Source organism: Aphidius gifuensis, linkage group LG2 (assembly GCF_014905175.1).
Source record: "Aphidius gifuensis isolate YNYX2018 linkage group LG2, ASM1490517v1, whole genome shotgun sequence".
Taxonomy (NCBI): domain Eukaryota; kingdom Metazoa; phylum Arthropoda; class Insecta; order Hymenoptera; family Braconidae; genus Aphidius; species Aphidius gifuensis.
The window spans coordinates 2,976,909-3,454,821 of record NC_057789.1 but is presented as its reverse complement, the minus strand read 5'-3'; the positions used below and the strand labels follow the sequence as shown (position 1 = coordinate 3,454,821).

Below are 477,913 nucleotides of genomic sequence, written 5' to 3'. Positions count from 1 at the left end.
GATATTTAATTAACAACAGACAAATAACAGCTTAGGGAAAAATAAATTTAAATCAATAAATTTAACAAGTTAGAAATTTTTTAAAAGCTTTTAACTTTTAATTTTTTTTTTCAACGCTATCATTATTTACAATAATTGAGTATACTTTTATTAACTAAAATAACATATATTACATTTACATAAAAAATAACTAAATTCAGCTAATCCAAATTAAATTATTATTCAAAATTTACTGAACTTTTTTTTTTTCAAATTAAACTCAATAGTATTTTTTTTTTTAAATTTGAAATATATTATTACAACTGTTCTAATTACAAAGTTTTATTGTTTCCGTATACCGAATGATAGCAGTGTGTTTTATTTTTGTTCTTTTTTTTTTTAATTATTTTTATTTTGATTGTGAGGTATAAAAGAAGAAGAAGGGATAATGATGGCCATACGTGCTTGGGGTCTTGGGGTTAAAAGTCAGAAATAAGCTCATTCTCTGAGTATAACGTTGAGCATCCGGGTCCGAAACTTGGAAAGCAACTAATTGCAACTAGCAATTTGTCACAAGGACAAATTGTGGCTCGTCAAGTAGTCCCACAACGCCCTCAGGCATTTTCTCTCTTTCCTCAATTTTAACCCTTAAACTCCTTTCAATATAGCTCGTATGTTATCCTGTCGTTTCCGCCTTGCCACGTTTATTCCTTTTCACGTTAAGGCACCAATATATTTAGCCAAAAGTGAAAGAAAGAAAGAGACAGTTTAATGTAAATATACAGAGAGAAAAAGACATCGTATCTCTCAGCCAACTTTGCATACATGCAAGTTTAGAAAACATGTTACGATTCTATATATTGCGTCAGTCAAGTCAGTCACTTTTACAACCACCAATCGTAAATTCAGTTTGTTGGAGCCATCGATATTACCCGTGATTCAATCCAACTGGTTGAATCACACAGCCATTGCTTACTTCTGTAAATCAACGAGTAAAAAAATTGCAATTCACCACTGTGACAGACATTTTACTATTTTTTTATTTTTATCTAAAGTTTTTATTTTATTTTTTTTTACTACATATTTGAACTTTCGTTCCATAAAAATTTTACTTTATATCTATTTTATGATAATTGATTAATAATTAATTAAATTAATGCTCTATTTATTATTAACAATTAATTTTTTTTAACTGGAATTTCAAATATACATTCTGCTGATTTTTTTTTCTTGATTAATTTTTTTTTTTCCACTAAATTCTATTAATAGCTCGACAAAAAAATTATTTTCACTTAAATATTATTTTTTATATCACAATTATAAATCAATATACAATTAAACTAATAAATAAAATTAATATTTAATTTGCATAATTAATAATTAATATAAATTCCATGTCATTGTCAATTTTTTTTTAAATAAAATTTTTAAAAAATTCAGTTTTCTTTTCTTCACGTTTTCATCTGAATTCTAATGAAAATATTATTTATTTAAATTTTTTAAATAGTACAAAACAACAAAATAAATAAATAAATATTCATTAAAATTTTTTTAGATTTATATTTGAATTTAAAAAATCAATAATTATGCATGATAAATAATATTTTTCCCAATATGTCTGATGATATATTGACTTGTACTACTGAATGTATATATTTACACAAATTTGATTATCATGTCGAATGGAAATTCAAGTTTGTATTGTTAAAATAGATAATAGGCATTGTTCATGTGGTATTTGTACTTACTATTCCATCTCATTAAAAAATTCATGTACATATTATAATAATAAATGCAGCTGTATTGTTAAATACCCGTTTAAACAATGGCATATTAAGGAGTATTCTAAATCGCATGTTTTCACATTTAATCCATCTTACTTTACAGTGATATTATAATATACATATATATACTTCTCACTCTTAAAAAGGAAGGAAAACAATGTCCGGCGCGTCAGCTCCTTATTTGCATCAAACTTTGTATTTACATCAAACTCACTGACTAAGCTTGCGAGTTTGAAACTTCCAAAATGCAAATATTCAACAGCAGTTTAAATTATTTTACTTGACAGTTGATTTATCCCTAATGAGCCAAGTTTAAATAAACCAATACATTTTATTATTATTATTTTATAATGAAACATTTTTAATAATGTCAAATTAACCAATGTAAATTAATTAATTAAAAAATATCACTTGAGCTGCTTATTTCATGAAGAAAATTTTCTGCAGAGTAGCTGAGGTCTATTTGCCTGATAATTTTAAATAAATAAATAAATAAATAAATATTTATTATATAAATAAAAATAAATCAAGATAAAAATACTGTCTACTCATTTAAAAAAAAATTAAAACTATTAATTAGCATTAAAAAAAAAATAATATTAATATTAGTATTTTAAATTTAACATTTATATTTTTTAATTAAAACAAAATACTTTTTCGTTATAATTTTTTGGTAAACGTTAATGTTACATTTATTTAAAAATTTAAAAATTAATTGACAATTTTATTGAAATTATTTTTTCTTTTATATAAAAAAAAAAATTTGAAATGAACAGATATTTAGTGATATTATGATAAAGCACAAGAAATTGTTCTATCGATATATATATATATTGATTATAGATATATAGAAATTGAATACTAATATTATTGATAGGACGAAAAATGAATAATGCAGTGTGACCTCATGCTCTTCTACCTATACACTTGAATTCATCGTTTTACCTTACATATATATATTGGATATGACTATCAATCCTTATACATATTCCACCTCATAGAGTACTCATTCAGAATTCACAAGATGTATAGCTATTGATGACCCACTGAACTCATTTTAATTTCATACTATTTTGAATAATTTAATTCACAAAAAAAAAACGTCAAGAATTTTTCATTGAATTAATTTCATACAGTTTATTCATTCAATTTAATTCACTTATTTATCCATTAATTAATTCATTTATTTGTTTATTCATTTGAGTCAATTAATCCATAACATTTTTCTTCAATTATACGTGAATGAATATTTAAAATTATCGTCAACTATTTTATTATATATTTAAACCTTGATTCATTGATTTTTATTTTAATTTTATTTTAAACAAAATTATATTATTTTTGAAATAATTATTTAATTAATAGTATTATGATTATGTGAAATATAAAATAAAAAAAAAGGAAATTTAAGGAAATTGTATTATGTGAACTTTGATAAAAAATTCATACAATGCAGTTGCTGAGATAAATTATCATTAAAAACTTTCTTCACGACTTTAATGTATTTAATTTTGATGATATAGTAGAAACATCCTGTCGGCTTCAAGAAAATAAATAACTACATCAAGAGCTTTTTATGCTGACCGAATATTTTAACCTATTATTAATTCTATTTTTTTTTTCAACACTTTGCATAGTTTGTAGTTATTTGTTTGTTGCTATGAAGATAATACACGATTTGATGAAATTTAATTATGCATACACATTACACACTGTTAGAAAAATGTATTAAATTAACATTTTTTTCATCATAAATTGTATTTTAATGTTTATTGTTTGTTGAAAAAAAATAATTTTAAAAATATCAGTTTGATATTTTTTTTAATGTTAATTTTACATTTGGAATATTTGAAAATTTAATATTTTTTGTATCTTTTTTATTAAGTTTGAAGAACATGTTACTTTGCTTTTATCTTTGCATTTTTTTTTTTTTTTATGAAACTTCTTATTATTCTCACATTACTTTACGTCTTGGTTGACTTTTGAAATTTTCTATAAAATAAATGACGAATTATTAAGCTCAACTATCTACGAATTAAAAAAAATAAAATGCAAGTTTTGAAATTAATTCTGAGGATTTTTCAAATTGAGTTAAGTTTGAAGAAAAAAAAAACGATTCGAGTGGTTGGCTTTCTTCAAAACAAACAAAGACTTAGTTAACGGAGTTTCGTTCACAATTTCCGGGAGTTGCTCAAGACTCATGAGCCCCTATATATAATTTTTTATTTTTTTATTTTTTTTACTTATATAAAGATTTTGCTAAAGTTCTCAACATTCGGATCTGTCACTGAAAAAGTTTTTTCGTAAACGATCTGTAAAACAGTATAAAAAATAGTAATAATAAAAGAAAATAAATGAAAAAAAAAAAAAAAACACAAGGGTATAAAAGAGACAGTTAAATAAAATTTGAAAGAAAAAATATATTTGTTTTTTTTTAAGGTTCATTACTTAAAGTTTGATTAGTCTTTCATCCTTTTTTTTTTTATAACAAAATATCTTCTAGTTTGTGTAATGGAGAAAAACAAATTTCACATATACATCAAAATTATATTTAACTTTTAAAAAAATTTTATCATTTAATTTTCATTATTTTTTTATTAAACTTTAGCTTGTTGTTTTTTTTATTCAACAGTAAAATTAATTGACAAAATAAATATTTTCATAATTCATTTGTTTGTTTTTTTTTTTATTATATTTGTTTAAATATTATAACTTTTAAATGATGGAAAAATTTGAAAAAGTAAATAAACGAAAACACGGTGCGTGTTGTAAAATTGCTGGGTAATTTAAAATGTTGTTTTTTTTTTTTTTTTTGGTCAATAAATTTGTACAATCATGGCCACTAATGGGTTAAAACAAACTCGGGCAACTGTAACTCCTTTTAATGCGCGAAAATTTACCCTTCTGTAAAGTACCATTAAACACATGTACTAAAAACATTGATTACATTCATATATATATAGTATATACACACCAATAAATATGTGTAATGCATTCTGAATATACACGTCAAATCAGTACTTGGATTTTAAAAAAGTTATAGAAAAACTTTACTCACAATATCTTCGACAAAAAGAAATAAAAAACACTTGGTAACAAGATATGATGATAATAATTTGATAAATAATATATAGCAATAAATAAAATAAAAAAATAAAATAAATAAACATTTAATAAATAATTTGAATGGTAAATGATTAATAAAATTAAATTTGAAAAAATAATAATTTTGAGTCATGACAATACGATGACTAATTAAATAATTAAAAAAAAATTGATTTGCAATTTATCCAAGATCTATCAAGGTTTTTGGCGTTTAGAGGATCATACATTCTGGCGTAGATCAAGTAATTATTTGCCTCACTTGTCTATGCCAGAAGATATATGCCCCAAACGCCGAAGCGCGATCGTCGCAGCTTTTCATTTACATCATACTTCAATATTTCATTTTTCATCCAACCAGATTTACCGCTGCCCTTTTTGTAATTTGAACTCAAGACCACGAACACCATAGGCAAGGCTCTTGTCTACTCGACCATCATCTCACATGATGATATTCAAGATGTATTATAATACTTAATTTAAAAAAATAAATAAACTGTTTAATTGAATATTTATTTATTTATCGTGCTGATCATACACTTGTCATAATTATTTTTCACAAATTTTAAATGCTCATAATTATCATTGAATTTATTTGTTACTGTGCTTGTATTATTTTTATAATTATTTATCTCAATTTTAAAAAATATCCCATGGCTTTTTATATATACCAATACAAGATACAAGATGTTTTTATATTTTTTTATTGGAAAATCATCAACCAGGATATTTTATTTCCGTCTGATTTGACCGGAAAATATTATAGCAATCATATACTTTATTATTATCTGATTCTCTTTAATTTTTTTTCAAATTTTTGAATAGATTCACATTTAAAATAAATTAAAATGTGAGTATTTTTTAATTCAACATATAAATTATACTCACAATATAAATTGTTGTAATTTTAAAAATATTAAAAAATCATAATCCTTTATTCTGTTTGACTTTTTGACTTTGCTGTAATATATGACAGGGTAATTACAGGCTTTACTACCAGAACAAATGAAAAAAAAAAATAATAATAATAATAGTTAAACTCTGGATATGTGTTATAGTTGTGCCTCTAATCTGAGCTTCTTAACAAAAGCTGTTTCAACCATGTTGAAATTTTATACTTAATCTCAACACATGTATGCTAATATTTCATCTAAAAATAAAAAATAAATTTATATAAAATTAAGAATATTAATAAAAAATTTATTTAAACCTTTACATCGTTACTACATAAAACTCTTTATGTAATTTAAAAGTTACAAAGAAAAGAAAAGTAAAAAAAAAAAAGCTTTATATTTAAAATTATAAATTGAATAGATCAAAAATTGCATGAATTAACTTTTGTCTCTTATTTTATTTAATCTTGGACTTTTTTATTTATTTATTTTTTAACATTATACTCTTTTTAAACTCTTGCGAATTTTATCATAAATACGTTAAAGTAGCAAGAGACTTTTAAACTTTAATATAGATGTAATTTTGACTAGAACCTTTGATATATTATTGACAAAAAAAAAAAAAAATATAAAGTTATAAATATATATCTTTACAGAGAAAATAAATAATTAAAAAAAAAGAGATAAGGAAAAAATTCTAGACAAGTGCAAAATGAAAAGGAATAATAATTTTCTTTTTTGCTGTTTTCAATTATTCAATTTCTGTGTAGAGAAGAGATATTCTATTAGACATCCATCTTTAAAATATGTAGACAGTCTTCAAGTATTTTCTCCAAAACGTAGTTTCTCGTTATTCATCTTAATACACCACTTATTCATTCATTTTCCATCATTGCATCCGATTGCTCCTCACCAACATCACATCACGCCCATGACCCAAATGAAAACCTTTGAAAATTCACCACCTTCAACTACATAATCACAATAATAATTTCATGAAACGTTTAGTCACTATATCTTCATCTTTTATCATAGACATCAATGTTTAACTCGGCATTATAAACTTGACAATCTCACGTGTCTTTATAAATGTCAAATTTAACATTAATTAATTTTACCTGTATTCATTTTAATTGTATTTTAATTATACTTTACATTATATATATCTTTGTATTTATTTAGTTAAATATTTAAGCTATTTTATCATTAAATATACTAAATTGTTTTGTCAAATTCTCAGAAAGTTATTTGTTTATTATTAATCACTTTACTAACACAAGCATCATTATAATAAAGTAATATGTAAATATTGCAAATTAATTTATTTAATTCAAACATTTTGGTTGTTAAATATTTAACTAATATTTTTACATTTATTCTTTTTATTTTCAATACGTGTTTAAATAAAAATACGAATTAAAAAAAAAGCGTTAGTTTACTGTTTCATTTTTTTTTAAATAATTTTTTAATTAATACACAAAAAAAATATTGTTTAAACACATTCAACAATTTGTATTATGGATTTTCAAATTATGATCAAATTAAATTTGCCCCAGGGCGATTTAAAATATTTATATGCACATCAACTGAAAGAATTTTTTCTCTTATTCTTAAATATACACCAATATGTTTTTTTTTTTTTTTTAACATTTAAATTTATATTATTTATTTTTCAAAATATTATATAATAAAAAAAAATAAAATAAAATGTGATATTACTTACTCAGAAAAACTGCAAACACATTAATCATTTGGTTGAACGTCACGTCTTTTCCACCACCGAGTTTTCTGACTTTTCCATCTACAAAAAGCCTCGTATATATACCTACAACTACCTGCAAAAAAAAGCGATATTGCCTTTGCTTTTTTTTTTTTAACCAAGACTTTTTTAGTGGATAGTAAAAGAAAATATCTAGCATCGTGAAACGATTACCAAAATCATATCAAATATAAATCAGATTAAAAATCATGTAATACAGTATTTTATTTTTGTTTTTTAAATTATGTTATTATGGAAATTGTTATTTTAATATTATCTCAGTTGAATATTTCATTTATTTTTATTTATCAAGAATGAAAAAAACTTGTACAGAATAATTAATAAGATAGAGTATTTTAACTATGTTTATTTGATCAGATAAATAATACAAAAATATGTTAAAAAAATTATCTAAATTTAGACGTTTAAATAAAATATAAATTCAACCAATGAATTCGGGGATAATTAAGAAAATAAATGAATAAAATATATTTTTAAATTTTTTTATAATTGCAATGTACAACTATAAATTATTTTTATTTTTTAATAATAAATATGTGTATAGTATTTCACAATGTGAATGTGCAGCATTTGGTAAATTGAAATTCCTCTGTAAATTCCAGCAAAAGTTGAATTGCTGTAACTGGTATCTTGATAATGGTAAAATGTCAAAAGTCAAGGGTGCATTGAACGATGACTTTCTTTCTTTCATTCTTGTCAAGAATAAAAAGAAAAAAAAAGCGAAAATATTTTCAAACAATTTTTTTAATGAAAAAATAATTGAAATGTTGAATTGTGTATTTCTTTTTTTGATTCATCGGACAAATTGGCATTGATAAAAAATAAATCCATTGATATATATATATTAAGTACACAAATACACAAATTGAATTATTGATAGAAAACAAGAAAAAAAAAAAAAATAAGAAAATGAGGAAAAACTTGTTTACAAAGAAGAAAAAAATAAAAATAAAAATCTATATTATCTGATTTTGTTGATACTCAAGTATAAATTGAAAAATAAATATCAAATAATTTTATATCTATATATTTTGAATAAAAAAAAAAATATTGCTATGCGGTTTATATTGAATATATAAAAACAAAAAACAACGAGAAAAAAAAGGTAATGAAAAAAGGAAAAATTAAATCGATGCGCCTTTCTAGCTTTCTTGTATAATATATAGGATTTAATAAAAAAAACCATTCGTTCCTTTTGAAGAAGCGAAAATGAGAATTCGTAATAAGAATGATGATAGAACCATTCATATCATAAAAGCAGCTTACAATATATTTTTTTTTTTTTTATATAATAATAATTATAGAAGCATTTAAATAATAAACGATTACTTTAAATTTTAATAATTCATAGATATTTTTTTGCTTGAATAAAAATAAAAATATATCAATGGAAATTAAATATTTTCATCATTTTATGTATTTTAAAATTTTAATTGAATCAAGACGTACAATAAAATTTATTTTAAAAAAAAGTCATTAATTAAATTGGATAAATAAAAATAAATTTAAAAAAATTTATACAATGAATATGAAAATAATTTAAATATGGTTATTAAAATTTATATTATATTAAAAATTTAATTGAGATTCTTTTTGTTTATAAATCAATTTAAATAATAAATTCAAAAATATCAGTTGAGCGTTTTTGGCAACAGTCAATTTACCATTTAAAGATTTTTTTTAAATTTACCATTTACATTCGCTTTAGCATTTAACATATTTTTTTTAAACTGTACAAATTTTTATAAGGTCAAGAAAACGGCGCCAAACTTGCAAGATGTTCTTAGAAATTTTGATGATTACATGTTGTATAAAACTTGTGAGTATTCAGTGTGAAAATAGGGTAAATGGAATTAATTCAATCACTTTAACTTAAATTAAATTTAATCGTTGATCTACTTTTGAACATTTTCACGTAATTACCAATATCCATTAAATTTTCTCATTTCATCAATCTACATATATATTAATTTTATCCAGGTATATATAAAATATATTTTGATGACAGATTTATAATTCAATCGTTTACAAATAACTTGTCGTTTGAATTTATTTATCTACTATGTTTTATTGACTTATTTACTCACAATTAAAAAATACAATTCTTTATAAAGTGATTTTTTTGGAGATACATTATTGGTAAATTAATCCACAGCTCTATTCATTCTACTTATTAATATAAATACATAGAAGAGTGAATATTATTTAAGCTCTACTTTAAAACCATCACACAGAATTTATATAAATTATTCATTCAAAAAAAAAATCCTAAATACTACAAAAAACTAATACTCTGTAAACTTCCATTAGCTAAAAATTATTATCACTATAAATTTTGATTGTAAAAAAACTTTCAATCCAATGATTATTATTACAATATTTTTTTTTTCATCATTACAGCTTTTTTTACTTTGAAAATAAAAAAAAAATCATTGACTCGTAAAAAATATTTTTCTATTCATCGAATTTCATAGAAAATCAAGTTCCACAAAAAACCAATATAAGTGAAAAAACTCATCGAACAATACAATAATATTTTTTTCTCCAAATATAAATAAAAAAAGAGGAATACAGTAGAAATTTTTTTGTGGTTTAAAAATAAATATTATTATATAATGACATTGTGTAAAATCTCAAGGGCATTGAAAATATGTAAAGTGTGTATTGAATGTCGATAACCTATGTTAAAAAATATATATATATGTGAAGGAAAACGTGAAAGAATTGATTCAATGTTTGGTCTGTAATTCAGAGAAGTTATAAGGGTGTGCAAGTGGGATCAAAATAGGTAGAATTACGAATGAGATAAAATAAAAGTGGATAGTAAGATAAATAATAATGAGTAAAATTGAAGAGCTAAAATAGATATATACATATATATATATAAGATCAATGTAAAAACCGCACGAGGTTTCTGCATTAGATAGCTTGCTTTTATCGTATTTAAGTCACGTATGTACGAGCCATTACGGATTAAACGCTCGTAAGGATCCATAACCAATGGCTAAATCCCCGGGCCAGTATACACATTACGTTTTTCTTCACATTGATGCTGAATTGGACCTTTTTTTTTTTCCTATTTTTTAACAATATATATGCCTTAAGAACCTCTCAAAAATGACCTTTATATTTTTTACTTTTTACTTTTTATCAAACACCACCTGCTACTCACATTTATTTTACCCTTTCACTATTCCATTCAACACCATTTCGATATAATCAATTTTTTTTTAAATGAAAAGAACATTCAAATTGATTGTGTGCAATTTTTATAATATTTTTTATTTTTTATATATTTCATATTTGAATATTTAATACGTATATATACGTAAAAAAATCATGATGATTTATTGAAAATTTTAAATTTTATCTATTTTATCATTTATTATTATATCAAATATTGTAAAATAAATTTTTATTGTAAGGGTAAATTTTATACTTGAGAATAAGTTATGAAGATTTTATTGATTGAGAATTTATTTTATTTATTTACGTTTTTTGAATTATTTATTGAATGAGTAATTATAAAAGGTGTGGATTATTAAATTATTTAAAGAGTCCATGTCATATACAATAATAAAATTCATTTTAAAATTCATGATATTGATAATAAAAAAATAAAAAACCTGGTAGATAAAATTATAGGTTTGTTGTTAAATAAATAAATACAGTAGCAGTCTCTGATAGTACAGCCCTTGAATTTTATCAAAAATATATGATAAATAATATATAGAAATAAATAAAGTAAATAAATAAAATAAATAATCATTTAATAAATAATTTAAAAGGTAAAATATTAATAAAATTAAATTTGAAATAATAATTTTGAGTCGTTACAATACGATAATTATTAATTAATTTAAAAAAAAAAATTGATTTACAATTTATCCAAGATCTATTAAAATTTTTGGCGTTTAGAGGATCATACATTCTGGCGTAGATCAAGTAATTTTTTGTCTTACTTGTCTATGCCAGAAGATATGTGCCCCAAACGCCGAAGCGCGAACATGGCTGCTTCGTCAGAGATAATATTAATCTTTTCCATCCAAACCAGAAATTCAAAAGTGAGATTTGAACTCAAGACCGCCAAACTAAACGCAATTCAAGGCTCTTGCCTACTCGACCATCATCTCATTTGATTTTAATAAAGATGTATGATGATAGTTAATTTTAAAAAATAAATAAATTGTTTAATGAAATATTTATTTATTTATCGTGCTGATCCATACTCTTGTCATACATAATCATTTTTCACAAATTTTAAGTGCTCATAATTATCATTGAGTAAATTATACGATAAAAGTTAAATAAGGTTTCTAAATTTAAATCAGTGCTGTATTAGAAAATAAATGTGTGACTAAAATATACAATTTTTAAACTTTCATATATATATAGGTATATTTCATTGAATACTCTTATTCTCGTTGTATTTTATTAAAACCATCACCGGATGCAAGGGGGAATCAATTTCACTCGAGGCATTTTTGTCAACGAGGGATTAGTATTTAATATTTCATGCCTGTCTCTTGGGTTATTATTGTACCCCAGTTTACTGTCCACTTTAAATATATTCTGATTTTTTTATTTCTACTTCATTGTATATATATTAAATTGTCATTATTAATTTTTTTTTTTCCTGAATAATATGACAACTGTTAATTTATCACGCTTAAGGACATAATTTTTAATCTCAATTTCAATTTTTCTAACTCTGAATATTGACTATAAAATTTTTAGAATAAGTACTTAACAATGTTTTGAGTATAATAATTTATTTTCTTTTGCATGTCGATTCAAATCGTTTTTTTTTTTTAAATATTAAATTAAATTTTACTTATCGACAATTAGTCGTCGTTAATTTCACTGCTAGATGTCGTAAGTATTTCCAAGATGGCCGCTTTTTTCGTTACATGAAAATACAGCTGAATTAATTGAAAAAAAAAAATAAATAAAAAAAACAAAACTAACCTACTGTAACTGGATTGACAATTGTTTACAACTTATCAACTTATTCATTAAACAATAACTCATTAAAAATGACAGCATTTGAAGGTATCATCAATTTATTTATCAATTAATAAATTAAAAATAAAATCAATTAATTTATAATGTTTGTTTTAGAAATGGGAGTGTTGTCTGAAATAGCAAAAGCAACTGAAGATTTAGAATGGACGTAAGTGTCAAAAATTAAAAAAACAATTATAAATAAAATAAATTACATATTTAGATATATTAAATATGATGATTAATTAATTAGATTACCAACTGATGTACAAGCTGAAGCAATACCTTTAATTCTTGGTGGTGGTGATGTATTGATGGCAGCTGAAACTGGTAGTGGTAAAACTGGAGCATTTTGTCTTCCAATACTTCAAATTGTTTGGGAAACATTGAAAGACATTGAAAGTGGAAAAGGATTAAATTCATCATCACAACCAAGTAGTAATAAAAGTTTATTATCATCACCATGGGGTCTGAGTCTTTTTGACAGAGGTAGATCAATGGCTGTGACACCTGATGGTTTAAGATGTCAAAGTCGTGAGCAACGTGAATGGCATGGTTGTCGTGCTAATAAAGGTATTCAAGGTCCTGGTAAATATTATTATGAAGCAACTGTAACAGATGAAGGTTTATGCAGAGTTGGATGGTCAACATCACAAGCAAATCTTGATCTTGGTACTGATAAATATAGTTTTGGTTTTGGTGGTACTGGTAAAAAATCAAATGCCAAAAAATTTGATGATTATGGTACGTCATTTGGTATTCATGATGTTATTGGTTGTCTAATTGATCTTGATAATAGTGAAATTAGTTTTACCAAAAATGGTATTAATCTTGGTCGTGCATTTGATTTAAATCAACAACAAAAATCACAAGTGTATTATCCAGCAGTTGTATTAAAAAATGCTGAAATGTCATTTAATTTTGGTGATGAAAAATTTAAATATACACCACATGTTGGTTATATTGGTGTTACATCAGCTCCAGATAATTCAATAAAATTAAATCCAATAAATAGTAATAGTAAAATTGAAAAATGTGGTGATTTAAAACCAGCACCAAATGCACCACAAGCAATAATCATTGAACCATCAAGAGAATTAGCTGAACAAACATATAATCAAATTGAAAAATTTCGTACATATATTAAAGATCCAATAGTTAAACAATTACTTGTTATTGGTGGTGTCAGTGCAAAAGAACAAATATCATCATTAAATATTGGTGTTGATATTGTCGTTGGTACACCTGGTCGTCTTGAAGATTTAATACAAGGTGGTTATTTATCATTAACACATTGTCGTTTTTTTGTACTTGATGAAGCTGATGGTTTATTAAAACAAGGCTATACTGATCTTATTGATCGTATACATAAAGAAATACCAAAAATAACAGCTGATTATAAAAGATTACAAATGATTGTTTGTTCAGCAACATTACATGATTTTGATGTTAAAAAAATGGCAAATAAATTAATGCATTTTCCAACTTGGGTTGATTTAAAAGGTGAAGATGCTGTACCAGATACTGTACATCATGTTGTTGCAATAATTGATCCACAAATTGATAAATCATGGCATAATTTAAGAGAGCATATTGAAACTGATGGTGTACATAAAAATGATAATATTAGACCTGGTAATAATACACTTGAAACACTATCAGAAGCTGTTAAAATATTAAAAGGTGAATATTGTATACGTGCTATTAGAGAAAATAAAATGGATAGAGCAATAATATTTTGTCGTACTAAAAATGATTGTGATAATCTTGAAAATTATTTAAAATACATTGATAAAAATGAATTTTCATGTGTTGGTTTACATGCTGATAAAAAACCACATGAACGTAAATTAAATTTAGAAAAATTTAAAAATAAACAAGTTAAATTTATTATTTGTACTGATGTTGCTGCAAGAGGTATTGATGTTACTGGTTTACCATTTATGATTAATATGACATTACCAGATGAAAAATCAAATTATGTACATCGTATTGGTAGAGTTGGACGTGCTGATAGAATGGGTCTTGCAATATCATTAGTCAGTAGTGTACCAGAAAAAGTATGGTATCATGGACAGTGGTGTTCATCACGTGGAAGAAATTGTAATAATACTAATTTAACAAGTCAAGGTGGTTGTTGTATTTGGTACAAAGAAAAACAAACTTGTTTAGCTGATATTGAGGAACATCTTAATATAACTATTCAACAAATTGAATCAAATATGAAAGTACCAGCTAATGAATTTGATGGTAAAGTTGTGTATGGTCAAAAAAAAATAACAACTGAATGTGATTATAAAAATCATGTACAACAATTAGCACCAGTTGTTGCTGATTTAGCTGAACTTGAATCAAAAGCTCAATTATCATATCTTCAAAGACATCAAATTATTTCTCACTGAATTTATTTGATCATCAGCAGCATTTTTTATAAATCAAATTTCAAACATGTAATCTTTGTATTCTTTGTATTTTCATTCATAACGTAGCATTTAATTGGTTTATTATGTCATTTACAATAATTATTATATTATCAACGCCAAAAAAAAAAATAAAATAAAGTAATGTATCATAATAATAAAATTATTTTTTAATTATTTGAATCATCATAATAAATTTAAGAAATTAAATTGAATTAACTATTTTATTTTTGAAAGTTTTAATTTATTTTTATTTTTTTTAAAATGAAGAATGTAATTGTTGATTATGTTTTAATAATTAAAAATATTTAGAGATTTTAATTGTGTCCATTTTGAGGATGCGTTCATATTTTTAAAGTTGGTAGTAATGCGCACTTTATTGTCGACGCTTGTCATGAGCGCCGTTTTGTGACTGCTTTGTGAACTTTAGTTTTTCGTTGTTCGTTTTACAGGTACGTAACGTCCACCGATCGCCGGCCTTATATAAGTCTCACCTGTAATTTAATATCAAAAAAAAATTATTAATTTGTCGTTTTATCAATTAACTAGTCATCGGGTAATATTTTGAGTAATATTTTGTTGTTAAATTTTATCTTAAATCGTGAATAATTGCAAGTTTAATAGACAGAAAAATAAGTGGAATGAAAAAATTGTAAAATCGAGTTTGGCTTTTTTTTGAGTAAAAATAATATTTTTTTAGTTCGGGAAAGTGTTTCAAGTGTTGAAAATTGTTGTGTTAAGTTGATTGACTATTTAGATTGATATGTAAATTATAAACAAGTCATTTTATTAAATATTTATAATGAATCTTAAATTTGAGTATTTTTGTCGGCTGCTGTTGTCGGCCATCAGATTCTTGGAAAAAAAAAAAAAAAACAAAATCGATATTGCGCATGTCTGAACCGTTGAATTTTTGATGTATAAAATTCTTTCCTTAAATTTAGGTTATAGTAAAAAGGAAATATAGAGATTTAGACATCAGATCATTAACGGATCTGGGCGAAAAATTATTATTACAAAATTTGGACTTTTTCGTTTTGGTGTTGCTGAATACTCAAGGTAAAAAATATAATATTATTTAAATTTTCATTTGTCTTATTTAATAAATATTTTATTCATTTGTTTTTCATCAAATTGTTGTTCAAAGTATTTTTCACACAATAATTTTTAGTCGAATTTATCCATTGATTTTATTGGAATAAATTATTAAACTTCTTTAAGATTACTCCAAAGTAAAAAATTATATTTTTCTTATTTTTTTTTTTTATGTTTATTTGTTGAAGTATTATTCATTTATTTCCGTTCAAAATTTATTTTTATTGTTTTTTCTTTTTTATATTTTAAATTAAAATAATTTTTTTTTTTTATTTATTTATATAATTGATATCAACTTGCTTTAGTCATATATCATTTTCAATTATCAATTCATCATTCACTACCTGAGGTGTCGTAAAAGTTAATGAACTTTATTGATATCAAAAAAAAAAAGAATAAAAATAAAAATTATATTATCACTTGATGAATTAAAATCCACTTAATCTTATTAAATATTTTAAATTAAAATAAACAAAAACATCAAGTTAATTGGTCAATAAAAATTTTTATTATAAACTTTATTTAGAAAAAAAAAAAAAACAAGAAAATCTATCAATAAAATAAATAATACAATAAATAATTTAATAAACTAATTAAGTTATCACCTTTTTAAAGCTTTAAAGCTTCATTGAAAAGATTAAAATGTGTCAATTTATATTTGAGAAAAGTATCCTCACTTTTTTTATATTTCTTTTTTCTCTTTTCAATTGAGGTATCAGCCGTTGTCAATGACACTAAATTCATAATTTATACTCATTCTACATATCAATGACTTGAGTCAATATTTACCTGAATATTTACACGACTAATTTAAAGACAATTTTTTTTTGTCAATGGCTTCATTGACAGTCATGATATAATCTTAATAAATAATTATATTTTTTTTTTTTCGTTCTATCTACATTTTTTTTCTTTTTGATTTGTTTTTAATTTTTTGTTTTTTTTTACATTGTTAACTAATCTTAAAATAGAGTCATGAGTTTGGAGATTTAAATTAAATTTCTAACTATTTCTAGATAATTTGTTGCTATTATTTAAAAATAATAATGTGATGTTATTGATTAATGAGAATCAAGAACTTTTTTCCAAGCTATTAGATGTTCTTTGTATTTTATTAAAATTCCCCAATCACGAACTAATCTTCTTGTATAATCCTCAGGATCTCGTTCTTTTTGTACCATAATATTTCTACTTATTCTTTCTGGTATATTTAAAAATGATAAATTAACAATTGTCGTTTCAACTTCACACAAATATGATTGTAAAAACATTAATGTACGTTCGAGTGCATTTTTTTTCGATAAATCATTTTCATCGTTTATCATTTCTTCAATGGCTATTGAAAATTTTTGTAGATCTGTATGTAAACCCGGTAAATGATCAGCAACCTGTAACAAAAACAAAAATATTTACAATTATTTATTTTCACAATAAAACACTTGATGCAATTAATTTTTCTATCGACAAATTTTATCTAGTTTTTTTTTTGTCAATTTTTATTTGATTTGTTTTTATTTTACAATTTAAAATTTTATGAATGAGTTGTATTTATGAGTAAATATTTTTTAAATGATTATTTGGTAGGCCGATAAAGTTATCAGATAATTTTTTTTTGCTATCATCAGCTGAGACATAATTTGTCAAAAAAAATACCTTTAAATTTTAAGATTACACAGTTTCACGACCCGGCGAGTATAATTCTCTTTCTTTTTTGTTTTGTTTTTTTTCATTTAATTTATTTTTTGTATATATTTTATTTATTTTCTTTCTCAATCAATCACGTTAACTCTTTTATTTTTTTTATTTCACAATATAATGCAACGCGCACGTTTTAAACCTAAAACACACGAGAGAATTCAACGACCACTCTGTCTCCTGTTATCCTGGTACTTTATAATAATTACTGTCTCATTATGATTTGTTATTTAATGTTAATCAATTATGCATTCAATTTATATACAATGTATTTATGTTTAATAATAATTTTATATATTAAACAAATTTATATTTTTTATTTTATTACTATTCTCATTTATCTCTCTCTCTCTAGTACGAATTTTAATATTCCAATTTAAATACCACTTGTGTGATTCAATGAATATTTCAATGAAATTCAAATTTAAATTATTCACGTAATACTGTTTATTAATTTACTTGAAAATTCAATTAAATATTGATAATTATAATTAACTATTAAATTAAACAAATTAATAATTTTATAAATTTTTATTTAATTTTAATAATTACGTGCAATAAAAAGTTTGATTAATATTTATAAATTAAATTATTTAATTTTTATAAATTTATTTGTATTTAAATTTTTAGTCAATTGATATAAATTTTTATAATTTTATTAAACTATTATTTCAATTGAATAAAAAATATAAAAAATACATTTTTTATTTTTTTAAATATTATTTTACTAATTAAAAATAAAATTAATAATTTATTTACCGTTCTAAGTGTCTTTCCTTCAAGTTGTTTGATTAAACTTATGTCATGCTCATTTGGTATCCAATGTGGAATATATTGTTTCCTTGCAATATGATTTCCAGCTTTATCATAATTATTTTCATAATTTCCTTTTTTAAAACTACCAAGTGCAATACCATGTTGTAATTTCATTCTATTTAAACTTGATTTAATTTCATGCTCAATATTATTTAAATTATAATTATCTGGTTCAATTTTACTACCACATGGTTGGTACCAAAATGGTAAATTAATTGGTACCGAAAAAACACTTGTAAACATAAATAAAATTATATAAATTTTAAATATAATTAAAACCATTTTAACTGATTTTAAATTAACAAAATAAATTAAATAAATAATTAATTGTGATTTAATATACAATTTATAATTGATGTATGTTTCACGTGTTAATGATGATCGCGTACTGAGATTGTCAAATAATTTGCTCTCTACTTTATATGTGCGATAGTGTAAACAAATCGTACATACGTACGTTTGACGTCTCGTGTGCCGGCTTCTATCAGTATAATGACCAGATGATCGTATATTCTATCGATGAGATAAAAAAAAAATACCAATCAATTGATATTTTTGTGAGAATATTGAGGTCTTTCACCTTTTGTCAAAAAATAAATTCGTGTGCATTTTAATAAATCTATTCAATTTTTATTCACTCATTATTTTGTTTAGTTATTTCTTCGTTTTTTTTTTTTTTTTTTTAACAAAAAAAATAAATAAATAAATTTAACTTTAACTCAAGTTATTTTAAAAATTTTAGAAGAGTTGAATCACCTATCTAATTTGAAATCAATGAATCATATACTTGATAGATATAATCATCAAATAATAAATATGAATTTTATCCAAAAAATTTTTTTCAATTTATTGTAGTTTAAATAATGACAGTGCTACTTGAGAATGCCTTTGGCTGATAACAAAATTGATCGGTATACGTCATTCTTATCGTTATCAAACTACAAAAAAATTAAATAAACAAAAAGATTATAATTATAATAATACAAGTTTGTCATTACGTCATTAATACTAGAATAATTTTTCTATTTTATGACATTTGTAAATTTGTAAATCTAAATGTACGTCAAACTTTTTCCAGATATTTTCGCCCACCTTTGCTTCTTTTGCTATTATTTACATTTTTATATTTTTTCTTTGAAAACAGAGACTGGAATGTGCTCATCATCTTTGAAAAATATTTTTTATTTTTTTATATCGATGAAATCTTGCTTTATTCTTGATGATTGTTCATTGAGTTATATTTGCTATTTTTTTTTTTTTCTTCTTTTCATTGTCAATATATTACTAACAAGTAGATTTTAATTTCGTTAAATATTTTCATTTTTTTTTTTTTATAATTTAAATATAGTAGTTGGTATAAATTTTAGTAATTGATAATTTGTTTTTTTTTTTAAATAATTTCTTGGAAAAATATATCTACAAAAAGAGCATACATAGTTTCTGGACTCCTTATAAAGAAATTCTATTATTAGACACACACCGTGTATTTTCTCGCATACGCAAAGATGACCAGACATTTATTTTTTATTTCACACTATTGATAATCACGTCATAATATTAGTAAATAGATGCATTTTCACATGAATTTCTAATAGTCATTTTAGCTGCGGCTATGTTTTATATATACATGAAAAAATATATATATAATAATTTTAATAATAGGAAAATTTTTATCGCATGCTGTCGAACCAGCATCTCTCTTTGTACTCCTGATAACGGAAAATGTTAACTTGCAAGCCCTTTAAATCGATGAAAAACCTCCTGCATTTATTTCGTCATTTGATTAAACAGGAAATTAAAAAACAATGAAAAGTCAAATTTTATCAAATTAAATCAATATTAAATTATTTATAATTAACCTAAATAAATAAATTTTTATTAAACAGTCACTTTCTAAAAAACAATATGTAAGAAAAAAATTATTATTTATTAATTTTGTTATAGATAAACTAAATAATCAAAAAAAAAAATTAATTAATTATTTTTTAATTGGTGAGTCATATGTTCCATTTTAAAATCAATTTTTCATGTATGACATCATATATAGTCATCAGATAATTTAAAAAAAAAAAATTTGTTTATTTTTTTTTTTGATATTATCAATAATATAAAATTGACTGGTACTTGTTGATGTCGATAAGATTTATAATTTGTTTGTTATAATAAAAAATCCTTCTCAATTACTCATTTTTATTTAAAATTGAGATCTTTCTTTTTTTTGTTCTTGATAAGGAGTATTCCAAATTGTATTTTTATCATCAACGAGTGATGACGCAGACGGTCCTCACAGACTAGAGTGTATAGAGAGATATTGATAATGGAAAAAAATAAAACTTCTTGACTCTTCATGAGTGCCTGATATGTGCAATTAAATAACGAGACTTGTTTGATTTAGTTTAATTGCAAAACTTTGTTTTTATATTTAAATATTATATAAAAATAATATTTCAGTCAATCAAATTAAATATATTATTATAATTTATCAGAGTTGTTGTCTTGAATGAATCAAATGTGTGTTGGTATTGAATTGCAAGATTTATTATGAGCAGATAAAACATCAATAATAAATATAAATATTATTCAGTGGAATAGTAATATGATATAATAAATATTTCATGTATAAATATGATTTTATAGCCAATAAATTTGTCATATATTCATTATTTATTTATTTTATTTTCTTTACAACATCAGCATTAGCTAGTGTAAAATTTTGTCTAGTTTACAAGATATTATATGTATAAAAAAATAATTTATTATATAATAAATTTTTTTTTATCAAAAAACACATTATTTTCTTAACGATAATTTAATTTTTTAATCGTGAAAATTAATATAATGCAAATTAGTATAAAAAAAACATTTGTCATGATTTTAGTACGTTTTTGAAATATATATACAAATGTAGATCAAATAATGATAAAAAAATTTATAGATAATGTAAATATGTGTTTGAAAAATTTAACTTAACTTATTGAATTAAAAATTAATTAAGAAAAAAAAAAGTACAAAGTTTACACCCACATACATTTTTAATATCACAGCTGACAACTTTTTTTTTTTTTTATTATTTAAAATTTACCATTTATATATGAATAAATAATTTTTTTTTTTTTCTATTTATCAAAAGTTTTTCGAATAGTAACTTAAATGAATTAATTAAAAAAAATTATATTATCAATTATGTACATTTTTAAGTAATTATCGATTTTTATTACGATAAGTTGTAAAATAAAAAAAATAAACAGTAAAAAAGCTTATTTAAAAAAAAAAAAAAAATGTAATTGAAAAATTAATTAAATCAAAAGTTTAAAAGAGTGTCAACATATAATACTGCGTATTGATTCTTAAGGATAATACTGATCCACTATACATGAATACCCTGATTAAAATAATTAATAATTTTTCAAATTAAAAAAAGAAATTTTAACTATTTTCTAAAAAAATTAAATTAAATATTTAAAGAAATATTTTTTTTTTTTCATTTAACTAAATTCAAAATGAATATTATAAATTTAATTATTATAAATTTTGTGATTCATTTAATTTCATTCTATTTTGTAGCCTAAGTCGTAATTCACGTTTTTTTTCTTGTATCATTTTTTTATTATTTTCATGAATAATATTATCTCTTAATAGTTGTTGTTCATTTGATTTTTTTTTTTTCATATGTCTTTTTGTTTTAAGTCGTGTTGTTTTTTTCTGATTTTTATTTTTTGACTTGAAAATAATTGGTTTAACGGTATTTGAATCACATGTTCCTGGTCCTTTTGCTGTTGCATTTCTAAATGCTCGTATCCAATCATTCAAAAATATACGATATAGTCGTAGTACACCCCAATCTTGTATAAGTGATACTGTCATATCACCCTCAGTATTCCAAGCTGGATTTTCAATGACTATTTTTGATTTATGAACATGTGGTACTTGATGACCGAGATTTGTTATTGCTGTCTCGACTTCACATAGTATCTATAAAATACAAAGAAAAATATTTATAAATTATATTTTATTTTTAGAAAAAGCTCAAAAAAAGCTCCAAAATAAATTGACAAAATACTTACACTAAGTACTTCAGTTTCCATTGCACTTATAATTTCATTTCTCTTTGTGATTGCCCAATTATCTTCAATGCCAATTTTAAATTTAAATTTTCTCAATGAATAAAATGTAATAGCAAACCTCTGCAATGCATCATGTAATCTTGGCAATGCATATTCAGCTTTTTTATTTTTTTCCATGCACCAAAGTTCATTGTAATACCATTGAAGTTGTTTTTTTGGTAGCCAGGTAAAATTATATTGACCCTTTAATACTGTATTAATCTATAAAACAAAAAAAAATTTAAATTTTAATAATGAAAAAATTAATTAAATTATTTCATTATAATATTTACTGACTAATTTGATTTTTAAAATAACAATAAACAAAAAATAAATAATACTCGACACCTATTATCAGATTATAATAAATAAAAAAAAATTAATTTCACACCTTTGAAAAATAAACAATAGATGACTAATTTAGAATGTGCAAAAATGCCAACAAATGCATTTTATTAAAATAACAACAAATTGTGTACAACAATGTCATCAGGTGTAGTGTTATAACCATGTGAGATAAAAAATAAAATAATATATGAAATAGATACTCGTGGAGTTGACAAATATAATGGGCTGTTTATTTATTTTAAAAAAAAAAAAAAAAAATGGAATTTTTTAAATTTAATCGTAAGGAGTTATACATGTCGCTTAGCTGGTTAATCTCAACTTGAGAATATATCTCAGCTATCATGTTTATTTGAGACACCACTGAACGAAAATTTTTTTTTTTATCAATTTTAGTATCATTTTAAATATTACAATACAACTGACATGAAATAAAATATCTGGACTGATTAAATTTTGACTGAATGATATTTAAAAATTGATTTTTAATTATTTTAAAATTTGTGAAAATTCTTTTCAACAAATTTTAAGAGCTCTGGGAAGAAGAACAAGTCTTATTGATAATTTATCTGTAGATTAATTTTAATTAATTATATTTACCTTTGAATAAACTTTTTCAATATCATGTCTATCTTTTTGTATATGATTTTTAGCAACTTTTAATCTCGTTCTGACACGTTTCAATGATCTATGTGCACTGTGTCTTTGTAATGGACGTCCAGTTGATGATTCAAATAACGTACCACATGGTTTTTCCCATGGTTGCATTTTTCTTGCCGTTATTTTTGATATTTCGTGATTATATGATGGTACTGATGATACACCAGTTAAACCAGATACTATTAAAAATATCAGGCTCGTTAAAATTATCGTTTTAGCCACTGAATCTGAAAATTAAAAATAAACAAACAAATTAGCTATAAATAAGTATAAATTAATTTAATAAATCTATCAAAACTATATATTTAATTTACCTCTAGAAAGCTATAGCACACCATAATGGGCACAAACTAATATAGTTAGAATTGAAATTTTATGCTTTTTTTGTGCTATTTTTATGTGAAACTTGCGATTTTTGTGCTTTTGAATATTTTTTTTTATGCAATGTTGTGCTGCCTTAATATTGAGTTAACACAACTTCTTTAATAATTAACTTTTTTTAATGAACTCTCGACTAAAATTATGTGCTTTTTATGTGTTTTTATTCTACGTTTAAATTAATTTTTTATTTCAATCACTTTTAATTTGAATATTTTTTTTTTAATAATGTTGTGCTAGCTTAATATTAACTTAACACAACTTATTAAATAATTAACTTATTTTGATGAACTATTGGCCAAAATTATGTGCTTTTTATGTGTTTTTATTCTACGTTTAAATTTTTTTTTTTTTTTAATTATGTTTTATTTGAAGGTAGCACAACATTGTTAGAAAAAAGAAATTATTTAAACAAAAAGTTATTGAAATAAAAAATTAATTTAAACGTAGAATAAAAACACATAAAAAGCACATAATTTTGGTCGAGAGTTCATTAGAAAAAGTTAATTATTAAAGAAGTTGTGTCAAGTTAATATTAAGCTAGCACAACATTATTCGAAAAAAAATTATTTAAATAAAAAGTGATTGAAATAAAAAATAAATTTAAACGTAGAATAAAAACACATAAAAAGCACATAATTTTGGTCGAGAGTTCATTAGAAAAAATTAATTATTAAAGAAGTTGTGTTAACTCAATATTAAGGCAGCACAACGATGCATAAAAAAAAATATATAAAAGCACAAAAAAAGCATAAAATTTCAGTTCTATATTAGTTTGTGCCCATTGTGGTGTGCTAACTTTCTAGAGGTATTTAATTTTGTCTTATATATATTTTTTTTTAAATATTTAATATTGTATAATTCATTGCAATTATTTGCCGCATCTTAAAAATTTTTTTTTTCGACTTTCACACTGGGGTGGTGATGTTTCATTCACGCGTGTGGGTTCATGCATGTTAAATTTTTAAAATACACATATAGTATTCCAATGCATATATTGAGTCAAAGTTGCAAGTATATATATATTCACCCACGTAATACAACAATGAAACTCAGTGCACTCAGTACATTCGCCCCCGCATTAGGAAATAGGTTGTAAATCGAAGAATCAAGATTTATTGTGCAATTAAATGTCCCGACAGGGAAAAAAATTTTTTTTCTCCAGGTGAAATAAACATACTATGCTACATCATAATTTCTTTATTCACCTCTTTAGTCTAATTGTATTTATTCATTTTACATAACAATTGTATGAAAATTTATCAAAATTCAAACCGGAAATTATATACCAAAAAATAATTCAAATATACAATTAAATAACCATGACATTTCGATTAATTAATAAATCAAATAAATTAATTAAAATACTAATTAACATTTAATAAAAAAATAATAAATTTAGAATATTTTAAAAATTATTTTTATGAATATTAATTTATTAACTTGTTTAAATTAATTTTAAATTTGTCAAATTTATAAAGCTAGTATTAATTTCCATAATTGTTGATTAACATCATATTAATGGTGTGAAAATACGTGTGTTAAGTTAGCCATACACAGCGGGACAACGATGTCGTCATACAATATTTACCTTGATCGTCATAAAATATTTTAATATACATGTACTAACATTATTATTATATATACCACACATGCGAGTATAATTATAAAACATGTATTTAATAAACACAAGTAACATGTATAACAGGCTTACAGTATATATTTTTTTTTTTCTTTTTTTTTCGTAGTATATACAAATTTTATATACATGATTTTTTAATTCGCGCGCGTCAGTCACGCGCGAATGAGTTAAAGTTCGACGTATTCGTCTCGTCACTGCCTCTTAAATAAGAAGAATTATTTATTACCATCATACATTGATATGTTAAGCCTCTTGAAAATAAATTTTATGTTTATTAAATCATAACTTTGATTATTTCACGGTTAAAAAAAAAAAATGAAAATTTTTTATTATTTTTTTTTTTTCACGTATTTTTATGATATACATTAAATTTTTTTTAATATATTGAGAATTATATATTCTATTTTATATGTATTTTTAAAAATTTTAAAATAAATTTAATTTTTTAACTGATAAATGTCGGCAAATGGCAAAGTCGAGGATAGTACTGAGAGAGCACTCAGTATATATAATATAAAAGTATATATATTTCTCTTTTTCGTCTCATTCCTTAAGTTTATTTTATTTTTTTTTTACAATATAAGGACGAAGATTGTTGGTTTTGCACGATGCGCCCGTAGTTGGTATATTCAGGGTAGCCTGGGGCGTTGTTAGGTATATATTCTGAGAACGAGTTCAAGATCAAACCCAACGGCAGTGGTGATTGCGTGGTGATTAGCCGCCCTCTACATTTTCGTATTTTTTTGTCAGTCAAATACCAAAATAAATAAAACTAAAAAAAAAAAAAACAATAACAACAATATATTTATGAAAATATACTGCAAATTTTTTGAATAATTTTTAGAAAATTAATATTTATAAATATTTTATAAAATCATTTTTATAAATTTGCTTTTTACATAATATATTTTTAATTTTTTATAAATAAATGCGTTTAAATATTGTCAGGGTGATTAGAAAAATAGTTGGTAAATATTGCACATCAGAGAAAGCACAAAATCCGCTTGACAAACATGGGCAACGCACCTCAAATATATTTTTTTTTTAAATTTTTTATGTGAATAAACTTGTATGCAAAAATCTTGAGTATATATAATAATATGTTTATAAAAACATATATATTTTCGTGCAACACGTATATCGATTTGTAGATTTACAACCACGTGTTTTGTCCACAAAAGTATGTGGGACGTGTATATATAATCCTCCTCTTTGCTTTATATGTATTGAAAAAAAAAAAAAAATTATTATTTTACTTTTACTAATTTATTTTTTAATTTTATTATTATTTTACTCTGCAATTATTGTGTATGTGATATGGTCGTAATAAGTATTGCACTTGAACAATGTATATATGTATTTTAATGATTAAAAAAAATTGTCGTTTGCGAGTAGGATGAAACACATGAAAATATATTAATATCACATGCGGTGACTTGAACGACAAATGTTATATACTATCGCAGGGGCGTAAGAGCTTTCTCCAGTTTAAAATAATTTATAAACAAATTTTAATATTACGATTGGATATATAATATTAAATATAATTTTTGCCAAATATATATATATTTTTTTTTAATTTAATGTTTAACGTGTGATGACGTTTTTTGTTTTTCTTTTAAACTTTTATTTTCAATATAATATTATTTTGACGACTTAAATAAACGGATATAGGTGTATGTATAATTGAAGAAAAAAAAAAAATATATTAGTATTTTATCTGTATAAATATTGAAACGAAAAATTGAAGAGAAAAAATATATTTCGATATGTCTTTGATGGTCATTAAAGTCACCGACGCTTCAGATAAATTTAGTAGACTTGCTGGCATTTTCATTTTTATCCGACGCTTATATTCTTGTTGAATACTTTTATGTATATTTATAAAATATTTGACCTAAATTTTCGAATGATATTCTGATAATTTTGAGGTTTTAAATTGCCCTTATTTATTTCTTTAAATTATTCATTTCCTGTTGGTTTTTTATTTTTTTTTCTCTATTATCATTTCGCTGCAAATGATTGAGTATAAAATATTTTTTTCGATTTATATAGGTTGATCTAGATATCGATTTATATGCGTGTTTATTTGTGTAATTTAGATTGATAATAATATTTCTATAAATACTCAAATTTTATATTGAAAAAATTTTATATTGAGCAGAAAAATATAAAATAATTTATTGACATTGTGATTTCATCATTCACTTGGGTTAATTTCAGTAATTTCAATGATTCAGAATTATTTGAGTCAAGGTTTAATGTACAACAAATGACGAAATCAATAATTACTAATTAACAATTAACTTTTTCTTCAGTTTAAATGTTTTTTTATTTTTATTTTTTGTTTTTACTGACGTTCGATTATTAAAATTCATCACATAAATTAGTTGGCTTTCTGCCTCATCCAATAGAAAAAAAATTAAATGAAAAAGTTTATTTTTAAATGTAGGATATAATTATTAGCTTAAAATTTTTTTATATTTCTGTCATCATGGTCTGCGACATGTGCCATTACGCGCTGTTATTTCGCAGACTGTGATAAATAAAAAAATTACAAATTCAAAATTCGTTTCAACGATTACAGACAGTCATGTTCGACTGATTTTTTTTTTTGCATAGAATCGATTAGAATACAGACTTATTACTGTGATGATAAATTCATTTATTTCATTTTTATTTTCTTTTTAATTTCGTACTCAAATAAATCCACTTTTGAGTTGAAAAAAAAACGCGAAAATTTATGTATGACAATTACCTGACAATTAAATTTAGAATAGAATAATTTCAAAGTGACAATATAATGATTGTATTATCGTATTTTGGAGCGATTGGCGATCATTGAACTATACGCATAGTGTTAATAATCACAGTGAATCAACGTTGTCCGTGGTCAGGCACGATGCCAAGATACTCTTCCACCCACGATAAATTCTCTTCCCATTCTCACACCATTCTCCCCTCAAACACCAAGCATGTAGACCAACTAACAAAACCAGTAAAATTTTATTTTTCCCAATACACAAGAAACAAAAAAAAAAAAAAAAAATTGAAACAATAACTATATAAATTCAATAAAATAAAAACCCAAAAAAAATATAATATATATTTTTATATATGAGTTAAAGAAATCTGTGTTTTATTCATATATCTGCAATACTGAAAATTAAAAACAACCTCGGCACACCTAGCCTCCGGGAAAGTCACTTGAACAAAGAAAACTGATCGAGGACAACTAGAGGACATTTACAAATATTCATTCGCGAATAACGACTCCTCAAAACACAAAAAATAAATAAATAAATAAATTACAATAAAAATAAACAGTAAATATAAATGAAATATTAATAGTATATTTTTTTTTTATTTTTAAAATAGTTTTTTTAAAAAAATAAAAGCTGATTATAGTAATCAAATAGTCGCCCCCTTACATTTGTTCAATTGTGTATAATAAATATTGATTTATGTCTGTATTTTATGGGGGATAATAGTACCTGGCGTCATGTATGTTAATTTTTTTTAAATCTTAATTTTTTTAAAACCAAATATTTACTATGTACAGCTGTATTATCGATTACTATTTATCACTGAGTTTTAAGTATATCATACGTATAAATAAACTGCACATACGATGTGAATAATGATAAAATTTATATGCTGTAGAAAATTATTTGTTGCGTTCAGTAAAAAATAAAAAAAAAATAAATATAAATAAAAGTTGGGTGAGAGACGAATGGATATGTTTGTATTCTGGCTTCATAAAGTCACGTTTATGATGTACTAGATGGGAGGCGGGGTTACACAGTGAATTTAATACTCAATGTATATACTGATGTGGCATCAGGTGGTGAATGATACAGTCTTCTGTCCTCGAATTTTATTGTTCAAGTCAATTTATTTATATATAGTATATACAGACGTTTATGTTTTTTATGTCTGTAGATTGGAGACACGAGTATTTCATTCATAGAATTTTTTTTTATTCATATATATGTTAAAATTAAATAAACAAATAAAATTATTATTGAAATTTAATTAAAAACTCAATGACGATTACTTCAGATGTATTTTTAGGATTTAAATTGTTTTAAAAATTTTTTTATTTTTTTTTAATGGGGTAATTAGTTTTATATTGGCCAAATTATATATTCTGGAAAAAATGGATGAGTTGATGAATATAATTTTAGAAAAAATATCAAAATAATTGAAATTAAATTTTTAAACTTTTAGGATAATTATATTTAGATGTCATTCAAATACTAGAAGCATAACTTTATGAAATTTATACTTGGAAATATTTTTTTTATCTAATAATCATTTTTGGTAAAAAGTACACAATTTTAGAAAAATATAAAATTGAAAAAAAATATAAAAATAATTAAAATTAAACTCCCAAACTTTCAGAATAATTATATTTAGATGTTGACCAAATACTAGTAGCATAATTTCATGAAATTTTTGCTTAGAAATATTTTTTCTAACAATAACAATGAAAAAAAAAAAAAATAAAAAAGACAATTAATTTTTAAACTTTATCATGTTAAAAATTATTTTACAAATTTTTCAATTATTTTAAAATATAAATTTGCAAAACTTTCTTTTGTTTATTTTTAATTAATCAATGTGGTTGAGGTGCCGACATATTGTGAAGGCGTCACGGAAATGCGTGGTATATATTTTCATGTCATATACATACATGTTGATTCATATATATATACAATACGACGAGGACACTTGGCCTGCGGCAATGTAATTGCTACGGTAGGCGGTTTGTAGCAACTGGCAAAGTATTAAGTTGAGACTAAAGAATATATAAAATAAAAAGTGCCGAAGGCATCGTAAAGCTCGTCGGTCTGACTAACGTAAATCCGTGTAATTTAAACATTGACTCACTTTCTATATAACTATATATGTAATCATAATACAATAAAATAATCATGAGCTTCAAATAATATATGTAGAAATGTATAATACAACAATGTCACCACCCGTTGTCTCAAATTATAAATAACAACATAGATCAACTATGAATTAACTATTTTTTATTCAAACTTGAAAATAAAAAAATAATAATTTTATTACAAATAAACAATGAAATGAATTTCCGGTTATATATTTTTAAGTCGTCATAAAGTTGACCAATTAGATGTTCGTTAATCATAACTTTAGTCAATGATTTTTTCATTTTTAAAAAACTTTTTTCCACGTAAAATAGTTATAAAAATATAAAATAAATGTAGAATAACAAAGGAGATATAAAATATGACAGTATTTTTTATGATTTTATTGTTTCATCTAGTTTTTTTTTTATACTGTAGAAATTTATTTTTTTTTTTTAAATTATTACTTTGGATTTTTTTATAGTTGAGTAGATATAATTTTGTGATTTTTCTGATTGAGACAACAGAAAAACCAATCAGTCATTCAAGACAATCGTGAAAAATATATGTGCATAAATATTTATAGACACAGAATCTAGGTGACGCCTTCTGATAGAATAAAATACAAATTGAAAAAAGAAAAAAAATATCATGAAGGACATTTATTAAAGACCGATGACCATAAGTGCATTAAACTTGGATAAATTTTTCACCTATTATCTCATGATTTATAAATAATTATTATTACAGCGAAAAATAAATTTAGATGAAAATTCTACAAGCATTTTTATAAAAATAAAATTAATTTTTATCCTAGTAAAAAAATAACCATATTTTTTTGTTTCAATTTAAAGTTGAATAACTTTTTCTTTGTTTTTTTCACGAAGGCGTGAACACGAGCTTCCAGGTCTCACATATTATTTTCATTTCATGCTGGAGTGGTCGTCTGTCCCATATAAATTTTGAATGCAAATGAACTCAAAACCACAAAACCATCCCGACAGACAAAGCACCGATTTTTTTATGTTGCAATTTAGTCTGTATTATATTTTTTTTTTTATTCTTTAAAATTTATTTCTTTTTATTTAATAAATATAAACGAAAGAAAATAAAAAAGAAAAATTTAAACGTGTGTATGATATAATTAAATATTATGAAAATTATGTTTATTTGATTCTTTTTTTTTTTGATTAATTAATGCAACAGATATTGGTGATTATAATATAACCGAGGGCAAATAAAAGTTTGTATATCTGTTTGACACATCCGTTGTCTCCTCCGCTGCAGTACTAAACCTCCTGCTGTGTTCTCAGAATCCACGGTCAATCTTTTTTATTTTTTTAATATCATTTTGTCCTTTTATTGGCTTTTTTTTTCTACTTTTTTTTTTTGGCTCAAGTTGCCGTCAATCTTTCTTGTGCTAGAAAGAATCAAGTATGAAAATGAAAATCATGCACGCAAAGTCCCTGGAGACTTGGGTCATTATTTTTTTTTAAATTTATTTTTTGTGTATCAGAAAGATAAAAAAAAAAATATTTGATGATCGTTCGTAGAGCTTTTTTAGATCGACAAACAATGTCGCTCAAATGATTGAAAAAAAAAAATTTTATAAAGAATTTTAATTGTATTTTTTGAGAAGTAAAATCTAGGCTTAAAATATACAAATGATAAAAATTTTTTAGCATGAGTAAATATAAAAATTGACATAGCGAAAAAAAAAGTGTTGCATTAATGAATGAGTTTTTGTGATTTTATTTATTTTTTTATTTTGGAGAAACATGATACCTTGATTGGAAACAACCAAGCGTGTTATTTATCTAGTGGGATGTACGACATCCTTTGATATGAAGGATGAAATGCAAAATAGAAAAATTAAAAAAAAAAAATAAATAGATACGAAAAATATTAAAAAGATAAGATACATTGGAACCCCGTCGGAGTCAACACGTTTATTTATTTATTTATATTTAATAAATATAATATGCGTTGAAAAAATAAATTATCTTAAATTTTTTTTACCTGCCACTTGTTTATTATATGAAAAAAATATTTCTATAATTTTTAAATTTATCAAACAATATTTAGACATTTTTTTTTTTAACACTCCAAATATACTTGTTAAAAAAAAATTACAAATAAAAAATAATAACTGCAATTTTTCGCAAATACTATTTTTGCTACTCATTAGCTGTATAGAAATTATTTTAAAATTCTATAAATGATATTTTACAATAAACAAGTAATAAATCAATTCAAACAAAGAATGAAAAAAAACAATAAATTATAAATATTATTTGAAAAAATTTTCTTTTAATTATTATAGATATATTTTAATTGTGAAATAAATTAAATGGCAAGAGAGTATTGTAAAAAATGAAAAAATTAAAATAATAATGATAATGATAGCACACCTTAATATATAAATTCAGTTAAATATATATATAACTGTATATATGTACAAACTAATGTTTGATAAACTGCTTTGGGTTTTTTTTTTTTTTTTTTGACTTGTGGAACTATATACATGTACTATTTGCTTAACGCCTTGTGGCATTGACTAGTGTTGTGACACGAAGAAGGGATACGATAGGGCCCTTGATAGCTTTTTTATTTTACCCCTTCCAAAAAATATTTTTTACTTTCTTAAGCAAATAATCTTGTGTATCCTGGACTAACACGGACATCCATACATCTCCACGTTGTTATCTGAGAACCGGAATAGCAAGATTACAGGTGGTAAAAAATATTTAACAAAAAAAAAAACAACAAAAAATGACAAAGGAAAATCATGCAAATGAAAATTTTAAATATTCTAATAAATACATAATTTTTAAAATAATATTATTTGATTTCTTAATGTTATTTTCATAAATATAATTTTAATTTTTTGTTATCAACTAATTTCAAGTGACTAATAACTGAGCTTTTTATTTTTTTTATTTTTCATTGATTTATGTTATTCTTAGTGTCAAATTTTAATGCTTAACGTTGGGTCATAAAATTTTTGTTTAATTTTAAAAATATAACCATTATATGGTTATAACTTAAATTAAACAAAATACTAAATGAACTTGTTGTCATCACTCAACAAATATATGGGCCCTTGAAAGATTATATTATTTTTTTTTTTTTTATTTTTTTTATAATAAATTATAATTTTTTATTATTCGGCATAGAGAGTGATCGCTATCGCTATAGTTATGATTGATTGATATGAATTTAATAAAAAAAAAAAAATAATAAAAAGAAAGAAAGATTATAAAAAAACATTGGAATTTATAGCTGAAAATTATTTTTTAAAATTGAGCTTTTAGTTGTGAATATTTTTATGAATTAAATCACTATATGATATTAAAATTTTAATATAAAATTGTATTTTGATAACATGAGCTTTATCATAACTTGATAAATTAAAATTCCATTAAATTTTTTAACGACAATTAATAATGATTAAATTAAACTGTAAATTTTAAAATTAAATTATTGGATTATATTTTTAAAAGTAATATATAATTGAAATATTAACACTAATTTGATTTTTATATTATAAGTATATATAATTCAGCAATGTACACACACCGCCTTATCGTGGCACGGGCAATAGCACCAGCTATCAACAGCCCGTAGATCATCTCTTCCTCGTTCTCCAACAATGGTTTTATCTCGTTGTCAAATAATAACACCACCACAACCACCAACACTTTTTTTTGAAAAAAATTCTTTCACAATTGTTGTTCACTCAATTGTTTTATTAATTTTCACATATAAAAATTTTTAATTAATGAAAAATAAAATCAATTCAATGAACAATATATAATCGCGTTTGATTTACAAAATTATAATTTAGATAACGTATTCGTAATCGTTGAACTTCCATTTTAATTGAAAATTAAATTGTTAATATAATTTTAATAAATTTTTATTAAGATATATTGTTAATTTGAGCTTTTTAAATTTTTCCAATAAAACAACAAATATATTTTATTTTGAAAATAAATTCAATTAAATATTTTTTTATTGTTAAATTACACCAAAGTCTGACCATTCGGTTTGCCGATCTCGTGGTGACTGAGGGGTCCCGTGCGACTTCCAGTTACTCACTTGGCAGACCTTACTATTCACTCACTCACTCACCGCCTCGGTCCCACCTCCATCTTCTCCTTCTTATATCGTTTTCTTCTCAATTTCTATTTTTTTTTTTTTTTTCTGCACACAGCAACCACATAGCCGCAGCTTTTTTTTTTTTTTTTGCATGCCCCTCTACTTACATGAGTCCCTTTATCAATGATGGTTACCACCCTCACGCACGCTTATAAAAGTGGGAGATAACTACCCCCCTTCCTTCTAACTTTCTATCAACCCCACCTATACTCTTTTGAAGTATCATTTTCTTATATCCATGCTTTCGTGTGTAATTTTGTTACATGTATCATTAAATGTATACAGAACAACCTCCCATCCATCGCACCCAATTAAATTAATTTAAAAAATATATATAATGATTATAAAAATATTAACTGAATGACAATTTTCATCGATAAAAAAATATATATTTTTATTGAGAAATATATGCGAAAATTCCTGTATCGTGAAAAAATTATATATTAATTATTTTATGATTAATGTAAAGGGTTACATTTTTATTTACAAAACAACATTGTGAAATTTAAATACAGATTTTCTTATTTCTGTCACGTAAAATTACAGCCAATTATAATTTTACGAGTAATAATTATTTTTTATTTCTAAGAAATACATTATTTTTTTTTTTTTTCAACTGTATATTTCTATAATAAGAGAGAATTTTTTTTTTTTAATTTTATTTTTATTTATTTTTTTCACACTTCGGTGAATTTTGAAAGTTCATATAAAAATTTAAGAAATATTTTTTAAATAAATAACAAAATTTATTAATTTTTTTTTTTTTTAGTTTTTAATAAAATTAGTAGTATTTTAAAAATAAGAAAAAAAATTATGTACTTGAGCTTTTTTTTATACAGCTAATGAGTATGATGAAAAAAAAAAAAAAAAATAATCGATATTAATTGACGAAACAAGTGCACAAATTAATATGATAATTTAAATTTTAAAAGACATTGTTGTGCGATAAAAAAATATATTATTAAATCATAATAAATACATTGAATATATGCAAATTAATAAAAAAAAATTAATTTGACATAATGGGAGGACACAAGGCTGATTGTGAGCGAAAAATTTAAAAAATATTATTAATCCATGAAATTAAAAATAAAAAAAAAAGTAAATATTTATAATAATAATAATATTAATAAAGGTGGATAAAGGTAGATTGGACTACCTTACTCGCCAATTACAGTGTCAAGAAGTTGTAATTAACAACCTGTCCATTACACAAAACGCACTTCTATACTTTCGGCAAAATACATCATAAATGAATTAAAATATATAAATATACGTATAATATATATACGCATTCTCGAAAAAATAAAATAAAAATATATACAAAATATTAATCTGACGTTATTATCTCTCACGTCAAAAACGTGTTTTTATCAAAATCATAGAATCAATATATCCTCCCAATCAATCAATTTCTTAATTTCTTTTTTTAATTTTTAATTTAACATAATTGTTGTTATTTTTTATTTATAAATTTTATGTTTAAATATCAGATTTATTTATTTCTTTTTTTTTTTTTTAAATTTAATCAAGTTCAAAAGAAAATTTTCATGCACATGACACATTAAGTGCATTGAATTAAATTAAATATTTAGTGATGTATTAATATTTTTTTTTTTGATGAAATTGATTCATTTGAATTGAGTCAACTCAACCTGTGTGTTCATTTTATTTTTAAATAATTATTTAACACGCTCTGAGTGTTTGAAAAAAATAATTTTTCAACAAGTGTCGATTGTAGATTAGAAGCACTGTTTTAATTTTTTACAAGAACAACAAAAATGAGTAATAAAAATGTAATCAAGATAATCTCAAGATTTCACGTTGGACAATTTGCGAATACTTTGATTTGAGGTATCCGGTTGTCATTGACACTTGAATGAGTTATAAAAATACGTGTATAATTATAAATAAAATATTGTCAATAAAATGAGGAGATAAAATGATGAATAATGTCAATAAAATAATAAGATAAAGTTGCAATGATTATGTCATTCATGAGGACCGATATGATGATTCATTATTGAGATTACATTCTCAATTATGCTTTCCTGTTTTATTTCAAATTCTAATGTAATAATAAATAAAAGTTCATTTAAAATTTTACAAGTTATGAGAGTAATTAAATTCATTGTTTAATTCAAAATTGTAAATAGTTTCAAATAAATTCAAGTGACTTTATATGGCTTTAAATGACGATTGAATTTTTAAATTATCTATCAAATTTTATACATAAATGCATCGAGCAATTAACAGTGAAATCAATTCAATATAAAATTAATTTAATCAAAAAATTGAGATAAATTTAAGCTGATAATATGAGTAATTATTTTAAATTAATTAATGAAATATTTTGATGAATATAAAACAAAATTCCTTTCATTAAAAATAACTTATAATCTTAATTTTTTTTTACATGAAAAATTCAATGATCTGGTCACTTGAAAAAGATAAAAAAAACAAAAACACTTTGTTTAAAAGTCATAAAAAAATTACACTCCACATATTTGGTATTTAAAAAAAATAAAAAAATTATATGACAACTTACTTATTTGCATTTTTCAAGGTTAAATCCTTGTTACTTTTGATGTTGATAATTTTTATCTTCACTATTTTGACTTGGCAAACACACAAGGGTTCTTCACAAACGTTATAAACTTGTTTGAAAATAGGGTCAGTGTGATTGAGCGCAAATATGATTACTCATATACAAACGAAAAAAGAAGAAAAAAAAAAACAGACAAACGTTGTGAATTAATGAATGACTATAGACATCAAACATAACTATGAATGAAATCCGCATGACACACCCGGCAGTACATATAACCATGTAACATGTGGGCGTAATTTTATAACAACCAACAACCAATCGTACGTGCTTTCACAGTTGTAGTATACAATTTGTACTGAGCACATGTTCAACTTAGTGATTGGTCTAGTAACGTTATATATACACCAAGTAACACGAAGCATTTATATAAATTACGTAACGTAAATATGTTGAGTTTTGGACTCCTCCTTGTTACACCAAGTTACGCCAATCAAAATCTTTCAATCAATTTTAATTGCAAAATTTATTTAATTTTTTTGTTTGATAAAAAAAAAAAATGATAATTACATCTAGATCAATTGCAGTATCCAAACACCAACTGGGAATTTAATTTTTTTTTTTTTTATCATTGATCCTCGTCATAATTTATCATGCAAAAATGACTACCCCTTTTTTCCTCTTCTTAACTGACTCAAGGCAATTGAGCCAGTGACGTAATTTATCAATGATTCGATACAAGTAGAAATTTAAAAATTCATTGTCGTCATCGTTATCATAATTGTTTGTTTTTTTTTTTTTATTATGACACATTTGGTCACAGAAAAAAAAAAATCTGAATATGAATAATCTTAATTAGATGATAAAATTTATGATTAAAAATGACGTGTTTGATAATGAGTAACCCTTCATCGTCAACCAGACACAATAATAATATTTTATGTAATCTCAATTTACGTTTAGTTATGAATTGTTAATTTTAAATTGATTACGTCACAATTTGATTTGAAAAAAATAAAGTGACGATGTGATGGACAATTTTTTTATCATTATTTAATTTATTATTTTTTTCCTTTTTCTTATCAAATTTATCAGAGTATTATTTTGTTTTTAATATCACATTTAAAATTTTATTTTTCAATAAGAGTGATTTAATATTTTGGTGTGAGGATTATTATTACATTCTCTTATTTCGCACAAGTTTAAGAAGTATGAATGTTCAACTTAAGGTGTATAAATTAATTAATTAATTTGGCACTCAAAACCAATGTATAATATCAGTTTTATCATTTATGTCACATTCACGCCTCGAGTTTCACGCCCATAATATATTTTTATATGTATATATTCTTTTTTTTTAGTTTTTTATTATCCCAAACACATAGTAAAAATAAATGGCTTATATTATATCGCAGGGTGTTGGATTTCTGACGAACAACTTGCTCAGGAAAATTATTGTACTGGCATGGCCTCCTGCTGATGATCATTCGTTTAAAAAAAAATAAATAAATGAAATAAATTAATATAATATAAAGGAAACATTGAATAAAAAATACTTGGACATAAAAATTTAAATTCAAATGTTAAAAATAATAATCCTTAAACAATAAACAATCAAAAAAACAAAAAAAAAAAATATATTTATTTGTTAAATGTCGCTAGGAAAAAATAGATTTTGTTTGATCTATAAATATTTTATTTATATTATATTTGTATATAAAAAATTTAAACAACTTAAAAAATGCGTGTGAATTCGTTTACGTTTAGGGCACGTTAGTTTCTCAAACGATTCGTGAGAGGAAAGAGAAATGATGATAAAAAAAAATAAAAATAAAAAAAAAGGTTGAGGGAGAAAATATAGGGTGTTCTATTCGTTCGATCAGTTATCTGATGGCGGTTGGTGGACCGCAGGCACACGAAGAGACGCCGTCGGCGCGATCTCGTTGTCAAACTTTATATCCTGAGCAAATCTTCGGTACCAAGTCCTGGCGTCCTGCGGCGCCGGCACAGACCCCCGTGCCATTGTTGGCTGGTGTGCACCACAACACCGTGTTCTCGTGTGTCTCCCCTTTCCAACAAACAAACAAACAAAAAAAACAACAACGAAAATAATATGTAAAAAAAATAAATAAATGCGAAAAAAAAAAAATAAAACTATCGGACACAGTGCTATAAGTTATTAATATTTTTACTGGTCCTGCTTGTAAATTTTTTTTTTCTTTTCACCCACAAACACAAACGAAAATTTAAATTTATTTTTTTTACAAAAATTACTGTTCTTTTTTGTATTGAAAAATATTTTTAAATTACAATTTAGTGCAAAAATGTGATATGTATAAAAAGCGTGCTTCTGACTTATTGAATAAAATTAAGTAAAAATAATAAAGAAAAAAAAATATATATAGGATGTAGCGGATGAAGGTCGTTTACAATTTTACGCAGGCGCTTGTGTATATCGTTATGATATTCTCTTTATCCCGTGGGAATTTTAAAGTGACCCTGAAGTGGCAAAAATCTCTTATTAGTGGGTGAAAGAGGAAAGGAAGATGTGAACTCGCAGCACGGTTTTTTTTTCTTTTTTTTTTTCAACAAAAGATGAAACGGCCCTCCTTAAACCTTCGCGGCCAATTCTCTTAAAATGCCCCAGGTGAATCTATTCTTCTTTAACTTTGGAATAAAAATAAAAAAGTGTATTTATTCAAGTGCGTGTCGCGCAACGAAAAATAATTTTTTTTTTTTCATCCACATTTATATACTGTACATAAATATGTAAAATACTAAAATATAATTTATCATCGATTCGACTTTAACTGTATTTTATTGAAAAATACTTTTTAAAGAAAATTTCAAACGGCGAAAAATTATCGATTAAATTGAAATCAAAGTGTTATTTATTTTTGAAAATTTTCAAGCTTTTATTTTGAAGGTTTTTATATGAAAAAATAAAAAATAAAAATTGAATTATTAGTGTATTATTAGGTGTGTATAATTTGATCGTGGAATTTTTATTTTTTAATATATTTTTTTAATTTTAATTCACGGAAGGTTCGATGGATATTGTGATAATTGAAGTATGAATTTGTGCCGACAGGTTACACAATATATATACATGTAGTATGAACAGAGTGTATGTATATATTGTTGGTTATATTTATTCTTGGATGCTTGCTTGTAAATGGTAAATGTGCAGTGTGGGTTAAGATGTCGTGCAAGACAAGTTGACAGGGGCTGAACCAATTACGAGAATATTATCTGACGGACGGTTGCACTCCCCTGCAATCACCCGTGATTAGTGCACCTTTTGCAAACATTAAACACGCACATCAACTGCTAATTTGTTAACATTTCACACGTATACGTAAATTATGTAACGACAGTAGTCGACGTTGCAAATCTAATATTACCACGAAACATTAAAAATATATTTATAATATACTTGAGTGTCTAATTGATACTTAAATAAGAAATTGGAAAAATTTTCTCCATGGAATTTTGTATATTTACAGCTTGGTTTATTAATTTTTTTTTCATTATGAAAATGTCTTCTAATTTTTTAATGATTCAAACTCTTTTGTATTTTATATTATATTTTTCGGCAAATTAATTTAAAATTTAGTAATTTTGAATTTTGATAAAGTGACCATTGAATTGTGCAGCTAATCAATTTTTTAAAATTATTGTTACAGATGGTGTTAATTTGGAGGGTACAAGCTGAATACATCAGTAAAAAAAAATTTCATTATGAACTGCAATAAAATGGTGAGTTTAAAAAAAATTGTTTGATCTATTTTTATTTTGATTTCAAGATGACTTAATTTTTTTTATAATCATTTAAAATATTTTCTGTAAATTTCAAACTTGCTTTTAATATTTAAGCTCGAGCATTCCACCTGATTAGAGAATACAGATTATTTCTTTGACTAAAAAATATTCTGGATAAGAATTTAGATGCACCTTGACATCAGTCTACCTCTATAAATTAATCCTAATATAAAAAGGACAAACATCATCGGTCTTCCGAACATTTGATTGGTCATTGTTTTTTTCTCACTTACTCTCATACAAATTTCTTTGTTTGCGTTTTTCTATTATTTTTTTATTTATTTCGTTAGCAACGAAAAAACAACAAAAAAAAGCGAGTAAACAAAATTTTTTTTGATATTTTTTTTTTTAAATTGACATATTAAGCTAGCACAACTTTTTTAATAATGATTAGATCTTGATGCAATTGGGCTTGAAATTTTGTGCGAATTATGTGTTTTTTATGTGTGAAGAAATAAATTTGAAAGAAAATTTTTTTTTTATTTTTTACATTTTTTTAAAAAATTCAAATATTAAGCTAGCACAACTTTCTCAATAATCATCGGATCTCGATGCAATTGGGCTTGAAATTTTGTGCGAATTATGTGTTTTTTATGTGTGAAGAAATAAATTTGAAAGAAAATTTTTTTAAATATTTTTTATATTTTTTTTAAAAATTGACATATTAAGCTAGCACAACTTTTTCAATAATCATCGGATCTTAATGCAATTGGGCTCAAAATTTTGTGCGAATTATGTGTTTTTTATGTGTGAAGAAATAATTCAAAAACAAAATTTTTTAAAATATTTTTTATATTTTTTTTTAAAATTGACATATTAAGGTAGCACAACTTTTTCAGTAAACATTCAATCTTGATGTTATTAGACTAAAAATTACGTGTGAATTATGTGTGATTTATGTGTAAATAAATAAATTAAAAAAATTTTTCGTCAATTTATTCATTCTTTTTTTTTTTTATGATAATACTTGTGTTTATAAAATCAATGAACAATGAACCTTTTAGAAGGTATAGATACAGGCGCGCGTAGCGCGCCAATGTGCTCGTTTATATAAATTTATAAATAATTATTATCGTTAACAAATGAATAAATGAATTAATTTTCCACTCGTTTTAAAATTGCACAGGTGAAATGAATATACAACTTGAATATAATTTAAAGACACCAGGTGTTTTTCTTTTTTTTTTTGTACAAGTACCATGAAAGTACATGGACATATATTCGTGACCTAGAGCATCAAAGTATCGCACTGAATTGTCTTGAGTATAAAAATTCATATACAAGATTTTTTTTTTCCCTCAAAATAGCTACATAATTTCTTATCTTTTGTTATTGTCACTTCTAACGAGGCTATACAATAAACAGTATAAGAAATAAAGTTAAAAAAAAAAAAAAAGATAAAGTGCAGGTGGGAATGTTGCCAGTTATGAAAGCATCAATTAATTTTCACGTCCAGTCTTCTAATGAGGGGAATTCTCTTCGTCAGAATAACTTTAACCGTCGGCACGTAGTTCCTGAAAACCTCAAGTCAATTTCAATTAACTATTTCAGTAAACTTCAACGACATTCTTGTTAAATATATATTTATCTTGCATTTATATACATTATTTTTATTTTAAAATAAAAATCAAATTAAAATAAAATTAATTAGTTAGTTTATACAAACAATTGTAATTGTTTCATAGAAATTTTAAATTTTTATATTTTTTAAATTAAAATTCAAGTTCAATGATAAAGCTCTCAAGGAAATCTGTTAAATAAATTATTTTCAATTTACAAAAATATATTATCAGAGCCTCTAATTCAACTAAATATTATTTTATTTAAATTTTTTTTTATTTGATAATCAAACAATGACGGATATTATTACAAATATTTTCTTCAAGTATTTGAGCTTTTTTTTTTCAAACGTAAAAAGAAAAAATAAATAGAAGCTGAAGTGATATCTAAAAATAATAATTTGTATTAAAATATATATGACGTAATAGACATGGGATTTCATGATTTTAGATATATCATTAGGCGTATATTCCATTAGTATATTCAAATGCCAGAAGGCATTTTAGCTAGACGCCAAGCGGAGGAGTATAGGGTAGGTTGTAAACATGAGCCATAAGACAAAAATGTTATGTGTCTTGTGTCTATTGCGTTGGATGACAAAAGAGCTATATGATATACACAACCAACGCGGAAATCCTGATTTGTCATTTCCGATTTACCATCATCAGGATAAATATTAAATAACATTTATTAAATTAATTAAATTTTACTAATTTTTTTTACTTACTTTTTAACTTGTAAAATAATTTGAGTCAATCAATTTTCTTTAAAAAAAACGTTGCTAAATTTTTTGACAGATGTCAACTGTTATCTAGTTAAAAAAAAATTAATTAAAGATTCAAATATTCTTTGTTGCGATTTTTAAAAATTGTTAGAAATGATTAAAATATTTTTCTACTTATAAAAGATTTATATTCATACCAAGGCGCATTGATGACAAATGAAAATTAAATTATTATAAATTCAAATTGACAATATCAAAATCTGATTCTACGAATAAATGAAGAAGAAAAAAAATGAATCACTTGCTTGGTATTGGATATATAAATCACGCGATTGTGTTTCTCTTTGTAGAGGTTCATTTTTTGACAAAAAAAAAAAAATAAATATAATGTGAGTCACAAAGTGAAGATGAATATTCGGGTCAACAAAGGTTTCATATATATGTAAAACTACATATATATATTACGATGATTTGTCCTGAATATATTATTTTATTCATATAGAAAAAGGCAAAAAAAAAAAAGAGGAAAGAAAAAACTTGAAATCAAAGAAACGGCCGATTTGGTCGTTTAGCTGATGTCATCGACAGAAAGTTCGGTGGCTTCTTTACTGCTCATATCTCCAATTTCTATATGTCCTTAACACTTTTTTTTATCACCAATTCTCCCACAATATTGTGACATAACACCTCAAAAAATAAAACAGGTGTTATTTCGCCAAAAAATACAACTGTTTTTTGGTCATTCAAATCATAATAGTTCGTTGATCTAAAAAATCTCAATCTTTTTTTTTTTACTTCTACAGTTGAATGGTATCATAAAAATTTATTGTGATAGCAATATATACCGTTACAGATAATCATCTTAATTTTTTTTTTCAACAGTATAAATATCACCATTTATTTAAAAATTAATTATTTTATTTTTCAATGTTTTTATTATATTAAAATAATTTTTTTTTTCCACACCAGTATATATATTAAAATTTTACGAGCTCAATAAAAAATAATATTAAACTTCCAGGAAATTTTATTGTCACGATATTCGATAAAAAAAAAATTCAATATATTTTTTTGTTGATAATTAGATGAGGAAAATAATTAAATCAATAAAGAAACAGAGCAATGAAAAAAATATGATTTGCTACTGAGCAAATTTTACGAGTGTTTTAAATATATTTTGAATATTTATTTGAAGTTTGGCGAATCCCTGCGGCATCAGGTCATCGGCATTTTCGCAAATGCATTATGATAATTGTGAAATAATGAATTTATAATTTGCTGCAAATGATACATGATGGCTGCGGCCCCTTCGTGAAAATTATATGGCACGGCAAAACAATTTCTGTGTCCCTCGTGTGCACACTTTGCTACATACAACTGCTAAGATTCAACATTCTGGTATTATTTCAATGTTTTTTTTTTCATTTTTTTTTTTTAAATTTTATTTATTTATTTTTTATCTTATTTTTATTACTTTATGTATACATATATATATGTATTTTTTATCTTTTATTTCACGAAATATATATATATTTTTTTTTTCTTACACCGGTTAGCTTGGTGAAATTAACGTCGTGAGAAAATGGCGAAAACGCGATGCATTTGTGTCATTCTCACGATATACACAAATAATTGAAATTGAAATGTATACATGAGTGTATTTTTTATAAATTTTATGTCACGCTACATTTATTTTTATTATTTTTTTGTCTTTTATATATTTTATTTTTCTATACTTACAATTTCAAATAATAACTCAATTTAAAATTTATATTTGCACTAATACAGTGATGACAGCTTTATTATATTAGCTAAAACGAGAATTTTTTTTTAAATTAAAATCCCAAAAATTTGATTAAAATTTTTACAAAAATATCCAAAAGATCAATGACAGTTGTCGTATTTATAATAGCATCTAAAAATACAAAAATACATGGATTTAATTTTTGTTTTACTCGAAAAATATTTATGCAATTATTGAATATATTTTTCATTCAGATAAATTTATATTTCATATATTTTTTTCGTTGAATAATAATTTTATTTTACTATAAAAATATATTCAGTATGTGTTAAAGATGCATTATTTTTTTCTCTTTGAGGCAATGGTTTGTTGAATGGATTTTTTTAGCTTAGAGTGGGTTGACCCAATAATAATTACATAGGGCTTGCAGATTGGCGCGAGCAACAGCCACTTAAACACTCGTACAAGTATTAAATATTAATGCTTATTTTAAAATAAACAACGAAACAAAAAATAAAAAAAAACAATATACAAATGTGCCAACAATCTCTTTTACGTTGATAATCCATCAGCTTTTATTCGCACACTTATTTTCAGTTAACAATAATTTTTCAGAGTTAATAATAATAATAGCACTTTATATAATTGATAAATAATAAATTAAAATTGTTATTATTATTTTTTTTCTTTATTTATACTTTGTATGATGATTATCGACAATTTTTGCTTGACAAAAAGTTGATGGAATTTAATGACTACCCTTTCCACTGATCACTCTCTGATCTACTCATTTAGATCGATTGGTATTTTTGATAAAAATTTTTATCGTGCAATTAAAACGTTAATGCAATTCGATAGCAATTAAATTTTTTTCTTATCTTTTTTTTTTTTTCTTCTTTTTTACACAAAAAAATTGACACAACTAAATAATTTATTATTATTTCTTATAAAATTTTATTTAATAATTTTATCATCAATAATAAAATAAATATTCCATCAAATTGAATTTTACGTATACTTTTCGAACATTGAACTTGATGTATTATTTATTTAATTTTTCATAATTTTATTACCTACTTAATATTTAGCTCTTTTTGATAAGATTTTCACAATCTTTTAAAATAAATAAAAAATTATAAATATATTATTGTAAATACTTGTAAAATTTTATTAAAACATATTGGATTAATTTTCGATAAAGCCTTCTGTATATAAATTGACTTGATAAACAGCATTTTTTAAAAATATTTGTAGAATGAAGACCCTTGGTATTTTCTGAAAGTTATTATCGGGCGGTACTTGGAGCCTCTGGCCCTACCTTGATCATAGAATTAATGATGGTAAAGCCACTGCTTCGATGAGAGACTTCCGATAAATTTGCCTTGGGTTATTTATAAAAAAAAAAATCCAAAAAAAAATAAAAATTATTATAAAAAGAATAAAAAAACTAATCAAAAAAATCATATGCTATAATGAATTTAAAAAACAAAAAAAATATATCACGTTTTTTAAAATATTTTCATCATCACATTTCAACTTTGAATTTTATCTTTATTGATCTTTTTATGTCGTGATAAAAATTAAGAATATATTTCAAATTTCAATTATTAAAAAATTGCATTAATCTATTTATCTATCATTTTTATTTTTTTCTATTTCTTTAGTTATTTTTTAAACACAATATTTTTTTATTTTTCCAATTAATAATATGAAAATTAATTTTTACCCCAAGACAAATTGAAAATTTATTTTGATATTTAAATGGTCATATTTAATGTCGTATTAATAGAAAAAAAAAACCAATTTGATACACACATTTACCTTCAACATTCTTCGTGGCTAATTGGCAAAATGATTTTCGCCCTTCGTGATTCTTTCGTGCCTTCCAGAATTATCCAAGACACGCAAGATAAAGTTACACAAGATCAATTTTTACAAGTCGCATAACTCAATAATAAACAAATAATAATTTAATAAATAATAAATAAATAAAAAACAAGTCATATTGTATATTTACTTTTTAATTTTTATATAAATTTTATTTTTTAAAAATGATTTGTTGAAAAGAAGATTTCAATGGCCTCGATGAATTCACATATAATAAAAATTGCAACATTCATTATTATTTATTTGTTATTATAATTTTTTTCTTTATTTTTGTATATACCTTCTTTTGTATGAAAAAAAATGATGCTGATTTATCTGTTATGGTCTGTTATTTACTGCAACTTAATTGCATTTAATTTACAATTGTAAATCACAGAGTCATTTGTCCTCATCATTTTCAACATCTCAGGTGTATTTATATGCTTGCGTATATAAATATACGTGTCAACATATTGTACTGGCTAGTTAAATACAATTCAATAAAGTGCCTAGAGACCAACATCAATATATACCAATTATATTTATCATCACACAAATAAAACAAAAATCACGTTGTTTTTAAATTCAGGAAAAAAATAATAAACAAAAAATACTTGAAGAAATTATGACAGTGCATTGGTTAGTGTAGATAAATAGCATAATAGTAGTGTTGCAATTGTAAATGTAAAATTGTCTTTCTTGTAGCTAAGAAAAAAAATTGATACCAAAAATTGATGATCATACTGAAGGCATACATCAGTCCATCTTAATGCCGTAAGCATTTTAACACACGCACATAAAATTCTTCTTTTTTTTTTTTTTTCTTATATTTATACTTCCCCATCATTATTACAATTTTTTTTCTTCTTATATTCATAATTTTTTTATTTCTTTTTTATGATTTTACGATCGAAAAAATTTACGTGTTAACAAGATAATTTATTCTCGATGAATTAGATCATTTTGTTTTGTTAAATTATTTATTACAAAATATTTAATTAACAATATGTTTAATTTGCAAAATAAAAAATCTAAATAAATATTTTTTTTTAAATAAAAAATTATGAAAATTTATATATAATTTTCAATTTTTATCAGGCGTTAAAATTGAGTTCAGTGAAACGTGATTGTGTGACTGAGTTATTTGATATATCATACTGCGATTATTGTGTGCCATATATATGTCAATAATTATGCATGGTCCAGCAAGTATATGATACATAAATCAGTCAGCAATTTATATTTGTCAGATAAATAAAAAAATAATGCCAACGCAATTACTCAAACATAATAAAATCATACAATCATTCATAGATAATTTAATAATTCTCAATGACATCTCACTTCAAGATAATACATTTTTCATTTCCAATTTTTATTCAATAATAATACCAACAATAACAGCAATAAGTTCATAATCCTAGTTTGAAATCTGTGAATATATTTTGAATAGAAAAAAATTATTTCAAAAAAAAAGGAGAAGCTTAAATAGGTCAAGTTATAGCTTGACAATTGACATATTTCAGTCGAGCAAAATGTGAGATTTAATTTGTGGATATATTAAAAATAATTATATTAAAATAAATATATTGTTAATTAATATAATTTATAAAAATATAAAAAATATAAAATTGATTACAGGACACGTGACAAATTGAAAAAAAAAAAAATTGCATTATTTAAATGGGTGGTTTATCCGATCAATTTTATCACCGGAAGTCGCTTGGTAGTTCTTTGCTCCTAAGCGTGTCATATTACAAAAAAAAAAAAAAACAATATATTTATCGTGACTGAAGTGAAAAAATCTCGTCAGCCATGATCAACACTTTTAATCGATAATAAATGTATACTGTTTCGTCTGAGATATAAAACTGAAATTTCGTAGGATGAAAAATGAGATGAATAACTGTTTTATATTGAGTGAGATATTTTTTTTATTTATATGGCATCTGTTTGATATTTTTGTCCTTGATTTTTACTATAAATATCATATGATTTTTAAAAAAAAAAAAAAATTAGTAATAATAATTAAAAGTCCGGAAGTGAATCAGACAACAGTAGGTGTATTTTCAAAATAATGATTTTTTAATCTATATATTTTATTTAAATAAATTTTTTATGGTTCATTGTTTATTAATTTAATCATCCTAATAAATTTATCATTTTACTGGATAATATTTTTTAAATTATTTAACATTAATAATATAATAAAATTCAATTTTTTTTATATCATATAAATTAATGAAAAAAAAAAAATTATATTTTTAAAACTCACTTATATAAATCATTGATTATTTTTGCATTAATTTAATTTTTTTTCGTGTTTTTAAAATTTATCATTAATTCAATAAAAATGTCAATGATTTAAGTGTATTAATTTTTTTTTTTTTTGAGTCAATATTATGCTGATAAAAATAAATCATATATAAAAAATGAACAAAAGAATTTGAAGAAAAACAGTGTGAAATAAATGAAGCCAATTAAAAAATAAATTGATTTGCGATATATATATATGCCTACGCATAATTGTTAAAAGGTTGTTGATGATTTCAAGTTTTGTAGATTGTTAAATACATGTACATGTATGCTGTCAAGATTTTCCAAAAGGGTCGATGACGAAGTAGTTCATAAATGTAAAAATTTAACGTGGGTGAATTTTCTGGGTAAGAAAAAATCCTTCCTCAAAATATTGTCGAGGTAATCGAACTTGTCCAAGTATCAACCACCCCTGAATAAAATGAAAAAAAAAAAAATTAAATAAAGAAAGGTCTCAGGTGCAGGATATTTGAATTTTTCTTCTTTTGCATTCCGATTATTGCATTTGTATAAAATATATAAAAAGTTTTTTTTATTTATTTATTCTCTAAATCATCTGCACTTGGTGCATCTACTTGTCTGCTCGCCCACACACTTGTTGCCTTAAGGCACAGTGACAACAACCTCTATCTGAGATTATTAACCCTGAAAATTCAGTCGAAAAAAAGAATAAAAAAAAAACAAGAAATAATACAACAATAAAATATCATTCAAGTCAAATGATGCATCACCATTGTGAATGTCAAATTTATAAACAAAATAATTATTATAAATTAATACTTGAAAAAACAATGTTATGTTAAATTGTTTTTTCTTTTTTTTTAGAAAATAAATTATTATTAATAATAGTCGTAATTTTTAAGATAAAAAATTGACACTATAATCTGAAAAAATTGACGTTTAATTAATCATTCAGATATAATTTTTAAAATGAATAATTATAATTATTCATGACTTGATTAATAAATCAAAATAATAATTTTATTTAATTAATAATACTAATATTTTCCACGATCTTTCAAAGATAAAAGCTTGTTAGTTTTTTTTTTTTTTTTTTGAATTGATTATTATTTATAACAGCCTTTTGTTTAAAGGAAAAGGTCAACCTGAAGACTTTTGCATTTTTCAGTCATTAGTTAAACGAATAAAAAATCAAAATAATTAAAATTAAATTTTAAAACTTTTATAATAATTATATTGAGGTATTGTTCAAATACTAGAAACATAACTTCATGAAATTTTTGTCTGCAAGTCATGGAAAATTATAAAATTACGAAGACAAAATAAAAATAATTCAAATTCAAATTTAAAACTTTTAGAATAATTATATTTAGGTATTGTTTCAAGCCAGCTAGTAAAAATTAAATAACAATTCGTAATTTTAGATGTAAATAAAAAATATTTAAAAATTTATATCATGATTTTGCAAACAAATAATATATCATTTCTTTTCATTTTTAAAATTATGATGATGTCTTTGTAAGAGTATAAACTTTAATAACACAACAGCTGGCATATCGTGTATAAAAAACATTTCGTTGATAATTTTTCTTATATATTTATTCAAAATAAACAAAAAAAAAAAGTATTAATTCTTTTTTTTTTTATCATAAAAATGTCTCACGTGACAATGTAATGAAACATACAATGAGCCGTACAAGGTAGTCAAGTTTAATTTTATTGGCAGTAATTGGGCATGAGTGCTCACACAAAATATCATATATATACACACTTTCTCAAAGGCTCCAAACAGCGTGTGTATCCCTCAATTATTAACAACCCGTTGTACATATTCCCGTATGCTAAATAACGGACCACACCAAATTTTTTTTTTCTTCTTCCTTCATCCTTATTATTTGTATTTTTTTTTAAATTTATTTTTTATAAATTCACCAAGTGAATACAAAACAGAAAGTGTCTCTGAATCCAGTCGACAAAATGCACGTGGGAGTCTACGGTTACTTTGAATGCAAACTAAAACGTCTGGTACATTTGAGTCAAGGTGGGGATTCCCTTGATGCATATTATTAATATATGCATTTATTCAAAACTCCATTGTTTTTATTTTATTAAAACTAGAAATTGAACCAATGATTTTATGATCATCATTATGTTTCATATACATTGCCTATGATTCTTGTTTATTATTGTAATAAATAAAATATTTTAATATTTAGAAAATTTATTTAACATGAATATAAATAAATTATCTAATCTACGATTACATAGATGTATATTATTTCAAATATATTAATGCATTTGCATAATCTAAAAATCAAATAAATTAAACTTGTTAATAAATGACATTTAAAAAATAATTTTCTTTTGTTATAATTTGATTTTTAAAAAACATACATATAAAATAATAAATTAATTATTTTTTTAATAATTAAATAATAATAGAGAAATTAAAATATCAATAAACTTTTTTTATATTTAATTAGAATTTATTTTTATAATTTTATAAGTGTATTAAAATAATTTTTTAAATTCATGAAAATTTATTTATTTATTTATTTTTGTTGAGAAAAAACATTGAGTGATTATTATTTATTAATTGTTTTAAAATATTAAAAAATTAAAAGTTGAATAAATTATTGAAAGAAAAAAGAAAAAATTTAACACCAAAAGTACCAACATCCTGACTTTGATTTTTCTTCTTCGATTAATCTATTGACTTCATCATTATAAATTTTAAACATATTCATTTTAATTTTTGTCTCCACAAATACGTTTAAATCGTACCATGGGGTAAATGGATAAAACATTCCGTCCTTCTCCTTATTAAACTCAGATATTGAATATCGTCCAATTGTTTTTATGTTTTCTTCTGTATTTATATCGTCAATCCATGTATACATCGCTTCGTACATTTTATTTAAATCATTTGAAGTGTACATAATTGTTCTCACAGCATCTTTCGTTTTGTTAAATAGAATTTCTCTATTTTTACCACTCAATTTATTGATACTCTCAATATCATTTATTGTATCAATTATTTTTTCAATCATAAATTTTTTTAAATTAGTTTCTATTATTTGAAAAATATATGTTTTGTCATCTTCAGTCAAATACTCTGAACTTTTCATTAAATCAAATATATTATCCAATAGCAGATACTGTCCATATAGACGTGCATCAGCAGGTAGTCTATATGATGATAACATATCAATTAATTCAGAATCGGCTGTTGCTGACTTCATCGTTCTGCGCGATAGATTCTGATAACCTGAATATGGTGGTACAGCAGTGTCTAATTGACCAGGAATGCCTCGACATACTGGATGTTCCAGTGGTCCCGGGAAATCCGCTTGAATGACATTCACTAAAATATAATAAAATTAAAATATATTTATTAATTGTCAAAAATAAATATAAAATTTGAATGAAAATTATACATGATTATTTATTAAATAAATATACGAAACTTACATGAAACAAAAAAGACCAGGAAAAAGGTTAAAATCAAACCCGTCAAATTCATTGTTGATTTTTTTGGTTGTATTTTAAATATATAATAATTATATATTTTTAATTGTGATAACAAAAATGTGTGAGGTGGTGTAGCTAATCTGAAAACAATAAAAATTTTTTATAAATAATTATTATTTTTTAAATAATATATATTCAAAAAGATAGCAAGTGATAAGACTCTTGGTTTTTCCGTTTATTTTTTTTTTTTTTTATTCGTTGATAATAGATAATCTAAGTGTAGAAATAAATTATTTTTTTTTTGTTTTATAAATTTAGCCTGGGGCTGATACTTGAATGATTCACGCTTTGCCACGTATCTACCCACCCAAATTTTGTCAATGGCTATCAGACATGTGTTATCAATTATTTTTACCGAAATTATTTACAGTACATGAGAAATTGTAATTTGAATAATTAGTTATACGTGAATGATCAAAAATATTGAAGCAAAAATGTTTGAAATTGGTACCAATAATACCACCGAAATAAATTCCTCCAAAATTTTTATAAAATTTAAATTAAATACGAGTCAATATTTATAAAATGTCTAAAAAATTATACACGACAAGTACATTGACTTATTTAACTCATTTTTAATTATTAAATCTTAATTAAATAATTTTTGATATATGTATATACCTGTCCAATTTATCACTGTTGAAATGAATTTAAAAAAGACAATCAAGCTTGAACGACGACAGCAAGTTACTGACTTCTAATGTCCAAGTAACTAATTTCCACCCGAATTTTTTAATTGGTATATACATGTGTATTGTGTAAACATGTATAAATAAGAACAATACATAGACTGATAGCCTATCAAGTCACCATACCAAAGTCAGGTGCTTTTTTTGGCTGTCCTTCAAAGCTGACAATATTTTTCTGATACCGATGAAACTATACATAGCTACTTGATAAACTCCAACAAAGACAAAATTTTTTCTATTGTATAAAATCTTTTTAAATAATTTTTTTAATAATTAAATAATAATTGGGAAATTGAAATATCAATAAACTTTTTTTATATTTAATTAGAATTTATTTTTATAATTTCATATGTGTATTACAATAATTTTTTAAATTCATGAAAATTTATTTATTTATTTATTTTTGTTGAGAAAAAACATTGAGTGATTATTATTTATTTATTGTTTTAAAATTAAAAATATTGAAAAATTAAAAGTTGAATAAATTGAAAGAAAAAAAAAAAAATTTAACACCAAATGATCCAACATCCTGTCTTTCGTTTTTTGATCAATTTATTGACTTCATCATTATACATCTTGAACATATTCGATTTAATTTTTGTCTCCACAGTGACGCATAAATCGTTCCATTCAGATTCTGGATAAAACATTTCTTGCTCTGCTTTATCAAACCCAGGTATCAAATATCGTCCAATTGTTTTTACGTTTTCTTCTGTATTTACATTGGCAACCCATGTATGCATAGCTTTGTACATTTTATTTAAATCATTTGAAGTGTACATAATTGTTGTGACAGCATCTTTCGTTTTGTTAAATAAAATTTCTTTATTTTCAACACTCAATTTATTCAATTTCTCAACATCATTTATTGTATCCAGTATTTTTTCAATCATATCCTTTCTTAAAGTAGTTTCTATAACTTGAAAAATATATGTTTTGTCATCTTTGGTCAAATACGGTGTACTTTCCATAAGATTAAGTATACCATCCAACAGTAGCCAGTGATCATGAAATTTTGAGTAAGAAGGTAGTCTGTATGATGATAAAATATCAATTAATCCAGAATCAGCTGTTGCTGGATCTATCGTTCTACTCGATAGATTCTTATAACCTGAATTTAGTGGTACTCGTGTGACCATGTTTAATTGACCAGGGATTTCTCGAAATATTAGTTTTTCCGCTTGAATGACATTCACTATAATATAAAAATAATGATAATAAAATTAGAATATATTTATCAATTGTCAAAAAAACAAATAAAATTTAAATTAAAATTATACGTTTTTATTTAATAAATAAATATACGAAACTTACATGAAACAAAAAAGACCAGGAAAAAGGTCAAAATCAAACCCGTCGATTTCATTGTTGATTTTTTTGATGAATCAAAATTTTGAATATATAAAAATTATATATTTTCAATTGTAATGACAAAAATGTGTGAAGTGACGTAACAAATCTGGAAAAAATAAAATTTTTTTATAAATAATTATTTTTTTTTGAATCATATATATTCAAAAAAATAGCAAGTGATAAGACTCTCGGTTTTCCCTTTTTTTTTTTTTTCATTGATAATAGATAGTCTAAATGTAAAAATAAATTATTTTTTTTTGTTTTATAAATTTAGCCGGGGGCTGGTACTTGAATCATTCACGCTTTGCCACGTATCTACCCACCCAAATTTCGTCGATGACTATCAGACATGTGGTATCAATTATTTTTTTAACCGAAATTATTTACAGTACATGAAAAATTGTGATTTGAATAATTAAATATAATTAATTAGACGTGAACTATCAAAAATATTGAAGCAAAAATACTAATAATGCCAGGGAAATAAATTCCTCCAAAATTTTTATAAAATTTAAATTAAATACGAGTCAATATTTATAAAATGTCTAAAAAATTATACACGACAAGTACATTGACTCATTGAACAAATTTTTAATTATTAAATCTTAATTAAATAATTTTAAATATATGTATATACCTGTCCAATTTATCACTGTTGAAATGAATTTAAATAAGACAATGAAGCTTGATTATGAACTTGACTTGGACGACGACAGCAAGTAACTGACTTCTAATGTCCAAGTAACTAATTTCCACCCAAATTTTCTAGTTGGCATATACATGTGTATTGTGTAAACATGTATAAATATGAACAATACATAGACTGATAGCCTATCAAGTCACCATACCAAAGTCAGGTGCTTTTTTTGGCTGTCCTTCAAAGCCAACAATATTTTTCTTATCGATGAAACTATACATAGCTACTTGATAAACTTTAACAAAGAAAAAATTTTTTCTATTGTATAAAATCTTTTTAAATAATTTTTTAAAATATTTTTTTTTCTGGTTGATAATAGACAATGATAAATAAAATATTTTTTTTTATTTTAATCTTCACCTGAGGCTTTTACTTGTATGATTTACACCTTGACACGTATACTCATCAGAAATATTCAATGGCTATTAAATAACTTATAATATAAATTATTTTTCCAAAAGAAAATACAAATTAATGTTCATACAAAATATCAAAAAAATTATACACTTTCAATAGATACTAATTGCAATTAAAATTGCAATGTCAAATAGTTGTATATTTAAATATTTTTATGTTTAAATAAATTTTAAAACAAGTCGTATATTTTATTGTATAAATAATTACATTGCATTATTAAAATTTTAAAAATAATAATTATAAAGTATCAAGAAAAAATTAAAATAAACTTTTAAATTTAGATTTAATATTATTTTTCGATTTATAAAAATTATAAATAAAATTTTCACTATCTTTTCATTTGATGAAAACTTTCTAACGGATGATTAAGACTAAAGATAATTATTTATTTATCCAATTGCCCCAGGTATCAATAATAAAAACGTACATTTAAAAAAAAACCTCAAATACCGAGAATTTTTAATTTTTTTTTTTTCAATTTGGTCTGAGTCATTTTCGCTTATTCAAACGGTAAATAATAAAAAATATTTTTACACTGGAAAATAAATAATTTGTACTATTTTTAGATAAATCAGTGAATCAATATATTGAGGATTCATCGATTTCATTTTAATATTTATAAAATTAAATTTTTTTTCTCACTTGTAGAATTACGTCATAATATTATGACGTATTTTGTTAATATTTGAAATAGCTTACTTCTATTAAACACACAAACGTCAGACATCATGCTGATAGCAATGAAAAATTTATTTTATCTATTTTTAAATTTTATATATACTTATCAAGTTCAAGTGCATTAACATTGGCTGTATCAGTTAAACAAGTTCATGGTTATCATTGACGGTAATCAAATTGATAATGAATATAAATAAATTTTAAAAAAATTGCAAGGACATGTGCAAGGATCATCGTGGGCGGTTATATCAAAAATAATAAAAATATAAATTCTTGTTGAAACGTGGCGATGTATAGTGTGTATATAGAGGACACTCGCAAAACTTATGTATGCTTATATACTTTTGTTGGTGTCATTCCACCACTCTGTGCTTAAACATCTTAATAACATGTTCGTTGACCACCTCGAACGGGAAGATGAGTAAACAATCATTTCCTGTCACCAGAAAAATAAAAAAAATCATAAAAATTGACTAATCAGTTTTCTCTTTTTTTTTTTCATTCATTATTTATTTTTCTATATACTTTTTTTTTTATTTTTTTTTTACGTCAAACCACATTGTAAAATATATTGTGAATTTTTAAAAAATATATATAAAAAATATTTTTCTTTCTTTTTTATTATTTTGATCAGTGTCATCATAAGGATACTCATTAATTTTAAAAAATTTATTATCAATTTGAATAATTTAAATATGTTTTTCAATATATAATAATTTGAAAAAAATATAAAATTCAATCAAAAAAAAGTAAGAACAAATGAAAGTATTTATGACATGTATTTGTGTATTTCTATGTGTATATATGTGTGTGGGTGTGGGCATATGAAAACTGGCTTTGGTGAACTCGAAGCCTTTTCTGCCCACCAACATATATGACGTCACTTTTCCGGCTGCAATCTCAGACACCCATCCCACATTCTGTATTTTCTAAACCTTTTTTAACACTATCTATATACTATCATGTCACGTGTGCCAATATATGTATATATTTGAAAAAAAAAAAAAAACAAATCATTAAAATTAGCAACAAAAAAAAATTTAAAATACAAGTTGCAATTTTGAGATTTTGAAAGATGTCAATGGACAGTGTATAGAGAAACCAGCTGGTCAAACAAGATGTTTATAAAAAAATTTACATATTTAAATAAGGATATATAGTCAATAGGATGTTACAGAAATTATTTTTCTTATTTTATTTTTTTTTTTGATCGAGTTAAAATTAATTATCAATAGATAATGTAATTATGATTATTTTATTATTTTTTGTTTTAGTATTTGTAGTTGCATTTATCGTGTTATTAGCAAAATTGTTATATCAATATGTAAAATTATTTCTTGAAAGAAATTAAAAACAAAAAAATCTTGTAAATAGGATTTATTTTTTTTTGCAAAAACTGTCTCTAATTGCCTGACGAATTTGAAAAATTTTTACTGATGCAATTTCTTAGGAGAATTTTTATAAAATTAAAATCTTGAAAATCATCTTTCAATTTTTCTTTTCGTATTAATATATCAATAAATGACATTTTTAAAATTTTTATTATAACAATGTTTTTCATTTTGACTCAACAAATTTTATTATATACTATGATCATCATTTTACTCTTGACGGTATTTTATTCAACATGGCAAAAGTGTTTACGGATACCTGAACAATAAGGTTTGTTGAAAAAGATACATTTGATCAAGTTAATGATGATGATGATTATGATATGGTACAGTGTACATTGACTGTACTATATCGTATACAATACAAAAAACTATATATTTATGTGAAAAAAACTCTTGGTATGAAAGGGAAGAGTAAAAAAATAAAAGTCTCTTGACATTTCCCAGAAAACGCATAAACTTGCAGCATCACAAACGATCAAAATATTAGATCTTAGGATGCCGGCTCCAACAATGTTCATCAAAGTCATCATCTGTTCTTGTTCTATGTTATACCGTTTGTCGTTCAAATCAAGGTCTCAAGTAGATTGTAATTATCCCACTGTGTCCACTTCATTCTGACCAACTCAAATCAATTTTTTTTTTTATCTTTTTTTTTATTTTTTTATGTTCCGTTCTTTCTATATTTGCTTTGTTTATTTGTCATTTATTTTTTCATCTTTTTCCACACTGTCTACTTTCATCAGCATCAAGTGGAACTTGAAGCTAGAGTTTATTTTGTAAAGAAAAAAAAAAAAAAAAAATACCTGTTCAATTCTTTGCAAAATAATGGCTTGTAATAAAAAAGGTCGTAGGTTGTTGTTCTTCATGATGTAAAAAAACAAAACCAAAATAATAATGTCCAATGTTTTTAAAATACTACTGTATTTTTTTAAATGTACTTTGCCTTTTCTGATCCATCCGATATTCAAATACGCGAACGTCGACAACGCAGTGGAATGCAGACCAGCTTTGCTCGAAGGTAACTTTTGGTTTTGTTTTTTGTCGATCTTTTTTTTTTATTATCCATTTTGACCATTTTTTAATTTATTTATTTATTTGTTACACGATCATTGTGTATAAAGAGTGTCTCTAACAAAATAAAAACAATATATCAATTGAATGAATTTTAAAATTAATTAATTTCGTTTAAATTTATTTTGATGCTGGTTTTTTTGAGACAAATAAGATGTGAAAAATAAAATCAAAAATTAATTTAAATATACATTAAGTATACAAGTGAAATTTAATAAATTTTCATGTTTGATTTTGGTTATTTATATAAATTTATTATTTTCCAAATTATTTTCTTGTATAATATTATGCGAGAGAGAGGTATTTATATATAGTCACGAAATTTAGGTCTCTACGTCCAATTACAACGACGTTCCTTTAATTATGCAGCGCCGATAGATCGGGATATATCGAAAATGAAAAAAATAAAATAAAATCAAAGAATAAAAAAGAAGAGAGTGAGATCCATGGAGTATCCAAAGTTTGGAGCACTTTAATTTGGCAACTCTTCACCGCTAACTGCTCACACAAGGTAGGAGCACAGAGAAAAGAGAGGAGAGAAAATTTTAAGAGAGGATTTTGCTAGACCACCGCCCGGGGGCCATGTACGTGGGAACATGCTGGCCATCAAGGGTCCAATGAAGATCAGCATGGGTGGCCATCATACTGCTTTTTTCCTCCTCCTTGGATCTCATCTACACTTTTGTCCTTGGTATTGGTCAAAATCACCTGGTTTTTTTTTTTTTTTTTATATATATTATTTGCGGTTTTACTCAACAGAATCCGTTGCTCGTTTTTTTTTTTTTTTTTTTCCTTGAATTTGACCAGTTCATCATTAAAAATATAAAAAATATATAAAATATTATCATGGATACAACTGAAATGTGATTGCATGTGAATACCTAAATTATAAATTTTAATAACATTTATTTTTGATAAAATTATTTACTAATTATAATTACAATGTTACAATTTTTATTTTATATATTCTGAATTTTATATCGATAAAATTTAATTATCCAGATAACGTGTTGGTATATTGAAAACAAAAAAAAAAAAAGTAACCACTTGTTAACCCACGCGATTTGTAGCTTGTATGAAAAAAAAAAAAAAAAAAAAAAAAAATTAAATTGATAACAAAAAAAAAAGTGGGTAAATAAAAAAATAAATAAATTGAGTGTGAGAGAGGAAAGATATCGTGTTTATACATTGAAAATTTAAATCCAATGAATGCAAGCATATGACTTGAAAAGTCGTTGAATAAATTTCGAGAAAATCATTAAATGGAGATTTAACTGGGTAATGCAAATGTACGACGTATTTACAATACACATGTAATGCTAATCTCACTTTGTAACGGTTAACAAAAATACATTTTTCCTTTTCATGTTTTTTTTTTTTATCAATTTTAAAGCTATAAAAATCATTTGCTTCTGAATTTATCGACATGAAATTGTTATTTGTTAGGGTCAATGATTCACCGAGTAAATACAAAAAAAATCTATATGATTTATAAAATTATTTATTAAAAATAAAAATTAAATCAAGGTTAAATAAAATAAACGTAACAAAAATTATTATTGGAGAATAAAAAAATAAATAAATATATCAATGACCTCATTTGAAAAAAAAATGAAAATATAATTTTGAGTGTTCTTTGTGTCAAGATCCATGGGATACATTAAAAAAAAGTCACATTGGTTTTCATATGGATAACCGAGCTTGTTAACGAATACAATATAAAAGAAAAAAAATATAATAAAAAACACACACACAAACATTTGAGAATGTTTCTTCCACAAATCATAAAAATATAAAATATAGCTACCTATCGTTGAAAAAACACTTGACAACCAAGAAATTTATTTAAAGTTGTGTCTTACTCCTACTCCTATTAATTTCTATGCATCATAAAAGCGAGAAACTAATAAAAAAAACAAATTTTAATTCAAAAAAAAATAAATAATAATATAATAAACCACCACCTTGTCGGCATACCGAAAAAGTGTTGAATTGGTTTGAATAAAAAATGATCCGATAATTAAATAAGACGTGTGTGTACCCCGTGTTATTTTCATTAGCATATACTTGTCTCATTTATATTATTTTCTCTCAACTCTTTGTATATACACATAAATATATAAATAAATAAAAATAATACAAAATTTAATGACTTGCTAATCGTCACAAAGTAAGATGAGACAAGATTATATTTTACGATCTACCAAACACCCAATTTCCATTCAAATCATACAATTTTTTGTTTTACATTCAAGGATTATATTTGTCCCTTTCGTACCCTTTTTTAATTTTTTTTTCTCAACAACATTTTGTCGTCTTATTATATTAATGTTTTTTTTTCTTTTGAGACATCAAAAAATATTTTTGAATAAAATATATCTTTTTAAAATCATAAAATAATGATATACCACCATCAGGATCATTTAAAATTCATTTTGTATATTATCTATACTCAAGTTGAGGGGGTGTTGGAATCATCATTGGACACGGATGATCGCGAAGAAGGGAACACACAGTGTGAATATCATTAAAAAAAAATTTTTTTCATATAAAAGATCACTTAATATAATATTTTTACTGCTCGTAAAATCAAAAAAAAAAATTATATATATATGTAAGGTGAGTCTTGGTGAAATAAAAAAAATTTCGATGGGAAACGTATCCACACATATATAGAAATACACCACAGGATTCTCTTGTAACCATCCTTTTGCACTCCAGACTCCTGTCAAAAAAATTCTACACATATTTTTTTATTTTTTTTCATTTCTATATCTACCCAAAATATATCGTGCTCAAATGGATTTACGTTCAAAAACTTTGACGTTTTACAAAACATAACTTCAATAAAAAATATAAAATAAAAAAAATATATATATAAAATAAGTTATAATAAAACATGTCCAGCGATGTTTATTATATTTGAAAAAAAAAAAGAGTTTAATAAAAAATATATATATTTAAAAAAAGGGAAAATAAAGAATGCATAAATAATCATGATATATATGGATATAAATGTATGTTGAATATATATCTAAATATTTTTTTTTTAATACAATGTGCAGTGGTGCCATTTGATTTATGAAATTTTTGTGACATCATGATTCTATCATTCACTTGGCGGTATGATTAATTTGAGTCTTTCACCATGATTTGTTTGAGTGACTTACTTTGCCTCGAGTACAAACAATCAACAGACATTGAAAGAAAAATAAAAATTATTCACTTGTAAATTTTTCATTTTATTATTCATTTTTTGTGCGTTTTTCTGCTAAAGTTCAATTAATAAAATTCGCTACACTGATAGGTTGATATTTTAAGGAAACTAATGCAAAAATAAAAATGGAAAATCTTTAGCTGAAAAAGTTGGAGAAGATTTTGAATTTGCGACTTTTATTTTTTTTTTTTGTGAGTAATGTTAAATCGTGGTACCAAAAAAAAATTATAAATTGATAATTACACTCCATGTTTACAAGCCTACTTATTCATTTGATTTTTTTTTGCATTGAGTCAATGAAAATGCCAACTAATTTGCTTGATAAATTTTGATAAATAATTGTAAGAAATAACAGCGAATAATTAACAATTAAAATGAAAAATAAATTGAATTTTTATCTTAAAATTCAACATGATAATTCATGTATAAAATATCATTAGGCACATCTAAAAATAATTTATAAATTTTATTTTCTTTCAACACTTTTTACATCACTTTTCTTTATTTAATAAAAAATTCCATTGCTATATATATTGAGAAAAGCTTTTTTTTTATTTTTGGTAATTGATATATACTAGTTATCATAAGTCTAAAAATATTTTGCAGGTTTAATGACACTTGTTGTATATAATAATGATTTAAAAAAGTCATAAAAAATTATAAGCTATAAAATTCTAACGCCTCGGTCTTTTCTTCCGATTTATTTCTTTAGCTTATATTTGTAAGTTGCATTCAAGGGACACATATATTGTCCTGTCAGAAGAAGCCAATTCAGTGGCATTTTTGCGGGGGCGAAACAAATAACACATATATTTTTGTTTTTTATTTATTTATTTATTTTTTAACCCAACATTAATTTTTCTCTTTACTTTTTATTTTTTTATAGTCATATTATTTTATTTCTTTTATTATTTTGTGGTTTTAAATCACCATTTTGCATTTCGGGAGTTAGTTTTTTTTTTTTTTTTTGTATTTTGTTCCTTTATTGCCCATTCGATATCGTGACGTTTTTTTTTTTTTTTTTTTGTGAATATGGTGAGGGTTAAGGTGGTTTATCTCAAGATCGAATAATGTCCCGAACCGAGAGACCAACGAATCGACCAAGACAATCAATTGTATTATTCGTTAAATATAATTTATACAAGATAAAATAACAATTTTTTCATATACACATTTTATTAACTTCTTGGTCGTGAGATACTTGTATTATTTTTATTATTTTTCATATATTTAATATATAATAATTATTATTTTATTGACTAAATAAAAAACACTTGAAAAAATTATGAAAGTTTTTTTTTATGAATCATAAATTATGATTATTAATTACAAATTGATAAATGTCGAGGTTATATACTAAGATGAATTGATTTTTCTAGCTTGATAGAATTTCTGTGTGAATAAAATAATAGTGGTAATGATAAATCACACTTATTATGCGATTACGACAGAATAATAGATGAATAAATAAATTTTCTCAATTCTTTTAACCCAAATTCAATTTTCTAATTTTTTTTTTTTATAGAAAAATATATAAAATATAAAATTAGTATAAAAATTTTATTGAAATGTATAATTGGTGGTTTAATTAATAATTGAAAAATTATGTTTTGATTATTTTTTTCATGTGAGAAGTGATTACCTTGCAAATTGTTTTTTAAAAAAAATTTTACAATTATTTTTTTTCGTGATTTATTATGGCACAAATTGCATCATGAAAAATAAATTATATATTAATTATTTATATATCTTTTAAATATTATGATTATATTTTTATCAAAAACAGATATCTATTTTACCAACTGAAATGAATAAATGCATTGACATTTAGTTTCAAAATGTGACACGATGGAGACTCTATCCAACTCGATCAAAAGTCGGTACATTTGCCCAGGTTAATTCAAATTTTCAAATAAATTTCGACGTGATATTCTATAACATAAAGCTCAACAAGTACCCTGATAATAATAAAATTAATTTCAATTTTAAATGTACACGTTGAGGTAGGTCTAATTTCTTTTTTTTTTCCTCTGCTTCAAGTTACAAATGTCATCAGAAGCAAGGCTTTCTGCACTGATGTTAAACTCGTTTTCAAGATTTTAATCTTATCAAGTAGCTGAGGTGTTTGAACAATTTTTTAACACAAATTAAAAAAAAAACAAAAATACAAAACGAATTTATTATATACTTCGAATAATAAAATACAAAATAATTTGAATTTAAAATAATAAAAATGTCATTACATCATAGTGCTTAATTAATTTATAATTTATTAAGTTTTGAAAAGATTTATTTCATCGCAAGTAGTTGTTTTAATCTGGAAGCAATTTTGATTATTCCTCATTTCACAGGCTCTTGGCAAAGTATGCATATAGCTTGCTTATTTTTATTTTTTTCAATTTTTTATCTCGATTCTTATTTGGGACTATGTGTGCTTCAAGTTTAAAGCCACTATATAACCAACCCTGTTTCATCCAAGTTTTCACAACAGCATGTAATCATACCACGACAATCTCTTTGCTTTTGCTTGTGTATATATTCGTTAAATCTTCAGAGTGTTTCTACTGACAGGGTGGTATACTTTACATGCAATTACTTGATAAGTCATTTCAGTAATTGGGGCATATTTTTTTGAAATTTATCGACCAACAATGCCGCATACATAGTACAAAATTTACTTAATTTTTTCGTATTTTTAAATTCTCCCCAAGTTAAATTAGCATAAAGTCAAGGATAACTTAAACCACCCGACACACAACTGACATTTTAACGAGCGCAAGCTCGCTGCACTTTTATTTATCGTGACTTTTTATCGCATTCATGTAAACGCATGTGTCTTTATTATTATTTTTTTTTTTTACTTTGCTTTTACACGATTATTTATCTGTTTGTTTTTTTTATTACAATTAATCCATTTATTATTTTTTAGATAGATCATTGTAAGCATAAAATTAATATAAATAATTTTGATAGTTATCCTTCATCTTTCCAATTTTTTAGATGTAATAAATTTATTTTGTAATAATTTATGTTTTAAATTTGTAAATTTATATTTTACATTGTTAGTAAAATCATTGTGATACATTGATGAATTTCACGCTTCAAAAATATGCGGATATATATATACATCTTAACGTGAAAAAACAATAAAAATAAAAATAATGAAAGAAGAAGAAAAAAGAGAAAAATGTTGGTGGAAGTAGTTACAACTCTTGTTGGATGGGTGGAGGATTCCTGCTTCTTGTTCATCATCGTTTTTATTTATTTATTTGCCTTCTTCTTCTTCTTCTTCTTGTTCTTCTACTACTGCTTCATCTTCATTTTTATATATATATTCTACCTTTACCTTTATATACCTTTTACTTCTTGTAGTTGGGTTAGGTATGTTAACAAGTTAGGCGATACGTAGATAAGGATCCTGCGCATATCCTTTGTTGTACTCTCTGTCTCGTTTAAGATGGTAACTCGACACCACTAGCAACAACACCACTGTGGTTGTTCAGACCAAAAAACCAGACCACTGTACTTTCTCCTTGTTTTGTTTTGCTTATTTTTTTTATTTCTTTATTTATATATTTTTTTTTTTTTCTACCCTAGTACTGAACTACGTGGGAGCTGAATGAATTTGGAGAGGATTTTAGGTTTTAAATGGGCGCCACATTCCATTCTCATTCATTCAAATAAAATTGGGAAATGTCTGGTATCATTTATTCTATGAAATTTATTTTCAAACTTATTTTTTAACTCAATTTTACATAATGTCTGACTATAATTGGCCATTTTCACTTTTAAATTGTTTTAATTATTATTTATTATTAAATTAGAAGACAATAGATTAACTAAAGACATTATTTAAAATATATTTCAATTAAAACTACCATAATAATGTAGAAAAAATTTTTTAAAAATATTTTATTTAGATTTTAAATTATGTCTGACCATAATTGCACAGTTCCACTTTTAAGTAATTTTAATTATCATTGATTATAATCTTATGAGACAGTTAAATTAATTCGAGAATATTATTAAAACATAACTCGATAATAACTATTATAATAATGACAAAAAAAAATAGTAAATTTTACTTTTATTCAAGTTTTATACTATGTCTGACTATTCATAGTCATTTTCACTTGATACACGATACAAGAAATATAATAGTATTAAAAATAATAAATTTATAAATTAAATTTTACAAAATTTATAAATGCATTGTTTAATATAATACATGTTGTTTGCAAAAATTTTACATTGTCGATATGATATTTAATTTTTTATGCTGATATCTTTTTACAAAAAAATTTGTTACTTTGTGTAATGTATTGCGGTTATATGTTAAAAGTTTTTGGTTACATTTTGGACGATCTCGTAACTCGATGCTGTCTCAGGCACATCATCAGAAATAAAAAAGTTTAAAAAAAACGATAAAAAAGAAAAAAAAGACAGCGGCGCGCGTGTATAACCACTCAAGCGTCGAGTGTTTGACAACTCGTTTACGTGTAAAACTTGTCTCGTGTTCCTTTATTCTTTCACGCCATGCGCCTCTGGCGCCATGTCTTCACTCGTGAGAACTTTTATCACTTAATTAAATGTATTTTTTAAAATATCACAAATATATTTTAAAACTTGTCAAAAATATGAAACAGTCAAATTCAATTTACACAATTGAATAACCCAAAGAAAAAAAAAACCAACGCTCCAAGTTCTAGTAACGTAGGATCTAATTATTCATTTGTAATTATTAATTTTTTTTTTTGTCATCATAGTGCCATTTCACCTGAAACAAATCATAAACTGACCCAATTTTTTTTTGCCTTATTAATATATATATAAAGCCAACAACTAATATAAGCTTTCGACTGAAAAATTTTGAATATGACTCATGCTATTTTGTGTGAGTCGTTATAAGTCACAACGATTCGCAGGAATTTATAGCAAATCATGAGTCAGCTTGTCACTCAATAAACCACTGAATGTCTCTGATAAAAAATAAAGATGAAAGCGGTGAGAAAATCTACGGTATGAATTTGAAAAAAATAAAAAAATAAATCTTGTTAGTATGTATATGTTTATAACTAATAAATTATTAAACCCATGTATATATGTATAAATAAATATGTGTGGCAAAAGAGCGTCATCAATAGCGAGAAAAAAAAGGTGAGTATATCAACGCCAGGGTGATTTCTCTATTAGCTTAGCATGGGACCCCTGTGGCGCCGGGCTAACTCACAACTAACTGGGTTCTTTTTTATTTTGGGCACCTTGTACAACGGCCCACCTTGGCGCTTTGTTGGTAGCCGCTATATATATATGCTCCCCCTTTTTATTCCACCATTCTGGTTTTTTTTTTTATTTTTTCCTTTTTGTGACTTTTAATAATATATACAACTTCAAAACAAGATTACAATTTTTTATATATCATTCAAAATATAATGTCATTTTTTTAAGCCAGTTAAATTAAAATTTTCATTCTTATTTTAATCTTAATTATAATAAAATCAAGATTTTAAAAAAGTATAAGGTTAGTGCTTTTTTTTTTTTATTTTTTTATTTTTTTTTCATAAATATAACAGTGTGTGCTATGGAAAGTTAGAATTCTCGTACGCATAGTTTCACGTGAAAGCTTTTATACTGACCATAATTCAAGGTCCAGTTTTTAAATTTATCCAAAGTTAAAGATTTAAAAATTCGATTAGAATCGACAAACGTATATTATAATTTTATTATATTGTTGTGGTGTAGATAAGTACGTGAGACAGATGTTAAAATCAAAAAAAAATATAAAATAAACTTATTACACATGAATTGATCCATTGAGTTATATATCCCTTTTTTTTTTTTCTTTTAATTTTTTTTTTTGTCGGTGTATGAAATATTTCCGGTTCAAGTTTCGATTTATAGAAAATTCGTATTGTGATTTTGTATTTGTCTTTTTTTTTTTTTCTCTTGTGAAAAGCGAAAAAAAAAAAAAACCTCTCAGGAGTTGAGTTTTTAATGAAGAACAATGTCATTCCACAGTGAATTTTTGAATAATAGAAAAAGAAACTTTGAAATTTATACGCCTCCAAAGTTACTACAAGTCAAATTGAGGTTAAAAATGAATTTATGTTTTTCTATTATTATTTTCTTTGATCCTATACGTTTTTTATTTTTTGTCGCCTATTTCCGGCTTTATTCTTTGACCATTTATTGTATTGTTAATATATTGTAGTATATACACGAAAGAGTGACTTGAATCTTTACAATATTTTAACATCAAAATTGCTCATATTTGTAAAATCATATCCACATATTATTACTAAATCAATATTTTTAACACTTTAAAATTTTTATTTAAATAAAATTGATTTATTGATAATTGATTGATCAATTTATTTACAAGGGTTAATTCACTCATTCATAATTCACCCTTAAATAAAATTTGATTCAAAATAAGTTCGAATAATCACTGTGCAATCAGTTGTCATCATAAAATTAAAACAGAAACATTTTTTTTAAATAAATAAATAAATAAATAAATATATCGTTGAGTCAATTATTTATTTACAAATTTAAATAACAATGCAAAATTTATTTATAACTTTGATGAAATTTGAAAATTAACAAGTCAAAATTTTCTAAATATAAAAAAATTATTGAAATATTCTGAAATAAAATATGCGTATAACTGCAAGGAAAAAAAAAATAACAAGTGTTTATTAACTATGTTGATATTGACTGTTGAAGAAAAAAAATACATCTTCTTTTTTTTTTTACAACACAAAAGATTGAATGAGCAATGAAATAAAAATGAAAAGACTAAAAAATAAATACAAACGTTACGGTGGCCCAGCAGGAGAGAGCGAGAAAAAGAGAAAAAGAAGTGTTTTGCGTTGTCTATTTCTTGATCTCCGTGAATTCATGCCGATCATACAACACAAATGGTTTTAGTATATATCGTGTGTGTATATATATAATACATATTCCACTCATTCCTTCTTAATTCTCTAACTTTACTCCCTCTTTTATAATCCTGTTCAGTGTGTCCCTGAACAACTTAATAGCCGTGGATGTATTTATATATTGAATGCGCGTTGTGTTTGGAGGCAACATCTTTTCATAGGATATCCTGATGACTAGTATGTTCCATGCTGATGGCTATTTTTGCTGCCAAATAACTATTCAGGTAGACAACCAAGACATATATTTTTAAATGTTAACATACAACCCAAATAATACATTCAATTTTTTTTTCTTCTTTTCATACACAATAACTTTGCAAAAAAAAAAAAAAAAAAAAACTACACGCTAGAATTCATCATCCGTTGAATCTTATTTTGAAGCAGAAATTTTTCTTATTATTTTTTGATACTCTGACTCTAATTAGCCGGCAAACTCTCCTGTAATTTTATTAAAGACTCTCGTCTTTGATCCTGATTATTTTTTTTTTTTTATAGCCTTATTATCAAAGACATATTTTTGTTTATAAACAAACAATTTTTCTGTAGTTTATTTTTATTTAAAGTAGATTATCTATATTTAATTTTCCATTAAAATTTTTATGAAAATTCAAGATTTTAATATACCCAGATTTTAATGAAATTGCATTGTTGAAATATTATATTTTTTTTCTCTTTTTTTTCTTCATAATTTTTTTTTTGAATCTACCGTGAGAACTTTTTAAATGATGATGATATTTTTTCTTCAATGTAAAGCATAATTCATCAATTTTTTAAACTTCATATATATTTTGCAATATTGTCAAAGAGTTTTTTAATATTTTTATAATTTAATAACCGTATATGGTTTTTACAACCATGCAAATCGTATGCCAAGGCACGTATACCAATCGTCGCATATTTTTTTTATTATTATTACAACAGGTCTATAAGAAAAAGAAAAAGCAAGTTAATATAATTGTTTTCTGCACCACCTTTGTTCGTTTGAATAATTCGTAGGGATATGTGTTTCAATGTAACAATTGTTAAGTCATATTTCAAATAGGCTCACAACAAAACTTTTTTAACTTCAAAAAAAATGAACATAATTTTTTCCTTTATACATGTGAATTGCTTTTTTTTTAATTTCTGCAATTCACTGAGAAAATTCATTTGAGAGAGTCAATTTTAAATAATATTATAAGATAGTTAAAAATATATTATAAATTTATACTGAGTCACTTAATCAAAATCTCCAAGGGTTTGACATTGTGTGAGTCGTTGGAGCCAGTTCAAAGTCAAGTGTGCTAACAAGAGATAGAAAAAAAATCAGCATAAAAGTAAGAGTTAATAAGAGAGAGAAAAAGAAAAAAAAAGCACAAAAAAATAAAATGAACGCGCAATGAAAAAAATAAAAAAAAAACTGAAGTTTAGAAACCTATATGCATTCCTGAAGAAGATTGGAAGATTACTCGAGTACACTTCCTAGGGCCTTTTATTTTTTTTTTTTTAAGGTGGAAAGAAGAACTGCATTGTCGTCTACCATTCATCGATGTGTGCATTCGATTCCCTGTGGGACCCCACACGGTGATCCCGAAGGAGAACATGTTAAGATTCTGGGAGAACATTCCTTTACTGATCCTTTTTGCTTCTTCAATGTTCGACTCTATTATTTATTGGTTTCTATTATTTGTTTATTCAATATTTATCTATTGATCAATATTCAAGTTTTTTTATTGAAAACATTATCCATCAAGTAGCGTGTGATGAAACGAATCGTGATGTCTTTATTAATATTTTCATTGATGCAATACAAAGTTATTGGAGTTATCTAAAAATAATTATTCACAAGAGTTGAAGTTGTGTTGTTCTACTGAATTTGTAACCAGAAAAAAGCTCTGCTAATTTTAAAAATTAGTGCTTTAAAGATCTAAAGCTATTGAAAGATTTTCATTGCTCAAATATTGTTCAGAACTTGCGATAATATTTTCACAACACAATGATGTTCTCAAATTATTGTAGAGCTTTTATTCCTTATTTTACTTGGTCTATAATTGATGGCACTTGGACAGATCCTAATTTTTCAAAAAGCACTAAGATTTATTTCAAAATTAGAAGCAATTATCTGCTTGCAAACAAAAATAAAAATAACGCAGCCAATTCAAATAAATAGTTGATGGCTATTTAGTTTAAAAAAGCATCTATAGATGTCAAAACTACAAACTCCCTAAAGTATTTATTTTTTTTCTCATGGTAAGATCGAAACCAATCAATGGTAAATAAAAATTCTATAAAAATAATTCCCAAATTCATTTCATAGTAAATTTTAAACATAAAAGATCCAAACATTATTTTAATTCTTTCATAGCTAAATTAAATCATGCATACGACAGCCATACCAAATTACCTTGACCAAAAAAAAGAAAAAAAAAAAAACCAGCTCTTTAAAAAATAATTTCCATTCAACCTTGTGTCAACCGATGAAAATTGTGTTTTTGGTATGTATCTAAAGAGGGGGAGGGAGGGAAAATTTCGAGAACGTTTGGGAAAAGATGTGGGGATAAGAAAGCTGAATGATGCGAGCATATAATATACACATATATCTACCGCACATATAAAGCCGCACGTGAAAGCAAATATATATCCATAAAAAAAAAAAAAAAAGAAATAAATAAATAAATCTTTCATACAAAAGGAATGCCTCTTCATCTAGTTTTCCCAATTCTATCCACCAAAAGATAAATGATAGTAGGATATTCATGATGGAGGCGCGATGTTAGTGAGAAGTTTCTTACTTTTATATACAACATCAATCGGCACCAGAGTCTTCTGATGTAAAAAAAAATAAAGCACACAAGAAAAAGAAAGAAAAAAAAAAATAAAAGAGAGAGCAAATGTGGCTTCAAAAGCGTTCATGCCTCCCCCGATGAAAAAAAAAAAAAAAAAAAAGAAACTAAGAAGCATCTAAATCATAGACCAAACAAGGCTATTGTTGCGCATTTAGTATGTGAAAGAATATTGCCAAATCTTTATATAGCATTGTCAAAGGTGCATTTCTTTTTATATATATTTATTTTTATATATTTTTTTCTTCTTCCTTTTCTGTCTTGAATTTCTCATTCTATATATATATTTTTTTTTGTGGGAGCGATCAAGTACGAAGAGACCCACCCAATTGAGGGTAGAAACATATATGTCCCTCTGGTATAATTCTCATTCTACAAGAGTATAAAAAAGAGATACATCAAGAAGATGAAGAAGAAGAAGAAGAAGAAAAATACCCGCAGGAGACCAAAAAAGTGGCGCCAGCTTGTCGAGGTTCCAATGAGTAGAGTAGGGGCGGGTGGTGAGACATCATTGAGAAGAGGGGATCAAGATATATTGGAGAATGATGCGGATAAATACGCACACGCGCACTGTGTGGCAATATATAACTGCAACAAACACCTGCATCACCTGGTGGTGTGAAAAAACTACCCCCGTGATTGGTCAGTTTAGCATGAATCCCCTTGAGTCGCACATTTTTCAAGGTTTCTCTTTTCCCTTTTTTTTTTCTTTTTTTATATATACATATATGTATATTATTTTTTTTTACCTTTGAGCTTTTTTTTTTTTTTTTGATGATTTCTTCTTTTGCATGGGGCGGCAAAAATCTTTTAGTTAGGGGCATTGTATCGTATGTATTTTGTGAATGGAGCAGCACGACACAGTACTCTGATCCGCAAAGGTGTGGCTCGATGTGGGGCAGAGAGGGTAATAGTTATGAAGGAAAAAAAAACATCCCTCTTCTTTATCATCTCATCCTTTATTTTTTTATTTATTTCTATAATACTTTATCCAGCGAAGACCACTATGTTCTATTTTTCCTTCTTCTTCTATTGACCAATGGCTTTTTTTTCTAATGCAGTTTCTGAAGTTGTCCATCCCACAAGTAGATCTTGAAAAAAATTTCCATATCGAAACAACGCTGAGGGTTGCTTTGTAAAGTGACAAGTATAATTGCAGCGATAAACATAAATTATAAAATGAACAAAGTTGGAATTAAGAGAAGAGCATGGAACCAAATAGTTCGTTACCAATTTATTTATTTATTTATTTTAAAACTATATACATATTTGGTGTCGGAAAAATTAAAGCAATCCATTTGGATTATATGGCTCTTTTATGTATAACATATATACGTATATGGTGGTCCAGCAAGAATCGTTTTGTGTTATAAGATCTGAGACCTCATCGCGGTTATACACATCATTGGAAGCAAGCAAACCCAGTAATCTGATATTCAGGGATACAAATATGTGCGCATTAATAGATGTCGGCCTTATTCACAACAAATAACATGAAGAAAAAGAAAAAAGAAAGACAAGACAAAACAAAGAAAATAACTAAGTAAAAAAAAGGTTCAAATATTGTGTACCTCATTGGATTGATATATGTCTAAACTAATTTCTCAAATTAAATAAAAAATGAATTGAATATCAAGGAAGTAAAATGTTTAAAAGAACGCATGTCATGTTAATTCAAATTGAACGTGAAATAACCGCGCATATATATACACTGTCGGTAAATAAAATTAAAACATGAAAAAGAAATAAATAAAGCCGTGAAATATTTTTTTTAATTGTTTATTTAAATTTTGCTGAAATAAAATATCCTGGTGAATCATTTTTCTAAAAACAAAAAAAAACATCACGTATATAGCTTGTGTTGGTACGAAAAAAGCCATGAGATATTTTTTAAAATTAAAATAAATATTTATAAAAAATAATACAAGCACAGAAACAAATAAATTCAATGATAATTATGAGCATTTAAAATTTGTGAAAAATAATTATGACAAGAGTATGATCAGCACGATAAATAAATAAATATTACATTAAACAATTTATTTATTTTTTTAAATCAACTATTATCATACAACTTGGATATCATCAAGTGAGATGATGGTTGAGTAGGCAAGAGCCTTCGATAGTGGTTCTGTAGGTCATGAGTTCAAATCTCAGATAGAATTCGGGTACGGATGGAAAAGATTATTGATCTTCATAATAGTATACTGACGAAGCTGCCAAGATCGCGCTTCGGCGTTTGGGGCATATATCTTCTGGCATAGACAAGTGAGACAAAAATTACTTGATCTACGCCAGAATGTATGATCCTCAAAACGCCAAATTCTTAATAGATCTTGGATAAATTAAAAATTAATTCTTTTTAAAATTAATTTATTAGTCATCATATTGTAATGACTTAAAATTATTATTTTTTTTAATTTAAAATTTGTGAAAAATAATTATGACAAGAGTATGATCAGCAAGATAAATGAATATTTCATTAAACAATTTATTTATTTTTTAAAATTAACTATTATCATAGATCTTGGATAAATTGAAAATTAATTTATGTAAAAATTAATTAATTAGTCATCGTGTTGTAATGACTCAATATTATTATTATTTCAAATTTAATTTTATTAATATTTTACCTTTCAAGTTATTTATTAAATGTTTATTTATTTTAATTATTGCTATATATTATTTATCAAATAATTCTTATCATATAGCTTTGATAAATCTATTATTTATTTATTTATTTTTACTTGCTAGTGGATGTTTCGATATTCTACTAAATTTTTCGAAATATTTTTGTCATGTAATCACAACAAACATTATATGAGAAACAATTTTTTTTTCGCTCAGTATTTATATGTATTTATAAATAGCTTCCAAATTTGTGCAATAACTGAGAACACGAGACTTTTGGTATTTTTGTTTAGTTAAAATAAGAAATCAGAGAAGAAAGCCACAGGATAGAACTATTTTTAAGACCCCCCACGGGCTAACCTCGCACTTTCCCACGTGCGGGTGATCCTGTTTCATCCAGACCGACGCGCATACTTTTATCCATATCCGAAATAAAAAATTAAATATATAAAAATAACAAAAACCCTTTTTTTTTCTGCACCTCTTTATATTATAATTTTATTATTTTTTCTCTTCGACAAACTATGTCATAAACGTCGACTCACATCCGACCGAAAAATTTCAGTTATTCTGTTGACCGGAAGTCCCTTTGAAGTCATCAAAATACCTTGTGAAACACGATCGATTAGATCGCATAGATAATTTATCTGACGCTTTAAATTTCTCATATTCAAAAACAAAAAAATTCTAAATTTATTTTATTTAAAAAAAAAAAAATTAAGTATATTCGAAATGTAAAATAAAAACTATCAAAAAAAATAGAAGGAATTTTTTTTTTCGGTAATTTTTTCTCACGAATGTTTAAGGAGACTTGTAAAAAAAAAAAAAAAAATCTAAAAAAAAAAAAAAACAATATCTAATGTGACGTGGCTCATTGGGATTCCTGGCGGTCGTTTTGCAGATGTTAACAAGCCATCTAATCATGGGACTCGTGCCCATGTATGCGGTCACTTTTTTTTTTTTTCTTCTTTCTCGTCTCTACAATGTATACATGTATTCTATTCTCAGTATAACAAGTGAAACACTGAAAAAAAGAGATAAAAAAGATAAATCTAAAGATACGATAGATAACACTTAAAAATTTTAGTTGAGATATTTAACAAGATGTTTACCGCAAATATGTGTTTTGTGGCTAAGCATCATCATTAATCATCATGATTAGCTTGAATGATCATGTAAAAACATGACTTAAATTTTGATATAAAAAAATCTGAATTTAAATTTGTTTTACATGAATGAAGATAAATTAAAATACATAATAAATTTATAATTCAAAAATGTGGTTTTTACTTTAACCGCTATTAATTATAATTGACCTCTTTTTTTTTTGTTACAAAATTTATTAAATTTCTGTTATGTTTTTTAATAATAAAAAAATAGTTTTTAATAAAATATGTTTTTCTTATTTTTTTTCAGTATGACATTTGTCTAAATTCACAAAAAGATGACTAAATTTCTTGTGATTAAGGAATTACCTTGGATTTAAAGCTGTGAACGGTAAAAAAATTTTTCTTTTTTTTATTTGATTTTTGGATTCTTTTTTTATCTCAGTCATTGGTAAATTTCTACCGCAAAATTAAACATTTTTTTTTTTCTTTTTTATTGTTCGTTTGCTGTGTTTGAAAATGATTTTTTTTTTTTTTTATAATTTGACTGCGGCAATTGGTATTTGTTAGCTAGTGTATAGTAACAAGTTTTGAAATTATACCTGGTTGGTTTTTTGGGTTCCTCATGGTGTTTGGTTTGAGTAAATGAAAAAGAAAACATACTCAAAAGACACGCTTTTAAATTCAAATGATTTAAGACTCAGTGTCAGGTGGAACGTGAATGACTACCTGCTAGGTATAAATGTAAAACATCTTGGAACTACGAAAACTGGTGGTCTTTTTTTTTTTTCTCATCCATGAATAACCGTGAAGGGGTCAAGGAATGGGTCATAAAAAAAAAAAAAAACTAAAAAAATAAATAAAAAAAAATGAAGAAAAAGAGGTGAAAGAAGGTCTGGTGAAAAAAAGGGTAAAAAGAGTTTGTGGGATTGGCAAAGGGTGAAGACAATAAGCCATGGTTCAATTTTACCTGTTTATATTATCTTATTCGGGTATTAAGAGTGACCAATTTTTCTTAACGCCTTAATCCTTAACGTTTCACACGTCTTAAGGATACCTCAATAAGTAAAATAGAAAACACAAGATTTTGAACAAGATTGGCTCTGAATATACACAGAATTTCAATGTTTAAAGATAGATGCTTGGGGGGTTGAAAATAAAAAAAAGAAAAAATAAATAGTCTGGTTGACAAGTTGTGAAAGAAAAAAAAAAAAAAAAAACTACAAAACCTCTGTTTTACATTTCGACACGGTTTCAAATATTTTCATGCATTAGAGACATTAAAATGACTTGCAAAAAAATTATAGATATTATAATTTATAGTTTTTCCATTTTTACAAAACAGTAGTCAATACAGACGATACGATAAATTATTTAAGAAAAAAAATATATTATTTTGAATTTAATTTTCTATGTGCTTTTGTGTAGTCCATGTATTGAAAGCAAATTTTTTTTTTTTGTAAATTCACAAGTTGAGACAAGTTTATTCAGGTATCAACAGTGGCTGAGAAGAAAAAAGACGAGACAAAATTTATAAGTGAAAAATACAAAAAAAAAAAAAAAAAAAAAAAAGAGAAAAAGTAGAGTAGATGTATATAAAATGTAAAAATAAATCAAAAAATTGAATTAAAAAAAATCAAGACATGTGTGAATGCATCAAGCTGGTGTGAGGGTATAAAACATGAACAAGAAGATCGACGTTGGTGGTTTTAAGGATTGACCACTGTGGACACACGGATACAAATACTAATCCAAACTTGAATCGGGATCTTGAACGTTATTACGAACTCTTCTGACATTGAATAAAAAATAAATATATATATATATAAAAGTAGATGTGTGTATAAAACATAAAAAAAAAATATATATAAAAAAAGAATAAGGCAAAAGGTTGGCAGCCCAACAGCAGAGACAATATGTAAATCAGTTGGATGAATCCGTTGGTCACGATGTCGCGACCTCGTTGGAACCTTCGAGAAGAGAGACTAGTCCACTATACCACCTATATACTACTATCAACATTTTCCCACCTTCATGGGAGTAATGATATATTTATCTTAAATAATGACCTGACATAAAATAAAATCTATTACGATTACTAGTTAACTCACGAGTTCAATACTCGAAACATTCGAGGACATTTACTTGGCATTGAATTTACAATATAAATACATTTTTTCTTTGGCTACTAAATATCTTCATCTTGCTTTATTATATATACACAATTATTTTTATTCACGAGCTTTTAAATAATTATAATTTTATTTACTATTTAATTATTATTAAAGTGAGGGGTAAAATTTACTTGCGAAATTTTTAATCAACCCTAAATGTCAAGTACAATTATGTGGAATTATAAAAAATCAGAAATTATTTGACATTAGTTATGTCTTTGTAAACTTTGATGACGAAATTAATGTCCTCGCAGTCAATTGAAACATCTTTCGAAAATATATTTAATGTCAAATATATTTTAAAATTACATTAAATTATTTATCAAATTTTTAAAAATTATTTTAATAAATAATATTGAAATTTTTTAAAATTATTTATGAATTTGTTTGTCTAGAAATTAATCAAATCGTTTGTCTAAATTTAGCACAATTTTAAATATATTGAATTCAAATTCGATTGATTTTTACATCGATTATCAAATTACAAAAAAAATTTAACATCGAGTATCCTTTTATGTTTGAAAAAAAAAAATATCTTTCTAAGTGCGTTCACACCTATATTTTGGATAAGGTAGATTTTATGACTTCTGCATGGTATTCGATACGTAAGACCCATTTGAGAGAAAAAAAAAAATATATGAAAAGAAAAAGAAAAAATTATTTTTGCTTGGATACTGATCCGGAAAGAGTTCCCATGCATTTAACAAGATATGGAGACATTTTGTTTGAACAAATCCATGCTGATATCGAACAAGCAATTAGCCCACTAAAAGTGTTCGTGTGTTTCTTGACCAGTTGAGTAGTTATATCTGCATTATTTTTTTTTATTTGCCTTGTCAACCCACCCACGTTCACATGGAAAAAATTCAACTTTTATCATTTGACAAAATGTATCATATTGGCTTTTTTTTTTTTTTATCCAACATAGCAGTTACACCAATCTGCACTGTACATAAATATATAATATACATATAGCTTTTTTTGAAAAATAAATAAATAAAAAAAATTCAGTAAACATCAAATTGTTAAAGTAAAAACTTGTTGTTTTTTATTTTTCATTTTTGTTTGCAACTTTATTCGCATCTTTAGTTTTTATTACATTATTGTCATACTATAAAATTTAATTTTTATTACAAATTTAATTGGATCCACTAACAAGTATAACAATTTATTTTTTCAATTACTTTTTCGTTTTTTAAATTTTGATGAGCTTGAAATATAAATTTTTATTGTCAAATTTATCATAAAAATTTCATCACCCATAGGCTTGTTTAAAAAAGATTTTTACTATTTTTTTTTTTTTGTATATTTTTATATATCGTATATGAGAAGAAGAAGGTGAAGAAGATCTTGAAGATCGCGAATGTTTCTTCGAAGTAGCCACGCGGTTCCCACGAACACCCCGGTTTTTCTCTGAAAAAGAAGAGGAAGAAGAATACTAAAACTTGAAACTTTTGGAGTAGAAAAAAAATAAATATACAGTTAGAAAAAAAAAAAAAATCCCATCAATGTTGATCATTTTAAAATTTAAATCTACGATTTTAATATTTTCCATAAATAAAATTTGATGAAGCACAAAATTGTTTAAACAAATTATAGTTAATTTTTAATTAAGGATAATTTTTTTTTTGTTTTTTTGTTGATGTTTGTCTTTAAAGTGCATTTAGTGTGTGAAAGATGTATAGCTAAAGAAAAAGGCCAAAGTGAAAACAGACTTATCATATAACGAAGCGAGAAATCGCCGCACTTTGGGTGAGATTTTTACCGCACTGCCATTAAAGACCGTTAAAAAGTTTGCAGGATATTCTTTTGGCTGGTATAACCGCAATATTATTTTAGCAATAGCTGTATCCAAAAAGGCATTTGCAAAGGCACACGTTCAAAAAAAACAAAAAAAAAAAAAAAGTAAGAACAAAAAAAATATATAGATAGGGAACTAAAACCCGACGGCATTTTAGGCCCATGGCTACATCCTGTCTCGGGCTAACAAGGCTGAATTAGTTGTGAAATAAATCTAGGTCTGGTTTGAGAACGTGCGCGTATATTTCTATGTATATGTATAAAGATACAGCGAAGGGGTGTGTTGAGGTAGATGAAACCTATTAGTGGCGTAACGCCCCTCAATCAGCGGCAGTTAAAGATGACTGTGTGCCATCCTAACCATCAATTTTCACCGGCAAAATTCATACAAAAAATCATTAAAAATAATAAAAAAACAAATTTAAAATGAAAAAAATGTATATATATACGTATTACACTTTATAATAATTTTTTCAAAATTAAAAAATACAAAAAAAAAATTATAATTAAATACTAATGATGTCAAAGGTATAGTTGTATATATTTTATCGACAAAAAAATTATTTTTTTGTTTTTTTTTTTATTAATTTATATTTATAATAAAATAATAATGTTTATTAATATGGCCTATGGATATCAATAATAAATAACAACATAAATTTTTATGAAATTTATAAATTTGACTTAAAAAATTAATTAATTAATTAATTGACAAATTATTAGAGTCATTGATAAAATTTTAGTAAATAATTTCTACTTAAAATCCATAAATGTTTATTGTTTTTTAAAAATATAATTATTGCTTTTACGAGGTCCCATAAATGTAATATAAAAATGATTTAGATGAAGAAAAAAAAAAAAAAAAAAAAAATCTACATAGTACAGTGGAATTTTCAACGACAATTCCATTGAGCCAAAATAAAAAATTTTTTATGTTGATTTTTAAACGAGATATATGAGATTTATTTTTTATTCTTAAGCGACCAATTTCAATATAGTAACGGCAAAGCCGCACTGTGCGGCTAACTCACCGTTGTAAAACATTCTGTAGATATTTATTGTATATATATTGGATCCGGTCAATTCGCACATGATATATAAAGGAATGCAAAAACTAGGAGAAGGTTCTTTGTTTTATTGAAAAAAAAAAAAAAAATATAAGGTGTATTTTCAAGACATGCATTTACATGCGGGCACAGTGTCCTAAATTACAAAACTACTATCCCAAATAAAAAAATAAATAAATTATTATTATATTTATTATTATTATTATTTTATATATTTTAAAGTAAAAAGAAGCCGAAATATTTGGCCCCAGAGGCGAAAAAGAAGATGAAGAAGGATCCCATCATCAGGATCAAGAGAGTCCACTGAAAAGACCCATCGAATTTATATATATATCCACAACACAGGACATTCGGCACCGAAAATCCACTTGAGTCTAGTTTAAATACTCTCAAAATATATATATACCCACACACACACACGTATAAAAATAAAAAATAATCGTTGCAGTTTTTCCAAGAGGCCATTCATGAGAACCGATTTTTTTTTATTCTTTTTTTTTTTTTAGGCCACCTTCTCACGACTCATTCATACCTTCGCCGCATGAGATCCAATCGTTGAGCGTGTGCGTCTTCTCTCTATACCTGCCTTTTACTTCATCTTCAGTAGTGGTCTTCCTCTTTTTTATTCATTTTATTTTTTTTACTTCTATATATATATTATTTTTTTTATTTTTATATTCTTATTTTTCTGCTATCCATCGTTGTAATATGCCGCCGCTAACACCGAGACGCCAAGACAACTACGACGCATCCTTTTTTTTTGAGATCGGATACCCGCGGTATGCACATCTATACCCAAAATTTTTTTTTCTATATATATATTTTTTTTCGTTTATCTTTTTAATAATAACAATCGTTATTTATTCATTCAAGTTGTTTTTAGGTTAATAAATAGATTTTAAAAATTGTCGCAAGCTCAGCTTTTGAATTGAAGCTTTGAAATTTCGAAAAGTGTGAGGGGAATATAAAATCTGTTTAAAAAAATATGTATAGGTGTTGGATATATAAACTAATTATGCAAAATGTCGAATAAAATAATTATTATTATTATTTAGATGGTGGCAGTAAGATTTTTTTAACGATGAAATTATTTTTAGTGATCCCAACCTGTCTACTGAATTTTATTCAAACATGGGTCGACTCTGTGAGGCTAAATTAAATTATGACATCATAATTAATTCATAATAAAAATATTCACTTATACAGCCACTAACTCAAATAAACAATTATGTGTTTGTAAAAATTTACAAGACTCGAAATTCATATACACATGTTTAATTGATTGGCCAAATTAATTTAGTCAAATTATATTTGCCCATATATCCGTGTTATAATAATTTGGTGATTGTTTTTTATTTATTTTATACATTGTATAGAATGAGAAAAAAAAATTTATTTAAAAATGATATTTTAATTCTAAATACTCTAATTGGCTGAATAAATATTTAAAGAAATAAATTTAAAAAAAAAAAAACAACTTGATTTTATTATTATCATAATTTTTAAAATATGTAAATTTATATTTTTGAATAATTTGCTATATGAATATATTGAAAAATTAAAATACCCTTTTTTTATTTAAATTAACAAGCTATATAAATTTTATAATTAAAAAAAATTTTTTAAAATAAAAAGAATATACGTATTTATTTATTTATTTTGAGTATATTTTATTAACTAGTTAAAAATACTAATTGATTGAAATTGACGAAAGATATTAAGTATGAGGCGCCTGTTGAGTTTAGAAAGAGCGTAACTAATGATCTTAATGGTATGGTAAAACATTGACACCTCAGTGATGATGGACCACCTGTATGAAAGAAAATAAATAAAATAAAAAAAGTAAAAGGTGTAAAAGAAGATGATGAAGCGGAAGATGAAGAAGGTGATGGATAAAATGGACAGCAGTATATATACAAAAAAAGAATGAGAATGTGAATGAGAAATATGTCAAACAAACTTGGTACAAAAAAACGCAATGCACGCAAAGTGATGACAACGAGCTAACATCATGAGCAAACATGGCGGCATTGAACAGAGCAATGTTGGAACCACGATCATGTACTTATACCTGTTTCTTTCAAACAAACATATAGAAAATATGAACTATGTATACATGTGTCTTACTCTTTTGATGACATACCACCATCATATTGACTGATCATGGGAAAGAAATAATTTGCTTTTCATTTTCTTTTTAACAAATTAAATTAATAATATTATTTAATACTAAATAAAATATTATATTTAATAGCAATTATATTAATTTAAATTTATATTTTTATAATAATAATAATAATGGGATTATGTTAAATAAAATTGCAAAACATTTATGTAGATATTGAACGGTCTTTGGTTTAAAGCCCTCTTATTATTTTGTTTTTTTTTTTGTTTTTCCATTCAAAGAAAATGGCCCTTATACATATTACACATATTCACATATATGATTATTTTTCTTTTCGTGATTTTTATATACAATATATACGGAGTGATTAAACAATCAATGATTTTTTTTAACGAATAATACTTAAATATATATACTTAAAATTTAAAACGTTTTTTTTTTAATTTTTTTTTTTTTTTTTCTTTTTAATATTTTTTGTTGAAAAAAACAATAATAGTTTTTTTAAATTTATATTTATTTTACAATTATATTTAATTATATTAATTATTATTATAATAATGATAATAATATTATTTATAATATTTATATGTTTATTAATTTTAAGAGTATTAAGTGGTGCTGCCATATACAAATAATAATTTTTCATTTTTTAACACATAAAATTGCCAATTACTGCAAGAGGCCTAAGACTTTAGTCTCATTTAATTATTTTTTTTTTCTACATATATAAACACAAAATAGAAAAAAAAAAAAATAAATTGTATTATGGTTTATTTTTTTTTCTTTTTTTTTTTTTTGTAAAATGCATATCACAGACACAAAATATATATGCTTTAGTTTAAGAAATATGTACATGCATAAATCTTAAACAATTATTATTTTTTTTTTTTAAATTTATTTTGTGTTTTTAAAATTAATAATAATATTATTTTTTAAATTTAATGAGTAATTAAGCTCGTATATTTGGTAATTTGAAAATTTTGAAAATTTATTAATAAGATTTTTTTTTTTTTCTTTCTAAAATTCAATTTACATTGAAGGTAAAAACTACCAGTCATGAAAAATACTTTCTATTTATATTTTTTAAAATTAACAGTTTTCAAAATTTTCATTTACCAATAAAATTATATTATTATCATTATTATAAATTAATAAAACAAAAAAAAAAAAAAATTGTTTTTAAAATTAAAAATATGCCGTAGGCTAGCGATGACAATATTTTTTGTTTGAATGATAATTACAAAATGAGTGAAAAAAAAAAAAGAAATATATGAATGGAGCCCTAAAAAAAAAAAAAAAAATATAATAAATAATCTGAATAAATACAAGTAGAATAATACAGTTGGTCAATAAATATTAATTACAATTAATTTCTATATAACACGATTTTTTTTTTTTTTTTGCACGAATTTCTTTCTTCATGTTTTCCTTGTTTTTTCTTGTTTTATTCTGTATATTTATTAATTATTAATAATATTTCTAAATTAATTAGTTCATTTTTTTTTTTTTCAATGATTTTCCTTCTTTTTTTTTATTTATGCTTTTTTTACTCGTCAGGTAGAGCAAGCGAATACTGTGTTTGTGTATGTGTCTCGTATATATATATTTAAGAATAATTTTTTTTTTAATTTTATTTTCACCTATATGACTATACAAAATCCGCGTTTTATCATGTCCAATTGAATATACCCTGACAAGCCATTAAAAAAAAAAAAAAAGAAAAAAAAATCATTCATTTTTCTTTTTCTTTTTCAACTTCAATTATCTTTCTTTCACTTTCTGTCTTTTTTCAAAATAAATAATACATTTGTTAATCCACTTTCATCACGCTTACAATGTAAAAAAAAAAAAAATTTTTTTTTCTTCTTTAAATATAATATATGTATACTATTAAAAATAGCCCGAATTATTGCGGGAAAATTTCATTTAAAAATATCTTGCATATTGCATCCTTCATTGGAAAAAATATTTCTTTTTTTTTTTCAAAATTTTATCTATTTGATAATACAAAACAACAACAATGAATCATTTTGGGTTTTTTTTTTCTTTTTACTTTTAAAATTTTTATGTTTATCGGTAAAAGAATGCTGATATGTTTTAATGATATAGTCGTTAGTCATTTTTAGAATAACATATTTTAACAAAAAAAAAATCGAAAATGCTGATATGACTCTTGACGACACACACATGTATACCGTTAAATAAACTTGATAATTTTTTTTTTTTTTACTCCGTTGAATTACATATAATATGTACAGTTTTTTAAGAAATTTTCTATTGATTGCAGGTACGCGCATCAAGCTATTATAAAGCAGCAATATATATTTATTTAATAATATAATCAAATAAATTTTTTTTTTTGAATTATTTTATAAATATATAAATTATTTTTAAATAATATAAATAATGATTTTTTTTTTCGTTTCATTTTTATATACAAAAAAAATAGTTATTTATATTAGTCACCAATTTTTTTTTGGTACTAAATAAATCAACATTTTTTATGTTTTTTAAAGCAAAAATAATATAAAAAATAAAAAAAATAAAATAAAATCGATGAATATTTAATTATAAAAAATAATTATATATTTATATAAAAAATTCAAAAAATTAAATATATTAGATGTATAATAAAAAAAAATAAATAATAAAAATTGCAACTTTAATTTTAAAAGTTTGAATGCATATGACGTATAAATTATTGTTGAAATTTATAATTTTCATTAAAATATGATAATTATTTAAAATATTTTTGTACATATATTAATGAGTGCTTTTTCCATTGAATAAATTTGTTTTTTTTTTTTTGTCTAGTTACCTATTTTATTTGTATATATATTTTTTTTTTAAAAATACTTGTATCCTTTTAATGAACGATGGTTGAACTTTCCAGACTTTTTTTTTTTTGTATATTATGAAGAAGTCGTTGTCTGGCTGTTGCAGGTTGATATTTTCTACAATAATTTCTATTCTTCTAGCATAAAAATTGTATGCTCAAATACTTGAGTAAAGTATTCAAGACTATTCATGTAATCACGGAGTATGATCCAATCACGTAAATGTAAATATGTTTCGTCCGCTACACGAGCATTTTCTGGCATGTGTTCACGTAGAGGAGGTTCTTTCGCGGTAATTCCACGACTCAACAGTATTAAATGTATCTCACACAGTATCTGTAACATTAACAATTAAAAAAAAATTATAAATAACAATCTATAAATTATTTATTGTTATATTCAAAAAATTTAAGACTTGATGACACATGATTTATGAATAAATAATTTTATAAAATAAAACAGTCAAAATTCAGTGTACTGTTATCGTTTTTTAATTTAATTTTTTTCTTTTTCTCAACTATTATTTAATATAAAAAAAAAGTTACAAAAAACTTGCGAAAGTATAAATTTAAACTCAACAATTTAGAGAGATTAATGACAAAAATTTGCAGTTAATAGACAACTTTTGATCGTAAAATTGAAAAAAGTTAATTTTTTTTTTTTTTCGTTTCATTTGATCTTGTACAAATGGCATCATAATTACCAAGCTAAAGATTACTATTGTGAAAGTTGACATAAATAATTATTTAATGTTTTTTTTTTTTTATATTTTATTTTTAAATTTATTAATTTTTGATTAAATAAGTTTTTAACTTACCGCAAGAGTTTGAGTTCTCATTGTCTCAAAGCTATCATAAAAATCCCACTGACGATCTTTTTGATCCCAAACAATTTGTTCTATGGCCACAGAATATATTTGTAAATAGTTATATGCATTTACAAATACTTGGTCAAGCTAAAAACAAAAAAAAAACATTTTTAATAATTAATACACATTTATAATTGAATTGATTTATAATTAACTTAATATTATTTAATTTTTTTTATTCAATTACCATTCGCATTTCCATTTTTTCCAAATATTCAGGTGACAATAATAATCCTAGGTGTTTTGGTATTTGGTCGAATGTTGGTAGCCAATCATAACGCATATCTCTCCAACTCTGAGTAGCTTCTAGTGGACCAACTCTCAAAGTTGCATGAAGCTGAAAATAATAACAATAATAATAATAATTTAATAATCATTAAAACAAATTAATCAAGCATACTTTAAGGCTCATGTTAAAATATGAAAGGTCGCATGCAAAGTATCATCTTCCCCCGAATTCAATCCTCCAAGACAAAATATTTTAATACAAATTATTGAAAAGTATCCTCAGAAAATAATATTGATATTTTTTTTTTTTTTCTTTATTTTTTTTAAATACAGCGGCTATACTTTGAAGATATTATTTGATATTTTTATCCCATATGTTAGGTAAAATATTTTTTCAAATTTTAATATCACTACATATTTTATTATTATTTTTTTTTTTAAATTCAAACAACAACTGCCACTTAATACCTAAAAATATCCCTTAAATAAAGTATGTATCTATTTTTTTAATTTGAACATATTAAATTATTGAATTGATTTATTATTCAGCTTTACTTGTCATTTTTAAAAATAATATTTCAATTTATTTAAATAGAAAAAAATTAATAAATAAAATTCTTAATATTGAATTCGATTTGAATTGATGATTATAATGGAAAATTTTTGTTGCAAAAATAGTGTATATTATCAGACAGTTGTGATTATCAATTACAATAATTTCTGGAAAGTAAACAGAAAATATAAATTTGATTTTCGCACGTGCTTAAATATCTTATACGCAACATGAATATATCATTTTATTATTTTTTATTTATTCTGATTGTTGTTATTGGTAGACAAGTGTTACAACGTAGCTTACATACATTTTATATGGTAATATGAGATTTTAGATTATTTCAATGTGTATTTTATAATTTACGTTTTTTTTTTTTCAAAAATAAATATAGAAATTTTACTATAAAGTCTAGACTAAGATTCTTTAATGCAAAAATTTTCTGATTCATTTTTATACAAACACACGCATAAATTTAATATCTATATGTTGAAAATAAATTACAATTGTATAATAATAACAACAATAATAATTTTATTAATAAATAAGCATCAGCAATTCATTCAAGCTTACGAGGATCACTTTTTATCATTGAATAAATGACTCGAATTAATATTTTGCCTGTATCACATATATGTAATATGATATAATTGAAATATGTCATGTAAATTCAAATAACAATTATAAAAAAAAATATATTCATTGAAAAATTTTAATTTGATTAATTATACTTTGCTTTATTTTTACTCAAGAAAATTATAAAATTTAAACTAATATTTTCTTAAATATTTAATTTTTAAATCAAGTTATACTTTTTTTTTTTATTTTTATCCATTAAAAGTCGTACAAAACACGGTAATATCAGTGGCCTTGGAATAATATATATAAAATTAGTCAGATTCTCATGTCAACCGGTTACGTTTAGTTAAATTGTCAAAAAAATAAAAAAATTTTATTCATAGTTATGCTGCATAATTATAAAAACGATTTTATATAATTTAAAAAAAAAAAAGAAATATTTTTAATATGTTAGATAATTTAATTAACAAAAAAAATTTATATATTGAGATTTTGAGTTGAATAAAAAAATTAAAAATTTACTTTGTATTTTCATGCAAACTTGATGTTAAATAAGAAAAAAAAAAAATAAATTTAATTGTATTATTGATCCCTGGGGTAAACGGTATAATAAAAAAAAAAAAATAAAAAAATTGAAATTACTAACTGGCGGTAGTTGTTTATATATAAATACTGTGAGAAATATCTTATCGAAGACGGATGATGCACACGAGCCGACGTTTCTGTATATCCGGTCTGCACTTTTTATTTAGTATGCAGCCAGAGTCACAGTATAAACCATGGCCCAACTAACTCCATCCGTGAGTGTGAGTTAACCAGCTTCCGATTCTGTTTTTTTTAAATCTCATTAACATCATCATCAACAACATCATCATCATCATCATCAGACATCAATAAATATCAAATTTGTAAAGAGAAAGGCTCAAGTGTCGTTAAAGTATTCAATAAACAAATAAAAGGTGTGGATAAATTTTCAATAGCTTAATACACACACACATAAATATTGAACAATCTATATACATCTACAATTGTCACTCGCATTATTGTGACTATTAACATTTTTTTAATATTAATTTTTCTTTTTTTTTTTCATAAAAAAAAGAGGCTTGGCTCACGTCAATTATTCGGTGTTTGACACTTGTAATATATATTTTAAATAATTTTTTTTTTTAATATTCAGTGTGATAATAAAATTATAATAATATAATTTAAAAAATATACCAAAATTGATATTATTTTATGTTTAAAATATTAAGAGAATTTAAACCCAGTGATTCCCATGGAAATGAAGAAAAATATATAAACCAGTGATTGCAAACAAAAAGAAACAAAAAAAGTATAAAAAAAAAATAAAAAATAAACGCGCACTGAATAAATTAAAAACTGAGCCCAATGGAGTTAGTCATAAAAAGTGAGTTAATATGTTTATGTCCATTAATATTTCACCACAAAAAAAAAAAGATTAAATTTATTATTATATATTTAAAAATTTAATTTTTTTAAATAGTAAACAAAAAATAATTTAAATAGCCAAAAATTAATAAAAAATAAGTCTTGGAGATTTGTGAATCATTAAAGTATGATAATAAAAAAAAAATATAAATAAATTAAGAAATATATAATATTATTTTTAAATAGTTTAAATAATATAAATACTTACAAACTTATCACGAAAATGTTTAGCATGACTATGCGCCTGTTTCATCAGAGAAAGAGTAGGACCAACAGTATTTTCAAAATCATCTGTCATATTTCTATCAGTATCAACTTGATATTGACCATCTCTTTCAATTTCAGAACCACATGGATTGATCCAGGCTGGTTTTGATAGTCTTTGCCTCGAACTCATTCTAGATGGTGCACTTTGTACCGGTATCACCAGCAGCATCAATATAACACTAAATACTAACCCTGCAATAAAAAAAAAAATCAATTAAACATTTTAATAAAACATTTTATCATTTATATATAAAAAAATCAAAATTTATATTTATATGTATACAAAAAAAAGAAAAACAATTTAAGAAAAGTCAGTCTCGTGCGAAAAGCATCAAAGTGTATTCAGTCACAGTGGAATTTTATTATATATCAGAGTAAAAACCGTATATACGTTCCATTGAAATTCTCAAGAATCTTGTGACTTGGTGGGTTTTATGAAAAAAAATTAAATTAAAACAAAAAATTAAATATATATATATATAAATGCACTAAACCTGTATGAAAAAGTAAGGGGCAAGAGACATCTCGTTTATAGAACAAAAAAATAACTGAAGAAAATATGCGGTAATGGTACACTGTCCTCGCATTGCTTGACGACAATTATACCCCATTACGCCCTGCAAAAGAAGTACATGTCTCTTATTTTATTTTTTTTAATATTTTTTTTATTTTTTTTTTTTATTTGTGCTTATTATCTATAACCCCTTTTTCTTTTTTATTATTATTTTTTTTTTCTTTGTTTTTTTCTATATGCAAGTATCTTTGTTTATTTGTTTGTTTTTGTTTTTGTTTTAACTACCCCTTTTTTATAGAGTCTTTTTAAATGTGGTGTTGCTGTCTCATCATTATCACCAAGTCTTGAAATTAATGCCCCCCGTGTTAACTTAAAATATGTGTTCATTGTGGTAGGTTGTGGATAAACGCACTCAAACCACACACGTTCATTAACTTATGAGACATTAAAATTGTTTTGTTTAATATTTGAAAATAATTATAACAAGCTTGCAGTATATTTCTTCAGTTAAATTAAATATTTTTTTTTTTTGTGTTTTAATAATTAATATTGTCGTCAATTAGCTCAAAGTTGAGGGAAAATTTTTAAATAAAAAAATGATGATATAATAGGGATGGTAATAACAACCTGTGGCATTTGAGGTTCAACAGGTGGTTCATGTTTAACTTGTGGTTTGTTACATCATATTTATACATTACGAAAATGATAAATAAACTAATTGAAATATTTATATTAAATGTAAAAATTTCATAATTATAAAATTACAGAAAAAAAATAGATAAAAAATTTAAATGACATCTGTAATTTTGTAGGATAAATATTAATTTATAAAAAAAAAAAAAAAATACATAATTGTTGATTGATTTGAAATAATGATAAAATTAAGTATTAAAAAATTTATTAAAATATATAAATCAATTTTTAATTCGTAGTGAACTTTTATTCTTTCGAGTAATTAGAAATTTTTTTCGAGTATTTATTTGTTTCATATTTTTATGTAAAAAAAATAGTGATAGCGTTATGAAGGAAGCTAATAATGTATACAAAAAATAATAGATGTATAAATAAGAGAACGGGGGAACCGTTACGATGTTGGATGACTAATGCGTTTATCGGCTCGCCTGGAAAACGTGACGTCAAGTGCCAACAATATGTATAATGCCACTTTGGTAGCCTTTGTAAAAAAAATATATTTTATCAAAAATTTAAAAAAAGAACAAACCATTCAATGACACTCACAATATCATCATTTTTTTCACACGATTTTGTCTGTATAATTAATTATTATAATCTTTTTTTTTAGAATACAAATTTTTCACGAGAAAAAAAAAAAAAAATAGGGATTAACAGGTGGCAAAATTTCGAGTGTTTTTTTTTCAACTGTCATTAGTCGAGGATTCAATATAAAAATCTTGCAGGCAAAAAAAAAAAAAAAAAAAACAAAAATTAAGCGTGGAAAATTGAGGGCATTGTGACTTAGGGTCAGGACTTTTATCCTTTTTTTTTATATATTTCTTTTGACAGTTGTAAATAATAGAAAAAAAAAAAATACACCTGGAAAATTATAACAAGAAAAAATATATATATATAGAATATAACTTGAGGGTGTGAAATTTAACCCGGCGCGTGGGTGGCTTGTTACTTTTGATTGTTCATTATTTTTCATAATTGACTAAACACATTTTTATTTATTTTTTATTTTATTTAATAAATTTATTTTTCATTCGTTCACCTTGCAATGTATTTTTATTTATCCTAATTATAAATAAGATAGATTTATATATTTATTTACTCGTGAGTATAGATATTTTTATTATATTTTTTTATTTCAAAGAATATGAACTTCAACGCGCGACGGGATAAATTAATCAAAGCACGATTTGCTAGCTTTTCCGGCTGTTAAAAAGCGCGCTAACCGATTTCCGCCGCATGAAAATATATTTATATACGCAATGGAATTAACCGATATGTATATTAACCGACAATTGACAAAAAAATTGTTTAGAATTTATTATATATTTTTTTTTTCCTTATTTTGTGACAATATGATGGTGACAATGAAATGATTTTTAATGAGTCAGCTTTTATATTATGCTAAAATACAAGTCAACCAAAAATAGGAATACCCTTGAGACTTTTGACACATCAGCCGCGTTGTTGGCCATTGTAACCATTGGAATATTAATTAATATCATAACGAAATAATAATTAATAATTTTTAATGATGATGACACATGCCCAAAGTCTTAAAAATTTTATTTTCTATGAAAAAAAAAATATAATATTCACTTCAATTGAAGTAGAAATAAATGAATCTTTTTTTTTTTTTTCGATAAAGTTTCTTTTCAATTGATTGTTTAATTTATTTACTTGAAAAATTATACATCATTTTTTTTTTTTTATGTAATTTAATATAGATTATAAGAAAAAATATAATATTAATTTTGATAATTAAAAAAATTTGTTAATATCGTTAAAACTTACTCTGCAGTATTGTTGAATTAAAATATCTGACTGTTACGTTGTTAATTCTTTTAATTTTTCTAATATTTTTGCACTTATGAAAATTAAAATTATTTTTATCAGTCATTGATACTTCAAAATTATCATGATTATCAATATTATTTCTCCTATCATTTGTCACATTATAATTTAGACAATGATCAAAATTTTCACAACAATCAAATACCCTATGAGATGTTGTTCTTTGATCTCTTTCTAATATTGCCTCCATACTTTCTTCAATATATTTCACTTTATCAGACCCTTTAATCATTTTTTCATCACAACACTGATCTATTTTTTAAAAATAATCCAGTTTTTTATTTATCTATAAATATATATATTTATGTATTATATATTTGACACTTGTTCAGCACAAATTACAATATTTACTATCACAATTATTTATTTATTTATTTATTTTTCCAAGTCAAAAATTAACCGGTTAGACACAGATAAACGCACGTGCGTTTTACAAGGCAGTTCTTCACAAATAATTTTATATGTATGTGTATGTACGTATATAACACATATACGTTTTTATTGAATCAACGTATGTACACGTGCTTTCAACAACTACCCAATTCAAAATAAAATCAAAAAATTTACAACCCTTTTCTTTTTTTTTGTCAAAATGTTTAAAAATTAAAAAAAAATTAATTTTTTAATTTTTTTAAAATAAAATTTTCTATTTTTATTATTTAAAAAAAAATAAATAATGTTTTATTTTTTTATTTATGTTTAATTGATAAAATTTAATTAAAAAATGAATAAATTTTTAAAATTCCCAAATAAATTTAATTTAATACACTGTTGGTGTATAATAATTATTTGTTAACTAATTAAAAATATAAAATAAAATATTTTTTTATTAAATAATTATTATTGACACTCAATAAATGTCTGAACACAATCACAGTCAGTTTAACACTGTACCGTCACACGCGTTGCACTGATTCTTATATGAGAAGGAAATACGTAGGGATGTTAAGAGTGGGGAAGTGTACAATGTGTTAAAATAAGTGGGGGAAATATGGGGAGGATACCCCAACAGTCAAAGAATATCAATGGGGGAGGGACATGTCACACATAGGCGTGAACTATTATACCAAAAAAAACCTTAAATAACTTGATTATTTAATAAATCAAATTTAATTGATTTTTTTTAATTTACTATAAGCTACCCTTATTTTCAACCCTTCACAATGAATTTTTTTGAATAAAAACAATATTATAATGAATTGATATTAATTATATGAAATTTTTTTTTAATATAAACATAATTTTGCTTGTTTTTTATGATTTTTATGTATTTTTTTTTTTTTTTAGCGAATTCATTTGACACCTGTCGCTTGTATAATATATACAAGTGAAAAGGTCGTACCTTGTCGAGTGTCAGAAGGTGACTGAGTCTCTTTCTTGATCAGTTTGAGTGGACGCAATTGTGAAGTAGTAGGAAACCCCAGAGCCCCCCAAGAAGACCACATCAAAAAAAGCCACAAGTAAGTTTTTATAAAATTAATAATTATTTAAAAATAACTACAAGTTATCATTTAATTCAATTTAATAATTTATATATTAATATATCTATCAAAAACAATAGCCTATCATTTAATTTTTTAATTTACATTTTGGAGTAAAAATTTTTTATTAGTTTTTAATTCAATAATGTTGATTCTATATATATAATTTCTAATTTAGAAATTGAATATTTTTTATATCGATGAATTAAAATTTAATTAGTCTATCATAGTTGTTAATTTTTTGATTAAATAATCGTTAGGGAGTTGAAGCACGTGGTCCACGACCCCATGTTTAACCAATCTGTGAACACTAAAATATACTCCCCACTATATTCACGGTATATACTCTCATCGCGCCGGTATATAGTCACAACTTCATTGTTGGCTTCTTGCATATACACCCCCACTATTAAATAAAACTTTTAAACGCCCCCGCTTGAATTCCCCTCTCCGCTTTAGTCATCGTCTACTCATTCATAACTTTGCTCGAGTGTCCAATGGGTTTTTCCCCCTCTACGTGAATGAATTACTCGATATGTACGTCAAAAAAATATCAATTTTCTTTCATCACTTTTTTATTTTTTTTTTTATAAATGTTATATAATGCAGGAAAAATTTAAAAAAAAGATCATTATATTACTTCATTGATATTTTTTTTCAAATTAATCACAAATTTGCTCCGAAAAAAGAGAGTAAAAAGAGGGAAAAAAAAAAAGTATATGTGATCATGGGATTTCTTTCCTGGTATTCAAACGGAAATGTTCGGGATTCCACATACCAAATGATTGCAATGTTTAATGTATGAATATTATTTTTTTATTTTATTTTTTAAGACTGACGTCATCTTGTGATATGCTCGATGACTTATCTCATTGATCTGATTATGACACTGTGGTTTTTCAATTTAATTTTTTCTTTTTATGAGTCAATTTTATAACGATTTTGTTTGTTTATGTTTTTCTATTATTTTTTTATTATATCATGTTGAATTATTTAATACAGCAATGTATGACAGGTGAAAATAATTATCACCACTTTTAAGAACGTTTTTTTTTTTATTTTCAAAGATGGGGTAGTTTTATAATTTTACGAAATTTCCTGTACGCATATTTTCACAAAATTGACTAATGTATTTCTTAACAACTCTCGTCATGCTGAGACTTTATTTTTTTATTTTTCAAATTGGTAATAAGATTATCCGACTATGGTAAATTATTTGACATTTTATTAAACAGAGAAAAGCTTAAAATTCATTATGTTAGCTATAGTGAAAATCTTCGTGTGAAACTCCGCCTAACAAGTGCAGGTTTTTTCCCGACGAAAAAACTTCCTCGAATTCTATAGAAAAGTATATTTCAAAAGGAAAACTAAATTATTATTATTATATACATGACGAAAACTTGCAAATATTTTCATTAATTTATTTATTTTATTTCAATTTTACCGACCTCTTTTTCTTTTTTTTTTTTTTATGACTTGTCAATTAGAGATTTTTCTAGCGAAAAAATTTAAAGAAAACTCACAAAATTAAATACACAAAAGAAGACATTATGAACAAAAATGAAGTCATTTACAATGAATGCGAACTACTAAAGATTTTCAGTATTTTTTTGACCCTTTTAAAAATCTTTGTAATTTGACCTTGAAATAGTTTCGGCAGGTTTGCTCCATTATAGTTTTTATTGAGGTCTAATAAATTTTCAAATGACAAACACGAGCCGACAAAAGTCTTCTCAAAAAAAAAAAAAAAAAGAGGAATTTGCATATATTAACTCATTTATGGCCACATTTTTCGGCACAGTACAATTGAAATTGTCAATAAAGAATTTTCACGTGCTGACATTTACTGTAGAGCAAAAACAGGTGTATTTTGTATTGTACTATTATTTGCATTGTCCAATATTTGACCTTCTCATTTTCACAAAAAAAAAAAAAATAATAAAAGTATATAAGGGTCGTAAAATATTTCTGAAAAACCGCTAATATATTTACCATTTTTCTTTTGGCTTTTTATTTATTTTCTATTTTCCTTTGAAAGATAAATTTACCGGTCAATTTGTCGTTCTATAGTTTGTCTAAACATTTAAAAATCTCATTGAACTACAAACAGGTATCGTGATGATACGATTATGAAAGTGACAAGACAAACAGGCACATTGCCAAAATAAAAGGTTTTTTTTTTTCAAGTTTAAGACTGTATGTCTGGCTGTGTGGTCGATTTGTCCCGTTATGGATTTTGGGTATGGAAACCCATCGGATTAGTCTATGCTGTATTTATTTTTCAAGGTGAAGAAATATTGCAGTAAGGAGAAAAAAAAAAACATTAAAAAAATAAATAAAAAAATAAAAAAATCAATGGGGGTGCTACTCAATATATTTGTTGTCCAACAATATACGTGGTTGAAGGATTAACCGACAAGTACAGAAGTTTTTGTACATGATAGATTTAATAGTTTCTTTTTTTTTATTCTTTTTTTTCTTTTCTTTATGTTTTTTTTTTTGTTAAAAGCACAACAGGTGAATAGATGATATACAACATGCTACCTAAATGACATTTTCCCACAGTGTTTATTTTCATTTGTTTAAAATTTTTTTGACTTTTTGAAAGCTTTAATACAATGAGCAAGGTGTAAGGTTCGCAAACAGGTTGTTACCTGTTGTTAACAGAAATTGATTATTAGAAAAAAAAAAAAAAAAGGCAAAAAGGATTGTTTTTTGAGATTTTTTTCTTTTTTAACATCCAAGACACCATAGTGTCTGGTAAATTAACTGCTGTAGATGTATATATATTTTGATTTATTGATAGTTTCTTGTCAAACAAATAATTTAACTAAGATAAATTTTAGAAATTTCCTGTTGTGCAGTAGCTGTATTTACCAGAAACTACATTTTTTTTCATTTGAAAATTTTCTTTGTTCATCTTCAAAGATGATTTTTTCTTTTATGCGCAGAAATTTTTTTACAAAAATTACTTGTTCAGCGAATTTTTGATAATAATATTGTCCAAAAAATTGATAAGTTTATTTTGTCTAATGTGGATTTTATACGAGACTTATCATGTGACACTTAATCATCGTGAGAATATTATTATTATTAAATTTTACATTAACGAATATGAGTGGTCACGACCTCCGATAACTAATACTACATCGAGAAAGTTTTGATGCAAAATGATCCCCATCATGATTCAACTCAAATGACCGAATCATGTTGTTGAAAAAAAAAAAAAATAAATGTTTTTATATTCATAATCTTTTATTTATTTTTTTAGCATTACATAAAAAAAAATCATTTGAGACGAATTAAAAAAAAAATGTAAATAAAATAACTCTCGATCACTGACCTATGTTTTTATATAAATCACTAGAAAAAAATTTAAATATCACTTTTAATTATTTTTTTTTTTATTACATTTTATTAACTCAAAATAATTAGAATTGATAATAATTTGAGACGAGTAACATTAAGTAGTCATTATACCCAGAACTCGTGCCTACATAATAAAAAAAAAAATAAACAAAATAAATGATAAATTTATATAAAAAATTGTAAATAGTTCATTTAATTTGTGAGTCAAATTCACGATTAATTTATTGGAAAATAAATAAATTTTCACGTTATAAAAAAACTAATTTAAATAAAACAAATAATTATATTTCTTGCAATTAAATTGTTGATAAAATTAAACAAGTAAAATAATAAAAATTATTTCAAATAATTCAACAAACTTTGTTGTACTTTTTTAAGTACATTTAAAAATAAAGGGATGATATTTAAGTAAAGAGAATGAGGTATGGAGTGAATTAGGTAGCAGAAAAACGGCATTAAGATCATGTGGAAAAGGCGGGAGCAATTTTTGGTGGTAATTATCGATTGGTGTGGTCCAACAAGCAACTAAGTTGGTCTCAGACAAGAAATGGATAGAGACATCGGTCACATTCCATTGGCCTACGTTGAGGCACGCCGATTTTGATCGCAAAACAAAGACGAATTTGTGATATATATATGTAACAAGATGTGTAAATGTGTGATTGATATGTTACTGTACATGTATATAAATATATATGTGTATATTCAAACTTTCTGCTTAATATTTTAAGGTAGACCCTAACCGAATATTCCAAATGGACCACCCATATAATTTTTGTCGGACGAGACAATATTATTCAATCCGCAAAGTACTTTAACTTCGATTTAATAAAAAAAAGTTAAAAATAATAATAGAAATAATAATAAAATTATTAAAAATTAATTTTAAACATATTTTTAGATGAAAAATTATTTTTTTTTTTTTTTATTAATTTGTAAAGTACTTGTTTTTTATTTGATCTCTTTTTTAAATTAATTTATTCGGATGTTTTTTTTTTTCGTTATTATTTAGTAGAAAATAATGTATAAAAATTTTTTTTTTTATTCTTTCAGTTTAGGCATATTTTGTATTATTTATTTGTAGAAATTTTATAACGTTTTTCAATTTTTTTTCTTACCCAATTGGAGGAGCAGCATGGAGATAACAAGTTTGTACTTTTTCAATATATATATGGGTAATTTACATCTCGTACATTTTTGTTAACCAAAAATTTAGATTTTTTTTTTGTAATTTTGCTCAGTCACAACACAAAATATTCACATTTTCTATTTATACAAATTTTATTTGAATTTTAAAATATAAATTTAGTAAATTTAAAAAAAAAAAAAATACGAAAATGTTTATTATTAATATTTGTTTGGTTATATTTATTTATTTTTTTTAATTTAAAAATCAATGATGTGCATACGTGTAATGAAAAAAAAATAATCAATAAACAATTGAACACTGTTGTATAAATTTTTCAAATAAAATGTCAAATATAAACCTCAAAAATTTTAAATTATAAAAAATAATAATAATCACTTGTGAAAATTACGTGAAAATAAATATTAAAAATTTATAAAATGGGTTTTAATATTTAAAACTCAAGTACAAATAATTGTATTATTTTTTAAAAAAACAAAAAATAATTTGAAAACTCATGGGTGGCATTTTTAGGACGACCAACATGGAGGTCCCCAAACAACTTGTCCAAGTATTTAACCATGAATATTTCGAGCCACAACCACGTTCTTTCATTTCACTAAAACTTTATTTAATTATTTTTATATTTAACCACAATATCACTATTTAACAATAATAATTAATAATTTTCTTCAAATAAAATATAAAAAATTTTTATCTATTTTACATTATTGATGGACTTTACATGATTACAAGTAAATAACTATTGAAAATTATTATGAATTTTATTTCTTGCTAAAACATACACACCCACTATTACACACAATTGAAAAATAAAAATAAATAACTATTATGACTAATAAATTGTATGAATATTTGAGTAGAAAAATTCTTGATATTATTATCTTGCATTTTAAATATTATTTTATATTTTTCAATTCAACAAATAAATAAATAAATAATTATTTATCATTTTTAAAAATAATTGTAATTTATAAATTTTCGTTAAACAAAAATTAAAAAGTAAATAAATAATTATTAAAAATCAAGATGAAAATAATTTACCATTATGATGATATTTATTTCAGTAATTTTCAAGTGTTTTTATCATTGATCTTGAGTAGAAATAGCAATATTTTTAACATCTTGAAAACGGGATGTGTGGCACCAGTCACAACTTTGATCAATCATCTTGTTTAACATCTTGTATTAGATCATCAAATAAAAGTCCCAGTTAAACAAGTTTAATAAAAAACATATAATTAAAAAATAAGAAAATATTAAGGCTTGGCATTGATTATATATTTTTAAATGCAATTATATTCTTTTTGTCATCAAAGAGGCCAGGCACTTGATGCTCCAACACTCAGGGTGTGGAGATGTTCATGCACTTTTGCTCATCGTCAAGGTATCTTTAACGATTCGTGATTTTTTTTCATAAACTACATCAAATTTAAAATATATAAATAAAAATATCATAATAATTGTATCAATGTGTTGACACTTTTTTTTTTTTTTTTTTCTTTTCAAATATTTGCAGTGATTGTTGAGTATCAATCAAAGACGACGTGCATATTCAAGGTTGTTTTGTTTAAGAAAAAAAATTATTTCACTTTTATCTTATTATTTTTTGGACTGATTTGATCCAGAAAAAAAAAAAAAAAAAAAATACATTTCTGTAAAAATACTTGAACAATGAATCGAAATTTGTTTTTTTTTTTTTCATTTTCTTGCATTTTTTAAATGTATTTAATCAAATATATTTTTTTATCTTGGGATTACGTGACTGTTTTCAAGTAATAAATTAATATTATTATTTTTTTTTTATTTGCTATCAAAAATTTCATGTGAAGAAGCGCAATATCAATAAAAATTGTGGTTAATAAAAAAATTACTTATTTTTTTGTAAACAATAATTGATTCATGATGAATTCATGATAAAATTTATCATGAAATTGTTATTATTTATCGTTGCATAAATAAATGAGCAAATAAATATTTTTTTTAATTGATTATAATTTTTTTTTCATCATTTTTTACTGTGTTTTAGTAAAAAAAATAAATGGGAATTTTCAAAGCAATATTTCTTGAGATTCGTTTCTGGATGATTTGTTTTTTTTTTTATCAAGTGTGAATTTGTCATTAATTGATAACATTGAATTTTAATTTTGCATATTAAACAACAATGCTATCATCTCTGTTGTTTTATATTTGTAAAATTTTTCTCAGAATAAATTGTTATACTTTAGAAATAAAAAAAAAGAAAAATTATATTTTTAATGATTAAACTCACCTTATTTATTTGGGCAGACTAATTAAACCTGCAACAAAAAAAAAATAAAAATATTATTTATCAGTAATAATGATATATTCCAGTTTAATAATTATTTTTTTTACTTCATTGTTTTTATTTTATTCCGGAAATATTTTAAATACCAAACAACTTGCTAAGTGCAGTACAAACGACCTCAACCCACTTTGGTCAAGTCTGCCTCATACTTGTCACCTCAAATATCATTTTCATAAAATTAAAAAAAACAAGAAAAGCATAAACTAAATAAGATTGTTTCATAAAAATTACTAGATTAAATTTTAACAGTTGTAAAAAAAATATTACAAGACAAAATCTCAAGCAAATTAAATAACTCAATGTAAAATCTAAAAATTACTTGATAAATATTGTTTAAAAAAATAATAAATAAATATTATATCAACAATTATTTATAAAAAAAAATAAATAAATTATAACATGGTCAATTTTATTCCTTAATTATTCCTTAATTATATATTTTTTAAATTTCCCATGAATGATAAATTTTTTGTGGATGATTCACAAGTATGCGTATACTATAAAACCACTACATAATTTTTGTTTTTGATTCATGGAGAAATTAAATATCACATGGTGTATTATTACCGATATATCATACTACAAGTAGTTTTACATATCCTGGCAACTTGCTATGCATTCCAAACACAAAATTCCCCTCCAAGATCCATCATCAATATCACAATGTAATATTCATTAAATTCTATGAATTTAATTCATTCATGATATTTTTCATTCGGTAATTTTATACAATAAATATTTTATTAATATATATCACACACAAACTGAATTATGTCAAACTTAAATTTCTGTTATCATGCTTTATAGATATGCATATTTGATAACTATTAAGTTTTGTTCTTTGTTTGTGAATAAGTTGCAGGGTTATTTGACACCGGGGTCATTTAAGGTTGATGCAAAATATCAACTGCATTTATTTACGCAGCAGTCAAATTCATTAGTTTTTTTTTTTTTTTTAAATTATTATTTTATTTTAAATCATTGATATTTTATTTATTTTTTTATCGCTACTGAAGACGATAACATATCTTCTATTTTTTATTTTACTTTTTTTTATCATTTCTTTTTATTTCGGGGAATCGCTACTGATTTTATTTTTATTTTAATAAAAAATAATATTCTATTGTTTTAATATTTGTTTTTAAAAATAATCAAAAATTTAATTTTTTTATTTCTATTTTTCTAAGAAATATTACTTTTTGAATTAAATAAAAATATTTTAGTGAAAATAAAAAATAACATTCTATTGTTTTAATATTTTTTTAAAAACATTATCAAAAATTTAATTTTTTTATTTCTATTTTTCTAAGAAATATTACTTTTTAAATTAAAATACAATGCTTTTTATTTTTTTAAAAAAATCTGGAAAAACCAATGTCATTCAAAGTGATTTTGACTAGCCATGACCGAATTAATATTTATCATTATTCTTGAACTACAACTATTGGTTTTTCCAATGAATCATATCATAGAAATATTTTTTTAAATTATCATTCAAGTGTTGAGAAAATTACAGGTTTATCTAAATATATATGCAAATTTAATTTTATATTATATGCATGTGTTGTTATGAACTTGACTTTCTCAACTTATGTTTTTCAATATTTTTAAATTAATTTTCAGATAGATCAATGTTAAATTAAATTTTGACTTGAAAATAATTTTGATCCATGCTTTTATCATGATGACTCAATTATATCAAGCCAATAAAATTCCCAGAAATTAATTTAATTCTTTCGTCAATAACACCTAGACACGCGACAATATTCAACGTCATTTATCAAACACTGCACATTCTCATCTTTCCTCTCACAATTATAATCCTCCAATTTTATATACACATTCTCATTATTTACAAAAATCAAATTTAACATGTATGATTGCGATTAAAATTTTCCGTATAGTGAAAAATAAACCGTTAATAGTATATCTAAATGTCAATGTTATCATCTCGTAAAATGACGTAAAAATTTCAACGCTCTACGCAACTTTTAATAATAATAATAATCAATGTGATGAAATTTTTTTTTGCTGAGTCAGCAGCGTCATAAGTATACTAACTATATCATGAATCAATGAGTCGTCTGGTTCATTCAGTATATTTTTATTATGCCGCAAAATAAAAAAAATTCAGATTCGATGGAATTTTTGATGCTTGTAGATTCACTTGAGAGAAAGTATACCACAAATACAGATATATTAAACACGTCATGGATTTACCTACGTCATCAAGAGTACCTTGTAAAAACGGTACACAATATTTTTTTGTTTATATATTTAAAATATATATAATTTATTTACAATACAACACGGAACTTATGAGTTGCAACATCTTGAGAAATACTTCCACTGATGTACACGCATTCATTGACCTATTTCAATGACTACTAGCTTTAAATATTTAAATTATTTTTACGTATATATTTATGCAGGTTTTATTTTTGACAAATAAAAGAAAGTATAAATTTTATAGATGTTTTATTATATTTTTTTCTGCAAATGATTTTTTATATGCAGCAAAATAAAATTGTTGCATCAGAGTTAATAATTATTTAATAACACGAGGAAAAAAAATATAAACAAATGTATTTTATGAATCACGTTGATGTGTTAAAGTTCATTATAATCAATTACATGTATATTTACTGATGGTAGTGTAATTGTTATGTTATGATGTGATTTAACAAATCAACAAGTCTATTACGCGCATAAACTTCTGTTGAGATACGCTCAGACAAATCTCTGGCCTTGTCTTTCATTTTTTTTTCCACTATTTTATTTTTTTATTCTATTCAGCTTTTTCTGTTGTACATTTTAATAATATTAATACATGAAAATGAATATAAAAATACACTGAAAATCATGGAAAAAGAAACAACAAAATTATGAGTAAATGTAGTAATTTTTTTTGACTGATGAACGGATTCAAAATTGAATTGAAATTTAATTATTAATTAAATTTTTTGTCACGTTATTGACCCATTTGCTGTATATAAAATTAAAGACTCTATGCATTTTAAATAGTTGCTTATGTAATAATTAAAATTAATTAAATGAACTTGAATAATTGAGAAAATAAAATGTGAAAAAAAAATTATAATAATTATATTTTTACATAGAGGAAGGATCCGAAATAAATTTATCTGATAACAAGATTCATTTTATTTTTTTATCATTGGTCTATTTGATGAGTTGCTTTATATTTTAGACGGAAAAAAAATTTAAAAAACCCAACAAATTTTGCGATATGATAAAAGTTTATTTTTTACATAATTTATAAAATTTATCTAAGAAATCGTGACGAGAGGTATTTATGAATTTAAAAGAAGATTTGTACATTGTGACTACGTGCAAGTTGTTAAACGATGATTCACACAAGTGTAACGACCGAATGACGTTGATATTTTCTAGCTAGACAGTATGGAACTTCCCCATTACGTACGTCTATTTCTCGATTGATAATTAAATGGTATCATATCCGTTTTTATTTAGACACGTGTGTTATTTGTCAACGACATATTAATAAATTTCTCGTAATGATTTAATATACCATTTTAGAAATTGTTAAAAAACAAAGTCACTCAAATAAATTTAACTCATGACCTAAATTTTTTGAAATTTATCAGAGCAATATTAAAAATCACATAAAAAAAAATTCATTCAATCATTCTAAAATCTAAACAATTGTACTTTTTAATTCTGCAAATTAAATTAAAACACCAAAAATTATTAAAATAATTATTTACGTTTTTTAAAAAAAATATTTATAGATTTAAATATACTTGTCGTTAATTTTGCAGGTGATGATTACGATACATCATAAAATACGAAAAAAAAATTTAAAAAACCGCAGTAGCCTTGTACAAGTTATATGGAAATCAGCCCGGAAGTTATTTGTAAATTTGTTACTGTCGATTGTGCAAATTAAATTAACACAGTTATTAAAAAAAAAAAAAAAAAACGTAAATATAATTTTTATCATCAATTTTATCATCGTGTATTAATAGTAAAATAGTAACCACAATGACAAGTATACTTTTTCGTATTTTATTTTTCAATTTGTATCAAATATTAATGACACTTGTGTAATATTTAAAAATAGATTGTAAAAATTTTTTCAACAATTATAATTCAATGTTTGAAGTAAACACTTATGCAATAATACGTCACTCATGTGTCGATTCATTGAACGATGGTCTTTAGAAATTCTCAGGCATATAGGAAAGGTCCGGGAAAAAAAAATGTTGCACATATTTTTACTGAGAAAAATTAATTAAATAATTAAGATGATTTAATAAATAATATTTATGAATTCATCAACCAATTGGTATTTTGTTTTGACAATTTAATTTGTATTAAAAAATTCAAACTTAAAATATATCAAAATAACAAACTATTTTTCTGTTTGACAATTTAAAATTATTCAATGACTCATTGAAGTTTAATATTTGAGAAAATTTTTAGATGAGTCGATTATTATTGATTGGGACGAAATACTTTGTGCTGACCAATATCGAATTTTTTGATAAATTAAAATGTACTCATGAATGACTCAACTGTCGAGATCGTTGATACATGACTCATAAAAAAATTGAAATCAACATGAAATCTGCCTGGGATAAAAATTTACAAATATACATTTTTTATCTAGAAGAAAATTTTATAAATAAATAAAAAAACAAGCTGATTTTCGATCAGTTTTTTTTTCTAAATGTAATCATTAAAAAATAACGAGTAATTTGTACATTTTAATTTACAAATCGATTTAATTAATTATTCTAAATTTTCGTGTTTATATTAAACCACCATATTCAAATCAATCTAGATGAAAAATTGAAATGTTTAAAGTTAATTAATTTGCATTACAAACAAAATAAAAAAATGATTTATATGAATAAAAATAAAAATCTGTCCTTGAATATTAAATTGACCCAGGCAGCCTAATGTCGTGTGAACAAGGCCTGATTTTTAACCCGTTAACTCAACGAGTTTTCTACCTCGAATAAAAGTCTCATAAACTCGAATAATTTAAAATCAAGTCATTTCATAAAATATCAAAAGTAGAAAAGAAAAAAATATATATATATAAAATAAATGACAATATGAAAAATCATATATGATAGAACATATTGGTAGTGTAATAGAAAGGTGATTGCCACGCGTCACTGAATCTAGAAAATTAAGGAAAATGAAGAAAAAAAAAAAAAAAAATCTGCAGGGGTTCTGGCATTTCCTTTCAGTCTAGTTGTGTCTTTGATGATGATAGGCACGTGCAGCTTGCTAAGAATCACCTGGCATCTCACTTCTATTGTCACCATCGTCTGAATCATGCACATTTTTAGGCGCCGCAAGCCTCAAACACACCAACTTGCACAAAAATCACAAACGAACTACAAAACCAATTCAACTCATACAGCTTGAATCGTCCAAAAAATAAAATAAAAAAAAAAAAAAAAAAAAAACTCCTAAAAGAAAAATAGAGACCACACCGTGTTTAGGATCAGAGAAGTCCGAGAGGAAATACAGTCAACAATGCTGTTGAAAATGAAAAAAGAAAAAAAAAATATATAAAAAGAGAAAAAATTCCATCAACCTGAAATGAAAGTGCCGAATGAGTGTGTCCAAAATTATGTTATAAAAATGTTTTTTTCAATAGCCGAGACAGATACGTTTAATTTTCCGGTCCTTCAATATCATTTTTATTCTCTTTTTTATACTATAATATTTATTATACTCTATATAATAATAGAAACATCAAAATACAATAATAAAAAAAAAAAAAAAATAATGTTGTTAGAGACATCTGTAGGTTATTTACTCTTCACTAACATCTTGCACGCCCCATATAAAAAAAAATTGTGACATAAGTCAATGAAAATATATCGTCTTGAAAATTACACGCATTGACATAATCAAATAAATTTAAAAAAAAATATATTCTTTAGTTGAAAAATATTCAACAAAATCAGTGCCTTCTTTACCGATCTATTCAATGACAAAATCATTTTTTTTTTTTTTAATATATTAATCAATTTTCATTGTATATTTAATTTTTTAATAAATATTTTTCAATTCAAAAAATTGTATTAACAAGCAATTAAATTTTTCTAAATATTAATTTACTTGAATAAATTTTTTTTTTTTTATTAACACTATAAATTTATGACAATAAAAATTGTCTTTCTATGTTCAACTATATTTTTTTTTCAAATATTAATTTTACAACAAATACAATTTCCGCAAAAAAAAAATTACCTTATATTGAGTTCATTAAAAAAAATATTTGCTGTTTTTTATTATTTTATTAAAAGAGAAAAAAAAGAAAATGTATTTCCTCGTATATATAGTTTGAGTGGATCTATTTCGGAAGATAATTTAACGAGTATTTCAGATATTAATGAGAAAATATCAACAACTGTAGCGCATTATCGAAGCTATTGAGGCAAAAAAATTTTTGTACAACTTTTTTACTCCAATAATTTCGTAAAGAAAGTATCGTTTCAATTCATGTAGAAAATTAACTAAAAATACAGCTATTAGATATATATTTAATATCTCTTATTATTTTTTTTTTACTTTACTAAAATAATATTAACCTTTCGTATTATTATATTATCATTATAAATAATATGAACATATTATGTAGGTCAGTTTTATCAAAATCGTCAGCTTTCAATTAATTTTAATTTAAGAAAAATAGTTTATTTTTATTTATCTTGTATTATTATCATTATTGTAGAAACGATCAAGGCCAATATGTCTTACGTAATTCAACACGTCGTAGATAAATGAAACATACGTCAATGTAAGACGGTGTGTATATAAATATTTACCTACTATTATCAAAGCCAATTTTTAAAAATCAAAAAAAATTTAAATCAGTAAAATTAATGAAATAATTATTATAAAAAAAAATTACTTTATATTTGATTGAAATCTTTCCGGTGTTATTTTCCAATCCACTTTTTTTTTCTGTTTGAAATAATAAACTTATCAAGTCGTTTAATCACTTTAAATAAAAAACAGCGCAATAGTTTTTTTTTAATATTTAAAGTCACTGAATTTTATCATTTTTTCATATGAAAATATATTTAAACACTAAATATTAAAACACTTGATCTATGTAATGAATATAAATTCACTTTTTTAATATTATATAAATTTTTCTGTGAATTATAAAATAATTACAAGAAAAATCTTTGAGTTTACAAGTAAAAATAAATAGTCGAGTTATACTAAGTATCAAGATATGTGAGCTATACGATGATAATGTATATAAACGGTGCTTTCCCGCTTATATGCGAATAGATTAAATATAATATTGTGATGGCAGCGCGTGCGCTCTAATGCTCGACCTTTATTTACATGATTCTGTGTGACTTGTCATGCATGTGGAAGTAACTGCATGTTATTTATGTGTGTATTTGATGAGCGATATATAAAACTCAACTGCATGTTAGTCTATAAAATTAATTTGCAATCAGAAAAAATTAATTAGTGTTTTAATTTTTCACAAAACTCCTAGCAGTCTTTACAAAAGTATTTAAAAATTTACCTGATAATTGTCGAAAATTATAAAAAAAATTTAGAATTTTTTCATTTAAATTATTTTAAGTTAATTATTATTAAAAATTGAATATTTAAATGATTTTTTTTTATATTTTAAAATTGACTTACTTATGTTTATATTATTATTTTTTATCTAATATTGTTTTCTCTTTTTTTTTATAGTATAAATATTTGAGTAATAATTGTTAGTGAGATTGAAAATAATCAAACTGCTGTATCAAATTTCATAAATAGCCATGCAATTATAAAATTATTTTATATACATGAGCGTATATTAATATCAAGATTTTATTTACAGAAGTATTAACGTACTCAAGGCGAAAGTTATATTGAAAACTTGTTTTGCTCACTTGTCGCTTACCGGATAATGTACAAGTGATATCTTCAGTTATTTTAGTATCATCCCTCAAGTAAAATCTTAACAACATACGCTTGACTTTTTTTTCTATCCGTCTTTTCTTTTACTTTTTTTCATTTATTTAATTAATATCACTAATTTCACCTGCTCTGCAAAATATACTTTTGGATCAATAAATATCAAAAATGTTTATAAAATAAATAAAATAAATAAGACAAATTTAGAATTTATAATAAAAATAATTTTATATTGACAGAAAAAATTCTAAAGTAAAATACAAAAGCGTCATCATCATTACAAGATTTTTATAAAACAATAGATGTCAATTATTATAGAAATAATATCATCAAATGTTTTTTTACTGGCAATAATTTCATGTTATTTTTTTTTAAATTTCAATTTACATATTCATTATTTAATTATAACAATTTAACATATAAATACTAGTTTAATCAAACAAAAAATATATAAATTGTATAACGAAAAAAAATTAACCAAAAATTAAACAGTTTTTAATTGTTGATATATTTTTCAAGTCAATGTAAAAAAAATCTGCCATTTTAGTAAATGACGTTAAATGTACCAGAACCCTTTTCAATATGGATCCACCAGTTGCCAGATGACTGTCTCCAATGAATTTTTACCACACAACTTGAACAACATTTGTTTTCTTATTTTCATTAATTTTTTCCTTCTCTTTCTCATTTGTAAATGTTTTTTTTTGTTTTCGTCAATTATTATTTACTTTATACTTAATTTTTTCATATAACTGATGGATTTTGCACATCTGTCAATCGGCAATTATTTTTTCATGTAAACTTTGATATATAGGTACCTCCCATTATGCCATATCTTGGAAAGAATGTGTGTGCAATTCTTTCTTGTTGCATCAAGTGGTGTTCTTTCCGCCTTCGGTATGGATGAAAGCTTGTACTACAAGATGCTATAATTTGTCGTCCCGGCAAAAATGCCATTGCAAAAATCTTCAGCTTCGTCGAACTAACGATTCTGCTTCCTTTTTTTTTAAATTTTTTTTTTTTATTTCTTTATATTTTTATATACATATTTCTTTTTTCAATTTTTTTCTGTATGTGTTATTTTTATTTCTCTTTTTTTTTTTGCTCTCTCTCTCTTTTCTACCTTCATATACAACGCTTTACTTTTTCTTTTTTTTTCATTTTTTTTTTCTTTTGTCGTTATATCACAAGAACTCTGTGTATGGTTGCTTTATTGAGCTCACAATTATCCTCGACTAATTGATATAATAGTTAAAAAAATCTAAAATCAAATGAAAAATTAATTTTTTTATCTTTTCTTATATTTATATATAATTTTTTGTTTAATTGGTAAAATTCATTAGCATGAAGATGAAAAACAAGAGTGTATTTATGAAAAAAAAAAATTAATATTGTTGATGTGTCGTTCTCCGGATGTTGATTTGCTGACAAAGATATGTTGGATTATTATTTTAGCACCTCGTCTTAATTATTATTTTATCCTCATATATATTTTTCATGCCCACCCACGTTTTTTTTTTTTTTCCTTTATTTTTAATTTCCAATCTTTGATGTTTTTTTATCTATAAATCTACAATATTGTCATCAATAGATTTTTTTTTTTTAAATCATCGAAATGATAATATAAATAATCTGTTGGATTTATTTTTCATCTTTTTCAATTTTTTGTTAGATTTAATTATATATTTTGCCGTTATTCATACGTTCATGCGTATTTTTGTTTTTTTTTTCTTATGTATACGTGACTTTGTCTGATGATGATTTTGCTAGTGCATTATATTCGTGACGCTACTCAATGACATTCTTTCGAGTTCATTCATCGAAGAGTTAAGGACACATTCAATAAACACTCGTATATAAAAATTTCAAAAAAAATTTCTAGATTAAATTTATAGTGCAATTATTAAATACCATTTGAAAGTTATAAATTGAGGATTAAAAATAAAATTATTTATACAAAAAAAAGAAGTAATTTAACATATATACAGTGTCTTAAAATTCAAATTAAAATATAATTTTACTTCGTATCTTTAATATACAATTAAAAATCAACAATAATTATATTATTGAATATTCCACCATCAAAATATAAAATTAAAATACTTTTTTTATACGAAAAAAATTAACCCAAGTATTTTAAAAAATTTAGACAATTATTTATAAACGATAACATAATTATTTTTTCATCTTAAAATAAAAACATGTATGTCCATTGTATATTATACACAAATGTATATATTTAAACGTCAAACATGTGGTCACGTGTAATTCAAGAGTGTCTTCCGTTCTTCAACTTGAAATAATCTCTTCCGGGTTTGACCAAGAATAGCAACTAAATAGTAAATTCAAAATATATATATTCAATCATGAATTTTTTCTCCATAATAAAAAAATAAATTATAAAACAATATTAAAAATTAAAAACATCAATCTCATTTTTTTTACAATAGGATATTGACGAAATGCCTGATATGGAAGAATGATTCAAATAACAATTCCGTAAATTTTATTTAAATGTCATATAACAATTATTTCATAAGTTTTTACAGGTGTGCAAAGTTACATTGGGTTTTTAAAATGTTTATGTATGTATACATACATAAGTAGAGAGAAAAACCAAACAAGTGGGCGGTGTATTTTTTAAAGACAAAAGAAGAAGTAAAAAAACATTATATGTTACAATAAGATGCGGCAAAAATCAATCAATAGCTAAAACAATTATTCGGCCGAATGAACTCACTCACTGTGCCTCAATTACGAATATATACAAGTCCTTGCATTGATCACTGTGCGTCCGGCCAGTGTCGGCATAAGGTGCTGAAACTGATAAATGAAAAAGAAGCTTTATGAGGCCGCAAGATGACAGGGCACACGATTACAAACATCTTCACCACTTCCGGCTCTTCAAACTATTTTTATTTAATATTTCAATTTTCATTTTTAGTTTAATGTTCAAATGAATATTTTTCTGTCAAATATATATATCGATTTTGATTAATTCAGATATTAATTATTTTTTTCTACATAAGGGTAATTTTTTTAACGAAAAAAATTCATTTTAATTTAGAGAAAATAGTAGCTTCCAGATAGCATTCAAAATAATTTTTTTTTTTAGTTTTTTTCAAAGCAATTAGATTGCCGTGAAATGGATTAAATAAAAATATTATTATTTTGCCAATTATTACGAGGGGAGTAGTCCAATTTGTGTTGGACAGTAAAGGGCGGAAGCTGCATACGGATTGCACTGTATGTTGAAATTTTTATATTTTATTCTTGGTTTACATGCACGCAATATTTTATTTTTTTTTAAACTTAAATATAATGCAAAATAAAAGTCTATTTAGAAAATTAAATTCTGCTAAGAAAGTAAGAAATTCATATGTATTTCAATTAAAAATTGAACATAAATAAAAAACAAAAAAAATGTTATTCAACGCATTTTTTTTCAGAGTTATTTGAATTGACAAATAAAAATTCTGCTTGAGAGTTAATCAAAAATGCGCCGCCAGTTCCGTTTGTTTTGCATTTCCTGTCGGATACTTCGTACAGTCTCCTGGCTATTTTAACTTATTTATTTTTACCATCGTTTTTTATATGCGTGTGTATTAAAGCGAACGATCGATAAAGATGGATTTGAAAAAAATAATATCAATGATCATATAGTGGCAAAATCATCAGTTGAAATTGCGTATTAAATGCTCCATCGATACTGGTATACATTATTGATTGGAAAATTTTTTATTAGGATAGAAAAATTTTCTCAAGTGTGTTTTCCTTATTTTTTTACGTAAACATACCGCACGATTTTTCCTGATGGAATTTTTACGTTTGCCAATGACTGACAAAAAAAAATGGACACTTTCCAAGACCCTTTGAATAGAATGATGAATGGAGGCATGAATGGGACAAACCCACCAGTTTCACTCAAGACAATTGTCATCCAAAAAATTTTCAGCTTTTTTTTTTTTCACCTCGCTTTTTTTTAAAGAACAATAGCATTGTCCTTCGGGGGACTTCAGGCGCCTGTCTATCGAATATTCCGTGAATCCAATATTCTTTTGAGCATCTTCAATGAAAGAAAAAAAAATAAATAAATAAAAAAAAAAAAAAAAAAACGAGAAAATTTAGTTTTAAACCGTGTGGAAAAATAAAAAGTTTTCGTATCGCGTATGCTTGACTCCAATGAATTCATTCTATTCACTTTTGGATTCCATGATGTCGGTCTACTTTCACACTTGTTTGACGGTATGAAAATATTTTTCGATTGCTATAAGAGGATCAGGATTTCATTTCAAATATTCATATTCACATTGGTACTTGAAAAATAAATTTTAAATATTAATCAGATATATTTTTATTTATAGTTATTATAATATATTTATATATTTTTTTAATATACTCTAATTGAATTTCAAATGAGTTGGCAAAAAAAATTTTCTAAATTTCCTCTGTATTCTCTGGATTTTTAGCCATGCCTTGGGGTTTTGCAAAATCATTATAATTAAAAAATCATTTGACTGCGCGCAAATTGAAACATTCAGAAGTTTTCTGTATTCACTTCGCTTTTCCTTGTATTTTTTTTAAATTTCCAAAAATTATTCAGTATTCTCTCAGAATATCTCCGGATTTCATGCGGAATAAAATTTTTTTTTACATAGAAAAATCCTACAAATATATGTACGGAAAAATCAACATGGCATCCGCCGGAAAAATTATTAATGAAGAAAAAAGAAATCAACTGGTCCTACGAAGAACTATAAAAAAATAAATAAATAAATAAATAAAAAAAACAGTATCCATATACATTGTAGAAAAAGTAAATATAAGATCACGCAAGTGATCGTGCGTGTTTGTTTGTATATGTCTGCCGCGAAAGAGAGATCGTCATATATCATTAGGAGGTAGCTTGTTAGGCGGTTCGGTTTGTAGATAATAGCAGACATTACAACACGCGACTGTTATTAACCCCTCTCATTTTCCACCCCATGTTCATCGAGCTGAGATTTTACCGCATCGCAAAGCATAAATCATTATTCATAATAGGCATAAAAACGACATAACGAAGAAAAAAAAACATCTTCAAAAACATCAATGCTTTTTTTTTTTATTATTATTTTAAATCTCAACATTCATGGAAAGTTATGGTTCACTTAAAATCTAGTGATAATATAGCACAGACTAGACGAAACTTGGACCGGATATCGTAATTGTAGGATTCTCATTCTGTCTACCAAAAAAACCACAAATTATCATATATGGGTTACCATTTATAAATTTTAAAACAAAAGATGCCATATAAAAATCCTTGGAATATATCGTCTGATATTCAGTTCTATTTTGTGGAAAGTTGAATAGTAAAAAATAAAATAAAATAAAATACTGTCAGACAAAGAGAGAGGTGTGAAATCCATAAGGGTGTTGACAAAATACAAAAGCTATATATACCAAAAGATTAAAAAATTTTAACACCAAAATATCAATTGATTTTTCAATGGGACAATCAAATCACGTATCTTAATCTTGACCTTTTTGTGGCGACAAAAAAAAAAAAAAAAAACAACAACAACTGAGGTTATTTTATCAAAAATTAAATATATAATACTTTAGAGTATCACTACAGGATTATGCTAGATCCTGTAGCTGCAGCTAAAGATTATTTTAAAATGTGCTTATCGGTCTTGTATATAGAGAATATGTTAACTCGTCGTGTAGGTCCAGCAACAGCGTGCCAGACATAACATTGCGTTCTATAAGAGTTTATTTTTCTCTTGTGCGAATCAAGTTTTTCGTCCTCTTTAGTCTGGCGGCAACTACCTGCAGTACATTACACGCAATTAGACACCAGGGTGGCCTCAAGGTATTCCCGACAAACAGGGATCTTATACAAGTCAAATTTAACAGGCATCAACTCCTGCTGTGGTGAGTACATAACCAGTATACAACGGTGTCAGTGTCATTGTCTTTCACAACCAACACCAACACCACTAGTTCAGCTACCAGTAACCCCCCATAGCTTTGATCCTTTCGAATTGTCATACCCAACCGTGCACCTTGCTTACGCTTTCTTTCTCTCATCAGTTTCCCCACCATCACCAAAGTTAACCACTCTGTGAAATATATCCTTCAATACAAATTACTCTCCGTGAATTTCATCCACAAAGAATCGACAATTTTTTTTTTTTTTATCCTTTTTTTTATTTAATTTTAATTTTTTTCTTGATTTTTTTTCTTTAATTTTTTTACATTTATTTTTTCCCTGGTAAAAATATTTCTATAAATTTTCCCGGATTTTTTACGAATTATCTCCAAAATTTTTTGTAATTGACCCGTGCAAAAATTTTTTTTTATAACTCATTTTTCTCGTGTGTATTTTTCTCTTTCTGAATTAAAGTCAGTGCGACAATTACCCTCGTTATGTAGGCTCCATTTTGCCACTGTGTGCGGTCGTTCAGAAATACATACCTGTTGTGGCCTGTACTGTCTTGAAATGGCAAGTTTTGACTTGTGATTCTACTCGTGACAAATCTATGATATGCATTTGGATAGACAAAAGATGGGTGCAAGCTTTTTTTATTTGTTCTGTATTCATTTTATTTTTACCATTCCTTCGTTGTTAATCAAGTCAAACCTTGAAAACTATATAATGATTTGATGATTTTTACTGGTTAATAAAAAATTTAAAAGAAAAAAAATAAAGCAGCAATTTACAGGATACAAAAGAAAAGACGCCGCAATGTCTGATATATGTTGTGTCTAATTAGCAATTTAATTACTATACCAATTTAATTATATATCTACTAATGTGGCATAATTTACGTACTCATATATATATAACTCACTAACGTTGCGGAGGTATCATTTTATTTTTTATTATTTTCAATGGATTGTATTTAAGTTGATTTCATTCCAATGGATACGAAGCGCATTACAATTTTATTGTCCTGTGTACTGTGACATGATTGGTAAAGAATTCAACTCCCAACAGAGAAATATCAATTAGTTTACATTGTATATAGTTGAGAACAAGAACCTGGTATACATTTTTACAACGTAGGCGTGGACAACAGCGTCCTAAATATTTTACAACTGTTTCACAATAGTTTCAAGACCGATTTCACGTGGTGCTATTTTCACCGTTTTCATCCCTTAAAAATTTGTATAGAATTACTGCCACCGCTGTGACCAACATAGTTTGTTCATTTTCACTCAACTATATCGTTCTCACTTTTTTTGTTGGTGATAGTTGATGCTGCTGCTGCTGCTGCTGTTGTTATTGCCTTTCGTTCTCTCTGTGCTCGTGCCGCTGTTCAAGCGATTTTTTTTCAAAAAGATTGTAGTATATATAGAGAACTTATATGCGGCAACCAAAACGATCTCTCTGACTCACCTATAGACCACACCTAAGATGGCAGATGCGATACCTTTTCATGTGTATCCTTTTTCCACCCATCCTCCTCCCTTTTTCCACCCTCTTATACCGCCTGCTTCTTTTTATATAGTTTGTACCTTTTTTTATATTATTTTTCTACACTCTCAATGTCCCTTGAGGATGTAACCTATTGTTCTATCAGTCAAGTGAGTTATCCGACCAAAAAATAGAATTTAGAAAATGACAAAGTGACCATTTCCTGTTTTTAGTTCGCGAATTGTTTTTGGTAATCGGTGACGTGAATTGTGCTAAAGAATAAAAGAAAAGAAAAAAAAAAAAAAGACACTCATGGTTACAGAAGTAGTGAAAATCTTGGAAGTACATTGTAACAAAATGAACAATAAGGATGACTTTTTCTCACCTATATCAAATATGTTCTGGTATTTTTCTTGACTTTCCTCAGGGATTATATACCTGTTCAAAGTAATTTATGAAAAGTATTCAAAAAGACTGCTTGGCAGTAATCAAGAGAAGCCCAAGCTTTGGTAGACAAAATAGGGTCTAATACTTGTCTACCAGATTGTTCTCTCAGTTATTTCTTTTTCTTTTTTTTTTTTTTTTCATTTTTTGCTAGTTGGTGGTCCAATTAGGTGGACAGCCATTTCAATAGGATTGTGTATGACATGGGGTTGTTCAATGCTCCAACTGGCAAATAAAAATTTGAACAATTTCATACTTTTTTTTGTTCACAAGCCATATAAATTTTCTTCTCGATTATATACACTTATTTTTTTTTTTTTTTTCATATTAAAACTGTGTGATGTGACGGTATAACTGTGATGTGAATTTTCTTGCACTTCTTGAAGCGAAGAATTGCAACTTCTCTAAAGGGTATTAAATACTTTTTATTTTTTGTTTTTAGACTTACCAATGATTACTCGAGTCAACAGTTACTAACTGGAAAAACAGTGTAGAAAATGTGTAACAATGATACAGTTATGCTATATATAAAATGACCAATGATTGCGACATTCTTTTTATAAAGTGTGTCTAGTAATTTTTTGATATTTGTTTACAAAATTATAGTTGAACTTCTGATGAAACATGTGGGTTATTTTAGATTCGAGGACATGTAATTTCGTCAAGAGGGCTAGTTAAAAATTAGTCTTATAAAATCCATGAAACTTGTTTGGTTTTATTGCTTTTTTTCAACGGCATCTCATGATCACGTGTGAATAGATTTTTGGATGCGTAGGTGACTTAAAATGTTTATGGCACTGAGCCAATATAACTTTAGTTTGGCTCATCCACTTTTATCACAATCGTCACACCATTACACTGCAATTTGGAAATATTTAACTCTTATATACATAGTCTTGGATGGGTTGTATACGAACTATGTTGTAATAATATTTTTGCAGTCGTGGGATCACAGTTTTTTCTGACACTTGTAGCTTTGTCAGTTAACGAGATTGTTCGTGGTACGGTATCAGTTGTTGTTCGGGTCCTCACTATTATAATTGAAAATAAATTTATTTAAAAATAAAGTGATAAAAATCGTTTAGCAATAGAAAGTGTTTTCAAATTAAAATTAAATTAAAATTCATTTATATTAAGTGTTGACGAAATAATTTGTTTACAATGTTTTTGGCAGAAATGGTTAATTAATTTAAATATTTAAAGAAATACTTTTATCTTGCTTATCATTATGTGTAAATTTAATTTAAAAAAAAAATTCATTTACAGGGATCGTCAGTTTTAGCGATGGAAAATATAACTGTAGGTGAAAGTAACGAGAACATTCATGAATCTTATAAAACGCCTAGTAAAAATTTTCTAAAAATGGGTAAGTAATAATATTTAATTTTATAAAATATCTATACAGTAATAGAGTACTAAATATATATTATTTCTAGGCTGGTTAAAAATCAAACCATGGGCAGGTAAAAACGACAGCCAGTATGACAAGAATGGGAAAGAGCAAGCAAGAAGTAAGTAGACCATCAGTAATTTATCATACAAAAAAGACATTTTATTTTTTAATATTTAATACCATTTTATTATTTATTATTTAATAAATATTTTTTAAATTGAGTACCAGCAGTAAGTTATGGAAAGTTTATCAACAGTAAGTTGATGATTTACTGTTGGTACGACAGTCACATAGCTTACCTACTCTATTATTAATAAAAGCTCAACACTAACGATATTTTACCGATTAAAAATTCAACAAAATACAATTTGTTATTAACAATAAATTAACTCAAGCTCTTGTTATAAATTAAAAATTAAATAACATGAAATTTCATCAAAGTAAAATAGATTTAACTAGCACAATAATTCGTATCATTTATTGCTTTTTTGTTTGTCTTCAATTTGTTAAATTAAGACAGAAAATTTAAGGATTTTTTTTTTTCGCACAGCAGTAAAATGATTGTTCATCATGCAGGATTTAATATTTGCTTTGTGCTAATATGTGCATTAAGAAAGTAACTTAAGTTACAGAAGCATCTTCAAATTTTAAAATACAATGAAAAAAAAAAAATCGATTGTGAGATAAACTTTGATGAACATAGAAGCAACTTATTACCAAGCCAATTCCTCTGCAGATGAAGCCCCCAGGGAATCATAACTCATACAACTTTTGGTATTATTCTCTCAAGGTTGCTCAAGCACGGTTGAACTTAAGCTTTCTTATTTTCATTTTGTTCAAAGACTACTATTCAATTAGACTGAATTATTATGGTACTACCTAGTAGCTTCATCTCTTAGTTATCTGTTTAAAATTATATTAACATTTAACACCATGGTGTCTTGAGCAATGCATGTAATCCAACTGAAATAGATGCATATCTCTTTTAACAGTGCAACAACCCTTTTTTGTTGCATCTTTTTTTTTTATTCATCAGGCAATAATTATTGATAAAATTTAGATTTTTATTATTTAAAATTAGAATTACTTTCATCTAAATAAAATGTACTAATCAGTTGTGATAACAGAATAATCAATCAGACTGTTTTTGTTATTTATCATGACCATTGTCCAATTCTTTTTATTTCTTTGATGTCTGATATTTTTTTTTATTGGATACTCAAAGTTATAACTTGAACAAAAATAAATTGTCAAAAGAGATTGATTGCCATATTTAGTGACATATAGATTAATTAAATTTTCAACAACCAAATGACAAAATTTGAAGTAAAATAAATTGGGTTTCGAGTAAAAGAAATTTCTAAAAAAGAACAGCTGAGTTGTCGATATTATTTATATTTAAAAAATAAATAAATTATATTATTTCTTTTTGTTTTGAGATAGTCAAACAATAGCAACATCAAAAAATTTAATTTATCTTGAATTATTTTAATTTCTAAAAATTTAAATATCAAGATAATTAAATTGTTTTTTCAGACAAAATATATCTTCATGCTGAAATAAAGGTGACTGTTTACTTTCTTTTTTTTTTTTTTGCTTTATACAAAAGTTTTATAACGTTGATAAGATACAATAGAACAGACACAATTTATAATTTATAATTGTTAAATCAAAAGTTTATAATTCATCCAAAATTTTGCACAAAGTTTCAAGATAAATAACTAAACACAGAAGTTTGTATTTGAAGAATATTTACAATGTCATATTTGTTTTTCAAATAAAAAAAAAACGGCTACTGTACATTTAACATTTTGGTTAATTGGATTACTTGTTTCAAAATATAAAATTATTTAAATATAATAACAAGTCGAGCTCATTCGAGCTATATTTAACTCCTAAAAAAAATGTGTGTTAAAAATACATGAAGAAAATATTTTTATATATTTTTTTGAACACGATGACATTGATGTTAAAACACATGTAGATGAAAAAAAAAAATTGAAAATCAAAACAAATGACACGAGCTTTACGCCAGACGAATAAAAAAAATTTCTATTTTGTTTGAAATAAAAAATATATTTAAAAAAGTATATGGATTTTTTCCTCCACTTGTCAAATAATTTCACCTAAATATAGAATTTTTTCGGGTAGAAATATTGCATGATCACGCACACAATCTTTACTTATTTTTTTTTTAGAAAAAAAATTAGAAAAAAGAAGTAATCTCCACTGTTTGACGTAATTGGATTTTTGTTTTTTTCTTGAATATCAATTGGTAATTTATTCACTTAATTCACTGAGACAAATTTATCAGTGAAAATGTTGGCACGATAATTATGTCTATATCTAATAACAAAATAAACACAATTGTTTTCATTTTTGTTTTTTTGAATAGTATATACTCCACTGTGTAAACTCTTGCCTCAACACATTTCACATTATGACCTTCATCTTTCAACAAAAACTTTTGCAATTAGTACCATGACAACTAGAGAATGTTAATTCCCAAAACTTTATTCATTTGAATATAGTCTCTCGATAATTCGAAAAACGAAAATTTTAATTTTTATATCATCACATAACATCACAGTTGCAACTTCCAAAATTCATTTAATTTATTTTTTTTTCATTCTACTATTTTATTAATTTGGTCAGGGTTTTTGTAAATTTTTTTTTTTTTCCAGTTGATTACTATTGATTTTAAACTTGATAAAAGACAGATTGGTATTTAAAATTGACATTCCATATTGATGAAGTACAATAGTATATTTTTTAAAAAAAGCCTATTTTTTTTCATTAGTATTTATGTCATTTGTCATTTATTAGTACACTGTTTTTCAATTTTAAAATAAATCTGTTGAATAATTGAATTTTTTGGATTTATATACACCTGCAAATGGCATTGAGTGACTATTGTATCAAGCTCTTCATATAAACAATATTATTTAAATACACAAACTGTCACAAATTGTTCAAAAATTATCAATAAAAAAAAAATATTTATATTCTTGTTTAAGCACTCATTATCTATTGTTTAAAATAATTATAAAACTCGTGACAGTAAAAAATAAAAATGTAAAATATTTTCAAAATAATATTATTTAATTATCTTTCAAACTAATTTATATTAAGTTTATATTTTTATTACTATGATATAATATATAGTGTATAGAAAAAGCTATAAAACATGATAAATGAAGCACAGTAAAAAGTGAAAAAAATAAAAATTAAATATAAAACATAAAAACGGAGGTATGACGTTAGATATTTTAGGCAATATTTAACTTGATTGTTATCATCCTTCTCCGTATAGTCTCATTATCTTTTGCACCCCAAGTAAAATACAATCGTCTTTTTTCATTTTGCCCCTACTCATCTGTCAATTAAGAAAAAACGATCTCAAAAATTTTCCTCACTAAGGCTATAATAACTTTTCCAACAAAATAAAATCTAAATATACTTCAAAATAATATTACTAAAAAAAAATATAATATTTTTGTTTGATTCTGCAATACTTTAGTTCATTGTAAAATTTTTTTTTCAACTATTACTAATAATAGTTGAAAAAAAAATTTCATGTTTGAAAATACATTTTTGGGTACGTGTATCTGGTAATTCAGGCAGATATTTTCTGGCATAGACCAAGTGCGAAGTTCACCTGCTCTATGCTAGATTATATTTGCCCAAGTCACCATTAACAGAAACATAAAACGTTTTTTGTTGATAAGAGTGCTACAAATTTCCTCCCTACATTCCAAGATGGTTTTGAACTCGAGACCAAGAGCGCTGCAGGCACGGGCTCTTGCCGACTCAACCATCAGCTCACTACATAAACATATACATAATTTACAGATATTTTATTTCATAGAAAAAAAAAATGTCAAAAATCTGACCACTGACAATCGTGGTTTGAATTTAATTTATTTTATGCAAACCCGTATATAAAAATTCACTTTGTATATTTTTTTTGTTCACGTACTATTTTTCTACCTACGTTATTCATGGGAATGATGACACTTGATGGCATCATGTATAGATATATTGTTGCTCTATGAGTATATGATGAACACATCAAAAAAATATTTTAATATTTTATTCGTTATCTACTACTCCTTCAAAATGTAAGTAAATTTCAAATTAAATAACAATAAAATTACATTTTGTATTATTTCAAGATAAATTTAGCATTACTATTTCTTGTGAATAATAAAAAAAAAAGCTGGTGATTTAAATATAATAATGAAGATTAAAAATTTCAATTTAAAATCCGAATACTTGACATGATTAATGAAAGGTGTCAACACATTTACTGCATTAGTATTAATTTGACTGGTAGTTGACATGTTACATCTACTACTGCATCGATAGTATTCTCATAGGTATATCAACTGCACATTGTTCAAATAGCTGACATTAAATATTCCATGAATTATACATTTTCGATTAATAACTAATATTTTCAAGAATGAGAAAAACTTGAAACAGCACTTTTTCATTCTTTTTAATATTCAAAAGTTTTTATCTAAAGATGGCTATTGGCCAAACCTGAATGATTAATGGATTATAATAAAAATAAAATCAAAAAAATGAACGGGGTTTATAAAAAAGGATCACACTACGACAAGTTAAATCGATCTAGAATCGGATGGAACAAAATTCTAGCGGTACGAAATTTTGTGGTCTTTTTTTTTTTTTGCCATCTCGGTTTGCCATATGTGGTAAGTCAGAACAGAGTGGCACATTTCATGAACCGTAGTAGAAAAATTAAATGAATTTTGCGAATTTCAACATTAAGCCATTATCAACTTGCAGCTTTATAAATTAATTTTTAAATTTATAAATACATGCGTCATGAATTCATCTCACATGTTATTTTTTTTCCACGGTTGGATTTTTTTTTATATAAAACTTATCCACGTGGTGAGATAATTTCAATTTAAAATAGATAATGTCAGTCCAAGATTACACCAAAGAAGCCAGTTTTAGTTAGCTAGAATAGAGGTCGATGAGGGGAAAATGTGGACTCGACCTAAGTCTGCTGGTACTCTGATCCTTGGTAAATCCAACATTTGCCCCATGGCAACAGGTCGCCTAGCAACACCAGAAATATGCGTAACCTTCTGCATCGTTTCACCAACATTGCTTCTCAGTTACTTCCAGAACATCAAAATATACTTTTTCATTTTTTTCACACTATTATTCTTTCAAATATGTATTTTTTTTATTTTTTATTTTTTATTATTCAATGGCCTGTTTTAATTTACCCTTCCAACATGTCATTTAAATTTACATTTTTTTACACAATAAAAAGTGTTGAAAAAAAATATAAATATTGCTTTTTTTTTTTTTTATTTTTATTATTGATTTTTATTTACAAACTTTATGAATTTTTAGTCATTTTTTTATTTTTTGGCTTTGACGCTAATGGATATGGAAACATTAAAAAATTCAGAGAATAAAAAACTCGGAAAAAAGTGCGTGGGATTTTTTTTTTTTTACAAGTTTTTTCATTTTTTTATGTTCAGCTTGATAATAATAATTTTAGAACATATGCTTACAAAAGAAGAGACAAATTTTCGGAGCTTTCGTTCCATTTTGTAAAGTAACGTAAAACAAAGAATTTACGAAAAGAAAAAAAAAAAAAAATGACTAAAATAAAGTGATGGTAGTAAACGAGAGCATATTCAATGTTCTTTTATACTGAGAGTGGTTATATGTTTGAATGAATATTTTAAAAACCTCATATCCTACATATCCTGTGAATTTTTGTTCATTAATTTACTTTTTTTTTCGTTTTTATCATTTTTCTATTTTTATTAACTGTGAAGTCAATGGCTCTTCATGCACTGTAGCTCATAAAAAAAAAATACATTCAAAAATACAAACAACCTGAAATCCAAGTGCAAATAATTAAAAGGTAAAATCTAAAAATAAAAAAAGTGGTATTAATCAGTCCAGCTTACACAATAAAATCATCAGGATAAAATTCAATTATTAAATTATTATAATCTTCACAAAAAAGTATTAAATACATTTCAAATATTAAATAGAAATTTTGTGTAAATGATAAAGATCAATTGATAATATATTTTAGGATTTTTTTTATGCAGTAGAAAGCTTTTCTCAACCCTGAAAAAATTGAGGGTTTAAATCAAGATACAAATAGATATCCAATATAGTTAATTGTTCAAGTTTGAAATATGAATTATATGAATGAAAATTAGAGATAATAAATCGAGGTGAAGGCTTATCTGTCTTGCTTTAATCGACAAGTAATTTAAGCTATGCCAAAAAGCCAATCCAGCATAATCTCGCGCAATTTATTAAACATTGTATTGTTTTTTTTTTTTATTTTTTTGTTGAAGCTACTCGCCACGAAATCCTTGTTATGCCAACTTTTATTAATTATGTTAAATAACTTTATCCTACTTTGATTTAATTAAATCTTTGTCTTTAGAAATTATTAGAATATTTATTTGTTTATTTAAAGGATCAGATGATCTTGTTAAAACAATATTTATTTTTAATTTATGAAAAATATTACTTTTATAATTTATCTAAGAATTTAAAAAAAGAGCTTAAAGGTTCAAATACTTTGCTAAATATTTTGCAAAGTATTGAATATAATCTTGAAATAGAAACTCAATTTTTTTCAGGTAGTCGATTGGTTTTAAAAAAAAAATTTAAGAGTCTTAAGTTTTGATGCTAGGCATTTTGACATACATGAAACACGTCAGCTTAATTGTGACAAAAATACTGTCAACGTTGCAGTTTTATTTTATTTATTCTTGCAAATTGGTACCACTCAATATTTTAAAAAATTTTCAACTTTTTCTTCATAGAAATAAAAAAAAAAAAAAACTGTAAAATTCAAGTATCAACCTATCTGTACAACAACAGAGTTGCATTTTTTACAAAATAAAAAAAGGAATTTGTCCTAGATTTAAAATAAAATCAAGTTTTAGTTAAGAAATCTATCAATAAAAATAGGATTCAATTATCAATTGATAATTGCTGATGGATAAATAGTTAATTTATAATTCGTGATAATGCTTCTTGGCTATTATCAATTATTGAGTAACAAGGAAACTACTGTTCGATACATGTATCGTAGTCATATATCCAGCCACTTGGATACACAATATTATATACAAAGACACACGTTAATCGTAAACATATATACAATGAATTAGCATTCGAATTAATTGATTAAATTTCAACACAATACACAGGTGATATATGTGTAGCTATACATTATGAGTTTGCTCAAGATACAGCCACACAGGATATTGACTTGTTGTCGTTATCAAACTTCATGCCTGTTATATATATCACTTGAACACCAATACACCATTATAATCCTTAAATAAATTTCCCTGTTAATTCTCTAATCTTAATTTCGGTCATTTTTAAGCTTAGTATATACTAATAATTATATTAAAAATATATTCTTAGCTATACTAAATGCAGAAATAATTTATTTAGTTGAAAATAACTCTGAATATTTTGACAGTAACAAAATTTTATATGCAATTTGAAGTTTTAAATTATTATTTATCAATATTTAAATGTCAAATGAATAATAAAATATATCGAGTCATTGTCAAAATACTTTTGAATGGATGTTTTTTTTTTTTGTTTGTTTCAGTTGAATTTTTATTTCAGTAACTTCCGAATGACTGAATTTTGAAAAAAATATAAAATAAAACAAAGAGCACTTCAAAGGCCAAATATATATCAATCGTATTCTCTTGAATATTTTTTTTTTTTTTTTTTTCATTTTAATAATTTCGGTCAGGTACTTTTTGAGTGCAGTATATTTTTTTTCTCATTATTGTTAGGTAATTTATTTTTTTATTTCTTTTCATAATTATTGAAGCTCTTCATGATCCAAAAATAAGCATGTCATCACTGTTGAGAGTCACGACAACCAAGTACGGAATACAGACAAAAAATCATCGTGACTGAATATTAATAATTGAAACATTTATGAATTTATTGATTTTTTTTTTTTCAAATAAAAAAATAATATATATATACAAAAATTATATTGGTTTATTTATTTTTTTTAAATATAAATGAATGCAATTTTATCAATTTTAAGTAAGCTCTTTTTCTCATTTTAATTCCACTCGAAACATAAAAAAAAAATACTGATAACAACTGCTAATTTTGCAAACGTTATCAAAAAAAAAAAAAAAATGGATAAATATATTTATTTTTTAAAATTAAATCATTTAGGATCTGGGTATCAAAATTAATTGACTCGTCTATATTTTCAATATATAATTTATGTATATTAATCTTTTTCTCTATCAATAATTTCAAACGTCTTTAAACATGTAAAGGATAATAAATATCATTATTAAATTTTTTTTTCCTCATATTTCCAATGATTATATAAATGATGCGAAAATACCATCAACAAGTGGTAATATCAAATTGATATATATGATCCTTGTAATTTAAATCTCATCAAACGGTCGGTTAATCCCCGTTAATAAATAATTTCAACCAGCTTATAAATCAAGTATCAATTATTACTAGCATAAACACCACATTATGTGGAAAAAAAAAAAATACACAAGAAATTTTTTAATGAATTTAGTTATTCATTGTTGTAACTTATAAATGATTTGATCGAAACGAAAAATGAATGAATAAATTCATGACTTTTATTTGCTGATGAAAAAAATTATTTATTTATTTATTTATTTATTTATTTATTATTTCCTGGAAATTAAATTTCATAAAAAGAAAAATTCATAGAATATTATTTTGCTTATTTTTTTTATTTTTTTTTTGTTCCTCATTGTTGACCACATCATAAAAAGTTTGAATAGTATTATAAGCATAATTATTTTTATGGTATATACCTATTTAAAAAAAGTAGTTATTAAAAAAGTGAAATATTATAATGATACAAAAATGAAAAAAGAAAAAAAAAAACGTAACTGAAAGTTGTATCTAATTCAATTACAAAGATTTTCTTTTTGAATTAAATAAAAAAAAAGCAAATGCTAATTGCAAACTCATTAAAAAAAATAATAAAAAACAAAATAATTATTAAAAATTTTTTACATTATCATAAATTTTTTAATTAGGTATATAGTTGACCGTATAAAAAAAAAAAAAAAATTGTCGAAGCAAAGTGACTTGAGAAGAGCAAAAAAAAATTTATAAAATAATTTATTTGAGATACTCGATTCAATAAAAGAAAAAAAAGGAAAACTTTTTAAGCAAGGGTTTTACTTACTTTAATTGAATTGACTCGACCTCACTAAAGTTGAGCTAATTTTCGTTGAAAATAAAATTTATTAATTTATGATCTTCAAACTGAGTATAGTTTTATTTTTACTTTTGTTTTTTTTTTTAACTAGAAATTTTTACATGAATAAAACAGCGTTCAGTAAATTTTAGATAAAATAAAATAAATAGAAAATATTTTTTTAAAAAAGCTGGTAATGAAAGCTGCTGAATTATCAGTTGAAATTTAAAATTTTCAAAACTACATAAAAATTCAAATATTAAATTATTTTAGTATCGGTATTTTGAATTTCACTCAAAATAGATGGCCAATATGTTTCGTTCTAATAATTCACATCCCAGTTTTGTGAATATTTGAATATTTATTACTGAGGTCATAGATTGCAACAATGTAGAGGTGACACATAATGACCTCGTTCATATACTAACATAATCTCAAGAGATTAAATGCACCTATTATAGATTTTCTATATCTAATCGAATAAACTTTTAATTACAAATTTTAATTGAATTTTGTAGTTAAAAAAAGAGAGAAAAAAAATAAAAATTTCCTTGCATTCAATTGGATTTAAAACTTTTCCTTTTTTTTTTTCAGTACACATTATTATGATAATTGCAGGAAAAATTATAACTACAATTTATTCCACATTATTTTTTTTTTTTTGCATATTTATTCGGAGAGAAATTTAGTACATCCAGTCATCTAAAAAAAAATATGGACTCAAAATTTTCTGATGCTTAAAAACTAAAAAAAAAAAATAGAAATCATTAGAGTATTAATTTTCAATCAATTAAATTTATGGAGGAAAAAAAAATCAAACGATTAAAAAGCATTCAATAAATTTTAACAATAATCAAATATAAAAACAACAAGTTGATATTTATTTTAAAAAAAAATTGAGCAAAGAAAGCTAATAATATTTTTAAAATAATAATAAAATTAAAAAAGATATAATTAGTAGATTAAAGTAGTTAGGATCTTAGATATGACTGATGTATTGTATGCTTTTTTCGAATTTTTTCTTTTTCATATAAAAGTATGTGTGTGTATATCCTGGGATGAGTAAAAGGGGACATTATAGTCAGGGGATAAATGTGTATACGTATATATTAAAATGCGCAAGGGCGTTGGCGCTGTCGACAAAGTGTATACGGGGTAAAATTGTGAGGGGCTGAGAGGGTGAAAGCAGCGCGGGAGAACCAGGAACACTAGAAAATCCAACGAGAATTTTCCCAGTAACAGAGTCCGCGTCTTGATACCCATATCGGTTGAGTATTGACAAACGAAAAAAAAAATAAAACAAATGATATATTTAATTGTCTTAATTTAAAAAACTCAGTGAAAATAATTTTCATAATTTGTTTTTTTTTTTTTGTTTCAATAATTTAAATCAAGAAAAAATAAATTGATTGATTTTCTTTTTTTTTACCTTTTTCTTTCGGTAAATTTTAATTTCAATTTTTTTTTTTTGTGTCGTGGGAAAATGGATCATTAATGTTTATACTGGACGACCACAGATTGGAATCTGTAAGTGTATAAAAATACCGATTCAATCGTTTAAATAAAAAATCAAAAAAAAAATACACAAGCTTTTTTATTATTTCAATTTTTTTTTGTTTTTATTTTTTAGTTTCATGTATATGTATTTTTATTTGAATTTATTTTTACAGTCATTATTTCTGTTTATAATAAACACGTAAAACTATATGCTAATTTTATTATTTTTATATAATTAAAAATAGTAATAATGAATGTAATCAAAGAGCTCATTAAAATACTTGGAAAGTCAATTTACCGGGGAAATAATATAAGCATCAAAAGACTTGAATGATTAATCTACATAAAATGAGTAAACAAATACAATATATTAATGTCAAGTTTAAGATGTTTTAAAGTTTTTTTTTTCAACATTAATGTACTTGTAAATTTACAAGTGCATTAATGTATAAAAAATTCTCTCAAAAAAAAAAAAATAATAAGATATTTTTTCTTTAAACAAAATGACATTTTATGTATATAATTACAGCTGGGATTTAATAACAAGGTATCATTTTAATTTATAACTTGAACCGTCAATCCATAAATTTGCATCAAATTCTCCAGCTTCAGTATTTTCTGTTGAAAGTTCACAGCATCCTTTTGCATGTATATTATATGAGCTCAAAATGTTATTTGACCCTTGTCATCTCAATAAGACTAGTGACTACTGTTTCTATCTGAATATATAGTGATTTTATAAGCATCAACTTCAATATTGTGCATATGAAATTCTAAATTCTAAAATGTAATATGCTGTTTTCATATGACTTCAATAAATCATGTCACAATCATGTAGATACTCTGATGAATACTTGGATTCATTAATGAAATGAAAATAAAATAAACAAACACACAGTCAAGTTCTTTAATCAATACATATGTCAGTTTATTTAATTAATTTTTTTTTTTTATTGTCTTTTATATACTAGCGTGTAAGAAAAAAATAAAATAATGGATTGATATATATATAGAATGAGATTTAGGTGAATGCCAATATAATTTGTGTCCAGTGATAATAAAATGTAGGTGAAATGATTGTGCTAGTGAAGTACTTCAGTGACAAGTTCATTAATATTGTTATCAGAAGCAATATAAAGTGTCTCATCATAAAAAAAATAAAAAAGTGTGTCATACATGATTATAATGACCTTGCAGAAATTTTTACTCTAGATGACTTGAGGATTTTTTTATTTATTTTCAATTTATCAATTTTTTTTTTTACAGTTTTTCTAATGTCAATTAATTATCTGAAAAAAAAAATATCTTGTCTGGGCTAAATGGATTTACAAACCTTTGATTTTACAACAATATATTTCTTGAGTTTTTTTTTTTTTTTTTTTTGAATAAGAAAAATATAAATTTAAGGTTTTGATGAATTTTAAATTGTCCAATCAAAATATCAAAAAAATCAATGAATAAATAAATAAATAAAATAACTACAACTTTAAAATGGAAGATCATTTATGATTTAGTATTTTTCCACTTTTATTTTAACTATCGTATTTTTTTTTTTTTTGCATATTTTAGTTCTTCACTATTTTTATTATCTTACAGAATTTTATTTTTTTTAGAGAAACGTCTTACATTTATTTAATTAAAAAAATATAGTTCAAATAAATTAAATTATTCTTCAGCATAGTTGTATAAATATTTTAGTTGTTTGTATTTGTTTTTTTTTTCAAATATTTTATTTCGTAAAGATAAATTAAAAAAAGAATGTCTAATTTTAAGAATTTTAGAATGTTTTGGAGTTCTTTGAAGTAAATATTTTAAAGTGCACTTTGAGTTCTTGGCATTAGAAAGGGGTTAGTATGCGTGATGACGTTGAAAGTTGGATATACATGGTCAGTTAGATTTTAAATTGACCTTAAAGGCTTCTCTAGTTAAACCCATTAACTAATTGACCATAATTTATCATGGTAGTTATGACATAGGCTAAGTGAGTTTTGTGTTATTATTTCATTGTGTTCAACTTCTGAGCTTACTTTTGAACACGTCTATTGTTAAAAGTATTTAATTTCCTTCTACATTAACTGATATACAAATTATCCAAAAACCAATTTAAATTTCATTAATTTCCTTAATTTATAAAAATTCTAATTCTCTTAAATTATTATTTATTGTAAAATTAAAAAATTTTAAAATAATCATAATTTAAAAATAAATACTTGTCATTTCTTTGTTACTGAAATAAATTTAATTATTAATAGCTTTATATTTATTTAAAAAAAAAAAAATATGATTTATTTGATGGAGGGTTTTTAAATTGCAAAATTATCAAAAGATTTTCCGCAGTCTCAAAGTCATCTGACCACTATAAATTGCCCATGTCCAACCCTCGATATATTGTATATTTTTATTTATCCCCTAGTTTCTTTATTGAAAACTCAACATGTATATAACATTTTTTTTTTTTAATTTAAAAAAATTTCCGAGTTCCTGGTATAATAGATTTTTTACCCCCTTATCGTTTCTTTAATAATTTTTCAAATATAATAGAAACTTCAAATACATGTCCTTATGGGAATAATTTATAAAACTTTTATATAAAATTGTTTCAATGGTGCTTTTTGATTAAATTCTATGGAAATCATTTTGACAATTGCTTAATATTTTCAAGACAATTTGTAGCTGCTTTTTTTTAAACTTAAGCTTGAAATAAAATGATGTATTTTGTGTCTTAAAACGTGCTGTTTTAAACAGCATGTTCAATCACTTTGATCACTTTTTTGGGTTGAGTGCTTTTGGTTGCAAGCACACAGTGTATGACTAAAAGTTTGTGGTCGATAGTTTTGCTTCTAGAATAATAACAATGACAATCGATAAAGTCAATCTTGGATAAAACCAACAGAAGCAAATTTTCGTCAAGTTTTGTTCATTTACAAACACCATTCCATGACTAACAATGTTAAACACACCAATTTTCTAGACTTTGAGACATTTTCAGATAACTGCACAGTTAACTTGATTAGAAAAAAAAAGAAATATATAAAAATATTCTACAATATTTTCAAATCAACATAAGATTTCCCTGCGGACCTTAGCTTCAAGTAATTTTCTCATGGAAACTAGATATGTCCCGTTGAAGGGGATGTCAGACTTCATCTTATACTTGAAAAAAAAAAAAAAAAAAAAACTTATTTCTTAAGGCTTCTACGGACATATTCAATTACAAGGTATAAAATGTTTGACTGACATAACTCATAAAGTTAAATCTACTTTTTCTCAAAATACATTCCATATAAAAACAGCAACTTTTGTTTAATTATAATATTTTTCTCAATAAAAAAATATACTTTTAATATATCCTGTTAAATTATTTCAAGTAATTTTTATTTGCCCATTTGGTTGTAGCAAAAAAAATAAGCTCTTAAATGCAGAAATCATAAATTTCTCAATAAAACACTGTGTATGTAGATTGTAAAAAAAAAACTTGTTTTTTAGTTGCAATATAAGAACTGTCGGTTGTATAATTTTAATAATAAATATACCGATCGGTTGATATATTATATCCATTTAATAAAAAGTTATTGCAAGCAAGAATAGATTTTTCTCTGTGTAGATTTCGTTTGAACATGATACACTTCGGTAAGCAAAATTGTAGAGAATAATAAATTTTAAAGATATTGGAATTGTCGTGTGTTAGATACTGTGTTGTTAAGTTTTATCATAAATTCTCTTTGTATGTTCAGAATATATAATATTGTGGATAAACTATATACAGCAAGCAACACATCATGAGTTATACACATGCGTTTATATAATTTTATATTACGGATGATCTATCTCAAATATATATTACAAAGTGATATTCGATATACGTGATACTTGCAATATTATCCTCAAACACGAAAGCACAAAGTGCAGCGTTGGCTTTTCAAACGTCAATACAATTTTTATTTGATATTTATTTCAATAGTAATAAAATAAAAATATTGAAAATTCATTTACTCAAATAATAAACAAGCAAAATCATTTTTTTTTTTCTTTTATTCTTTTTATTATTTTTTTGTTGATATAAAATAAATACGTTGTTTATGTATTTCTAATTTTGCATGAAAATTATTTCTATGAATAATTTTGTCTTACTCAGTATATCCACTAATTCTATTTTTATTTTAGTATTTATTTTTCTATTTTTTGATATTCACATTCGTTTATTTTACTGGCTACATTAGTAATCTAATCAAGTTTTTAAAAGAGAATATTTTTATAAATATGAGCTTGCTTTTGAGCAGAGATCATTGATATTTAGTGAGGCTAAAATTCATAAATTTATTATTTTTAATTTACTGTAAATAAAAATTACACTCAACGAAAATTGCAATCTTTAGTAAAAAACTAAAAACAAATTATTAAAGATATCCTGGATTTTTGAAAATTTTATTTGATGCTTTTCTTTTTTTTTTTTACTTTGTTTTTCTATTTTTTTTTTTTTTATTATATGAGTATTATTTCTCGGTGTGATAAAATCGGCTGTATCGTTACAGTGTTTGTTTATCTACCAAATAGAGAAAATTTACACAGCAGTATTTGTAAAATATGCATGCATTAAAAATTATATTGCCAACGGCAATGATCCGTGTTTAGGCGATCTCAATAAATAAAAACCTTGGAAATAGCTAGTACAATATAAGAATATTTATTTATATTTTTTATTTCTTGAAAATATTAATTTATGCTATCATTTGACTATCTTTAAATATTTGCTAGTGCGCAAACGTAAACTGTATTTTACAAAATTACAAAGCAAATAATTATATCGATTTAGAACAAAGATTTACGCCGCAAAAAATTACCAAACAAAAATCAAAACGCCACGAAATTTGAGTTGAGTCATGGAGTCTTCAAAGTAAATGGGCGTTTTCTAATAATATAATTACTTGATTAAACCTCCGGCCAAGATTGTATATACCCTATTTTTCATTTTTTTTTTTTTTTTTTTTGGGCTCAATCAATGTCTAACGATCCAATTCATCATATCATAATTTGGGTTGGAAAAAATGGTCAGCCTAAATCTTCTTCTACATCTCATATATTAAATAAACAAAAAAAAGGTAAATAAAAATGAGAAAATTAATAAACAAAATTGTCTATATATATTATATTTTAAGAAGAAAAAAAAAAACATTAATCGATTAATCACAATCGTCATAAATATCAAGAACTTTTATAAAAAAATATCATGAGATTTTTTGGTCTCGCATTATTTTTTATATAATATATTTTATTTTGTCGTATGTATTAAACCATGTACAAATGAACCCATTAGTCACACGTCCATTCGATTTATCAAAATTAATGAAAAATAATGATTTCAATGATTATTTTTCGCTCATACGTATTGCTTGATGTATTGCCAAAAATTTCCATTAAATGAATATGAATTATAAGCCCATTAAACAGATGTCCAACAAATTAGATAATTGGATCCCACATTTACAGACAGACATGTTCCACTGATTTTTTTATGCATATAATCAATCACAATGTGTATTTATTTATTCAATAAATTTCGCTAAATTTCCTTGACACAAAAAAAAATCAATAATTACAAAATAAAAGTGCATTAACTATTTTTTTTTTCTTTTAATTATTTCCTTCATAATTAAATTCATGAATAAGTTCTTTCCTCAATATTTATACTATATTTTTATTCACATTATTAAATTTAATGATGGAAATTATTTCAATACAAAAATACTTTAAATATATATTGCGAATAGTCGTATTTATAAATAAATAAATCTGTTTAATATTTTTTAATGAGATATACAAAACTTTGCAATTAAATAAAATTAAAAAATTGATTATAAAATAGAGTGTGCATGTCAAAATTTATAGTGGTTTGTTTTGTCTCGTGGTGTTTCTTATTAAAAGCCTTCTTATTAGTAAAACTACACTAATATAGTCAGATGAAAGCTTTCAGCTTGAATGGGCACTGTGTGTTCTCCGTAGATACAGTGAAACTTTCAACACTTGTCTTGAGAATATAATTGGAAAGAGAAATAGTTACATAAAAATATTACACTCTGGGGTCTATTGTCGTTTTTCGTTCAGACAATACCTATTGTTACTGTTTTTAGTATCAAATATTTTTCAACAATTATATATTTTTTTTTTTAAACCATCAAATTTTCTAGCTTTTGTTGTTATTTCCTTTTAAATATTTCAATTTTATTTTAAATTTATCTTCATAATGATTATTTTTATTTATATTGCTCAACTTTGTTATTAATTTTATTGATAATTTTTATTATTTTTATTCCAAATTAAAATTTGAATTCAAACATATTTTGATTACATTTATATTTATATAAAAAATATGAAAAACGAATTTAAAATATATTCAAAAATTTGTATGAATAAATGTAATTTAAAAAATATAATTTAAATTTATATGAAAATGTAATTTATATTCATTTTTAGTATGATTTAAATAAATATTTTTTAATTATTTTCCACTTAATTTTCTTTGTGTATTTTTTTAAATTAATATTCCAAGATGAATTTTAGTAATTGAAATATTTTCATCTTTTCATGCATTGATGGTATGTTTTACTTGTGTGATATGATCATAAAAATTTCGTGTTATTATTTTGTGAAAAAATAAAAAAAACATTCAAAATTTTTGTAGCTTCGATTTTCATTTATTTTTATTTTATGGATACTTAAAATATATGTGTGTGTAGCATTACTTGGGTATTATTTAGTTACACTTACTTTACGATTTTCACCAATTTATTTATCGTAACAACTTCCCTAGTTCGTATATAATTTAAACTCGGTTTTTTTTATTTTTAAACAACGCTTGAATGTGCACCTGGGTTATCCACTTTTATAAAGATCCATAAACTTGGTAACTATTAGCAATGAAATAGGATATAAATTTACAAAAAAATATTCCTCAAATTTATTCTATAATATATTATTTTCCGAACTTGTTAATTATTATTATTAAATTAATTTTCAATTGATTCTTCATATAAATAATTGATCGAACACTTGGAAAAAAAATTGAAGGAAAATAAAAAACATAAAAAATACTTGATAGCAGAAAAATAATGAGGATATCCAAGTTGGTAGATTGTTTGAGAATGAAATGTATAAAAAAAAATATCTATAAAATGAATAAAATAAAATTCAAATATTGAACTAAAATTTTTACTCTCTTTATTCTGTTGAATATTATATTCTGTTGCCAAGTTGCTATTGTTATTGAAGTTAAAATAAACCATTGGAGAATACATTTTGAAACTTCATTATAAACTTGGAATATATATAACTAAGGAAAATTTGAATTTTCAAGTACTTATATACCACTTGGGAAATTAATTTGTAACAATAAATGTATCACTTGTATTTTCCATGCAATATTATTATACATATTATAATAAAATTTATAACATTATTAAAAACACAAACAACGAAAAAATTATATAAACTTAGCATAAATTTTTTGAGTTAAATTATTTAAATTTAACATTATTATGAGAAAATATACATCAAAAAACCTCAAAGTAACAGGTGGTCTGAGCTAAATTATAATCTAAAATTTTTGGTAGTTAAATATCATCATTCTTTGCCAAGAAAATATATTGATTTCGAAAGAGAAAAAAGTGAGTTAGCCATTCAAGTTGCCCGGAGGTTAATACTTACCGTTAAATAACTACTAAAATTATACAATTTAGATTTTGTCAAGTAATTTATTGAATTGAAAAAATAAAAAAGAAAAGTCAAATAAAACAAATATAAATTTGTCCTATTTATTTGACAAATATATTTTCATCGATTTTATAATTTGTTAAAATATTTATGATTGATGATTCTAGGTCAAATTGTGCTGAATATAATATGACAAATTTTATATTGAGCTGATATTTTAAATCGTTAATACAAGATATTGTGAGTAGTATAAAATTTTCATTTGACAAAGTAGGTGTGAGACATGACCAGATGCTTCCACTGGCTGAAATTGTTCTGCCACATGTTACTCTCGTATTTCACATGTATTTTTGTTTTTATTTATTTTACTTTTTTGTATTTACAAACAAACAAATGACTATTTGATCAATATGTAAACATTGTAAAATACAAGGTATCAAATAAACTCGATAAACGATACAAAATTCAAAAAGTTATAACCTCAAAATAAAAAGTTATCGATGAAAAGTTCAAAAGTTATCATATTCAAACAATAGAATGCTGATTTATTGATATAAAAATATGAACTAAGTTTAAATCAAAATTTTTCAATAGTTTTTTTAGTCAATACCAGTATAAATATGTTGTTTTTACAAACACTTGTGGGAATTTAACATTTGTAACTTTTTTCTTCATAGTAACTTTTTGATTTTTGATGAACTGAGTTGTGAAGAAAAATATATACGAAAACTTTCAAATTTGAAGCTATTTTGATTACTAATATGATCAAAAAATTTACAGTTGATGAAGATATGATTTGGAGCTTTAATAAATTTATAGAAATTTTATCTTTGAATTATATTTCAACCAAATAAATATTTACTATGTATTTTTAAATATTTTTTTTGCAACACATACTCGACAAAATACTGGCCACTGAATTTATTTTATTTTCGGTTTTTCTCACTGACAGGTGATCTTTCAAGTTGAGAGATAAACAAAATAATACAATGAGAAAGTCAGATGAAGTGGAAACAAGGCTTTTAGCATTCAGGTTTCTGATTTTTCCAATTCACTTGTCCACAAGAATTATTCTATCGATCTTCAAGTATATCCTTATTCCATAGGAAAAATAAATTACAAATTCTTGAGATACTAAATATCTTAAATAAATTTTAAAATGCATTGAAAAATTCACTTTAATATAAGTCATTAAATACTTCTAGTATACACTATTTTTTTTTTTTCTTTCTTATCTTATTCTTTTTGGGAAAAAAGAAAAAATGTCGTAAAAACACAGCGTGCTTAACGATGCTGAACCTTTTGTTTTTTTCCGCATGCACAGTCTTCACACCAGCATTTTCTGTTGTCTTTTTTTTTTAATTTTATTTTTTTTTATATTCCTTTTACTTTCCAGCAAACATTTGAAATGCAAGTTTCAAAAGAACAATCTCAAACTTTTCTGTTAATAATTTTTTATATTTAACAAATACATATATAAATTCATAAAAAATATTAATAATTGTTTTCTTTTTTTATGTTTTAGGTAAGTAATAATTGAGAAATTAAATTATTATTATTCAGTCAATGTTAGAGATAAAATGCAGAAGAGGTAAAATTATTTTTATATATTTTTACAAGCTAATCTATTATTGTGTACACAATTTTTTTTTTTTTTTTTTATATGAATTTATTGAAGCGATGAGTAATTACACTCTAGGTCAGTTGATCTTGATCGTTTATTTTTCCGATATGCCTATTGAACTCGAATAACCCAAGCGTCTACCCTCAACGATCAAACCCCGAGGGCCAAATATTAAAAAGCAAGAAAAAAAAAACATGATAAAATAATAAAAAAAAAAATACAACGAGAATTATATGAGCCTCAGGGTTATCATCAATAAAATAAAATTCCAAGTCAAAAATAAAAATTCCGTAATTTTAAGATTACGAGTCATAATTTTCTATTGAAAATTTTTTATTCTTTTGGCTATGAATTTCTCGTAAGTCTCGTAAGACTCTACTTAAATAAAATGTAGCAAAAACAAAAAAAAAAAAAAAAAACAAGAAAAGGTAAACATAACTGTAAGTAAGATTTACTAGAATTCAGAAAAATATATTCTTCAAGATTAAACCTTACCAGCCACATACCCAACCATGGGAAAATGAAAAGGTTGGCCAAAGTGTTTTGTCAAGAGGAGAATATACTTCAGTAAACCCGAAATAAAAATAAATAAACGAAGAAATATTGTAAATGTGAATTCGTCCGTGTGTGTATATACGTATATTGTATATATTTATTATTTTTTTTTGTTTTTTGTAGGAGAATATTATCCGAAACGCAGAAACCTTTCCACTGAAAATGGTCGACCCAAACGATGTAGTAGAGAAAACTCGGTGACCCAGAACAAAGCTAGTACAAAACACCCAAAACCTGTATACAGTATCTTTACCCTCTTGTCTCAATATAAACACACACACACACACACTTGTAAGAAAATCTTGAAAACGTGCTTCGTTATGTTTTTTTCCTAAAAAGAAAAAAAGCTTCTATACGTTTAGCTGTGATAAAAAAATGGTACCTTTCATTCACGGAAGGAAAGCTACTTTGATAATAAAAAAAAATTTAATAATTTAAAAAAACTGATAAATGTGTAGATAAAATATTTAAATTAATATATATTTATGCAAAATAATTTACAAACACTGGCCATTTTAGTCCAGGGAATATAATTATAGTTTTATTATTAAAAATAAATATATAATTACATTCAAGTGATTGAACTTTTAAATTTTATTCAGAATGATATATTATTATTCGTTGAATATTTGATTGCCGATTCAATTCATAAATAAATATTGAAAATTATTAACTTAAATGACGTTGAGTGATTGTAGAATTGCCAATAAGTATATGAGAATTTCTGAAAAATATAAAAGAAGCTAGGAGTCAGATAATAAAAAATAAAATAAAGATGATATTGAAAGGATGATTGTTCATTGGTGCGGAGAGATTGCAATATATTTCTTAAGAAATGAGAGAACTTTAGAACTTGTTCAATACAAATATAAACAATTTATTATTAATAATCTATATTTATACAATATTTTTTCAATATTACAAATATTATCAAATTTAAATATAAATTTATTTAATAACAGTGGTCGATCAATATTAATAGAGTGAATGGCTGATGGGAAGCATCAGGCTATGTATTTTTACGATGCCTGTATTCGGATCAAATCTTGATCTTATGAATTTATTTTCATAATCTTGATCAATTGAAACATTATAGAAAAAATAAAATGTAAGATCAAAATGGAGAAAAAGTTCAAATTCGTGAATACAAATTGCTGATCGGAAGAATATAGATTTATCAATGATAGATGATCAAATGATCAAAAAATATTATTAAATTTACAAATAATTTTTCTTGATAAATTGATCAGAATGAATCAATAATGTAATATTCCAAATTAATATATAAATGTAATACAAATTTGATAATACATATTGTATTTTATCAATAAACTATCATTCTGGATAAAATTTATCAATTATTGTTTATTTTAAATAATTTCTTAATAGTTTATATATAAATATATAAATAAATAAACTATATAAAATTACATTCATTTGTTTTGAATTTTAAAATTTGACAATATTATTTATTCATTTATAAGTAATATTATCAAATGATAATATTCATTTATTCAAAATAATTTGACATATTTGATTTGTCAAGATAAAATCAATTATCTATTATTAGAATAATTGAAATTATTAATTCATTCAAATGATAATATTTGTAATGTAATTCAATAAATAATTATTGATAAATTATCAATTATTTATATGTCTGATTGAAGGTTAGATTTCAAATAAATAGAAATATTAAGTTAATAAATATGAGATATTTTGATAAATTGATATTGATAATAAATAAGTAGATATTGAATAATTAAAAAAAATAAGAATTAAAGATAATGATAGATAACATGATGTATAGATTGATATTGAAAGTAATTGATTTATCAGTATCAATGATTGAAATGAAATTGTTAAATGAGAACTTGTTCCAACTGGCACAAGCATTATTCTTGAGTTCGTATTTGCCTCGGGTGAAGAGAAAAAGGATATGGTTTTATATGTACAACGGAAATCGTGGCATAATGCCATCTGCAAAAAAATAGAAAAGAAAAAAAAAAATGAGTGTGTGTTTTCAATGGCATGAAAAAATAAATATTTTAAATATAAAAAAAACTTATTTTCATAATTTTATATTGTAATGTTATTTCAAATTTGTTTCTATTTTTATTTTACTGTTAAAATTTCTTTGTTTTTTTTTCCTTTTAACAATAGTAAAAATAAAATTGAAGAAAAAACTCATCGTTTTGAGCTCAATTTTTCCATGAATACTATCTGAAAGCATTTTCATTTTATGTCTTTTTTTTTTGGACTTTCTCGTTGAGATGTGAAATTGCATATATCGAAATATCTTTCATCGAATAAAACTCTGGGATAAAAGACTGATTTTTCATCGGTAAATTCATGGAATGGCACTGTTGGACAACTGGACAATGACACGACAGAATGTATAGAAAAAAAAAAAAAAACAATGAGGTAAGAGTGAGAAATGAAATTGAGAAAAGTTCGAAAAAACGACTGTGTGTGACAGATATGTGCTTCACTATATGAGAGAATGAAACTAAAATGAGTGTCGTTCAAGTGACCGTAGTTCTCTAAAATATATATCACAAAACTTAGATTATAAAACTAAATTAAAAATATATATCCTCCTTCGCAAGCAAATATTTAAAATTTCAACACTGTTTTATTTGGTAAACTGTAAAAAAAAAATAAAGGTCGCAAAAAATGAATATGTTGACCAGGGGTATCCTTGTCCAAGTCACATAAAAAATGAAAGAAAAAATAAACTTTATAGGACAATTTATCAGCCCTAGATACGGTGTAAAAAAAATGTTGTGGTTCATGTAAAATTTCATAATAAAATTCATATGATCATTCATTTGAATAAAAAATTATAAATTTATCATAAATGTTTTTTATATTTTTAAATTTAATTTTTATACTTTCACAAATAAATTTTTTAAAAAAAAACTTCAAAACGTCTTTTAAAGTCTTCGTATTTTTTTTTTAAACAGATAAAAAATTTTTGCTGAGAGCTTAACATTTTGACATTTTAAAAATAATATTTATTTTTTTTTGTCAATAAAAAGTAAGTAAAAACTACTGACATCAGCTCACGTCTGTCTTCCAATGAAATTTTCTTCAAACAAAAATAATAAAGTTTTCCAATTAAAATAAAAAAAAAAGAAAAGTAACTTGTAATTATTTTCCGACGTAAATAGAAGTAAATAAAAGTACAATTATTTCATTGTAAATAGTTCAACAAGACTACTGTCTTATTTTTTTATAAAATTCTATGCATAAAATAAGCTCACCCGACATTGACGTCAAATCGAGTTTCCGTCAGGCTAATATTTGTGTAGCCAATGTTGTCGGATTGTCCTATCTTCATGCAAAGACACTCCATGATAATAATAATTGTATATTTATGATGCTCAAGAGAAGATAATATTCTCATGTGGTATAGTCTCTCTTATCAAAATAACGCCCCAGCAATCATTTTCATTTTTTTTTTTCATGAAATATATATGAACTTTATTTTAACTTTGGGGTGATTTTTTAATAGACAAGTTAAGGCCAAAAAGGTAGGTGAGATAAGCCGAAATTTAAGAGGGTTTAACAAATTACTTTTTAGAATAAAGCCTTTTTTTTTTTGTCCTTTGGTTGGAGATAAAATCATAACTATTTAGTACAAATGATAATTTATTTATCGTTTCTTTTCATAAATAAAATCGTATTTAGATCGAATGGGATCCATCAGATCCACATCATTAATTTAAAAAAAATATTATAATGATTTTTTTTTAGCAGTGCTTTCTATCTATCTTTCGAAATTTTTTTATGATTTTAATTAAACGAAAAAAAAAAGTATTATAAAAAAATTTGTAATATATGCTTTATGTTATTTAATTGAAAAGAAAAAAAAAACATTAATGAAATAATCTTTGTGAGAAATAATCAGCCAAGTGAAGAATTTTTAGTTACCAGCCATAAAAAAAAAAATAAAATTGTTAGCTCTTGAGTATTCTGAAATACAACTAAATTTACAAGTATTTAAAGTTGAATTAGTCTTAAAACAAGATCGAAGATAATATATTCACAATTTTCTTAATTCTTCGGTATATAAAATTAGATTGTTTTTTTATTTTTATTTTACTCGAAAAGTTTTTGAAAAGATAAAATAAAAAAATAAAAGACGAATGTCTAAGTATTAAAAAATAAACTTACTTGTAATCAGTGGCAAATAAAAGTTTATTTCTCCCTAAATTTTTGATTGTGATAAAAAAAAAAAAACATCTTAGCACTGAGCTAGATGATAATGGAATGTTTCGAATGATACTATGTTTTTACTGCGATCAATATACAATACAAAAATAGTGTGTAAATAACTTACCCTTCGAAGAAAAAAAAAACTGTTAAAATGCCAAGTGTTCGTTGTTGTATAGAAGATGCTGAAACAAAATAAAATAAAACTATTATTTTTATATAAGATTTTCTGTTGAAGAGAAATGAAGCAACAGCTCGCAACAGTTTATTTTCAAATGAATTTTCAAAAATTTAATCTTTCTTAAATATATATAAAATAATTATCAATAAATTTCTAAATTCAATAAAAAAATCAATCAAATATTCAATTGAATTTCTAATTTTTATTTATTTAATATATTTTAAAAGTATATAAACAAAAATTACAAAATGAATTTTCCGTTTTCAAATAAGAAAATATTTCAAAATATTTAATATTTATAAAATTTATGGAATTTGTTATTATAAATAATTTACATTCATAAATTCTTCATAAATACAAAAATACAATCATTTAAATTCCTAATTTTTTAAAACACAAGTATAAAAATTCATTAAAAATAAATTTAAATTTCATTTAGAAAAATATTTAAAAAATTAAAAATTTCATTTACTTTTAGACACGCAAATTTCGAATATATTTTTATATCAAATATATTTTAAAAAATTACATGCTTAAATTAAATAATTATTTATATTCATATTTATTATTATTATTATTATAAATCAAATATATATTTTTCAAATATAATTTAAAGATATATATTTCAAATTTATTTTTTTTTCACTTGGGTATTGTCAATGGTCATACTGGGAGTGGATATCTCAGGGACACAAATGATCACCATCTATTGTAATATTACTTATTTTAAATATTTAATATTTATATATTGAATAATAATTACTAACAAATTCATTAAATTCATACATTTATGCAAATGTAACATAAATTTTTATTTATAATAATTTTTATTATTCATAATTTAATATTATTAAAATTAGTATAGATAATCAATTAATTAATTCAAATTAATATTTATTTTCATATTATTATAAAGATTATATCATTAAAATCAATTATCATTTTCATAATTTACATACTTTAATATTTAATATCAATTTATTTATCTAGATATTTTATATAATTCAATATATGTTATTAAATTGACATATTAATTATTTATCAAATATATATCATTATATTATTATATTATATCATTTAATCTCAAATTATATATTTATTATTTATTCATATTACAATGGATATTCATAGTTCAGATATAATGCATTTTGCATACTCAGAGATATTATTTCACAAATATTCTCATGTAGCTATATCGATTAGTTCACCCTCGGGTATATGTACATATATACGACCCTTCAGCACCAAGTGCTGCGTACAGAAGCGAAACCAATAATTTCATGCGTATGGATAAGGCTAGTGCCAATGTTTACGGTTTACCGCATAATCACGGTTCGCTTGGATAATATTTCGCTTTCATTCAATAATATTATATTTGTTTTATCAAAAATATTCATTATCGTTAATATTTTCAACTCAAATTAATTAAATTATTATTATTATTAAAAACACCGTGAATTTTTGACGCGATTGATTTTTTGAAATTAAACAGATTATTTTTTTCGACTATGTAAATTAATTCGGGAATTATTCTAGAATTCGGATGTTTTATCAAAAATATATATTGTTGTTATTTTTTTTTTTTTTAAATATACAATTATTGCGACAAAAGATTCATCAACTTTCTTATTTTTTGTCTCAATCTGACAGCAGAACAAAAGTAACTTTAATTTAAAAAAAGAAACTCATTACAAGATTATATAAGGATAAAAATTTTCAGTAAAACTTTTGATTGTTTAAAGACTTATGAAGGTGTCAAGTACTTGTCTACTTGCTATCATCAGCAAAGTTTTATTAAAATGACAAATCGAAAAATGCCACAGATAAAAAAATATCATAATTTACTGACTGTCAAAAAATTTTACAACAGATAAAATATTATTCAAAAGTAAGGAAAAAAAATTAAACAAAAAGAAAAATAAAATTTCGTTATATTTGCATGATTCTTTTTCTTCTAGAAAAGAAGATAAAAATTTTGTAAATTCATCTGAATCATATTGCACTAAATACCTAAATTGACACAAAGACATTTTTTTTTTAATAGTAAATATTTCAAGAAAGGAAGATAAATACTAAAAGCAGCTTACGAAAAAATTTTTAACTGTAGTTTTTTTCTTTTTTTTGGAAAATTGATAGACGATAATATTTCAAAATACATTCTAACATTGATAAATGCCACTATGTGATAGTGCTAAGAAAAAAAAAAAACTATATAAATTGAATTTTCAAAATTGTATTTATATTTTATAAATAAATCTTGATAATTTAGACGATTTTTCCTTCTTTTCTTTGGCCAATAATCATAGTAAATGTTTGATAATAAATTTCCTCAAGCCAGCTTTTCCAAAAAGACAAAAATATAAAATACTTTTCCATGATTTTCGTTCAACTTTTGCTATAAATTCTTTTTTAAATCAAATAAATAGAAAAGTTAATAAAAAAAAAACTCATCATTATTCTTACTTCCTTGATTACAAGACTGATCATTTATCAAAAAAAATAAAAAAGGAAAAACATACGAATTCAACCCTCGAGAAAATCACGTTTTTGAAAATATACAATGAGTATCACTTTTTTTTCTTTGGCATCTTCCCAAAAAAATAAATAAAAAATAACAACAACAACATTTTTGAAGACGTGGAATAACCAATCGAGTTTTTCCTCAAATCAATAAATGTACCCTTTGTTTGCAAAAGTTTATGTATACAGAGTTATTTATATATATAAATGTTTGAGCAATTTAATTGCAATTCAGTGATAAAGCTGCAAGTGAGTACTTTGAATAACTTCATTACGAAAATGTAATTAAAATTAGACGTATGTGAATACAAAAGTAGCATTATGGTTTGAAAATTCCAAATTAAGTTTAACTTGCCGATCGTTTGTTTAAATAATTAAAAAATTTTATTCTCATGTGGATAATATTTTTCAATTGATTATTTTTTAAACAACTTTTATAATTAATTTGTTTTTTGCTCATTAAAAATTTTGTAAATGATTGAAATGTGAAAAAAAAAAAATAATTAAAGTTGATTTAGAAATATTATTAATAAAAGCTGGGCCTTATAAACAAGCTCAAAGTAAAGCCATATTGCCTCGTAATAATACTAAAATAATGGGCAACTTCATGTATGGCCTTACAAATTGAAACAATATAATATTAAATGAAAATTGAAATTGAATTTACAAAGGGCCACAACCTGTTGCCATGGTTACCACTAGTCCTTTTGATTTCATATCATTTATTAAATTTTTTCTTTATCTTCTCAATGCTTTTGTATGACATTAATTAATTTGAATCATCAATCCGTACTATTATTAATATTATTGACAGAATAAATTGTTGAAAAAAAAATCATTTATTTTATTTTTTGACGTCGTTAATATTTATATTCCCCAGTGACGTTTATTCATCTGCACCATGGTGAAAGAAAAATATTAAAAATTATTGTAAAATACAATAAATAAAAAAAATCAATATCAATTTAATTTGCATCGAATATTCTCAGTACTTAAAATAATAAAATAAAAATAATCAATTTTATATTTTTCATATTAAAAATTGATGTCATGCCAACATTCAGCATCGATTTCCGTTCTAGTTTCCGTCGTTAACGACTTACCTATTTTTTTCTTAAACTTTTTTGTCGATATATAGCTAAACACAAGAGATAAAACCACACCAATGCAAAAATATTGTTTGCATAAATTAAGTATTATCGTATTTTCAATTGATTTTTGTTTTTTTTTTTTTTTTAATTTTTTTTCTGTCAATACAGGCATGGAATTTTTTCTTTTTACTTCAATCCAATTTGAGGGGAAAAAAAGAGAACAAATTTTTTCTCTGGCGAAACGTAAATATAATTTTTTTTTTAAATAAATAAATTGTTTTTTAAATATAATTTAGATATAATTTATAAGATTAAAATAGCTTTTTTTTCACTTGAAAAATTGGGATAAGTGAATAATTGAATTAGATTTATAAATAAAATTTCAATAACCCTACAAAATTTTTCAGAAAAAGTAAATTGGATTTTTTGTATTATTTCTGTTATTTTGAACAATGAGTTCTATTGATTTTATACGGTGCTAGCAAATATACAATGAAACAGTATGTACAGAAGCAAAATAAAAAAAAAAGAATAACAGCATTGAAGAGGATTGATATATTAAGTAGTGAACATGAATTACGGTAAAGAAATTTCAAGCAATAAGCGAGTACAAGCAACAAATTTCTAGTAAATCAAAATTAAGCCTGGGATTTCAACTAGACTACCATGATTGAAGCATTTATCTTTCACAAGAATAAGTATAAAATTACGAAACTGATTATTAAATAAAAGCTTGAAAAATAAAAAATTATATTGATATCATTAATCAATTATTAAGATGAATTGTATAAATCAAATTTTTTTACTCAACAAATATTTATCCAAAGAATTTAATTATTGAGTATTGATTTATCTGATTTATAAAAAGTATTAAAAAATAAATAAAAATCTACTGATTCTAAGGAAAAAAAATTACAGTATTTGGTTGAAGAATTTCTGCACTAAAAAACTTTAATTTCAATAGAAAAATAATTTTTCAAATTAATGTAATTTAAAATTAAAAATGACATTAATTAATTAAGCTAGGAATTTTATTTTCTTTTATTTTTTGAATACCAGTTTTTGATTTGAAATAATAAATAACAATAAAATGTTTTTAGTACAATTCAAATATTTTACAAAAATTATTTTTCTTTTGCTTCAATTTCGTGTCAATGATTATAAAAAAAAACTGATGATACAGTGTCCCACTTTGACATGTCTCAGTTAAACTTTTTTCAAAATTTTTCAACATCAAGTTTTCTTTCTTCTCTATTGTTTGCAAAAAAATAAAAAGAAAAAATCACCCAAATTGAACACGTTTCACAACTTGAAAGCCAATTTTGGGAGCTCATTATCAGTCAACTCATGACACTCTTTCTTATTTTTTGTCTTCAATTTCAACGTGCTCCGACAAAGAAAAAAAAAAAAAAAGTATATGATCTCAATAATGTTATTCTGAAATTTGAATTATTCTCAGTCAAATTGATCACAATTTCATTTGTAATTTAGAGTGTATTAACTATATTACTTTCAAGTGTGGACCACTTTTTTTATTATCAATCACATTATGTAAATTATTTTATGTAAAATAGTATCAGTTACTTGTAACTAAAATAAACAAAGCACTTGTATATTCAAAAATAAAATATTCAAAAATAAATATTACGTGAAGAAAACAACTTGCTGAAATTTTTTATTAAAATGGAATTTTAAAATGGAATTTTACATAAATATACAAACACAAATGTATAATTAGTTATCAGAATAATGACACTAATCAGCAAAAAAAATGTAAGAAACTTATTTCGTACACTGTTGACCTGAGATGAAAAATATACCTTTTAGTCACGTAGAAAAAAGTTCGTGACCTGACACTCGGTTTATCTTTTTTTCATTTTTATTAATTTATTTATTTTTTTTTTCATTATATAATCATTATTTATTTTTATCTTTATTTTAAATTATTTGTTTCATTTTTGGTATAATATTGAAAAAACTATTAAATTTTATGATTAAAAAAATTCGATAAATAAAAACTCAATCATTGATCAGTGTGCATGATAAACACCTTTTTTCGTGTGAAATTAATTTATCAAATATTGTTCAATGAAATAAATAGATGAAAAAAAAAATTATTTTATTTGAAATAAACAAATTTTTAATAAAAATAAATAAATTTTAAATGAATTTTTGTTTGTCATTTATCGAGAATTTATTTATTTGGAAAAAGACATTTTTTTATATTTTAAATTTATTTATTTTTATATCTAGCTGAATTTTTTTATCACAGTATATATTTCGTTAAAAAAAATGAACAAACTTTTTTCGATTATTTATGTTTACCCGAAAGAAAATACCTTTTTTCTGGAAATAAGAACGGTAAGATAACCGGGTACGCCTGCGTGCATTTCTAAATCAGATAGACAATGACAGTTGTGTACTTTTGCAAAGAAAAATATTGTTGTTACATTTATTTGTTGTTATTTATCTATTTGTCAATACAATTGGCATTACATTTTCTCATTCTTTTTAAATATACATGAACGTCTTGGCGTGTTACAAACACATGAAATTCAAAGATAACAATGAAAAATAAAATTTATGTTTTTTTCATACAAATAAACAATTGAAAAAGGTTTCTTATTTATTTTTTAACGACATCATTATCATATTTTAAAAATAAAATAACAAGGTATATCCAAAAAAAAAAATCGGGCTTGTTTTTTATATCTAAATTGTTATTTCCATGATTTTCCGATGACTCGGTTCAAAAATAATATTCAAATTAGATTTAAAAATATCAAAAAAATCTAAAACAACAGCAAAAATTTAAATTCAAATTTTTTTTGACATTTAATTTAAGAATTTATGTTTATTAACTAAATTTGAAAAGTAATTGAATTATTCAATTTATTCTACGAGAGTAAATGCAATGACATAATGAATAATTTAAATTTAAGTTGAATTTTTTTTCAGATCAATAATAAAGCATAATTATTTTTCATAGTTCATCGAGTGAGCTGATGGTTAAGTCGGCAAGATACGTTTATTTGCGTCGATGTTGGCTCGAGTTCAAATCCCGTATAATTTTCAAAGTAGCAATTTATGTTAAGAAAAATTATTCTTGATCTAGTGATTAGAATTTAGGAACTCATCTTCTGCTGTTTGGGGCAAATATAATCTAGCATAGACCATGTGAACTACGCACTTAGTCTACGACAGAATATATCTGCCTCAAACACTGAATACTTTTTTTGATTTTTTTTTTTTTTTTTAAATACAATGTAACACACTTAAACATATTCTATATACCTCTCTTGCACAATTATCGATGACGACTGTTCTTTTTATAACAGGATTAATTTTTTCTACAAAAAAAAAATATTCCTCCAACAAGTAGCAATTGTTTATTACACAATGAATTTTAATAATCTTTAATTAAACGTTTTTTTTCCTTATCATAATTTGATAAATTAATTTTTTCTTTGTAGCCATTATATTCTAAAAATTTTAATAAATTTTCTTGAAAGAAATAAATTACTTCAATTTAGGTCGTTTTATTTATACACAAGAAAATTTTATTTCACAGTAAATGTGAATGTCAGATATAATGATGATAAGATAGACATCGATTTGTACTACTTGAATTTTTTGACGATGTCTTATTTAAATATTTATATAGTTCACTGTTGGATATATATTTTTTTTTCATCATCAGGCTACCCGTAGATCTTTGGCATACAAAAAAAGCCATTTGATAATTTTTTTTTTTTTTTTGATTATACTGAAAGTCTTTGATAATATATTTTATACAAAGTGTAAATGAAAAAAATTCAACAGTTTCATGAATTTTATTTGACGAGACAAACGATGTAATTAATTTATTGCATTTATTTTCTTCTGTATGAGGGTCGTTGACTTGGAAATTACTAGATCGTGACAAATTTAAATATAAATTTTTTTATTGATTAGAAAAAGATTTTAACTTTTTTATTACCATATTATCGTTAGAGACAATCGCATAATTTTGTGTCTGTAAAATAATAATCAAATTTAATTATTAATTAATTTTAAAATTATAAATTAAATAATAATTAATTAATAATGAAATAATTGAAAGAAAATTATTCAAACAAATTTAATTTACAAGAAAAAATTATTTCTTTTTTTTAACTTTTAAAATATTATTAATTATTATAAATTTATAATCAAATTAAATTATTTATTAATTTTAAAATAATATATTCTATTTATTAAATATAAATTATTTAGATGATTTTTTTAATTCATTTTTAAATAAAGTAATTTTATTCAATTTTTATTTAATTCAATTCAATAAAGAATTATATGAACAATGAATAATTGGGAAACTTATACAACTAAGTCAATATCTGTTAAAAGCACATTCATCTTAATTAAATTTAATGCTAAAATTAATTAATTCTCACAAATGTATTGAAGAAGTTGTTATCAATACATTTACCAATCAATTGAAATTGCATATAGTAAAAGTTTTTTTTTCTCGTCATTGTAACTATTCTCCAATAAATTTCTATTATACATATAAAAATACAAATTCAATTTTCAAGTCATTTATGACATTGTGACAATATGATTGACTTGTTTACCTATTATTCCGAGATGTTATATTGAAAATTATTTTTTTTATGTACACAAGTATATATTGATTCAATATAAATGAGAAATAAAAATTTTATAAACCTTTCTAAATCTATTTTGTAACAATTCAAGCTGTGGCTAGACATTACGTGTTAATTTTCTTCAAAACATTTATATGGCACACGTTGTCTTTCTTTCAAAATTATTGCAAAAACTATTAAGTCATGGTTTTGCATATATACATAAGGAAAACTTTGTGTTCCGATTAACTTTCATGAATTTTCAAGATATATATTTCAAAAACCATAGCCCAGATTACACATCTTGTTAAGGTGATATCATATTCTTAATTCTCAACTCGTTACCGTATCTTCATTATACTTGGAAAACTTATGAAAAGCATATTATTAAGTATACTGTCATTGTGTTGTTCTATATGAACCTCAAACTTACCGGTAATATACGTAAAATATCCGGCTACATCAATAATTTTATTCATTAAACTCTAAACTATTTTTAACTATTTTTTATATTAATTTAAATCACAGATTACATTTATTATTTAAAGGAACATGAGCTACATGTAAATAAAGCATTTTTATTCTTTCAATAATATGATTATTGTAATAGTGAAACTCTGTCGATAATAAATTAAATATTTCAAATAAATCTACCAATTGTTTTTTTGTTTCAATAGAGAAATATTTGCTAGCCATTTTTAAATTTAAATTCATTAATTTCGAGTCAAGTGTTGGATAAAAGAATCAATAATAATTAATTGTAAAAAATATTAGTGAGTAATTGTTGCAAGATGTATAAAATAAAAAAAAAATTAATCAACTTTTACAGAAAAATAAGTTTTTTCAAATATATTGGAAAAGTTATTTTATTTCCCTTGAGAAGAAAAAATAAAATTGATACTCGCTTGAAGTTGAGTCCGTTGAAGAGAACTATTCTGGTTTTTTAAAAAGTCTATTTTATAAAAGTGGTTTTCTTTGGAAAAAGTACCTATTCTTCAGGATACTTCAGAACTGAAATGGGACAATCCAATTCGTATGTGTGTTATAACAAAATGAATAAAAAAAAAAACGAAAAGCGTATATAGATCTGCACATTAGGCACCAATTCTAACACTTATATATTTTTCTAGGTACACATCTACAGAAAATATCCATTCGTTTTGGAAGCGCAAACTGATGTACAAATTTCTAAATGCTTCGGGGTTTTTTCTTTTTTTTTCTTTTTATTGCAGACTTGTTCTATTTATGTAAAGTAGAATCTTTACTTACATAAAACATATCGGATTTCGAGTGGTAGTTATTTTTTGCAAAAAAAAAAAAAAAGAACAGCTGCGTTTGATGTAAAAAGTTGAGACGTGAATTTAGAATCAAACGTTTAAAAGATCCAAATCGAAATTCTATTGTTTTTTTTTAATTTAATGCTCGATATATATGTGAGAATTGACAAAGCTTTTTTTTTTTTTTTTTATAATAGAAGGATCAAAAATTTCAAGTTAGTTTACAAAATAAATATTATTCAAATTATTTAATCGAAATAATTAATTTCTACATCGAAAATTTTCGAAATAAAAAAAAGCTTTAGTCCAATTGCACACACTTGAGAATTTCGATAAGTAAAATCTTCAATAAATCCCTCTTGAGATTTACTGGATTTCAAATCTCTATTTACTTCATTCTAGAAATATTGTCAAAAATTCCATGTGTATATAAAAAAAAAGAAGAAAAAAAATTTCTACAATTCGTAGGGAATGACAGTTCCATTCTTGATATCATTGAGCCGTTGATCTTGACGACTTGCCTGTCGGGATGAGATAAAAAACGTAATAAAACAAAAAACTACAAACAAGTAAAAAACATGAATCAATGGGATTTGCGGCTTCAAAATCTTTCTCAAGCGTGCTTTTCATGTTGTAAGTAAAATATTTTACTCATGAATAAGTATCAAAATTATTTTCAGTATGATTGATGCTATTTGACAAATAAAATAGATAAAAATAATAATAATATTTAATGTTTCACTTGAAAATTTCAAGACGTATGTATAATCCAAGAGTCACCTAAATCACAGAAGAGTCAAACGTAGACACAATGAAGCCAAGTATATTGATTAAGTCAACAACAACAACAACAACAAAGTCCTTTTTTTGTGTATTTTTTTTTAACGAGAAACATTACTTTTAACACATTCTGAACAGTAAGTATAATGTGAAATAAAAACACATTCTTCAACGTGTGTCTGGAATAACGCCAACCTGAATTAAACTTCTGAACTCACTACATATCGAAAGTTTGGATAAAGTGTACATCTAAAATCTATATAAAAAAAAAACTTAGATACAAAGTAAGATAAGGAAAAAAAAAAATTAACAAAGAAAAAAATATCCATTAACTAAAATTGAAACGTGGCTAATTGGTTCGACCTGATTTTGAGCAATCGGATTTGAAAAATGAGTAGAAATATAAACAAAAATAAAAACATAAGAGTATGAGTAATTTAATGAATAGTCAACTCATGGTACATATATTATGTGAAGGTACAAGAGTCACAAAGTGCTGTTTAAATACGACATATTCTAAATCAAACATCCATTTATTTTGTATTTTGTTTGATCAAAGTGTGTCGATGTAAATAAACAAAAACATTAAAACAAATAATTTAAAATTCAGAATTATATGATGTTTAATTACATTGAAAAAAAAAAGGTTATGCTGACAAAATAATTATTTTAACTAAAAAATTTTATTATCACATATGAGTCATGTAATATGACAAAAAAATATACTGTATAAAAGTTATTTGTTGATTAAATTTTACAATGTTTTATGAGTGCTATAATTTTGTAGAAATAAATGATGTAAATAAATAAAGACGAAAATAAAAAATCCATTTACAGTTTTTAGTAATAGCTTTCAATGAATTGGAAGATTATTGAACGACATTTTAGAATTTAGACCGTACTCGAAATACGCTATAACAGAACGACAAGTACTTGACAAGAGTCTTATAAATTGAGACACGAACATTGTCATTAAACTTTAGATAAATGGTACAATATTTGCTACGGTACGTGCCAAATGTCCAGAGAACTGTTTCATGCAATTACAACATATTCCAAGTTCAGCTATAGCTTATTATCGACTCGATAAGACTATGTAATTTAATTTAAGGGGACATGAAATTTATATATTAATATCAAAATGAAGTTGATCGAAAATAGAAATAATTAAACAAAAAAAAATAAAATGAACAAATAAAAGTTTACACAATGATAAGAAGGAAAAAATAATGACAGCAAAAATTAGGTAATTTAAATTAGTTACTTTAAAGTCATAAATTGAATAAAAAGTTAAAAATAAATCTTACACTTGGGTCAAGTTAGAAATATAAAAAATAAATTATTCAAACTGTCATTATACATAAAAGTTTATTTGATAAAGTTGAAAAACTTGAATAAAAAAAATAAAACAAAATTGTGCATTGAATAAAAATATATTCTTCAAAATATATTTTACATTAATCTTAACATTTTTATGAAAATTATAAGCTTTAAAATTTCAAGTGTGGCACCAAAATATGAATATTTTTTATAACTCGGTGATGTGTTCAGTAAAATTAACAATCTTTCAAAATATAAATTAAATTTCTGAGTAGAATACGTATAGTCTTACTGTTAATTTTATTATTTCTGTATAAATATAAATTAAAGTAATGACAGGGAGTTGAGATGAACTTGATTGGTTTGTTGACATGTTGATTATCTCTAACCAATTGCAATGATGAATGTAGTCGAGTGAAAAATTTTCATCAAGTAAAAACAAATCATGAATCGATGTATATAAAAATTTAAAGATAAATAAAATTCAAGATTAAAGCTGGTTATATTATTTTTATCTATTTGAAAGTGTGAGTACTCTATCGAAGAATGAGTTGATTCGAATTAATTTGAAAGCTTTTCTCATACAACCCAACGAATAACCAAAAGTACAATAACATCATCTCAAGCAATAAACACAATTTTAACAACTAAATTAAATTAAAAACTTATTATTCAATATTTTTTTTTTTTTGATAAACCAGGAAAAGTATTAGACTCTTACGAAAAAAAAAAAAACTTATTTTCAATAAATTTTGAAGTATTTTCATTGGTGAAAAAAATATTTTATAATAAAAAAAAATATATACAATTTTGATAACAAATTTATACTAAATTGAAAAAAAAAAAATAGAAAAAAAATTCACAGGTTTAACAGCTTGTCAGTTTCATGAATGTTAGGGTAAGCAAAAATGGATTTTCGATGGCCCTTCTCACCAAGTGTTACCAATGTGTGAAACCATTATCGAAATTGCAAGTAGTATAGACACTATGCTGTCAGCCAACTGCTGCTAAGACCTCTCACCTAGATATATATATTATTTTCTCATTTAAACAAGTTTTCCATGACCCATTCATACGCAAATATAAACCAGTAAAAATAAATTTAAATTATCAATTATTAATTTAATTATAAATTCATAAAGACCAAAAATAAATCAAGTAAAAAAAAAACCTGCATAACAATGATAATTCAAAAAAAAAAACTATATTTTAATAATACTTAATTTAATTATTTGATAATATTAATTTATTTTTTGGTATATTTATTATAAAATGTAGTTGCTAAGTGGAATTAAAATATATTTAAATTTATTTTTAACACTTTTATATTTATTTTTATAAATAAAATATAAAATATATTTTTAAAATTTGTATGCCTCTATCAAATGGTAATTTATGTTTATTTTAAATGTAATTCAAACATTTTTCAAATGTCATGTAGATGTATATATTCAATGTATATTTTTTTTCAACTTGAAAATATATTTTTCATGATAAAAAATCACATACCAATCAGGCTTCAATCATGCATAATGTTTTCATTATTGATTTTTATATTTTATATTTAAAAAAAAAAACCACTGTATTTTATAATAAAAATATTAATAGCCAAATATAACTCAAAATATCGATTGATGGTATTTCATTATGCACTACGTTACAGTATAAACACCTCCTCATTCTCTCGATGAATATAAAATAATACGTCACTTTTTAAACCTTGCTTTTTTCCTGTACATCCTGTATAAAACTCCAAAAAAAACTCTTATTCATTTTTTTATTTTTCATATATAAATATAAAACTACAGTTTACCTTTTTGAAAATTTATAAAAGTAGCAGTATCATGAGAATATTTAAGAATTCAACACAACAAAAAAATAGAAGAAAAAAAAAAAATTATAAAGTATAAACTTTTATAAAAAAAAAAAAACCTGATGCATTTTTTTTTTTTTTCATCTTGATTACATGAATCACAATATTGCAGGATGTATTTTTTTTTGTAATTTCAACTCTTTGGAGATGAAAGAAATTAATATTAAAATGTTTGAGTAAAATATAGCAAGTAAAATACTTGGTTAGTTTGACTGACAACAGCAAGGGCAATGAAAAAGAGAATATTATATTTAAAAATAGATATGAAAATTCCAACAGAATTAATTGGTGGTTTGGTTGACTCAATCATTGTGTGAATGTCATTAGCATAGAAGAATGCAAGGACGTTTGTTGGTATCATCCCCTTGGAACATATGATATCCAAAATATCTTGGTGTAATTGACATGAACAAGAGAAAAGCATAATACAAAATAAACCAACACATATATTCTAGAATCGTACTTGATGTTGAACGCCTTGACGAGTCTTCACTGAAGTACCTTTGTGCATTATAATTCCCTTGGGCTTGTGTTACCCCCAAGCGAGTATTTTATATACTCATCACATTCATTCGGGGTCAAAGTTTTTTACTTTAATCATTTTTCTTTTATTTTTTCGTTCTAATATCAACTTATGAAATAGAAATTAAAATACGAACAAGGTCTCTCATCAGTTGGACATTTTTAAAAATAAATAATTTATGTTTTTGGCATTTAATATATTGAAGATAAAATATTAAATATTCACAGCTACTTTGAAGAGTTTAAAAAATATAAAATATTTCTACTATAAGTCTAATGTGTCGTAATTAATTTAAGGAGAATGAGGTATTTTTTTTTTTATTATTTTGTTAAAGTCACATATGCAAATATCACGTGCATGATATTTCTTACTGGTATGTACATTTAGACATTTTAAAGTAGGGTTGATAAAAGGGTTGTTGGAATGGGATACATCAGCTACCATGATACACATTCACCTTAAAGTTATTGCTTTGGTTCTGTCAAACTCTAATGTAACTAGACACACATATTCTAAAGATTTGTGGTTTTGTTCCACATTCAAATATTGATTTTAGACTCTATTGAAATGTTTTATATTATATAAGGGTTTTTTTTTTTTACTTCTTCGAATACTAAACAAACTTTAAGTATTTATAAAATTTATAAATTGTTGTGAATTTTTTGCTTTAACATAAAAATATTTAAAATAAATATTAAATTTATATTTAGCAGGAAGTATTTAAATTTAATATAGTTCAAATATATTTTTTCTACTTGAATAATTGTGTGAAAACTTTTGTCTCATTGAATAAAGAGAATTGATGTAGAATTATTTGTTGGGTAATTTGTTTTTTATCAAATTGAAAAGTTTAATTAGTGACAATTATTTGGTAGTGAATATGATCAGGAAGATCAGTGATCAAAGACAAAATGTTAATAAAATTAGTGAGGTTATCGGTTCGTTATCTAGTTCAAACTGTACGTGTAATCAAATAAATTTCGTAGGCACCCAGGAGAGACTAATTTCCGAACATTAGAATACGAGACACACCAAGCAAGAACAATAAGATGTAATGCTCCCTGAATGCTCAGAATTTCTACTCGATCTAAATTACTGTGCTAATAAATTTTACTAATGACATACTTATTATTAATTCAAATGCAAAAAAAAATTAATACGCATGGACTAACAGATTTTTTTTATTGCTTGTTTCAGGTACTAACAAAAAAAAATAATTACAAATGGAAGGAGATGTTTTAAATATCTACAAAAAAAAATGATGGTTTAAATCTACAATCAATTAAATAGTATATAATTAAAATTTAATTATTAAAGTAAATAAAAATTGAGGAAGGACATTGAAAAAATGAATATTATTATTGGAAAAATATAAGCTTTTATTATTAAACAAAGTGGATAATTTTACTGCAAACAGTAATCATCACCCAGGGTGAATTTAAATATTTTAATCTTTGAAAATAATTCACCCCTCTGTGTGAGAAGATCCAAGTGAGTTTTTAACACTTAATTAAATATTCAACTTTTTTTTTTTTTCATCATCTTCTTTTTCATTACAATTTTTACCAATCAAGTCACTGGGAATTATAAACTCTAGGGTTATTTTTTTCATTGTTAATTTTTTATTATTCTTAGACAGTTATAGTGTTAATACGACACCGTCAAGCTATTACTATTTTTTAACGTCAGCATTTTTGAAAAATTCATTTTGTAAAATATTTTAGACAAAAGTAATGAGGAATGGACATATCTTAAAAAAAAGATGTTAAAAAAGACTGTCAGTTTTAATTCAAAGAAAAAAAAAAAATGACATTGTTAATGAAAAATAATTAATAATATCTACATCATTTTAATTGATTAATTTTTTTAATTATTTGCAATTTTTTGTTGTACGGAAAAAAAAATAAAAACCTTTATAAGATTGATTTACGATTTGGAAAACGAAATAAATAGCGAGTAATTTTTGATATTCAATTCTTTTATTTTTTATTTTTTTTCTTGTAAAATTTCATTGGTCAGATATAAATGCAATGAATTCTGTCACTGACTCACTGGTCTCATCTGGAACAGCCAACAGGAAATCGTAGCGGAATAAATTTTCGTTTAGAGCTTGACTCGCATGAAATCGATGGAAGATGAGAAATGCGCAATGGGATAAAAAAAAAAATACAATAGAGAAAGAGTAATGAGATAAGAGAGGATAAAAATACACACCAGTAAAACGAACAAGAGTGATCTATTCATCTATATATATATTTTTTTTTTCCACTCGTATATTCTATTATTTTTTTTTTGTTTTTTCATTAGCTACGTCGAAAATAGCTGACGAGTTGAGAATCGTATCACACGATATCCAATGGAGGAATAAAAAAATTCACTTCCCAAGCGATAATGAAAACTAAAAAATAATTTACTATTCACAAATCACACGTAAAAAAAAAAAATAAAGGAAACCAAAGTTGATAGAAAAAAGTAAGAAAATTTAAACGAAAGTTATTGAAAACAATAGGAAATTTAAATTTATTTAAATCAAAATTAGTTATGATATTTTCGAGAAAAGTATAATTTATTTTTTATTTATGTATTTTTGTTATTTTTCAAAAAAAAAAAAAAATTATATAAAGTTTAAATATAAAAACCCTGACAAGTCAGCGAATTCAATGACAAGTGACAAAGCAAAAAAATTGTAAATGATATAATAGATGATGGAAAAAAAAACACAAATAAATAAGATGAAAAAAAAATATAAATAAATAATTTTCAGGAAACAGAAAAGACAAAGTAAAGCGGAAGTGAAGTAGTACGTTGGCAAGTTGGTGAAAAAAAAAAAAAAAAATAGTAAAATAAAAAATAAATAAAACAAGCAGGTAGAAGGAGGATTGGTATTTGTGGATTTTTCGTGGTGTTGTCAGCAGGGGGAGGAGGCGAAGGTGGTGGCGGTGGAGTTGGCGGCGGCAATCGCCGCCAACGTAACTACGAACGTCGTAGTACTGGCGGTCGGAGTGCTTTTGGTCTTGCCACCATCAGCTCCTCGGTTGCGGGGAGCGCGGGGGGTTGCGGCCCCTTGGTGGGGCTCCCCTCCTACAAAAAACGCCAAGGTATGTTTTTTATTTCGAATTGAATGATAAAAAATTTATAATATTGACTAATTATTATTAAAGTTATATTAGTATATACTGAATTTTTATATTTAAGTAGAAATGACCCTTTATGGTATAGTATAGTATCAAGAATTTTTAATTTTCTCTTTTTTTTTGTAATTATTACAATTTTTTTTATTCGTGTATATTGCTCTAATTTAAATTATTTAAAAGAGAAAAATTTCCATTTATGATTAGACATAATTAAAAATTGAAAAAAAAAAAAACATTTTCACATGATATTTAATTAATTGCTTTCAAATAATTTTATTAAAATATCATATAATAAATTTAGATAAAATTTATAATAATTTTTTTTTTTTTTTTTATTATACAATTGACTTTGAAAGAAAAAAAAAAAAGAGAAAAGAAATATAATAAAAATTTGAAAAAAAATTATGAAAGGAAGCGGCGCATCATGGGGACGAGGCGGACGTGGTCGCGGAAAAGGTCGCGGGGGTACAACATTCGGAAGTCCGAGTATAACTCCTGGAAATTATCCACCGGGTTATCAAGGACCCCCATTTCGAGATGTTGTAAATATACTTGGCCAAAGAAATCGAATGGGAAGATTAACTGGTGTTGGTCGACCATCACCAACATCAGAAGAAGAGGATGAAGACAATGAAGAAGAAGGAAATATTCAAAAACGTCCACCAAGACCACTCTACAGAAGAGTTATCAACTATGTACGACAAGCATGGACAGGGGTCAAATTTGCTTTGGGTAACTAACACACTAATTTTCCTTAGCAAATTTTGTTTTAGAATTTTTTAAATATTTCTTTAATATAATCGTAAAATTATTTTTGCCATCCACTTGATGGAATATTTGAATCATATTAAAACACGCTTATAATCACTAATTATTAATCAGTCTCTTATTATCATATCGAGCACGAATTTCTGTATACAAAATTATATTTGAGTGGCTCCACTATTGCTGATTGGCACGTTTCACTAAAATCAGAATATACAAACTACCACTCAAATATTTACTTTAGCAATAAAATTTATCTTCACACGAATCGTTGCTATATACAATTGATGAATCAAATTAAATTTCATTCTCTATTTTGAATATCTGGAATTTTCATGAGTATGCCTTCAATTTGGTCTTTCTCTTTTTCGAAATATTAATATAAAATTATCGTCAATAAAATTTATTAACTGGAATACAAATATTGACAGGAATTTCATGAGCACTTAATTAATCATTATCGTAATTACTAATTAGTCAACTAATTAGTGATAAAATGGAATTCAATGAATTTTTTCGATGTTTATTTATATTTCTTTAGGTAAAATATGTGAATTTAATTTTAAGCTCTTCTTTGACGAAATAAAATTAATAAATCATTGGAAAAAAAATTATAGTAATAATTTTTTAACAATTTTTTAGAAATATTTTTTAGAAACGAAAAAGAAACATATATTTTCAAACAAATAAAATTAAGATTTGAGAATTTTTTTTTTTATCATGGTTTTTATTATTACAATAAATTCTGTTGAATCAAAAAAAAATCATTGATTTTTATATTTACCAGTTTTCATGATTTATTTAAATATCCAAAAGAAAAAAATTGTGCATACTTTTTTTTCTATAATTGAACAGACAGCCAAACGACACGTTTACTGAAAATCCTCAGATTTTTAAAAAAACTTTTTTTCCAATAAATTTAATATCTTTCTATCTCCTTGTTGAAAAAAGTCAATAAAACATAAAACTCTAGTGCATATTTAACTTTTTGTTCATTTTTTTTTTTATATCCAAGTTTAAAAAAAAATAAAATGAAAACTTATTTGAGAATTTTCGTGTCCAAGTTAAAGCTTTCTTTCTTTGTAATACATTTTTTTCTGCTTTACAGATTCCGAATACGAAGAAGAACGGATTCCAAGATACCGACCGGATTCCTTGGCGAGTCTTTGTAGAGCAACAAGATTTACTGAAGCTGAATTAAAAAGAATTTACCGAGGTTTCAAAGCCGAGTGTCCCACGGGTGTGGTCAGAGAAGACACTTTTAAATGTATTTACTCACAATTTTTTCCCCAAGGAGGTAAGAAATTATATTTTCACCCATTTTCATTTGAATTATTATATTTTATATTTTTAAAAATTAAATTAATTTGATTTTAAAATATAATATTCTAAAAATATACATAAATTATACTGAAAATATATTTTAAAAGCTTTAATATTATTTTATATTTTTCAAATACTATATGTATAATTTATATATATTTTTTTCAAATATATAATTGAGACATATATTCAATATAATTTACTTGTAATATAATTTGAATATACCAATTTCCACCCCCTTATTTACCATCACTTAATTTCTTCAAGTTATCACTGTCACTTTTCATCATCTTGGCTTTCGTATAAATATTTACTAGTGAGCTTTGACATTTTAATGTGCATATATATTCACGTGTGCGTGTAAAGAGAAAAGAAAAAAAGGAATAATATACTGGAAAACATTTAAATAGTTTGGAAACAAACCTCAAAGGAATTAGACTCACTAACTGAGCATTTAGAACGCAAATAAGCAAATATAAATAAATAAATATATATGAGTAAATAAATATTTACAGAATAAAATCCCTTGGGACTGATTTTCATTTGCCAAGTCGTTATTTCTTCAAATAATAATCAAATATCTCAATTTCGTTTTTTCTCTTTTCTACAATTAAACATAAAAAATAAGTTTCCGGGTTTTTTTAGAATTTTTTCTTGTTAATATTTATATCACATAGTAATTTTTTTTTTTTAGTGTCTAAGAGTATTTAAGTAGGCTTTATTTTTTAATTTCATCGTAAAAAGTTGTATTAATTTTTTTTCCAACTTTATGGTCCATCAACTCAAAAATTTAACGAGAAATTTTAATTTCTCGTCTCACGTAATTTATACAAACTATTAATATCAAAACTCATCCTTAAAAAAAATTAAAATTTTTAAATTCAAAAAAAAAAATCTAAATAATGTTATTTCTTTTTTTTTTTAATAAAATGGATGATTTTTTTTTATTTCATTTTCTTTCTTATTTATGGCCTCTGAATAAAAGTATCACAAAAAATTATTAGTATGCTCCAGTAAATATTTACGATCAAATAAAAAGAGTACACAGTTAAAATGTTCAAAAGGATTTTGGTGATAATGGAAATGCATCAATAGATTTTCCGAATTTATTTGCAATCTCACAAAAAATTCAATCCCTACAATTCTAAAGATTTCCTATCGAAATTTTACTGTGACCACACTAATAAATTCTACACTCACAAATACTTGAAATTAATTTTCCATTTTTTAATAAATAAATTATTTTGTTAATCTATTTAAATATTTTTCCATTACCTTTTAAAGTTAAAAAAAAATTATTTTATTCTTTTTTTTACCATTTAGATAAATGTATTAATATTAATATATTTTATCATTACGTTAAAATTATTGTCATACAACTGTAAAATTATTTCTAGCAACAATGAGTATAGCAAAAAAAAAATATTGCTATCAGCACCTCCATGAACAATGAATTACAGTAACAAAAAAAAATAATTATAAAACATGTGGACGTGTGTTGGTATATTACTGCTGATTACTTGATTCTCTACTATTCTTCTATTGTATTCCATTTTAATATTTTTAGTAGTTACAAAACCACGACTTTTTATCTCGTGCAAAAAAAATATCCATACTTTTTTGTTATGAAATTATAACACTACACAATTATTGCTAAGTGTCTAATTTAAATTATAACAAAAAAATACAAACGTAGATTAAATTTGGCTTTAATTAAGATTTTATAAAATGCATCAATGAAAATATTAATAATTTTATTTTACATATAACAAATAAATAGTTTTCAGATGAAAAAAATTTTTAAAAATATAATTATAAAATTGAGAGTAAATTTATCAACTACATTATTAATTTCCCATGAAGTTCCCAGGATTCCTATGAAGTTTTTAACTCAAAGAAAATTAATTTTTGTTTTTTCAATTGTTGATCTAAATAAAGAAAAAACAAAAAACAATGTAAATAAATTTATTGACCCAGTTACTAGATAAATAACAACTGAATATAATTAAAATTTTATTTAAATAAAAATTCTCTGTGTACATTGAAAATCTCTCTTGGATATATTTTTCGTTAATTTTTCAAACTAGTGAATAATCCGACATAAATAAAAAATACGTGAATTTATTATTGAATAAATAGTCAGTTACTAAATTTCAATATTTCACAGTATTATAAATTATAGTCGTACCAGTTAATAATTTATCTCAAAAACATTTGAAGATATTTCTTTTACCATTTCACCAGACATCTTTAAAATAATCATTCACCAATTCAACTTTAAATTTGCAACATTGTACAAGTCTGATCAGATGCGCAAGTTTTAAATATTTCTTCTCTTTATTTTTTATACATTGAGAACCATTTCTCGATGAATTCAGGTTATTCTTTCTTTTTTTTATCCATCAAAGTAAAATATTAAAAGCTCGCAAGTAATATTGATTACTCTGAGCAAATATTAATTATAAAATTTTATTGAAGTTACTATTAATCAATCTTTTTTTTTTTTTTTTTTTCAGCAAATACCAGCCAATATGCTCACTATGTATTCAATACACTTGACCAAGATCACAGTGGACTATTAAGTTTTGAGGTGAGTCTGACATTTTTTTATTTATTAATTTTTATATTCTATTCTATTAATTTTTTTTTAATCTTCTTTATATATAGCTGTATATCTTTATTCTTTTAAAAAAATTTTGTACCTTTTTTTTTAGAATATTATTTTTACTTTTATTTTAAATATTCATATACCAACTGCTATTTTTACTGAGTGTACTTGTTCTTTTATATATACATTATGTATAAAGCTTCTGGACTATAGTTTTTTTCTTAACTTCGGGTTAGAAGCTTCTACTTTCAAACAAAGGTCAGATCTCAATGTTTTTTTTTATGATTTATGCTAAACATTTATGAAGTTTTGTCAAAAATTATGAAAAAAAAAAATTCTTTAAAACTATTTTTCAATTTGAAAAATAGTAGGCTAAATAAAACTCTTCCAAGTTTAAAATAAATAAAAAAAAAAAAGAATTATTAATTAGTTGACATAATATCATCCCCTGAAGGACCAAAATATATATTGAAATATTGACCAAACACTGCAAACCGTGCAAACAGATAATCAACGGCTGACAATTTTACTTCTAATTGCGATTGTAAACACAATAGTCTCAGTTTCACGTTGACTTTCGTTATCTATATAATTACCAATAAACAACAATCACAATTAAATAAAGAAATTGATATCCAGAATAATAAGAAATAAATACATCAAAAATAATTAAAAAATATGTTAGTTTTTAATTCATGTGAAGCAAAATTAATTCGTGTCATGATTTAAGCTGAATTATTCACCCTGAAAAATTGATATTTTATTTTTGGATTGTTTTAGTATTCAGTTATTTATTTTCATTTTGATATGTAAGCCATTTGTCAATACATATTTCAATTTACTATTAAAGTTATAAAAACATTTCAAATTTTCAGCGAATCAATTTTGATTTATTTATTTGTTTCAAATGATTTATTTATTTCACTTTATTCTATTTAAATAATTTCCATTTTTTATTTAAATAATAATAATATTTTTCATTATAAATTAATCATGAATAAAATTTTTTAACCAAGTTTAAAAATCAATTTATTTTTCTTGAAAACTATTTTATTTTTTTGGAAAATAATTTTTTTTAAAAAAACCAATCTAAACGCATTGCAATTTCCTTGAAAAAAAAATCCTTGAAGATGGTAGAAAGATGTCGTTTACAATATCAACCGGAAATTGCCAAAAAGGTCTAGAAGTTATTTTACATTCAAGTATTTTATTTCACACTCATCGATAGACCATTTAAAATGACCTTTTTTAAATTCTATTTATTCACTGGCCAAAAGCTTTCTCAATTCTTTCACCAAGTAAAATCTTTAGAGACACCTTTTTTTTTTATTTAAATTGAAAAAATTATTCCTGATTGACTTGAAAACAAATATTCTCATGGAGAGATATATTAATCAAAAATAAATAAGATATATCTTTATAAAATTATATTTTATAATTTGAAATAGAAAGATGATTGTTTTACTAACCAATAATATTCTCTTTTGTACATACAATTATTTGAAATTTTTCAAGTATCCATGTTAAATTTTTAAATGAATAAATGGTGGATAGTACGTTGGTAAATATATGGCTTATATATTGTAGTTTAAATCAAACATTGCATACTCATGAATGCTCTTCAAGACAAATACTGAATGTTTATTCAAAGGTCGTACTGATTGTACAATATATATGTATATAAATTGAATATTTAATAAACTAACCAGCACGCTTGTTACACAACGAGATAAAAAAATATACCTTTACTTAAAGTACCTTATATATTCGTTATGAATTTATAATATTTAAAATTCAATTTATATCTACATTGACAAGAAAAAATAAATAAACCAATTCAATTCGCTGTAGGTTTATTTATCAAAAAAAATATTTCTAAATAAAATTTTCGTGAAATTATATTTCCATTATTTAAACAACGATAATTCAAATTATTTATTAAAATTTATTTGTCTTTTTAATATTATTAAAATATATATTTTTAAATTTGAAATAAATTAAAACAAAAATAAACAATCAAAAATGTAAATAAATTTTTGATTTATAAATTTATATAACTAATTGTTTTTATTATTAAAATTGTTTTTTAAATTATCATATTGAAGTAACTTATTTATACTGAAATAAATACTGGAATATATTGACTTGAAAGTATTCAAATTATAAAAAAAAAAAATATCATAAATAAATTGAATTATTATTTTTTAAAATATGTAAGTTATTTTATTCTCTCAATTGAAACTAGTTAATATTTACAATGCAAGGTAATATAGCCATACATTTTCCTGCAGGGAAAATAGAGTATCTGATTTACCGTTATGAATTGAAATATTGGATGGGTCGTTTGGTTATCCTCCATGTGGTTATAACATAGAATATCTCATTGAATCCTTGGCATGAATTTCAGATAAAATAGACAATAGTGAGGAATATATACAAACACTTGCACAATATATATGTTTATATATTTAAATAGAACCCACCTACAAATACTCTGTAAATCGATTTTTATTTTTCTATATACATATTGTTTTTTTTTTTCTCTTGTAATTGGAGTGTTTGAACGGGGATATATGTACACTTCCGTATGATTTTAAAAGAATAAATAAAATCCGTGTCTGTTTATTGAGTTGAATTAATTTGTAATGAGAATAAATGTTTAAATTTGTTTAATATTAATAATGTGAAATCATTATTACAAATCAATAAAAAAATAACTGTTTTTATAAATTATATTTCAAATATTTTTTAAATTTATTTAAAATAAAAAATTATCCTCTTAACTTATCGCACACTTAAAAGCGAGTTTAAATGACTTGAAATTTGACAGAAAAAACTATAAACAATAAGATAAATTTTAAAAATCAAAATAAAATAGATAACATAAATTCTAAACTCATCTTCATACAACTATAGTTGATTATAGAAATTTTAAATTGATGCCATCAGCTAATCCATCAAAATTCATATCTGCAAAAATAATTAAATAAAAAACTATTTAATTAAAATAATAAATACAATTTTATATTAATATTAAAAAATTTTACTAATGCAAAATTTCATTATTTTATTTTATATATAAAAAGTAAAATAAAAAAAATTAAAAAGAAAATGATGGCTTGTCTATCTCAATAAAAAATAAATAATACGTTAAAAAAAAATAATTAATTAAAAATTATAATTAAAATTAAATGAATATTATTTTAGTGTGTTAAAAATTAATTTGTTTTTTTTTTTTATTCACATAAACTGTTTGTATTAAGAATTTAAAAATAATACTAAGACCATTATCATCCCCTTAAGAAAAATGATAAAAGAAATTTTTATTTTAAAAATGGTTTTTTTGTTTCACATAATATCACGTCAACAAAGATATATATATATACTTTGTGCGATGTTCAAGGATAAAAGCGTTGAATACGAAGATAACCGAGGCATTTGTCACAAACGACATTGGTTAAGGGGCAAAAAAAAAAAAACGAAAAGAAAAACCAACGCATTGTTTCAAACGACCAGCATAAAAACCAAAGAAAAGCAACGGTATTTTGTGACCTACATTCTCACTAATGCGTAGCCATCAGGCATCTTTAAAAAAATAAAATTCCTTATACACATATGTATAATAAATTAAAATTACACATCACGTTATTATCTCAATATTAAAAATAATATACAACATGTCACAAGTTGACTTAAAATTTTCGAAACAACAACATAATATAATAAAAGTTTAACTGTTATAGAAATGTTGGACAGGTTCAAATGAGCTTCATAAAGTCTCTAGGTTTTAATAATGTATTATCCTGAAATACAAGTTATAATTCAATTCAATTTTATTAACTAACTATACACAAAGTTTACAATCTCAATTATACAAAGTAGCTACCTCATCGTTACCTCAGTGGATAATGCCAATTAATGAAATGGAAAGTTTATATATACTCAGTTGTAAATTAATTACATTAAATATCTATTATATTTTTTTAATAAAATTACGGATTGTTTTATATTTATTTTAAATAATTATATAGATATTGAATGATAAATTTGGCAAGACATTTTTAAATTATTTTCATGAAATGTCAAATGGATAAACATGCATAATTTAATTCAGTAGTATAAGTTTTGTATAGGTCAGACAGAGTTTTGATAGAGCAGCCACAAATGAATTCTCAGCTTACCACAATTTCGTGTGAATCGTATAATATTTACCACTCACACATACGCAATCATACAGTCAATTTAATTTTTTTAAATAACTTGTTTTTCAGTTTTTTTTATTTAGTTTATATATGTATACACTAGCAGGCTTAAAAGTTTGCGCATGCATGAAGAAAATAAATTGTAACAGTTTGAATTATGGCATACTGGTTACTTGACTACGTTGACATTTCTTTTTTCTTTCACATGCGGTGACTTATCACTTTTGCTTTATATACTGGAAAAATAGTTATTTCAGTGCATGTACAAAAAAAAGAAAAAAAAAAAAAACCGTCGCAGTTCAGATGAAATATATATATTTTTTTTTTTTTACACTTGCGCTCAGTAGTAAAAAAGTTTAACCAACAATGACATACTTGAAAAAAAAAATTAAGAAGAGCATATCTCCCCGGACATAAGCCTTTTTTATTTTAATAATCTTCGAGTCTAAATATTATACATATATTTTTTTTTCTTTTTAAAAACGCCTGGAGTTTAAAAATAAAAAAATCAACCATTTTTTTTTTTTTATATATAAAAATAATAGTAGCTATTATTATCGGCTAATTTATTTTTGACCCTTGGAAAATTTATTTCTTTATCTTCATTAATAGAGGATCGAAGGCTTGAATGATACATGATTATTAGTTAAATAAAATTTAGGAAAGTATATATAAAATTGTGAAAGGGACAAGGGTAAAAACTAGAAAGTTTTTTGTAAGCAGGATTAAAAGCTTTGAGGTACTATATATGATGGTCTTAGAAGTTGAACATAAATTTATATGTAACATGTATTTTGTTTGATAAAAACCACAACTTCCCCTCATTTAACTGTGTTACATGAAACAACAACTGTCCTTGTTGGTTTTATCACCTCATTCGTTTTCTCAAACACCTCATCACTATAAGCCAACGAGTTATTTTTCATTATTACAAATAAAAAGTAATTTCATAACATTTGAGATTGATAATAATATTTTAGTTACACTTTATTCTAGAGAAAAAAGTTATATTTATTTTTGTAATTTATGTATAATTTATACTCGAAAAAATTTTAATAAAAAAAAATGAAAAACGTTTTTATAAAATTTACTATTTCAACGCCTTATATAGTGTTAATCTAATGAATAATAATAAAAGAGATTAAACACAAACGGTGAAAAAAAAAATGTAATAAAATCAAATTAAAAAGTTCATTTAGTCATAGTTGAATAATTATGAGTTTTCTTCGAACAAAAAATAATATATTAACGAATTAACTATTGTTAATGGAAAATTTACTTGATGAAAATTATATATAACTATTTAAATAATGAAAAAAAATTTATTTCTTTGTTAAATATTATTTAAAATGACATCTGATAGACATTAGATTTATTATAAATTTTAATATATGTAAAAGCTCATTCTTTAAAAGATAAAAATGTCGAACACAAGGTTGAAAAATTACAGTATTTTATAGTAAAAAATAAAAAATTATTTTCTGTTAGACTGACCTCTATTATCTATTTTCATTATTTTCTTCGATATCCTGTTTTTCATCAAAGCCACATACTTTTATCAATTTTTTATTTTTCTGTCTGTTCTATATGTATTATTATTTTTCTTATCTTTAGCCTGTATCTACTCCATTTTTATTACGGCTTTAATGCAAACCTAGGCCACGAGATTCTTGAGAACTTTTTATTTTTTTATACGTGACTAAAGGCAACGTGTCGCATCAACAGCTTCAGGGGACGTGCTTTTTAGATATAACTTTTTAAAAAAAAAATTTTTATATATGATTTGCACTAAAAGTAAAAAATTATATCTTTAAATTTTTTTACCATAATGTTTTTACGCATTTTTTTTTATGTTTGGGAGATAAAAAAAGTTGATGTACAAAAAAACATAAGCAATATGTCTTTTAAAGATTCGAAGACAATTCTTTAAATATTATTTAAAAGTAAATTAAAATTTCTGAGTCAAGTCATTTGCAAAAATATTTAAAAATATAGATTTGAAAAGAAAATTCCGATGCATTATATTACAAATAAATTTTTAGTATTTATTAATATTTAATTAATAAAAGAGAGATACGTTAAAGTCAACATTATTTCATTCCCAGGTAAGTTTTTGAAATAATGTCCAATTTTGCAAATATAGTCGTTAACAATTGAAACAAACTGTCGTTGTTTTAACCCTCACAAATAAAATTCCTCAAATTTTCCTATATATTTTAAAGGATTAAAAGATACTGTTGTTTAAACGTAACATTAATAATTCATTAATATTTTTTGTTTTGTATAATGTTAAAATTACACAAATTCAAATTAATCGAAATTAAATTCGAATAATGTGTTTTTTGTTTTCATCAGATATTAAAATTAAAATTACATTTTAATAATTAATATATTAATTTTTTTTTTAATAAATTTGTTAACAATTACACAAATGTCATTGTTTTTAATCACAATCATATCGTCAATATTTTTGTTTTTTTCAATACTTGTATCAATTGTTTTATCAATAATATTGATTTGCATATATTCATTAAAAAAAAAAATTAATTAATTAGATCTATAAATTGTAAATAGACATTTTAAATAAAAATTATTAGTTTTAATCGTCAGGTTTTTACAAACTTGTAATTTAATAAATTCATTATATAAAAAAAAATTTGACTTATTTTTCATCAATTTGATTATAATTAATTGAGTTATAAATAATAAATATTACATATTTTTATATAATATTTAATTAATTTATTAAAATAATGTCAAATTAAAAATTAATAATAATTTTTATTTATATTTTTATAATTTTTTTCAATATAATAAACAATATTATAATAACACAAATTTCAAAATTTAAATTTAATGATAAATACATTATAAATATATTAATATTAGATTTGAAATTTATCATAGCTACATAAAGATATATTGTATTTCTTCACACTATTTCATTAATCAAGGAATATTAGGATAAGCCAGAAAATCCACAAAAACCACAAGAAAATCAAATTAACTCGAAATGAAATTTCCTGTTATTAATCAGATATTAAAATCTTAAAATACATTATTCAATAACAATTTAATTTTTTTTTTATAAATCCGTAAATAATTAATTATTTTTTCAAATTTCCTTCGTCAATATTTTTGTTTAAAATATCATAAACAAAATTGAAATACAATCGATATAATATTTTGATTCATCCCTCATAAATAAAAAAAAAATTATCCATTAAAATTTGTGTATTAAAAATAAAAATAAATAATTCCAATTTTTTTAATTTGTTCATTGCAAGTACATTGTAATGTAGGTTTTTTTTTAAAATTTAAAAAATCATAACAAAGTATCAAATTGAATTATTCATCAACTATTAAAATGAATAAATAATAAATCAAATATTACATAATTTTAAAAATATTTTATATTAATTTTAAAATAATGAAAAAAAGTAATGAAAATTTTGATATATATATTTTTTTTCAACATAAAATATGAGTTTATGTTTACAATAATTATAATAATGATAAACAAAATTTATTATAAAATATATTGATTGAAAAATATAATATTAATGACATTGTATTTTTTTTTTTTGTTGAAAAATTTCAGGATTTCGTAACGGGATTGAGTATTTTATCGAGGGGTTCAACTGATGAAAAACTACGATGGACATTTTCACTGTATGATATAAATGGTGATGGATGTATAACACGTGAAGAAATGACAGACATTGTGACAGCTGTTTATGAATTGATGGGTAAATTTTTAGATCCAAATGTAGACCATGAAGGTGTTCGACAGAAAGTCGATCGTATGTTTCAGGTAAATAAAAATATATTTTCTCTAATAATAAAAATAATACAAATAATCAAAAGACATAATTTAATGTAATGCAAAAAAAAAAAAAGTAAAAACTATCTCAGTGAATATACCAAAGTGCAATTCAATGATGTATGTTAAATATTCACATACAAAATTTTAAAGCTGTGTCATTTCCATTTGGGAATATATTTATCAGCAAAGAAGATACACTATTGCTTCAACAAACTCTTCAACTATGCTTGTAGTTTAGTTACAAATATATGCATATTACGATATTCTAGTTTACCTCAAAGTTACATGTGAAAGTACATTTATTTACAAATTAAATTTGTGTTTATTTAAGAGCTCTGTTATTTTCTACTCAAAGCAAATTTAAATCCTGTGGTAGTACAAATACTCATTGTCATATACTAGATTATAAAAATTATTTCAAAGCAATTTATGATAAATATATTTACTAAATAGACAACTACCTAATTTATATTTTAAAAACAATATAAATGTTATTAATGAAAAAGATATTTAAATGTTGAAATATAAATTATTTAAAAAACAATTTATTTGTTATTTTTTTTATTCTTAATATGTTAAATAATTTTCTTTTGTATTTTATTTATAAAAGAAAAATACATAAAATATATTTCAAACATTAAAAATTTAATAAGCAAAATTCTTAATAAACTTTTTGAATATTTTTATTTGTTTTTTTTTTACATTTTTTGGTTCATTCATTTCAAACAAATTATTATATTTTCATAAAAAAGTTGCTTTGAATAAAAAAAAAATGTATAATCAATAAAGTTACGATGAGAAAAAAATTCCTTTGTACACACAAGATAATAGGATTATATCAATGGCAACATAAAAAATAAAAATCGAGAAAAAAAAAAATATTTAAAAAGAAAAAAAAGCTGGGAAAAGTAAAAAATTTAATAAAAATAGTAAATAAAAAAAACTTTTCATTGAAAAAATATCTTGGTAGTATACACCCAACTTTCACATAATATTTGTCAATAAAAAATATCAAATTATTAATGCAAAATCTATTTTTTTTTAAATAAAATTTTTATAAGAAAAAACACAATCACGTTGACATAGTAAATTGAATATAATTTAATTTGCATAATTTAATTATATTGAATACGAAATTTTATGCACTTGTATACATGAAAGTTTTTGATTGAAACTAGATCGACAGAAATGAAATTATAAAATGAAAAAAAAGCTCAGAGTATTGTGAAATGATTTAATCATTAAAAGTGTCGAAAAAAAAAAAATGAATAAAAAATGGAAAAACTAGGTCAACGGAAGTTTACTTAAATAATAATTATAATAATTTGTGTTTAAAATATTGTATAGAATATATTTAATCACACTCACGTGACATCGAATGAAAAAAAAAAAAGCAAAAGGGATCCTTTAAAAATAACTTTATCATTGGTCATGATGGTTTTATACGAAGAGTGTTATTTTATTCATAAAATTCTTCAATATATTATTTAAATTTTTTAATGAAATACTATGTAAATTTTAAATAAAAATGAGGGCAAGAAATAGAACGATCGTGTTTAATGCTAAATAGCTAACTGGAATTAAGAAAGAATACTAATTTAAGTAGATTTATACAATACATTTGGGAGAAAAATTTTTAATTCTTTTCTTTCTTTGTAATAATAAATATTTTGATGCTATAAATACATTTATTTTTTAATTAATTTTATAAAAGCTGGATAAATAGAAGCTTCATAAATGAATGTGACATTTTTTTATTTATTTTGAAATATTATTACGGTAAAAATTTATGACTTGCGTCGTTTAATTTAATAATATTCATATATTGAATTGATCGAATGAGAAATAATAAATAATATTGCATTGATTAAACTAAGTGATTAATCAATGTTGATAAAATTTAATCAGACATTATTGCCTTCAGCATTCATTAGCACATCTTCCCCTCCAGTTGGATGAGCTTTTTTAATTAAAAATATATCTTGCCCTTTGTTTCAATAAACTGAGTGGTAAACGATAGCTTCTTTCGCTCTCGTTAACCTCAATGTAAAAAGTAAAATTCTTCAAACTAATTTAAAAAAAAAAAAGTTGGCAATTTTGTTTTAAAATCATTCACTGTTAATAAATTTCATATTTTTTTTTTTTTAGTATTTTGGTTTAGATAGATACCTCAACTGTTTGACAGTTTTAATGAATTTTTTTTTTTACAATGGTTTGTTAAATTTGATATGAAATATTAATCCATCATATAATTTAATTATGAATAGAAATTCAAAGCTGCGTACACTTTTAATAATGGTAATTGGATTTTTTTGTTTTTTGGGATTTAATATTAATCCTTTTGAACAATACAAATTGTTCAAAAAAAATTTCAGAGAATCATTGTCTAAAAGACAAATGCGATCAGTATAATTTTGATAAATTTTTACAATTATAAAAATGCCTAAATTCTTTTGGGATATTTGGAAATTGATGCAAAAAAGTTTGAAAAGAAAAGGGAGGTTCACAACAAGTATATACTTGACTTTTATTTTTTGCAATGGAAAATATAAAAACCTCAATTTAAAAAACTAAACGAAGGGAAATTTATTCTAACCATTCGTCCCATGAAAATTGCACAGATGGTCAGTATCATTTAATTTATTCTTTTTTAAATGGATAAAAAAATATAAAGGGTAAATGAAATGAAAAAAATATTTAATTAATGTTTTACTCATTAGAAATTTTTCTATGGCACATTTGTTCTTTATAAAAATTCTTGACTTTTAAAGATAAAATGCTTGCAGCAATTTTCATTTTTTAATTTATTTTTTAATTCTGTAGAATTTTAATATAAATTAATTGTTTAAAGAAAATGAAAATAATATAAAGCTGTCTTTTGTTCAACTGATAATAAAGAAGAATTTTAATGAACCATGACAATTAAAAATACCAGAAAATATTTAATAACTTGAATTACATTTAATATTGGAATACACGTACAAAATTAATATACAGAATTAATAATTTTTAAAGAACAAAATTTACGAAATTTATTTCGAAATTTAGTTGACATTTTAGCTGACTCGTTGGAAAAAAAATCAGTTAAAAATGTTTATCCATAAACGTAGAATTTAATTATCAATTTGTCATTATTATTTTCTTTTTTTTTTTGTTGACATCATGGTTCGTGATAATAATACTTTTGTGTTTATTATAATTTATTATAATTTATGGAAATTTAAATTGTATTTGTTCCCCTGACAATTCTATTTCGTTGATATTATTTTTGTTAAATTATTAATTTAAGGGATAATTAATTGATATAGTATGAAAATTTGTATTTGTATTTTTACTGGAGGATTCTATTTAAATGGAGCTTTTTCGATTTAAAATTCTCAGGGAAATATTTTAATAAAAAATAGAAGTACAAATATTTTATAAATTTTTTTGAAATCTCATTTATATTTATTTTTTTATTCGTTTTAGAAAATGGATGGCAACAAGGATGGTGTCGTGACATTATCGGAGTTTCTCGATGCTTGTCGTGCTGATTCTGAAATTTCATCATCAATGGCTGCTCTTGACACGGCCTTCTGACACGCGGCATGTCAACAATTTACAAACAAGCCATAAAAAAAAAACGGCAATTAAAAGAAAAAATAAATAACGATAATGTTACTAATACTAATATACTAAAACAATTGTAAAATTATTCAATACGCTCAATATTTTGAAGCTTTGTCGAGTGGAAAAAATAAAATTAAGAAAACGAAAAAAGGTTGGCTTATTGTTCTCCACCGTTGTGACGAGCGTGGACCAAGAGAATATTTTAAACAAAAAAGCTTGATAATAACATCGATATTTGCTGTATAAAATTTGAAATTTAATTGAATTATTGCAGAGAATTAAAAATATATATTGAAAGTCAGTGAAAAAGAAAATAACAAAAAAAAAAAAAAAAACTGGAAAAGTTTAAAAAGGCTTATCAAAAGAAAAAATGAATTTTATTTTTTAGGATTTGATTGCACCTCGGGCTTCTAATCCTGCTACAAGATAAAACATTTATCAAAACATATTTTTGAGAAAAAAAGAAAAAGGAAAAAAAAAATAGAAAAAATAAAATTGAACAAAAAAAAAAGTTGACCAGATTTTAAATGAAAACAACAATATATAGATTTTTATAATTTGTAAAAATATATTTTTCATTTCTATTTATTTATTTATTATAATTTTATATTTTAAAAACTAATTTTTTTTTTATTTAAAAAAAAGAAATTATTAAAAAGAAAAAAAAAAAAATTAACACACAAAATTGTCTGTTGCATATCATTGTTTATATCGTTCACACACATTAGACGTATGGTACAAAAATATTTGTGTACACTCGAGGTGAAAGATGAGAAAAAAATTTAAATAGATAAATAAATATATTATATATGTGAATAATAATTATTGTGGCATCTAACATTACATGATAAAAATTACCCAATGAATTTTACCAATTATATTTTTGTTCAACAATAAAACAGTAATTAAAAAAGAAACAATGTAAAAGATCAATAATACAAAATAACACAATGTATTTTCGGATGAAAAATTAAAGAAAAGTTTATAAAAATATAAAAGAATGTTAAATTTAAAAAAAAAAAATAAAAAGAGAAAATAACTTGTTGTTTGTAGTGTAACGTAAGAAAAATATTTATTTTTGTGACTGGTTATTAATTAAATGCATCTAACAATATTGATAAATTATATTTTGAAAAATTGTACTGCTAAAGATCAATGAAATTAATTAAAAGATAAATATAAAATCATTTTTTTATCACTGCCTAACTTCGAATTATAATAATTCATAAGTATGGGATTTAAATTTTATTAATCAACAATGGGATTTGATTTTAAAAATAGCTCAATAAAATATTTTTTCATGAAATAATAAAAACCCAGAAAATAAAAATATATAAAGTCATAATTTATTGATTTTCTATTTTTAATTTTCAATTTATTCGAGGAGTCATTTACAATTTAAATTAAGGCTGTCATTATACAAAATTAGATAAATTTTAAAAAGTTAAAAATAACATTTTTCAATAGTCAAAATAGTTCTAAATTTTTTTTAGATATCAATATGAATATTTCATAAATACTCAAAGGCATTTTTTAAATTTATGAAATTATTAAAATTGATTTTATGACTCCCCAGATTAATTGAACTTTTTTTTTTTGTTTTGGAAATTTGAAAATTTTGTTAATTAAATAATATTGGAAATTTTAAAATAAAAAAGAAATCCAGAATAATCAGATAATAAAAAAAGAAAAATAATAAATTAAATTTGATTTTTAGCAGTGCTAATAAATTTATATATTAAAATAAATGTTTAATAAGAGGTTCGAAGATTAACATTGAATGTTATCTTATACGACTCAATCACTACCCCAAGTCTTTGAAAAATATTCATAAAATAAAAATGGATAAATCCAGATGAGATATATGAATTGATTAACTCGGATAATTGTTGATAAATTAAATTTATAAAATTTCAAACAAATCATGAAGTAGTTATTGTTAATCTATATTCATATTTTCTTCTATCTCTTGAAAATCAATATGACTTTGTATAGATTTACTAAAAATATATAACAAAGTTGTAATAAATTCAATAAATCCATCTTAGTTTGTGTCTCTTAGAATTTTAGACTCTAAAATTTCATAGTATTTATCTTAATCAAAAAAGGAAAAACAAAAAAACTATCAAACAAATTTTTAAGTTTTATTTTTCTTTGAAGAAAAACAGCTAATAAAATCATTTAAATATTTGAAATTTAATTGACAATTATTCTTATTGAAAATTTGTTAATTTAAATTTATGTGGAAGTGAAAAAATATTGTAGAATAAATATTCAAAATCTCCTCGATGTATCTAGCAATTCTACTAAACCATAATCTTTAACGAAAAAAAAAAAGAAACAGTCTGTTTCATTGACTTCATCTGACTTGAAAAAATTCGAAAAGTATTATAGAAATTTAAACAAACAACTTGTTATAAAAAAAAACATCAAGAGCTTAAATTTATGATAAAAATTATACAAAAAATTTGTTGACAGTTTGAAGATAAAAGTCAAATTATTATTGAGCAAAAGAAAAAATATGGTCAGATGGTCCAATAATTTATTTTGTAAAAAATAAATAAGAAAAACTGTTTAAAGAATTTATTAGTTTTTACTTTAATTTATATTTTTTTTCAATCAAAATAAAAAACAAACAAAACATATACTTTCAGCCAATAAAAACCTCTGCAAAGTATAATTATTAATTAAATAAAAATATTTAATAACAAACAAAATATAATACAGACAAAAAAAAATTTAATTAAAATTTTAAATATCAATATTTGATCAATAACAATGTTATATTTTTGGTGTAAAATAAAAAATCATAAGTGTAATAAATAGTTTTAGATAGATGAACAAAAAAAAAATAAATAAAAGAACAAAAAAAACCTCTTCCGTACGCGCCAATTTTTATTGACAGATCAAGCGTCTCAGGATGAAAACGAATTTTAAAAATAAAAATTCAAATTTATGCATTGTTATATGAAAATAAAAAAAAAACAAAAAATATATATATATGTGAATAAATATATAATAATATTGTCCAACAATAACATGACACTCTTGCTGATCCGAGTAATCGAGTGTGTAAAGATAAGCAAAAAAAAAAAAAAAAATAACTGTTTGGATGTTGATTGTTAAATGTTAGGGTAGATTAAATAAAAAAAAAATAATAAAATGTTTAAAAATCATTAATTCAAGCAACTGGAAAAAACGAATTTAATTATTGCTGAACTTAATTTTGCAAACTAAATTTATAAACAAAACAAAAAAAAAAAATTGGCCCGGGTAATGCAGTCACTGCCTATTGCTTAAAGAGATAATTAAAAAAATTTAAATATTAATTTTGCTTAATTAAATATTGAACAGAAAAAAGAAAAATTTAAGTCATCGAAAATGGAAAAAAATAATCAATCGAATTGCTATTAGCTATGCCGAAGCAATTATTATCATTATGTTATTAATTTATTAGTTTTTATTGTATTAAATTTGGGAGCATGTAACTATTTTATAAATAAAATTAATTAACGTTGCAAAAATGAGACATTATTGTTTTTTTTTCTTCCTTTTTATTTGAATATTTTGATGCATTAACAAGTGATTTATTTTCGACATATTATATTTACGTTGTGGAATTTAATTTTTCAGATAATTGCTGAATAATATATTGCCAATAACGTCTACGTATTTTGTCATGTTTTTCAGCCAAATCTTTGCAAAGCTACAGATTAAAAAAATTCAATAAATTGTTTGTTTAATTATAATGTAAAATTTAGATATAAATTAATTATTACCATTAGTGCTCGATCAATGTGAAATAATGAATCTGGTGGTTCATTTCGATATCTTCCTTGACAAATATCAATGATGCAAGCTAAAAGATGATTTGCTCGACATCCATTATTGTATAATTCTTCACATTTTGTTAAAACTTTTTCATTAAATGCTAAGCCCCCATTTTTATCATGCATCAATATTCTGAAAATATATATTTATATAATTAATTAAATTTATTTATAAAATTAAATAATTTAAACACAAACCCCCTGAGATAATTCCAAGCACTTTCATTTTCTTTAACAATTGATATTTTTTCTAATGCAAAATCAATTTCTTTATCTATAACATCTGATTCGAAATTTGTTGTATTACTAATGACAAAGTATCTTTGATTCCAAGCTGAATTATTTCTTATATCATCTTGCAATAATTCTTCTATGTAGTCTAATTCTTTATCAAACAATCTGTAGTAATAAAAATTAATATTTATTAAATTTCAATATTTTTATAGAAGATTTAATAAAATTTACCTAAATGTTTGAATACACCATTGTCGATGTTGCCAACAATGATAATTTTTAGCATCTTTTCTTAATATTGATGCTGTAAAATCTAATTCTTGACTTGCATCTTGTAGTAATTCAACAATAGCCTTTCTGTGATGCCACACTTGATAATTTTTGGAGTTTGATTCAATCATTGTATCGACATATCGTAATTCTTCTTGTAAATCTTTACCAAGTGTTTTTAATATATCCCTTCGATATTGCCAGACTGTATAATTTGCTGGATTTAACCATATACAATCAGCAGTTAAACTCAATGATCTTTCTGATTTTTCACCAGATTTTAAAATTGCTCTAAAATAATCATACGCATCTTGGACTAAAAAACAAAATAAAAATTCATTTAAATATTAAAATACTATCATATCAATTAACTAGATGATTTGTTTATATATTTTTGGAGTTAAAAGATTTATAATAATAAACATTCATTTGTATTTAAGGTTAGAAACTTTAATTAAATTAAATAATCTCAATGACTCAATAGCTCATTAAAAAAAAAAAAAGAGTTACATGTTTATTATTTATAGCTGTTTTTTAGAAATGTAAAAATAAAGAGAGTGTTATTAATAATTTCGAGTTAGTAAACAAGAAATAAAAATTGTATATTTACATTTTTCTGAGTATGCAATTGCAACAATAACGTGTGGTCCATCATCCTGAGGGACTGGCACAACGTCTTTCCATTCATCTCGGTTTTTGTAAAGGACCCAAGGGCTGTCCTCAATATCTTCATCTGAACCATCTGACATTTTTAATTCAAATTATCAACAATGTTTACTGTACAAAAAACAACAAAAACAGAGAGCAATTTGTATGACACACAAAATATTTACATATACCTACTGTTTACATGTATACAAGAAAATTTTTTATGATGATTTTAAGGTGAATTTACACTTGAAACAATTCGCTGGCGACAAATAAAATATTTGACAGCGACGAATAAATACTCGCTGCTGAATTGTGCTGAATGACAATTGACAAATATTTAAAAGTTTATCAGTTCAAAAAATTTAAACAATCGTAGGGCTAGTTTTTCGTCCACAATTACAGTTAACTAATAGTTAAAAAATTAATTACTAATTATAATAACAAAATGAAAACAAACAATTTATACGATTTATACTAATCATTGAAAGATTAGTTAATTTTTTTTAATTATTAGTTAACTGTAATTGAAAACGAAAAACTAGACCTGAGCAAAAATAACTATATTCGATCAGAAAAATAAATTTTCATAGTAATCTGTAGTAGTAAGACACATATTCTCACATGAATTTTCTGAAACATTAACAGATGTACTAAAATTGCAACAGTTAAGATGTTATGAAAATATTAAAGATCATAGTGAACTCGACGATTGTTAGACATGAATCTAAAAAAATTTTTTGTAGATTTTTTAGTAGACAGATCTACGAAAAAAACTACAAAAAATTTTCGTACGTGTACTAAGGGGTGCAAAAATAAAAGCTGTTTTTGCAATATAACTTTTGAAATTTAAATCTTATTTGTAATAAATGTGAAAAAAAACTGAAGAAAATCTCCGTCTTTACTCCGTTAATAGTCAATCACCTAAAAAACACGGAGAAAATCGGAAAAATATTTCACCATAATATTTATATCAATTTATATATCACCGTAAAAAAAGAAAACAATCAGTGTTGCCAACAGCTTAATCAAAAAACCACTACACAAAATTCTTTGTTATTTTTGGTTATTTTTAATTCTAGAACTGTCTAGAATAACATATACATAAACATAACCCTATTTTTACCAACCGATGATATCTAAACAAATTAACAAGCCTAAAAAAAAAAAGAATTTTTTTTTTTTTTTTTCCAGCTGATGATTGCAAATGGAAGAAAATAGAAGTCAATAGAAGTAAAACGCGATATATAAAAAAAAAAAAGGCGCAAAAAGGCGCCAACTTATGTGCTATAATTTGTTTCTAATCGATATTTTGTAATAAATCAACAAATTATATCAGTGATTTGGTAGATAGTGTCTAAAAGGTTTGTTTATTTTGACAATAGTCAATACAATTAAGCAAATAAACAACTGTTTGTTTACTATTAAAAAATTTTTGATGGATTAATCAAACCGCTTCTCTCCAACTTGCTCCAACTCACTCCAACTTGCTCCAACTTCAACGCGATTTTTATGATCAATCAAAAACTAACCAAAAAGTTGTAAACACACATAATTTATCAATATACAAAAAAATAATATTTTTCATTTGAATAAAATGTAACTGTTAATAAAAATAATTTAATTATTAAATCTACAAATTTTAATAATCAAAGAATCTTTAAGTTTCACAAACAAAGCGTCATAAAATTATTTAGGTATTTTTTTTTTTTTTTTATGCCGACTAATTTTGGAAGTTGTTGCCGGGTTGAGTTTTTTTTTTTTTTTTTTTTATTTAAATACGCAGTATTTAAATTTCAACGATTTGTAAACAAAGTGTAAATAGAAAAAATTAATTTCAGATAATTAATTGTTGTGTTAATTAAGTTTGTTTATTAATAAAATTTGTTGTATTTTCTTTTTGTTTCTTTAGAATTTAAAACAAGTTATAAACTTGTGAAGCTGACAGTTTATGGAGAACTGTAATTTTCATTTGTTTGTTGTCATGTTTATCAATTGTTGATTGAATTAACAATAATAAAAAATGGCTACAATAGAGCAAGTTTTAATAAAATACTGGCAAATTATAAAAAAAGCTTCCAGCAGTAAATCAGAAAAATGTGGTGCCCTAACCTATTTCAGAAGGTAAAAAAAAATATATATAAAATTCTATCAAATAAATTCAACAAGTTATCATGTAACATAAGGCATGGTTTTTTAAAAATATTTTTTATTAGTTCTCCAGGTATATTTGCGTTGGAACAAATGTTAAAACCACTACAAGCAATGGAGGTTTGTCTAGTAGCCCTGGATCTAACTTCCAGTGATGATAAAGAATTGAGTTTAGAAGCACGTCAAACTTTTATTTGTCTTATTGCTGATGAGACAGATGTTCCATTGAGTCTTTACAAAGTTGGCCAACATTTACCCAGAGACAAACGTTTGAAATTTTTCACATTTTTGGAAAGTTTGGATATAAATCTGTTGGTAAAATTTTCTGATAATGATACAACAATAAAATTCGTAAATGACTGTATGCAAAATGTTAATTCAAAAAAAATGGAATGGTTATCACCATTATCATGTACTGAAAATATAAATTTACTAACTGAAGCTGAACAAAAATATTCAACAAATACAGATGATATTGAGTACCAATTGGTATTTAAATCAATACAATTACTTCAAAGATTATATGCTAATGCATTAACATCTACAAAAAATTATGTTACTAAGTATCATGTATTTTTATTTGATAAAATAATATTATTAGCATACATGGGTTTTGCCCAACAACGTAAATTAGCACTTGAATTATTATCAACAGCATTAAAAACAAATCTTGTAGCATACATGCAAGTAAGTTCACCAAAATTATGGCTAATATATAAAGATGATTTATCAAAAATGTATTGTCCAAGAATGGATTTATTAATTAAATCAAAAGAATATGATTGGGCAACACAATGGTCATTAAGTGTACAAATATTAGGTATTGATTTACATCGTGGTGGTGCTGGATTAATAAATCCTCTATTGGGAATTGAAGAAAAAGCATTTAAATCATCTGATAATAGAATTCGTAAACAAGCATTTTTATGTTGGAAAATATTAATGGATAATTTTGCCTTAAATCCAACTGAATTATCATCAAATAGACGTATTAAATTATTATGTATTCCATTAACAGCAAAGAATAGTAAAATTGAATCACTTGCATTGGTTAAACTTGAAACATGGTGGCATTTAATAATAAAATTAGATCCAAAATCAGCTGAATTTTTACAACAAGTATTAAATGGTTTTTTAGAATTTTGTTTTGGACCACTTGGTGATACACCATTGTTATCAACACAAATTGATAGTAGTGGTATTATTGCATCACCAGGTAAACGTTTTCATAAAACACGTGTACTTGCTGTTGATGCATTATTACAATTATTAGTACGTAGAAAAAAAGATCGTGAATTAATAACATTATCATTAAAAGAAAGACTACCAGATGCAATAACAAATGTAGTATTTAAATCAATATATAAAAGATTATTTCATAGTGTTGGTGAAGCATTATTATTAATAACAAATTTAACTGATGATGATTTAAAAAATCGTGATAAATTATGTAATATATTGTGGTCAAATCTTGTTGAATACATTGAAGAATCAAATGACGATGAACGTATACCAATGTTTAAAGAATTAATAATTGTTATCAGTGAAATAACAAATCACATTAATGATTCAATCATAATGAGTAATTTAATTATCAATACAATTATACCAGAACTTGCTGATTTACCACATAATCAATTTACATGTAATGATGATACATTAATAACATTGGCTAAAAAATTATTAAATCCATCAGTATTAAAAAAAATTGAACTTCGACATCTTGATTCAATTAAAACAATAATTCATCGTGGTTTAAAAACACTAAGTACTCATACAAAAATACTTGAATTTATTGATTCAGTTATATCAGCAATTGAAATTGATTGTCATGATAATTTTTATTCAATTATTATTGAAGTATGGCGTATATTTGCTGGTATATTAATTAAATATATTAATGACGATAATAATATTAATCAAGGCAATGATACTAATCATAATTTTTCAACAATATTTAAAATAATACATTTTCCATTTACTTGTTCATTTTGGCGTGATATAACACCTGCACCACAACAAGCAAAAATGATTATATCATTGTGGATTAAGCTGTATAAATTATTTGACATGAAAGCACATGCAATTTTGACAGTTAAACCAAATGAAATACTTGATACATTGACAAATACAATTAATAAATATTGTTTAAAAGAAAAAAAATGTTATCGTTTTGTTGCATATTGTTTAGAAACAATTATCAGTACAATTGATTATAAAGTATTATTTACAAATAATCAAGTACCATCAATGATACATATACTACGTGATACAACAAGAGAAACATTAATGGGACCAGAGGGTGAATTGTCATTAAAAGCATTGTCATTAGTGCTCATGTCAACTTATAGCCTTGCTGATTATAATAAAACACTTGATTATTTAGAAGCTGTTAAATCAACAATTGAATATATGCTAAAAATTGAAGTACGCGATGATAATATTGAAAAAGAAATAATTAATACTTGGGATACAGTTGTTATTATTATAAAAGGTCATGCAAAATATTTAACAAGTTATTTTATAGCAGTATATCATGATACATTTTTAGCAGCATATTGTCATAAAAGTGTAGAAATAGTTGCTAATATAATGTCATTAAATGAGTCAATTGATTTAAAACAAGATGTTAAAAAAGCATTATTAGATATTGTAAAAGAAGCAGAAGCAATATTTCTTAATCAAAATTTAATAACTGATAATAAAAAAAAACAAATGATTAATGATCCTCGAAAATTACAAAAACCAATTAAAATTGTTGGTAGTTATATTGGACGTGAACGTGTTGGTAATACAAAATCACCAACGACAGTTACTAAACTTGTATCAATGAAAAAAGACAATAATGAATTTAAAAAAATTGTCAGTAATATACCAATTGATAATGAATCACAAGATTATGTTGTTATTAATAATGCTATTAATGTTGATGTTAATTGTTTGACTGAACATCAAAAAGAAAATTTTAAAAGAAGAAGAGATGATATACCAGCATTGTATAATGATTTATCACAATCACAGTCACATGATACACAAGATTTAAAAGAATGGTTTAATGAAAAGAGAAAAAAAGCTACTGAAAATGATGATAATGATAATAATAATAAAAAACAAAAAACATCATTCATTGATAAACAAAATGAGTCAAGTCCAATGGATGAAGAAACAATTGTAAAATCAATTGACTCAACTGCTATTAAAGAAAATACCAGTGATAATTTATCAGATTCTATTGCTAAAAAATTAGATTTTGAATCACGTGATGAATATCCAAATGACAATGAACATATTGATGATAAACAAAATGAAATGGTATCTAAAAAACGTGATAAATTATTAACACGTGGTAGAGGACGTGGTAGATCAATAAAACCAAGAGAACCAACTGATACTGATAATAAAAATTTAAAACGTAAAGCATCATCTGACAATGAATCTGATAATCCAATTGATAATAAAAAACGTAAACGTTCATCACCTGATACAAGTTTAAATAGTGAAACATATGTAACAAGTGATTCAGATAGTAATTCTTCAAATGAAAGTGAAAATCAATCATCTGGCAGTCAAGAAACAACAAAAAGTGGTAAAAAAAATTTACCAGAACAAACAAAACGTGAACTTTTGCGTTTACGTATTAATATGGTAAGCGATAGTTATTTACCAGGTCGTCGTAGATCAAAATTGACTGATGAAATTGATAATAAACAAAATAAAATACGTAAAGATGAAGAAAGTCAAGAATTAACAAAATATCGAAGAAAGAAAAATTCAAAAATACAATCTGATAATATAAAAACTGAAGAAACAAGTCCATCAGGAAAAAGAAAAAAAAGCAATAATGATAATGATAAATTAAACAGTAGTTTTGATGATGCATCTGATAAATCAAGTAGTTTAGATCCAAATGAAGAACAACAAGAACAAATTGGTGAATTAATAAATAATGAAAAAATATCAACAGTAAATAAACCTGATACTAGTGATCATGAAGAAGTTGTTGAAAGTTCACAAGATACATTACCAACAAGATCACCAAAACGTATTGAAAAAAGATTATCAAGATTAAATTCACCATCATCACGTTCATCAAATGTTCCAGTAACATCAACACCAATTGTAAGTAAAACAATACCATTGATCAATGAAAATAATCAATCAACAAGTAATTTAATTCCTAAAAAATCACCGGAAAAATTAAAACAACCAACAACTGCAATAACAACATCACCAAAAAGTAGTAAAATATTCATTAAAAAACGACCAACATTACCACCACCATCACAACGAAGAACTACTCAAATAATGGATATGTTAAAAGGAATGAATAATGATGCTAATAATGACGATAAACCATCAGATGAATTTACAAATGTAGCTGAATTTGTAGCTAATAAAAAAACAAATAATAATGAATTAAATTTTGGTTCACCAGTAGCAAAAAAAGATCGTCATGTTAATTTAAATACACCTGATAAAATAAATAGTCCAAGTGGAAGTCGTCAAGAAAAAATATTCAATAATATGAAAATAAGTGAAATTAAAAATACTGGATCATCAATACTTTTTAGTAATTTAAAAAATAATGGTGAAAAAATATCACCAAAACTAGAAAGAACATATAAAATAAATGATAATGAATATAAAGATAAAGGTATTGATGATAATACATCAATGCAAAATAATGAACTTGAAATATTAGAATGGTCTTCTGCAAATCCACCTTCATTAACAGCATCACCAAGTGTTAGTATTCTTAAACGACAGGTATCATTGATTGAATCATCATCATCAACAACAACTGATAATGATACATCATTTAATGGTAAAAAACGTGTTAGTTTTGCTGATCCACCAGTATCAAAACAAATGGGTTATCGTGTATTATCATCACCATTAAGAGCATTTCCAGTTACTAGAAGATTTGTAGTACTTGGTAAAAACGATACTCCTTTTCAAATTAAACCATTAAAATTAAGAAATAAAATACAAATTGATAATAATAATAGTTGTAAAATAGATGAAAATACAACAATTGATACAACTGATCTTAGTCCAATTGAAAATGTAACAGACATGGAAATAAGTTCTGAAAATGAATATTTAACAAAAATTGGAAATGAATTGGAGGATGCTGCTAATATGGATTTAGAATCTGATAGTGATGAAAGTCCTGATGATTCACCATCAACAAATGATAAATTAGATACTGGTTCTAAATCACAAAATATTTTATTATCTAAAAATAATAATACAGATAATTCAATGGATAATTTGGATAATCAACAAAATACAAAACAAAAAACAAAAGACACATTGGCAAGTAGTTTTGATTTAAATTGTCATGATTCATTAACTGGTAAATTTAAACAAAGTATGGATTTATTTGATCCAAATTATGATTTAACAAATAAAAATAAAATTAATAAAACTGTTTTAAAAACATCAACACCATCAACACTACTTAAAAGTTCAATATCAAATAGTTCAGTACTTGATGCTGCAGATGATATTGCTGTTGGTAAAATGTTACATGAACGAGCATTAAAAAAAGGTCTACAACAATCATCATCACCATCACCATCACCATCATCATCAACAACATCAGATGATAATATTGAAATTCAAAATGTCAAACGTTCAAATTCAACAACAGAAACAACAGTTCCAATAATTCCAATAACTAAAAAAATTACTGTGGTTACAACAATTCCAGCAACACCTGTTACTGATAAATCTTCAATAAATGAATCATTAAAATTAAGCCCAATAAATATTTCACAATCACAAGATAAATCAACTGGCAAAACAAATCCAATATATTCAAATTTAATAAATTGTCAAGAACCAATATCTAAAATTACTGATGAATTTCCACCTACACTTTGGAGAAGTAGATTTATAAAATATTTAACATATAAAAAAATAATAAAAGTTGGTGATCTTGCTAAAAGACCTGAAAATGAAATACTTAATATATCTATAATACAAGGACAAAATACAGTTGATTATGTTAAACGTACTCTTGATGAATATTATAAAAAAAATACTACTAAAAATAATAAATTACAAACTAAAGAAATTACACAATCACCAGCTGAAAAAGAAGGAATTATTGAAGATGTTGAATCAACAATTGAACCAATAACTCAAGAAAAAATTGATTCAAGTTGTGATATATCAACACCAAATACAACAATTGATAATTCAATGAGTAATAAAAATTCACAAAAACATGTTGATAGTCAATTGTCTGATGAATATGGATCAATGATTATTGATTCATCAATTGAAACACCAAAACGTGTTGTGACTGATATAAGTGAGTTGTTAAAATTACCAAAAATTAAAGTTATTGATACAGTATCACCAACAAGCCAATCAAAACAAAATTCTTCACAACCACTTATATTTAAAGAACTTGATTTAGATGTTATTGTACAACATGTCGTTAAAAAATGTAGTATTGAACAAATATTTGGACATCTTAAAAGTAAAATGAATAATATGACAAAAGAAGAAAAATTAAATGAAATAATGAAAATATTTAATATTAATATTGCTGATGATGAAAAATTTAAAAATTTATTACAAATAAATAATCTTCATCAGGTACTTATTGAAATTCAAAAATTATTTTCTACAGAAAAAAATTTTATAACTGAAGTATTAACAACTTATAAAAAACAAGTAACATCAGATATTTGTTTACAAACAATTAATGCAAATATATTGAAAGAAGCAATTTGTAAATCTTGCACATCATCAGAGCTATTAAAATTATTAACAACAGTATTGAATAATGAAAAAAAAAATGGTATTAGAGTACCAGTTGATAAAGATTTAACAATTGAACCAATCATTGATAAACTATCAATTGATTCAATAACAAAAACAATTGATAATAATAATCAAATGGATCCTAGTACTGTTGCTGATAAAATACAAAAAAATTCTCCAAATGTTGCTATTAAATTATTCAATAATATGGTTAAACCAGAAACAATTGATGATACATTGACAAAAAGTAATATGAGTGAAGATGAGTTACTAGCTATTTTTAAATCAATATCTAAAAAATTAAGTACTGATACTCTTCTTGCTGGCTTTACTGATGTTGTCAAACAAAAAATGAAATAATCTGTATTAAAACAAAAATCATTTAGCTTAAAAGTAAGAATAATTTTTCATTAAAATTAATTATTAAAAAAAAAACAATAATAATAATTATTATTAATAATAGAAATAATATAAAAAAGCAAAAAATGCTTTCTATTGTTTATAATTATTCTTAATAAATTTTTGAATTTAATATAGCTATTATTTTCATTGTTAAGGTAAAATCATTTTATCATTCATTAAAACATTTTTTTTTTTCTTTTTGTTTCTACTTAATTGTATATAATAATAATAATCAATTATTAAAAGAAAAATAAAAAGTAAAATTTATCTAAATGCCACTAAAAAAAATCAAAACAATTAGAATTTTTAATTGGATAAATATGTATGCACTTGTAATGTTATCTATATTGATAATAAAACTATTTTATACAATATATAATTTTGAAAATTAATTTATTATTTAAATAATATATTTATTTGTTTATATTTTCATTGAGATCGTTTATAATATTATTTAATTTACATTTCAATGGCCATTGAGTTACAGTCAATAGACTGGTGACAATATTTTGACTTTGATGTTTGTTTTTATCATCATTCACACATAAATTTATTTAATATATTTAAAATATTACAAAATTTAATTTATAATATTTATAATATATTTAATTTTCATATTGGAATTTTAATGTTGAGTAATATTTAGATTCGATAGTGCTTAAATTCTCAATAAATAATAATCCATTGGTTCCGGTTTTTTTTTTTTTTTTTTGATTTACTTTCTTTTTCATTTAAATGTAATCATGCTTGTGAAAGAGTTCCTTGAAAAAAAAAAATACATAATAATCATAACAAAAAACTAACCATCATCGTTTTTTTAAAAAAAGTGTATTTTCTTCTTTTTATTTTCAGCTTCATGTGCTACTTTTTTTTATCACGAGAATTTTTTTTTGTGATGATTTTATATAACGTTGATGATTATGTATTTCAAGATCAATTGAGACAATATATCTAAAGTTAAATAATAAATAAAATATTGTTAATAAACATAATTAAGCTTTAAATAATTATTTAATTTCATTGATAAATTAATTTTCTTTTTAATTATTTTACATGACGATAATATTTGATGTAATTATTATTAATAAAAACGAATAATTATTTACTTGTATTGACAATATTGACGCAATAATTTTAAGATACGTGGGGATATGTATCCTTACACTTTCTCTCGTTGGACAGATCAGAGAAAGTCGTGGCTATCAGTTACTATTCAAATAATGACGACTTAATCGTAAATCCCGCAAAATTAATAAAAAGTAAATAAATTAAAAAATGGATAATATAAATTTAATAATAGTTTACTTTATATTTTTTAAAAAACTATTTTATAAATAGCAGTTATATATTATTATTATTTTTTTTTGTTATCTTTTAATTTTTATTTTCATAAATAAATGAGTAACTGTAGAATATACATTTTTTTATCGTTTACAATTCGTCATACTGATAATATTATGAGCTGAGTCTATCGTTCGATCCACGTGTGTTAAAAAAAATAATAATAATGAATAACAATAAATTCAATGCATGATAAATTGATGGCATTGTAGCACACAAACATTTTATCGGACGTACCGCAAGTCAGGCCTGTGACACCCCATAGTGTCCCCCGTGGTGGCTCATTGCGGATTATGGCCTTCATGACCGTCCGTAGACATTTTTTTCGACTCGTTTCGTCTAGCTTTGACGAAAAAACTAGTATAGACGAAACTAGTCAAATAATAAAAATGAATACGGACGGTCATGGTAGCCAGAATGCACTCTAAGTCACGTCCCTCGCCACGGGCCTAAATTACAATGTTTTCATTTTATCGAGAAAAAAAAAATTTAGAAAAAGTGAAAATACATGTGTTCAACCAGCTTCTAGAGAAAAAAAAAATGTTGAATATTATCTTGATTCTATAGACATTATTTTTCATGATTTTTTTTTTTTTTTTTTTTTGCAATATTCTAATATTGTTATTTTCTCAAACATGATGTCATTGATAAAATTTAAAACCTAGTTGTTCCCTTGATTTGAAAAATTATTATTTTTTTTAAATATTATATTTAACTTCCTAGAAATAAAATTATAAACTTGTGTATGAATAAATTATATAATTTTAAATGTACAGGTGTAAAAAAAAAAATGTTTTTAAATCAATATAAATTTGTAAATTTATTTAATTTATGTTCAAACAGGAATAAAAAAAATAAGTAAAAATATAAATAAGATTTTTTTTTTTTTATTGCTTGCAAAATAGAGTGGAGAAAAAAAATTTATTACTATTCATCAAGCATAAGAGTCATGATTTTAGATGATTTTTTTCAGTGATTTTGTTATATCATCATCATAACTGAAAAGGGATACTCATTGACATGAAAAAAAAAGACAATTTAATTGAAAGTGGTATAACCAAAAGTTCATTGTATCCACCTTTATTTTTGTTTTTTTCATTCTAAATTAAAATATTCATTTTACTTTGACATTTAACAATGTGTCCATCAACTTTTACTTATCGAAATATTATTATAAAAATTGATTATTTATTATTTTCATCATGTATTTTTTTCATTATATTTTATGTTAAATATTTTTTCAATTAAAATTTAATTTATTTATGGTTAATCACGGTATAATAAAATATAAGAAACAAGGTTACTATGTATAATTTAAAATTTATTTTGATGAGATAGTTGCAGGTGTAAAGATTGCCCGACCATATCAGTGGACCCAAGTCATTGTTCTACATAGGAGAGTGAACATTTCAAGCGGTACTTGAAATAACAGCTTGAATTTTATATCAGCAAATTAATTTTCACAATTTATCCAAATTATTATTGTTATTTGAATAAATTGTGAAAATATTTATTTTTTTTTTCTTTGTATTTAAACAATGAAATTTTACTTGAACGAAAAAGACAAAAAATATTTATTAAATTTTTTTTATTAATAAATATAATGCCATTTAAATTTTATAAATAAATTAAATTTTTTATTGTTTACAAACTGTTTGACTAAGTTAAAACAAAAAAATTGTGGAAATAAATTTTTTTCTTTGTTTAATCAAATAGTATTTAAACAATGTAATTTTATTTATTTAAAAAAAAAAAAATATAACTAAATTGGTTTATTAATTAATATTTTAAAAATTAAATTTTTAATAAATTACAATTTTTTATTATTTAAAAACTGACTAGATAAAATTAAAAAAATATTTACTAGAAACAGGATATATTATCTAAAAATAAATATAATAATTTTAAAATAAATCATAATTGAAGTAATTGTACTGTCACGAGGAAGAGTTGTTAAAAGTATACTTGAATATTTGCAGAGGCGTTATTGTTCATTTGTAGGAAGCAACAAATAATTATTTTAAAAAATCATTGTTATATGTGTGGTACACAATTTATTGTTTGAGACTAAATAAATATTTACAACTCTGCAAATTGTACAAAAGGATAGTTTACAAGATGAGTTTAATAATTTATATTTTTAAATTATTTTTCTATATATACGTATTCGTATTTTAAATAATAATCATTTGTCAAAATAGACTTTTTGAAATAACTATCTGGATTTTGTTGAAATTTTTTTCTTATCGGTTACAGTAATAATATTATCAAGTGAAAAAAAAATAATCACGACCCAGGTCAACGCTCATCACATTACCCTTTAAATTGGAGCAGCAATGTTTCAAGGTTACTATTATTTATTAATTTTTTTTCCTAAACAATCATTTAATATGCGAAAATTAAATTTAAAATTAATTATAATTATAGCAATTATTTTTCACAGTGTTCATGAATATATAGCACAAAATTATAAAACAATGAATCTTCAAAATTTGTATTAATAAGTTTCTTCATAAAAAAAATTTCAAAGCAATAATAAACATTGATGATTCAATGATTAATTTTATAGTGTAAAATAAAGTGCGACACAATGAATTTTTTGATTAAATTATATCTCAAAGACTTGTGTTTATTTTTTAATATCTCAATGTATTAATGACAAATGTATTTGCATAAATAACTATAGATAAATATCGACATTGTGTTTACAAGATTAGCTTCCGTAGTCTAATCCATCATCATTTTTTATTATGATTATTATTTATTAAATTTTTAATCAATGCATAGTTAAACGTATATTTTTTTTTTAACTTGTAAACATTGAGACATTTAATATAATAAAATGTATAAATAAAAAAAAATATTTATAAACATATTTATATGATGATATATATTTTTTGTTTTTTGTAGATATTATTTTGTTATAAATTTATTTTTTTTTACATGTAGTTATTAAATTTTGAATATCAATTAACGACAAATCATTTAAATTAATTCATATTTGAAACAGGAAATATGATTCAAAGACACACATCGGAATGATAGAACTTTTTTTATTTTTTTATTTTTTTCTAACATTATAAAAAATACAATTATTATAATTTTATAGATTATTATTAATTTATTTTTTTGTTGTTGTTTTTACACAATTTTTGATTGATCAATTTTTTTGGATTGATGGTAATTTGCGTGTTGAATAATCTAAATATAGAAATTATTTTATACAGGGAAGGATGTCTCAAACTGAATAAGTGTTATCTCCATTTATATAGTTAATAAAATAAATTCCCCTTTGAAAATTATTTTTCTCCAACAATATCACGAGTTATCACATTCAATTTAACAATCAAAATTATCTAAAAAAAGATTTTTTTGTTTATTATTATAAATTCCCTGGTGAAAATGATTTCTCCAAATTTTCTCCGATTTTTAAAAATCGGAGTAATTCGGAAAGAAACGGAGAAAAGCAGAGAAATTCGTAGAAAATCGAAAAAATATCGGAGAAAAATGAAAAAATATCCGAGACATCATTTTCACCAGGGTTATAGTTATTGTTTAATTTTTTTTTTAAATAAACATACAAATAGTATAATTGCGATGCAATAAAAAAAAATAATATTAAACAATAAATGAATTGAAAAATAAATAAACTTTGAAAAAAAACAATAGTATAATCATTTTTTAAATTAATTGAATGATAACCGTTTAATTTTTTATTTTAAATTCATTACGTCATTGTTCAATACTTGCATTATATATTGTTATTTATTTTTTTTATCTTTCAAGTATTGTTTAAACATTTAAGAATTAAAAAAATGTTAATTAATAAATAAATAATTCAAGTTCATCAATTGTTCTGGGTATATATTCAATTGTTTTTTTAATTACAAAATAAGTAATAATAATAAGCACAGTAGATTTTTTTTTTAATTAATAAATCATAAAACATAAATAATTAAAAAACCAATAGATAAATAAATAAATATATAAATAAATAAACAAATAAATGAATAAATATTTTTCTAAAAAATATTAACATTTAAATTGCAATTTTAATTATTCAATATTTAATAGAAAAAAATAATGTCATTGATATAGAAAAAATATAAAACCTTAAAAATTATTTAAAATATTTTAGCCTTGACATTCATATTACAACCTGTTGATCTTTGTTATAACAGATTTTCTTGTACAATTTTTCTTTCCCAGTTTTTTCATCTATTATTTTCACATCCCCTATTGATAAATGACAATTAATCTAAACCGTAACAAAATTGTCTCTCCTTCTTGCTGTTAACCACGAGCGAATCGACTGGAAAGTAGCAGACTTACAACGGGCCATCTCTATGAAAGCAATAATATTGTTTACGCTTACAGTACAACTCCACACGTTATTCGCTACGGTTCGATTGAATATACATGAAAAAAAAAAAAATAAAAATCTTTCTCTCTCTCTCGATACCAACATTCAAAAAAATACGTACAATCTCCATCTAATTCAAATATTACTAGGAAAAAAAAGACATATATACACTAATATAAAAACGAACTTTTCCGAAGTATTGCGGAAAATATCGAGTGTCTGTTGAGCGGCGCATTTGTAACCCAAAGATCGAGACTTGGACTGAATGAAGACTAAAAATTTTCAGTTCAGTTCTCGATGGTCCAACGACCTGTTCTCTCTAAATAAATATCAAACGAAAATTTAGACATGACAGATGTGAAAAAAAACTTATAATGTATTAGAAAATATTCGCTAGAAATAAAAGTGCTAAATTTTTTTTTTACAATTATTGTTCAAACAAAAGTTTTTTTTAATTTTAAATCTTTAAAAATTTTTTTATTATAATTATTTGTGAATTTGTGACTTTGTGAATTTTGTGAAAGTTTAAAGTTATATTTTTAAAAAATGTCTATAAGAAGATCCAAGGTAAATTCTTTAAATTATTTATTAAATACATATATTTTTTTTTTGTGTATTAATAATAATAAAATATTGCATGAAAATTCACGCAATTTTATAAGCCGGAAGTTAAAAGTAAATTGTCACTGGCTCACTTGTTAAGTAATTTTTAAATCAGACGACATATATATATGTATACAAAACAAGTAGAGAGGAAGTAACCGTCTGGGTCTCAGGTAGTTTATTCATTGAATTTTTATCATGACAAAAGATGAAAAATAACAATCGATGAAAATTTTCTGTGCTACCGGGAAAGGTTGTTTTTTATTTTTTTGATTTTTTAAAAGATCCGACAACTGTATACCTGGTCACGTTTTAATAGCATTCCGGCAAGTTGAATGAACAATAAAAAAAAGAAGCAATAAAAAAAAAATAAAATAAAACCCCATAAAAGTGAAATTACGAAAGGTGCATTTTATCAATAATTGTTTTGATAAATATTTTAAATAATGATCTTTTTGGTTCAATTTTTCTTATTATATTTTTATATTTAACTTGATGCACATGTACTTTTACTTTCTCTAATTGCTTTTTTTTTTTTAAACTACTAATTTATTTTTCTTTCTCAATAAAACAATATAAAAAAAATATTATATAATTTTCATATGTAATATTATTGTGATTGAATTATTTCAGTTTTTCGTTTTAATAAATTATTTTTTTTTTTTTTATGTGTATCATTTTAAATTGACATACAAAATTATTATGCCGCAATTGTAAATCAGGCGTGCAACAAAACGTGAAAGCATAAGTAAATCCGTGACGGTAAACAAAAAGATTTTCCCTTTCAATATACATATTTACTCAAATATATTTAAATGGCTTTTTATTTTTTTTTTCTTAACCTTGACATGTCTCTGTCTAGCGATAAGATTATTTCCGAGAATTTAGCTGGATGGTTTCTAAAAGATAACAAAAAAAATAGTTTTTCTTTTTTCTTTGATAAATGGTTTTTATTTGGAAGAAAATAGTAGAAAAAATTTTAAAAATTAAAAATATTATTGCAACCCTGCTGAAAATATTTCTCCGAATTTTTTCGAATTTCTCCGTAATTATTACTAATTTCTCCGCGGTTACTCCGAAATTCTCCGCGATTACTCCGAATTTCTCCCAAATTGACCCATGAAAGAAAAAACACAGACTAATTATACGGATTAAATGTGGAAAATATAAAAACCTGAATGTTTTTTTTTTCTTAGCCATTTTAGAAAAAAAAATTGCAGTTTTTAAAAAAAAAAAAAAATACACTTAATTAACTAGATTTTCGTGGTTGACTAGTGTTCAAGGCCGATTACTGTGTGAAAGTCCAATATTGCAGAATTTCAAAGAGACTTTAGTTGAATAAATTAATTATAAAAATAATTTTTTTTTCTATACTGATAATTATAAATAAACTACATATATGTTAAATAATTTTTTACTTTTATTTTATTTTATTTTTTTGTTATAAATGTGTAATTGCTATTTTCTCTAATGCGTAATGTACAAGTATAAAAGTCGGCGATGACCCGGTATCAAGATAACCTGTTTTGAAAAAAAAAATTTCTTAGATTATGCCATAATCTGTTCAGTTACTATAACTGTGCACCATTGAATTAAATTTATATTTGTACATCCAATTTGGGGTGTAACTGATTTGCTGAACTACTTGTTAAATATTTATTTATTTATTTATTATTTTGTTTATAAATAATAGAGTTACAAAAATTTTTTTATAAATTTTTTATGATTTTTCTTTTTGCAATTGATAGTTGACACATTACATGTGATTATTTTGTCAAGTTAAATTTACGAAATAAAAAAAATAATAACAATTGTATTCATTGCTTCAATGTTTGCAAGAGTATATGTGACGTTATGCAATAAACAGAGGGTCTTTTAAATTTAAATAGGTGAAAACGTTTGAGTCTTGAATGAAAATATAATTTATTAATATGTTCATAATACATTATATATATATATATATACATATAAGGCAACGGGAGGGGTAACTGATTTATTTTTTTATAAATTAAAGCTTTTTATAAATTGTCTCGAGCCACAAAAAAAAATCATTTTTAAATCCAACAGATTCATCATCTAGGATATAAAAAAAAAGTCATTTGATATTTTTTTTTATCTGTCATTCTACTCTTCTTTACAAAGAAAGCTTGAATTATGTTTTTTAAAAATTTCATTCATATTTTACCTTTTTCGTAGAGAATTTAAACGATCTACGAATTCAACAGTCTATTGAGAGAAAAAATAAAGATTTATATTCTATTTAACGGTTTAATCTAATCACATAAAATGAGACTGTTATAGAGACATTGTGAATGTTGCAATTGAGTCCTCGATCTTACAGTTTCACCTTATGATAATTGTTATAATAAAGAAAAAAATTGATATATAATAATTTATTAGAAAAAAATATTGATCAATTCATATCGTACTAACATGAATAAAAAAACTAAATAAATAAATGTCCCAAGGATGCTTAAATTTTTTTCTTTTACTTGAAAGTTCATTTAATTAAACTACTTGCATTAATAATTTATATATTTTTTTTTAATGACAATAATTATTAAATACTAAAATACATTTTAAACATTTTTTTATGAAAAAAAAAATTGTTATCGTTTAATCTTTCAATATATTATCCTAAAATTATATTTAAATTTATTATTAAAGATTATAAAATATATAGATCAAATTTACATGCAAAAAAAGAAAATATAAAAATGAATTTTGCAGTTTAATTAAATTCTACATAATTGCTGATAGTTTTATTAATGATAATGAAAAGTTTTTTTTTTATAATTTCAATGGATTCAAAATGATGCCATGACTGTATTTATCAAGAACGAATAAGAGTTATTTGTATTTTTATTTTTATTTTCTATATCAATACAAGGTTGTCCAGGTTTAAGTTGATACTATTGCCATAAAATTTTATGTGTGAATAAATTTATATGTGCTCATACAATCATCGTATGCAATCTAATCTCTTGATAAAAATTAACTAATAACAAGTGTTATAAATGAAATGGTTTAAATAACAATAATTAATAAATAGTAAATATAATAAAGATTTTATTTAAATGGAATTTTTTTCAAATTAACAAACAGTCATTTGATATCTGATAAATTTGATAAACAATAATTCAACACTTGAATGTATCAAAATACACATTCAAACATAAAGAACAATGAACTTGACTGTGGATTTATTATTACAATTAACTGGTGAATGTTATTTTCACTTAATTTAATAATAAATTTTAATTTAAAAGAAACACGGAAGCTATGCTTTATATTAATCACTATTTATTATAAAAACAAGGAAAATAAAAAATCATAATATAAAATTATTATTGTTATAATAATAATACAATTGAATATTTCGTATTTGTAATATGATTATTTATTTTTTTTATATATTATGAAACTCGTTGAAAGGTAAAGAGTTATTTACGTATTGAATAAAAATATTTATTTGAAAGGAAAAAAAAAATTCTTCGATATTTTTCCGTTTCTCTCCGATCTTTTTCGGTTTTTGTCTGATATTCTCCGATTTTCTCTGCATTACTCCGACTTCCTACGAATTTCTACCTATTACTCCGCTTAATTCCGATTTTCTCCGCATATTGATGAATAATGGATTGATGAAGATTAGAGGAAAACAAAAAATCATTTCTTCCGAATTATTTCCGATTACCTCCGAATTGTTCCGATTTTTGAGAATCAGAGAAAATCGGAGAAATCCTTTTCATCAGGGTACTTTAAAAAAAAATCTAATTTTAAAAAACGGAAATGTTAATTACGAGAATTTTGATTAGATTAAATTTTTAAATGCTAGAAATAATTATTTTACGTATAATTTATTTTCAATTCAAGTATAAATTGTTATACTTAAAAAATACAAAAAAAAAAAAAAAATCTCATTTTAGTAAGCAAAAATGTTTTTAAAAATTTTTTTGCACGTGTTAAATCATGTTTTTTAATTTACATTTCGGAGTTAACTTGTCACATGATATTTTTTTCATAAACACTAAGTGAATCTCATTTAAAAATAAGACCTTCAATTGTCAAAATTAATATAATCGAGACAAAAAAAAAAAAAAAAAGAATCAATTTATAATTTGACAGTATAATTCTATGCTTTTAAAATCAAAAACGTTTTAAAAATTATTTCTGATAGACTTTTAATTTCCGGTTTATAAAATTGTTGTGAATTTTTTATGCAATAATTAATCAATAATCATATAATAATAAAACTAAAATTAAGAAGGAAATTATTAATATATAAAATTAATATAAAATTTATAAAAAAATATAATTAGCCAGATGACAAGCCTGTGTGTGTTATTCAATCAGTAAACCTTCTGTAGGCCACTGTATGAACAAGACAACTCAGTTGATTACCCAATAATGTTAAATAACTTTCTCTGTATAACTTTCAACTGGTTTCTTTCTCTTATTCTACACTTTTAAGTTGTAAAAATAATATATAAATAAAATACCAAAAAAAAAAAAAAATGATGATTAAATAAAATATTTTAAATCTCTAAACTATACATTTTTGTATGTCTACTTATACGGAATAATTATGGAGACACATATTTCTACTATACAGATAAAATACCTCAAAAAATTTTTAATATATTTTACCGGTTTATATCCATTTTATTTTTCTTTTTACACAGAAACGTATATTAATTTTTTTTTTTTTGTATTAATATTGAAGAGACAAAGTGATAAATTAACGATTAAATATAATCAATAAAAATTATTAAATATGCATTCACTTGTTTTGCGCAATTTCATATACAATTTGATTATAATATTCAAAATTTTTTTTTGCTTTTAATATATTGTACATTTATTTTTAATAATTATACTGAGAAATTATTCTCTGACATAATATTGAGGTCTGAATGTGATGATAATTTGTTACTATTTTTCATGCTAATTTGTTTAAATATATATCAATAAAAATATAAACTATTTAATTAAAAGAATAAAAGAATTATTAAATTGGCTTGAATTATATTTTTTTATTTGACAATTTGACAAATAAGATTACTGATGTTTAAGTAGTTTTTTAATTTTATTTACTTCTTCCGCATAATTACATTTTATCTTGTATTTATATCGTAATTGTGAAAAAAAACATAAATAAATGAAAAAAAAATTTTATATACAATTTAGGTCATTGCAATTTGTCTTGTAATTAGTTGTGGTCTGATACACGTATGTGTTTATCATTCACTTTTCTAGATAGCGTGTAGCATCTTCGAGGACCAAGATAAACCTTGAACTTTTTATTTATTTATAATTTTTTTATTAATATTCTTCACTTTTATTTTTTTTGTTTAAACCAGCGTTGCGGCGGCCGCAAGCTTTCTTTTTAATTTTTTGTTATTTTTTTATTTATAACACATTAACAACTTTATTATTTATAACAATCCAATTAAATATTATAGTGAATCATTCGAAGGTTATGGGCATTAATATTTTTTGAGAGATAAAATTATTTACTCCGCTTTATTACAATTTTCTTCGCATATTGATGAATAAAAATTTCGAAGAAAAATTGGAGGAAAAAAAAATCATTTTTTCCAATTATCTCCGATTACCTCCGACTTGGACAGATTTTCAAAAATCGGAGAAAATCGAAGAAAATTGGAGAAATCATTTTTATCAGGGTTTTTTAAAAAAAAATCTCATTTCAAAAAGCGGAAATCTGATGACAGATAAAAAAAAATATTAAATGGCTTTTTTTTTTATCTCCTAGATGATGAATCTATTGGATTTGAAAATGATTTTTTTTTGTGGCTCGAGACAATTTTTCAAGAGCTTTAATATTTACCAAATTATCTTCGGATTGTATCACTCTCTTTTTAAAGATTTTAAGTTGAAATTTTTGAATTTCAGAAGAGGATACGTTGGGATTTCGTTGACGCCCTACTTTGTCGGATATTTTACCAAATTGGATTATGGGTCGGTAAACGACCAGGATATTTTATCATCGTCCCAGCATTGTTGGCTTTAACATGCATGACTGGCTATCAAAAATTGGAATATGAAAATGATCCTGAGTATTTATTTTCTCCCATTGATGGACCAAGTAAATACGAACGAGCTGTTGTCGAAGAACATTTCAAAGTAAATTACAGCAGCTATTTCAGTATTGAACGAATCACACGACCTGGTATGTACAAATATCCTTTTCTTTTTTTTTTATTAAATAAATAATCCATGAAAAAAATAAAAAAGACCAATTTATTAATAAAGTTATGTTATTAATCAACAGGAAGATTTGGACACATCATTATTGTATCAAAAGATCAAGATGAAAATATTTTAAGGGGCGAAGTATTTAGAGAAATAAAAATACTTGATGACATGATTACGAATGCAACATTTGAATATGATAGTCAATCATTTACATTCAAAGATATTTGTGCTCGTTGGGAAAATAAATGTTCATCAAATAAAATTCTTGACCTTGATGAAATTTTAAAGTATGAATATATTTTTTTTTCAAATTACATATTAAACTTTTATAATTTTATTTAATTTATAATATTTTTTATTTACAGCAAACCAGATATATACGGTATAGAGTCAATAAACTTTCCAGTCATGTTTAGTCCAATTGACTTTAAGCCAATAATATTTCCAGTTCATTTTGGTGGTACTGAAGTATATGAAAATTCAACAATTGAATCAGTACCAGCTGTTCAACTTGCTTATTTTATTGCTGTTGATACAGAACGTCAAAAAACATTGTAAGTTACTTTATTATTATTTATCTAAAAAAAAAATAAACGAACAAGAATATATTAATAATATGATTAATATTTATTACAGGGGTTCAATTTGGGAAGATAAATTTCTTGAATTAATATCTAAAGTAGAAAAAGAAAATACTTTTAAACACATAAGTATTGCTCGATATGCATCAAAATCACTTGAACTTGAACTTGAAGAAAATACACAAACAATTAAACCATATTATGTTAGTACATTTTTATTAATGGGAGTATTTTCAATAATCACATGTATGATGACTGATTCAGTTAAAAGTAAACCATATCTTGGTCTTATTGGTAATATATCTGCTTCAACAGCAACAGTATCAGCATTTGGACTTTGTATGTATTGTGGAGTCAAATTTATTGGACTCAATTTGGCTGCACCTTTTCTCATGATAAGTAAGTTAATAATTAATTATATATTTTAATTCAGTAAAACATATTTATTTTCTCCGATATTCTTTCGTTTCCCTCCGATATTTTTCTGTTTTCCTCCGATGTTTCTCCGATTTTCTCCGCATTTTGTTGAATAAAAATTTCGAAGAAAAATCGGAGTAAAACAAAAATCTTTTTTTCCGATAAACTCCGACGTATTCCGATTTTTTCCAGTTTTCGTCCGCATTTTCTCCGATTTTCCTCGATTTTTTCCAAATTATTTCGATTTTTGAAAATCGGAGAAAATCGAAGAAAAACCGAAGAAAATCGGAGAAATCATTTTTACCGGAGAAGATCCAATAATAATAACTTTCAAGTTTGTATTGCTAAATTGAAGATAGATATTCTGCAATAATAAAAAAATTGATTGTTTTAAAAAAAAATAAAACTTAGTTAAATAAAAAAAAATTGTCAAAATTAATTTTTGTAACAAGTTTTTTTGTTATTGTTATTACTTTTATTGCAAAATAATATAATTGTGTATAGTTTAAAATCAAATGGAAAGTCGTGAAGTATATCATTGCAAGGTGGAACACAGAGGTCCCCATGAATGGTGATGAGACTTATACGGGTTGAATAAATTCGTGACGTGGTCTGTTTGTCTATAAAATAGCTGATAAACGACAAACATTGAATAATAATTTGAGATACCATTTTTGTAATAAATAAACTCATTTTTTATGCAATATTATTAACACACAAAGTTTAATCAAGGTCGTTTATATATTGAAAATAATTACTAGTATATTAATTTTATAATAAACAAAAATATATATTTTCATGAAAATAGATGATGATAAAAATCAATTTAATGGTTGATGATTATTGCAATAAAGGATATAATAAATATATGACTTGTTTTAATTTCGTAATCGTCAACAACATGGTTTATGTTCTGTAGACCCCAACGAATATTAAAACTGTCAAAGAAGGGTGAAATATGACGTTCATTGCATGTAGACATGTTGCTTTTTATTTATTGATTTAATTTTTTTCAAATAACAATATTGCATATCTATTTTAACGCTTCATGAATTTGTTAAATTCATGTGCTATCAATATCGATGCACCAATGACACATTCACTTTCTACATAAATTATAGTTTTTTTTTTCTTTTGCATTATACTTCCTTGTTCTAGGTTATCACTATAAATAATTTTAAAAATATAATATTAGAAACAAAGAGATTTATTTATTATTTTAAATTTTTAGTCTTCGAATTTTGTTTATATTTACGTAAACATTGCTATTGAAAAAAAAAAAAAAATTATATTTGAAAGTTGGAGTACATTAAATTGAATTCACTTGATTATTTTTGATTACGCAAAAAAAATGAATAAATAAACAAAATTGAGCTGTAGACGGGTTTAAAAAAAAGTCAGGTTTTTTTTTAAATAATATTTTTATGATGTATCTTTGATGAAAAGTAATCAAACCATTTTACTTTTCATGCCTTTTTCACTAAAATTACTCGAGCTAATCAGAGTAGAAATTTTTTTCTCTTCATTTTATCGTTAGTTAAATTGTTGATAATAAAAATATAATAATGTTTTTTTTGTTAATAAAGGTATTGGCATTGATGATACCTTTGTCATGTTGGCTGCTTGGCGTAAGACAAATGTAATGAATCCAGTACCAATAAGAATGGCTGAAACCCTCAGAGAAGCTGCAGTGTCAATATCAATAACATCACTTACAGATATGATATCTCTTTTTACTGGTATAATATCACCTTTCCCATCTGTACAAATATTCTGCATATACTCAGGTAAATAATCAACAAATTCATCGTCAATATATTTGCTAAAAAAAATTTTAAGTATTAATAAATTTTATTACGTTTTTCATCAGGTTTTGCAGTTGTCTTCACATTTATTTTTCACATTACTTTCTTCAGTGGTTTTCTAGCACTCAGTGGATATTGTGAAGAAAAAAATCTTCATAGTATCACTTTTTGCAAAGTTGAACCACTTTCCAAATCAAGTAAGTATTCTGAATGATGATTTTTCATTTTATTTTTATTTTATATATACAAACAAAAATACAACTTTCTCCTTTAATTTTTAAATTGTATTTGCATAAAATAAAAATATATAAATATATTTATTCAAAAATTCAAATAGCTATTTTTTATAATAATGAAACTTGAGACGTATTAGACAATTTACATAATTATGCTATATTATTATGATATATGAGTCATGTCAATTTTAGCATACTCAAACAATTGTTTGGAATGGAAATTTATTAATTACCATGTCAACATATTTTTTTATCATAAATATATTTTTTTTTTTTAATTTTATTTTTTGTATTGTCAAATTTAAATAACAATAATCATTAAAATATCATTAAAATAAAGCTAAACACGTAAGTCCGATTTTTTTTTTTTTAATATAAATTTGAAGATTATTTTTTATTTTACATACGAAATAGATTTTTATTTTTTTTGGTACTCGCGTTTCTTTGTCATTAATACAACGACATAAATAATTAAAATTTGTCAATAATATTTTTTACATAAAAAATTAAGTACTTGCATCAGATTGTAGCGGTAATTTGAAAACCGTACGAGTAATGTTCGTTAAATCACATATTTAATTACGCAAGAAAAATATTACTTTCTACTTGTTGACCTTAAAAAGATGCATCAATATATTCAAAAAAATGTTATAAAAATAACTTCAAAAATCATAAATAGACATTATTTATATTCAACTTATCAGATCAATTATCGTTAAAGACAATTCACTTGACTGACAATGATTAATTTATTTGATAATTAATTTTAATCACGTTTTTAAATCGAATGAAAATATTGAAGGATGTAAAAAATTTAAAAATATTACGAAATGAAAAATAAAGAATAATACTTTTTGTATTATTTTTCATTGTATAAACATGTCGTTCTCTTTTTGGTATTTTTTTTTTCTTTGCCTTCACTTTTGTACTTTGATCTTACTCATAAATTTATTATGACTATAAATTTTTTATAAATCGTGATTTGAATAAATACAAAAAAAATATATTTATTTATACTATTATAAAATTTTTAATATTGTATTATTTTTATTTTTCAGCTCATCGATCATTTCTTTATCGGTGGTTTTGTGCTGGTGGTACTGATCGTGAAAACCCTGAAAATCCAATTGACAATCCTAACAACACATGCATGAGTTGGTTTCGTGATACACTTGGAGATTTTCTCAATAATTCATTTGTCAAAACTTTGGTATTAGTTATATTTTCATTATACTTAAGTGGTGCAATTTATGGATTTGGACAACTCAAAGAAGGTCTTGATCGTCGCAAGTTATCAAAAGCTGATTCATACACAATTGAATTTTATGATCGTGAAGACAAATATTTTCACGAGTATCCCTACAGAATACAGGTATGACATATTTTTTTATTTTTTCATGAAATTCTTTTATATAAAATTATGAAGATAATTAGTATTCATGAACAAAAGAAACACTTAATTTTTTTAACCATATAAAATAATAGCTTTTTTGAAATAAATAATAAAAAGAATAAATTAATTCAGCTATCAATTAATTTCTCATTATAAGATGAATACTCTTGACGTTTATGAAAAGAAAAAAAAAAACTTACTTTCACTATTGAGAATAATAAAATTTAAATAAAATGTTTAAAAACCGTAAAAATTTTGACAAAAAAAATTATAAATAACGTAAAAAAATTAGACTATTAATTGTTGTATTATTAATTTTATAAATTGTATAAAAAAATTAATATAATATTGTAATAATTTTAAAAATTTATTTATTTCAGGTTGTAGTATCTGGACAATACGATTACAGTGATCCAGCAGTGCAAGATAAAGTAGAAAATTTATTAGTGAATTTAGAAAATACACAATGGATTGCTCGTGATCAAATTTACAGCACTAGTTGGTTACGTTCATTTACGAGTCAAGATGGATATGTAGCATATGATAATGAAGAAGATTTTATAAATGGTGTAAAATCTCATTATAATCAAACAGTTATTGATCATCCATTATCATTAGATATACATTATGATGAAAGTGGTAAACATATTATTGGCTCAAGATATTTAATTCAAGCAAGAAATGTAACTGGTACTGTTCAAGAAACAGCAATGCTCAATGAATTACGTCAAATATGTAAAAATTCTGGATTAAATGCAACTGTATTTCATCCTTATTTTATATTTTTCGATCAATTTGATTTGGTATTACCAACAAGCTATCAAAATATGATTTGGGGTGCAGTTACAATGATGGGTGTATCATTTTTTTTTATACCAAATTTATTGTGCAGTTTTTGGGTTGCATTTTGTATTATATCAATTGAACTTGGTGTTGTTGGTTATATGGCATTATGGAATGTTAACTTGGACAGTATATCAATGATTAATTTAGTAATGTGTCTCGGTTTTAGTGTTGATTTTACAGCTCATATATGTTATGCATATATGAGTTGTAAAAAAAAAAGACCAGATGAAAAACTTAAAGAAGCATTATACAGTCTTGGTCTACCAATTGTACAAGGAGCATTATCAACAATTTTTGGTCTTTTAGCTTTATTACTTGCTGGTACATATATATTTCTTGTTTTCTTTAAAATGGTATTTCTTGTTATTACTATTGGTGCAATACATGGATTAATAGTATTACCAGTATTATTAACAATATTTGGACCAGGTTCATGTACAAACCATGATAAAGTTGAAGAAAAAAAAGCTAAAAAAGATATTGAAGATAGTATATACTATGATTATGTTCATAAATTACCAAAATATGAGATACCACATCCAAAATTATTGAGTTATCAAAATTTTAAACTACAAGAAAGTCCAATAACAAGTATACAAGGTTTTGATGATAGTGATTATGGTATTGGTACAGGTGAAAATTCATCTGAAAATAGTTCACCTACAAATGGATCACCCAAAAGTTGCACAAGAATAAATCAAATTGAAAATGAAAAAAATAATAAAAATAATGATGGATGGAGACAATCAATATCTGTTATTCCACTTTCAGAATTTTCTGTTCGTGAAATACCACTTCCAGATTATCCAGTGACAGGAATTTACAATCAACCGAGAGCATTGAGAAGTTCACAACAATTAGGATATCCAGTTTATCCAATGACAAATGGTATTGCAAATGAAACAAGAGATTACAAACGTAGTAAATCACATAATAATTTAAATTTTCCAACCGGAAGATATTCTCTAGATTTAAAATTTGCATAAAAATAGATTTTTTTTTTAATTTATATATTTTATACATATTGTATAAAATTATTTAGATTATTCATTTATCGATTATTGCCAAATAATTTATTATTGACATTATTCATATCATTTTCACATCGACTTGATAAGATTTAGAAAATTACTTTTAAAATTTAATCAAGTTTGACAATAATAAATTAATAGTTTAATTGCTTTTTTGTTTTTTTATTTTTTTTGCTAAATTTTTTAAATGATTTGTAGTTTTTTTTTATTTTATTTTATTATACAATCAATGATTATTAATAGTGTACAAATATATTATCAAACTTTTTTTTTTCTTTTTCTTCATATATTAATAGGATAATTGATTGATTAGAATAAATTATAGATAACGAAAAAATGAATAAAATCAACGCATGCAGAATTCGTATGTGATTGTTTTATGCTGTAAAAATACAATGCTCAATAAGTTAAAATCAAAATGAATGATATATTTTTTGTAAAATTATTACTAGAAAAATTTTTAATTTTTTTTTATTGTAATTCGTTTTTTTGGAATTTATATTTTACAAAAGACAATGATGTCCATGTTCATCATTAGAATTGTATATTTTTTTTTTTTAATTATTAAATAGCTCAATGTAATTTTTTTTTATTTAAATTAATGTATTTTTAGTTACAAGTATTTTTTTTCGTCTTTTTTTTTGTTTATTTATTACATAACATTTTGATTTTTTCATTATCAAATAATTATATGAAATAATAATAATATTTCAATAAACTAAAATATATTAATTTTCTATTACTGGCATAGTAAATTTTCAAAATTTTTTTTTCTTACTTCAAAACATGGTTGTAATTATACTTTGAGTTTTTTTTTTTTTTTTAGCAAATAGTAATAAGTGTATTAATTTTTGTAAATATCGCTGATAAAATATATGTATAATCTAATTAATTGTCAAAATTTTATTGAGTTATTTTTTTGAATAAATAAAAGTATACATTATTTTAAGATTTTTCAAATTTTTAAAATCCAAGCTATCAATCTGATCCAATTTGAATTTAAAAAAAAATTTTAAAAAGATATCCACTGATATGCACAGTGTAACAGATACATAAATGATTAAAACTAGTGGTGGGGATCGAGAAATCAAAATAAATTGATTATCACACTGATCACCACTGATGCCACTTGATTCCACTTGATTCCACTTGATGCCACTGATTGCCACTGATTGCCAAGCACATGTACATTCCATCAAGCATCCTTCGGCTTGGCTTTATTTTCAACTGTTTTCAACGCTCTTCAACGCCACGTGAAAATACATTGATCTAATAAATTTATAATTACAAAAAATTTATAAAATCATAGTCAAAGATCAAGGCTAGAAGATTTTTCTTCTATTTTGTTCCATTTCCTACAACGTAAGATTTCTCTATTACGTACGTACAAATGTTACATTATGACATTTGTGTGATAACCTCTACAGGTTACACTAACTTTACTCAATTTGTTTATAATATTAAATATTTATATTTTCTAGGTAATAACATCACAACTATTAAATTAATACAACATTAAACAAGTCATTTACTAGTGGACAGACCACTTTATTTTCAATTATCCAGGATAATAATTGTGTGAATGTTTTTACATTTGTGTTGATGTATTGTCGAGTTTATACTCGTAATAAAGATAACAATGACGTCAGGTAAACCGATAATAGTTTACTTTTATATTTTTATACTTTAACAACCTTTTTATTTGTTTATAATAATTTTCATTTGTGTTATTTTGTAGATGAAGAATCAGTGGCAATGTTTAACAAAAGGAATCAACAATCCACATCATCAGGCAATAAATTTCAACGTCAAGTAAACAAAGTTTATAAAAATATAACAATAATTTATTAATAATAAATCAAGCTATATGTTTTCATTTTTTTTTTAACAGAACAATGTAAATTATGAAGAAAAATCTCATGGCTGGACATTGTTTTTGGTTCTTGCTGCAGCAACATGTGGTATTGGATCTGCAATTCCAGCTGGAATGAATATTGCAGTAATCAATAATTCAGCAAAGGTAAAAAGGCTTATAATAATTATTTACAAGTATTATTTTAAATGTTTTTATTAATTATTATTTTAATTTAACAAAAAAGTTATTAAAAAACTTTTGCAATGAAAGTATCAAAAAAGAATACAACATTGATTTAACTGATAGACAATTGACATTTGTTTGGTCATGTGTTGTATCAATATTCTTAGCTGGTGGTGTTACTGGATCACTTATAACAAGTTGGATTGCTGATAAATATGGAAGAAAAGGTGCATTAGCAATTGGTAATATTTTTGGTATTATTGGTGGAGTTTTATTCTTCTTTGTGCCATTTTTTGATTCAGTTATTTTACTTATGGCTGGAAGATTAATAGTTGGTGAGTTTGAAAATTATATTAATTGTTTTATAATATTTAAAATTAATAAAAACAATTATTTTAGGATTGTCAAGTGGTATTACAACATCAATTTTACCAATGTATATGGCTGAAGTATCACCAATTTCTCAACGTGGAGCAGCTGGTGTTATATGTCAACTTGGAATAACAACTGGTGTTTTTATTGGACAAGTTATAAGTATTGATTCAATTCTTGGTACAAATAATTTATGGCACATTATGTTAGCTGCATTTGTTCCACTTTGTTTTTTGTCATTTCCAATGTTATATATATTACCTGAAAGTCCAAAGTATCTTTATATTATGAAAAATAAAAAAGACGAAGCCATTAAAGGTCAGTTGAATCATTTTCTTTTTTATATTAAAAATATCCTTGCAATGTGATATGTATAATTTATTCTAGTATTGCAGAATTATGTCGTCTACGAAATGTTCAAGATAGTTCATTAATTGATGATGAAATTTATGCACTTGAAGAAGAAGCTGCAATACATACAACAATGGATGTATGGACAGTTGGTCGTGTATTAAAAGATTCAACTGTTAGATTACCATTATTATTAGTATTGGCAATGCAATTTGGTCAACAATTAAGTGGTATTAATTCAGTTTTTTTTTATTCAAATGTTATATTTAAAAAAGCTCAATTATCAGATACTATTGCATCATATGGTACACTTGGAACTGGTGTTATTAATATTGGTATATCTATTGCATCTGTTTATTTGATGTCAAATTTTGGAAGAAGAACATTATTTTTATGTTCATGTTATGTTAGTGCTGCTAGTCTTGTTGCATTATGTATTGGAATAAAATTAATTGTAAGTTTTAAATACGTTAATTTATAATTTATAATTAATCAATTTATTTAAAATATGTTTTTACTTTATTTTTTTTTATAGAGTTCAGCAAGTTTTATGTCATGGATATGTATGATTGCTGTACTTAATTATGTATTATTTTATGGTGTTGGTCTTGGACCAATACCATTTTTCATTGGATCAGAAATATTTGAAGTTGCACCAAGACCAGCTGCAATGGCACTTGGTAGTGTTAGTAATTGGGGAGGAAATTTAATGGTTGGATTATTATTTCCATCTCTTGAAGATATACTTGGACCATTTACATTTTTAATTTTTGTTGCTTTTATGTTACTTGTTGCAACATTTGTCAGGTAATATTTTTATTTCTATTATTTATTTTATTAACTTGCGTATTAATCATTTATTTTATTTTTTAGATTATATCTTCCAGAGACCAGAGGAAAAAATACAACTGATGTTACATCAAAACTAACACATGGTTTTAAATCATCACGTCAAGTTGGTTAAATTTTTTTTACCTAATTTTGTATTAATTATCATTAAATATCCATGACTGTACTCGTTAAATTTATATATAATCTGTTGGCAAAAATTTATTTTTATAATTATAAAAAAATCAAATTAATAATTTGCTCAACTTCATTATACTGCTATTTTTTTTACAACCATGGTGCTAATTCAATAGTTATTTAAGAAATAATAATTTTTGTAAAAAAATTTAATAAATACATTTCCAAGAATAATAATAATTCAATTATTTTATTTTTAAATTTATTAACACTCGTTATCTTGTTTGGCACAAAGTACATTCAACTTAAATTTTTTATTTCTTTTAGTTTGTTTTAATATATTTTTCAGTAGCTTACACATGTATGTGAAAATAAAAATTGCCATTTAGTTTGCAAAAAAAAAAAAAAAAAAATACATTTTGTGGTTTATTCGTCGTCTTGAACAAGGATTGGTCATCTTGCCATGAAAGCGAGACATAAAAAAATACAGACAACACAAGACAGCTATTTTCGATCGATCAATTCTTTGAGATTATACTTGTGTGTGTATAAAGGGTGAAAAAGTAATTACAATTAAATAATATTAAGTTAAAGAAAAATTGGCAAAAGGTCATTGACATAAATTCTCAGAACTCGTATAAATTTATGTGATATATGCTTGACTTACTAAATACAAGAAAATATTTAAAACCTCATATTTATTCATTAATGAATATATAATGAAATAATTGTGTTTACGCACGTGTTGTAATTACAAATTAATTCAAAATTCATTACAATTTAAATTAAAATAAAAAAAAAACAATTTTAACATTATTTATAAAATTATTTATTAATTCACAATGTTTAAATTAAATATTTTATAGTTTAACAAAAACTGTACATTATTTTTCAACAATATTTCAATAATATTTTTTCATTTAAAATAAAAAAAAAAAATATATATATTGATAACAAGAATTATCGTTAATCTAAAAGTCTAAACACAAACCTACTGATTTGAATGAATATTAAATAACATTAACTGATAAAACGGTCGTAATATATTTCTAATTGATCATAAAAACATAAACAAAGCACAGTGTGTGGTGCTATTCTGATCATAGTTGGAAAAACACCTTTGTATAATCCAGTAAAACCTTCAGTTCGTAATATTTTAATAAAAGCATCAGTTATTCCACGATAAACAAGTTTTCCATCTGCATCAGGTGCTGAAGATAATAAAAATTGATTAATTAAAAATACTGTGAGTTAATTAAAACAATAAATAAATTAAAAATATAAAAAACCTTGATTGTAGAGTCTTGATGAAATAACATCAACTGGCTGTACTGCCAGTGCAACCGCAATTCCACCAACAACTGACGAACAAAATGTTAACACCATTGGTCGACTGTCGAACACCTGGCCACAAATAAATAATATTATTTCATAATGAATATTAATTTTTAAAATTAATTTAAAAATTTAAAAAACTAACCGAAAATTGTTGTAACCAGTCTCTGGCAAAACTGAATGACGTTAGCTGTGTTGCTGATCCAACAAATAATCTAGCACCACCAGCAGTACATCGTTGATAAAGACCAAGAATACCACCTTCATTCCATAATTTAGCATATGCTGAAAATTGACTTTTATGATTGTGTTGATGTCCAACAGCTATTGATTCAACTGATTGTGATTGTATTTGAGTTTTTACCTGTTTTTAAAATATTTAATAATTAATTTAGTTAATTATACCTACAAAAGAAAAAAGTCGATGATATCTAACCAGGTAAAATGGACTAGCAAGAATTCCAGCTACGTAACCAGAAACTCCACTCATTAATGCTGTTTTAGGTACATTTGTTTGTCCATCATTATCAACAATCCATCCTTGTGTTCTAGCAAATTTAAATGAACCAATTCTAATACCATTTAATACAACTTGAAATGCAAGTGCAGAACCAAGTGCTGATTGTAATGATAAAATTCCTTCATGTTTAGCTATCGTATAACCAGCATGAAATGTATTTTTATATAATTTTTCATAAGTTCCTTTTGCTGCCAATTCACCTTGTAATTGTAAACGTATTTTAATAACATCAATTGGATTTGTAAATATTCCAGCACCAGTTGCAGCAAGTGCACCAAGACCAAATTCAACACCTAGTCTGTAAATAATAATAATTATTATTTAAAATAAATAAACCCCCGCCATTTTATGTTTATGAGTATTCAATTGTTGTTTTTTTTTTTTTAGTAGTTCAGTTGAGTTTATGGTGTATGGTGTAAAAAAAAAAAAACAGTGAACATACCAAAGTGATTACTCTCATTACATCAACATGATGACGATAAACTTTTCATTGTTGTGGCATTTAATGTGAGTTATAATAATAATTGTTACGTAATCTATTTAATTTCTATGTAAAAAATAAAAAAAAAACACATGTTTGTTGTGTGTTTGTCACGTGATAGGATAACGATTGTGATATGAAAAAAAGTTTGATAAAAAATATGTAGGACGTCATTTAGACCTTGATTTGTTGAATTAATTTAAAATATAAATAAACAAGATGTATTATTATTATAATTTAAAAATTACAATTTGTATTTTTGTTTTAATTATTTGATGGTACTTACGGCTTACTTTTTGCTCCACTGTCGTTCGTTGTCATGATTTATTGCTTGATGAGGTTGGTGCTTTAATCAGTTTTAAAATAAATAATTTATAAAAATTTTCACTTGCAAATGACTCGATAAACTTGGTAACTCATTCAGTCATTACTTATCTTTTGAATGAATTATATCTTTTAATTTTAATATTTGTACCGGTGTGTTTTTATTTATTTTTTTTGTTTTCTACACAGATGATTATGTATTTTCTGTAAATTTGGTTATAGTATCAATATTTTCCGCAAGTCAGCATATAAAATTGTTGATACCTTGAAGAGTTAGGTCACGTAACTATTCAAATGTTATTAATAAACATCTGTTTTTATCAAAAAGAATATTTTTTTTTTTCTCTTGTCTCCAAAACAAGTTGGACTGAAATTCTTATCATTACAAAAATAATATGAGACTAAAATTTATTAGTTTTTTTTTCTTTTTAATGATTAATGAATTAAGTAAAGATAAAAAGTATTTTACAATATAAATTTTTAGATGATAATTTTTAATATAAAAAATAAAATTAATGCTAAATATAAAATATTCAATTATTGTGCGACTGAAATAATATTTCCTTTTGAAATTTTTGCTATTTCAGCTTTAAATTTTGCAATCGTTTCTTTTGCTAGTGTCAGCTTTTCTTTTAAATCAATAACTTCATGACGTACACGATTTCTTGCTTCAGTAATGGCTTTGTATGTAGATTCTTTTTTTGCTTCAACTAAAAAAAAAACAAATAAATATTGTTTATTTGAAAATAAAAATTAAATTACATGTTGTTTAATAATTGATTAGTTTTTATTATCATAAAATAAACTTACAATCAGTTTCATGTCGCCAGTCTCCAAGTGTCATTGGCCTAGTTATACTAAGTAAATGTTGCATATATGCTGTTGGATCTTGAAATACAATTTCTTCATAAAATTCAGATACTAAATTTTTTCTTCCAGTCTGTATGTCTGGTGATGTTTGAAATAATTTTAATATATGATATATTGTTACCTAAAAAAAAAAAACAATTTAGTTACTTTCATAAATCAATCTTTAAATTGTAATTTTGTTATCCTATATTTTTTACTAACTGGTCTTTCATTTGGATCATGAAAATATATTTTAATAACAATTTCAAATTCACCCCAGCCAGTTTCAGTTACTTCATATGGTGGTTTTGTAAGAATTCTGTTTGGATTATTGTAACTTTCATGCAATTTAAAATGCATTTTTTTAACATAAACTGACATGTCCTCATTATTAAATGGTTTTACATAGACAGTCCATTGATGTGTATGACCATCTTCTTCTCTTTTTTTACCAAAATATCTTGCAACATTACCATAAACAAGTGGTTTTACAATTGATAATCCCTTCATAAAAAATTAACAATTAATACAATTATTATTTTCAACAACAACAAAACAAATATTTGAGGTTATAAATTTTTTAAATTAAATACCTTTATTCTTCCACCAGAATCTGGTCCAAATTCATTTGTCGATGCCATTGTTAAATATTTTTATTTCAAATTTTAATTGTTTATAACATTATATATCAAGTCAATCAATTAATATTGTTTTTTTTCTATCAAGTCAATGTAGTTTTGACTTTTGTTGTTTTCATATTTTTATTATTATAAATGTTTTTACATCGGCCATTAGGCCAACAAAATTTCTCCCTTACCAACAATACTTTTAAAATTTAATTCTAGACGTCACTGTTATCACCGCGAAAAAGTATTTTTATTTATAAATATAAAAAAATAAAAAGAAACAAATTTATAAATAAAATAACTTTCTCATTTTATATTCAATACATGAATAGATATAAATTGCATGTTTAAATTTTTCTAGGACAAAAATAAAAAATATATTTACATGCTTTATCAGTTTGTAAATTATATTTACACAAATATGCATAAACATTATTTATTATTTATGTTTTCGTTACGGAATATAACAAGTGTATTCAAATTGACTATTAAAAAACTTTAATCGGAAATAAAATATTATGATGAATTTTTTATTTTCTCATATCATTACATTTAATTGGTTAGTGTCTCACTAAGCTGGACCAGAAGTTCCATTAACGGGTCTATGTAGAAAAAAAAAAAAAAATAGTAAATGCCAGTACAAATGCCTCTGAGCGTAAATTCTTGGATCTTCAAGTGTCAATAAATATATAAACAAATAAACATCACTTACATAGAGAAAATTTTGTAATTTATTTATTTATTTAACTTGATCCAACAACAAAATTGGAGAGTCGCACAAAGACTAGTAATAATCATGATTAAATAGTAATCATTATATGACCTACTTTTCTATCTGTCTATCTAAATATCAGATCACTTTGTTTACAAAAAAAAAAATCAACAAAATAGATATATAAATAACAGAAATATTCAAAAAATACCAAGCAATTTTTTATCTCACCCACAAATATACTTTTGACATAAATTATATGATAGAAAAATATTTATGTGTTATTAATTAATGTTATTAAAAATTTTCACTATGTTTAATTGCAAAGCTAGTTATTAAAAATTGCATTATAATTATTATTTGTTTTGTTGATAATTAAACAAGTGCGAAGTAACTGAAAATGGTATTTATATCAAAGACACTAATGACACGCACTCTCTCACATTATAAATAATAGTTAACACGGGCGTGTCGTTTTGTACGTGACAAATTTGCAGACAAGAAAAAAAAAAGAATCTCAATACCATCATTGAACATATGATACTTTTTATTCAGTCAATAAGTTGCTTGTTACAATCTTGTTTTTGCTTTATTTATTTTTTTTATTTCTTGTCATAAACATCAATCAAATTACAAACATACCAAGTCGTACATTTAGACATTTGAAAAACTTTTTAATTGTTAAATAATTAAAACTGGATTTCCTTTTTGTATATACAATTGTTCTTATAATTTATTTTTATTTAAAATATGATTGATCAATTGATAGAAATAAAAATTATAATTTTTAAATATTATTTTCAAGATAATTTGTATTTTTCTTTTCAATTTCGACTGGAATGATGGTGAAGATTTTATTTAAAAAATTTTTTGTATTCATGAGAGACTGAATTTTTTTTTTTAGGGTCTGCAATCACACAGACGATGTTCATATAAGTTTCATACTTTACGAGCTTTGAAATATGGTCACGAACATAAAACTCCTCGGCAATTTACACACCGCAAATTGTTCTGATGTTAAAAAAATAAATTTGCAAAAAGAAAAACAAAAAAATCAAGTATTCAATGCAAGAAATATTTTTGACTAAAATTTTTAACAGTTGCAGATAAATTTATTTTTATGGTTTGCCAAATATTTAATGGTACTTTTGGATATGCTGGATCTAGCCAATGCGCATTTTTATTTTCTACATTAATAGCTATATGTAGCATAAAAGAATTTCTATACACTTTCCATCTAACGAGAGCATGCAATTTTTTTTTTATATTGATTATTATTTATCCATCAATGAACCTCATTACTGTATAGTTCAAGTATATATTGATAGATTCTTCAATGAGCTGTCTATATATTAATCCATGCAACTTTGAAAAACAAGTGAAAGGCGATATTTTAAATTTACAATATAATAGCCAATGGGCAAAATGATGAATACGATCATGAAAATTGTCCTGAGGATGTAGAACTCTTTTAAATCTATCGGGTGAAATTTCTTTTCTCGTATACATACATATATTTTTTGGTGTCGAGTCCTCAATATTATTCGCAGAATTGTCATTTTAATCTTATCTTTTGAATAAAATTAATGAGTTTTTTTTAAAAAAAAAAAAAGAATAATAATACATTTTTTATAATGAAAAAGAGATGATTTTATGCATTACGATGCGTTGATGGGTGGTACAAAGAAAATGACCATGTCTCTTATATGAATTACACTGAAACGGTACAGCCAGTATATAACGCCCCTTTTTGGTCCAACGTTCCCCGAAATCATCAACTTGCTAAATCGATTTTTAATCGGTTTGATGCACATCTTGATGCAAGTACGTCAAAAATAATATTAAAACAAAAATAACGAAATAAATAAATCATTTTTCATATAAAATAAAATTAAGAAAGCGAAATAAACAAAAAAACTACCCCCCAAAGAAAATAGCAGAAAGTTGATGATGCCAAAAGTCATCATCAACATGCTGGCCTAGAAACGATTATAGACTGTGGGTGCAGTATCACAGAATCATATACAATATGTATATATAAAATTAATGAAAAAAAAAAAAAAAAGGAAAAATTAAATAAATAAATATATGAGGTAAAACGAGTTGATGGTGATGATGGTGGTGGTTGATGATGATGGAGGAGGAGGACAACAATTTATTCTGATCCAATGGTAACTTGTATATTTTGTATTTGTAATGGTAATGATAATGGTCCCGTGGGCTGTTTGGCCGGTCAACAGTGAAGAGTATCTTGAAATGGGAGCACGCTGTGAAAGTAGGAAGGGGAGGCTATAGCCACAGCAACGAAGCACCATCAGTCTCAGTCGTTCGTGAACCTCGAAGGACGACAGGGGTCGAAGAGGGCATCAACTTTATTAAATTAGTCTCTTCATTCATCCTTTTATTTATTTATTTATTTTGCACCTCATTGTTTACAATTTTTTATTTATTTATTTATAATTTTTTTTTTACTATTTGTGATATCAAAAAATCAATCAAGTATTGATAATTCTTCGTGATACGGTTTCAACGTTTTTACCAAATAAAAGCTTGGTGGTCAAAAGCTCACCGGTGTAACGTTAGACTGGAAATTTGATAAATCAAAAATGATCAGGCACATCATCACTGGGGTCTTCCTGATATGCTGTTTTCAAGGTCTGTCTCATGCTTTTCATTTTGACTTTTTTTTTAACATAAAACTTTGGAGTTTTTTAATTTTTTCTTTTTCGGTTTAGGGCATGTTTGATTGGGTTGATATTAATCTAGATTTAATCAGTATAAAATTTGTATAATTATATTATTAATTAAGAAGAAAAAAAAAATTATTTATTCAGTTACTCTTGATAGACATCTAGTGATGTTGAATGAGGCGCGAGTTATTCAAGTAGTAATTTTCAGAGGCTTGCTCTTGAATTTTGCCCCACCCTCGTCATGTGTCATGTGTATAAAAAAAAAAAAAAAAATGTATTTATTAATGCTAAGAAGAAGGCACTAGTCATTAATAATAATTTCAATAATAATTTAAACCATCCAATTAATATTTATAAATAATTTTTCAAAATTATTTCCATGCATATCTAATTATCAAATTATCATAGAATTTTTTTTCGATTGATTTATATTTCTATCCATCTTCACTTGTCTCAAATGTTATAAAAAAAAAAAGCTAAAAAATCTCGATGTAAATGTAATTAAATTAATTGAAAATTTCTATTGAATATTGGCACACAAAATGAGGGAAATGAGAAATTTTTTAGAGGCAAAGTTGAATGTAGAATAAACGTGATTGAGTACAAAATTGAAATTTATTATTCGTGTTAGAAATTAATGTGAAAGATCACATATACCTATGACTTTTTTTTTCAATTAAAATTATACTTTTCTATAGTGAGTAATACTAATTTACAAATTAATTTTATCAAGGTCAATAGTAACAATTAATTTACCAAACTAAAATCATTATGATTTTCATTAAAAAGGATATTTGATATAAATATATTTTCACCAGTAGTTGACATGTTTATTTGATATTTTAATTGATGAATCAAAGCAAAAATAAAAATATTATAATAATATTCAACAGTCATGCTGATGACAGACAAAGTTAGTTGTTATATACATGCAAAAACGATAAACACACTCTATGCAAAACCGGTATTTATTATTTATTTATATTTTAATAGCTAAGAAAAAAGATGAAAGTAACTAGCTAATATACAGCTGAGTAGAATTATCAATGGAAATTATCATACTGTCCATCATAATGTGCTTGACTTTGTGATTAATTCATTTTGATTTTATCTTGATATTTAATCATTTATTGTACATGCCAAATGATCGGTAATATATATTATAAATTTTGCAAATTCATTCACACTGCAATTACTCGTAATAATCGAAAAAAAAAAAAAATCTATTATAAATTGTAAATATTATTCAAGATTGATATTTATTATTATATTCATCACTATTTAGTTGATATTATTTATCGATATTTATATTTATTTTATTTTCATTTTAATTGTATAAAAACAAGAATTTTTCAAGTATCAATTGACTTTGTAAGTAAATATAGTAATACAGTGTCATTATAAATTTTTTTTTTTTTTAATATTTTTTAAAAATTTTATTCATTTTAAGTTCAAGGCTACATACATGGCGTTAAAATATATATATATTTTAACACGCAAACACGCAAGGATATATGTACATCATATACCAATAAGATTCAATTTCTCAAGTTTTACAATTATCTCAGGGTGATAATATTATTTTTATTTTTTCATTATGACTTGGTAATTTTACAATCAACCATACTCCCCGACATCGTAAAGAGAAATTAATGAGTTCCATATTTCTTGTTTATTCTCTTTTGACTTATTCATTCTTGCAATTTAAGAACCCTAAAATTCAAGATTTTTTTTGTAAATATATTAAAAATTTTTCGTTATTTTTCTTCGTCATTATCTTTTTCATTAATTTATTATAATAATGTTGGAATTTTTTTTTTTTTTTAAATACTACTGATTGATAGTGATGTGCAATGGGCAAATGATCAAGTGGTAATTTGTCGTTATGTTCACGAGGCCGTATCATTTATCGTGCTTGGCATGAAAGCCGATCAACGGTTTGTTATACTCTGTGCAAAAAAAAAAAAAAAAAAAAATCATAACTTATACGTGAGTCAGTGACTTGTTGATCGAACAAAAAATCCATCCACATGTACAAAAAGTAAAAAAAATAAAATATCAGTAAACAGCTCATTCAAAAAATGATAAAAAAAAAAAAAAAAGAAAGAGCTTTTTTTCGTTGACAAGAATTTAATCAGCAAGTGGTATATAATATTAACTCGTTCAATTCTTTCGTAGTCAAAAAAAAAAAAAAAAAAAAACAAATAAATAAATGAAAATTTAGAAATAAAATAAATGAAGAATCGAGTCATGTCCATTTAAACATTGGGACACATGGCGATGCGGGCCGTGTTTGGCAATATATATAAGATAATATCTGTCTGTGCATTTCCTGTATATAGTGAACAGATCGTCTCTTGGTTCTTATCGGTTGTGTCGTGTCAGCCATACCAAGCCAAGTAGCAAACTGATATAAAATCAATAGAAAATTCATACACACATGGTTAAGTTAGTTGCACAAGATTATATCCGAATGGTATCCTTCACAAGTGAGCCAAAAAAAAAAATAAACTGTATATTATCAGTGTGATTATACGAGTAACACGCTTGGTGAAGATGAGCAAGCTCAGCATATAAATATATTTATCTGTTTGTTCAATGTTAATTATTCATTGCCCCATGTGGTCCCCTCTCACCTTTGAGATTAATCATTGGTCACATTTTATAGCCCTTTCTATCTGAACTCTTGCTCACATGTATGAGTTTATATGTACATATAGTTTTTTTTTTTTTTTGAACACATAGTCAAAGCATATATAGCCGGGGAAGTAGATCAACCAGATCTAAAAACACGTTGATGATTTCTGGTGAATTAAACAGGCATTAAAACACATGTAGCTGATGAATGTTGATTTAATGGTAAAACTAGTTAACACTGGCTGATGATGGTCAATATATATACATACCTAAATAGGACAATCAGAACGTTGCATTGATGCGATATTTATATATCAAACACACTGTGATTCTAATGTTGGTATTTAAATTAATTTTGAAAGGCAATCATTGTGTGTGTTTGTGTGTGGATACCGAGTTAATTCACAGTACAATAAGCAATTACCTAGTTACATGTGAATATAATATATGTATCTCTTTGGCCTATACACTTGACCTCAAAATTCATGTCTAGCTTGATACTTCAAATGTAATTTTTGATAGAGACATCAATTTTATTCCATCAGACATGAATAATGATGTTAAAAATTAAAAATATAATCTCAAATATCATTGTGTACTTAGAAATTATACATGCATGACTAAAGGCTAATTTGCTTTCACCAGTATTTTTTTTTTTTTTCTCTTTCTTTTCTTTTCTAATAAAAGACTTTTTTTTTAGTGTAATGATGTATGAAGTTTGGAGTAGGGTCAATAATTTGATGACTCAGATCATACTGATTGCTTAATTTATTTATTTATTTATTTATTTTTAAACTTTTTACTAATTTTGAGATTAACTTTGACGTTTTTTTTTTTTGACTTACTTCAGTGACCTGAAGACCCAGTCAACTTTTTGTTACTCTGTGAATTTTAATCGTTCAAAATCACATTATTCAGTCAACTTGATTTTTTTTTTTTTTTCTTATCCCAGGTGGTTTATGGAAAAAAGAGACAAATTTTTTTTCCTCATCAGCAACGGTTATTCATAAATATAATTTACAATTTTGTTTTGCAATAGTTTTTTTTTTTTTTTCTTTAATTTCTCTTCTTGGTTTTCATATTGTTCATCTTTTTCTTTTCATCTTTCCCTTTTGTTCATTTACTATACGGCATTTTGCGGTGTTAAAAATGCTGGATACTTTCTTCAATGGCATACAAATGAAGGTGATAGGTATTATATGTACCTAGTGTATACAGCTTTTAAAATGACTGTCAGAGGACGTGGGAACATTTACATTGAGAATTAGTGATGCTGATTTCACTACATTTTGTATAGCTGACAAAGAAAAAATAATAATAAAAAATTTGTTTATTTATTTTTTGTTTTATCTTGAATATGTATATATTTTTTTTCGTGTGTGTGTTTAATATACAACTTGGTATTTGCCAGTGATAAGATTTTTTTTTTTTTTTAAAAAACACCTTACTCGGTCATGGAGTACATACTAGTGTAATGAGTTGGAAATCCGTAGAGTTAAAATTATGGTCTTTCAGCATACTGCTGACCCAGAAAACATGACTATTTTATTTTAAAAAAAAAAATAATATTTACTTTTTGTTTTTATTTTTGTTTGTATATTTTTACATTTTTATTATTTATTTATCATCGACATTCTATATATTTACCAAGTGTCTAGGTCATGCTACTTATATCTACGAAAAAATATATTAACAACCACATTGAAAGCATAAAATTACACGTCTCTTTGTAAGTTATTCATTTTGACATTATCTCTTGTATGTTCTCATTTTTACCACCAATTTATTTGACCCGAATTTTCAGTTAAATACACAACAAAAAAAAAATAATAATAAAAAGAATAATCTAATACAATACCTTAATTTTAATTCATGTAAAAAAATAAAAAGTAAAAAAATAAATAAAGAAATTGAAACTCTCAACACATAATATATAAAATCAACTGTTAAGTGAAAATAACTGTGATTATCCTATTATCATAACAAAGAAAGGTGATAGTACATTAAACAATAAACATTAATTTTTTTTTATTCATTTTTACTATTATTATAATATACCACATAATATTTTAAAAAAAAATATTATTTATAGCTATTGTTGATTTAACTTGGCTCGCGTGATTTCACCTGCAACAAGTACATGTTTTTTTTTTATCATTTGAGGGGGTAAGGTGAATATTACCATGTGAAAGTACATGAGACTATGAGAGTTAATATCTACGAAAGAGGATATCAAAAGGAGACGATGAAAAAGAGCAAGGTGAAGGATGAAAAGGCCGATTGAAAAGTGGCCTTGGAAGAGAAAACGAAGATTAATAGTGTTGTGCACCTAATAACCCATATGAAGCCATTTATATTTAAGATTAAAATAATATAAAATTGATCATCATCATCATTGAGTTCAAATAATAATTATTATAATATAACAATTAATAAAATTAGAATGAATAGTTTAATGCTTACTTTGAATGATGATAAATACTCAATATGCATATTGAAATATTTTTATTTATATACTTTTTTTTCGAGATAAAAGTATATAAATAGGCAATAAGTAGGTAAGATTTAATATTATATAGATATATGTAAAGGTCGAGGCCATGGTTGTCTTCGACTCTTCGTCGTCATCGTTGTCGTTGCGGTGGACAAGCCCACTGCCCATCACGGTCATTACCACACAAGTTTTGCGGTGGCACAAGTCATCAACTATAATATACATGAATAAACAAATTTTATAACAAATTTATTTATTTATTTATTTAAACAATTTGATTGATTTTTTTTTTTCTTTAACAAGCCTTTATTTGTTTTTTTTTTTTTTTTTTTATATTTTAAATTCCTCGCACGAGAATTTTATGTCTTTAAATTTTATTTATATAAAAAAAAAAAAAAGTTGTTTACTTATCAGGGTTGTGTGTGGTATTTTTTTTTTTTTTTTTTTTTTTCTTACTGTTATTGTAAATTCGGTTAACTGTATATATACAGATGAAAACCAGGTTTATATTGCAAAATTTAATTTATCCTGAAAACTTTGTGTACATATAATTTTTGGTGGTTTAATTTACCTTATATGAAGATTAAATTACAGTGATAAAATATATAAACAAAATGAACAAAAAAACAACACAAGAGGGAAGGACCATCATCATCAGAAAAATTGTAAAAGTTAAACGATGTATTATACTTGAAAAAAAAAATATATATACTTGATCGAAATTTCTCCGATCTAACGGATCAATATATATACCTGTAGGCGCATGTTTGGATGCGTTGTGAATATATAGGTGTATATAATAAAATACTTGAAATGTATATAGTTGTGGTTACAACGAAAGTCGAGATCAAGCAACAGTCTGGGAGGTAGTTTTTCGCCCCAGTACTCCACTTTACTAGTTGCCACTTGCCATCATCACCAAGGATTTATGGGACGGGATACTCGATTGGCCGTAGCATAAATGTTACGACTTTACTTTGATCAGTTGGTACCTGTGCCAACTTGATATACTCATCGGGGGGGCCTGGCATACATACAGTTTCAAACCACAGGTGTCAAATACATAAAAAAAAAATATTTTAAAATAAACAATAATGCTTAATTTATATACAATTATTTTCATTATGTCTCATTAAATTTACTTGTTATAAAATATAAATTGTAATTCATTATAATCATCGAAATTATTTGCTCGAATATTTTTTATTATTTGCTCTATCTTGATAATTTTCTTAGCTATTTATTATCTTTTTTGAATTTTTTTTTATCACATTTAAATCATTGATATTTTTTAAATATATTTATATACTCGTGCACAATATTATATATCATGATATATATTTTTTTTAGTTGTTTTTTTGCTACAAGCCAATGTCGTGCTGTGTTATTTTCTTACGGTCTTCGAACACGTCACTTCGATATATTACTATCAGGACAATAAGCATGCGAGTGTCTACATCAAGGAAATAAGATTGTATTTACTGATAGTCCATTAACCGTGAAAATCACACATCGCATGGATGAGTATGCTCAGTCGTCCTTCCAGAGCAAATGTTAAATTTGATATAAAATTCTTGAGTATATTAAATATATATAATTATATATTTTATTTTGGACACTTGTTCCATTCTATTCACTAAATCCACAAGAGAGAAAGGAAAAAAAAATGGAAAATTAAAATCGAATGATGAAGGAGGCAGGGATTCATTTTCGTTTTTTTTTTTTTTTGGATGAAAGACTTTAGCGAGTTCACTGACCACTGTATCGCTCGATTGAATCTTACCCTAATGCATCCTTTGTGCTTGCACATCCTCATTATATAGCTGAAAAAAAAAATCGAGCATTGAAAATACATACATTCATATACGTGAAAAAAAAGATAAATAAATCAACTTCGTGGAAGAAAAAAGTAAACGAACTTTGGCGGGTGTGGCGAGCCTTGTTTGGCTCTAATAAATACAACCACTGTACATGTTCATTCTACTGAAATAAAAATATAAATAAACAAAAAAAATAAACTCTTTTATATTCAAATAATTTGATAAGTTTATTTGGCCTTTGTCAGATATCATCAAGTAATTATTATTTTATTTTTTTTAACACACAATTTTATTTTCTTACACATGATGAGGTTGTTTTTCAGTCAGATAAAATCTCACAAGACTTTATCACATTAATTGGAAGAAAATTATTTATTTTTATATTTTTAATGTGAGAAAATTGTTTATGTTATTGATGAAGGTAATTTAATGTCGTTGAAGAAATGTTAACGTCCTTGTGTGAATACTTAAAATAATTCAATTAAGATATCAACATAGACGTTGGCAAATTTTAATCATTTTTATATTCCAGTAAGTTGATTAAATGCTGTAAAGATTAATAATATCAAAAAATTATTTATACTTGTTATACTTGTTATTGTATTTTAAACTGGTATTAACTATTAATAGCCAGTTCAATTAACCTAATTATGCTAAAATGTTTTTTAAATTGATTTTAGCTGTCGTTAAACTAATTTTATATAAATAAAAAATTTATATCCAACAAATGCATTTTATTTTAATTAATATACATAAAATTTTTACTGCAAAATAAAACTCAAACTAAATTTTCATATAAAACAATTTTAATTTTACCATTTTCAAAAAAATAATACGTCAATTTTTTTTTTTTTTAAATTTAAAATAAAAAAATATAATTCATGTATTTTTTTTTAATTAAAAAAAAATAATTGATTTGATCAATGTAAATATATTTTTATGTTAAAAATTTATTTAAACATTTATTGTATTTTTAAAATGTAATTTTAATTTGAGATAATTTTTTATTTAAATAATAACGGTTTATAAATTTTACACAGCAGCTTATATAATACCTTTTTATTTTTCATTATCACGCTTAAATTAAATATCATTATTTTCTATATTTTAAATCAATGCAATTTAACAATTCAGCCCTGCGGATGATCAGTGTTTTTAAAATTTTTTTTTCTATATTTTTTAAACTTGGGAGTTTCCGCATATCTATCGGATTAACGATAACTGTTAATCGAGATTCTATTACTTGTTTATTTATTACTTAAGTTAAGAAATAAAGAAGAGAGAGTTGTAAATCCATAAGTGCAATAGACCCACGGATCGCTGGACCGAGACAAAGTTTACAGAGTTTTGCGCGACTTCAATACCGTATAGCTCTGTCTATATATATATTTTATAAATATATATACACTGAAGGACGATACAAGCTGATCAGACTTGAGATAAAATTAACCGGAAATAATTATTATATATGATGATTAAAATAAAACTAAAATATGAATATATAAAGACAATGATTTTGCATATGGAAATTTTGATTAATTATTTCTAAAAGAAAAAAAATATAATTAATTAATAAATTTATTTATAACATATATATTTTTTTTTTGTAGAACTACTTGGAGGTCAGTGTCCACGGATATGTCAAATTGGTGGAGAGCCGGTATGCAGTAGTGATGGTATTATATACGCTTCAGAATGCGAAATGCGGAAGAAAACTTCTTGCGGAAAAGGTAAAGTACCTGAAACTGATAGTTATTACTATTACACATACTTGATTTTATGTTATTATAATAATTGCTAAAAAATACAGTTTATAAAATACAATAAATTAAATAATAATCATTACCGGAAGATCTAAATTAGTATCTTATTATAAATAAATTTATTTTTATAATTTATCAAAATTGACAATTGATTTGTGTTTGTATTTATATATTTTTTTTTTTTTTTCAACAGGGATTTCTGTTGATAAAGAAAAAACAGCTTGTTTAAGATCAGCAGGTAGCAAATGTGAGCATCGTTGTTCATCTGATCAGGATGCAGTATGTGGTACTGATGGACGTACTTATCTCAACAAGTGTATGTTAAGGGTTGAGATGTGTAGAGTTGGTATTGAATTGTCTCATCTTGGACAGTGTAATAATATATCAGCACACAGAGAAAATTGTCCAGTATCTTGTGAATTGGCACCACTTGATGGACCGGTTTGCGGAAGTGATGGAAATGTTTACAAAAATACATGTCTTATGAAACTTTTAACATGCAGGTATGAATATATATTTAATATTTTTTTTTTTTTATACCCTTTTTTATTTTATTATTTACTGGTTTATCAAAGCATCTTATTTTCTTATTTATTTATTATTACTGTGCTAATAATATCTGTTATATATTCTTTCAATTTTTTTATTGTTAATTTGCAGTTAGTAAAGTAAAAAAAAAAAAAATAATTAAATATAAGTATCGTTGAAAATTGATAAAATACCGTTGTTCATGTCTTGCAATAATTAACACGAGTAAATTTAATTGAATGATTTATTTTTAATCAGATATTACTATTAAAGTGACAAGACAGTTGTAAATTTATCTTTAAAAAAAAAAGATAAATAAATTCTAAAGAAATTTATACTTTTAACTTGTAATTTGTCAGGAGAAATCTAATTCTATGAGTCAATTTTTTTTTCCTTTGCAATTGTTTGATCCAGTTACACTAGATTTATGAGTTGTATTTTCTGAAAATAACGTTTTCTATATTTTTTTCATACATATACCTGACAACAACAGCATTGAAAATAATTCAGCGAAAGAAAAAAATAAAAAAAAAAACAAAGAAGAAGAATTTAAAAAAAAAAAAAAAGCTATAAATAAGAAAACTCATGATTACATATGTGTTAAATTTGAATATTATTATATTTCAGACAAGGAGTGGTAAGAACAAACAAAAAACATTGTCAAACAACGAGACACTGCCGAGAGACCTGTTGGCGGGGAGCCAAACCGGCATGCGGTAGTGATGGAATTCTTTATGCGAATACATGCAAAATGCGGGCAAAGAACTGCGGGTAAGCAAAAAAAAGAGCTCTTTATTTTATATTTTTTTTATCATATTAATTTTTTTTAATTAAAACGAGAAGATCAGTTGTTACGGTGGCAAAATACAAAGATTTTATCTTATTTCGTTCGTGTACAAACTCAACTTAAATTCCCCTTCTTAAAAAATAAAAAAAAAATAAAAAATTATCAAATGGGTACCTTGACTTTCATTTTACAACTCTAATCCGAAATAAATGAATAATTCATGAGTTAAAAGGACGAGCAAGTTCTTAACTTACATTTTGATCATAGTTAGGTGGGGCTAATGCAAAAAAAAGAACATATATAATAAAAAAAATCGTTCATGTCGAGTCAACAACCTTAATAATGCTAATTATCATTGTTTAAACAGGCCATTAACTGATGCATCATGTTATATAAAAATAAACAATTGTTACATGATTTAATTATTATTATTATTTGTTTGATTAATTTTTAGTAAACATGTATTTGAAGTACCAATGTCATTCTGTGTGACCCGAGAAAGAACATCTGGTAGTGTTGCTTCTTCTTGTCCTCTTGATTGTAAAAATGAAACAGAAATACAAGTTTGTGGATCTGATGGAAGTATATACAGAAATGAATGTGAAATGCATATGTTAAATTGCGGGTAAATAATATATATAATAATAATTTAAAAATAAATATTATTTAACATAATTTATTTGAAGGAAAAAAAAATGAAATATAAATTTATTTACTTTCCAGACAATCAAGAAGAAAAATAACAGTTGTTGATTTTGATAAATGCCAAACAAGAATGACAAAATGTATGAAGCAAAAAAAAAAATGTAGTAATGAAGTTGATGCTGTTTGTGGTAGTGATGCAAATACATATACAAATCAGTGTCATCTCAACATTGCCATATGCATGTTTGTAACAATTTATTTATTTAAATTATTGATAATAAATTTTAACAGTTAAAATATATTTATTAATATTTATATTAACAGGAAAGGAATTCAACTAGCACATGTTGGTGAATGCACGACCTTGAAAGAAACTGAGGATTGTCCAGATGATTGTAACGATGTATCTGAAAAACCAGTTTGTGGTAGCGATGGAAATGTTTATAGGTAATGTATATTGTTAATTGAATAAGCTAATTTTAATATATGGCAAATAATATATTAATAAATGTTCAAATGAGTTGTTTTTGTTTTTTTTTTTTCTTCTTTTAAACTTGATAAATCAACGGTATATAATTATCTTTAGATCTTTGTGTCATCTGCGACGAGATACTTGCGGTCAGAGGGTAGTTCGAGTACCAGCACAGCATTGTCCCACCACTGCACTTTGCAATCAGATATGCAGTGATGAACGGCAGTTTGTCTGCGGTTCTGACAACAAACTTTATCGCAACGAGTGTGAGATGAAAAGGGACAATTGCGGGTGAGTGACACGAAAGTCATGCAACTCTATTATATTTAAAATAATAATAATTTTAAAAAATATATATATAATTATATGTTTATTATTATTACAGAAAACATGTATATGTTGTTCCCATGAAAAGATGTCTTCAAAGCTTTCAATTTCGTGGATGTTTAAAAATATGTCCACCATATTATGATCCAGTTTGTGGTACTGATGATAAAACATATAGCAATGAATGTTTTTTGGAAATTGAAAATTGTCGTAGTCGAAATCTTGTGACTAAAAATTATCATGGTATTTGTGGTCAACCAACTGAAGAACCCAAGAACTATTTGTACTAGAAAAAATACTTTTTCTTTTTTTGGCTCATCTGTGATGTAGCAATTTCTATTACTCATAGTAAAAAAAAAAAAAAAAAGAAAAATTGAAATCACCTTTTTTTTGATTGATAAAGTTTTTATAAAATGTTTTTTTTTTCCCAATATGTGAGCATAAGATCTAATATCTGCGGTAAAGAAAAAAAATAAAAAAAAGATCTTGTTCTTTTTTTTTTTTTTTGTCATTGAAATTATCTTTAAATTTACATTATTCTTAACTATATTATTATTATTATTATTATTTTTCATATTAATTAAATATTAATTATTGACTGGAAATTGAGAATAATCAATATTCTTGATGATTAAAAAAAAAAATTTTTAGAACTATTATTTATTGTAGTATTATAAAACCAAGTATACGGTTTTTTTTTTTTTTTTTTTTGCATTTATTTTTTATTACTCAGTATATATTTAATACTTGAGATTTTATAATACCATTTAAAAATTAATAATGAAAAGTAGAAAATGAATAGAAAATAAATAAAAAAAAAAAAAAATGTATGAAATTGTAGGATGAGACTCTTGTAAAATGTCTCAATAAATTTGTGATGCTAATTCATAAAAATGACATTTTTAAAAATCATGTATTATCACGTTCATGAATATTATTGAATAAATTTTTTTTCTATTATTATTTATTATCAAAGCCAGGAAGTTTGCCCGATTTTTGAGAGCGAGTTAATAACGATGGTAACCTAGGGAAAACATTTTAAAAAATAGAATTGAATTAGATTGTATTTTGTTTTTTCTGGAGTTAACATGGCATTGTGTGACGGCTGATCATTGTGTGTGTGATGAGTTTTTAAAAAGATATATTTTTTTTTTATTGAAATATTAAATAATTTTGATTTGGAATATATGTTCTAAGCATTGCTTAAATTAATTCTAAAAAAAGTGCTAAAATAATTGCTTAAATTAATTCTAAAAAAAGTGCTAAAATAAATGCTTAAATTAATACTCAAATTAATGCTAAAATAATTGCTTAAATTAATTCTAAGAAAAGTGCTAAAATAATTGCTTAAATTAATACTAAAAAAAGTGCTAAAATAATTGCTTAAATTAATTCTAAAAAAAGTGCTAAAATAATTGCTTAAATTAATACTAAAATTAATGCTAAAATAATTGCTTAAATTAATTCTAAAAAAAGTGCTAAAATAATTGCTTAAATTAATACTAAAAAAAGTGCTAAAATAATTGCTTAAATTAATACTAAAATTGTATTTTTTTGTAAGTATTATTTTCAGCATTAATTTCAGTATTAATTTAAGCAATTATTTTAGCACTTTTTTTAGAATTAATTTAAGCAGTTATTTTAGAACTTATTTTAGAATTAATTTAAAAACTCATCACACACACAATGATCAGCCGTCACACAATGCCATGTTAACTCCAGAAAAAACAAAATACAATCTAATTCAATTCTATTTTTTAAAATGTTTTCCCTAGGTTACCATCGTTATTAACTCGCTCTCAAAAATCGGGCAAACTTCCTGGCTTTGTTTATTATTAAAAAATCATAAAAATTCATTTAGTTATTTGACTAATAATATTTGTACGAGCTTGTCATTTATATAATATTATAAACAATGAATAAAATATAAACAAAATAATTATTAATAATAATTTTATTGAAAAAATAAGTAGCTAGTATTTTAATAAATTTAATTTAATATTTATGAGAAAGTGTCATGAGTGAATGTGTTGAAGGATACCTTGTCTAACAAGAGGTTCAGCCGCAGCTCTTGGTAACAAATGATGAGTGTCTTTTCTCAGCATGACAACTTGTCCATTCTCTAGTTCAAATTTTCCATAATCAATCAAGCATTTGACCTAAAAATAATAGAAAGTAAGTCACACTATTTTACTTTTTCTTTGGTTTTTTTTTTCTATCATTATTTTGTTAATGAAAATTATATTTTACCTCTATACGCATGACCTTTGGTGGAACCATGTCATTTGTTAAATTTAAACCACCTTGATCACCAATTGATCTCATATACGTTGCAAGTGATTTACTGTAAGCTTGAAACCATTGACTCTCAAGTGGCATCATATTTGAGCTAACTTCTGGTGGTAAAATACTACCAAATTCCCAACGCATTTGTCGTAATCTTTGCATTCTATTATATACATATGTTAATAAACAACGTTTGTTACGATTCAATGCAGTATGTCGAAATTGCACTGACATATAACGTGATACTCCAGTCTCATTGACAGTTGCATTTCTAAATTAACAAAATTATTTCAATAAATTAACATAATATAAATTTATTTATCATCACTTACACATCTTCTAAATTGGCATCATAAAGTATTTTCATTTCATCAAATACTTGACGAACAACAGCTTCCTAAAAAACAACAACAAAACAACATGTTAAATATTACAAAATTAATAATAAATTTTAGGTTAAGTCAGTAATTTTATATTTACATTAAATGGTTTAATGTCATCTGACAATTCCAATTCATTTATCAACTTTAATGCTTCTTTTCCAAACATTTTATTAAATGTTTTTTTATTTTTTTGTTGTTTTTTACAGTGTCAACAATCTACAGTTAAGCTTTTGTTTGTTTATTTTTTTAAAACAAGTGTTTAAGCTTTAAAGCGCCCAAGTCGGTCAAAAAGATCCAGGTGTTCGTTTTTCCAAGCCACCTGTGTTGAATGTAACCAAACCACATCAAACACTATGATATTATCAAAACCTACATAGTCAACATAAACAAAATGGCACCAAGTGTTTACGACACTCGTCAAAAATGACTGAATTGTCATAGAAAATAGCTTGTCATTAACAGTATTATGATAATTTTGACAGTATAATGTTTTTGTTGATAAATATAAAATAATATAAATAATTAATTTATTAATAAAAATTAAGTTATCAATCAGTGTATTCGGAAAAAATTAATAATTTAAATACCGCCAAGTGTTGAGTGTTTAAAAATTTTTTTTTATTGTTTTTTTGATTACAAATATAATCTATTTTGAGTTGTAATATTTGAGTTATTTATTATCAGGTGTTTTTGTGTTATTGTGATAATTACAAGACAAGCTATAATTGTAAGTACATTATGATATCAAATTATTAATTATTAAAATAAGAGCATTATTTATTGATTTCTAAATAAATTTACCGGAGGTCAATGGACCTTCTTAACTTTCATCCCCAAGGATTTGACAGCCAGCTGAACGACAGCCATCTTTTTCTATTGCACGTTTTTTATTTTTTACTCAGTTCATTGAACATAATATTTATAATTATTTATTATTGTTGTTTATTATATAAATGAGTATATAAAATTTTTTTTCTAACCTTCAATGTATACTAGAATTTAACAGTAATGTCAAATGATTACGTGTTTAAAGTTACATAAAAATGCTGCACCTGCAGGCTATTGTCATTGTTAAATAGGCTGTTTAATGAACCACATGATGAGTCCAACTCATTGACAACTCTACTACATAAAAATAAAATAATTTTATCAAATTTAATGACAAAACTACTTTACTATCGTTACATGACCTAATTATGATTTTCTTTTTTCAAAAAATATTTTTATCCTCAACTTGATGATGATTGAAAAAAATTTTGGTCAATCATATTTGAAAATTGTTATTTGTTGTTTTTAATGAACAAATTATAGCCTAGACTTGAGTCATAAAATGAGTCATATAAAAATGAGTCTCGTGTGTCTCTTGACTCTTATCCAACCGGCCTCTCTAACTGTTATGTTATTTATGTTTCATTTCACATTCTTATCTATCTTTCTTTCTCTCTGCATACAACGGGATAATGTCCTTGCAATATGACCCACTGAATTCATAAAACTCTAATTACAAAATGATCATATATTAAGTAAATCAAAAATCATAAAAAAAAAAAAATATTCAGTTATTCTAAAAATTAAATTAAATTATTTAGCTTCATTATAATCAAATCAAGAAAATTATTTTTTATAATTTTAATAATGATAATAATAAAAATATAAAATTACAGAAACTGTAAACTAAGTTGTTTTAATACTATTATTTTTTTTTATCATCTTGTAATGAGAAATTGATGCTTGAATAATTTTTTTTTTTTTTAAGTCATTTGATCAATCCTTGTTATTTTATTATACAATAATTTCTTGTCGCGTACCTGCCTCGGAAGTCACAGCATATAAGTACGGTTAGATTTCGTGACTGTCATGTGAACATAATAATAAATAATAAAAATCATAAATATAATAACATATAAAAATAATAAAATTGATAAATGCTTAAGAGAGCAACTGGAAAAATTGAATGAAAAAAAAAAAAAACTCTAGAGGTAGTTGCTGGTGGAAACCCACGCAAGTCAAGGTATACAATCATACCAGGTGTCCCACCACCACCATCACCATCATCATCATACACATTTTAATAGAAACACTATATTAAGATATATAAACATAATAAATATATATTTTCAAGTGTTTCCGGTACCTGTTTGCATCGTTTCATTTTTATTTTTTTCAAAATGATTATTTTAACGTTTCTATTATCAACACTTAAAAAATTAAATTTCATATCAATGATTATTAAAACTATATTTTATCATATTTAATAATATTTATTACAATATTAGCCAAGTGTATATATATTTAAATCCGGTTATTTAATGATATTTATGCCACCTGTAATAATCAATTGTTTGTTTTATATATCAACACTTTTTGTCTTATCTTTTTTACTCAGCCCAATTGATATTTTATTTACTTATATTTTTTATCAGTGAAAGTACATAAGGAATTTAATTTATTGATATTTAAATATATTATATAAACTTTTTTGTTTGTTATTTATTTTTTTTTTTATTATTTACAAATGTTTTTTCTATTTTTTTTTTTGCCTTGGGCTACTGCGTGCTCTTGTGTGTGAAATTTCAAGCACTTAAACGACCCACATGTACGATATTTTTGTTGTTGATGAAATAAAAATTAAAAAAAAAAAAAAATATGCAAATAGATGTAGAAAAGTTTAATAACAATTATCGTAGGAGTAGAATTTATTTGTGTGTGTTTATTACTAAAAAGCGATGAAGACTCATCATCGTTTTGTCAAAACGGAAATTGCGTTTAACTCAATAATATTTTCAATTTATTTTTCAAATCGATTTTACAAGATGACGAAAATATAAATTAGTTTTACGTGTCTACATTAAACCTAGACAAATTATTATTTTTATTTTTTCTTTTTCCATAAATCCAATACCGGTATATTATAATCTCATTATGAAAAAAAAAAAAAAAAGATTTTATATCTTTTGAAGATACTATCATGAACAATCAAAATATCATTTGCTATGTATTATTTTTATTTTTTAATCTACATTTTAAATTATATATTATTATTAGTGTTAAATTATTTGCAAGAATGCAAATATTTTTTAAAAAACAATTTGTCGTTGACTCTGAATTTTATTCGTATAATAATATCAAGATTTTATCAATCTACAATTCATTCTTGTAAATATATTTTTCCTTCATTTTATTGTTTTATTTTTAAACAATAAAATAAAACATAAATAAAGCAATATTTAAATATAATTTTTAAATAAATAAAATACGTAAAATATTTTTTAATTTATCAGTGAGACAGTTGTGTTATCATAATTACATCTCATAAATTTTCGTAAACTTTCTCTTTCAACTTTTGATATATCTTAATAATTTATTAATAAATATAAGTGAATATCAAGAGCAACATAATATGCATATGAAACTATTAATCTCAACTGATAATTTGTCAAAGAAAAAATAATATAAGTACAGTCTTATTTTTCACAACTCGATGTTTCCGCTGGATATGATGTAATGCATATTTACAATCAGCAATTCACCTACATCATTCATAGAAATAATAACTTGGTGTTTAGTTGCACATTTTGCATTTTTTTTTTTTTCTTTATTTTTATTTCTTTACACAACCGCAAGATATTTGTTAACCCGTGCGAATATATGCTTACAACATTAACCGTGGACTTGATGCTTTGATAATATCAGTTATTTTACCACGGCAATTAAAGACGCCTTGATATAGCCTAACCCTGCACCTTGCCTACCTCAATTTAAAAAAAAAAAAAAAAAAAAGACTCCTCATGTTTTCAGCAGTAAAAATTATTTTTAAATTTTTTTATTTTATCCACACCTGTATAAAATATTATTTACGACAATAATAATTTAAAAAAATAAAAATCCTATATACTTTTATTTGTAAAAAAAAAAAAATCATTATACATTTTCTTCTTCTTTTATATACTTAATTAATAATAATTTTAAAATTCTCCAAACAAGGAAATCCGGCAACACAAATTGTCTAAGGTCATTGAGCCCCTTCTCAGGGGGTTTATCATAATTATTATTAATTTTTATATATTTTTATCTTAATTTTTTTCATGATGATTAGATAGAAACATCCTTTTTAGAATTAACACTGTGTACAAGATTTTTAAATTGACGTAAAACGGTGTGTTTTTCTTTTGTTGTTTAAGCACGTGTTTCACTGCAAGTCAACAAAATTGTAAAAAATAAATTAGATAGATAAACTTTAATAATAAACCATAATATTTAATTTTTATATTTTTTTATGAACTATATATGTATGTCGTTTGTTTGTACAGCAGGCATCATTTTATAAATGTATGACTCAACGAAAAAAAATTATAGAAATAAAAACACTACCACAATTGCCAGCTGTTAATACTGGTCAAGCTAAAATTCTTTGATTCCTATATGTATGCATTGATATTGTATATATATTTAAATAATTAATATATATTGCTTTATTGGCCCATGGGTCATTATCATCATGTGTGTACATGATGCGTTGATAGCTCTGAGCATTGTCAATGAGACAACTTATTTTCTTCTCTCTCTCTCTTCTTGATAATTCTGAGCACGCTTTAAACCATCATCAACTTGACTCTGGCTATGTATTAAAAACATAATAATCACAAGGCATGTATATAATAAAATAATAGAATAATACGTGTGCATTTTACATACAAAATTTTTATTATAAATGCTATTTTTTTTTTATATATATACTCAAGCTACATTAAATTTTGTTATTATCTATAAAATAATTTATCTTGTAAAATTTATTATCAGAGTTAAAAAAATTATTTTAATTAATGAATTATAAAATTAATAAAGAAAACATTTCATTATTTGATTAAAAATATTTTGATGAGTTAAATATATATTATTATTATTTAGGATAAATTTTATATAAAAAATAAATTCAGATGAAAATTTTTAATATGCAGTGAAAAGAAATATGTTATATTCAATGATATAATAATAAGGGAATGAGTTGTTGTGAGGGCGTCATTTATAGATGAACAAACTTTGTGGACAAGTACTGGATAATAATGAGTTTTAACTTGATAATGTACATTTGTTAGAATATATAAAAAAAAAAAGAAATGCAGATGTTTTAAAAAGAGATAGTAAAAAAGGCATGAGTTTAAATTGTGTGTGATTGGCTGACTGCATGTTGTTGACTGGTAGGCTTTGAAACAACTTTTTAAACTTGGAACAGTAGTGTCTTAGCAGCCGGTACAATCGTGTCGACTTGTCGGTTTTTTTATTATATATCAGTCAGTGTTTTTATTAAATATATTTTGATAAAATGTGATAATTAAAATATGTTTAAAATGGTGTTGATTGTGTGAGGGGAATTCTTTAAAAAAAAAACAACTCACACGCTTTTTTTTTTAAATTAAATTTATAATTTATAATTTGGTAAATTATCAAGTAATTTATTTGTCAATTTTTGTAATTTGAATTTTATTGAGTCATCGTTAAATTTATTAAATAATTTTTTTTTTTTTTTTTTGTAAATTGAGTATGTTTTCGTTGTTTTTCAAGGGTTAAAAAATTTTACAGCCCCCTGTTTTTGTCACTGGTTAAAATGACGCAATTAAAATATACAATGAAAGATGGGAACTCGTTTTAACAATTCAAAGTATACATGAGAAAATAAATATATATAAATAAAAAAAAAGACAAAGAATTATAAAAGATGGGTATATATAATGTGGTGTCCCATGGAATTAATGATGCTTAGTTTGTATGTATAAATACATATTATGTATGTGTATTAAACGGGTGAAAAAAAATATATAAAATAGAAGGGTGTTAGTAAAATTTCAGTGAGTCAGTTGGTCTTTGACGACATCCAAAAATACTCAATGTATTTTTACCAAAGTTTGTTACAGGGCTCTTTTATTCATGATGTTTTAGAGATAAGTTGCCTTCTTTTGATGTTTCATCTACATCAGATAATATTATATTTATTTAATTTTATTTCTTAATAATAATCGTACAAGTATTTCAATTCATTTGTACAGCTATTAGTTTTTTTAAATGATGATGCCATCATCAATTCTTTGGAATAACATGGTCCTGGCATTCTTTGTATTGTTGTTTTTTTGGTATGTCTAGTATGCTTTTTTTGTTTTTTTTTTATTTAGCAAAACTAGTCGCACCAGAAGTCAGTAAAATTTTTTTGAATCTTTGGGTGTCACCCTCAATGTCAGATTGAAATTCTTAGCCCACTTAGAACAGGCTAAAAGCCAATAGGAGATAAAAAACAAAGAAACAAAATAAAAAATCTTTTTAAAGAAATCAATTTTCAAGGTCTTTGATACAAGCTGTAAGTGACATTGGTGCATAGAATTTTTGTACAGGTGTCGGCCTTTCGTATCATTTCCGTCTACATGCCTGTCTGTCCTACCCACCTTTCACATTATTGCTTCTGTTTTTCTATAAATATATTCATCTATCTATCTATCTACCTTTTTAAAAATTTTAAAAACTCTATTCTCCATTTATCTAGTTTTATAAATATTGAATTTTTATCCACAATACATTTAATACTAAATAAAACTTCAGAAAAAAAAATGATAAATAAATTTTTATTTTATACTCAGAGTGGATGTATATGTCGTTGTAAAAATAGATTGTATGGTTGTCTTTCAAACACACAGATAAGTTGTTAGATATTTTTTTTTTTTTATCATACTGACTACTTATTTTCATTTGTATCTGTAATCAACTTTTTAAAATGATAATAAATATTCATGATTAACAAAAGTTGAGAGAGAGAGACAGAGAAAATTAGAAAAATATATTATTATGTTGACATAATAAAGATTAAAGAAGCTTGTGTTTATACTGTGATTGAGTGATAAAAAAAAAAAAAAAAAAAGGATTGAAAGTGTGTATACAGTTAATAAAATTAATGTTAACAAAAAAAATAATAGTAATAATTTATGATTAATCATGAATTTATTAATACCACTTGACACTGATATAGCCTTTTTTTTTAATTATAATAGCGATAGTTTGTTATCTATCTGGACTGTATCAGTAAATTTAAATACTTGAATTTCAATTTCCAAAAAGCCAAGTTTGATAACCCTTCTATTAATAAACATAGACATATGTGCGCCCGAGGGCTATTTTGTCTTTCTCAGTTACTTCTCTAATTTCAAATGCGTTAAAAAAAATATTCATCATTATTTCTAAATTCTATAATTTATCCTCTAAAAATGCAACAATATTTATGCACATATTTAACACACTTGAAGCTCATTTCCCTGGCACTTGAGCACACTTCAGGTTGTGATAATTATTCATCAATGTACAGTGTGCCAGACAACAAACACTGGCTTTCCATACAGCTGATAAATTCAATTGATATACCATTACAAACTTGCATTAAAAAAAAAAATAATAAAACACACTCAAATACACCTTGGAAAATTCAATTAAAGAAGCAGATGTTTTCTTTTTTTTTAAATTATCAAAAAATATATCTGCTATGTATTAATGAATATGTTGAATCAATTTTAAAAGCAGATGTTTACTTTTTTTTTTTGGCTCTAACAAAGAAAAATAATAATTTTTTTACCATAGTCGCAATGAAAAGGTGAAAATTTTTGTGTATAATATAATTATGTATGTATTTTTAATAACAAAGCTGCATTTTGTCAAGGTGACACACACCAAGTTGACTAAATAATACCGCTACATGTCTGAGAATTACGATGGCGGTAGTTTTATTTATGTCTTTGCATACCTTGACGTTTATGGTCTGTACTGTAATCGTCATGCGCACAATATCAGACAGGAAGCATATTGCACATTGAATTTAAAATTTTCTCAAACATGCTATTTTAATATTTTTCTTTTAAATAAATTTCTACATTTATACAAAAATAATGTTCAATGAATTAAACAAATATTATATCAAATATAATTTTTCAAAAATAAAAAATCAAATGAATAAAAAAAAAAAATATTTATTCAATGATTATTTAGACTTTATATTACCGATTGAATTCTAATGTCAATTAAATATTCTTATTTAAAACTCACACTGCATACATCCGCCTTAAAGTTCATTCAACTTGTCGACACTTTTGTCTCGATAATTTTAACACGATTCTGTCTTATCGAATTTTTTTTTTTCTTTTATCAAATTTTTTTTTTATTTTGTATTGTATATATACAAAGTAGAACACAATATATTTGAATCATGAACTTGAGTCATTTGATGAGAGGAAAAATTTCATTGTTATCAATATTTTTTATTATTTTTTTTTCCTCCAGGAAAAATAATATTGTGAGTTGAATGTGTGGTATAAGTGCGTTTGTATATTTATTATTTTTGATGTGTATAATTTTTATGTTAAATAATTTATATAAATATTATTTGGTACTTGAAAATATACATGTTATTTGTTTGAATCAGTAGCAATTCATGTGAATGTTGAATTATAGTTATATCGTGTAATTGTTCATTTTTACATTAGTCATGCAGGAATGTATTCTCGTCATGCTTTCGAGTGCTCGAATGAAAGATAAAATGATTTGGCTCGAGACTGGAGGTCAAACCACTTATGTTGTCACTTTTATTTTCTTATTGATTATTAAAATGCAATACAATCATTAATATTTCAATTATTAATCTGATGGTCTTTCTTTTTTTTTATTTTTTTCTCTTGAAATCATTTTCAATTATCGTTTTTATTATCATCACCATTATTTTGTCATCATCATTATCTTGCAGTGTCAAAATATATCTCAAGAGTTTCCTTTTTATTTTTTTACTTTATTATTTTTTTATAACTGATAAAATTGAATAACAAAAGTACTTTTGTTATAGTAATAAATTCAATTAGTTTAAATACATGTAAATGAGTTTCAAGAGTAGTTCAAGAGGTTCAATTGAATTTCCCTGGTAGCAGAATCGCGTGGCAAAAGATGCTTGATGTTTTACAGATCGATAAATATACAACGTTAGATTGGGATATGAAATTTTTACCTTCCGCATAATTAGCCAATGCTGAATGTTTACTTTGAGCTGGCGTTGCCACATTAGACATATGGTGTAGTACATACATGTAGCTAATATTTTTTTTTTTCTTTCTTTCTGTTTTATGTGTTTATAAAATTGTTCTTCTGATAAATTGTAAAACTTGTTTTCCGTGTGAAATTTACTAGAGATCCTTAGGATTTCTAGATACTTGCTTGTTATTTACCTGATTATTTTTCCAGAAAATATACAATTTGCTTTCCGTTAATTACTTTTAAGCTTTTTTTTTTATTTGATAAAAAATGTTTATGGAACATGTAACTCTTGTTTGAATGAAAAAAAAAAGCTCTTAAAACAAAAGTCGTTTATAAAATTTGTTATAAAAACAAATGCATCAATTGAAATAGAAATAAAAAAAAAACCAAAGAACACAACGGTGAATTAAAAAATTGAAGGGTCCATGAAACTCTAATAATACGTTTCATTGAAATGTCCATCCCACTGACGTTATGATGTTGAAGGGAATAAAAGCCAGAGTTGTTTTACTAGAAGAAACAAAAGAAAATGTTTGCGTGATAAAAAAAATTAAAAAAAAATAAAAAACATTCAGTTGACCCAGAGTGCAAAAGAGCAGCAAAAATAATTCTTGTAACTGAGTGATTGAATCAAAAGACATCCTATGGTTAAATGTAATTCTTAACTTTACAATACTTTGCAAACTAAATTATAGTTTATCATAACTACCAACTAATTTTATTATTATCTTATATAATTTTTTTTTTTTCATTTTACTTTGTTTTATTCGACTTGTATGGTAATTGTGATGATAGCTTTGTCATTTTCAATAATAAAATTATTATTTTCATTACAACAGTCTCTGACACATTGAGATATGAGATATTTATCTCTCCAGTTTGTATTACAACACGCACTAGAGGGTGTTCAAAATTTAGTCACATGTGTCACGCTCACTATCGCAATTTTTAAATCTATAAATTCATTGCTTTCTCTTTTTTCTAGCTTCATGTAAAGCATAATGCTATTCATCGTTGAGGGTTGTTGAAAAAATACAAATAAATTTTTACACCCATCAACACATTTCATATAAACTTTGACCCGAATATCACAAGTCTCATCTTTCTATTAATCAAATTTAAAAAAAAAACAAACATATACAGACAAGAAAAATCAATAATCATAGTATAAAACCAATATTCATTTAACCATGCATATATAAAATTGTTAATATGTATTAGGGTGACAGAATGTTGCCCCGATTTACAACCCTCTTCATGCACGCAATATTGAACATTCAAAACAGAATATTCTTTAGACTAAAAAGAGGGGTTGTATATTTACTCGTGGATGTTTCAAAAAGGCGGGGAGTTGTATGAGAAAAAGTTTAGTTTTAAAAAGCCAGCTTTTACATAGAGATCAGACAAAGATGAAGCGATATTGCTAGGGATGTGGTAACGTAGCTTGTCCAACAAAAAAGGAAGAGATAGTGACAAAGATGGGTGGTAAAGGCTGGTACGGTTTGCCAGGATTGTTTTAAAGGAGAGAGGGAATATAGAACGTTGAGCGTCGCGGCGCAATTTTGCCGCACCCCAACAGAGCGCCTGCTCCCTCATTCTGGCAGGACGTATCTTACATTTTGTTTCAACCACTGTTGCCAAGTTCCTGTATTTTATCCTTTACAATTGGCCAATTTAATTTGACATTTATTTTATAAATTATATTAAAAGTTTACTTCTGCATGACGTTAGTAGTTTGTAGACAATAAAAAAAAAGTTTAGTCAAGGTTAAAAGGATATACTTAGTCGGATAAATTTTTTTCATTCATTTGGCGCAGTGCCGGCCGGCCGGTGTATGTGTTCAAGGATTGTCGTCCATTGGATTATTATTGAAAATAAAAAATAATATTAATATTTATACCAAATACTAATCCATCCAGTGTACATCAATTAAAAGTGTATTTAAATATATATATATTTTTTTTATCGTTGATTTTTGTTTGGATAAAATTATACAATATCAATAGGTCGTGTAAATTTAGGAACTGCTTGGGGAGTAGTGACCGCGAGTAACTAATGGTACACAAGTATGTTTTATCGAAAACGTCAGAGCTGGTCTGTTTCACTAAATTTTATTGGATAATTTTGGAAATACAATTATAAAAATATTTGGAAATTCATTATGAGCTAAAACTTAATTAATTTTGTATATTTATATTGCTAAAAAAAAAAAAAATATCTCCAATCACAAAACAATGAGATTTTAAATTTTAATAAAAAAAAAAAAAAGTGAATTTAATGACTCAATAAAGTTCAAATGCAATTATTTCCGTCCTTTAAAAAAAAAAAAATATTACTAAATTTTAACACCGTCCTTAATAAAATTTTTGTGGAATAATTATTACAGTGATAAATAAATTAATAAACCATATTTGAAGGTGATATTTGAATAAGCCATTGATAATAATTTATAAGTGTTTAGTGAACATTTAATTAAGTACCAATGAAGTGTATTTAGGATGATGGTAGATCGTGTGGAAGGTCACCTCTTCATGTATCGTCGCCCAGTTTATCGGGTTTTCCAGTATCTTGAAACAAGCGAGTAAGTATATTGAATGATCGCACACCAATATGCTATAATACGCAGTTTACACAATTTAATAAAATCTTGGAAAAAAAAATAACCAAGTATATCGGATTGAGTGAATTTGAAAAATAATCAGATTATTATAGCGGTACCATTAAGTATGTTGATAGTGTCAGTAAAATTAACGATTCATAATAAAAAGAAAGAAAGGAAGTGTATTTTATTCAGGGCGTAGTCAATGTTGCTTGAGATTTGGTTGTCGTGTGAAGTTGTTGAAGCTTCTATGTCAGATATATATAAGATAGTGCAACGGGACTCTTCCTTTCTTGTTATGTTTTTGTTTTTTTTTTTTACCGTGATACTTACTGTATAATTAAATTTTTGTCTCCCATAAAATTGTAATTATAAATGTGCAGACATTCTAAGAAACAAATTAACCTTCAGATTGATCTACAAGTGTCTAAGAAGTATGTTTAATGATTACATGATACATAGATTTTATGAAGAGAAAGCTCATTGTTTTAATTCTGAGAAACAGTATTAATCGAGCACATACAGGTTTAACTTAACACATCCTTTAATTAGACGTCATTAATAATATGAATTTAGAAATTTTATTGTAGTGCATATTTATTAGCAGTTGTTCGACAGTCTAATGAACCATCAGCTCTTCTATAACATGTGTTGCCTTGATTGTCATCATTACCAAAGCGAAGATTTCTTTCATTCATTCTTCTCGTTTGTTCCATTTTTTGGTATCTAAGTAATTCATCTGCATTTCCTGCTTGATAAGTGTTGTTGACTACATTGTCATCTCCAAATTGTCGAATTGGACGTATTCTCTCGAGGTACTCATCGTAGGCACTTTTCTGTTTTGGAACACTTCTAGGAGGCCATGATAAATTATTTCGAGTATTAGTGAGAGATCTTGGACCAACATTTTCATCATTTTGCCAATTATTTCCTTTATTTTCACAATCAACTGGTGGTGCATGTCGCTGTATGCTATTTAATCTTTTTTGTATCCATATTAAATTTTGAGATATACTAACATATTTCCATTCAACCCAACTTTGAACATCATCACACGTATAAGCAACCATACCAACCTGTAATAAATGTAAAACATTTTTTTACCGTAATTGAAATAAAATTAAATTTTTATTACCAGCGTATTTTCAATGATTATTGGAGTTCCCAGTGGAGGACATTTGACATATTTTGCTGGTGGTGAAGGCAGTTCATCAAGGTTAACATTAAGGCCAGAGGATGCTGATAAAGCATTATTATTTCGTGTTATCACTGTTGTAAATGCTCGCGCAATATCATCAATGCTGCTGTTTCCGTTTGAATTTGATATTATTTTAGCCAGTAAACTAGCTTCCTCTGATTTATTTGTTGTTAAAACTGAATTATTTTTTCCTACAGTATTATTTAATTGTTTCATTGTTGCATCAACAATTTCTTGTGCAAATTTTTGTATGCTAGCTTCATTCATGTCTGTCAATTGTGCTGTGATAACTGATTCCAGCTTGTTGTAATCTTCCATGTCAGATTTATCAATATTTTTCGATGAATTGCCTGATCCAGATATCTCAGCTTGTCTTCTGCTATTATTTTCTTTTGCAGATGGCTTAGCTGTTGTTGATTTGACATTTTTGTCCACGTTATTTTTAGCTTTTTTTCGTTTTTTCGAGTTACGAGGTTTTGAATTTTTTTTAGTTTCTGTACTATCATCTGAACGAGAACGTCGTGAAGTAGATGTTAAAGAAGATCGCAATTTTATACTTCTTCCTGCTCGTATTGGTGGATTTGTATCAGAAAGTGAGTCAAAGCTTCCATGATAGCCACCACTTACAGTATTTTTAACATCTAACTCGTCAGGTAGTTCATGCCTTGGTGATGGTAGATTTTTTGCTTTTAAAATTCTTGCAAATTGAAGATTCTAAAAATTTAATTTATCCAATTTACATATAGGTATGTTAATTATGTCATTACGTACCTTTGAAGTTTGAACGATCGTTATAACATTGCATTCATTGCCACAACACATGTGACCAACGTCGTCAAATATTCCTCGAGGAAGTTTAGGAACAACTGCAGTTCCTGGAATAATACTAAAATAAGCAGTAAGAGATATTGAATTGTTTTATTATGCAAACTATTATAAAAAACATTTACCTGCATGCAAGATACAGCAATGCAAGATTATGGGTAGGGTGATCCTTTGCATCTACATCATAAGCATATTTTGGATGCATTTCATAACGATTAATTCGAATAACATAAGGCTTAGAAGTAATTCCGCCAATTTGAAGAGCAAGATTTGCGTCAATATGATGTCTAAATGTAAAATAATAAAAAACAATAATAAACTATTTAAAAAAAAAAATAGTAACAAGCGTGTTTTGAAAGTTACGTTAAACTAACTCGTATATATCAGCAAAGTGCATACAGGATGCTGTTGTTATAGCGTGTCTAAGGGTCAGGATAGCTCCGGTGCACATAAAGTACCGCTTATTGCTAAAACAAAGTAGATAAAAATTGTAAAAAAAAAAAAATAGAGTATTGGACTTGTAGTAAATTTCCTTGGCTATTAAATTGTACCTAGCTGCTTGAGCTGGTTTACAACACGTTGGAATATTTTCATCTCTCACAATATATGCGTGCATCTTCATTATTTCTTCACGACCTGTAAACTCCTTAACAATCCATGGATCACTTGTCTGTCGTTTATTTATTTCTTTGAATAATCCTGGTGACTTTAATGATTGACTTCTCTCTTGATGCTTTGTATTACTCGAGGTCCTTTCAAGTTTATCCATCTGATTACACTCAATCGAAGCAAATGTCACTGCAATCACTAAAATAACTACTGTTTGTAAATACATTTTATACTTAATTGACATAATTTTAATTTTAATCCACAAATTAATTTAAAACTTTCTTTAAATAAAAAAAAAATATTTTTTTAATTACTAAAATATTTTTTAAAAGTAGAATAATTTTTTTTTCGATTATAGAACAATTCTCACTCTATAAGAACTTATTGCATAATGAACGTGTTAATACTAAAAGTATTTGACATAAAAAATCAAAAGACCAATGTTTATTTTTGCATGTTTACTAAATGGAGCTATAAAAAACGGTTCTCATTAATTAACTGTGCTCAAAACATAATCGTATATTATAGTACTTAAAATTATGTTTATAAAAAAATTAATAATTCATATGAAATTTTTTTAAACGCAACATAAACTTTTCTTAAACACAATATAATTTTATTTACGTTGAGATAATATAGTACATTTTTTCATTAAAATTTATGTATTAACGTTGAATTTTTCTATTAATTTTTTTGTCTTGAATAGTTGAATAAATTTGTCTTCTTTTTAATAAATTACTCAATTCTTCATTGGACTCTATACGTTTTGGTACTTTAATTATTTTATATTTACTAATTGATTCGAGTTTTTTACGCATCCATGGGCTCATTGTTGTGATGTCTATGAGTTCAGTATCATCTGTATCAATTTTAGAAAATTCTTCTTGTACAGAATCATTATCAAATCTTGAAACTCTTCTATTGAATGGATCTCTGGTTCTGTATGTTGAATCAACAGTAGGCATAAATCGACGAAGTGGTTTTTGAGCATTATTAACCTCAGTATTCCAAGTACTCCCAGTTGGCACTTGTTCGGTTTTATTTTGATCAGGACAAGTACCTTTTTCTTTACAACCAACAGTAATATAAAAATTAAAAACACAATTTCCACAATTTTTATTTGGCAAACCACTCGTCATTGTGCCATTTTTTCCTGAAATTTGTGGTATTCCATTTGAATTGGTTTGGTTCCAGTCATTAAGAATATTATGAATCCATTCTTCATTATTATAAATATCAGTATACTCCCATTTAGCTTCAGCTTGACGGTCATCACATGACACAGCCACAATAGCTGCCTGAAATTAATTTTAATAATTACATAATGACTTGTTTTTTTTTTCTTTCTAAATTAATTATTACCTGTGTATTATTTCGCATCACTGCAGCTCCTGTTTGTGCGCATGAATGTGAACCATCAGTTGATCGTTTAACAAGTCTCTTAACTGTCTCAACAATTTTTTTAAACTTCATTAATTCAGAATCAACTTGACGACGTTTTCGATAAACTGAGGGTATTTGTGGTGCAAGTGTTTGTAACATAACATGTGATGTCTATATTTAAAATATAATCAACTAAATAAACAAGTTGTTTTACATTTTACTGTAAAAAAAAAAAATAAATAAACATATTTACTTACGTAACTAGTACTTTTATAAATAGCAACTACACAATCTTCATCTCTACAAATACTTCCAACTGATTCTTTTGGTAATTCAATTTTAAAATAATTTGCTTGTTCAATTTTACATGCTAAACTTAAAATTGCAATATTGTGTTTTGAATAATTTGTACTGTATGGATTTGTATTATGATTTGGATGAATTCTATATTCAGTAACTCTAATTATCTGCACGGTTGGTTTTAGTGGTGCTATTACAACAGCAAGAGGAGCACGTACATTATGTCTGAATAAAAAAAAAATTAAACAATACCGAATCATAAAAATGTTTATTAAAACATTTGACATATTATTTTTTTTTTTTACCGTATATGTAAAGCTTCATGTAAACAGGATGCCGAAGTCAGGATCCGGTTCTTCGTTAGTATGGATCCGGCACACATCATGTATCGTTTTGTTCTTAGACAAAATTATTATCATTAAATTTCAATGGATTATTTTTTATAAATTATCATTAAATTAAAAAAATTTTCTTACGATTTTTGTATTCCCTGTAAACAAGTATCAGCATCTTCATCTTTAACAATAACCGCCTGAATATTTATCAAGTCATTTGATATAACACCAGCTCTAGCCATCCAATAATCATTGACATTTAATTTGGCTGTTGAATTAATCGGTGTCACTTCATTGGATTCAATTTCTTTTAAATATTCTGGTGATGTTTCAACTGTATCATCTGTTGATTCACCAACAATCACCTCAATAAAAACAGTTAAATAACAAAAAAAAAAATACTCAAGTTTAATTAAATTCATGATTAATTAAATTATCAAAAAAAATTAAAAATTTATTTATATATTTTTTTTGTTAAATCAAATTTTTTAATTAGTTGAATTTAAGAGATAATTAGGTGTAATTAGAAAAGCACGATTAGACCAAGCCAGCTGGCAATAAACTGAGCAAAAATATTACATTTTTCCATCAGTTTATTTAATCTTAAATATTAGTAAACTGTTTGAAGTTATGATTGAGGGTTATTACTGTTGAATCGAAGGTCCAGCGATACGAGTTGTAGTAATATCAACTTTTTTATTAGACTGAAAAAAGAAAAATAATAATTCTCAAATGATTTTATTAAAAAATTTAAGTTTTTTTTTTTTTATTATTTTTATTTTTACTAGAGTGGATGAACTTCCGGACTTTCTAGAATAGATCCACGACCAAAATAAGAGCCTTCCCACTTTGATTCTCGGACAGATGGGCTCAGAGATGATAAATGTGTGTCGTAAAATATTCGACACGAATCTTGTTGGTTATTTTATATTTTTTTTATTCTTTCTGTTTTATTTAATATATGTATATATATTTTTTTTTAAATATAAATTTTTTTTTTATACTTCTTCAACGTGTGTATATATTTTTTCGCTTTTAATGGAAAAAGGAAACCACGATCTTCATTGAGTCTTATAGACCGACCCCATGGGAATTTTGCAAAGAGTGCGGTTTATTAAAACAACCCACGCATCGGTAGACACCGCGAGACTGGTGAGGAGGGAAAAAAGAAGGTCTACCAAGTCTTTGCTGGTTTGTGTCTGATCAGTTTGCACTTGACGTTGAATCTGACAACACCCGTTAATTTTATTTATTAATTTATTCGCAAATTTAGTATCAGTTTTAATTATCAATTGCATATCGACACACGGATTATAAATTAGTTTTGTGGCAAGTGAAATTTGAGAGGATTATTTATAAATTATATGTGAAACATGAGTAGAAAAAAAATAAATAAAATAATACTGTGTGATAATTTTAAATGTGAAAATTATTATAATATTTTTAGTGATTCATAATCATTGATACATTGAAATAAACAATGACGACATGTTAATGATGGCATACAATAAATTATACTATTTATTTATAATTATTTATCAGTTTTATAATAATAATAATAATTATTAAAAATTATATAAAATGTTTATGCTGATGAATAATTGTAATCTCTTTAAACTTGTTTTGTATTATTTTATTTTAATATCACGTATACTGTCAATCTAAATACGATAAAAATTTCCGGGTTATTATTACTGGTTTGTCAACGAAAATATATTTATTATTAAAACATGTCTCGCTGTTTTAGCAGAGCGCGAAGTTCAATATACACACTTCCAATTTGGTAGACTAGTGCCCACACGTCTACCACGATTGTTCTTTCACCTCTTATGTTTAATAAACAAAAAAATATGTCGTAATAGAAATACACAGCATCAATTGAAAATTAATTATTATTTTTATTTATTATTTATTTATAAATCATCATTGATATAAAATGTAAATTTATCATTAAAAAAAAATTGTGATTTATATTTATTTTCAAACTTAAATCCACGTGGATCTATAAAAATTGATAAATAAATTACCAAGAGATATATATCTTGTACAAAATAAATATACCATTTGCAAAAAAATCGTGTCAATATAAAAAGTTAGAGTTTGAATTGTTTAACTCATCGTGATCGATAAATAAATGTCAGTACAAATCACTTGATTAAATCTTGAAATACCCACAAACACTTTCCAATAATTTGTGTTCAAACACCTACGTTTTATTTTATTTTTTTTTTAAACAATTTTATTTATTTATTTTTTTCTTAATCAAATAATATATACGTCAATACCATTTATAGCTTGACCTCAAAAAAATCATGGATCATCATGTTGATCTAAAACTTGAAAAACAAAAATTGCATTTGTTTATAGAAATATAGAAAAAAATATTTTAATCATAAATAGTTTTAGTGTAGAATGCTTAGTCTTATTGAGTGTAAAACAAGCGTGATGTCGTGGCCGGTGGCAATGGATTGTGTACAAAACTTTAATAATATTGTTAAATCACCAGTTGATGATGTTTTTGTTGTACGAAGACAAATTGAAAATACAACAAAACCAAAAGAAAGTATTTGGCAACGTAATAGTAAAGGTTTACTTTGTGCATTGGGACAATTTGGTTGTAATGATACACACTACAGTCCAGACACAATTGGAACATGGAAATTTCACAGAGTAACAAGATCAAGGTGATTCAATAAACTCCCAGTAAAAATACAAACAAATATTCTATTTTAATTTTAGCCAGACAAAAATATTGAATAAATTATAAATAATTCTATGAATTTATTTTTTTTTATTTTTTAGAATTTATTGCAATCAGATAATTGTGTTATTCAAATTTTAATAGAAATTAAATTCAACTAAATTTTCTAAAAATAAAATTATTGATAAATTGATTTTGAGCAATAAAAATATTCAAATTTATATTGTAAAATTTTTATCAAATAAAATATCAGTGACAGTAGCTTGTATAAAATATGCGAATTTATACATAATCGTTATCTTGAAGATACCATGTAAAAGTCCAATATAGAAAGTCGTATAGGGAAAGGTAAAATTGTGGGCGACAATAATGCAGGTGTATTTAAACTCAGGGACAGTATTTAATGTACAAAAATATTTCTTAATAATTTATTTACTGTTTTAATTACCAGTAAAAATATTTTTTCTATATATAAATTTATCAAAATTATATTTATTATATTTTTTTCAAATATTACAAATATACATATTGAGGATACGTGTGGGATTGTGAAGAAGTCCGAGTATCCGGTTTGCACCACAAACGATGTTTTGTATTTTTTTTTTTAAATTTTTTTCCTTATTTAACCCTAGTACGGAAGTCAACACGAGTAAGTTAGTTTTCCCCTTATTCATAGAGTACAAACACGCGATTTAAATTCACATTTATATTGTTCTTTTCATTGCCTGATTTACTTGACTTACTTGACTTCCTTAAAATCCAACTAAAAGCATTTTTTTCATTCTCATTATTTTTGTTTTTATTTATTTATTTTTTTTTGATACTTAATTTATTATGAGTATCAAGTATCTTTGTCCTGGACAAATATCATCATATCGATTTTGTTTTATGAAAAATAAAAATAATAAAGTAATAAGATACTTGGTTGATGGGTAAAAGTCATGCATCGTAAAGCTTTTCCCATGATTTATTATTTGAAGGGAAGTAGCTTATTTCTATTTGAGAAATTTAATTCATTTTTGTGGTTTTTTTTTACAACTTGATTTCAGTCATGAAGGGATGAGTGGAGGAAATGATGGCAATGGTGTTGGAGCTGGTGGTGGAATTCAAATTGCTGGAGGTAAAAATACACCGCCACATGGATCACCAACACCAATGGATAAAGCCACCTTGAAGGTACATCTACCAAATGGTGGAATGAATGTTGTTAAATTTGGTGATGCAATGGATGTACGTGGTATTATATCATTATTAACAAGTCGTCTTGCTGCTGGTACTCGTAATTATAGAAATTTATATGCTATGAGACTTCATCATCCTGGTTCTGGTGAGAGCTATTGGCTTCATCAAGATACAACAATGTATCAGGTAAACTAATTATATTTTTTATTGTCAAATTTTAATGCTATAAAATTATTTATTTTTAGAATAATATTTATTATATTTTAGGTACAAGAAAAATATGAAAAAAAACATCCACATTCTGAATGGAGATATGAGCTTAGAGTTAGATACTTGCCACAAAACCTCAACGATTTGTATGAAAAGGATAAAGTTACATTTTATTATTATTATGATCAGGTAAATTAATCATTTTGTTAAATTTAATATTAACCAAGATTAATTTAATAGATTAACACTTGTAATATATTTTTTTTCTATTTAAAAAAAAAAAACAGGTAAGAAATGATTATCTCAATGCAAATCAGTCAACGCTTGACCAAGATGTGGCTGTTCAACTTTGCTGTCTTGAGATTCGATATTTTTTCAAAGACATGCCGCAAGTTGCACTTGATAAAAAAAGTAATCTGGAGTATCTTGAAAGAGAGGTCAGTTTAACATTTGACAAATAAAAATTAACTATTTTTTTTTATTTTATTTTTCCTGATCTTTTATTATGATAATAATATTTAAATTATTTTTTATTTTTTTTATATTTTCTTGTCTAGCTACATCTTTGTCAGATTTAATATTATAAATGTTGTTGTTTTTTTTTCATTTTTTTACAGGTTGGATTGCACAAATTCCTTCCACGCTCAGTGTTGAATGGTGTGAAGCCAAAAACATTGCGTAAACTTATTCAGCAACACTTCAAGAAGGTCGCAGCTCTCACTGAGTTAGAGTGTATGTTTAAATTCTTCGATCTCCTTCGTTCACATTATAGATTTGATCAAGAAAGATTCATTTGTGCACTAGGAGTAAGTTACATTAAACCAGTTTTTATAAATATTTTATTTATATTTTTATTTGTTAATTATTTAAAATAATATATATATATTTTTTTATCTGATTATATAGTCAAGTTGGTCGATACCTGTGGAGCTTGTTATCGGTCCAGATCTTGGAATTTCTTATATGGCACATCGAGGCGGAACTGTGGTATGTATTTGACATTTAATTGTTTTATTATTTTATTGTTTGTGTGTTTGTTTTTTTTCTTTATAATATATAAATTATTAACAATTTGTTAAATGTCAAATTATAGCCAACAAGAATGGCAGAATTTTCCCAAATTCAAACAATTCAGACACTTGTTTCTGATTGTAAAGAACATGCAAAAGCATGTATCAAACTTCGTGTTGCTGGAGCTGCTGAAACACTCAGTATTACTTGCTCGAGTTTGGATCAAGCTGAAAGTCTTGCAGACTTGATTGACGGTTATTGTAGATTAACAACAGGATCCAACACTTCGTTGTGGAATAGAAAAGGTATTTATATTTTTTTATTTTTAATTTATTTTAAATTACTTTCGTTATATTTTATGAGCCAGTTTATTACCCGTCATCTTGCAAATTATTTCCAATGAAAAATTGACTTGTTTAAAAATTATTATTGCTTTAATAATAAATATTTTTATTTCAATATTAATTTTCAATTGAATACAAGTTTGACATGATATTTATTGAGTGCACAATTATTATTTAAATATCAAGATAATTAATTTTAATATAAAAAATAAATAAAATAATATCACCTACATAAAAATGTCTTGACTTGGATGTTTAATGTTCCAAGCTGTCTCATGGAAAAATTATCCCTGTCCATGCAAAGGTTGGTAAAGTTTAAAAGACATTGAATAATTTTATATACTGGTAGTTATGTGTAAAGCTTGGATGTATTGACAATAGAATTTGATTATTAGATAAATCAATATGGCTAGTAATTATTATTTCTATTATACTTGATACAATTGTGTTTAATTAAATTATTATATTTAAAATAGATGCACATCCACCAAAATACAGACAAGATGGTAATGCTAGTCCTGAAAAAAATATCAACAAGACTGGAACAATTTTATCTGAAGATTATGCTGAAATTGTTGATGAAGAAGGAGATTATTCAACTCCAGCTGGTAATTTTTTGAAAATACTTTTAAATGTTAAAAAAATTAAACGATTGATTATGAAAAATAATAATTATTTTTTTCTTTTAGCTCGTGATTATGAAATTGTTAGAAATCAAGTTGAACTAGGTGAAATAATTGGTGAAGGACAGTTTGGTAATGTACACAAAGGATCATATAAAGGTCGTGATGGTCAAGCAATTGCAGTTGCTGTAAAGACATGCAAAGTTGATGCTGATTTAGCAACAGCTGAAAAATTTCTTGAGGAAGCTTATATAATGCAACAATTTGAACATCCATATATTATAAGATTAATTGGTGTATGTTCAGAGGCACCAATTTGGCTTGTTATGGAACTTGCAAGATTGGGTGAAATGAGAGCATATTTACAATCAAATAAACATCGTCTTGATCTTTCAACATTACTATTATATACATTTCAATTGAGTACAGCATTGTCTTATCTTGAAAGTAAAAAATTTGTACATCGAGATATTGCAGCTCGTAATGTTTTAGTATCAAATCATACATGTGTTAAATTAGCTGATTTTGGATTAAGTAGATGGGTTGAAGATCAAAGTTATTATATTGCAAGTAAATGTAAATTACCAATTAAATGGATGGCACCTGAAAGTATTAATTTTCGAAGATTTACAACAGCATCTGATGTCTGGATGTTTGGTAATTAATTTTATTATTATTTTATGTAATTTAAATATTAATTTTTATATTTTTTTATTAAGGTGTTTGTATATGGGAAATATTGATGCTTGGAGTCAAACCATTTCAGGGAGTTAAAAATAATGAAGTTATACGTAAATTAGAAAATGGTGAAAGACTTGCACTTCCTGATAGATGTCCTCCACGTTTGTATTCACTCATGTCATCTTGCTGGAGTTATGAGCCAAGTAAACGACCGTCATTTAAAGATATTCGTGAAAATTTACAGTAAGAAAAATATATTTATTATGTTTATTTTTATTGTAAATTTATCTAATTATTATTTGTATTAATTTAGTGAAATTTTGATGGAAGAAAAACATCAACAACAAGAAACCATGAGACGAGAAAATCGTCGTGTTCAAGCAATGTCATGGGGTATGTTTAAATTTTCTTATTTTTCTATCAACAATAGTATACTGGAAAATATAAATAATTAATTTTAAATAATTTAAAAGGTACAGATGAGGTGGCACCACCAAAACCATCACGTCAACTTCAAGGAACTGATGATCAAATGCAACCAACATCAACAACAGCTCCAGTATCAACATATATTGTTGCTCAAAATCCAGAGGTATTGGCCCAATTGATGAAGGAAAATCAATCACGGGGGGTATGTCCGTCTGTGTATACAACACCAGCATCAGCCTTCAATACACTCGCGGTACAATTTCAAGAAGAGGACAAAGTCCTTACAACTGCCCCAGTATCTGATTTACCATTTTTTGATCCCACATCATCTGAACCAAATAGTATCAGTTATAATAATTCACAATCAATTGAATCAATTCATTCAGAAACAAATTTAGATTCAATTGAATCAAATGATACAATTTCCTCTATGATATCTAGTCTTAGTATGTCTGAATCCGTTCATAATCAATCACCTGCGGTTTGTAGAAAACAACAACAATTAACGCATCAGCATCCACAACAACGTAAGGTTAAAGAGATGCAAAATTTATACGCGATTAGTTCAAAAGGAAATAATAATAATAATAACAATAGTAATAACAATAACAATAGTAATAATAATACGAGTGAATTATATTCACATATACAAAAATTTAACGTATCTAATGCTATTCCAATATCGACAGTTTTACCAACAACAACAACAACAATAATAACATCAACAACGTGCAGTGAAATTTATGGTCCAGTTATTAATTTTCCCCAAAGTTCCGCAATTATTGGAAATTTTAGTCAAAGTCCAAGTATTAGTGGTAATATGAATGAAAATCCAGGAAGTTCTGGTCCAAGTAGTTTAAACAGTGTATCAGATTGTCAGTTATCAAGTCAAATTGTTCAGCATGCTCAATCTATTTATCCTCAAAATAATCCATTACAAGCATCTGTTATTGGTGGTGGTGGTAGTGGTGGTGGTGGTAGTTGTCAAAATTTACCTCAAGTAATATCATCCTCTTCCTCATCCTCTACTTGTTCGTCATCTAAAAATATAATTGGTGGTAGTAGTGGTGTTAATGTTTGTTCTGTACCCACATCTGGGATTGAGTGTTTGTATGGACCTGTTTTAAAATTTCGTGCACAAACATCAATGTGTGGTCAAAGTGGTGAATATAAACCATCAACACCAATTATGACACATGTACAACATGCACAAAATGCTCAAGTTGGACGTGTTTATACATCAACATCAGGACAAAATTTTCAACAACAACAACAACAACATGGACAAAATAATCAACAACAATTATATACAAATATTGGACAACAACCAATGTATGTTTCCCGTTCACAGTATATAACAAATATGAGAATGCAAAATATAAATAATTCACCATCATCATCAATTTCATCAACACAGTATCCACTTAATTATAGTCAAACAAATGGCTCATCACCAATATATACTGTTCATGCAACACCAGCTGTAGTTGTACAAGCACAAAAATTATCTCATCAAGATTATCAACAACATTCAAATCAACAAAATAATAATCATCAACAGACTGGTGTTGTTCATTCTTCTTATCAACATACAAACCAATCATCATATCCAGGATCCCCTCATAAATATGTATCACAACAACAACAACAACACCAACAACAACAATCTAATATGATTCCACAAATGATGAACACTGTTGTTTCAAGATCAGTTGGACCACAAATGGCAACCGGTATTGCAAGAATAACAACATTTGTACATTCAAATCATGATGAACAACAACAACAGCAACAACTTTCAACATCTGTTGATGGAACAATGTCCAGTTCTCTTGTTTCATCAGCTGGTAATGACAGTACCATGTCCTCTAGTGGCTCACTCTTGGAAGAGGCTCATCCAGATCAGGTTTGAGAATGCCTCCTAGGAAATAATATTCGCATCTGCTATATAAAAAAAATAATTTACCCACAAAATTATTGAATTATTTATTGGTGTTTTTTTTTTTTTTTTCATTTTATTTTGTTTTTATTTTTGTGTTTGTTATTTTATTTATTTATTTTTTTTTCTGGTTGTTTATATTTATTTGTTTTTTGTCTTCTTCGTTGCACCGTTTATTGTACACTCATTTATGCACACACGCACGTCATACTATATGAACAATTGTTAAATATATATTTTTTTCAAAAAATGAAAATGAATAAAATTAACATTATTGATTGATATTATTTTCAATCTAAAAAATAAGAATTTTAATTTAACAGGATAATTAATTTGGGCATGGTGAATGAATGGATTTTCTTTTTTATTTGCATGACACAACGTAATGTGTTGTTGGTTCTTTTTTATTGTTTTATATTTTAATTAAATATTATGCATCTCTTTAATCTTCTATTTTTTACAATAATTGTAAATTTGTAAATATATATATATTATTTTGTCCTGGAAAATAATCATTACAACGGATAACTGATATTTAATAATTAATTTAATCTAACTAAATGTATTTACTCCCTAAATAATATTGTTGAATTATAAATTAAAAGAAAACAATTTAATAAATTATATTATTATTCGTTCAGTTTCAGAGAAGCAGTCAGTCTGGATTATTTGAAAATATTACCGAGGATTCAATAAACGTTGATGAGGAACAAAAATTATTGGAACAACGTTTATTTGAACAACAACGACAGTCTGAAGAAGATAGCCGTTGGTTAGCAAGAGAAGAAAAAAGATTGTCAATTGCAACAAGTGGTGATGAAAGTGCAAGTCCACCAGTACCAAGATCAATGACACAATCTCCTAGTCACGATGTTAACAGTGCAAATACAAGTTCATTTGGTTCTGATAAAAGTGATAAAATAATAGTTGTTAAGAAAATGGAACCAACACCAACAGCTGATTTAGATAGAACAAATGATAAAGTATATGATTGTACAACAAATGTTGTACGTGCAGTTATGTCTTTATTACAAGGTGTACAACAAAGTAAAGCTGAACAATATTTAGAATTAGTACGTAGAGTTGGTGTTGAATTGAGAGAATTATTATCATCAGTTGATATAATTGTTGATATTCTACCAGGATCAGCACACAGAGAAGTTGAAATGGCACATAAAGTATTAAGTAAAGATATGGCTGATCTTGTGTCATCAATGAAACTAGCACAATCATATTCATCAACAACACTTGATGCAGAATATCGTAAAAGAATGCTATCAGCTGCTCATGTATTAGCTATGGATGCCAAAAATTTATTAGATGTTATTGATTCAATTCGCATGCGTTATCCTCATGTAAATAATCAAATATGTGAACGTCAACATAATAATATTGTATCAACTGGTCATTCAACACCGGAATCAAATCGTATACGTTCAAGTCAATCTGGTGAACAATTACTTAGACGAAGTCAATCAATTGAAAGATCAGATGTTCCTTTTAGACAAAGCCAAAGTGGAGATTTATTACACAGATTAGGACAATCTGTTGATCGAGTATTACCGGTAATTTTATTTTATATATTATAATAAATTTTTTAAAAATACATATTGCCTATAAATAATATAATATTTTTTTCAGGGAAATAACAACGATGTAAATCCTATATCTAGTTTAGAACGACGTCATCGAATGGTTACAAATAGTCTTGAAAGAAATTCAACAGCAAGAAGACACATAGCAACAAATAGTCTTGAAAGAAAAAGACCATCAATAACAACATCAGGCTCAACAAATAACACCATGAATTTACCACCAATGGTACCAGTATCATGTACAACTGTTCAAACAACAATACCTATTATTCATCCAAATAAAATTATTACAACTGATTTAAATCATTCATCAAGTAGTTTGTGTTCTAATAATGGTAAAATATTAAATGAAACACAACAAAATGATAGCTAACAACATCATTGGTGCAAAAATATTCCAACGTAAATTATTTTTCATCTCACCATCAATAACTCATTGTCATTTTAAGTATAAAATAAATTGTATCTTTTTTTTTCTTGTTTATAAAAATGCTTCAAACTAAAAATGTATTTGTATCGAATATTGTCACGAATTTGTATATAAATTAGACACAGACGTTCAATTAAAGCAATCATTTTTTTTTTTTTTTTCTACTTAAAACTCCCAGATATATTTAAGTACATATTGTTGCTTGAAAAAAATACAATTAATTTAACAACAATTTTGATAAATTTACTGTCATTGAGTACTTATAGATAGAGACAGTATTTAATCATTTTTAAACACGTCAATGATGTTAGAAATTGACGTTGTTTAAAAAAATCAATAATATGAAAAAAATAAAACTCCAAAGCTTTAGATTAATCAGCAGTATAATGTATTTTTAAATATATATAATATAACAAGAGTCGAGCATTGAGTGATGCAAATAAAGTGCTCAACAAAAAAAAAAAATAATAAAAAGAAAATCATAATATTAATAATAATAAAGGAAATTAATTTATATCTTGCATGTCTAACCACGTTGTAGAATTTAATAATAATCAATAATTTTTTTTAATTATTACGTGAAAAATTTATAATAATAATCAGTGAAAAAAAAATTGCAATGCTTGATCCTGTAGAAAATTTAATACTTTTGTAAAATGTATTTGTAATTTTTTTAGTATTATTCATTGATTTTTATAGTTGATGATTATATACATCAAATTTTATCAATTATTTACTGTCTATTTTTAAAATAATGCTCACAATTTAGATTATTTTTATTATACAGTTGTAATTATCTTAAATATTTGCACCAAAAATATTAAAAAATAATATAGATTTAGTATTTTATTAATATTTTTATCTGTTTTTTAATTTTTTGAAAAGAAAATAATAGGTAATTCCAGTTGATCATTTTTGTACTGATTTTTATAGATTTTTTTAAACAAAATTTATTTGATTATATTGAGCTGATAAAATATATTTGACAATTTTTCGATTTTTAAATAAATTTATACAGTTACTTATATTGAATTTACAAAAAAAAAAATTGAGAAATTATAAAAAAAAAAAAAAAATGGATAACTAAGTAAACGATGAGTTGATGAGTATTGAAATTTTGAATTTAAATATTTTATTGTATGTATATAGCATCTTGATACTATTGATGTCATTTTTTTAGTGTAAATTATTTTGTAAAATGATTAATTTATATGTGTCGATTAAATGATGAGTGAATTAAATAATTTAAAAAGAAAAAATAAAAATGAATAATGTTGTCTTTTTTTTTTAAATAATCTTTAAGTTTTTTAATAAAATATTTTTTCTTTTGATTTTTATTTAGAACTTATTTAGAATGAGTAAATTATTTATCTAAATAATTTCAAATATTCCCGGTCTTTATTGCTTACCGACAACTGGTAATTATTTTCAGCCAATTGGCTTCCAGCTATATATATATAGATATTTTTTTCAAGGGGAAAAAGTTCGTTAATTCCATGGAGGGGAAAGTGAATAAATAATTTGCCTCAATGAGTCTATTAAAATCGTGTGTTCAAAGTTATCATCGGGATAAAAATGATTAATTAAGGTTTTGTTTAATTAACTTGTTATTGACGTATATTGATATTAATAAGTGCCAGGTTTTATATATTTCGTGGAAACAATTGACATTGTCATCGTTGGAGCTGAGAAAAAAAAAAAAAAAAAAATGCCAAGGCTATTTGTGTGTTGAAATGGAGCAATTATGATTTGTGAGTATATATTATCATTAAAATTATTAATTATTCTCTAATTAATAAATTTCTGAATATAATTTTTTAATTGCTTTTTTTTTCATTGTTTTAGTAACACATATTTGTGGGTAAAGAATTTATCATAATGGTGCAAATGACTTGGCCAATATATGTAAAATAAAATACTTGATAAGCTCCAATTATCACATAAAGTGAATATAAAAATGTGAAGAAAATGTCACTCTATCAATTGGAATCACTGAGATGCTTTATATACGAAGATGTTGACTGTGTATAGTCATGGTTGTGAGAGGAAAAAATCAACGACGATGCTGGCAGTGTCAAGGTACGTGGTTTTGATTTTTTATGCATGTACCAGATGGTTTAGAAAATAACCAAGTTGATTCTAAATCATTTGTTATTGTTTATATGAGATTAATTAATCAAATGTTTTAAAAATTGAATTTGTCAAGCTGTTAATTATAAATTAAGGTAAAGAAAAAAGAAAAGGGTTATTCTGTTGAAGCTAAATAATTTTGTTGTTAAAATAATAAATGAAACAAATTGATAACAACAAGGCCCATTAAAAAATGAGTAATGAATCCTAGTACGAAATGAATTGGTTCAAATTTAAGATCCACCCCATAAAATAATAGTATTAAATATGTTGGTGTGACTGATTGATTGACTTATTCTGGTGTACCATTTGATTTAATTTATTGTTGCAATTGCTACACTTTTACTTTTTTCAATCAGGTTAAATTATCAAATAGACTTTTTATATTTAAATAAATAAATAATCAATAGCTGCTCTATTGATACAGATGATTTAATACTTACTATCAATTGCAACAAAAAATTTAAAGTTGTTTGGTAAGCTCAGAGTGATCCTCAGAGCTCAGCATGTGTTTTTAGCAGTTGTTATCTTCAGCTTTATCAAGAACTCAAAGCCACTAACGGAAAATGCTGAAAAAATAGTAAAATACTAGACCAAAATTAGATATATTATCACCAATATAGATCCAACATTTTCCCAGTAGGCAGTAACTGATAAGCAATTTTTAATGGATAAAAAATTTGCAAATAAAATAAAAATCATTCCCCAAATAATTTAATATTTAATTCATTACTTGGTCATTCATTTGCATGAATTAATAAGCAAGTTAGATACTAACACACATTAAATAATTTACAATCAAGCTAATAATTATATAAAAAAAAAAAAAAAATGACAGAAAATAATTTTTAATATGACATAATTAATGATGATTGATAGGTACCAAGTCTCACTGTCTAAATAATTTCTGTCACAACTCGAAGTGGTATATAACCACACCATAATAAACGATTATTTCTATTTATTTATTTTTTTCAATTTCATTGTCGAAATAAAAATAAAACTTTCAATCTGTATAGCCAATAAATCATTCAAATATATCTATTTAAAAAAATCAACTTATTCAAGTCATTAAAAATAAATTTGACTAAAAAATAATACATTTTATCATGAATAAATCACAACAACAAATAATGATGATTAGACTTTGATTGAGAATGTGATGAAACACAATGAATATACGTGTAAATATCATACAAATCATTAATACCATGCTACATTGTTTAAAAACTTTTTGAATAAAAAAAAAATATATATATATAAAGAAAATAAAAAAAGAAATTTACAAGCCGAAAATTAGCTTTGAAAATGGCATTTATATAGAGTTGCAGTTAAATTGTGGCATTATAGTGGGCAAGACAAAGAAGCTAGTAAAAAGCTGGCAAAAAAAGTAAAGGCGACCTCGCGTGTTAGCCCCCATGCCACCACCACCTTTGCGTGTCGAAGTCTGATTTGCTTTGTTGAATCAAGTGTATAGCAAGCTTCTATCATTTATATATATATTAAAAGAAACCAAAAGAATATTGCATTATTTTTTATTAATTTTTTTATTTATTATTGTTTAAATTTGACTGTATTCATACAATCAAAATAAAAAAACAAATATTTTTCTATTATAAAATATGATTATTAAATCCAGGTATATATACGTAAAATTAATGCACTACTGTCATTTTTTAATCATATTTCCAATGCAATAACTGTTGAAAGGCAAACGTGATATAAATCTTTCAAACGAAAAAAGCTTTTTACTGTGATGAAACAATTTTCATGAATGTCCATCAATATTTTATTGTGAATATTCAATGTTTGATTTCTCTTCGTGTCAATTTAATCCAAAAAAATTTTTTTTTTTATTTATTTATATACTGCTTTTTTTTTATTTTAATTTTGTTGTTTTTTTTTTATTTTTTTACGTTTGTAAGAAGCGGATGTAGTGAGGTAAATTGAACACTTCAAGCTCACGAGGGATATTTGTAGTTGATTCACGTTTCGATAACAACTAAATTAGTTTCATCAACTTTACCGTCAATTCTTTAATATACCTTGAATAATCGCATGATTGTGATTTCAATTCTTCTAAAATTACATGACTCTAGTTTTTTATTTTTTTTTATTTCTCATCCAAAATATACGATAACATATAGGTGTATATATATATTACAATTTGGATATAATATACTGTTGTGTGTATATAAAATAGGTAATTTCTGAAGGGTCCGTGTTTATGGACTGGGGGTGCAGACGATCGAAAATGTGACTCTAATAATACCTTTCGTGCATTTTTACCGGATTTTATTGTTATTTATTTCTTTATTACTATTATTATTTTTATTATTTTTTATTTTCTTCTGAATTTCTACAAATGATGATTATAAAAGAAAAAAAAAATAAAATAAAATATTTATCGTTGTGTTAAAGAGACGCAAGTGTGATTTAAACATTTTTTTAATTTTTTAATTTTAAAATTTTTCAAAGCGAAACAGCATAAATATTATAATAAATAATAATAAATTTTAATGTGACTAAAATTGATAGTAATATTAATTTTTGAATTTTTAATTTCTGTCGATAAAATGATTCATGCATACTTGCAATTTGTCACTATAAAATTCATACATAATACCTCGTGTATAATACATGGATTTATTTGGTTGTGTGGTAGAGCTTGAATTTCGAAAAAATGGCTTTTTTTTTTATTTTTGGCAATATGTATGTGCGGATATAATGTGTGTATACGCAAATCATATATCGTGACTCGCATGTCATTATTATGTTGGAACAATAATCTACCATTTCGGGTACTTACTACTAAATCCAACTAAATCTAGGCCTCATCGTGTCTCAACTTAGCTTCATATTTCTTTCACTGAATTGTATACGTTTTTATTTTTTTTTTACATATTTTTTTTCGACTATGAGATTTTGAATATTTTCTCGAGGGATATATATTGCGCATATTGCCTTCTCTCTGTGGTCTCACTACTACTACTCTCATATATATTTTTTCGTTTTATTTTTTATTTTTTGAAAAATATAGGCTGTTCATAATATGCATGAGAAAATGATGAAAATAAAAGAAAAAAAAATGAAATAATAAAATAAGAGGAAAGAAGTAACCTGGACGAAAATTTAAGAGGTCTAGGAAAGTTTTTTAACGTAAAAATATTTATTGATACACATTTTTATTTTATTTTTTTTCGAGTTTCCCCGACGGTCTTGTATTTATGTGGAGAACTTGTTGGTGGTTGACATATTTATTGAATTTTACCTCGTAAATCTTCATAATGGTAGTTTAAAAATATGAAGATTATGAAAATTATTATTGGCTGGTTAAATTTATATAAAAAAAATAAAATAATATTTTTTATCTAACATGAATTTAACAATTAATTTTTTATATAAAAAATAAAAATATTACATTCATTTTTTATCTTGAATTTATCATTAATTTTTACACTATTTTAAATGTGTTATCTCGATTAATAATTTATTCATAATAAATGAAAAAATTATCAGCCAATAATCGATAACGGAAATATTTATTTAAATTTTAAATTTTCCATAAAAATTATAATATTATTTATTTAATTTCAAATATTTTTAACCAAATGATTAAATTTTTTTATAATAATTATCAATGAAAAACCGTAAATTAAAATTTTGGTATAAAATTAAATTAATTACGCTAAATAATTAATTACAAATATTTTATAAATATATATAACACAAATTGAATTTCAATTTTCAAGTGATTAATTATTATAAATGAGAAATAAAAAAAAAAAATAAAAACCGTGGTTTTATAATGACGACCTATATATAAAATACCACTTGATTATAATTTAAAAAAAATTTGTTGACATGATTCAGTGATATTAAGAGCACGTGTTTTATAAAATGCGTATGTTGTATATATTGATTAAAATTCTCCAACGTATTTAGTAGAGTAGTGTTGCATATTAATATACGTAGGATTCTCAATGAGTCCAGAGGGTGTGAAGGACTGTGTGTGGGCATATTCATTCACTGTTTCAATATAGTATCAGTTTTCTTACGGTCTTTGAACACACTGCACTATATACACGTGGATAACATACACGTGTTTATCCAAGATATACTATACCCTTTCATCCAGCTGCGTGCTATTTAAAAAAAAAAAAAAAGCTGACATTTGACGTATTTAAAATGTTTTTAAAATATGAAAAAAAATTACGTGGGGTTGTTGATGATGTTGAATCACTACGATTTAAATTAAATATTTAAAAAAAAAATTATTATTAATTAATTATAAATATTTAATTGAATTATATTGTACTTTTTTTTTTATTCATTGAATTTTATGTATTTCTTTTCCAAATATACATTTAAAATATTTTTATTGAAAGCCATTTTTATTATTATAATATTATATACTGAATCTTGGAATTCATGACATCAAGTGAGCTTTGTTTTATGACTTTTTCATGCTCTATATTACAAAGCTGTGAGGTCAATAATTTTATTGCTGGAAAAGTATTAAGGAAAAAAAAAACATGAAAAAATTGGTACAAATTATTCTGATTAAATTTTTTTTTTTTTAAATTTTGATTAGTAAAATTTTAATTTGTTTAAATATACAAATAATTGTTCCGTTTTTTATTCTATTTTTTTTTTTAAAGCTTTATTGATTTGGTATATTGATTTTAATTATTAAATTCTCAAAATCAAAGAATTGTATTTCGAAAGTTTACGTCAATAGTTAATAATTTAATTTCGATAATATTCAATGGAATTTCATCGTCCTCAAACTGTGGTTATGAATAATTCCCACATCGAAGACAATGACTGTTTCCATGAGGAATTTAGGATGCTTTTGAAAGCTCATTTTTAAAAAAATAAAAATGTTCCATTGTTATAGCGAAACATACTCTATTACACAATTGTGGTGTGTATCTCAATTAATCTAGAATTTAAATTTTCATTTAATATTAATTTTCCAAATTTAAAATTTTATAAATTCCATATTATTGAAAAAAAAAATGAAGTATTCGTTAATTGTAAAACAAAAACCATCAGTTTTTTTTTTTTAATTATATTTCATGACTGAATATCACAATTGATATATTTTTTTTTGTTCAATTTGTTCGATATTGGTACACACAGTAAATAAGTGAATTGCAAATGATAAATCATTGAGCAAGTATTCAGTTGATTTTGATTGGTTTACAAGGCAATTGAAGAGACACAACAACATCCATTTAAAAAATAACCACCAAACAATACTGGTCTCAGGCCTGAATTAAAATGTAAATAACAATTCGTTGTTATACGAGATGACAAAGCGAGAGAGTGAAGAAAAAAAATAAAATTTCCCCGAGTTGAATGCAACAAACAATTGTTTCATGTATGTGTGAGTGTTATTATTGTCACCTATGTATTTTCAACTTGTAGGACATTGTACAGCCTAGTCTGACTGACTGGGGAATTAGTATACGACGCCCTGTTATACATACTGACAGAGATTACGTGCTACGAGCAACATTTCAACAAATCGAGGCCATTCTCTGCTCGGTATACCAGTGTTGTTTGCATATTGAACTTTTATTATTATTTATTTATTTTTATTTCATTCTATTCTTTCGTTTTTTTCATCTAGTTTTGTTTTTTTATTTTTCCACTGAGTACAGATCAAAAGGTTAACGTTTTCTGATAGTCGCTAGCCAATTGCAAATAAACCAATCATTTAACAAGTTTTCCACATCAATTGACCAACATATAATACAATTTTTTTTTTTTTTTTCTACTCACTGGTGTTTATCCTGAACGTAATCTAATTATTTATTTTTATTTATTTTTTTTTTTCGGTTTAAATTGATAAATAATTTGTTGACGTTGTTGTTATGAGTATTTTTTGTATTTCAAATTGAATGAATATAAGCTCTTATCATGGCTTTGAGTATAAGACGAAAATCTAATCACTCGAGTTGGCATATATAGCAGTCGCTTGTATACATATCTAGACGTAATTTTGTAGTTTCAGTGGTTTAGACAAAATTCGAGTGGACGCAACAGAGTTTAAAGGAAACCAAGACCTTGGAATCTGTTTGATCCGTTTGCAATTTACGTCGTTTAGTGGTTGAGTTTCAGCTTGTTTCACACGTGACACTGATTCAAAATGAGATTTGATTATATAGTTGTAGTTTCTGGTATATAAATTATTATAAATTAATTATTAATTATAATACGTTTTTTTTTCTTGGATTTTATACATTTTTAAATAATTATATTTCAGTATTTATGATGCTGTTTTTAGTTGAAAAAAATGCAGGATGTAGTTGTAGTTATTGTGAAGATATTGCTCTTGTTATTGGTAATGACAAGGAAAATAATTCATCAAATGAAAATTTAATAATGCGTGAAGATTTTGATCGAGATGGAAGTCGTACAATATGTGCTCGTGATCGTGATCATGAAGATCAAACATTTCCAAGTATTTGTCATATGATGTGTTACAATCGTTGTCCAGAATTTCATCGAAAAAATGATAATGGAATTGATCGTGTTTTTATTTATAAAACAAGTATTAAACAATTAAACAATTTATATTAATAATACAACAAAAGCCTAAAAATATTAAATATTTTTTTATTTTTTTAAAAACACAAAATTTAGCGTGAATTTATTTATTTTATTTTTTCAAACAAATATTATTTTTAAATAAAAAAAATAACTCTTTTTTTATTCCTTTTTTTTAGGGTTGTAATATAACATGTATACAATCCGTATATATATGATATAAAATATGTTAACACTGAAAAAAAAAATAAAAAAGAAATGTTTTTTTTTTTTTTGAAAAAATATTTGTTTAAAAATATACGAAAAATTCATTTACGTAAATTTTTTTTTTTAAATAATGAAAATAATATTTTTTATTTTTTTTATTTTATTGTTGATACGTTTCTTTTTTTTTTTTCCTTCCAGATTATTATAAACTTCATGATGGACCATGTCCAAAACGTATGAAGAAAATTTAAATATTTTTTTCTTTTCAATTTTCTCAACAATAATATTTTAAATAACAAAAATTTTTAAATAAAATATTAATAATATTGTTAAATTTTTCTCAACAAGCTGATGAATATTAATTTTTATTTTCTACATGAAATAATTTTAATTCATAAATAAATATATTTGTTAAACGTTTAAGTGTACACTGCAATTGATATGAATATAATTTTATCTATAAAAAAAAAAAAAAAAATACATAAATGAGTATAGGTCAATAGTTCAATATGATGCGTAATTATTTTGCATTGCATGCATCGTCTCTTTCAGAAAAGCAAATCTCATTGAGTATAACATTAGTCCAACCAAGTGAATTTGAATTTGACTACGCTGATCGTCTCAATCGAAATTCTCATTTACACTTTTACGAAATGAGTTCGTTATATGTATATAAAGCGATGACCAGTATTCACGTTGGCAAATCATCGAACTAAACTAACTCAAGTAGGATGGGGGGAGGTTTTTAGACCGTTATAAGCTACTAATAATGCCCCAATTACTAATTAGATGAGAAATACGTGGAAATTGGCCGAAGCAGATGCTTTCATCAAGGTAGCCAAGTTTTTTTTTTTATTTTTTTTTTTATAACCTTTATAACTGTATATAGACATTTAAAAATAAAAAAAAAAAAATATGATAAAACGAATTAACGAGACACCGAGTCTTTCTACATTGAGTTGTACGGTGGTGGAATTTAAACATTCAAATTAACCTGGCATTTAGCAAGTCAAAGTGTCTAATATGCGGGCTGCTGCTACTTTCGTGTGCTTGACTTTGTAATATTCAATCGATATTAACAGTCTTTTATTTTATTTATCTTATCTCATTTTTTTTTAATATATATACATCACTCTTGAATGTACATAAATTTATTTTCTATCAATTAAAAAATCATATACAAATTTACAACATTTTTAAAATAATATTTTTACAAATCAAGTAGATTGACATCAGCTTAATCAAGATTTCATGTTTATCCGAAATTATCCAACTTTTGCTTCAATCAAAAAGAAAACTTTTTGTACATAAAAATAAATAAGCATTAAAAATAATAATAAAAAAAAAATAAATTGCATATATATATTTTTCAATTGATAGAGTAAATTTAAAAATACATGTTTTTTTTTATATTGCAAAAATTTTAGTACACAATATAAATGTATTTTTAAAAAAAATATTTAAACATAAATGAATGGTGTATAATTTTAAAATTTCAGCTTTAACATGGCTTCTTTTATTCCAACTTTAAAACAACTCATGTGTCGTATTTCTACGTGTAACTTTTGTAAAGGACAGGTGCCATTTGTTTGGCTTGACTCAATATAGTTAAGTTTGTGGCTGAACCAACACTTGTCAATCAAACACAATCAAGTAAACCAGAACAATAAATTAAATCTTATATAATTTATTTTTTCTATAAATCAATTTATTATAAAAAAAAAAAAAAAAAAAAACAATATCTAACAAATTTAAAGATAGGGGCGAATAATATGCATTGCAATATAAATTTTATTTTGTCGATTTTCTCTGGTCAAAAAGAGAAATAGAAAGAGTGTTTATCTGAATCTTTTAATATCCGTGCAACGAAATGCGGGTATTATGTGGTCATTTGAAGTGACACTAAGGGTTTAAAGTACATGATTTGATGATGACTATTTTGATAGTGTGGTAGTATGACTGACATTGTGGTAAACATTTTCCAAGTTGAATCATTTGGGTTTATATTTGTAAATTCTCTAGACTTGCCAACTTCATGTTGACTTGTTGTATTGTATATTTGTATATATATTTCAATTTAATGGTATATAGGTAAATCCGTATCGTCATTATTGTCAAAAGAAAATGATATTTACGCTGTTGTGTAGACAAGTAGGGTTGCAAAAGATATATAGATATACTGATATAAGAGGGGAGAGAATTGAGGGTTGAATGGCGCGCGCTCACTTGGTATATTGTGAAAGAAGACCCCTCGTTGCCAGGTTTTTATGAGTGGGGGTTGTCGAGTGGTACGCTGAGGAATATACAACGGGTACCGATAACATGAAACTTTAGAGTTTAGTTGTAACGCGAACAACACGCGCGATAGTACACTAGTGACTTGGTGAATATTACTGTGATAAATATATTTCATTTTTCATTTTACTTTTTTTTTTTTTTTCATTTGTTATCATAAAATAAACGTGACAATGATGTTATTAAAGAATCTTTTTTTATCGTGTCAACGACTTTCAACGTTACTTATATTCTCCAGTCTACTTACCTTTGCTCGCACGCAAACACTTGGTGAGTGTTTTTTTTTTTTTTTTTTAATTTGTGTCTTTTTATTTTATTTGTCTTGTATCGTCTTTTTTATTTTGTTAATTAGTAATACAATATTAAAATTAAAATTATATCAACAATAATAGACACGTTTATTCATCAACAATGAATAATGTTAATATTTTTTTTTTTTATATAATTTTTTTAATGCAAGTTGTTGACAATTTTATTGTTAGTTTTATCAAGGGTACTTTGAGAGTTTTTCTTATGTTTTTCGTGAATATATTTTGATGGAAATTAAAATGTTTGAATACTTTTTATTGGCATCTTTTTTTTTTTTTTTTTTTTATGGATAATAAAAAATGTGTCGAAAAGAATTGTCTGTGAAGAAAAAGAAATAAAAGAAAAAAATAAATGTCTTGTTCAGTGTTTACGAGAATGAGAATTAAGGGTATATATTGAGGATATAAAAATAATTATATAGATCTTTGTGAGTTTTGTGAGGACAACGCATATAGTTATTTCAATTCAAATGGAATTTTATCAATTACGAGATTTCAAATTGACTATTGTGTGTCTACGAAAAAATATCTATGAGGAAAAAAAAATAAATAAAATATGTAATTGAGTGTATTGAGCTGTACATAAGGCTTGATTAAATTTCAAGCTCAAGGACATTCTAACTGAGGGTTGCATATTTTCCTCCCGATGAATGCTTACAGTATGTTGACCTTTTTTTTTTTCCATATTTATATACTTTGAAAAAAAAAATATAAATAAACTTGAGATGAAAAACGTGAATCGAAAAAAATAAAAAAATTCGATCCATTTGATTGAATAGAAATAAAAAAAAAAAAATAGATTTTTCTTTTTTAGGATTTTTCAAGCTTTGTTTAGTCATTCGTACTTTTTTTGTTTTTTTGTTTCCTTTGAAGCCGTTTGCTGTAAAGTTTCAGTAAGTGGCAATTTCCACTGGGACGATTATTTGTGCAACAGTGTCTCACGCGGTCTCAAACTCTCACGATAAAAGTAAAATGAGACAAACTATTCACATGCATAAATGTATCTTGTATATGTACATTTTACACACGTTTAAAATAAAAACTCAATCGCTGTATCATCTGTTAGATGGTCCATGTGAACATGCAATAATATCCCCCTATTAAATATACATATTTTTTTTTTTCTTCTCTTGTTTAACTCTTAAACAATTTTTCTTTTTTTTACATAATAAAAATGTAATACCATATCGATACTAATCGAGAGTATACTTTTAAAATAAAAATCTCAAAATAATTTCTCATTTAAATGCATCTCTATTGAACCAATACAATGAAATTTAATTGTAAAAAAATAAAAAAGAATCATCAAATTATCCTTTTGTTTTTTTTTTATTACAAAATTTTTTAATATAATTTTTTTATTTTTTCTATTTTTCAACACAGAAAAATGCTAATTAAAAAATATTTTATTTTCCAATATTTAACAATTTAATTTTTCTATTTTATATATTTAATAAAAAAGAAAAAAAAAATCAATTTTTACAAATATTTCGGCTTTTTTAATTTACATTTTCCACAATATTTTTTCATTCTCAAATTCTTTTCTTCAAATTGTATTTAATTATACAAATATAATTAAAATAAATATTCAATTTAACCTTTAACTTTTAATTTTACAATTAAATTACATTTATCATTGAACAAAATTATTTAATTTTATTTAAAAGTACACACTGATTTAGATAAATACAAAGTAGTAGTGAGTAAATAGAGTCATTGGTATATATTGTGTGACAGGTGTCGAATCTGGTTGGAAAATCTAATCATGCATAAGTCACCTGAGGCTATGTATACACATGTATGTTTGTATATATACATAATATATAAACGTGTCTGTACATGATGCTCATCCCCAGCTTTGATGAAAATCACGTGAAAATTTTCATGCAAATATATAGGTGGCAGATAGAAGGACTGTTTGACAAGTAAATCGTATGCAGTATGTTTGTAAATAAGAGATATAAGAAATAGGGGGAAGGGGGGTTGTTTAAGGTGGAGCAGATATATAAGTATAAAATGGAGAATTGTAAAAAATAAATAGATCATGTATACTGAGAGATGGTTACAGTGTTATTCACGGTTTTCGATCGCGTGCCATTGAGTTTTTTTCTTCAACCGAGAAATCGATATCACTGCTGGTAACCATCAGCTTGCGAATATGTATACTCAAATAATCCACAAGGAATCATATATATATTTCACATGAACTTAAACTTATGTTAAATTTATATATGGTTCCATGTACAACCTGTAAGCATTGGAATGAGGTAACATACATATAATGGTTTTGAAATCGAATACCGCAACGCGGATACATCACTCACATCAGAAAAATGTCGTCGTCGTCGTCGATGTCGTCGTTCAGTGTGCTTGACGAGGCATAAGAACGCTCTTGGCGCATACAACCGATCTTCATCGTTCCATAATGGTCTTCAATCAAGCGTACAATTTTAAGACTAAAGTTTCTTATGTTACATAACAGCTGGAAAATAGCCTCAATTTACTCATACTTATTTTATATATCTAGTGGTTTTTTTTTTTATTTTTTTTTGTAATTTTATTATTTTCGTTTTTATGATAGTTTTTTTCTTTTTTTCTTGATTGGAATTATACTGGAGAATGGTTATGAATTATAATAATGGTGATGGTCGTGGTGTATATTCATTTTGTAAATATACATATGTGAAATTGTGGTGGAAAATAATTTTACTTTTTTAATCACCATTCATTTTAATCATTTATCTCGTTCGAGTGTGAACTGACTTTATGAGGTACTAGTGTAATTTATTTTAAAAACGTGGAGGGGAAAATTAAAAGACGGAATAAAAGCATTTATGGAAGATAAATTTATTTGCTAGAAATTTGCAATTAAACGATCGTTTTTTTTCTTTTTTGGTCTAAAAAATAATATTTGTTTTACATGATTAATTTTATTTGATTTTACAAATTTTTTTTCCGTCATGTAAAGCAGTATAATGATTGAAAAATTGAATTTTCATATTTCACTAGAAAAAAAAAAATATATGAAAATAAAAAGTTTGGTTGAAAAGAATATATTTTTTTATTTTTTTATTTTTTTCGCAAGCTCTGTTAATATATTTTACGAGAAAATATTAAACTTTTAAAATAACAATTTTTTCATTTTTTTTTTCAACAGTTTATATTTTGTTTTTATTTTTTTATATTTTAAAATGTTGATTTTTAAAAAAATTACATTTTACAAAGCTTCAAGATTTTATGAAAATTAATTTTCTTTGAAATAAATCAATTTATTTATTTTTTACCAATTAAAATTCAAGTATATATACAAATAAATTAGTGAATGTTTTTATTTTTATTCAATTGCAGAAGTAATTAATTTAATATATAATTATTTAATAAAAAATTTTCCTCTTAAATATTGATTTAAAAACAAAAAAATATACTTTACTCTAGATTCATTATTTCACACAATTCTTCATTGAAAATTTTTCAATAATTACATGAGCATATAAATAAAATATCTAAAAAAAAAAAAAATGCAAGTAACCTGATTCCTGTAAAAAAATAAAAACAATATACATCAGCATCTCATATTAGTCATTAAATTTTCAAGTATCATCTTTGATTTTTAAATTTATCTTATATTTACATCAAAAAAAAATTGATTGCACTCAAGATGTATATTGTAAAAAGCAAAGAAGATGGTATAATTATCACTTGAAACTTAAGCATTCAATATTCATTGTGGAGTATACAAGAAAGTTTTACAAGATCATTTTTTCATCAGTGTTCAATAAAGACCCAATTGTTTCTATTGTTATTGACACGACAACAAACAACTTGTTTGTATCAATCAACAATCCCATTTAATTGCTGTCTCTTGTATTTACAATAGATCTATTGAAGTACTATTGTCTAAAATATATATTTCAAAATATATATATCTGTCAATAAATCAAAATTATTTTCATCATTTTTATTAATTATTTATTTAATTTATGAATAATTTCTTTTGGATATGAGCTTTACATAAATTGTTACATCACAATTTTCTTTGGTTAAATTATTAATTGTTTGTAATCATATTCCGCGTGAGAAAATTGAAATAGAATAATTATATCAACAGTTACGTAAATTAATTATTTCGTTTCATTTGTTTGAGCCAAACAAATAAATATTGAATAGTCATTTGAAAAATTTGCAAATGGTTTTAAAAAAAATATTTAAAAAAAAAAAATCGAAATGCTATATTAAAAACAGTAAAACAAAATATTAAAAAATACAAACATTTGAAATATTATTGAATAAAAAAATTTTTTTCTTATTTTTATGATGTCATATATTGAGATAATAATATTTTTCAATTTTTTTTTGCACAATATGTCTAGTGAATGTGGGGATATATGTAGTACTATTATTTTACAACAAATATTGTTCTTGAAAATTCGAAATGTACTTCCATCGGTGGATGATGGGTTTCACTGATTAGATCAGTTTTATGAACTGGTATATTTACAAAATAAAATTACCTATTTATTCGATTCACTCTTTTCACATTTTCTTATATTAAACAAGATTTTAAATGGATATTTTATTATATGTATTTCCGAAATTTATTTCGTTAACTATCATCTCATTTCTGACATTTGATATAAATCCAAATTTGTAGTTTTTTTTTTCATACTCATTTATTATAACTGGAAATTTTCATTTGCTAAAAATATTTTTATTCTGGAGTAATAATAATAATATTGAAAAAAAAAAAAGTTATAAATGAAAAATATAATTAATTATTTATACAATTTTGCTAGAAGTTTAAAAAATAAATACTTGTTGTTTTAAAAAGTAGGTTTATCTTGTAAAAAGACGAGCAAAGTTTATTTGTAAAGAGTATAAGTGGACAGTAATTTACCGCGAATTTAAGTAACTTTGAACTTTGAAAGATGGTAGTGTACGTTGAGCCATTGCGCGTAGACTGAGTTTTCAATTTAATCCGTAAACATTTTTCAAAAATTTTTTCTCTTTGCACTTGCTTATGTTTCAAATTTTTTTAATATATTTATTTATCAATTTTTTTTTCTATCTGTTCATCTTATCGTCAGTGTGAGCTTTCAGCTACAGTAGATGAAAAGTTTTTAAAGTAAATATATACATATATATTCTTTCGCACCGTCAAGATACAACTTTATAAAACACACAATTACTGTGTAATTTATTTCTCACGAGATTTTAGAAAATATCTAGTTTGTCAAAATTTACAAAAGTTATCAAAAGCATACATTATAATTATAAAAAAAATATTTTAAAAATAAGATTAAATTTAAGATGTTTCAATGATATCAAAAATTAATATTCATTAAATTGCACACAATAAAAATTAATTAATTAGTCATTATATTTTAATGACTCAATGTTATTATTATTTTAAATTTAATTTTTTGAATATTTAATCTTTCAAGCTCTGTTTTTTGGGAATATTTTGACTAGAAAATTTTTAATAGGACATTGTTAGTCATGTAATCCTAGATATTCTCGATAATCGATACAGCAAGATGTGTGTGATCACTTGTTTATTCAGTATGAATGTTTAAAATAACATAGTATTCATGTAGTGTTGAATAAAGTCAAATAAACTATCCGATTTAGTTGAGTCAATAGTGCAGAAGAATGAACATCAAAGGCCAGCCAAATTCAAACATCATTCGTACTTTACGAATCAAATTTCACGATAGGAAACAGTAATCATACCTTCAAACATTTAAATTGAAATATGTTTTTTTTTTTTTTTATAAAACACCCGCATATTGTATGATACATATTATATGTACATACAAATTTTTTTTCATTTTTTTTATTTCATTCTATTTTTAAACGTATATCGTATATACACTTGCCAATCGTACTTTAATTAACAAATACACACACGCACATATAAAATAAATACAAAAAAGAAAAAGAACAATATAAAAAACAAAAACAAAATAATTTTTTTTTATTTCAAATACAAATAATAATAACAATAATAAATACTCAACAATTGTATACATTGTTCTCTGTATATATTCACTAATTTTATTCGCAATCACATACAAAAATAAAATACGTATAAATTTTATCCTGTAAACAAAATGGTCACATTGGAAAATAAATGTTTAATTGTATTATAATTGATAAAAGGGTTGAGATATCTATACGTTTACTCGAGTGACACATTGTTGAACCACGATTAAATTTCGATGATCAGTGAACCATTGAACAATCAAGCTATGGTTCAATATATTAATTATAATTTAAAATATAATTTATTATTTTTTCTTATTTAATTATTATTTTAAATTATCTTTTTTTAATAAATTTAATATTCGTTTGAAAATTAAAATTATTTCATTGATCTATTTGATCGATTAGAATTTAAATTATATTATTTTGGTATTGCCAAAATGCATTGTCCATCTTTAAATGATTTCGATAAAAATAAATAAAATATTGAAGATGTATTTTGCACAGAAAAAGTGGCATTTTATTTTTCTTCTTATTTGATTTTTTTTTTTTATTCTATTTTTTTTATGATTTTGTTCTATTTCCATATGGTGTCTATTTTTTATTTTTATTTATTTTCCTTCTATTTGTATATATATTTTTTTTAGTTTTATTATTTTTTTACCTGGGGGTTAAAAAAAGGCAACAACGTTGGTAGTGACTGGGTTGAATGCAATTTTCCAAGCGTCAATGCCAGTTCATGTGTAAAATTTTACGATTTGTGACGTTTAAGGTTATTATCATTATTTGTTCAAGTATGCAAACCAGCAAGCAATATTTATATGTATATAAAAAAATAAAAAATAAAATATGTACAACAAGATGACGAAATTATGCACTCCCTGAGTTGACTACATGTACCAAGTGTACACTTATATGACACAAAAAAATATATTACCCCAAGTATGTAATACATATTCTATGTATTTAAAAAAAAATATATAAAATATATTTCACCAAATATAAAAATCTCCTGTCATATATTTTAAATGATATAAAAAATATAGAATAAAAATTCATCCAGTAATTTAGATCACGTTTTTTTATTTATTAAAATATATTATTATTTTATTTTTAATTTTCAATGTGCTTAAAAAATAAATGAAATACATATATAAAATCAATAATTTATATTTATACGTAATTGGATTAAAAAAGAGGTTTAGTTCAGTTGATGAAGCCATTATCAAATGAGTTGTTCATGTTGGTTGCTTTTTGAATTTTGATCGTGGCAGAACACCTGGTGGACCATGAAATTTAGCGAGTACCTGGTTGCCCGCAGGGCCAGTTGAACCGTGAAATTTGTCTCTGGGACTTTTAAGCGGCCCACCCATCCAACTGGATATATATAAATAATACAAATATAATTAATAATTAAATTTCCCAATAATATCGAGTAAAAAAAAAAAAATTACTGGCTCATGAAAATTAATGATCTATGAAATAATATAAATTTTATTATGTCAAAAAATTATCATAAATTAATTTCTGTTTGATATTTTAAAGTTCAAGTTATTTTTAAATTATGTATTCATAAATGTCATGCGTTAATGGAAAAAAAAAAAAAAAATACTATAAAATTCTTTTTCATATAAAAAAGTATATTTTCAAATTAATTTATATAAAGTATTTCAAAAGAATTTTTTAGAAATAAAAAAATTTCATAAATAAAAGGTTAATTAAAAGAATAGAAAGGGAGTTTTAGATACATTGGATTTTTATGTTTGTAAGAATTATTTGTCAGTTTAATTGAAATAATTTTCTTACAAACATTTGTGTGACAGTGGAATTTTTCTTTCATTGAGTGATATATATCTCTCTCACCTTTTTGTTGTATCATTTTCCGTGAAAACCCTTGTTTGTATTTTTTATTTTTTTTTATCTTGAGCTGTTCTTTTTTCGTTTATTGGTTGAAAAATAAAAAATAAAATAAAACAGAAGACAGCAAAATAAAAAATATGGTAAAAGTAAAAAAAAATAAAAAATAAAAAATGGTATATTGTTAAAGAGCAAGATTTTTTTTTTTGTCATTGCGACGATCAAAGTGAAGCATGTTTTTTGATGTACAATTGGAATTCTCTGAATCTCGTGAATGGTGGAAATTTGTGGCTTATCGTTGAAAATCGATCATTGTCTTGACGTTATACTGGCATCGCGTTGTCGTCTACTGTCGTGACCCGAATTTAACTCTCCTTTTTTTTTATCTCCTAACCACCCTAATTTTATATATCCAACCAGGACCAACTTCACAACAACTTATCCAGCTAAAATGTCATTTTTAGTTTATTCGCATCTTTTTTTTATTCAAAATTATTCCTTTTTCTCTCGTATATATCTTTCTTTCTTATTTTATTTTTCGTCATTTTGTTTGTTGTCATATACTCGTCCTTTCGTAAGCACTGAAACTTGTAATTTGCATAAATTGTAAATGTCGCTTGGACGACCGAAGAAAAAGATCGTACAAAAAAAAAAAAGCAAAGAAGAGGGAGAAGGGTTTGTAAGGGTGCAAATCTCATTTTACTACAACTGTGGCTGTGGCCTAAAGACAGGCTATACCAACTAGCAGTAGCAAAGAGTACAAATCCCGTAGAGTTATTTCATTTTTTTTTTTTTTTATTTATTTATTTTTTTTTGCATCTTTGGTTTTTATTTGCACAGCTTTTGCTTTTTTATTCGCGTATAACGACTCAACTTTTCTTCCTTGAATTCTCTTTCATTCTGTAATCTTCTGGTCTTGGTTATATTTATTTTTTATTTTTCTTATTTTTGTTAAATTCAATTTCAACGTTTTTATTTTTTTTTCTATAAATATTTTTTTATCTTCATTTTAATAAAATAACAAAAAAAAAAAAAAAATTTAAATAAATAAAAATTTCCATTTATAAATTTTATTTTAAATTTTATTATTTTTTAAAAATCATTTTAAATTTGATAGATATATATTTTGATGTAATTTACATGTAATATAATAACGTTACAATTTTTAAAAAAGCTTCTAGTGTACAGTTGAATTTTTTTTTTTTTATATGTGTGTGCGAGCTTTATGAATTTGTATGCACAAGCTTCATTCCCTTGTGATCGCATGAGGATTACGCACGAGCAGCTTTATAATAGTTCCGGCTTGTTCTTATATATGGTTACGTTCCAGTTACTTAACTGTCACGGTAGTTTACTTGCAGTATTTTATATATATATATATAGTGTAAAAAACTCTTGAGACTTTAAAACTATTTTTAAAATCTGCAGGACTTTAGCTGAAATTGTTCAAGGTGACCTCACGGTTGACTGAATTTTTATTCAATCGACTATACTCGCATAAGATCGAAAATATCTTCAATTTAAAGTCAATCAAAAGCATGTCTAAAATAGATAAATACATTTTAATAATCATTTATTTTTTATGAAAAAGACACGAAATATTTATTCAATATAATTTTACAAATAATTTATATATAAAAATTATTCTATTTATTATCTAGCTCAGTATTGAATATATGCCAGATACTCAAAAAAATTTCAAGACAGCTGAATTTTAGTTTTAGTCGCACATATTGCATGAAAGACTTCATGCATTTTGACATTACACTGGCTATATCTAAATTGTATAACAATAAATCCATGCACTTTTGCACATCTGTTGCAAAAGTCTTATTTTTTAGTTGACATTTTTCCTTTCATTTTTCTTTTTCTTTTCTTTTTCATATATAATAGTATTAACCTTAAACAAGCAAACAATTTTATTATTATAAAATCGACCTTTCACGCGAATTTAAAATACGTGTGGACAATTGATTGTATTCCAAGAATTTTTAGACATACTAATTTTTATTGTTATTTAAAAATAAACATTAAATAAAATCAATATATATAAAAGACATATTGTTTTATATGTATATAAAAAAATTGTTTTCTTGGAATTTATAAATTAATATTTATTATAACATGCAGTCAATTATACGTAGAATTAAATTTAGAACAAGTATTTTTTTTTTTACAATATGAATGTATGTGTTTTATGATTGTATATAGGTTTCAGATAGAAGCATTATAGATATTTAATATTGCAAGGGATATATTGTCTAATGCGCATATGAAACCTGATGAGTTCAAGTTGTACGTGTTTCCCCTTTTTAAAATATACAGACATTGAATTAATTTGTAGGGGAAAATGGTTTATAGAGCACTGGGTATCATATATAAATTTCAATGACGAGTAGTACTTAGTCTAGATAGTTGTGTAAATATTTCCAAGTATGATTGATATGTAAATTAATTTATCAAATTATATAATTAATTGATAAATTAAAAAATTTATTAAATTGAATTCAAGGTAATATAATAATATAAATAATCAAATAAATAGAAGCATTCGGGTGAAAAAAAAATAATTTGATTTGATCAAATCAGTATTTGCACACCCTCAGTTCACAACGTGTGTCAACCGAAGATAAGTATCCATTTAAATCCCGGTCCAGTACTATTCACCTTTTCTTCACAATTTTGTTCACATATATATATATACACTGTATCTGTATATATATATATTGAAAGGACTCTATTTCAATTTCAATCACTTTTTTATCCTTACCTTTTTTTATTTTATATTCTACAAATAAGAAAAATAAAAAAGAATAAATATTTATTTTTAGTAGGATCAAGAGCCTTGGAAATAACAATTACATTTGTATTTTATTTTTATTTTTTTTTTTATTATTTGTTTATTAGACAATATTTATTTTATCAGACTGTTTATACTGGTGTTATTAAAATTTAGCATCAATATTGAAATTTGAAACTTGAAAAACTGTTTATTATTAAAAAATCAACATTTAAAAAAAGAAATTTGTCAAATTAAAATTTGAAAAAGTTAATTTAAAATTAAGGAAAAAACTGTTTTGATATTTTAGAAAAATATTAATTTAATTGTTAACATTTGACGATATTAAAAATTTTATTTTTACTGGTTGTATGTATATTAAATTAAATGAAATAGTAAAATCGAAAAGAAAAATATAGTAATGATGTCGTGCACTGGTCGTTGATGTAAATAATTATTATCTGTTTTGTTTTATGAGGTAACTTTTACGATGTCTAATTTTGTGAAAGATAAAAGGTGGCTTGATGAAAGAGGTTATCTAATTTTCTTTTTTTTTTTTTTTCATTTTTAAAAAACTCACACGGAAATATGTATGAAAAAAATATACATGTGTTGAATATATACATATTTTTTTTTTCTTTTAAAAAACGACTGGTGTGTTTGTAAAAAAGACCAACACCTAGATGATAACACCTAGATACTTGGTTAAAGTCATAAAAATAAGGATTGTGCGCATTGCCATGAGGTCATTAAAGACTCTTGAGACTCATATAACGAAAGACAGAATGGTGAGCAAAAAAAAAAAACAAGCAAAACGTGGAACATCGCGTCCGGTATTAACGGCTCAGACGAAAGGGTTGTTATATAGGATATAAAAATAGGTGTGGACAAAAATGGGAGAAGGTTAAAAAGATGATGCATCACGCGCAGTTGCCTGTTAAAAGTTGGCCTTATAATGTTCTCTACTATATATATATCAACACCACTTTCCAGATTTGGCTAGTCTGAAAATTGCCCGTGGGAAAAACTTGTGACACATTTGGCTGTCAACAATTTCATTGTAAAATTTAATATCTCAGTTGTACAAGAGTTCACCGGTGCGATAAGTTAAATTATCATTATAATCATCTTTTCTACTTCATACGTAAATATATACAATGACGAGCTTGTTTTATAATATAAATTTATACAAAATACTAGACAAAATAAAAAAAATTTAATTTATTTTAAATTATTATTTTGTAATATATATACAATTAAATTCATTTTACATTTATTTATATCTGAAATTATTATTTTTTTTTTTAAATAAATTTAATTATTTTATTAAAAGAAAAAAAATTATAAATTTCAATATTAAAATAAAGAAATTATAATTTTTGGAATTTATTTTTTTATTTTAGTATTTATTTTGATGCATTATTTTCCAATGCCAGTTGGCAGCCTGGATCTTGATACTAACTACTTGCTCGATAGTCATTTTTCATATGACTGAATTTTTAATATAAATGGTATTTATTTTATTTCATTATTTAGACTCAAGTATTTTCATTTATTTATTTTTATAAACTAATATTATTATTACATTTTTTTTATTTATTTTTTTTAATTTTCGGAAGTTAAAACCACCTATTTACCTTTTTGCTCATTAAGAGTGCTCATGAAATTTATTTATAAATATTTTCGTTTCTAAAAGTCTTGCTTAAATATATATATAATTACAAAGAAATTACCTCTTTCATAGCAAAATAATTGTAAATATACAAAATAAAAAATATTATTCTTAAATCTTATTTTATTAAGGTACTTTAAAATATATATAGAAATTATAAAATTCATAATAGCTTCTTTAAAATTTATACAAAGATTTTTATATTCATAAAGTAAAAAAGAATAACATCAAATTATTTCAGATTAAATTTTATCATGTTCCAATTTTTTTTATGCTATGAATAACAGGTCACTTTGTAGACATTATATTTCATAAAATTTTTTATTGTTTTATTTAAATTTTTCACAATCAATATTCACGAATTATTCACTCAATTAATTTCATCAATAATAGTATTACTACTCGATATTATTTTTCCTCAGCGTTGATTGTCTGTCACCTACTTTTTTTTCCACATTCACATAAAAATTTCATAATGAATTATCATTTTTATGAAAATAAAATTAATAAAACTTTCATATTTCCTATAAATATATTTTTAAACATAACTTATTTTTCATTTTCTAAATATAATTTTACTTACATAAAATATCATTCAAAATTTTATCTAAATTTTGGAAGATTCAAAAATAGAGCAACACACTGTCACTTGACATGTTAAATAAATTATTTGTTATTTTAATTTATAATAAAAGATAGATACCACAACCACAAAATGATAAAATAAAAAAAAGTATTGCTAAAAATATATACCAACATATTTATATGCATATATAAATAAATATATTTTTTTATTTTAGCAGTATAGAAGAGGTCAAAGACCAAGGATGTAAGAGTTATGGTTGGCATAATACATTCCAGTTTGGGTGTCATTGATAACGATATATATATAGATGGCGTGATTTAAATAAAGTATATGTCGTGGTTTGTCCTATAAACAAGCCTACCGAGTCACCTTGCAAAAATAAAAGCCATTCTGTTATAATAGATTATACAAGACGTTTTTGAGGTTTTAAAATAAGGCTCAACTGTTAAGTGTTGACAGTTTTTTTTTTTTTTTGGTAAATTAAATAAGGAAAGAATAACTTGTGGTTAATGCAACGCAAAGTCATTCTTGATAAAATCAGATTGTCATAGTTTAGGTGAATAAATCAGGTAGTCTTGATGTCTGTTCAAGTCAAGCAATACATGACTATGTCGTGCATGAATCTCCCCTTCCTATCAACAAAGATACCAAACGTTTTTCACTCAGCGAAGCTTTTAACACGCCCTTAACGCTTGCTATCATGATTAAAATATCCTATACATATACATAATACATGTACACGTATATAATACTCTTTAAATTAAAGGTAATAATGATCGTTTTACACCTTTACTTCCACTTGTTCACTGAAACCAGTTACTTATCATCAGAGCTTTTTTTTTTTTTCTTTTTTTTTCATCCTCGATTTCTCTCTTGGGACAGTTTATTATGTATAATATCAAATTCTAATATTTTATGACTTAATGCTTAAAAAAATATATTAGAATCTTCTTTTAAAAATTTATAATTATTAATTTTTTAAAATTTGTTTTATTTAAAAATTATATTATGCTATGTGTTTAGTTTTTATTCAGTTTAAATTATTCATTTGTTTAATTCATTATGAAAAGTTGAATGAGATGAATTAAAAATTACGAAAGATAGGTCCAGCCACCTCGAATGTGTTTTGTTATATATGTATACAATATAATATCTCAATGGTGTAAAATTTAAAATGCCTGCGGACTTCAATTTTCTTTGTTTACTTAACTCTAATACAAAAATTTTATTTGTTTTTTAAAACTCCGTAGTTGTTATATTATATGTATCCAACAGTGTATTATTATTCTTTTTTTTTTTTAGACTTTATTATTATTATTTTCTTGTTTGAGTACATGTATATTATATTTTATTTTTTTTATTTAAACCAGTATTCAGAGCTTTTACAAGTTGCTTGGTGTGATTTTTTTTTTTTTTTTACACTTTTATATGTTTTGAAATTTATTTATTTTATTACATACTATTACACCCTTAGTACAACAAAAAAATATGAATTTTCGTATTTCGATATAAGACTGACAAAAAATATTATTAGTTAAAAAATTGTATAATTAAATTTTTTTTTTTTTGTTACAATATTTTGATTTATTTTTTTCTTGTTATGTTTTTTAATTGAATAATGAAAATAAAATTAGAATCTTATAAGAGCAGCCGGCTTATATTGATAAACAGATATAAATTTAGAAAAAAAGTTAAAATTTTATATGAAATATTACGCGAGTACTCGTAAAACTATATAATCGTGATTTAAAATTCATGCATCATTGCCAAGTTCAAAAATTTTCAATATTCTATACAGCTCGCTATGTCATAGAGTTGTGTATTCACAACGATCCTGTTGAATAGCACTGTAAATTCTCAACTATTACCTGAATCTTTGCATCTATTTGTGGTTGAGCCAGCGGCAGTTGGTGACATCGTACCATTCACGTTGCTCATCCTTCTCGCACTTTCAAATATAAACGTACAGTTTAACACACTAACCCTCTGGCGTCAAAACTTTCTGTCTCATTCAATTCCTGTATGTACTTGATATATATAAATTTTCATACTATTAACTCACCGCAAATATTTAATCTAACACGATGTAATTCAGTTCAACACAAATACAATGATCATGCTGATATTATAAACACACGACAAAATAAACCCAAGTACATTTTCCAAAAATCCAATGATTATAATTTAATAAAATAAAAGTCAGGGAGTTTTGTTTTATATATTCATAAATTTTGAGGATTTTTGAGCTTTGCGTTTGTTGTCAAAAAATTATTTAAAAGAAAAGAAAAAGAAATATATTTATACGTAACACTTTATTTTATTTATTCATTTAACATCAAACCTTAAACTGGAAAATTCGAAAAATTTGTGAATATATAAAACAAAACCCCCTTAATATTATCCATATTTTAAATTTTCAACCAAAACATTTGTTGTTAAATAAATAAATAAAATAAGTCAATTACGTGTATATACGTGTGGTATCACGCGTTCATTTCACTTGAAAATTGTTGTTTTTTCACTAAAAAAATTTTTTTTCTTGATTATTCAATTATAAATAAAAAAGACAGAGACTGAGTGCAACAAAAATGGTAGTGGCAACTATACGCCGTTGCTTGTCACGTTAATCACGGTTACTTCAAGTCCAAAGTACAATTTCGTGACACATTCACCTTGCGTGGTAGATATTTTTGTTTTGTGCCTTGACATTCAGACATTTCTTCTTTCTTTTTTTTTCCATTATCTCTAAAAGTCTTGTTTTAAAATAAATTATTATATTGATGTATAAAAAATTAATGTCATTAAATTAAATTTTGACAATTTAAAAAAAAGAAAGAAAAAAAAGAATAATTTTTGGTTTTTCTAATATACAGTATGTATAGATAAATATTTTGCTGTATTTATTATTTTCTTTTAAAAAAAAACGTGTTTTTTTTTAACACATTTGACGTCTTTAGTCCGATGCACGTGTCTATTCATCCCCGAAAGCTGTCACAGCTCAGGTTTTACTTGATATACCGTTTTAATTTTCATACGCTAACGTGCAATGCCAGCAAACATCTATTGCCATGGGATTGATTTATCGTGACGGGGTGTGCCACATATGCAAAAAACATCTATCCTTTATACTTATATAACGTCATTGGTATATGTAGCAAGCTCTAACATAATATCTATAGGCATAGATTACTCAATTTAGAGAGTGCGGATAATGTTGTGAATAACACATAGGTGTGCATTGAGTATGTATACTACTAAAAGTACTAAATTGAAGATCGATTTACACTTTTTTTTTTTTTTTTTTTTATTATGTTTTTTTCCATTTCTCTTGTTGATTTGATCAATCTAAAACTTGTTAATGTGATTTCCAACAAAGTTCATCGGGCCAATTTATAAAATATATATATTTTTTTATTTATATCTCAATTTATCATTTCTCAATTTTTATATAGTTTTTTTTTATTTTTAAATCAATGAGATACTGATAGAAATCATTTAATGTTATTTGAAAATTAAAAATTTATAACAATTTTTTTTTTTTAACTTCATTTATTGATTATAATAATTTATTAAAATTTAATATAATTTATAAAATGAATTGTACAAAAGAAATTAATTTCTCTTTTTATCAATTTTTTAGTTTTTATAATTTTTTTTTTTCCTTTAAAAATTAAAGATATTTTTAATTATTTAATGCAAATAAACTTTTGTGTTTGTGATTGTTCTATGACAAATAATTATTTGTTAACTTGTATCAAGTTGATAAATGAAAACTTTGTTAAACTATTGAACTATTATACAACAATTATTTCACACCACTTTGAAATCGGTTTAACTTTGATATTGGTCTGACCTGAATAGTTATAAAATACAAATACAAACTGTTTATTTATAAATTTAATAACAATCAAAATTGAGTAATTGTAATTAACAGTATATAATCTTTTGTTTTTACTCATGTTATTGATAAATTATAAATTAATTAACTCATAAATTCAATTCAGTATATATGAATTTGATTTTCATAAATAAAAATTAAATAAACAAATAATAATTGAAATAACTTTAGGATTTAAATAATATACAAATCAATTTAATTAATTATTTCATTTCAATGACCAACTGTGGCTTCAAAGCCAACTAACAATGCGTTTCGTAACATAAAACTTTTGTCACATTCAAAAGGTGTTATTTTACAAAGCTACATAAAACGTCTGTGGTTCTACTAAATTTACATAAGAAATATATCAAAATAAAATTCAGACTTCTTGAAATACACAAATTATAATAAAATAATTTTACAAAATCTCTTTTAAATTTACAAAATAGAAAAAAAAGTAAAAAACAAAAATGAAACATACTCTTTAATAATCTAATATAAAATAAAAAAAATAAAAATGATCCAATAAATCATACTCTGTGTAGTTCATTTATCTCCAGTATATAATAAAAAAAAAAAAAAAAAAACAATCATATTTCCATGCACGCTACTATATTATATATCTTTTCAAACCAGCAAAATTTTTCAACAGCTTTATTCAGTTGATTATAATAGAGACAGATAAATACAATGCTATTTTTACGGTTGATTCATTTTTTTTCTCCGGATGAGGGATCAAATACAATCAATGATTTTATCATTTTTTTTTTTCTTTCGTATAATTCGCTTGCCGATTGTCGATCTAGCACAGTTATCAAACAATTCGTCGTCTAGAACAACGAAACTTTTGAAACGAGGATTCAATCAGAGATCGGCCCGTTAACTGAGAGAGAGAGAGAGAAGAATAAAATAAAATAGAAAAAAAAAAAAAGAAAATAGTGAAATAAAAGTGAAAGAATAAAAAGTTATCTACCCCTGGTAGTTTAAAGGGTGCCTCGAGCGTGCGAACGACAGGCTTGTACGGAAAGAAGGCGTGCACGCAATCGTTGGGCGCCAGGACGACCTCGCGCCTCGTGGTACAAATGACTCTTTCCTATTTCTCGATTCTCACTCAAACACTCTGCCCATTTTCCATTGCCACTGTACAATATACATATATCTCATTCACTCTATCCTAGCCACCGCGTCATTCCCATTTTAAATATATATGCCATATTCCAATCCCACGGCCGATTCGCAATTTGATATCATCCAATTTCGATCAGCAATACTATATGCATATTCACAACCTATATCTCTACATTCGTATTTTTTTTTTCTGTATATTTATAAGCATCAGATCTATTTTACTTTTTTTCTTTTTTTTTTTTGTACTCTTTCGTAGTGATGCAATCCTCTTGTATGCAATATTTATTTTTTTTTATGCAATATTTTTTTTTTTTTTTTTTCGGCAAACATCGGACTCTTGGTGTACCATTCAATAAAAAATCAATAAAATATATATATTCACTTGCCAATTACATGTATATGAAGTGCATCATATATTTTTTTTTTTCCTCTACATATTTTATTATAATAAATTTCGAAAAAAAAACAAAAAAAAGAATTTTATTTTGAAACCAATTTCAGGCTACTATCATCATATCATATTCAAAAATAAAAAAATGATGATTTGATATGTCATTCATAATTTGAAAATAACGCAGTTATTATAAAATGGAAAAAAAAAAAAATACAAAAAGTCATAAAATAAAATGAACAATAGTGATGGCAATATGTGGGGCATACGAATATTATGTATATATGCAATAGTTGCATTCGTGTGTCTCTTTATATATACGGAAAAGCTGATTACAAATATTAACAACTTTAACAAAATATATATACAGATAACTGGATAACAATATTACTGTATTTTCATGTGTAATTTCTGGATATGAGTTGTCAGATTTGCCCTGGGCAAATACAAACTCATCAAGTTTATTCGCAGAGACTTTTCGTAATTTCTAACCACAAACACGTTTTTATGTAAATATACATTGTTGTCCCATTGTTGTATTATAATTTAATTCACAAACTTGATATGAATTAGCTTATTTTTTTTCATTTAGAATCATATTATATAAACAATCAATAATTTTTGAACGAAATGAAATTATAATAAGTACTGATTTGAAAAAAAAGAAATGAAAAATATGTATATTACAATTTTATAATATACAATACAATGAAAATATTTGAATTTAAAACAAGCATAATATTATGATGGTACTGTAATAATAATACTACTTGGTACTAACCTATAATATGCAAAAAAGGAATATTCAAATAGAACAAACTGTGTGATGTTCTTTTATCTTGAATGTTTACAAAGAACAGTAATATTTTCATGTATGCACCAACTTTTATTCCACAGTTTTTAAACCAGCCAATTCTTGGAAAACATGGTCATTTTTTATTTTATTTTTTTCTCCTTTTTTTTTTTCAACAGTAATTTCATGGATATTTCATATCAAAAGAGTAAATTTTATTCAAAAATAAACTTTGATTATTTGATAATAATACTGATATAAAAAAATGTAATTTTTTTTTTTTTTTTATATTATTATTTTACGTAGAAAATATAAATTTAAATATTATCTGTCAGATTGAAATTTAGCCACAAATTTGTAAAACTTTTTTTTGATCATCTAGTTTTCATGAAATTTCTATTGACTTTGTGATTTAACTAAGAGTTGATTAAACTCTGCGCTAATCTTGTTTCCAATAGAACATATAAAAAACTTTAAAAGTAAAAAGTAATTTTTCTTTTTTTTTGTTATTAAAGTTTTATGACAAATTTGTCAACTAAAGTTAATATTAAAAACTTTTATTTATAAAATTAATAATTGAGATGTATATGAAATTCAAAATATCTTGTTAAATTTATCAATAACTTGTTAATTATTTAAAAATAATATTGTAATGTCAAATTATTAACAAACTAATAATACAATGGTAAAATTTCATCAATTTTCTCGATGAATGTGGTAAATACCTGCATGAAAACTGAAACTGTATATACCCTTGGTGGTTTTATTGGTAAACTTGTTACCAAATACAATTTCAAAATGTTAAATTGATTGTTAGCCATTTGATTTATATATTTTTAAATACAATTTCTCATTTTCTTTAAATTTTTTAGCTTTTATAAATTTTTTTATTTTGCACGATCACAGGGTTTACATTGTTATATATTATGTAAATGAATGTACGCCTGGAGGCATCTAAAAATCAATGACTTGAAAAAAATAAATCGTCCCAACAAAGTAAAACGTTATAATAATAAAAAAAAAAAAATATATAAAACACATATAAAGTGAAGGGAGGATTGATGATGAATGAGAGATGAGCTGGTATTTTGACTGGGGTTAAATTATTATTATTCATCTCTCTTGGGAACAAGATAATATACAAAAGAATCATAAATTATTATTTATTGATTCAATTGTATAACAAATAGACTATAAGCTATTGCAAATTACCCCTTAAAATTATATACAACCAATTGCGTTCTTTAGAATTTTTAAAAAACAATTTAAAATACAAATAAAAACTTTTTGATTATTTTAGATAAAAAAAAATCCAATTTAATAATATAAAAAACAATTAATTGTTTCATTAAGTCAACTCAATAAAATCATTTCATTCAATCTAAATTTAAATTATTATTATTTATTATATCTTTTTCAAAGCAAAATAATAAACAAAAGAATTATAAAATTTATCGATCAATTGTATGAAAAAAAAAAAAAAAGACTATACAGTTAAAATTATATACATGCAATGAGCTGATGAATTGTTTATAAAAAAAAAGGAATAATAATATACACATTTTTTTTATAACAGACATGTGATGTAGTTTTTCATCATCAATATTTAGTAAACATATTTTTTCATAAATATGAATTATCTGGGATGGTGAAATATATATGTAAATGTCATTATAACTGGCTAATTATAATTGTGATATTACAAGAATATATATATAGTAAATGTATTTGTATTAACGAGTGGCACTTGGGCTTGGTCTATTCAGTAGATTGAAATCAACATCGTGATGATTGTCCCACTATCGTTGAGACATGCAAGCATACAGTAAAATAGTACCTGACGTTCACAGTGCCCACATAAGTGGATGTCTAAATCGGCGTGTGACATCCTACATATACACAATATATATATATATTCAATTTACATAAGGGGAGAAAAATAATACGCTTTGTATGTTTAGGCACTGTCTTATACACAATAATACACGCGAACATGAAAACTTTTGTTCGACAATTGTACATTGATGCTTTTGACTGACATATATTATTCAGTTATTTGACAAATAATGTTGTTGTTATTTTCAAGCAAAAAGGGTTGTTACACTTGTATATGCAAGTCTGGTGTCTAAATAACTGATAGATATATATAGCCAATTTTTTTTTTTTTTATCGATAGATTGCCAGACAGATGCCTGAAATATTTTACATGCATGTGAATATTTTAAATTTCAGAAAAAAAAAATTCATTTGAAAAATATAAAAAAAATTTGATAGTTTTTTTCAATAGGAATCGAGGAAATGTGTCAAGCTTAATTTTATCAATTTAAAATCACTTTTTAAGACTGTAAATTAAATACGAAAAATAGAAAAAACAAGAATAGGGACAAAAGTTTTATGAAATAAATCAAATGTCATTATTGTCAATTTTGCAATCGAATAAAAATCATAGACTTTGTATATGTCACCAAAATGTTTTTGTAATTTCAGTGATTTCCCCAGAGGTCATCGAAAATTTGTAGAAAAAAAAACCCCTAATTGCTCGAACTGTTAATATTGGCATTTTATTTTCTCAATTTTTTAACTTGAATTTTTTTATAATCAAAAAAAAAAAAAAACTTGCAATATTTTTAATTAGTCTTTATTTATTTGAGATTAAATTGAATTTCGTAAATTTATAAGAAAAAATTAACAGTACTAAAATGAAAATAGAATACATAAATAAACTCTTCGGTAAAATATTATTTTTTATTCAGTTTTTAATATCTTCAATGATATAAATTTATATATATAATTTTTTTCTATACATTTGGTTTAAGCTTTTGAAGTAAAAATAATATCTGATTCAATAAGAGATCTTGAGCTTATCAAGCTAGCAAAAAATTAAATCCACCGTTATAATAATATTATTAATCTTTTATGTGACCTTTTAAACAGGCCATATTTGCTAGTTAAAATTATTTCTTCATTTTTTTATTCTACTGGTACTCTTAACATACTAATTATCATTTTTTTGTGCTTTTTAAAATTTTTTTTTTTTTTTTGAAAATTTAATTGCATCAAATTTTACAATAATTTATTAACATTTGCTTTTCAATCTGCATTAATGAATAATCTATTTTTTTGTTTTAAAATTCTGTCACTCTGAAAATCTCATTACTTAAAAAAAAACTTCTCGAATTTATTTTTAATAAACACGTATTTTTATCATTTTTAAATTCAATATGAAAAAAAAATTTCTTCGTATTTTCTGATGTATTTTTATACAAACTATATTTATAAACGATATAATCAATAAAATTTCATTTCTGAAAGTTCGTAAGAGTAGTGACTTAAAATAGATAAATATTTTTAAAAGAATTTTTTTTTTTATTAATTATACAATTTCATTTGTAAACGTAATCCAGTCTCAAGTGATAAATAAATGTGCTTAATGATTAATTCAATAATTATTATAGATAGTTGCATATGAATAAGAGTGAATGATAATCGACTGTTATAATTTATTAAGTCAACATATTGATCAGTTATCATGGGTAATCAATAGTGATGGTGTTGCCAAATCCAAAGCTGTTGGATACCATAATGTATATAGTAATTTGTGGCTTGATCAGGAAACTAGGTTAATACTACGGATGACCATCTGGTACAAATTTAATTAAACACAATTAAGAAATTGAAATCGTTGAGCTATACATCGATCCAATATCCATGATGTACAATTAAAAATAAAAAAAAAACATGCTAATAATAAAACGAAGAAAGAGAAATGAATAATTATCAAGTCATTAGTACATACACTCAGTCGTTTTTTTAATATCACTAACAGAAAATAAATTATCTACTTGGTATATTAAAATAAAAAATTTTAATGTTAGTATGAAAGAAAAAAAATAAAATAGAAAAACAAATAAACTTCAATTTTAATGTAATTGTATTCATGGCTTTTTGGATTTAATACTGTGTCAGGTATAAATGCTATATTTGAAATTATATATATCTGGAATGAACATTTTGGTCTATTCAGGAAAAGACCCTGGACAACGATAGAGTACGACAGCTTTAAGGATACACTAGTATGAAAAATGACCTCGTTAAATACGTCCCATTCAAGACCATGTTTCACTCCTTTTACTCGTAACTTTCATGAAAATTTTGAAGTTTGATCTAAAGAGCCAAGTTACAAGTTTCCAACTTATTTTTTCTATTTAAATTTCAACAAAATATATACACAGTAGTCCTAAAAACAATATAAAAATTAGTAAAAATATATTTTTTATCATTTTTAATAATTAATAAAAAAAGCTATAAATATAAAAAATATTTTTAATATTTATTTAAATATGATATATAATTTAAAAATTATAAAAAATTTAATATGAAAAAGATTCAATTTTTTTTTTTTAATCTTTTTATTATCATTGAGATAACATGCACCCAACTGGGTCTTTGGTCATTAAGACAGATTGACTGGCATGGTAAAATTTCTTCTTTTTCTCACCCCCTATTTACCCCCCTTTTTAAAGTCGGAAGCTCGTTATGTGCAGCACGCAAACATACGACTAGAAATTATCTTCGTAATTAACTGCGCTTCTTAACATAACGCATGGCGTGCCAACTGTTTAGACGTGTCCAATATATATATACGTATTTGTACACACTATAACTTTTGTAAATTTATATATATGTATATTTAAATATCCATTTACAAATATATAAGCTGTATGTTTTACATGTGGTATTTGTATATCAGTATTACAATGGTTGTATAGACGATATGTTATTTGATACTGGTACCATATGTCCATCTAAAATTTAACCATACACAAAAAAAAAATATACATGTTATATAATACTGTAACCACTTTTTGTACACATATGGGTTTATCAAAGCCAACCAATGTGATGGTAAACAGTCAATATCAAATTTAGATTATCAATTTATCATACTTTGATATTTATTGAATTATTATAATTTTTTTTTCTAATTATATACATTTTTTAAATATAATAAATGTAATAAATTGGATAATTAGTTGATGTTATTAATTAATAGATTGATTAGCTATTTTTATTATTAATTACTCGGAATTTTATTTTTTCTTGGTGATAGATTTTTTTTTTTTTAGAGATTAATTGCAATTTGATTTGGCAATTTTTATATCGAGTAGACAGTTGTCTGGATTACTGAATAAATGAATGCTTTATTTCAATTTTTTTTTTTTTTTTTCGCAGAAATGGCTATTTATTGTAACCTTAAACTCATTGGCTATAAATATGGATATTCAAATCGTGAAATGTAGTTTGTATAAGGATTAATAAAATATATAAATATAATATATAAAAATAATAAAAAGTACAGAGAAAGTATGAAGGTTTTCTTGGAAATGAATGTCAATAGCGATACAGTAACATATATATATGAATATGTTAGATTCATGTGCGACTTGGTGGGCGCAATGTACGAATAGACGCGGTAGGATTAATAATTCAATAGTCGTGGCAGCCGCCGGTCAGTCTGCCGCCTCAAGTACTAGAGCACTATACTTGGCAGTTGGCTATAAACAATTTTCATAGAACTCAATCACTATTATATATTCTTTTATACTTCTTTAAGTAAACACTAACGTGGTTTCTTGAAAATTTTTAAAACAAATATTTATAAAAATGTATATGTTTTTTTTTTTTAAATTATTGACTCGCAGTTTTAGATAAACTAGTTTATTGATACTTATTTTGATAAATCGAACAATCAAAAATAATGTATTACTGTTTGGCTAGAAAATGTTATATATTTAAAATTTGTGATATTTTGTTTTTTATTTTTGAATATTGTAGGTTATTTATATCGAACAAATTGGACGTTGTTTTTTTTTTTTATCTTCGTTTTTTTGGGATACAGAAAAAATGGAAAATTTTATTTTCTCTTTCATTGGTTAATTAATTTTATTATCTTCTTAAAATTCTATATTTAAATTTTTATATTTCACAGCAAACAATTGATTAATTAATTTGATGAAAGTATTTTAATCTTTGAATTTAATTTTATGTTAATTTAAAAATTTGACAGTTGAATTTCTTTTGATTAATTATGAGCATGACAAAAACACACGCTCCAAAGAATAAAGATTGTAGAAAATGTCTAGTAATTGAAAAAAAAAAATATATATTCTTATATTTCTGTTGAGAAAAAATTATTAATTTTTCTTTTCAAATGCAGAAAAAAAATATATGTATCTGAGTAGCAACTGTCTTTCGCAGTTGATAAACAATTTTTTATTTATTTTTATTTTCCGCTTGTAATTTCATTTCGATAAATACATTCTGTAAATTCATATAATAATAAATGTAACATAATTGTATCTTTGAGTCTGCACTTTGTGTTACTGATAATAATAAAAATACATGTAATAAATGAAAAACCAAAGTGAAACAGAAATACTATTCAAATGACATTTTGAAATTTCATCTCGTCTCGCTTCGGTATCTTTTATAATATATAAAATAATACAGAGTTTCAAATTCTTTGCAAAATAAGCCAGATGGTTTATATTCCCATAAAAAAAAAAAAATAATAAAAAGACCTTATATTGAGTTATTTCAAAAGTTATATATTTTTTTTTCTTCTTTTTATAATAGAAATAAAAACAGCCCTGTTGTCTAATGACCTTGTATTTCCAAGTCCAATTAAATAAATTTATGGGCTGTATAAAAATAAAATTTTCAGTCTCAAATTTTATTTGTATTTGCGTGTTTATAATAATAATAAAAATAAAACAATTGGCTAATGAATTTTTTTTAAAAATTGATAAATCAATTGTCTTGCTAAAAATTTATTTAATAAAAGAAAAAAAAAATAAAATAATTGAAATCTATAGAGTGTCTTTATAAGCTTCTATTTATTTTTCTAAAAATAAAAAAAGGCAAACGAAGCAATCACTTGTTAATCAAGTTAACGTATTATCCAAACAATCCACTTGTATAACACAATAATCAAAATCAAATTTACCAATTCATCTTGTAAACCATACAGATTAGCTGAAACAGCAGCAAAGACGATCGTGGATTAATTGAGCCCAAAGGACGATTTCTCGTTTAGCACGTTCAAAATGTAGGAGGACACAAAAGGGCTCGACTCACTTGTCCAGTTTTGTTTGTTAAAGCAAGACTATCCAGAAAATAGTTTTGTATATATATATATACTCAATGTATACACGTTATCAGAAAACAGTCAGGGGAGTTGTGCCGATTGTCACGATATAAATGTGTCACGTAGTCGAGTGAAGTGCTAGATTGGTCAGCAATTTCTTTTTTTTGTTTTTTTTTTTTTTTGTAATGCTTAGTTAACAAGATGCCCTCTATTTCGTATCGTTATACTCATTTTATATAATACTCATTTTAGTATTTCGAGTTTTAACCTTTATGTAGTCTTATGCGTCTTTCACAAACTTAATAAGTTTTACGCGTTATATAGCTTCGAGTTACGACCTCGTAACAGCTAACCACATACTTGCAAAAAAAAATTACAAAAATTGGGTGATTTGTGAAATACAAAATTTAAATCTAAAAAATAAATTATGTACTAGATAATCATAAGATGAAAAGTATTTTTAATTGAAATTTATCATTATAAAAAGATTATATTTTTTTTCAAATTATTTTGACTGAAACATTTTCATTCAGGGTGAAATTTTGACTACTATAAAATGTATTTAGCCATTTGTATAATATACCCATAATGTGTCGTACATCATTTACAATAAAGAGCAGTCAGTTTAATAGAATTCACCCTTCACAAAAAACAAAATTCAAAGTGGCTTTTTCTTTCAGCTGGTCAAAGTATATTATGATTGACCCATCTTGCTATAAACTCTCTAGAAAAAAAAAAAAAAACTAATAAAAAGGGCAAACCGCGTTGAAGTTAAATACGTGCATAACGAGAAAGCTGGTATTATGTAGATTGCAATGCTGGATCAACCAGGCCAAAAAGGTCGGGATCGTATCTTATTGCATAGTCAAAAACTGCCCATGATACGCACCGTTGACCCTTTGCTTTGGTTCATTTTCTCGTCTCTCTCTCTCTCGCAGTTTTTTTCTCTTCACCAGCCGAAAATTGCACCCTCGGGAACACATTGATGGTGCCTTTGAGGCACAACCTGTTTTTCTATATTGAAATGTATAGCCGTATTTTATATCTAAAAAGCTTCTTTATTATAAACACCAATTTTTTATTCAACTTTTCTGTATTATATTTTTTTTTTTTCTATACATGCATGACTATATAAATAATAGGTATATATTTCACCAAAGTAATTTCGATATTACTACTGAAAAATAACATGTATCGACTCGTGTCTGCCAATCATATATTTTTTTTTCAAATATCTATAATAAAATAATTCTTGGTAAATTTATAAATATTTTTATAATAATAAAATACATAATAAAATATAAATAACATGATATGTGTGTTATTAATTTGTCAGCAATTTTTGTTTTCAAGTTTTTAAAAATGTTGGTAAAAATAAAAAAAAATGTTTTCAAGTCTGTATACATATTTTCTGAGATTTCACGTTAACTATCGTTTTCAAAATCAGTATATATTTACTGTACTAGACTGCATGCGTGACGTTAGAGTGCCTCAATGTTACTAAAATTATATATGTGTATACCTGCATGTGCCTGAGGTAAAATCAAAAAACTACGAATTGGCAGTTACTGTCGTGGGGCTGTACAATCAGAATAAATTTTTAGATGCGCATGTGCTGTTTTGATAAATAAACAAATAATATAGAAAAGAAAAAGGAAATAACTCGACATTAATTTTTATCAATGTGTAATTATTTTTAAATGCAATTGTTTATTAAAAAAAAAAATAATTTAAATAATATAATAAAGCATTTTGTATAATGTTATTTTTTATTTTTAAATTACTTTTAAATCCATTGACAATACAGACAATTCATTTTTTTTTATTGTAAAAAGAAATATTAATTTAAAAATTTAAATAAAAAGTAAATATGGTTTTTATATATTATTTATATTTTTTTTTTTTTATTTAGTTTTTTTCTCTGTACTTGTACAGCAACCAGACGTTTAATCGTGAATTCATAATTATACCCTCGATTTTCATGTAATATCACGTTACCGCAATATGGAAATCTAAAACTGCGTGGGGATAATACCCTGTCATACTCTGAGTATGGTGCATAATGTCATATTGCAATATATTGCAATAGTAAAGTTGCTACCATGTTGGGCCGTTCAACCTAACAAGTTATTTTCAATTTTTTATTTATTTTTTGTAGTTTTTTAAAAAATATTTTTACATTCAATATTTCATATAACTTTGAAGAATAATTTTGTATTTTAAATTAAACAGTTTATAGATTTTTAAATCAGATTAAAAATCAATAAATAAAAACCAAATTAATTGAAACTTGAGACACAATAAATAACATGACACGATTCGCAAGCTCGTACAATTTAAGCAATACATATTTTATTAAATAGTAATTTGATAAATTAAATAAATAATTTAGTCAGTATAAAATTTAATTAATCCTAATTAATGGCTTTTATTAACAAGATTGTTTTATTTATATTTTTTTTCATTTTTAAAATATATTCATTTCAGTTTTTATTTATCCACATTTAGCTCAAATTTGACACTTGAAAAAAATGTGTCACACAATCAGTATTAAAAATTAAAATGTGTTAAATTAAAAATTAATTTAAAAGAAAATTAAATTAACATTTTATTTTTAAATTCATTTTTGTTAAAATTTCAGTACATCAAAGGGCATTTAGTTTTTAATGATAACAAATTTTATGACGTTTTATTCTTTCTAAAAAATTAAAAATAGTATTAAAAAAATTTTGTTAAATTTATATAAAATAAATCAAAAAGTTTTTAATACTCAAACGATAATAATAGAACCAAAAATTACAGTGAAATAGTTATCATAACATCAGAAGACATTCTTAACGTGAAAAAAATTAAATAAATTATAAAAAAAAAAAAATTGTTTTTCAGCATATCATTTATCTTTCAATATGCAAGCATCGATCCATAAATTTATTTTCGCTGATAATTAAACTCTAGACGTTTATATATTTATAATTTACAGCATGTGATTATTGTGATTTTCAAACTAATTGAATATTTGACACTGCGATTAATTATATTACAACATATCGCTGATACAGAAAATTCAGTCATCCATTGTTAAATTTTGACATTTATATTTCTCCAAATATAATATTTAATTTTACATCAAAATAATTTCATGCTCATTTAATATTAATCCTAATTGGAAAAAAAAAACTTCAATTCATTTTTTTTTCCTCTTTATAATAAATTTTTAAACTAAAATCATTTATCATTTACAGTACTTGAGTTTTGTATGAAGTACTTCATTTGGATGGTTGTCGTTTTAGCATGTATATTTGTGTCATACTCATAAAATAAATGCACACCTGATGGTACTATCCCGTGAACTATATCTATAGCATATATAAAGATACAAAATTTTCATCATGTTCATAGTGCACAACAACTTGCTCGTTGTCTTAGTGAAACTTAATTTGAAAATCTCGAGGTTCTCATAAATTTTGACAAATTTTTCAACAGTTGTATCTTTTTTTTTTTTTTTATATTTATTTTACTTTTTTCTTTTAAAAAATTACTTTTACTTTTTTCTTTAAATAATTGTTGTTATAAAAATGATTAATTTTCTTTATGATTTATCATGAAATTCGTCTAGACAATAATATATTATTCAAAGATATCTAGATCTTATTGAAACTGATATATTTTATTTTTATCTTTGAAATTATTTGTCATATTGAGAATGCCCTATGTAGAAAAGATATGTCATTATAAATATGACATCATTTTGAATGAGACACAAAGAAAATCTGAGAATATAGTCAAGTGTTTAATTTATTTGAATAAATCAATGTTTCTCAAACAGTTATTTTAGTCAACTATTAAGTATTCAAAGATAAAAAATATATGAAAATAATTATTATATCCTTTCACTTGAAGAATATCTTTTCATATATTTTTTCATTGTTTTTCAACATCTCATAAAACAAATTGTCTATTTAAAAATTCATTATAATTTTATGTACATAAACTTTTTAAAATAACGTAATTTTGCAACGACCTAATTTTGCTGATATTTATAAATTTTTATTTATTTTTAATTTAAAAAAATAAATGACAATAATAATGATTTAATTAATAAATATGTCTTTTTTGTTTTTGTATTTATTTATTTTCTTTTGATTGAGTTAAAAAGTTATAATTAAGGCATTGAAGTGAAACTACAAAGAAAAAAAAAATTGAAAATATATTTTTTTTTTTACAAAAGTATCCAATCGTGTTTTGCCATTTTTTTACCAAGAATGTTCGTTTTTCATCCGGTATGACGACAATCAGCGTCAATCAATAAAAATAATGAAGACGTAGGACACTTTTGACGTTGTATATGGTGACTGCGTGGACACTGTTGCTCGTTAGTTGCTTTCACAAGTTATTTTGAGGTACTACAATTCATATTGTATATAAAAAAATAACAATAAAAATGAAAAGCCAAAAATTAATAAAAGGCTTTTCATTAAGCATAAAAATTTATAATGAAAATTAAATTTTTTCTTTTTACTATTTTATTGTTTTTTAATTTTTCATAATTAATTTTTACAATGAAAATTACAATTTCATTTATTAACTTTAAATTATTTTTATTTTTCATCAATTTTTCTTTATCAAAATTTTGCATCGATTTAAATAATTAAATAAAGATAAGTGATATGATTGAAATTAATTTTTACAAATGATCTATTATCAGAATTAAAATAATTATTTATATTTTATTATTTATGCAACTCCAAAAATATGTTTAAAGTGATTAACGTAATTTTTATTTATTTCTGATAATTTTATATAGTTGAAAGAATATCACAAAATTATGATAAATTATTTTAATAAATAACTTTACGTAATAACTTTTATAAAAATTTTTTTTTTCAAAAAAAAGAAGATACAAAAATAACTGAGAATAACAAATATCACTGACCACAAAGTTATTTTTGTATCGTGCCATTCTGGCCATGCAAATAATAATGATACATTCAGAACAGTTGTTAAATTTAATTGTGACGTATATAGTTGAACTCTCACACTATAATCAGACCAAAGGTGATTGTTTCAGTTATTAAACTTATAAGCTAATAATCCTCACGCGACAATTTTACTTTTTCTTGATGAAAAAATCACCAAGGAGTAAGGACAATTTAAAAAAAAATACATAATAATATATTTATCTTTACTTTTCACTGGTTACATTTGTCATAAAAAAATCTTATTTAATTATTTTATTACTAAAAATAAATAAATCATCTCATTTAATTTTTTTTCAATAAAAAAAAACCATAAAAATTACAACAAAAAATATTTATTCAAATATTTAATCTTAAATTTTAATTGGTTCAATTTTAACAATAATTTTTTTTTTTTTTTTATTATCTGATAGTAATAATAAAAAAAAAGTATAATAATACATCCATTAAAAATTGTGAATTGTATTAAAAAAAAAATTACACAAACTCAATTTTAATAAGCAGCAATTTTTTTTCATAATCTTTTTTAATTTTTATATTTTAATTTTTTTTTTTGTGATAATAAAAAAAACACGTAATTACAATTTAGACATGATTTTATTTGGAAAAATATTAATAATACAAACAATGACCTATTATTTTAGAATCAATCAGATAATTGTTCTCGGTCATTGACATTTAATAAAAAAAAAAAAATCATTAATTGATAATTGGCTGGTGTTATTATGATAATAAACTGGTGATAATTAATCCGAGTTATTTTAGTTTATAAGCTTTAAAAAAAATAACAAAATTGAAATAGCAAACAATTTTCAATCATTGTATACTGATTGATATTGGTGTCTATATTTTTCCCATAAAATTATTACAAAGTCCTCAGCAATAAAATAAAAATCCAAATATAGAAATTTCAAAAAAAACGTGATAATTCCTCGAAAATTTTTAATACAATAAACTCTTTTGTATTATTTTTACTCCACCCCATTAAATATTCAAATAATTTTTATTAAAATATTAACGATAAATTCAGCTTATTACTCAAAAATTTTTATAACCTTTTTTTCCACCAGCCTGTACGCTTTTGAATTATTGATAATTTTTTTTTTTAATTCTAAATCAATTGAATATTTAAAGCCAATTTATTTTAAAATTTTTGATCGGATGCGTTATTGGTTACATAACCAAGCATTCCATGTAAAATAAAAAAAATAAAAATATTCATTATTTTAAAATAGATTAAAAACATCATACACGATATATTTTTTTTTTCCATTGTATTATTTTGTGTTGTTATTTTTATAAAAAAAAAAAAAATAATGAATAATGAAAAAAAAAAATACCATTTAGTACCAGTTGGAAAAAAAAATTAAAAATTGATTATTTGTAAAACATAGATAGATAAAAATGATGACAAATATATATTATCAGTAAATCAATATAATTTTTGTGTTAAATCGTTCAATTAAATTTGAATAATAATTATCGAATATTTGTTGTATCAATATGATTAATTATTAGCGTGTTGTCGATGATAATTTGTTGATCAATTTAATTGATAATTATCTCTATCAGTATATCAAATTGATACCTGTCTAATGATATTTCCGTCTTTCCTATTTAATCTGAAAATAGTGAAACTTCCGTTTTGTATCCGGCTTTGTATGCTGTAAGCAAAATGTACATCCTTACTCGAATTGTATGATTATGACACTGTGAATAATTGAACATTGCCTCTGCAGATACGACATAAATAAGTACAATGATTTTCCAATGATAATAATACCTTGAAAAATTTTTTAAAACACTCATCATTAAATTTAACAAAAAGATAAAAATTTTCTCAATTTTTTGTGTTGAAATTAAATTAAAAATTTCACAAACTTAAATATAATTTATTAAAAATTTTATTTTTTTTCATTACTACTTTTTTCTTTTTAAAGAAATTTAATTAAAAAACAAATTATTATTATCAAAATTAAATATCCGATGTATCAGTAATACAACTGTAATTTAAAAAAGAAAATTAATCATCTTAAAAGTTTTTTTTAATCAGTAGAATTATTTTAAAAAAAAAAATATATTAATTTTATTAATTTTTTTGATGATTAAATTTTGGTATTTAAATTAAATATCTTGTTGATTTAATTGATAAATATACATTCACAGATTAACATCATGACAATTTACCTTTTTTGTATGTATTCAACAAACTATATACTGTCATACTGTAAAATAATCTCCAAATGAATGTTTTACAAAATTCACATTTGTATGGATAGTAACATGTACCCATTGCTAATTATCGTGCTATAACATACGAAAATTTAATCCAAAATCAATTCGGCATTTCATGTATACAAAATATATTTTTTTATATTTGTCAATGATCAATATAAATACGTTGTATAGTTAAATTTGTATTTAATATCAACAGTTGTAAATTGCACAAGATTAATTAATTCAACAAATAATCAAAGGGTCTGTCATACATTTTATTTATTTTTTTAATAAAATACATGGTATTATATTTATATAATAAATAAAAAAATAATTGTGATATTTATTTTATTATTTTCTATACAATATCGTCACAATAAATATAAACAATCGCAAGTGTTTTTATATTTGAGTGCTTTTTTGTAAAATTGATAAATGTATTATTGAAATTTCTTTTGAAAAATTTTTTGTCAATTGTTTTGTAATATAAATCGTGTACTTTTTAAAGTAATTTATTTTTTTAATTATTTGTAATGTTTGAACTCAGCTGAAGGGTGATATCAAATTAAAAATCAATTTTTTTTTTTACTTTCAGAAATAGAAAAAATATAAAAGGTATATAAATTTGGCTGGTTAATTTATATAAATAAACTTTTTCGTCTGATTTTTTTTGCATCAGAATAATTTAAATGCCAATTTATTTTTGTGATCAATTTCATAAGTTGACCTTGATAATAACAAGTAAAAAAAAAACAATTTAAAATATAAAATTATTTGTTCTCAAGTCTATAGACATTTTTTATTCTATTTATTAATTTTTTGTTGTTATTTTTGAGGTCAACAATTAAAATTTAACAAACGATAAGTTGACATTTAAACAGACACAATGCAAGATAAAAATATAAACATTCATTAATATAATAATAGTAAATTTTTAAAAAATTTTTGACAACGATATTTATACATATATATATGATAATGAGAAAAAAAAATATAATTGCATGTCTTTTGTAAAATGTATAGATACAATATACGACCATAATAAACATCAGTAACAAAAAACTTTTTACAGTAGACGTTCTCTGATATCCGGTTCCGGTAGTAGTAGTAGTACTCTGTTGAATTTTTCCAAGGAATATAACGTACCGGACACTAACTATCCAATTATAGTATTCTAACTTATTAGATATATTTTATTTTTTTTTCAACATATATTTTCTCTTGTTGAAATTTTATTCTCAACTCAAATACATATTTTTTTTATCATTCCATAATTCATACAAAATTCAAATAAAAATTATTTAATTTTTTTTCTCTAAAAAATTTCATTATTTTGAATTTTATTCGACTTTTTATTGAATTTTTTATTTCAATACTTATAAACATTGACATGTAATATTTAATTCATCAAATTTTCATCATTTTATTTATTCAACAAAATTCTAAACCAATGTCTCTTATTAAATTAATTTTTTTTCTACAATAATTATATCAATTTTTTAATTGCACAAAATAAACAAGCTAGCTTGCTCATTTTGCAATTAGCTAGCTCATCATGACAAATTTAAATCATCAAAAAAAATTTACATCTTTTTACACATTTCAATAAAAATAATAATAAAATAACTAATTAATTACTACACCTAATAATTCAACCCAACTGCAGAAAATATGAAAATTCAAAGTCAAGTATTTTTTAATAATAATAATTAATTATAATAAAATACATTTTAAAATGTTATATAACAGACATCATATTGTTTTTACATTAACTCTTGAAATAATAATAATAAATTAAAATCTCTGCTTTATTCAAATAATGTATTATTATTTTTGTTGTAATGTAGTCTGAGCAATGCTGTAAAAAAAAAAAAAAAAAACTTGATTATTGTTCAAGTGTAGCATGTACTTGACTAATGCACCTCGATGGTTGAAAACTCTCTCACTTATCACAGTGCCGTGATAACAACCATGTTTGCCCTTCTCGTAATATACTCTTTCGGTAGTTTCATTTGTACCCACAGATATGTACCATAATGGTGTAGAGTCAATAGGTTGAAGCAGCTTGTTGACAATTTTTTTCCTCTTCTGCCTTTTTTTTTTTTTACTATTATTATTATTATTATTTTCGTGAATCCGAGTAGCTCAATTTCCCAGGAAAATTTTGATGACGATGCCACATGTCGAATATATTGTTGAGCATAATTTTATATACTTGAAAAAAAATATGAAAAAAAAAAATTACAAGTGAATTATATATATGATAGATAGGAAATTATTACTAACTGATTTTGTAGGTAATAAAAATATCCGTGTCATTCACAATTTACTTGTCGACGTGTTATTTGTTAGGATAATATAAAATCATGTTTTTTTTTTTTCTGTAAAGCATATTATAGCCAATCGATGACAGTAAAATTCGCATTTATCGTAGAAAAAATATAAAAAAAAATAATCAACTTGAGTTTTTCAACAAAGCTTCATTGATTTTTGCAAGGTGATACTTTTAGAAGCCACAAAAGATTCAACCACAAGATAATTTATCAGTGTGCTTGTGGTTAAAGTTTCAGACTACCAACTTGTATGGAAAAAGAAAAAATTTAATATTTATAAATATTTGCTTAACAATATATATTTAAAATTATGTCTCACAGTAATATGTTCACTTTAGTATTTTTTACAAAGAAAAAAAACTTGAATAAATAATAAAAAATATACTTTAAATAAAAGAAAACAAATAATGGAAAAAGAGCTTATTTTTCATGCACTCAAAAGAACTTATAAAATGTTTTTTTTTTTTTTTTTGTAAATAGTATTTAAAATGTTACAATAAAGATTTATTTTTTATAGGATTACCTGTTTCTAGGATATTCAAAAGGATAAATAAATATATAAATGCATGTTTATTTGTCACATTGAAACCGACAGAGATTTACTAGCAAAACCATTAGAGTTGCTTTATATATATACAATTGAATACGGTCTCTTGTTTCTAACCCAATAAAACAAATACTGATGATCTAGCCTCAGTCATATGTCACGTTTCTCAATCATCAGAAATCCAATACCTAAACGACTAAAAAAACATTAATTTAGATATTTTTTTTTTTCAACTAAAAAATAGTAGAAAAACTCAAATGAAAAAAATGAAATACATTTAAATTATATTTTTTAAAATAAATATATAAATTACATTTAAAAATTTTAAATATATTTTATTTATTTTTTTAAATAAATAAATTTCTATTGAATTTTTAGATTTTATTAATTAAAGTTATTCAATTCATTTTATTTATTCAACAAAATTCCCCACCAGTTTGCTTTTAGTAAATTAATTTTTTTGTCTACAATAATTATTTCAATTTTTTAATTGCACAAAATAAACAAGCTAGCCTATCATGACAAATTGAAATCATCAAAAAAAAAAAAATTTACATCTTTTTACACACTTCAATAAAAAAAAAAAAATAATAAAATTACTAATTAATTACTCCACCTAATAATCCAACCCAACTGCAGAAAATTTATTAAAAATTCTTAGTCAACCATTTTTTCATAATAATAATTAATTAATAATTATAATAAAATATATCCTATATTTTTTTCACTTGATAATAATTAAAAAGACCAATTTGACTTTATTGTTTATTGTATATTAGTTTTTAAAAAATAAAAAACAAGTGTAAATTTTTCTTCAAAGTATTTATTTTCCTTCATCACGTTTTATATCACTAAGCCACGGGCAAGCATCAACGTATATAGTTTTTTGACCCTTTGTTTTATAAATATATATATATAAATTACTGTGTTTGTTCAGTAATACACATTCATATACTCGTACATTGGCAAGCACATTGAGTCACTGTCACTTGTATATACTAAATGTCGTATGGCTCCAGGGCATCCACGTTTTATGACTTTACGTGGTCGAATAAGTACTAAACATTCATGTGGTATCATTGCAACTTATATTATCCTTTACCCGTATCAACTTGGGATGTGTGTCATCATTGCACATCGACCATAGTGCCAAAGTTTTATTTATTTATTTTTCTTCACTTTTTTTTTACACTTTCATCTACCATCATAAACATACCTCAGTATTTTTCCATTTTTACTGTGATAAATAATTAATTTGTTAATGATGTTTATACATAACTTGAAATTTAATTATTAAATTATTATTTTTAATAATATTAAATAATTTAAAAAGTTATATTTTTTTATAACTAGTAGGTAAAAAAAAAGCACGAAAAGTTATGTCAAAGTTTTGATAATAAAAAATAGTTAAATTATTTATTTGAAAGACAAATAATAATTTAATAGTTAAGTTAAAAAATAAAAAAAAAATATCAAGCTGATTGCATGTATAATAATTGAAGAATATTTCTTGTCTTTAAGTTCACTTGCCCTTTGACTTTTATAGCATCAAGAAGACAAGTTGGTTGCAAGTTGTTGATCTTATTACTGAGCTTGAAACTAGTGAGCACTTGTTAAAGACTTATGAATATAACATATATAAAGATTTAAATTTATATACTGTAATAGTATACTTTACTTAACAAACTATGTATTTTAATATAAAACTATCATTTTTTTTTTTATATATAATAAAAGTTGATATAAAAAAAATTTGAGTAAATATTTCATGTATAAATTTTTTTTTTTTAAGCTTGATTGGAAAAAAAATATAATAGCTTTCTTCAAAAGCCTATATTGATTTTATTTAAATGTAAAATTTTAATATTCAATATTAAATTGATTTTCATTAATTTTATTTATTGAAAGTATAAATTAAGTATTTATATAGTATTATACAAAATTTTACACTTAAATTTATAAAAAGAATTCGTGAGAAAAGTTTTTTTTTTTTCTTTTATATAGATTGTTATAAAAAATATTTTAAAAAATATACCAACGTTTTAACTTTGCACTCACATAAAGTATCAAACAAACAATCAATTTTTTTTTTTTTCCTATAAATTCGTCATTGTATTGCATATCCTCGGATAAATAAAATAAATAAATAATGTATTGAGGCCGCAGATATCATACTGTTGGATTTGGTGTGAGAAGTTTTTTGTTGTATTGTATTGACTATGTGCTGCACGCATTATATATTTTTCCAGATCATAAAATAAATCGGAAATCGAGATTGTCATATGGATAAAGTTAAATAAATATATATATATTTCAATTTCTAGCCATAAATGTTAAATTTCAATGTGGCATTTTCTGTCAAAATGATGGAATATGATGGAATAAATTTCTTAAATACTGTTTTATTTTTCAGTAGTTTTGTATAAATTTTAATTTTTATATAGACAGCCATAATGGTGACAGTTTTATTATTTTTTTTTTTATTTCAAAGACAACAAGATATTATTCAAATGTTTTTTTAAACAATAAAATTTTTGTTTTATCTGCAGAATATTTAAAATTGATTGATAAAATTAGTTATTGTAACTTAAATTAAATATTAAATCTGGCATTAAAATTTATATTTTTTTACTGAAAAAAAAATATTATTTCATCGAAATAAAATTATTCTGCAAACTTTACTGATTGATTTTACTTAAATTTATTTCTTCTTAGATTTTCAAATGATTTCTGGGCACTCAGATCTAATTGAAATCACTTGTAAAATTAATATTTCATAGAATTATCGTTTTTAATTATTTAATGATATCGAGATAAAAATATTTCATCCGTTACACTGATCAACATAAATTATTCATATTTTTTTTCCAAATACTTTGATTGTAACCAAATCAAGACTAAATTTCCTGTGTCGCTCATTTTTTAGTAAAGAAATACTTAAAAAATTACAAATTTCATAAGATTATAATTTCACTGATTGAATTTTGTTAAAATGTAATTATTCTGTTGGTTGTATTGATGAATATTGATTTTATAAATTCACTACTGATATATCTTATTCACATTGATAAATAAAATTCAAAAAATATTTTTTACGTAATAATATTCATGTGAAATCCCATGAGGTAACTCGATATACTATCACATGACGTTAATCAATTGTCAGTGTGTATACACCCTTGTCACTTATCTTGATTGACGTTTGTATATTACAAATCCATTCACGAATCCGACAAATGTATACACAGTAAGAAAAACCCCAAAATAATCAAACACTACTTATTGATTATCAAAAACTTCTAAAATCCATCTCAACGTATTATTTAATTTATTGCATAAAATAAGTACAAAAAAATTACGTATATTTTTTGAAGGATAACAACCTTTGAATTAGTTTAAATAGTGTAAAAATATATGTATATTTTGAAAGGGAAATGAAAATAAGAGATAACGAAAAAGTCAAAGCGGATGAGGTTTGGATTATCATACAATCTTTTAATGAAAAGTCTACAGAAATGAGAAATGTGTAAAACCTGGTAGTCTGTTTTTTTTTTTTTTTTAATATCAAATATATACATACTTAATATTAAAAAAAAAATATATTCAATTTACACAGATTTTACCGTGAATGTTACACATGAAGGTCACAATTTATTTAAAAAATTATTACATCTAAAAAATATTTATATTTTTAGTTTTTATGAATTTGAATTATATTATTTGAAAAAAAATAATTGAATTATTTTGAATGACGACGTGATGACAGTGTCTTTTGGTACTTGAATATTTTTAAATTTATGTTGACACACGGTTTGTGATTTTTTTAAGTGTCTAAATGTATATTTTACACAACTTTGTTTCACTATGTACGTAGAGCATAAATCGATTGTGGTATTTTCAAATAGATAAAGGTTATTTTTATTAATGTAGAATTTCCCTCGGGTGTTTTAAAAATGCCGCCAAATGAATTTGATAAAATTATAGGTCCCTCATGACCCTATTATGAAAATATTCGTAAACCAACTTGCAAGTGCGATGAAATGTTCTTTATATAGATAATTTCCATTTTTAAATTTTTTTTTTTTTTGCATTAATTTATGATTGGTATGCTCACATCGATGATTATTTTTTATTCAAATGTATTAAGTATATTTTTAATCGGGTGAACACGAATTTGTAGACTAATCGATTGAAAATTTGTATTTTAAAATAATGATTCATTAATTGATGACGACTAGTGAGTCATTTATTTTTTAACGAATCAAATTTCGAATGAAATTTATTCAAATACCACTAATGTTTTTTTTTATAGTGGCAAATAATAATTGTTTTGAATATAATTTAATAAAACTTGAATTTTAAATTATTTTTGTATTTTTAATTTATATTTTTTTTGTTTTTATTTTAGATCCTAACTTTAAAGAGCCTATAACAAATGTCACTGCATCGGTTGGACGTGAGGCAGTTTTGTCATGTGTCGTACAAAATCTAGGACAATACAAGGTAATAAAAAAAAACAGTTTTAAATTTAATTATAATTATTAGTCACATTTTTTAGTCGCTCATAATTATTGACAAATAATTTTACAATTTTATTATCTATGCAAAAATTAATCTTCATAGTTTAATTCTCAAAAATTATTCAAAAAAAATGAGAAATTTTATTTTATTTTGTGGTTAAATTGAATTTTCTTTTGTCAACTAAATATACAATGATAATAATAGCAACTTGATAAGAAAAATATTAATATTTCAAACCTCACTTCTACTACAATTTTATGAAAAAAAAAAAAAATTTCTAATTTTTTTATTTTCAATCCAAGCTAAAATTCAATTTTTTATTTAAAAAATAAACTTATATAGATTTTTCAGCGTGTAAATAGAAAATGACATAAAAAAAAAATCAAATCATAGCTAGAGTTTTCAAGCAAAACAAAAACTAGAAAAATAAATTTAAAATCAAATAGGATATCCAGATTTTATATTGACAGCTGCTGTTGAGTTGCCTATACAATTTCGTGGCTCGAATAAAAAAGGAATAAAAAATGAAAAATTAATCAAACAAGTGCTAATAATATAATAGAATAAAAATTAATAATAAATGAGTTTATCCGAAGTACATAATAATTCAATTAAATATCGCAAAATAAGAAAAAAAAAAAAGTAAAATTCATATTCTGAAGAAATCTTGTTCAAAGAAAAAAAATTACAATGTGTCAAAATCCACAAGTCAATTAGACGAAAAAAAAATACAATAAATAAATAACAAGTATTATTGATGACTGATAAAAACAACCATTACTCAAACAAAATAAAAATAAAAAAAATTGGCTCACAATATTTACCTGAAATTTTGTTTTCAATTGTTTGTATTATGTTCAGCAATTTTGTGCTGATAATACCACAGGATTGAGTGACCATCAATGTCAGGATATATAATCAATTCAATACATCATGCATCCTATAAGTTGTTTGAGATAAATCTATAGATTCAACATAACAGATAAAATAAAAAAATTTCACATATATAATAAAAGAAAAAAAAAGACGAATAACTAAAAATAAAAAACCACTCTACAGTAACTCAGATAACATCAAATTTTCCTCGTGAATTGCTATTTCGCTTGGATTTATTTTTATATATTTATTTTTTTATTTTTATTTTTTCACAAAAGGCAGATACCAAAAACTCCTTTATCTCATTCAATTGATGCAAGTTAGCTTTACTCCCTCGGGCAATAGCTTCTTCAATGAATTCACCAGTTTGTGATTGATCGATTTTTGAGTAGATACTGAGTTAAACTTTACACATTTTTTTACTAAATATTTATGCATTATACATTGTACAAAGAAAAAATACACAATAAAAATAATGATGCTCATACAGTAATAATAATAATACTAAAAAGTTTTAAAAAATTTAATTAAAATTGATATATATTTTTTTTATCATTATTTCTAATTTATTGTTGAAATTACTATGCAGCATTGTATATAATTTTTAACAAAAGATAAAGTTTAAAATTTTTATTCAACTGTTTAAACATTTAGATAACAAAATTTTACAATTATAAATAATTATTATTTATTTATTTATTTATAAAACTAGGTGTATTTTTTTATTTTATCAATACTCATTGACATTTTTTAAAATTATTTTTCCAATTGCCAGCCTGCACCTTGATACTAACTACTTAATCAACCGTAAATGTCCTCCTGTTAAATTACCGTATTAATTTTTTAAAAATAAAATCAACTTGATTTAGGTTTTGTTTATTATTTACTATAAAGTATACAGATTTGTTCTATTGTTTTGAATATACAACAATATACACTACAATTACTGAGCATAGTAATTTTAGATTGAGCTTTTTTTTTTTTTTTCCGTATACTTTTATGCAAACACATACTTGTAAATGTAAAAAATAAATTATTTGTTTGTTTAGTGGCCAAGCACATATCAGTTAACTTGAACTCACTTGACGCGCTTGTTGACTCATTTAATCCAAAAAAAAAATTTAATTCATATTTTACATTATTATTTCTTTGCTAATTAAAAAAAAATTACATTTCAATTTGTATTTACCGTAAATGTGCGACCATTATTCTTCACTTGATATATAAAAAAAATTTCTCAAGTTAGAGATTTAATTAAATAATGAATTTGAATAATAACCAAGCATTTAAAATCATCTTTTGTACTTTCTAAAAAAAAAAAAAAAAAATTTTTTTATTTTACTTATTACTTTTTTTTAAATTTCTTTTCATTTTCTTTAAAAATTTAACAATCGTAGTGTTTGACAATCTCGTTAGTAGGTCATGGCACTTATGAGGTATCTACATTTTAGATTAAATTATTGCTAAAAGAAAACTTGATTATAATTTTAACCAGTTTGTTCTTCTCTCGAGATTCCGCGCAAGCTTAAAATTATAAAAAAAAATAAAATAATAAATGTTTAATAAATTTAAAATCAAGTCTTTGTCGATGATAAGTTTTAATATAAAACAAGTCAATTTATACTAAAGTTACATGGTAATATATCAAGACGTTAAGCACATATTGATGATGAATTATGATTCACCTTTTTGGTTAGTTAAACTGCAAGCTCCATCACATTGAATCGTTGAAAATTGTATGTTTCATATATCTATCCTTCACTATCGTTTAACTAAGTAAAATGTTAAAGGGCATCATATGTCGTTGCCTTCTTGGCATATAAAATTACCAGTCTAACTTAATCAACCACTATACAAACCACTTGAACATTTGGTATTCGCGATCTTTGGATTAATATTCAAATGTTATAATGACGCGGGTATTCATTAAAAACGTAACGATAACTTGCTTATTTGCCACGTACAAACGTGCTCTATCGGTTTTTTTCTTTGAGTTGGTGTAGTATGTGGTTATAAGGGTTCGTTGCACGCTCACCACAGTTTAAATTCTCATTCGATATTACGCGAAACATGCGAGAATAATATATATAGGGATTGACCGGTGTGGCAAGTGTTTCGGACAAATTCAACGTTATGTGTTTTTCATATACAACGCCTTGAAAATTTCACATTCTATCTTTATTTCCTATATGAATTAGTTATGCACTATACAGCTATGCTTTTATAACTTGAACATGATATAAAACGTATATGTATATTCCACGATGTATAAAATTTTTAAAAATAAAAATATTCAGTTTTTATTATTTTTTATTACTTTTATATATATTTTTTCTTTTTTTTTTTTCAATTTCACGAATAAAATATACTTTTTTAGATGACTCAAAGAGCAATACTGTACTCAATACTGTATACATTTTTTTATTTTTTTTTTTCATATGTATTTATTGAGAAATGAAAATCCTTGAACGTATATGAAAAAGACGTTCATAATAATACTGAAGGCAATATTCACCTTTTGGCGATGGAAAATATGCCAAAAGAATTTACTCGTATATAATATATTTCCTGAAGACGCATGTATATACTTTTGTATATATTTATTATTTTTTTTTTTGTCTATTTTAAATATAAAAGAAGACATGAACACTTGGCATTAGTTTTGCTGCATTCATGCAATTCCATCACACCGATGATCCTCAAAATAAATTTTTTCTAAAAATACGAATACTATCGATTTATAACTACTGCTATGTATTGTATATAAATTTATCTATGTACGTCCATCAGAAATAAATGAAAAATGAATATTCAGTATTTGATATATTGATAGAAAACATTATAGACAATTTTAAAAAAAATATTTTCAATTTTTTGTATCGCTGTATTGAAGCTAAAGAAACACAAGTTTTTGAAAAAGCTAGGCTTCAAAAGAATTGACACAACAAAAGAAAAAAATTAATTTCAAAAAATTGCTAAAATATAATAATAATAAATTATTAATAATGATAATAGTAAAAGTATTTTCATGTAAAAATTTTACCACTAATGCTTATAAATATGTATGGCTTTTTAAAATAATTAATAAATTCCAATTTTTTTTCATCTTTTAAAATTTAAATAATTTCAATAAATAAATAAATAAAAATTATTAATTAATAATTTAATTATTAAATTGACTATTATTTAATAAATTAAAAAAAAAAAAATTATTTATAATTTATCGATATTTATCTTTTTTTTATAATTAAATTATTTAAATTTTTCGATAAAATCTTGTGAAATGAAGAAAAAAAAAAATTTCAAATATGGCAATTACGTTTTTATTATTTTTAATGCGACAATATGACTATATTTTTATATTGAACATTAGTGAGTCACACATATAGCCTAATTATCAATATATAAACTGCTTTATGAACATATAAAAAAAGTTTAAACTAAACTTCGATAGTTTGGTAAAATAAAGCACAACTTTACGTACAAGTTTTATATCCATGTTGAGTGATGTCAAATTTACAAACTTAAGTATATAATATAGTGTCTACATATACATACACAATGAAGATGACTTTTTATCTTGGGGCTATCATCTTATGTTCTTGACTTTTTTATATATTTTTTTTTTTTCGTATATACGTAAAATTATGAGAAGATGTATAGGTGTTAAATATACGTGTTCATGTATACATTCGTGACATTAACAATACCGGCACGACTTTGTGACTATTCATGTGGTTATATTATGTATAATACGATGAGACACTGAAGTTGTCACAGTGGTTTACATTGTTACTTTTGGTCTTTAACTTCTCTCGTAATATCGCTACTACCCTCAACTCGTTTGAATTTTAATTTAAAATTTTATTGGTCCAGTTGTGGTGTTTCAAACTTGTATGCATATATCTATTTTATAATTAAAATAAGTATTCAGTTGATACGAGCTATATTTTTATGAGATAACACAAAATCTACAAAGTGCATATTATTTTATTTGAAATTGTGATAGCCAATATTATAAAATTACATTTATTTTTTACAAACGAGCATAAAGCTTTTAGATATTATTATATGAATATTATATATTTTAGTAAATATAAAAATATATTTTTAATGATTAAAATATATTTTTTTAAATAAAAATATACATGGTTCTTTTGGTAAGGCTCAGCTTGTATAGCAACGTCGGATTTAAAAGTTGAAATCAACCGCAAAAGGACATTCGAAAATCCGGATTTAAGGGTATTTGTATTTACAATATTTATACTTGAATGAAAAAAAAAAAAAAGAAATGTATTATTATGATAAAATCAATAACGAAAAGTTTTTAAAAATATTAAAATATATTTTCATTGGAAACCAAGAGTCATCCGTTGTATTTATGAATTATTTATTTATTATAATATTTATTGGATGTCATTTTCTGTGTAATAAATACATGCAAAAATGATACACTCTGGCTATCATATTTAAAATATATATTCATCATTATAACACGTTAATTTTTAGATAAAATATCTGTATATTTTTTAATAAACAAGTTAAGTTTTTAATAAATATTTTGAATTAACTATATTAATGTCAACTAATTAAGTTTTTTCAAGTTTATTTAAGTTTACTTAAGTGTGTTTTATTTATTTTTATTTTTTTTATATCTTGAAATTTGTAGTAATCAGTTAACAAGTAAACATCAAGTTTAAAAAATAAAAAAATAAGTTCTTATTTTCTATGAAGAAAATATAAAATAGTTAATTAAAAGGTTGATGTTTTTTTTTTTTCGTATATTTATATATAAATGAGTGTGGAAAATATTTACATAAAATGTTCGTTATTACTGTCCCCACGAGTCTATCTCTCAACTAAAAAATGTAAACGAATAAGTGTAGTAATTAAAACATTGCTCTTTTTTTTCAAATATATACAAAGTTGTTGATGGCAGAATAACAATAAAATATGAAAAAAATATATTTCCAATTAATATTGTCATTTTAATAATTATTATTTCATTTAAAATAGCATTAAAAAAATAAGTACTTGTAAATTATGTATATTACAAAAAAACTGAATGAATATTTTTAATTAATAATTAAAATATTGTAAAATAAAAAATAATTAAATTATTTTTATATTAGTTTTTCCACAAAAATATAGCTTTCCAAAAATATTAAAAATTAATTTATCAATTTGAAATTAAATATTTATATTTCATTTGTAAAAAATAAATTCAATAAAGTTATTTATAAAGTTGAATTTTAATGTTTGAAAATTGTGTTGAGAAATAATTTTTATTAGATCTATTTGAGTCAATTGATGCTTTTCAATTTTAAAGTTTTATTTAAGTTATCATGATGTATAGAGACTCAAAACAAGTTGTAAAAGTTGGACAAAATTGTATTACTACAGATGTTGAGTACACACTATTTTATTTCACAGTATATTTACTCGCTATTAATAATATTATATGTGAAACGATATCAACTCTATTAATGAGTGTGAATTACACAATTTTCTCTGTATGACACACGAGCACAAGTTTCTGTGTTGAAATCGAAAAATAAAAAACAAATTTTAAACATAAATAAAGTACACATTGAATAGAAAAGGTTCGTGCTGGGTTTTCAAAATTTCCAGTTATAAAACAAACATTTTTAAATGATAAACTCAAATAATTAAAACATAAATCAAATAAAATAAATTGAATGATAAAACAAGAAATAATAAATTAACTTTATTTAATTTATAATTTAAATTATTTTATCAATAATACGTAATTTTAATATTCAAGGATTATATTTTCATTATTTTGCATTAATGAAATTCAATAAATATATTTATATCAAATAAATATATAAAAATTAAAAATTAATGAATCAAATAAAAAAAAAAAACTGACAACTTCAAAACTAAATTACAGCTTGGATTTTCAATGAAATCTAAAATATTTTAATAAATTATGAAAATTTAAATTTAGCTCGTTACTATTTTCATTAGCTAGTTATTTTCATCAGTCAGAACATTTCAAGTACTATTTGAAAAAAAAAAACTTCCAACTATTTATGAATAAAAAATAAAATACATTTTCCAATAATCTATTTCGAAATACATTTTAGCAAAATAAATGTCATCTTCAGTGATTGATATGAAATTTATTCGTAAAATAAATTGACATAGTATTATAAAAATAGAAACTAAATGAAATTATAAAATTAAAAAATCAATTATTATATTGTCAAGTATAAATTATTTAAATTTTTATTTTCCAGGTTGCATGGTTACGAATTGACACTCAAACAATATTAACAATTGCCAGTCACGTGATAACAAAAAATCATAGAATTGGTGTTAGTCACAGCGAGCATAGAACATGGTTTCTACATATACGTGAGGTTCGACCAACTGATCGTGGTGGTTACATGTGCCAAATCAATACAGATCCTATGAAAAGTCAAACTGGTGTCCTAGATGTTGTTGGTATGTACCTCTAAAAATTCTCATAATTTCTTTCATTCTAAAAATATCAATTTACCATTTTATTCTTTGAATTTTATGTGAAAATATTTCCAACAAAATAAAATGACAATATGTATATAAAATTTTTAAATCAATAATATAACATAGAAACAAAGTTAAAGAGACAACAGGGATTTAAACTTGAAGTATTTTTTACTGGAAAAAAAACACACATGCTTAGGACCAAATGGCTCTTGCAATTTTAATTTTTTAATAAATATAAACTGATGAGTAAATACGATGATAGATCAGTAAATAAATAAATACCTATAAAAATAGATAAATAAATAAATAGATTTGAAAAAAATATTTGTTATCCTATATATGGACGTAGCAATAAACATCTTTACGGTCAGTGTATTTTTTCATCTGTTTTTTTTTACAGTTAAAAAAACCTCACGTTTTTATACTGGATAAATTCATATCCAAGTCATACTCCAATCTGTAAAAAAAAAAAAGTAAATAAATGTCAATGTTATTCCACAAGGGAATCTATACACTTTACAGTTCGATATATCTAAGTAGTCAGCAGCACTATCCTGTCAACTTGTAAAATTAAATTTTAATTTTTCAATTTCTCAACTGTATTTTGTATATAAATAATTAAACAAATAATTGTGTCCACGTGAATTTTAAATATCACTTGAACTAATTTAAAAATATGTGTACATAATTTTCTTTCATCATTTTTATTATTTAAATTATTAAATTATTTATGTTTGTTATTTGTATAACTAACGGACCTTATTTTCTGGCAATTTACCAACTCATCATACAAAACTTCCAATTATATTTTGCAATGTATATATACATATATTACATTGTATATATGTTAAATAAGTTTATAACAACTTGCGACACATAACTGCTTTGGTCAGAGTGTTTTAGTAAAATATTTCAAGCGTGATTGGTGGTCTTTTCTCTGTGACTATTCAAATGCAATGGAATAGATGGTAAACCAAACATGCAAACTTTAAATTTTGTTAACTCAAAATTATTTATTGCTCATAAAGAATTTTCATAGTTTATTTTTCTTTTAATTAACAATAATCAAATGACATTTATTATTATTATTTTATATTTTAATCATCGAATTAATTTTTATCATTCATTTTTATTTTTTATTGAATTATTTAATCATTCAATTTTAATATTTAGTAAAAGATGATCGACGTGTGCTTTAAATTAAGACTGTATTGTTTAAATGTCTTAAAATTATAATTATATACCTTTTGGCTTTCCAGGTCAAATGTATTTTCATCAATTGAATGTTAAAATGTAAAAATGAAAAATTACAATATTTCTTTTTCCCGAAAAGAGATTGTTAAAAAGCTTCGATAAATGGGGTCGGTATAAAGCTTTTTTTTTTTTCTTGATATTTTTTTCAAGCTCGTTAGCTAACGAAAAACGGATAGTCAACGATAAATATATGAGATACCATGAATTTTACGTTTTTAAAGCTGACAAGCGACTGGGTGCTTTTTTTTTTTATTTTATTTTTCGTATGTGTATATAACATAAGGCGTGGTGATTACATCTTGTGTGCAGGTGTGGTAAATCGAGTAAGATTTTCATACTCCAATCTCAACACCAAAACCAGCCTCATATTTGTGGTGCTCCAAATTGCGTATATTTTATAATATTACAAGTTAAGTAATGGCAAGGTTGAGAGAGAATGCAGAATATAACACTAAGACGAGCAAGTACTTTGTTTCTTTTTTTTTTTTTTTTTTTTGTGTAAACTATATAGGTGATATTAAGAAAATAAAAAAGCCTTGAGATTGTGCTTTCTTGCATCTTTTGGGCTTGATGGTTTTTATTTATTTTTTTATTTTTATAATGAATAGTCCAAGTATAACAGAGATAAATACAACGATGCAAAAATTTAAGCTAAGAATATATATTTAAAATTATTTTAAAATTTATTTTTAACTAAGTAGGAAAAATTAAATATTTAAAATACAAACAATCATACATTTATTTAATTTTTAATATATTTAAAAAGAAAAACAAAAAATTCTTTTACAAAATTTTTTAGATTAACCATAATGTTAGAAATAAAAAAATAAAAAAATGGAAATCACCGAGCTTTAGAGCATGTTGAAAAGAAGTGGAAAAAAAAAAAAAAATTAATTTTCGACTTTGTTCTTTTAGAATTTTTTTGTTCTTTTCTTTTCTTTTCTTCCGTGAATTCATGCTGATATATCAAAGGATTGAAACTATTTTTTACTCAACAAATTTTATTAATAACTTAGCCAAGACAAAATAGTTTTTTTATTTTTTTTTTTTAGAATGAAAATTTATTTAGTTTGTGTCAAGATAAGAGTGTTATAAGTTTATATTGAGTCAACTGTATTGATATATGATTTTTATATTGTTTTTTTATCCAAAAAATAACGCATGATTTGGTTGGAACTTTTGTTTTTTTTTTTTATTTCATTTAAACATAAGAAGGAGTACAGAAGAGAGTGCAAAAGTTATTCTGTTGAAATTGATACATTCAGATACATGCTTGGACACTTTGTTTTCATTTATTTATTTTTTACTTTAGCTTGTAAAAAAATTGTGCAATCTGTGTTGTGTGACACAAGTGAATTGTCTCCATTTGGCTAATCAATTGTTCGCCATGCAATCGTTCGAATTATTTTATTTCTAAAATAGCTGCTAGCAAAATAGCAGTTCAAATATGCCAAGAAAAAAATTGCATAGTCAATACAACTACAAGTTTAGTTTGATAACAAGATCAGCTAAAATATTGTCCAATTGTCCAGCATTTTTATAATTTTATTATCCTTCTATATAAAAAAATAAAAAAATATTCTTTAACCTATAATACATAGCAAAAGAAGAGAATAAAAAAAATTTAAATAAAAAGTTTTTATTTTTCTTGGTTGGTTGAATTGAACAGCAATTTTTCATTATTATAAAAATTCAAAAAACTTTTTATTTACTAACAGGATGTGGTGAATACTCTAGAAAAGAAAATAAACAAAAAATAATCTTGATATTTTTATTTTTTTTGCTAATGATATTATTTTTTTAAATTAAAAATAATTTTTTTTTTTTTATTCGTCTATTTGAAATATATATTTTTGTATTTATTATGAGGATATAATTAACTATAGAATATTTGGAAAATTTCATCTTTTATGTATGATGTTTAACAATAAACGAAGAAACTTGATTTCAAATAATAAAATTACTTTTATAAGATTCAAACAAGTTCTAATTTGCATGAAGAATAAAAAATAAAAAAATAGAGGTTTATAGCAATTTTATTGCTCGTTTTCAACGTATTCAACTACAGTGAACTTTTTATTTTAGTAAAATGAATTTCAAGCACAGGTCTCTCTGGATAGTTGAGGACGATTTAGTCAAAGCAAATTGTCATTTCCGTAGGTAATTATGTTCTAAAAGTTTTACAAGAGTCACTGCGAGACACTCAAATTTTTGTTCATGAATAATATTTTGTCTTTTGTAACTTTGTGTATTTTGTTCAATGAACATTACAATGTTGAACATTTTTAAAACTTTCTTCAATGATAATCATTAATAAAAAAAAAAAATAAAAATAAAAAACTCCCAATTATAGAATATACAATATTTCATAATAATTAAAACAATATAAACTTTGCATAAATTATTAATTTCAAAAGTCTAGACCATTAATTTATTAGCAAAATTATATTTGAATATTTCCAAAAATTTTTTTAGTATAATATGACTTAAACTGTCACTACTATGTTTTTTTTATAAACGAGCACATTGGCGCGCTACGCGCGCCTGTATCTATACCTTCTATAAGGTTCATTGTTCATTGATTTTATAAACACAAGTATTATCATAAAAAAAAAAGAATGAATAAATTGACGAAAAATTTTTTTAATTTATTTATTTACACATAAATCACACATAATTCACACGTAATTTTTAGTCTAATAACATCAAGATTGAATGTTTACTGAAAAAGTTGTGCTACCTTAATATGTCAATTTTTAAAAAAAATATAAAAAATATTTAAAAAAATTTTGTTTTTGAATTAATTCTTCACACATAAAAAACACATAATTCGCAAAAAATTTTAAGCCCAATTGCATCGAGATCCGATGATTATTGAGAAAGTTGTGCTAGATTAATATTTGAATTTTTAAAAAAAATGTAAAAATTAAAAAAAAATTTTCTTTCAAATTTATTTCTTCACACATAAAAAACACATAATTCGCACAAAATTTTAAGCCCAATTGCATCGAGATCCGATGATTATTAAAAAAGTTGTGCTAGCTTAATATGTCAATTTTTTAAAAAAATATAAAAAATATTAAAAAAAATTTTCTTTCAAATTTATTTCTTCACACATGAAAAACACATAATTTGCACAAAATTTTAAGCCTAATTGCATCGAGATACGATGATCATTGAGAAAGTTGTGCTAGCTTAATATTTGAATTTTTAAAAAAAATGTAAAAAATAAAAAAAAAATTTTCTTTCAAATTTATTTCTTCACACATAAAAAACACATAATTCGCACAAAATTTTAAGCCTAATTGCATCGAGATCCGATGATTATTGAAAAAGTTGTGCTAGCTTAATATGTCAATTTTTAAAAAAAATATAAAAAATATTTAAAAAAATTTTCTTTCAAATTTATTTCTTCACACATAAAAAACACATAATTCGCCCAAAATTTCAAGCCCAATTGCATCAAGATCTAATAATTATTAAAAAAGTTGTGCTAGCTTAATATGTCAATTTAAAAAAAAAAACATAAAAAATATCAAAAAAAATTTTGTTTACTCGCTTTTTTTTGTTGTTTTTTCGTTGCTAACGAAATAAATAAAAAAATAATAGAAAAAGACAAACAGAAAGAAATTTGTATGAGAGTAAGTAAGAAAAAAACAATGACCAATCAAATGTCCGGAAGACCGATGATGTTTGTCCTTTTTATATTAGGATTTCAACTAAGTAAATCTAAATAATCTATTAATTAATAAACAATAAAATTTATTTTATATTAATACGTTATTTAATAATTTTTTTTTTAACTATACATAAAATAAAAGAAGAAAAATAAAAAAGTGGCTGATATTGGTTGACTTGAACTACTGAATCACGTTATCTGCCAATTTTTCATTATCAAATTTATCCTAAAATAAAATTTTTAAATATAATTTTAGAACACATTGAGTTTATTAAATTTTGTGTCATTGAAAAATTTTTTAAAATTTTTTTTTCATGTGAAAAAAAAATGATTTAACTTTGTCTGTAGTCTTGTCATTGACTTGTACTACTTGCTGTACTCAAATATTTATTGTCACAAAAAATAATGGCTTTATTAGTGTATATATCGAGTTTTTTTTTTATTTTCCTAATTTAGAATTTATTTGTAATCAATGAAAGCTGAAAATATACAATAAATATACCTTATTCAAAATAGAAAAAAAAAAAAAACAATTGTGAAACAATTAATTGTACTTCAATTTGAAAACAAAATTTACAAATTTCAATTGAAAATAGGCATGCGTTGCAATACATTGTTTTCATCAATTGTTAGAGAGCTCAGTTGTGGACATGAATATCTACTAGGGTTTTTGAAATGTTGTGGCAAGCTGACACTAATAATAGTGGTCCACAAGGCCAAAACATACACGCATTAAACGTAGGTGAGCCTCGTTAGTACAACATTGCTATTATATATTTAAATATATATATAGATATTCATGTATCGGCATTAGTGTTTAGTGAGCTTTCAACTTTACATGCAAATATTTACGCATTCGCATATACATATAGCTGATACAAATATGTGTATATATTCGTATCAACTGTACACTTAACTATCATGCAAACATTGTTATTTCAGTGTTGTTATTTTTTTTTTTTTTCCATCTACTCTTTTATTTTTGTACTCTACCTAAAAAGTAAAAACAGTGAATACAAAAAAAATATGATAATAAAATTATTAACGTATTATCAACTGAGCTTGCAAGTTGCAATTTTTAATATTAAATTATTTATAAAATTTTTAATATAAAAAAAAAATATTAAAATTTTTTTTTTCATTGATTTTTTTAAATTTAAAATTCATTACGTTAAAATGTATTAAGTAATTTTTAATACTTTATTTATAAAAATAGCATAGTGAAAAATCACTCACATTTATTGGTTATTTTTTGTATTCAACAAAACTTTTATCTATCAAAAGGAGAATAACATTTGTGAATTATTAATAATTATTTCTTTTCATAGATTTATTTATTTGTCAATTAGATTTTCTTTTCTTCAAGAAAATATATAATTTGTTTTTGTGAATTATTTCTAGACTGACTTTTGTTGATGATAATTTATTAAATATGAATTATATCCATGTTAATTTTAGTGTCTTTCATGTCTTGCAAGCAGACAATTTTTTTTTTTTTTTGACTTATTTTTTTTTTTATATTTATTATTTTATTTCATTTTATAATTTTTTTTTATCTGATTTAAAGCTAAATCGTAGCATACAATATAACTTGGCTTATATACGATCTAATAGTTTTCAGGATTTCCCAAGTGAGAACAAGTTACTGTGTGCTTTAAAACCATGAGAGCTTGTACTTGTCTTGATATATTGGTAAAGACCACTTTTCCTCTTTAGCTTACAGTATTGGTCAATGCATCTAAGTAAAGCTATATATTACAAAATAACTGTATACCTATTTCTATGTACACAACATCATTAGATACTTTTATCCCTGAGCTTTGACCAATAGAAAAAAAATCCAGTATTATCCATTGATAATGGCATCTATACATTTCAGACAATTTCCAACATTGTTTATATATAACTGTAACAATACTTGCACTATTTTTTGTATTTATTTAATATTTAATTTTATTATATTATATATAAATACTTTTATTATAATGAATTCATCAAATTAAATATATTTTTTTTTCTTTTTAATTTTTTACTAAAATTGTCAGCTTTGAATATTCTGAAAATAAAAAATTAAATTGTCATATTTTTTATATTTTTAAACTAAAAAGTCAATTGTATTATTTAATTTATCTTTAGTATTTTCAAATAAAAAAATTTTTAAATAATTTCTGAGAAATTATGATCCGAAAATGAACTGAAAATTATACAGAAATTTTATTGATAAAAAAAAATTTATTACAGTAGTTGTATAAAAAAAAATATATTTATATAAAAACTAGCTGTATTGATTAAAATTTATAAATATATTTTATTTATTTATTTATTTTTTTTTAAATCATGTATTCGATATATAAATCAGTGACGCCCTCGGTACTCGGTGACCCCAGTTATAGGGACACACATTGAGACTTTAGAATCGAGCAATTCAAGAGACAAGTTGAATCGAAATCACCAATAGGTGAGGGTAAATGTCAATATAATACGATATGGCTGACCATAGAACCAGGAGAACGGCTTTGACCAACCAATTCAGCATTCAACCACTCAACCGCAAATCGAACTCTGACTGTGGGAATTGCAATAAAATCGGTATCGCGAATCTTGCGATTTACTATCAAACAATTTTAAATATTTTTTGCAATCTCAATCATCAACTAAATATAAAAAAAAATATGTCATTAGTCTTTATAAATTGTAGATTTTTTATTTTATAATTTCGCCAAGTATTTTTTTTTTTTTTTTCGATGAGGATAAATTTTCTACTAATTTATAATTGGCTCCAACATTATTACCGATCAATTTTTATGATTTATTTTTTTTACATAAGGCTGGTTCAAATGAAGACTAACTATTGTGATAAAATTTGATAATTAACTTCAAAAATTAACAACAATTAATAAAAAATTACTAGTTAATTTTAAAAATTTTACATTAAAAAAAATGTGCATAATTTTTTGTATAAATTTACAAAATTTCTATTGAATAAGCTGATCAGATAATCGAGTATATGAAAAATAAAAGAACAGAATAACGTCAGAATACATATGAAGTTTTTGATATAGAGAAAATTTTAACATCATAACCGGATAAAAGCCAAGTCCATGTTATTATTCATCCTTTATTGTACTTCTAATACTGCCTCAAACACGCACTCAGCATTTTAGTAAATCTCTGGCAATGATTTACTCTGTTACTATTTGACCCTTATCTCTTGGAAAATATACCCTTAATATACATCAGACGCATGTGTGTCTTGCAAAGCGTTTTCGGACATCCGTAACCTTTTCCTGTAAGGGTGACATTTCTACAAAATTTATAGAATATTTAATCAAGCTACCCTCTACAGAATTTTATTATCAATATTATAATTTTATTCTTTTTTAACATAAAATATTTTATCTATAATAAATTTTTTTTTTTAAATAAATTATATACCATTCAATAAATGTAAAAATATTTTTTTAATATGAATTTTTTATTTATATTTTTTGTGTTTTTATTTTTAGTTCCACCGGATATTATTGATAATGAGACAAGTACTGATATTATTGTGCGTGAAAATAGTAATGTCACACTGAGATGTTCAGCAAGAGGATCACCGACACCAAATATCACCTGGAGACGAGAAGACGGCAATGAAATTTCTCGTGGGAATGACGAAAAAGGTAAAGATTCATTAACCTCATGCTTGTGTTGATAATTGCATTGACATTTAATATTTTCTATTCATATATTCTTTCTAATTTATTTTCTCTTGCTCTTTTATATACTCAATATTTCATTGAAGAATTAATAATTCAAAAAACATTATTAGATGTATAATCCAATATTATTGTTACTGTGAATACTCTGATAAATATAAACAAAAAATACACGAACCAGTAGCTGAGAATTTTTTTTAATTGTATTATTAAAAACGTGGGTTTCAGCGTTAGCTTGTGGCTATTGAAAAAAACATTGTCAATAAAGCAAAAATAAACAAAAATACAAATTACGTTCGTTTTATATTTCATACGTGTACAGATGAAACTATATGAAGTATTTTTTAATTTTTTTTTTTAACATTGAAAATAGAAAAAAATGTTTGGATAAAAGAATAATATTATATTTATTTTATTAGTGACATGCAAGTATTTTTTTTTTAATTTTTGTGATTTTTGTTTACAATCAACTGTGTGGTTTTTATTTTCTTTTGGTTATAAAAGCTCAACGTAAAACCGCATGTACATATAACCTTTGGCTTTATCTAAAAATAATATTCAAATGATAATTTATATTTAAGAAATAATTAAATTTTAACGAGGTTTTATTGTTTTAAAAAAATTTGTATATCAAATTGTATTATCAAGCTCAAGACAATGTTAGTGGATAAATATCTCTTATAATAATATCTCTCATGTCTAGTCTGTGTTTAAAATTTTAATTCAATTTCACTCAAGTGCTCATTTAATTTATTTATCTAAAATTTCGACATTTAAGAAAATTAATTATTGATATACCACATTATGTTGAAAATAATGAATTTGAATTGAAAAAAAAAAACATTATAATTAATGTCAAATTTCCTGTTCGTATAATTTGTTTATAAATTTAATTTTTTTTTGTTTTTTCAGCTATAGCAGTGTATGGCACAAATTTCACAATAACAAAAGTTAATCGTTTGCATATGGGATCGTATCTTTGTATTGCAACAAATGGAGTACCACCCAGTGTCAGCAAACGTATTGTTCTCATCGTTCATTGTACGTAAAATATACTCTCAAATAATTATACCATATAAATGATAATTATCCTTAAAATTTGTAAAATAATATTCATTATAATTACAGTTTCACCTATGGTCTCAGTTCAGAATCAACTAGTTGGTGCTCGAGAAGGTCAATCTATGACTCTGGAGTGTTTATCTGAAGCATTTCCAAAATCAATTAATTATTGGACAAAGGATAAATCCGAAATAATTGCTCAAGGTAATATTATTTATTTTTAAATTGAGATTTTAAAATTAAAAAAAAAAACACTACATGTATTTTTATCTCGAGGTCAAAAAGAATAAAATAAAAATAAAGTTATATAAAATAATGATGTAGGTTTTAATTATACAAATATGTTATTTTAATTTTTTTTTTTTTTTGAGCTAAAAGGATAAAAGGATTTTCAGGAAAATAATAGAATTTAAAAATAACTGAAAATTTTACAAAAAAAAACATTGTTGCAGAGAACAAAAAAAATTGAATACAATTGTAATGTGCTGTGTGAGAGGAATGTTATTATTCGATTTTTGAACTTTCACATGTAATTAGTACTTTCATACTCGTATAAAATATTACAGCTAAACAAACAATAGAGTAACTTCACCGTATTTAATTATACCCAAAATACGGATATTACATTTTATGAATTTACCTAATTATTTTCGAAATTTTTGAATTTATATTTTATTAATTAATAATCAAACAAGTAATAACAACACTCGACTACTTTCCAAGTAAAAAAAAAATATATTTAAATTATAATTTACATTTACATTTTCTTCTTGGCTATATTTAATCCAGTTAAATATTTCGATAAATAAATTTAATTATGTATATAGTAAAATAACATTTCGAAATAGTTTATTTCTTTATTTTCTATATCGAAATTTTTCGATAAATTACGATAGTATTTTTCAATGAAATTTTTCCGGTTGACAATTTATATATTTTATAGTTTAACAAATCGACAGAGTCAAGAAATCACTATTGACCAATCGAAATTCAAAAGATAAAAAATAAATATAAAAATATGTGATGACATAAATTGCAGGATATATATTTTTCTTTGGATAATATTTCGAAATGAATTGATAGATTGATTGAATGTTACGTTTATAAATTGTCTGGCTTGTAAAATGATAAAGGTAAGAAATTTTTGAATGGCGTCGATCTAAACAGAAATCATAACTTGAATTTCGCGTAGCGAATATCAATATGTGCTAGACAGTAAAGCAAGAATACTTGTAAGCCATCATCCAACTTGATTGAGCCATTGTGACCTATATATCTTCTACACATTTGAGTTGAATTTTCTCAATAAAATTATATCATAACATACATGTCAAAATCAAATTTATGATGACAAGTATTATTAGATATACAATTGTATTTATGATTATATATATCAATTGTTTGTAAATTTAATCATTCAATTTCAGATGGTAGATATGAGCCAGTACTTGTGGAAAATGCTTACAGGGTTCATATGAGACTTGTTATACGTTCAGTCAGCGCTTCTGATTTTGGAACGTATAAATGTGTTTCTAGAAATTCACTTGGTGACACTGATGGCAGCATTAAACTTTATCGTGAGTCAATTAAATTAATATACATATATTTTTTTAGTTAATAAAATGTTTAATTTTGGTTTATTTAATTTTAGAAATTACCTCGGATAATGCAATTGATCACAGTGATAACACAAAGCACAAAAGTAAGTTATTCATTAACTCAAAAGACAAATGAAATATTTATATATTTTTATAATTTTTAATCTCACTTAAAAATAATTTATTAAATAGAATAATATATCTCTTGAAATTTATTTACACTGTCAATTTGATTTAAAAAAATTGATTAAAATTAAAATTAGTCGACAGCTTTTATTAATTCATCACGAACAAATTTTTTATTCATTTTTTGTTTTTTTTTTTCGTTAAATTTTCCACTTTTTTAAATTAAATAAAACTAAAATTTTTAAATTTTTTCTATTCTTTTTTTGAATTATTTATTTAAATGGAATTTTATATTTTCATTTTTTTTTTCAATTTTTTCGGTATCACTTCAGATTAAATTTATAATTCTTTTTAATTCCGTATTATTGATTGAAAAATTTATAAAAGCATTAAAAATTGACAAAGATAATTTCCAATTGTTACAAAAAATTTTCAGACTCAAATACTTTGTATAAAATAGACAATTAATAAAAATCTTTTGTATTGAAACAAATGTTATAAAAACTTGAAGAGTAACATTGAAAATTCACACAAGCATTAATTCAAAATTAATAATAAAAATAATAATATAATTATCAAAAACAATTGTTCCAAGTTAAAAAAAAAAAAACAAAAACTTAAGTACTGACTCTTTCAACTTTCAAACAAGTAGACTCACTGGATTGTTGACTATTTTTTTTCTATTATTAATTTTTTATATCTCATTTTTATGAGTACAATAGGTTAGCATAAGGGTGTATTTACGGAATGATGATTAATTAGATCGAGCACCTGAGAATATTTCCAAATTAATAATATACTTGTTTCATAAAAGCAAATTAACACACTACTGAACATCGTTCACAATTCAACCAAAGAATTTGAACGCTAATGATGTTGAGCTTTATTAGTTTGTGTGGTTATATCTACATTAAATAAATATAATCATATAACAACAATATGTTATTGAAATTGAAACATCATTGCTTATTTTAATTATCGATAAATTTCTGAAAAAATTAGACAATATAAAGTCGATATAATTCTAAACTAACATAAACATTTTGATTAATTTAGACTTAATATTATTATCAACATAAACACTCTAAAATAATTCATAACAATAATTTATTTATTAATTTAAATTAATTTAATTTACACCTTGTTATTATAATTATTATTCAATAAAATATTCCGATTCAAATTTCTACTTCTACACTTTGCTTTCATACACTAATTTCTTTGAATTATTATTATCGTTATGAAATAATTCAAATGGAATTTTTAAATATGAAATATTATTCATATAAAGATTGCTCAAAAATTGATAACAAAATGTCAATTTTAATCCTATTAAAAATTGACAATAAAAAATATTTATTTACAATAACCACAAATGGTTAGAGTAGTATAATGCTTTTGTGTATTCAACTTTATGAATAAGCAAATTTTACTGTAATCGGATTACAGATAAGCTGTGAAATATACTTGTTAAATACTAAAAAATAGTAAATACTTTGGAGATACAATGCACCATTGTACTTGAATTAAATAGCCCTATTTGCAATTTTTTTTTTTATTATATTTTTAGTGTTGTTTGAAAAAAAAAAAAACAAGAAAAAAATTGAAAATTTAAATTATTCTTCTTTGCTCTCTTATATTTATAAAAAATTTTCTTTCAATGTCTCTTTACTTTAAAAAAAATGAAATTTCATTTACACCCCTTTAGTTTTTGTTCAAATATCACGTGCGTGATTGTTTCAAAGTAGAATGTCTATAGTTTAGAGTCAAGTTCAAAAGTATATTATACTTTTTATTTTCATATTCTTCATTTGAAAAAAAAAAAAAAATATAAATTCATTCTGTTGGAAAGTATATGTATCTTGGCAAGTATGGTAAAACTTTTTTATGAAAAAAAAAAGAAACTATATAAAAAATTGGAAAAATGAAGTGAGTTTTCGTCGTCGTTGGATGTGTTGATCGGCTTTTCTTGTGGGCACTTTTGCTTTTGTATATCTGGCAGGCATCATACTTTTATCTTTCGTCTGTATAAAGTTTTTATTTTTATTTTTTTTTATAAGGTATAATATTATTATTTTTACAGAAGAATAAATTCCCTAAAATATTCAAAAATGTTAACTACAAAATATTATATAAAATTATAAAAAAAAAAAGTTCATTTGAAAAGTAACTTAGTTAATATTTTTATTTAAATAGTAATACAAATATACATCAAAGCATTATTTTTTTAATTTTTTTGTCCTCTTAGTATTTTTAATTTTTATCACAATTGAATAAATAATAGAAAATAAGTTAAAGCCACATATTGCAGCTTGCATATTATAAATATTAAAAAATGAAAAAATTTAAATATTAATGTTAATTAAATATTTAAGAGTTGAAAATTTGTGATAACACTGTGGATTAATATAAAACTCTAGTCTTGCCAAAATTTAATGTTTCACATAACTATATTCAATTAAATTATTAACGTTTTTTAAAAATTCTTCCAGCTCTGTGATAAATGATTAATTTTTAATTTACATATTCATAATAATAATAAATAATGTAAAATAATTTTCCTCAATATTATCTGCTAATTAAATAAATATCAAATATATGTATCATTAAATCTGGAATAATTTAATGATACAATGAACTGAATATTATAATTCAATTTTTTTAAAATTATTTATTAATAAATTATAAAATTAACAGATATTTAATTTTACTCACATTTTAATATCTAAAAAATTTATAATATTTGATTTTTGTACTTAATCATTTATTCACTGTGAATAATAATAAAAATTATAATATGATTGACATAAAAAAACTTAAAATCATATTAAAAATAAAAAAAACGAATTATTAAAATAAATTCAATGACTTTTTCAATAAATTAATATCGATTTTTAAATAGTAAAATATAAAAACTAATTTATAAACTTTTATCACATACATTAAATTAAAAAATTCAATTTCTTTTGTTTTTTACAAATGTATAAATTAATTTTAAATAAATAATATCCAATCAGTCTATAAATATAAAATAATTATACATATAATACTCATTCAATTATAAATAATAATATATTATTAAAAATTGTTGTTGAAATTGAATTAAAAAAATTACTTCAATCAAATTTATAATTAAAAAAAAAAAGAACATCAAATAATTTTTAAAAAATTGTATTTAAATTTTAATTTGAACAAATTAGATTTAAAAATATGTGCCTATTCAATGGAAAAAAGATAATTCAATTGAATAAGTTCTTTGAAAAGTAAAAAAAAAAAAAATTAATATACATATGGGAGTATGTTGTACAAAGCTTTTAAAATCCCTTCACCTAGTCAGCCATCCAGTCCCTGTCCTTTTCATCTGTATATATACATACCATAAACTCATCCAGTATGCACACACGTGGCAAGAATAATACATGTCTCATTCCGCCTGAATTCTTCGACAAATTCGAATAATCTCCCTTTGACAATATATATCTGATTCATTCATTTCGACTTGGCAATAGTACGTAGTATTTTTTTATATACTATTTTGTAAATCCTTGACACGCGTCGATCCGGAACTGAGAAAGCGTATCCGTTATCGCATTATCACAGTCACGCATTATGTCGTATATGTACAATACATTTTGTAGTAATCGCAAATATATTTATCTTACCCGTGGAAAATAAAAATAAAATAAAAAAATGACATTACAACAATCGACTGTATAAAAAGGGGATGTGAATGAACTTGATTTGACAACAATACAAAATCAGTGAATCATTATTTCAAATTGAATATCTTTTTTATTTTTATATTATCTTTTTATATACACTGTCTATATAAAATTATATTATGAAATTAAAGACGAGCAATATTTATCTTTATTAAAAATTTTAAATACAATTTTATATAAAATTATAATAAAAAAAATTAAAAAAAAAAAAAATACCTGTAAAAAATTTCAAGTTAATTAACTAATTTAAAAGTAATAAAAAAAAAAAAAAAAAAATTAAAGTTACAAAAGAAAAAAAAAAATTACTTGAATATTTTATTCATGTTAATTTTTTATTTTTCTTTTAAAAAATTTTCGTTCAAAGAATTTAACTTTTGACAAATATTATGTATTTTTTTTTTTTTTTTTTTGTTCATTGATTATTATACTTTTAGATAAAATATATTTAATTTTTTTCAAGTTTAAAATTTGAGGTGTAAAAATAAAAAAGAAAAAGTAATTTAAGATATTTATTATGTTAATTGATTTTTCGTATTTCAATATACCTTTTTTTTTTTTAATATGCTATGTACTTACTGGATAAAAAAGAGAAGCTAAAAAAATTAAAAAAATGAATATAGCATAAATATTTTCCAGTGTGAATATGAATGCAAAAATTGTAAATTAAAGTCTGACCTGATAAAGCTTGTTTGTGTGTATCTGTGTGAAAATATAAATGCAATAGTATGAAACTATTTGATTGCTACTATGCGTCATAACCATAGTCTCATTTCTTCACCACACTTTAATGCTTAATCTCACCTTGCAAAAGTTTTTTCTATTTTTTTTTTTTTTAACTGATATTAACAAAGTCTTGTTTTATGGTTAATCAATGCTTTTATCAGGTACTATATGAATACAGGAGCTTTGTGAAATATATATATAAATTTTATTTCTATCTTTAATGCGGGTAATTCTTCATAATGAGTCATTTTTTTTATCATATTTTTTTTATTTTTTAATTTTAATTTACATTTTTGTGTCACTCATTTTTTAATTATAAAGTGATAATGTAAATTCAATTATTTTATTTATATTTTAACACTTCCACACTTGCTAAAAATAAAAAAGTATCTCAAGATTTTTGTTAAAGCTAAAAAAACCCAAAAATATAATGTCGAAATTATTTTTCAATTTTATACTGAAGTATCTTGGAAAATCAATAAAAAAAAATTATGTAATATTATTTTTCATAATAAATCATTACAGTTATTATATTCAAGTTTTATATATAATTTTTTTTTAACTGTGCAAGATAAATTTGATATGGCTACATGTAAAATATATATTTATCAAGTTTGAAATTTACGATGCTCCAAAATCATGATAGACTTTGGTCAATTTTGTATGATAGCCAAGTTGGGGTACTTTTGAAATGAGCCAACTTAGCTATAATATCAAGGCTTAAAGTAGTCATTTTGTATATAAAACATTTTTGATAAGGGCAATGAGATATATATAAATAAAATCATGCTGTGAGTTTACCTCATACACTTCTAAAAGTTTACTAATGAGTACTTGGAAATTTCAAATATTTTATAGGTGTAATTTTAAAAATCCATAGTTTTATATACTTAAATTAAAATGATTATATAAAATAGAACATTCTGCTTGAAGATTTTTGTATTTAATTTCGTTTTTTTTATTTCAGGTAAATTGAGAAAAAATACAAGTAACAATTTGATTGAAGGTAAACGAGATATTCTGAAAGAACAAGGTATTTTTTTTTTAATTATAATTTCAATATTTTTAATTTATAAAAAGTATATTTATGTTTTTTTTAAAAACTTTATTACTTGAAGAATAAACTTTAGGTTTTAAAAAAATATAAATATACTTTTTTTTCTTTGTTTTAAAATTAATATAATAATATAAAAAATAATTTTTTAAACTTTTTTTATAGACTTGAAACTTCGTGGTAGAAAGGATACTCTAGATGGCGATGAAGATTACGATGATGATTCAAGTGCGACAAATAAAAATTGCAATATTTTGTGTGTAATATTATCATTTGCATTGGTATATTGTTTTCATCATCATCCACAACTTCAAATATTTCATCCAGCTTGAAAATTAATATAAGTATTTTCAATTAAAAGTTTGTCAACGCATAAAAATAATTTTTAATTTATTACAATTTTGTGAAATGTTAAAATTTCATTATAAAAATAAATTGTTTGACAAATTAACATTGTAATGCACTTAAAATAGTGTTTTTTTTTTTTTTAAATTACGTACTCAAACGAAAAAAACCATCAGAATGAGATAAAAAAAAGAAAAAACATTAAATAATTAAATGCAAAACAAAAATAAATAAATAAAAAAATATTGTACAAACGTAAATAGTGCATGTGGATGATTTTTGTGAGCTTGTAATCTCTACAGTGTTGTTAAAAATATGAACATTATAAAGAATAAATTTTTATTAAATTGTGCTACGAGCTAATTTGACATTTGTAAATATACTATTGACAAGTGCAGTGCGCGCAAATGCAAGAACAATAAAACTAGTCATTTAAAATTAAACAAAATAATAATAAATGTTAATTAAGTTAAGAATACATTTACACGCACCGATTTCATCAATAAAAAAAAAGACATTTTTAAATATTAATATACCGCCAGTTGAATTAAATAACTTTTTATTTAAAAAATTTTAATGCTACCGTAATACAGGGTTCATACTAGCACTGATGAAAAAAAATAATAATAATCAAAACAAACTTTGGAAAAACAAACTTGAAATTTGATAGAGAAATTTTTTTTTCAACTTTTTTATTTCGAGTATTAAAGTGTCATTATTAAAATTCTAATTACAAACTTGCAAAATATTTAAATAAAATAAAATCAATATAAAATTAATAAATTTCTCTGTAGAAATATTTGATTTATTGAAAATTTGTAATATTAAAGTATTGAACCCTGTATTTGAATTTAAAAATTTTTAATAAATCATAAAAACGAATAAAATAAATAAATAAAAAAAATAAATAAATAAATAAATAAATGAATATGGTAGCAATATGAAACAGCGGTATAATAAAAATTACAGATATATATATATTATAAAATTTATGGATATAATAATTTATTAAATGGTGCCTTACACCTTCCCAGACTAATAAACTTAATCAAAGAAAATTAATTGATACATTAATTTATCATAACGATATAATAAAATTTTTTTTTCTTATTTTATTAAAGATGATGGATGAAACAGTACGTGTAAATGAATTTACATATAAACCGTGTATAAGATAAGACAAATGCTATGATTTATTGACTGGCGATATCTATACTTTGTACATTGTACGTTCACACGATAGAGTGTATAACTGTCTATAATTTTATTTATTTACTATTTTTAAAATTCAATTTTTTGCCATGAATATAAGATATATAAAATAAATAAAAAAAATTGTTTGATATGATTTAATGTAAAATTGTTATATACCTAAGTAATATCGTAAAAAATAAAACTTAAAACGTAAAACGTAAAAATAAATAAACAACGATAGGGGAGAGTATATAATAATTCAAAAAGAATTAATAAATAAAATGATGTGAGTTGTATTTAATCTCAATTTAATGATTCATACTTGAAATCACTAGACTGTAAAAATGAATTTGTATAATGGGGATTGTCCGATTGATGATGCTGACTAAAAGAAGCGATCATGTGAAAATTGAATATTGTAGATCTTTAGAGTACTAGGGGAAATTAATGAAAAATTTATTAAAAAATACATGGAAGTTTTTTGATTGAAAGAATTTTCAACGCACTGTTGATAAAATATTCGACTATTCATTCGAATAATTCTTTTTTTTTTTTTTCTTTTTTCTAATTTAGTTTTAATGAAATGTTTTGTTCATTGAAATTTTGATTCTAATAAATTTTAATACATTTTTTTTGTTTTTTATGAAATCGAAGTTAATTAATTTTGACATGTTGAATTTTTTCTTTTATCAACGTTTTTTTTAATCCAGATTTTGAATGACGAACAAAAGAATAATTGTATAATTTTTTCAATAAAGAAAAATATGTGAATTTTAATTTTATTAATTTAAAACAAAAAATTGCATAAAAAAATTGTAAAATTTAAAAAATACGTTGTTTAGTTATGAAATTTGATAATGTCTCAAAAAGTATTTGAATACTTAATTTAATCAACATTAAAACCAATATTTAAAATATTTTTACTTACTTTTTTTCATAAAATAGATTATCAATATTAAATATTTACCAAAGACAAATGAATATATAATTTTTTTAAGTAACTTTAGTAAAAAACTTTCAGGGAAAAAAAAAGAATTAAAACGTCACAAATGATTGATTTCAAAAATATCATTTTAAAAATACATTTACTAATTGTAATTATATTTCAATTAAATAATGAAGATAAAAGCTTTTTATTTTTCACCGAGTAATTACTCATCTCACAATTAGTGTATTTTTGAATTCAATATTTGTGTTTTATATAATTAAAAATATCAAATATAAATATTTAAATGTGAAAAATAAAATTCATGATAATTGATATCGAAAAGAAAATGAATTTCCAACAGTGCGTTATATTGGAAAATTCTACGAATGAGTTTTCACTGTCGGTAAGTCAGTGTACAAGTATAATTAAACCAAGTAAAGTAGAAACTACAGTGTAAATGATTTCAAATAATAAATATAATTTTTTTTCTGTTCATAATATAATTAATTGCAAATGAAATATGAAAAATTAAAATACCCACAGTTTCATTTGCATATCGTGATTAAATGGAAAATACTAATCCACTATTATATTTGTACAACAACTAGAAATTATAAATGTAAATAAAATACTGTATATTCGAAAATTTTGTTAAATTTAATATCCCATATCAATTATTATTAATTTTCGTATATTCCTTGTTCTTATTATAATCTAAAAATCTAGTATTATAAATATAAATTATTCAATAATTTTCTACTCCATGCAAGTAACAATTTCATCATAAATTTTAACACTCTTCTTGTCATATTAATTCATTTGTCTAGGAGGTGTTTGAATTAATTATCTACCATATACAAAATGACTGTGTCTTTTATAACTTGGTATATTAATATTAAGTACTTTACCTTTTTTTTCTTTTTCTTAAATTTACTTTCTATCATCAAAATAGAGTAGCCCCAATTACTATCAAATTTTCAATCGATATTGCATTTTAATTTTTATTATATTACTCTTTTTTTTCTCATTTATTTTACTTTTTTTTTAAATTATTTTTTCAAAGAATAATTAATTGAATTTCTTCTGAGCATGATATTAAAACACACTTTTTTCATAAAGGTATCTCATTATTATTATACAATGTTACATTTAATTTATCATTATAATTTTTTTTTTTTTAAACTTAAATTTATATACACTCAGTACAATCAGTACATTACAATTATTATGAAAAATTTCATCAAAAAAATATTAAACATTCACACTTTATTTAATATCAATAACAATAAACAATTTTTCATTCATTAATAAATTATTTTAAATATAATTTTTCTTAATTTATAACGTTTTTATAATTAATAATACTGAATTAAATAAAACAATAATAAACAATCTTTTATACCTAATTAACAAGATTGAAAAAAAAATATTTAATTCTTGACTTTTTAAAATGAAATGATTTCTATTTAAAAATTTTTATAATCGACAAGTTATTGAGACGATTTATCATTTTTTTAAATTTAAAATATAAAAATTAATACAAAACTTTGTTTTTGTTTTTTTGAATCATTAAAGCAGTTAGTTTTGAAAGAGGATTTTTTTTTGTGTCAACGTCGTTGGATATTTAGGATAATATAAAACATAACGAAATAAATTATTTATAAAATAATACATGACTATTTTTAACATCATTTTTTTCTTTCACACACACATTTTTTTCACACAGTTTTATTATATCTAGATGACAACAACTAACCCTGTTGATGCATATCCATGAAAAAAAAAAAACATCAATCTCTAGAATACTTGTGATATTTTATCCTGTTTTTATTGCAATATTATTCACATTTTAAATTTATTATTAATACTCTACGATATAAAGCAAAATTCCTCCATATGCAATATCTCAATTAACATTTGAGATATTACATCAACAAATTAATTCAATTGATTGATATCACACCTAACTGTATATTTATAATTCTGTGCATTTGATAATTTAAAATTTTCAGGATAAAAACACAGTACATTATCAATTATCAGATACAAATATATACAGCTGACATATTTATGAATCGCAACAACGATAAATTTTGTTATTTAATTTATATTTTTTATTTACAAATTATCGTTGTTTTATTTAATGATATTTTCAATATATCCTAATTCATTTTGTCTTATTATTTACAAATTTTCAATGATCATACAGTCATTTTTTAATTTCATTGTGCAATTTATTTAAAATTATTATTTCAAATTATTAACGTTGTATTTACAATATTGGCTTTTTTTTTCAAGTATTATTAATTGTTAGGAAAGTACATGCTTATTATGATTAATTTTGTTTTTTCGATTTTTATAATAACCGATGAGTATTTTCTTTTTTTTCACAAAACTCTTATTCGATTTTTTTTTCTTTTCTTAATTTTCTCACGTGATACAATTTTCTTTTTTTTATATTCCTCCAAGTTTGTTCCCTGATAAAATAGTGTTTATATGTAGAGAGATAATATTTTAATTAATTTATGAATGAATTAAAAAATAATATTTATCAGTATAATAAATACAACTGCATGATAATTTAAAAATAAATAAATTGCAGCACAACTTTTTGATGATGACATTGACTGTGCAGTTTTATCAGGTGAACGAATATTTTCAATACTGTTATAATTCCTTCCATGTTTTTCTTCGTATTTTGGTTTTTCACGTAATTGTGCACCTGTTAATTAAAATAATAATAATTTAATATATAATATAAATGAATATATATGTATTTTACTTTTAAAACCACATGGATTAATGAGTTTTACAAAGAAAAAGTTTAAATATAAAAACGTATATTATACATAAAGTCAAAACTAACTTTTGTATGTGACCTGATTTTTCATATTTTTTTTTTTTATCTTTTAACATGTCTAAGTATTTTTTTTTTGACTATAAAAAAATCTTGAGCTACTTTACAGTGTAAATGTATATTTGCGTATTTTATTGAGTATACTTTTTGGTGTAATTTTCAAATATAGGTCAATCATAAAAATATAACGAAAGTTCATGTAGCAAAGTGCAAATCAACACACATTATCAATTGGTTCAATGCCAAGATAATAAAAAAAAAAAAAAAAAAACATATTTAGTATATTTTGTAAAATTATACATTAGTTCTTACCTCGTTTTTCATTACTCGATGTATTCAAGACATTAACTATTTCATTGATATTTGTCGATACTGTAGATGTTGATTTGTTACGTGATCTTGGCTTTTTTTCAACTAGAAAAATAAATAAAATATCCTCAATCAATATCCAATAATACAAACATATATATACTCAATTTTTATACTGATAAATTATCATTATTTTAAATTACCTATTATTACTGTGGGCATTGGTGTTGTTGTTGTTGTTGTTGGCTTTGTCGTTGGTGGCTCAGTTCCTTGAAGAAAATAATTTGTTTTTTTAATTCTTTATAAAATCCATGTGGATTAAAAATAAAAAATTGAATGAAAAAGTTTAAAAATAATAAAATTTATATGAAAAAAATGTTTTTTTATTTTTTATAATTTTTATATTGAAAATTCTGGACTTGTTGAAATTTATCCCATGTGTATCTTCGTGTGGAAAATTCATTCTACCCGATTTGCAAGTTGAAGATATTTTTTTTTTTTTTATTTTTTATTTCTTATTCAAGAAACATGAGAAAAACAAATCCTATTTATCGACACCGCGAAAAAATTTTTGCATGATCAGCAAGTTATTCAAAAAAAAAAAAAGTTAATTCTTTTTCTTTTTTTGATTTATTTTTTCACTTATTCAGAAGAGAGTTTAGAAAAAAAGTGTATTGTGAAAAAAAAAAATGTTGAGACAAGCAAGTTATTTATTTGTATTTTCAGACAATCACACAACCACAAAGATACTGAGTAATGTATCTCATTTGAATTTACAAACTTCGTGAAGATAGTTACAACGATTACTCAATATCAGGGTATTTGTGAAACTTGTCATTGGTTGACAGTTTGATAAGGATCAAAGTGAGAAACTGTGTTGATTTACTAAAATCCCTTTCTTGTTTCAAATAGTTTTGTTAAATATTTGACCATCCATGAATAAGAATATAAAATATTCAAGTTGTAAGTACAAATAAATAATATAAATTTTTATACAAATTACATGTTCTAATTTTTAAATTATTTAAAATTATTTTAAAAAAACGTTATTAACCATCCAAAAATTTATCTCTAAAAATATTTGTACATTTGTTAATTTTTAAATGGTGCTATCAATAATAGACACTTGAATAAATAATAGTTTTAAGATAATACAAAAATAAAAAACAACTTAAAAATTAAAATAAGCTATTTTGAATATCAGCTTTTAATTATAATTTAATTATAAAACTTAAGACTCGTGCTGAATAGGCATGATCAATTTCATCAAATATTTATTTTGTAGTTTAGTTAATTTATGTAATAAAATGTTGACTTGAAAAGTAGTTTTAAGATGAATGCTTGGACACTTGACAATCACAGTTTTCAACTCAACTCAAACTCCATTTATCTTGAGTCAACGTTTTCTCTTGTATTCCTTATCGCCAAGTAGAAGAATTGCTTCTACTATGTACGACGATCACTTGATTTCGCATTGGATGCATTTTTCACTCATTGATCTTATACCAACGATCACGGGGTAGATTTTCTTTTTATTCATTTCCTTTTCTTCATTCAAAAGAAAAAATAAAAAAACTTGTCGTTGCTCAGAAAGCACTTTGATACGCCAAGAAAAGAGCAAATAAATTCATTGACTTATATTTTTTCTTTTACCCCAGTTTAAGCATTTTATCAAACTCAATATAATCCTGAGATAACCAAGTATAGGCTTTATTTTTTTTGACGTTTTCTCCCTATCGTTGTTGAAGATTTGAGGGTGATTACATGTTCTATACTCGTATTAACTATTTTGTTCAATTTAAGAATGTGCAGAGTATGATGAATGGAAAATTAATATTTATGACAAGAAAAGTGATAAATTTGATTATATTGAATGGTATAGTGATAATAATATCAATTTTTGTTTAAGAAGAAATATATTAAATACTATTAAGCAACTATCCAGCTGTTGCTACTTAAAAATTACCCAAAAGGCATAAAACTTCAGCAAATTAGACAGAATTTATGATATAAGATGAAGCAATAAATTTAAGCAACGATTCGTGCTCAAATGTGAACGTATTTGGTCGACTATATATAGTGAAAAACTTTGTGATGCGTATCGTCTTTGGCTCATAGCCATGGGCAAGATCCTTTTTTTTTTTTTTTTTCTTTTTTCTATCTTCCTTTTTGTAATGAAACAAAATAAAAAAACAATAATGATTATATTGGTATTATTTCCGAATAATATCATGAAAATAAAAAGACTGTATTATGATGTCTTACGGAAAAACTCTGTATTTTTTTAAAATGAAAAAAAAAAATTAAAAGAAAAAAATAAAATCACTTAATAGTTTAGAAAGTTTATTATACTCCAAGTGCCTTTTGAAATAAGCCCCACAGAAATATAATTCTGGATAAAACGATGTCTACAAATTTCGTGTTAGTATCTGTCTAAACTTTTGATCGGACTGTGCATGTATATATAACTGTATCTAGTTGCTATAGAGTTCTCGTATTTCCACTGCATCAGACTTATTTCAACAAGCAGCCTGAGGCACGAAAAACGATACGCCTTCGTGAACGTGATTTTCACTATATCACAATACAGTTTTTTTTTTTTTTTAAATTTACTTTTTCTCATTTATTTATCTAGTTTTTTCTTCTACTAACTTGGAAATATAAAAATAATAAATTAAATATCATTGCAAGTGAAGTGTAATTCTTGATAGATAAATTAAATAAGAAAATAATTTTTTATTTATAAAAATAATAGTAATTATTTTTCTATGTGTACATGTGAATTATTTAAGTATTAATTCAAACAGTTTTCATATTTTATCTCTCCTTTTTTCATGATGAGAAAAATAGTATAAATATAATTTTCGAAATTATATTTCGAAAACTATGTAAATGTAAATTAATAATTATTTAATATATTTTAAATTATATATTTTCAACGAAAAATAAATATGATTGTCATAATGAACTCTTGCATGTCAATTTTCGCATTAAATAAATGACATAATAATAATAATTTGAATTAAAATACTAAAAAATAATTAAAAATTTCAATAGTATAAAAATAATTGAATTTTTAAAAAAAGAATATTAATTAAAATATATTTTTAAAAAATCTAATTACGATATATTTTGATTGTTCCATCAGTGCTGCCAAGTGAATTTTTAGAAATACACTTGTATGATCCATAATCGGCTAATTTAATTCTCCGAATTTTGAGCTTCATGTGAACTTTGTACGCATCCATATGTACATTGTCTGAGAATGAAGACTCGTACTTATCATCTGAAATAATAAAAATAAATAAACAAAATTATTCATCTAGAAAATTGAATAAAGAAATAAAGAGCAAATATAAAACCTTTGTAAATTTAATGAACTGATAAAGTAAAAAAAAAAAGGAAAGGAAAATTGTGGCGATAAAGGAAAGAGGCAAAACCTTGGAGAGTAGCTTTATAAGTATGTATTTCGTAGATATACATAAGCACAAGGCAATGTACATATATTATATGAGTATTAGAAAATATATACCGAAGAAATGATTTTCATTTTGGATAGAAAAAAAATATTTTATTGATATATACAATTTGGTAAAAAAATGGAAAAAAAAATCATATCGAACCTTGATGAAGAGACTTTTAAAGCAGTATCAATTATGGACAAACGTGCATACAAATTTGTAAACGATGATCAATGTTAAATTTTTTTTTTTTTATAAAAATCAAAGTAAAAATATAATGATACTTTAAAAAAGTTTTTTTCGTTTATATTTTTAAACACGTACCTAATTAAATAATTGAATGAAAAATTTTTTTAATAATATGATAAACTAGAAATAAAAAAAAATATATATCTTAAACAACAACAACAACAACAACAAGAAAAAACGTTTATCAAAACGAAGTGAAGTTTTGAATTCAAATAATCATGGGCGGACCAAGTGCATGGCTGTTCACTCCTGAGACAGACAAACTTTTCAACCGGAAGAATGCATTTATAGAGTGTGGCGTCAGTCTGATGGTGAATCAACCACCTTCTTCTTCTTTTTCTTTTTCTTTATTTTACTCATCTTTTCTCCCTCTTTACAAACGAATGAAAAACTTTTATCGGCTTAGAGTTTGAAAAGAAGATGAAAAAGTTTAACGACGTTGAACTACGATCTAAGCACACACAAAAGTGGAGAAAAGAAATCTAGGTTGAGAAATATCACACTACTCAAATCGTTGAAAATTCAGAATTTTTCTTATCGTATATATATGAAATTGCTTTTTCTTATACAAAATTATAAAAATGAAAATAAAAAAAAATCATATTCCATACATTTTATATGTTCGTTTATGTTTTTTTTAATTTTCTGAATAATTTTGTCTTTTTATTTTAATTATAAAAGCTCTTTTTATATATAACGATATATGCATGTATAATTTTTAAAACGACTTTATAACGAGACTTTAAAAATAGCTTATTGTCATAGTCTATTTTTTTTTTTTTTGCTATTGATCCCACATCATGGTTTCATTCTGCTTTCACCCCTTTTTCATTTACCCTTTCGTTCATACTCATTTTGTCAGTATGGGCTTTAATGTATCTTTGTAATGACTTCATTATCGTAAAAAATAACCTCAAATGTAAACTCTGATTGCTTGGAAAACGACAAATGCACAAGCTTTTCTGATTCTTCCAATTCACACTGTGAAATAACCAATAACAGTTTGAAGGTACCCATGGGCATTATGATCCAACTGCAATACAATTTTCAACAAAATAACACAAAAAACAATACAAAACTTTTAACAAAAATATAAAAAAATTCCAAGCTTTTTATTTTATTTTTAAACTTGACCCATAATTTTTATGCAATTGAGACGAGTTTTTACACCGAGAGGGTATATGTATGGAAGCGACAGGCATCACACTGGGTCCGTAGAGCTTTTGTCATCTAAAGAAAATTAACGTTTCACATTAAATTACTTCCACTTTTGTGCCTTACATAGTTATATAATAATGTCACACAAAATATAATCTAAAATGTTAACTAGGAGAAAAAAAAGGAGATTGAAATTTTAAAAAATAAACACAAGTAATTAAATAAAAAATATATTTAAAAATTAATTATATATATTAGTATTAAATAAATTTAATAATCATAAATTGATTTTATTAACTGGATGTATATTCAGAGTCTCATTTAGATGAACATAAAAAAATATTTAGGTATTTATGTCATTGATATTAATACGTGTAAATAAGTGATAAATATATTTCAAATGGCTCAATTAAATATTGACAGTAATATTAATGATAAAATTTATTGATTACAAATATATATAGCCATAAAATTGACAAGATTTTTTTCATAAAAATATATTAATTATATTTTTAAATAAATAAAAAATAAAACAAGAAATTATTTTATCCATTACGAGGATAAATTGATTCCTCTTTTTGGTAGATGGGTAGATGAATAAATACGCAAGTCGAAGAAGTATTGTATGGAATTTCTAACCACACTAATTAACTAACGGTATCAGCATCTGCATAATACGCGATGCTGTTTCTTGTTGCGTCTATTGCAACCGTAGAAATTGCAAAGTAGTTTTCATATATGTATGATTGTATGTATATATCTATGTACAAGTAGAAATCAGCAGTACTAACGAAACTAGTGATTTATTAATGTACACCTGTGTTATTGTATATCTACGTACGTTCACTAACACACACATTAACAAGGCCTAATTGTCCTTGCCTTATATAAATTGTTTTCCACGAATCACTACTTGGAATTTCGATTCATTTTACGCATAACTTGAAATCTAATTCCAAATAATTACACACATGTTCATTATGGTAATTTCTATTATGATTTTTTTTTACTTTATTTTATTTTTTTGAATTTCGAATTTTGTTGTATCTTCAAATTCGTATGGTAATTTATTATAAAGTCTATTTGCATTAATTTTAGAATATATAAAATAGACAGTAATTTAAAAATGTAAATTATAGAAAATTTAATTATTAAAGATTGTTGTTTTATTATAGTTACTCGTTTATTTATGTTGATAAATAAAAATTATTGTATTTGTAATATTTAATTGGAAAAAAAAAATGTTAGTATTGGTTAAATGAAATATATTAAAATCGATATAAAGCTTTTATGGCATTTTTTGATTGACTGAGAGATTTTGTGGGTTTGAAAAAAAATATCAGTGGAATTGAAAAATACGTGTTTATTTGTGTATTTAAAAAAAAAAATTATAGAGAAATAAAGTGGATAAAATATTTACCATTTGAAAGAATCGTGTTGTTTGCGTTGGTCCAATAATTGATTGATTTCGGATAAGCTTCAGAGTGACATTCTAATACAACATCTTTACCCTCTTGTACACCAACCAGCTGATTTGATATTGTGATCATGGGTGGAACTGAAAAACATTGTCAAAATTATATTTCAATTAAAAAAAATATATTTAAAATTAATATAAGATATACTGAGTATGAAAACTATTTAAAATACATCTCAATCAAATTTAAAATGAATATAAATTTCATTAAAAATACTTAAAGATATTTTATATTTTAAATATAATAAAAATAATAAAATCAAACTGAAAATAAAAAAATAATACTCATGCTAAAAATAAATCTCAACAACAAATAAAACTAAAAATCTATCGAATAATTAAAGTTGGCATTTTGATAATATAATCATCAAGTAAGTAAATATAAATAAAGTAGAGCTTTACTTTGAAATATTTGAATCACATCTCATGGGAGTATAAATGTATTGCTTAGCAGTATTTTTTTTCAGTTGACAAACCATCTGTAGAAGATTACTACTCTCTTGAGGCTTATTTTTATTAAAAAAAAATAAAAAAAAATCATATATACAACTATACTTATGTATTTTTTTTTAAAAAAAAAGAGCAAGTTTTTTTAAAGCATTTTCCATTCTTTCTTCAAGAGGCTTAATGTGTTCTTGAAAATATCGCACAATTAGAGTTGAGCCGTTACTGTCAAGTCGAGAAATTTCATAATACTCACATTGAATGATGAGCATAATGCGTTTGCTGACAGTTGGTGGAACGCCGTTTGATGCAATGCACAGATAAGCTCCCATGTGAAGTCGGTTTACTCTGGTTATGTTCAAAACTGTACCATTCACACTGACGACTAAAATAAAATATGAAAAATAAAGATTAAAATAATAATCATTAAGATCAAAAAATCCTGGGATAATTTTTTTTTCCAAGTAAAAAATAATTAATTTCTAACAAAAAAAAAAAAAAAAAAAAACTTCTCAATCGTATGCTTTTAGTTTTCATATATCTATTTGAATTTTTTTTCTCAATTTTTTTCTTCATGTTTGTGTCCATCACAGATAAAAATCCTTGAGGCGTATATCGATCAGAAGAAAAACAACAAAACATAAAAAATTAAAACCCAAACTTGTAAAAATGAAGAAAAATATGAAAAAAAAAAGCTTAAATAAAATATGAAATGACTAAATGGATAGAGTCTTGTTGAATTAAATATAAAACACAAGTTTAAATATTTCATTCAAGAAATTAGACGAAATGTGTCTCAATTTTGTGTCTCATTTATGTCTCATTTCAAGTCACCATCTTCACACGAGTTGTATACTGCAGTGAATTACTGTTAATGTACAAGTACATGTTTACTGAAGTTTCACACTTCAAACTGACATTCAAGTGTCATTGCTACACATACTGTATAATGTATTTTATCATGTTTGTGAATACTACATTGATTATTGAATTGTGTATTTTTAATTAATGAAATTATAGAGAAAAAAAAAATGATACTGTTTCATAATACAGATGATTAATTAATTGCAAAAGAAATAAGTTAATTTTCAAAATGCAAGCAGTGAGGAGAACTGGGTCAGAAGATTGCAGTGTCCATCTGACTAACTTCTTGCTCGTTAGATTATTCATGTTTACTACCACCATAACCACGACGCGACCACAGTGGTACAAGCAAAAACTATTTAATTTAAATCCTAGCGTGATTTCCGGTACAAGTAATAATAATGTACAGCATTCTCTCTGGTGCTAAATCAAATATACAAAAGCAAAAAAAAAAATAAATTAATAAACGAACAAAGAAAAGGTTCTGCAGATCAAATAAAAAAATAATTGATATCAGGATTAAGTTGAAACAGACTAATGATTGAGTTCCAAGATTAAATTCAATTGATGAATGGAAAAAAAAAATATATTTGAAGATTAAAAAAGACTAAATATTTATAAAATGATTTATCTTTAATTTTTATATTATTTGCTTTATTAATTGTAAGCTATTTTTGAATTTATTTTTATATAAAAATATTGCATGATGTTTTATTTCAATGATCACAATTAATTACAAAAAAAATAAACTATCAATAAATCTATTGTTGCATTATTTATTTTTTCTATTAACTAATAAATATTAAACTAATAAATCTATTTCAATATAAAGTTCGAATTCTTTGTTGTATTCTATTTTGTTATTTGTTTTTCTTTTTAGTTATAAAGTTGAAGAACATAATGTTTGGAATACAAGTACGCGCTTGAATCGATTTGTATCCCTCGAAGCAATGAAACTAGTACACGCAAACTTGCCTATTCTGTTACAAAGTACCAATTTTACCAAAATTGTGTGACTCTTTAGATTACAATTTAGGAGTTATCTAACAAAACTATTCAACTGTGTATGTACATATATATATATTTACACTTTAAACATGTTTTAATCTGCATATAAGTGAAGAAGATTATTTCTCTCACTGATGGATAAATTTTCTTAGCTGTTAATATTAAATTTTGTAAAGTATATATATTTAAATATAGTTGAGAGAAACTCAATAGTTTTTGTTAATTTATAATTTACCTTCTTCACCAGTTGGTAGTGGTATTAATCCGCTTGTTTCACGTTTCCATGTTATATTTGGAGCTGGTGATCCAGTTGCAGCACAACGTAGAGTTACATTGTTTCCTTCTCGTTCAATTATATCTGTGCTGGTAGGATAATCAAGAATATCTGGAGGTACTGGAATAGATAATATTTTTGTTATTTTTTTTTATATAAATAAATTTCTTGGAATTAAAAATATTTAAAATAAATTTATATTTTTGGCTTTGTTGCATAGTATTTTAATAAATAAAAAAATATATTTTTGTTTAACAAGTGACAGTTATTAAATTTTTTAATTCAAGCCAAAAGTATCATCAAATAATTCAAAACTTTATAGAAAATAATGTTCAAAATAAATTATAATAAAAATAGAATGTTAAATTTTTAAAATCCAAAGTGGAAATTCGTAATCTTCTATTTAAATTATACAAAAATAAATATAAATTAAATTTAGTTTATCAAAAATGTTTGTGACCTTTCAAAAAGCAATTAAATTTTTGAAATAAAAATACAAATTTAAAATAAATAGAATACAATTCTATTTTGGCATTTAAAAAATGTTAACTTTAAAATTTTTTCATTTTGTGTAAAAACATAAATTGATTATAATTATTTTATTAATATTAAATTAAAATATAATTAATTAAAGGAAAAAAAAAAAATTAAACATGACTATAAATTGATGTAAATTGTAACAGTACTAAATTACAGTGAATTGATTGATACATACCTACGACCTTTAGGTAACCAACTTGGCTTATCATAGGGTCGGTGTTTATCTGGCACATGTATTCCCCCTGGTCACTCTCTCGTACATCCCGAATTTGCAAATGCCACCGGTGATCACTGTGTGATACTGATATCCGATGATTTTTTGTGATAACATGTGTCGCAATTGTCAGAATTGTTTGTGTGTTAACTTGCAACCATGCCACCTAAAAAAATAAAATACAAATCAATTAAAATATTTTACATTAATAATGTTTTAATTATTATCTATTGTCAATAAATGTAAAAAATAAAATATTTATTTTTTTTAATTATCAACAAGATTACAGACTGAAATAAATAAATTAAAAAAATTAATAAAAAAAAACAATGAAATTACTGTTGTCACGTTTTCATTTCAAACAAAGATCCTTGAGATTTTCATCATTATTTTTATTTATTTTTTTTTTCACTGAGCTTGCAGTAATTACTATATTTTTTTGTCCTAGTTATAAGTGATTTTTTATTTTTTTATCATCTTGTTATTTATAAATCAACTAATTATATTAATTTCAAAATGATATCACAATTGTAATTTTGTTGAGACAAAGTATTGTTCTGTACAAGGATTATTTAGGCAAATAATTGTATTGTTTGTTTATTATTTTCTTATTGTTAATTTAAATCTTACAAGATCTTTGTGGTTTCATAGACACATAGAAAATGCCAATTAATTATCAGAATATAGTGGTGATGTTGTGTATATATGTCTAGAGAAAACTTTCAATTTGTAAGATTAAAACAATTTTATGTCGGTATCAAAGCAAGTTTCGTGCTGTAAAAAATTTCAAGTGTAGCTTTTTTAAACGAAATATCTCTTCGTGATATTGCTCAAAGAATTACTGCGTCGTTTTGAAGTAACGTTGTACAAAAGAAATTTTGATATAATAGCACTGCACTTAAAAAATAAATACAAGATGTAATATTATTTTGAGCTGTTGTCTTGAACGTAAAAATAATTTTCTAAATTAAAAAAAAAATTATTATGATGAAACTATATTATTTTTATTTATTTTGATTGAAATTTCATTAATAAAATATTCACTGATAATATTTAAATTAATTTTATACTTATTAGCTGTATTTTTTTTTCAATTTAAAGTATAAAATTTTATGAGTTAATGCGTTAATTTAAAAAAGTTAAAATTTATAATTAAATGATGGTAGATATTTTTTATTTTCAACTAAATTTACTTTTACACAACATTAAACAAATTTTATATAAAAAAAAAAAAACTATGATAAAAAGGTTTATTAATTTTTTAACGAGAATATAAAATAAAAAATTGAAAAATGAAAATTTGATTTAGCAAAAAAAAAACGACAAATTTTTGATTGATTGTAAAATATTTTTTTCTGAAACCATGCTATCAGTATACCGTCATTTGTCATTGACATCAATTATTTTATATTTTAAAAGTTACGATAAAAATAGTGCTGGATAGTTTCAAGATAAATTGCTCCATGTAATTCTACACTACAGTATTTTTTATCAAAGGTTTTCAACAGAGATTTATCTCAATGCACGACAGTACTTTTTTATAAACCTGTCAATTATATATTTTTTTTTCCTTTAATTTTATAAATATTTAAATACCTTTAAATACCTTCGTTAGAATTTTTTTTTCTATATTCATAAAATATCTAATTATTCTTTTGATTTTGTGTGCTTATTTTTTTTTTTATCCTTCAAACATCACTCAAAAATAAATTCTTTTTGATGTTTGAATTACCAACAGTATAAATTTCATTCAATGGCTCACTTGAGCTTCGCATATTCAAGTACCCTTAAATTCAAAATTTAAAAAATGAAAAAAAATTACAAACGACATTTATCCAAAATTTAAATAAACTAATAATTTCCTTTTTATAAATAATTATAAATTTATCAACTATACTTAATGGAAAAATGAAAAAACCACCTGTTTTTAATTTAAAAATATTTCTGATATAGTATAAAATTGACAATGAATGATGAGACATCAGAATGTTGATGTTACCACTAATTACAGACTAGTATTCACCAATTGTTAGAGCATAAAAGCCATCAATCGATTGTCCTGTATGCGCATCAAACCTTGACAGGTTATGTGTCGTAATATATTCATGAAGATGCTTCTGTCTTGATAAATTGTATTCACCATAGAAGTAGGAAATATCACAATTGACATTGTTGTCCATCAACGAATATATTTATCAAACAAAATACATACAAACACCTGCACAATTGATGGAAATTATTATTCAAGTAGTGGCTGTTTGCACCATCAACAACATAATACACAATCGTAACCAACAAGTTGAATCAAATTTAATTTATCAATTTGATTTTATATTTATCTTTTTATCATAAATGTATTATTACAACTTACAAGTGTATTATTAAATCAAACTATTGTGTTACTTTTAATAAAGACATGTTATCTAATATCATCTAAGTAGATACTGATATATATATTTTGTATGTGATACGAAATTAATCGATTTATGTTGTAGCACAACTTGAAGGATATTTCTCTCAAGTATGAGTAATTCAGGCACATTTTGAATGTTAATATCATACTTATATAGGATCAAGAATGCCATGAGATATGACAAGGGTCTAGATGATAATATCTATAAGAAAATAGTTGTACAATCATGATGGAAATAATTCTACCTATTACACTGTATTATTTCGTAATTATATTCAAAACTTTACCTGGTTTTTAATGTTTTTTTCTGAATTGGTTGTAAACATAAAATTTATTTAAAATAACAAATGGAAAACCACCAAGTTTCATTCTCGTTTTGAATTAATTTTAGAATAACGTACAAGTTATTTGAATGCATTTATATTTTGATGATAACATGGGTTTTAAACAAGTAATTATTTTTCAAATTATTTTCTACGTATTGTATTAAACATACAACAAATGCATGTTATTTTTTTTTTATAAAAAACTTTATCTAAATTGAAGATGTAATGGAAATATAAAAAAAAAAAACAAATATATGAATTACCAAAATTTATAACAAAAATTTCCATCTAGTGAAGCCAAAATATTTATGAATATTCGGCCAAAATAAATTTATAAAAATTTGAATAAAAGGTGTTTATATTATTGATATAATTACAAATCATAAAAATATTTATCTAAATTTTTTTTCAAGTATTAATTTTAAAGTATTTGATGATTTTTGTTGACAATACATTCAATGTATTTCTACTTGGGATATTAATAAAAAATAAATTAAAAAAAAAAAATAATTGAGGTCATTGTTTGTAACGATAATAGCTCAAAAATATTCTTAATCAACTATCCATCTAAATTAAGTCAAAGTTCGATATAGTCGCCTGAAGCTATTCATGCATCATGTTCATACATAACCACAGTCACCTTGCTTGCTGATTCCCGACATTTGTGATTAATGAAGAACGATGTGCTTTGTGCCTTTAGGCCTGATGAATAATTTTTTTTTTTTCCACATTGTTTATTAGTACAAGATATAATGCATTCGTTCAATCATATAATAATTTTGAAATATGCCCAGAGTATTTATCAATTATATTTTTGAAAAATAAAAAAAAATATATATATGTCAATTGATGATTTACAAAATCATTAGCCGTGGTATAGATGTCAGGTAATTATTCGTCTGATTGATATACGTACTTTCTGATGCATTATTAATTTAATTATTCAATTATACACTCAATGAATGGCTGTAATAAATACATACCACAAATATCGTGTAAAATTTTCCACAGGTTAAAAAATATATTGAAATACACACGAATTATTTTGAAACGAAAATGATAATCAAGTATTGTTTGATAATTTTCTACACAAATACATATATTTTGTCTGTGGGTATGTATATTCAAGGCAATTTTGATAATAAGTTTAAATAATTTGTGTTTGACCACCATGGAAAATTGAGTTTAAAGATAAATTGTCATCGTGTCCTTTGAATATTTATATATAAATTTAATATTAATTTGATTAAATAATTAATAAAATATTCATCTAGAGTAGGGTAATTTAAATTTTCATTATTTTATAAATTTAATTATTAAAATTAAATGAAATTAGCTTTTTTTTAAATTGTTTTTGTTGATGATTAATATAATATTTTTGAGATAAGATATTTAGGTAAGGATTTGTTAATGAGTTTGCTTTAGAATAAAAAAAAGATCAGTCAAATGCTCCATTTAATTCAACTGTTAAGAAAATATGATTTCAACGTAGAGTGACTTTTGCCATAAAATACCTCTGTCAACATTACTTTGTCAGTTCAAAGTAGAAAGGTAAGTGGCTCAACGAAATGCCGAGAGGAAACCAAGAAAACCGAGATTTGGAAAAAAATAAAATAAATAAATGGTTGAAAAAAATAAAAAATCTTGAGCAAAAGTTGGCAGCTTAATTTCTAACTTTATCGTAAAGTTTCATAAGTATTCTTTGTATGTGGAGAAATAGAGCCTTTTGCAGGCGTCGAGTCCTCTTCAATCTCGAGATCATGCGAGTACACAGAATATGACTATTTTTTTTTTCTTTTCTTGTGGTTTTTTATGAGCAACGCATTTACGTATTCTTGTGCATTTATTATATATATTCACTCTAGAAATTCTCTATACCATGTGTACTTTTAGCTACCCCAAGTGGAAAAAATCATTTATAAATAAATTGTAAATAATAATTGAAATATATTTGCAATATATTTAAAATATAAATTTATTTACAGCGAATATAAATTATAAATTAAAAATTTTAATGTAAAATTCATTTACATTTTATATTGAATTATAAATAAATTAGTAAAATAAATATAATTTATCTATTACAAAAATTAATTCAATATAATTTAAATATATAATTTCTAGCATGTATTATTAATAATTACATTAAATTAAAAAATAATAATTTTAAGATAATAATAATTACAACAAAGAGAAAAAAATCTATCAAATGGAAAAAAAAATTAACAACTCGATGGATTTGTAGAATTTGAAATTAAAAAAAAAAAAAAAAACATTTTTCATAGTTATCAATGAATAAATATAAATTACAAAGTCATGTGCAAATGAAAAAATTTTAAAAATGAAAAACAATTACATATTATGCAGTCAGCTTGTTTGGACAATAAACCACAATTGATGTTTCATCAAATTGTTTTTCGGGTCAAATTGTTACACAACGAATACTGTTAATTTGAATGAAATTGATGGTCAAAAGAAAAAAAAAAATGTTTATTTAATTTTTATTTTTCCAATTGATTTTGTTTTTATTTGAAATCAAACGTAATGGAGTTTTCAAACAATAGTATTATTGAATCTTTTGGTTCATGTGTGGGTTGGTTACAGAGATTAATGCGGTTGAAATCCGTGGCTGTATATGGATGATCCCTAAGGTCCATTGCTATCTTCTATTCTCGGCACACATCTGCCCCGACAATAGCCACACATAATAGAAGATGCATATGTAAATCTCATCATGATTAACAATTCATACTATCTATTTGTACAGTAGCATTTTCAATTTAACCAAAGGAAAAACAAAAAAAACAAAATCATCCATCGGAATTTTGAATTTTATTTGAAAAACTAAACCGCGAAATTAATTGCTTTCCACTGGTTTAATAAATTGCTGGTTTTAATTTTATTTTTTATATAAATTGATAATAAAAAATAAAAATGTTTATTATTAATTTTTTTTTGAAAAACAACTTGTTAATTCAATACTCAATTTTTTACTCTGACGTTTTCATTAAAAATCAGAAAGTTTTTCAAGTCAGCTCAAATATTGATATATACTACTGAACTTTGTTAAATGCTCATGTTTTTATCAAAAATTTAAAGCTATTTTTGCTTTATTTATTTATTTTTTTTCTCTCTTTTTAATCAATGTTATTTTTTGAAAATTGACTAAATAATAATAAATATTATATTTATTATTTATGCTGAATAAATATTTACCAACATTATGATTTAAAAAAAGTTTCAATTTTATTCATCTCGAAAAATCATCTATATTTATCAGGCAAAATTTAAGCATTTTAAATAAAATCAAATTAATTCAACAAGTTTTATCAGTTAGAATTTAAAATATACGTTTTAAATATTTTAAAAATAAACTAATAAACTTTTATTTTGATAAATCAAGATAAATACTTTTAAAAAATTAATATTATCTTTAATTTTGAATAATAAAATCTACGAGATAACTATAAAAATAAATTTTTTTTAATTCTTTAAATTATCAAAAAATAAAAAAAAAATATAAAATAAATTCCAATAAAAAAAAAGCTTTTTGAATATTTATATTTTTACGATGATACGACTTTTATTCGAGTTATTATTTCAAACTATTCTCTTCAAGTAGTGTTAAAATTAAAATATATATTTGTAATTCTTTTATAAAAAAAACTTGGGCTAAATTTAAGATTAAAAAATAATAATAATTTAAGTACCAAAATTTATATAAAAAATTCAAGTCACATGCATGAACAAGTTAAAATATGAAAATTTGTGTGAAAAGTGTGCTTTAAACTTTGGCTAATACATGAAATAGTTGAGTGGATGGACTGCAGTATGATCCGTAACTATATAATATATATATTAGTTTAAACTGACGCACTCAAGTTAAGCTTTACACAGGGTTCAACTGTCCAACCACTATGTCCATTTTTCAACGTGTCACTTTTACTTAAGCTTCATTCTGTTGGCTATCATACCCTTTTTTTATTTTTTTTTTTTCATTCAACAACAACGACCCTTATAATGTTCATAAAATTTTATACACTATTTAAAATTATGAATATAAAATTTATATATATTTTTGTGTATTTTAAGTATCACGTTAACGTTCAGGATTATCTCTTTGAATTGTCACATTGAAAAATTATTATTACACACAAAAATGACATACTTTCAATCTTTCAATTTTTTTCTATTTTTATTATTATTTTGTTGACAACTTGTTACTATTTTTATGACTGTAACTTTTTATATTTTATGAAATTCTATCGATATACTCAATGTAGCAATTTTATACGAATGATGTCAAATTTTTTTTTAAGCTTTACGATCATTTTATATTTTAAATATTGTATTTCAAGCGAAATGGTATTATAAAAGATGTCTCATTTCACACACAAAAGAGCATCGAATTTCAAAAAGTTTTTCGGTTTTTTTTTTATTCAATTGATATACGATATTATTATTTTTATTTTTTTAAATTTTGTACAAAGAGTGGCTAAGTTTATTGAGTTTTAAATATACAGTCGCATAATTATAAAAACACATGCAAAATTAAAAAATATAATTTTATGTCTGACACCAGTTGACTTGTACTACTGAAACATTAATTGTATTGAAATTTTTTCTATATTTTATAAATATATAATTATAAAGCCAATTAAATTATTGACTTTATATTATTTTTGGCTCATTAATTGATAATGGCTTAATAAAAATAAAAAAATAACAATCAATAAAGATGCTTGTATTGCAATTTAAAAAATAAATTGGAAATAGCCATACGTTGGCTCCACAAAAATGATAGGCACCACTTCGTAGAAAAAAAAAAAATAAACATAACCGTTTAGCTAATGAAACGACGTTATGAAAAATTTTTCAACTTTTATTCCAAGTATAGAGAAGATAAGAACGTTATAGATAAAATTTTAATTTTAAAATTTATGGGATAATAAAGAATCCCTGGTAAAATTCAGCCCCATTTTCAAGGAATAGATTTTCGAATTAATTCAAAATTCAAGCCTTAATTTGGACTCGATTTCTACCTGGGTAATTATTTTTTTAAATTACCTTGTAAGTTGCTAAATTATCCACAACACAAACAAGCAGTGCATCTCGTCCAACTGGTATTGTCACATTTGATATTGGTTGACCAAAGCTTGGTTCATCTGAAAAAATAAAAAATAAAAATTCATATATATATGTTTTATTGGAGTTTATATTTGTCATTTGTCAAGCTTATTTATTTATTTATTTTTAAATTCAACAACTACTAAATTATTAAAGTACATTAGTAAAATCTTCTTATTTTTTTTTTTTTTTCGATTATAAATTTTTGATGGTCAGGATAAAAGTTTGGTATTACTTTGCTAAAAAAGTGTAATGTCTAACGTGAGGTCAACCATGTCTGTCAGTTTGACAAGTCAACCCCAAGAGAGAATATTATATATTTTTCGTAGTCAAAAGAAGAGCAACGAATTTTTTTGTGAGTATTTTAAACGTGAGTATTTTTTTGAGTGACGTTAGACACTATCTTATATACCAATTATCTCTCAAACATTGAGCTAGAAAGTAAAGAAAAAAAAAATATGTTGATGTTGCTTTTATAATATACATACAATAGAAAACTTTTTTCTATTTTATAAATTCATTTTCTATGTATATTATCGTATTTAAAAAACACTGTAGACAACTTTGGTTATTAGAAATATTTTAATTTTTAAAAGAACAATTTTTTATTTTTCATTGTTATATAAAAATATAATTGTCTTGGGTTGACAGCTGACATCTATCATAAAATTTAACAAAAATTCACCCTACTTATATTATATCTCGTTATTATTATTATTAAAAAAAATTTTAATTAGTAAATTTTAATTTTTATTTGCTAATTTTTATCCACGTCGAAATAAAAAAGATACGCATCGTTGATTTTCATATAAAATTCTATTGTTTAAAATGTAAATTAATTAAAGAAAAATAAAAAAGTTTATTACGTAATTTTATGAAGTAAAGAAAAAAATGAATATTGAAGAGATTAATAATTATCAATCCAGATGGTTTGGTGTTATGAATTGGAAATCTATAATTTTAATACTTTTCAAAACTCAAGTTATACAATTAATGGTTGAGAAATGTTGCACTCGTTAATTGGTTAGTCATGCAAAATCGTTTTCATCACTAACGAGTTAAGTAATCTTGTCTGATTCTTTTTAACAACCATCATCCACACCAATTCAGAATTTCAGATGTATAAAGCTAATTTTAATTCTCTTTATTCGGGAGATATAACATCTAGTTTGATGGAAATTATTATTAATCAGTTGTCATCTACATCAGACGTGCTACAGATAAATTATATTAATTTATTGCCACCTTGAATTTAATTAAAATTATTGATTTTTTAAATTTATCAACAAAACAAAAACAAGCTGAATTTACTTATTAACTTTACTTCAAATCGATGAGTTGTAAATTAATTTTATAATTAAAATAATAATTTTGTTTTACTGTTCAATAATGTTTATTTGTTTTTTTTTTTTCAAATATACTTTAATTATGTTAATTGTATTTTAAATATTTCAACAATCCACACAACCATCATTGGCATAATATTATTCCCTCGACAATTGTTGATTAAAATAAATACTGACAAAATTAACCAAATTATATTTTCGCATCCCTGTTAATTTGTAACAAAACTACAGCTTTTAATTCATTTTCTTTTCAACAAAAAAATGTAAAATTAAAATTTCTATTAAATAATAATACAATACAGATGTACAATAATAGCTCATAATTATTAATTATTAATAAATTAATAAGCTACTCTTTGGTATAAAATAATAATCATAAAATTTGAAAATAATTGACTCGTAAATATGACTTTTCATTACACAAAATAATTAATAAATAATATTTAAAAATATAAATTTCTATACGAATATTAAATGAGTAAAATATTGCATATAATTTATAGAATATTTAATAAATCTAATTGTAATAAATAATAATACACAATGAATCAATTATAATTTAATAAAATTATTGTGTGTATACTAAAATCACTGTTCAAATTAAAGTCCATGATATATAAGTGTGCTGATAAAATATCATGAATAACAAATGACCAAAATATAATATTTGCTAAAATGCTTTATCATTCATAAATTTTGTATTAGTTTTAATGTTATATATATATTAATTTACACAATATTGAAAAATAAAATACTATGTGTATGTGGATAATTTAATTGAAGCAACGAGGCATGTAATTCCTTTTGAATTATTAAAACAATGTAAATAATTAATATTCTAAATATCACATTGTGTTGTTACTGACACTTTGGATCAATAATGCTTTTGTGCCTTTGATCAGCATGAGTGTTATTTGCACAATGAGATTTTAGAAAATTTGTTCATATATAATTCTACATGGTTTAACTTCTCGTTAAAATTTTTGATTTTCTCTATTGACTGTAAATATTATTATTGTTATAATTCATTAATCCAGTGTTATTTATTTATTAAAAAAAAAAAACAAACGTTCAAAATGAAACCAGTATTATTAAGAAAAAAATTATTTAAATCATTTTAAATTTTTTTTTCAATATTTTTTTGTAATTAAACTAAAGCAGTTATATTTTACTAGTTTATAAAATAAATGCAATATTTATTTCAAGCTTAACTTGATGTTAATTAATTAATAATATTTTCAAAATAAAAACTGATAAATTATAAATGACTCTGACGAGAATCAACATGTAAAAAAATATTGTGTAATGATGATTATTATTATTTAATTAATAATAGTTATTAATAATTTAATTAATTAATTAACATTTGAATACCATTATGTAAAGCTTCTTAAGCCATTAAAACCACCAAAGGTACAGACTATATATATGATATCAAAATCCTTGTTGAAATTATCTGGTAAAGTCTGGCATACATGATTTCAACCAGAAAATAATTTAAATTTGAATTACAACCGACATTGTTTACCTCAATATTGTTTTTATAAATATTATCTTTATATATTGATTAATTTGTTATTAAGAAATAAATTGTTATGACTGTATATTTTGTCAGTCTATGCATAATATTAATTTCGATTTTAGTAATAAATAAACAAGTGATTAAACAAATATCTAATCAAGTGTAACACATGTAGCTATACTTTGAATAATTAATTATCATATTAATAGAAAATTTAAAGATCTTATAAATCTTGTAAGAATTCACTGAAGAAAAAAACTTGATAAATAATTCATCATTTCAATTTAAAGATATTAATTTAATTTAAAAAACAAAATCAAATGTATAATTAAATATTTTCAATTACATGAATAATGTGTTTTGTGTTTTGAATATAATATATACATGAAATAAGCCCGAGTTATATTGCAATTGTAAACTAATTTCAATTACTCCTGATGACTATTCACTTAACATGTCTATGGTGATCCCTAGTTAAAGTACATGCATAATTTCTCAACCTCAGCAAGTGTACACTATCAAATCAAAATTTGTTGACCAAAACTCATTATGTTATTATAATTGTAAGCAATAAACTTGCATTAATATCTACATGACTGTGTATTAAATAATATTTGCAAGTAAAATTTTAAATTAAATTAAACTAATTATATGAAAATTATTTATAATAAATTTAATAGAGCTTTTATGAAAATATTATACATAATTATTCGTAGTATAAATTATTTACAAGTGTATGAATATTTTTATAATTTTTATAATTTTTTTTTTTACTGTGATTATTGTCCATTACTTTTATCTCTGAATTCGTTCTTCATCGATTTATCAAATACATATATACGTATTGTGAAAAAAACTATTGTCTGCTTTTGAAATGGGCAGGTCACTCTACCACAACGACGTGACTGTTACGACGCTTATGACTGTTTCACGAATGAATACAAAGTACCGTGTTATATTTTTACAATAGAAATTTTGTTTTTTATTTTATCTCAATGATAATATTGTTTTATTTCTCATACTATGAGCTATCTTAAAATGAAATACATATTTTTATTTGTTTAAATATAAAGCTCATGTATATTTTTTTTTTTATATTTGTATTTTATGAAATACAAGTGTATTTATATTTATTTCGAGTAGAAATTAAATTAAAAAAAGAGAAAAATTATTGTTTCGACAAAATTAATTCATTTTTCAACAACGTGGTGATGTTATTTGAAATACTATGATACAAATTGGATTTTTATATACGATGAGAGAAATCAAACAAATCATGTAACAGTCATATTTCGTTTTTTTTTTATTTCACGTATTGTGAATACGTGAACACATATGTATTTATTTTCATACGCAAAGTATCGATTTTAAAATGGTAACATTTATATACATATAGATTTTCACAAAATATTAATCTCCCACGAAATTGAATTCATAAAGCTGTTGCAGTTAATATGTGAAAATAATTTTTATTTCATGTTCATTTTATAACTTTATTTTCTTTTTTTTTTAGCTATCTCCATTATATTCATATCTGATGAAAAGTTAATCCTTTAATCATAATTAGATTGATCAAAATTTTATCAAGAAAAAATAATTAAAATTTGTTTTTTTTTTTCTGTGAAATTTGAAAAAAAAATTGAATAAAAGAAAAAGTAATATAAAGTAAATAATGATCTTGAGAATAATGGTATCAACATCAAGTCAACCCATGCACGTGAGTAATTAACTAACTTAAATGAACTATATTTTATTTTATTTTTTATATTTTTTACTTTTCTAAACAATACGGAAAGTTACAGCTATCTTGAATTTATTTTTCTTATATCTTTAAATTTTTTTTTCATTTGCTTTTGTACAAAAGTGTTTTTTACATTCGATGGACTTTTTAATTTATCAAGATAATGTCGGAATAATTTTATTGTGTTGACGACTGCTATAGAAAAATAAAATTCCTACTGTTATTTTAGAAAATTTATTCAATCAAAAGCATATTGGTAATTCATTAATAATAAATGAATCACAATTGATGATTATTTATTTTATTTATTCATCGTAGATACGGAAAATTGTAGTCATCATTTGGATGTATATATTTTGACTAATTAAAAATGTACATCAACTTGCTTTTTTGTAATTTTAAATTTTGAAAATATATTTTAAATATTTTTTCTTTACTATAAAAATTAATCGCTACTTTCAATTTATATTGAAAATATGAAAATTAATTTTAAATTTGTTTATTGAATTTGAAATAAATAACTAATTATTTTTGAAGCACTAGCATTTAGGTCAAAAAAAATTCTTGGGAAAAAATTTACTGACAAACTCGATGAAATATTTTTAAGGTTTCATAGTCTTGAACGAGAGGAGAAAAAAAAATTGGAGTCATATTAAATTCAAAAATAAATATTAAACATTATTTTGTAATATGATATAATAAAAAAAAAAAAAAAAAACAAAATACATCTAGTTTAAAACTTTAGAGCACCGACAAAAAAATTGTTGGTTTAATTTTTGGTCTATGAAACAATGGAAGATATTGCATTTAATAAGAAAATTTGAGAAAGAAAGAAGCTTATTGATAAAAATTTTTTTCAAGAAAAAAGTTAAATAAATTTACTCAAAAAAAACTTGAATAAATGTATATTAAAAAAAATAAAAATATTAATTCCTTATGTTTATGTAAAAAAAAAAAAAACAAAAATATACAACACAATCATTATTTTTGATGATAGCCACTAATTTTGTTTTGAAAAAAAATATTGAACTGAATTGAAATTTTTCGAATATGAATTTGCACAATGAAAAAATAAATAAGACTTATTTTTCATAAAAAAAAAAAATGTTTTTTAAAAAAAACATAAATTAAGAAAAATAAAAATATTTTTATCATCAAAATAAAAAAAATATATACCGAAATAAATATGAAATAAAAAAAGCTATAAAAAGTAATTATCGGTGTAAATTAAATCAAACATTTTTGTTCATCGTTGAAGTACAGTTATCATCAACTAATAATCATGTCTCGTTTATCTCTTTATTTCCTTGTTGGAATTGCAACACTTGGTCTCATTGGTAAGTGTAATTTAAATGATTCAATATATTCAACTATAGTTTTAATCACGCATATATATCTATTGTGATATTTAAACAAAATATATAAATTTATCAATAATTTTTCCATTTTTATTTATAAATAGGTATTGCAAAAAGCCAACTCCTATCATCAGGTTCAGGTGCTACAATGGACTTCAACGAGTGTTCGCAAGCTATAAAAGATACAAAAACTTCATACATTAATGGCACTAAATTTTGCAACATGCTAAGGAGTTATAGCACACGCAGCATTACAATAACATATGACATCTGGATAAGCATATTCAAACAATGTGGTTCAACAACTTATCAAAGTGGTTATATAAGTATATCTATCATGTCATCCCTTCAAGGTTTTCTGGAGATTGCTGGAATTAAAGGTACAATAGTTAAACTAACAGTGGTCGTAAATTGCCTTTCGACAGTGCTTTTAAATTTAATATCATGTGTAATAGGATGTCTGTAGTGATATCGTCACTGATATATATACATTTTTTCTATAAATAATACTTTATTATTTAATAGTACAAAAAAAAAAAAAAAGCTATCATTGCAATGCTACCATGTGCAGCATAAGTGCGGTAGATATTTTAAAAATTTAAATATTAAATTTTCCATTTTTATATGCATCTATTTTCATGTGTATTATATATTTTTTTAAAATATAATAATAATAAATATATAAATATATTCAATAAAAAATTAATTGTAACTCTTATTTTGTTTTCTAAATTTTTTTAAAAAAAAACCTAGTATCATATTGTCATCCATAAAAACATTTTCATAATTTAATAAATATCAAAAAAAATAAAAAAATAAATAAAAATAAAAAAATAATAAAAACATTGAACGATCAAAACGATTAAAAAAAAAATAATAATTTAACCAATTAAAAAATTTTAATATAAATACTAACATCTGTTAACACAACAGAAATTAATTCTTCATTAAATATTTTTTTTCACATGAATAAATAATTATAAATCAATAATTAATGATCATTAACCTTGACATGTATTATCATTTATTTTTTCAACAAAGTTGTGTCAACAAAAAAATGAATTAATATTTATATAATTACGTAATTCTTTAATATACATGATAATTAAATTTTTTTTTTCTTGTTACTATGTGTTCATACATGTGCTCCTGTACTCGAGAAAACATTTTCAAGTTTTTGCAAATATTTATGTCTCCTTGATGTACTTAATTCATGTGGCTAAAAAAAACTCTAAATAAATATTTAATATACTGACACTTTTATCAAATATTGCATAAATTAATTTAATCAACTTATTCTATTTTTTTTTTTTTGCAATTTAAATATAAATATTATTTTATGAAACAATATAAATAAATAAATATGTCTATGATTATAATATATTTTAGATCTGTTTTTTTATTATGAAAAAAAAATATATATAAATAAAAAACCAATTAAAATTTTGAATTTTATTATACTATTATTCAGTAGAAAAACAAAAACCATCGGGACTTTTTTATATGGAAATTTTTTCATTATCATTTGACTTTATATTCGAAATGTATATTTGTATGTGTGTGTACCGTTTCACTATAAATATTTCACACTGAACTTACTGGTTCTTGTTGAAAACGATTTTCTAAGCATTTAGTTGTATTGGTATACTTGAAAATAAAGTAACTTTGTTTTGAGTTAAAACAATACTATTGTGTACTGATACAGACCTCTTCTTTTGAAGTTTCTTTTATCAATAAACTCAATTTTCAAGATGTTTATAATGACTATATTAACATACAATTACTGCTCCAATTTTTTTTTTTTTTATCTTAGACTTTTTTACACGCTTGAACTCTTTTTTTTTTTTTTTTTCTTACAAATATATTCATTTTTTTATTCTCCTTCAATTGATATATATTTTTAAACTTTGTTTTGAATCATATAACTCAAAAGTTGTGAAAATAAATTTTCAATAAAAATAAATTTTTCTTTTTAAAAGTAGTAGTGATATTTTTATTTTACTAAAAAACATTTCCGGACAAAAAAAAGCTTGAATTGTTTATTTTTAATATTTTTAAACTTTATGGCAATTTTGCTTGAGCCTCAGTGGTCACAGAAAACAAAATAATAAAAAATAAAAATTTATTAAGAATGTGTTTTACTTTGTTGAATTTATTTTTTAAAAAATATATATATTAATTTTTTTTTTTTCCAATAAATTTTTGGTATTTTAAAATTTCTTAAACTAGATAAAGTGATTTTGCTTTTTTCTTTTTTTTTACATTTAAAATATATTATTTTCTTTCAAATATTTGCAGATAGATAAATATTAATAGAAAAAAAAAAAAGTATGTTCATGTCTAAGAAATATAATATATATTTATTTAAGAAAATTATTGTCACTGTGGCAAATCCAGAGTAAATCTTAAGTCAAAAGAAAAAGAAAAATATTTAGTCGTATTTCGTTTTACTATTGCTATATATACTGTCCTATAAAAATACTTTAAAGAAAAGAAGAGGATATTTTTTTGTTGCGGAAACGTTTTTTTCATGGTCTGTAAAAGTTGTCTATCGTCATATATCAGCTTTTCTCAAGGATAAAAGTAGACTTTGTGAAGGGTTACTAAAAGATCTAACGTTATAGTTTATAAATTTTGTATATGTACATAATACCTCATTCATCAAAATTGATAAGAATCATAAATAAATTTATCTGTGTTGATTTTTAAACGTGAATTTATTTTATAAACTCCAAGAAACATTTCAAAAATCATATAAAATATAACAAGCTAATTCAATACATCTTCGGTCAATTTAAAAGAATTTTGTTACATTTTTCTTGAACAAATTGCACGTATATTCTACTTTTTAAAAATCATTGTTTCAAATAAACATCAAAAGAAAAAACAATGAAAATCTTATTTTTAAAATTCAAACAATCAATAAGTTTTGTTGATTTTTTTTCAAGATATATAAATTCTATTACAGATACAGTTGAAAATATAACAAAACAAAAGATTTATTGAAGTAAAAAAATTATTGAAGGTTGTACTGGATGATAGTGTTTTTTTTTATAAACATTTGGGATCGTAAAAAATTTACAAAATTCAGTATGAGTCTATGCAATCGTGACTCTAATACTGGTGGACTCTGTAATGAATCCAAGGTGGTAGAAAGATTAAAAAAAAAAAAGGCTGATTTGCTATGGGTTCTGCATCGACTAACAATTAGCTGCCATTACCATTAATCCACAAAAACTCAGTCTGCAATAGGGGAATACGCAAATGCTTCTATTCGCTGAATATAATCGTGCGGCATGTCTCATTTCAATGTAACGTGGTAAATCTTGGCACGTTTGCCAGGCAATTTAATGGCTTAAGGGTTTAAGATTCGCTTGGTTGCATGTCTTTTATTTTTAAAATCGCGTTAAAATTTTATCATAAATATTTTTATCTTAAAACAATAATATATAAATTATTTTAATGGAAATTATTAAATTTGAAAAAAAAAAAAAAAGTAAATTGAATTTTTATAAAATAAATAAATAAATAAATAAATAAATAAATAAATAAATAAATAAATAAATAAATAAATAAATATTTTGTTTTTGATATTTCAATTATTTTTTAAATCAATTTTTAATTATTATTTTTTATAGAGAAAAAAAAAAAGAGGGAAATGTCTCGGAAATTATTGACTCGTACTACTTGCGCATAGTTTTGAAGAATAAAAGAAATAAAATTGTTTTACAAAAAAAAAAAAAAAATACATATCAATACATAATGGAAAGAAAAATATAATATTTGGCTTGGTTTTGATTTTTTATTATTATATTTCTTTTCTAAAATAATATTTTTTTGAAATTTATGTTTTAGTTTACACATAAATTTTTAAATCTCTATACACAACTGTTGAGCTACATAAATTCATTGAATATAAAATACAATCGTATATTCAAAAATCCGCAAAATTTGAAAAAAAATTATTTGGCATCCTAAAAAGAAATTTCTATACTTCAATATGAAATATTTTTCAAGTATTTTTTCATTCTAGTTTAAATTGAATTTATTTTTTAAAAATAAATTAAAAACGATATATTTTAAGTTTAATAAATTCTTGAAATGAAATCAATGATAATTTTACACTATGTCTATTATTATGATTGAAATTAAATAAATGAGTATTTCCATTTATAAAATAGAATACTCATTAATTAATGACATTGAAGACTCTACTATATTTAACATTTGCTTCCAATTGGTTCTCTCAATTTTATTTGAAGAACTCGAGTCATTTCATTATTAATAATCTCTTGTTAAGTATTTCAAAATACTAAAATACTTTTTTATTTTTGTTACAATAGTCTAACAATTAATTACTCTATTCAAAATGAACATTGTTTTAGGAAAATAATTTAGTTTATTACGATTTTAATTAACAATTTTTTTTTTGTTAAAAATAAATGTTAATCAACTATTTTTTTCTATATTTTTTAATAAATATTTATATTAATTAATTTATATATTAAAATAATTAATAAACTATCAAATAAAATTCATAAAAGAACGAAAATTTCATAATTAATTTAAAAAATAATAATAAATACTAAAAAAAAATCATCTATCACCAATAAAAATTTTCTTTTATAAATAATAATAAAAAATAAAATCAGCAAAAGAATGACATTTATTCCAATTGCAATAAATAAAAAATATTAAATTTTTTTTTATTAAAAATAAAAACAAGTAAGGTTAGAGTGAAAAATTATACAATTCAAGCTTGAAATAACCATTGAATGTTATATAATAAAAATAACTATTTTGTATACTCTACTTTTTTTGTATAGCCTCAGATTTTTGCTAAATAAAAACAGGTCACGCATAATTTTATAAAAAAAAAAAATAAAGCACATTGCAGTATATCTCTAAAAATTGTTGCAATCCAAACTTGAGTAGATTTTTAAAAGAGTACTGAATTATACTACAGTAAACACACACAGAGAAAGAGGTAAGTGTTTTTGAATTTTATGTTAGGACCATGTTAAGCATATACAACACATACTGAAGTAGTTGACCCGGGTAATGTATCTACATGAAATATACACACATCAGGAGGGCGTAACACCAATGAAACATAAAACCCCATGAGACAAACTCAACAAAATTACATAGACACATAACACAATGCGCATAAAATTTTTCAATGATTGAATAAAAAATAATAACAAAAAAAAAAAAAAACTCATATTAATATCTATATATAAATTATTATGACATGTATAATAAAATAATATTCTCTAGTGAGCATTTTCAGTTGACATTTAAGCTTTATTTTATTAATATTATTGTGTCATGTACATATTATATAATAATAAAACGTTAAAACATACTTTGCCATAGTAGTGCTCAACGAGATTTCACATTTTTGTAAATTTAAGAAAATATTTAAACCAGTGAAAAATCATGGCAAGGTTATGGTAGACTTATTTTATACAATATACATATATTTATATTCAAGTTTATTTAAATAAAAATAATAAAATAATAATAATACAAGTCAAAGTAAATGAAAGAGAATGCTTCTTTGGATAAGAATGAAAAACAATAAGGTATAACCGACGGGACTTACACGAAATGTCGGGGATTTTCAGTGAATCCTTACTTGAATTTCTTTTTCCCTCTGGTTATTTTTATTATTATTATTATATTTTTTTTTTATCTCACACAATCCATAGACACACGTGCCATCGAAGTTGTGTGTGCCTATTAGGTTTTACTTCATTCCCCAGGAGAGTTTTGCAATTCTTACTTCATGAGGCATACTGCACTTTATCCAAAATATCCCACCAGTTATATTTATCTTGATAAGAAATTGCAATTCTGTAAATTTCACATGTTATTTTAAAGTCTAGCTCATATGAGAGTGGTAGAAATGCTAAAATATCTTGAATTTCTTATGATGATCTAAACTCTTTAGTTTGTAGTATATGTTCAACATCAAATTGTCTTTTTAAAGTATCGATTTTGTACGACTATCGTCTTAGTGTGATATAGAAACGATTCATGCACCATTCTAAAGTCCAAGAATAATTTTATGAGACGATAGATAAACGGATATCGGAATTGTGGATATTCTCTTATCCATTACTATATTGAGCTTATCCGACTGATATTTAAATGACAATTAATATGTCTCAGACTTACATGAGACTTACATATTCAAAGCTTTATACTGACTCTTCAGAGTGTAGATATTTTCAAATGATAAAATAAAAAATAATAATTTACATTTAATAATATTATTATTAAAAATTTTATTTGTGCTACATTTAAATTGGCTTGATGTTTAAAATTGAATCAAGTATACTGAGAAGACACATGAAAAATAAAAAGGTAAAAAAATAAATAAGTCAATGGCAAGAAGAAAAAAACAAAAACTTTTTTTTTCAACTTTTTTTATATCCCTGATTGTTATGAATATTTCATATTTTCAAGAAAAATATTTTTTGTTCATTTAGAAAGTTAAAAAATCCATAGGGGCTGAGGCACAAAGCCCATTGACAAAAATAAAAAAAGTTTTTGTTATTGAATTTATCAGAAATATGAAAAAAAAAATTCTAAAGCTTGTATTATCAATTATATTTTTTTATTTTTTATATTAATTATTTATAAATTAGGAATTTATAGGTATTTTGTCATTAATGAAATATAAATTTGAATTTTGAAAGCGCTTTTGAGTTTAAATTCTGAGTTTGTGTTTTACAACTGCATGAATGTGTTCAATTTACATACACAATTATGAAGTTTATATACTTTGTATGTTACATTATAAATACAATATATTTATGTAAATAAAAAACTGTCAGGTAATATTCTTTAAATTATATTAAAAAGTTTAACTAAAGCACAAATTATTTTTGAGCTCAACAAAGTTGGACGGACAACAATAATATCGAAACCATCTAATTAACGAATTATCTTTTTTTCAAATTTAAAAAATGTATTCCTTCACAACAAAAGGTTTGAATTTTATCAAAATTAATATTAATTATACATCTTGAAGTTGGGAAAAAAAACTAATAATTCAAGTTTTAGAATGTCGAAATAGTAAGCTTCATTTTTTATTTTTTTCTAATGTTAATTTTCCATTTATCTCAAATGTAAAATTTTAAAATTAAGATTACATTCAAGAACTTCTATTGAAGTTCAAAATTCGAAATTAATTTCTATTTTTTTTTTTTTTGTCTCAATCCCGAAACTGCATGAAAAAAAATGTTAATAAAACATTTTTTTTTTCTTTTATTTGTATTTTTCTTTTATCATTGTTTTTTTTGTTAAAACAAAATTAATGTTAAAATCTCAATTGCAAATTTAAATTTAACTATTTAAAGATGTTAATAATTTTAATTTAACATTTACAATTTTTTTTATCGGAAATTTGTACTTGAATTTTACTTAAAATTTTATACACATGAATAATTTTGTTGAATAGTTTTCGATGTCATTATCCATCAATGCCAACTATATATAAAACTTTAACATGAAGATTTAAAACAGATATTTACTGTCAAGATAAATTTGAATGAAAGTCAATTAGAATGATGCTGAATTGATAAATTCGTTGTACTTCAAATATAGATATTCAAAGTTGGTGTATTAATATTTAATCGGTTATGCGGTTTTATCAGAAACAATTGGCTATATACTTTTTAAAAAGTTTTATTATTATTTTTAAAAAACTCGAGTTTTGTCTTTCATTCTGTAAGACTGCACTGTTAAAGCCAGAAGCGATTTAAACAAGACTACATAGCAGAAAGAATTGAAACAATCATACCAATAACTTTGAGACTTTCCAACCGTATCTTAAGATTATCTAGAAGTGGCGAGTTTCCAAATAGTTTAAGCACATCTACAATGTCCAATTGCATGGAGTTTAAAAAGTATAAACTAAATAATAAACCGAGAAACGATTCTCCGAATTGGATCATACTGTATTTATTTTTTTTTCTTTCGATACATTAGTTAATGTTAATACTAATTTTATGAAGATTACTAATAATTTTTCATCACGATATGATATTCGATTGTTTCTTGTTACTCGGTTTCCAATTTATTTATTGTTATGTTAGATCAAACATGTGACTGTTGAACAATTGCTAAAACTGCTTATTCATTTTTTTTTTTTTTATTTCTTGGAAATTTATTTGAAATACCGTTAAAAAATTTGTGGAAATTTTTAAAAGGGTTTTTTCAAAGATGATATATATCAGAACTAAATTTATTTATTTTTGTGATGAATAAAAAAATTGATCCCAGTTGAATGTGAATGTTGTTGAAATTTTTCATAAATTTGACGTCGATTTAACTTCAATTTTTGAACCTAAAATTGAGGCTAGTCGTTTGTGTGCAATGACAAGTTAAAATATCTTTCTAGTGAGGCATTCATCTACGATGTCAGATACCGTCTTGCTCCGAAAAAATAAAAAAAATAAAAAAAAAAAAATCCCTAAGCTGGATTTCAGATACCAAAAAAAGATTCGTGAACATATTATGTGCATACACACAAATATTCAACTTTTTAGTATTCACTTGAGTAAAGATATATCATATGTAGAAAAAAAAAATAAAAAATAGTGATTTTTACTGTGCAATCTGTGTGAAAATGTGTACTTTGCCAAAAGATTATCACGTGAAGAAATTCAATGTTTTGAGGTCAATGGACTTTTGAAATAAAAGTTGAGTAGACTGACTTACGATACAGTCATCCGGTATATATTTTTTTTTTTTTTCAGTTATTTATAAACGAACAAATATTTTTCAGTCAAAGAAAAGTTGAATATGTGATTCATGGCCTATGATTTATTAACGTTGACATGATGGTTTGTTTAAAAAATATATGAGTAAAGTCAAAATTTATGTAATGAAAATTTTCCAATCAATAGGTTTTCAAAAAATAGTTACATTTACATATACAGCAATATCAGTGAACATGAAACCCTATCCAGCAGGAATCATCAACAACGATAGAAACCCATCAAATAGGTTCTCATAATTAATTAGAGATACAGAGAATCCTAATACAATCATCAATATCAAATTTTCATTAATAATTTCGAGCTAGCATTTCCATAATTTTCAAATTTAAAACATTTTTTAATATGTGTATTAAATTATCAATGGATTATTACTATAATTAACATCAATCCAAATCAAACTCTGTAATTTTATATTCCATTTAAACTGAAATTTTTTCCAAATTTATAAATTCATAACATATCATCACACTTTCTAACTGATCATATTTTTTTCCAATCATTTTTACAAACCCACAATTAACCCAAATCCAATCAGTCAACTAATTATAATAAAAAATCCTGACTGATAAAAAAATTTCATATAATTGATATAATTTCCACTATGAAATTCCAAAGTATCCTAAAGTTTTATTTCAATATAAAAGTACATATAACCAGTGGATTTTAGCATATTTCGCGTATCAAAAAATACCAAGAATAAGTTGAAAATAAATTTTTAAAAAGCGTTGATGCATATACACTCGTAAGAAAAAATAAATAAATAAATAAAAAAGTATACAAGACGTTTTCATGAGTCAGTGCATTACCTGCCTCGGTTATCCTGGCCATGCAAATATTGAAAATAAATCGTATATATACCAAAACCGAGAATTCGTTACTTTCAGTTGGTCGGTTAACGGCATCTAGACTCAGCGCATATTCCAAAGCTTTTTTTCATATAATTCTTACTCTCTCTCTGATGTGCATAGCTCTTGCATTTTCAGTGAGACGTAAATACATTGAAAAATGCCATATAGGCAATTCTATATCATGTTGGTTCAATACAACAATACAATAACAATATGAGAATATATGGATAGGAGAATGACACAACCACATTTATATATAACACACACATACAATACAAAATCCACACATAAATAATTGTATATATATAAATATTTTGTTGTCGTAAAATCGAGAGGGTTTCGAAATTGTTGAAAATGTCTTGGGTTGAGAATATTTTATGGTGGCGGCGGCAGTGGTTGTTTCCTTTTTGGCCCGTACCAAACATCCACTTTTTACATTTTATCCCCTCTTATAGACAAGTTTGTAAAATATATGTGTGCTACAGTAGGAGGAGATAAGACGATCATTTTACCATCCCATCTGATATCAATGTCTCGATCAGGTCACTCGATATCCTCTTGCTTTGCCAAAGATTTTTTCTGCATCCACCAAAGCACTGGTGCATGTTAGATTATTTGTATCTATTCAATATATGTATATTACTTTTTGTGTAAATTTATATATATCATCACATTTTCTCTAGAATTAAATGGTTTTTTTTTGCTTTGCTTTATTTGGCTTTTTTTTTTTTTTTTTTGTGCTTTTAAGAAGATTAAAAACACGTTTCGTTGTTTTATAATTAAATAATTTTAGTATAATTAATTTCAAAGTTTTATTTTTCTTTTTTTAACATATAATAATTTTGTTAATTAATGAGTAATTGTATAATCAAGTTTTAGAATATTTACACATGAATAAATTCTTTGAAATTTACGCATTTTTGTGGTCAAAATTTAAACAGTTACAAAATGTAGCAGTGTAAATTTCATATGTATATTGTATATATAATATTTGTATAGAAAGAAAAGTTGAAAGTAGAGAGAAAAGAGAGTACAAGGATGAGCTTGTTGAATTATACTTTAATTAAAGTTTTAACGACTATTGCAAGTTTTTAGAATATATACTTTTTATGTCATAAAACTAAATTAGTTTACATTAACAACATTAATAGTTGATGTATAATATTTTCATGTTTAACATGACGAACAATATGATGAAGAAATTAAAAACAATATATTTTCAATTTATCAAAAAGTAAAAGTAAAAAAAAAAAAAAAACTGTATGAATCATTAAAAATAATAATGTTATTTTTTTTTTTAAAATTAACACAAGTGATAAACATTAATAAACATAAAAAATTTAAATGAAATAATTCGTAATAAATAAAGAAAAATATGTGATAATAAAAATTACGTACATAGAAAAAAATAATTAGAGTGTACTAATTAAATAAGACACAGTATAAATAAAGATAAAAAAAATTTCATAATTAAAAGGTCAGGATTATATGTGTGTTAAGATATATATCTTGAATAAACTTTATCTTAAAAGTAGTTTTATCTTATGAACGGTATGACCGAAAACTGATGTGTATACAAAATAAAATAAAATTCAAGAATGATCACAGTGAGAGTAGTCACACTGAGTATGCCAGATAGAAAACACGAAGGAGCTTTATAATATCATAATATTCATAATCTTTACAAACTACATTGTACAAAGTTTATGTATATGTCAAGGTATATATCCAAGACATAAATGCATAATGTATTAAATATATAATACAAGAGTTTTTGATGATACAAAAAAAATAAAATAAACTAGATGCATGTTAAAAAAAAAAATTTTTGAATTTTTATCAACTATTAATGATGAAACAGAAAAAACTTTTTTAAAACTTGGATATTTTATTCTTGCCCTAGAGCTCTAGTATAATTTAAGAGAAAATAAGAAGTTTAGAAATTTTTTTTTTTTTCTACATAGATATTTGTGTCGAGTTGTATGAGAAAAAGGCCTGAAGATATGTCTTGTCCATTGAAACCATGAAAATTTAAAGGTGCGATTTTGACTCGAGAATTCACATTGCAATTGTAAATGTATATTCATTGTGTGTGCAATGACAATCATGCTTATTATTCACTATGAAATGTTGTAGACTCAGCTACATGAAATTACTTAAAGCTTTATAAAGCTAGATAAAATTTTACACGTTCTTTGTTATTGTTAGGAATTTTATTGTCGTACTATCTTGAACGTGCTTGAATTATTTCAATAAATATATAACACAATGGTTTAATTGTAGATTTAAAAAAATAAATAAATAAATTACTTGAGGTTTAAATAAAATATATATTAAATTATAAATTGTGAATTTTACAAATTGAATTTTATATTTTTTTTTATTATAATTTATATCTTATTTTAAAGCAAATTTATTTATTTTTTTATCAATTTCATCACTTGTGTTTATCCCATTGAAATGATCTATTTTATTTATGTCGAATTTAACAAGGAAATTTGTAAAAATAATTTTATCAAATCCAACATTCCCCTTTATATAAAATAGGCTTATTTGTATAGATATATTTTGTTTTTTTCGTGACAAAAGTTTAGCCCCAACGATCGATGTTACTCGTTGGACTAAGTCACAAAACTTTTCCCCCTGGACCAAGGTGTCCATATTCAGTTTAGGGTAGATAGAGACGAAGCACTTTGTCTTTAGCCTCTTGAAATTTTTCAAAAGTGTCACAACTACCACACGTATACCATAATCTAAACATGAAGATTTAAAAAAAATAAAATGTTGAGACAATTCAAAAAGGAGAAAAAAATAGATACAGTTAATTCAACGACAATACATAAATCAAAAATAACCTCAAGATTACACGCAAAGACATTTTACACGAGCGACAGTTAATCCCAGTGTCATCAGCTACCATGATAATTAGATTTATGACGAGGCAGAAAGTAGGATTATATATAATATTTATGCGGAGACTTTTATTAAGTTTTAAGAAAGCCAAAAGAAGACCACATTGGAGAATAGTCATTAATTGCATATACTTTTCAATGTCACTTAAACAACGGAATTTGTTTTTTAAAAAAAATTCAAATTGTCAAGTTTAAAAAAAATATATATATTTGAATAAATGCAATTTATAATTTTAATATATTTTTGACTTGAAGAAATATTTTTTTTTTTGGAAAAAAACAAATATCAAATTTTTAAAAAATTATATATTGTATGTGTACTGTGAAAAATTGTGCCCAAGAGTCACAGAGTTTATTGGCTATAAATATTTTTTGGCTTTGTTATTTTATAAGTGAAATTGAGGGTGTGAAAAATTCTTAAAAAATGTTATCAATTTCAATTTTACTATCTTATCTTTTATTTGAAAATAAAAATTATTTGTTTGCTTTTGTGGATTTGTGGGTTGTGTTGTAATAATATTTTAACATGGAGAGTAATTTGTTGTGATTTTTTATTTATACGAGCACATTGGCGCGCTACGCGCGCCTGTATCTATACCTTCTAAAAGGTTCATTGTTCATTGATTTTATAAACACAAGTATTATCATAAAAAAAAAAAAGAATGAATAAATTGACGAAAAATTTTTTTAATTTATTTATTTACACATAAATCACACATAATTCACACGTAATTTTTAGTCTAATAACATCAAGATTGAATGTTTACTGAAAAAGTTGTGCTACCTTAATATGTCAATTTTAAAAAAAAATATAAAAAATATTTAAAAAAATTTTGTTTTTGAATTATTTCTTCACACATAAAAAACACATAATTCGCACAAAATTTTGAGCCCAATTGCATTAAGATCCGATGATTATTGAAAAAGTTGTGCTAGCTTAATATGTCAATTTTTTAAAAAAATATAAAAAATATTTAAAAAAATTTTCTTTCAAATTTATTTCTTCACACATAAAAAACACATAATTCGCACAAAATTTTAAGCCCAATTGCATCGAGATCCGATGATTATTGAAAAAGTTGTGCTAGCTTAATATTTGAATTTTTTAAAAAAATGTAAAAAATAAAAAAAAAATTTTCTTTCAAATTTATTTCTTCACACATAAAAAACACATAATTCGCACAAAATTTTAAGCCCAATTGCATCGAGATCCGATGATTATTAAAAAAGTTGTGCTAGCTTAATATTTGAATTTTTTAAAAAAATGTAAAAAATAAAAAAAAAATTTTCTTTCAAATTTATTTCTTCACACATAAAAAACACATAATTCGCACAAAATTTTAAGCCCAATTGCATCGAGATCTGATGATTATTGAGAAAGTTGTGCTAGCTTAATATTTGAATTTTTTAAAAAAATGTAAAAAATAAAAAAAAAATTTTCTTTCAAATTTATTTCTTCACACATAAAAAACACATAATTCGCACAAAATTTTAAGCCCAATTGCATCGAGATCCGATGATTATTGAGAAAGTTGTGCTAGCTTAATATTTGAATTTTTTAAAAAAATGTAAAAAATAAAAAAAAAATTTTCTTTCAAATTGATTTCTTCACACATAAAAAACACATAATTCGCACAAAATTTTAAGCCCAATTGCATCGAGATCCGATGATTATTAAAAAAGTTGTGCTAGCTTAATATGTCAATTTAAAAAAAAAAAATATCAAAAAAATTTTTGTTTACTCGCTTTTTTTCGTTGTTTTTTCGTTGCTAACGAAATAAATAAAAAAATAATAGAAAAAGGCAAACAAAGAAATTTGTATGAGAGTAAGTGAGAAAAAAACAATGACCAATCAAATGTTCGGAAGACTGATGATGTTTGTCCTTTTTATATTAGGAAAATCATTTTGATAATCATTTAAAATTGTTTGAAAAATATATATTGAATGTATATTTAATTTTCAATTGATCAAGATACAAGAAGTATATGGTTTTACGTAAAACACCGATATTCAATCGACGAAACACAAACGGAAAATTTTAACGTCGTGTTTCAATTGTGGCTATTTTACATGTGAACAACAATTTGAATTGTAGTTTAGTAGTACATGTTAGTCATCTGGATGTCTTGTTACAATTGAGAGTTAGTCCAGATTTTCAATACTATAAAACCAAACTTTGGTGATTAATTAAAACACATATATACTTTGAGGCCAGGTGCAACGACTTTACATATTATTTGAGATTAAATAATTCCCGTGTTTAAATAATATATATTTTTTATCATCGACTAATAGTGTCCATAATAATACATCGATTGTTAAAAATTTTCAAAAACTTAAAACAACTTTTTAATTAAAAAATAAAAACTAAAAAAATTTTAAAATAAATAACTCTGTAATACATTTCATTTCAAATCATAAATTATTCATTTAAATATATATTTAACTTTGATTAATTAATTTTTATATTATTAATCCATAAAAAAAATACAACAGTTTTGTAAAAAAAAAAAATAAAAACGATTAATTTTCATTGCGAGAATTTCAACGGTTGATGAAAGATAAAAAAAAAAGTTTTGAAATATTTTTTTTTCTTCAAGATAATTATTTTATAAAATAATGATATATGTATGTAGAATAATCTTTGAAATAAAAACAGTCTATGCTATTATTATTAATTTTTTAATAGAATATTATAACAATATTAAAAGTTGCTTAAAAATATAGACTTAATCATTTATAATAACGTGATAGAGTTTGTCACTCTGCTGGCATATAAAAATATTATATAATCCTCAACGTTTTGTGGATAAATCGGATTAGAATTTTTAAGTGTGACAAAGTCTATAATCACAGTTTTGCAAACGTTCTCTCATGGGTCAACTGTTGAAAATGATAATTGCGTGTGTTACCATTAAAAATATTATTTGTTCACGCGTTGAATATTATGCAATCATTGTAAAAGCAATGCTACACAGTAATGCAACTGGGTGATGATAAAAACAAAAAGAAAAGCAAAAAAAATGGAACAAAGAAATAAATAGAGCAAAATGGGTTGAAGCTGACTAGGGTGAAAAAGGGTGAGACAGCCTGTCACATAGAGATATACGGGTATAAGCGGCCTATCTCATATCCACAAACTTTCTACGTGTACAAAATAACGATTGGTTACTCAGCTGAGTAGTAATATTACTCTCTAATTTATTTTTCTATTAAAAATGTAAATAATAATTGTTAAATTTTTATTATTTACAAAATCATTTTATATTTAATTATATTTTTAAAAAAGAATATTAATTTTTACATAAATTCAAATTAAAAGCTCAATAAAAAATAATTTCGTGGAGCTTTTTTTTTTTTTTGTATAGAAAAAATTATTCGACATCAGACAGTATTTGTAATACCGTCAACAAATTTTTTTTATACAATACAAAAATATTTCTAGAGCTTTAATTTTATATTTAAATAATTAATAAATTTTTTTTTTTGATTGTGGATATGAATTTTACTGGGCTCAATACACTTTTTAGTTAATTTTTCTTGCTGAATATTTACTCCTGCTCAACAAGAGGCAGACGCACACAATATATTTGTTATTTTTTGTCAATAAATTTTGTCATGTAGCACTATGAAAATTTTTATTCACTTTTCTCAATAATTTTTTTTTATATTCTTTATCTCTGTGTGAAAAATAAACACGAGGATAATATTGGAAAACTTTTCAGTAAAACTTGTAAAATAATATTGAAAAAATAAAATAAAAATTGAATTTTTATTTCAATCTAAATTTGCATATATATAATTTATAAATACACAAAATTCTCGTCGTTAGCTAGATATAATAATGATTTTTTTTGTTTTGTTATACACATGCATATGTATATTTTAATTGATAGGTATTGAATTCAGAGAGTAAATATCAGAGGCATACAAAAAGATATCAGCCAATCAACTAAAACTGTATATATGAAAATTTAAAAAAATACAAAAATTAGAAACTTGATTTATAAATAGAAAAGTATTTTTAACTGGACAGTATACTAAGTTGACCTACTCGCTATTATATATGTATGATTTTTTTGTTTTTTTTTTTGACCCTCGGCAACTAGTGTGTAGCACTCCAAGGAATTATAATGAGATACAGTCTGTATTTTATTCTCAAGGTTGCAAATGGTTAGCAATGAGTATCTCTACTGTCCCATCGCAGCAATAATTGTTAATTATTTTTTATCATAATTTTTTTCTGTCTCGTTATGTTGTTTATCGTCTTTTTTTTTCTTTAGCAAGTGTGAGAAAATATAAATTTAAAAAATCACACCCAGGTGGAAATTAATGCTGACTACAATGTTAGATGTTTAAAAATTAAGTTTAAAAATACGTCAAAATTAAAATTAACATTTCAACTGTCTTGAAAAGTTAATAAAAGGAAATAGTAAAAATAAATTGGTCGAATCAAAGAGAAAACGATATAAAATATAAATTTGAGATAAAAAAAAATTAATTAAACAGTCATCACTAGTCAATTTCCCGTGCTTCAAGTTCAGATTCCAACATCAGATCAACGTCATATCAAGTTTGAATTTTTACCTGGGGCATTTTATAATTTAAATATCAAGAGTATACTTTTAATTTTCATACAAGTGTATATACCTGCCAAGGCATCTATCTATAATCAAGGGGTGAATTTAAAAATTTCTACAATAAAAAGCAAAAATTATGAAAAACATTCTTGAAAATACAAAATTAAAATAAAATAATATTATTACAAATAATTATTCACTCGGTGACTTGGTAGGTATTTATACAAACATTTATTTTGAACACTACAAAATTCAGTTTAAAGGAAAAAGAAAAAAATTAATAAACAAACGATTTTGTTATCAAATTGGTGCGGAATTTCGTCACTCGAGACGGTCAAACAAAAACTACCTTAATGTCTTTGTACATACACGAAAATAATAAACCCTTTAGCATACTCATGATGAATATTATGCAGCCGCATTATAAATATATACCCTCATATATATAAAATGGTAAAAAATGAAAATGCATTTTCACTCATCAAATTTCCAAGTTATTCATTCTAGTTTTCTTTGTTATGCATTTTCCATGTTCTAGTTTTCACAATTTGTTTTTGTTTTTTTTTTATTTTTGCATTCTATTATTATTATTTTTTTTTTTTTTTTGCTGGTACAGTTTATTTATTTGTTCAAAAAATTTTTTTTTCTTTCATTTTTATATTCGCTGTTTGTTTTCTTGTATAACAAATAGCCTCGCAACTGAATAAGTGTCTTAAAAAGTTGGTTAAAACGAAAAATAAAAAAAAATATTTATATTTAAAAAAAATATATATAAAAACATATAAATGTGAGTAAGGAACGTGCAGTTTTGCCTTTAAATTCAGCCTCACTTGTGTAAGCTTACTACATACAATCGTGCTTTGAAATAAAAAATTTAATGAAGTTAAAAGCAGTCACATAGAAAAAAAAAAAAATGTCTAAAATGTGCTAATGATAATAAAATTAAAAAATTTATGTAACTAATGAAAATAAAAATGTTGAAAAGTTTTTTATATAATAGAAAATAATAATGAGTAAGTCGTTGACGTGAATGATGATAACAAAGAGAAAAAAAAAAAAAAAGATAAAAAATATATGTAAAGAGATTTAGGGTGAATGGTGAACTTGACTATGTTAATGGCTGTTTAATTATACGATATTATAGTCTGCAAGGCAAATCAGAATACTGAAGACAGGTAACTCCAGTTGAGCCATGGGACTGAATCCTTCGGAATATATTGTCAAGCGCTTCTAGGGATTACAGAGTTTCACTTGCCGCCAAGATGCTACCCTCAGACCAGTAACTATTAAATGCATCTAATTACAAGGTCCAATGCAACATAGATGTCTAATTAATGACTCCAAGATTTACGCACAGTTACATGTAAATTGAATTGACATATATACATAAAATTTCATGTCTCAAAGTAACCAAGTTAAAAAAGTTTAGTAAAAATTATATTAATAATTTAAAATATAAAAAAAAAAATTTAATTCAACTCAAACAGTTGATAACACAAGATTGAAAATGATAAAATAAATTCACTGTCTTCCTGGATATACTTACTTACATCAGTAAGTAAAAAAAAAAAATAAAAAAATCATTCGATAAAAATTGTAATAATTTTTATTCTGCGAATTCAATCATTTTTTTATCTTGCTTATTTGATTATGTATTTTTATATCTTATATTTAACTATCAATATACTATTTTTATATTTTTTTTTTTTTTACAATCCGACAAAGTAACGAATAAGTCATTTTAAAAGTAATATATTTCAAATGACTTGAAAGTTGAAGTAATAAATTGTAAATCTTCATGATATAATTATCTGTGAATTCTAAGAATCATCAATGTTTATTTATTTCATTTTGTATTTATTTTTTTTAGTCATTATTTTTTTATCCTGTTTATGTTGAAGCATACTGAATAATTGAACTCGTAAATCTCTTATTCAAATGTTCACAATCCACCAAAAGCGTTGGTAAATCGTATCATCTCTGCCAACTATTTTTTTTTTTTTTTTGTTTCGCAATAAGTTTCCACAGCTCACTGATTATTCATCAATAAATGAATAGTTTAAATTAGCTACAGTGTGAATTAGCTTTTGAAATACAAATCTGTATGAAATTATAATTACTAATAGATATAAATCACATTTATTATATCACGATTAAAATAATAGCTAATTTAAAAAATGATAATTGGAATAATAAATTCAGATGTGATACGAGAGATATAATAAAATGAATTTTCAATACCTGGGAGATTATCTATATTTACCGTTGTTTAAAAATGAAAAAAAAAAAAAAGATAATATAACTCAGTGAAAATAGATAAAGCTTCATGAATTATAATTCACGTCACGTGACTGATGAATGATGATACTTGAAAATATTTATTTCATAAAATTTAATTATCATTATTTTTCAATTTATCAATGTAAATTGTAAATTTATTTAATTCAGGAAATTTATTAAATCACTAAATTAATCAAAAGAAAAAGAAAAAAAATTTTTTTTTTTTTTGTTTTACAGCCAAGAAGGCAAACCTCCAAAAAAATATATTTAATTTTCTACTAAAAATAAACTAAATTATCTCATTTTCAATACAAATGAAAATTTATAACAAAATTTCGTTTGAAAATATATAAAATACGATACACAAAATTCGTTTGATTAATTCACGATGATAATTATTGAAAGAGTTTTAAATTAGTAGTGCTTTTTCATCAAATATATATACACACTAATTGAAATCTTCCAGATCAGTGATTTAAATTGATCATAGTTAGTGATCAGTGTATATAATTCTGTCCTATTTCAACCAAAAAGTCAGTGAATGTCTCTTTCAAGCCACGTTTCTAGTTACCAAATGAACTGAGGTAAAAAATTATTCTTCTGTTTCACAGTACATTTAAAAACTCGTCTGCATTTTGTGATAAGATAAAAAAAAATAACATTTACAGTGAAAAAAAAAATATATATCCAATTTAAGGTGCTCAAACTTCAATAAAAACTTTCAGAAAAAAAAATATATAAAAATAATTTGTGTGAATATTATGCTTAGCACTATTTTATCATTTTTTTTTTTTTTTTCGTGAATAACATTGATAAGGTTGTTGAATTTATGAAAAATCAATAATCCAATCACCATATGCATGCCCCTGACGATTAAAATTTTTTTTTGAATTTTAAATATTCTAGTACATAGACAACACGTAATTATTTGAAGCTGTATAGAATAGCTTAGCTTAACGCATGTTACCATTGTTATCGGTCTCTCCTGTCCAATATTATTCTCATTATAACACAGTATTTGTCAAATGGCCTTGTAAATTTAATTAAACTTCATCGAACCATAATTATCCAATAACAAAAATCATTTATCGAAATTTTAAATAATACATCATTCATTATTTATTTATTTATTATTATTTTTAAACAATTTATAAAAACACTAAATTAATTTAAGTACAGTTAGATATTTAAAGAAAATAGTGTAATTTTTTTTTTGTTTATTTTTATTTAATCTATTGGTTGATTATGCTCTGAAATACTTTTAGAATTCTGGTCGGTTGTCATAGGTTCAAAAACTTTTACTATAAACTTTTTAATAGAATATCCGGTGGAACAAAATGCTGCTGTTTTATCGATTCAAATTCCTTTCTATATAATTTCAATACCATTTTTTACGCTTACTTGTTTTATCTGTTATGCTTTTACAAGTTTTTAGAATGCACCATGCAAAATGAAATGTAGAAAAAAAAAAATTTCATCAGTACATTGAGTGGTTCACACAGACGTTGATTAAAATGATAAAGAACTTTTAAATTTATTTTTTTTAAATAATGTTATATAAAAATAAAAAAAAGATTAAAGTGAAATTTTCTATTTTTACATATATTTAATAATTAAAATTTTATTTATTTAAATAATAAAAAAAAAAAAAACTTGCAAAAACCACAATTTTTTTTTTTTTTTTAATTTTTCGACGTTTTATTTTCGAAATATTTGCGAGGAAAAAAATAGATATTATTAAAGGATTTTTTTTTTTTTTACTCATAAAAGGGCTTATTTCCACAGATAATAATGGCTTATTTTCACTATATTAGCTTGGCGTTTTATTTTTTACAAATTTTTAAAAATCATCAAAATATTCGTCAAATCTCGTAAAAATAAAAAAAAGCTCTGATAATAGTTAGGCTTTTATGTGATTAAAAAATGTAAAATTTTCAATTTTTTAGTTCGATTAAACTAAAATGTAATATTAATGAATAATAATATTCAACATTTAATATTTATTCGAGTCGATATTTCAACGAATAAATTTTATTCAGTAAATCAATTGGTTCTATATTTCTCGAGCTTTTGTAATTTATTTTCTATAAGAATTTACTGTGAGACAAAAGCCAAGTCGAGAGAAATCACTTATCCATGCTTTTAAATAGAATTTTCATATCGCCGAATAAACCAAATCAATTCTGTTCATTTTTACATTATACATATTAGGTATGATTATATTTGTTCATTTTATAGTATAAAAATTATAGAGGCAAAAAAAAAAAAAGAAATATATATTTAAGTGAATAAAAATTGAAAGAACAAAAAAAAAATGAATAGCAAATGATAGAAATGCAAAAAAGCACCAAGAGCATTGTCTCGACGGAATTCTTAATGGAATCATGAGACTCAGTGAAGTTGAAAGAACGAAGATAAGTGAATTTAGAACAGACCATTCATTTTACTTGAATAAATAGTCCACGGGGGAATATATGTATAACCTCGGTTCATCTCTTTTACGAATCAAAGGCGAATTATAACTGTACACTATAGTTCACAGTAATACATGTAAGTTTGATTTAAAAGTTATATAAAAAAGTTTTTTAATAAATCCACCAAGGTATTTCAACTTTTACACTGCTTGTTGAAACATAAGGTCAGGTAAAACATGAAATTTATACCAATATTTTTTCTTTTTAATATAATAAGTATTTTAGAAAATCAAAAAAACTTTTTTTCAAGTTGTTAAAATTTAATTAGTTCAATTCATGGTAAGAATAATATTTCGAATTTAAAAAAATTTATAAACCAAAAATAACTGTCTTAATATGCTCAACTATATATTACATTTTTTTATTTTATTTTTTTTTTAACATGTATTTTATATGAAAAAAAAGAAGTAAAAAAATTTTCAAGATAAAAAACAAAAAGTTTCTATTGAAGATAAAGGTTCACACTTGTGCAATTATAAAATGTCACGAGACGAAATATTTTTTAAAAGTATATGTAAGCCAAGAAAAATTTTATGATGTAATGTATAAAGCCACATGCAAATTTTTTTTTAGCACATGGTATATCAAAGTTGAAAGATTCTTGTGGTTAGATTTCAACATTTTTATAATATTGAATTTAAAATATAATACTCATTTATTCCCAAAGGTTACATTACGTTTGAACAAGCCAATTTTTTTTTTTTTTTACTAATGATGTATAAAAGTATGAAATATATAAGAAAATTCATAAAAATAAAAAAAATCATAAAAGAAAAGCTAGTAGACATTGAAATATATGGTTTTTATATTTTTGTACAATTGTTGAAAAAGATGTTGGGTCTACCGTGTCGACAGTTAATGATCCGTCAAGTTATAAGTGTAAAATTTAACAAAGACTCCAAATGATAAATTAAAATTTGAATTATATATATAAAGCTTGCTTTTGTTATGATTATATTAGTATCTAGGAAAGTGCATTTGTTTGGTTTTCCAATGTAGGCTAAGAGAATTCAGTGTTATATGATATTCTATGTAATTTAAAAGTTTTATAAAAAATATTTGTTGAAGGTAAGTATAAACCTGGTACCGCATGTGACAGAAAATATGCAGGTTCACTTGTATATATTTTAAATGATTTTACAAATAAAAAAAAAAAAACTTTAAAATATTTTGAAAAACAAGCTTGACATGTTGGATATATTTTAAACTTTTATATTTTCCAATTTAAATGGTAAAAAAGTACAAAAAACTAAGTCATGTTGTGATTCTTTGAATAGAAAAAAATTACACGTTTTAAAATTTTATATTTTATATATTAAAAATATATTGTTTTTTTTTTTTAATGTTTTATCATTAATTTTTTCTTGAAGCTCACTTTTTTTCATTTTAGTCACAGAAGTCTTGTGCAATCTAGAACACTCAAAGAGTATCTTATCTATAGTGCAATAAAAAATAAAGTAGAAGCTTTTACTTTTTCATCATTTTTTTTTTTTTATTAGCTAAATAAAATTTATATATTTTTGCAGTGTGCTAAAAATTCCTGTATTTTATATCATACAGTAAAAATTGAATATCTAATTTATATTGATGATTATTAGGCATGACCGGAGTTGGAAGTTCATTTCAATTTTGACCTCTGGTACATTATCGAATTAGACATGGTATGATAATGTGGATGAGAACATTATTGTATTATAAGAATATAAAGATGTCCATAAAATTGTAGATGATTTTCAGTTATTTTATAATTTATTAGTTATTAATTTATATTCACTGAAGCATGAAATTATTGAATTTAAATCTTGTCAAATATTTTAGACGTCAAACGAAAATGATATTAAATTATACATATTATTATTAACTCCAATGGCAAATATAGATTTTATTTATATATCATTTGTGAATATGTTAGAAATATTTGAATGAATATAATTATGACAAACTACAAATAGCATAAACGTTCAAATAGACCATTTATCACTTTTAAATTGTCACCCTACACTGGATTGTCCAATCAAACGTTTAATTCTTTTCTTGTTTTGCTATGAGAGGGAATTTCCGTTGGAAAACTGTTCATCTATGAAAATGGTATATATATAAAGCGAGTGCATTTTCAGCTGGGAATGAAACTCACAAAAGATGAGAATTGGATGAAATTGCCAAACGGATATACGCTCCAGTGACTATTTTACTCCTCTGTATTGCTATATTACTATATCGGGCATCAAATATTAATAAATTAGATTGAAAGCGAAAAAAAATCTCATTGTTGTGTAAAACTGCAGTCGTTTTTTTTTTTTTTTTTAATAATTTTATTTTCATATCAACTGTATACAACTGTATTTGATTTTTAACTGCAACGTCAAAAATAGTTAAAGCAAAAAATTAGATGATATAGTTTTGTATAGTTTGTTGCATACGGAAACTGAATATCTTGTCTACTGGAAAATTTTATAAGTTTTCATAAATTAATCTAATTTTAATTTTTTTCTTTTTTCTTTTGGCATTTAGCTAAACTAATAAATTGTAATATATTAATTAATTTAAAAAACTTGATAGATACATCAAAGACTATTAAACTGACTGAAATATCAAGTCATTACAATGACTAATTGAATTATTTTTAATTAAATTAATTTTGAAATTATTCAAGATATACGTCTGAAGAATATCACAAAAAAAAAAAGAAAAAAACTTTGTAGAAAATATTCCACAAGAAAAATATCCACGAGCGAGCAAAAAATAAATAAACGACTATCAAAGATTTATAATAATTATATTGATAATAAATGTATAATAATAAATTGACTAATCCTGTTATAAAAAAAACAGTCGTCATCGATAATTGTGACAGAGAGATAGATAAAATATGTGTTAGTATGTTACATTATATTTTTTTAAAAAAAGATAAAAAGTATTTGGTGTTTAAGGCAGATATATCCTAGCGTAGACTAAGTGCGTAGTTCACATGGTCTATGTTAGATAATATTTGCCCCAAACACCATGCTAATCAAATCCACTTAATAAAAATCACATGGCTAAAGCAATTCACAGATATAGAAATTTTTTTGACATAGTTTGAACTCGAGACCACACGCGCTGAAGGCAGGGCTCTTGCCAACTCAACCATCAGCTCACTCGATGAACCAAGAAAAATAATGATACTTTATAATTGATTTAAAAAAGTTATTCAACTTAAATTTAAATTATTTATTATGTCATATTCAAAAAAAAAATTAACAAAAAATAATACGACCTCAAAAAGCGAAATCAACAGACAAATACATCCTCGCCTTGATGATAATAGTTAATTTAAAAATAATAAATAAATTTTTCAAATGCAATATTTATTTATTTATCATGCTGATATACTGTTGTCATAATTTTTAACAAATTTTAAATTTTCATAATATCATTATGTTTACATGTTACTATGCTTCAATTATTTTTATAATGATAAATTTTCATTTTTAAAATATCTAATGTTCTTGTTGCTAATACCAGCTTCAGAATTTATTTTTCTATTTTAAAAAAATAATCACCTGAACATTTTATTTCTGGATAATAATTTGATCATAATATTTATTCGTAATACGATTGTAAAAAGCATTTAACTGTATGAAAAAAAAAAAATGAGAATAATTTACAGAGATATACAGGGTTGTTGAATCAGTTCACATAATCGCTACTTATAAAGAATTGAGGCGTATCATGCAAGCCCAGAGTTCACATAGAATCAAGTGATATAAACTCTGGTACATTCCAAAGGCAAAGATTATTGGATTGGTGCTTGGAGAAGGAAGAGAAAACGATGAGAATATGGGAATTGTTGTGACGTAACCTCGACAACTGCAAGGAACAGACTTCCCAAAACTATAATCATAAGACGTGTAATTGCATTTGTGAAATTAAACAAACTTCCGGCACTATAGTGAAAATGTTTTCCTCAACTTCGAATTTGACTTCATAAGTTGAGAGTGTGATTTTCAGAATAGTCATTCGGCTATCCAACATTAAGTTTTTTTTTTTTTTATTTCTAATAAATTTCATTGTATACCTCAAACTTAATTTACAAATTAAAACCTAATAATAAATTAAAATAATTTTTTATTCAACACTTTCAAAAAAAGTTGTCAAAAAAAAAAAAACTTTATAATAATTTCGATCAAATGACTAGATGACTTGGCAAAAAACTACTGAACATGATCAAAAAATTGCATACGTGCTCAAATGATCCTAACATGAGTTATTTATTTATTTTTTTTTTAAATCAGCAAACAACAACAAAATAAGATATCTTTTTTAAAAAAATCAATAAAAAAAATAAATTCAATTTCACCTATTCAATCGTACCATACAAAAATTATACTCAAGAATATTTTTTTAATAGAAAATTAAACAGTAACATAATAAAAATAAAACTTCTCTTTCAAATCAAAATTCCTATATACGATTAAACTTTTTGGTAAAAAAAAAATGATGTTTGGCTTCAGCAAAGTGACTTACATTAAATCGACCAAGTGATTTTAAGCGAAAAAAAAAAAATATCAAAACGTAAAAGTTGAAAGTACTAAATACACAACATATAAAATTCTATAAAAAAAAAAAAAAATTCAAGCATATAAATATATTTATTGAACGACATAAAAATACACAAAATAATATTATCTTGTTTTTTTTTTTTTTGAACACTCATGTTTGTGTTGTATTCTATTCAACTTTATAATTAATTTTTACGTTTTTTTCTTATCATTGTCATGTATTTTTTTTTTTGCATAGTTTTATACTTGGTTATTTTTTTGAATTATTTTTCTTTATCTATTTTTAAATTTTTGTGGTCGTGACGAACAACCGACATTGTTTGGCAAAAGTTGACTGCAATGTCTATACGGTATTCTCTCTATTTCACATCTCTTCAATGAGAGACAACAGCTCACTGACTTTCAACCACAGTGAATCTTTTAGAAAATTCACAACGACACCCAAATGTGCAACCCCACGTTCAAACTTTGCCCGGCCGCACAAATATTTAATTTAACTTCGAAATAGCATTCATTGTTACAGGCGACGAGTTTTCAGAACAAATCGACCTATTTAAAAGACACCGATGCTTTGTCACTACCAGACATGAAAAAAACTTTCACTCAAGTACTCAAGTATTACTATTTTTTATTTTCTTTATTTTTTTTTCTATTTTTTTTTTATTTTTATATCTTGGATAGTTGAGGGTTGATACAACAATCAATATTCAACTTTACAGTATATTTATAAAACTTTGAAAAAGTATTGAAAAAATTTATTAGCTCATGATTATTTAATGATTATCTTGTAACCAGCGAGAATGTTAATAATTGAGTATATATTATTAACAAAATCAATATTTAAATTTCATTGTTTAAAACTTTTTTTATGGACTGGAAATTTTCATCATAATGAGACTTGTTTACAAAAATTTTAAATTGGTTGAATCGTTAGTTTTCAATTATTAAAACACTTATCTTCTTTTTAAAAAAACTTTTTTGTTTCTATTTAGATTTTTCTTTTATTTTTTTTTTGACAGATTATATATACACTTGTGCTCGGTGGCCAGGAAGACTTTCTCTAATTACTCGTCCGTACCAAATTAAAAATGTATTGTCTCGAAATGTAAGCTGTGATGGCAGGATTATAAAAAAGTTTTTCTTCTGATTATTTTTTTTTTTGTTAACCTTAAATAAAGACAAAAAAAAAAAGAAAAATATAGATCGTCAACTTGAAGTTATAGTTATGGAAAAAACGCAAAAAAAATTTATTCCAAAATTTAAATGGAAATAATTTTTCAATTTTTCTATAAAAAATTGTTTTTCTTTTTTTTTTTTTTTTTATTGTTTTATTTTGAGGAAAATAAATGACCGAATATAATACGGTTATATACAACGAGTATGTATACAATGTATATAGACAATAAAAAATAACGAAGGTAAAAGATAGTTTGATAAAAAAAAATATGAAAAATGAAAAAAATGATGGGTAATAGTAAAACTTTCTCGACATAATGAATTTATAAAAACACGAATGACTTGATAGTGAATAAATCAAGAAATATATACTCATTAATATTTTTATTATTAAATATAAATATGTTAATTTAATTAAACATTTTTTATTGATGTAAGTTTTGATCATAAAAGAGTACATCGTTGTCTATTAAATTCATTTTTAATTAAGATATGATTACTTTTTTTTTAGTTACTTAAAAATTATATTTAATGAATGAAATTTATATAATATAATGGTAATAATTAACTCAATAAATATTATGGTCAAAATATATCTGAAGCTGGTATTAGCAACAAGAACATTAGATATTTTTAAAATGAAAATTTATCATTATAAAAATAATTGAAGCATAGTAACATGTAGACATAATTATATTATGAAAATTTAAAATTTGTCAAAAATTATGACAACAGTATATCAGCATGATAAATAAATAAATATTGAATTTTAAAAATTTATTTATTATTTTTAAATTAACTATTATCATATGCATCTTGGATAAATTCAAAATTTATTTATTTAAAAATTTATTAATTTGTCATTGTATTGTTATTACTCAATGTTATTATTATTTTTTATTCAATTTTTTTTTAATATTTCATCGTTCAATCTATGTATTAAATGCTTGATTATTTTATTTATTTATTCAATTTATTATTATAATAAATCTTTGATAAATTCACAATTTATTTATTTTTTACTTGCTCTCGGATATTTTTCCTGCGGAGCAGTTTTTGAGAAAATTAATTTATTCAAAAGTTATAATTAATCTGTCATTGTTTTGTAATGAGCCAATGTTTTTTTATTATTTAATAATATTAAAATTATATTTTAATTTTTTTTGAATTTTACTGTTCATTTCAAGCGAAAACTAGGATGAGCTCAATTGGAGTTTCAATAGACAATGTACTCTAGAGGTATTCAAGCTAAAAGTTCAACGGAAAAAGGAAACGATACGTTTAGAAGAAGGTAAAATTATGGTTTGGATATTCGGATGACTGATCTTATCGTTTGTTCTCAATTACAATATTACGGTCATAGTGTAAAATTTTCACATTCATTCAAGAAAATTCATACAGCATTTGCGTTAAAATTTATTATTTTGCGATAATAAGCAATTGTATATAACTGCATGAAATGAAATACAAGTATATATGTATATTCATGTTTATATAAATTATTAGTACGATTGTAAAACGTAAAAATTTTTAAAAATTTCAAAATAGGGTCAAGTCCACTATGTTATTTATAATACCGTGAAAAACCAGCATAAATTTCAAAACCACCCACTGAAATATTTTTGAAAAGATAACTTGAACCACTTAACCCTTATGCTCGCATATGTGGATCAAATCCATGCTTGTATAAAAAATTGTCAAACACAAAAAGTATCATCTTAAAAAATCTGAAAAATTTTTTTTAAAAATCATACTTTTCCTGTATTTAATTGAATAACATTATTTCTATATTAATTTTAAATAAATAGTAAATAATTATAATATAATTTCATAATTATTGAACTATTAAAAATTCAAAAATAAATAATAATTATATTTAATTATAAAATTTAAGTATCAAGAAAATAATTTTAAACTAAAAGTTATAATTTACAAATGCTGGTATCTCACTACGAAAACTCCATAAAGTATACTCTATATATAAAGACAAGTGTATATAGCCAGACTATATATTGAACAGTATTGAATCCATGCTGTTCCGAGTATGCGGTCGTGATAGTTAATGTCCCCAGGGTAAACCCGATGGACAGTGTTTTCTACAAGATCTGTTCGTGACCACCAAACTTTGAATGAAATTCAAAAAAATAAAAAATAAATAAAATAAAACCATAAAACAAGTGATCCAATATTAAAAACACAAAATTAAAATAAAAAAAAAAAAAAATTTTAAAAAAAACAAACTGTTTTTAAGTTATAAAAATTTTTTAACAATTTTAATTTTTTATTGCAATTTAAAAATTGAAACGTAAGTTATATATGATCTAGAAAAATATACATTTTTATATTTTTTAAATGAAAAAATAATAATAAAAATAAAAAGCATAAAATAGATGATAAAAAGCTCGTAAAAAATTTTTAACACCTTTGGCAATATAAAAATGAAACAGAGGTCAAGATACTGAGATTGCTTCAATCTTAATCAACAATAGAATAATAATAATAATAAAATGATATTTAAGTTTGAAATAAAGCTATTGACCTAGAACTTTACAATGCTTGATCGACAAAAAACATTAACACCTTCGAGATGTGTACATGAATTTTTTTATTTCTAAAAAAATTGTAAACATCAGAGCAAGAAAAAAAAAAAAACTCCCTCAGTTAATAGTAAACAATTTAATAAATATATAAAAAAAAAAAAAAAAAAAAATAGAGTTGTAAAATTGTTTATATTTTTTAAAAATATTTTATAATTTAATTTAAAAAACAAAAAACTTTATAGAAATACATTCTGACTTATCTCAAACAGTCAGAATTTTTATTTGAATTGTATTATTTTGTTTTTTTTTTCTTTTCGTTACTGATCGACATATAAGAAATATATTTTTTATTCCCATGTGATATTTTTATTTTGATATGTATATGTATATTGAGCAACGAGTTTGTTGGCAAGAAATAAAGTTAACGTGTTCTTTTGCACAATGCTCATTTTTTATACTCGGGGACAGGTATATTGTGCTACTGAGAAGAAAGTATTTTTGTTAAACATTTCATCTACATCGTCAATCATTATTACTGTCACAATAACATCCATATGAAATATTATATACATAATTCGACACAGTGTATATCATATTGAATAGATAAATTGACATTTATGTGTAGCATAAAATTATCCATCAAAAAAAATCAAAATTATATAAATCAAAATAAATATTTCAATATTTTTTCATTTTAAATAATAATCTAAATTTTAATTTTTTTTATTTTTCACCAAGTAGTAATAGATCGTGCTTATTGTGTAGGAAAAAAAAATAAATTTTAAAATTGCTTTTATATTTTGTAAAATATAATTGTTTTTTTTTCAAATGTCAATTAATTATGAGTGAATTGTTGAAGCAAATTTTAATTAAAAAAATTAATAACTCTATTGTTTATTCAAATGAAAAAACAAAAATATAACTAGAGTTTTACGAAAACAATTGTTTAATAATTAATTAGATTTTTTTGTAGAAAAAAAATATGGAAAAATCTACTCCGGAAGTAAAAAAAAATTAAAATCATCCAAAGGTTCCGTTGTCGGATATTTATATACATGTGTTTTGCAAGTTTAAGGATGAACAAAAGTTGTAGAAGTGTAACACCATCACACAACCAACGAATGAGAAAGTTAACAACCAAGTGTTGTAAAGGAAATTCAGTCCAAGCGTTTATCACCTAGTTATTTTTAAAAACCAACTTTAATTTCTATTGAATAAAATTGAAACTAACTAACTTTTTTTTTTTAAAACAAACAAAAAAAACTTTTCATGTAAATTAAATAATAAACATTTATTATCAAAGTAAAATTCATTATTTATTTTAACTATTTTTTTTTTAAATAAACAATTAGTTAATTAATTAGAAAAACAATGTCATAGCTCTAATCAACAAATGAAATAATCATTGAATCATCTACTTTACTTGAAATCTCTCAACGAACATTTACCAACAAATCATCTGGCTTTGATGTCTCTAATCAAACCAACTTTACTTTCAAACATCACTCTATTTTATTCATAAATAAATATTATTTATTTTATTTAAATAACAAAATTTATATTGATAATATTAATTTTATATTATTTTTATTATTTAATAATAAATTATTAATTTACAAATTTATATTTACCATTAAATTCAGTATTTAAAAAAATATATTATTATTCATATTGAAAATCCTCTTATAGTTTATGTCTATTTGTAAATAAAGCTTAATTCAGTGTAATCAATTTTTCAAATTTAATCTTTGTTTGTTTTAATTTTTTATGAGTATATATTTTTTTTATACGTAATTCAATTGTTATAATTTAATTTAAATATTATGATGATTTTAAAAATAGAACTAATAATGCAGCAAAGCTAACATTTGTCTTATTATTTTCAAGTTCAATTGAAATGCTTTTACTGAAACGCAGGGATAATTTTAAAATAAAAAAAATATAAAAAAGTGTCGTACATAAGCACAGTGAAATAGCCTCTGGGAGTAAAAATAAGTATTGCATCTTCAAAACTAAAAAGCTTTTTCATTGCATATTTATTTTCTTATATATATTTATTATTATTACTATTCTCTTTTCTTTTATATCAGCATCTTCGAGTGATCGAGAAGCTAAGTGCATTTCCGATTTCAATCATTAACTATTTTTTTTTTTTTTTCAATTTCAAATAAAATGAATAAATTTATTCATTTTCAAATAATAAATACAATTATTATTTTAATATTCATAGTAGTATTAACATTATTGTTAATCAAACAAATATATATTCATAAATTTGCAGATTCAAAAAAAAAAAAAAAAAAGTTTAAACTTGATAAAACTAAACGAACAGAAAATAGATAAATAAATAAAATGGAACAAAGTAAATTAAGGGTGGGAAAAAAAAACACAAAAAAGATAATGAAAATTCTATAAAATCAGTTGGTGTATGTACAACGATACAAAAATCAAAGCATTTGGTTTGATTAGGAACTCTTTGCCCATGTAAATGTGTGCAAATGTCCAATGTATAACTGAATAACTGCATGCCAAATAGAAACGGACACTGGAGAATTTAAAGAGAGGGTTGAAAATGAAACAAGAGACTTTTCACTGTTAAGTTTTTTTTTTTTTCACCATTATCAGTGCAACCCAACGATTCACATATGGCGTTATATATCAAAAAAGAAAAAAAAAAAAAACATACGTTAAAAAAAAATTGAAATTGTACATAGGTGTTGTATCGAACAATCACGAGAAATAACTATGCATATTGTCAACATAATCCCAAAACGCAATTGTAATGTCACTCTCCAATCCAACGATAATGCAAAGATTTATATAAATCTGATATTTAAAATGAATATGTTTTTTTTATCACAACTAATTCGTCATCCAATAAAATAAAAAAAAAATATATAGGTATATCCATCAGTTCACTTACACATGGGTATTTAAATAATGCCCCACAAAAAAAGTCATTATTAAATAATAAAAAAAATATTATAATTTTAATAAATAAATTCATTAAATTATTTAGTAAATATCACTCACCGGCTGTTGATAAGACGTCAGTCCACGCGGTTCTTGCAACACTAAGAATAAGCACGAGGCAAAGAGCCATCGGTTTATCACTCATTTCACAACGTTCACCGATCGACACGGTGACACTGAATACCACGAGGCTGCACGGACGGCATCCCGACTGAGGTGAACAATATCAAGAACGATGGTCTCAGCGTTGTTGAATTTTTTCGTTGTCGTCACTGATAATAGTAAGTTCATGGTGGTGGTGGTTGTAAATTTGACATGCGCAAACAAACTCACAAGCTCACTTCACACATTCACCTGAAATATAAAAATAATAATAATATATATTTCAAATTTACAGATGTGTTTGATATATATATTGTATGCGTGTATTTAATACAAACAAACAAATGCAGCATTTGTATTAAACCACAGCTCATTCTTCACAAAAAAAAAAAGGAAAAAAGAAATAAAAAAAAAACATGCAAACCCTCACTAATCCTTCTTCCTCATTTCTCATCAATATTGCCATGATAAATTTTACTTTCACATCAATGTGCTGAAAGCATTGTTGCGTGGTGCACGCAAAATTATATGTATATATCCCTTCTTGTTTAGGTACACCTATCATTTATGATCTATGTATCCTTCCTATGAGGTTATAGATTATTGATATATATTGGTATATGTATTTATATATATCAATGCAGTTATATTGTTAATCTATAAATACACATCGTTATTATATTATCCGAAAATAATTTAATTATGTTTTTTTGCTCTAATTAATTGTGTTTTATTTTATACACGCATGTGATGATGCATATTTTTTTTCATAATTAGTGATGTATAATCATTTATTATCATTTTTTTTTTATCATAAAAATATAGATAATTTGGAAAAATTAGATAAATAATTTTATATAGAACCATTTATCAACTGTATAAATTAAAACAGACAATGAAAGTTTTAACCAACTGTGAAGCATCATTGAGGCAAATGCAGTGGAGGAGAGAGAGGGAAAAAAAAGTGCATTACATGGCTCTCATCAGAGCTTCTAGATGGTCAATTTAAGTGAGAAATCCCATACACCCAGCAAGGTGATTTATCATACCTTTTTTTTATGCTATTTTTCTCTATTCATTTATTTTGATCTTTTTTTCGGTAATTCCACAAACATTTTAATGGGATGAAGTTATTATTTTTTAAACTCATACGCGTGTGTATTCAATCGATTTAAAAATAATGATAATAATAAATAAAAATAATAAAGCTGCAGTATCGAGGTATACAATGCAGTGTCTGTGATTCATGCTTGGCTGTCTCACGTGTGGCCAGTGGATAAAGTAACTAACTGGTCGGACATACCACCAAAACTGCCTGTGAATAAATCATTTTTGGAATGAACGTAGCAAACATTAAAATAGTTGCAAAAAATATATATACATGATTTAAAAAATGGATACACAAGCTGGTAAAAACAATATGAAAATGTTTTAATTTAATTATTAGACATTAGTATTTAAATAAATTGTGTAATAAATAATTTTGAATTTACAGTTGCAGTTGCGATACTGTAATGCATATTGAAGTTAAAAAATATTTAGCTAACAAGATTTATCGATTGTGGAAAATGATTAATAACGAGGGGAAAAAATATTAAGTTGATCATGAATTATGAATTTTTTTTTCGATTCTAGTAAAGATCAATTATACATAGGTTTTTCGTACGAACGTGGAACAAAAAAAAAAAAAGGTTATTTAGTAAATAGAGTTGATCTCGAGGCTATTTATATTAATATGAAATTAAATCAATAATTATACACATGAAATAAATAATTATACATTTTAATAACTAAATTAATTTTGAATTGAAAATTAAATTGAAAAGTTTGCGATATTAATTATTGAAAAAATAATATAAATTATTAAATTTTAAGTTATTTTTTATTTTTATATCATTATTTATTTATTAATAAATGTATTTAAAATTTTTCAATAAATTTATTAATTAACAAAATTAATAATTCATCATTTTTGTTTTAAAATTACTGAAAAATTTATAAATTTTTATATGATATAAGTTAACTTGTACGTATTTTAATTTTCATTTTATGTCACGTTGATACAAAATTTCAATATTAAAATATATCCTTGGAATTTTTGTACCTCAAAATATTTAAACTATCTTCAATTCTATAATAATTCATGAGAATTAAATAAATTTAATATTCGAAAAAAAATACACGCACTCAAAATTTATTATTATATATACATGTTAAAAAAAATTCTTGAAATTTTTAACTATAAAATATTATTTTTTCAAATTGTCATAATAAAAATTTTAACATAATTTTATACGTTAAAAATATCAAAAAACATCAGGAATTTTCAACGAAATTTTTGACGGATTTATTGTTTGTGGTTGGTGTGAATAAAAAAATGATAAAAAATAAAAAAAATGTTATGATTTACTGTGAATGATTTGAGTGTATAAATATTGTTGATAATGAAAATATCAGTGAAACATTAAGCGGATTTAGTATGTCACCAATAAATCAGTGTATAAATAAATTAACGTAAATTTTTTGAATAACAATAAAAATAATATTTTGTTTTATTTAAAATATGTTTACAAAATGAAAAAAATAAATAAATAAAATAAAAGTCTATCAAAAAAATAAAAAAAATAAAACGGAAGCGTCATGGGGATGAATAATATTTCTTGGGAGGGGTGTATGTTGAAAGCGTGAATTTACAATTTCTCTCGGTATATAGCATATGGAGAAATGTCTTCAAGACGTAGATAACGTAAGTTTTTGTCGGTTGAGTATTCTAAGGCGTGTCTCAAAGACTCCATGGCGCCAGAAGACGCACTGATATTCTGACTTCCAAAAGTATCAAAACTAACTAAAATTTGTGTGTATATAACATCTGCAGTATATGCAATCACAAATTTATTTTTTAAATTTGAAAAAAAAAATTTCAAGCTTTTTTTTTATTATATTTAAAAAGATTATAACAGTATTATTAATTTTTTAAATTAATCTTTTTTTTAATTTATTTAATTTTTGCATTTTTAATGGCACAGCATACACTTGAATTTTTTTTTTCTTGAAAATTATAAGTATATCGTTATTTCACCCCCAAAAACGTGCACTAGTTGGCTAAAATTTTTCAAGGATATATCGCGAAATGATCATAATCATCCACCTTCTAAAAAAATTCAAAAAAAATTGCAATAAATTTAATTTAAAAAGTTGCAATCATTTCAAAAATTATTCAGTGCTTTTTTATGTCATATAAAATATTTTCTCTCAAATTTTAATACATAAAAAAAATTATTAAATATTTATGAATAAGAAATTTTTAAAATATAAGTAAGAGACAATGTTGATATTTCTTTTTATATAAAAAAATATAAAATAAAAAAACATTTGAGAATTATTGGAAAATTTCAAGTGTCATTCAGTTTGAAAGGTGCTATTATCACAAAGAGCAAACAGACAAGCAGTGTACAATAGAAATAAAATAAAATAGTACACACATTTTTGAAAACAAGTGACAGATATAACGAGTCCTTATCTAAAAGATGACAGTATCATTCTTTATATGTGCTTTTACTTGTTCACACATCTCAATTAACCTGTCATATACTTTAGAAGTGAATTTCATTTATTTATTTATTTTTTATTATTATAGAAACAATAGAAAAAATATTTAATATTTAGTAAAAGAAGTAGAAATTATTTTCCAACAATTTACTTGAAAGTTTTGTACAAAAAAAAAATGATAAAATTCATTTTTAAATATTTTATTTATAAATTTTTTCATTTCAATTATAAAATACACTTAAAATTTTATACCTCATGACAATGATTTATATTTTTTTTCTATTGGAAAATATCATCGTCAATATGAACGAACTCAAACGAGTAAATATCGTTGCAAGTAATCTCAGAATATTACTAAGATTATTGAGCATAAAAATGATTGCTAGTACGACAAGAAAAATGAAAAAGCACGTATTGAAATTTTGCTGTGGAATTATATTTCAATATCCAGTAGATTATATAGCTCGATGAAAGAATAATATAACAATAATAATAAATACAGATAATAATTTAAATTTATAATTTTAATTTTTTTTTAGCTATATATTTTGGAATTAAATTGAAAATTTATTCACAAATTCAATATGACATATCTGTAGCCACTATATATAAACCACCAGATAAACGCATAAACCCACGATTGTGATATTCAACACGGTGCATGTGTATTCAAAAGCTAATTCAAAACGTTGATGAGATGACTGATTTCAGCTATAAGCTGATGAGCACCATCGACAATTCAACGAGTAAAATTAATTTCTTTTGATCCCTTATTTTAAATTTTTTTTTCCAGTATACACAACGATAATTATCCATTCACTTGAACTACTCAAACAAAATTGTTTTTTTTTTTTTAAATTTTTAATTTTATTTCTCATTATAGAGTTTGAAATTATATATAGTTAAAATTTTAACAAATTATAATTTGCATACGTTGTAGTAACACAAAGTTAAAACAAAAAAAAATATATAAAATCAACGAAATGTGTGAATATTTATTAATTGTAAATTAATTGTGTAAAAATTGAATTGAAAAAAATATTCTTTTATGTTATAAAATACTGAAACAATCAAAGAATATAAAGCATTTTGTATTTGAATTTATAAAACGAGGTATAAAGCCAATACTCGGTTGAATGGCATTGCGATGAATTTCCTACATCGTCGCGTTTTTTAATAGCTAAAATTTTAAATATCATTTTTTTTTAAATTTTTTATCTTTATCTAGCTACTCTATATTACTCGGAGCATAGAGATATTCTCGACCACATTGACTCGGCATTTGAAAATATCGATATAACATAAAGAAAAAACATCTGGCTTTTGCATGAACAGTCAGAGTATTTACCGGTCAATAACAGAGTTTTGTAGGTGACTAAAGGTAACCAGAAAAAATATATATATATTTTTTTTTTTTCTCATACAACTGGAGACGACGCATCGTGCTAGAGACTGCAAGACAATAACCAGCTATAACTTTTTTTTAAATTTCAATCGTGTGGTCTCTCTTCATGACAGCAAACAAATAAAAGAAAAAAAAAAAGAAAAAAAAATATCTCGTTTTAATTAAACCAACGTATTTTATTTATTTTTTTATTTTTATAGATTTTTATTTTTTTTTATATTTGAATAGTTTTTATCTATGAAATAGAACAATTGGTAAAATATTCACCGTCACGTTATCAGACAAAATTCAAAAGGTAACATTTTAAAATAGAACTTTCGCTAGAGTGATGATTGAGAACAAAAAAAAATCTCAAAACAAAAAAGCTAAATGTGTTTTTTTCATTTTGTAAATTTTTATTTATTTTTATTTATTTATATTTTTGATGCATGTAGAGAGTACATCAATAGGTGAACAGAGGCGTAACCCGACACAAGTTGAAATAAATCCTGTGAGGTTTCTATTGAGTTGACACGTGTCGCTGATTTCAATGCGTCGGATGTTGCTTATCATGCGTGAATTTTTATTTATTGCTTCGTCGAGTGATGTTAAAATATATATTGATTGAACAAGAAACAAAATATTTTCATACATTTTCTTTTTATCAAAAACGAGTAATTTAAATTTAATATATTAATTATTTTGTATGTTAATTTAAAATATATAAACCATGTATAAATCAATTGATTGAATATTAAAATGATTATCAAACTTTTAAATTGTTGTAATTAAATGTTATTACTATTTAATTAATTTTTTTTTTATTCATTATTTAATCTGAAAGTTTGAAAAAGTTAATTATTGTATTTTAATAGAACAAAGTGTGTAATTAAAATGTATGATTATATTTTTTCATTCAGAGAGATTATATGGATTTAATGAAATTTGATATTTCTATGTTTTTAATTTATATAATAATAATTTATAAAAATATATAATGTCGTAAAAAAATGCTGACGGGTGGATGGAATAAAAAAAAATATAGTAAAGTAATTGTCAAGTATTATTATAGTCACTGTGAAATTTTCACTCACGTTATGTAATTTTATTTTAAAATTTTGAAAAATAACTTACTCGCGCAAATTAAATATAAATTTTTTTGTTATTTTTGGAATATAAAATTAAATAAATTGAATTTTATATTAAATAAATTGGTAGAGTTTATTTTTTGATAATATTATTCATTTTTTGATTAACAATATTATGAAAATATTTATTTTTAGAATTATATTCAAATTATTTAAGTGGAAGAATATAAATATTAAAAAAAAAAAATAAAATCAATACGAAATTATTTTTATAATTATTCATAAAATTAAGGTCATCGTATGAAAATAATTCCAAATTTTTTTTTAAATTAATTTTTAAATATACAAAAAAATTTTAATAATATAAATGCTTTTTTTTTATCAATAATGAATATTTTTGGTTTGTAAAAATAATTTATAATTGAATTTTCAATGATTAGCACAGTGTTATTATAAATATATTTAACGGACGCATGATAAAAAAAAAAATTTATGAAATGATTGAAAAAATTAATTAGAATATTTTCAATTTTAATTCATTTTTTTTCGTTTATTTATTTACTTTGAATATTGATTTTCAACGAATAAAGATAGAAAAAAATTGATACTATTTATTTATATAATATTTATTCATATAAAAAAAATTTATGGTAGAATTGAAAACAACAGTTGTAAGTTATTCCATATTTTATTTATATACAGCTCGTAAAATCTTGAAAAAACTATATATAATTTTACAAAAGAAAATTGTTTACAAAATCTCTATTTTCTTTTTTTTTTTTTAATATAGGTATATATACGGCTAGTATGATTCAACTAAAACAATACCTATGAACGTAAAAAATATACGCTTCATTCAGCAATACCTCAGGCTATGGTGATAAAAAAAAAAAAAAAAAAAACAATATGAACAGTCAAAATTTTTTCATACTCATCAACTTTACTCTGCGGTTTGAAAATTTATTTAAATATATGCAAATTCGTTTTTAAAAATGAAAATTATCAATTGAACAACAAATAAAGAAAAAAAAAAAAATTTCAGCTACGTAACAAAATTATTCTACTGTATAAGCGGAGTAATATTGAAATTAAACATTTGAGAAAAAAATTAAAATGTTGTATCACTTCGACTCTTTCAATTTTTATGAAATATATACTATATGAGTATTCTCATGAATTAAAATCTAACGTGAAGATTATATATTTATATCTATCAAAGAATTTTTTTATAAACTTTGTAAATTAATATTTTTTATATATGAAATTTAAAAATATATATTTATTTATTTTTTTTTATTTATTTCCTAAAATTTTAATTCTCTTGATTACTAAATAATTTTACTGGAAAATTTGAAGTTTTCATATATCAAATGACACAAAGAGTTTATATTATAATAAAACATTTTCAATTTATTTTCAATTCGATTCTATAATAATGGCTTACTAAAAATCACACAAATAGTCATAAAAAAATGCCTGCAATTTCAAAACATTCTTTAACGATACAATAAAAAAAAAAACAAATAAATAAATAAACAAACAAAAAGCGGAATGATGTTTTACAAAAATAAGAAAAAAATTTATTTTTTGTGTTATTGACAGCAACATCATTATTTCGTCAAAATTAAATTTTAACCATCAAGTGAATATAGTCAATATTTAGTCAGCCATTTTAGCAATATGTTAACCACCTTTGTATAAATTTAATTTAAATCAAATGAAAATAATATAAAAAATATTTTTCAATGCAATTTTTTCAAATAATAAATAACAGTTTTCCATGAAACCAAATACTTTTTTTTACAAATAATTTGATAAATATAACGTATTCAAAAAAATCCATTGTAAAATTTGTATTCAGTTCAGCTTAAAATAAATAATTTAAAAAATTCCACAAAATTATTTTGTAAAAGTAAATTGATTTGATATTAATTAAACATTGTAAAAAATATATAATTAAACTTTTTAAATAATCTAAAATTTATTATTCCAAGAATTAATATCCACTTGCACATTGCTGATTGTCTTTTTTTCATCAACTACTGTTTACTTCATAATAATGAAAAAAATTCAATAAATATTATCAGAAAATACATGAATTTTATTTATTTTCATGTTCAAATAAAATACATATTAAAAAAGATTTAAATAAAAGGGAAAAAAAAAAAATAAATAAATACCTTTATATTTTTTAAAATAATATTCTAGCTTGTTTATTATTGGTTATCGATTATCGGATAATTCGTGAGTGTATAATTTGAATTGACGGATATTGAATATAGTAGTGTATTATGAGTTGAATCGTATCGACCAACAAAGGCAATATCAGTATAAGCAGTGCCATATATGTATGAACATTGACAGCGTCAAAGTCGTTTGTATCGTTTGAAGGGTCAAAACGTTAGTTTTCGTATAATACTGTAAAGGAATATATATGTATATGTATAACCGAGTGACGTTGATGGTACTGACACACGTTTTAGTGAAAGCTACCCCTTGCATTCCATAGTTTAACCTCGTTATATATGTTGAACAAGAATTTTACAAAACCAAACTAACCTTAAGGTTGCACATTGTGTGTATATTTCTGTCTAACAAAATATATAACTTTGCTCTTTCTCATCTTAACATACTTTTAATATTCTCCAAAGGATTCACATCAAAATAAGACCCTATTGAGTTTACACAAATTTAATTTTCATATCACGTTTTTAACTCAAACTTTAAATTAACTTGTTAAGCTATTTTTAATTTTTTGTATTTATATTATTACAATGTAGAGTTAGATAATATTTTTTTTTTCTTTTGTTATTACAAGTTGTTAACTGTAAACAGCACTTAGTACTTGATTGATGTACTAAAATAGACTAAATTTATGTATCGAAGAGAAAGGTTCGCGAGTGCCCATCATCTACTAGTTAATTTCTACAACCCCATAGGTGTACACTCACTTAGTCAATGTCGAGGTTTACATATATACGAGCCTACCTACCTCAAAGTTACATTTTCCAAATTGGGTTTGTCAACAGTGTCTAATTGCCCTCGAGAATATTGCTCAACTGTAAAGTAACTCATATAATTAGACTGTCGTATAACATCTATGCTGAATTGAATTATTTCCATGTACAATAAACAATAACTCCATAATAATTGAAACAATATAAATATAATAAAACAATAACTCAACTTTCAAATGATGAAAATGTATTTAAATTTATATAAAAAAATATTGTTTATTGTTTAGCTTAATGTGTAAGGATAAATTATTAAACTTGAAATTTATTTAACTCGTGCAAATCGATAGTTGTTGTATTATCTTTCTTTTATTTTACAAGAAAAAATTCATGGTAAAATTTTAACTCTCGAATCATCTTCAATCAGCTGAAAAATTCTATAATTGAAGTGCCATCAAGTTTTTTTTTACTTGATTCATTTTATCACTGTATAACGGTTTAACAAAAAAATAAAAAAAAAAAAAACAATGTATCTTAGAGAATTGTCTATATATATATTTTTTTTTAGGGTTGGAAAATACAACAATGCTCTGTTTAGTGATTTTCCCAACGAGCTGATTCAATAAAAATAAAAGAGAAAAATTTAAATTGCGAAAATTTCATGCGGAGTACTCGAATAATAATGAAGGTATTTACATTCAGACAAAAAACTCGGTTCACAATTTTACTACAGTAGAAATTTAAACTAGCATAATGCATATTAGATAAATTTTGATAAATATATTGTCCACTTAATGTTTAAAAATAAAAATATAAAACAAACATAATTTTAATTGACCTTGATTGAAAAAAAATTTCAACTGAAAAAAGGCAAAAAACCAATAAAAATAGGCGTGACAATTTTTATTCTTTTACTATACACGAAAAAAAAAAATCAATGGTTATTATTACGGATTACGATGAAAAAATATTTTAGCCTTTTGAACAAATATTTTTTTCGAAATAAAAAAATATATCCCACAGTGTAAATATATTTTGTTTCATATATGTAGACTGTAAAAAACTCAAATGAAAATTATTCATTTAGTTTCGTTTTTTTTCTGTTTTTTAAAAAACCGAATAACGTTTTTAAATTGAAATTTTGTTTGTTTTAATTATTGAGATTTTTTTATTTTTATTTTATTTATAACAGAAATAATAATCTAAGGTAAGTTTGTATATCGGGAAATATGTAAGCCATCAAATTAAATATACAAACGAAAGCTCCCGGTAAATTTTCAAAGTACAACAAATACTCATGGGTAATAATTATTTCAAAAGTTAAACTTTTCGTAGTATAATGTCAATTATTGAAACGAAATAATTATTACATTTTAAATTAATATTTTTTTATAATTAATAAAAATTCATCAACAACTTTATAAGCTTCTGAATTTTATAAAAAATAAATCAAGATAACTTTTTACTTTAATTATAAATAATTACAAAGTTTTAGTATAATTTCCAATTTACCAAAATTCATTGAATGATTTATTTAATTTAATTAATATTCTGTAGAATTAAAAATACAAAATTCAACACTGATAGGTAATAAAGATATTAACAAAAAAATAAGTCGAAAAATTAAAGAAATTTTTAACGTATTTTTCGTTATTTCGAACGAGACTGTGGAGGGCTCGTTAAATTTAATCGTCGACTCTATTTACTAATGATTGACGTATAAAATCATGTTGGTATAATTTGAATCACCTCGACACTAACTTCACAATTCAATTAATTTTTTTTCATTTGATTAGAAATTTAACAATAAAAACAAAAAAAAGGCCACGAAAAAAAAAACATAAAAAATATGTTTTCTTTAAATATATTTTTGTTAAATAAAAATAAATATTTTCACTCGAAAAATTGATTTAAAAATACATGCATAATTTATGAATAATAAAGATTGTAATTTATTGAATTTTTTTTATTTTATTTTGCTTGCCATTAATAGGCTATTATTTTTGCTTTCGTAATTTTTAGTTTTTTTATTTTTGTAAGAAGGCAGTATATTTAATACGAAAAAAATCGTGAAAAAGTCAGCATGAGTTTCTGATAATTGGGAAATAACTTACGTCACTTGAATATAAGAAAAAAAAATGGTGAAAAAAATATAAAAAAAAATGAAAAGTGACTGGGCGCGTCGACCTCACAAGTGGTAAACGCTACGCTCCGTCGGTTAAAGGGTCAATAATGAATCGTAGCTCTTGCTAAAATACACATTGTATTGTACAGTATATATATGGTTAACACTATTTGAGTGTATATATTGTAACCGGGCACCTTGCTGAAGTATAATATATCCACCGCGACTTTGGTCACGCTTGGAATGAATGCTCTCGTATATACAATCAGGGCAAATAAGATGGAAGAGAAACATTATCCACTGTAGCAGTTTGATACCTTGAGATGTTTTAGTATAACATTAAATTCACCTTCAATCACTTTGGTGACAGACTATATTTTTTATATTTTCTTCTAATACATTACTCAATAAATAATAGATTCATCATAATTTTGTTTCACCAAAAAAAGTTGCAAGATATTCTTCTTTTCCCCACGAAAATAATACCCAACAACTTCTCAAAATCTCAATGAATTTTTTATCATACAGAGGAATGTTTTTCAAATAATTTATTTACACTTTTATTCATTAATAATGATGGACCTTTTGTGTGTCCACAACTAAACTATTCAATTGTTTCAAATGTACGTGTATGTAAATACAGCTTCACGTTCTTTTGTCTATTTAATTCTAATTACCATCATCAGTCGAAAGACCAACAAAATTAATTTTAAATTAAAAAAATACAGTTTGTTTTCAAATAGCCAGTCATTACACAAAGTAAACTTTTGTTTTTGGAGTATAAAAAATATTTATAGATTATATTATTATTTAAAAATCATAAGTATCGCAACTTAAAAAAATTGATCGATAGTTAAAAAATTACCTACACACGCAGTGATATCATTTTTCATTGTTTTTTTTTTATTTTTTCAATTTTTTTTCTCTTTTATTTTATTTTTTTTTATCATAGTTAACCAGGCTTTGTCGCGTCAGCAGTTGCGTTTTATAGGAAAGTCATTAGCCCCGTTACTTATAACGTTGTGACTGATATAAAAAATATGGTAACGTATTCCCTCGAGAGCTGATGCGTAGACGGATATATATCGTTTTTGGCTCGAATCACATACTGCTATGCTATATCTAACGGCAATAACACCAAACTCTCTTTGCCCTAAAGCATATTGATGAAATGGACATTTGCAACGATAAATTATTATATCACACCGACCATTGGTAAAATTTTGAGACTTCCAATTTTTCTATATATCCATAAAATACATATAGATATGAATGAATTAACATGAAGTAATGAATTTAATGAAATGCGGTTGACTATTTAGTATATATTATTGCGCACAGCCCACAGGTATATATTTGAAATGTGTTCATTCTATATTTTAAAATATCGACATGTGTATGCAATTTTAATTATACTGACTAGTCAAAACATAATTTTGAAATGTATATTAATCTGTTTACTGCCAAATACGACAGTCAATGAGCGTTGAAGACTGTCAAAGAGGGTAGAAAAAAAATAACATCGGAATTTTAGAAATGACATAATAGTGCTATTTGACTTGCTAAATTTATAATTCTGGAAAAAAAAATATTCTACCGGGATTTTTTGTGGCCAAATTAATGAGAAACTTTTCTTCTATTATCCTGTAAATTTTCGAAAAAATTCCTCATTCCGTTACTAGAAAAAAAATAACATTGAAATCTTGAAAATGACATAAAGCATAAAGTGCTCGACAGTGAAAGACGGTCGATGATGGTTTAAGTCAGTAAACTGATATAGTTGGATTTAAAAAACTCAAAAATAATATTATTATACTATCTTGATTATTTTGTTAAATTGTATATAGCAATTTGTAAAACGATTGATTTTAAATGTTAAATAATGTTCTGATACCTACAAAGTATTTTACCTTGAATATAATTTTATTCTCAACAAAATTCTAGCATATTATATCGATACTGAAGAATTATCGGAAAATTGTAAACGATATTGAGTTTCATCAATTAAGCTGGACATGATATAATTTAATAAATAAAAGTTCAAAAGTATAGAGAGATGACAAGAGCAATAAGATCCATACTTGGGCAAATTTATCGCAATTATATCATTTTTTAAAAGCGTTTGATTTCATCCACATGATATCATCAGCAAGTAAAAATTATATCATACTATAGACAGATAATTTTTATTGATCACATATTGATGTCACCACATAAAAAAAAAAAAAAAAAATTGTGTCAAACCCATCGAATTATTAATGATCATAAATTTTTAGTTTATTTCTTTATTCCATAATTTTTTATAGAGATCATGAAATCACTTTTAAATATTTTCTTTATAATAATACAAGGATATAAACTAAAATCTCGTAAATAAAAGCCAGCAAAAAATAAATAAATTCTCAGATTATTCTAAAGCATTTAAGCATAAATCATACGGTTTACTTAGTGAAAATACATCAACCTACAAAATGTAAAACACAACATAACCTCTTTTACTGTCGCTCAAAATGAGAATTATTCTCTTTGACTCAGTATATCTTTAGTCTTTGGTGACTCGTTCTTTGCTTTCATTATCACTTTTAACTCCCCCTCTGACCATCTACCCGGTTGTCTAGTATACTTCTCTTTACTTTTTTTTTTTTTTTTTTATCTCTTTTCAATGCTTGTGCAAAGCCACATCATTCAAAGTGAAAAACAAGCCAGTCATCTGCCCGTGAAATAACTATCTACACAAAATTCACAAATTTCAAGCTTTTAACACTCAACTTTGATCGTATTTTTTTATTTTTTCCATTATACTGGAATTTTAATCCTTCTGTTATTTGTTAATAAAAATAAATAAAAAAAAGTGTAAAATATAAAAATCAAATTTATATTTTATTTTACATGATTTTTTATATATATTTTATTTATCCATAAATAAAAATTTATAAAATCATATAAATTATTATTTTTATGCATAAATAAATACAAACAAATTATTTTTTAATTTATACATATCCATATAAAATGATATATTATTTTTTTTTAATTTATTTTTCATTACGTATAGAAAATTTAGCTTTGATTTTTGAATTATCTCATCTGTGTATGGTCAAAAATAAAATATTCTACGTTAATCAATTGCGCACTCTATTCGATGAATTTGTCATCGTTTGAATCACACACATATATATATTTATTGCATCGGAACTGAATCCAATAAATATTTAGTTGCTCTATTGGCGTTTCCCGCGCGTTGTCGCCAAATCAAGATATATACACATTTCGTCTGATTGAGACGGCAGATAAATTTTTTTTCCATCATTGTTATATTGAAATTGTAAAAATAAAAATAAACATATTGAATTTAAAAACGAACGAGAATCATGAATATTTTTTTTTTCTATTTATTATTTTTTTATTTTATAATTGAATTTTTTATTTTCAATTTTAATTATTTTTATTAAAATATTTTTATCATTTTATTTATAGTTTTGAGAGGCAAGCTTGATGAACGTAAATCTCTATCTATATATAAAGTAAAGGATGCAGTAAATTACTCTGACTTGGATGAAACATTATTGACAAAATCGACGAAGCATGACAGGACATTTCACGAGATGTCGTATAGTATTCGTGCGCATTACAACAACTCTTATGCCCTTTATCTCAAAACAAGATGATGGTTTTAGGGCTTTAACACTCTGGTCACGTACTTCAATGAAATAATCTCAACATGGACTTACTCGTACGCGTTGTTCAAACAATTTTTAAAGAAAAGTTCATATATATATTTATGTCTGTTTCAATATGTACTCATATGATGTGCAAGTTTTATATATTTATTCTAGCAGTAACTTGAGTAAACGAAAGGTTTATGATTTTCATATTTCATTTTCAAATAATCGTTAACTACATCAACAAATTATCAAGTATAACATTTCAAATATTTTTACAAAAATAATATTGATATATTTAATAATTTTTAAAACAATTTTTTATGATTTTATCAGCAAATTATTGAAACAACAAGTTTTAGTAAATTTAGTTGAAAAATTATTTGAAACTTTTAAAATAATTTAACATGTAGATTTTTTTATTTTTTCAAATAATTTTATCCGGTTATAATAATTATGCTTACATGCATAATTATGAAATAATTTTTTTTAATAGAACAATAAACAAGATGCTCATTGTTGTGTATATAAATATTTGTTTGTTAAAATGTTTAATACTGTGTACATAAAATGTAAAAATATATTTACATTTAAATATTTTTCTAACATGTTTTTATCATTTGTATTTACATAAAGTCTATGTTATAAACTGATAATAATAATAATGACAAAGCTGAAGATGTGAGTTTCAAAATTGAATCTGAATTTTTATAGAAAAAAATATTTAAAATACGTGCAAGTATTTATCTGACCGGGATATAAATGTAAAAGCAGTAAATGAAAAAAAAAAAAAATACAAAAGGTTCTGAGAATTTTATTTATTTAATTTTCTAATTAAACTATTATTAATTATTAAAGAAAAATAAAATAACTGACCCATGCAAATCTTTATAAAAGTCAAGATATCGATTTGCTTGCGAAAGTTGCGTCAGCGAGAAAATATTTTTATATACACCTTTTTATTTTATTTTTTCATTTACTTCTCTCTCTCTCTTTCTCAACACTTGAAAAGCGGAGAATCAGGTATAAAGTTTTTCCGAGCAAAAGTTTTAGCCAAAAGAATTCTTTAGGCTTACGTGTATTTTTGCTGGATAGTTTGTATTTTATTACAACCGCAAAAAATATATATTCATTTTTAAAAAAATCATTTTATTTTATGTTCAAATATTTACTCAATATTCAAGGCTATTTGTCAAATATTTTACAAAAACGATTTTTAATTTTTACAACATTTCATGTCAATTTTTATAATCACAATTTATGCAAACTCTTGTGATTATTTATCGCATCGATGTTATCACACGACTGTTAAAATTAATTGACACAAAAAATTGTGCAAATATGATAACATTCCGACAATAATATAAATTATAAATTTAATTCAATATAAGTCAAGGAAAATAATATGAAATATAAAAATTATTATTATCAAACATAATTATTTTAAATGAAAAAACCAAAATTAAATAATAATAATAATAGTATTCAGTGTTGTACTTGAAAATTAAAAAAATTAAATGAAAAAAGAGCCCTCAAGATTTTCGCTAAATAGCTGTGTGAATAAAATTTTATAAAAAAAGGATAATAACTTACCAAGCGTCTGCTGACAATTCTCTTCTCCCACTCGACGTGTACACAAATTTATACCACTGACTTTTCCTGTAATTATAAAGCGTGATAAATTAACAAAGAGGTTGAATGAACACACAAAAAAAATATATATATATATAGGTATACATAAAAAAACTCTCGTCATATATAAAAATAAATGAATAAATAAATAAATAAATAAACAAACAAAATACCTGAAATAATTAATTTTTATGGAAGAACAAAACTTGTTTGTTTATATAGTATAATAATAATAATAATAATAATTCTAGAAAAATTAATATTAAGGTATGAATATTAAAAGAAAATAAAAAACTATTAGTACAAATTTTATATTTTAAAATCAAAAGAAAATACGCATATGTACAATTAATAAACAAACAATAATTCCATTGAGTTCTTAATGGAAAAAAAAATATATAAATGTATTATGAATTTATAATAAAAAAAAAAGCACAAACTTACATCAAAATAAATTTTTTAAATAACGAAAAATATAGATGAAAGGATCTTTGATCAGTTTAATAAAATATCAAAGTATAAAAAAATATATTATGATTTTGTATATATACAAAAAGATGAAGCTTACATTGACAAAACCATCAATGATCGACGGGAATCAATGATATATTAAACATGATATAAAACCTGTTAGCATGGTTACTTTGTATATAAATATACCTTGAAAAGAGATAATAGAGCTTTTCATACTGTTTGTGGACACACATATAAATATATAAAAAAAAAAAATTGTAAAAATAAAAGTAAATGACAGAAGAAAAGTGTTGTAAAAGTATAATCAAAGATAAGAGCTTTTATGAGGGTTTTGAATTGATCTAAAATGACGGCTTTCTTGATACTTAATCATTTCATATGTTGACTTAAAAATTGCTTTTATCGTTTTTATAGCTTTCAAATAAATATTTAACTTTATTTTATTTGTATTTTTTTGGAATTATTATTATTACTATTTTAATGAATAAATAAATATAATTTCAATGAAACTTTAATAGAAATGGAACAAAATTAATTTTATTTTTATTTTGTTTGTTATATCTTTAAACAGATGTTTATCATTTAAATGTTTCTAGTCAATTATTTTAAATAATAAGACATTTTGTGTAAATGCGTATTTGAAAATTTGAATTGTTATAGTGGTAGAAATTTTACGTTATGATTAAAGTTTTTGATTTATTGGTAGAATGGCTCGTTCTCAAAATTTACATCAATGAAGTACGGTAACTTTATTAGATATAATATAAGAAGGTAAGAGAGAGAAAAAAAAGAGAGACGAGTTACTTGGCTAGAAATCTTAGCATCCATATATATATATGGTCCAGAGGTTAATCTTCCAATTCTAACGTTCAATATTATACGGACAATGAAGCTTTTCGTAAATGTGATAGCAATTTATCATCAAACAATCGTTGTTCGTAAAATACTAATAATATTTTGACGTTATGAACATTCAAGAGTAATACGCTTCCAGATATTTCTGTCACGAAACAAACCAACGGATTATATAATAAAAAAAAAAATTATTTTACTAAAATTGAACACGATTTATATATAAACAATAATATGATTTTGTAAATATGTTCAATGTTCATATAAAAATTTATATTAAAACACGTGTTGAAAAGTAGAAAATAAAATTTAATATTTATTTTATTTAGCTGATAAATATATTTTTAATTAATAACTACGAAAGTAGTTAAAATAAACTATGTAAATAATTAGTGCTTAGCTAATGCAATAAAAAAAAAACAACTGTTATTAATAATCCTATTATTATTTTATTGTTAATTATTTAATAAAAAGTCTGAAAACTAAAAACTATAAACTTTGTAACTAATATTTCATTAAATATAGAATTTAACTATTTAACAATGATTTAGCTATTCATGATGTATTTGAGTAACTCTTTTGATAATTTTAAATAATTTATATATTACTTTGGTCGAATAATCTGTTGTCGCAATATTTTTTTGTGATGTAGCTTTGTTAACGAGTAAATATAATGAACAGGGTAACATTAAATTCATTTCGAAAGAAACATTAATGAATAATCGATCATATAAAAATTGTTAGCCACAAATTATGAGAGACTAAAATTATTTCTTGATCAAAATCAGCAAACGATTATGCAAAATTATTAATATTCACTAACGATTGTTGAATTAAAATTTAAATCTTTCATCAATTAAAAATATATGAGTACTTTAGTTGGAAAATATAAAATTAAAATTAAAAAATAATATATCATAAAAATCTTTCGACATAGATAAATGTGCTTTATTGTAAATATATATTAATAACATTAGTTTATTTTTTAAATTACTTGAATAAATTGACGATTGTTTGTTTTTTTTTTGTTTTTTTGAATAATTAGATCATTATAAAAATTATTTACAAATCCTTGAAAAAAATAAAATAATATATGTATCGTCATTGTTGTAAATATTGGTTATTTGCAAATTTTTAAAAGACTTTCCTTAAAGATTACATACGTAATCAGTATAAACGTAAAGTTTACATACTATAGTAAACAAAAAATGCACGTAACCGCAAGGTGGTAATAAATTCATCAAATAAATCAAAATAATTATTTTTATTCATTTATGATAAATACGGAAAACTGTATTTATCACGCAGATGTATATTTACAATAATGATCAATATGTACTAATTTACTAAAACTAATAAAAAATATATTTTCAAGGGTCTACAGACTTGAAAGCTTCTGTAGTTTGTTTTTTTTTAAATTCATTTAAAATTGTTTTATTTTCATATGAGAAATTTATTATCACACGCTGGTGTTATTATTTTCTTAATATAATAAAATATTTTATATAATAAAAAAAAAAAACATGCCAATTACGTAATTTTGCAATATATAATAATAACAAAAAAATTTACATTTTAGAATAAAATGCATTTTTTCGTAATAAATATTTAATAATTTCCAATTAATAGCAATGAGAAATAGATCAATGCAAATTGATGATTGTTACTTAAAATGAAATAATAAAAGATTAGAAAACCTTGATAAATACATGTCGAAAAAAAAATTATTTTTTATTATGTTTATTTATAATTATGATTTAAAAAAATATATACATATATAAAACATAATAAAAAATATTATTTGTGATAATAGCCACTAATTTAATTAAAAAAAAATTTATCAGGTTCGATTTTGCGAATACCAAATTATAGAATAAATAAAAATTGTTTTCCATTTAAACAAATTTTTATATAAATAACATAAACGAAAATAAATAAAAATATTTTTAATCATCAAAATAACAAAAACATGTATCGAATTGATTAAGAAACAAAAAAAAGCTATAAAAAGTAATTCTCTGTGTCAATTCTATCAAACATTTTTTTTCATCGTCTAAGTACAGTTATCATCAACTAATAATCATGTCTCGTTTATCACTTTATTTCCTCATTGGAATTGCAACACTTGGTTTTATTGGTAAGTTTAATTTGAATAATTTGATATATAATATTTTTAATAACTTGTGTTATTTAAAAAATATATAAATTTATTAATAATTTTTTTATTTTTATTTATAAATAGGTATTGCAAAAAGTCAAACTTCAGGTGCATCCTATTTGAACCCAGACCATATTACGAGAGTTTGTAAAGAAGAAGGTTACACCCACTGTAATTACTCAAGATTGATCTCATTATTGAACGTATATATAAATGCTGGAGTAACATTATCACTTGCACAAATTAGAGTAATACTGGGCCAATGTTGTACAAAAAGTGGTGGAGCTGGTTTATTAAGCATTAATATTCTTCTTCAAATTTGTGTCCTTGTAAAACTTTCTGTAGTAGGCATACTGGTTAATATTACTACAATATTAAACCTCATTAAAGTAAGCGCTATTGGCATTTATGTATGTCTTAATATAATAATATAATGTCAATAATAATATCTATATTTTTTATATGAATAATAATATTTTTATTGTTAAATTACTATAAAAAGAGATAAGTTATATGAGAAAAAAATAATCTATATTTTCTCTATCATATAATAAATTAAATAAATATTTTAAAATTGAATTATCAAAAAATTGTGCATTTTTATTTCATTTATTTATTTTGATTATTTTTATGTTTATTATATAATTTATAAATTTTTTTGTAACAAGTTTATAACTGAAAATTTTTATATATTTTATGAACAGATGTAGCTAAGGAAAAGATTCACCTTACTTGATCCATAAGCAAGTGTATATTATAATTAATATGAAATAATTAAAAAAATTTTTATTTTACTGATGAGTTGAGCAATAATTTTCTAGACAAACATATTAATAATAAAACAAGTCACACTTGCAATCTATATCAAGCACTCTTTTTTATGATTGTAATAATCAAACCGTTTTGTTTAAAATTTTTTAAAAGCAATCTTTGAAATAAATTAAAAAATATAAAATTCTTTTTTTATAAATCATTTGAAGTTTTTTTCAATGAATCTTCAAATAAAAGACAAATTTAATTTCTTCTCTCACGATAAAATCGAATTCTTTAAACTGTTTTATTTAAATAATTGCATTTTTAATTAACAAAACAAGTTTAAATAAATCAAGGTTAATTTTTATATTTTTAAAGCAACAAATAGAAACTCAAGATAGAAAAAAAATATATATAAAATTGTATGACATATTATAATTTATTTTAATAAATCAATATTCAATTTTGAATAAAAAAAGTTATTAACAAATTTTCATTGTAAAAAATTTATTGTTTCGCTTATTTTAGATTTTAAAACCTACTAATATCCTGGTATTCATAGAAACAGTTAAATTTCATAGTTAAATAAAAAAAAATACCAATAATTATAATTCAATTAAATAAATATCAAAAAATTGTCTACAAAAAAATGCAACGTTTAAAAAAAAAAAATGAATTCAACCGGTTAAATAATTTTAAAATAAATAAAAACATCTGTTAACACAACAGAAATTTATTCTCAATCAATTTTTCATTCACATCAATAAATAATTATTAATCTTGACATATATTTTTCATAACAGATGGCTCAAGAAAAAAAGAAAAAAATAATATTTATACAATTACGTAATTATATAACATACATGATAACGAATTTTTTTTTTTCCTTGTAACTACGTGCTCATACATGCGCTCCTGTACCCGAGGAAACATTTTTAAGTTTTCGCAAATATTCATTAAGTCTACATGTGCATTTACATCAACTTGATATAATAATAATTTATGTTGCTAAAAATATTTTGAATAAATAATCAATAAACTGACTTGATTTTATCACATATTTATTTGCATGAATTTCAACTAACTTTTTCTATTTTTTTTCTAGCTTCAAGAAACCTTTAATATAATCATAGAAAAAATATAAACAAATATGTGGATATTTAAAATAATTAATTTAAACTTATATAATTCAACCGAAGAAAAAATTGCAAATGAAATTAACGACAATTTTATAGCAGAAATTTTATTAACCAGCAGGTGGTACATCAACATTATCAACCGCAGGGAGCATTCTGATCGTGTTATTATCGTTGTATAATATTACGTGACATTTCATCATAAATCTTGTTAGTTTATGTTTCGTCTTTACACAATGTTTATTTATTCATCCATCAAGTTCATGAACAATATTATTTTCATTCAACATTGTGACATTGAAAATAATTTATTGATAAAAGTTCTAAGGTTTTTATATTATTTCACGGTTGTCATATTAATATACCAATCAATGTTACAAAAAAAAAGCTAAACACTGACAGTTGACAACAAATCATTCAAGTAGTTAGACGATAAATAATAATTATTCTCAAAATGAGTGTTAAAAAAATTAAAAAGTTTAATAACGCTGCTATTTTTAAAAAAAGAACAGCCAACGATGACAACGTTGAATTGACACACAGAATTGTTATCAATGCAAGAAAAACTGGTGAATTAAATTTTTCATCAAGAGGGTTATCATCAGGTATTAAAATTATTTAATTTATATTTACATTTTGATAAATATTATTTATATTTATTTTCAGTACCTGATGGAGTATGGACAATCAATAATTTAACAAAAGATGAAATTAATAAATTGAAAAATGACATGGATTTTGATGACGATGATAGAGATCGATGGTGGGAACAAGAGTCATTAAAAATTCTAAATTTATCTAGCAATACTTTGACATTTGTAGATAAAAAAATTGAATATCTAGAAGATCTTGTTAATTTTGATGTAAGTTGAAGAATCATTCAAAAATTAATTGAAAAAAATTGTTTTAAATTTTTTATTTATCACCAGATTCACGATAATTTATTGGAAGATTTACCAGATCAAATTGGAACATTGACAAAGCTAGCAAAATTAAATATTTCACATAACAAGCTAATCAACATAAATGCAAATATTTTTATTTTGGAAAATTTACGATACTTGGATTTATCATACAATAATTTAACAGAAATAAATTCATCAATTGGTGATTTAGTCATGCTGGAATATCTGGTAAATATTGAATGATATAATATAATAAAATAAATGTTAAATTTTATATTTTTTAAATATAGAATTTATCAAACAACGAAATATCAAAATTGCCAATTGGACTGGGTTATCTTGTGCGACTTGAAACATGTGATATAAGTAACAACAAATTAATTGAACTACCACCGGATATTATGAGCATGCGAGGTGTGTCTTTAACTATTTTATAAATAAATAATAAATAATAATTATTTAATCTCTATTTAGTATTAAAAAAATTGAATGCAAGTTCAAATCATCTTGAGATAATACCTCCTCTTGGTGAAATGAGAAAGCTGGAAAATTTAATTATCAATTCAAATAATTTAAAAATATTTCCTGATATATCTGGTTGTATTTTGTTGAAAGAACTCAACTTGTCAAATAATTTAATTGATGTATGTAAATTAAAATTAATGCATGATTAATCACAAACTAATTTGCATGTTATATAAAATATAATAATTTAAAAAAATGATTGATAGGAAATTAATATGGAGTATTTAGATGGTATGGGACAATTAAGATCTATTTTAATGGCCAATAATAAAATTGTTTCAATACCAGATGACATCATTAAACTATTAAATTTGGAACAACTTGATTTGTCCTTCAATAAACTAACAATGTATGTTGCATGTTGCTATTATTAACATACTATTATTTCATCGATTGATTTATTATTTTTTTTATTTAGAATACCAAATGTTATTTGCATAATGCCAAATTTAAAAAGCTTTGTTATCAATGATAATCCTGTTAAAAATATTAGACGAGATATTATACAATGTGGGACTGTGAGAATATTGAAACATCTTCGTCAAGGTCTTGATTCAGAAAATATTGATTTATCAGAGTTACCATGTTCACCGGTTAATTCTATTCGAGCACCAGACAAGTATGCAACCAAAATATTATATTCATTTTAAGAATGATTTATTTAAGAGATTATTAATTTTAGATACACGATGAGACATACTAAATTACTGAGTTTAACAGCTCAAAATCTTAACGAAATACAAGAAACAATTTTGGATGATGCTATTACTGCTGGAGTTACTTGTGTTGATTTAAGTAAAAATAAATTAAAGCAACTACCATCGAGAATGGCTTTGTTAAATTTAATTGAAGATTTAAAAATTTCTTGTAATCAATTGGTAATTTTGCCTGATTGGATTGGTGAATCATTTTGTCATTTACGGTATTTAGATATTAGCAGAAATCAACTTGAAGCACTACCACAAAGTATTGGACTACTTGAACGATTGAGAGAGATAAATATTTCATTTAACAAGTAATTAAATTAAAAAGTTATCGTAATTAATAATTACTAATTGTCAAAATATTAATTTGTAATTAATTTGCAGGTTTAAAAAAATACCAGAGTGTTTGTATAATATTTTAAACTTGGAAATAATGTTTGTTAATGATAATCAAATTGATGAAATTAATGCTGATTCATTGGCAAAATTGTACAGACTTGCAACACTTGATTTATCAAACAATAATATCAAGCATGTTCCAGCCGAATTGGGGAATCAAAAAAATTTGAGGTAAATTTAATGTTAATAATTTGCATGACCGCTGTTTGTTTGAATAATTTATAATCAAAATTATTTAGCTATTTTCATTATTGTTTTCATATTTTTGTTAATGAACATGTTTTTTTTATCAGTCATTTTTCATCAGTTATCAATGGACATTGCATAGCATGTAAAACCCATGCAGAAATTAGATGTCATGTGAGTTGTTGTCGTTTTTTTTTTTATTTGTTTTTTTAATTCATTTATAAACAATAAATGTACTTTGTTATGTAATTTTTTTATCAAATTGAAGCAAGTATTATTATTTTATATGGAATAAAAAATTTCTAGAACATTGCTGTTGACTGGAAATTGTTTCAAACAACCGAGACAAGATACTCTGATGAAAGGAACAGATGAAATTTTGTCTTATCTTCGTAATCGTATACCTTTATAGTTTTAATTTTTAATAATAATTACTAAATAAATGTGCCGTAATTAACAATGTGAATTCAACACCAAAGTTTTATGTATTTTAATAAAATATAATTGTTGTGTAATTGTTTAAAACAAATAAAAAGTGATACTAAAAAAAAAAACACTAATTTATTGGTAAAGCAAAAAAATATAACTAGTGTCATGTTAATAATTAATGCTGACGATGAAAATTTGTTAAATTGATTGGATTCAATTTATCAATATTATTTATTGTTAAAAAAATAAATAAATAAAAGCTTATTTAAGTCGAGGACGTGGTGACATTTTACACCGGCATCAGAGCATCGTCAACCGAAAAAATTGATCATGATTGGAGTAATATATTAAATTTATTCGAGAAATATAGGATTTTTATATGACGCAATAAATTAGAAAACGATATTTATATAAAATAAATTAAAAAAAAATATAAATGATACGTACATTACTCGACAAGGGGATACAGGAAGCAACACAGGATCCACAGCCATCATTTTTGTCACTTTGATAAATCACGATAATTCACTTTGATTATCACTTTTTTATATACACACGTGATCTTTATGATACAAGCTACTGAATGATTATGTTTTTGTAATTTATTGACACATTTAAATGACACATAAAACTGATAAAAAAAATGAAATTTCGGAGCACCGGTTTACTCCAAAATCCAAATGTAAAAACGAACGATACGATATTACAAAATGGCCGACATGCCGTTAATATTTTTTTTTTTTTTTTGTTTGCGCTTAACGTGGCAAGAAAAGAAACTAATATATAATTTGAATTTGAATTTGAATTATAAAAATAAATACGGAAAAAAATTTAAAAAAAAAAATTTAATGAATAATTATTTTTTCAAAATTAATAATATTCCGAAATAAATTTTTTATAAATTACAATAACTAAAAATTTAAAAAAAAATAAAATAATTATTAATTTATTATCTATTGTTTGTTTATTAAAACCTGTTTCTGTAAAATTGAAATTAAAAAAAAAAAAATAATAACTAATTTATAGATAAGAATCAAAAATATAAACTTATTCTATTTAAAATTATATTATTAATTATATCGAATTTACTAATTAAATAATTTTTAAATATACAATTTATTTATTTAAATAATAATAATTTTATGAATACATGTGTATTTTTTTAATTTCAATTCTCTCGATGTATTTATTATTGTTTTTAATAACATTGTATCAAAAGTGACAAGTGAAGGATATATTTTGTAATAACAAAAATAAGAATTTTGTTTATTGAAATGATAGCATTGCTGTAAATTATTAAAATACGAATAATTTTAATATTCATACATGGAAAATCTAAAATTCTACGACAATAAATATCTAGTAAAGTAAAAAAATAATTATAAATTTTTTTTCCGTACAATAAAAAAATTATAATATAATTGATCAATTAGTCTTTAATTTTTTCTCAGAATAAAGAAGGAAAATTGTGTTTTTTCATTATGTTTATTTTATTTATGAATGTTGCTTTGTTTTTTCAAAGAATATTTGTTTTACATATGTATCGTACACTATATATCATTTTAAGAATAAATTTTATTTTGCAACATTTGTCATTATCATAAACAAACAATGCTTGAATTATTTTACAGTGTATATATTATTGATAAAAAATATTATCTCTTGTGTTTAAATACCGATTTATTTCAGGAAATAAAATTAGTACAATTTTTCCATTCAACGTGTTAATAAGTGTCTAGAAAATTAAAAAAGATGTCGTCAATTTTTCCATTGTTTTTTCTCGTTTGTTTAACATTTACTTGTAAGTATATTAACAGAATTTTTTTTTTTTATTAGAAATAAATTAACAACAAAAAGCTAAACTATGAGTGTTAAATTTAATACAATCAAAATAAATAAGTGTAATTTTATTTGTCTATTAATTTTGTGAAAATTTAATTTTTAATCATAGTTTGTGCTGGTGTTCCATCTCAAAAATGTGAAAGAAGTGAACCAACAAATAGTTGTGGCAAAAATCAAAAACCAGATATTTGTGGTCGCATGTGTGAACCATCTTGTACTAATCCACATCCAAATCCAAAACTTTGTCCAGGACTTGTGAGTTATTTAACCTAATTTATAACATAATTATACTTTTTTTTTTGTTTTTTATTATTCATAAATTTATAATTGGTACGTAATTTTTTTTTTTAAAGCAATGTACCGAATTTACTACAACTTGTCGTTGCAACGACGGAACAGTTAGACTGAATGATAAACAATGTGTCCCAATAGAGGATTGTCCACCTTCAAGCTCATCAGACTAAATTAATAAACAAAATTTTAAAAAATATAACAATAACCTTGGTATTTGAAACAAATAAACAAAAATATATTTATGTTAGAATATTATTCTTCATAATAATAAAATGTATCGATGATTTATTTAACCTGGTGATAAATTAATTTTAAAAAATATTTACATAAATTTTTAGACAAATCTTTAACAAGTTTGAAATTAAAAAAAAAAAAAAGTAATGAATAAGAATTTTTTTTAACGTTGATAAGAAATTATTTATCGATCAAAAAGCGTAAAAGCTGCAAAAAATATTGTTAAATGTAAAATTAAACATAAGTCTTTTCAACTCTAATAATTAAAAAAAAAAAAAAATATATGACACTTGCGCGCTTCTGATTCTACACGACGATATCCAATTAATTTACTCAATATAAAACTTAAAAAAATATTACAATTCAAAACATTATTATCAAAAATATATGTATAAAAAACAAAAAAAATTCACCCAAGTATAATAATAATAATTAAAGTTTATTATTATTTATATACAAATGAGAAAAAAAAAAAAAAAACAAGCAGTAACAATTATTTTTAATAATAGCAATTATTTCAAGAAATATTATCAATGCAATTAAATTTTGCAAAATAAAATTTTTCATTGAAACGACATTAAAATAAATAAAAATATTTTTATTATTTAAATAAAAACAGAAATAATACGAGATTGATAAACAAGAAAAAAATATAAAAAAGAATTTTGTCTTTTTGCTGATGCATTTAAATGTAAATTAATTTTTTTTTTTCATCAATAAAGTACAGTTATTATCAAGTAATAATCATGTCTCGTTTATCAATTTATTTTCTTGTTGGAATTGCAGCACTTGGTTTCATTGGTAAGTCAATAAAATATTTTTAATCATCTACCTAGAATTACATTAATTTAAATAAATAAATTTAAAAAAAAAGGAATAAATTACTTGATTTTTTGTGTTTTAATTTTATTTATAAATACAGGTATTGCAGAAAGTACAGGATCATCATGTAGATTTTGTGTACAAGATTTAATTGACGCTTTGAAATGTCATAAGTACTGTAATGTTCGAAAACTATGTGATTTATTACAAAGATATATGAGATATAAGGCAACATTAACAGCCAGTGTGATTGCGGAAATAGTAAGATTTTCTTGTTCATCTGATTGTGGAGATGGTTTTGTAGCTACCACTGATCTTATCAGTCTTTGTAATATTTTGATAGGCAGTGGTACACTTTTCTCAGGCGAGGTTTATTTAAGTACCTGGTTGAACATTTGTTATAACATTTGGACACGTAATTTTAATACGTGCCATTCTATTCTCAGCATATTTCCATTATTTGGTTAATGGTATAATGAATATTTTTTTAATATTAAAATAATATATATGTTTCTTTTTTCTATCAAAGAAGAGACAGAAAAACTATATTGTGAAAAAGTAATATAGCTTCATAAATATAAATTTGAAATTTTCATTGTCAATTTTCATTTATTTATCAATCATTTATTTATTTATAATAATAATTTTATAAATATACCTTAAAAAAAAATCTTAAAAACTTGTAAATATGCAATTTAAATTTTTAATTTATAATTATTTTTTAAAATTATATTTTTTTATATACTATTATTTTTCATGAAAATAATACTAAAAGTTTTAATATAAAATTTTTTTTATTTACATTGAATTATTTATTTCCATTTCATTAACATGTAAAAAATACAATTAATCTTGATTTATTTGAAATATTTTGTTGTAAATCGCGTGACACATTTTAAAATCCATATTTTATTTTTGTTAAAAAAAAATGTCTCGATATGACATGGAAAATAAATAGTAACTTTTATCAATAAATTGCATGCTGATAATTGTGATAATACTTAAAAAAAAATCCATTTCAGTTGAAAGTAACAATGCAACCGATCACTTACGATTCACTCTATTCACCAACTCAAAAATTATTTTTTAAATATTTATTCTTTTTATACAAAGTGACAGGTTTAGCACCAATATCATGGAAATTTTATATAAAACAAAATAGAATTAATTCGCAAATTAAAATACAATTAAAATGTTGCAGTAGCGCCAGTGATTTTATATACATAATTATATTAATATTTGGATATTTGATATTTAGTTATTATCATATTATCAATATGGCAAATATCGATTATCCTGATAAATCAATTGTGACTGAATCAATCGACGTTTTCATTACAACTTTACATTCTTTATCAATAAATGGATTATGGATAAATTATATTTACAATAGAAAATTAATACCCAAAATTATAAACCAATTTATTGATAGAGATTATACAATAATGATTGATAATAATAGCCAATTTAATTCAGGTTTTAGCAATATTTTTTTAATTGTCATGATAAATATTTTCATTTGGATTATTCTTTTTATATCACAATTTCTAGCTCTTCCTGAACTTATTGTATTATATTGGAATATCATTCAAATGTGTATTATTCTTTTATTTATTATTCAATATAGTATTGTTGTAACTGCAATCACTGCTCGTATCCGAAATTTAAATTCAACAATATTAGCAATAGGTGGAAATGTATTATCAAGTGAAAATATATCAGTTTTTACAAGACACAGTAAATTAAATTTAAATAGATCAGATGTTATTATTTTAATAGCTTCAACTCGTCGATCAATGGCAATCATTTACAATGTCATAACAAATGTTGAAAAATTTTATTCAATTCCAATATTATGTATAATGCCATACTATTGTTGTGCAATTATTTACTCAAGTTTTTATCTGGTTATACCAATTACCCTCAATTCGAATCAAACACCAATTTCTATTTTTAATTCTGTCATGTTTGTCGTAGCATTTATAGTACCAATTATAATACTCACTAAAAATATTGATAAACTAAATGACAAGGTATTTTTATATCTTTATTTATTTATTCATATAGAATTAAAAGTTTTATAATTAAATAATTTTATTTGCAGTTTGAATGTTTGAGGAATTTGATTCATAAATTACTATCAAGATATCCTTCAAATGGAGATTTTAAAGAAGAGGTAAATCTATGATAATTGAATTTTGTGTTTTTTTTTACCTTGTTAGATGAGGTATTTATATAATTTTTTTTCTAGAAAAAAAAAACAAAATATACTTTAAAAGTTCAGTAAGGCGATCATGAATAAATATTTTTTATTTTCAGTTTGAACATTTAGGAAATTTGGTTCATAAGTTATTGTCAAGACATGTTCCAAATGGAGATTGCGTTGAGGTGTGTACGATGATCATATTTCATTTTAATTTTTTTTGTTGAAACGTTAATTTTACCTAATACATACTTAAATATATTTTTCTAGTTAAAAGGATTTGCCAGAGATATGCTGGTAAACAATATTGAATTTAGTGGTTACGGTATGTTTTCATTGGATGGATCTTTTTTAATTTCAGTAAGTTTTATAAATAACATGATAATTAATTTATAATAATAATTTTTTTTTTGTTATTGATAATTTTTTATTCATTTTTAAAGCTTCTAGGAATAACGGTAACATATCTAGTTATTTTAGGTCAACTATAGGCTGGAAAAAAAAAAAGATGAAATTTATTCTATTAAAAACCGAAATATAGATAGGTATATAAATGAATTACATTTATATCAAATGAAATATTGACATTTATTATCGTTTCACGTAAAATAATAATTTGATAGTTAATTTTTATTTTAATTTTTTTTTTTTTACATTATTTATTTTTCTACAGTATTCACATAATGTTCTCAATCGATTTGGCTTGTTAAATTTTTAATAAGCAATCGCATGATATTGTAAATAATCCATGAATATTCATGTGAAAAAAAATTAACCTATATCATTTCAAAGCAAGATTAATCGAAAATGAATATTAAATTTTATGAATTGCATGCTGATAGATAATTTATTACGAATGGCTTTTTTAGATAAAAAAATGAAATTTTTATACAATTCAGTTGAATGTAACAATGGAACCGATTATATACGATTCACTCTATTCACCCAGTCAAAAAATATTTTATAGATATTTATTTATTTTATACAAAGTCATTGGTTTTGCACCGATTTCATGGAAATATTGTCTCAAACGAAATAGAATTAATTCACAAATTAAAGTACAATTAAAATGTTATAGTAGCACAAGTGATTTGTTATACAGTATTTTATTATTATTTCTATTCTGTATATTCAATTATTATTATATTTCAGCAAGACTCAACTTAGTCTATATTAACAAATCAACGATCACCAAAGCAATTGATATTGCTATTGTGTTGATGCGTTTATTCGCGATGATTATATTGTGGATATATTTTATTTACAATAGAAAATTAATATGTAAAATAATAAATGAATTTATTGAAAGAGATCATGTCATAATGACTGACAATAATAATAAATTTAATTCCGGTTCTAAAAATATATTTTTAATTGTCATGATTAATATTATCATTTGGATCATTCTTTTCAATCCTGAAACACATGCTACATTAATGACTGTTGTTATGAGTAAAATTCAAGTATGTATTGTTCTTTCATTTATAATTCAATATGGTATTGTTATAAATTTAATTACTGCTAGAATTGATAGTTTGAATTCAACAATATTAGCAATAGGTGGAAATGTCTTATCAAGTGAAAATTTATCAGTTTTTACAAGACACAGAAAATTAAATGTAAATAGATCAGATGTTATAATTTTATTAGCTTCAATACGACGATCGATGGCAATTATCTACAACATCACAACAAATGTTTCTAAATTTTATTCGGTTTCGATTTTATGTTTACTCCCGTATTACTGCACTGGTATAATACATTCCTTTTATTTTGTTGTTATACTATTTATCAATTCAAATTCAACTCCAATGTTCATATTTCAATTTATTTGGTACAATGTAACGCAGTTAACACCAATGGTAATACTCACAAGAAGCGCTGACAAATTAAATGACAAGGTATTTATAAATATATTTACATTCAGAAAAATAATTATTACATATATATGTATACAGTAAGAAAAACAAAAAAAATATTACATTTCATTATTATTTTAAATATTAAAATAAGTGTGAAGTTTTTGAAGCTTCATAATTTTCTGTTTGTTTCAATTTAAAAATTCAGTGCTTAAAAAATTTTTGTATAAATATTTCTATTCTCTATTAAATTTTAAATAGTAAAATAAATTACACGTGAAAATTTAAACATGTCTAATTTTTACATTTGATGATAATAATTTTTTTTTTCATCACTGTTTGAACTTTCAGTTTCAATATTTTGGTGAATTGATTCATAAATTATTATCAAGATCTGCTCCAAATGGTATTTTAAATCAAGAGGTATTGTTTTAATTTTTTTGTTGTTTTTACATTAATTTTAAATGTTAATTTAAAATATATTTATCTAGCTAAAACAATTCGCAAGGGATATGCTTGTTAATGATATTGAATTTAGTGCCTCTGGTATGTTTTCATTGGACGGATCTTTTTTACTTTCAGTAAGTTTTAATAATTACATACACTATAATAATAATAATTCTGTTTGTTTTTTCTATTATTTTTTAATTAATTAAATCTATTTTTAAAGCTGCTTGGAGTTACAGTAACTTATCTAACCATTCTAACCCAAATAACAAAATAAAAATAAAAATACCTATCAAAATAATTTAAAAATTAAATATCTTGATATGGAGCAGTGCTCATTATTTACAATGTCACAACAAATGTTAATAAATTTTATGCAATTTCGATTTGATGTATGATGCCATATTATTGTAGTTCTGTTATTAGATTTACTAATGTTCACCATTTTAATGAAAATAATCATTGTAATTAATAATCAAAAATATATTTGTCTTGATAATTTGCAAAAGCTCATTATTAATTATTTATTTGAGACTGTCGTTTAATTTTTTAGCAGATGTCATAAAGACTATACGTAATAATTTTTATTGATTCGGCATATTGAATTTTTTATAAGCAATTCGTAATATATAGTTGATATTCCATAAATCATTTATATATACAAACTAATAAAATTAATTTATGTCACAATAAAAAGAGATTGATCGAAAGTTGAATATTTAATAAAATAATTTAGAAAGTGCAAGCTGATAATAAATCATTTTAAATAAAAAAAACATTTACATTTACATTTTAATGCAGTTCAGTTGATGATAACAATGGAACCGATCACTTACGATTCACTTTATTCACCTTATCAGAAATTATTTTTAAAATATTTATTTTATTTGTACAAAGTTATTGGTTTTGCGCCTATATCATGGAAATATTGTCTCAAACGAAATAAAATAAATTCACAAATTAAAGTACAACTAAAGTGTTACAGTAGCACCAGTGATTTGTTATATAGTATTTTATTATTATTTTTATATTGGAAATTCAGTTACTGGTTTATTCCAAATATAATCAGTTCACATTATCCTCACAAATCAGAGGTAACCCAATCACTTGGTACCTTCATGATGCTGCTGCGTTTTTTGGCAATGAATGGATTATGGATAAATTATATTTACAATAGAAAATTAATATGTAAAATAATAAATGAATTTATTGAAAGAGATCATGTCATAATGACTGACAATAATAACCAATTTAATTCTGGTTTTAAAAATATATTATTGATTATCATGACGAATATTATCATTTGGATTGTTGTTCTTAATCCTTATCCAAGTTCCATGGATGCAATATTTCATATGAGCAACATACAATTGTGTATTATTCTGTTATTTATTATTCAGTATAGTATTGTTGTAACTGCAATTACTGCCAGAATTCAAAGTTTAAATGCAACAATTTTGATAGTTGGTGGGAACGAATTAATAAATGACAATATTCCAGTTTTTACAAGATATATTACATTGAATTCATCAGATGTTGGATATTTGTTATCTTCGACTCGTCGATCAATGGCAATTATTTACAATGTCACAACAAATGTTAATAAATTTTATGCAATTCCGATTTTATGTATGATGCCGTATTATTGTAGTTCTGTTATACGTTATTTTCATCTCGGTATTATACCATTGATCGATTCAAACTTAAACACACCACCAATTGTAATATTCAGATTTCTTTGGTTGACTGGAACCTTGTTAATACCAATGATAATACTCACCAAAAGTATCGATATATTTAAAGACGAGGTATTTATTTATCATTAAAAAGTTCAGTAGAAAAAAATTATTAATAAATATTTTTCATTTTCAGTTTGAATATTTAGGAAATTTGGTTCATAAGTTATTATCAAGACATGTTCCAAATGGAGATAGTGTTGAGGAGGTTTGTATGATAATCGTTTTTCCATTACAATTATTTTTGTTGAAACGTTAATTTTACTTATTAATTGAAAATACTTTTCTAGTTAAAAGGATTTGTAAGAGATATGCTGTCGAACACTATTGAATTTAGTGGTTACGGTATGTTTTCATTGGATGGAACTTTTTTAATTTCAGTAAGTTTTAATAATTACATAACAATTAATTAATAATGATAATTTTTCCTTTGTTATAATTTTTAATTCATTTTTAAAGCTGCTCGGAATAACCGTAACATATCTAGTTATTTTAGTTCAACTATAGGCTCCGAATGAAAGATGAAATCACAACTATATATGTATGCATTTACATAAATTATATTTATTTCAAATTGAATATTGGCATTTATTATCGTTTCAATTAAAATAATAATTTCATGGTTAACTTTTATTTTTTTTTACAATATTCACATAATGTTTCCAATCGATTTGCCATGTTGAACTTTTAATAAGCAGTTGCGTGATATTGTTCGTAGTTCCATAAATATTCATATAAAAAAAAATTGAATCATGTCATTTTAAAGCGAGTTTGATCAAAAATAAAAATTAGATTTTGTAAATTGCATGCTAATACGTGATAAGTATTCCATTAAATAAAAAAAAGTAATGTAATTCAGTTGAAGGTAACAATGGAACCGATCATATACGATTCACTCTACTTACCGAGTCAAAAAATATTTTTTAAATATTTATTCAACTTTTACAAAGTCATTGGTTTTGCGCCCATATCATGGAAATATTGTCTCAAACGAAATAGAATTAATTCACAAATTAAACTACAGCTAAAGTGTTACAGTAGCACAAGTGATTTGTTGTATAGTATTTTATTATTATTTCTATATGGAATATTCAATTACTGGTTTATTCCGAAAGGCTCGGTGTATCTTATATTAACAAAACAAAACTAACCCAAGTTATTGATACTGCTGTTGTGTTGATGCGTTTATTCGCGATTTATGGATTGTGGATAAATTTTATTTACAATAGAAAATTAATATGTAAAATAATAAATGAATTAATTGAAAGGGATCATGTCATAATGAGTGACAATAATAATAAATTTAATTCTGGTTTTAAAAATATATTTTTAATTGTCACGACGAATATTATCATTTGGATTATTTTTTGCTCTATGCGAATAAGTAATTCTGGAATTATGATTGTTATAATAGGCAATACGCAGTTATCGATTGGTCTATCATTTATTTTTCAATATAGTATTGTTGTGACTGCAATCACTGCAAGAATTCAAAGTTTAAATTCTACAATTTTAGCAATTGGTGGTTGTGAATTAACAAGTGAAAATATGTCAGTTTTTACCAGATATATTACATTAAATAGATCAAGTGTTGAGAATTCATTACCTTCAACTCGTCGATCAATGGCTATTATTCGCAATGTCATGTCAAATGTTAATAAATTTTATTCACCTTTATTTTTGTGCATCATTCCATATTACTGTAGTAGTATAATATACTCGTCTTATTTCATTACTATGCTAATTATTAAATCAAGTGCAATCTCATTTATCTTTCTATATTTTATTGTGTTTAATATATCGATGTTGGTACCAATGATTACACTAACGAAAAGCGTTGATAAACTCAATAACGAGGTATTTATAAATATATTTAGATTTAAAAAAATAATTACATTCAGTTAGAAGCAAAATAAAAAAAATTTGTACGATTTAATTATTAATTTTAGGTCAATTATAATCTGACACGATTTTAAATTCTGAATTAATCAATTTATTGAATTCATCCAATAAGTAACACATTTAATGGATTCTTTGAATTCAACGTTTATTATTCTTTTTCCTTCACGTTTTTACAATAATAATACATAATGTTTTCAATCGATTTGGTATGTTAAATTTTTAATAAGCAATTGCATGTTATTATTAGTATTCCATAAATATTCATATGAAAAAAAATAAACTCATGTCATTTCAAAGAAAAGTTGATCAGAAATAAATATTACATTTTGTAAATTGCATGCCGATAAATATTTCATTAGATAAAAAATTGTAAAAATACAATTCAGTTGAAGGTGACAATGGAACCGATCACTTACGATTCACTTTATTCACCTACTCAAAAAATATTTTTTAAATATTTATTTATCTTTTACAAAGTAATTGGTTTTGCACCGATATCATGGAAATATTGTCTCAAACGAAATAGAATTAATTCACAAATTACAGTACACTTAAAGTGTTACAGTAGCACAAGTGATTTGTTGTATAGTATTTTATTATTATTTCTATATGGAATATTTAATTACTGGTTTATTCCGAAAAGACTCGGTGTATCTCATATTTACAAATCAATAATAACTCAAAAAATTGATACTGCTATTATATCGATGCGTATTCTAGCGTTTCTTGCATTGTGGATAAATTTTATTTACAATAGAAAATTAATATGTAAAATTATAAATGAATTAATTGAAAGAGATCATGTCATAATGAGTGACAATAATAAGAAATTTAATTCTGGTTTTAAAAATATATTTTTAATTGTAATGACAAATATCATAATTTGGATTATTCTTTTTAATCCAGTAACAAATACTCTCGGAATGCTTGTTGTTTTAGGTGAAATTCAAGTATGTATTTTTCTTACATTCATAATTCAATATGGTATTGTTATAAATGCAATTACTGCTAGAATTTGTAGTTTAAATTCAACAATATTAGCAATAGGTGGAAATGTATTATCAAGTGAAAATGTATCAGTTTTTACAAGACACAGTAAATTAAATTTAAATAGATCAGACGTCATAATTTTATTAGCTTCAATACGACGATCAATGGCAATTATTTACAATGTCATAACAAATGTTTCTGAATTTTATTCAATTTTAATTTTATGTGTCCTCCCGTATTACAGCAGTTGTATAATATATTCTTTCCATATTGCTGTTATACTAATTATTAATCCAAACTTAGCCCCAGAGTTGATTTTCCAATTTATTTGGTATAGTGTAACGCTGATAACACCAATGGTCATACTCACAAAAAGCGTTGATGAATTAAAAGACAAGGTATTTAATAGTATATATTTGAAAAAATTATTGCATACAGTTAGAAGCGAAAAAAAATATATATTATTTAATTATTAATTAGACAATCAAACTAAGTGTGATATTTTTAAAATTTTTATATTTTATTGTTCGTTTGAATTTTCAGTTTAAATATTTAGGTGAATTGGTTCACAAATTATTATCAAAATCTGCTCCAAATGGTATTTTAAATCGAGAGGTATTTATCAAAAGTATTGTTAATTTTTTTTGTTATTCTTTCATTAATTTTAAATGTTAATTTAAACTATATTTATGTAGCTAAAACAATTCGCAAGGGATATGCTGGTTAATGACATTGAATTCAGTGGATATGGTATGTTTCCATTGGACGGATCTTTTTTACTTTCAGTAAGTTTTAATAATTACATACACTATAATAATAATAATTTTATCTTTTCTTTATATTAACTTTGAATTGTTTAAATTAATTTTCAAAGCTTCTTGGAGTGACAGTAACTTATCTGATTATATTAACTCAATTAACTTGAAATAAAGATTAAAAATATCTATTGAAATAATATGAAAATCGATTTTACATTTTACTATGTTTTTTTGTATATATATTAATCAATTTATTAAAATTCATTCAATAATTTAAATTAAAAACAAGCCACTAATAAAATTCACATTTATAAAATTTTCATAACCAGAATTTTTTAAATCAAATTCTAGTAAATTTAATTTCAAATCAATTTTCAGTAAATTTTTAAAATTATCCTCCCATTGTTTTCCAACTTCCAACAATGTTTCTTTAAATAGTTCACTTCTTTCTTTAAACATATCTGTTGTGTCATCTGTAAAAATAAAATTTAATATTAAAATTTTATTTAGAAATAATATTAATAATGAAAATTACCTGTATATTTATTCGGATTTATTCTGTAAGCATCGACAAGTTGGGCATATCCATTGAGTACTGTCAATGATAAACAATTAAAAATATTGTAAACAGCAACAGGATAGTTGTTCGAAAATATCACCTGTTAAAATATAAATATTAATATCGAGCAATTATTTATTTAAAAATAACTTGTTAAAAAATTGCAAATTATTTTTAATATTTTTAAAAATGATTAAAAATATAAACAAAAAAAAAAAAAATCTATTTGGTATATAATTGATAATTATTTACTTACATTTGAAGTTGTTGTATTTTTCATCATAAATTGCGATTCAAATTCTTCAATGTAATCCAACCACACACTCACCATCGCTGATGGATCAACAACATTATTATCCATGTCAATAAAATACTCTGTATTATCATTTTCAATTAAATTATTTAATAAATTTTTGTACCAATTATTAGTTAAATTAATTGATTCTCTGAATAATGAGTATCTTGTATCTTCAGTTATGTACAACATTGTGTTATTAATTTGTTTTGGAATTTCAATTGTTAAATAATTTTCACACTCGTTTGTGTTAGCTATCATTTGCATTAATATATTATTAAAACTTTGATTATTAATTGGTAAAATTTCTGATGTATTTAATAGTATTTTTGGATAATACATTGTTGAGGGTTCGAAAAATGATTTATTGTTGAATTTTGATGTCAATAATTCATCGCTACATTTTGATAAATTAAATGTAATTAGAAATAAAAAACAAATCAATGTTAAATAATCCATTATTTCGAGGAGATTGGTGTTTAATAATTTCACTTTGGAAAGTTTTTTTTTTCTTTCTTGCAACAAGCTTGAAATAATATTTTATTAAATAGACACGTCAGTTATTTTTTATTCCAAAGTCCAAATAGAAAAAAATTAGATAACAAAAAAAATCCAATGAGGACATGAATAATACTTATCGTTGAGGTGTATTTTTTAACTGATAAAAAAATCAATAAAAAAAAAAAATAACTCATAGTTGTTATCATATGAACTTAAAACTATTTTTATACTATCTTAAAAATATATTGTCGGAATTTTATATTTTTTTTTTAAACTATTTATAAAAATTTCAAATTAAATTGATTTTATCCCTGGTAAAAAAATTTCTGTTGATATTATTCCTAAATAAAATTTCCTTTATTAATAATTAATTATTTTGTCTTTTTACTCTTTATTTTATTTCGCTTGTAATTATTTTACAACTGAGACTGCAAATTAATGTCTATTGATTAAATTTTTAATACAAAATTGCGTGATAATGTTAGTAATAAATTAATTATTAATACAAAAAAAAATTGCTATGTCGTATCAAAGCAAGGTTGATGAAATTAAAAATAAAAAATTTATCACTTTATGATCACGTGATGATAATTATTTTATTAGATATAAAAATTGAATTCAATACAATTCAGTTGAATGTAACAATGGAACCGATAATATACGAATCACTCTATTCACCCGGACAACAAATATTTTTTAAATATTTATTTATTTTCTACAAAATCATGGGTTTTGCACCGATTTCATGGAAATATTGTCTCAAACGAAATAGAATTAATTCACAAATTAAAGTACAGCTAAAGTGTTACAGTAGCACAAGTGATTTGTTGTACAGTATTTTATTATTATTTTTATATTGGATATTCAGCTACTGGTTTATTCCAAAAAGAATCAGTATAGATTACATCAACAAATCAATAATAACCCAATCAATTGATACCTTTACATTGTTGATGCGTTTTTTGGCAATGAATATATTGTGGATAAGTTTTATTTACAATAGAAAATTAATATGTAAAATAATAAATGAATTTATTGGAAGAGATCATGTCATAATGAGTAACAATAATAATAAATTTAATTCTGGTTTTAAAAATATATTTTTAATTGTCATGACGAGTATTATTATTTGGATTATTCTTTGCAATACGCGTGTTAGTTCTGAAATGATGATTATTGCTTTAGGCAATATTCAGTTATCGATTGGTCTATCATTTATTTTTCAATATAGTATCATTGTAACTGCAATCACTGCTCGTATCCAAAGTTTAAATGCAACAATATCATCAATTGGAGGGAATAAATTATCAAGTGAAAAAATATCAGTTTTTACAAGATATATTACATTGAATAGATCAAATGTTGGATTTTTATTATCTTCAACACGTCAATCAATGGCTATTATTCGCAATGTCATGTCAAATGTTAATGAATTTTATTCACCTTTATTTCTATGTGTCACTCCATATCACTGTAGTTGGATTATATACGCGTCTTATTTTATTACTGTGCTCATTATTAAATCGAATACAATGTCATTTATTTTTTTACATATGATCTTGTTTAATATGTGCATGATAGTACCAATGATTATACTAACCACAAGCATTGACAAACTTAATGACGAGGTAGTTATAAATGTTCTTGAATTCAAAATAATTATTTCATACAGTTAGAAAGAAAAAAAAATAGATAATTTATTTATTAATTGGAATATTAAAATGAGTGTAGAATTTTTATATTTTATTGTTCGTTTGAATTTTCAGTTTCAATATTTTGGTGAATTGATTCATAAATTATTATCAAGATCTGCTCCAAATGGTATTTTAAATCGAGAGGTATTTATCAAAAGTATTGTTAATTTTTTTTGTTATTTTTTCAATAATTTTAAATGTTAATTTAAACTATATTTATAGCTAAAACAATTCGCAAGAGATATGCTTGTGAATGATGTTGAATTCAGTGGCTATGGTATGTTTTCATTGGGTGGATCTTTTTTACTTTCGGTTAGTTTTAATAAATACATACATGTTAATAATAATAAGTCTTTTTTTTCTCTATTAACTTTGAATTATTTAAATTAATTTTTAAAGCTGCTTGGCGTGACAGCAACTTATCTGATTATATTAACTCAATTAACTTGAAATAAAAATTGAAAATATGTATTTAAATAAAATGTAAAATATTTTTCTCTTATATATTTTTTATTTTCAATAATTTGAATATTAATTAATTTAAAATATTATAAATTAAAATAATTTGAATTTAAATTATGAAGCTGCTTGGAGTTGATGCTTGATTTTAGGTCAACTGTACATTAGGAGAATCACATAATTCACATGATAAAAAACCGCATGTATTTAATCATCCAAATCATTGTATAACAAATACTTTCACATTTTATTTAAAAAAAAAGAATTTAATTATTCAGATTTTATTTCAACCTGAAAAAATTTCAAATCTCTTCTACTCACAGCCCCTATGAGAAGCAGCATGTTTGGAAAAATTTTGTAATATTTAAATTTACAAAAATTTTTTTTTTTCATTAAAAATTAATTTTTCTATTGATATACTATGTAATGTTTTACCAATTGATTGAATTTTTGATAAGAAATTACGTGACCAAATTAATTATTAATGAAAAAAAAAATGTACCTTTCTTATCAAAGCAAGGTTGATCAAAAACTAAATATTAACATTGTAAATTTCATGCAGATAATTTTTTCAATAGATGAAAATTGAATTTCGTTTTCTGTATTTTAGTTGAGAAAAAAAAATGAAGCCGATCATTTACAAGTCACTCTATTCGCCTGCTCAAACATTATTTTTTAAATATTTATTTATTTTCTACAAACTCATTGGTTTTGCACCGATATCATGGAAATATTGTCTCAAAAGAAATAAATTTAATTCACAAATTAAAATACAGTTAAAGTGTCACAGTGGCACAAGTGATTTTTTATACATAATTATATTATTATTTGGATATACGATATGCAGTTATTATTATATTATAAGCATACCAAAAAAAGAATATCCTGGCAAAACAATTATAACTGAATCAATTGACATTTATATAACAATTCTACATTTTTCATCTGCTTATGGATTATGGATAAACTACATTTATAATAGAAAATTAATACCCAAAATTATTAATCAATTAATTGAAAGAGATCATGTCATAATGACTGACAATAATAATCAATTTAATTCTGGTTTTAAAAATATATTTTTAATTGTCATGATAAATATTTTGATTATGATTATTCTGTCTATATTACAATTTATATTACTGTCTAATTTTTATTGGATTTTTATTCAATTGTGTATTATACTTTCATTTATTGTTCAATATAGTATTGTTGTAACTGCAATCACTGCTAGAATTCAAAGTTTGAATTCAACAATTTTGAAAATTGGTGGAAACAATTTGATAAGTGAAAATATATCAGTTTTTACAAGAAACAGTAAATTAAATTTAAATAGATCAGATGTTATAATTTTATTAGCTTCAATACGACGATCGATGGCAATTATCTACAATGTCATAACAAATGTTGAAAAATTTTATTCAATTCCAATATTATGCATAATGCCGTATTATTGTTGTGCTCTTATTTCGTCCACTTATTTTTCGATTCTGGCAATTATTTTAAAATCAAATCGCACACCAATAATAACTTTTCATTCTACTTTGTATATAATAGCATTTGTAGTACCAATGACAATACTTACTAAAAAAATTGATAAACTAAATGATGAGGTATTTTTATTTATTATATACTTTTCTATACTTGTATATTTAAAATTAAAATATGAATTGCATATTAAGGTTTTTCAATTTTCAGTATCAATTTTCAAGTCATTTGATTCATAAACTATTATCAAGATCAATTTCAAATGAAAGTTTCAGGGAAGAGGTAAATATATGATCATTCATTTCTCGTTGTTATGCCTAGATTTTTATAAACTATAATTATTATTTTATTTATATAGTTGGAAAAATTTTCAAGGGATATGTATGTTAACGAGATAAAATTTACTGGCTATGGTTCTTTTTTGGTGGACGGTACATTTTTACTATCTGTAAGTTTTAACAAATGCAAATACATCAATAGTAATTATAAATAATATTATATTTTTCTATAAATTTTATTTTCAAAGCTTGTTGGAGTCACAGCAACTTATCTGATTATTTTATGTCAACTGAGTGAATCAAATTAAATTTGATGATTAAATACAATATTTTTTAATTTTTAACATAAAAAAAAGATATTAAATATCAATTAACTTTACTTTATACAGTTAGATTGTTCGGAAAAATTTTAAAACATTAAAATTTAATTATTCTCCTCATATATACTATAATATTTATGTTATGTTTTTCCAATTGATTGGATTTTTGTTAACGAATTGCGTGATGGAATAAATTATTAATGAAAAAAAAATGTACCTTTCGTATCAAAACAAGGTTGATCAAAAATTAAATATTAACATTGTACGTTTCATGCTGGAAATTTTTTCAATAGATGAAAAAATAATAATGGAATTCGTGTTTGGTATTTTAGTTTAGGATAAAAAATGAAACCGATCATTTACAATTCACTCTATTCACCTACTCAAACATTATTTTTTAAATATTTATTTATTTTATACAAAGTGATTGGTTTAGCGCCTATATCATGGAATTATTGTCTCAAACAAAATAAAATGAATTCACAAATTAAAGTACAGCTAAAATGTTACAGTAGCACCAGTGATTTTTTATCCATAGTTATATTATTATTTGGATATCCGATATGCAGTTATCATTATATTTCGAACATATCAGCAAGAGAATATCCTTCCAAAACAAATATAACTGAATTGATTGAAATTTCTATATCAATCCTACATTTTTTATCGGTTTATGGATTTTGGATAAATTACATTTACAATAGAAAATTAATACCCAAAATTATTAATCAATTAATTGAAAGAGATCATGTCATAATGACTGACAATAATAGCCAATTTAATTCTGGTTTTAAAAATATATTTTTAATTGTCATGATGAATATTTTAATTTTGATTGTTCTTGTAATATCGCAATTTATTATACTGTCTGACTTTTCTAAATTTTATTGGATTCCCATTCAATTGTATATTATTCTTTTATTTATTATTCAATATAGTATTGTTGTAACTGCAATCACTGCAAGAATTCAAAGTTTAAATTCTACAATTTTAGCAATTGGTGGGAGTGAATTAACAAGTGAAAATATATCAGTTTTTACAAGACAAATTGCATTGAGTAGATTAGATGTTGGATTATTATCTTCAACACGTCGATCAATGGCAATTATTTACAATGTCACAAAAAATGTTAATAAATTTTATTCAATTTCAATATTATGCATAATGCCGTATTATTGTTGTGCAATTATTTACTCAACTTATTTTTTGTTTTTGACACTTATTGTAAAATCGAATCGTACACCAATGAACACTTTTCATTCTGTTATGTATATAATAGCATTAGTAGTACCAATTTTAATACTTACTAAAAGTATTGATAAACTAATCGATGAGGTAATTTTATTTTTTACATTTTTACTTCTTTCTAAAATTAAAACAAGAGTTACATATTAAGGTTTTTCAATTTTCAGTATCAACTTTCAAGTCATTTGATTAATAAATTATTATCGAGATCAATTTCAAATGAAAGTTTCAGGGAAGAGGTAAATATAAACATTTTCTTTTTTTTTTTACCTATATTTTAAAATATTCATTAATATTTTATTTATATAGTTGGAAGAATTTTCAAGGGATATGTATGTCAACGACATAAAATTCAGTGGCTATAGTACGTTTATAGTGGACGGTACATTTTTGCTATCTGTAAGTTTGAAAAAATACAAATACATTAATTCATTAATTATAAATAATGATATTTTTTTTTATAAATTAAAATACTATAAATTTTATTTTTACAGCTTTTTGGAGTTACAGCAACTTATCTCATCATTTTATGTCAATTGAGTGGAGAGAGTTAAATTTTTTTTTTTTGAATATCCAATTCAACAATAAGTCCAAGTCAATAATTAAATGCAATACATTACAATTTCTAATAAAAAAGTATTTAATGTCAATTAATTTTACCTTATATGGACGTTTTAGTCGATTGGAAAATACTGTTTATCACTTTTGTTGTGTGAAATAAAATAGTGTGTTGAATATATGTTATGTCTTTATAAAAAATCGCATGATATGTGGTCATATAAAAAATATTTATTCATTCACACCACGATAGATTCAAACTGAGATATATTTCTGAATTGTATATTGATCAAAATAATTAATGAAAAATTTTTTTTAAAATTATTTATAAAAATATCTTGTAACTATAATAAATTTGAAAATACAATTTCTTTGAACGATTATTAATATAAAATATTTTATCTAACATTTAAATTTATAATCACAAAAAAAAAAATCATTATTAATTTTCACTTTTTAATTTCATTTTTCCTTTAATTTTTCTACTGACGCACTATAATTTTAATTGATTAATTTTTCGATAAGCAATAGCGTGATAATGTTTATATTAAATTAATTATTAATAACAAAAAAAAATTGCTATGTCATATCAAAGCAAGGTTGGTCAAAAATTAAATATTTATCACGTTGTAAATCGCGTGATGATAACTATTTTATTAAATAGAAAAATTCAGTTGAAGGTGACAATGGAACCGATCACTTACGATTCACTTTATTCACCTACTCAAAAAATATTTTTTAAATATTTATTTATCTTTTACAAAGTCATTGGTTTTGCACCGATATCATGGAAATATTGTCTTAAACGAAATAGAATTAATTCACAAATTAAAGTACAATCAAAGTGTTACAGTAGCACCAGTGATTTATTGTATAGTATTTTATTATTATTTCTATATGGAATATTTTGCTACTATTATATTTCCGCAAGACTCAGTGTATCTTATATTAATAAATCAATGATAACCCAATCAATTGATAATGCTATCGTGGTAATGCGTTTTTTAGCGATGATTGTATTGTGGATAAATTTTATTTACAATAGAAAATTAATATCTAAAATAATAAATGAATTTATTGAAAGAGATCATGTCATAATGAGTAACAATAATAATAAATTTAATTCTGGTTTCAAAAATATATTTTTAATTGTCATGATAAATATTTTCGTTTGGATTATTCTTTTTAATCCCGTAACAAATTCTACAGTAATAACTATTGTTATAAGTAAAATTCAAGTATGTATTTTTCTTTCATTTATAATTCAATATAGTATTGTTTTAAATGCAATTTCTGCTAGAATTCGTAGTTTAAATTCAACAATATTAGCAATAGGTGGAAATGTATTATCAAGTGAAAATGTATCAGTTTTTACAAGACACAGTAAATTAAATTTTAATAGATCAGATGTTATAATTTTATTAACTTCAACACGACGATCAATGGCAATCATTTACAATGTCATAACAAATGTTTCTGAATTTTATTCAATTTTAATTTTATGTATCATTCCGTATTACTGCAGTTGTATAATATATTCTTTTTATTTTGTTGTTGTACTATTTATTAATTCAAATTCAACTGCAAAAACTATTATCAAATTTTTTTGGTACAGTGTAACCTTGATAACACCAATGGTCATACTCACAAAAAGCGTTGATGAATTAAAAGACAAGGTATTTAATTGTACATATTCACATTAAAAAAATGATTATTACGTACATTTATAGAAGAAAAAAAAATATACAATTTTATTATTATTTCAAATACGTGTGGAAATTTCAAAATTATTTAATTTATTATTGGTTGGCATTTAAAAAATTTTTTTAGGAAAATTTTTATTTTCTATTCAATTTTAAATAAAAAAATAAATTACACTTAAACATTTAAACAATATCTTATTTTTACATTCGATGATGTTGAAAATTTATTATTTTTTTTAAATCCTTTCAACTGTGAATTTTCAGTTTCAATATTTAGGTGAATTGGTTCATAAATTATTATCAAAATCTGCTCCAAATGGTATTTTAAATCAAGAGGTATTTATCAAAAGTATTGTTAATTTTTTTGTTATTTTAACATTAATTTTAAATGTTAATTTAAACTATATTTATAGCTAAAAGAATTCGCAAGAGATATGCTTGTTAATGAAGTGGAATTCAGTGGCTATGGTATGTTTTCATTGGACGGATCTTTTTTACTGTCAGTAAGTTTTATTAATTACATACACTATAATAAAAATTATTTTTCTTTTTCTTTATTAACTTTAAATTATTTGTATTAATTTTCAAAGCTTCTTGGAGTCACAGCGACTTATCTGATTATATTAACTCAATTAACTTGAAATAAAAATTGAAAATATCTATTTATATGTTATAAAAATTATGGAAAATAATTGATTAATTTTATTTTTAATTTTTTATTTGCCCTTAAAAATAATTTAAGGATTTGAAAGTGTTTATTTATTATAACAATAACAAGAAAAATTTAATGTAAAATATATAAATTATTTATAACTACTAATGATTATAATATTAATGTTAATAATATTATTTATTTTATTAAAATAATAGACACTAACAAAAAAGTTTATTAATTATAATTTATAAAAAAAATATTATATTACTGTGCATAAGTAGTTTGTTATTTTTCGAATGCGGATGACATAACAGCCGTGATATCCGGCAAATTATAATCGCACATTTTGCAGTTAAGTTAAAAAAAAAAACAAGTTTATATAAATAATTTTATCAGGCATGTAATTTACACTTATAATTCTTTCGAAAAGAAAAAATAAAAAAGAAACAATATTATCAATTTAAATATAATTTTGGTTATTATATCTATATAATAATTTAATTTTTAATTTCGAAAAGCCACGTATCATTAAATCATGAACAAACGTTTTTTATTTTTACATATGATAATTTTTTTTATTTTTTCATATAAACTTATCTTATCAGTAATACCGCCAACAATATAAATAAATACTTAAGAATATTTTTCACTTTATTAATTCTAAAAATAAAAAAATAAATTTCCAAGTTATATTTGGAATTTTCGATAGTTTTAAAAATAAATTTTATCAGTATATAAATTATAAATAATAATAAAAATAAATTTTATTTTTTTATCATTTAAAATAATTAATATCTAAAAAATCATTCAATAATATTAAAATTTAATTGTTGCATTATAAATTAATTTTTAATTCAAAAAAAAAATCAACTAGAAAAAAAAATTCAATTAGTATTTGTTTATTAAATTATAAGTATGATTTTGCAATTTAGGAGTAAAAAGTGGGGAAGTCCACGTAGTATAATGTATTTGTATCAGTGTAGATCACACATCTACTGTTAAAATAAATATAGTGGATAGTGAGTGGAAAAGAGACAGGAGAGACAGTCGTGAGACATCCGTTGAGTGAACACACGTGTTGTCTCTATGAAATATTGCAAGTGTTCCTAGCTCAAATTACATAGAAAATAATGTCGCAAAAAATTTTAAAAATGCCTAGAATAAAAACCTTAGATCTTCCAATTTCAACAATTGACAAAATGTAAGTTTATTGTTGCTATTTTAAATTTTTAAAAATAAACAAATTACTCATTCTTGGTTTTTTTATTTTACTTTTTTTTGGTTAGTCGCATTTTCTTTGTAATTCCTAAGCATCATTAAAATATAACAATAATAATAACAACAAAATGATGATGAAAGACAACGTGTCATTTATAAAATTTTTATTAATTTTTTTATTTTTAATTATAAATTAATAATTTAAATACTAATTAATTATTTATATTATTTAGAAACAATGATGTCTGCTTGGATAAAAATGATAATTATTTTATGGAAAATAAAGTTACTGACAATGATGATCATCAACTAGATAAATTAACAACTCCGTCATCTGATCAAATGATTTGTAGTAAATCGAGAACAATTTACACAGCTGGAAAAAAAAATAAAGCCAACATATCTAACCAAAGAACTGAGCCTTTCATTATTGGTTTGTTTTTTTTTTTTCATTTGTTTTATCATAAAAAATAATAATTTAATTATTAATGAATATTAACAATTAAAATATATATTTATGAATTTTTTAATAAGGTATATGTGGTGGTAGTGCATCTGGTAAAACAACAGTTGCAACAAAAATCATTGAGTCTCTTGATGTTTCCTATATCACACTTCTAAGTATGGATTCATTTTACAAAGTAATATATATTTTTTATCATCAAAACAAATCATTTAATCATAATGATAAACATACTTATTTTATGATAGATAAAGTTTAATAAATTTCGATTTTCTTTTTTAGGTTTTGAATGAAAAAGAACGTAAATCAGCAGAACGTACAGAATATAATTTTGATGTACCAGATGCATTTGATTTTGATTTGTTAAAAGAAACATTATATAAATTAAAAAAAAGACAAATGGTTCATGTACCAGTTTATAATTTTATAACACACAACAGAGAAAACAGATCTGTAAGTCGAAAAAAAAAAATCATATTAATACATTAAAAAAAAGATAAATAATATAAAATTAAATTGTAGATTTTAGAAAGTTTATAATAACAGCGTAGTGGAGAATTTAATATTATTATTATTTATTTATTATTGTTATTATATATTTGTTTTTTAATTATTTTTTAAAGAAAACAGTGTATGGTGCAAATGTGATAATCTTGGAAGGTATTTTGACATTTCATGATAAGGACATATTAAATGTAAGTTTAAAAATTTAAAAAACCATAAAAAAAGTATTTTAAATTTGATGAGGTATTATTAATATTCATTGTTAATGTTTATTTTTATTGATTAATTTATAGATGTGTGATATGAAAGTATTTGTTGATACTGATGCTGATTTACGACTTGCTCGTCGTATTACACGAGACATATTACATAGAGGAAGAGATTTAGAAGATGTACTTAAACAATATGAAACAATGGTAAAACCATCGTACACTTATTATATTGCACCATTAATGAGTCATGCCGATATTATTGTACCAAGAGGTGGTGAAAATGAAGTTGCTATTGAATTAATTTCTGGCTTAGCAAAAAAACATATATTGAATTAATTATTCAAATTATTATTGTTAAGTTAATACGATTATTATTAATTTTTTTTTTTTTTGTTTTTTGTATTCAATAAATAATGATGATGACGATGAGATGATAGTATTTTTAATTTTGGTCTTTTAACTTGTAACTTTAATAAAGTTTTTTTTTTTTTAATGAAAGATTAATTTTAAAAATTGAAAAAAAAAAATATTATCCTTAGATCTTTATTTTGCATTTATTATTAAGCTTTTTTCTTTATTATTACTGTTTGAAAAAGACTGTTGATTTTGTTTTGAAGATTTGTTTAAAACTTTTTTTTTTTTTAATGATATTTATATGAAAAAAAAAAATATAAAATTTTGTATAATGTATTTGTTTAATATGAAGAATAAAAAAAATCGAAAAAAGTTTACAGTTTTATTTATTTTAGAGATGGTTTTTTTTTATTTTAAATTATTAATGATTAAAAAAAATTTTAAGTGAGTGGTTAGATAAGTGGTGGTGCTAATTGCAAGATTAAAAAAATTTAATTTATAATATTATTAATATGAAAAATTGTTTATTTGATAATTTACTTATTTATTTATTTAAAAAAAAAAAAATATTCTCTTTTATTTATTAAATTAGAAAATACAATAAATGAATTAATTTTTTCTAATGAAATTTAATTTAAATAAAATTTAATTTAAGCTACAGTTGAAAAATAAAATTTGAAAAAATTCAAAACAAACTTACAATTTATAAATAGACTTAATTATTATTTTTTTTTCTCAACCAATACTATCTTACATATTGGACAATGTGTAAAATTATTTTTAGGAATACAATCAGGACAAAGATAATGTCCACAAATCAACATTCCCAACATTTTAACAACATCAACATGAACACCACATTTTGAGCAATTTTTCAATTGAACTTGAGTTAATTTTTTTTGCTTGGATACCTTGCTGCATATTTTTTGAGTTGTTGATTTTGAGCAATTTCGTTTTTCCTTTGATTGTTTTGATGATTCATTTGTCTGTAACATTATATTTATTTATTTATTTATAATTAACTTGAAAATTATTCAAAGACTTACCTGATCATGTACTGGACATTTTTTAACTGGCTTGAATTTTTCCTCATAACTTTTCATTGATTTTTCACGTTCAACTTGAGATGAGTAATAATAATTATTATTACATGGTGATACATGCTGCTGTGATGATGAATAAAAAACTGCAGAACTTTTAGATTTTTCTAAAATTGGCTCAGCTGATTTGCTTCTATTTTTAATGGCTTGTTTAATTTCAGCCATTGCTGGAGACAGACACTTGACAACTTGACGAATATCAGCAGCAGCATTATCATAAATTTCTAATATTTCATTTTCAACATTATTTTTATTATCTGAATTTAATTTTTTATCATTTTTTGGTGTAAACCAATTTTTAGCTGGTACAGGTAAACCAACATTTCTCATTAGATCAAGTGCTTTTTCAGCATTTGGTGATATTGGAATTCCACCAACTGCAACTTGAATTCCAACACCAACAATATGTCCAACAGCTCCATTCACAATTCCCGACATTTCACCTTTACAATTATCAGATTAAAATATATTTTTAATTTTTAATATTAACAATTATAAATTAATATTTTAATAGCTCAAAAGATGTTGAAGATTTTGAGTCAAATTTCGTTGTGACTAACTATATTTATTGTCAATTTGAAGGCACACTAATAACAAGGACACAAATGTTATGATCCACGTGTAAACTATGAGAAAAAATTTACTTTTATTAATAATCACCTTCAACGTCATTCTTACATAGTATTCACATGTTACTTTAACCAATAATAATAATAATAATAGCTTTAAAGCAAAATTAAATATATATATAAAAAAAATTCTACAAAATTTTCACAATGCCTAAAAGATATGTATAATTAAAATTTAAATATTACAATAATAGGCACTTTAAATAGCTTTTAGCTAGAAAAAAAAAAATCACATTTTTAGAAAATAATTAATTTTATTATTTACATGGAAAATTTTTTTTCTTCAATTTAAAAACAGGGTAAAATTTTTCATAACAAATATGATTTTTATATAAAATTATATAATTCATTTAATAATGAAAAAAATAAAAAAAAAAAAAATTACAATTTATTTATTATTAATTGCAATTAATACTTGATTTTTTTTTTTTTCTATATTTTAAAATTGCTATTTGTTATTGCTGTAATTTTTATAAATTATTTATCTAAAATTAATTTACTAATAGGCAAAAATAAAAAATAAAAATATTATTATTTAATTTACAATGTTAATAATTAATTTAGAAAAAAAAAATCTCTAGCCATCATTGCTTGACAATAAAAAATTTAAAAATATTTAATTTTAGTAATTTTAGTAATTTTCAATAACAATTTTTATAAATCATCTCTTACAGAGGCACAACGTGGACGGTTATTTATTTAAAAAAAAAAAAAAAAAAAAAACTAATCGCTTGTCATTGTCATTGGCAGGATTAAAAAAAATTAATTATCAGATCAACTACTCTTATTGCTTATTCATCTTGCAAACTTAGAATTAAATTTTCTAATTAAATTGGTTAAAAATTTGTTTAAAAAAATATATATACATACGTATGTATATATCACAATAAAAAATTATGTTAAAATTAATTAAATTAAATTTATTCTTCATGATTATTATGACCACCATCATCATCATCATTATCATCAATATTTTTTTGTTCTTTTTTACGTAAAAGTGATGTATCAGATAGTGAATAAGTACCAGGTTCAAAAATTGGTGGATACTCAAGTCCAGGATAATCATCTGGTGGTGGTGGTGATGTTGGTGGTGGTATATATGGTAAAGTTGGTGGATTCATTAAACTTCTAACAGATGCATTTGATGGTCTTTTTTGACATACTTGATGTGCCATTGTATATTTACCAGAATTCATTGATATACCATCTGGACTCCAATCACTAACTGAACTAACTGAACTAAAACTATGACTCAATGTATGTGATTGACTTATACCACTGTATGAACTTATAGATTGACTAATACCACTGTCACCAGGACTTTGACTACCAGATCTACCAATAATTGATTGTTGATATTGTTGCTGTTGTTGTTGTTGTTTTGTACTTGTATTATTTTTATCTCTAAATAATGCACGATGTAAACGTGGTGATCCTAATAATGTTTTTTGTGTATCTTTTGGATAATCAAAATTATTTAATTTTTGTGGACTTTTATTACTACTAAATAAACTTTTTAATCGCGATGTTTTATGTGGTACATTATTATCATTTTTATTATTATCTAAATGCATTTCAAATGCAGCTCTCATACCATCTTGTTCAAATGGTGATAATGGTATTGGTGGTGGTTGATATTGTGCAACTGTTTTTAAACGTGATTTTTGTAATGATGTTATTGTTTTTTTATCATTATTATTATTACGTCTTAATGAATCAATCCAATTTGTTTGTTTATCAATTATTGTTTTTTTTGGTGAATTATTATAATCATTTTTACGATCATTTAAATTAAAACTACCTTTACGACAAACAGTTGCTTCATTTCTAGCACGTTGTAATGTATCTGATTTACTACAACATGTTAAATCACCACTTGAACCAGAATAACCATTGTCACGTATAAATCTACGTGTTAATGATTGTGGATTATTATTATTACTATTATTATCATTTTTATTATCAACACGTGAATATATTTTTGCAGCTAAACCATGTGGATCACGTGACTGTGATAATTCAGCAAGTCTTGAGCGTGCTTCTTGTTTTCCATATGTTGTTGTTGAAGACGATGATGATGATGTATCATTTTGTTTTGGTGGATAATAAACAGCACCTTCTTGAATTCTTCTTGTATATGTTGTTGTTGATTCCCATGGTTTACGTGGTGATGGTATTGATCTATCATATTTATTATCATTTGTATTATTACTATTACTATGATTATCATTTCTTGTTAATGAATTTGTATCTGAATCACTACGATTACCATATATTGATTCAACAAAACGATGATCTTGGGTTGTTCTATCATCGGGTGTTCTTGGAAAACCATAACCCGATGATGATGATAATGATGATGATAAATTTAATTGTTGACGATTATTAGTTGGTAATGTTTCTTCACCATTTCTTGGGTGTCCATAAATCATACCATTGTTTGAAAAATCATTACTAAAACCACGTGAATGACCATAAACAACACCGTTGTTATTATCAACATCAAGTTGACGATAATTCATATTAATATGATCATTATTTAAAGATGTATTACGTTGTTGTTGCTGTTGATGTTGTTGACGAGGTGATGATGATGCTGCATTGTTTAATGCAGCTTGACGATCTTCACTTTGATGAGATAGCATAAATTCTTCGAGTGTTACAAAACCACGTAGATCATCAGGTCGACGACTCCGACTTGACTGCGATCTATTGAATCATTATTAAAAAAAAAAAAAAAATCATAATAATGAATAAATAATATTGTCGTTGGCATTTTTTTTTTAAATTTTTTAAATGAAAGTTTCATCATTTGAAAAGTGAGACTTACCTGAATTTTTTTTTATTTAATAAAGCTAACAAAAAAAAAAAGGTGATAAAGTTTGAAAAATTAAAAAAAAAATTAATAGTTGCATGCATTAGTGGTTGATTATTAAAAGTTATATTAAAATAAAGTCAAACAAGTGAGTTCAAATATTATTAGTTTATTTGAACTTAATTCTTTTTTTTTTTTTCTTAAGATACAAACTTTTATCTCTTTGGCCATTGTCATTATTTTTATGATTATTGACATTGTGTTATTAATTATTATTCAAAAAATATATATATATTTAACAATTTAAAAAAAAAATAAAATAAAAAAATATAATTCATGTGCAAATTCGTGTGAAATATATATAATTTCTCAAAGCTTTTGTTTATGATATTCTTTTCTTTTTAAAATTCCTTTTGTTTTCGTGCATTTAATTTTTTTTTCTTAGTTGCAAAAATTTATTAATTTATATTATTGTTAATTAAAAAAAAAAAAAAAAAGAAAATATGTATATGTATTTTTTGTATTATTTGAAAAATAAAATTTCTTACAAGCAAGAAATATTATTGTGTAAATTACCTGTCTGTTGTTTGACGATAATCACCCATGTCTTGACTAGTTGTTGGCACATCAGTTGCACTGTGTGATGATGTCAAACCATAAAATGTACTTCCGGCAACAGTCACCCGTAAATCCGGTGAATTTGTTGAATTATCTGGTTTCCTGTTTGGTGTTGATGACGATGATGATGATGAAGATGGTAATACTCTTCTATAACTACGAAATTGTGCTGTTGGTACAGGTACATTTTGTGTTTTTGCACCTAAAAATCTTAAATATTTTCTATCCAAACTAGCACCACCAATATCATGTTCTTTATTAATACCAGAATCTTTTCTTCCAAGTTTTTTTAATGAACCAAATGCTTTTTCAGATGTTGTTTTAATAGTACTTTTAGTTGTACTTTCACTATCACTTTCATCTGTTTCACTAAATAAACCACTTGTACGATTATTACTATCAGCACCAAGTGTTGCTTTATTTATAAAATCTAGCCATAATATTAATGAATCATCAGTATCAGCAGCAAAATAAAAAACAGTACCAGTATGATATACTTTAAATGAATATTTACGTGATTTAACTTCATCAGCTTGTGATGCTGTAAAACCAGGTAATGCTATTAAACAATCAGATTTTATTGAATCATGATTTTTAAATCTATATAATAATGATCCTTTTAATATGAACCATGATCGCGCCCATGCACCACCAGCACCACGACTACGATATGTTAGCCAACCTTCTAAATCACCTTGTCCAATATCTTTAACAGATACATTTCTACGTTTAGCTAATATTATATTACGTTTTCTACTACTTCTTGGACTTGCTGATGATGATGATGATGTTGATATTTTTGAACTTGTATGTAAACCAATACTTCTTGCAACCATCATTGCACGATTAACAACACCTTTATCATTGTGTTTATCTTTTTCAAGTGTACGTGATTTTTCATTTTGTATTTGACGTGAACAACCAGCACCATCAGTTAAATCAATTGTACGGTGATTTGACATTTCCGTTTGATTTTGTATATAATTTCCTGTTCCAAATCTATCATATTTATTATCAATTTTATTATCTTCTTTTAAATTATTTTCATTTATTTCAGCATAACCAAAATTATCAATTGTCGTTGTTGATGATGATGATGTTTTTTTATCATTAATTGGTGTGCCTGGTTCATCAATAAAATCTAATGATTTTTCAACAAAATCACGATAACCATCAAAACAATCACGATTATTATTAATTGTCACTGTATAATTATTATTATCATTTTGTATTTTACGAACGTCTTTTTTAATTTCATTTCTATCTGGTATTTTTGGTCTTTCTGGTGGTTCTGGTGGTATATTTATATTTAAATTTAATGGTGATGGTTTATTAAAATATTTACGTGGTGGAGGTTCTGGTGGTGTTGAACGTAACTTAATTATATCTAATTTTTTTGGCTCATTTTTTTCTTCAATTGGCAAACAAATTGTTATTTTTGTATCTGATGAATCACTTGACTCTTTGTCCAATAATGTTTTTTTATTTAATTGTAATAATGATGATGACACTGATGATATTGATGTTGATGGTGAATTAATTTTTAAAATTTCATCATTATTTAAATTTAATTCATTGCTTGAATTATTTTTTATATCAACTGTTGTATTATTTGATGATGTGTTATTATTCTCAGTCAGCGAAATACTGTTAACATTTTTAAATTTCACCAAAGGCGCGTCAGTTTCACTACTACTACTGTATATTCCCTCCATATAACTACTTGTTGACTCTGATTTTTCTTCACTACTTTCACGACTCAAACCACATATATCTGACAACTTATCCATTTCATAATTTTCATTTGATATACTTAAATCATCATCTTTTGTACTACTATTTGTATCAATAAATGATGAATCATCATTACAATGATCTTTATGTATATCAATATCATTAATTTCATTAATTTCATTAACTTTATTATTTTTATCATCATTATCATTAAATATATCATTATTTATTAATGTTTTATTATTCATTTCACGATATTTATCTTCAATATTATTAATTTTTTGAGCTACATTACCATTTTCATTTTTTTTATCATCATTTAATAATATATTATCATTATTTTTAATATTAATAATATCAGTCTTGACAATTTTATTAATACTAGATGAACAATTATAATTTATATTATTATTATTATTATTATTTACTTTTATTATATTTTGTGATATATCAATTATTTCAACTGGTATTGTATCTGTTAAATCATATGCTGGTGTACTGTGACTTTTATCCAATTTACCACGTTCTTTACGACAACGTAATGAATTATTTATCTCATTATTTAAATTATTATTATCAATATCATCAACATTACTATCATTGGATTTATTCAAAGGCACTGTACTATTATCACAACTTTTGTCGTTATTATTTTTATCATTAATATTAACCATATTATTATTATTATTACTGATAATTTCATCGTCAGTATTATCAATGCATTCACTGGCATCATCATCATTATTTTTACTGACATTTAAATTATTTAATTCATCAGTTTTTGTTGATGTTGTTGTTGTTGTTTCATTTTTAATTTTATCATTATTATCATCTTGTAACACTTCTGTTATTTTATCATTAAATTTAACAACTTTTTTATCACCTTCATATTTATTATTATTATTATTATTAATATTATTATTACGTTTTGTTTGTTCAATTCCTAGGCATGTTTGTGGACGTATATTTGACGATTGTACATTATCTAATCCATGTGCACAGGATGCTGCTTTATCACGTAAATGAAATGTTGTATTGTGTTCTTGTTTTAACTCACGCCAAAATTCTTCAATGTCAATTGAACTTTTAGTTATTGGACTTGCACCAGTTATTGTTGCACGACGTTGTACAAGACTACGTGGTTTTGATGCATATAAACGTATTGATAATGGTTGTTCAACTTCACTATCTGAATCACTACTATCTGTTGCAATTGTATCCAACATATCAACTGTGTTTTTACACTATCTGAATCACTACTATCTGTTGCAATTGTATCCAACATATCAACTGTGTTTATTATAGATTTTGGTTCTGGTGTTGGATCTTTTGGTATATGTCTGTAAATTAATTAATTTATTAATATTTATTTTAATTTTTTAATTAAATTATAAAAATATATTGGCAATTTTACCTTGGTAATGGCATTGTAAAATCTGGAATTGTTAAAAATTCTGGTCTTGGTGATGGTAAATTATGTTGCCATCTTGTAGCATATGGAGTTTTTTTATTACTTGGTAATCTATATGGTTTTATGTAAATTTGTCCATAAACTTTTGTATGTCTTGGACGACGTTTAAGTGTCAATAATACTTCAGCTGGACTTTCATTAAATAATTCAAGTACATTTTTTCTTTCCCATCCAACAACTGTTTGATAATTAACCTGATAAATTTAAATTTAAAAAAATGTTATAGGTCAATTTAATTTAAAAATTAATCATTTAATTTATTTATTAATTTACCTGAACAATTTCATCACCTTCTTCCATTTTACCACACTGATGAGCAACTGAGCCAAATTTTATTTCAGCAATTTGATGAGTACCATGAAAAGAAGGCAATATATAAAAACCCTAGGAAAAAATTAATTTAATTTAATTAATATAATGTTAATTTAGAGAAAATAAATTTATCATTATTGCTTAATTAATTTTTAAATAATTTTTTAAAATCAATTGATGATTCACAACGCTTTCTAATGTCGCACTTCATTTAAACATTGAACCGGTCCTTTTTTAAAAAATACTATTTATCAAAGGTTTTTTTTTTTTATTGTTAAATCAAGGCCCCCTGTCTTCAACGTACGACCTGCTCAGACCCTCCGGGAGGCTCAAAAATAAAATAAAAAAACACACACACACAACTGATTTTTACTTGTCCTGCTTGTCCCCGTGTCTTTCCCACGGCTGTCAAGGCTACATACCATTCCATTCAAAAAATTCATACACTTGTTTAACGAATAAAGAATAAAAAAAAAAAAAAGAGGCATTCTTTGAACTGGTTGGTCAAACAAAAAAATGCAAAACAGGAAGTGTATGAATAATTAAAAAGTTATAAATATAATTTAAAAAAAAAAACAACATACCAAATCATCACCAGGACGTTTTTTTAATGTTGCTAGGTCCAAACTTGATGGTTGTAATATCATTGGATCAGCAATATCTTGAATAATATAATCAGCTAAATTACCCAATTCTTCACATGTTGTACGTATTTCTTCAATTGGTTTATCAGCAAATCTATCTCTCTGTGCACACATTGACATTTCAATTGATAATTTTAATAATTGTGTTTTTTTATCATTGTATTCTAATTGTCCACTAAATGGTGGTCTATCAAGCCATCTAACAAGAGGTTTAACAGCATTAACAACACCAACAACATCAGATAATGTTTGTGTTGTAACTGGTTTTGAATCATTTTGTTTTGATAATTCATTATATAAACTATGTGATTGACATGATAAACGTAATGCTAATAATTGTAAATTTTCACGATCTAATTCATAATGAAAATTACGTAAATATTCAACAGCTTCAAGTAATATTTCTTGATGACCAAATTTAATAACACCAAGTTGTTCTAAATCCTCTGGTCGTAAACTCAATAATTGTTGTCCATTAACTTTGTTATTTGTAAAACTATGCACATAAGGAAGAACTGAATTATCAAGACCTGTAAAAAATAAAGAAAATTACCAATCAAATATTACCATTATTATTATTGAAATAAATTATTAATAATTAATAAAAAATTTAATCACAAGGAAAAAAAAATTATCAAAATGGAGTAATTTTTTTTTTTTTATTTTTGTTATTGTTGTTGTTTAATTATAAAATAAATTATGATGGTTGTTGTTTTTTTCAAATTATTAATAATAATCATTTTTTTTATATAATTAATTAATGTTAAACAATAAAAATGACGTAGTTGATGAATGTATATAAAACACACACAATGATGACATTTGTTAACGCCTTAAAATAGGAATATTAAATTATTTTAATTAACACAACACAATAAATAGTTGAATATAATTATTTATTTATTATTTCACCTTTTAACCATTCACAAATTTGTTCAGTTTTCCATTCGGCAACATTGACATACGCCATGACCCGTCCTCGACGATTGACCCGCGAAACATGAGATTTATCGCGTGACCTCACCAAGAATTCACATATTTCTTTTAATTTTCAACAATTTATCTCTTTTACTCTTATTTTATTTATCAGTTATCTCGCTTTTTTTTCAACCACAAACTCTAAGGTTTAATAGGTTCGTACAGGACAATACTTGTCTTGGCTTGTGTCTCATCTCTTTTTTTTTTTTTTTTATTTCGATTGCATCTTTTTTAGTTGATAGAATACACACTAGGTGTTAAATTCCTGTTTTCATTTTTTTTTTTTTTTGTATTCGTCTCTTTGGTACTTTTCATAGCCACAGTTTCAGCTGATTGATTGTTTTTATTTTCTGACAAAATGATGTCTAATAACGTGTAAATTAATTTGAATAAAAAAGAAAATTTTCTTATTTTTTTTTTAAATTTTTTATAAACAAAAAAAACAGTTGTTAATTTAGTTGTTTATATTGTGATAGTTTTGTTATGTTTTTTTAATTAACTGGTGTATTAAAATTTTAAAGAAAAATTTTTATAAAAATTGTTGGTTAGTTTTTGACACAAGAAAAGAGAGAAAAAAAAAAAAGCAAGGCACAATTGTGTCTGATTGTGCTTGCTTGAGGCAAAAAGAGAGACCCGAGAGGGGCAGGAAACGAAAGTGAACGAGATTAGACTTTTTTTTTCCCATTTTTTTTTTTTTTTTATGGTCGCTTTTGTGTGTTAGTGGTAGCTGGCAAAACCCAGGGAAAAACCAAGAGATTATTTTGTATCTGAATAAGAAGAATTTTGTTAATTATTCAGTTCTAGGTAATTATAATATTATAATTATTCTGTACACATAATACATACATGAATACAACATGACATAAATTTTTAAAAAATATATAAAAAATTATTATTATTTAACGAATTGTTTAAATATTAATTTTAATGTCTTATCAATAATTTTGATGGCCAGAAATTATATTTTTTTAAAAAACAGTATATTCAAGGAATTTACAACGCGATAATTTCGTAGTAATTATATACTGTATTATATCAGAGTTGAAAATAAAATAAAAAAATATTTGAACAAAAGAGAGAGATAAAAAAGCAAGCACAAAAAAAAAAAAAAAAAAAAAAATTGGTTTTCTTTCGACAGGTAGGTCGAGAAACAGCCAAAATTAAACAAAAATATAAAAAATAAAAATGTCATACTCTGGTACGGGATATAGTACAAGGGATCCAATATTATCTTTTGGTGACGGCCTAAATCTGCCATGTACCACAGCAAATTGTCTTGTTTGCATACCTCGACAAGATAACACAGTACCTCGTGCGAGATCACGGTCACCTATTACAAGACCAAGATCTCCACAAGCAAATTTTGGGCTTGATTTGTCATATAACCTGAATTCAGGTCCCAGCATATCTTCAGCAACTAATCCATTTGTCCAACCGACACTTAGTCAAAATTCCCAGTGGTTCGTATTTAAATGATAGCAAAAGAAAATTAAAAAAACATTTTTTTTTTTTTTTGTTTTTAAAACTCTATTTAACATTTGCCTGCCTAAAATCATTATCAAAAAAAAAATTCTAATATCATTATCATTGTCATCGTCATAATTTTATTTTTTTTTTTCATGTATTACATATTTAATAAAATTTGAACATGAAAAATTAAAAATAAAAAAAAAAAAACCTTAAATTGATATGACAAATATCACTATCACATTCATGACATTTCTATTTTTTTTTTTTTTTTTTTAAATAAAAACTTGATTAATTTATTGTTATTAAAATTATTAATATTGATAAAATTATTATTTGTAGGAATAATCAAGTAGTTGAAAATCAAGAAGCAGGACAATCAACGTCATTTTCAACAATGGCATCACAGCCAAAAGTATCAACACGTCGTCGTGTACGAGCACCTGCTCCCAGAACACCACCACCAGTTGCAATTATTGATTTAACAACAGACACACCAACACCACCACCACCACCAGTACCAAGAATAAGATTTACAATAGGTAATACTCGTTCACATGAAGTTGAAAGACCACAATATCTTTCATATGAACCTGATGATAGTCAAGATGTCACTGAAAATATTAGCTTCCCATCATATCAAGGATCATATACTAGTTTTTCAAATGAAGAAAATTTAGGAGGGTAAGTAACACAGCTTTAATTAGGTAATTATAAATTATTAATACAATTTAATTTTTATATTGTAGACTATTTCATTCAGCTGCTAGTCCTATTGTTCTTAATGAATCATCAAATGGTATAATTTTTGATCAATCAAGATTTAATAATGATAATAATAGAGCACCAGTTAATAATTCAAAACCAGCTGATCCAGCACCAGCAATAAATGATTCAGTTGAGGGTGAAACAGTTGTATTATCTTGTCCAATATGTTTTGAAGAATTACGTCCAACACGAAAACCAACATCAACTAAATGTGGTCATGTTTTTTGTGAAGAATGTCTAAATGCTACATTTATTGCTCATAAAAAATGTCCAAAGTGCAATGCACCAATTAAACGAAAATCTTGCATACGTTTGTTCTTATAATCTTTGTAATTAAATAAATATTTTTATATAATTTTTTTTAATTTTTTTTTTTTTTTCATTAAATAATTATATTTACGAACAAATTGTTGTAAAATAAATTAAATTCATTTCTTTTTTATGCATCAGCTGATAATCATAATAATTATTATATAAAAAAAAAAATTGCTCATTTGTTGTAGATGAGAATAGATTAGAAATTTGATTCTTTTTTTTTTTTATTTTCGTTTAATTGTTAGTTTTTAAATGTTCGATTAATTATTGAGAATTTTTTTTTCTTTTTTTTTTTTTTGTAATTTGTAATTTTAGTTTTTGCAATTGTGAGTACTTGTAAAATGTGATTAAATTCCAAGTTATTATGTCAAATAGAACTGATTTGTAAATTAATTATTTGACAATAATTGCGAACATTATTCATTAATAGAAAAATGACATTTGCCATAACGTTTAGTTGTTTTTTTAATCAAATTTATGTAGCTCGTTTTTTTCTTTTTTTTTTTTCGACAATTATCATTAAATAAATTTAATTAGAACATAAGTATTTTATATTTTAATCTTAAAAATTATATTAATAAAAATTAATTTTAAATGATTTAAAGTTTTTTTATTTAATAATAATAATTGTAAACAAATAATTAATATAATTTTATTCTCTTTATTCTCTTTATTTTTTTTCAGAATAGTTTTATGTTTTTAAATAAAATTCAATGGTTATTATTATTTTCTATAGTTTATTATGATTATAATATTTATGTTTGATTTTTCTTTCGTATTGAAACGAAAAGTCCTCAGTGTGGTTTGCAAACTGAAACTGAACGAGTCAGAAATTAAAAATACAGCAAGCTTGTGTTGTGAATTGAGTTTTAAAAAAAAGTTGATTTATTTTTATTTTAACAATAATGGATCCAGCAATTAAAGCTGTTGCTATGATTGCACCAGTATTAGCACCACTTGCTGTTAAATTAATTGATAAATTGATATTCATTGAACCCCCACAACAGCAACAACAACAACAACAACAACAAATTCAAGGATCACAAATAATAAAAATTTCAACTCCACAACAGTGCAATTGCCAAAAAAATCGCAGTAAATGTAAGTATAAATTAAAATACAATTAAAATTAATAAATTTATAATATTTATTATATTTTTTATATTTTTTATAAAGCTGTGACAAGTGATACCTTTGATGATTCATCAGCAACTTGCAGTACTTGTAGCACATGTTTCTCATCAACTGGATGCTCTGAAATGTCTGGTGATTATAAATATGTCAGCAATAAGAGCAGCTATTTAATGGCACCAATGCAAAAAAATCGTTCATCATCAATAAGTGGAAAATCATCATTATCAGTTGGTAAATAAATATTAATTATAATAAAATATAAAAAGTAAAATTTAATTGTTAAAATAATATTTTTAATATTAATTTTAGATATTGATAAATCAAAACAAAAATCTAGAGGTCACAGGAGCTCAAGTGATTCTCGTTTATCAACAGAATTAAGTAAGACAACATAAAATAATATTAAATGTTTATCATCAGTAAATAATGACTCATTGATATTTTATTTATTTGTTTATGTTTTTTTTTTTTCTTTAGAAAAATCACGTAACAATGAAACCTTGGATATTCTTGCTGATCGATTATTAAAAAAAGAAACTGGTAAATAAAATTATCTAATATAATTTATAATTTCTCATTGTTTAATAATTTATTATTGTTGACTGATTTTAGCTTCAAAAAAATCTATGATAATTTCAAAGGGAAAAGAAAATATTGAGCCAAAAAAAATATTTTCACAATCACCATTAGCTAATAGCACATTTAGACAATCAGAGCAATCATCAGGATCATCATTGTCAACTAGAAAAATCACCACAAACAGCAGCAAAGCTTCAGCTAAAAAATCAGGTTCTTGTTGCTGTAAATCTAATCGTTTTTAATATTCCATAATTTCTTTAGAAATTTTACAATAAATTATTAATAATTATTTCAAAATTTCAATGAAAAAAAAAAAATAATTCTAAATTCTCATTTATGTATTTAATATCAATTTTCATTATAAGTTTTTCTATATTTAATTTTATTCAATGATTAATAGTTTATTTACAAAAAAAAAATTTTTATATATAAAATAAAGAAAATTAATAATAGTTATTTAAATTTTAATGTATTCAAAAGAAAAAAAAAAAATTAGTCAAATAAGTTGCTTGAAGTCATGGCCATAGTGTCAATTATTAATATTATATTTTAAATAAATAAATAAATAAATAAATAAATATTTTTAAAAAACTTAAAGTTTATAGAAAAAAAATTATTTTATTTCGAAAATGTTGCAGCTTTTTTTTTTAATTAGCCGTCAAAATCTTGAGCAGAGAATTTTATTTATTTATTATATAACCTTGAACATCGTCAAAATTATTTCGAAATACAAATTAATTAATTTGTTAATTATATTTTTCAATTTTACATTACATAAACTTCTATAATAATTCAATAATCAAATTACTGTTTGAAATTTCGCGCTAAAAAAGTATGGCGGCTAGAAATCAACATCAGCGCAACAAAGTTTTAAATGTATTCGGTAATAATTACGAAAATATCGTACAAAATACCGAAATAAAATCAACACGACCGGTATTTTGACATCTTGAGGCCATATTCGATGAAACTGGATGAAAATAAAGTAAAAAATTTTCAAGTCAGTGAGAAATTTGTGTTTGTTGTTGTTTGGTGCTCTCTCATGAATGGCGTATGTCTGATTTCATGAGAACAATGGCCAATATATAAAAAATGTATAAATATTATTCTAAACAATAATAATATAATTATAATATTTTAAATAATATGTGTCAAGTTAATAATTAATCGTTAAAAAATATTCAACAATATTAAAAATATTGTGCGTGTGTGTCATTGACTTTGAGAAGTGCCAAAAATAATAACAATAATAATAATAATATACATATATATGTTTATATAAAAAAAAAAAAAAACGCATTGAAATAAAAAAATCTGTATTCATTTGGCGTTACTGCAGGTCGTGTTGCAGTCTATGTCGTCAAGGTTGGATGAGCTGAACAAAAGCCAGTATCTAAATTCATTTGTTCATTGTCCATTTATATTTTAACACTTTATTTGGTAAGTTTTTTAAAATTATTTATTTATTTGTTATTAATTTATGTTTGTTATTTAAATTGTCAATTGGCATATTTACTTTTTTTTCTTTAGTTTAATCAAATTGACATGACAATTTTTTTACGCTTACCATTTGTTAAAAAAAAAAAAAAAAATACTTTCACTTAAAAATTTATAAAATGATAAATAAAATTAATGGACCAACGCGTTTTTAAACCCCGAGGCAAAATCTCTCCCTAACAACTCCAAAAATTTCAACTTAGCAACAAAGACAAAATTCATTATCACACTGATTGTCTTTTCTTTGTTTTTTAAAAAAATAAAAAACTTAAAATAAACAAAATTTGTTTTATCTGTCGCTTGTTACTCCAAGAATTGAGTAAAAAAAATTGCAAAATAATAAACAAAGAAACTTGACACATTATTCATTGACTATATTTTAAATGTAATTTTTTTTATTTTTCAGGATTTTTTTAAAAAAGAAAAAAGGATATTTGTAGTTAAAAATAATATATTAATATTAAAAATAATATATTAATATTAGTGTATTCTTTGTGGCCAATGTTGTTGTTGTTGTTTTGATTATTTTATTGAAAAAAAAAAAAAACCATGAAGTCAATGAAAAAATATGGAAAAATATGATTGATCAAGTAGCCAGTGAAAAGTGATTTTAATAATATATTTAGAGAGTAAAAAATCTATATAAAATAACTTATAATTATTTATGTTAATTGGTATATATTTGAGAGCAAATGTTTTCTTATGACTCGAGAGTAATGCCTGTTCATCAAATAAATGTTGATCCACCTGATTGGCAACCACCACAATCACTTGGTCCTTCCAATAACACAAGTCCAGCTGGAGCTGAGCCTCTGCCAGAATGGTCACCAAGGGTGAGATTTAATTATAATGAATTTCACACTTTTTTTTTATTTGCATTTATTTTCCATGTGGCAAGAGAACATATGTGTTCCAGTGATGAGATTAATGTCAATCATGATTTTTTTTTTTTTTTATCTTAATTGACTCGACCAAAGCCAGAGAAAGTTTTACATATATTATTTTTTTTTTTTTCAGCCAATTCAATAGATTTATAAATGTATATTTAATTTTTTTATTTTTCATTACAAATTTAGTAACTCTCTCTTTCTCTCACTGGATATAAAAAATTTTTTAAATCTCATATATATTTATTCCAAAAATAAATCAAGTTTCTCGTTGCTTTTAAAATCCAAGTGCCACAAAAATAACTATACCACGTGGTTATTTTTTTTTTACAACAATAAATTATAAAAATTTTGATAAATAATATTTTTATTGACAATATTTAACAGCATAATAATTATTCAATAAAAACAAACAAATTACTTTATTAAAATTAAAAAATAACAAATAATTTTATCATTTTATTTTCTTAAAATTAATTAATTTATCTTATTAATTTTATTATCATTTATTTTAGCTTGAACTTTTATTCAAAAAAAAAAAAAAATAATAAACTCAATTTTTTTTAAAACGATAAATTTCTATCAATAAAAATGATGAAATATTTTAAAAGATTTATTATTTTTTTTACATTTAATTTTAGGAATATTTTAATTAAATTAATAACAGGTATAATAATGTTAGTATAAATATTTTATTGTCCATTTTATTATCATCTTTTTATCAGTAACTTTATCAGTCATTTTAAATTCACAAACATTCACGAAGCATCTTGAAAGCATCTATTAGTTTCACGGTCATATTTTTTCTTCTTTCAAATATTTATTTATGAACAAAAAAAATTGAATAAAGAAGGGGGTTTTATTTGTTTTTTTATAATCTAAATATACGACGCATATTGAACTTGACCAACGACTTTGTATATATTATTTCAAATAAATAATTTATTTATTTATTATAAATTGATTAAAATTCCACAACACACACAAACACAATGAAAAAATTGATTAAAATAAATTATTTATTTAAGGAATCTGGATATGCCACTGTTGTTACTGTTATTCCAAATCATCTTCATTCTTCCGTCAGTACATTGTCATCAAATAATCATGACATTTGTCGGTGAGTTGATATTAATAATATTTTTCAAACAAAATTTATTAATTATTTAATATAAATTTAAGAATATGTCATTGTGAGGGTGAAACTGGAGCTCCATTATTAGCACCATGTTACTGCAGTGGAAGTTTAAGATATGTTCATCAAGCTTGTCTTCAACAATGGATCAAAGCATCAGATACAAGAGCTTGTGAATTATGCAAATTCACATTTATCATGCATGCCAAGACAAAGCCATTTTCTGAGGTTTAATAATTTATAGAAATTATTGCTAATTGTTTATTATTATTATTGTTGATAATATATTTAATAATTGATTATTGATGATTGATTTTTTTAGTGGGAAAAATTAGAAATGTCAGCACCAGAAATACGTAAATTATGGTGTGCTGTTGCATTTCATGCTGTTGCTGCATTATGTGTTGCATGGTCATTGTATGTTCTTGTTGAACGTTCTGTTGAAGAAGTTAGAAAAGGTTTTGTTGATTGGCCATTTTGGACAAAACTTATTGTCGTTGTTATTGGCTCAACTGGTGGTCTTGTATTTATGTATATTCAATGTAAAGCATACATTGAATTATGCAGAAGATGGCGAGCTTTTAACAGGTCAATAAATTTATTATTTTTATATATATAAATTGAGTAATAAAGTAGTTGGATTTTACTATATTTTGCTTTAATTTTTTTAGAGTTATTTTCATACAAAATGCACCAGAAAAAGTTGTATTACCACCATCACCAGCAGATTCACTTCGTGATGTGACATTACCATTAAAAGATCCAACTGCATCAATGCCTGAGCTTAATCATACATTACTACCAAGATCATTGGATCCATCATGTGCAGCTGAAGCATCAAAAACAGAAACAGAAATATCACAAGTACAACCAACTCAAAGGCATGATCCACAATTAAAATTATATGTTTTTGATAAATTATCATCGTCAGAAGATAATCTGTAGTATACTGTGAAACGCCAAATAACAAAACAGCAACAAATATATCACAGCCAATTATTTAAAAACAGAACTGACATACAAATATTACATGGCGATAATAATCGCTCAAATTCGGTGCGATTTTAATATAATATATATTAATAAATATTATTAATATTTTTAATTTGTTTTTTAAAATGATACAAATATAATTTTTGTATCTATATAATAAGCTCCCATCAGGAGAATTTTATTTTTCTTCATTTTATTTTTCTCTTGATACTTAGTACTTCAATGATAACTCATTGATAATAACGAAATTAAAAAATGATATGAAGAATGACTGAGAGATTTTGGTAATGTATAAATGAATTTTTTAATTTTATTTTTTTTCCTTTTTAATTATCCAAGAACCTTTTTTTTTTTTTTTTTTTATCCCTTACCAGTTAATTATGTACATAATTATTGTATCTGTGATGTTAATAAATAAACTTTACCATATTTAAACAACCAATTGAATTAATTAATTTTCAAATTTATTATTAATGCAAATATATTCAACGAAATATTATTAAGAATTTCGAAATATATATATTTTTTTTTACAATCAATATTAAAATAATAAAAATAATATAATAAATTAATAAAAGACCTTTGTATTGTGTGAAAAAAAAAAAAAAATAGTGGAATTTGATCATTCTACCAATGACATTGCATTTTCTTAAAATTTCTAAATTTTTTGTCACCTAGAATTTTGTTATTAAATTATTATTTATGTAAATTAATGTATAATTAAATTTATTCACAAATAATATCATTAATTTGATTGATTTTTTTATTTTAACAAAACCGAAGATAAGCGAATATCAACGAGTGTTGTATCAGCTGCGTCAAGTTCACAATAAAACTTGCGCATTTCATTGATACTTGTCTAAATCACGTCCGCCTATTTATCTCACTGTGACTTGATTATTTAAACATGTAAATATATACATTAAATTAGTACGAAAGAGTGATCACAGTGCTTTTTTAGTCATCAAATATTTAATAATATTTAATAATAATATTATATTGTTGTATTAATAACAATAATTATTATTAAAATGACGGAATTACGACATAGAAATGTTAATGAAACTTCTGGATCTGTTGGAGATGTCAGTGAGGATCAAGTACGTATCATTTGTTTGTATACACTCAAAATTAATTGTTAATTTTACAGCTTCATTGATACCAATTGTCATTTTGAATTATTATATCAACAACAATATCTATCAAATAAATATATTATTTTTAAGGATAATTAAAACTGTTGTTTTTTCTTGGTTAGGATTATAAAATAATAATATAAAATAATTTTTATACACAATTTTGGTGATGTTCTAACTCGTGACTGTTGTTGTCATGCTCAGAAAAAAAAAGCTAATAATTAAAATCAATGATTATTTAAAAATATAATGAAAAGGAAATTTGATAAATTAATAAAGTGTATTATTTATTTGTACAGAGAGAAGATTTTGAATCTGAAGATGATGGAAAAACTGAAGTTGAGGAAATGGCTAAAACTCTTCCCCAAGGAACTGATCATACCCCGCAAATTCTTGAAGCTGCACTTTCTGGCTTACCTTCTCGGTATTATTAATATTTAATTATCTATAATTATTTAATATTAAAATTTATTTTTATTTATTTATTTATTGATTTTTTTAAGCTGGAAAAATTGGACTATTCGGGGTATTTTCACTCTCCTTATGATTGCCATGTTTTGTCTTATAATTATTGGAGGACCATTAGCACTGATGGTCACAGTAAGTTATTAAAAATTAATTAAATAATAATTTAATTATAATAAATCTAATTTTATTATTTATTTATAGACTCTAATCGTACAAGTCAAATGTTTTGCTGAAATAATTAATATTGGCTATGCTGTTTATAGAATTCATGGCTTACCATGGTTTCGTTCATTATCATGGTATTTTTTAATAACATCAAATTACTTTTTTTATGGTGAAAATTTAATGGATTATTTTGCTGTTGTTATTAATCAAACGGTAAGAATATTTATACAATAATTTATTTATTTTTTTTATAATAAAAATTTCAGAACAAAAAACTATATTTTTAAAAATAAAATAAATTTAATCCAATTTATGATTCTTTCGAATTATGCTCTATTCAGCTTAGTCTTTTTGACACAAAATCAATAATGTAAATAACTTTATTATTGAATGCTTTATGAAGGCTTCATCTGCCAGTTTTGGAATTTTTTTTTTTTTTATTTTTTGTTTGTCAAATTGAAAGATGGAAAAAATAAATAAATGAACATTGATATAACTGATGTTTAATCAAGTTTTTTATATATTTCAATTGATTATATTCAAGTTATTAATGTATTATTATTTTTTCAGGATTATCTAAGAGTTTTAGTAACTTATCATCGTTTTATCTCATTCTGTTTGTACATTGTTGGATTTGTCTGGTTTGTTTTATCACTGGTTAAAAAATACTACATGAAACAATTTTCCCTATTTGCATGGACACATGTAGCTCTACTAATTGTTGTAACCCAGAGTTACTTGATCATACAAAATATATTTGAAGGACTGATATGGTAATTATTAATATTAATGGTGTGTTAATCATCATTAATTAAAATTAATAAGGATTTATTGGTGGTGGTGTGTCAACAGTTATTCTTGGATTATTGGTACTAAAAAAAAATCAAATCAATTTACTTTTGTTAATTAAAAGAATATAAATTATTAATGATATTTTAATTTACAGATGTCATATGCATTGTGTCAGTATCGATACTTTGTGTGTCCAATTGAATACAGTGAAGCTTTAGGCAGAATGAAACTTGATTGTGAACCTTCCAGTCTTTTCAGACCACAAGAATATATACTTCCTGTAAATAATTTTTTTTTTCTTAATCATTCACGGTTTATTGTTAATAATTTATAATGTTTAATTATTATTTTTTTTAATTACAGTTTAATTCAAATACAAGCATCACTATTTATCCATTCATGTTGCACTCTCTGTCATTGTCAGTATTCAGTTCAGTTATTGGACCTTTTGGTGGATTTTTTGCAAGTGGGTTTAAACGTGCTTTCAAAATAAAGGTATATTATTATTTATAATGAGAAAGAAATTATTTTAAATCATCATCAAGAAGCAGAGCATAAATATGTTGTTAATTTTGAGTGATAATAATTATTGTTCTTAATTTATTTCAAGGATTTCGGTGATGTTATTCCTGGACATGGTGGAATTATGGATCGTTTTGATTGTCAATATTTAATGGCAACATTTGTCAATGTTTATATATCATCATTTATTCATACAGCATCACCACAAAAATTATTACAACAAGTTTATAATTTAAGACCCGAACAACAATTGCAATTTTTTGAAGCACTCAAAGGTACTTTAGAAACTCGAGGTGTGCTAAATGCATCTGCTATTATTTAATAACAAATAAGTTACTTAAAATTAATTTTTTGTTTTTTAAATTGTGATTAATGTTTTCTCCATTTCATTGGATAAATTATTGGGACTTGATGTTTCAAAGAGTAGGTCTCATGTGGAGAAGTAAATTTGCGAGCATATTTTTTTTTTTTCTCAATTTATTTACTTATTTATTTAAAGATGTATTCTATTTTTCTGTCGTTCGTTGACGTGCAATCATTCCATTTGACACTATTCAAATAATTTTCATAACTACCTATTTTTATTTTTCAATCATTATTTTTGTTTTTTTTTTTTTCAACCAAGTGCATTTGTATTGTTGTCTTTTTTTTTTTTTTTTTTATCTAATTTTAGTTTTGGTGCTTATTTATTAATCAACGTTGTGACGTAAAAATTATTGTCATTTAAAAACATCACAGTACTATGTAAATATTTAAAAAACAAATAAACTACAATATCTTGTGATTTATTAGTCAAAAACTAACAATCGTAATGATACTTGTAATTTATGAATGAAAAATAATTATATTATTAATGTCAATGTTTTTTTTTTTTTTTTACAACAAAAAAAAATAAAACATTGATCAAGTATTTTGTGAATTTAAAGAGACAAATCAATGTAGACCAAAGATTTATTTGAAACGTTGAATAATTTCATATTAAAATATAATTAAATATTTTTTTTTTTCTTTCCTTACATTCAAATTTAGAAAAAAAATATAATTTATTATTAAAATAATGAAATGATTAGCACGTGAACTTAATTAATTTTTATTAAATACTTTTTTTCTTTGAAATTAAAGCAACTAGTTTATATATTTTGTTGAACTTTCAAATATTATTAAAAAATATATATGAAAATTAAAAAAGTGTTTTTCAATGTAATAGATGTGTATATGTATATTTAAAAAATAATTATGATGATGTTAATGATGTAGAAAAAAAAAAAACAAAAAGTAAAAAAACTAGTTATAGTATAAATAAAATTGTTGGGATCATGTTGACTGTATGACAATTTAAACTGTCACTCATTGACAATGAGGATCATGAATCTTTAGTCAATCATTTATTAAGCTATTATTTAAAATAATAAATCAATAAAATAATTATATTTATTGTTAAAAAATTCATTGTAAGAAAGATGAAAAAACAAAAAGAAAAAAATTATACTAATTTCATTCCGACGATTTATTAATTTTATTATAAAAAAAAATTTATCCAGTGTACTTTAACTCTTTTTTTTTTTTGACTATTTATCTTAATTAACAATTGAGTAGTACAATAAGTGTGCAAATTAAAAATCCAATTATTTAAATAAAATGTGTTACCCAACGTTTAATGTACCTTAAAAAAAAATACCATAAGTTAAATGTAGTAACAATAAAAGAGATAAATAAATAAATAAACCATCAAAATATTGAGCTATTTATTTATTAAATAAGTGGTCTTTTGTAGGCTCTAAGTTCATCATGATCATACATTGTATGAATTTTTTCATACATATATTTAAAAAAATACAATAAATTATCATATTGTCCATGATATTTATCAGTTGGAGTTGATATATCATTGAATGCATAATTATCAATGGTACCATAAGCACTGTCATGTAATTGAATTAAAAATTGATGAATAGCTTCAATTGTTGCTAAATACCAACGTGGACTTTTTCTTTGATGACGCCAAAATTGTGATATTCTTGATTTAAATACAACACATGGTAAACTACGTAATCGTTCATCTTTATATATTGATTTTGTTTGATGCCATGTACTGTCAATAAATACAGCTCTTGTTATTGGATATCCATTTATTAATAATTCATTTTTACTATCATTATTTGTTTTATTATTTTCATTATTTATCGAAAATAATTCTTCAATACTTATTGAATTTTTACCAGGAAATATTAATACAACCTGTTGAATTATTCCTTAATTAGTATCATGTTATTTTTTTAGATATAATTATTTATCAATTACCTTTTCATCTTGTGAAAATACTGGAAATTCTGGATATGTATAAATTGTAACATCATCTGGTGCTAAAATTGCAGCATGTATTGCTGTACTTTTACCATCAATTTCCTTAGCATGTTTTATTATGTCAATCTTTATTGGAAGCTATAAAAATCATATCAAATTTATTTTTGAATTAATTAAAGGATAAATTATTAATTGTTTAAATAATAATAATAATAAGTTAATAAACTTGAGAGGTACCTTGACATGAGGAATATATTTCTCATCAATAAGAGGTGTACAACATGTGTAACAGAAAAATTTACGTGATCTGTGACATTTATTACAAACAACACGTCCTTCAACGCTATCAAGTCCACTTGCATCATCAATTTTTAATAAACGAAATGGTTCTCTATCAATGACATTTTGTTTTTCCAAAATAACATTATAATTATCACGATTATCGACAATTGAATTTTCCATTGTTTTTTTATTTTTTCCTTCACAACTCTTTTTTTAATTTTATTTTGATAATTTTTTAACAATTATATATTTAACTTTACACTATGTGTAATGTATTTTTATAAATATTTATTTATTTATTTATCAACAGGTTATATTTTTGTTTATTGTTAAAAAAACAAACATGGAGAATTAATAATAATAATATTGAAATGAGCCACGTGGGAAAACCATGTGATCAAAAAATGACCGCGAAAAATTCAAACTGAATAATAAAAAAAATAGTTTAAAAATTTTATTAATGATTATATATTTTTTATAATAAATCTAAGAATTGAGTTAATGATTTAATTATTAAATTTAAAATTATACTTATTGTAAAATAATTAATTTATAATTTTAATTGAAGAAAAAAATGATGAATGGGAAAAAAAGTTTTGAGAAAGGGTAGAAGGTCAATCGATAATTGACCAGGGTAAAAATGAAAAAATATATAAAAGCATAAAAAAGTGGATAGGTAAATGAAGGACACAATCATCTTGGTGTTGTGTTATTGGCATGTAAAGAAATACGAGTGACATTTGATTAGTAACCAAGTGACACTCGAGTTCTTTAATCGAATAAAATAATTAACATGCTTCAACACTTTGACTTTGTAAAC

General features: G+C 23.8%; 29 protein-coding genes and 1 long non-coding RNA gene across 39 annotated transcripts; 17 read left to right on the top strand and 13 right to left on the bottom strand.

Annotated features, from left to right (window-relative positions):
- Positions 1–12,507: 12,507 nt before the first annotated feature.
- LOC122848375 (ATP-dependent RNA helicase Ddx1) lies at positions 12,508–15,172 on the top strand. The gene is made up of 3 exons (XM_044146423.1): positions 12,508–12,590; positions 12,660–12,711; positions 12,796–15,172. Exons 1-3 carry the CDS (start codon positions 12,575–12,577, stop codon positions 14,942–14,944), a joined length of 2,217 nt encoding a protein of 738 aa, XP_044002358.1. The 5' UTR covers positions 12,508–12,574; the 3' UTR covers positions 14,945–15,172.
- A 1,946-nt stretch (positions 15,173–17,118) lies between these two features.
- LOC122849380 lies at positions 17,119–19,490 on the bottom strand. The gene is made up of 3 exons (XM_044148074.1): positions 19,486–19,490; positions 18,512–18,800; positions 17,119–17,445 (listed from the first exon to the last, which is right to left on the bottom strand). The coding sequence occupies exons 1-3, from the start codon at positions 19,488–19,490 to the stop codon at positions 17,119–17,121; spliced, it is 621 nt and encodes a 206-aa protein (XP_044004009.1).
- Positions 19,491–22,075: 2,585 nt separating this feature from the next.
- On the bottom strand, positions 22,076–34,663 carry LOC122848426. Its single transcript, XM_044146498.1, has 4 exons — positions 34,154–34,663; positions 23,617–23,903; positions 22,633–22,893; positions 22,076–22,540 (listed from the first exon to the last, which is right to left on the bottom strand). Exons 1-4 carry the CDS (start codon positions 34,206–34,208, stop codon positions 22,091–22,093), a joined length of 1,053 nt encoding a protein of 350 aa, XP_044002433.1. The 5' UTR covers positions 34,209–34,663; the 3' UTR covers positions 22,076–22,090.
- A 17,324-nt stretch (positions 34,664–51,987) lies between these two features.
- On the bottom strand, positions 51,988–55,563 carry LOC122849379. Its single transcript, XM_044148073.1, has 5 exons — positions 55,489–55,563; positions 54,813–54,957; positions 54,025–54,693; positions 52,393–52,642; positions 51,988–51,994 (listed from the first exon to the last, which is right to left on the bottom strand). Exons 2-5 carry the CDS (start codon positions 54,862–54,864, stop codon positions 51,988–51,990), a joined length of 978 nt encoding a protein of 325 aa, XP_044004008.1. The 5' UTR covers positions 54,865–54,957; positions 55,489–55,563.
- Positions 55,564–84,487: 28,924 nt separating this feature from the next.
- On the bottom strand, positions 84,488–99,066 carry LOC122848432. Of its 2 annotated transcripts, none has more exons than XM_044146510.1 (5): positions 98,802–99,066; positions 89,717–89,967; positions 86,884–87,033; positions 86,646–86,783; positions 84,488–86,164 (listed from the first exon to the last, which is right to left on the bottom strand). In XM_044146510.1, the coding sequence occupies exons 1-5, from the start codon at positions 98,818–98,820 to the stop codon at positions 85,958–85,960; spliced, it is 765 nt and encodes a 254-aa protein (XP_044002445.1). In that variant the 5' UTR covers positions 98,821–99,066; the 3' UTR covers positions 84,488–85,957. The 2 variants fall into 2 exon arrangements, with proteins under 2 accessions (XP_044002445.1, XP_044002444.1); XM_044146509.1 differs by lacking the exon at positions 98,802–99,066 and adding an exon at positions 92,774–93,723.
- A 61,192-nt stretch (positions 99,067–160,258) lies between these two features.
- Positions 160,259–180,345, top strand: LOC122849378 (Kv channel-interacting protein 1; the record flags this gene model as incomplete). The annotated part of the gene is made up of 6 exons (XM_044148072.1): positions 160,259–160,499; positions 160,947–161,267; positions 162,409–162,597; positions 165,140–165,213; positions 173,035–173,247; positions 176,728–180,345. Coding segments are annotated over 6 exons (1,149 nt in total), but the record flags the coding sequence as incomplete, so codon positions are not given.
- Positions 180,346–180,420: 75 nt separating this feature from the next.
- LOC122848434 (protein farnesyltransferase/geranylgeranyltransferase type-1 subunit alpha) lies at positions 180,421–182,034 on the bottom strand. Its single transcript, XM_044146511.1, has 5 exons — positions 181,813–182,034; positions 181,164–181,518; positions 180,897–181,097; positions 180,648–180,831; positions 180,421–180,574 (listed from the first exon to the last, which is right to left on the bottom strand). Exons 1-5 carry the CDS (start codon positions 181,949–181,951, stop codon positions 180,476–180,478), a joined length of 978 nt encoding a protein of 325 aa, XP_044002446.1. The 5' UTR covers positions 181,952–182,034; the 3' UTR covers positions 180,421–180,475.
- Positions 182,035–183,474: 1,440 nt separating this feature from the next.
- LOC122849377 (telomere-associated protein RIF1) lies at positions 183,475–191,174 on the top strand. The gene is made up of 4 exons (XM_044148071.1): positions 183,475–183,547; positions 183,763–183,974; positions 184,067–190,583; positions 190,614–191,174. Exons 2-4 carry the CDS (start codon positions 183,874–183,876, stop codon positions 191,139–191,141), a joined length of 7,146 nt encoding a protein of 2,381 aa, XP_044004006.1. The 5' UTR covers positions 183,475–183,547; positions 183,763–183,873; the 3' UTR covers positions 191,142–191,174.
- Positions 191,175–196,899: 5,725 nt separating this feature from the next.
- Positions 196,900–210,958, top strand: LOC122848355 (patched domain-containing protein 3-like). The gene is made up of 9 exons (XM_044146369.1): positions 196,900–197,454; positions 203,404–203,680; positions 203,783–203,993; positions 204,072–204,260; positions 204,343–204,686; positions 206,291–206,491; positions 206,575–206,706; positions 207,804–208,117; positions 208,519–210,958. The coding sequence occupies exons 1-9, from the start codon at positions 197,434–197,436 to the stop codon at positions 209,968–209,970; spliced, it is 3,141 nt and encodes a 1,046-aa protein (XP_044002304.1). The 5' UTR covers positions 196,900–197,433; the 3' UTR covers positions 209,971–210,958.
- A 161-nt stretch (positions 210,959–211,119) lies between these two features.
- LOC122848397 (solute carrier family 2, facilitated glucose transporter member 3-like) lies at positions 211,120–213,978 on the top strand. 2 transcript variants are annotated; one of them, XM_044146453.1, is made up of 9 exons: positions 211,120–211,377; positions 211,497–211,664; positions 211,754–211,827; positions 211,907–212,035; positions 212,115–212,388; positions 212,453–212,743; positions 212,821–213,230; positions 213,312–213,583; positions 213,650–213,978. In XM_044146453.1, exons 2-9 carry the CDS (start codon positions 211,655–211,657, stop codon positions 213,738–213,740), a joined length of 1,551 nt encoding a protein of 516 aa, XP_044002388.1. In that variant the 5' UTR covers positions 211,120–211,377; positions 211,497–211,654; the 3' UTR covers positions 213,741–213,978. The 2 variants fall into 2 exon arrangements, with proteins under 2 accessions (XP_044002388.1, XP_044002387.1); XM_044146452.1 differs by having other exon boundaries at positions 211,120–211,395.
- A 3-nt stretch (positions 213,979–213,981) lies between these two features.
- Positions 213,982–218,007, bottom strand: LOC122848437 (solute carrier family 25 member 35-like). 2 transcript variants are annotated; one of them, XM_044146517.1, is made up of 5 exons: positions 216,365–216,970; positions 215,514–215,895; positions 215,223–215,441; positions 215,032–215,146; positions 213,982–214,953 (listed from the first exon to the last, which is right to left on the bottom strand). In XM_044146517.1, the coding sequence occupies exons 1-5, from the start codon at positions 216,397–216,399 to the stop codon at positions 214,763–214,765; spliced, it is 942 nt and encodes a 313-aa protein (XP_044002452.1). In that variant the 5' UTR covers positions 216,400–216,970; the 3' UTR covers positions 213,982–214,762. The 2 variants fall into 2 exon arrangements, 1 of the variants encoding a protein (XP_044002452.1); XR_006373457.1 differs by lacking the exons at positions 213,982–214,953; positions 215,032–215,146; positions 215,223–215,441 and adding exons at positions 217,213–217,393; positions 217,474–217,755; positions 217,845–218,007 and having other exon boundaries at positions 215,805–215,895; positions 216,372–217,112.
- On the top strand, positions 216,013–233,231 carry LOC122848401 (agrin-like). Of its 2 annotated transcripts, none has more exons than XM_044146463.1 (9): positions 216,013–216,104; positions 229,841–229,960; positions 230,187–230,496; positions 231,149–231,292; positions 231,763–231,933; positions 232,032–232,196; positions 232,278–232,400; positions 232,540–232,716; positions 232,811–233,231. In XM_044146463.1, exons 2-9 carry the CDS (start codon positions 229,933–229,935, stop codon positions 233,040–233,042), a joined length of 1,350 nt encoding a protein of 449 aa, XP_044002398.1. In that variant the 5' UTR covers positions 216,013–216,104; positions 229,841–229,932; the 3' UTR covers positions 233,043–233,231. The 2 variants fall into 2 exon arrangements, with proteins under 2 accessions (XP_044002398.1, XP_044002397.1); XM_044146462.1 differs by lacking the exon at positions 216,013–216,104 and adding an exon at positions 220,893–221,244.
- A 1,499-nt stretch (positions 233,232–234,730) lies between these two features.
- LOC122848453 (DNA replication complex GINS protein PSF1-like) lies at positions 234,731–235,676 on the bottom strand. Its single transcript, XM_044146534.1, has 4 exons — positions 235,519–235,676; positions 235,371–235,435; positions 235,003–235,309; positions 234,731–234,911 (listed from the first exon to the last, which is right to left on the bottom strand). The coding sequence occupies exons 1-4, from the start codon at positions 235,585–235,587 to the stop codon at positions 234,768–234,770; spliced, it is 585 nt and encodes a 194-aa protein (XP_044002469.1). The 5' UTR covers positions 235,588–235,676; the 3' UTR covers positions 234,731–234,767.
- Positions 235,677–240,647: 4,971 nt separating this feature from the next.
- Positions 240,648–264,138, top strand: LOC122848346 (focal adhesion kinase 1). Of its 3 annotated transcripts, XM_044146348.1 has the most exons (16): positions 240,648–240,857; positions 246,859–247,053; positions 255,472–255,790; positions 255,872–256,003; positions 256,102–256,251; positions 256,432–256,620; positions 256,721–256,801; positions 256,908–257,130; positions 257,438–257,473; positions 257,646–257,777; positions 257,859–258,449; positions 258,512–258,716; positions 258,787–258,866; positions 258,947–260,808; positions 261,483–262,406; positions 262,483–263,495. In XM_044146348.1, the coding sequence occupies exons 2-16, from the start codon at positions 246,971–246,973 to the stop codon at positions 262,807–262,809; spliced, it is 5,334 nt and encodes a 1,777-aa protein (XP_044002283.1). In that variant the 5' UTR covers positions 240,648–240,857; positions 246,859–246,970; the 3' UTR covers positions 262,810–263,495. The 3 variants fall into 3 exon arrangements, with proteins under 3 accessions (XP_044002283.1, XP_044002280.1, XP_044002282.1); XM_044146345.1 differs by lacking the exons at positions 240,648–240,857; positions 246,859–247,053 and adding an exon at positions 253,719–254,405 and having other exon boundaries at positions 262,483–264,138; XM_044146347.1 differs by lacking the exons at positions 240,648–240,857; positions 246,859–247,053; positions 257,438–257,473 and adding an exon at positions 253,719–254,405.
- LOC122848378 lies at positions 247,047–250,111 on the bottom strand. The gene is made up of 6 exons (XM_044146426.1): positions 249,646–250,111; positions 249,469–249,561; positions 249,220–249,381; positions 249,041–249,155; positions 248,207–248,983; positions 247,047–248,147 (listed from the first exon to the last, which is right to left on the bottom strand). The coding sequence occupies exons 1-6, from the start codon at positions 249,945–249,947 to the stop codon at positions 247,653–247,655; spliced, it is 1,944 nt and encodes a 647-aa protein (XP_044002361.1). The 5' UTR covers positions 249,948–250,111; the 3' UTR covers positions 247,047–247,652.
- Positions 249,836–252,382, bottom strand: LOC122848403. Its single transcript, XM_044146464.1, has 5 exons — positions 251,863–252,382; positions 251,692–251,784; positions 251,344–251,611; positions 251,066–251,257; positions 249,836–251,001 (listed from the first exon to the last, which is right to left on the bottom strand). The coding sequence occupies exons 1-5, from the start codon at positions 252,141–252,143 to the stop codon at positions 250,369–250,371; spliced, it is 1,467 nt and encodes a 488-aa protein (XP_044002399.1). The 5' UTR covers positions 252,144–252,382; the 3' UTR covers positions 249,836–250,368.
- A 425-nt stretch (positions 264,139–264,563) lies between the features above and the next one.
- Positions 264,564–340,544, top strand: LOC122848341 (neurotrimin-like). 2 transcript variants are annotated; one of them, XM_044146338.1, is made up of 11 exons: positions 264,564–264,617; positions 264,712–264,945; positions 315,061–315,155; positions 322,313–322,520; positions 330,984–331,142; positions 332,091–332,219; positions 332,307–332,444; positions 333,668–333,817; positions 333,892–333,942; positions 339,377–339,442; positions 339,629–340,544. In XM_044146338.1, exons 2-11 carry the CDS (start codon positions 264,900–264,902, stop codon positions 339,793–339,795), a joined length of 1,209 nt encoding a protein of 402 aa, XP_044002273.1. In that variant the 5' UTR covers positions 264,564–264,617; positions 264,712–264,899; the 3' UTR covers positions 339,796–340,544. The 2 variants fall into 2 exon arrangements, with proteins under 2 accessions (XP_044002273.1, XP_044002272.1); XM_044146337.1 differs by lacking the exons at positions 264,564–264,617; positions 264,712–264,945 and adding an exon at positions 274,095–274,326.
- On the top strand, positions 270,958–272,239 carry LOC122848342. The gene is made up of 3 exons (XM_044146339.1): positions 270,958–271,184; positions 271,271–271,558; positions 271,960–272,239. The coding sequence occupies exons 1-3, from the start codon at positions 271,154–271,156 to the stop codon at positions 272,010–272,012; spliced, it is 372 nt and encodes a 123-aa protein (XP_044002274.1). The 5' UTR covers positions 270,958–271,153; the 3' UTR covers positions 272,013–272,239.
- Positions 340,545–342,632: 2,088 nt separating the features above from the next.
- LOC122848339 (lachesin-like) lies at positions 342,633–418,256 on the bottom strand. Its single transcript, XM_044146336.1, has 11 exons — positions 418,196–418,256; positions 401,799–402,092; positions 362,592–362,689; positions 354,747–354,951; positions 353,993–354,151; positions 352,142–352,270; positions 351,385–351,522; positions 348,221–348,382; positions 345,300–345,365; positions 345,100–345,201; positions 342,633–344,652 (listed from the first exon to the last, which is right to left on the bottom strand). Exons 2-11 carry the CDS (start codon positions 401,881–401,883, stop codon positions 344,465–344,467), a joined length of 1,332 nt encoding a protein of 443 aa, XP_044002271.1. The 5' UTR covers positions 401,884–402,092; positions 418,196–418,256; the 3' UTR covers positions 342,633–344,464.
- On the top strand, positions 368,479–368,803 carry LOC122848340. The gene is made up of 2 exons (XR_006373450.1): positions 368,479–368,597; positions 368,723–368,803. It is a non-coding gene; the product is annotated as an uncharacterized LOC122848340 (long non-coding RNA).
- A 5,559-nt stretch (positions 418,257–423,815) lies between the features above and the next one.
- Positions 423,816–426,882, top strand: LOC122848338 (leucine-rich repeat-containing protein 40-like). 2 transcript variants are annotated; one of them, XM_044146333.1, is made up of 11 exons: positions 423,821–424,212; positions 424,274–424,470; positions 424,537–424,740; positions 424,803–424,926; positions 424,987–425,156; positions 425,244–425,386; positions 425,456–425,656; positions 425,720–426,052; positions 426,126–426,311; positions 426,434–426,500; positions 426,633–426,882. In XM_044146333.1, the coding sequence occupies exons 1-11, from the start codon at positions 424,062–424,064 to the stop codon at positions 426,699–426,701; spliced, it is 1,845 nt and encodes a 614-aa protein (XP_044002268.1). In that variant the 5' UTR covers positions 423,821–424,061; the 3' UTR covers positions 426,702–426,882. The 2 variants fall into 2 exon arrangements, with proteins under 2 accessions (XP_044002270.1, XP_044002268.1); XM_044146335.1 differs by lacking the exon at positions 426,434–426,500 and having other exon boundaries at positions 423,816–424,212.
- Positions 426,883–429,113: 2,231 nt separating this feature from the next.
- Positions 429,114–430,511, top strand: LOC122848337. The gene is made up of 2 exons (XM_044146332.1): positions 429,114–429,926; positions 430,048–430,511. The coding sequence occupies exons 1-2, from the start codon at positions 429,872–429,874 to the stop codon at positions 430,413–430,415; spliced, it is 423 nt and encodes a 140-aa protein (XP_044002267.1). The 5' UTR covers positions 429,114–429,871; the 3' UTR covers positions 430,416–430,511.
- Positions 430,512–450,551: 20,040 nt separating this feature from the next.
- On the top strand, positions 450,552–452,720 carry LOC122848333 (uridine-cytidine kinase-like 1). Its single transcript, XM_044146329.1, has 6 exons — positions 450,552–450,798; positions 451,049–451,248; positions 451,350–451,456; positions 451,561–451,731; positions 451,902–451,973; positions 452,076–452,720. The coding sequence occupies exons 1-6, from the start codon at positions 450,728–450,730 to the stop codon at positions 452,328–452,330; spliced, it is 876 nt and encodes a 291-aa protein (XP_044002264.1). The 5' UTR covers positions 450,552–450,727; the 3' UTR covers positions 452,331–452,720.
- Positions 452,372–454,988, bottom strand: LOC122848334. The gene is made up of 2 exons (XM_044146330.1): positions 453,395–454,988; positions 452,372–453,334 (listed from the first exon to the last, which is right to left on the bottom strand). The coding sequence occupies exons 1-2, from the start codon at positions 453,884–453,886 to the stop codon at positions 453,071–453,073; spliced, it is 756 nt and encodes a 251-aa protein (XP_044002265.1). The 5' UTR covers positions 453,887–454,988; the 3' UTR covers positions 452,372–453,070.
- Positions 454,989–455,006: 18 nt separating this feature from the next.
- LOC122848336 (probable serine/threonine-protein kinase DDB_G0282963) lies at positions 455,007–462,833 on the bottom strand (the record flags this gene model as incomplete). The annotated part of the gene is made up of 7 exons (XM_044146331.1): positions 462,584–462,833; positions 461,612–462,201; positions 460,989–461,099; positions 460,659–460,909; positions 460,505–460,584; positions 457,469–460,448; positions 455,007–456,786 (listed from the first exon to the last, which is right to left on the bottom strand). Coding segments are annotated over exons 1-7 (5,850 nt in total), but the record flags the coding sequence as incomplete, so codon positions are not given.
- A 144-nt stretch (positions 462,834–462,977) lies between these two features.
- On the top strand, positions 462,978–465,688 carry LOC122848332. 2 transcript variants are annotated; one of them, XM_044146327.1, is made up of 4 exons: positions 462,978–463,453; positions 463,788–464,109; positions 464,459–464,800; positions 464,866–465,688. In XM_044146327.1, exons 2-4 carry the CDS (start codon positions 463,835–463,837, stop codon positions 465,206–465,208), a joined length of 960 nt encoding a protein of 319 aa, XP_044002262.1. In that variant the 5' UTR covers positions 462,978–463,453; positions 463,788–463,834; the 3' UTR covers positions 465,209–465,688. The 2 variants fall into 2 exon arrangements, with proteins under 2 accessions (XP_044002262.1, XP_044002263.1); XM_044146328.1 differs by lacking the exon at positions 463,788–464,109 and having other exon boundaries at positions 464,866–465,239.
- A 272-nt stretch (positions 465,689–465,960) lies between these two features.
- LOC122848331 lies at positions 465,961–467,509 on the top strand. The gene is made up of 5 exons (XM_044146326.1): positions 465,961–466,300; positions 466,376–466,564; positions 466,643–466,714; positions 466,811–466,873; positions 466,946–467,509. Exons 1-5 carry the CDS (start codon positions 466,105–466,107, stop codon positions 467,152–467,154), a joined length of 729 nt encoding a protein of 242 aa, XP_044002261.1. The 5' UTR covers positions 465,961–466,104; the 3' UTR covers positions 467,155–467,509.
- A 407-nt stretch (positions 467,510–467,916) lies between these two features.
- Positions 467,917–472,032, top strand: LOC122848330 (E3 ubiquitin-protein ligase MARCHF8). Its single transcript, XM_044146325.1, has 6 exons — positions 467,917–468,352; positions 468,816–469,242; positions 470,325–470,416; positions 470,479–470,659; positions 470,754–471,019; positions 471,103–472,032. The coding sequence occupies exons 2-6, from the start codon at positions 469,102–469,104 to the stop codon at positions 471,374–471,376; spliced, it is 954 nt and encodes a 317-aa protein (XP_044002260.1). The 5' UTR covers positions 467,917–468,352; positions 468,816–469,101; the 3' UTR covers positions 471,377–472,032.
- Positions 472,033–472,259: 227 nt separating this feature from the next.
- On the top strand, positions 472,260–476,243 carry LOC122848328 (phosphatidate cytidylyltransferase, photoreceptor-specific). Its single transcript, XM_044146323.1, is given in 9 exon segments — positions 472,260–472,524; positions 472,860–472,984; positions 473,064–473,160; positions 473,230–473,406; positions 473,764–474,013; positions 474,016–474,062; positions 474,140–474,265; positions 474,349–474,480; positions 474,596–476,243. Coding segments are annotated over 9 exon segments (1,257 nt in total). The 5' UTR covers positions 472,260–472,455; the 3' UTR covers positions 474,830–476,243.
- Positions 476,242–477,346, bottom strand: LOC122848329 (tRNA-uridine aminocarboxypropyltransferase 1). Its single transcript, XM_044146324.1, has 3 exons — positions 477,049–477,346; positions 476,809–476,949; positions 476,242–476,745 (listed from the first exon to the last, which is right to left on the bottom strand). The coding sequence occupies exons 1-3, from the start codon at positions 477,271–477,273 to the stop codon at positions 476,260–476,262; spliced, it is 852 nt and encodes a 283-aa protein (XP_044002259.1). The 5' UTR covers positions 477,274–477,346; the 3' UTR covers positions 476,242–476,259.
- Between the last annotated feature and the right edge of the window lie 567 nt (positions 477,347–477,913).

Coding starts and splice junctions, on each gene's coding strand:
- LOC122848375 (XM_044146423.1), top strand. Junction 12,712..12,795: donor ACTGAAGATTTAGAATGGAC/GTAAGTGTCAAA, acceptor TTAATTAATTAG/ATTACCAACTGATGTACAAG.
- LOC122849380 (XM_044148074.1), bottom strand. Junction 17,446..18,511: donor AAGGAAAGACACTTAGAACG/GTAAATAAATTA, acceptor TTTTTGTTACAG/GTTGCTGATCATTTACCGGG.
- LOC122848426 (XM_044146498.1), bottom strand. CDS start 34,208: ATGATCTACGGGCTGTTGATAGCTGGTGCTATTGCCCGTGCCACGATA. Junction 23,904..34,153: donor CCGTGCCACGATAAGGCGGT/GTGTGTACATTG, acceptor TTTAATTTTCAG/ATTCAGTGGCTAAAACGATA. Junction 22,541..22,632: donor TGGAAACTGAAGTACTTAGT/GTAAGTATTTTG, acceptor TGTATTTTATAG/ATACTATGTGAAGTCGAGAC.
- LOC122849379 (XM_044148073.1), bottom strand. CDS start 54,864: ATGAAATCGACGGGTTTGATTTTGACCTTTTTCCTGGTCTTTTTTGTT. Junction 54,694..54,812: donor CCTGGTCTTTTTTGTTTCAT/GTAAGTTTCGTA, acceptor TTTATATTATAG/TGAATGTCATTCAAGCGGAA. Junction 52,643..54,024: donor CAAAAAACGAAAGACAGGAT/GTTGGATCATTT, acceptor ATTATATTTTAG/TGAATGTCATTCAAGCGGAT.
- LOC122848432 (XM_044146509.1), bottom strand. CDS start 93,065: ATGATTAAAGGGTCTGATAAAGTGAAATATATTGAAGAAAGTATGGAG. Junction 87,034..89,716: donor AACATTTTCGTGATAAGTTT/GTAAGTATTTAT, acceptor TATTATTTTCAG/CTTCATGCAACTTTGAGAGT. Junction 86,784..86,883: donor AAAAAATGGAAATGCGAATG/GTAATTGAATAA, acceptor TTTTGTTTTTAG/CTTGACCAAGTATTTGTAAA.
- LOC122848434 (XM_044146511.1), bottom strand. CDS start 181,951: ATGTCAGATGGTTCAGATGAAGATATTGAGGACAGCCCTTGGGTCCTT. Junction 181,519..181,812: donor AATTGCATACTCAGAAAAAT/GTAAATATACAA, acceptor TTTGTTTTTTAG/TCCAAGATGCGTATGATTAT. Junction 181,098..181,163: donor TGGTGTATTCAAACATTTAG/GTAAATTTTATT, acceptor TTATTACTACAG/ATTGTTTGATAAAGAATTAG.
- LOC122849377 (XM_044148071.1), top strand. CDS start 183,874: ATGGCTACAATAGAGCAAGTTTTAATAAAATACTGGCAAATTATAAAA. Junction 183,975..184,066: donor GCCCTAACCTATTTCAGAAG/GTAAAAAAAAAT, acceptor ATTTTTTATTAG/TTCTCCAGGTATATTTGCGT. Junction 190,584..190,613: donor CTGATGATGAAAAATTTAAA/AATTTATTACAA, acceptor AATCTTCATCAG/GTACTTATTGAAATTCAAAA.
- LOC122848355 (XM_044146369.1), top strand. CDS start 197,434: ATGTCTATAAGAAGATCCAAG. Junction 204,261..204,342: donor ACAGAACGTCAAAAAACATT/GTAAGTTACTTT, acceptor TATTTATTACAG/GGGTTCAATTTGGGAAGATA. Junction 208,118..208,518: donor AGTATCCCTACAGAATACAG/GTATGACATATT, acceptor TATTTATTTCAG/GTTGTAGTATCTGGACAATA.
- LOC122848397 (XM_044146453.1), top strand. Junction 212,744..212,820: donor AAAAGACGAAGCCATTAAAG/GTCAGTTGAATC, acceptor CTAGTATTGCAG/AATTATGTCGTCTACGAAAT. Junction 213,231..213,311: donor GTATTGGAATAAAATTAATT/GTAAGTTTTAAA, acceptor TTTTTTTTATAG/AGTTCAGCAAGTTTTATGTC.
- LOC122848437 (XM_044146517.1), bottom strand. CDS start 216,399: ATGACAACGAACGACAGTGGAGCAAAAAGTAAGCC. Junction 215,442..215,513: donor TTGCTAGTCCATTTTACCTG/GTTAGATATCAT, acceptor TTTTAAAAACAG/GTAAAAACTCAAATACAATC. Junction 214,954..215,031: donor ATCAAGACTCTACAATCAAG/GTTTTTTATATT, acceptor TATTATCTTCAG/CACCTGATGCAGATGGAAAA.
- LOC122848401 (XM_044146462.1), top strand. CDS start 221,196: ATGATCAGGCACATCATCACTGGGGTCTTCCTGATATGCTGTTTTCAA. Junction 221,245..229,840: donor CCTGATATGCTGTTTTCAAG/GTCTGTCTCATG, acceptor TTTTTTTTGTAG/AACTACTTGGAGGTCAGTGT. Junction 232,197..232,277: donor CTCAACATTGCCATATGCAT/GTTTGTAACAAT, acceptor TTATATTAACAG/GAAAGGAATTCAACTAGCAC.
- LOC122848453 (XM_044146534.1), bottom strand. CDS start 235,587: ATGTTTGGAAAAGAAGCATTAAAGTTGATAAATGAATTGGAATTGTCA. Junction 235,310..235,370: donor GATGCCAATTTAGAAGATGT/GTAAGTGATGAT, acceptor TTGTTAATTTAG/AAATGCAACTGTCAATGAGA. Junction 234,912..235,002: donor CAAAGGTCATGCGTATAGAG/GTAAAATATAAT, acceptor TATTATTTTTAG/GTCAAATGCTTGATTGATTA.
- LOC122848378 (XM_044146426.1), bottom strand. CDS start 249,947: ATGTCAATTAAGTATAAAATGTATTTACAAACAGTAGTTATTTTAGTG. Junction 249,382..249,468: donor CACTTTGCTGATATATACGA/GTTAGTTTAACG, acceptor TTTTACATTTAG/ACATCATATTGACGCAAATC. Junction 248,984..249,040: donor CGATCGTTCAAACTTCAAAG/GTACGTAATGAC, acceptor TTAAATTTTTAG/AATCTTCAATTTGCAAGAAT.
- LOC122848403 (XM_044146464.1), bottom strand. CDS start 252,143: ATGAATTTAATTAAACTTGAGTATTTTTTTTTTTGTTATTTAACTGTT. Junction 251,612..251,691: donor CATGAAGCTTTACATATACG/GTAAAAAAAAAA, acceptor TTTTTTATTCAG/ACATAATGTACGTGCTCCTC. Junction 251,258..251,343: donor TTTATAAAAGTACTAGTTAC/GTAAGTAAATAT, acceptor TTTTAAATATAG/ACATCACATGTTATGTTACA.
- LOC122848346 (XM_044146345.1), top strand. CDS start 254,134: ATGCTTAGTCTTATTGAGTGTAAAACAAGCGTGATGTCGTGGCCGGTG. Junction 254,406..255,471: donor CACAGAGTAACAAGATCAAG/GTGATTCAATAA, acceptor ACTTGATTTCAG/TCATGAAGGGATGAGTGGAG. Junction 258,717..258,786: donor GATATTCGTGAAAATTTACA/GTAAGAAAAATA, acceptor GTATTAATTTAG/TGAAATTTTGATGGAAGAAA.
- LOC122848342 (XM_044146339.1), top strand. CDS start 271,154: ATGAGATTTGATTATATAGTTGTAGTTTCTG. Junction 271,185..271,270: donor TTATATAGTTGTAGTTTCTG/GTATATAAATTA, acceptor ATTATATTTCAG/TATTTATGATGCTGTTTTTA. Junction 271,559..271,959: donor TGTTTTTATTTATAAAACAA/GTATTAAACAAT, acceptor TTTTCCTTCCAG/ATTATTATAAACTTCATGAT.
- LOC122848341 (XM_044146337.1), top strand. CDS start 274,230: ATGATGTTATTAAAGAATCTTTTTTTATCGTGTCAACGACTTTCAACG. Junction 315,156..322,312: donor AAAATCTAGGACAATACAAG/GTAATAAAAAAA, acceptor TTTATTTTCCAG/GTTGCATGGTTACGAATTGA. Junction 333,818..333,891: donor TGGCAGCATTAAACTTTATC/GTGAGTCAATTA, acceptor ATTTAATTTTAG/AAATTACCTCGGATAATGCA.
- LOC122848339 (XM_044146336.1), bottom strand. CDS start 401,883: ATGAGTGATAAACCGATGGCTCTTTGCCTCGTGCTTATTCTTAGTGTT. Junction 352,271..353,992: donor ACTACCAACTGGTGAAGAAG/GTAAATTATAAA, acceptor ATTTTATTTTAG/TCGTCAGTGTGAATGGTACA. Junction 345,202..345,299: donor AATGCCCACAGTAATAATAG/GTAATTTAAAAT, acceptor TTATTTTTCTAG/TTGAAAAAAAGCCAAGATCA.
- LOC122848338 (XM_044146333.1), top strand. CDS start 424,062: ATGAGTGTTAAAAAAATTAAAAAGTTTAATAACGCTGCTATTTTTAAA. Junction 425,157..425,243: donor TGTCAAATAATTTAATTGAT/GTATGTAAATTA, acceptor AATGATTGATAG/GAAATTAATATGGAGTATTT. Junction 426,312..426,433: donor GGGAATCAAAAAAATTTGAG/GTAAATTTAATG, acceptor TTTTTTTATCAG/TCATTTTTCATCAGTTATCA.
- LOC122848337 (XM_044146332.1), top strand. CDS start 429,872: ATGTCTCGTTTATCAATTTATTTTCTTGTTGGAATTGCAGCACTTGGT. Junction 429,927..430,047: donor TGCAGCACTTGGTTTCATTG/GTAAGTCAATAA, acceptor TTATAAATACAG/GTATTGCAGAAAGTACAGGA.
- LOC122848333 (XM_044146329.1), top strand. CDS start 450,728: ATGTCGCAAAAAATTTTAAAAATGCCTAGAATAAAAACCTTAGATCTT. Junction 451,732..451,901: donor ACAACAGAGAAAACAGATCT/GTAAGTCGAAAA, acceptor TATTTTTTAAAG/AAAACAGTGTATGGTGCAAA. Junction 451,974..452,075: donor ATGATAAGGACATATTAAAT/GTAAGTTTAAAA, acceptor ATTAATTTATAG/ATGTGTGATATGAAAGTATT.
- LOC122848334 (XM_044146330.1), bottom strand. CDS start 453,886: ATGTCGGGAATTGTGAATGGAGCTGTTGGACATATTGTTGGTGTTGGA. Junction 453,335..453,394: donor AATGTCCAGTACATGATCAG/GTAAGTCTTTGA, acceptor ATAATGTTACAG/ACAAATGAATCATCAAAACA.
- LOC122848332 (XM_044146327.1), top strand. CDS start 463,835: ATGTCATACTCTGGTACGGGATATAGTACAAGGGATCCAATATTATCT. Junction 464,110..464,458: donor CTTAGTCAAAATTCCCAGTG/GTTCGTATTTAA, acceptor TATTATTTGTAG/GAATAATCAAGTAGTTGAAA. Junction 464,801..464,865: donor AATGAAGAAAATTTAGGAGG/GTAAGTAACACA, acceptor TTTATATTGTAG/ACTATTTCATTCAGCTGCTA.
- LOC122848331 (XM_044146326.1), top strand. CDS start 466,105: ATGGATCCAGCAATTAAAGCTGTTGCTATGATTGCACCAGTATTAGCA. Junction 466,301..466,375: donor CCAAAAAAATCGCAGTAAAT/GTAAGTATAAAT, acceptor TTTTTTATAAAG/CTGTGACAAGTGATACCTTT. Junction 466,874..466,945: donor ATTATTAAAAAAAGAAACTG/GTAAATAAAATT, acceptor GACTGATTTTAG/CTTCAAAAAAATCTATGATA.
- LOC122848330 (XM_044146325.1), top strand. CDS start 469,102: ATGTTTTCTTATGACTCGAGAGTAATGCCTGTTCATCAAATAAATGTT. Junction 470,660..470,753: donor AGACAAAGCCATTTTCTGAG/GTTTAATAATTT, acceptor TGATTTTTTTAG/TGGGAAAAATTAGAAATGTC. Junction 471,020..471,102: donor AGATGGCGAGCTTTTAACAG/GTCAATAAATTT, acceptor TAATTTTTTTAG/AGTTATTTTCATACAAAATG.
- LOC122848329 (XM_044146324.1), bottom strand. CDS start 477,273: ATGGAAAATTCAATTGTCGATAATCGTGATAATTATAATGTTATTTTG. Junction 476,950..477,048: donor AATATATTCCTCATGTCAAG/GTACCTCTCAAG, acceptor TGATTTTTATAG/CTTCCAATAAAGATTGACAT. Junction 476,746..476,808: donor TATTTTCACAAGATGAAAAG/GTAATTGATAAA, acceptor ATAATTCAACAG/GTTGTATTAATATTTCCTGG.